This window comes from Thermobia domestica, chromosome 16 (genome assembly GCF_964235325.1).
Source record: "Thermobia domestica chromosome 16, izTheDome1.hap1.1, whole genome shotgun sequence".
Classification (NCBI taxonomy): domain Eukaryota; kingdom Metazoa; phylum Arthropoda; class Insecta; order Zygentoma; family Lepismatidae; genus Thermobia; species Thermobia domestica.
The window spans coordinates 84,000,958-84,572,517 of record NC_137469.1 but is presented as its reverse complement, the minus strand read 5'-3'; the positions used below and the strand labels follow the sequence as shown (position 1 = coordinate 84,572,517).

The window sequence follows — 571,560 nt, the reverse complement described above, 5'->3', positions numbered from 1 at the left end:
CTATATTTGACACCAACTCCTTCGTTCCAATCACCATGCTTTTTGTCCTTCTAACATTTATTTTCATCACATATTCTTCGCAGTCCTTCCTAAAGTTTTCTAACATCTTGTTGATTTTCTCTTCAGATTCTGCAACAAGCGCCATATCATCTGCAAACCGTATACTCCTAATCATTCTACCTCCTACTCTAATGCCGTCTTCATCTTGTAGGCTGTTTTCACTATTTCTTCTAGATAAATATTAAATAATGTAGGCGAGAGACACATCCTTTTTCAATATACTAGGTCCTTTTTCTTCATCATCCACCTCTTCCTCTACTTCGATCGCAATATCTTTTGGGCAGTTCATGGGTCATGTAGATCCTACGTGTATTACTCCCAGATTCTAAGGATTTTTTGATGGTCAGTGACTACATGATCTTGATATTTGATCCCGAACGTGGGTATGCTTTTGTTAGCTTTCCTTCCTAATTCTTGTGCTCTCTGATACATCAGATCATATCTGCCGCTCCATTGAAGTTCCATTATTTCTTCACATATTTGTTCCATGTACTTCTCTTTGGTTTTGACAATCTCTCTTTCCAATTCATTATTCAGCTTTCTGTATTTTTTTTATCTCCATGGTTTTCGCCCTCCTGCGTTCCTCCATCTTCTAAAGGATCGCTTCAGTTACCTATAGTTGGCTTGATGCCTTTTCCATCTTGCCCATGTTGCGGTGTGTATAGTAGAATCTGTTTAACTTTTCTCCGGCTATTGTCTATACTGTCTACCATATCGCCCATTGAACAGAAAGTTTCTTCGATCTCTTCTTTCACATCACTATCCATTCTTCTTAGTCGCACGAAATTCCAATTTCGATTTCTCTTCCCATTTTTCTTTATGTCTTTAATCAGGTTTGCACTTTCACCAAGGAGATTGTGGTCCGAATCAATGTCCGCTCATGGCAGTCTTCACGTCTCTTACACTATTGCTGAAACATTACTTGACAAGGATGTAATCAAATTGGCATTATCTCCTGGATTTTTCCACATGTATAGTCTAGTTTTTTCTTTTCTTAAACTACGTATTCGTCACCATCATATGTTGTCTACAGAAGTCGATAAGCATCTGGCCCCGTGCGTTTCTTCTACCTAGTCCAAATGGTTCCACCACCTTACTCGCAGCTTCTTCTCCCACTACGCATTGAAGTCTTCTGTTACTATGACGGTCTTATTTCTCTCCTGATGCAATATGCCACTAATCTTGTCACATATTACTTCTGTTTCATTGTCACAATAGTCGGTTGTTAGCATATGCACTTGTAATATTACACTTGAATATTACAGTATCCATTAGTTTTGCACTTAGCTTTACAAACATTAAAGGTCACTGTAGCATTCCACTTTGGTGACGCTTTTTGCTCCTTCGTTGCTATTGCGACACCATTCACGGCGTACACTGGTGTGTATGAAATTCCACAGCGAACGGCTCACTCCTTACGACTCGTCACCGCCGACTTCGTCGTACTTGGGCGCAGGAACATGCTAACTGGACCGTGGATGATTAGAAAAGGGCGTGTTGGTCCGATAAATCACGGTTTGTGCTACTCTTCTCGGACGGGCGTGTGCATGTGTGGCGCCAACAGCACGAAGCAATGGATCCTTTGTGCAAGGTGTGTTCTGTACAGTAATGTTGCAACGGCGCCTGTACGGTTTGGAAATGCTTCTGTTGGCATAGATTGGGATCGTTGGTGTTCATGGACCATAGTGTGACATCCGTTGTGTATCTCCAGGTGTTAGATTACGTACACCCTACAAATCAAAACTTCCACACCAAGACGGCTTTTTCCAGGACGACAATGTACGGTGCTACCAAGCCAAGACTGTACTTGATTGGCTTAAGGAACATTCGACGGAGCTGCAGCATGTGAATTGGCTACCTAACTCACCGGATCTTAATCCTATAGAACATTCATGGGATATTATGGAACGAGCTCTTTGCACCATGACTCCTGCATCGATATCTGTGGGCTCATTGTGAGATAAGGAATATATGGTGTCAGATCCCCGTGGAAACATATCGGCAACTACAAGAAACCATGCCACGCTCTACCCAGGCCGTCATCTGAGCAAAAGATGGGCCAACGAAGTATTAGGTAGATGATCGCAATTCAGTGAACACAGTGTAATTTCGTTAAGATATTGTGTTTAGTACAAAGTGCAATCAATTTGACTGTTGTTTCTATTATTATTGTAAGTCAAAAGGTATTCCTTCCTCTTCTGAAAGAATGTATTGTAAAGCTGCAAAACGAGTTCCGTTGTAATAGCTATAACTCTTTCTTCTTCCTCATTACTATCCGATCACTACTAATCACAAATAATTTTTGCATGTGCATACTCCAATAACAAGAAAGTAAGTTTTTAATGACATAATACCTCCAGTCAATCGGGGAAGGTGGCATGGTCCTGTAATCCAGCTCTCTTGAAGACGAGATGGTGTGGTAGGGAAGGACTATACTGTCTGACAACTGCACCGATTTGAAGCACCGGACGTAGTTCGTAGCCCACGTTGATAGTAGGCCCCATTCTTCATAACCTCGGATCTGAATAAGGACGCGAAAGTACGAAACTTAAAAACTAAGGAACTGAGTAGGGGTGTCAGAAAAACTTACTTTGGTGGCGGTGATGTTGAAGTTGAACTGTAGTCAATTCAAGTCAAAGTGACGGTTATATTCTGAGGATAGATGGTCAGATAGGTAATAGAAATTGTAGGAGCTCACTTGAGCTTGAAAGCAAAATGTTAAAAATCTCATATTTTATTAATAGTTCTAAATTTACAAGTTTTGTCCTACAATACAAATAATAATACTATTTACTCCGATAATAATAAAAAAAAAATGACAAGCAGTGTATACGTAAAGAAATACGTGTGTCACCGATAAGAAAAGACATTTAACGTTAATTAACGGTGTAGTTTGTTACATACACAGTACATAAATAAACAACATTCCTTGCAGTAAAATAAAAGCTATCAAATATTAATAGCAATGAATGATATCCTTTTTAGCGCCACATTCTTTTATATTTTTACCTTCTCAAAAATTACGCATGTGAATTTAGCCATAAGCATCCTGCTTTGTTCAGTTCTATACAGTCTATCGACTGATACGGATGTGCTTTATCTTTGGACAATATTTTAATTAAGAGAAGTCAAATATTCAGGAGTCAATTATACTTTTAAGCAGGAGCGCTTCTGTAGTGTTGTCACAAAGTCACGTATCTTCCCAATTAATTTAGAAGAAAAAAAAAAGCAATTATGAAAATTTAATCCAATATATGAATGAGGAATGATCCAACACAAATTTGAGGTATTTTAATATGGACCCTGCAGTTCTGATTTACGTTCATGGGAGATATCGCAACGTAGCATGTCACAATGTTTGATGTTATCCGCTGTTCAAGTAACCTATTTGGTTCTTTCAGAACAAATCCTTCACAGCCCCTTTAAGATTTTTTTCATAGCCCTTTAAACGCTTGAGATTACGTACAAAGTACTAATCACATTTTTAGTTACTGCTGTCTTTCCTTTTCTATATCCTTACGGCGAGCGGGAGGAAAGGAAATAAGCAGAACCGCCTCGTCATTATAAGCGAATTAGCCAGCTTCCTAGGACGGAAAAGTTTAAGGGCGGGGTACGCGGCGGATTAGTTATTATTATAATTTTGCTTAGCGGAGTTGTAACATTAATAGGGTGAACAATCACTACAACAGTTATGTAAAAGCATTATTTTCAAGTTACCTACATTATTGCATGCTTTACCACGCACTTGATTAAAATCGAAAGAACATTAACTTATGTTCAGATCAGGAGGGTATTTTTTTGTTCAGGTAAAAGAGCTTTTACCTAAACAAAAAAGGTAATATCACTAAATCAGGGAGCGCCGAAATATTTCTCGCATAGGTTGTCGAAATATCTAGAGCTGGCCTGGAAATAGGAAGCTAGCCTGTAAATTCTGTGTTGATCCCGCGCTGAATGAAAGGAAGAGACGATCTTGTAGGTTTTTTTTTTCTTTTTGCGGGAAAAAGACTGTTTCAAGACCGAGAGAATTCTGCAGCAGATTTTTCAAAGAAGGATTGCTTTGTTTTGGGACGATTATATAGCTAATTATTATGAAGAAAATAATAAAATAGTTTCTTAATGTACTTTACGATTGCAGCATTCAATAGCGACTTATGCGTTTATTTACTGATTTTATTTTATTTTTACAAGCATTTAAGGAAAGAATTCAATTCTTGAACTACATTTTTAATTGGATGATCTCTGGGATATTACAGTCAAACTATACATGCGAAGCCACCAGACAAACCTATAAGTTTTACTCTTATCAAATAAACTGCTAGGAAATACAAATAAATAGAGAATACCAAAGTGCCAAAAAATATAATTTCAAATTTTATCAGGAAATAGGGGATAGACTATAAACACGAATTTCTTTTGTTTTTATATTACCTTGAAGGTCAGAATTATTGTGGTTTTGTGTCAATTGTCAATTCATGTAAGGTAGGTTTAAGGCGATGAACACTCACAAGGGAAGAGAGGGAGATTATATATATCGAAGTGGAAGATGGTTTATACACCAATGGAAAGCACTAATGACGCCTATTACGAAACTGTAATGATTTTTTTCCCAAATGCATATACTGTGCGAGTTATAGGAATATACAGGGTGTTTAGAAAATCCGTTGCCACCTCAAGAGATCGGAAACGGTGAGACAGATGCCAAAACAGGAAAACACGTGTTTGATCATTTTAAAATTACAACGTATCAAAGCAAAAAATGTTGTCCCAGGGCCACTCGTAGGGTCCCAGGTAGGGTCCGACTCAAAAATTGGAAATGGTAAGGGGGTGAAGTAGCATATCGTTGGAAAGCTGTTGGGAAATGAAAGAAGACGGAACATTTGTTACCAAGTCATGCTTTGAAGATCAAGAATGGCTGCAGAACGAAGCCAAACAATGGTCAAAGAAAATCTAGTCCTTGACACTTCACCTAGTGGTATCATGACACAAGCTGGTTGTGACAAATTTGTCAAAGCCGCTTCACCGACAGAAGATAATCTTGTTTTGCTCGACCATTGGGGACCATTCACTAATCATGTAAGAATTCCAGACAACAAACTTCAAGATATTTCACAGCTTGCAGAAAACATTCCGAAGAAATGCATAAGGTTTTGTCAATCACTTGATGTCTACGGTTTCGGAACTTGGTAAAACTACCTAAAAATGCTAGAATACTTTGTGAAACTCGAGCCGTAGTGATTACAAACTTTTTCGAAGAGATCACCATCTAGTGCACATGTCCATTTTGCATAATAAAATGAACTCAAGATACATTGGCATGTACCAATAGACTAATAAAAGCCGCATTGGAAATTGGTGTACATCCTCATTTCTATTCTCCGAGCACATTTGCTCTCCATTTTGCAATCGGCACTTGTCATTGTGAGACACTTTCACGTATTCGCTTTTCCAGATGCAAGAAAATTTTGTCTTTGAATCATTTTACACTTGATAATACAGACAACGAGCGCAAGTACCACAATTGTATACATTACATGTTAACTAGTCAGTTCTATATTCAAATATGTCAAATGTTATTTATTTTCTTTAGTTTATTTCTTAATTGGCTTTTATTTTATTATGTTTATTTATATAATTTATTTAGACGTTACTGATCTCAAAGAGCATGATCTCATAAAGCGTCCAAACTTGTTCCATCTGCTTTTATTTAACAACAGAGTTCAAACGATATGCTACTTGAGCCCCCTTGCCATTTGAAAATTTTGAATGGGACACCGTCTGGGACCATGCGGAGGACCCTGGGACAAATATTTTTACTTTCAATCATTGTAATTTCGAAATGATGATACAACGTGTTTTTCTGTTTTGGCATCTGTCGCACCGTTTCTGATTTATTTTGGAAGCCATAGGCTTTACAATGACGTTTTTGCTGACATTTTGACCGGCCGCCATTTTGCATAGAGTAATTTTAGAGAGTCGAGACGCGTTCCCTCTTCTTTCATTTCTTAACAGTTTTCCAACGATATGCTACTTGAGCCCCTTACCATTTGCAATTTTTGAATTGGACGCCGCCTGGGCTCCTGCGAGTGGGCCTGGGACCACATTTTTTGCTTTGATACGTTGTATTTATAAAATGATCAAACAATAGTTTTTTTTGTTTTTTTTTTTGTTTTGTTTTGGCATCTGTCTCACCGTTTGCGATTTCTTGGGGTGGCACCGGACTTTCTGAACACCCTATATATTCATATAACTCTCACAGTATATGCATTCGGAAAAAAATATTACAGTTTCGTAATAGACGTCATTAGTGCTTTCAATTGGTATATAAACCATCTTCCACTTCGATATATAATCTCACTCTCTTCCCTTGTCAGAGACAGTGGCGTATTTATGGGGAGGGCTATCAGTCTCAAGACCCCCGAAATAAATTTTTAGTTTTTTTTTTTTTCATTTCACGTACAACAATAGGGACTAATCCTTTCTACCATTTCTAACAATTTCATTGACTTTCCATTTTCTTATGCTCTTTGTTCAGAAATAATACTGTATTTGTCAAATTTCATTCCATGTAAGAACTGTGTTCTTTTTCTTTCTTTCTTTCGTCCATTCTACTCTTCTTCTGTTTCTTTCTCTTAGTTATTACTTTCTTTCGTTTCTCCTATCATACTTACGATAGTTGTTAGTTGTGATTCAATTCGGCCGTCGTCAGTTAACATCAAAACTAAGAGGAGCTGATAACGAAGCTAGTGTTCCACACCAACTTGCACGGATATTAACATAACGGGAGTTTAGTTATTATAGCAAAGGAATATTTACATCGTTTAGATATAAAGAAAAGTAAATGTTTGAATTAAAGAAAATCAATAAGAAACCCGGAAGATTAGGTAGGCCAAGAGGATTCTGCTATGAATAGAATAAAACTTTAAATGCAGTGTTAAATTTTTGCGTGTATCATATCACGTAAGTTTTACCAGTCTGCAATTCTTACCATTAAAACTGCAATCAGTATATTTCAGCTTCAACGTGTCTCAACATTTTCTTTCAGGTAAAAGCGTACACAGATATAACTGAATATTTCCATTTTCTTTTTTCTAAGATGAAATCAGTTAATTGTCTGGAGGGTAATATCCTCCACCGACATACGAGCTTCACGTTGTTTCCTGGTGTGTCGCCCCACTTGCGACAGTCCTATTAGCGACAGGAACTATTAACTGTCCTATGAGCGACCGATTCGATCTGTTAACTGCCCTATGAATTACTGATTCGTTCACACTAAGATAATGGAAGAAATAAGGTTCTCTCTTCTTTAACTTGCTTCATACTAATGTGACTTAGAACCTTACAAAATGTACTATGAAAAATTTCGCTCTACCTGAATTTAATACGTGAGAATGCTCTCATTACATTAACAATATTTCAAGGGGAAAAACTAAATATTTAGAGTTGATCTGCCTTTATTTATGATTCTAATATAATTTAAAAATCATGTTAAAATGATAGAGAGCATAAGTTTAGATTGAATATGTTTATGGCATAAGAAAGAAATCAGAAAGAGGTAGGGGCGACCGAAGAAAATTTTCTAGGGAGGGGCATCTTCATGCTTGCTGAATCACGTCTGGTATATCTGGTATTTAATATACGTGGTTTGCTATATTATGTATACATTTTCGTGAGCTAGGGGAGCGATCCCTGCCTTCCCATCGGGCGACCATGGAAAGAGGATGTTCACCACTTGAGAATATCAAAGAAATCTGAAAGCACGGTGTATTCGAAGAAATTATTACAGAAATTATAAATCTCTCGCAGGACTTAACAGTTCGTCTAGTTATAAGGGATTATTTCAGATTGCTATACGACAAGCTTTTATGTATTTTCTATGTCAAAACAAGGGAGGAAGGCAAAATAAGCAATTAGTTTACGTTTTAATATCTTACAATAGGGGGGGAAGGTAGTTTAAAGAGTTTGTTTACCTTTTGGATTGTTTAGATTGAACTGCATTGTAATTTGTGGGATTGGTTGAGAATAGCCAATCAAATGTAAGGGATCTCAAAAGCTGTCTTTTATCATTGACTTTTTCCATTTTATTCACAGTGCCTTAGGAAGTCTGAAAAGTAGGTAGTTGGTTAAACAGTTACACGTTTAAGTTTAAGTACGTCCTGAGCAACTGTAGTTTTCGTAAACGCTTGCAAATGCAAAAAATGGCACTATATCGACGTCAAAAATGGCCGCCATTCAGGAACACTTATACATACGACAACTTAAATCATGTTATTGATCTCATACACAAGGTTCATCACACTTTAATTTCTATAATTTTCGGAAATAGTCGAGCAACCATTTTCACAATCTTCGGACGACTTCAAATGGATTGACTCAAATGTTTTTGCCCCTATCCAGGCCCGTATTTAGGTAAGTGCTATTCTGTGCTCGAGCACAGGACGGCAAAATTGTGGAGTTCTTTGTAAGATTCACAATAAAGTAATATTTAAAACTAGCAACACACAGAGTCCAGCACAAGGGCGAGAAAATATGTTAATGTGTTTAATTCCCTCTAGTTATAGTAGTTATTAATTGGCTACCTAATCTGATTATTTTTAAAGAGTCATCCTCTCCCACCCTTACCCCAAGGAGTGAGGATGAACTTGAATATCATGAAAACTGATACCATTAAACTCAGAGACTTCGAAAACTATGAATTCAACACTAATATCTGTCGTTTTTGATTACTTTTAAACTCTCGCTCCCTCCCTGGGAAGTAGAGTATGACCTTGAAGTTGAATTTGATTATTAAAACTCTCACTATTCGTCTCAGCGACCCCAAAAACTATGAATTCAACTCTAATATTGGTCGTTTTCGGGAGGGGGCGCAACTTATTTAGAGCACAGGGGCACAAAATATATAAATACGGGTATGCCCCTATCTGTTTGTCCCCCTAGAAATTAAGGCTGGTGTCGTCACTGGGATACATTCCTGTATAACAAACACATAATTATGCTTTCAGTAGTAAAGCAGAATAATTTTAATTTGAAATTAAGACATTTTCATTTAAAAATTCAAAACAAATACGAAAAAATAATATTATACTAGCTGAACCTGTGCTTTCTACACAGCGCATCATTCACATATGAGCATGAATCTCCTTGTCACTTCTCACAACATCTGTACATGTCCCTTTAGAGACACAAGTGAAAGACGTCTTAATAAAAACCGGCAAGAGGTGCCAAGGAGAGATTTTTTTCGATTATTTTTTGAATATAGCATCGTTTGCAAGATTGAGCCTACTTTCGGTTGAAGTATGATAAGTGTTTCCTTTCTTCTTGCATACAGTATGTAATAAGCAAATATATTACATACACAATTAACTATAAAGTCGTTGATATATGGTGTTCATTGGGCAAAACACTCTAAACAATAAAGATTCAGCTTAGTCTGAGGAAGTGGTTATATCTTCATTTTTCATTATCATTTGGCCATAAAACAAAACGCATGGGAGATATGCAACCCATATTTATACAACCATATTGTGTTGGAATGTATAACTCGTAGGATATACTTTATTTTTTATAATTTCAACATTTCCAGTGTAGCCCTACAAAATGTAATAAAAAATAGCGGAAAAGTTTTTTAAATATTCAATTAGAACTAGACAATCTACACAAAATTTGGAATTGACCAGTGAAACGGCACGTTTCTAGCATTTGTGGTTTTCGAAATCTCATTATCGCAAAGATTGGAGACAAACTTATAAACTTTTGTTTGGAGACAAACATAAATCTAGCATTTTAAAATACAGACTAGCTGAACCTGCGCTCTCTACACAGCGCATCATTCACATATGAGCATAAATCTCATTATCATTTCTCACAACATACGTACATGTCCCTTTACAGACACAAGTGAAAGACGTCTTGATTTTAAAAAAATCGGCAAGGGGTATCATAAAGGTGAGATTTTTTTCGACTATTTTTTCTCAATTTCTCGCACTGTTTGCAAGATTTGAGCCTACTTCCGGTTGGAGTTTCTAATTCATGTATGACCAGTGTTTTCTTTCTTCTTGCATGCAGTATGTAACAAGCAAATATATTACATATACAATTAATTATAATGTCAGTTATATATGATGTTCATTGGGCAAAACACTCAAAAAATAAAGATTTATCTTAGACTCAAGAAATGGTTATCCTTCCTTTTTCACTATTATTTGCCCATGGAACAAACGCCTGGGACATATACAACCCCAATATACAACATTGTGCTGTTGGAATGTATAACGTAGAGGATATGATGCTTTTTTTTTTTTAATTTCAACGCTTCCAGTGTACCCTAAAAAATGTAATAAAGAAATAATGGCCGTGTTTTTTTTTTAAATATTCAATTAGAACTGGACAATCTACGCAAAATTTCCAATCGATCAGTGAAAACGTCATCTATCTAGAGCCTGTAGTTTCCGAGATCTCATTGTCGAAAGGATTGACCACAAACATATAAACATCGGACGGGAAGCACAATTCACATGCATTGATTTTAGAGAAGGCTTATTAAAATACAAAGGCTTTGAACAATAATTTTATCTTATAAACTTTATGAGAAAGATATAGTTAACTAATTTAGACTATTTAAAGTACAAATACTCAAAATGTTTGTCTCTGTTAAACGTGAAATCACACATAACCGTAAATGAAAGATTTGAAAGCCAAAGTTATAGGTTGGAGCTCAGGCGCTTTTAATTGCTATTGTAGCATTTTAATAGATAGATAAATTTTTACTACATTTTAGCACATCACATAGTTGGATTGCGTTGTTGACAGTGTGTAAGAGATAAATTCCCATTTTTAAAGTATCCAGGACTATCATTTCTTTGATTTATTAAACAAAAAGGAAGAAATCGTTTTATGAGGGCAGAAAAACGTAAGACCTGGCAAACTATATTTAATGCGAATGCTAGGACAGTACCTTGATACAATAACCTATTATTGGATATTTCTATATGTTTATCCATGGATATTTATTTCCTAGTTAGAAAGTTACAACTGATGAGTCCCTGGTTCGATATCCGGACAAGTAAATTTGAGTGGACAACAAAGCATCCGTGTGTTTTCTCGGGGCACTCCTGTATCCTTCCACTTTCTCATACCACCAATTCTTCCATTACCATTAACTTGCCTTAATCATCGTCTCCCTTAGCATAAAGGGCATAATTATGGGACGTTAAACTAAAGCAATTTATTCCATTTTCATTTTCCAAGTTAGAAAGCATAGATTGCCACATGGACAAAACAAACAAACAAAATAATATGAAATCTTCTAGGAAGTACGGGGGCGCGGTGGCTCAGTGGTAGAGCGTTCACCTCCGGTGCTTGTGGTCCCTGGTTCGATCCCAGCTCGCGCCGTGTGGACTTCGTGGTGGACAAACACCGTGCTCGCGGGTTTTCTCGGGGTTCTCCCGTTTCCTCCCACTTTCTTCATTCCACCATTTGATTCATTACTCATCATCACCGTCTCCTTTAGCCTAGCCGGCATAAGCATGGGACGTAAAACTTATAAAGATTTCATTTCATTTAATTTATTTTTCTAGGAAGTACGTTTCGTCTATACGATATTAAAATATCAATAATAAACACGGAGTCAATGTTATGGATGATTTTTGTATAAATTCTATACATTTGGTTGTTATTAGCCAGCCACTCCCGTAAAGTCACGCGTTCTTTCAGACTTACCTGTCCTTGAAAAAATGCTTTTGCTGGAGGAGTGCGTCATCGCGTTCGTAGGACTGAGTTCACTGTACTTTTGTTTCCGCCATTGCAGTATATAATTTTTGATTTCGAAGGAAGTGTTACCACGAATTTTGTGCATAGAATTTAGACTGCGATCCTAGTAGAACATTTTTCTACAATCCCTCCCTTGCAGGAATGTTTTTTTTCTCATAATCGGCCTACATAATCATGTGAAAAGACGCCGCCGATATGCGCATTCGTGTAAGAAGAAATAACTATTGCAGAGATTTTTTTGTTGTTGTTATTGAGGAGATCTTCGTCCCCACGCCGCTTCGAGTCTACCCTAAGGAAATTCCAACGCCCCTCCGAACACCTGTTTGAGAGCTGCGCTTCTTGCATTGCCAGTTGCCACTGTGATTAGTTCGCTGTACCTGAGTTGCTTGAGGGGAGGGAATCGGGGGAAGGATTCTAATCCGCAACGCAACAAAATGTTGGCAGCACTGCAGACGAGCAAGGCCGAAACCACGGTCAAACAACGAAGCTATTCGACGTTCGCATCGCTCCGCTGCTGTGTCAGTCAATGACTCAGTTGCAGGACAAGTGTGTTGGTGTTGTGGTGTGATGGTTGTGTGTCCAAAAAGTGGTTTATTGTAAGTTTAATTATTCGAGTGCAAAAGTTAACATTATGGAGAGTGGTGGTGGAAGTTCCTCCAGTGATAGTGTAAAATCCAGTTCTCACGTCGGGTGTGGCTGTGGTGGTTCATATGCAATTATTACTGTACAAGTAACCCCTACAACAGGGGGTCAGTTTGATCTCCAAGTTTCGAAAACCGAAAGTGTCGAAAATCTTAAAAAACTAATTTCGAAGAAACTTAAAGTGCCAAAGGAAAGGATATGTCTTCTTCACCGGGACAGGTAAGAGTACATTTGATCACGATTTCTCTCCCCTTTCCCCAGGGCAATTGTGGACGTGGAAGTGTATCTTTACAGTAAAGTCCTTAAAATAGATTTTTAATACTTGTGTGATGTAGCTAATGAAGAAAACATTCGCAGGATAGCTTAGTTTACGTAATAACAAAGTTGTAGTCACTTTGATGTAAAGAACTTAATTTCATTGCTGTTCTGATTGAGCAAGTGATCGGAAAGTCTAAAGGATATAATTAATTAGTAAAGTTAAAAGCCCAGTTACTTTGCTATACTTACTATCGTGAAAGCTTAAAACTTCCAATATAATATCTATGTACAAGTAATGTTATATTTTATTCACAGGCAACTGAGGGAGGGTACCTTACAGGAAAATCAACTCGTCGATGGAAGCAGACTTACTTTATTACCTAGCGTTGAGACTGGTTTATTGGTAAGTTCCGATTTTATTTTTCTTCCTAATTAAATTATCTTGGTGCATAACCTATTTGAGTAGACCTAGTTGAATTGTCGACCGCTAGTTTGTGGGTCATGGTTTCAACAAAGTCACACTGAAGTGCAATCAGGGCTGCCAACGGTTGTTTGGTGTTGCTTATGCTTTATGCTTGTCGGAGAAAAGCAGGTTGGAGAATAAAGCGAAGACTGGAGACGCCGTTTCCAGTCAATACTAAGAGCAGAAGTTCATTTAATGAGCTCTTTGTCATCCTTTTAGAATTATATGGAATCAAAATTGCGTGTGTGTGTGTGTTAAAAATGTCGATAATTTTGTCTTAGTTTCTTTTCCATGCGAATCTTCATCTTTGTAGCTTAATTTTTCACGTTCATAAACGTTACGTACATAATACCGTTGAACAGTTTACAAAGAATTACTAGTAATAAGTTTTATTTGGATTGTACTTCAGTATTAAAGTATTTAAACTGCTTGTAACTTCGCTCAAATTAGTAGGGGTTAACTTTACAATGCCCGCTCCAGCTGGTATACTCACTTAGAAACGATATATTACCCTCTATTAATTTTATGAAAATGGGTCAAAACTACCTAATCTTAAGGTAACCCGTTCCTACCCCTACCCTACTTGACCTTTAAAGCGGCCCTACTTATCGATGCGCAGCTGGAGCGTGTATTGTAAAATTTACACGTTAGTTGAATATATATATAAACGTCACATTAGCAAGTATAATGCTAATGCCTCCCTCTTACAAAGAGAGAAAATAATGTGATTTGTATTCTAACCACTCTGTTCTTGCTTATATGTATCATTTGTTTTTATTGAATTCAGAGACAGATTAACCCTGAACTCATAAAGTCAGCAGTGATTTAGAAAGAAAAAAATGTTGCCAAGGATCGATTAAATATGCAGTAACTACCTGAATGGTAACAAACTAATAAGAAGTAAGTCCTGTAACGTATGAGGCGCTTTACCAGCTGCGAAACGTAATAATCTCACTGTTTCTGTAAAGGGTAAGAGTGCATTTTGTGCAGAACATTCATATGAACCGATACAATAAATAGCAATACGAGCAAATACACTGTATTAGTTTTAACAAAATTTGTCAAAACTTCCCTAACCCTAAGCTAACCCGACCCTATCCTATTTATTCCAACCTTGCGTCATGTCAAGAACGTGATAAAATCACTTCTGTTTAAAGTGCACCCTTGCCCTGTAAAGGATACGAAGCTGTGACCACTTCTTGATTTTCGGATCCCTTGTTTCATTTAGGGTAAATTTTGCAATACATACTCCAGCTGCGCATCGATAAGTAGGGCCGCTTTAAAAGGGTAGCGTAGATTAAGATAGGGGGTGAGTAGGATAGGAGTAGGAACGGGTTAACTTAAGGTTGGGAAGTTTTGATCCATTTTTATAAAATCAATAGTGTAATTTCTAGTTTCTGAGCAAGTATACAGGCTGGAGCGGGCTTTGTAAAGTTAACCCCTTCGTTTATTTTATATTGCTTGTAAATGAAGCGATTATTTTGAAAGATTTTAGTTACGGTACGTATGTCAATAAACGGATGCCTTATGTATAGCCTCATAAACTGTCATTTCGACGTATTGGTTTTTGTTTAATATCGATTCATGAGGTTTTTTAGTAGGCAGTTTTTTTTTTTAACTAGAAGAGATCTACAAACTCAGCTTGTCACTACGAACTGATTTACAACTATGTATAGTTTAATTCCAGGCAAAAGTAGAATCCGTTGTCACAGGATGAGAAAGGGATGTACGTTAATGCTGTTGAAATTATTCAAATAATTTGTGTTATTCGAATAATTGTACAAGCAGTTGTTCAAATGTTAATTATTATTCGAAGAGTGCAATATTCGAGCATTATTTAGAGGGTGAACCATTTATGTTGATACGCCCTTGTAACTTATCAAAAGGCGTTGACATTTTGTACCGTATCATGGAATCATTAGCAGGCGGGGATAGTTTGTGATACTACAAACTTAATAGTGTTGCTACCAACGCATATTTGTTTTTTCAATTGATAGTAGTCAGGTTATTATATATTTAAAATCTAAACTTACAGTAGCACACTTCATATCTGTTGATGACCATCTGTGCAGTAGGATACTATACTTATCTAAGCAGTTTTTGGAAATAAGGGCTTTTGAAAAAAGTCAGCTTTTCAATTCCTTGTAACTTTGTTCCTATTCATTCAAAATCGATTATATCATGATTATAGTAGTAGTAGTAACTTAAGTACTTTTGGTTATGCATTGCCCCGTCTCTCACGTTATTACTAATGTAGAGGGTTTCAGAATTCGAATGTTTGTGATACTATAGCATCCCGAATTTATAGCACTAAATAATAAATGTAGCATTCTAAGTTTTCATTTAAATTGTTGATCGGAAATTTGTAATAACCTGACTAGTGCAGTTTGAAGAAAGAAAAGAATAAATAAAAAAAAAAAAAAAAAAAAAAGTTTTTGGGTTGAAAATGATAACACTGTTAACCTTGTGGTATTTCACAGAGTATGTCAAATAATGTCCCTTTGGTGATATTTGCATCGTACAAAATTTGTTTTCTGTCCGTTGGTTTTAAAAGTTACAAGGGTGTATCAAGATAGTCTATCTTGGATGTGTATATAGCCTATATTTTGCAGGTCTCCGTACTTATTTCCAGTTGTAACCGATCTCGAGACAGTTTTGTTATATTATGAAAGACATCGAAATAGCTGCTTCATTTAGTAAAGTGCATATTCAATATTGAACATATTCCAAAGGCGCCCAAAATTTAGTGGTAGGGTGAAAGTTTCAGTGAGAAGTTGCTGTCTTCCTCAGCACATAGCCTTTCATAATACTAACTTTCTGTAGAACTACATTCCGTTTTAACTTAGTCACAGTCAAGAACGTAGTGGGTAACACATATCAAGGTATTAAATGGGAAATAGTTCCGCAGTCAGTGATAGTTTTCTAAAACGATATTTGCTGAGGAAGGCAATAACTTTTTGCTGAAATATTCAGTTAGTTAATTTTTGGGTGGACACTTTTTTAATGAATAAGAAGTATTATTTTTATATTCTTTTTTCCACGTAATACTGGGTGCAAGTTTAGTTTCTAATAATCAATTAGAGTGCAGCCAATGTACACCCATGTCCAAAATGATTGTCGCATATCTATAACTATCTTCTTGTAAGAATATAATTTGATAAGGATTTTGCATTATACTTTTAATACTGATACTATGTGTGAAATCGAGAAACGCATATTTGTGGAAAATTTCATAGGAAAAGAATTACAAGTACGAAAATTAGAATGAGTAAAACAAAATGTTGTTAAATGAATAAGAAAGTTTTATTTTAGTTTTATTCTTATTTACTGCACTTTTGACATGAAATTTGCCACATACACATACACATGTTTTTGCTGATTATACACATACTAACATTATGAGAAATATCGGGCGAATTCGTTATCTAATTTTAATTTATACAACATATTTAGACATGCGACAATAATTTTGGACATGAGAGTAACTAAATTAGTCCAAACAGAATCGCGTTGGTGACACTGATCCATTCACACAGTTAATTTCGTGATATGTATCGCACTTTTTTCTACACAGCTAATATATACACTCATCGCTAGCTTGATGGAATGCCTTTGTCCTACAGATGCACTGATGAAATTCATGCTTAGCGAAGCGAGTCGCTATATGACTGACAGTATTCTTTATTTTGCATTGCCGCGGTGGTATGACATGCATCTTTAATTGCGTTCCTCACATAAAGTTGCTTTTGCGAGTCCTTTATATACCCTTTGTGGTGGACAAACACCGTGTGCGTGGGTTTTCTCGGGGTTCTCCAGTTCCCCCCACTTTCTTCATTCCACCATTTCATTCATTACTCATCATCACAGTCTCCTTTAGCCTAACCGGCATAATCGTGGGACGTAAAACTCAGATTTCTTTTAATTTCCTTTATATACCGTTGTAGATGGTAATAGAATTTGCATCCTAAGATCTTCAATCGGGAATGTCTCTAAAACCATCACATAAGTTAGCGAGCCGAAGTGTTACTTTGATAGTCCAAACACACTTTTCAGTTATCTTACTTTCATCCTTTCCAGATTCTTCAAATGGCTCTTCGTTAGGAAGATCTATATTATCTCTGCCCCATATGTGCGTACTGACAGTAGTTTTGCCCGGGAGGGCTTAATCCTAGTTTCAACTGACATCCTTATTAGATGTATGATGTCCATCCCTCTCATCATTCTATCATTTGTATTGAGAAAGTCGTTCCTGTGATCAGCATCGTGAGGCTTTTGAGAGATACTTGAAGCCTTTGGGAGTTGATGCTTGCCTCTTACAATGGTATTACTTCAGCTTTCCTCAGTCTGATTCAGTTTCCGAAAACCGCAGGCAGTGCCTTTTTATCAATGCATAGACAGTTTTTTTCTGTTCATCCTATTGTAAAAATCCATAGCTATCTGCGACAGCGCTAGATACAGATGATTGCCATGTCTATGTATATATACATATTTGTCTGGCAATTGCGGCAATCAGGTGACAGGTAAGGACATTGAATAGGGTTGGGCTCAACGGGTCGCTTTGCAGAACCACCCATGTTTGATGTATCCATTTTAACTGTTTCAAACCATCACATACCGAAGAGATTTGTCGGTTAGTAGCCTCCTGTTGATCGATCGAAGGCCCTCGAGTAATCTACAAATACGACGTACAACTTTTTGTGTCTAGTGAGTGAGTGTTTCTTGAATCTATTAGGTTTATACTGAAATAATGGCATTAGTGCTGTTTTCTGAAACCATATACGGAAATATGTTCCGTAACTTTTTTTTTTTTTTAACTGCACTGTTCCTATTATTGCGAATTGGCAATAATTCTATCAGTCTCTTTCAAAATAATAATCGAATGAAAGCCGTAAATTTCTCGCATGCATGTATAGGCGGAAACACTGCGTAAGTCTAGTTGAGTATTGGCTTGTGATACGACCATATTAACTGTAATGGAAGAATGGGGTCACGGTGGTTCAGTGATAGAGCGCTTATCTTTGGTGCGAGAGATTTCTGGTTCGATCCAAGTAAGTTTGTGGTGGACTGTATCTTGTCCGTCGGTTTTCTCGAAGTACTCCAGTTACCTTCCACATTCTCATTCCACCCATTCTTTTTCATTTTTGTTAGTAATCCGTCTGCCTTAGCCTAAAGGGAGTAATTGTGTGACGTTAAGCTGACATTTCATTTCATTGCGGTCCCAGGTCATGTCAGTTTATGATGGATAATAATTTGGTGTATCCGTGGGCTTTCTCGAGAGTCTTCCATTCCTATTGAATCAGTTCTTCTCATAATCATTCACTTTAATAATTCCTGCATCTCCTGTTTTATGTTTAACTATTCCTGCAACTTTTTTATGTTTAAAAATCAATGCTGTTTTGAATTGCGTGGACGTTTTGCAATCATTTCAATGCGTTATGGGAAATTGTCCTGTATTAATGTCATACTCTATAGGCGACATTATTTTCTTATTGGTTTTCATGTATTTTTTGTATAGGCATGAGCTGAAAGATGATCTGACACAATATTAGTCTCATGACTTGTTCTATTAGTGACTTGATATCTTTTTCTAGGTATATTTTCAAGGAAGAACTCTCAACGAATACATTTCCTAATAGTTGATACCCCCATAATACGATTTTTTTTTTTTTTTTTTTTTTTTTTTTTTTTTTTGTCCTGGCAAGAGTATATGTATTATCAAATAGGGTTGGCTGGTTTAAAAACAAAGTTTTTTTTAAAGCAACTGGTTTTAAAAAACCGTAAAAGTGTAACTATTAGTAAAATCTTAATGAACACACATTTGTGGGTTATCACGTTTCACTCCCATATATTATTCGTACTGTATTCAGACCTAAATTCCACATTCATGACTCTCCGATTATATTACAAGAGCAACTTTTTTATGCAACTTTATGAATCTTTCTTTTGTGATTTTTTTATAGTTTATTATTATTGTTATGCAAGCAAAGGAAAATTCTAAATATTGTTTCGTTTTTAATAATGTTTACTATTGATAAAATACATTGAAATGTCGTACTTTTTTGGGTGGTGGTCATACAAATACCACGATAGGCAATTATTGAAATCAGGAGTATCTTTGGTATCTATTTATGTATAAATGGGTCAGAGCCAAAGTGGACTCAAATAATTCGTATCTTTATTGACTTTTCTTACTAATATGCAAATTAAATCGTTGTATTTCTTTAACTTGGACTAATAAAAGTCGTAGTTAACTAAATTAGTTCTTCTGTAATCTGTAGTACTTCGAAATTGTCCATATGTACTTCTGTATAATGGTTTCACTTGTGCAATTGTTTCTTTTTGTCCTTCTGAAATGGCTCTTGACGATTATATTAACAAGTATGTAAAGATTATTACAACGTATTTTTATCAGGAGTCCTTCGTGAGTGAGTCGGCAGACGTATCGCATTTGTGGCCAATTAGTCCCGGTTTCGAGTTCAAATAGAGGACAATTTCTCTTGGATATAAGTCGAAAACCTTTTTGGATTCCGCTTTAAGCTTATGTGACCCCTTCCAGCATAACCCGGTTGTTGCATAATAACACCAAGGCCAAACAAGCTTTTCTGTCCATATGTGATATAAATACATAGAGCAGATTATTTAAACCAAAGAAACTGGGTTTTAAACAAACAAACAAAAAACTTAAAAAAAAAAAATAAATAAATAAAATAAAAACCCTGGTTATTGCCAATCCTGGTTAGCACCTTTCGTTCGATTTCTCAACGCTAGCATCGGTTACATTACAGAGCAGAAACTCTTGAGACAGACACCATGCTCTTTTAGTTGTGATATGTGGTCAGCACATGGACCCGAACTCGATTGTTACTGTGTTTTGTAAGTATAAGAGACTGGTTGGCTGATGTATGGTCCCACATCGACCCCAATTCGATTGTTACCGGTACTAATTTCTAGACTTACGAGAATAGTTTAAGTGATGGGTGGACAGCACATTGATCCCAGCGCCTCTATTACTGGGTTTTCTAAGCCTACTAGATTACTTTATAGTTGAGTGATGTGTGGTCAGCACATCTGCCGGCCTAAGCGAAAAGATCTTAACTCCACATTTTTCGAAAAATCGAGATATTAGTATGGGAAAGTTCGTAGTACAATTCTGCATCTTTCTAAAGTAAAATTGACGTGGTTTGACTAATAGGTAGGGGGTAATTACGTCATGAGTGTTTACCTTATGTTCAGAACTGTAACTGAAAGTAAGCAAAGAGACCTTAAATGGCAATTCATAAGCAAAAATGTTTAACTGTATTACCACACGAATTTTAGATCGTGAAAATATATTTAATAAAGTTTTACTGAAATACAACAAATTTGAACGTACAGCGTAAGCCAAAACGCGTTTTGCTTATTTTCTCGAAAGTATGTGAAATGGAGATAAGGCCTTTTCGCTTAGCAGGGCAGACATAGACTCAAACTAAATTTAAATGGGTTTCTAGGTCTACCACACAAGCTTGAAAATTAAAGAAGTCACCCATTTTACGCTATTGTCTGCTCACTGTACACTGACGTGCTACTCTTCCTTACATAGTACAAACTTTGCCTTAACATACTACCACAACTAGTCCTGACCGTTGCCAGCCTAGACTTCTGTCTGAAAATACTTCTTTGTTTACATTGCAGACGTCATCTTTCTAGAGCCTATAGTTTCCGAGATGTCATTGTCGAAAGGGTTAGCCACAAACATATAAATTTTCAGAAACATATAGTTTAAAAGAACTCCAAAGATGGCAGCATAGTTCATTTGCATTCATTTTGGAGAAGGCTTATTAAAATACAAAGGTTTTGAACACTAATTTCGTATCATAAACTTTATGAAAAAGATATAGTTAACTAATTTGGACTATTTAAAGTACAAATACTTAGTGTTTTTCTCTGTTAAACGTGAAATCGCACATAACCGTAAATGAAAGATTTGAAAGCTAAAGTTATAGGTTGGAACTCGGTCACTTTTAATTGCAATTGTAGCATTTTAATAGATAGATTGTATGTTTAAAAACTTTGAGACCGTGAGATCCTGATGAATAATGTTTATCTGTTCAGTCCATTAAGTGGATGCAATTTAATCGCTATATGATACACAAACCTATAATTTTGCATTATGGTCCGAACATGACCTGTCGCCTTCATTCCAAGTTAAGTTTTGCACTTCTAAAGTGAGAATTGTAGTTACTTATTTACGGCAAATGCAGTGGAAGCTCCAAAGAGTCAATTTTTGTGTTTCCTGAAAGGGGAAACCACATACATTCCGGTTGATTAACGAATAATAGTCCATCAACTAACTTGGGCTGTAATTATTCACCTTATGTGGAAAAGAAAAATGGAAAATTTAGAAAAAATGAGATCAAAGTTTTCAACGAGGATTGCATCCATAACTATGAAAAGATGAAACTCGAAAGCATCCACCTCTTCAATCATACAAGAAAAGAGTAGCTTCATTACTTCAATATTTTCGTGTTAATACTTTATGTAGTCTAGCTGAAAGACAAATACATAAAAGCACAATCAATACGTTATCTATCTTGCAGTATCGTCTGAAGCTCTTTTTCCTTGACGCATTCAGTGTTGCCAAGCGTATTTTGAGACGAAAAATATCTATTCTAGTGTATGTGCTTCCCAAAAGTGTCTACAAGATCACTGGTAAGTAATTCGTCCTAGGAAGTAATCATAGGGCTGATGAAATACCATAAAATCACCGCTTACATTAGCAATCACAGCTATGTTTAACGATAGGAAGTACAGTACATACGTATCATGTGCCTTTTTTGGGCGGCCACCATTTGCAGGCTCTGTCTGTTGTTGGTAACTGAGAAGGGTCTCTAATCAGACCGTGTTTTCTTCTCATCATTGACGGTCCATGTTGTGTGTTGTCACTTCTTAGGATCAGATGTTTTCGATCTATAGCGTGTTGGCGGCGGTAGTCCGACTTTTCGAAATCTTAACGCAACTTCACATATTGAAATTACATAGCTCCCTACTGACTGAGGTTGTAGAAATGTCATTCCAAATGCTGATAGTGCCGCATCAGCTCTATGGTTCTTTGTGACCGTCTTCAGTATTCGGCTATCCTCATCTACGCTTGATTTCTGTCCACTAATTGTATTTATGTATATTTGACTTATGTTCATAAAGGCAGGATGACGGTAGGCCTAGTAGCCGCGAACTACCGGTGTTGCATGATCCCGGATTCGATTCCCGGCGGTAGAGCATTGAACGCATTACGGTGGTTCGGGTTTTACCTTAAACTGTAGATTCACGTCTCACTCTGCTGAAAAGGAATTATAAGCTCAACAACATACTCGTGGTTCTCGGCCCGCATAAACTGCTTTAGTGTATATTAAATGTGAAATTAATAATATTTTTACTCCAGGTAAAGACTTTAAGTAGTCGGCCATAAAGTTCTATCACAGCCTCACAATTCCGAAGTGAGGACGTTAGTCATTTAACTACACGTGCTAGATGAAGACTCATTTTGAGTACAGTGTTTTTAATGTGTCTTAGTTAAGTACATTCAATTGTGCACTCTTTTCACCTTTCTCTTTTTCTCGCTTGTTTCTCACAGTCGATGAAAGGAGAGAGGAAACTCCGACATTTAGAAATTTACCTGAAAGTACGCACTTTTCACTCTTCAAAATGATTTGCTGCATTTTAAAGATTTTGTGTTGTTCCTGTGAACCCAATAATTATAAGAACCAGTGTCTGGTGAATTAAGGTGATGTAAAATTATCATAGGAATTGAAATTAAAATATGCATTTTGTGTTGATTATCTTCTCGAAAGCTGATTATTATAAATGCAAGTGAATAGTTTATCTAGTGGAGACAGGGTAAAGGGGAAAGGATAAAGCTCACATAACAAAAAATTGAATTGCGACCATGTGCATTCTAGTTGAACACAGCCATCATGCACCCCTTTTGCATTAGTTTTTTAAATACCCTTAGTCTTTTGTCTCGTGGTACATTTAACACCTGATAATTATAGCGTCGGGAAGGTACTTTTGTAGTAGTTAGTTGTTTGAAAGTCACAGTAGTAATCAGCCAGGTAGTTTGTATCGCTAAATTTTTCTTCTTCAAGAGCTTTGGCAGGTGACTCAGTGGTAGAATGCTCACATCTGATGTTCAGTCCTTGGTTCGATATCAGTCTATATGAGTTTGTGGAGGATAATAGGCCTATTCTATTCGTGGGTTTTCTCCGGTTTACCTCTCACATTTTCACGTTCATTAATGAACCGTCTTCTTTTCTACATGACATAAGTGAGACGTCAAGCTAGAAATTTCATTTCATTGATACCCCGTTCAGTCTTATATATAATTTTGAAGGTATTTATCAGGTTTCGTGTGATTCATGAACATGCCCGATTACAGTATGTTAGATTCAATGATCATTGTTTAGGATCTGCATCCTACGTGCCTCACACTAGTTTTATTGAACATTTTTCGTGATTAATGTTAATTGTCATGCGTGATTTGACACAAGACGTATATTAAAAAAGATAATGAAGACTAAATATGTATGGTGTGTTTTTTTACCGAATGTAGTGCTAATATAATTAGATACGAGAAGGTAGACGGTGCAAGTAGCTACAGTAGAAAATGTGCTGGGAGTACATAGTTCTAGTTGGAAGGTCTAGGAAAACTGACCTTTTGGAAGGCAAAGAAATATGTGAATATTGGATATTGGGGAAGTATGTTGATATTTCTGGCTGAATTGGTTTGGCACAAGATTAGATCCATTGACGAGGGTTTAGTTTCTGCAGTGATGGACCTTCAGTTCAATCTTTGTAAGCACTTTATGCTTCGAACGCCTGTTGGAACTGTGACTTTATCCTTTTTATAAATTGATAATGCTGTGGTTAAATGATAACGGAGTGAACTTTAGATATGAACATTAAACTTTTGAGCTCTGCATTACATATATTTTCTCAGGGAGACAACGATGAATAGCTCCAAACTTCAAAATATACACCTGTAATACAAGATGTTACAACTCTTAAATTCATTTATACTTAATTCATTACTTAGATTAGAACAGTTTACCTTATTATGTGTATTGCATTGGAGTTGCAGCTAACTTCAGGCTGTATAGTTTATTATTAATGAATGTACAGACTTTTAATGCAATTGATATATAAAAGGGAGAAGACTCAGGAACTCCATTTATTTGTTAACTGCGTATTGTGGATTAATTAATACGTTCAAAGTCGTGTTGCTCGCGTGGGATGCTTTGATTGTAGTTGCTGAGATCTTTATATGGGATTATCAAATCAATTAAATAAGGTATGAAAGTTCCAGTAGATGTATTTGCCTATTTTGGCATATGGCTTATTACATTGACCGTCTCCATGCTACGGAACGAAGTGTGGGGAGATGAATGTTAAAAATCATGCGAAAGGATGACAGAACTGACTGATATTATCATAAAATAGATATTTAAGTAGCCGTGTGTTGGACATATTGCAAGAAGAAATGATGAACGCTGGACGAAAACAGTTCTTGGTTGGATATCAATCTACAACATAGGAAACATCTTCATACAAAGCTGTGTGACGAAATCAAGTTCTTCGGAGACGTGGAAAATAATTGCCCAGAATAGGTGGTTGTGGAAAAGAGGTGGAGAAGCCTTCATCCATCAGTGGTTTGACAGTGGTTGACTAGAATAATGTTTATTTGTACGTGTTGCATATCGTCCATCTCCCCATCAAAACAGAATTAAATATAAGTTCCACATCTAAATGTTCACGTTGGTACTTTCTATTAAGAAACATGGAATTTTACTGATCTATATAACGGGGTTCTGTCTGTTCTAAAATAAGGGTGTAAATTCCTAAGCATAATTATTTTGATTATTCATCAACTTATAAAAGAAATATAGTTCTTGCAGAACAACTGACAGAGAAATTACTATTGCATAGTAGATACACATACGCCATAGGATTAAAATAACTAGAAAGAAGTAAATTTGGAAATTTTAAAAGAAAAATAGTGTAAAAAGCTGGTTGCTCAAAATAGAAAACGTGTATTCGTTTAAGTCTTTCTATCCATAGCTTAACCTGAACACGCTGTATTTAATAAAGCAAAAAGTCTTAATTGCATCGCATTATTAATAATTTTATTAATCATTTTGAAATTCGTTGCAAGGACGACGACTCCAATGTCTCTGTGGTAGATATTCATTCTTTATCACAGACATATCATGGCCTACTTATATGTTTAGTTTACTAGAAGCCTACGTATGAAGACAGCCTACACACTGTTAAATTATGTATGTATGTGGGATGTGCTTTTAGGGACTTTGATATATTTGATTTGTTTGTTGTACTATGAATAAATAAAGGGAATGTGCCATCTTCCATATCCAGCTTCTGAATATCAGTGCGGCGAAAGACCTCAGAACTCGTATACCCACCTTGACCATTGAATTCAGTTACGTAGGCGACTTTGGCATTTTCACTTGCCGGTATATAAAGCGCTTACTCAGTCCGTATTTTTTCTTAGTCTTGCTAATCTTAATTGTGTAATCCTCTGTCGCTGCTCTGTGTGTAATAGCTATACACCGTGTCAGTGGCGGATCCAGGGGGTAGGGCGATTGCCCCCCCCCCTAGAAGTGGAAACTTTCTTATTTTATATATATAAATAAAACCAATCCCAGAGTTTGGACCTCTTAAAAGTAGCAGTATTCCAACCCACCGCCCCGCCCAGAAGTCCGTCCTGGATCCGCCCCTGCACCGTGTTGCGAATAAATTTAGATATTTCGTATACGCATTGAATTATTATATCAAGCTGTTAAAAAGTCGAGAAGTAAAATGTTTTGACTGTCAATATATTAAAAATGCAATGCATAATTTTTGGCTCTCAATACAGGGTTCAGTATGTGTGGCATGCAAAATGAATGTTCCTTTTGCTTTGTAGAACGCATGTTTCCCCTAACTCCTGACCATTTATACGAAATCATGTGTGTAATTCATCATTCGGCTACGTATTATTGTTTCTGTACTAACAGTAGTGCCCGTTCTTCGTACGGGAAGAATGTTTACGCAACATCTCTGAAAGTGAAGAAATGTGTGAAATACAGTATATAAGAAGTACTCAATGCCTTTGGCTTTACTCCAATCGATTCTCGGACCAGCTGTCATATTCGTTCTTTGCATGGGGAAAATAAGACTAGTAAAAGAATTCAAAGCTAAGAGAGTTACAACGCGGACGAGAGATAAAACGCTTGGGCTTTCTGCCTTATTGCACTATGGTTCACTGTATATGTACATACTTTAAATTTTGCCCCTCCAATCTCCCCTTAAATCGAAAAACTGGTTTGTACGCGGTTAGATTGGTCAAGATATATCTGTACAGAATGTAGTGGTTCTAGGTTCCTGTTTTAACACATACATACAGTGTTATTTTATTTATTTGGTGTAGATCAGGATGCGAGTAAATCAGAAATCGAACTATTTTTAGCTAACTCATACACATATGGTTCCCAGACGTCTTTGTTTAGCGCTGACAGCCCCGGATTTGCATTGTTTATCCTTCCAATATTGTTTAAAGTTGGCCCTGTAAGTTAATATCATTCGTGAGTTCTTAAAAAAATACAATTTCATCATTTATCGATACTTAATAGGAGTAATCTGTCACTCTTTATGAATGGTACCTGTTATTTAATTCTTACATTTAAGCAAAAAACATACACAACTGACTATATTGTACATTTTCGTTGGGTGTCCCGGTGTTCACTGTGAAAATCTGGAAGCCTTACGTAGCCTATCATAATCTAAAACCATTTATTGCCAGTTTTATCTTACATTCTTTATTGGTATTTTGATTTTTCTATCACAATTTACGTCTTGAACGCGAATGCACTCGTTATGGAAAGCAGTTCGTTAGTTACAACGTAAAATTTTTAGCTTTAAAAAAAATCACACTGTCACGTTTACTATCAATACCAGAACTAGACAAGTATCGTTGTGGTACTAGAAAAACCAAATAACTGTACTTACTAATAAAATTAATCATCAACTCAGAAACGATCCTGGAAAACCATTTAATCATTCAAGCTACTCAATTTAATTTGTGCCCAGCGAATACTGAAAACACTCCTTGGAATATATACATTGGTAGTTAAAGGACTATCCACACGTTACCCAATTGCTTCTTAATTACATGGTCTTAACCTTGTCAGGACTAACCCGGTTGTTTTGTTTATCAGTTCGTGTCCCATCTACATTCTAGCAACTGTCAGTATTTCTTGCGGATCTAGTTTCTTGGCTCATATTCATCTCTCTATACAAAAGAATTTGTCCTGACTGATCAACGTCCAGGGCAAACCGCTTAAGCGAAAAACTTGAAATTTGGACGGCATAGGTTTGGGACCTAAAGTCCAACTGAGGAAGGATTTTTAGAAATTCAATGGGGAGGGGAGGAAAGAGAGGTGGCAATTATCTTAAAATGTCCAAATCTCAGACTCTCTGAATGTTAGAGACACGAGGTTTGATATTTGGACTTCTCATCTCAAATAATTACAAATCTTTGATATATATTTGATCTAGAACACAAGAAAAGGGGATAGTAAGGAAAAAGCATGGACGTTACAATTATTACAAGATCCCAGAATCTCTTAAGGTTATAGGCATGAAATTCGGTATTTGGACTTCCTATTTAAAGTTTTACCATTCTGTGATACCTGCCCTAGAAGGGAAGAAAAAGGGTGGAATTATAATTGAGTCTCGAAATTCGTTAAGGCTGGAGGTATGACATTTGGTATTTAGATTTTCATTTAAAATTATTAGACATGTTTCAACATTTTTTATTTATTTATTTATTTATTTTGTTTTATTTATTTATTTATTTATTTATTTATTTATTTATTTATTTATTTTTACATTTGCTCTAGAAAGGAAGAAAAAGGAAGTCAGGGTTGCAATTAATATAAGGTGGTCCTATCTTAAAATTTCTTAAGGTTAGAGGAATAAAAATTTGTGTTTCGGCTTTTCAGTGATTAGATATGTTTAGCGTTTTTTTTTTTCCTCCATAGAAACTGAAAGAAAAGGTAGAGGTTGTAATTGTTGAAATAAGATGGTCATATCTTGAAATTCCAGTACAGACAGTTAAGATGTGCTTCATTGTTTTTTGATGTTTCCCTTAGAAGGGAAGAAAAAGGGGTGGGGATTGCAATTGTTATAAGATGTCCATACTGGAAATGCCTTAATGTAAGAGAGATGTTAGGGATATGAGAACTGCGAAGCCGCATGCTGAGCAAAAGCAGGGATCTGGGGGCAAGTCCCTAGCTAGTTTTCCCTTAATTTCGTCTGCTGTTATATGACGAACTATCTAGAGAACTTTAGTTAGCAGCATTTCGCTAGTGTGATGGAGAAAATTTCAAATTAGGTTAAGTATAACAATAGTTTTTTTTTCTTTCTTTCAAATCTGTTTAGTAACAGACATGTTAACTTTTAAGTCACCCCATATAAATGAATATGCACAAGATCTATCGTAAAATATTTGTCCTGGAGTGAGTCAACCCATAATTGGAAACCCTGCATGGGTTACTGTAAAGGAACTACACACCTACTAATGTAACTTTTTTTTAAATGAATATGTAACTGTTATCATGGAAATATTCATGCATGACAGTTCTTCAGTGTTTATATTGTGAGCAAACTGTACATACTTATTGTAATTAAAACCCTATTTAGATTACGTAGAAACAAGAGTTGACTAAATATAAACTACATTTTAACATTCTTGCAATACAAGTTCAAGATAGGCATATTTGTGGGGAAGAAATAAACTACAATTATTAATAATAATTGTATGCATAAGATTCCCAATACTCTTTCTTTGTAGCTATTTATTGTTTAGGACAGTAATTCCAATATTCCGCCAAGGCAGAAACTTCAGGTAATACTACTCTTGTAAACTGTTGTCCTAGATAAAGTTGAGTTATGGCTTCCTGCGGGAGATTTTCTTCAGTGTGCTGCTTATATAACTAAGGTGAAGATTGAAACATTTTTCGTATGCTCTAATTTGTGCCATTGTTTGAACGAGAAAGAATACTTGGCCTGCAAATAAAGTGGCCAGAAGGCTACGATTCTTGCTAGGCTGTTGCGTGAACGGGATGTATGCGTCGGTGTAAATTACGGTGTAGTCGCAGCAGAGTTGGCATAACATCTGCTTGCTTTCATTATGATCGTGTGACAGCACTTCTATATACTGGTGTGATCTAGGTCAAGCGCCACGCTCGGATTAGGCCCAAGTACACTGCAGAGCGAAGTGTGTTACCTGATTTTTTTCTTCCCTCCCTCCCTTTGCTCTCTGTGATCGTATTAGCGAGAAAATTGGAATTTGTATTAAGGTTTTTGATTTTCGACCAATTACCTGGTAATGTGTTAATGAAGTACTGTTTTTAGTAGCAGTGTTGAAACTCGGAGAATTGTCGTTGATGACCTGTTGACACTCGACCGAAGAGCTCGGGATTGCGGTCTCAGCTCAGTTTATGATGACCCACTATTGTATGTTCTGTACAGTGAATGCAGTGTGAAATACGGCACGGTCATCGTTTAGAAAGAATGAACTACAGTTTTTTCGTTCACAATCTCTTGAGCAGGATCTCTCAATCTAAGAAGTCGCGTATTTATCTACACGCCGTAACTGCTTTTGTAAGAAAGTAGCTGTTGTGTGAATAGCGGATTCACAAAATAAACTAGGTGATGTTTGCTTCTTAATGCACATCAACGAGTCTTTCCATATCAGGAGTGACTTTTTCTGCAGAAGCGTATCAAATGAATAAATATTTGACGTTGTTGAGCGTTCACTTTTAGCCATAAGAATCGCAGACATTCGATCCAAATTCCAGATATGGATGGACATACCTATACGAGGGTGAGGAAATATGATTATGTGCATTTTGACAGGAGAGCAACTTAAAATAGTTTGAATTAAAAATACTTTGTTTACTTGTAAAAACTAAATATACTGTTAAGTAGGAAAATTTTTAAGCCATTATCAACGTTTGCCAGCATGACCAACTACCGGAGCAATAGTCAAAAAGTAATATTTCATGTTATGCCATGTTCGGAGGTTTTGTAATATCCCCGTTTCTTCTACACTTCGTAATGTCTCCCAAGGTCGCAAGTTAGCTGATTGGAACATAGCCAGAGGATTTTCGAAAGTTTTTTAAGCAAATATTTCATACAAGTGAGTTTCATTTCATATTTGTGAAATTATGATCGACTTTTATAAACTGTGAGGATTTAATGTAGAAACCGAAAACTGTCCGAGGGAGCGGCGAAGACGGAAACTATTCATTTTTAAAATCTAGTTAAACACAAACTATTTGCTGAGCTAAACAATATATTCACATTAAAAATTACGTGTGTAACAGTTTCGCCAACTAATACTGGCTTCATCAGATACCAGATAAGTGTCTGAAGCCAAAGTGTTAGTTGGTGAAACTGTTACACGTATGTACCTTTTAATGTGAATATATTGTTTTGCTCAGCAAATTGTTTAATTATATACGAAGCAAAGCTCCTACTTATTAAAATCTAGGTATCTTTTGATCATATTATTATTATTATTATTATTATTATTATTATTATTATTATTATTATTATTATTATTATTATTATTATTATTATTATTATTATTAGTAGTAGTAGTAGTAGTAGTAGTAGTAGTAGTAGTAAACATTGTTAAAATAAGCATTTCCCTTGCCATCCACACACGTAGATAAATCTAGTTACGATATGCTTAACTGGGAAAGATTTTGTACAAAGCTAAAGATTTAAGTTACATTTCTCAATTCAAAAAGCTTGCTTCGCATTGAATAGATAAACTTGCTGTGATAACATATGTTAATATTTCAAAATTTACTATGATTTTATCTTCTGCTGATCGAAAAGAGACTGGAAAAATTCTTTACAAGTCTATAAACTCCACTGAACTTCCACATTAACATTGCATACTAACAATGTTTGCAGTATTAGGATGTTTTAACCAATCATGGCTTATGTGTAGTGCGAAGATTTTTATTTAGTTATTTACTTGACCTATGAAGTTATGCGGATGTCTCTTTCGGAGTATTTGGGTGCACCATGTCTGGCAGAATGTTAATCTCTTGTCTAGGTATAATCCCACCAGTCCCAGGTCATGAAAGTTTGTGGTGGACAGCATCGTGTCCATGGTTTTCTTGGTGTTCTCCTGTTTCCTCTTACATTCTCATTCCACCTCTTTTATAATTCATTTTTCAGTAATTATCCTTCTCCTGTAGCCTCTAAAGGGTATAGTGACGAGACGTAAAACTAGAAACTTAATTTCTTTATTGTTTCGGAGAATTTTTCACATCTATATTTAATTATCAATTTACGCGCACGATTCGTCAGCATGGCAGTAGGGCATTTCAGCAGTAAAAGTTTCATTTGCCAGCTCAATGGTTCTCTGACTGCTCAATTTCTCATCGCTTCCCCATGTAATATAAACCTACAGGAGTATCAGGATCAAGATTTTCTTTCTTAAATACTTAATAAGTACGTAAAACCAAAATCGATGCCTTCCAGATGTGGTGTGTCTCTGGGAAATATCTCGAGGCCACGTATGACGTCACAGACGTAGACGGCTGATTTCTCAGAAATATACCGTATCTCGAAAACTTTTGTGTGTTTCATAATAGTTTGCAATTAGTAGATACCTTGAAAGAAGGTAGCCCTCTTTACAAAGAAAAGAAAAAGTCTTTAGCCTCTTGGTTCATATTTCTTGACCCTGTCTGTTGGGGAGACAAGTCGTCGTCCAGAAATTAAATGCTGTTTCAGGTCATGAGTTAGGCTGTAGATTCATGCCCTTGGCAGGAACCGTGTGGTCCTGTTTTGCTTTAAAATAATAATAATAATAATAAAAAACCCTACTACTTTGAGGTAGTTTAAATGTGGATTATAGTGAAATGATAAAGGCTTCCTTTGTTCGCAGACATATTGAATCTACATTTTCAGTGGAGAGTATTAATTTTTGAAAATGGAATGAAATGAAATCCATAAGCTTTACGTCCTACGATTATGCCGGCTAGGCTAAAGGAGACGCTGTTGAGAAATCAAGGAATTGGAGCGAAAAAGTGGAAGGAAACTGGAGAACCTCGTGGAAACCAACACACGGTGTTTGTCCACCACAAAGCTCGCTTGGCGCGAGCTGGGATCGAACAAAGGATTCATGCACCAGAAGCGAGCGCTCTGCCAGTGAGCCAGCTTATTAAGTTTTGAGTTATTGTTGCGAAACACATTGTATTACAGGGATTTGTGAAATATCTTACTTGAGTAATCTGCCCATACTGGCTATTTTACTTTGGATATTCATTTGTACTGTTAATTTGATGTTAACCTTTGTAAGGTTGTGAGAGTCGAGTCTAATCAATTGACATGCATTGGACCCTGTAGTATATTACGCACATGAATAGAAGTATGGGCAAATGATGGGAAACTTATTAAACTATCTGTAGTTTCCTCTTTAATTTGTTCTTCTACATTGATAGAAACGATGAATTTTCTTTTGTGAACATCTTATGGGAGGATTGATAAAATTGAGTTTTTTCTCAAAAAAAAAAAAAAAAAAAAAAAAAAGTTAAAAATGACACTGAGGCAAAACAGGTATGTAATTCTGTCAGAGGCATGCATTTCGTAAGACTACTGTACTTTGCTGCCAGTGGACTTTCACACCGAGTGTTCGTGAATATAAAAAATTCTCCATACTAGTCTGTGATTGAGATAAACGTCTTCAAGAAATTGCCGTGACGACTCGCTGAAAAGAAATTTCGAAGAACTCTTGAGCTTCAAAGAAGTGTATAGGATTTGCTTGAAGCACACGTTCCCCTGACACAATAACGGACGCAGAATTTTGTTAATGTAAGTGCAGGTTGGGGACGGTTAAGATAGATAAAACAAAAATGCTAACATGAACTAATAAATACGTTTATGCACATATGTAAACAAACTACATACATAAATGTAAACTATAGATATATTTAAGGAAATACCAGAAAATACGTGTAAGAATACAATGTAAACTACTTAAATACAACAAATACAAAAGTTTTATAACGACATAATGTTAAATGGAACCATGGGCATAAATTCTTCAAAAATTCATGTTCATACGAGTGGCTGTTCAAAAGCTTGTAGAGCTCCTCCGTGGCTAAGCGGTTAGCATACGCGCCTTTGGCGTGGGAGACCCGGGTTCGATTCCCGGGGGAGCTCATGTGGTTCGGATTCCACGTTAATCAGTAGGTCCACGTCTCATATAGCCTTGCTGCTGAAAGGGACGTTAAACTCAAAATCAACTCAACTCAAAAGCTTGTAGCCCAACCCAGAAAGAGTACACGGGAATGATGAATTTTTTATTATTCTATCTATATACTCCCCCGAAGTTTAAATTACCTCCTTGCACGATGCTTCAATTTTTGCAGTTTTTTAAAATTATTATTATAAATAATTCTGAAGACTGTTCCTCGCACCACTCTTTTGTAGCACTAATCACCTCTTTCTCATATCCAAAATTTTGTCCTTTCAAGTGCTTGATTTTGATGAAGTAATATTCTGGCGGAGCAAGGTGGGGAATAAGGATGACATAAACATTAAAGCACTAATCAATCAGTGCCAGTTGTCTCTAGTGCTCGATAAAAATAGAGGCTTTTTTTATTCCTCAATTTTCCGCGGCGTTTTACTTTCAATTTGTCTTTCAGTTTCGTTAGTAATGTAGAGTAATCCTCTGCATTGAATGTCTTACCTTCGGGGAGGTAGTTCGTGAGTACGACTCCATCTTTATCCCAGGAGAGCGTTGCGAACTCTTCCCTACCAGACTTTCTCGGGGCGAGGGGAATTTGAGTGCCGCCACTCCATTGACTATTTTCTTTCAGAATTGGTTGTACCGCCATGTTTTGCCCATGGTTACTATACATGACAGAAGTTGGTTGGCATTGCAATCAAACTTGGAGGTTATTTCCCTTGATGCCCTCGCTCTTTCACACTTTTGGTCTGTTGACAGATTATTGGAAACCCATTTTGCCGAGAGCTTGCGAATGCCCAGGTCGTTATACTGACGCATTCCTGAGAAATATCCACAATCTTTACCACATGTTTCGCTGATATTCTGCGATTTTTCAACAATATTGTCATGAATTTCGCTCACGATTTCGGAGAAAGTCACTGTTTTGTCTTCCTGAACCTGGAGCAGCATCTGCTGAAAAATCGCTACGTTTAAACTGTGCTACCCACTTCTTCACCACAAATGAAAGAAGAGAATCCCATAGTATTTGTGATTTTCTCATGAATTTGATTTTGTGACTCCGTGGTGAAACAATTTGGTGGCAGCTATGATCTCGATGCCTGTGAAATTTAGGGATGAGACCGAGACGGGTTTTTATATACCGAGACGGATTTTATATAACCGAGACAGACCTCTATAGATCGAGACGAGGCCGAGACGAGACTTAGGTCAGTCTCGAAAGTCTCGGTCTCGTCTCGAATATTGATAAAAATTAAAATTGCCTTCACTCAAAATTTCTTTCGCAGTGTTAGATAATATCGAAACGGTTGACTGATGTACAGTCCTGTATTTAGGGGGTGCCTATCAGGCTCAAGCCTCTCCCGAAATAAATTTGTGATCACTTTTTCGCACTGCATGTACAGCACAAATGTTTCTTACCCGTTCCTCAAACCTCTCCCGAAACAAAATCCGCTGCTGATGTAGCCTTCTCTGTCTGTCTGTCTGTCTGTCTGTCTGTCTGTCTCTCTCTCTCTCTCTCTCTCTCTCTCTCTCTCTCTCTATATATATATATATATATATATATATATATATATATATATATATATATGTAGGGTATTTCGAAACATCGACAACGTTTAGCAGGTGATTCCTGACACCAAGATAAGACAAAGTATAGACCAACCTGGGAGCACAAATGCTTACTTTCGGAGTTATAGGCCACCTAAAACATGAAAAAATGAACTTGAATTGTCCATAGCTCCAATACTGTAGGATCTACGGTAGTTGGGTCAAGACTTCACTTAGGAACTAATATGTGCCCTATCCAAAAATACACGTTTCAGACTCACGCAACAATTTTCATAGAGGGAGTTTGGCTATGAGCATATAATTTGAAGAAATCACCAACTACCTCTGTAAAACTGTTGCAGAAGTACCGCAATATACTGATACATGGATATTTGGATAGGGTACATACTAGTTCTTAGGTGAAGTCTTGACCCGACTACGGTATATCCTATAGCATTGGAGCTATGGACCGTTAAAGTTTTTTTTTTTTTTTCTTTCTTCATGTTTTCGGCAGCCTGTAACTCCGAAAGGAAGCATTTGTCCATCCAGGATGGTTTATACTTTTTGTCTAATCTTGGTGTCAGGAATCACCTCCCACCTCCCAAATGTTGTCGGTGTTGTTTTGAAATATCCCGTATATATATATATATATATATATATATATATATATATATATATATATATATATATATATATAAAATAGAGAGAGAGAGAGAGAGAGGCGTGGATTCAAGGGGGGCTATAGCTCCCCTTGATGCTGAGGTATACACTGGATAAAATGGGCTTCAATCCTGCTTTACACTGGGTAAAGCGGCAAACTATAGTTAAGTTCCTCCCTTGGTCACATCCTGGATCCGCCACTATATATATATATATATATATATATATATATATATATATATATATATATATATATGTAGAGATATATAATATATATATAAAATAGTTTCTGTGTTTCTGTGCGTCTGGCTGTGTGAGTTCTGGGGACCAGACGACTGGACCGAAAGTTGTCAAATTTTGGTCACAGATACCTTGATCCAGGCCCCAGACCAAGACGAAGTGTTTTTTTATTCAAACTAGAGTCTCAGGGGGGGGGTGGCACTTCCAAATTCACGAAATTCGGCTACGGGCGGTGGTTACCGAGACGTGTATAAATGTTAAAAACTGGCAGATATGTTTCATATCCATATTTTCGTGGTCACTGAGGTCAATGATGATACTTCCAGTAGTGATGACTTCAAATTCCGCTACCATTGCATATGGGCCGGGTTCACCGGGGGGGGGGGGAATACCGAGACATGCAAAAAAAAAAAAAATCAAAAATGACAGATATTTGTGTCAAGCCCATAGGTTTCGCGGTCGACTTCCATTAACGATGAATTTCAAATTCAGCTACCATTGTATGCGACCTGGGGGGCGCTAGCGGTGTGGTTACCGATAAGTAGTAGAAAATGACCGATATTATTGTCGAATTCATAGTTTTCTCGGTCGCTGAGATCAATTGTGACACCTCCATTAGCGATGACATTCAAACTCAGCTACCATTGTATGCAACCCGGGGGGGGGGGGGGCTAACAGCACAATTACATAGCAGGTATATGCCTATCATGTTTCCTCAGGAACATGGGAATGTGTCCAGTATGTGCTTTATGTACACTCATGTCCAAAATGATTGTCGCATGTCTATAACTGTCTTCTTGTAAGAATATAATTTGATAATGATGTTGCAGGGTAGTTCTAATACTAATGCTATGTGTATAATCGGGAAATGTATATTTGTGGTAAATTTCATAGGGAAAGAATTATAAATACGAAAATTAGAATGAGTAAAACAAAATTTTGCTAAATGGAGAAGAAAGTTTTATTTTCGTTTTATTGTTCTTATTTACTGCTCTTTTGACACGAAATTTGCAACATACATGTCTTTGCCGATTATACACATACTAACATTATAAGAAATACCGGGCGAATTCGTTATCCAATTATATTCCTACAACAACATATTTATAGACATGCGACAATAATTTTGGACATGAGTGTACCTTTGAGAGAGAAATCACATGGATGGCAAATGATAGTCACAGTCCATGTCCGTCCCTAGGCACACGCCTGACATGTAGGGTCTATCTGGGGAACGTGCCTATGTTCTAGGTATGTTACCCATGCCGTAAGCGTCAATGAACCACAAAAGGAAAGTCGAAAAAAACACTTTAAACAGGTAAAAAGAAAAAAAAAGGTACCCTAGGGTGGGCGCGAACTACCAACCTTTGGACTACTAGCCGCGTGCTCTTCCGAATTAGCCATGGAAGTGATGAAGAGTACGTCGCTTGTAGGGGGATAAATTGTAGAGGTCTTTTGAATTTGGCTAATCAGTGTTCCTTCAACCGCGTATAATCGATGATAACCGTTTGGGATCAGATAAAATCTGCTCGCCATGTAACTTTATAACAAAATGACGAGTGTCTATTTACTCCTATGAAAACAGTAAGCACCACTCTCACTTACTATGTCACCATAGGAAATGAGGGTGTTTCACTCAGTATTACGATTGACACCACTGTCTTGTCATGGTGTTCCAACAAAAAGCATATTATCATAGTTTCCTCCTGAAATCTGGACTTGACTTTTTCAGTGTATATGCAATTATTCAAAGACTTACAGTTAGTAATATGCATTGTGTTGATTTTTGAGTTGGTTTGTTTTAGTTTAACGTACCACGATTATGCTAGGGCTGCTAAAGGAAACGTGGAGCTACTGATTACAGTGGAACCACTTCGGTCGTTCAACTGTACCCACACCGTGAATCGAACTTGGGACTACGCGAATTGCAGTCAAGCATGCTGCTTACGGCTCTGCTGTAGTCAAGCGTGCTGTAATCTACTTACGTCTCTGCGTGACATCATTGAAATTCTATGATTAATCAGAGCAAAAAATAAAATAAATAATAAATAAATAAAATAAAAATAAATAATTTTTAAAACTTTTTTATACTTCACATAAACTACTGCAAAGAGTAGTACGAAGAGTAAAACTATATATTTCCAAAAAGAAACAAATTATTGTTTTGTCCTACTTAGATGAGTAACAATAACTTTGTGGGCCCCCAAAGCTGATTTCGTCGCCACCGAGGGGCGACATTTTTCTTAGCGTACAATGAGATAGATCTGCAGTATCCATGACAATTTATTTAAATTATAGCACTAAATTCTTCAATTTCTTAGGTATTATCCTTTCTTTAGTTCTCAGAGTAGAAATTTTGTAAGCCTAACTGGGTTTTTCGACGCCCTTATGGGTGAGGACCCCGGGACACTTTCCCAGTTGTTCCTGCCTAGTTACGGCTCTGGATATATGTTTATATAGTGCATTACGACCTTATGAACTTGTATGAGAAACAGAATGTACTTAAATTGAGAGGCGAACTATGCGAAATATCGGACTTTGAATCTAACTTGTTTGGTGATCCAAACAAAGACCACACATAACAAAGGTGAGTGCCTTAGCTCCCACCACAAGGTTCAGGAGTTCGTTTTATAAACTTTGATTTAAACACGGAGATGTAAAACGCTAATAAAGCATTTGATCAGTTAGAAACAAAATATATTGTAGTAACAATTTACCATATTTGTTAAGATCATGAATGTTATATTCTGTTTTTAAAATAACAGTAAAAGCAGAATGTATTTGATAATAACTGAGAAATTGTAAAATTTCAATTTCGGTTCGATTTAATACATCCGTGCTGCTATGTGCTGCGTTATCCGTTAGGAGGTATTGATCAATTCTGATTCAAAGGAAGGAAATAAACTACTGTATAGTACTGGAGTTAATTTAATAGAGTTTAATTGTATAGGCAGTACTGAGGCTATATGAGACAACGTCTATTGCTAAAAGGTGAAATATGGGTTACTATTAGGGTTTTATCCCAGATATGATATACCCACTGATGACTGAACCTGGAACACACGCATGGAAAGCATTGGCGCAAGCAAATTAGCTATAAAGAGGTACACCATACCATAATTGTCAAGAATGAAGGCAAAAAATAAGAAGCGGAAACGTCAGATTGTGTAATAATAATACTATCACCATTTTAATTTCCCACTATTTATGTCGAGACTTTCGAGACGAGACCGAGATCGAGACAAGCATCTGTTGACCGAGACGAGACCGAGACGGCGATTTTTGACTCGAGACGAGACCGAGATCGAGACTGCTGTTTATCAACCGAGACGAGACCGAGACTGTACAAAGTCTCGTTTCGTCTCGTCTCGATACCATCCCTAGTGAAATTAGTTTTTGGCACAAATTAGATTTCAGGGATCTGGAAAAAAAACAATAAGAATTTCGTTATTGACATGTTTTTTTTTTTTTTTTGTACGTGCAGTGGTAGTTTTTTTTTTAAAACATTCTATCCGTACAAATTTTCAGCAAAATCAATATGATAGAGCAACATGAGCCAAACACAGAAAAGAATACATATTCAAAACTGAATTAATTGTTATAGGAAAAATACTATAGTGCGCCCACTGTGTTGCCGCCTATGCGTTGACCTACAGTACGTCAGGTATAAGACAAATTGAAAATGGATGTCAGATTGTAACGATAAAGAAATCAGTTAAAACTTTATTTAAGGAATTCGTACAGTGTAAGCAGATATATTAACCAGGCAAATAACCAACTGCATCCATTTTCTTTTTGTATTCCTATTTCTGCGAGATCCAACTTAATATTATCTTTCCAACTGCCCCAAAGTCTTTCTAATCGTTTTCCGATTAAATTTCCAGTTAAAACTTTGGAAACGTTTCTACTTTCTTCCATTTTGGCTACATGATCTGCCCACCTGATCCTCCTAAACTTTGATGAATCTAACAATATTTGGTAAAGGATAGGAATTATACAGTTTTTTTCGTTACGAAGTTTTCGCCATTCCCCATTCCAGGTCCTCTTGGGTCTGAATATTCGTCTCAGGATTTTCTTAAGTACTTTGTCTGCGTTCTTCCCTCAGAGTAAGCGACAATGTTTCGCAACCATACAGCACGACATGAGTGGTAATCATTTTATATATTTTAAGCTTTTTAATCTTCAAATTCCTCGACAGAATTCGCGACGACAAAATATTTTGTACTGAATAACATTAATTCATTGCTTTTAGTCGACATTTAATTTCTTCGTGGATATAGTTGTATGTTAACATTGATCCTAGATAAAAGTATCCACTTCGTCGAAAGGATTATTTAATATTTAATACTTCTCGAGACACCAGTGGCTTTATACCGTAGTTACTAATATATATATATATATATATATATATATATATATATATATATATATATATATATAAAGGTACAATTCAAATAATAACGTTACCAAATCTTGAAATGTACCCTTGCCGCTTTATATGGTTTCGACACAATACTTGAACACTAGTCTTTCTTTATCAGTTATGTTTAAAAAGAGTCAATCGAGATTGCTTCAAATCGTATGTTTTAGTGTTTGATGCCTTACGTTGTGTTGTTAAGCTGAAAGCAATGTATTTTTGCCAGCTCTAAAACGCGCGCGTACACAATAATATAAAATAAAGCTAGATGGTTTGACAGTTCAACGGAATTAAATATATTTTAGGTTCAAGGTAAGTTGGAAACTTAATTGTATAACAAATGTATTAATTATATAATGTATTTGTAATCCATCCAAGAACATATGAATTAGAGGTACTGCCAGATAAAAACTGTAAATAACGTCAAAACGAAAGCTTGGTGCCAGACTTGTATTTCCAGTCGACCTAATATTATTATTTATTAATATTTGAGAGTTCCGCATGACTGTATTAGATTAACATTTATCACCGTTGGGGCTGAGGAATCGGAGTTTGATAAAACATACGTTGTTCAGATCCTGCGTGTAGCTGGTTGTTCACATTTTGCATAGACTGGATGCTGAAGAGGAGTAACATTAAACTGCGAATCAACAGTGAACCAATTTGTATCGAGTTTTGCACGGTTATGTTTGTATTAGAATATTGTATAGGTTAATGATCATCTAAAGAGGTTTAATTCTGCCGCGAAGATTTGTAATCGTAGATATAACTACAGTGATCCGGATTTTAGTTACTAGCAGACTGGAAATCAGCGTGTAATACTTAACTAGGTCACCTAACAGTTCCTTAAGACGGCATGTCTTTGTTGATTCTAAATGACCTCCTTCAATTCTCCGGATAAGAAATGCACCATTCACGTCTGAAATCTGGATCCGGAATCTCAGAAATCAGTTTTTAACCTTGCATTTTGACAGTTTACTAAATTTTACGTAATTTGAGGTGTATACATATATGAAAGAGTTGAGTTGATTTTAGTTTAGCGTCCCTTTCAGCAGCGAGGCTATATGAGACGTGGACCTACTGATTAACGTGGAATCCGAACCACATGAGCTCCCGCCGGGAATCGAACCCGGGTCTCCCACGCCAACATATATGAAAGATAAGCTAATAAAGAAAGAATGAATGAATGAATATTTTCCGCGTGTTTTTAGAGAATATTTAAACAAAAATAAATTCCGATTTTAATTACCAATTTTTAGAAGCTTTATTCAAGAGAATACAATTCTTTCTAAGAAAGCGAAGTTCGTACTAAATCTATGCTTCGTTGTATATGCTGCAGTGTGTGAATGTTTTTTTACTGTTAGTTTCGAATACATATGTCTAAACATGCAGAATACGTACACTGAAAATTTTACACTGAAGTGACCATATTGGCATTTTAGTGCTTAATATGAAGCTTTTCTTTCTAAATGCACTTCAGCCTGGCTTAATACTATAGTCAATTAATATCTTTAACTTTTAAAGGACAGCTGTCTCCGATACAGAGACAGCAGTTTAAACCTCTGTAGCTGAGCTCCTAATTAATCTAGAGAAATGATTTAGGTGTCAATCTCTTCAGGAAGGATGAAATTTTCCAGTGATGTGCATTTCATCCATATGGGGAGTACCGCGGAGGAGGGGCAGTGGGGGAAAGTTGAGTATTTTTAGTTTCTCCTCCCCTACTCTATTTGAGGAGGGTCAGTCCTCCCCAAGGAGCTACAAGCATAAGGATAAACCAACATACTAACTAGTGATACTCTGTATATGGTTCTTGGACTTGTGAGGGGTTGAAGGAGGGGGATATTGAATTTACCCTTTTTTCAGTGTATTTTTTCTAAACAAAGAAAACCCACATATTTGACCTTGTTGGGCCTCTAGCAGCTCTGTTTTTTGTCGTACGCAGAAAGTCTGACATATAGGCTTGACATTGAATGAAATCATATAAGAAAAAAAGGGACGGAGGTCCGTCCAATAGCAAGGCAGATAAAAATTCGGAACCTCGTACCTACTATAGTCACCCTGTATATTCTTTGGTAGGGACTGTGGTTTAGTCTCATGTTGGGAACCATAGCCATGCCCGTAATTGCCCCAGAGACATGAACGATACCTCGTTGGAAAGTTTATGGAACTATTCCGACGAGGTAACTTTTGTGCCTCCCCCCTGTTCCAAATGTGAGGTAGAAAAAGTAAAACTAGATAGAAGATAAATACATGTTTTTTTTTTGTCTGTGGCAACACTGATCATTGTCCTACGTAAGAAAGAAAATCCTCTTATGTAGGGCAGACAATGGTTGCAATCATAAAAAATGAAGGGTATAGGTTCAATGGCAAGGGAGGAAAAAAAAATCGTAATTTCGTAATTACGTGTCACCCTATGTATATTTTTCGATGGATTATTCTCTCCCCAGTTTGGCAACCCTAGCGATGCCCCTGATTGTCCCACGAACATGATCGACACCTCATTGGAAAGCTTATGGAACAACGATTCCAATGAGGTAACTTTTGTGTCCCCTGTTCCCATACGTATGTTACGGGGTAATACCCATAAGTGTTGCCAGGGTTTCAAGAAAGTAAAAAAAAAAGAAAGTTTTTTATTTTCTTCGTCGTTTTCTAAGAGTTTGTCGCGGGGAGAGCATAAACGTTACCTCGTTGAAATTTGTGTTCCATAAGCTCTCCTACAAGGTATGGTTCATGTCCCTGGGATGATAGGAGTGTCGCTAGGGCTGCCAAACTGGGAGGCGACCACAAACTACCGAAAAATTTATACAGGGTGACACGGTGACTTGTAGGTACGGGGTTTCTATTTTTTCTCCCTTAGTATTAAGCTCAGGTTGTTCATTTCTTTGTTTGTACCCAACGTCTGGCCTACATGTCAGAATTTTTTCCTTGGGTAAGACCCATAACAGTGTTGCCAAAGTCTCAAGAAAGTAAAAAAAAAAAACATGCTTTTTTTCATTTGATTTTGTTCTTTGTCTTTTACGGGTTTGCCGCAGGGGAGAGCACAAGTTACCTCGTTGAAATCTGTGTTCCATGTGCTTTCCAACAAGGTATGGTTCATGTCCCAGGGACAATTATGGGCTTCACTGTTTGCCAACATGAGACTAGACCACATTCCAATAGAAAAAAAAAAATAGTATACATGAGAACCCCCTGATCTGCGTTTCTTCTGTGTTCTATTACCACTTCTACATGAAATACCATAAATTTTCTACGTAGTGCAATAGTAAGAAGTATCCATGTGCACACGATATGCGATAAATCCCCATCCCCCCCCCCACACAGTCATAGATAAAGTACACGGGCACTACACATGCAGATATCAAGTACAGGTACGTTCTTTTTTATTTTCGTATCAGTCGATAAGTAAATAAAAGTCGCTTTGTTACCCCCTTTGTAAGTTCGTACATACTCAATGAATAATCCCTAGAAGTATGAGCGTCCTGCTCCTTTGGGAACTGATGCAGCTTCATGTATACTATATATATATATATATATATATATATATATATATATATATAATTAATAAAAGCTGGAATACAGGGTAACTATCGGAGGTACGAGGTTCGGAGTTTTTATTTCCCTTGCTGTTGGACCTAGGCTTGTTTCTTTTTCTTTTCTTTCTTTTTTTTCTTTGATATGATTGCACCCAATGTCTGGACATATATATATATATATATATATTTTTTTTTCGGCGTACGACGGCGAACAGGGTTGCTAGAGGCCCAGAAAGGCAATAATAATTTTCTTCTACGGGTTTGAAACGGGGGGGGGGGAGGGAGGTCACAAAAGTTACCTCGTTGGAATCTGAGCTTTCAAACGAGTTGTTCATATCCCTGTGACAATTACCAGAGCTACTAGGGCCGCCAACGTGAAAGTCTTAAGATTTTTTTTAAAAATCCCTGGCCATCCTCTGAAGCTTAATTCTGCCATCCATGATCATCATGTCTCAGACGTAAGCATTTTCTTCTTCTAATTAGCTGTGTTTTCCATATTCATTTTCAAACCATGTTTTCTTCCACTTCAGATAAAACTTTGTCATATCTTGCAGTTCTGTGTTGTACGAGAAGAAACGTGTCAACAGGAGAACGGAGGTGGATGATTTTTGTTCCCCGTTCATTTAACCCTTGATCTTCTAATGGAAGCGGATTTAAGTTGATAAAAAGCTTGCAAGATATAGTATCACACTATCGTATCCCCTTCTCTTTGTACTGACTATCAGTTGTATATTCTCACTGGCTTATACACAAATTTCTTCGTTGTGGTGGTGGTCATTGTTCACACGATATTACAAGTCTCAGTTGAAACATTCCGTGTACTGCGTATGGTACGAATGTACTTACTGCTATGAGAATTATTTACCCGCAACATGTGTAGCATTTTTTTTTTTTTTTTAATTTCCCATTTGTCATTTTTATGGTAGTTAATGAATGTTTCGGCTTGTTTTCACTCCAGTTTGATATTAAGCAGGATTTAAAATACACAATAGCTATCGCGTAGACGCTTCAAGATTTTCGAACCTCGTGATTATGTGTGGGAAGTGTTACACACGCTGACGGAATAACATAAGGCAATATTCCAGTATGCGGCTTTCTCAGAATACCTCGTAAATGTCAGAATTATATATATAGGACTATTGTAAATGACATCTTGATAATACCACAGGATACTATTTAATGGTTTCAACCGAGAACTTGAAGCGTAAGAAGCACAATGCCACAACAGTGGTTTCGTTTAACCTATTAAAAAGTACTTGTCAACTCAGAATTGGGGGATGAAGCATTTGCAAGTGTAATGAAATAACTTCAAACCATAAGCATGACGTATACGTAGGTTGCAACTGCTTAAATTTAGTTTCGAGTCATTGAAGAAAAGAAAAAAAACCTCCAGTCAAACTATGAAATAGAAAAAGAAATTTGTAATATAAAAATTGTAATACTGTGTTCACAAATCACATTTCCACATTACTTCAAACCAGGGGCAGATCCAGGACGGACTTCTGGAGGGGGGCGATGGGTTGTAATATTACTACTTAAAGCTCCAAACTCTGGAATGGGTTTAATTTATTGAGTCACGATGCGGACTGCCTCACTTCTAAGTCAATTTTTCAAGAACTGGTAGAGAGAAAAAAAATACAGTCTTTCTTACGAGGAATGTAGGTAGTTGTGTCAAATTTCATCAAAATCCCAGATGGTCGACTAGGGATTTTTTTTTCTAATTTCGGTGATTATGTATGAACTGACCCCTCCAGGAATAAGCTTCTCGTACATATTGAAGGACAAATTAATTATTCCATACTGGCCTGATTACTGAAATATTTGTGAAGTATGCATAAACTCGCCTGGGTCGTTTTTGAGAAAATAGTCCTTAAAAAAAAGAAGAAGAAGAAGAAGAAGAAAGTACTCCTGGTAGATTTTCCAGCTCAAATGAGTTATACTATATTTTCAGATAATTAGTTAATATGAGAGAAATCGCATGAATAGATTTCAGTTGAGGAAACCGAAAAAAAAAAAAGAAAAGAAAAGAAAAAGCTAGAATGAACTTCCCCTGTTCGATTTTTCCCAGAGATATTACTTATAACACATGATGGGGTTATTTTTGGAAAATTGATTTAGAAAATGCATTGAAAATCATTAGAGCCATTTTTGAGAAAATGGCAGTTTGTTTTATTTCTAACCGTAAGTAAACTATCCTAATTGTTTTAGGGTAATAAAAAAAATCGACCCCTTCTCCCTGGAGGATCACATAGAAACCTTAAGTTAAAATTTGGATGATTTGTTGAAGGGTATGATTTCTAGGCGAGTGTACATAAGAACGAACAGACGGATAGATGTCGAAAATTCATTTCTGTATGTATCAGTTATGAAACGTGTAAATCAATTGAAATCTGAAATTATTATTATTATTATTATTATTATTATTATTATTATTTTTCCGCGACCCACCGTACTTTCTTCTGTCCTTTCGTCGCTCGAAAGTGAAAAATCCTGCCGTCATACTTTCCCTGGTCTAGTACGGTAAATCTGTATTAAAGCAAGTTGATGTTTTTATTATGATATACGTGATCTAACCACTGTACATAGACTGCTATTCTACTGTTGTTTAATCACGAAAAGATACTTATAATGAGCAACAATGTATTGTTTACTAGTTGGAATGACCTTTTTTGTACAGTTGATATATCTGGATTGTTTTGCCAGTAATACTTGTTTGGTAGGCTACTGTTTTCATTGTAATATCATTTGTTTCTTTTAAGAAGGATTACTTTTAAGACGTTGAACGAGTATGTTATTAGTTACAATTTTGGAATTGCTGTTTTATTTAGAATGCAGATTGTCCACACATTCGTGGAGCTTTGTTCTATTGTAAAATAGATTTGCCGTGAAATTCATGTTCTGAGAGAATATGAACCAGGTACAATTTGTGAAATACCTTCCAAATGTTTGCTTTATTATGTCTGCAATAATCTCTGAAGCATGAGTATTTGTTAAATTCTTTTAGTGCGCAGCGAAACTATCATCGTGCCAAATGGCATATTACTTCTCGAATATTGTATAATATTTAGTAATGAATACATTATAATGAAAACCCTACTCGAGGTCTAGTTTGCATCAAAATAAAACTATCGTTCAAATAACTGTATATAAAAGGTTAGTTTTGGTTTTATACCGTAGTAGGTACAGAAGACAAATTTATTCCTACAGAAAGTATATGGGAGTTGGATCTCATGTTAAGCTGTAGTTAACTAAAATATATTAAAAGTTTGCTTGATTACAAAACCTGAAATGTGCAATAATTCGGTCAGTAGATTCAGTAACTTCATGTGTGTCATGGTTTTACTTTCATATTGTACTGGCAAATTATACTTTGTATGTTCACGTCATTGAAGATTCCTGAAAGAAGTTCGGATGCAAATGGAAGGTTTTTTCCCTCCCCCCCCATGCATTTCTGTGCCTTATTAGGTTGATGCTTTCGGCAGGCTCAGCGTTCTCAGCGTTCTTGTTGCCCAAACGAGACGTTGAGACATCCCGCACCTTCACATGTTCATATCAGGGGAATGCATTCTGTAGTGTATACCCGTTGTTTCTCCTCAAATTAAAGGCATCACTTCAGCATTGATGTTCGCGTATTTTTGTCTTTAACTTTCTAGTAGTCAGCAGAGTGCAGAACTTAAATCTCACACTTTCCAAGTGAAAGTGAAGGAATGTCAAGAGAATACTGTATAGAGAATGTTCAGTATATGCAGCACTGTTTTATGTACCAACCTTTGGAAAATTAACAATGCTGTTATTAGGCTGTAATATCAGTTCATTATTAATATGAAGAAAAATACACAGTAGTTCCTATGTTTGAAAAGGCTATATTGTAGGTTTTGTCTGAATTTTGACAAGAAATCAAAGTGAATTTCTATAGAAGGACTGTAAATCCATGTTTTTAAAGAAATCTGTAATTCATATTGACTTAGTTTTTTGTGTTCGTATATACGTTCTTAATTTCTATTTTTGATGTAGTTTATTTAGGGGCTATTCACACAAACAGTTACCCACCAACATTTTAATGTCAGAAAATTCGCTTCCATGTATGTTAAATAATATGTACACTCATGTCCAAAATGATTGTCGCATATCTATAACTGTCTTCTTGTAAGAAAATAATTTGATAATGATTTTGCAGGGTACTTTTAATACTGATACTGTGTGTATAATCAGAAAATGTATATTTGTGGTAAATTTCATAGGAAAAGAATTATAAATGCGAAAATTAGAATGAGTAAAACAAAATGTTCAGGGTGTCTACTGACCTGGAAAACCTTGAAAACCTGGAATTAGCCTAGAATTTACTTTTGGACCTGGAAAACCTGGAAATAGCCTGGAATTGGACGAGGAACCTGGAAGTTTTAAAATTGTTTTTCAAATATTATTTTTGGGATTGGTATGGAATAAGTATATTTTTGTAAAATAGAAGAAAGTTATATATTACAGCGTAAGTTAAAAGCCAATAATAACTTATTCAGTGGAGATGTAGTTGAGAAAGACAGACAGACGTAAGCAGAGTGCAGGTGGTGAATGTGAATTGTGAATTTTTTGCAGCATCGTTCGACGAAAGCGTAAACACTATCTCACAGAAAAGTCAAATGGACTTAGTAGTTCGTTTCTAGCACAGTGACGGAAATAAAGTTTTAACACGTTATTTAACATTAGTATTCCTCGGACATGGTACTGCCCAGGATTTGTTAAGTACATTTATAAATACTTTCAGGGACAAGGGTCTCGATATTTGTAAGTTACTTTAGGTTTCTCTTTATGGCCCCAACGTTAACTTGAAATTTCTGAGTGATTTGAAGGCCTATCTGAGTGAAGAAAATGGTGAAGGTCCACAACTTTTGGAGACAGGAACGTGCTCTTTACATATTGTTAATGGGGCTTTTAAGACTGCGCATACCAAAGCTGGTTGGAATGTGGCAGAGTTTTTGAGAGCGTTGTACTATTTATTCAAGGACTTCCCTTCAAGAAGAGCAGATTTCATGGCAGCATCTGGAACAGCAGTTTTCCCTCTTAAGTTTTGTTCTATTAGGTGGGTGGAGAATTCTAGTTATCAACCGTGCCATAACTATGATTCGTGCTTTAAATTTTATGTTGATGCAGTGAAAACAAAACCTCCTGAAACATCAAACTTCTCTGAAAGTAAAAGCCCACATCTCTGGTGTACTGTTGCCTGCTAGATTAGGGTTCCTTCAGTCCGTATCTGTAGAACGAGAAGAATTCCTCACTAAGTACCAGACAGACAGTCCATTACTACCGTTTCTATGGAATGACCTAAACACGTTGATTCATAGTTTAAGCCGCTTCGTGAAAGATGATGTCTTAAAAGTAGCTAAAACTTATCAAAAACATCTATTGAGGTCAGTTTTTTTTAATAAGGACATCTTAAAACCACTTAATCTAGTTGATGTTGGATTTTCTGCGGTTACATCGCTTAAAAGAGTGAAGAATGTTGATATATTGAACTTTAAGAAAGAATGCAGAAGATTCTTGCAAGAACCTGTAAAAAACTTATGCTAAAATGTCCTTTAAAATACAGTGTAACAAGAGCCGCAAATTGCTTGTCTCCAGAAACTATGACCAACGAAACCCGTCGTGAATCACGTATCACATTTGTCGAGACATTTGTCGAGAAGGAGCAAATAACACCTGTAAATGCTGATATGGTGAAACGGGAATATTTAAAATTTTGTTCAGACCAAGACACAGCACGAGAACTGTCAAATTTCAGTTACAAAAATGACAGATTAGACGTTTTTCTCCATGATCTATTAAGTAAAGGTGTCTCCAATGCGTTTAAAACATTCATGTATAAGATGTGTACTTTTCCATAGCAACGCAGCAGTGGAAAGGAGTTTCTCCATTAACAAAGAGTGCATTGTTGGAAATCTCCAAGAGGAGTGCTTGATTGCCCAGAGAAGTGTGTTGGATGCTGTACGTGTTGCTGGTGACATACGTAATATGAATATCACAAAGGGTATGATCCAGTATGTGAGGAATGCATCAAGCAGAAGAAATGAATATCTGAAAGACCGCGGTGAAAAAGAAGACAGAGTAGCTCGAGAAAAGAAACATTAAGAAGAAAATAAGAGTTGGAATTAAAGAAGAAAAGAATACTAACTGACGCCGAAGCAGAAGTAGATGCGTTGGAAGAACAGACGAAAAAGTTAAAAGGGATGTTGAACTCTAGAAGTTAAATGTAAAAAAACTGCTCACTGTGAAAGCTGTTTTCTATATTTGTTCATATAATGTGTGTGGTTCCATATTTTTTTCAGTTTTTTAAACTTTCATGTTACAATAAATTTTTAAATGTAACTGATGACCAGTCCCCATCCAAGAAGAATGTGCAGTAACGTTTAACAATATAGACTACTTTGCGTCAAGAATTTGTATTATATATGATCATTTTCTTTTTACTTCTAAACTAATACTAGTTTGACAAAAATGGCGGGAAAATAGCTTACTCACCGCTAAGTCCTACCAGTACTTAGCATAAAATACCACAAGAGTACTTTAAAGGGTGTGCTTGTAGTAAAATACTCTTGTGGTATTTTATCCCATAACTTAGCGGTGAGTAAGCTATTTTCCCGCCATTTTTGTCATTGTTCATCAACACTCATGTGCTACTACTATAATATTAGTTTATTTGAAGTAATGTTTTTGACGGATATTTACTATTATACAGGGTGAACCTTAACTAAACCGATAAACTTCGGGAGGTGATTCCCGAATCCGAAACAAGAAAAAAATTCCTCTAATTTTTCTTTACGGTACATAGTTTTGGAGCTACAAGGTGTCGAAAGTGTGGAAAAATGAACTTCCGATGCCTATATTTCCAAACCTATCCAACGCAGGGAGTGCAGCTTAATATCTCTTTAAGGATGTTTTATCTGTTCTGAACATATGACTTCCTTTGTGAGATTTTAAGCAGCACTCTCTACTTTGGATAATTTTGGAAATGCAGGCGTTGGAAGTTCATTTTTCCACATTTTCGGCACCTTGTAGCTCGGAAACTATGCGCCCTGGAGAAGAGTTAAAAGGACTTTTTTTTTTTTTTTCTTGTTTGGGTGCCGAGAATCATTTCCCGAAGTTTGTCGGTTTAATTAAGGTTCACCCCTGTATAGTATTCCTACATAAGGATATTTAAAGCTACTGCACATTTTTCTCAACCGGCCTTCTGGTAGTGGATATTTTAATTAAACATTTTCTTGTGTAAAATGTTTTGAGAACCTACATTTCAATCATTTTTTTTCTTTTCACCTTGTCACTTAAAGAAACTATCACTTGCCATATGCATTCTCTAATTATAACCAGTTTTTGTTAAGAACTATATAAAATTGCATTAACTTATACGTGTTACAATAAATGTCACTCTACTGAATAGACCTGGAAAAAAGGGAAAAATAAACCTTGAAAACCTTGAAAAAACCTGGAATTTGAAAATGAACATTTAGTAGACACCCTGATGTTGCCAAATGGACAAGAAAGTATTATTTTCGTTTTACTGTTCTTATTTTCTGCTCTTTTGACATGAAATTTTCAACATACATGTCTTTGCCGATTATACACATACTAACATTATACGAAATACCGGGCGAATTCGTTATCAAATTTTATTCCTATAACAATGTATTTATAGAGATGCGACAATAATTTTGGACATGAGTGTACATGTAAGCCACCTGGGAGTATGTTTAATACAAGGGGTCCGGAAGCACGTTAAAAAAAAAAAACAAAAAAAAAAAAAACAGAAATGAGTGATGCAAGTACTTAGACTTAACATAATGTAACCAAATCTAATCTGAACTAACCTAAACTAACGTAATATTAGTAGAAACAAGCGAAATTCCATAATTTTTTGGAAGATTATGCGGGACTCCTACACTAATAGGCATTTATTCCGAAATTGGGCGTCCGCTTTTCGCCACGCTTTTTTCGCTGTTATCTCCTTTCCACACTTTCTGCAATTTATTAGGTTCATTAATCCGTGCTCTTCACAAACTTTTAAAAGATTTTGCTCGTTATCAACGTATTGCTTCACAAATGTTAAAACTGTTAGTTCATTGCCCTTGTACATTCTCCATGTTGATAACATAAATGCTAGTTTCTTTCCCACAATGCAACTGTTCGGTTACCTTGCGCCAAGTAGTTCCCTCCGCTCGCCGTATAGTCCCATATTTACAACCGCTTATATATAACAAATAAACAGATTTTTCGAGACTTATATATTATCAAGCACACAAACGATCAAATTATCCATATCTTTCCTGTAAATTTTAAAAATTTTGCTGGAAACGGACGCCCAACTTTGGAATTTAACCCCACTAATATAACATAAACTAAACTAAACCTAACGTAACCTAAACTAGCCTAACCTAACTTAAACTAACCAACCCTACCCTAAACTAACCGAATGTGAACAGAAAATACCAAAATTGTAACATTTTTTAGAGAAAAAAGCTGGACCCCGTCTGCTAAACATAGGCCGCCACCTGCAATTCTGTCGGCCGCCAACAGTGATCAACAATGATTTACAATTGTGGAGAAGAAAATGTTCGTGAGTGATTGAGTACGTGCTAAGAAGGCAGGAAATCAGTGATGTTGAATATTTTGTAAATATACGACCTACTTGAAAAAAAGTTTAAGTTGATTGACTTTTCTTGAAGTAATAACTGTTCTGTAATTTTGATCAGAAGATCCAAATATGTAAAATGAATATTTCTTTTATACATGTAAATTCCCTGCAAATCAAAATATTATACTTGCCTTCTCCAACATATCTTTATTCTTGATCTGTGCCTAACTGCTAGAACACACATTCAATACTCAATATCTTATGATTCATATCATAAACTCAACATCCAAGGTATATAAAATAACAGGTAGCCCCAGTTCGCGATTAGCGTTCTGATTGGCTCCCGGTCTGTGACGTCATGTGGAGGTATCCGTGAAGATTTTTTTTTCGCTTGCCTGCTTGTTACACTTCGAGCTTTACTCGTAAAAATGGATTCAGAACATAATTATGAACTTCCTTGTCTTTCCAAATACAAGTAATGAGATTTTTTCTACTCACAGATGAGACAATATGATTTAATAAATAAATAAATACCACCAATAATGATTAATTATCTATACAAATAAAAATCAATATAATGTTTGCTCGCTAACTTATCCTAGACCTTTGGGCCGATTTTTATAATTTTTACTACATGAGTTGAAATGCCCTGACTAAAATTTTTATCACACTACTTTGATTAAAGGGCGATTCCTAAGGGGGAAGAAGAGGGTCAAAATTTGTAAAATATAGTATCTCATGAGCCTATAAAGTTAGATGAAACTTTGTATATAAACTCCTCATTAAACTTAAGGGAAAACATGTCCCATTATTCTGAAAATTTCTGTTTGAAGGAAAGGAAAGGGCATTTTCTATTCATATAAATAAAAATCATTACAACAATGTTTGACTGCTAACTCCTCATCGACCAACTTAAAGTATCAAGTATTTTTGGTACTTTAATAAACCCAGGGCTAATTCAAGATCTTATCATTTTTCAGCTCGGGGGTGAGAGGAGATAGGAAAGAGACGACAAATAATCGAAAACAGTCGAAATTGGTGTTCAGTCCATAATTTTCGGTGTCACTGAAATGAATAGTGACCCTACCGATTCCATTTAAATCCAAATTCATCCTCTTTGAGCGTGGGGAAGGTGTGACATTATAGATTTTTGTCATTACACTTTCATTGAACGTGAATTCTAAGGGGGGAAGGAGTTCAAATACTTTCCATAAACCAATCCTCTCCATGGCAGCATTTCAGGTAGTAAAATACATAAACCAACATAATTCAAAATATTCAGAGATTCCGGGTATGTAATAACAAATTAGGTTAGGTTGTGTTAGGATATGTTAGGTTACGTTAGGAATGTAATCTACCCTAACCTAACATAACCGAACTTAACCTAACTTAATTTGGTTAGGTTAAGTTAGATTAGGTCAGAAATCTAACCTAACCTATTGTATTTCGTGTGTATTAAGCAAACTGTCAGATATAACTGCAAAATATTTCCTTTATATTACTAATATTCGTTTATTACTCAATACAACACAATTTACATTATATATTACAGGTTACAAGTTGCACAGATAGGCCTATCTATAGAGTGGTATATATACATAAAAGAACCACCTTCACAGGGGAAAATCTGCAGTTATTTGTCCTCCACTTTACCCTTCGATTTTTTGGAATTTAGTTTCCGTGGCTTAGCTCCCTCTGTAGGTCAGCCCTTCAATTATAAGAATAATGGGAAGAGTGCACTTTGAGCATTCAAGTGAATTTGTCTCACGATTGGCATTGGAGGGAAATAAAATCAATGTAATTTTTGCGTAACAAGTACGGTTCGTTTAGACAATATTAGGTAAGGTTATGTTAAGTTCGGTTCGTAATAGGTTCCTATGAATGTTCTGCTCAACGTGCACTTTGAGTACTTTGCCAGAATAACGATTCAGATACTCAACAAAATTTAAGAATATCATTTAAACTAAAGAATATATGAGAGTATACATTTATATTCTCGTTGGTACCCTCTTCCACTTCGCTTTACGTACATAAACTCCGTAAGTTTCAGCAACAAATGTCAATAAAAGCAAAATAAATTATTGTTGTTACACACCTGTTTTTCAACTTGACTAGCATCTAGCTTATTTTTTCCCCATGCCAGTTTGGTATCAATAATGAAGAAACAGTGTCAGATCTTAAACACTACTTTTGCGGGAAACCTACAAGCTCATTTTTCAAATCCTTTGATAATCCTGCGATGAAAAGTGAACAAAACAAATTCGTGCGTTATCTATATTAAACGTGTTCTTTTGCTTATAGCGGGAAATCTATCTTCTTCGAAGTTCATCATTTTTAGGGAATCGATGGAACATTAATTCATTTGTATTGCATCCTCTGTTATTTCAATAAGCTACTGCGCAATTATGATTTTTGCCCATCTTGAAACAATAGCGTAATTGTTCATGCAGTATTTCACTTGTTATGTTGAAAAAATACCGCAATACCTCCACGTGACGTCACCAGCCTCAAAGTATCCTGGGAAAAACGAGAGCAGAAAAGCTGAATCAAGAGTCCCCTGCTCAACATCAACCACAGTTATCTTATTTGCACATGCTACTTCCCTAACGACGTACAGGACATTCTCATATTTGTAAGCGTTTTCAGCCAAATCCTATTTCCACCAATACAGAATCTTTGATGTATTAAAAAGTCAGTTTTGCAGGTTTGGAAATGAGGAAGTAGTATATAACTGTTTATTTATTTTTTTAATGTAATAAGGGGTTTATTCATTGAGTTTGTGTGTGTCAAAAAAAAAAGCATTATTTGACCATAGCCTGTGTTTTATTCAGTGATATGAGGTTAATTTCCTCCCAAGGTTTGAGAATTCCCCACAAATGTTTGAGGATGCATGTGTAGAACAAGTGATAAAATGTGGTCCCTCGTCCTAAAGCTTTAGATTCCCTCTGAAATCGAGGATACTGAATTTGTCCATGCGCTAGGGCGCCCATGTTGTGGTTTCCAAGGGGAGGACAAGTATCAGCGACATTTCAAATGCAGTCTCAAATTTTGCGGTAACTATTCTAAAATATCTATTGGGTTTTCGATCTTCCGAAGCACAATTTCCTTTAAGGGGGGGGGGGCGAGCATCCCACCTTGCCCTCCCAGATGGGCGCCCTTGTCCATGCGTACCATCGAAGCACGTGGTTCCCAGTTTGAATGTCGGCGGCGATGACATTGCAACACCATAAACTGCGACATGTTTGTGTCAATACCGACAAGATTGTTCGTACTTTCGTGGTTAGTTTCATTTGCAGGCGTCACCAAGGAAGATGTCAGTTCGTAACTTTTTGTTGAGTGACTGAAATGAAGAAAAGCTGATAAACGTAGTACAGACTAAAAAAATGTCTTAAAATATGTTGCACAGATTCCTGTAATATGCCACTAAAAGATAAAATTTGGAAACGGAAAAGACAAGAATTAGAACTCAGGTAATTAAGATTATCATCATATTAATAATATATATAATATTTCTTCTAATGTATACCTTGTAAACTGCACCTGGAAGCGCCTAACCATCACTTGAGGATTATTTTTTTCATAAATTTCTTCACAAAATTTGAAAATAAAGAAAATAAGCAAGCAACCAGTTACATTTCTGAAATATAATTATTACTTGTTTCTGTGTTGGTTGTCCGTCTCTCCATGACAGTCGTTAAAGGTAGAAAAAGGGTGACAGTTTGTTTTAGTTTTTTTTTTTTTTTTTAACTCGAAAGTAGCAAATGTATCATTTTCCTGCTTCTATCTTCGAGCTAGCTACGCACATACTCATAAATTTTAAGGAATAATCAATTTAATAGGGGTTTTTCCATGAGAACTCTTTCAGTATTACGTTCCACGCTTATGCCTTATAGGCTAAAGATGTTGATGAGAATGAATGAAATAGTGGAATGATGAAACTGAAAGGAAACGAGAGAACGTTCCATTGGAGGAAACTGAAGGAATTTTTCAGTTTGTAAATTCCGTTTAGCGAATTTATTTCCACCTCCGTTTCAAAGAGCTTTCGTTAGTTGTGTACTGTGGTTAGCATTCTTGATTCACTGTTGGGCGGGGAATCTCATGGCCGACCATACTGATTGAGAATCCGTACTTCAAACTACAATTTTTAGATGCTTAATAATGATAATTACGCCGGATAATCATCTATTCTAAACATGTTTCCTGTCCACCGGCTAGTATCTGTGTGGTTATAAAGTGTACATTTTAATATCTAAAAATTCCGTTTTCATCTAATAGACTGTATTTGACCTAGGGGCGTCATTTGTGGAGGGCAAGGGGCAATTGTCTCCGTGAATTTCAGAAGCCCGTACTTTTTAATCTATTGTATTCTGATATAGTAATAAGAAAAAACTATTATGTGGTGAAGGATGTCCCCCCCCTCTTCGGCAAAATCTGAAATGACGCTCCAGATTTGGCCTTATCATAATCATGATAACTTTGTTTACAGTGTGAATTTTTATTTCCGATTATTATGCTGTCTTGAAATCAGTAGTGTCATTTCAGATTTTGTCAGGAGGAGGGCAAGAATGCCCACCGACAAAGAGTTTAAAGTTTTGATTGATATATTAATATACAATTTTCTGCATGCATTTCTCGAATTCAGGCGGGACAATAGCCCCTGCTCTCTCCCAAGTACAGCCCTCTGAAAATGTTCAATCCTGAGTTTGATTCCCGTTGGGACACTCGGTCGGAAAAGTGTAAAAAGCTTTTTCAGGCCAATCATCCTGAATGAGGTTTTCCTGCGTTATCCTCATTCACACCACACAAATGTCGGATGGTACCTAACATACAGGTCCCAGGCCGCTTCCTTCTTTCCCCTTCCCCAAATAGTGTTCTTGTCGAGGGACGTCATCGTACGGGCGAACATGGCCCAGCCCAGAAATCTAAATCCTAAAATGACGTTCAAGTAACTAACGATAGGTACTCACTCACGCAAGAGAGAAAACATGTGACAGTTTAAGAAAATGGATTTTTTTTTTTTTTTAATGACATTTTGTCGGTCACCGACCATCCTACTCTTGGTTTGCAGGCGTAATGTCCTCACTAAGCAAGTGGGCTAGGACCTGCTCTCATGCAACAAAGACAGCTGAAGAAAATAGTTACGGTTAATGATTAGATTTGGCCATTCCATAGCTTTGAGATGCCATAGAATCGATCTCGGAGTAGATCAATATGACTGGCTAGGTGCATGTTGTGATAGTTCAGTCGTGAAAAATGAACCATTTGGTAACACGGCGACTATCTAGGTTATGTACAGTAGCAATAGTCACACTTGAAATCCTACAATATGTAATAGAGGAACTCACATAGTTTTCACATGGATAGGGAGGGACTTTGCTGTTGACCTATACTTTTACAGCTTACTACAAGGTTTACCTAATCTAATGCAATACGTGGCTAACATTTAAATGTGCAGTATCATTTTATCAATAAAACCTTACCTAAACATCCTTGACTTGTGATTGGAATGTTTTCCTCTCAAGAATTATTTGTAGTTATAGCCAGGCCCGTATCCGCAAGGGGTCTAGGTGGCCGGGCACCCTTAAAATTTTCACGGTAGGCTTGCAAATGTACTATAATGTGGTTGGGTTGGGCCTACCTAACTTCTACCGCCCCCACTACACTTTTGGGGTGGCTGCGGGCCTGGTTATAGGGTTACTCCTCGCAATAAAATAGAATTCTGTGCCAGGTCTAATTTTTCGTCAATAAAAGCAATTTGAGAGATTTAATGTTCTAGCACGATAACATCGTCGTGAAATATAGCAGCAAACGTTTATTTGTGGGAGCGAGGAAGTAGTTATATTCTTGCCTATGAGCATTGTAGACGTTTCGAGAAAGCAAGTTAACAATTTTTATTTATTTATTTATTTATTTATTTATTTATTTATTAAGTAGACTAATAATTTCAAACAATTCATAAACAACCCAAAGTATTCGCGTTGAGAATTTGTACTTGCAAGACGTTTTATAGTTTACGAAATTCCCATCGCAGATCAGGCCTACTTTCCACATTGCTGCATCAGCAGTTTATTGAGCGGAGAATTCAGAGTTGATTCTTCATTTTTTTTTTCTTTCTTTCTTTCAGCGTTTCATGTATGTAGTGTTTTCCGACAGTACATAACTGTAGGCCCAACCGAATGTGTGAAGCCCACTTGGAAGAGCATGAACACTTGATAAATGATTACGAGTGAGTGGATCTCTAGATGGTAGACAGGTAAACTCGGCCCGGATATGCTGGAGGTCGTGCGTGTCAGCTGAATGACGTTCTGCTTCGGGAATAAGTCGGTTGCTGTACCGTTATGTAGCGACCCACTGATGTTGTTCAGTGCTACCAACAGAACATTCGTCGTATTGTGGTAGTTATAATTCATTGAAGACAATACAGATACAAGTGATATCTTCCATTAACAATATATTAATTATTAAAAAAAAAATATCTGTGTAATAGCTCTAACAAGCACTAAAAGTCTTGGGAGGAGCGGGAGGGAATCAGTCCTCGAAACCTAGAATTTCCATCGGAGAGTAACGTATCTTTCTATCATTCATCCAATTATTTTTTATTTTTTTGTCGTTTCCAGCTCTGATCCTTGTCTCGTGTTTGCTCTGAAATCGCGATGTTACATAACCACATTGGCAAGTGAGTCAGTTCTCAAACTGTAAACCACGAGTCCAAAGTTCACGTTAATTGAAGGTTAATTCAGCACGAACGTAAAATAATCAAAGGAAGACGTAGGAAATTTTAAAATTTATTTCTATTTTTTTAAAAATCTTATATTTAATCTTAACTTGCAGACAATACTAAGATAAAAATTGGGTCATCGTTTGTTAGAAAAAGAAAAAAAGAAGAAAATGGAAAACTCTGCAAGGCACAGTGTCAAGAGACAGAAATAGACTTTATTACTGTGTGGCTTAAATATCTATAATTTGACAATAAAACCAACATTATATTCGGTCAGCAACTGCAATTCTTAATAGAAACGGAAAGGACTACAACAGGAATTTAAGAAGTTGAATAAAGTTTGTACCTATCATAAATAAGTACCTGGTACACACCCACTTTTAGTTACTACAGTATTAAATTCAAAATACAATTGAACGAAAGATATCAATGTAAAGAAATGTAACATAGTTCAACGAAACATTATGAAACTGTGACGGAAAGACAGATCTCACTCAACGTACTGTAGCTATACACTTACTGATGATACCTTGAAAATCTCATTACCTTATTTTAGATTTTTTTATGAAACATTGCTTTGCAGCATCACAGTTGATGTTCGATTTCAGTTTATATAGATTTGATTAATATTCACAGGTTAACAGCTTTTGTTTCATAGTGTAGGGCTGGTATTTCGATCTATCGGATGGGATCATGGATTCATACAATTTGTGTAGCTGGCCATTCAGTAATCTTAGAGATGAACTAGAGAAAAGATGAATGGATTCTCGTAATCACACTAGTGTATTACATAACTGATTCGTTGTAAAGCATGGCATAGGTTCAAAGTACATAATAAATATCTGATCTACAAAGTACAGATAGTATAATCACGATGAAAAATGTAATTGTGTAAGTTGAACGCAGAAAACAGAGGTGGAAAAATGGACATTAGCTATTCGGATAGGCCTATCTTTTGTCTTAATCTGTCAGACTATCGAATAATGAATAATCTTAACACCGTACTGGAGATTTCATTACCTTTTGTTTATGTATCATCAAAATAATTTGTTAAGAAAGATATGCTTAAATATAGTATTGCCAGTCGAAACCGTGAAGATGTTCTGTGAATCGCGTATTTATCTTACATCCAATTATTTTAGTACGCTTTCCAAATGTTGGTATATTACAATAAACTTACTGAGCTTTGAATGAAAACATTAAAAACTTGGAACTACAATACGTCATGTTAACATCTTAGCAATTGAACGATAGAATTTGGAGTCCTACTTACGCCTGGTACACTCTAGTGGTCCTGGCCTAAGTTGCTGTGGCTGACCATGGGTTAGGGGTCACAGTTCATTTGGATGTAGAAATAAACTTGTAAAAAGAATTCCTATAAACATTGTAAGTAGTAACCACGTATCCAAAAGGACAGAGAAAAAAAAAATGATTTCGAGAGCGCATTCTTAGAGCAAAAGAGTAGACAGGCTGTGTTTAGACATTTTCATTTAAATACATACCTTAATTTGTGAAAGAATAGCTTCAAGAGTTAATATTGAAATGGAATTAATGTCATTAGAAATGGAACAATCGGACATGTGTAGTTCAGTGTAAAATTTTCATTCCTTGAGCGTAATTGATTTCTATGATGTCATAATTTAACCAACCTCATGCTTACAACAAAATTTTTTAAAGATAATTTCATTGCCTTATTTGAAAATATAAAATCTATTTGAAGAAACAAAGTTTCAATCAAGCATTGATTGTATTGTAGTATGTGTTGTAATTGTTTTCTGTGTAACCAGTGCAAATCAGCAGAAAATTTCATTACAGTTTAACCGAGTGTGTAGTTTGTCTTTAGATTAGATTTTGCATTTACTGCATCTACCTTTGTTGACATTTGACCTTCCATAGCGCTTCTTGATAAGTTATGCCGTAGCCCACGGAGGAGTAATGTAATTTGATTACTTATTTCACTTGATAATGGCGGCTCTTGAGGGAAGTCACATCGGTGAAACTGCAAGTTAAGAAAAGAAATTATTATTATTAATTATTATTATTATTATTATTATTATTATTATTATTATTATTATTATTATTATTATTATTATTATTAATCGATGTGGCTTCCTCTAGAGACTTCATTTTTACTTATTGACGTACGTACATCTTGTCATCTGCTGTAAAATTTCTTTGAACATTTTTATTTTTTTCATAATTAATTATACATTCCCTAATTTGGCAATTTTCCAAAGAGAAGCGTAATTGTAAAATAAGAATCATTATTCATTGAAATGCAATAGTATGCAATAGTACTATTGTTTAATGAGGCATAGCTGTAAGTTTTCTTTTCCTTCTTTTGTGCTTAACTGGTGTTTTAAAGTTTTTCGTATTATATATATATATATATATATATATATATATATATATATATATATATATATATAATATTTCAGTGAGAAATGTATTGAGTTTTAGCTGACATGAAGTTTGCGACTACTTTCAAAGAATTATGACACACGTAGTTCCTGGAAATTCTACAACTTTTCCTTTGAACACGGGACAATAGAACAAATGTTCTCTTCGCGGAAGGAAATCATTCATTTCTTTGAAACAGGAGTCATTAATCACCGAGTAGTTTAGTAGGAAATAGTCAGACTTCGTAGGGCCCGTTCAGATTTGCGAATTTTGTTTGCCACGTCTAGAGGATAGAAACCGCATTGTTGCTTTATTTTTTCTTTGTTATATGTATGAAATGGAAATCAGCATCGAAAAATCGAGTCATGAGAATATCCCGTGGAAACGCGCCCTTACGGGTCAGAGTGGAACAAAGAGAACTTGAACAGGTCGATCATTTCAAGTATGTGGGAAGTATTTTGACGAGAGATGCTTGCTGCAACAAAGTGGATTAGGTCAAGGATTGTCATAGCCAAAGAAGTATTTAACAAGAAAGGATCACTTTTAACTAGCTGGCTTAAAAAAAAAAAAAAAAAAAAAAAAGGACTTTCAGAAACTTTGAAATTAAGGAAGAAAATAAAATGAAGTTTTTGAATTTTACGTCCCACTGTTATGCCAGCTAGGCTAAAGGAGACGGTGAAGATGAGAAATGAATGAAAGGAGAAATATTTAGAGAACTTCGAAATGTGGTGTTGGAGGAAGATGAAGATAAAATTGACCGACTAACAAACCAAGAGGTTTTAAAACTGATAGTAGAGGACACTTTTAGCCACTATCCTTCGTAGGAAGGCAATTGTATTGGACACATCTTACAAAGAAATGCGTGGAGTGGGACGAAGAACACAACTGATTGATGATTTGAAAAGTAGAAAAAATATTTTTCAATCACGAAATCTGGATATCGTAAGTCCTTATCTTTACATACTCTTCAAATCTGAAATACCACACTCTTCAAAACTTTTTAAAATGTTGCTTGAGAGTGGAGCAGATATTTCTGGTTTCAAATATCTAAAAAGCATAGTCTCCTATACATCAATACACATGAAAGTTGTAAAGAATGAGTTCCTCTATGAAACGTCTTTGGGAATAGATATTATATACAGAGTGGACTATTTTGATACGTCCTTGTAACTTTTAAACTAATATATTTTTTTTTAATGAAATTGTTAGCAAGCAAATATCGGCAGGGGGACATTGTTCAGCATACTTTGCGATAGCAGCTAACAGTATTACCAACAAAACAGGTGGCTTTTCAGATGGCACTACGTCATGTTATTACATGCCAAATTACAAATAAAAAATGCAATACCACAATGCCATATAGTGCTGCAAACTGAGAACGGTAGAATATCGGAAACAATAAAAACTGGGGTTCCACAACAATAATAATCGAAGTGATACAGACAGGCAGTGGCGTATTTACGATTTTGTTTCGGGAGGGGCTTTGCTAACTTTCGGGGGGGGGAGCTTTGCCTGGAAATGTGAAAATTCTGCAGATATTTCATTTACTTTACTATACTAAGTAAGATTTCGGGAGGGGCTTAAGCCCGGAAGCCACCCCCCTAAATACGCCACTGCAGACAGGATAATGCATATCCAAAGTACTTCAATGTCGAATACTACGGTTATGATGTAATGTATTTCGGACAAGTAAAAACAAAGCTACAAAGAATTGAAAATTTGACTTTTCCGAAGGACTTTATTTTATTTTATTTTATTTTATTTTTTTTTTTTTTAAAGTGTTGAGACAAGTATTAAGTCGAATTTTCTACATAGTCTTGAATATCTTTTGGATCCAGCAATTGGATATCTCAAGCCATTCGGAAGGTATTTTTTTTTTTAATGGTAAAATTTGATATATTGCTTAAAATGCAGAAACTTTTAGAAACAATTTTTGATATGCTGTGCTTCTATAACCTTACAGTAATACTTTTCGATAGGTACGAGGGTGGTTCAATAATTATTGTCCCTGACCTACAAGCAGTATTATTTTCTCAAAAAGTCTCCGTTCATAGTAATGAACTTCTTCCACCTCTGCTGTAAAGCCACTATGCCAGCTTTCAAGAAAGTCTCTGGCTGAGCCGTTCCTCCACAGCTTCAATAGCAGCTGCATTTGAGTCAAACTTCTTCCCCTTGAGGTGCTCTTTCAACTTTGGGAACAAATGAGTTACTAGCGGCAAGGTCGGGCGAGTGGGGAGGATGTTTCAACACATCAAAACCAACAGCATGGATTGCGGCACCAGTAAGATGGCTTTTGTGGGCCGGAGCATTATCTTGGTGGAACAGCACTTGGTGGAATAGGCTACAATATCTCCCATCATCCATCCCAGCTCAAGTATTTTATATATGCCGGGGACAATAATTATTGAACTTCCCTCGTATAATTACAATAAGTTCTCGTACATAATTTGAAGCAGTATTGCAAACTTGAACAGTTGTTACCACATTTCCAGAACTGTAAATTACATTATGATATTAACATCTGTTGAAAATCATCTGTGCAACTGAATAAAGTACTTATCGAAGCAGTTTTTCGAATTAGACTTTCGAAAAAATGTAACTTCGTATTCATTCGAAATCAGTCATATCATGATCATAGTATAGGCGCTAAATTAACTTCGATTTGCACTGCACAATCTCTTATTTGCCTTATTACTGCTGTAGAAACCATCAAAGTTTGGATGTTTGTGATATGTAGCGTCTTTGGTTTCTCAACACTGCACGACAAGCGTGGTATGTTTTATATTTTTGCATGTAGAGTGGAATATGTAATAACCTGACGTAGTGCCATTTGAAAGAAAAATGTTGGGTTGACAACACTGTTAACCTTATTGTATCACAGAGTATACCAATGTCCCCCTACCGATATTTGCATGGTACAAAATGCCAGCATTTTTTGATCATTAGTTTAAAAATTATAAGAGCATATAAAGTTTACCAGTGCAAGGCCACACACTGTTGTGGACCCGTAAAAATACTTCTATAAAGTTTTCTTTATTCACTTTAGAGTTTTTCAGGCTTGAAAATTGTTTGGAGCATCGTCGTGCGTTCTGACTTCGGAAACTCGAGATCCCTATACCAAACTCGTGTTTTACTTGATATTGTTCGACTTAAAATGAATGTCACGCACAATTCTTCACAAACCTCCTAACCACATGTCATACGTAATGTGGCACAGCAGCCCAGCTGGTTACCTGTTCAACCAGTCACTTCAAGTTAATCATGACAATGTAATAGTCATTGCGTGAGTACAGAACCGATATGACGGGCAAATGCTTTGAGAGCCTAATTGGCAGTAGTGCCCTTTGATGCACATTATGTTGGTTTTTAGTTTCGAAAATTAAGAAGTTCGTTCTTTGCGTAGTCAGATCTAAAGTTACAATCCCTTATATGAAGTAGCACAATTTAATTCAACACCACGGATGATTGCTTTACCGTTTTAGCATTTTACTTTAGTTTTCCACGAAGAGCCAGTGTTAACATGATGTTCAGTCATGTTCGAGTGACAGTTTGTCCTATCCTTTGAATCCATGGTATACTGTTAAAGCGACGATGTTTTATGAAATTTCCTTCTGTTGGAGACTTCAGCAAGAGGGGCGATTCTAAGCTAATCCGAAATCAAATTTTAGGGTATATATATATTCTATTCAGCTCGTGGTGCAGTACACAGTAAAGGTGAGCAAAAGATTTATTAGTGGTGGATGAAACCACTCCTTTTGTTTTATTTTAAACTACTGATGCAAGTTTGTACTTAAAAATACTGGTTTATTACGCCCTAGCCCTCGGCCTGCAGTACATCATAGATTAAAATCGTACTTAATTAAAAGCTCTGATTATTTATATTTAATGTATTTATAAGAGTTCGTCCACCACCCACCTCAAACTCAATAGCATATTTATTCAATTACTAGGTTTATGGGAAATATTTCAATCATCTTCCCCTTAGAATATTTATTTCAATGAAAGTTTATTGAATATACAGAAGGTACTTTACTGTTGATAGATATTGACACACCTTACTCCCAAAAAATACGCTTTTAATCAAATTGATATAATTAAAAGACTCAGCTTGAAGTGGGTACTATCTATCGTCCAAAGGTAATTTCAAACGGGTCAGAAATTTTCCGACCCCAAACACTATGAATTCGACACAAATTCCAGTCACTTTTGACATGTTTTCACCTCTCCTTCCCCACCTTTTGCCACTGTGGATGAACCTGTACTAAATGCCATTGAGAGCTTCACTATTAATTTTAGACCTCCAAAATTATGGATTGCACACTAATATAAGTTGTTTTCCATTATTTCTACATGTCTTTCTTCCATCCCGCATTTTTGGGGTGTCTTATTCACACAGCATGTATTCCAGATTGAAACTCAAACGCCTACCAAGTTTGATTGTTTGCTCCAGGCGTTCCGGAGTTTGTTGGAATATATTTTCATACACATGCATCCAAATATGCATCCACCATTTATATAGATGTGTGAGCAACGCCTTTTGATGTTACTCCTGGTTATTCCCAATCCACCTGATCCACTCGTTCATGCCTAAATTGGAGATTAAATGTCTTCGCGATTGTAATCGAATAGCTTGATGAACCCAAACTATGGATTCGACACATATCAAACATTTCAGACATTTTATTTTTCACCCCTCATGCCGATGGAGGCTGAACGTAGATTTTAACACTATCGAGAGAGTAATTATAAATCTCAGCTACATCGAGAACTATAGATTCGACATTAATATGGGTCGTTTTCGATTATTTTTACATGGGACCTGAAACCCCCTTTCCACTACCGGAGAGGGTGCTAATGGGGGTGTAACTAAATGCTATAAGGAATGTCACCAATCAACTCGAGGACCCCGAAAATTATCGATTCAATACTAATATCGGTCGCTTTTGATTACTTTCATGTCATCATTTCCCCCCAGGAGTATTAACAGGGGCTGAACTTGGATTTAAACGGGATAAGAAATGTCGCTGTTCTCAGCGACGCCGAAAACTATGGACTATACTAATATTGGTCGTTTTCTATCATATGTTACCCTTTCCACTCTGCTTAAGTGCGCCAGGGGGATCTTACCCAACTACAGGCTAAACTTGAGTTTAAAGGTAATCAGAACTGCTATCAATCAACTTAGAGATCCCCAAAAACTAAGAAGGATTCGGCACTAATGTAGGTTATTCTCATATATATATATATATATATATATATATATATATATATATATATATATATATATATATATATATATATATCAGAGCAATAACGGTAAGAGATATCGAGAAACTGTTTCTTGCAACTGATTCGGCGTCCCAAGAATAGGTTGTCTCCTTCGCTTAATCTCTTCAAGCCGGATTTTTTTTTTTCAATCGGTTCAGTGCTTCAAGGAAACAAATAGTGACCATCCACAAAATCTACTTGGCAGGAGCTGGAATCGAACCAGGGACCCCACACACCAGAGATGAATGCTCTGCCACTGAGCTGATGCGGATCATGGCTTCTCATGTTTCTCTTGACTCGATTATTTTCATTCTATTTCCGATTATTGACATGTTCTCATCTTATTTAATGACAAATGTGATTTTAAAAAAATCCTTAGAAAATAGACAAATTTTTCGGTATTAAAATTGAAAAAAAAAAAAAATGTTTTCTGTCTTGAGTGTACATACTAAGTTCAATAAACATTTGTTTCACGCTTCATAATATCGATTCGAGATTCCATAAGATATCAGTGGCGTCATTGCGTAGTATAGCTTTTGAAAGAGCAAATCAGTAGTTACCAGTCTATGAACAGAACCGCATGTGTACAGTTTGAGTTTAGATAGGCCTATATTATTTTTACATGGAAGTGTGCATAGGAAGTGAAAGGGATCATTGGAATCAATTTGCGCCACTGAAATTTTGGGGGATGAAGAAAGGTGGTTGAAATATTTTAAATAAGTTTTTTAAAATGTGTGAAAAGTTCATAAAGAGGGGGAATTGGGATACCGAGGGAATTTAGTAGAGATAGGAATTGGATTTGGTTTAAGATTCAGCTACGTTGTTTTCACCACCCTGTAATTTTAACTTTAGTAAATTGTTGGAACATCAATAATAAACTCCAGGACTTACCGATTCTGTCAGTTATACGGTAAAATATTTTTACACGATTGTATGAATTTATTCAGTGATATAATAATCAATAAAGTCCTTATACCCAGACTAATCACATGATCAGTTATACCAAAAATAAGTGTATTGCCTGTTACTTGTTATCAATCAGAGCACAGTAGACGAGCTATCATTGTGCACGGTATCTCGTAGAAAATTTAACTTGTCTTGGAAATCAGTGGTAGTGATTACTGTATTTACTGAAAGTTCAATGGTGATTAGTATTTGTAACTGTGTGTTTGTAGAAAGTCCAGACAGAAAGCCCAGAGTAAGCGATAGAAGTTTTTTTTTCTTCTTTCTTTTAACTGGTGTTAAACAGTGTTTCCAACCCACTTTTACGGGAACGACCCGTTAACCTGCTGCGCTCCACTGGCTAAGTGACTTGAAGAACGGTGTCACCCTTCTCGTGGCATATAAAATGTATTACATGATGTGCAGTGATCTGTGGTCTCATGAACCGAACAATAAGTGGGATTTACAAGGGTGTTGGTTGTAACTAATGAGTAAAACGTATTTTGTTTTGCGTAGAGTATTGCTATGTTAGTTTGCAGTGGTTCATCTGATTCATTTGAAATTTTCATTTAAACGTAATTGCCTATTCACTAAAGCCTGCACTTTCTACACGTGATAGAACCTAATAACTTCCATTTAAATAAAGACAGAAGCTTAAGTTGTTTTCTAGGCGAATTTCAAATTGTCTTATCTGTTCTGCCCGGTTCTAGCTGATCTCAAGGTGACTAGATGTGGCCACTAAGCCGGTTAGGCAGAGGTAGGGTGGCTAGTTCATTTCCCTCGTAGTTCAAAAAGTAATATAGCAGACTAGTAATTACAAGTTGTGGTAGAGGAACAGGTTGAGAATTAGTAATACAACGTATGTGAGAATTGTGTAAATTATTGATTCATTATACAGGTATTCGTTTCTACACTCCAATTAATATTCTTCCGACATAAAGCATGTAGACTTACTACAGTGTCAGGTGTGTTTATAGAGAGTATCCCAGTTGTCCATGGATTGTTATACAAGGAGCAAAATAAGAAACTAAATTATATGTAGAGGGAATGTGTTAATGTTACCACATCATGAGTATTTCGCTGGGGCGTTGGTGTCCTTTATAACTATCTTTTTTGTTAAATTGTAGCAGACGCCTCAGTGGAATAAGGTAAGTGAAATATTCACAATCGAATAAGGTAACTCGTTCTCCTTCAAATGCCAATTTATTTATTTTGCTCCAAGTATATAATTCGGGATATGCATGGGAAACGTGTAACTAGGGCCAGTCCAAAGATTGCCCTGAATACCACTATAAAGAGCAGTTTATGCAGGGACTTTAGATAAACTTACATATTGTAACAAAATTTACTAATGTTTCTACTAGTACTACTACCCGTATTATTGTAGTTATTTTAGAAAATACTAAAACAATGGCACATGTACACTCATGTCCAAAATGATTGTCGCATATCTATAACTGTCTTCTTGTAAGAATATAATTCGATAATGATTTTGCAGGGTACTTTTAATACTGATACTATGTGTGTAATCGGGAAATGTATATTTGTGGTAAATTTAATAGGAAAAGAATTAAAAATACGAAAATTAGAATGAGTAAAACAAAATGTTGCTAAATGTACAAGAAAGTTTTATTTTAGTTTTATTGTTCTTATTTACTGCTCTTTTGACATGAAATTTGCCACATACATGTCTGCCGATTATACACATAGTAACATTATAAGAAATACCGGGCGAATTCGTTATCAAATTATATTCCTACAACAATATATTTATAGATATGCGACAATAATTTTGGACATGAGTGTACATGAGTCAACGAAATTGCCTCAAAGCAAATCAAATCAAAAGTTGCTAACCGAACTACCGAGATTGCTGGGTACGTGCATTTAAACATTTTCGAAGTTGATGTAACAAATTCGGGAAAAAGAATTTAATTCACTCTCGTCATCACGTATAATTAAGTGATTGATTTTTATTCACAACAAAATTCAAAATTCTTACGAAGCTTCAAGGATATTTAGTTTACAAATACTGTCAAATAGTGCATACATTTTGGTAAGTCATTTTATATTCCCCAATGTTGTGTATATGTATTTATACACAGGATGTTAGGAAACAATACAAACATTGAGAGATGATTATTCATTCGAAAACATGAGAAAAAGTAAATAAATGGTCTGAACGAAAAGCTAAAGGATCATAATCGAGACGATATGTTAAACTAAGATGGAATAAATAATAATAATAATAAAAAAGTTTGGTTATTTTCAGCCATAGATTCAATTAAGTAACGTAGTGCAATGCTCCGCAACCTTTCTTCTCGTGGCTCATCATTACCCATGACTCAACTTCGCACACCAAAATGTTATATCACTCAAAAACGTTTGTCATTTATCAGTACTGGCACTGGTGTTAGTACCAGTACCAGCAGTTTCCATAATTTTATATTGATAAAAGAAAATACATTTTGTTGATCAAATGTGATAAGAATGCTACTAAGAATATTTTGTGCTAATACATCTCAATAAACTTTATGGTTTGTATACTCTGTACGTGTTGGAGATTCTCAATTACTAATTATATATATATACACAGCGGCGTATTTTGGATTTTGTTTCTGGAGGGGTAATGGACAACACACGAATAAGCACTTATATTTTTCCTTTTAGGTGCCGACAAATTTTAATGAAGTTGTGCATATAACAAATGTATTTCCGAGGACTTGAGCCCGATAGCCGCCCCCTAAATACGCCATTACATATAATATACTGAAGAACGCAAGGGCAGATTATAGTACCACTTGTGATCCGCAGACAACAATTTCAGAAATGTTGCTTTAGAACACGGTAGCCATTAGATACCGTAATTCTTCGGTCATCAGTAACTCCTTTCAACGTTTTAAGTATCACTTTCAGCTTGAATGTATGAAATTCTTTTCTCGGAAGGGGTCACCAATGTGTGTTAATAAATATTCGTGGCGAAAGCGTAAAAGATTACATGTAATAATGGCATTTTTGAATATAGTTCGACCACATTGGTATTTAAACATTTTTAATCTGTTCATTTAAATTGAAACTGTCCGCTAAAATGTTTTGTGCATTTTAAGGAAACGACAAATTATCTTCGATTTCATAATAAATGTTTCTTTTGTAAAACATAAGATGATGATAAAACCAACTTCTAACACTTCCGCTTCTGTGCTTACATGGCAATGCAGATTTCAGTTTTCTGGCAGTTGACACAAATAACCATAATATTGACAATGATAGGCGATATTGATGTCAAGTACTGCAATCTTATTAATTAGCATGAAGATATTCTTTAGGGTTTGGAACATTTAAAAATTATAATTATGCACATGTTGAAGTTTGCTTGTGACTAAAAGCATTGTGAGTTCTCTTATTTTCGCTGCTACAATACAATGCACGTGTGATAGTGTGTCACATGCTTCAACTGTAATTCGGTGGGATAACTATTGTTTCGAGGTTGTTTTGCTTTGTAGTTTTTCTTTTTCTTTCTTTCTTTCTTTTTTTTCTTTACCCATAAAACGTAGATATGAATTTTAAATGTGAAGACATATTTCTACAACTTCGTTTATGCTTTAGTTTGTGTTAGCTTTATAGTGTTGTGAGATGCCTTCAAAAAAACAAGAGTTTTAGGTACTCTTGTACGTACATTTGAGTATGCACTGATTCCATTTAATTTGTTTTTAGCGTTCCCAAACATACTCTAAAACTTAACACTAAAGATGTAGAAAGCAATTTTTACACGTATCAGCAAAAAGTAGGGAATCGGCAAAAACATCGACTAAAGCCTGTCTTGTCACCACTGTCTTCTGTCAACGTTAAGTTTGCTGTCTCGTTGCTCTCACTCTGTGGTTCACTGAAAATACGAGCAGAAAATTTACATCAGAAAACATCCAGTTAGAAATGGCTTGTATAGAATTTTCAAAACTAAAATTAATGTAGGGTATTTTACATAGACTTTGTAGACAATAAATAAAGTGTTAGTACGAAATTTCGGGAATATATGAGAATTCGAAGTAATACGTGGGCGAGGCGTAAGATGTCATTATAAACTAACTCTGCCTTTCCTATATTAGACATAGTATTATACTCAAATCGCGTGAGTCACTGATATTAATAGTAATGTTAATATAATTCCTTAATTTGTAAGATTTTGATCTATTATTAACGTACATCTCCCAGAAATGGTTTTGTAGTAGTACTTGCAGTACCGAACCTGAAATATTCTCAATATTCGGTTAATAGTAATAATTTGTGTACTGAAGGAGAAAAGGGTTGGATGTTTAAAAAGATGGAATAGGTGTCTGTGTATATTAGGAAACGAAGTAACGTTTCTTGTTCTCGTAACGGTCTGCTTTAGTAAACCTCAAGGTTACTGAAGTCGAGGTAACAGTAAAAGATCTGAATAACAGATCTTCAGTCACTTCGTAATAATGGTTTTACGGAACTCGATTTTTTTTTTTTTAATGTGTGTTTTGTAACGTTAGCGTTGCATAAACATATTTTCAATAATTACTAAGAAATAAATAACGTAACTTCGTTGTTTTCGCAAAATTGAAACAGAATTCGTCTGTAAGTACTAACTTACAAACCATTTTTACACAACTTCTGGTACACAAGTGCTTTCCACACATCTTCATCTTTTATACACCCCAGTAAAGGAAAGTCAGGATAGTAGAGCGGTTAAGTAATGATGAAATATGTGGTACGGATACTAAGGAAAAATCTTCTGTATTTCAACATTAGTTTTTTTTTCCCACTCTGAAGATAGTATCATTCTTAATGTATCATCACCGGGTTTACAAACTTGTTGGAATGGCGAAATAATGCAACTAAAATTTATTATTATTATTATTATTATTATTATTATTATTATTATTATTATTATTATTATTATTATTGTGCTTTACGAGAAGGTTTTTGTAATCCGATCATAGATGTAAGTTTCTTCTTTTACCGGTATGTGTACACATTTTGCTCCCTTCGAGTGCGTAATGTATTTTATTTTTTTTTCTTTTCATTACAGGCACAACGCCCAGAACAAAGTGTAATGCAAGCTTTGGAAAGTTTAAATGACTCTCAGGTAAGTACAGACGTGCCATAAACAAGTATTAATTTTACTTTTACTTCTACTTTAATTTTACTTTTAATCTTTCTTTTTTTCTTTAAATTGTCAAAATAACTCAGAAAATAATTTTCAGAAACAAGTTTTATTTCAATTAAACTCTCAAAATAGGCATGAAATGACAATGTTTTTAGTAGGGCTGTAACTTGTAAGGGGAAGGGCAACTGCCCCATTCCCAGGGAAGCTCCTCACCGTTCGAGGGGGGGGGGCATTTTAAGACAAATTTTTCTTACTCCATATATGATAACGAACATGAAATTATAAATGAAGCATCAAACAGGTTCACTACATTACATAAACAAAACAGCACACAAAAGTAAACAAAACAAAAATGAGTCGTGGGCCCATTTCAGTAAAAAAAAAAAAAAAGTGTGCTATTAAGGGGTCCTAGAAATACTTATTCATATGGCTTTGAGATGTATGAAACAGACCTTGCCATGCAGGAGAACCCACAGGCTCCAGGGGGGGGGGCATAAAGAGTAAGAGAAAGATGGAAAGAAGGGGCCCAAGAATTAGAAAAACAACTTTTCTAGTAGCCCAAATACGCGTATTAATGTTTCCTCCCCCCGCCTCCAGAAAGAAATCTAAGTTACGGCACTGGTTTTTAGATGCTGCTGACAAAATTTCTACTCATTTAGTATATGGTTGGGGAAAGATGATTATTAATAGCTTTCGTAAGTACCAGATTTTAAACTAATAATTTTTTAAGCCACGAGTTTCAAAACTATTCTTTATAGCAAACTAAGTTCTATTTATGAAATTCGTAGATCTTTTTTCCTGTTTTTAGTAACCATAAGTGTTCATGAAAGAAAATAAGTTTACTTGCACACATTTCTAGGACTAAAATATGTTTCTGGTATGTAGATATTGTAATGTAACTTTTTTTTTTAATAGTGACTTTAGTATTGTTCTAGGACATTTTAATACCTAATGTATTTTCGTAATTTCGAATTTTTCGGATTCCTTATTTTTGTTCCTCAATTTTAACTTCCTTTTGTGTTAGAAATGTTAGATCTAACTACCGAATTGATATCGAACGTGTATAAATATGCAGTAACTTTGTGCTTCTTTTCCGAGGCTTTCACTTCTCCGAATTTTTAGTTTTATAGATATAGTTTCAGTATATTAAGATACTTTAATTAAGGATTTGCAAGATTCAGAAATACTTTTTTTTTCTTCCTGATTCTTTTCAAGTGCATTTGTGTTTCAAAAATGATCTAGTTTGATGAATTACCGTAGTTTCATACATAATTTTGCCCGCATTCGATCAGACCTGTGATTTGTACAATCATCTTAAAAAGTATTAAAATGGTCAGTTTTGTACTCTATTTTATTTCAACTGTGTAGAGAAGAAATTTCTTTTTTTTGGGGGGGGGGATGAAGAGCCGTAAAGACGATGGTGAACTGGAAATTATTTATTTCTGTTCGTTGATAACAAATTGAGAGGGAAAAAAAAAAACTCCAGCGTTTAGTTTTTGTCCTGTATATACTATCGTAGACACACCGGTAGTCAGCCACTTACGCATTATCGAAACAAAAATAAGAAAATGTTACGTTTTGACCCTTATCAACATGAAGCTTAGCTTTTACACATTCATCGTGTACACAGCCGATCACATGGGACACCGAAATGTCACCTAGTGTCGCATAGGTGGACAAAGAAGACGCTATGTTGTAATGCGTGGATCTGCTACGTAAAAAATAACAGACGAGACTTTTTGTTACAAGTGTATATTTATCTAATGTAAAAATAATAAATATTATTTTTATTTTTTAATTTGTATATATTAAGGAAATGAAAACAGAAAAAAAAAATATTTTTGTAGATGTTGAGCATTTCGTTTGTATGGGGGGGACCGAGTACTGGAATTGGAAAATGAGTGATTTTCTAATAGTCAGTCCCCGGGGCTGAGTACTGGAATTATCGCATATGTGTGAAATTTCGTCCATCACATGCCCAGACCAAGTATTCACTTCCCATCTGTTAATAATATACAGACAGCATGACTCACAAATCTTTGCATTTTTACCGGGGCTGATTACTGGTGCCTCGAAAGCCAAAAGCCAACCCTGTTGGTAATTTTACTGCAGTTTAAAATATCCAAATTTGCTAAAATCAGGTTTCCACTTACTCATTTCATGTAAGTAAATATAAATGAATGAAAAAGGAAGGAAAATGGAAGTTCAGAAATGAAAACTGTGGTCAATTCACCAGTACTTAAAAGAGTCTCTCTACAATGCACTGAGGGCTGTAGAAAATGGAATGACTATCTATACGTGAAGCTAGCAGAACAACAATGTTTCTTGCAACACAATGCAAGATAGGATTCATAATCGAGTACATGCAAAGAAAAGGAAAATGGGATCCAGTGTTAACATTACCAGAAGAAAATAAGCTAGTTTAGTGAATTACTGAAATAGCCAAAGTTGAATTTGGGCAAAATAAAAATAAAAAATAATATTGAATACAGTATACAATATTGTAAAAAGTGACAATAGAAATAAACCTCTCAAAGAGTTACCTAGGAGAGAAATGGTATAAATTGTTCTTACGAGGAAACCCAGAATTAGTTTGCAGATTTCCCGAAGGCAACAGCAACAGTCACCGAAGAATTTATTCGAAGGTAGTTTAAAGAACTAGAGGAGTACCTCCAAAGTATTAACGCATCCGATATTCTTGAAGATCCCACCCGAATCTTTAATGGTGATGAAACTAGTTTTAGCCTTTGTCCCGAAACTTCGTAAAGTTATCGCATCGAAAGGTTTGAAAAATGTTTATGAAGTCCGACTTGCAATTGACAAAGAAACAATCACTGTTCTTCTAGTTTTCTCTGCAAACTGCGACACTGTATTTCCAATGGTTATTTTCCCGTATGTTAGACCACCGCGTGACACCATAGAAAGTATGCCAAAGGTCTGGTTTGGGGGAAGATCAGAAACAGGCCTGGATGAGAAGTGATATTTTTTATGATTATATTGTAAATGGTATACACAAATACCTGGAAGAAATAACGTTAAAAAACCAATAATTTTATTTGCTGAAGGGCATCGCACATATCCAACTATGAAATTTAATGTGTTTTGCATCGAAAACGGAATAATTCTATATGCCTTACCACCTAATACAATACACATTCTTCAGCCAGCAGATGTTAGTGTCTTTAAACCCCTAAAGATAGAACGGAAGAAGACAGTTCATGACTGGCAAAGCCAACCCCAAAACATAAATGTGTAACAAAATCTCACAAAATCTTTTGTGTTTTCTAACTTTTAACTAGTGATCAAAGTATATTGTGATAAACTGGTCATGAAATTTGGCTATGATCAAACAATTTTAGTTCTGTTTGAAATGTTTTGGCTTCATGGTTGCTTATATTTTTACGAAGGGTCCGCTCAATACAATTTTGTTCCTGTTTTTCCGAGAAATAATGTGTTCTTTTTTGTTAGATAATTATAATGTATTCTGTTACATTTGTAGTGTCATGTAGCAAAAAAAAAAAAAAAAAAAAAAAAAAAAAAAAAAAAAAAAAAGCTCCATGATATTACATTTGTTTTTATCATTAGTTTCAAATTTTGTTGGCTGACTTTAGGTTCGTTGGCTGAGTTCTAGAATGTAGTGGCCGAGTACTGGTGTTTTTCGGCATTTTTAGGAAATTTATAAATATTGTTAAAATCCTAAAAATGACATTAAAAACACTCATTTCATTGTAAACTAGACTAAATAATGAATACATATCATGAAGTATCATTCTGTTCAAAATTAAAATAAAAAAATGACATTCAAACTTAACATTTGAGTTAGGAGGTTGAGTAGTGGCACATTTACCCTATATGAAAAACTATTAAAGGGGTACACATGAACTGCGAGCAAACACCACTATTACCATATTCTATGTGCTGTGAGTTGGAGCGCGAAAGAACTAAGAGGCCCCATCACGGCGAAATTAAGATACCGTTATTTTTACAGTAATTATGGGATATATTCAAATAGGTAAAAGTAATTATAATCGAAATGTGGAACAAGAGCTTCCTAGACAATATTACGATACAGTGATCACGACTCAATTATCTGCTTTCGATTTACAGCCATTTAAAAAAAAAAATCTGAGTTTATTTTCGCGTTTCTAAATGGTTGCAAACGGAAGGCTACTAGGTGACTCGTAGCCTTGTCTTGTTCCAAATTTTGATTTTAAAAATCTATTTGAAGATGCCACATAATTATTGTAAAATTAGCGGTATTTTAATTTCGCAGTGATAAGGCGGCTTAAGATTCTTCGCTAGTGTTGGTGACGAGACGAGACTATGACAATTCTCGTCTCGTTTGTGAGACAAGAAGCGAAGCACCACTCTTAGCTAAGCTCATCGTACGGTTGGCAGATTTTCTAGAGAGAAAAAAGAAAAATCTTGATTTTTAGGGGAAAAGCGGAAGACGTTAGGGCACCAGAACTGTCACCATTGAACTTAGGGATGCCGAAAACTGTGGATTGGACACTAAAATTGTTCATTTTCAGTTATTTTTACAAGTCACCCTCCCTCCTCAGGAATACAAATGGAAACAATTTAGGTTTAAATAGCATCGGAAGTGTCACTGTTCATCTTAGCCACTCTGAAAACTATGTATTCGACACTAATATTAGCCATTTTCGACCAGTTGTGTGTATCATTCCTAGCCCCGTAGATGTGCAAGGGTCTTACCCTCACTTGAGGCTGAAATTAGACTTTAAGGGCATAGGAATTGTCACCAATCAGCTCATGGATCCCGAAAACTGTGGATTCGACGGTTGTTTTCGACTAGGTAGTTGGGTAAGGGGTCTTATTCCGACAATACTCTTTCCCGAACGGTAAGTAGTGTGTTTACGAAATTTATAGGTATATAAAAAGTAATTCTTGATAGTCTTCAATTATTAAAACAAACTATTCTATTAATAATATAAAATCACGGAAACTTTAATACGGTTTAAAAATATTAGTATACTGCAATATTACAGTATTATAATGGTATATGTTCAAAACATTATAAGAATTATACATTTGCTGTCCAATAGGACACGTTGAATAGGGTGGTCCATTGAACATTCTAACTGATCCTAACTTCCAAGAAGTTTAAGAAACTCTGCTTACAGAATTGGCACGGGAATAAAGATCCGTAAGGGTCTTCACTACAGCGAAATTAAACTACCGCTATTTTTAGTTTTTTTTTTTTTTCTGTAATATCTTCAAAACAAACAAAAATATTCTAAAAGCAGTAACATTGTGAACTACACAATACGATTTCGCATGTGATATTTATACCATAATTCACCTATCTGCTTTTTCAGTATGCTGCTATTTACAGAACCCGCAAAAAATATTAAATCTATCTACAGTTCAAAATCGAAACAGATAGATGAGTTGTGATAACTGTATCACATACAAAATTGTATTCTCTAGTTCACTACGTTTCTGATTTTTCGAATATTTTTATTTGTTTTGGAAGATATTACAGAAAAACTTTAAAATTAGCGGTAGTTGAATTTCGCTGTGGTGAAAACCCTCAACAGGCTAATGGACTAAGAGTTATCTGTAACTGCTCGAATTGAGTATACTTTCCGATATTTTCAGCCTCATATAAACTACGGTATTTTCTGTACACTTTCTTTAACTGCTGTGGCCGGCTTTCAGATAACGGGAATGTAAACAGTCGATTGTTTAACTTTCCTAGCGAGGTTGTTGAACAGTTAACTAAGATTAACAACTGAAAACTAAGCGAGGTGTATCATTCATTACAATTATCAATAGATCAATTCATATGTGACCGTTTGTTCGTATATTTACTGCTACGGTAGTTTCTCTTTAAAATTGACAAATTTGTTCTGTTTTCGCAGGGAACTGTGGAAGTGAAATGGTGCCTAAGCGTGATTTCCTTTATTAATTACTTATCTATAAATAACAAATTGTGCTTGTGTAGTTTAACATTTTAAAAAAGTACCCATTTCTTCGAATAAGTTCTGCATTCTCAAGTAAAATGTGGAATTGGCTTTTTTTTTATATATATATAGTAAATCAACTTTTTAAAAATAAGAATTCAAAATATTTTTAATTCTATTTAGCGTACTCTTGTAGCACGCTAACACATTAGTCTCTTATTATAACGGATAATCTGTGACATTGCTGATAACCGTGCAGATAGAGATCTGCGCGGATGCGGATAAAATTGCGGATGTTCGTGAAAAGGCTTTATTATTATTATTATTATTATTATTATTATTATTATTATTATTATTATTATTATTATTATTATTATTATTATTATTATTATTATTATTATTATTAATAATAATAATAATAATAATAATAATAATAATAATAATAATAATAATAATAATAATAATAATAATAATAATAATAATAATAATAATATAATAACATTCTTTAATAACATTCTTGGAAGCACTGTTGATTAGTAACTTCGTGTATTAAAGTACGATTACCCTTTTGGGACAAATATTCGCCAGACAAAAGAAATGTTCCGTTAGATTTTTTTCACTCTTTTTCTCAGCTTTAAAAATTCTGTAACAAATATGAAGTGCTAATGTGATTTTATAGAAGTTTGAGGTGGCTTACTCTTTTTCTCAAAAATATTTTATTTTAATTTTACTCTGGCGTTCTGAACAAAGGTGCTCATGCGAGTAATGAGATTTTAAAAGAGAAAAAAAAATATTTATTTAACATGTGGTATTAGCAACTTAACCATTTTCTTATAAGGAATTTAGTTGAGAGGACCTTAAGTAAGTACATTTTTTTTTTCATTAATTTGGTAATTTGTCTGCATGGATTGAATTTTGGATTTTATCTAGTAGTATAGTTCGCTTACAACATGTAGGGACTGTATTAAATGGTAAATTGGTTTGATACAATTTCATAGAATTCAGAAAACTGCAAAGGAGGTACGGTATTTACAATTATTATCTTAGAAATTATTTTTAGAATCATAATCGTTGTAAAACAAGCGGACAGAAATCATGTGAATGGAAATGTGGTATGGATTAAGTATTTTATATTGGACCAGACCTTTTTACCGAAGTGAGCTCTTTCGTGACTAAGCGGTTAGCGTACGCGCCTTTGGCGTGGGAGACCCGGGTTCGACTCCCGACGGGAGCTAGTAACAAGTGAAGTTCAGTTATTTAGCAACAGATGGAGTTAAACCTGTTGTAAACTCCCGAAGGTTTGTTTTGTGTACTAATTAATAAATTAATAGTAACTTAACAGCGTTGAATTCCAGGGCAATCTTTGTTTTTGTATGGGGAAATTATTTTTTTTCTTGAAAATGAACTGGAATTTTAATGTTTTATCGATTTCTTCTTCAGATCTATTTAAATGTGATTAACTTCGTAAAAATTTAGTAACATAAGAAATATAATGCTAAGTTTGGGGTGCGTTGGCTTAATGGTAGAGCGCTCACCTCAGGCGCATGTGGTCCCTGGTTGGAGTCCAAATCTCGCAAAGTGATTTTTGTGTGTAGGTTTTCTGGGGTTCTCCCGTTTCCCTATGACAGTGCCATATAAACATATTGTCAATATCATTCATCTCATTCTCATAGTCTTCCTTAGCCTGGCGTCGGTGCATAATCGTCAGATGTTAAACCAAAAAAGTTATTTTGAGAAAATAATGGATATTTTATTAGACTTGAGGAAGAAATCAGTAAAACCACGTAACTAAAATTTCAATTTATTAAGCTGATTTAGTTTGGATTAGTATTACCTACTTCCAGAAGACATGGCTTTACCTATATACTATCCTCCCAGTTTTATCTTTCTGTCCAGAGGTCTTTTTCCACTGGCTTCGCAACTACAGATATGCTCTCCACTACCTAAAGGTCAGTTTTCACGTTGTCGATTCAGTTGAACTGACTTCATTTTCGGTTCAGTCGACTACGTAAATACAGAAAAATTTGAATTGCATCCCCTGCTAATCGAAGGCCGGAAATCGACTATCAACTGAATTGAAAGAGGTTCTGTTTTGTGGGGGTCGATTCGGTCTGTAGGAGCCAGCAAAGTAGAGTTTCTGGTTTCAAGTGTTTTGATAGTAATGATACTAGTAGTTCTAGAATTGTATGAGAGAAATAACTACTTATGGAGTTCAAATAACATATTTTACAGAACATCGTGGCTAGAAAAGCCACTCTACGAGCTATTTACGTACAGAGCAAGTTAAATTTACATTGCTTGATTTTTTTAAAAAGTTTATAACAATATATTTAATCGAGAATTCACTAAAATAAATACTAGTACTGCAATAAATTCTCTTACAAGCCATGTTTACAAAAATAATAAGGCGAAGGAAGTGGAATTTACCAAGTTTATGTACAACAACGTGAAAAGCACTAAAATTATTCAAAATGATATGTCACTCTTAATACGAACTAGTAAACAGACCACGTGTTTATGAAAACACCATTTAAAGCGAGAATAGCTTCACAGTTTGGGTAGTATTGGGAGACCCGATAGTCCTGCTCATAAAGGTTTAGACTACAGCCGACCAATCCATATGACTTGTGAATTCGGAGAGATTGTTCGCCTGTTTATTTGGCCTGGTGCGCGGGAGGAGAGTCCTGTTGAAAAAGCCACTATTTATTTTTAAAGAGAGTATCGATAAGGGTTTTCACTACACCGTGTAACACACCTTTGCCAGTGTTTTAATTCCTCCTTTAAAAATATGGAGACACGTAACTCTCTCATAACTCTCTTGCAACACCATCACTGAAGTCTTATGTTGGCATCTTCGAATCCTCAGCGATTTCACAAGCTTGTTCAGAGGGCATAAATGCTATCATTTCGGCGCTTGTAAGATTCTTCATATCGACAATATCTTTTAGTCTGTGAACAGGTTCTGACAATGGCGGTTCACATCATACTGGAGGCCAAATATCGTTATAGCGTCATGGTCACTTGTCTACAATATAATACGTAATAATTTTTGTTCTGTTTTTGTTTGGTTCCTACCCCATTTTATTAGCTGATGCTGCTGAATCTTTGCCGGGAGATGAAATTGAACAGTACTCAGAATAATACTAACCAATTGGGGCAGAATTTTTTGCATGTTGGTAAATTGGCTAACCTCTCTTGACATCTTGAAATTGCAAGTGAAATTAAATGAAATCTTTAAGTTTTACGTCCCACGGTTATGCCGGTTAGGCTAAAGGAGACGGTGATAATGAGAGATGAGTGAAATGGTGGAATGAAGAAAGTGGGAGGAAACGGGAGAACCCCGAGAAAACCCACGAGCACGGTGTTTGTCCACCACAAAGTTCACACGGCGCGAGTTGGGATCTAACCGGGGACCCCAAGCACCGGAGGTGATCGCTCTACCACTGAGCCACCGCGCCCCCCTTGAAATTGCAAGTGCAGTTTGAATCGACCAGAGGAAAACAAGTAATCGCATTCAGTTTTGGTTGAAATTCTAATTTACCAAAATTCAGAGATTTGATTGGCCTATCGATTAGCAACAACCACATAAAGTAAACTAAGCTTTCAAGCAAGTCGTATACGAAAACAGGGCTTTAGATGTCTGGATCAATTATCCATCTGATAATTGGTGACTTGGGGCTGAAGTTTCATACAGTTTAGCGTCCTCCATTAGTCTTCATGTTTTCACACCAAATATTTTCAAGTTCCTTCGTGTCTAAGCGGTTCGCGTACGATCCGTGTCTCCCTTGGCGTGGGAAACCCGGGTTCGATTCCCGTCGGGGCTCATGTTCGGATTCTACGTTAATTACTAGGTCTACGTCTCATATAGCCTCGCTGCTGAACGGGACGTTGAACACAAAATAAACTCTCAACGAAATATTTTTCGACAGTTGGCATTTTGTTCTACGAGTTACCGACCACATTTCACACTCATACCGTACAACCGACAAAATCATGATTTTACATTATTATTATTATTATTATTATTATTATTATTATTATTATTATTATTTAGCATAGTTCCCCGATACTACGCGCAATATAGTAGACATTTTGCAGGGCAAGTGAATTTTAATAAGGATCGTGATGTATAAAATATTTTTTCGCTAGTTTTCATAACTGCTTCTCCCCCACATATACACCATCTAAGTGAAATGATAAAATACCATCCCAGTCCCGAACTTCATCTGTGTGGCAAATTTTGTCGAGATCGGTTGGGTGGTTCAAGAGGTATGATGTCACAAACACAGTGATTTTCATTTATAGATATATAGATAGATAAAAGAATCTCACTGATGTACTTTGAGAGTCACGCTGAAGATTGCTACAACTAGTGAGGGTTTTCCTCTAAGGAGGGTTTTCAATACATAGGGACTTTAGTACTTCGAGAATACTGGTAACACGAGGTACGATCGTAGATATAAACGCCTCGTGGAGAATTTGGGAACTGGGGGGAAATTCTCTCCTTAAGTTTCCTTAAGTCTCTTCTCCCCTGAAGTCATCGCTGGTCGTAGGACCTGTTTCATGTTTATGCTTACATTTGTAAGATTGCTTGTGATATCAGTTGATAAGTGGAAACTCGATGGCAACGTGATTTAAAAACTATGATTAAAACTGATTCTCAGTAATATCAATTCATTAATTTCACTTATCACAAGAGTACCATATATTGACTAAGACTTGGGTAGTTACTTTTTTTTGGATAATTCGAATGTAATAATGAAGACCAATTTCGATTACTTCAAAAACTTTCTTAAAAATGTGTTGTTCCTGATCCAATTCCAAGTAATGTCTGTTCTAGAAAACACCATGGCCGGGAATTTATCGGCGTTCTCATAATCCCCTCCCACATTCTCATTCCAACGATTCTTTCATATTCATTCACTTCATTAATCATCCATGTCTGTAGCCGAAAAACCTTGGGACATTGTTAGAAAGTTCATTCCATTGTAATTATCCTACTACTTTTTTTGGGAGGGGGGGAGGAGATAATTTTTGAACTTTTAATGTGTTAAATTTGAAACTTAATCGATGTGACACTTTTTCACATGGTTCAGTTTACTATAAAATACTAAAAATAATTTCTTTTCTGTCACTCAAACTTAATGAAAATATTTAACGTGTTATATTTGTTCCACATATAACAGTACGATTTTCTGAATTCTGATAATTGAAGTATAAGTTATAAAAGTGTATTATAGATGGTTTACAGAAATTAAGGAATGCAATTGTTTAAGAAAGATTGTGATAGAGAATTAGACAGTCTTTAATCAAACAGAGGGTTCATAATGGATGATGTATATATATATATATATATATATATATATATATATATATAAAACATAATCACTACGACTATATCACCAATTTTTATTTCGTAAGCATCAGCACGCCTGCTGTAACGGAGTGCGATATGAGTCACCATTAGGACATGGATAAACAATATCTAAAAGTGGGTAGTTCTTTGTATAACATTATCAAGGTTACTGAAATCCGCCCCATTGTTCTAGTGTTAAGTCAGAACAGAATAACTACAACATTTATGATACGCATTGTACTAGCAAAATATTGTTTTTTTTAAAAAATAATTCTAACATATTGTAATATACACAGTTGTTTAAGCATGTATTTAAATGTGTGCAATGAATATGTGCCAAGTGTACCCGTATTTAGATTAATAATGCTATAAACAAATGCAAGAAAGAAAGTTTTAATTATTAACTATTAAAAGTTCTTTTAACAAAAGAGACACTGACCAAAGCTTAAAACCCACTTTATTTTAAATTATAGTAAATTTTAAATTTGATCAGTGTCTCTCTTGTTAAAATAATCAACCCAAAGCCATGAATAGCCTTACTATAAAAGTTCTTATAAATGTTTGCAATTATCAGAAATTACAAAAAATAAATTTGGAGAAAAATTTATGAATATACTTTTTAATATATACTTGAAGGTTAATATAGTACTATGAAGTTTTAGATCTACTTTATATAAATTAAATTGTAATATTGCTTGTATTTTTTTGAACGACTAATCCTGAGTTAAGATTAGACTATAATCTATAGACTAATGTACCCACGTAACTTATTATAAATTGGAGAAAGAGAGAAAATCCTAATCTTTCAAACCTTGTAAATAATAATCCATTTTTGTAATTATTCATTTACAAAGATATACCGTACAGCTCGAGTCATTTTACAGCCATACAGCTGAATAGAAAGCAGCAAAGGCCAATAAATATTGGAAGCCTTGGATAACAGTGGCTAAATGAAGTTACAATAAAACACGCGAACCTGCGGAACAAACAAACAAAATAAATACAAATATGTAATACAAATTTTATTTTGCTTCTTAAGGCAGTGACTGTTGATATACTTTGCTGAACAATCACAATACACATGTTTAATTTTGTATTAAATATAATGTAAGTTGTAATAATGTAGTTTCTGTAAAGTAGTAACAGTATGTAGTTCTGGGTACTGTTGCTGCCACTGGAGGTGTTGACGGCTACAGCCTGTCTCAGAATTTAGTTTAAGTAATTATAAAGTGCTTCATAATTTTTACATCTAAAATTTCGTGACAGCGGTTCGGAGCCACTGTGTTAAACGAAGTCACGACTGCATTGCTATCTTAAACATACAATAATGCTCTTCCTTCTTTCACCCTCCCTCCCATTCTGTCTCTGTTCAGCCAGCTCGAAGTGGAATACGTAGTCAATAAGCGGTGTTTTCTTTTTCGGTAGCTAAATTACTTTTGTTTTATTCTACCAAATGTCGATTATTAATTACAGCTGATCGGAGTTAGCAATTGATTGGAGTGATTTTTACCAATATCGTACGTAGGTCGTTGAAGGACCATGGCAGATCAGTGTAGTGCGACCTAGCCTATATATACATAGACGATCATTACAATATAAAAAATATATGGTTGTCTCATCACAATTTGAGCTGCTTCAGAATTACTCTTCAAAACTAAACTGAAGTTACAACGTGCACGAAATGTGTGTGTTGCAATAGTTCTTAAATTATTTTCTGAACTTCATTCATGATTGGTCATCTTTGTTCACAACATATCCCTCTTTCCCTGTCTAATACTGTTTTTTTTTTTTTTTTTTTTCACGTTATTAAATGACTTAAAACATTTGACAAACGTTAAACATACGTAGTTCAGTTGAATGCGTAGAAGTGATAAATAATAGCATGAATTTTTTATACAAATAGTATTGCTGGAACTATAATATTAAAACCTAGTGATATGCTGCAAAATATGTGCATTCTTACTACGCAAAGAATTTAAGGACTGTTCTTCGGCAAGAGTATTGGTTTAATCTCCAAGAAAATGGACCATTTTCAAAAGTTGCATTATTTAAATAAATAAATAAATAAAAAAAATTGACTAATTGGTTTAGTTTCGGCAATAAATCATTGTCTTCATCATGTGTATTCAGAATGTGCCTGAAGACAGTAATATATGACAGAAACTGTAAAACTCAAGATTAGTATTAATGACTGCTTATTTCGGTCCGATTTTAAGTTTTCAAGCTAGAATGAACAGTATTCAGATATGTTGCATTTATGTAAATTTGTTGAAGTTTTTTTTTCTTGAAATGTAAAATGCGTATCGTTGTCCTTTTCTCTAACATATTGTATTTTAATTCTAAATTTTATTTTCCAGGTAAACGATTTTTTGTCCGGCAAGGCGCCTCTGAATCTTACCATGCGATTGGGTGACCACATGATGCTCATTCAACTGCAGTTATCTACAGTAACACCAAACACTTCCCGCCGAAGTTACTCTCAGCCTTCAAGCTCGTCTACCACTAGCACAGCATCTTGTAGTAACAGTAGTAATAGTAGCACTAGTAGTAATAGTAGTAGTAGTTCTCAGTTCCCGTTGCCAGTTTCTAGTCCTGTGTCACAATCTTCTACCAGATTAGCGTCTTCCTCCTCTTCCTCATCCTCTTCTTCTTCCTCGTCCTGTCACAATAAAACAGAAGCTACCTCAGTCTCATCGGATGCTTCGCCTCGAACATTGTGTCCAAGTAACTCAACTAGCTGTAGAACTAAGTCACCTTGTTGCTGTGATCCGTTTAAACCAACTTTGGATACTCAGGCGCTTGCAGAAGCCAGTAGGAACCTCACCCAAACTCTTAAACAATTATCTTCTGAAGTTCTCACGTCACGGAATGAAAACGTAGAGGTGAGTTGTGTTGTTATTGTTTAATACAAGAACGGACGCCCTGATGCAGAAATGAACCAACGCACGAAAATTGGAAAACAAGTTAGCTGTCATTGAATGACAGCAGAAATTAATCAAAGGAATAAGAACTTTGCTACTTTGTAGCTTAAATTTTAGATTATTCACAGTATTCTGTGCCATTTTCTTTAGTAACATCTTAAATTGCTGAACTGGACGTATTGTAGGGTTCTTCCTTCCATGTGGATATATCTTTTTTAAGTATAACCTTAATCGTAGGAAATTGTAGGAAAAAAAATATTTTTGTTAACAACGCAACACTGGAGTTTTCATAAAAAACAGTCTCTGCAGTTGCCAAGCATTGAAGTTGTATTGCTTTTTTGTGGATAATTCCACAGAAAAGGAAGAACCCAACAATGTGTCCAGTTTAGCAAATTTAAGATGCTACTTAAAGTGGTGCAAAGTATATTGAGACTGTACAAGTGAATCACTTAATTTGAGATACAAGATAAGAATGTTTCTGTTTAAATTAGGTTTCCTGTTGCATCTATCAGCAAACATTAAACAAGTGAGCTAATCAAAAATTAACTTCAAACTTCCATAATTTTTCAGAAAGCATTCAAATAACATTTTCAGTGTTGGTTCAATTTCAGTATAAGACCGTTCATTCTTCAGCTATCCTAGTGATTATTTTTCAAGTACGTATTTGATATATTCTTGATTTTTTTTTTTTTTTTAATTAAGTAGGCATGATTTAGAGTTCAGGATAGATCAAGGTTATCGATGTACACTCTTCTTTAAAGTACTTGGTCATCTTTCTTTCATTAAAACTATCTTTATTTTTATCCGTAAGTTAATAAAGCACATATGAATAATCTTGTCTATTTCAAGTTACGTATGTAAAATGTCAGTTTCAAGCCAAAACATTATCCTACGTACGTTAAAAAGAAAAAAGGAAAAAAAACTTCTGAACACGACTGCACAGGGTGAGTCAAACGTTCTTTACCACCCCTTATGAAATGAAAAGTCGAAATAGGCAGAATTGGTAATTGTGTGAACATGTGTCAGGTGGACGACCGCAATCTTCTCTGCCATTTTCAACCTCGCTCAAAAAGTTTAAATGGGAAAGAGGTCATGTGAAATAGGGCTAGAATTTTAAGAGAAACTCAATGGTGTAATCAGATTTAACATAACTAATAATTTTGAAGTTACGATCACATGAAACTCAAATTTTTCGTATTACCGGGTGCTGAATCATGCTATTAGCCAAAGCCTACCATATCAAGATCAAGATGTGGGGTAGTAGAAGTGCCAGTGCTGCAGCTTATGATATCAATGAAAGGCATCCTCAACATGCTCTAGTTTCGCACGTTGCAGTGACAGTTATTGACCAAATTCGAAGAGACAGGTACAGTCAAGGAGAGGCCAGAACTGTCACTAATGAAGGCACAGCTAGGCAATACTTGTATCATTTAAGTCTCCACAGCTCAAGACACACAGATTATTTCTGGAATGCATCGTCAGCCAAACTTCTATTTGTAGGGTGTTAACGACGCATAAGTAGCATATTTACAAGTTGCAGCTGTAGCAACATCTTCCTAAAGATAACCCAGACTGGAGAGTGCAATTTTGTGAGTGGGCAGTGAAACAGTTTCAGCAGGATCCCAACTTCGCAGTATAAGTTTTTACATGGAAATGAAGCATTTTTTTTAATTGTTTGTTACAAAGGAGGTAAACAAACAAAATCTACGCTACTGGTCTCAGATAACCCCAAGTGGATAAATCCGTGTAAAATCATTAGTGCAGGAAAATTATGGTGTGGGCATAGATCTGAGAGATACATTCATTGGATTATTTGTTATTCTTGACACCTTAACTGTAGAACGTTACTTGGACATGTTAGAACAACTCATTTTCCCCTCCCTGTTGGCCTTGAATGGCAGGTTTCTCTTCTTTCATGAACATGATGGGGCGCCACCTCATTATGTACCTCATTATGCACTCATTATATCTGGATGAACAATTTCCTCGTCATTGGATTGGTTTATGTGGGTCATTATCATGGCATGCCAGATCACCTGATTTATCACCTTTGGACTCTTACTTGTGGGGTCACCTAAAAACAATAGTATATGGCGAAAAGATTAGGAATCTGGATCATTTGGAACAACGGATACAGAATGCTTTTGCACAAATCACACCTGAGACATTGCTTCGTGTTCATATAGCTTGAGAGACACGTCTGCAAACGGTCAGCACATTGAACACATTTTGTAAGAGGTAATCTTGAGTTTCATGTAATTATAACTTCGTAGTTATTACAGTAAATTTAAATATGATTACACCATTGTAGCCATGTTTCATAACCACCTTCCCATTTTAACTTTTCGAGCGAGATTCAAAAGGACGGACAGCAAAATGGCGGCCGTTCACCTTACATTCACTATAAATATTCTCTCTTGGCCTAATGTGTCCCCATAATTACCTATTTCGTCTATCTTCACTTGCTTTCATTTTATAAGGGATTGTAAGGAACTTTTGATACACCTTGTACATCAATGCAATATTTTTGATTGTTTACAGCCGTCCTTTTCGTCATTGATCAGTATTCATTAGGGCATTACATGTATCGAATATCGTAATTAGAAATAAATATAAAAAAAAGTTATAATTAAATCCTGGTAAACTTTTATGGAATATACCATTATTATTAGTAGTAGTATTAGTATTATTGAATATCTTTTCCCCGCAATGAGTGAGCGAATATTTTATTCCCCTTTCCTTTTGCGCTGTATGGCTTTTCTAATGCCTAAATATGTGTATATGCAAAAAGTGTTTGACATGAAACGGCCGGAATCCTGACTTCATTGCAGCGAAGTCGTTTTCGACTCTCCAAAATTGTTACAAGATTCTTCATTAAGTGTTCACTTCCACTTCATTAGGAAAAACTACAAGCATTCCTAACGTATAATCATAATGGCAGATGATATATTAACATATTTGTCTGTGGCTTCATATTCGTGCTTTCATAGTAACATTTCAAAAATAAATCAATTGAAAATGTAATTCAAGAATATTAATTCGTTCCCTAAATGCTTGCGAAATAAGTAATAAATAAGAAATAACAAGTTATGGAAACATACATCCTCGGTGTTATTTAATTCCGAAAATGTAAAGTGCATTAAGAAAATACTTCATTTTCCGTTCTTAATAATTTGTATGTGTTATATTTAATTTAATTGTACGTCAGGACAAACGTCTAAAGGGCTGTTATGTGAGGCAGGCGAACGCTAGAAAAAAACAAGCCAGCACACGTGAACATGAGGTAACATATTAAGCATTGTGACTTACGCTATGTTATTAGATCTTTCATAGATATCAATTAGGGTTGTAGACCACATATTAAAACAACTTTTTCCGTTATTCCTCATTCGTGTACAATAAGGTGCATAGTTTTTTGTATTCATTGGGAAGGCCTGGACTTAGTGACTGAATTGTAGAGCACCCGATAGCAAGTCAATATGAAATGGAACCCAAGTAATCTAGATGAAGTATAATTATTATATCGAATGGTGTTCATTCAATACTATATTACGGGTTCGATCCCAGCCCCCGCCAAGTGAACTTTGTGGTGGACAAACACCGCGTGCGTGGGTTTTCTCGGGGTTCTCCCGTTTCCTCCCACTTTCTTCATTCCACCATTTCATTCATTACTCATCACCGTCTCCTTTAGCCTAACCGGCATAACCGTGGGACGTAAGACTCAGATTTCATTTCATTTTCAATACTATATTAGGTCTTATCACATTAAATCTAATCAGCAAAAGAGACAAATCTTTGTTGATGCATCTAAGTAGTTTGTACCAGGCTGGAAAAAAATCATGATTTTTTTGAAAAAAATCATTTTTGTTGATTTTTTTGATATAAATCGATTTTTTTGATTTAAATCAAATCTTTTTCTTCGTATGATACAAGTCGCGAACTGAAGAAAAAACATTAGGAATTAGTATTAAATGTTAATTGTGTCATTTAAGTGAAAGTATTGGGTTTTAATTTTGAATTAAATCCCAATCGTTAACCTATTTCAATCCCAAACAATGTTTCTTAAGCTTTACGGAAAAAGTACAGCAATGTATATCAACATGATACTTTTCTTTTCACGAAAGTTACTGATATTTGGCAGGGGCATATTTTTAAACAATTGGAACTAGCTAGCGGCACGAAATACATATAAAGTACATAAATTTCGCCTAAAATTAACTAACTCACTCTATGACCTATGGAACCCGGAGGTTCAATGCCATGTTCACAAAAGCTCTCCTGACTTCTATCCTTAGTCAACTGAATCCAGTTTCTATTTTATATTCTTATTGCTGCGAGATCCATCTTAATATTGCCCTCCCATGTGCGACTAGGTCTTCCTAATGGTCGTTTTCCGATTGGACTTACAGTTAAAACTTTGAAAGCGTTCCTACTTTCTTCCATTCTCGCTACAGTCCTGCCCACCTGAACCTCCAAGATTTGATGACCCTAACAATGTTTGGTGAATGGTATAAATTATGCAGTTTCTCATCATGAAGTTTTCACCATTTCTCATTTCCGTTCCTTTTGGTTCCGAATATTCGTTTCAGGATTTTATTCTCAAATACTTTCAGTCTGCGTTCTTCCCTCAGCGTAAGCGACCATGTTTCACAACCATACAGCACAACAGGCATAATTATCGTTTTATATATTTTAAAGCTTCAAATTCCTCGACACAATTCGCGATGATAAGAGATTTTGAACTGAATATTAACACGAATTCCCTGAAGGAATTCCAAAATAAAAAAAAATCAAGATGATCAGTTCCAGAAGAAGAAACACTTGTGATTGTTAAAAATATGCTTTATGTGACGTGAAAAACAGTTCAAATGCGAGTTGTCCGTGCATTTAAGACATCTATACATAGCAGGCACGTTTTTATACTTTTCTGTTGGCTATTTTATTTCCTCTTACAATTTTTCCTGCACAGGCACGGCAAATTTTCTGCAATCACATCGCAGATCTCGGCATGTTCTGCAATGGGGTCAAGTATCCACTTTATCGAAAGTATTATTCGATATTTTAACGCATCCAAAATTTGTCGTATTACGATCCCGAGGGACTTCTATGTATTTAGTACATAAATTTCGCCCAAAATTTTAAAATCCTTTTTTTTTTTTTTTTTTGTTTCGGAGAGGGGATCGAACCCTCTAAATACGCCCCTATTATCTGGAAACAAACAAATAGACATGAACACAAAAGAACTTTCATCTTAAATGTCCATGGTGATTTCCCCGTTGGAACAGAAATTTTAAAACCCTGTGTTACAAAGAGAAAAAAGCAGGGTTCACCCGTAACCCGTTCAAACGGGATTTTCCCTGATAGTTCCCACATGATACTCGTTTCATGCTGTGCTTACATACATTTGAGTCTCACTGTATTATGATTATTATCTTCCATAATCGGAATAACATAAGAGAAACGGGATTTTACTTACTTTCACTTTAAATTAATTCATTTCGGAATTTGATTTAAATCAACGATTTTTATTTAAAAAATCAAGTGATTTAAATCTTGATTAAAATCGTGATTTAAATCAGACTGATTTAAATCAATCCACCCTGGTTTGTACAATAGCTAATTCTAATGTTCTAATGTAAGCTTTATAATAACAAACTAAACTTATTTCTCCAAGAGATGTATAAGACGCTCTTAATGTTGTATGATGTCGGAAACCTAATTGCATCTAGAAATTAGGACTTATCAAAGTACTGATTCAATTTATAAAAGACAATAATTTAATACATTGACCACATTAATGCCAATGGAATAAACTTAGCAGTCAATTATACAGTTGATAGAATTGATACAGTATTCCAAAGAGGATCCATGGGGAAAAGTTAATAAAGAAAATAATACCAGTAATCTATCCAATGTTGATTATTACGAAAAATAAATATAACTTAGGAAAAAAGAACTGCCAGTTTGTGAAGAAGTATATCATGAATAGCAGAAGAAAGCTACAAATGAATATTGAAAGTAACATGGATCTTACAGCTGGTTTTACTGAAATATCGTTACTAACCTCTAATCTTGATCTTTGTAGTAATTCAGGGTTTCCTCCCCCCTAAAACCTTGTACTCTTCCCTAATCGAACCATAGTTTTTTTAGTATCACGTAATGAGACTTATAATATTGTGTTAGTACATCCGCTCGTCCTTCCGTTACTTCACACGAGAACTCTTGAACGGATGCGATTTTTTTAACTTGATTTATTTTGTGCACTATAAATATAGGTAGAGCGATTATATCAACAGTTTTTTAATTAAATAAATCCATTAAAGGATTAACGTATAACGAGGACTTTAACAGTGGCCATCTATAGCCAATATTCCATATGTAAGGGATTCTTTGAGTTCTGTTTTTTGCATCGGATACCTAGAACGATTAATTAGACTGAGTTCGTTAATGGAGTTAGTCAACATCGTAACGAGTAGGGTCTAACTGTGACTGTGTATCCATATCCTATACATTGAAATATTCCACGTGATTCTTTCTACTGTCGTTACCAGAGTTTGTTTTATTAATGAGAGAAAATCACTGTAGTAATATTCATCTTTTCTTTTAGTCAGTTGATATTTTAAAAATACATTATCCAATGTTGATTAATGCATTTAAAGCCATATTGGTGATCTCTAGTATTAATTTACACAGATTAAACAGACCTGCAGGAATGTTAAAGAAGGTGGAAGTATATGGTTACGTTTCCATATTAAGCTGGTAAGTCTCGTCTTTGGTTGGATCGATGCTGAGAGAGAGGCAAAGCCGATAGGAAGAGGAATTTTCTCCTATAGTTCATGCAATCCATTTTATACCGGTATTCTTTTCCTAAATATTGTTACTTTACTATACATTACGATCTTCCTCTTTCTTCTACATTAATTTCATATTTCATAAAATTAACGGGTAATGTTTTAATTCCAGTCATAATTTAAGATTAAAACCATTTATAGTGTGTGCTTGTGCTGGTAACAATGCATGAATTAAAGAAATATGGTACTAGGAGTGAATATTCCTAACATGATATGCTTAGAAATGAATAGTACGAGACAAGTCTCATTTGCTTCAAAGCTTTTGTTATTAAATCCCTTCTCTTCTTTGCAGAAAAACAAAAGAGAGACATCTAGTCATTCTGTGCCTGTTGTGGTAAGCAGTTTAAACATACATATACTAACAGGGAAAGGATGGGAATAAAGATAGCCGTTGTGATCAAGTAGTATTAAAGGCTTTTACAGAGGTCAAAGTGGATTTCGATAGATCAGAACGAGAGTTCTGTAATTTTGGAGAGTCTGTTTATGTATGGTTGCATGCAAAGTAATCCGGCTGAATATGTTGGAAAAGGAAAGGGGAATGTGTATATTGTCATAATAATGACCTTTCTCCAATGTTCATGCTGCAGATTATTTCATGTATTTATAACTGTGTGGCATCGACACTTAGTATTTTACGTGAATAACCGGAGGAGAAACCGATTTAATAGCAAAAAGTAATGTTGGTAGACTGCATACCTCGGGCATGTCAAACTCATGGAAAATTGTGTACACGATTTTTATTTTATTTTATTTTATTTTTTTTTCTTTCTTTCTTTCACTGGACTTCTGAATCAATCTAATAATTGCATAGTCTAGTGTTGAGTCAAGCTTAACGGAAGTAGAGAATTAGTATATTCAGGTGTAAAAATATACTACGTTTGATTTCTTTTTATTTTTATTTATTATTTTTTTAATGCGATGATTTTCCATAGTTTCAATAAGTATAAATTCGAAATATAATGTGTTAAGGTTGTAAGCAGTGGTGCTTTTCAGCCGGTTCGCCAGAACCGGTTGTTATTCTCCAGACATAACAGTAAATTTTATCCAGTTATAGCCAGGAACAGTAAATTTTAAGTATCTTTGTTTTTAGAATTTCTTACAGCTATGAAGGTTAAACATATGATCTCTCAGAAAGCGTTTATTTCTTGATCTCAAATGCTCAGATATCAAGAATAAGAACTGAATCACATAAGTGTAGATCATCATCAATTGTTGATCCATTGCTGGATTAATATCTTCCCAGTACTTTTTGACAACCATCTATCGTGGATAATTCGTTTCCAAGATATTCGCATTGCTACTTAATTGAGAGTTATATCTATCTACTTAATTGAGAGTTATATAATATTACATACTTGCAGAAACGGTTGTTAAAAGTTAGAATAACACCACTGGTAGTAAGTAATATGTTGGCGGAATCGACGCGCATTATGTTTTGTTGAGATTAAAGTTTTATTTTCTCTGAAGGCAGACCAGTGCTATTTTGATCATACTTCTGGGTATAATTGTGCATAAAGAAATCGGTCAAGCCGTGATTAGTGACGTAGTGTCTTGGATGTATGACTAGGATGACTAGGAACGAACTGTATAGTGACAATTCAATTTGTATGGTAATTTATGCATCCGTCAATTGTACCGGATGTAAGCGTTAGTCGTGATTCAGAGCGCATGTTAATAAGTTCTGACCAGAGATGCCCACTCACTCACGCTCATAACATCGTTTCGACATCACCCTCACTCATCTTCACGCTTACATCATCATAACATCATGTTCACTCGACCTCGCGCTTATGACATTCGTTCAACATCACGCTTAATCGACTTAATTCACATCATTTCGACCTTACGCTTACTCGATCTCACGCTCAATATCCTTTCGATCTCTCACTCACATCATTGTTCCGACATCATGTTCATTCAACCTCTCGCTCACGATTTGGAACTTGAGCTCACTCAACCTCACGTTCACTTCGTGAGGGTGAGGTTGAAAATGAAAATGAAATGAAATGAAATCTTTGTTTTACATCCCTCAGTTATACCGGTTAGGCTAAAGGAGACAGTGATGATGAGAGATGAATAAAATGGTGAAATGAATAAAATGGGAGGAAACGGGAGAACCCCGGGAAAACCCAGGAGCACGGTGTTTGTCCACCACAAGTGCACACGGCGCGAGCTGGAATCGAACCAGGGACCCCAAGCATTGGAGGTGAGGGTGAGGTTGAGTGAGAATGAATTCCGACCTGATGAGTTCGGGCACCTTTGATTCTGTCCTTCATAACCTCGATGTTACATAGTGTAGTAGGAGTAAAGAATAGGCAGAACAGCAAAACAGAAAATAGGACTTTTCCCTGTAGTTTATACTTGAAGTGTTTCTAGTAATGTACTTACAATACACTTCTTTTACACTATCACAGTCGAGTCTAATGATTCTGTTCCCTGTCAGAAATTCTTCATTAACTTTCTACGTAGCATCCTAAAAATACAAAGTTAGTCAAATTTAGTTTCAAAAATTTTATCCAAAATTTAATTGCTTGAAAATAATAATTAATAATAATAATAATAATAATAATAATAATAATAATAAAACGTGGAGATGTTCCAGAAAAGAAGGCGTGAGAACACCACAAATGGATTATTTTCTTCATTGCTCTTCCAATTAATAATATTTCAGTTAGAATGTTCATTTCTCAGTGTACATTGTAATTATTCAGAGAGATGATCTTGGCAAGTTCGCCCTTGTCAAATTTATGGACTATAAATCTTTGAACCTTAAGAGCTGTAAAAATACGTTCGCGGATTCGCCTTTCTCTTCCGAAACTCCTCGTATTAAAGACATTTATTTAGTATACTTCGGGCAGTATTATTAAGGTTTCGAAATTATGTAAAATGAAATTGACTATTTCGCCTTTGCTACCCGTATTTTTATTATTATTATTATTATTATTTATCCTTACTATTACGTATTTTGAGAGTGTGAAAGATGATCCAAAAGCTAGGACATTAATGTACTAACAAGAACAAGAAATACATTATTTTCGAGCAAGGGACGTCGTTTGTAGTATCCGAGCTTAACATGCGAATTAGCGTCTGCAATTTCAAGTTATTACATCAAAAAATAAATATAAGTACCATTTAATAACGATTTATCCAATTTTGTTCCTTCTGTTACTTATGTACGAATATAATCATTGGCAGTAGTTACGATTTTAAGGTAATTTTATTCGGAAAAGTGTAGCTCTCACACGTTTTAGGTCATATTCTCGCATTCATTAACACTATATATTTTATTGTGAGTAAAATGCCCCCCTTTAGTACAGATCAGATATTCTTTCAGAGAAATTGCAGATTTCAAGTGGTTATTGATGTACACTTTTCACTCTCGCTCAGATACCTAATTTCTCTTTCTCTTGGGATGTGTAGCTTTGTCCAAAATTGGACTTTTGAGTGAGCACAGGAATTCAAATAGTTTCAAAGTATGCTAAGTGAACAGTAGATGCTTCGTAACGATGACTTTGTAAATATAGCTCAAAAAGGCTCCTGAAGGGAGATACTAGACAAGTATACTAAGTAGAATTCAGAACTTGGTAGTATTATTTGGTAGTGTAACTTAAGACCAAGTTGAACAATATGGCTCCAATATCCATTTTAGATCTGATGCTTTTAATGATACATAGATTAGCAGAGTAGAAAAATATAGAGTATAGTTTAGGAATTAAATTAGAAAAGCTGATGTTCGTGAATAAATGAAAGTTCGTAACAAAAGTGCAAAGGTTATAGACAAATATGTAAAATCTTCTTCAAAAAATATAGCCACTCATTCTTCCACACACAACTGTAGGTAGAACAACCTCGAATATTTTCTTAAAATAAAGATCTTGAACAATAAATCTGATTTAATTCTGCTCTTCGATAAAACCATGGGGCTTTCTGAAGAGAGGTAAGTGGTCAGGAATATTATATATAACCAAACCGAACGTTAATTTAAGTACTGTGCACATTCTACTTTGATTTCAATTCCTGAACAAAGTAGACTGTAATATAGCACATTGCCTTCAATACCCCTATGGGAGATTTCATGACACTTGGGAAAAAATCGATAAAAATATTGGACAATGAAGATTTTAGGAATATGGCAAGGAATGATTGTATATGAGCAGTTCATACTTGATTACATAAGAACAGAAATCAAGGCATTATAATAGCTTCATGTTGATGTTTACGAAGGGCTTGCATAACATAGTATGTATATAAAGCAGATAAAGGAAATTGGTACCCACCATATCCAGAGAAAGAGGTAGGAAGAGAATGTCTATAACAAGTCAGCAAGAACCTCTTGACAAATTGTAAGAATCACTGAAGTATTGATTTGTCAGGTATTAACGGACTCTGTTTCTAGCTTGCTCGTTTTGACTCTGTTTACATGTCCTTTATGATCCAGAAATCGACATATCTATTTGATGTCCAACTGATATCTATTAAATCAGGACATAGTCATTCTGCGTACAGTTTAACAAAATAGCTTATATTTTTTTTCCCAAGTTAAACAAAGGGAGACCGTGCCCTTAAGAAATGAAATCTTTAAGTTTTACGCCCCATGGTTATGACACCTAGACTAAAGGAGACTATAATGATGAGAAATGAGGAAAATGGTGGAATGAAAAGAATGGTAGGAAACGGGAGAACTCTCACGCACGCGATATTTGTCCACCACAAAGCTCACTTGATGCGAGCTGGGATCGAACCAAGAACCCCATGCACCATAGGTGAACGCTCTACCACTGAGCCATCGCACCGTGCCCTTAAGAGTCTTGAGTACTGGAATAATAGGCACTGACACAAGTTGATAATCTTTACTTGACAAATGAACACAGTCTGATTTTGTAATTTCGCACTGTGCTATACCGTCACTTGACAGTTCATTTTTATTTCCGTCACTTTTTTCTTCGTAAACAAGGCCCTAGATGAGAGCTGAAAGCTATAAAGTGGGAGAACTACATAGAAATTTAAAGATAATGAGCGTGTCCAAACATCGTCGGAATGTAATTCGAATAATTTATTTCCAACTTGAAGAACGAAAAGTTTTAGAAAACTGAATCGTATTGATTTATGAAATCATATGAGGGAGGGAGGAAGAATACAAGTGTCTAATTCTAGAGGAATCGTAATTGTAATAAAATGATTAAATTGAATTTCTGGGATAGTCACCAATTTCTGCTTTCCACAAACTCTCACCAACAAAAATTAAATTTACAAAATCAGATATTTAGTATTTTTGGTTGACAAGCACATCACATTTAGACATCACTTCCGTGATATTCAGAATATTCCGAATAAAATTTATACCATTTACGCTCTCTCTCTCTCTCTCTTTTTTTTTTTTTTTTCTCAAGAGTTTAGCGTCCTGTTAGCAGTGAGATTATATGAGACGTAAACCTACAATTTAACATGGAATCCGAACCCGGGTCTTTTGTGCCGCGTATCCTAACCATATAGCAGACAGGGAGCTTACAATGAAAAACTAAGCATTTTAAATGTTGATTTATTTAATTTGCTTGAGATACAAAATTATTTTGATGTAAGATGAAAATGTAATCTAAGAAAGTGTTACTAATGAATTTCATGGTACTTCCTGTCTTGTAGGCATTAGTGAATCTAGACGAGTTGATTGGAGGGTGCGGGTTGCCTTCAGGACGATTAATCTAGATTCAAATACAGTTTTCTTTCATAAAATCAGAATAAAATAGTGCAATATTTTATTTGTAAGTCTACAACAAGATAGTCTTTGAGGGAGTTCTTCTCCACCGCCATTCCTGTGGATCAACCAGTGATTACAGGGCCATTTTTTTCTGTCTTAATTTCATTTCATTCTGTGTAGTGTTTCCTTAATATTAATCCATGGCTACATAGTGAATGTGAACTAATGTTTTCGTCAAGTTTCAGCTTCTAAGATTACTCTCGTTAAGCAGAATAAAACGGTAATGTAGCAATCACGTTGCAGATATTATTATTAAAATTTAAAAACTTCATTTGTAACCACACTTGATAAATACAAGTGTAGCTACATGTACATTTTTATTGATTTTTTTAAAAAAATAACTTTTAATTCATCAATTAAGATTTGCGTTCAAAAAATGAGAAAGGGTAGAATATCGAATATGCATTAGATATTCTGCGATTGCTGTTACACATAGGCAGCCTTAATTAATGACTATCCGATAGCGAGTACGTTAAACAGCATTTTTTCCCCCTATTTCTGAAAATATACTGTCAGAATATTTGTAGAAAGAGGCTTAGCATCTAGAACATGCAAAGATAAGTGAAAAAACTTCCAGGTAGACCGAAAATCAGTTCTCATAACTGAAAATAACATATCTGGGATAAAATTGTGTAAGAATTTGACTTACTTTCCGTACAAATTTGTGGTTTCTGCCGAATAACTTCTAAAACTGTTCAAGTTTTGTCCACATATACACATATCCTATAGTCTTTTTGTCAAATATGGTTACAAAAGAAGCTTGTTTATTTCCTTTGAAACAATATCAGATATTACCAGCAAAGCCATATGCTCTCTTTCATTTTTCCTTTCTTTAGAAGGATTTCCCGAGGATCCATTTGCGTACTCTGATGTCCGACTACTGTATATCGGAATGCAGTTCCTTGTTCATTCATTTAACTGTTGTGTGGAAAACTTGAATTTACCATCCTAAGTTTCGAAAAGATTAAACGAATGTGAGACTAGCTAAAGAGATGAGGATGGGGTATTTCCTGAAGTATTATATAGTTCAATGGCAGTACGTGAACTTGGAATTCCTGCATATAGAAACATGGGAACTACTACTTAACATTTTAGTTTAATTTTGGTGCATTCTGTTTGATAAATGTTACTTTAGTAAATATAAATAAAGAGAACATAGATTTTCTGTCGGAAACTTCCTTTAGTTCAAAACTGGTTTGTACTTCTTGACTTCAGGTTCTTAACTACATTTTACCACGTGCGTCCGCGGCCTCGTATGTGATTATCTCCAAATCGTTATATTTATTCAGTAGTACCAATCTTAACTAGTAGTCTCGAGTCAAACTTTCACATTTAATCGATTAGTTTACGAAATAGGCATTATTGTGACACTACTTGTGCTGTGTGGAAAAAAAAAATGATTCCAAAGAATTTCGTATTGTGATTAAACATTGCTTTCTAATGGGGGGAAAATACTTCCCAATTCAAGAAATGGCTTGATAAAATATTATACTACATATTTTTCGTCATATACTGGTAAAACAGTAAAGGAAGGGTATACTGAATTTAAACATGATCGTAATGCTTCTGTGATTTTGAAGGTTCGTCCAAATGAGGCAGTTACTGCAAAAAATATCAATAACTTCCATTGTATTGTTTTGGATGCTCGAAAAATTAGTGAATGAAATTTAACATAACGAAATTAACGCGTACATTATTTTACATGAACATTTGTGTATGAAAAAGCTGAGTGATGGGTGCCACGCTCTCTAACAATCGACCAGAAATATCAGCATATTATGGTTCGAAGCGTGCTTTGGCGTCGTCAATGTAATCGAATGTTAACGTCGATTCGTGACAACAGATGGAACACGAATCCATTACATACCGGGGTTCAATAGGCAGTCTGTAGAGTTGTTGGAAGCAGGTGAAAGCCGACCGAAGACCCCTCCCCATAATATAACGTTCGGCAGGCAAGGTTATGGGCACTATTTTTGGGGGATACGTATGGCATAATATTCATCGACTAGGTGGAGAAGGGAAAATGTAACCGGCGGGTACGTCGTTACATTATTGGACAAATTGGATCAGGAGATAAGGAAGAAAAAATCTCATTTGAAGATGTCTTGTATGCTGACAATGCAACTGCTCATCCATAAAAGAGATAGTGAAATTTAATTACGAATTGCTTTCTCCCACCAACTATATTCTCCAGATTTGGCCCTCAGCGATTACTATTTATTTCCTAACTTAAAAAATGTGGCTGCAGGGAAAGAGATTTCACACCCATCAAGTCATATCGGAAACACCTATTTTGCAGGGTTTGACAAGTCGTACTATTCCAAAGGTATCAAAATGCTAGTGGACCGGTGGAAGTAGTGCATTTCGCTTGAAGGAGAATGTTAAAAAATATTTTTTTTTTTTTTTTTTTTTTTTTGAGCCGCGGAAAAAGAAATAAATCTTTCAGTTTAACGATTATGTCCCTTAGGCAAAGGGAGACGATAGTTAAAGCAAGTGAATGATGAAGGAATTGGTTGAATGAGGAAGTGGGATTAAACCGGAGTAACCCGAGAAAACCCGTGGACACGATGTTGTCCACCACAAACTTACTTAGCCGGAGATCGAACCAGGAACCCCACACACCAGAGGTAAGCGCCGTACCACTGTAGTAGGCCGCAGATTTTTCACTCCATGTGCCAACTTTGAGTTAAAAATGTTTATCCTGTAATAATCACAATCATTATACCAGGGTGATGCTACTATATAAAAAAAAAACGTAAGGCTTACCTTATTCTCAAAAATAACGTCCATTGTGTTAGATTATCTACTGCCAACGTTCCCTACAATCTCACTATGGTATAATTTGGATAATGGAGGACAAACTCGCGCACCCTGTTTTCCACATGGTTAATTGTTTCAAGTCATCGTCATTCTGTATTACATATTTCGCTAAAGGCTCTTCTTTCCTTCGTATTTCACACCGTTGCTAATAAATACTACATAAGAGCTGGAAACTTTCAATTGTGGATGGATATACAATATAACAAACTAGATAGTTTTTTGTGAGTATATTAACAAGTCTATCTTGTGTTGTAGCGCTTTTCAAATAAGTTAAATTGTTTTGAGCGGGCTGTGTCTTCTTTCCCCCACAGTTAAGTGGCAGGTGATAGTATATACTGACTTTTCGCACTACTGTGAATCTTGTTGATACTAGACGCGCTCCCTAGAGATATTAATGTCTTTAGCGAGAAGGAAAATAAATTATGAATACACATGTGCAAACACCTTTGGCGTGGGAGACTCGGGTTCGATTCCCGGCGGGAGCTCATGTGGTTCGGATTCCACGTTAATCAGTAGGTCCACGTCTCATATAGCCTCGTTGCTGAACGGGACGTTAAACTCAAAATCAACTCAACATGTGCAAACATGTTCTTATGTCAACTGGTTGTCATGATACTTTTAAATGTTTCCATATAAAATAATTGTAAAAACCTTCAGAATACGTTCTCTCATAACTGCCAGCAGATTTTTATTCAAGCTTTTGTTCAATATTTTCCTCTTATATGAAATCGAACCCGTAACCTATTATAGGATAATAAAGAAAATAACTCGAAGTACTTGGGCTTTCTTTGCTTGGAGATGCGTATGTAATTGCATATCTTTTAAACTATCATTTTCCAATGTACAATAAAATAAAAGTAGTGAAAATAAATAAAGATGATTCTATTTCTTTCGGAAAACAATTTTGAAACTAACATTTCTGTATGCGATATAGGCAGTGTGATTTTTTTTTTTTTTTTTTTCATAATCATTTCACGTTTGACTATTTCATAATCAAATTCTCCTCTGACTTTCCTTCTACACAAGACATGAATTCATAATTGTTGAACAAAGTCGCTGGCATCTAAGTGGTATTATAAATTATTGCACCCGAAACAAACTTGACTCCTTCGAGACACGGAAAGCTGATACAATTGGGCGGGAACAATGCTTCTTACCTTTCCTCGTATCATGTTCCCCAAATTCTTTCTTACTTGTTAGTAAATAAAATTAGCACTGTGTGTTTTCATGAGCTGTAGAAAGTGGGGTTAAAAAATTATTCAGTTTTTTAAGTAGTTTCAAAGTTTTTTTAGTTCATAATTGTTTTCAAGATAAGAAATTCACATCAGAGGAAGAAAAGAGAAAAATTAAATTTCCAACACTACAAAATAGGTGCTTTAGAATTCGTTTCATTTGTGTGATTCATCTGTGCTGAAGCAAGATAATTCTCAGGAGAAAACTAACCACGTAACAAGAATTCTGGGAATGATCCTTTGCACATTTTATATATATAAATTAAAAAAAAAAAATTCATGAAATAATAACAATATTTGTAACCTGTTACAATAAATTGAAGACTCGAGCCAACACTGCAACAAAATACAAATTTTCATCGACTACGGTGATAGCAGGATGAAGTAGACGACGAGCTAACAGTTCTAATGGAATAAATTGAAAGACAATCAATTTGGTTTATATTTCCGGTATGGACTAAATTTTATTGGTAGTGAATATTCCAAATTTTTATTAGAATAACATTTTAGACATAGTGAATAATCCTGTCTGTTTGTTGTATTCTTAGATGAAGAAAGAGCAAAAAGGGAAAGGGGAGGCCGCAATCTGGCAACTGTGCTAAATATCGCATACCATTGGCTACTGCTTACGTTGCTTCTTATCTGAAAAGAGCTGTAGCCATTGAAATTGGAATCTATTAGTTTGGTTGTACTTAATGGATGGCACCTACTACATAGATTTAATAGAGATATTCGCTTGCTACTTCTAGCTTATAAATATTGAGAGAACTTGATTAAATTATCCTTTTTACTCATTTTAGGAAAACAACCCTTCGCAGCGAAGGCAAGGTGCTATTATAGAAAGTATGCATCATCACGGCAAAGGTGTCTACTCAGGAACATTTTCAGGTTTGTATTGTTCTCTTGTTTGAAATTGTATGCTGCAGCCTTACAAGTGAAAATTGAGTTTTACAAATATGTTGTAAATGTGGATATAGGTATTAATTTACTACAGAACCTGAATTCCACACTTGTCATTTGGTATCTTTTTCAGCAATTACTTGCTACAGGCCATCCTTCAAATACGAAGTGCCATGAGGCTTCTTAATGCAGTTGTTTCTGCTCCCGATAGTATGCTTGACTGGGGATTATGTAGACAGGCTGTGTGCAAAGCATAAAATTTGTCTATATTTCGTTTTACCGTTCAGCAACTGCGTTCATGATGCAGTTCGTTACCAATGTTGTTCCTTATCTTTTATAATTGGTCGAGGTAAGTGTTTAAGAATGGTACTTTGAATGCAATAATATGCATTAATATAAAAATAAGAATCAGTAGCATATGGAATTGAGCATTTCTGATTTCTGGGAAAGTCTTTTAAAAAAAACGTACGTCGAATACGAAAAGATGGAAAGTTCAGACGAAGACTGAAGTGTCATTAGATTTTTAGTTCTGATAGAAACTTGGAAACTGAAACTAAAAATGGAACTTTGGAAAATTGTTAATAAATAATTATTTGAACATTGAAAATGTGGAAATTTTTGCCTTAAAGTTCTATATTTGAAAGAAACAGGGGTAAAATCTATTAGAAGCGTTAGACATAGATGTAAATAGAGTATAACTTATAATAATAATAATAATAATAATAATAATAATAATAATAATAATAGTGTCAGTTTAATCACCTGTTACATCATCCTTGATAAATTTCTGAGTGGGTAATGGATACATAACTTTCAGAAAACAATAAATAAGTCCTGAAGTCTTCACACAAATAAAACCTAAAAACATAACTTGCTACTTCATTCGAAGTCCATACTTGTCAAAATAGAAACTGGATAATGCTGGTACGATTAAATTGTAATGTGATACGAACGTGGTATCTAGTGATTAGTTTGTGGCTCTGAATTTTAGCTTAAACAAAGAATAGGAGGAGGGGCTAAGACTGAAGCGTCCGCAGGATTTTTTTCAAGAGGAGCAAGAGACCGATACAGAAGCGTGATCACGAATATACACCTTGATGCACTGGCGCACATAGTATAACTGTATTAATACCCTCTAAATATATTAAATATTGTAGTGGGTGAGTAAACAAATCTAATATGTTTTGGCATGTACGAGGCGCATGTCAAAAAATCATATTAAAAAAAAAAAAAAAAACTATAGGAGAAATGTTGATTATTATATACAAATATACCTTGACTATTTTTCGACGTAGTCCTCATGAACCTTCAGCCATTTCTAGTAGCGTGATACAAGATTCTGTATGCTCTCTGTGTAAAACAAAAAACAAAACAAACAAATAAACAAAAAAAAAAAAAAAAACTGCTGCTTGAGAGTAGAGCCAGTCTAAAACTGATGTCTTGAGCACGTCACTGTTGTTGAAATGCTCCGATACATGTCAGTTTTTCATGTGAGGAAAAAGAAAGAAATCGCTGGGGGCAAGGTCGGGGCAGAAGGAGAATGATTAATTAGTTCCCATTGAAATCTTTAAATTGTCTTAACAGTACGAGCAACTGTGTGGGCCGGCGTTGTTATGGATCAGAACAATTCTGGAACGAAGCATTCCTCTCCACCGATTTTGGGTGGCACGTTTCATATTATTCAGTGTACACATCTGGTATAAGTGTAAATTCTTGTTTCAGAAATTCCACAAGAATTACTCTTGGTGCCAAACACACAGTTACCTTTTTTTGTGAACTGATGGTGTATGAATTTCTTCGCTTTAGGAGAACCAGAGTGCCGCCATCGATTGGCTGCTGTTTTGATTCGCCAGTGGCGTACGATCTCCAGGTTTCATCTCCCGTCACTGTGTGAGGAAAGAGATCATTCCCATTCTTTTCCAAGTGGAAAAAAAAGTGCAACTATTTTTTGCTCAGCTTGAGCGTCTGTTAGCATTTTTGGCACCCGTCTCGTATACAATTTGTAGCCCCGCGTAGCATAGTCGTTAACGTTCTCGCCTTTGGTGCAAACGGTCTCGGGTTCGGTTTCCGGTGGGGGCAAACTGTCGAAAAAATGTAAAAAGCTTTTTCAGGCCAGCTACCTGAATGAGTTTTCTTCATTGACTCCAGGCAAATGCCGGGGTGGTACATAACTTATAAGTCCGAGCCGCTTCCTTCCTTCCTTCCTTCCTTCCCTCCCTCCCCAATCCTTTCTTCGTTCTCTTTCCCCGGATAGTGTGCTCGCCGAGGGACGTCATCCCTCAAACGTGACGGGCTAAATGGTCATAGATGCCGACAGCCCAGAAATTTAAATTCTAAATCCTAAACTTGTATACAGTTTGTGATAACTCAGTTTGTCAGTAAGAATTCGATGCACTGTTTTCACACACTTCTGGAAACTCTTTGGGGAGTTCAGTTATTGTGAACCGGGAATTGCATCGCACTTCCTCGTTGGCGCGTTCCATCAAATCATCCATATAAACGCTAGACCTTCCGTTCCGCTTATTGTCATGAACATTTGAATGCCCTTCCCGAAACACTGTACTATTGCCTGACCTTCCCTTCGCTCATAATTGTCTGTCTGTGAATGCCACACAGATCCCCATGGCTGTCAGCTCCAATCTATTCTGTGGCTTCAGAAATTGAGAAATCTCACTTCAGATTTGGAAGGATTTTATATTACGGCAACCGTTTCACCTTACAGGTACTTACACGTACACAACACCACTCGGACAATTCGATCTCTATTGTAATTACAGAAATCTAGGACATGTTTCTGCGTATGCTCAACTTCATCAAAATTACCAACCCCGTGTAAAAAAATATCAGTCGCTTTTTACATGAGCCTCATATTTCAAAAATCTGAAAACCTTTTGAAAATTAAGGGACGGCTAATTACCCACTTTCCCCCCTCCCCCGTTGGGGGTACGCTTCTTGCACTTTCTCAGTATAAATTTAGGTATGTTATGAAATGCTTTGCAATGAAACCTAGTCGGATACGAAGGAATTTTCCTGAAATTATGCATTAAATGTTACTCCCAGAGATCAGAAACTTTTGTAGTTTGTCTTAATTTTTAGTTCAGGCAGTCAAAATGTTTCAGGATTCTTTCGTATTTGTATAAGACGATTCATTTGACCACCTACTACTATAGTTTGACAAATTATGATAAGTAATGATTAGTAGAAAAATATTTTATTTTAAAGTGTTCTTTTAAATAATGATCTTGTTCTGATTTTCTCCTCTCGATTCTTCAGCTACAGTAACACGTGCAACTTCACACATTGAAAGAAAGAAATTTTAATCACGAAACTGTATATTTCATTTTCGAATTAAGCTTATATATGCTTGAAAATACATAGTTAGGCCTTTCGTTTTTTGGGAATCATGTGCCATGATATAAAATGAAATTAAAATTCATAAGTACCACCAATACAGTTAGTGCAGTCATATGCCTCATCATTACTACAGCATAATGTAAATTAATACATACAGAGTTTAGTCATGACAAAACAACTGCAAAGCAAAATAGCATAATTAGCATATTGAAAAATTGTCAATCAAATGGGAAGTTGATTTGGAAATTACATGTTATTCTTGGTGCATGTAGCGTTAGGTTTGATTTCCGGCACTCAGTATTGTTTCGACTTAAGTTAATGTAATAGAAAATAGCATAAAATAGTCGAGAAAGCCAAAAGTATTGCTGTGAGGATCTTTGTACATTGAACACATCACCAGTTGAACATACGCCATGTAAGTAGAAGCATACTGTTCTGAAGGACCAAACAGCATATCTGCGAATGCAGTTGTTAATCATGTGTGATTGTGATGTATGTACTATCAATGGCAGAAAGCCTAAAAACATGACGTGGCACAGCAAAAGCAGGTTTTTCAGTATATGTCCATTTTATTTGTAAAAGTTACAAATAATATACAAACAGGACAAAATAGTATAAATCGAATGACTGAAAAGAGAGATCAGAGAATGGCCCAATGAATACTTGGCTAACCCAAGATGGTGAGTTTGTAGCGTCAAATTTTGTATTATATATAACCCATTCTTAAGAAATTGAAGCGGATGATCACTTTGAATTTATTTATGTAATGCGTAGTGGGAAAAAGTTTCCGAGATTCTGTTGCCATGAAGTAATACAACTTTTTTGTTATAGGAACTCTCAACCCTGCCTTACAAGATAAATTTGGCCGACCAAAACGCGACATCAGCACAATTATCCACATTCTAAATGATTTGTTGTGTGCTACACCTCACTTCCATCAGCACGCAAGACCAGGACACACGATAACTGTGGAGGCAATGAGTAATGCTACAGTGAAAACTACCACTAATGAAACTACAGAGAACTCGGAACCATTAGGTGAGTTTAATTTTAATAACTTGTTAATTCTGTTCAATTTTTTAGTATTATTATTATAACTGTTAGAAAGTAAGATGATTCCAAGTAACCAGGGAATTATACTACGAACTACAACGAGTATAACTATCAAGGATTCAAGCAAAAATTTAACTTATAAGCATCAATATTTTATAAATAACTGTGCTGTTTCAACGGAAGTCTTCAGTCTTCTTTTAACGGTGAAGAAAAATTTAGCAAACGTGAGAATTAGAATGGTTGTCTTGAGTTTTGAGTTCGACTTTTTTTACATTCATTAAATGTTCTTGTTGCTGCGTGATATCAATATACTTCCATTTATAATTTTTCTAAGACTATGATTATTATTTTTCAATAATTAGTATTAAAGTGCACTGCTTCGTATAAAATACTAAAAGGGATTTAAAGAGTTGTACCATATTAATTTCTTCTGTAATTAAACCTCTGTTAAGACGAGTTTAGTGTGAAAGGAAATAATCGTGATTTCAACTAGTACATACTTTTTGGCTTTTTATTGTGGACTTAATGTCTTTTTCTTAACTCTTACGAGCGTACCTCAAGAAGTCCAAGATTATACTACACAGGATGTGATGTGATTGCAGCACAAGTTTCTTCACAACTGTTAAAAAAGAGAGAGACATTTGGTGAAACAATATAGTTATTTATAAAATATATGCTCAAAAAACTAGTCTTTGATTCTAGTTCAACTTTGCGTCTATTTCTCTAACAAAGTTATTAAGAATTTTGGTAGAAGTGTTTGCACAATCCAGTGTCTCCAGATTTGCATGTTACCTGTTTTGGACATGAGTGTACATGTTCAAGAGTGAGATCGTTGGAGAACAATCGCCATTGTCTGTACACTTTGCAAAAGGTGATCAATATCCTTTGTATGGTTGATTTGAGGTACCCACTTGGACAACCAACATACTGGTATTGGTGCTTTTGATTTGCCTCCACAACTTGTTCCATATTGTAGGTACAGGATCTTCCTGCGCAGTCTCTTTCTGGCAAGTCATAATCACCTTCCGAATAATTTGATCCCACACTTTCTCTGTATCGTAACTCATTGCATGCTCCTCTTTCGCTGCACAGATGTTTCGCGTTGCTTCACGGGCTGTATGTTCAATTGAAACTAATATACCTGAAGCTCACAAATAAGTGTTCTTTACCCCTCCATATTTCAGATCAGATGAATACCTATCACGAGACTGAAAACGGTCATTAATGAATGTATATATATCAGGGGAAGAATTCTTCTGTACATTGGCGAAATGTTGTGTTTCTCTTAACCACTAATGTTTCCAAAGGTGCGCAAATTTCATTTTCGGACATGGCTGGAAACTTATGGAACACCTTGGTAGGAATTTATGGGCACTAAAAAACCTCATTATTTGTCCCATCACTGGATGAAACAAATGTATAATAACTGTACATTCTTGAGTCAAGGAACGAAATAAGCGTCCGGCATATTATTTTCTTATTAATAATCAGGAACGGTCTCAAAATTGTGATAAAAATATTAATGTTCTGAAGGTTACATGACGTACTATTGGTACTCTTCTGTTTACTACGTTTAGAATTTACCGTACTCTATTAAGTAGTGTTCTGGTGTTCCCTGATACCTACTTCAGCATATCTTGGCAACTTACGTGCAACACATCTCATATCTTACCAGTTTTATCTTGCACTATTTCACATTCACGGTAAACTTTGATCAGATCAAAGAAAAAACTTAATATGATAATGTGAATTCCTTGCACCAAAAACCCTCTTCTTTTTAAAATCTTGTAGCTGTGAAACACTTATACAAAAAGAGGATTCTACTATTAAAAAAAAAAAAAAAACCATAGGCGGATCTAGAAGGTAAAAACTGGAGTAGCAGTTAGAACCCAGACTGATAGGTATATCATGAGTTTACTATAAACTTTCAAAAGAATATAAATAATAGTTTAAATTATTTTTGTCATTCAGGAATCGGGGTGGCCTAGTTCTAGTCCCGGGCTAAATCCGCTATTGTGTAAGTTTTCATTATTAAGTTCTTTGACTTCATTAGCGTTTACACTGTACACGAAATAGCGCAATGTAAAATTGTAAAAAGGGATATGTGTTGCACATGAGTTGCCCAGATCTGGTGAGCAAGGTTTCAAGAAATACTGAGACACTAGTGTTACAGTGTTAATAGTAAATTAAATTTTAGATGCAGTAAAAAAAAAAAATAATAAAAAAAAAATAAAATAAAATAAAATAAAATAAAATAAAATAAAATAAAAATAAAAATAAAAAAAGTTCACAAGTTAATATAAATGTATTCATATTCTTTAGTATAATTTTTAGTGAACTTTTTCCAAAAGAAAGTGATAACTTCTAAAATTATTGCAGATGAGTCTGTTCAGCTGACTGAAGAGAACCAAGCTACACGTGGCAAAATGGAACATTTGCGCCTAGTGATGGAAGAGCGGCGAGCTAGACGCCGCGCCCGACGAGAAGCCCGTGTGTCACCATATACCCAGTGGTCAGCAAAGTCTGAGACTGCAGCAGCCGTACAATCAACACCAGTTTCTCGAGACAACGCCGATTCGTCAATGGACACAGACACAACGTCGGATCTCCATGAATTGAACCCTGAGCCAGTTGTGGCCTGACCTTGGACTTGTGTAGGGGAGTTAACGTACGGAAGGTTAATAGAGATATTATGAAAGCAGGAATGATTTCTGGAAGTACGTTGCCAAGCTAGAAATTGAGTACTATAAACGGAAGGTCATATATATATATGTGTGTGTGTTTGTATATGAAAGTTGCAGCTTTTTATATAACTGTGCAACAAGAGATACATATATATACATATAAGCATTGGTGACACAAATTTTGTGGAAGTTATTTTTTCCCTACCATTGTAACATCAGCGATTATTATTGTTATTGCAAGTTTTATTATGGTGTTGACAGTGTTATTTTTTGACACTACATAAGTTGCTTATAGTGCAAGACTTCTAGAGTCACTGTCAGTTTAGATTAGTTTTTCTCCCACCTTCACTTGGTATTCTTATTATTTTATTTTTTCCTTCGTCAGATTGTAATGGAGAAGAAACCACAAACAATTCGATGCCCAGAAGGGGAAAGTTACATCGTGATATTTCACACAAAAGACTGTTTCAAATTTTATTAGTTGCATTACGTTATTTAGTTGTAATGAGTTTTATGTATCTACATATTATCTACAATAAATAATGTATAATAGTGTAATTATTGTCGAAGTTTCTCTGGCAATACTATGAATAATCCAATAATACCTGAAGAAAGAACCACTACTTGGCGCCTCCTTGGAAACTGAAAACCAATTTCCGAGCACACGTAAATAAATATGAGTGCCTTTATTGTATTTATCCTGCAAATGGCGAAGCTGGATGGAAAGATGCTTCTATATTATCTGATCTCAACTTACTGACAATAGTCGTGAAAAGATAGTATGTTCCTGTTGCGTGCACTGAAATTGGTAGTCTCTAACGCGGGAAGTGGTAAGTAGTAAGCGAAAAACTTCAGTTTATGCCTTTATGGTTAGGATGCCTGCCTGTGATTCCCAGTGGAGTCATAGATTTCTCGGTGTTGAGCTTAAGGCACTTGGATAACTTCTTCAGTTAAGAGGTCTCTGCGATGATAACCCAAATCACAATTTGATCAACCATAGTTTTTCGTTAAATAATATTATTAGTATAAAAGCATCTCTCTTTTCCAAATGCAGATGTAATTTTCCAAAATATACAGGGCAGTTTTAAATAAATGATACAGAAAAGTTATTTAGTATTCTTTCCGTAAGAGGCTTGCATTTTTATTATAAAAGTCGCGCTATAATGTGTAAGTCATAGATCAAAAGTTTCTCCAGACGTAGTTTGGAATGTGATTTTAAGGCTCTTTTGTCAATCACGCATTTCTAAAATTTCGTTGTAAATCCAACCGCCACGCAGTCGCCTTTCGTATGACTAACAGCGCACCATCTGTAAGAAAGGCTAATCTTGAACCTGTCATTCATTCTTTCTGTATTCCAACTTGACTCCCTAAAGGCATGTATTATATGTGTATTGTTTCCACATAGTGGTAGTGACTTCAAAATTCTTTTCCATCAGTTTTTTTTTTTTTTTTTTCCCTTTCCTTTCCTTGCGAGTCGTGGCCTCTAACAAACATCATAGTCTGCGATATATTCCACTACATATTAGGTGTTACTCCTGTATAGAATATGTAGCATTGATCATAAGAGGCTTATAATATATAATTTTTGAATATGAACACGAATACCAACATGCTCATCTTGGGCCTAGATCACATTACATTGTGTATCTATCCATACGTTCAGTTCTTAATTAAGATAAGAACAGTGAAGAACAAAGTGCATGGAGCCTCTAAATGTCGACAGAAAGCTTTATTGATAGCAGATGAGGGCTTGAATGAGCATCACTTTCCCAATCGTACAGAACTAAAGTAATAAAAATAGAAAATTGCCAAATTTCTACTAGAATCCTTCCAGAAAGGGATATTTATAAGCATGTTTTTTGCTGCCAGTAATCATAGAAAATATAATTACTTATAGTTCTTTCTTTTATGATCCACTGCGAAGGACATTCTTGGTGGGTTCCTCACAAGTCAGAGGATATACAATTGCGTACCGAAAAGGGGGATTCGAGGTTTAAACCCCCCTTGAGCAAGATTTGGAAAAATAAACATAGGTAGATAGATAATATACAGAAATCACGCTTGTTGTGAAAGCATGAGGTTAAGTGCCTGAATTCCTCCTTGAAATTACGCGTACGCCAGTGTATATACGTATATACATTAAGAGGTATGAAAATACTTGGAACAGAAACGATAGGAGGGGCTTTGGTTTTGATCACAGAATTAGAACAGGAAGCAATAGGAACTTCTTTGGAGTCTGCACGGCGTCACAGATCATTCAGTAAGGCATTATAATACTTGGAAATGCAAGGGCTCGGAAAAAAAGGCTTAAAAAACTTAATCTTTTTCCACTGCTGTTTTGCGTGGGGGAATTTTGGACTTTCTAAACAAAAGATCTTATTGAAGATATAATAGTATGTTCCACCTTTCTTTCGTTTCCCATTCTAAAAGGGAAAAAAATTGTTACTATATACGGAAGAGAAAAAGAAAAACGTAAAAAGTTCAGAATCAAAGAAAATCGGTCATTCGATAGGAAAGAAAAAGCAGATCGGTGGACGCAGTGAATTTTCTGGTTGAAACAAATTTTCTCTAGAGCTATGAATGTTCAGCGACAAATATGTTTAATAATAACAGTAGAGAGTTCAATCAGTTCATTTATGATACTTTTTTTCTTGTCTCCCAGATTTGATTTTGGGTACCTGTGAAACACGCATGTGAATACTAATAACTTTTAGGCATTTCATAAGGTGAGCAGGCAACCAAAACTGCACCTGTTACTTAACTTACACCTGGCAACCATTGTAAGCGATTATTCTTTGTACTAAGTATGCAATATTGGAACATTTTATGGGGTTATCACAGTTCTCGAGGATCCATTCGTATACATCCAAGTGATTGTTCTTACATCTTTCCCTCGATATCTTTCAATGAGCCCTGAGAACGTTCGTCATTTGTTGATTTTCTATTATCTAATCGTGGTAATAAAGTCCCGTACCCTCAGACTTTCAGACACCTGGGAGAAGTCAAATCCATAAGCATGTATCCCGCTAAACTTGTCATTTATCCCCATTCATTTCTTTTCTGTTTGTAGGTACACTCATGTTCAAAATGATTTTCGCATGTCTATAACTGTCTTCTTGTAAGAATATAATTTGATAATGATTTTCCAAAGTACTTTTAATACTGATACTGTATGTATAATCGGGAAATGTAAATTTGTGGTAAATTTCATAGGAAAAGAATTATAAATACGAAAATTAAAATGAGTAAAACAAAATGTTGCTAAATGGACAAGAAAGTTCTATTTTCGTTTTATTATTGTTCTTATTTACTACTCTTTTCACATGAAATTGCCACATACATGTCTTTGCCGATTATACACATACCAACATTGTAAGAAATACCTGGCGAATTCGTTATCAAATTATATTCCTATAATAACGTATTTATATACATGCGACAATAATTTTGGATGTAAGTGTACATTCTTATTCTTGTAAGAATATTACAAGGCGCAAAAAAAAAAAAAAAAAAAGTTCTTGCTGTTCGTGATTGTCAAAAACAGACATACAGCACATGATGCTCTGCATTAGATTTCAAAGTAATCTCCATAATCATCGTTCAGCATCCTTTCCGAACGTTTCTGGAGCTACGCAATGCCCTGGCAATAGAACTCGCGAGTTTTCAACGCAAAGAAATCATGAGTGCATGCCGCAGGTCTGCCTCACCGAAGGATTTTCTACGAAGATGGTTATTCAGGAAAGGGACAAGTGGTTATCGAATGGCGGTAGATCTGGTAAGTATGGTAATTGCTCTCCCAACCAAGTCTCTGAATGATGTGCCTGATCGTATTTGTCACGTGTGGTCTTGCATTGTTGTGGAGCACTCAATTAACCAACACCGGCTTCTGCTGCAATGCATGTTACACTCGTTGCGAGTACAAATTCACAGTGACAGTGTATGGGACTTAGGTGTAGCAGCTCGTACTTCACCCCATTGGCGACTAGTCTGACACACAGAATGATTTTGCGTGGGTGTAGAGGTGATCATTTAATGTGTGAGGGACAGGATTACTTGGTGACAACCAATATTTGATACGCTTGGGAGTGTCATAATTTGATCCACTTTTCGTCACTCGTGAGTACTCCACCAAATATGTTTGTGTTGTGGTGGGAAACTGTAAAGACAAACAGGTCAGGCTGTCGCTTATTGTTCGTTGTTCGCTGCTGACGATGGGTGGGGTACCCAGTCGTTTACTTTTATATCTTTCCTATGCGGTGCAGGTGGTGTTTCCTCGAAAACCCCTGTGGCTGCTACCTTCAGTGTCTCGATATCCAATACATGTGGGCGCCCAGCAATTTAAGAAAAGAATGCTTGGCAACGGTGATGCAACCCATGAGAATCACGACTTAGTTTCTAGAAGTTTGAAAATTTTATATTTTGCTACAGACTATTATTTTGTCAGTGTGTATGCAGAGCCCCTAACTGCCGGCTGCAAACCATCAAATTTCACCAGACCAAGGGCGCCCATCAGGGGGGGCAAGATGGGGCGCTCTCCCCCCTAAGAGGAAATTGTACTTGGGAATATCGAAAATCCAATAGAATTTTTACATTACTTACAGCAAAATTTGAAACTATATTTGAAACGTTGCTTATACTGCCCGCCCCCTCCCTGAAAACCACAACATGAGCGCCGTTACATCAGACCACTATAAACTAACACGCATGGGCAAATAGGTACTACAGTTGGGGCCCGGGAGCACTGTAGTACTGAGAGCCCTCCGATTCCCCACAAGTCATTCATACGAATATTAATACTTTATTATGTATGAACGGCTTTCAAGCTGCAACTTGTATTCAAATTCAAGAAACAAATTTCAGCTTCCAAAGTTTATTAGAGTTTTTCAATTTGAAAGCAAAACTACAACTTCAAAGACAACGTAAATGACTGAGAACAATGTAGAATACAACATAACGTACAACAGAGATTTTCCTGCAAAAGTAACATCTTTAGGAAAAGTTGGCGTTTGTTGCGAAATGATCTATAATGTTATTTTCAAGGTTTACTAAAATGTTCCTTTCAATTGCCATAAACATAAATGTTTCCAAGTGTTCTTTAGGTAAAGTACTATTAAATCTGCTTTCATCAATTTCAACGTGGAGAAGTTTCTTTCGCAAGAAACCTGAGTAACAAAAGTATAATTTGATAAGCAAGGAAGAGCCCAGGAATGGTATTTGTGTGCAAATTATATTTCTTGAGGACTAAAAATCAGCAATTAGAACAGATTTTACAATATAGTTTGGTTTTCTTACGAATGGTACTTTGTTTCCTATCAGTTTCTGATGGCTCTGAATCACGACAGCTATCTTCATCATCAGCACTAACAGAGTTTTCTCTCTGACAGTTCGTGTGATTTTGAGTACTCATGAATAAGACTTTTTAACAAGAGAGTTCCAGTTTCCCCTGAAAAGTTCACTAACTGCTTTCATAGGAACTGTTGACTAACTTCCCCAGCGCTGTTTCTGGAAATTCTTTTACAAGGTGGAAATTTTAAGCACGATATGTCGGCCCATAACTTACTGTGCTCTTTGAAGTTGCTTTTTATGCTAGTTGTTGCAATTGTTATATGGTCATGTTATATGAGGGTTGCAATTGTTATAATAACATGACCATATCTTGAAATCCCGTACTATTAGAGATATATTAGGGATATGAGAAATGCGAGGCCGTAGGCCGAGCAAATACGGGGTTCTGGGGTGAAGTCCTCAGCTAGTCTGTTCAAATAGAAGAAGTGCTGAGTGAGTGAGCCACTAACTGACTGATCAACACCCAGTCTAAACCACCAAAACGGGGGGCGCGGTGGCTCAGTGGTAGAGCGTTCACCTCTGGTGCTTGGAGTCCCTGGTTCGATCCCAACTCGCGCCGTGTGGACTGTGTGGTGGACAAACACCATGCTCGTGGGTTTTCTCGGGGGTTCTCCCGTTTTCTCCCACTTTCTTCATTCCACTCATCTCTCATCATCACCGTCTCCTTTAGCCCAACCGGCATAACCGTGGGACGTAAAACTTAAAGATATCATTTTCATTTTCTAAACCACCAAAGTTGGAAACCCGAAATTTTGACAGCACATTGGATTTGTGACTTAAGGCAATGTTTCTCAAAGTGTGGGTGCCGACCTCTTGGTGGGTCACGAGAGTTTTCTTTTTTAATTATGAAAATTTTATTTTGGTGCAGAAACTTATGTTGTGAAGTAGACCACTACTGAGAAAATGAAAATTCGAAGCGTTGTTAATGAAGTGAACAGTAAGTGATGATAACTCAGAGCCCTGCCCCGTTCTACAGTCCGTAGAGATGCTAGGTTACGATAGAAAGAGAATGAGTGAGGCAAAATCTGTCACGGGGAGGTATTGAGTCCGGAATAGTGTTAGCTCTGTATCACCTTTCTATGAAAATAATTTAACTCTCTCTGCGCATGCGTACAATTTCATATGATACAGTTATCGGGAAAGAACGTTAACGTGTATTTGGATAAAAAGTAGGTGGGCCACTAAATTCTTGTTATTATCTATGTTGGTATTGGAAGTTGGCTTTTTCGAAATACATGTCATGGCAACAGTGTTGTGAGTAGTAGAAGTTTGTATTCTGTGATCGCTATTGCACTTACATCTGACTTGCACAAAATTATAGTTATCACAGTAGCGGTTTCTGACGTAGGGCTACCGGGCTACAGCACGCTTCCTATGTTTGTGTATTTGCGTTAGACCAATTTTAGTTCAAAAAATTTCATCTATTCATTTGTTTAAACTGTTCATCAATTAACAAAATACAGAACTTTCCCATGACGATCTTTTTCGAGCGTGGAGCGCGATTATCAGCGCCTTCAGCAGTGTGGAAGTTGTACTAACGAACCGAGCGGGCTGTACTGAATGGAGCCCGCTTGAACTATACAAGCCTATATCTCTAGCATGGAGCAAAGATCTCAATATGCCTTGTCCACTTTCCTTTTTTTTTTTTTTTTTTTTTTTTTTTTTTTTTTTTTTTTTACACCCAGAATAGCTTCCACCGTGCTGTGTTAGGTTGAGCCCGAAGACATTCTGCGCAAGCGCTAAGTATTCCTCTTTCTCGCTTTCTTTTGCTTACTGGCGGCGCTCGCCGCTCGGTTTTGTCTTTTCTCCTCTTTTTTATTTTCTTTAATCCTAAAGATCCGGGAACCCAGAATTGTCGGGAGTGTATATTAAATGAATTGAACATTTTTGACACAGATTCAGATCGTAGCAGAATTATAGCGCACACATTTAATGGAGCATCGGTAATAAGGGATCAATTAATGACTACAATCAAAAATTAAAGAACACTTTCCTTTGGCACACTACGTCCATTGTTAACCAATTAAATTTGATAATGGGAAGAACTGCATCTCAAAATCAATCGGCAAGGGTTTTCTTCTGTAGTCTTTCAGGATTTTCCACATTTTTCCTCTTGCTCCCCACAGCGTGTATCTGTTAAAAAAAAAAAAAAAAAAGTGGCTGTACGACGTATTCCGAGTGGGTCAGCTACTAAATGGAATTTCAAGTCACGAACCGTCAATTCTATCTATGAAAATTAAAATGTTTCGAAAGAGTGCTTTTCAGAACTAGAGAAATCCAACACAGGGAATTCATGTTTTGGTTAGAATTCGTTCACAAAATAATGCCGCATGTGAATATTTTCTATAATCAAATTCAGTGCAGGCCTACCATTAAAGTACAAACAGTACTTAAATATTTAATTGAAGCCATTGAGAAAATTCGGAATGACACAGACAATATTAGAACAAGTGATATTTTTTTTTCCAACAGTTGGTAAAACAAATATGGGCGGATTATATCTTGCAGAGTACCCAATGCCAAAGAAGTATGTGATCACATTTCTGCGGATGCGCGAAATAGATGTGAGAAAACAAGCCATTTGGATGCCGCCAAACTTCTGGATTCTGCAAATTTTAGTGATTTTTCCGGAACATCTCTGGACACTGCGGTTGAAAGCTACCCAATGTTAGGTAAGCAGTGACTTCACACTGAGCTTTTGGTTCTGTCAGCTTATCTTTAAAAACAATTTACAGAACAATTTTAGCGAAATAACAACCCTTTTGCAAATAACAGTGACCATACCAATGTCCACAGCAGAGCCTGAGAGATGCTTTTCGTCTCTAAAGAGAATTAAGACATTTATGAGGAATTTCCGTAGGTCAGGAAGGTTAACTGCCCTTGCCATGCTCTCGATAGAAAAAAGTTTGATCAACAACATGGGTGACTCCAGGGTGATAGAAAAGTTTGCCAACATTAAGAATCGAAGGATGGATATCAACTTCCGCCTTCAGTAGATAAATACACGTATATATATATATATATATATATATATATATATATATATATATATATATATATATATATATATATATATATATTGTAGCACGCTTTGTTAATGACAGTACGAGCCGGCACTGGGTTATCAGTAAGGTTCTGTGGTTTAATTCTTGCGTGTCATTACACAAATCAGAACAATTTAATGGGAGTCGCAACAACATCAACAAGCTTGAGAACCATTGACTTAAGGCATAACTAAGGAAGAACCTTTGGATATTCGATTGGGAAGGGGACAAATGGAAGTGGAAATTACCATAGTAAAAGGTTCATATTTCCGTATCTTTGATTGGTAGAGACATGAAATTTGGTATATGGACTTCTTATTAAAAATAATTAGAAACATATTTTGGCGTTTTTTGATATTTTCGCTAGGAGAGAAGAATTGTTACAATTATCATAACAGGACGACCACATCTCCAAATCCTTTAAGATAAGAGACATGAAATTTTGGAATTTAGACATTTCTTTTAAAATAAAGATGTGTTTATAAGTTGTTGTTTTTTTATGTTCCACAAACCCCAACAAGAGAAGAAAAATTGTGGAAAGAATAAAAAGAGTCGGGGTTGCAATTGTTAAAATATGATAGCCATATCTTGAAATTCCTTAAGGTTACACATAAAATTTGGCATTTAGACTATTCATTTAAAATAATTAAAGATATGTTTAAGCATTTTCAGATATTTCCCCAACAATGGAAGAGAAAAAGTGTGAAATAAATTAGTGGAATTGCATTAGTTAAAATAAGATGACTAAATCTCGAAATCCCTACATGTTAAGGATATGAAAAATGGTATATAAGCTCAATATTGAAAACAACTGTGAATATATCAATGTTTCCGGATATTCCTTTTTTAACAAGAGAAGGGAGGGGCAATTTCTGGTTCTCAGTCTCATCATCAGGTGAATCATTTGAAACTAATTTTTGAACACAGTTAACACTTGAATCGCAATGGACTTTTATCATTTCATTTTGATTCAAATATGTATTCTAGGGGCAGGCACGTAGCCACGATTTCGTAATAGGGGGGTCCTAGACATGAAATACTGTGGTTACCACACCCGAGTTCGATTATTCTAAACTATTTTACTGGTAACATATATTGGTTCGTTTAGTCGTAATGAGGGGGAGGGGGAGTTTGACATGAAATATTGTTATCACATCAGGGGCTTGATCAATTTAAACTATTTTAATAGCAACATATATTAGTTTGTTACGATTTTTAAAATTAGAACATGTTAGTAAGTATTTTAGTAACAAACTATGAGGAAATCTCGAATAAAATAATATTTAAAAAAAAAAGATTTGACATTAAAATGAAATTAAATTAAGTTTTACGTCCCACGTTTATGCCGGTTAGGCTAAAGGAGACGGTAATGATAAGAGATGAGTGAAAGAATGGAATGAAAAAGTGGGAGGAAACTGGACAACCCCGAGAAAACCCACCAGCACACTGTTTGTCCACCACAAAGGCCACACGGCGCGAGCTGGTACCGAACCAGGGACCCCAAGCACCGGAGGTGAATGCTCTACCACTGAGCCACCGCGCCAAAAAAAAAAAAAGAAAAAAAAGAGATTTAAAATAATATTTTACAATATCTACGTTCCTTCTTCTGTTCATCCAAATATAACAATTTTCTTTCATTATGACCTCAACTATTAAAAGAAAGTACGTATCCAATAATGTCTTGTAAAATATTTTATAATATCTGGGTTCCTTTCTCTGTTCAATCAAATGTTACTAGAACTTTTACTCCACATAACTTTTTGTTTTTATTATTCCGTCAACTGCTATCTGTTCCAAATGACAAGTTAAAGGAGCAGAAAACTGTTTCTCAAATAACATGTTTGATACTGCAGAGAAGCGATGATGAAACATTTTTATTTTCAGTTTTTTAATTTTTAACGCTGATTCTTCCTATTTCTTGTTTCTTTTTGTTTCACCCTTAATTTTTTTATTTCTGGTCTCGAAGGGGGGGGGTCCGGACCCCCGGACCCACCCCTTGGCTACGTGCCTGCTAGGGGGAAGAGTGGTTTAAAATTTTCGCAAAGATCACGCTATGCGAAGAGCTGAAGCAAAGGCCGTACATGGAGTGCGAAGCCGTAGGTCGAACAAAAATCTGGGAGCAAAGTCTCCAGCTAGCCGAAGGGTTTTGTTGTGTTCTTTGGTGTGTCTGTGCCCCCTCAATATTCGCTTGAGCTTCCTCTACATAGTGGCGGATTTAGAACATAAAAGCTGGTGGGTCAGCCAAAACCCAGACTATGATAGGCATATCATGAGTTTACTATGAATTAAAAAAATATATAAATAATTTTTTCAATTGCTTTTGTCATTGAAAATGTTGGGGACGTAGATCCGCGGCCCTAGGCTAGATCAGCAACTGCTTCTACGAAATCGAGATGGCTAAAGGCTTGTTTTAGTGATGTATTATCACGCGATATATTATACATTCTTCACTCTCTCTTCATCTGTTTTGTGCACTGAACTGAAAATACCTATTGGCGTCTCGTATTCACATTATTTAGCGGCACCTACGCATGAAACCAACCACTGAACCAGAGGCGTAAATAAGGGCCTCGCAGACTCCGCATTGCGGGGGAGCCTCAAGCCATCAGGGGGTCCCAAATCGTGAAGTGGGACGTAGAGAAGGGGACGCGCTCCATGCTATCTGCGGGAGGGCCCCCAAGCCTTTAGTTACGCTACTGTACCGAAGTTCGAAAAATCGCCAGAACGGAGGGTGTCGCCAAGTCCGTACGTGGTGTTAAAAGTTTAACTTAAAACACAATGGTTTGCAGGCCCGCAATCAAAGGGGAGGTGTTTTGGAGGCCTCCCTAAATTTTCGTTAGCCCTCAGATTAGAATACGTCATTATGTGGTAAAACGAAAAAAAAAAAAAAAAGAGAGAGAGAGAGAGAGAGAGAGAGTTACGTAGGAAGATGATAGCAGAACTCAAAATTTACGAATTTTATGTCATATCTGAAATCCGCTCAGGCTACATTCCGTAAGGCTTTCGTTAACTCAATCCAAAATTTGCAATAACTTTAAAGTAATCAACATTTTACCTAGGTGTAATTGCTTGTTGCACTTTTGCGTTTCGTTGCATTGCATTATGGCCCGTAAAGTATTCAAAGGCTGATATGAAATTACATCAAAAGTGAATATGCAACTTTATACTGATTCTACAAATTGAACGAAAATTTGTCATTTCGTTGACACAAAGCAATATATAAGAGGTTAGTGAATAATTCTGCACCAGTCTTCACAAAACTATCCGTATAGCAACTCAACGCAAAAATTGTAACTGATATGCCGAGTATTTCATATGAAATAGCAAAGACTGCGTTGCGTTGGCGCAAACTGATACGGAACGTGCAAGTAGGGCTTTCATTACGTACAAGTTTCCCAAGGTTACCAATTCTCTAGTAACCTTGCAGGTTTCCGCAGTGCAAAATAGAGGACTAGCTCAGGAGAGTAATGTTCCAGGAAGTAGGAACGAAAGACAGAGAGTTCTGATTGGTTGACGTTATCCATTTCTTGCCACATTGCATTCAAATAGCAGAAATCAAACGATTGCTGCTGTCGATCTTCGTGGTCGAGTAGGCTACCGCTATATGCTAGTAACGAAATTCTCTTTTAGCGTGAGTTCAAACCCGGCTTGAGGAAAGTTTTTATTTATTTTTTTTTACATTTTTGTAACACTTTTTAAATTAAAATAATATGAAAATAATACTAAAAAATGTGATTTACCTACTTTTGTGCAGATAAGTAGTAGCAGTAGTAGGAACGGGTTAGAAGCCCCGCAGGCAGTGATGTGCCGTAAACTATAATTTTACGTCTACGCGATTGTCTACTGTAATCTATACGTAATCTACATTACATCTTTTCCCGTGTAGACTATGTAGACAACCACTATCAAATGTAAGGAACAATTTCGTTGCTCGTTTGTTCATATTTCCTCATTCAGTTGTTTCGCTTCGGTGCAGCGAGCATTTTTGCCGAACACAAACGTTTCAGCATTCTTGCCAATTTGATGTCGAGAACAGAACCCAAACAACCCCTGTGGGGCTTCTAACCCGTTCCTACTACTACAACTACTACTACATTTGCTGTGGATCTATATAGTACAAGGGCAAACTTATTTTAATGAAAGAAGTTTAATGAAAATTTTTAAAAAATGATTGTTAAATCACTTTTTGAATATTATTTTTAATCTTATTTTAACGAAAGAAGTGTTATAAAAATTTTTAAAAGTAGTAAAAAAAATGTCCGTAGGTAGGATCTGAACCCACGCCAGAAGCATTTTCTTCACTAGCATGTTGTACTAGCCCACTCGACTACCAGAGACGACACCATTTGCCGTTTACTTTGTGCTATATATAGATCATGTCTTGTGATATTGTATCTGTATCGACCAATCAGATCAGAGGATATCTGAAACGTTTGAGATCCGCAAATATGCGTGCAGCGAAAGATTAGGGAAACGAATAACATATAAAAAGTAGAGGGAATTATCTAATCTGTATGTTTACTCTGCTCTGCACATACCACTTCCTTAGATTTTCCATTTCGAGCACTGCTTTTATAATGAAATTTACAAAACTAATTCTCACCTGTGAGTTTTTAGTCTTGAATATGCTGTATTTGCCAATTTTCTCTTGCATATTTTACAAAATGCTTAATATTTTTTATTTTCCTTCATCAAGACGAAACTAAGTATTCGAAAGTTACTATTCGTTCGTCTAGGCATTTTATTTTGTACGCAATTTCGCAAGGTAACGACAAAATAAAGCTCCTTTATTATCCGCGATGCCATATTAAATTGTTGACATATTCTACATAGTCTACGTTGTTTACATTGTCTACGCATAGTTGACACGTAAACGTAAACTATCGTTTTTTACGCGTAGACGCACATCTCTGCCCGCAGGGCTCGTTTTGTTTCCCTTGTACTCCATGATATACATTTTGTGACCAACTCAAAACAACTGGCTAGGATAGCACATAAAACAGCTGGCTAGAGTACCGCGCGAAAACGCGTACTTCCGGGAGCATTACTCTCCCGAGCGAGTCGTCAAAATAGGTGTTTTAGTTTGCGATAATAGGTTTACTTTCAATTGCTTGATTCAACCTTTGGGTTGCGTTCTGGTTCACAATATTTTGTGATGACTGGTGCGTTATGACCAGCAGGCTATTTTGAATGAAGTTAAAAAAAAAAAAAAAAAAGTACTCCGAAGAAGAATTTCAGAATGAAAGTAAATGTAACCAGTGGCGTCATTTCAGACTTCGCTTTAGGATGGCAAGCACCACCGACATAGAGTTTCACGTTTTGTACTAGTATATTAGTAGACAATCTATTAAAGTATATGTAATCCGCAAACTCTTGGGGGGGGGGAGGAATTGCCCTTTCTGCCCTCCGTAAATGACCCCCCTTAATGTAACATTGAATAAATAATAACCCTTGTTGAATAATATGTCGTGATGACAGGCCAGTAGGTAGTTCGATTTCTTTAAAGCAAAATATGTGAAATAGAATTTAATTTGGTAAATAAAACACAAGAATTTTGAATCTGACATTCGCTTTGAAAGTATGGAAAAAATAATTTAGGACGGACATTGACTGCTGTAGCTCCTTCTTGTCTACAACCCTATGTGAAAATGAAAGGATGAGTTTTTAACTAGAACGATACAGCTATTTTTGCTGACACAATATGGCGAATATATTAAGATGTTAGTTAAAGGAATCTTGGTACAGCTGATTTAAAACGTCATTTCGTCACGTGTGTGAAGAACCAACGAAGCTTGTCGTCAACATAAGCATGGACATATTAAAATTTTGGCGGAGATTTAATATACTATTACTATTTGAAATTATAATATGTGTTGTTATTAGGTCGTTTGTATGTGCAACGAAGACTGATGGAAATTGTGGATGTGGTGTGTTGAACAGGTGGTCATCCACAGAAAATTCAAATGTGGATAAATGTAGGAAAGTTGACTTCCTTACGTACTCAAGAAACTTAAACAGTGCAAGGACGTACCAAAGAACAAAAAATATGACTTTTATTAAAGGTGGAGAATTTACTATGGGTACTGATAAGCCTGTATTTGTAGCTGATGGCGAAGGGCCCGCAAGGAAACGTAGCATTTCTGATTTTTATCTCGATGTCTATGAAGTTAGTAATGCTGAATTTGAGTTGTTTGTGAACCAAACTAACTATATTACTGAGGTATGTTTCTATGGGCTATGAAGTAAATGATTTCAACAGTAGAGTGAAAATGAATCTGCATTTAGTAATTCTGTTTGTCTCTAGAGTGAAAGCGGGTTTAATTTTAGTCGTTCTGTTTGTCTGACCTCGAAATTCCAGTCTACCTAATGTGATTGCTCCTACGTGGCTTTTGGCAATAAGTGCCGTAAACTTGTAATCTCTGATTCTGTATAGCCTACGTGGTCGTGATGATATGCGTGTGAGAGTGTCAGTTACTCGTGTAGCACCGGGAAAGCAAGTCTTTCTATGCGGTAAGAATATCGAATAAGTATATAATATGTGTATAAGAGGTGATTATTGTGTAGGAGAGTGGGTTTGGCTGAGAGCTGAAGCTTTATGATTACTGGGATATAGTTCTTTCATATGTTTTCTCTTCTGATACACAATTATAATATATCGGCAATTATTATGTAATCCTTGAAAACAGTACTTCAATTTCTGTGTTATAGCACAGAATATATATATGGGTGATTCCACGAAAAAGGGAAATTTTCTGTCACGGGCATTTCTTCAAACTACTACTAGAAAGAATCACCTCATTTTTATTTTGTTTGGTAGTAACCGTCACAAAGTAGGTATGCCATGTATAACAGTTTGCAAATATAACACGAAACATACGTAAAAAATTAATTATTACCCAATTTCTCAACACCGTGGGCTGTCACAGACTACAGTTGACTGATTTTAATCAATAAATTACAACTGAAGTCGCAAATCAAACATCATTTAATGGTAATTAAATGGAAGACAACACTTCAATGTTTCGGTTTTGTGGAAAGTAAATCTTTATAACGATTATTTTGGAAAGCTTGACTATGCTTCGTTTCTGTCACCTCTATTTCGTCTTAACTCCATGGCAATAGAAAAAATTATCATTGCTCTCAACAGATAGCATGGTCGTCCACATTGGCAATACCCACAAGAAGACAAGGCAGACATGTTTGACTGAAGAACAGAAAAAGTTGTGTGCATGTGTTAAAAGCTATAGGAAAAATATTTTTGTGTGTGGAAAGCAGGTGCGTATATTAATTGATTCTCAACACCATGGTATTTATTACTGAATGTATTTGTATGGTATATACCTTCTTTCCCTTGAGGAACCTACGCCTTAACGTAGAAAATTCGTACACAATTACTCACATGTACTGGTTAAAAAGTGGGCCGGTAAAAATAAATTACATTCGATTTTCTCAACTCCATGTCCATCTGAAAACTAAGGAATCCACGGTGTTGAGACAAGTCACGGAGTTGATAATCCTGTAGTGTTTGTTATGCTCATGCTCTTCCAAATATTTGTTCTTTCAATATATTGATAGAAATAAAGCTCGTTTATGGTCTAGTGACTGGTATGCTCGCCTTTCGTGCGTGGTTCTGGGTTTGTTTCCCAGTGGAAGCTCAAAAATTAATGGTGTTTACTTCGCACAGTAAGGCAATTAAAAAACTCATTTGAGTAGAGATGTACTGAAACCTGATCGCGCAGACCATCGCAACGGTCGTAGGAGCCGACACGCTGACCACGTGTCATTCACACTCAAAGACCGGCTGGAGGGTCCTAGCCCGTTTAAGGAGTGTTTCGCGGAAGTTCAGATTTGGGGCTGTCAGGTAGCCGGAGGTAAAACTTCAGTCAAATCAAGATGGATGGTATCTGTTTTTAACCTATTGACGTCTGAATCTTATGATCAACTAATTGTTTTCTTTTCAGAGATTGTCGAAGAGTCTGAGGGCAATATGCGGACAGTCAATTTTATGACGCGGATCGGGAGGAATTTCTCCTGGCCTACTAAACCTGACGTTTAAAAAGCGTTGGCAGTTGTCATTCTGTGTAGACTAGAACAGCCCTTCCCTGTTTCCTCAAGACATTTCCTTCATTGGAGTGGAAAATGAGGGCTACTTAACAAAGAACATCGAATTATCCAAAGAAAACAGAAATGATGAGTGCCTTACACTGTCATTTAGTGTGCATTATACAGGGCGTTTCAAACAATACCGACAACGTTTGGGAGGTGATTCCTAACACCAAGATAAGATAAAAAGTATAGATCAATCTGGGTGCACAAATGCTTCCTTTCGCAGTTATAGGCTGCCGAAAACATGAAAAAAATTAACTTTGAAGGTGAAGGTCCATAGCATAAAACTATGGGACCTACCGTAGTCGGGTCAGACTTCACTTAGGAATTAGTATGTGCGCTATCCAAATATCCATGTTTCAGAATCTTGCGGTACTTCCACAACAACTTTTATAGAAGTAGTTGGTGAGTACTTCAGATTATACGCCCGTAACCAAACTCCCTCTATAAAAATTGCTTCGTGAGTACCTCAGGATTCTGAAACATATTTTTGGATAGTGCACATATTAGTTTCTAAGTGAAGTCGTGATCCGACTACGGCAGATCTCATAGTTTTGGATCTATGGACCTTTAAAGTTCATTTTTTTCATGTTTTCGGCAGCCTATAACTCCGAAAGGAAGCATTTGTGCACCCAGTTGTCTATACTTTTCGTCTTATCTTGGTGTCAGAAATCAGCTCCCAAACGATGTGTGTATTGTTTTGAAACACCTTGTATATATACCAAATATACGGTACAAATACACTTACCAAATGTTGAAAAAGTATTGCACTTTCGTCGTGTGGACTTGATCACACAGAGAAGACAAACGGTTTACATAAGCTCAGAAAACAAATGAAGTAGACAATAGACAGGTTTAGTGACTACTTCGTCTGTTTCGTAAGCTTATGTAAAAAGTTTATCCTCTCCATATGATAGTCAACATATTGAAAGCGCAATAATTTTTCAATATTCGATAAGTGTATGGGTATTTCTTTTTTTTCTTATTTACGTCACACACACATATATATATATTATATATATATATATATATATATATATATATATATATATATATATATATATATATATATATATATACTCAATTTTGGAACCTTCATTAGATATATTTTCATATGCTTGCAGTATTTTCTGGAGTATTTTTGTATAAAAATTACGTGTCATCTAGTTTGTTAGAATTTTATTCAACATAAGGAAAATAATTCTAACTTACAAAAGCTATTGTAAAATTATTTCAATTTTTATGTAAATTATAAGCTTAATCACTTATAAACCAAAACTTATCACCCAGATGTATCACGTTTCTCAACTCCACAGCAATTTTCAACTCCGTGTTAACTAATCTCAACTCCGTGACCTATGGTCTCAACTCCGTGGGTGCTGAAAAGTTTATTATTTTTTATTTACTACACCAATAACGATTCAGCTCTGCTGAACACCTAATTAACATGTACTTAGTAGTAGTAAGTGCATGTGATATTTTTATTGAAATAGGCGACCATCAACGGAACAAAAATTTTCCAAGTGAAAATTTCCCTTTTTCGTGGAATCACCCATATATATTTGCAGTGATTATTATGTACAGTATTTTATTGAGTAAGGATGAAGATAAATTCACCAATATTTGAAAAATTTATCGGTGAAATGTTTCATTTAAAAATGAAAGAGTATTGCCATAAGAGTTAATTTATTCATCGTGCCGTGAAAGGTGGAAACTTTCAAAGGAAACTATTGTGCAGTGTGAGAGATGAATGTCGTACTTCCTGCTTTCAAAAGTTTAGTTATCTTCAAATTAGCGAAATTCCCAGCGGGAGCTCATGTGGTTCGGATTCCACGTTAATCAGTAGGTCCAAGTCTCACATAGCCTCGCTGCTGAAAGGGGCGCTAAACTGAAATTCAACTCAACTCAAATTAGCGACACGTGAATCGATATTCAAAGATGTCGTAAAATGAGATACTTGTAATCGGTATGACATTAATGTGAAAAAAATGATAGAATTGATCCTTTAGGGTGGGCGACCTTTACGGTTAAAAAAAAAAAAAAAAAGTTTAACGTCCCATGATTTTATGCTCCAAGGAGATGGATGATAATTCTGGAATGAAGACAATATGAGGAAACTGAAAACCCACATATACAGTGTTTGTCAACCACAAAGTGGAATCGAGCTGGCAGAAACTGATGGAAACTGGAATCGAGATCTCCCGCGCCAGAGATGTGTACTGTACCACTGAGTCACCACAATTAGAGACTTTGGCTGATATTTAGTATCTTCTCCAATCTTGCATATGTAAGATCTCCAGTGTTACTTAATTTAAAAATATAGCTGAGCGAGTGAAAGGAGTTAGAAGAATCCCTGAGGGCTCCTTGTGTCACCTTTATCACAATTTAGACAAAAACAAAGTACTCGGTTCTGTAACAATGAAACGAGTCGGAGGAGACACTAAATGCCCTCCCAGACTTGTTTTTAATGAACTTTTCGATAAATCTTATTATTTTTCTTTCAAGGTAATTTGTAGAATCTGCGTATTCCGGCATTTCTAACTATTTGTTTGGGTCTATTGTCTTCATTAAATGGTCGTCTTTGAACTTACACTTAAAGGAATTCCTTGCTGTTATGTGCACTAAACGTTTAAAAACTTCTTTGCTGGTAAACTCAGGAAACTAGGAGTTGGAAACATAGGATCATGGGCTATAGTAATTGTCGAAATTTTCATTGGGAACTCCCAGCTTCCTCAGCGCCTCTTTCTTAAAACATTAACAGGAAATTCATAACCTTCCATGGCATCCGTATGACATACAGAAATACCAAAGAAAAAAGGTTTTTAGTAATAATGAACATATATAAATAATACGATAGAGTAAACTTTACAATACACGCTTCAGCTGCGCATCGTTATGTAGGGCGCTTTAAAAGGGTATAGTATAGTACTGTAGGGTAGAATATATTAACATAGAGATAAGTTGAGTAGGGGTAGGAACAGGTTAGCTTAAGATTAGGGAAGTTTTGATCCATTTTCATAAAATTAATAGCGTGCAATGTCTCGTTTCTGAGTGAGTATACCAGCTGGAGAGAGCATTGTAAAGTTAACCCACTCGATTTTAGATCAAACACAAATGCTGCACTGCTTTTGATGATTTTTCCTTTTGAGAAAGTAAAACACTTTAAAGAACCATTATTATGAAATTTTTTTAGATATTCCAATCTTCCTCTTGTGAATAATGTATTGTAATGTATTCAATACACTTCTAGTGCTTATTGGCTTGTCATAAGTGTCCACAAATTAATTTTTCATTTTTCCATTTTTCTCACCATTCAATTACACAAAGCACTAATTGGAATTCGAACATAATAATTTCTTCGTACTGTTAGGTGCCTATGATTTTGCAAACTAAAACATTCATCGCTAAGTTTTTTTTTTTTATATTTAATTTTTTTATAAAAACATTTACCAGGAAACGATAGCTTTAAATGCAACCCTTTATTGTACAAAATCGTAGACCGCAAGCAGTACGGAGACATTATTGTACAGAAAATCCAGTTAATGCTATTCTCCTTGGTGGTCTAGGCGCAAACGCGTGTGCCTTTCTTGCACGAATCCCGGCTTCCTATTTCCACTTTTTTTTTTTTTTTTTTTTTTTTTTTAATTCTCGTTTAGCCTACAGGACGTAACCGTGGAACTTGAACTTAAACTAATATTTCATTACATTTAATTTCACTTTTTCAGTTAATACTGTGTGTACAACAACTGGTGATGAAAGTACCGGTATGCTAAAAGATGTATAAACTGGAAAATGGAAGAATGAAGTTTTAGTTTGTGGATACTTATGGCAAGCCAATAAACACTAGAATATCTATTGCATATTGAATACATCCCGTTTCTCACAAAGGGAAATTAAGAAAATTTTTATAATAATGATTCCGGATTTTTTTTAAGGGAGGAAGGAAATACATTGAAGAGTACAGCATTTGTTGCTAATAATATCGAGTTTTTGTACATTTCTTTTTTATCACTAAAAAAAAAGTTTTTGTTTTGATACCTGTGCTTCAACGGTGGATGCTATGTGATGTGATAAATTTACTGTTGTCGTGTTTTAAGAAAGAACCGCTGAGGAAGATTGAAGTTTCCATTCAAAATTCCGATAATTACTACTACATATAAGAGACTTATACTTAGATTAGTCCAAGTTAATATTTGTAATCATGTATCAGCTTAGTTGCTTAAGCTGCCATATTGTAACTCTTCCGTCAAAACTTGCGATATATCCAGCTTTACGCATTATTTGTTCGGTTTCGTGTTACTGGTTCTTGACTGATGATAGGTAGTGTTCGTCGGGCTTCAAAATATATCACTAGTTTTCCGGAAATCAGTTTAGTTGATTTTTTTAAATAAGTAAAAAATAAATTGCTGGGCTATGTTTAGTTAAATGGGTCCAGAAGTACATAAAAAATCTAAGATTTACAGTTGAAATGAGTTGAAGTAAGGGAAACTTAATTGATTTGTGTGTCATTTAAGAATGGGATCATACTACGTGTTGTAGAAATGAGAAATGCAAAATGCTGTAGAGACCATATGTACTTCCCGGAAGTGTACATAAGGGAATATGAATACAATGATGCAAGTATTTAGCCCTAACCTAATATTAACAGAAATAAGCGAAATTTTATATTTTTTTCGAAAATAAGGCTGGACCCCTAGAACTAAACATAGGCCAAATTGTTTTACTTTTTTTTTTTTTTTTACTTTCTCAAAAATAAAATATTTTTTAAAAATTTAAATTACTTGTACCCTTATTTTTTTTAATTGAATGAAGTGTAAGTGATATTCCTTTTTAAATGATAAACTACGGAGATGTCAGTTTTATTTAAATGATGTTAAAATAAAAATGAAATCGAGATTTTTCCCGATATTCATATTGTGTCTTCTGCATAGTATTTCTCACACGTGAGTTAACTGAGTAGGAACACTATACTTTCTTCCGGCATCGAACAGCGGGCAAGCACTGTAACCTTGTGAGTTCAATTCATAATAATTAGGCAAAAGAAAAATAATGTATGATAATCCTAGTATTTGTTTTTAGCATCGTATCCAGTAAATAACCAAAGTAAAATATGCATATTTAAAATACATTATCTTCCAAAGAATTTTTGTTGCGCTGGGCAGCGAATATGTAGTTTTTAAAATTTTTGATTAAATGTTTTGTTTATAAATTGAATACAGTTTGTTATACTCTTCTTACCTTAACGTTCTCATAATGAATATCAATATTTTTTTTTTCTTTTAAAATTCTAAAAATGTTCAAGGTTAATTTGCACATGAGCATTAATTGTCTATGAATGTAAGTATAGAGTACTCCTTTTAGTTCATAGTCCAAGAGTTTACGAATACATTCAAATTTCAAATTATCCAAATTTCGAAATATATATATATATATAAACCTAAGATCAAACGGATAAAACTACTGAAGAATATGATAATATAATATGCAGTATAATTTACATTTATGGCCGCATGTTATTTGCGTAATAGAAATACATCAAACAAACCAGACGACAAATGACTTAATCCACACGTACCACGGTGAACCCAATTAAATATAGTATCACGTACACTGAATAAAACATAGAACGTAGCCACAAGTAACAACGTCAACTGTATATTTTTATCTAAGGAAGTTTGTTAATTCGATTGTTCTTACCGGTCAACAAAATCTTAAGTTTCATACATTGAGTGAAATAAGTCATTAATAACATTTGGGTGGCATTCAATAAATCATCTTAAATTTTTTGAATAGTTCCGCAATTCTTCAAATGAGTTCGGCATATGCTCTTTCTTTACTTCTCGCCTCCAACTCCCTTATCATTACCACATAGTTTGTCTTTCGTCGCTGTGGTTGCCTCTTGGTAACTGAAAACCAGTTGAAACGGCATTCTTCTGTTTAGAATTGGCCCAATATTAAAAGTTCCTGTATTATATTACTTTGAACTATTCAAACAGAAGGTTCAAAAGTTCTATTTACCCACGATTTTTACCGTTATTTTCAGTACAGCTTTCAAGGACAACGTACATTTGTTCGAATTATGTAATATTTCGAATTATTCAACTTCGAATTAACGAAGGTTCGTTTTGTTTGATTTTAGGTTATCTGCACTCAGTATGACCAACGTAATAGCACAATATGTATAATCTTTTAATAGTAAGGCTAATCGAGAATAACTTTAAAAAAACGTATTTTACATTTTTCTTTCTATGTATTAACAACTATGTGAAATGTCCGTTCTTAGCACGGGAACAATAGATTTATGGCAAATACGTATTTGAAGGGTATATTTAAATCCCTTTCCCATTCCCATCGGATGTGTATTTCAATCGTAATGAAATGATAAAAACCCCCAAAAAATGTTCTTCTTTCTCTTGGGATATGAATCTCAGTCAAAGTGTTGGCCTAATGGTTAACACCTAGGTCAATCCAAGTGTTAACTATGAAAAAAATTCAGATTGTTCAGCTGTTTGACCATATGAATATAAAATAGGAAATTAAGATATTACTGAAATGGTTCGTCCTTGAGGAGGAATTTTCGAAAAATGCTTGGACACATCCTAACTTCTTTTCAATAAGAAGGTTATATACCGAGTCCATCTACGTAACTTGAGAGGTCCGTGAGGTATTTTATTTTTGGCATTAATTTTGACCTTCTCCCTATTGGATTCGCATTTTGATGAAAGTAATATGATAAAAACCCAGCTCGAGTCAAGTGCTAACTATCTTCAAAAATTAAATTCAAACTATTCAACCGTTTTCCCGTGATGATGAGACAGACAACGTTGATTTTGAATATGTAGGAAAACTATAGAAATTTTACCGTTCCCTCCTTAGAAGTGGAATTCCGAAAATGCTGGTATACGTGTCCAGATAGTTTTGATGAGTAATTTATATACACTCATGTTCCAAACTTGAGAGGCTCCTAAAGCACTCTTATTTGTGATATAAATTTTGAATTCTCTGCCCCTTAGCATATTGAAGAGTCGGGGATAATCGAAGTGACATGATAATAGAGCATATTGAAGAGTCGGGGATAATTGAAGTGACATGATAATAGAACAGTTTGAGGTAGGTAGTGCGTCCAAAAGTTCATTTGAAACAATTCAACACGTTTCATTTACGATATAAAGGTTATGATATGTATTACCACGATACGCACAATTTTGAACTAAAGATGGAAGTATTGAGTAATAAATGGATGAAGGATGAAAATTGAATTGATATACATGATACCAAATTTGTATTAGGGAACACGTCACTACATGGCAAAGCCAAACTAGAAGATTCGATATAACTTTGGAATAGTATAGAATAGATTAAAATTGAGAGTAGTTCTGAGTAGTCTACAAAGAGCTCTATCAGGTGACAACTAGAATGTGTGGTTGACCTAATTCTCCGTACCCTTACTTCCTGATATGGATACGAGTGTTTGTAACTGGTTCTTTTACATTCTTAATGAATAAATTACTTGATCCTGTTGGAAGAATTGAGTTCACCAGTACTACTTCTGTTTGTATTGATGATCCTTACGAGAAATAATTATTAGCAGTAAATTAGAAGTGTTCTTACAACGTATACAAATTAATATTATGAATATTTACAGTGAAAAATACATTTAATATACATGAATAGATTACGTGCAAGTGATCTCAAGAAACTTTGAATCCTCCCTTGCTAGCAAGAGATTTTTTATGAACCACAAACAGGGTTTGCCCAAGTGGGCCCAGCCCGAAAAGACTCACCGGCTTTTTTCCGGTTGGACTCACCTGAAAAATTCCACCCGGGTTTTTGAGTTTTTTGTCAGTATATTATTGGTACAACTAAGGTGATCACATTGAAAGTGATTTTATCAGATTTTGGACTTCCCTTGGCCGAATTAGATACTTTCACGTTAAGGTATACAACAACATTCATCATAAGACTTTTAACGTTCTGAATGCACTGAATAATAATAATAATAATAATAATAATAATAATAATAATAATAACTTAGCTTGACATAATTATAGAACAAATTAAGTATGGATTATGCTTATAACCTATTTGAAGTAAAATGTGCAATTTTATATTTTAGAAAATACTTTCTGTGAATAGTGTGCTCGGCGACTCCGGGGGACGTTATGCATCATACATTTGACAGGTTTAAGGCCATAGGTGCCGGTACTACCAGTAATTATGTAAATGCATTAGCAAAACTGTAAGTGTTATTTCTTACCTTTGATGGTAACAAAAGTATTCTTCAGAAATTTGGTTTTCCAACAACAGTTTAGTTCATTTCTGAATCTAGTAGTTCAAGTCATTTATTGCTACTCTTCATATAAGCATTCTGTAGAATCAACACGAGCAATAGCGTAAAATTTCTTGTCAAATATAAGAAGCTTAATGCCAGGAGTTCCGAAGACTATGTAACGCTTACTATTTCAAGTGTTGAATTCAAGCTTCTGTACTAGTGAAAGTTTCGATGTACAGTAAAGAAAGCTGCACTTTCGGGAAAAACCCCTTCGTGAAAGAAGTGCTCGGGAAATTCTCACAATTGAACGCACCAAGTATCGGAAGTGCATACTTCGAAAAGAAAACTTTATTTTCCGCTGGAAGATATTTAATTTCATTTAAGACATTTTAAAGCATTTACTTTATAAAATATGAATTATATCTTAGTTAATTGTTTTAAAGTAATTTTTGGAAAAGAACTGTCTTGCAACAAGTGCTCGGAAAATTCCCTTAATTGAGCTTCAACAATAAAACCATTTATTTTACACTGGAAAATACTTGTTTCATATAGATATTTTGAAACATTTATTTTATAAAACATGCATTATATGTTTGTTTTGAATTAATATATTTGGTATTCATATTTGGCGAACGTCACTGAGGCTCCTCGGATGACTCGATCTACATTTGTTCATTTGTCTGCCTGTACCACACACACTACAAGGTACAACTTTCGGTCTTTTAAATTTAAATTTTCAGGGTATAGGCACGAGACACTCTGAACTTCCTGTATAGATTTTGGTGGCATATCAACATAAAATTTCAAACTGGTGTTTTTATTATTATTATTATTATTATTATTATTATTATTATTATTATTATTATTATTATTATTATTATTATTATCATCATCAAAATAGCGGGTATTCACGCTACAAAGTGCAATTTTCGGTCTTTTACGTTGAAATTTTTGGAATAGAAGAACGAGGCACTCGTATATATTTTGGTGGCGATCCAACGTAAAAGTTCAAAATTGTGACCATTTTTCAAAATAGCGGGTGCCCACTCTACAGGATGCAATTTTCGGACTTTCAAGTTGAAATTCTGAGGGTAGAAGCACGAGACATTCTGAATTTGTTGTATAGATTTTCTCGGCGATTCGATGTTAAATTTCAAAATGGCGGCCATTTTTTAAAAACAGCAGTCAATAGAAAATTGCAAGTTGTGGAATGGCAATCTTGAAATATAGATCATATTTTAACACTTTTACTCCAAAGACATTGAAATATTTAAAAAAAAAAAAAAAAAATACCTATATGGGCCCAGGTGGGTTGGGTTTTTTCAAACCTTGACTACAAAAGTAAAGTACAGCTTGCGATTACAAAACTGTCACTTTTCAATTTATAAAAATCGTTGTAGTTCTACATCGTGCAGAAAGAGGCGTAGATGAAAGGGCGTCTTAATTTATAATGCATTAATCACTCTTGCAGCTGCATGTTCTGTGCTTGCCCTATCATCCATGTATAACGCTGCTGGAATCCCAGGTGGTTGATGAGAGTCGCGAAAGTGTATGATCAGTTGGCGTCTCGCTCCAGTCGATATCAATGTTGACCTACTGTTGTGAGAACTCAATGTTTCGTTCGTGTTGGTTTTGGAAGAAATTAAAAAGCACATTTTTTAAAAAAAAGTTTTATTTGTTTTGGGTTCTCTTTTTATTACATCAGTTTCTGTTTCATGTTCATTAGTCTTCCTTTTCTGTAACCTTGTTTTTCGTTTATGGGAATACTGTTTTGCTGCACTTCCCATTCTCCCTGACCAAGTGGCCTTGCTGATCCAACAATGAAGGCGCTTCTACGGTAGTACTAGGAGAGTTGTGGTGGTTCTCCTCGTGGGCGCTCCGGAATGGTATTTTGTTTCGAATTAGGGCTTATCCTCGTAAAATCCAAAATATAGGCCTAGTGTGAGTGAGGCCAAAGATCAACCTGCTGTAGAGAATGTAGAAAAGACAAGTATCACGATTCTTGTAGTTCCATATCTTTTAATTAAAGACAGAAACTGAGATAGTGTCAGTGCGAAATCTAACTGTGTGAGAGATACTAAGGGCCTATTCCCTTTTATTATTTATTATTAATAATGTAATTGGATACAAGCCGGAGAAGATGAAGTAATACGGAAAGTGTTGTTATATGTTCCTAACTAAAACAAAATTTACATTACTCCGGCATGTTCTATGAATGGATATTTAATGAATTGCGTGGAGAGAAATTAATTTAAGAGCTCATGGTTTTTGCTAACTTGTACCATTGCAACTGACGACTTCCGTCAAGAGACGATGAAGCAGATTAACATTACAAACAACAACTAACCTTATGTCACATACCCGCCAGAAAGGACGAAAAAATAAAAAATGCCATTAAGTGTTTAAAACATTTTTTAAAAGATAGTTAATGACTAAAGGCTACATTTAAAGAAAACATGGTAATAAACGGTGATAAACTGGTAATAAATGAAAACCAGAATGGAACTGAATTTAACGTGACCCCGCATGCTAACAATCAATCTTTAGACAAATAACTATTAAAGTGACTTTTAACTACTAGATAAAACTAAATGACAAGATAAACTTTGAAATAAAAAAGTTGGGTGTAAGCGGCGGGAATGATCACTTCAACTTACAACAGCCGAGCATACAAGCTAACAAGGATCAGACTATTTCTGAAGGATGGTACTGAAAGCGGTTGTGTAAGTCATTTTTCCTTTCTGGCCTATCTTGAGCTGTGAATAGGGTAGTAAAAATTGGTATTCCGTGAGGGGATAATATATTTGTTACCACTATACTGTATTTTAATTTTGTAAAAAGAACGAAAGCGGCAACCATTAATAAATTATATTTTCTTTAAATTGAATGCGAGAATGACAGTCTACGTATCACATAGGGGCATCAGGAAGCAAGAGCCCCATCTCCAAATACGTCCTTTCCTTCCTCTCTAACCAGAAAATAAATAAAATTAGTTATATTTATAGTTTCCTCCTTGCGTTCCAATTCATCCTATCTTTGGCCAATTCCCGTTTGCATTTTTATCGTATACCGCCGTCTTCAACAATATGCACATCAATCAGACCAATCCCATCAAGAAAATCTCCCCCTCACAGCTCAAACGCCGATTTCTATTTCTTTCCCTTTCTTCTTTGCAGATTCTGTACGACATTCTACCTCATCACACATTGTCTCTGTCCTGTTTACTCCCTTAACGATCTTATTACTCATACTAGCTTTTGTATTCTGTTGCAAACCCTACTTTAATCGCCGTTACTATTTCCTTCTGCTTACCTCCAACAATCGCCCTATGACTCCACGGATACCTCTCTTCGAAATTACCTCCTTATCTGCCCCTCTTTCATTTCCCTTCGCATATCCTCTTTTTCAAAATATTGTATCAACACCCCTTCAGTCAGTCTGATTGTCATATTACATAACCTTCCTAATTAGTTCCAGGGCAGTAATAAATAGCCTCCTTCATTTTTAAAGTAACCATCCCCTTTTTTCCCGCTACTTCCTTTCTTACCCCTCTGCAAAGAGAAAAAAGAGAGAAGAGGAACTGGAAAATATACTAGGCTAAGAGATTAAAAAATATATTTTTTAAACATTTTCTATTATGATATTGTGCTTATACCTTGCTTACCATTTCCTAATCCCTGTCTGCAACTACCCTCCAGTTTCCGAGGCGTACTCCAGTATGGACAACAGCACAGTCTTCTCCGCTGCGGATCCAGATTCCAACCACTACTGATCCCGTATCTGACTTTCTAGAAGGACGTTCTTGCTGACCACTGGATGACAGTTGTGCAGAGCCACAATCTATCACCTCCGACCATGGGGGCGCAAATCTACACCTCCCTCCAAATGATGGTTTTTCGGAATCTCCCCACCACTGGGATATACCACGCCGTCAACGACGCTTCTGGCATTTAATAAAAATCTACGTCCAATATAGCACCACTCCCCATTTGATATCAATTTTTGGTACCGACCACGCTCAAGAGCGCCGATTTCTCTGTAAATTTAAGCGGGAGAAATCCGTCCCTCCAGGATCGGCGCCCTTGCCCACGCTCAAAGAATTGCTTTCAGTGATTTAGTGCTCTCAGTGTTTTTCTTTTCTTTTTCTTTCGTGTGTGAGTATATATAGTTTTTTTCTTACACAACATCAAAAAGAAACACCAGAAGGACGAAGAAAAAACCTTGTTAAACAAAAATGTCACGACGAACACAATGACTTGGTTCGATCCTGGGGGGACTGTCGCTAGGAAGGATGAAAAAAAAAAAAAAAAAAAAAAGGTCATTAAGTGTTTAAAATATTTTTAAGATAGTAGATGACTAAAGACTGTATTTAAAGGAACCATGGCAATAAATTGGTTATAAACGAAAACTGGAATGGAACTGAATTTAACCTGACTCCACATGCTAACACCCAATCTTTAGATAAATAACTATTAAAGTGACTTTTAACTACTAAATACTTTAAAAATGCTTGCATATCACCTAGGCAATGCTCGAAACATTGCCCACAGTATATTTAGCTTTTTCTAAAGAAAGAAAAAAAATGTACTGTACAGTACATAAACAAAGGATCAAGGAGAATAAAACCACCAATTATTATTGACTGCAAACGACATGCTTTTTAACGCCTTATCATTTATCTCAAAAACTACACATGAGAATTCACCCTCAAGCATGTGATTGATTATATGCAGCTCAACGTGATCTATCGGTTGACATACGAGTGTTGAATAATGTTAAACGAAAATTAAGGTTTAAGATTTAATCATAATTTTGGACTATATTTATACGTGTCGGGGGTTACTACCGACCTGGTGTAACCTGGAAAAGTCAAGAATTCAACTTACTCTTTGAAAAGTCATATAGAAAAGTTAGGTAATTCCATGAAAAGCTGAAGAAACTTGGAAAAGTCAGGGAGTTTTATGTACGTATTTTTACCTTTCAGAACACATTTGTCTTTTTTCTTTATCCGGCTATTTGATAGAAGGTATTTTATAAAATAATTAGTTTCGTTTGCAAAATTTCTCTACTTATATATACATATAGTAAATGAGGAGCCTCTTGGTTGGGAAAAAATACAGTTGTATAATTTTACTAGAAACAAAGTGATAAGCTTACATGGGATTTGATTTAATCTCCCTCAAAGTACTTTCCTCGGCAGGCAATGCACTTATCCCAACGTTGAATCCATGACTGGAAGCATGTCTGGAAGGCTTCTTTTCGAAGGGCGTTCAGCTGCTCTGTCGTTGCCGTCTCAATGTCAGGAATGATGTCGAAACGTTTTTTCTTTAAGCACCGTTTTAATTTTTGGGAAAAACCAGAATTTCGCATCATGTTATATCTGGAGACTACGGTGGATGTAAACAGACAAGAATATTTTTTGGGCCAGAAACTCTGTTCATCAGTCAAAAGTCGGAGAACGAATTTCACACTCACTCTTCTTATTTCCAAATCGGTGGTTCAAATGCCTTGTACTGAACCGTACGAGATGCTTAGTTCTTCGGAAAGCTCTCTAATAGTTATTCGCCTGTTTGAACGAACACTTGAATAGATTTTGCCACTTTTTGCATGTTTTCTTCTGTTTTTTGAGGTTAATAGACGTCCCGAAGGTTGCTTGTCTTCTACCGACTCATTTCTATTTTTAAATCGCTCATACCACTTTTAAACAGCTTTCAGGGTTACAGCATTATCGCCATACACCAATTTCAACATTTCATGAGTTTCTTTAGCATTTTTTTGCAACTTGAAACAGAACTTAATATGTACGAGTTTTTTGAATGCGCGACAGACACGATAAACACAATCTCACTCTAGAGGCTCTGGACGCTGACTGCCAAATCAGAACATGTTCCAACTTGATGCTGCCTGCCTTAACGTACAGGCTATCGGACAAATTACATCAAATGGTTGTAGTGTCAGCAGTTGCTGCTAAAATAAATAAATAAATCATTCATCGTATTTTTTGATCACACCTTGTGTATATATACATACCTGAATATTTGTAAATCGTGACCTGGAAAACTTAGAAAAGTGAGGGAACTCTTCCTTGCCAAATAAGTGGAAACCTTGCCTCATTAACCATACTATACAATGTCGTCTTTTAATGTCATACTGAAGAGCTTGATGAGTGTATACTTCGGTATAAGTGTCATCTTAACAAGTAATAATATCTTACATCATTAATTTTTAGATTTAAAAAAAAAAAAATCGTGAAAACTGCACATGAGATTTTATACTCGCCTATATTTTGTTCAATTCAGTATCTTTTGCTTGATGTATGACTCATTTTTTGGATTTTTTTTTTTTTAATACGCTGATAATATTGTAGAATTGTATCGTCCTAATCCAATACTTCCTCTTTTTTTTTTTTTTTTTTTTTAATACGTCATCATTGCGAAGTGAAACTTTTAATTTTTTTCTTATTCAGATTAGTATAACCTTTTAAACTTTGAATAGCGTTTTACTGTGAAATAAAAAAATAAATTAATTCGTCTTAACATCATTTGATATTTTTCTCTTTCTTCCCTCTAATTTATGGAGGTTATGGTGGCTTAGTAATATAACGTTTACTCCTGATGCGAGGGTCCCGTGATTCAATCCCAGGCCATGTGAGAGAAATAAACGACATTATGCCAATGGGTTTTGTCAAGGTTTTCATGTTATTTCCTACTACCTGTTTTCCACCAGTTCTTTCAGAATATTGGTTCCATTTATCATCTGCCTTCTTAGTCTACAGGGCATAATCATGAGACGTTAAACTAAAATTATAATTTAATTTTTATTTTTTGAATTTCGTGGAATACGTGACAGGAATCTGGTATTGAGTAAATTTCTGTAAAGGTTGAAACAATCTATAGATCATAACTGTTCCATAGATCACCAGTTGGAGAGTAACTTATGTTTTACTTGTAATATACAAATTGGGAAGTGCAATAGTAATAAAACGGAAAACAATATTGAAATACCAATATTTTACATCAATTAAAAAAATGTATTTTACTGATCTAAGTAGAATAACAACTCACATTGAATAGGTATTTAAGCATCTTCAAGGTATGCTATAGACATGGTATTATTATTATTATTATTATTATTATTATTATTATTATTATTATTATTATTATTAATAATAATAATAATAATAATAATATTTAAAAAAGCATTAAATTTCCGAAGACAAGATAAATGCAATATATGTATATATTTGTTTTTCGACCAGGCTGAAAAATTTGGTGATTCTTTCGTTTTCGAGAACCTGATAAGTGAGGAAACGAAATCTACAATTACGCAGGCTGTAGCTGCTGCACCATGGTGGTTGCCAGTGAAAGGTGCGAATTGGCGACATCCAGAAGGACCGGACTCGGATATCAAAGGTTAGTTTTCAATACAGTTCACGTACTTCATTTTCTGTTCACATGAAATGGATCTGTAGTAGTATGTTAGCGTTTACAATAAGTATTCAGCATTTTGAAATAATTGTAACAGCTATCTGATTTCATAGTATATATATATTCATTATTCATTAAACAGTACTTATTACACACACACACACACACACACACACAAAAAAAAAAAAAAAAACTTCAAAATTTCGTAATTGTGTATTAACACTCAAGGGAAACATTGAGACTCAGAAGCAATGTTTTTATTTATTTATTTATTTTAAATTATTATTAATCAACTACATAAGATACAGGTTAATGCTTATGAAGAGCAGTATTTACCTACAAGGGAATTTTATGGGGTATTACTGGAATCAGAAATGCTATTTGGAAGAACATAATCAAGCGGATGTACTACCTCACACAATCTTAGTTTTCCAAAAAAAGATGTGTTGATGACTTTATGCCGAAACGTATGGTGCTTTTCGGGTATGTATGTACTTTTTAATGAATTATGATTATAACTATAACTAACTAACTAACTCTATGGCCTATGGAACCCGGAGGTTCAATGCCGCGTTCACAAAAGCTCTCCACTGACTTCTATCCTTAGCCAATTGAATCCAATTTCTACTTTGTATTCCAATCTCTGCGAGATCCATCTTAATATTGTCCTCCCATCTGCGCCTAGGTCTTCCTAATGGTCGTTTTCCGATTGGTCTTCCAGTCAAGACTTTGAAAGCGTTTCTACTTTCTTCCATTCTAGCTACATGACCCGCCCACCTAAGCCTTCTAGACTTGACCTTAACAATGTTGGGTAAACCGTATAAATTATGTAGTTCCTCATTATGAAGTTTCCGCCATTCCCCATTCCCGTTCCTCTTGGGTCCGAATATTCGTCTCAGGATCTTGTTCTCAAATACTTTCAATCTAGGTTCTTCCCTCAGAGTAAGTGACCATGTTTCGCAGCCATACAGAACAACAGGCATAATTATCGTTTTGTATATTTTAAGCTTCAAATTCCTCGACAGAATTCGCGACGACAAGAGATTTTGAACCGAATAGTAACACGAATTCCCTGCTTTTAGACGACATTTAATTTCTTCGTGGATATGATTTTCCTCTGTTAATATTCTGATATAAAATGAATGTGAAATATAGTGAGTTATCTAGAGTGGCAACAAACTATGAAAATACAGGGAATTCCGCTAAGACTAAGGAAATTTCGATTTGTTAAGAATGAGATTTTATTAACATTTAAAATGAAAATTTTAAGATTATTTTAGGTATGGTTGAGTGCTGGTTTTTAAATTGCCAAGGGGCCGCGGTGGCTCAGTGGTAGAGCGTTCACCTCTGGTGCTTGGGGTCCCGGGTTCGATCCCAACCCCCGCCAAGTGAACTTTGTGGTGGACAAACACCGTGTGCGTGGGTTTTCTCGGGGTTCTCCCGTTTCCTCCCACTTTCTTCATTCCACCATTTCATTCATCACTCATCATCACCGTCTCCTTTAGCCTAACCGGCATAACCGTGGGACGTAAAACTTAAAGATTTCATTTCATTTTTTAAATTGCCAACTTCAAACTTAGAAACTTATCTGTGTTTCTACTAATGATGTGTAATAGACCTAGGTTCTATAGTTGTCTTTTGCTTTTGCAATGGGATTTAACATTGAGGAATCGTCGGCAAAATGCAGTTATATCAACGATCAAATGGGAAATCCATTTTCAACGCACGCATAATTTCAATCGTTTTTCGTTTTCGTCGATTTTGTCGGAGTTTCCTGTTTTGCATTTAATGAAGGTGGCTAATCACGCAATTGAAAGGATTTTGAAATACGATTACTCGCTTTGTAGCTTCTGTGTTTTCATTGTAATATACAGAGTGAGTCAAAAGTCCTTGGACACCTGCGTAAGTTTGAATATCGACGGGAAAAGTAAAAAAGTGATGATGGGAACAGAGGTTTGATGAGGGACCGCACTTTTGGAGCGTATGTCATTCATGACCGCCATCTTGAAATTCGCCATTTTGGATTCAAGTCATTTTTTTTTTAAAATGGGAAGGGGGGTGTATGACACATCAGATAACACTAGCTTGAGCTTAATAATTTAGTGGTGTAATTTGTTTTTTTCTATCCTGTACAGTTTAGAAGTTATTAATGTTAAAAAATGGGAAATTGCCTTGATACTGACCCAGTTCTCTCTTTGTTCCAGGTGATCTAAAATGGGTCTGACACGTGAACAGAAGATCGAAATCATCCTTATATCAGTGGAACGCAGCTACCGAACAATAGCAGCTGACTACAACAGACAGCACCCAGACAGAGAACTGGTATCGCACAGCATAGTGGCTCACGTGATCACCAAATTCCGGTAGATGGGCTCTGTTCAAGATAGGGCACGTGGTGGGCGACCAAAGACTGCCACCAATGAGGAAAGTGCAACGGCGGTTGTTACGTCGTTTGTGAAAAGTTCTAAACCAAGTACCCGTCGTGTGTCCCTAGCATGTGCAATAAGCCAATCCTCCGTTGTCCGGATATTGCACGCCAATCAGTGGCATCCTTACAAGCTGCACATGCAACATAAACTGAACGAGGTTGACCCTGATCGCCGGTTGGAGTTCTGCATGTGGGCTACTGAACAACACGAACTGGATCCTGCGTTTGCCAAGGGCATACTGTTCAGTGACGAGGCATATTTCACTTTGAAGGGGAGTTTAATCGACATAATGTCGATACTGGTGTGACGCAAATCCGAACTGGGTTGATCCGAGTCGAGAACATAATTCAGCGAATGTGATGGTGTGGTGTGGCATATGGGACACCCGCATCATTGGGCCATTTTTCATTTACAACACCTTAACTGCACCACAGTATCTGATGCTGCTGCAGGACCTTGTGTTCCCTGCCACACTGAACGCTGACGGCATTTTCCCATCTTATTTTCAGCAATCCACTTCCCTCCACACTATGGACTTGGTGTCCGTGAATAGTTGGATGAACAACTGCCAGGGAAGTGGATTGGTCGCCGTGGTCCCGTGGAGTGACCGCCCAGATCCCCTGACTTAACGCCCCTTGATTTTTATCTATGGGGACATCTTAAGCAGATAGTGTATGCTGAGACAATCCGTGATTTGAGACACCTGGAGGAACGCATCCAACAAGCCTGTGACCAAATTTCAGGAGACATTCTCCTCCGTGTGCAGTCAGAGTGGTTGCGGCGACTACAGTTGTGCATTGCACGGGATGTACAACACGTAGAACATGTGTTGTAGCATTCAGTATCAAGGTAATTTCTCACCTTTGAACATGAATAACTTCTAAACTGTACAGGATAGAAAAAAACAAATTACACCACTAAATTCCTGAGCTCAAGGTAGAGTTATTTGATGTGTCATACACCCCCCTTCCATTTAAAAAAAAATTGACTTGAATCCAAAATGGCGGATTTTAAGATGGCGGCCATGAATGACATAAACTCCAAAAGTTGCGGCCCCTCATCAAACCTCTGTTCCCATCATCACATTTACTTTTCCCGTCGATTTTCAAACTTATGCAGGTGTCCAGGGACTTTTGACTCACCCTGTATTTTAATTCACTTACAGGTTTATTTCGGGAGTGTTTATAAGTTTACGAAAATTACTGATGAAATTGCATATCAATGTATGCATTGGATCAATACTGAAGAGGATAGCCATTTTAATTTCATCGGACTCTTGATTTATAAATATTGGATACGTCTATAGATACCACAGTGTACTTTGTAATGCAATACTAAGTTTGTGTGTATAATGCAATATCTAATTATTGTTATATATTTATAGGTACATATTTAATCATTCTTCATCAATAGGTGTACATTTGTAATGATATACTAATGATGATGCGTCTTATAAGTTTTAAAGAGTAACATGTTATTATTTAGCTCATTTTAAAATTATTCTGATATTAAAAGTGTTGCAACAATTTACGAACAATATTTATGATAATAAGTTCAAATACGTTTTCAATGCTCAAAATATTATAAAACAAGATCCTTTCAGACAAGACGTGTAAAAATATTTTGTAAGAGGAATGCAGCTTTTGAAAGAGAACACAAAAAATATATTTTGGATGTTGTGCTGTCATGGAGACACGCTTGCCAGCACCCCTCTCCAAAAATACGTAACAAAGACTGATTTCTTTACTTACCAGTTCTTAGTGAAATGAAAGAAAAGGGGACGGCTAGAATTTACGGTTCATATTATCGTTATATATATATATATATATATATATATATATATATATATATATAAATGTTTCCAGTACACTGGAAGTAACGGAATTTCATGGTGTGCAATTTCTGTTTTAATGTTGACATTTTCATACATTTATTGTAGGAAAAAAGAATTGTAATTGAGATTTCTATCATGTTCATATATTGCTGTTTGATATCTTGTTTTTCGACAAAATTTTTTGGTTTTGGAACTAAAGAAGCAAACAGGTTTCTTCTTGCTGACTGTTCATTATTATGTGTTTCGTTGAATAAAGAAATCTGATCCAAAGTATCGAGCATATTTCAAATGTTATTCGGATTTCAAATATTTTGCATATTTGAGATCCGAATATTTTGCATATTGATGCTAAAACACACATCCAGTAGTGTAGTCGGTAGGACGTTCACTTCTGGCATAAAAATTCATGCGTTTAGACCATTGTTGCGCATCATGGAATTCATAGTTAATAAACACCGAATTGTTTTTTTTTTTTTTTTTTTGGGAGGGGGAGGGTCGTCCTGTTTCCTCCCATATTCTCATTCCTTTCGTTTTTAAATCATTACCTCAGTAATTATTATTATCTCGTTCGTCAACGTTAAACTAATGATGCAATGTGAAGTATAAATGCTAAATAATGAACTTTTGTCTTTCAATAATTGTAAGGCATCTTTAGGAATTTAGCCCCTTGGGGCAAGATAATGGTAACCCTCAGTTATGCACTTGCGAGAAAACACGAATGAACGTTACAAGATTTGCTGCAATTCGGAAATGTGACTGTCAGCAATCTTTGTCACTTGAAACTGCATTCCTGATGTATTGACAACTTAGTATAACACTATGAAGCATGTGGGTTACTGTAGAGCAAAGCAATAAGCAAATATTCGGAAGCCTCAACAGATATTCCAAATGTTGGTTACCATTATATTGCAGGAAGAGTGAGGTATACCATTTTATTGCAGAAATAAAAAAAGATTAAATATGAAAACGAGCAAGGAATTTATTACTTTCTTACAAAAGTTAAATTGTATAAAATTATCTGTTAAATAATAAATGAAAAGGAACACTAGTGAATATCCACCTAACTAGAAAATCAGGATTCTCGTCATTGATTTTAACGAAAAAGCACTATTGCTTATGCACCTAACTCTACAAACTCAAAATATTATGTATTTTAGTTCTGCTATGTATGAAAAACCATTGGTGAATATGAACTTAATTCTATTCTGATCATTTTTGCGTTAATAGCAACACTGTGACTAAGGATATAGTTTTTTTTTTTTTTACCAACTTTGTTTTCATGAGATATTGCCTTGTACCAGTTATGATGAATTGGTGGAATATATGGAAGCAATGGTAACAAATCTTCATACTTCTGGCTTAAAATGGGGACGGGAATATTGTACTTTAGGGGTAAACTTTCCAAACACATTGTTGGCTTTGCACCACGCTTCCGAAAAGACACTTCATGCCATGATTCCAGTTCTGAAAAGCTGCTTTTGAAACGAGACGAAAAAGATCTGCGTCTGTAACGTGAAATCTATAAGCATTTCTCAAGTTGAGCTTTATACCATCGACTGCTGTTGTTCGTTTTGTTATAAAAGACTCTAGCAAGGACACTGAGCGGAAATTACATTGCTGCTTCAGCTTTACCATGAATGGTTTGTCCTTAGAGGCTTTACTTATTACTTCTACCCAGGATTCAGTTACAAACAGAAACTGATGCCTCGCTTGCGCTTGCTCTTTGTCTATGAGACCCTGATAGGCATCACACGGTAATCGTGTGTAACCAGGTGGAGGCATGAAGGTTTAAAATTTAGGTAGGTTACTGTCCAATAACTTAAATCCGGTATAACGTCGTAATATTCTCGCGCGAATCCCTTCCAACTTCTTCCTTTCCGTTGACTTACTTATTCAGTATCCAATATTCATCTTAATTGATGAATTTAAAGCATGCAAAAAGTTTTATCAGCGTTACCTTTTTGCTGCAGCTACGTGAAAGTCCAATTAAAATGCAGAAATCATAATATCAGCTAGTTCGTAACCCATGTGATCACACTGGGCTCACGACATTTGGGCTATATTCGTACCAGCAAACCATCCAGACCATTCCTTTCACGAGCACAAAACACCATTACGCTTAAACATTTCAGAAGTTCAGAAAGCAAGTCTCCTTAGACCAGATCAACATGGATAACTTCACGTTAGTTGGGACGCACGAATATTCCGACGCTACACGTCCATATTTCTTGTTTGTTCATCTATTCAGATTACTTTCAATACGACTTAGGAATTGAAATCGAATACAATCGATTGTTACTCTTTTTTGTTGTTGCTCTTTCTTGTTGACACAGATTTCTCCAAAACAATCAAAACACATAAATGAAGACTAAATAGCGGGATTTTTATTTTTGTTTCAATATTGTATGAATTTTCCAATTACGGTTTCCCATTCCTTAACCAGCCTCGATCTAAATTTAGTTTTATATTTGTTAAGCAAATAAACAAATTTTCAGAAACGAGTTTACGTTTCGTTTTTAGCAATCGATTTTTAATAATCGATATTATGTTTCTTTCAAATGCTTGGAGGCGCGGAAGCTGAGTGGTAGAGCGTTCACTTTCGGTGCTTAGGGTCCCTGGTTCGATCCCAGCTCGCGTCGTGTGGACTTTGTGGTGGACAAACACCGTGCTCGTGGGTGTTCTCGGGGTTCTCCCGTTTCTTCCCACTTTGTTCATTCCACCATTTCACATTTCATTCATCTCATTATCACAGTATTCTTTAGCCTAACCGGCATAACCATGGGACGTAGAACTTAAAGATTGATTAAGGATTTTCTTTGAAATGCTTTTAAGGCAGTCGGATTACCTATGTACTCCAGATTAACAATTGGATTAAATAACATTTTTACACAATACATTTTACGTACTGCGTTGAAACCCCAAAACTTCGGAAAGGATATTACCCAGTTCAAGAGCTTCTACAGTGATTCTAATGGAAAGTCAGGAGTTTATGAAATAAAATGCAGTTGGGAGGTATGACAGAATGGAACCTTGAAATACGGGATAAAGAATATCTCAGGGACGCTGAAGTGGAATATCCAGTTTCGGACCTATCGAAGCACTTGAAAGAAACACACAATATGGATGATTCAAAAATTTTATTTAATGCTAAAAATGAAACAAAAGACTCGTTTTTGAAAATTTATTTTTTTAAGAAATTCAAAATTAAATTTGGGTAGCGGGTTGTTAAGTAAGGAATGGGAAGCGGTAATTGAGAAATACGTACAATATTGGCATAGAAATGAAAATTACAACATGCGCTGGGAACCTTCCACATCTGGACAAAATACACACAATACATTCGCCATGTTACAGCGTGCTGCTTTTCCATTATATGAGTGACTAGCAGCTTTGACAACATGTTTCTACGCACTGCTCTGTCCTTATGAGACAGTTCCTTTTTTTTTTTTTTTCCATTATTTTTCCTTTCTGTTTTTAACTTCTGTGATCAGGGTTTCAGGGGAGTGTCGGAAGCTAGGTAGTGCAAGGGGCTTCCAGGAATTAAAGTTACATGTAGGTAGTATGGCTCTAAATGAGTTGTCGCAGGTTTCTACGAAACTTGATGGAGATTGTTACCGTAGTTTTAGAAGTCTGAACTAGCTAAATCTCTTTCTCGTATTCAAAAACGAAGTTTCAATAATTTTATAAAAAATACTGTAGCATTTTTCAAGCTGCTTCCGAAATACTTTTTCTTATTTCTTTCCCACGAGATAATCACTATTTTATTGCAAGAAGTGGATATTTTGAACCTTTTGCTCTGCTTGTATTCCTGACATTATTATTATTATTATTATTATTATTATTATTATTATTATTATTATTATTTGACCGCATTTTAAACAATAGGTTTCGTATCTTATACCTTGAGTGATGAAAAGGGATATTAAGTAAAATCAATCGATGAATCAATAAATATCTAGGTAAGTGAAAAAGTGATCGACACAAGAAAGGAAAAAATTCAAAATAAATTGTGCTGCTATTAGCTCAGTTCGTTTGCAACATATTGGCATCGTAGACGATTCAGTAGTGGTTATAACTAGTTGTTCTTGCACTATATCGAATCAGACCTAATATAATTCACAAGTGAACTCCGTCTGTTGTGAATGACCTTCTCTAAAGTCGACACCTAACTAAATGGTTTCTTGTACACTGAAACGGGTTTCCACAAAATTTCATAGAAAGTATTTTCAAGACACTGCGTTTCCATAATATATTTTGTGCAAAACTGTCTCGAACGCATGTGTCACAATAATTTTTACAATAATTTTTAGATCGTTTGAAGTTATATTTGAAGTGCTCTGAGGTGAAGTTTTCCAGATACCCTAAGTGAGTAACCCAAAAATTGAGATTTTAGCAAAATATTTTTCTTTTTCACATTTGTACACTGTTTTTCATCGTGATTTCATGAAAATCATCCGAGCCATTTTCAAGTTGTAATTGAAGCTTACCTGAGAGTTTTCTACGGATGCCCCTAAATAACTTTTTCAAAGCCTACTCATGGTTAAATTACTTTCTTGCACACAAGTACAGGGCTTAACCAAACTCAATCGAAACAATGTAAAAGCACGCTCAGGAATTCTATAATTCCACTTGTAGATTTCTGTAATTCCTTATTATTATTTGTACTTTTGAGTTTTCGACTCTTCTCCGTGACCAAGACTCCAGGGGAGAGTCAAAAACTCCGAAGTACAAATAATATTCAGAAATCACGGAAATCTGTAAGTAGACTCAATCGAAACAATTAAGACTTTTTAAAGATTTAATTGCGAGGGCCCAGAAAAGTATTGTTCTACATACTCGTCTAAAGGTTTTTTCCCCAAAGTTGGGATTTGGTTAATTTTTTTTTCCTACCCGAAAACGGGTTTTCATCACATGAAGCAGTGGCGAAGGGTGGTAAGAGGCCCTGAGGCCCGGCCTACCCATTTACTTTCAGATATTATAATTTATAATTAATTCATTTTCCTTGCACAGAATGTATGATAATTTTCTAAGTTGAAAAAAAAAATATATATATTTTATTGTTCAATAAAGAATTGTGGTTAGCAACACTGCGAGGAGGCTCACCGAGCAGTGTCTCAGGCAGCAGTAGAACCTCCGCGAGAGTAGAACCTCCGTAACAGTAGAACCCCGCGAAGGTACTCAGAAAATCCCGCGAGAGAACATATTGGTAATAACCTGCGAAAGAGACCGGCCTCAGCGCTTATCGATTTTCGTTTCTACATAAAGCGTTTCCCTCGAGACCTTCGATTTCGATTCGATATGTGAAACAAATAAAGAGCATGAGAAAGTGGACCCCATTCCGCACCAACTTTGCTTAATTTTACGAACTCCAACGCAACACAAAAGTTGGAACAAGCAATTTTAAAGGTGCTACACGTATTATTTTAATAATTCCCCTTTATTCCGTTATGTTGACGGAAACCCATACGAAATCAGACTCGTTGTGTTCCTTAGAATTGAGTAGAGAGTGTATTTGTGAGACACTGTAAGTGGCATTTTTTTTATTACATTTGCAAAAGTGAATGAGAGAAAATGCCAGTAAGTGAAAAATATGAATATAATATAATTCCTATTAAAGAATCCTCCATGTCAGTGGTCTTTTGAAAATTAATGTGTAATTAAGGAACAAAGACCAACGCCTGTGTTGAAAATAGAACAAACACAGGGCAAAAGGGTTCTGCATGCATTGGTACAAAAAAATATTCGTAATTCTTGATAAATAAAGAGCAGCGTATGAAAAATATTTAAGTTTGATTCTGTTTTTAAAGGGGAATCAAGTGGCATACAAAATGTCTTGATTGAATGCTTGTCATGTCTTTTGAACAATATACTAATTAAAGTCGAAATTTTACAAGCAGAGTTTGTTTCAGTACAAGTAGAAGAGTTTCTTGTAAAGCGCAAATAATGTGATAGTTAATCTTTCCCACCCGATCACGCCCAATTGAAAGAATTAAATTGCATTACGGCGAATTAATATCAGCTATGAGTCACATACGTGAAATTCGTTATGAAAATTGAGATCCGGATCGAATAAGTGCTGTCGATGGCCTACAATTACTGTGAACAGTTTCAGGATTACAATAGTCATTTTCTTCGGAAGAAACTAGAGAATCTTCTTAATCTGCATCCCACTTTCGACGGTAATAATCAGCTGCGAAATGAACTGACAGTCATCTTTTACAACGAAAATCAGTATCTTAGATCTACTAATGTACTTCAATACATCTCATCAAACGGCCTGCAAAAAATATACTTAGAATGTCTTCGCTTGTTACATTAAGCATTCCAGTTACTACAACATCATGTGAGACAAGCGCATGGGTGCCCTGAAGAAAATTAAAACATTCCGGAATAGTATAATGAGTAACGACAGACTTAGTGCGTTAGCTTCAATCGCTACAGAAATGAACTCTGAAGGATATTAGCCAAGGATACAGCTTTTAAGAAGAAAGTAATAGACCTATTTGATAAGAAGAAAATCTTACATTTGGAATTAATAATTTACAAGATGATATAAGCAATGTAGGTATTATTATTATTATTATTATTATTATTATTATTATTATTATTATTATTATTATTATTATTATTATTATTATTACATTGGGCCTACCCTCTTGAAACTATCACCCTTCGCCACTGACATGAAGATCATTAGAGCTGTTTTCAATATATACATTGTTTTCGTTTTTTAGAGTATAGGATAATGATATAGCTAAGCGATATTAAATTTCTCGTAACATAATTATATGAATTGTCTATTTCAAAACCAATTTTAACATCATGTTTCGCAATTTTGATGGTAGTTACACGACGATGAGGTAGTCAGGGATGGACCCTGTGTTGAGAGCTAACACCAGCTTTGGTTGCTGTAAATAGCTGTTACTTACGAATCTTAATATGTCGTTTAGAGTTAAAACAACATATTTAATGGATATAGGATGTTCTTACACGAAAGACCTTAGTCTCTCGTAATATGTATAGTGGTTATTCTGTATATTCAGGTGACACGATGGCGTGAATAGATATTTCACATATGCTACAACCAGACTTGAGTTTCCATTTTGTTTCCCTGTGGGACTAATAGGGCTGCGGTGGCTCAGTGGTAGAGCGTTCACCTCTGGTGCTTGGGATTCCGGGTTCAATGCCAGCTCCCGCCAAGTGAACTTTGTGGTGGACAAACACCGTGTTCGTGGGTTTCCTCGAGGTTCTCCCGTTTCCTCCCACTTTCTTCATTCCACCATTTCATTGATTTCTCATCATCACCGTCTCCTTTAGCCTAACCGGCATAATCGTGGGATGTAAAACTCAGACTTCATTTCATTTTTTCCTGTGGGACTAATTAAATCTGTTGTTCTCTCTTTTCCTGTGATAGATGTAGAAATAATAATAATAATAATAATAAATCACACCTCAAATTAATACTTCCGACAAGTTAAAAATAGTTTCATTTGGATAAAGAGTAATAAGGCGCATCTGTACGTTATTACAGAGGACTTATATTTGCTTCGTTACATTCATGCTACAAATTTGACAGAGAAAAACGAAAAGCTTCATACTGTATAAATTTTTATGTCTCTCACTGCGGTTATTGTAAACGAACTTAGAAATTATTTTTATAAAAGTATAATTAATTTTATTAATATTTTAATACTAAAATTAAAGTTTTAACAAGAAAAGAATTTAGAAGGAAAAATGTAAAATATTTCATAAGAAGATAATTTTCCTACATGAGCTTTTAAATGAGTTAGATAAGAACAGAGAAAACTATCTGAATGTTTTTTACACGATAAAACGAAAATGACCTTGAAAGCGTAACAACAAAGTAATTAGTTCTTAAGTAAGAGATTGCAGGATGCGTACAGATTATCATAATATTTTTCTTCCTAACGCTGGTGAAAATAGATGAAAGAATAACAGATGATGTTATTGTAAAAACTGAATTAAGTGATCACTTGGGTTTTTGAACTGGACTGAATTGGACTGGACAATACCGAGTCACGTATTGTGACTGTTCAATGGTCGAATATTTAGTCTTTCTCGTGGAACTTTGCTTGCTTAGCTTTTATGTTTGTAAATGGCACGCTGTTCTGGTATTTTTACAATGGAAGCATAGGTTAGTGTAAAATCTTTCGTTAAGACGTAAGTTTAACTCTTTTTTTTTCATAATAAAATAATAGAATAACCTTGCATATATTTTTCTTTGTTTCAAAGGACAGTACATTCGACACTTCTAAGAATGTTGTTTCTCATTTTATGTAATAGATTCTGTAATGATTTTTCTTTGAAACAAAGAAAAATATAGGCAAGGTGTATCACTTACTTTATTATTTGTATTTATGCATAAGTCCGTATTATGTAAGATCAGAAACTTAACATATTACTTTTTTTTTCTGCTTTTAAGGATGTAATTTGATTTTCCAAACCTGTAGATGTGTGATAGATGATGGATATAAGTTACTATTGGAAAAGTTAATGTTTTCATTTTGTACAGTACGCATTTGCGTATAATAAAAGGAGTAAAATCAACGTACGTTGCGTTTTTTGTTTCTTTGTTTATTTATATATCAGGTTGCAATTATTCTATCTTCTGTTACTTGCAAGTACAGTCCTGAACTATTTCGATACAAAAATTTAATAATAATAATAATAATAATAATAATCTGAATCACCTTGGTAACGGGATTTTGAAAATTCAGTTCGTAATAAGAATAACACCTTTTTATTGTATGTGGTTGAGGGATCAGCTTAAGTTCCAGTAATTAATCCAGTGTTAGTTTAGTACTTGGATATTTTTGCAGTGTGCAGTAATTTTTTTCTATTCTATATGTGAAGGAAGAATCCGATAACTGAAATGTAGGTGGTCAACTTCATAGAGACGGTGTGCTTAAATGAAGACACCAGAGGCTTATTAAAGGTGTCGAAATTGCCGCAACCTGACACACACACATATATATATACAAAACGCAGAGTCATTGATTTTATTCATTTTATTATGACGTACTGTCGGTTTTATTTGCTGTCATTAGTTTGCTTTGATTATGGGTACTATTTCTAAAATTTTTGTTTAATTTGTAAAATATCGCAATATTTTCCTTGTAGGATATTAAACGTGACCCATTTGGTAAATAGCGTTCGTAGCTTTCTCCTTTTTTACTTTCTTTGTTTCTTTTTTTTTTTAATACATTAGAAGTGTAGGGTTCGCAGTGGTACAGTGGTAGAGCGTTCGCCTCTGGTGCGTGGTGTACTTAGTTTGACCCCTAAGCCAGGATATTGAAGCAGAAACTCACTCACCAGAAGTGAACGTTCTGTCACTGAGCCACCACGGGCCTCACACTTCTGATGCAAACTTTGTAACCGGCTGGGTTGGGGTCGCTGTTCGGGCGGACATTTATTTGTAACCACTCCGTATTGTGGTCGCTGTCCGTGGCTCGTGGTACTACCAATAAGTATCTTCCTGATACTAGAACTTACCTGGACAGGACTATGAAGGACCTCTCCAAGAAGAGATTACAAACTGTTTCCAAATTGCTCGTCGGTTTCAATAATGAGATGAGCATTAGGCGCCGAGAGGTTCGGGCGTCTCGTCTCGAAAATCTCACGGACGATCAGACGGTCATCCAGACCATAACGCACACAAACATCACTCATACAAACAACGAAAACACACTGGATTAAATGACACTATACTTATTTATTAGAGCACTATTATATAAAAAAAATAACGAAAAGAAATGAACACAACAATGAACACTAATGATTTTTGTCGCTGAAATCACGCTTTGCCCTTTTCGCCTTTTTGCCTTTTTGCCCTTAGCCCTTTATATATATATGATTATAATTCAAATATCACTACAAATGCTTCTCTCACACCATTGCCACACTTGGGGGATTAACCCTGGGGAAAAGTTGTCTGGATCCTCCCACGATGAATCCAGTTGTTACGCTGAACAGTCCTGCAGCGTAAAGGTGAATCTTCAGCAAATCAAACAAGAAATTCTCCAAAGTAGAATGCTGACGTAGGAGGGCGCGTATATAACTTTTTAGCGCACTAGGTTTGTGAACCTGGGACTTCAGTAGTTGGGGCTAGCCGTAAGAAAACGTCCTTCACCGGCTAAATAGCTTGTGCCCCTTAACAAAAAGTCACATTTGAAGCTAGACGCGATATGCGTGGTTACGGCTTCCAGACCTGGAGTCAAATTCCCTGAGCACCAAAGCTCAAGGTACGGGTAGCAATGGTTAACTGAAAAGTGTTGGCAGTTCATTTCAAAAATCACTCAGTTAACTCACCTGTATGCACATACAAGCAGAATACGGAAAATAATTTGTTAATTTTTAGTTAACTGCCCATAATGCACTAGACACGGCGATAACTTTGGCGTGAGAAAGTACAGATAACGAACTACGAAACAACGCAGTTGGCGCCACTTTGGTTGCTGAACATCTGGTCAGCCCGTATTTCTCTAATCTATTATAATGTTTCCATAAGCGATTAAAGAAAACACTTAATTCAGTTCCCAATAACTATAGAATATATACTATGCATATAATGAGTCAGGGAGAAACACTGAAATGGTTCGTCACTAGCTGAAATGTTCTCACTAAAAGCAACGTTTTAAATATATATATGAGAAAACGATGAAAGACTTCTTTGTCCAATTGTGTGGGAAAGAAGCGATTCTCACCAAAGAAAGAACTTATATGCGTTGCAGAATAAAGTATAAATCGAAAATAAAGATCACTGTCTTTACGAAATATACAGGGCGTCCACAAAAATGTTTCTATAACCTGGTAGCGGTTATAACTTAATAATAATTATATATATATATATATATATATAATATAAACTACAAGCGCCATTTACCAAATGTCAAGTGCAATGTCCCATAAGGAAAAATAGTACAATAATATGCAAACTAAACTAAATTTGAGGAACACTGTGTGCCGTGGGCTTTTTCAGTGTACTTCCGTTTTCTTCTACTTTCTTCATTCCACCGTTTCAGTTATTCTTATTATCACCGTCTCCTTTAGTCTACACGGCATGCTTGTGGAATGTAAAACTGAGTGAAAATATTTACATCAGGCTTTTACTTGACCAGACTTGTGAATCACATCATCGAAATTTAGTTTGTTAAATCCTTTTCAGTTTTTGAAATAGAAAATTGTATTAGACAAGAATAACTAGGATAACTTTGGTGTGATAGTTACTCTAGTTATCCTTAACCATTTTCACCCTTCACTGGGTAGAAAGCTCTGTAACAGGAGAAAACAAATTTTCAGTGTAATTGTCACAATGCGGTATAATTCGTGTGGAATTTTTCAGTCCACACAGTAATACTGTATCACACTGAATATTTTCCTATCAAGGATGATTTCAAATGAGTGCATTAAAAAGCTTACATTGATAATGAGCTTATTTTCCATAATAGTATTCTGCACCTCGTGAATTCCTATATTACTTGGCGAGGTTTACTTCATCTGCACTGGCACAAACACTAAACATAAATTCTTGAACAGGCGATTGTAGGTGATTCTCTGCTACTCTTAAGGTAGTAATAAACAAACACTGGGACTTAAGTAGCTTAATAACTCTTTATTACTTTTCACAGGTAACGTTATATACATAGTTGGATGCTTGATAATATCGCCTCGATATTAGAAATCTGGTGCTTTTTTATGATTCACACACTACAAACGCCTTTGATTAACAAATTAACTTGAGGGCGCAACACATAAACATAAAACATCCAAACTCAATAATAATAGCTGAATTAGTTATACATTGCATAACTTAAAAATTAATCAGTCTTTTTGTTAAATACTTGTCTCATTTTCAGTTACTCTTTCTGTTCATATCAATTTTCAGATCTCTGCAATAAGAGAATATATATTTTTAACATTTAAGCATCTGATTTTCTCTTCTCGTGGCTGACCATTATCATCATCTTCCGACAGTGACATAAATTCCAATTCCTGTGTCCAATGATTGGCTTGTGGCCTTCCTCTTCTTCCTGAATAGTGTGTGATTACTGTCTTCTGTCAAACTTTCGATACTACTATATGAACTAGTGCTGTCTATGGACATCCCTTCACTCATTGTGTACAGCCAGTTGCGTCCTAATACACTAGAGTTCCATTTAACCGAATCTCAATTATCCAAATATTCGGGTTAACTGAATCGCTAAAAGAAAGCCTTGACTTGTGCGCGCTTTTATTTAAAAATATCAACAAGGAGTACAGTATTTGTTTTCGTTTATTATCAAAGAGTAAGTCATTTGCATGATGCATTGGCTATACTCATCCGCTTCCTCAACCTTGGTGGTTTTTGGCACATATACTGTACTGCAAAAATCAAGATACACCTGCCACTTGTGATTTATGTACAAGTAGCCAGTACTGTATATCAGAAAACCTTTATTCTGGTTTCACCGAATTTTCGTTCAACCGAAGTACCATCATTCCCATCGATTATGGTTAAGCAGGATTCCAGTGTATGTTATTGTCCAGAAATTCTTGACATACCCGAAAGTGGCCTTGATATTAAATTCTATAAGCTTTTACCGGTGTTTATAAGTTGCGTAACAAGGTACTTTAGTAACTGGAATTGATCGCAATTTGAGCATATCTAATGATTTCACATAATTTAAATATACAGATGGTGATCAGAAAAATGGAAACACCTGAACGAAATTGCAACTTACCAGATTGTGGTTTGGGGCCACCTTTCGCCTTCAGAACAGCCTTGATGCGACGTGGGATGGAGGCATAGAGGTCGTGAATGGTAGCAAGTGGAATTTTACACCATTCCCCTTGCAGGGCATCGGCCAGTTCTGTGAGAGAGGATGGAGGTGGAAATCGTCGCCGGAGTCGTGTTTCCAAGACGGACCACAGATGTTCAATTATGTTGAGATCTGGGGATTGGGCGGGACAGGGTAGGTGTTGAACTTCATCCCGATGTTCCTCAAACCACGCTGCAACAACGCCAGCTGTGTGAATGGGTGCATTATCATCCTGGAAGATGGCGTCATTGTCCGGGAACAACATCCGGACCATAGGATGCAAGTGGTCTCCTAAAATTGCGACATAATCGTTGGCAGTGATTCGTCCGCTAAGTGTGACCACAGGACCCAATGAAAACCATGATGTGGCGGCCCACAGCATCACCGAGCCGCCGCCATGTTTCACAGTTGGGCAGAGACACTGCAGATCATAAGCTTCTTTGGGCGTTCTCCACACATAAACACGGCTCGTGGTTGGGAATAGGGTGAAGGATGACTCATCCGACCATATCACACGTTTCCAGTCCTCAATGGTCCAAGTTGCATGGTCGCGGCACCATTTGCGGCGTGCGAAAGCGTTATGGTCCCTGATGAGCGGTTTGGCCCGTGCAACACGACCCCGTAAGTTCATGTCATGTAATTCACGGCGGATTGTGATTGTGGAAACAGGGTGGGGGAGGTGCTGATTGAGTTCCTCCGTCACTACCTCCGTCTGCTGCAGCCACTGGACACTGCTGTTCCACTGCGCCTGACGCAGTATGGAGACCGACCTAATACACCACCACCAGCGGTCGGGCGCTGCGGGCGCCACGACACCACTGCCAACCCATACATCTGATGTGTTGCCAACTACAGGTGTTTCCATTTTTCTGATCACCATCTGTAGATATCACCGAATACACCACTTCGTATCTGTAATAAAGTTTGAATTCGTTCCGTTACAGTTAAATATCTCGACTTCGTTCTCTGTGGGTGATGATCTTTTGCTGTGTTCTTCTGCTGAATCTACGCTATAATGATGTTTATCCAGCCATGTTTCCTCCCCTCCTCTAACTACATTAAGTTTGAACTCTTCAACTGGGTTCAGTTCATATCCTCCTTGTAAGGAGCAAGTGGCTAACTCATCTTAGACCTTTTCAGAATTTTTGACGTTAACTGGTTTCTGTTTCTGATCTGAAGCTAAATCTTCTTGTAATAAGTCGATAACTTGATTTGATTTGCATGTCTTATTGCTTTTACTATTATAACATTGTGCAAAATGATTAAATAGACCATATTTTCTGCATTTAACACGTTTTGCTGAACACTGATTCCGTCTGTGTGTCTGTGCAAATGTCCACAAACTTTGGACTTGGGAAACTGTTTGTCGTTCTCCTTATGCGTATTATATTTATACGAGAATTTGCTGTTATTTAGCTTGCATCTGATCGAGTCGATTTCCTATTTCTACAAGGTCGTCATAGTGAACTCCGCGGTAGATAACATTTTCTCGTGTGCTAATTCATTGTTAATTCAGCATACTGTTTCATCTCTTAGAGCATCATCTCGAAAAATATCAAAATTCTAATGATTCTCTTGCTTTTTCAGGGGTCCCGGGTTTGATCCGAGCCCCTGCCAAGTGAACTTTGTGGTGGACAAACACCGTGTGCGTGGGTTACCTCGGGGTTCTCCCGTTTCCTCCCACTTTCTTCATTCCACCATTTCATTCATTACTCATCATCACCGTCTCCTTTAGCCTCACCGGCATAACCGTAGGACGGAAAACTCAAAGATTTCATTTCATTTCTCTTGCTTTTTCAGTTTCAGATAATAATTTTGTGCTGATGGACCTATTTGTTTCAATATCTTCTACAGTATAATTATATGATCTTTATATTGTTTTAGTAGCAATTCTTTTATCTCTTGGACTGTGAGTTCTAGTACATTTTTTTAGGTGTTATCGACTTCTTTAGTGTTTGATATACCGAATTACCTATTACTGGAATGACTATGCATACTTTTTTTTTGTCTCTGGAGCGTCATTTGCCAGACAGTATTTCTCGAACCTTTTGATGTATATTTCGACATCTATCTCGTAAGAAATTAAAGATTAAAAGAAAATTGTGTATGTTCCAATTGTACCATCTTTGAACAGAACAATTCGTCGCAACTTGTTATACTGGAAAGCTTACTTTTGATAAAGAACTTATTTTCCGTGGTAATAATAAGTTAATTGAACGATGCATGCATCTTCTGGATTCTTATTACTGTGACGAGATATGGTTCATCTGTACTGACACAAGTACTAAACAGAAGTTCTTGAACAAGCGAATGCAGATTTTCTGCTATTTCTGAGGTAGTAATAGGTCGAACACTGAGACTTAAGTAGCTTAATATCTATTACTTTTTACTGGTAACTTTACATACATAGTTTGGGTGCCTAATAATATCGCCTCGGTTATTACAAATCTTATGCCCTCTTATGGTTCACACACTACAGACACCTTTGATTAGGGAATTAACGTGAAGGTGCGACACATAAACATATGGCATCCGAACTAAATAAAAAAGCATAACTGTTTAATATTGCATAAAAACTTACAAATTAATCATTCTTTGTCTTAAATGGTTGTGCCATTTGCAGTTGCGCGTACACGCCTTTTGGCGCGGGAGGCCTGGTTCGATTCCCGGCGGGAGCTCATGTGATTCGGATTCCACGTGAATCAGTAGGTCCTGGTCTGATATAGCTGCGCTGCTGAAAGGAACATTAAACTCAACATCAAATCAAATCAAACTATTTTCAGTTGTGCTTTTTGCCTCATATCAATTTGGAAATCCCTAACATATCATTGGAACAAACATTCGAAGTCACTTAAGTGCACCATAGATGATGTCTTGAAATTGCACACACTGACTGTAACCCTCACATAGTCATGCTTATCATGTTGTCCAGGACCTTTAAACTACTAGTTTCATGCCCTTTACAGACACATTCTCTCTCTCTCTCTCTCTCTCTCGATATATATATATATATATATATATATATATATATATATATATATATATATATATATAAAGTTGGTATATATATTTGCTTTCTTATTAATTGGACGTAAACACTTGGAGTATGACACTTGTCAGATTTCTAGGTTAGCAACGGTCAGACAATTACTGCAGCGTCGGGTGTTTGGTGTTAGTGTAAACTCCGTACTATGTAAGGAACAGTAAAACGGCGGTGTGCAGTGACATGAGCAGACGGTGATAGTGTAAAACTGACGACCTCTTTGATTTCCAAAGAGGGCGTCGCCGATTGTTGGCACTCGGTTATGTGGTGCAAGCATGACGAAAGTGGTAATTGCATTGGGTCTGTAGCGAAGGAGAGTGTCCGAAGTGATTATGGCTTACAAACCTTTAGATAAAACCACATCGGCGAAAAGGAACAGTGATCGGAAGAAAACCCTCAGTGACAGGTTCCGCCGAGCATTAAAGCAGATTGCTACTCAGAACCATCGTACGACTGCGGTGCAAGTGACGGTGGAACTCAGGCAGCGTCTCCCAACCTGTATCGGTACTCACAGTCTGCTACGATTTACTTGTCGGGACGGGTTGCCGGGCTAAAGCGCTGGTAAGGGACCGTAACACTTTAGCACGATGCCAGTAGTTCCGCGAACATGGTACATGGACCGCTGATGACTAGATATGTATAATATGATCGAGTAACTCATCGTTCACCTTGTTTCAACGTAACGGTCGTGTTTGTGTGTGGCGAACACCCAAAGAACTGTATGATGACCATGAAACATGGCGGCTCTTTGATGCTGTGGGCCCGCAGTTTACTGGTTTTCAGTGAGCCCTTTGCTGACACTTATCGGTCTCTAGGGACCCATGTGCATCTTATAGCCCAGGTGTTGTTTCCGGGCAATGACGCTATGGCGAGTCACCGAGGTGGTGATGCATCAATTCACACAGCTAGAGCTATTGTGGCGTGATTTGAGGAGCATGGGATATAGTTGAACATAATGGAACATCTGGGGCCCGTGTTGGAGACACGAATCCGACGAAGATTCCCGCCTGTATCCTCTCTTACGGAACTGAGTGATGCACTGCACACATAATACTGTAATATTCTACTTGCTATCATTCACGATTTCTGTTACTCTATTCCTCGTCGAATATTAGAATTGTTCTGAAGTCGAATGTTGGTCCAAAGCCATAGTAATCTGGTAAGTTGCAGGTGTTCCCATTAAATTGATAAGCATCTGTGGGTATATTCATTAAAATTGCAACACTGAGAAGGAATGACACGAATAGTCCGAACTTACAGGATTTGTATAGGAGGGTGTGATGTAGGAAAGATTACAGTTTCACTGTGTTGGCACATGGGTGTAGTGTATAAACATCACTATGTCTCATCGATGTCGAAGGACGCAATATAAACAGACAACTGTTATACCGGGAAATTAGTGCGTCTACAGGGCGTGCTGCCGCTACGACAATGATTCGTATGTGGAAGTAATGGAAAGAGGAGAATACTGAGCACTGATGATCGGGCAGTGGTAAACACTGAGAAATTACAGGCATCTTATTATCATATCCATGTATCAGCGTCATTCACGTTGATTTGGTACTGTATAATAGTAATGGTGTTGATTTGTTTGCATTGGAGAATCTGCTGAACGTAGGGTTAGCAGCACGCATTGTAAGTGCTTGCATTGACAGAACCACAAATCTTTGTGTGCAATGGTCGCCTGAACACTGTCGCTGTCGTTATGAGTGGCAGATGGGCGTGATTTCGGACAATTCCTCCTTCAGTTTGTCTTATGGTAATGGCCACATACTCATTGGATTCTACTGTGTTGAGCGTAATCTACTTAGTTTGCATTGTAGAACGGCAAATATGAATGTAGACTGTCATTGAGTACTTGAGCGATCTCAACAGTGACAGTTACATCGGGGAAGTTCGAATCCGAGGTCATACCCTTTCTTTAGACCACTGGTTGCCAACTGGCATGTCGCGCAGACCTATAGTGTGTGTCGCGAAATTTCAGAACTTAAACATTTAATAATTAATTAAAATCAATTTTGATACATGTTATAAAGGTAACCAAGAAAGTTCTGTCGCTTTTTCACCCACCACCTTCGGAAATCGATATGTCACCTAAGACGTACGTGGAAGATCAAATATACTCCCCATCAGCATCGACGACCTTCTGCCAACGTTCTGGAAAACTATGGATTCCATCGCGGTACAACTTGGTGGGCCGTGAAACGAAGAAGATATCAAGTGCATTTTGCACCTCTATTAGGGATTTAAATTGGCATCCTCTAAGGTGATTATGCAAGGAATGAAACAGGTGATAATCGGACGGTGCAGTGTTCGGGGAGTATGGCGGATGCAATAGTGTTTCCCATCCAAGGCGTAGAATGGTATCCCGGGTCATCCTTGCCACGTGGAGCTTAGCGTTGTCCTGTAACAGGAGGACTTCTTTGTGATTCAGAAGTGCTGCCTCCAGAGTTTTTAGTTTTTCTTGAACACATCTCAAGTACTGACAGTACACAGTTGCATTAATGCTCTGACCAACTGGTAGCAGTTCCTGATGCACGATGCAAAATTCCTTTATCAACTCTGCACATTTAAAAGTACATTTATTTAACTTCCCATTGATATATCAATTGTTTCCTTCGAAAATCGTTTTCTTCTTCTTATTTTACGTCTTGTATAATATATGTGATTATCCCGATAGTTCTTTCGTTGGTGTGAGCGCCTGTTAATAGAGCTCAAACTTTTCCCAATATATGGGGGGCGCGGTGGCTCAGTGGTAGAGCGTTCACCTTCGGTGCTTGGGGTCCCTGGTTCGATCCCAGCTCGCGCCGTGTGGACTTTGTGGTGGACAAACACCGTGCTCGTGGGTTTTATCGGGGTTCTCCCGTTTCCTCCCACCTTCTTCATTCCACCATTTCATTCATTTCTCATTATCACCGTCTCCTTTAGCCTAACCGGCATAATCGTGGGACGTAAAACTTAAAGATTTCATTTCATTTCATTTTTTTCCCAATATATATCTATCAATAGGGAGTCATATACTAACACCCGAAGGACATTAAGATATGACACGATTAAGGCTTTAAATTTTGATTAGAATAATCTAAATGTAATTTCGAATTGATTTTTCCTGCTTAAATTTCTGGCAGCGCCTGTGCTGGGCATATTGTTCGAAGATCACGTTGAACTGTAGGTCGTATAGTTTTGGTACTGAAGATGGGCGATAAAACTGAACAGCACAATTCTGTTGATGGATTATATAAATTACAACAAATTTTATGGAGTGGGACGCTTTCTGAAACACGTACTGCACTGTAATTATTGTATTTCAGATAGAATGGATCATCCAGTAATTCACGTATCATGGAATGATGCAATAGAATATTGCAAATGGGCTGGAAAGAGGCTTCCTACAGAGGCAGAATGGGAATATGCGTGCCGTGCGGGACTCGAACAGAGACTTTATCCTTGGGGAAACAAGCTTACACCCCACGGAGAACACTGGTAAGTAGATAGATAATTTAATAGACAGATAATATATATATCAGAGGTGGCTAACTTTTTTTTTTTTTTTTTTTTTAGATTTGGTGGATATTTTTCATTTCAGACATCACTGACAGTCTACTTTCGTGTTCATTAGCCCATTAGAGGGAATTATAAAACAATAACAATAATCAATACACACAGTATCACAGACTACCTCGTACGACTTGCTAGTCGAGGCGTTGGCTACCCCTGATATGTATAAATGTTTGAAACATTCTTTCTGTCTTCCTTTCAGTTGACTGTCTTCATAACGTTCGGAACCTGATCGGAAGAGTTGGTCACTGGTGTGTTTGTTAGGATACGTCTTGTAATATTTTTTTTAGAACTTGAAGAAGAGCATTGTTCAGTTTAATTTTAATTTGATATTTACATAAGTTTACCATTTATAATTGTATATATCAATAAATTAAACCTAATATATTTGACAAATTGTAAGTAATAATGTTTTCATCTCGACCAGGACAGGTAGTTGTCACATGTGGAACCTTTCGTTAATATCTATTGTCTACAGAGTTGTTAATTACGCGATATTGTGTAACATAACGTGTAGCAATTAAATAATAAGACTGAATTTAATACTCCAAGATAAAAAGTTAATATATGAAGCAAATGCCTATCCAGACGACCAACCTTCATCTATAATCTGGCAACACTGGAACATCTGCTAACAATGATGGGAAAATACTCCGCCATTTGTGTAACTAATGGGACACTGTTATTACAGAGCAGTGTGGAGCAACGAGCAAATATTAAATTCTATCTTAAAGGCGAAAAGAACTGCTCCTCTGACTGGATTAGTTAATAGGTTGAATTTGGCTTGAGTGTCCCTTTCAGAACCGAGGCTATGTAAGACGTGAACCTACAGCTTAACGTGGGATCCGAATCACATGATCTCCCGCCGGGAATTGGACTCGAGTCTCTCACGCAAAAGATGCATACACTAATCATATAGCCACGAAGCAGTGCATGAGCTCCTGAGACAGTGCATGAGACAGGTGTACAGCGATAATTGCTTTTGTCATGCACAAATATTAATGTAGCGTATATTGCTCAAAAGGACTGTGGAAAGGATTGAGATGGACCCAAACGGGAGATGTTTGATATTTCTTTGTGGTGACTAGCTTATTGCGAGTCAGAGAACAGATATAACATGATTGTTTGTCTGTGAGGATTATGATAAATGAACTTCTAACCGTTCGTCAAACATTAGTGGAAAATTTGGGCAAGGCAAAAATTGGTTCTCAGTTTGTGCTATATTCTTTGATGGTTAAACACGTTTTTTTTTATTATAAAGTCCTGAGTGGACATCATCATCGTTGCCGAAAGGGAAAAATAGAAGAAACTACTACTACTAATGATGAAGAAAATTTAAAAGAGTAGACATTTTGGTGTGATCCTACGACAGCAAGAAAATTTTTCACAATGAACTTACTGAGGGAAAAACTGTCATTTCAACTTTGTATTTGAGTTTTTTTGAAACACCTGTGAAAGAGAATTCTTCAGGAATTCAGTTACCACTTTTTGGACTTTACACTGGAAATAAAAAATGCAAATTTATTTCCTTTGCGTTTTGCTAGGTATTTCATGTTCTTTACTACATCGTGAATAAGTTCTCTGATAAGAAATATGAAGTGCTAATATACTTACAATACGATTTTAAAGTATCAAAAATTACAATCAATTATTTGTAGTACATCACAAAACAGTAGCCTAACAGTGAGTTCTAGAAGTTGTGGGATCTGAATATGTCAACATTTAAGTCTGTTCGAAGTTTGTGTTAAATAATAATAATAATAATAATAATAATAATAATAATAATAATAATAATAATTCTCTTTTGAGAATAGACGTATGATAGCAATAACTGAACGTAATTGTAGTGAATGAATAGTGTAGTGAATTAATATGAATAGTTGAGAACAAATGTATTTCTTTAGTGCCTAATTTTGATTGTTTTTCCTTTGCTTTGAAGGTTAAGAAAACAGCAAATCATGACTAAATACACACTCGCTTTTCTTAATACACGGGGGACTGTGACACTATTGAATACAAAATGAAGATTTGCTAGTCTGTAGCGTAGATTTTGTACTTGCATGTAGCCTAATATTCAAGGTATGTCCTTTTGGTACGCATGATCGCTGCTCTGATTGCCAATGTGAGGGCAGATTATTATTATTATTATTATGACTTACCGTCTTGAAGCAGTTGAAACCACTTGACTTAAGAGGTAGTGGTTTCCAGTCCAAAAAGCAAGAAATAACAGTTTCGGGAGCACATGCGTTGACCTCGCATTATCTTCGTGACCCTAGTTCTTGATGGTTATATTACCAGCGGCTTAGTAATTTAGATTTGTTTTGTTTTATTTTGACAATTTCACACAAATCTCTCAATCATGGTCTTGTATGAGGTACATCATGAATGACTGTCCTCTCGTGTGACTGCAGCACTTTCATTACAAACTGTTCCTTAACATGGGAGACTCGGGTTCGATTCCGGTGAAAGTATTTTTTGAGTTTTCCATATTTTCAGGTTTTAATTTTTAAGCGTATTGCTCAAGTGTCTTGATTCCTAAGAAAAAATACCGTTGGATGAAGATTCGGATCAACTATACATCAAGGTATAGTTAAATTTGATTATTAGGTACTTTTGGTTTTCCTTGTAGACGAATAAAATTTAGTTTTTAACATTTCATAGTGCATCTATGCAAACGTTATTCCACTCTCTCTGGAAAGTAAGTTTTAATATTTGCTTCGTTACAGGATGAATATATGGCAAGGTAAATTTCCAGAGATCAACACGGCAGAAGATGGATATTCAGGAACAGCTCCAGTGACTGCATTTCCTCCAAATAAATACGGCCTTCTCAACATGGTAGGCAATGTGTGGGAATGGACTGCAGATTGGTGGACCATACGTCATAGTAAAGACTACGCGAAAGATCCTGTAAGTTTATATTAAAAATATTTTAGCAGTGATTAGGTTAAGTTACTGCTTATTGCGTCCTGCTATAATTTCCCTGAACAGTTTCGGCAGATTTGTCTCCTATCTTCAGTAGGTTGGAGTCCTTTACTGGAAGATTATTCACATTTCAAAATGAAATGTCATCTTATATCTTTGCATTCACAGAACTCAAGAAGGATTAGGTCACAAAACGTAGAAACAAGCTTCTTGATCTTCGAAAATAACGCAATAAGGGTTTGCTGTTTGTTTGTTTGCAGTTTAGCATCCCTTTTCAGCACCGAGTCTATACGAGACATGGATCTACAGTCTAAGGTGGAATCCAAACCACCGTAATGCGTTCAAATTTTAATGCTCTCACCGGGAATCGAATCCTGGACCACGCACATAAAAGGCACACAGCTAGTCAGAAGACTAGCAGAGAGAGAGAGAGAGCACGATGCAATAAGTAATAAGTTTAATTAATTATTAGACTTCCAAACTATACTATAAACAGTGGTGCCCACCCCCTTTATGTCCATGACGCACCCCTCAATTGTCTACCCGTAGGTGTTCTTCCATGAAAAAAATCTTCTTTTCGATTAATTTTTACACTCCCTCAAACATATTTATACAGATTTTTACCCCCCCCCCCCAAATATTTCAATGACGCACTTTGCGTCATAGCCCCCCCTTGTGGGCACCCCTGCTATAAATAAATATCGGAAGTCTTATAGAACGACTTTGTTTGTCCGTTTGTCGACAGATATCACAGCAAAAACGGTAAGAGATATCGAGATGCATTTTATGCAATCGATTCAATGTCCCAAGGATAGGTCCCATATCTTCTGTAAACTCTCTATTCAAACCGGAAATTGCACAAATTAGTCATTCCCGGTTTCAACTTTTATCGTCATAAAACAAAAACTGTAATAGAAGAGTGTAGAGTGGTTATTTGCAAACAAGTCAGCGTCTGAAGACAACGTAACATGACTATTTCGAACACTCTACGAAAACCGAAAGTGGTTCAAATTTAATATTCACAGAGCAGAAACTGTGAGAGATAACGAGATGCGGTTTTCTGCGGTTGATTTAGAGTCCCAAGAATAGGTTCTATCATCTTCATTTATCCATTCTGCAATTTAGTTGTATAATGTAGCTATTTCCGGTTTCAACGCTTATCGCTATAGAACGAAAACGGTAACAGGTAGCAAGAATTTTTTTTTTTTTTTTCAAACGATTCAACGTCTCGAGGCAATGTACCACGACTATCCCGAACACTACCAAAGCGATCAGAAGTTACTACTTCTTCTGGTTTCAATAATGATTTCCATAAAGCGAAAACAATAAGGAATATCGAGATGTGTTTTCTTGCAATTGATTCGGCGTCTCAAGAATAGGTTCCTTATCCTTTCGGAACTCTATTCAAATCGGAAGTGGTTAAAATAAACCATTTCCTGTTTCAACATTTATCGCCATAGGACAAAGTGGTAAGCTGTTTTCTGCAATCGGTTTACTGGTGTTAAGAGAACATACCATCATAACCCGCAACACTACCAAAATCGGAAATGTTTGAAATTTTCTGCTACTTCCGGTTTCAATACTGATTTCCGTGGAGCCAAAAGGGTAAGAGATATCAAGGTGCAGTTTATTGCAATCGATTCAAATTCCAAATTCAAATTAATGATATCCGGTTTCAATCTTTATCATCATATTACAAAAACAGTAAGACATGGCGTGTAATGGCTTTCTGATGCGGATTCAGCGTCAGTAGAACAGGTCCTAACTTCGATGTTATTAATCTCTTGCAACGTAGTTATAGATGTACTACTTGAAGTTTGAGTATTGAATTCCCATAGTTTGGACGCGGTGGCTCAGTGGTAGAGCGTTCACCTCCGGTGCTTGGGATCCCTAGTTCGATCCCAGCTCGCGCCGTGTGGACTTTGTGGTGGACAAACACCGTGCTCGTGGGTTTTCTCGGGGTTCTCCCGTTTCCTCCCACTTTCTTCATTCCATCATTTCACTTATCTCTCATCATCACCGTCTCCTGTAGCCTAACCGACATAACCGTGGGACGTAAAACTTAAAGATTTCATTTCATTTCCCATAGTTGGAAATCTACCATAGTTTCACACTGTGAAACGAAACTCAGTTGTTACTAACATGGGTCCATTTCTGTCGTCAAGTAAGTGTTTAGCAGTATTTACTAATAGACGCTATAGGGTACATACTATATAAATGAATAAATATTTTTTACCGCTGTATCCTTTGGAAATTTGAGTTGATATTATTTCTATCTTCACTGGATTCTTCACTGGATAATACATCGCCTAGTTACATTGACTTCCTTAAAAAATCGTCATAGAAGATTTGAACACTATTGAATGTCGGATGTGAAGGAAACTGAATCAGCCGAGAAACAATTGTAGTCGTTGTATGTAAATATGATTTTTTAGACTTCCAAACTATCCTATTCATGAGTGTCGGAAATCTTATACACATTAGATCGGCTTTATCCTTTCGTCTGTCGACAATTATCAGAGCAAAAGCGGTAAGAGATATTCAGATGTGGTTTTTAACAATCGATTTGATACCGTCCCAAGGATAGGTTCGATCTCCTCCGTTAATTCTCTATTCAAACCGAAAATGGTTCAAATGAATCATTTCCGGTTTCAACCTTTATCACCACAGAACAAAACCGGTAACAGATAACAAGAAGCGGTGTTTTGCGAAGGATTCAGCGTCTCAAGGCAACGCACCATGACTATCCCGAACACACTACCAAAACCGCAAGTTGTTCTAATTTAATATTACTTCTGGTTTTAATAATGATTTTCACAGAACAAAAATGGTAAGAGATACCGAGATGCGGTTTTCTGCAATCAATTCAGCGTTCCAAGCATAAGTACCATCTTCACCATTAACTTTCTATTCAAAACGGAAGTGGTTCAAATTACCTATTTCCAGTTTCAACACTTATCCCCATAGTGGTAATAGATTAGGGTTTTTACAGCCTGGAAAGTCAGGGATTTTCTTTTTTTGGTATTCAGGAAAGATCAAAAAAATGGGTTCTTGGTCATGAAAAAGTCAGGAAAATTGCACACCTGTTTTGAAAAAAAAAAGTGAAAAAAACCTGAAAAAATCCTTTTTGCTAGATGTAGAATTTTGAAAAAGATTGAATATCACTGCTCTAAAGCACAAAGCCGTAGGAGTCTTGACATTATCCAGAGATTCCCTGTGACTAAACTCCTCCCTAGTAGCATAGGCGTACTAGCATTCGAGGTAGAAGTAATTGGTATAAAGCTGACTTTAGCTTCATTTGATGCAGACTCCATCCAAGATTGATACATTAAAAGCCCACCGCTATCCAATTTGAGATAATGTGTACATGGTGGTCCAAAGTTGCTGAAATTACCGTGTAAAGTATATAAAATTATATTGTATAGAATGACTTTATGCAGTAAAAAATGTGACTCACATGAGGATTTTAATCCCTTCAAAGTAGAAGACTGCACAGTTTTACATGAGTACATGCTCTTTTCGTTCCTTTAAAGTTGTCATGCGCATATACAGGGTGACACCAAAATATAACAATGTTCTTTGAGTGAAAACAGTCAATAATACTTTGAACGCTCTACGTAGATTTATCATGTCTAATTGAGCTAAGTTAATGATGTGTTTTGAAAGAGCATTTTGCAAAAGATATATATCTTTAAATTTTGAAACCCAACCTTCACAGAAGTTGCAAATGTGTTTTTTTTTTTTTTTTTTTTTAAGACTATGCTGTAAATTAACATCTGTCATATGAAATGGCTACCTGGTGAGAATATTCAGACGTAAGCCCATAGTTGGACATATGTCTCATGTGTTGCAGATTGAATACAAACAAAAGTGGGGTTTTAGAAGGTGGGGTCTGAAGGACTTAACACATTTAACATTTAGCGAACGTCGGAATATGATCTTGGCACTCGGAATAGAATCATTACTACACAGGAACTTAATGGTGTTGCGAAAGTACACAAAGACTGTCACCGCGACTAGTCTACTAAAAAGAAATGCCTCCGGTCTGTGTCAGAGTTCAACTGAAAGACGAATTGCTTATTTTGTTGTAAAATAATTAACTTTCATAACCCAGAGCGTCAAAATTTTTACATAGCTGAAACTCTACAAATTTGTGAAAATATTCTTTCCCATTGCAGCAGTCAAATGACAAGTGGGAGTGGAAGTTGCGAGAAAGTTTCACACTTGTGTTGACCTTGTTGTAGCTAAAGCTGTTTATCATAAGGATTGCCGTTATCGATTTCGCCTAAACAAACAACTTCCTGTGCGTCTTCAGAAAGTAGGAAAATCGAGCAATCTAGTGCAGCATACACCTGGACGAAAAGTGAATAATGAGAAAGGCGAAGTATTTATTGTGTTGGGTGAATGGCTGCAAAATAAATCAAACTAGAACTTTATGAAAGCAACAGAGTTATGATGAAATGAAAAATCTGGCTAGGAAAGAAGAAGTATATTCTGTGAAATGGTTAAGGCAAAGACTTAGAGAACGTCATGGCGATCATTTGTATTTGAGTACTGATCCTGGTAAGCCTGAAGTTGTATGTTTGCGTGACATGGTGAAGTATTTTATCGAAAAGAACTGATACGAAAATGCACACAAAAATTAGAGAAAATTGGAATAGTGTAATTAGCGGCAAAGATTATAAAAACGGAGATTCGTGATCACGTGTACAATGTTCATACTAACCCAGAAATGGAAGAGGTGCGAGATCCCAATTTAGGCAAATCATTGGTTTACATCATTGCAAACATTGCTGCAATACCTAATTCATTCTGCGACGAAATATGCGTCGGTCATGCATAACATATGTTTGCAGATCGAGATCTACGCTTCCCCCAACAATGCTTAGTGTAGGAGTGCAAATGAATAATGCATTTGGAACTCGCTGGCTGATAGAAGAGCCGTACCAACTCGGATTTTCAGTGCCTTACAGCGTAATCATGCGTTACAAGCTGTAGATAGTAGCTTCTGATAGTAGCGACAACATATTGAAAGAGTTTCTTAGAGATTTTCTTCAACAGTCTGCAGACAACGTTGATCAACATTGTTGAATATGAGCTTACCCCTACGCCATCATCATTGTTCAAAGACGGATTCATGCAGAAACCAGACAAAGCAAGCGTTCCACAGTGATTACATTTTGGATGAGTCTCAAGAGAGCATATTTTCACAACCTGCAACGCATTACCAAAATCGGGAGTGTTTGAAATTTACTACTACTTCCAGTTTCAATACTGGTTTCTATAGAGTAAAAACGATAAAGATATCGAGGTGTAGTTTTTGCAATTGATTTAGCTTCCTAAGATTAGATTCCGCTTTCTCCATTAACCTTGTATTCAAACCAAAAGTGGTTCAAATTAACCATTTCCGGTTTCAACTCTTATCGCCATAGAACAAAAATGGTAACATATAGCGACAAGCGGTTTTCTGCAGTAGTTGTATGGTCTGAAGAGTACATACTGTCAAAACCCGCAACACACTACCAAAACCGGAAATGGTTGAAATTTACTACTTCTTCCGGTTTGAATGCTGATTTTCGTATAGCAAAAACGGTAAAAGATATCAAGATGCAGTGTTTTTTTTTTTTTTTTTTTTTTTTTTTCACGTAAAATGTCCCAAGTATTTTCTGCACTAATAAACATAATTAGCGAAGGAAATACTTGGGACATCTACGAAAAGGGTAAAAACCTCTTTTTAAAGTATGATTCAAACAATTAAGTATTTCACTAATTAAACATTATTCTTTATATTTGATCTTAATGATACAGTATGAGAGTACTCATACCCTAGAAAGAACTAGTGAGCAAAATAAAGTATGCACTGTTACACACTTCTTTTATAATTTTTCAAGTTATTTTTGAGATTTGAAAATGACTTTGAGTAAATGTTTTTGTGTTATTCTTTTTTGTGTGTCTGTTTTTGTAGTCTGAATGAAACTGTTGTATTTTATTAGTCTGGCGACATTGGATACTATTGAAAAATGTGAACTGCAACTATTGTTGGTATTTCAATGCATAGTAAACATGTCTTCTTACGTTTGATATTTACCAGTCATTCATTTAGTGCATCCACATAAAAAGGAATAAAATTCTTTTGTAAAATTCTTCATCAGCTTAAGTGCGTTGTATTTTTACTTAGCAGTATTTCGTTCTCCTACTTTTTGAGGACTTCATTATTTCTAATAATTTCTCAGACTTTAACTCGAACTACACCTCTTTAGATACTGTCTGTCTTCTTTATTTGCATCATAGAATAGTTAATGACTGTAAGTATTAAACATATAAAGACATGTTTATTATGTACTGAATTATCAGTCTTCAGTGACTGCCATAGCTTGTTGCTAAATGTAGATTTCTTTTGATATTAAGGTTCCAAACTATATTTTGCAGAAATTTTAATCAAAATTTTGTTTTTGCAAACTTATATAATGCTATTGACTATTTAGACTGTTTTTGACTTGGAATAAATGTTTTTGTGTTATTCTTTTTTATGTGTCTGTTTTTGTAGTCTGAAAGAAACTGTTGTATTTTATTAGTCTGGCAACATTGGATACTATTGAAAAATGTGAACTGCAAATATTGTTGGTATTTCAATGCATAGTAAACATGTCTTCTTACGTTTCATATTTACCAGTCGTTCATTTAATGCATCCACATAATAATAATAATAATAATAATAATAATAATAATAATAATAATAATAATAATAATAATAATAATAATAATAATAATAAAATGTAAAGTGCAAATAAAGAAGGCAGCAAACAATATGTAAAGAGAGTAGTTTAAGTTCTGGAAAATTAGCCAGTTGAAATCCTCAGCTGGTAGGAGGACGAAATCTTCTTAATAAAAACACGTAATCCGATTAGCAATCCAGATCTTAGTACAGACAGAGAAGAGACGAAAAAAAGAATACAATTAGATATTGCTTTTTTAACATACAAGATTATTACAAGATGGTAGTTTTAATACAGATTGAGTCACGTACAATTTTGTGCAGTGTAGGGAAAACCCATTTAATGATTTGATGACACTAATGAAAATCGAATAAAGAAAAATAGGAGATACTTGCTTAAAAATCACAAAGTTTATAATCCAGGAACCCAATGATTTTGAATATTAATTATTTACAGATAAGAGCTTTCCTTTTATTACCATAGACCGTGGAACCTAGAATTTCCTAACGTATCCTAATAAGAATCAGAAGTGCTCAGATGAAGACGAGAGAGTTAAACAGTTTCAAAATTATTATTATCTAAATCTGGCCGTATCGAAACATTTGCAAGAAACCAAACATCAAATGAGAACGTCAGAGTATTACGTCGGGTTCTTTAATTAGCGATCACATGAAGGACGACATAATCTCCAACTCAAAGAGATACTGATTTAATGGATAAAACTTCTATTTATTACTTTCCTTTCACTCCAACGTGGACCAGGCCATATGTTATCCTTCAGCTAGACAACTTACTGAAAAGGGGTTTAGAATCAATTATTAATTATACATTAAACGAAAGTCAGTGGATGCAAGCAAGTTTACCCATACGACTAGGTGGTTTAAGCATACGAAAAGTATCTGATTTGAGCTTTCCTGCGTTTTTGTCTTCATGCCATGGAGCAGTTTCACTCGTCTCCAACATTTTACATAACACAGTTGATGAAGTGAAAATTACACATTTGACAGAGGCAGTAGAGATATGGAAAGACACTTATAACGAAATTCCAAAGACAAAAGGAGTACAAAGGAAATGGGATGACATAATCAGATAAGAGAAAGGAAAATAGTTTCAGAAAATCCTATTGATACTGCCCATCTTAAAGCGCTTCACAAGAAAGAGTCCGGAGCATGGTTGCAAGCTACACCCTCAAAAAACATAGGAACATTTATGGAAAATAATATCTTTCAAGTAAGTGTAGCCTTACGCCTTGGCATGAATATATGTCTTGAATTCATGTGTGTATATCAGAATCAAATGGATGCTAAAGGTCTTCATGCTTTGAGTTGCATCTGAAGCAGTGGGAGATTTTCACGCCACGGAGAACTAAACCAAATATTAAAGCAAACTCTCGCCAGCATAGATATTCCTAGCATTTTGGAACCAACAGGAATGTTACGGGATGATGGCAAAAGACCAGACGGAATTACTTTAATTCCCTGGAAAAGAGGCCAAAGTCCAGTGTGGGATGTTACGTGCGTAGACACTTTCGCACCCTCATACATAACATTAACCAGCGAGGAAGCAGTAAGTGCAGCCGAGGCAGCTAGTAAACGAAAGCATTTGAAATATTCCAGATTAAAAGATCATCATTTTTTCATTGCTTTTGCTACTGAAACCATGGGTGTTTTTAGTAAAGAAACAAGTAAATTTTTGACAAATTTGGGGACAGCTTTAATTAATAAATCAGGTGACCCTAGAAGCAAACATTTCTTGTTCCAACGGCTAAGCCTTGCCATTCAAAGAGGCAACGCAATAAATGTTTTAAATTCATTCCCATTCACACACAAAATGGATGAAATTTTTTATTTAAAATAAATCCAAAAATATTAAAAAAAAAAAAAAAAAAATACCGTATTGTAAGTTTGGTTGAGAATTGTCAAGAATTATACATGAGAAGCTCAGAATAGTACACGTGTACAAGATGTTCAACATGTACTATTACGTTAAAAAATTTAACTTCTGCATTTCTATTGGCATGTTAGATCATTTATTTGAAAAAGCTGTTATACAGAATCATGTACTCCTTATAAAATGCTGTTAATTGTTTGTGAAGTCTGGTTAAATCAAAACAGTCTCAGGTTTTAGACTAAGCTTCTTTTTGAATTTATTCCAAAATGTAAATTTTGATGTATTCTTATTTTTCTTGTACTTTAATATGTTCATTCTTGTTTTATTCGAATTATTTTCTAAACAATTCTTTACTAATTTATTAATCAGTTTAATATTCTTTGTTGTATTTGATATTAAGTGTGAAAATTTTCAGATAATATTTATGTATTTCACATTACTTAATTATTAATTTCTAATGATATTAATAAACCTTATTAATTAAACATAAAAAAATTAAGGTTATTGTAGAAATGTATTTTAAATAAAGAAAATGAGTAAGAATAATATATATATACAGTGAAACCTCTACTAACGGACACCTCTATAAAGCGGACACCTCCTCTAACGGACATATTTTGTAATCCCCAAACACTGTAATAGGAAAAATCATATTGGCAAACCTCTCTAAAACAGACACTCTCTAGTACGGACACGGACAGTATTTTCTGTCTTTTATAGGTATTATTTACCTCTGTATTACGGACACTTTCTCTAGAAACAAGTTGAAAAATACAGTAAAAATACATTTTTAATAATCCATATGTGTCACCAAGGAAGCATTGCGACAACATTTTGCCTCCTCAACTGTCTACTCAGCAATCCAGACGAAGCATTATCTCTTTAACAACACCCTCATGTCCTTTGCTTGCATTCCCGCTCAACCCATTTTAGACACAAAAGTGATTGTTTGAAATGACACGTTATTCTACCGTCCCTCTGGAATCTCTGACCAAGCAGAAGACAAATTTAGTTCTTCTGCCCTCGGGTACGCATACTGTCTAAAAAAAAGACACTACTGGACTGCAATTAACCCACAAATTAAAGGAACATACTGTAAACGTAGTAAGTAGTGATAAGTGTAAAGTGCAAAAAACTGTAACATCTTATAGAGTATTGAATGGCAGAGAATAATGCAGGTTTAGTATCATTTTGGTAATATTCGTAAATACACAGGGTGTCTATCGGTCAAGAAAGTTACGAATGTCACGAAAAAGTTACGAAATCAGAGAACGGTCATGAAAGCCAAGAAAAAATCACGAAATTTAGCTTTTGGGTCACGATTTTTTTAATCTGTACAAATATAAGTAGAGACTTGAAAATTTTGTTCTATAAAACATCAAAGTTCACCACCAAAAATGTGTATGGTCGGCTTTTGATGCTACCAAATCGCAAGCAAAGCACTCTTCTACCGCTTGCATGAAAATTCGGCCTAATGCGCACCCAAATTCGCTCTCGAAAATGATACGAAATTTTATGGTTTGGTAAAGAAAAGGTCACGAAAAAGTCACGAAATTTCATTTTGGAATTTTAGTAGACACCCTGATACATGATTCATGCAATTATTTTTTCTAATTGGATATTACATTGTTTACTAATTTACGTAAGGAAATATTGATACCTCTCTAAGGCGGACACCTCTCTATAGCGGACAATTTTTGATTCCCCACGGCTGTCCGCTTTAGAGAAGTTTCACTGTATATAAAAAAATTCAGTTCCAATTGTGTATTATTAAACAACGTTAATCGTTTATGATTTACGAGGAAATAGGTGTTTAACTTTTTCCGAATACTTCGAAAATTTCAACTCTACATCAGGAAAATGATAACAATTTTCCAAGAGACCACGCTTAACCTAATTTCTTGAAGCAAGAACTCCACGTAAATAAAGGAACCATTTTGCATGTTACCAATTTAGCAGTAAAGTTATGGTTATTGGGAAAGTTGCCAGAGAGCAATGGAACGTCTGGTAAAGCTTTTGTTTTCCCGGGTGCAAAGTAAGGTATATTTATTTCTAACTTAATATCAAGATTAATTTTGTATTTTAAATATATATTTTCGTGCATGTTTTAACCTGTTGTAACATTTTATGTTGAATAATACGCTTATGCGAACATTGCGAATTAGAAATAGTGAGTTTTTTTCTTTCTTTGTATTTTAGACTGGTCCTGCGCATGGCACCGATAAAGTAAAGAAAGGAGGTTCGTATATGTGCCACAAAGATTATTGTTTCCGTTATCGATGTGCGGCACGAAGTCAAAATACTCCTGATAGCTCAGCTGGAAATTTGGGCTTCCGTTGTGCAGCTGATTCTTTGCCAGAAGATTTGAGAAGCTGAAGTGGGCCTACAAATTGGGACATCGAAACTGTGGTATTTTAAATACTAAGTAAGAGAGTCTGTTTATTTTATTTTCTAAGTACTTCTTCCCTTGCCTATGTGATGAAGCGATTAGCAAAAGGACATGTAAATAGAGTGTGTGATTATGTTTGTGTGATTATATTTGCACTATTTTCTGGTAAGCAATTTATTTTATACGTAGTATACATAGTGTATAATGGTATAACAAGGCATTTTTGAATTATGGCTAAATGCAAATGCGCTTAGTAGATATGTTTGTTATGAAGTGCACGTTTCTTAATACCGTGTTTCACGAAAATAAGACAGGGTTTTATATTAATTTTGTGCTCAGAAGTTACATTAGGGTTTATTTTCAGAGCACACTGCGCGTGTCAACCAAGAGCGTAACCGTTACTAACGTGTTCTCTGCTTAATGGTAATCAGTATAGATATATTCTGAAGTTTCTTTTTCTTGCCTGTAATGAAAAATAAGTGGTTAATAGCTTGTGCACCTATTTTCGAGTTTCACTGTACGTTTAAACGACATTTGTATTGTATACAAGGTCAGTTATTTCTTAAAAACAAAATGTACAAAGAATTTTATAGTTTTCAAACTCCAGTTCCAGCATGATTTATATAATAATTTCTTCGTTCAATTTTCCATCTAACAGAAAAACGTGTACAAGAAAAGACCTGCTTTATTTTAGCAGCTCTAATATTTTTGGATATTCATCATCTCTAGCATATTGTTGTGACTACTTATACCTAGAGGAACGGCACCCATATGGGCAGTAAAAAGACAAAATCAGATGTTTGATAGACGTGTCGTGCATGTGATACAAGTGTTATACCAACTGTGTCCTAACGACTAATCACAGTCAGCCACGATTCGATATTCAACTGAAAAAATCTAATTATATTCTAAAAATCTTATTCCACTATAATAAAAAGGGATAATTTGAAATAACTTGTTTATGACATTTTTTAGAGAACTACACAAAATTCTCCATACGGGTATATATAAAATAAATTACATTAAAAAAATACTTACATGCTTCGTAAATTAAAAGACTAAAAGCATAACTTAGCAAAAGTGTGTATAAGTGAACTGATTATGTGAGTTTATTGATAATAATTCATTAACTTAAGTATTCCCATCTATCAGAATGAAAGGTGAGATCATGACGTAGCTGTACTTTAGATTCGTTAGTGACAAGGCATTTATTGCCTTGAACGAAAGAATAGGTTATATGAGTGTACAAAAATCATATGGTGGGCAGTGAAATCTGCAGACTAATAAATTTATTTAAGAAAAACGCAGGAAACCGTTCATTTTAGGTAGATTTTATAACAAGGATCTTACATACGTTAATAGAAAGGTATTGACTTACTTTACATAATGAAGTACTGTTTTAAATAGTGTGGTGGTTTAGGATTTAAAATCCGAAGTTATTCTCGGAAGCCAACTAGTCGATAGAAAAGTATCTCTGCCTGTCATATATTGAATTATATGCAGGATAAAGTTAAATTAAAAGATTAATGTCTTTATTATTTTTTATTATTGCAAAAATGCAAGGCTTTGTTTTCATAAACTCAAAGACAAAGGATATAAAATGAAATAATTTTCTACTATTACGCGGGAAACCAATTCCTTAAGCTTGGAGCCTTAAAATGACAGCATTCGATATACCAAGATGAAAAATACAACTTACGGTATAAACAGCGCTTGTCTACTCATGTCTGAATCAGGCTATTTCGTTCGATTAGAATTTAGAATTTGAATGAATTCTGGGTGATTTCTGGATGATGCCTGGTCTCTCCATTACCTTTCTATATACAATGATTTTCATCATTCTAACCCTGAGGTTCTCTATAATAACTTTGTTTTTCTCAACGCTATTAATATGTTACTAATATGTTACTGAATATAGCAACAATCAATTGTCACGTTAAGTAATTAGAATGCTAATAAAAGGACAGTGTCATTTATTTGAGACATTTATTAGAACCGTCACCTTAGATGCTAATGATATAAAAACAAATAATATTTACAAAATCATGATATAAAACATAAGAAGTACAATGGTTGGGGTCTATCAAGGAAAAATCCCTGATACTCTCGTGTGTTTTTAAATGTTACGTAGTCCTCCTTTCACGACAATATGTCATGCAAAAGTTTATCAGCACAGTGCATATACTCACAAACTTAGGCCTCCCTTCACGACTGTCAGTCCTGGTTGGTTCATCCTGGATGTAAATTGAATATACCAAACTACACTATTAGCAGGTGTAGGTCGAATGAATGAATTGTTTTAAAACGCTAGGTTTTATAGTATCACAAAAATTATTTTGGTTTTAGCAAGGCACTGTTTATGCTGGTTTCTTTTTATTATATGGAAAATATGTTTTTTCAATTTCTTTCAAAATAGACACCTTGAAAGCTTTTATCTTATATATTTTGACACCATCACCTTGAATATACTTTAATACCATCACTTTAAAAGTTTTTATCTAATATATTTTGATGCCACTGGAAAAATTGTTAGCGTACTAGTTTTTCATAGGACGTGTTGTTTTTTTTTCTTTTCCGTGGTTGGATCGTGTTGTTAATCTTGTTCTTTAATAGAACTTTTACAAGGAGACATCACAAAGTTTATGAGTGTATAATAATTTTAAACTTTTTATCGTTTAATGATTTTGGGAATATAATACTATGTAACTGCCTGAGAGCCTCATTAGCGAACGACAAGTTAACACTGTTTATCTAAAAATTCTTTTCACCTAATGGGGCCGCGGTGGCTCAGTGGTAGAGCGTTCACCTCTGGTGCTAGGGGTCTCGGGTTCAAACCCTGCTCCCGCCAAGTGAACTTTGTGGTGGACAAACACCGTGTGCGTGGGTTTTCTCGGGGTTCTCCCGTTTCCTCCCACTTTCTTCATTCCACCATTTCATTCATTACTCATCATCACAGTCTCCTTTAGCCTAACCGGCATAATCGTCGGACGTAAAACTCAGAAATTTCATTTCATTTCATTTCATTTCTTTTCACCTAATTAAGTATTATCATAGATATTTTTTTTACTATCTAGAATTCTATTGCCTAATTAAGTATTATTTTTTTATAATTGCTATTCCTAAAAATACAAAAATAGTAATGATTATTTGAGTAACCTTAACAGGAGTAAATCTTCTTAATATATTTTATACAATATGATGAACTTTTTTTTTTTTTTTTTTCAAACTCAGCTCTTAAAACTTCATTACAGTACTGTTTGCTTTTCTCTCTTTCTACTCCTATCATTTTCTACTTTTGAGATAGGAGTTTCCAAGGAAGTTAAGAAAGAAAAAAGAAAGAGAGAGAGAGAAAAAAAAGAAAGGAAAGAACTATAAGTAGCTAAACGCAGATAATATTCTCTCACTTCTGCAGAAGACTGTGTAGGTGAAGTCTTTCCTTTCAGATCTGTCCTATTTCTTTTCCTTCAGGCTTTTTTTTTTTTTTTTTTTTTTGCTCGTGACGTCTGCTCATAGGGGAAGGAAACGGTTGTTGACCGTAATAGAGTGCTTGAATGATTTCTTATTTTTCTTTTGCGTATTATATTGATTCCCTTTCTTTTCTTTGCTTATTGTATTGCTCCCCTTTCTTTTCTTTGTTCCCATCCTCCGGCGAGTACTGTTGTTCTTACTTATTCGTATTATTCTTCTGAGGAGGATTCCCCATTTGAGTCACTGGTGATTTATCCATCCAATGATAGGCTGAACAACATAAATCCAATGGGTGAACTTCTGGTGACATATCCCATCTTGTGAGTTGCATCGTGAATGACTATTTTTACGGTAAGAGGTGGGAAAAGATAATTGGAATTGGCGGAGGTTTGGTGAGTTACGATAACCCCTATTTGAACTGTCGGCGAAATGAACTTGGACCTTCGAATTAAAATGTGTGTCGAACTGTATAAATGTTACATAATTTAGAAATAAGCTCTGCGTAGCGGTCAGGCTATACGTTAGGTCTGGAGAAGATTAGGATACCTGCCTGTAACCTTTCGTAAGAAAAATAATGTATTTGGGTTGTTTTTGGTGATAGTGAAGAATTAAACTATGATACATAGAATCTTAAATCAATTGGTCTGTCAATTATCAGAGCTAATATAACCAAGGTAGTTTATTTTCTCTTTGTAGAACTTGAGTAAAAGAACTAATGTCCCTTGGTTATCCTATATAATGTTATTATTTGTTCCTAAAATGCAAATTGAATTTACATATCAAGTATAAATTTAAGTATAAGAAAGGAAGAGTTCCGCATCACGGAGGCATGAATCTTTACAGTTCAAAATGGAATAAACGTGCGAGATCACATCGGCTTTCATTGTGGAACGACTAAAGTTTACATAGTATTTTTTTCATAAAATAAAGAAAGAAAAAATCTAAGTTGATTTAGTTAAAATTAGTATTATAGTTGTGAAAGTACTGAACCATTTATTAAAGGATTTAGAATTTATATGCGGTATTTCTGACTGTTAATTTATAAGACCAAGGATGTTTCTAATCACTTCTCTGGGGAATTAAGTAAGTTAAAAAAGAAAAAAAAAATCCCGTGGTCATCATGTAAAATAGTAGCATTTATTACAAAACATGAAGTTGGCTTTTACATTTCAAAGTACACAAACATTATAAAGAAATAACGTGAGAGACCAAAACTTAAGATTCTTGAACACTTAAGTTTTACATACAATAGGTAAATAGGAAGTTACATGATGAATTGCAATGAGATGATTCTCTATAACTTGTAGTAATCGTGTTGTACTTCTTTTGTCTGTATTGTTTTTGGAAGTCACTCCTGTGCATGACTTCGCACCAAAATAATTGGTTTGTCAAAATGTGCGTGGCTATGACCTACGTGACCATAGTCACTTCAAAATTCCCAGGTAATTTATCTTCCATTTGGACACACCCATTCTTATTTGATTACATTTCTTATTCTCATTAAGATAGCTCAGAGACCTGTTATAATGTACGCTAACCAAACTTTACCCTAAAGTCCAATGTGGTGGAACAGTTACGGGTACCTTTATAAAATTATTTTATCTGTATGAAAACTATAGACACTCATCAGAGCACGACTTTTCCACAGTCCAAACAAATTGTCCCTGGCGTATGTCCAATCTCTATTCTCCCCTGCAAGTTGAAGAGATTTGGCCTTCTCCAAAATCTCTTTCCAGGCTTCCTGTTTCATTTGCTTGGTCAATTTGTTGTCTTTAAATGACCCGAAAAGAACACTTCTTTTTTCTCTTAAAAGATGTAACAATGCCAGTTTTTTCTCGAGAAGTTATTTTTCCCCCTATTATTTTTGTTTGAAACTGCTAATTTCACAAATCCAACTAACAAGGCAACAGCTTACTAACAACAACAACTAAAAGCGTGCTCTCGCTTTCCAGTATTCAATTGTTCCCACTTTGCAAAGACTTTGCAATTTTGGACTTCCGGTTCATCAAACTGCAAAGTATTCACAGAAAAATGGTGGAACGCGAAAACTTTGCACTTTGCAATGTTTGATGTTGTGTCCTGGGTTCAAGTCCGTGCGTCACAGTTTGAACATCCATCGCTATACTGCGTGGAAACTGATGGCGATCTATTTCTATTATTCGACCTCGATGCTGACTTACAATTTTTACAAGAAACAGAGGGTGACGTATGATGTGTTGAGCAGAGGCGGCTCGTGGCTAAATAAATAGGTGAGGCACAGAGAACCAGGTCGTAGTGTTAGGTGGCGGTGAAACTGGCTCTTCAACCCCCCTTCCCCCGGTTGCAGGATTTCCTCCCGACTCTCGGGCTGCTAGTAATCTAATAAGCATACTATGAAACCATTCACTTAAGGGGGGCATAACAGTCGACGTTTCCCGCGTTCTAGAGGCGTTATTCACGCCATTGACAACGTTATATCTGTAGAAGACGAACTGGCTTTCGTCAATCCATATCTCCTTATATTTTGTTACAAAAATACATTACTTTTAAAATAACGCTCATCGGGTTAGAATCTTTTTTCTTCCTTCAACGTTGAATCACTGTTGCTCCCTCCCTTACCTTTAAAAAAAATCCTGTGCGGAAAATATATAAAACATGTATACTAAACACACAGAATTAAGTTATGCATTGAATTTCTAACATTAATATTATAACATGAACTTACCTTACTTGTACAGAAGATCGATGCGACGGTCATTTCGTGTTGCATATCGTGTGATTACTTCATCATACCAAGACTTTTGTTTCATTAATTTGGACAGCAATTCTTTCTCAATTGAAATGATTGATAATGCTGACAGTCTATCTTGGGACATTGTTGTTCTTAGAGTAGTTTCTATGCGATTCAGGCAAGAGAAACTCTTTCAGCAGAAGCAGTTGTAGCTGGGGTAGTCGCAATGAGAGAAAACAGTTTATATGCTTCACGAATTATTTCAGACATTCCATCATGAACTATGCGTTTCAGTAATGTTGGTAGATCTGTGTTGCGGAAAATATCCCTACTGAATACAATTTCGAGCTCAGTGCACAAACAGGCAATGTTGAAATAGGGTCCATATGTTGAGATCAAGGAAGTCAAAGCATGAGTGGGAAAATTCACAGAGTATGCATCAAATTTACTAGAGTCAGCTAACTGAAGAAATTCCAATTTATTTAAATCTGAAAATCTGATGTTTACTTGAGTTTTTATAGTGTCAATTATTTGAAAGAAAATTTGTTTGTATTTGGCGCAGGTAGTTCCTGTTTCACGTTCAATGACTTTAGCCCTTTTCAAAGTAGTACCAACTGTAGTTTCTTCTTCAGTACGCCGAATGTACTCACTAAATTTAATATAGTTCCGTAGCGCATCAAGAAACTTTACACATTCTTTAACTTCGCGAATACATACTTGAATATCTGACATTTTTTCTCTGAATAATGTTAAACAAAAACTCAGTTTGTGCAAAAATATCAGTAAACACAAGAAGGAGAAAAATGAATTCAAATTCTTCTAGCTTCTTTTTGTATCCTTCAGCTTGCCGAATAGTTTCTTTCATTCGTTTCTACGGACATAATTTCTGAGAACACTTTCACTAAGTTCGCTCTTCCATTTGAAACGGTAGATATAATTTTTGCGTTTGAATTCCATCTTACTTCAGTATGAGTTGGTATCCGCTTTCCTGCAACGCGTTCTAAAATTGCTGTTCGTTTCGAAGATTTGTGAAAAAAGCTTGGAATTCCTTGCAGTGTAGAGATAAACAGTTTTGCTGCATAAATATTTTTACAGCTCTGTTGAAGAATTAAATTCAAATGATGTTCAAAGCAGTGGGTGAAAATAGCCTGAGGAGCAAATTTACGCATTCGACTTTGAAGACCATTTAATTGTCCTGATAGAACATTGGCTCCATCGTGAGTCTGTGCAACCAATTTTTGTCGGAATCTATATTTATCAAGAACATCCACCAACATACTACATATTGCTGCAGCAGACTTGTCTTCTCCTAGGTCGCGAAATCCTAAAACAATTTCCTGAATTTCACCTTCAGTATCAAATCAAAGGATCACAGAACATTGAGATCTGCAAACTCTATCAGTTGTTTCGTCGACTTGACATGAAAAATTTTTTTTTTCCAATCCTTTCTGCAATAGCCTCAGTCATTGTCTCGGCTATGCAATCAATCAATTCGTTCTGGTGAGATATTACTATTTCAATTTTGTAGTAGTAGTGGTGGTCTGCGAGAGACCGGACTATAAACTTTAACTTTGGCAGGGTAAGATCAATCTCCTTCAAGATAGGCAACAAGCAATGCTGCCCTAATATGTAAATAAATCTTTCTTTCAAAGTGACAGCTCTTGGTCACCGACAATGCACACTTAAAGGAAATCTGTTTTACAAATACTAAGCTCTTTCGCAGTAATTCATTACAACTAGATTCGTGCCTTTCTTCAACCTTTGGGTGATTATCTTAAGAAATACTCGACACACTATTTTGTTTTATGATTATGAGTGTTTATTCACATTACTTGTATACTTAGGCTATGTGAATGCCCTGTACAAAGAACTACATCAAAATTGGAGATTTAACTATCCTCACAAAGAACATTTAGTTACCTACATGCCAGAGTTATGAAATCATTGTCACGTTTGTTTTAAAGTATAATTAATAAAATCGATTAAAATGAAAACACATTAATAGCTAGACACCCGATAGGTAATTTAGCAGTGATTCATGAGAGAAACTTCTTTCAGAGTGTATCCTTTAGAATTCAGAAATTTACATTGCAAGAATTACTTACATTGGCTGCTTGGTTCTGTCCCAGCTTCATAAACACACTAATGGAATTTTATGCACTTCGCACACTAATCACAATATTTGTCTTTCGAGTGATTAGAAGGTTTCTTCACAAGCTCCTCCTCCTCTGTCCTCTGTGATGGAACGCTGTCAACTCCTCATTGTATTGGTGGCCCAAACTGCTACAGGCAGAGTGGCTAAGGTCCATAAACGAACCCAGGACCTCTCGAATGAAAGTAATTGTATAGCACACCAGACTTAGTGCATGGAGCCGTCTTGAAGTATCACAAGTGGAAATTAACGTATGTTGTCTAAAAGCCTCTTGCTGTGGATGGTTGGTCAAATTATGAATTCAGCTTTCAAATAATCTTGAAGATTAGGGCTTCGTCACACAGCAACTCCACGCACAATATGAATATTGGAAGTGAGACCTCTTGACCCACATTCTCTTAGTTTATATAGTTACCGTTTGCGGAACTCTACTTTCTAGCAAACGGATTTCTATTTCAGATTTAGCTACTGAGAGTTAAAAGAGAATGCTGAATCCTGATTTCTCTTTCTATCTGGACTACATACACAAGAATAATCTGTTAACCAAATGATATTTTCCATTTTGCAATTTTTAAATCAAATGAATTTATTATTTTTTCATATTGTCCTGGTAATATACGTGGTGATGTTAAAGATTCATCACATCCCTCTTCCAAGCTTTAACACTCGGACCAACTCTGAGTAATGAGTGGTATTTCAATGTATTTTCATATTTCCTGGTGGGTGACATGCAGGAGGAAAATCCGAATGGATGAGGTTCACTGTATGTGGTAAAATGCACTGAAAACTTTTAGATGCACTAGTGTTTCACCTGTATGTACGAAAGTTAGGTCTCAAGTGCGTAATGATGAAAATTGAAGAAAATGTTGTGGTTTTCACCTGTGAATTTGCGAAGTGTCAAAAGAAAGAGGAAGTGAGCATTTGGTGGTTAGTCACCCTGTATGAGGTAGTTAGTAAACAAAGATGGTTTCTCATAATTGCTAGAAGTACTTGCACTTTCATCTGTGTGTGTGTTTGGTTTCTCTATTGGAAGCATGGGGCCTTACAAAATTCAAATATTAAAACACGTGTAATCTTGCATTCTAGAATCACATGATGACAAGAAAGAAAGAAGAAGAAAAAAAAAAACGTTAATATCAAGTGTTTAAATGTGTTGTAAATGTTATAAAGCTAGAGGATCCATATCTCAATACCATAGTTTTTTTTTTTTTTTTTTGGAACAAGAATGAAATAAACAAAAGAATGAACTTAAATCTAAACACCAAATGAAATTGAAAGTCTTTAACCACATCTATTTTTGAGTTGAAAGTCTTTCATTGATGGGTCATTTCATTGTCACTATGAGCATCACTTTATACAATGCGATCCCGAAGTAATACAGCAAAGTACCTTTCTGTATTCTTTCAGTGACGTCTAGATTCCCCTCTCTTGTCAAAGTGCATGTTGTCCCATCTGAGTACTTTTTCCATCAGAAACAATTCCAGTCGATTATATTGTAACATAAACAATGTGATACGTTAAAATTAAGCTAGAGTGTCTGAAGTACTAAGGGGATTGGGGAGTATGAATGATTTAACATAAAGTGACAAGAGACATAGTCGGGAACACGAATGTAACATATAAGAGTAAATAAAGCACTAAATAATAAACAAACCCTAAAATACGTAGATATATATACCAGCACCAACAATAACATATATTATAATGTTGCTGAAATAGCTTCAAGAGCTTAAAGATGCTTGTGAATTGTCACGCTATGCTACTAGTTTATATTAAAAGGATAATTAGAAGATAAATGTCTTCCATTTTGTAATATTTATTAGAACCATCACCTAAGAAAATATTGATATAAAACATATGATATATGCAGAATAATAACATATAACACAAGTAATATAGTGGAAGGTAAAGCACCAAGGCGAAGGTTCCCTCGTGTGTGTCTTTTAATGTTTTGTGGTCCTTCCTTCACTCAAATTAAGTCACGTAATATTCAACTACACAAAGCATACTCACAAACGTCCTTCAATGGATGCCAGTCCTGGTAGCCACATCTTGGATTTTTCTGCGTTCTCAGTTCCTGTATGACGTGAATTCGATACACTTAACTACACAATTCGCGTGTGTAGGTAGAATGATATTTTTTGCTTAAAACGCTAGTTTTTATATCGTCACAAAATTGTTTTGGAATTTAGAAAGGCCCTTTGTGTGATTTTTTTGATAATGAGAAAATATGTGTTTTTTTACTTTCTTCCAAAATAGTCACCTTGAAAGTGCTGTTTTCATTTTCTGTCGATAGATTAAATTGTTATTTTGTTCTTCACAAAGGAGATGTCACTGATTGTATGCACGTCTAATAATTTTTAAAACTTTTCATTGTTTAATGTTTTTGGGAATATAATAATCCCCCTTTTAATAAGGTACAATGGTCAACTGTTCAAGAGAACCAGTGACATAGAATCCCTTAAAAATTTTCATTGTTTAATGTTTTTGGGAATATAATAATATATACAAATGTAAGGTGTTTCTTATTATATTAAGTAGCGTGCTTAGAACAGATTGTGCAAAATATAGGCTATATTCTGTAAGGAGGCCAATTAATCAATATCATTAAAATAATCGGAGTTCGTAAGAACTTTAGACGTTAATGGAAATGATGATGAATTAGGGTCATTAGTTGTCTCTATTATACAGGGTGCGACACGTAAAACCGGCCCGTAAAGTGAACACATAAAATGAAATGTAATGTATTGAATATGACTACTCACCTTCACAGCAGCCTTCACAGCAGGTGCTAAAAGTGTCCTTCGCCCACTTCAACACACATGTGAGCACGATTGAGGAGATTCATATATACCCTTGTCAGTTCTTGTGTTGTAATGCTATTGGTGACATCCTGGATCCTGGTCTTGTGTTCTTCAATTGTGTGTGGATTTGTTTCGTATACTCTTCCCTTTAACAGTCCCCATAAGTAAAAGTCACACGTGGACAAGTCTTGTGACCGAGGAGGCCACAAGCCTTTGCTGATTGTCCTCTCTGGTGTAAACATCTCATGCACAAGGGACAGTGATGCAGCTGATGTGTGGCATGTTGCACCGTCCTGCTGAAAGTAACATAACTGACGCTCCTCTTCGGTCAAGTGTGTATAAAACTCCTCCAGGATTCTCAAATACACGTCACTGTTCACTGTCGTCTCAAAGAATATGGGCCCAATAACGCGTGTGGCGGAAATGGCACACCAAACACCAATCTTCTCATCATGCAAGGGTACCTGGTGGATTGCGTGTGGATTTTCTGTCGACCAATACCGGTTGTTTTGGGAATTTACGTACCCAGACAGGTGGAACCACGCCTCGTCACTCATGATGAGCATTAGTGGATCCAAGAAACCACTGGCAACATTGCTCAACAGCCATGAACAGAAATGCACCCTCTTCTGCAGGTCAGGCTCCTTCAGTTCTTGCACAACACTTATCCAGTATGGTTTTAACTTCAGTCCCCTTAAAACACGTCTGCAACTTCTCTCACTCGCATGAACCTGTTGACTCAATCTCCTGGTTGACTTTCGAGGACTTCTTGTCATTATCTCCTCAACCTGCATCTTTAATTCAGGTGTGCAGACAGATGGTCGTCTGTTCCTGGGAGCATTTTGAACCGATCCTGTACGCCGCCATTTTTCAATCAATTCCTGAATGGTGCTTTTTGCTGGCACAGAACGTCCTGGAAATTTCTCCCGAAACAAATTCTTTGTTTTCACAAAAGATCCAGTGAGAATGAACCCTTCAACAATGGCAACACGCTCGGGTATCGAATACGGCATTATCACATACTGACACTCACCCAGCTTAACACAACGAGGCCTTTTTCTCAATTGGTTTCGACAAGTTTCACTGGCTGCGGCTGCACGTGACTGCTGCAGGTCACGTAAGTCGACCCGACCTCGACACGCCATCTCTTGGTAGGAAGGTAGATTATTTAAGTGTTGCCAAAAACACAATATACCAGAATATTACGACGGGCCGGTTTTACGTGCCGCACCCTGTAGAAGATGACATTTCCCTTTTAGAAGTGGAAGTACACTGAGGTTGAATTGTTTGCTGTGGACGAGCTACTGGGAGTCGTGTTCCACTGACGGAGGCAGAATACGCCTCTGCATGTGGAACGGTGGAATTGAGTCGTGAGTTGAGTCTGTTATATTTGCGATGACAACAATACTTTTGTACATGAATGCAATACCACAAGAGAACACTTAAACTAGCCAGAATTACTGTAGCCAAAGGAAGAATCACTGATAAGTGATGATGCAACATCTTGAAGTTTTAGTGATGTAATGTGATTTGCCTTGACCAAAGGCTTATTTTCCAAGTCTGAAATGAAAATGAAAGTAAAAGTAATTGTAGAGAATGAATGAACCTCGTGGTGTGGTCAAACAGTCTTGGGAAAATGTAAACAAAAACAATTTAAATCACACGAGTGGAATGCACTTTGTATTGAAGATTTTGAAGAATGCTAAGCCTGAGGCAATTTCTTGAAATAAATGTGAAAGCTACTTTCTGACAAGAAGTGCCTGCGAACCTGACAGGGGTGCTAGTTGTTTTTTGTTTAAGAATAATGAAAGAAGGAAATGCCAAAAAGTCTTGCATAAATGATTCTTGTAAAAACTATTCTGAAAAGTCATTAATATGACTAAAGTAAGTCAACTTTTGAACTACAAGAAATCCTTGATAAAATTTGCTTGTGAAAAACTGCTTAGAACAGCATGTATAATGCACTGGCAACATAGATGTTCTAATTTGCCTAAAAAAGAATGCTTAGTGAGTCGTTGAACGTGGTGTTGTATGAGTGGAAGAATGTCTACTCGGTTTACTGGGATTTTTGCAAAACAGAAACACTTCAATGTTTAAAGTAAGTAAATAAAATTAGCTCGAAGAAATTGTGATGATTATGGTTGAAATGATAGTGACTCCTTTTTTTTTAAAAAAAAAAAAAAAAGAAAAGGGGGGGTGATATTTAGCTTTCAGTGTGAGAAGAAATTCGGAAACTGAAGCATATGATTTTTTAAAGGAATATGCTACAGGCTTACATAAATCGTCTATACTTTGGGACAAAATCAGGATGTATGTTTTCATCCTCATAATAGATTTTCAATCTGTTCTTTGCTATTGGAGTGTTTTTCCCTTTTATTTCTAACAAATACGAGTTCTGATCGAGTTCAGAAATGACTTTGAACGGTCCTTCACTAACAATTCATTCCCTTGCATGATGGTCACAGAATAATTAACCTGTTTTATTTTTGGCTTACATTTTGTACGAATTTCTTCTAAAATACTATTTTCGATCAAGCATAAAATCGATCCTGTATCTACTATACAGGGATATAAAGTATGACATATACTGATAGGCAATTGTAATAAATTTCCATGATCTTCCGTTGCACTATGAGAATACGCACTATGAAATCCAGTCTTATTTTCGTTATTTAAATTTTGATAATGCGGATACTCCGTCTATTAATAGGTGTTGACGTATAATTTGTCCTGGCACTTCTAAGAGGATCTTTTACTCGTTGTAAACTAACCTTTTCACTTTTGACTATATTTTTATAATCTTGATTGTATTTGTCATTTATTTCGAAACTTTCTGCAAAATCTACATATTCATACACCGTTTTTGGAACACTAACTATTAACAACAAATTACGAATCTCTGGGGTAACTAAATTACTTACCAATTTACAAATTTCATCCTCAGGCATGTTTATTTCCAAAACATTTAATGTACTTAATTTATCTTGTAAAAAGTTTAATAAACTTTCATATTCTTGCATTACTCTATGAAGTGAAACCTGCATAAATTCCGTACAGATCAATGGTGTGACAAATTTTAATAATAATGAATGACGTACATAACTCCAATCTGTAGTTATTGTTAGCAAGCGCTGCAGTTCTTCATAAGCCTGCTTCCTACATCTCTGTAAACTCGAAACTAAAATCGCTTCTACAGGAGCAATTTCTTTCACTATCAGCATATCAAGTTTCAGAAGAAAATTACATACTAACATACCATCTGTTCCATCGATTACCGGTATTTCGTTAATTTGTTTTTCTAAGGAATTAAAGGGGGGCGCGGTGGCTCAGTGGTAGAGCGTTCACCTCCGGTGCTTGGGGTCCCTGGTTCGATCCCAGCTCGCGCCGTGTGGACTTTGTGGTGGACAAACACCGTGCTCGTGGGTTTTCTCGGGTTCTCCCGTTTCCTCCCACTTTCTTCATTCCACCATTTCACTCATCTCTCATCATCACCGCCTCCTTTAGCCTAACCGGCATAACCGTGGGACGTAAAACTTAAAGATTTCATTTCATGTTTCTAAGGAATTAAAAATACTTTGTGAAAATTGTTTTTGAAAGTTACAGTTATAGGAGGTCGCAACACTGCATTTCTGTGTTCACAAGCAGGTGTATGTGGGAACAAGAAATTCCCCCCTCTCTGATTTTCCTGCCCTTCGCACCTACGACCTTCATTCTCATTGTCAAACGAAACAAGGGGAGGGTCAGCCAACGTGACTCTTGTATGACGCAACCTACTACCCCCTGCTTCATACGCCGCTTGCCAATAATTCATTTTTTCTTATTTCTTTTCTAATATGCCAATAACCGAAATATCTATTCTCAATTAAATTGATTTCCATCCTTTTATCCAGCTTACAAACAGTAATACAAATTTTATTTTCCTTTTGCTTAATTTTAATCGTAACCAGATTCGATCTCCACTTCCTATTGCCCTTACGCATTAAGGTTTAATTTCACAAAATGAAACGTGAGGTAATTTAATGTATATGTAGCGGCAATCTTGAAAACAAGTTAACCACTGCCTATGAAAGGGTCAGTTATCTCTCCCTTAATGCGGAACAATTTGGGCAAATAATCTTTTCCAGAGAAGTTATAATTCTCCTTCAACATGAACAATTTATTATATAAATAATTCAACATGAATATAAATGTAACAGTAACGAAATAAAGGTGCTTACACAAATAACATTATCCAAACCAAATTTAACCCTTTCCCATTTTTGACTGGCAGTCCGGAAGTAATTCAACATTAACATTCTACTTTCCCAATAATCTAAATGGAATTTACAAATTATTCTTTTGGAAGATTTCTTATAACAAATTACTCTTAAACTGAATTTAATTCCCCAAATATTTAACAACATATGATTACTATAGTGATCAAAGACATACCACTCACCAAAAACTAGCAGTAGTTGGCCAAAAAGAGAGAGAAATAATAGATTAAAATTTTGTACTTACAAATTCTCGCCGAGTAATATATCCCTGTTCACTTTACAAAATCTTGGAGCACTTAAGGCCGAAAATCAAACCGAAATTACTTTCTACTATTTTCCAATTTGACGAACAAAATTTTAAGCTCCTACTCCTGCTTACCTCACGTTTCATTCTAATGGAAACGTAATAGCTACGAGTAGATTACACAAGATAGATGGCGTTGCAATCACTTCGAACAAACGAATATCAGAACCCTGACATTGACCTACAGAGTCAATCTTTCCATACACAAGTTTGTTTAACTAATCAGCTGATCAGAAATGTCCATAGTTCTTCGATTTTTTTTCTCTAAACAAGAACTTGCAGAGAAATGTCTCATGGTGAATGGAGGCAGAAGGGAATTTTGAAGTAACTGTAGGCTTATGATTTCACTAGATTGTGGGGTGTGCGATGGAACATGTCGCGTCAGGCATTTATAAGACCTGTACAACATATATCGTTTGCAAAAATAAAATCCCAAGAGAATAATGAGTAAAAGGGAGAAAGGCGTTACTGTAAGGGTGGTTATATCTAGGTAAGACTAGGCATAGGAGGGAGTAGGAAAAAATAACAGCTGAAATGAAAACGAAAATAAATAACAGCATGTACTATTTTCAAACTATGCTCTAAGTATTGTACGATATGCCAATGAAAACCTTGGTGTATTGCAGAAGATGTATGCAATTCTTCAATTTTTTTTTTTTTTTTTTTTTTTTTTCAATTTACTAGGGATGCATAATAATGCTCGAGGACTCATTGTAAAAATAATGGCGATGTAAAATGTTTGAAGAAGTATTGTTTGTTCCACGTGGTGTACTTGGGATGTTGTTTGTCTTCTACTTGTAAGATATGAATAATTTTCGAAAAGAACTTATCCTGCCTTTGTAACTCAGCAATATCTGTCTTTAGTGAGGGCCAAGAATTGAAGGGGGTGGTATTTTGGTTCAACTAGGTGTAAATCCTGACTATCAAATTCGAGAGGTTGTCGTGACAATAGGTCAGCTATACAATTTTGTGAACTTTTAATTAAGGCTAATCTAAATTGAAAAATAAAATCTGTCCATCGTAAAAGTTTCGGAGATAAGTTGGCAGCCTCTAAGAGCTAACAACGCTGAGTTATCAGTTAACATTGTTTAATAAAATGAAAGAATTTTATAGTATCAGTAGTGATGAGTATTCGCCGCTGTCAATTCAAATACGTTGGTTCTTATCTCTTTTCTATGGAAGTAAGTAAAAGAACCGGAAGGATCACTTAAGTCAGCAGATTTTATTCACACTGAGAGAGATTATTGAGAAATAAATAAATAAATAAAAAGATTACATTGAAATAACGTAAAGTTTGCAATCACAAAATATTTTACACAAGAGACCTTACTTAGCTCAGATTCTTTTTCAACTGAAATTTACAAAGAGGAAAAAGTTTTACATGAGTATAAGGTGTCCTCTCACCCACATGACTCTGAATTCTCCTTTTGTCTTTGGCTGCTTCCGTCCTCCCCTTTTGCCAGCCTGTATCCTCCCTATATCTCTCGTGTTTATCACACTTTAATTATGTTTCTAATAATTAAGAAGTCTCTCTTGTCCCTTAGGCAAGGTTGTTTTCTCAAAAAAACATTTTAATAGTTCTTCTTCTTAGTACATATTAGATTATCTTATCCATTTTTTTTCTTGCAAAATCTGTTTCCCAACACAATATTGCAAACGGGGCTCCTAATAAATACTTTCTAAACTTATTCAAGGAATAGTAAATGGGAAATAACTCTTGCTCATAAATAGGTATGGGTTTAACTCGAGAAGGATGGCGCGCTCACACAGGCGATGGGGCGCCAGACGGTAGAATCGTTGCGTTTTTGCAATAAAATGGAACAGATTCCTTGTGAACTGCTATCAGGCATTAGTAAATGCTCTGTATTTTCAGTTGAAAATATTTCTAATATTGGTTCTTGCGTAATAGCTGTTTTAATTTTCTCATACGCCAACGTCATCTCATGCGTCCAATGCAGTTTCCCTTGATTACCTTTGAGCGCATTATAATAAGACGTAAAAAAATGATTGATTGCCTAGAGTGCTTGAAAGGAGACAAATAGATTCTTAAAACAATAATACAAACGTGGGTTTATTGCATATGCGTACATAATATATGACCGTCTCCAAAATGATAAGAGAGAAATGAATAACATTTAAAGTAAATGAGGATGTGGAGAAGATAATAAATAATATTTTGATGTACACGGGGTTACATATTCTCGTTCTTATGTTAAGACTGCCGGACAGAGTTCATGGTTGCGTACTTACACTTGGCTGAAGTCCATGATCAGGCACAGTCAATTGACAGCTGAGTCTGCACACCACTAACTCTAAGATTGTAGAACCTCACTGTAAACGATGTGCGAATGCGTTGAGGTTGAGTTGTGATCGCGATGTGATGATTTTTGTAAGATTTTTAGAGTATATATATTTATTTTCCATACTTTCGTTTTCTATTTCGGATTTGAGAAAATAGGATTGTTTATTTTCCCTTGTGAAAGTCTTCCGTGTATCACGGATAATTTGGTACCGCATAACCACTACCGTGATGGATAAAAGTGTCACAACAATGTCATAATAGTATCTGTAATATTACCAATGGTTACCCCAATAGTATAGGCTTATAAGCATTATGTATTCAATTTATCACAGATTCTATTTTAAGCTATCACTTTATCCATTTAAGTTGTCACTTAACCTATTTGAATTTTACCTAACCTATTAGCAGGTAGAACCAGGGTAAAGTTATTTATAAATAGGCACAATGATTAAGCAGTAATTCACCTGGGCTATCTCATTTTACTCTGAGAAATATTAGTTACACAAAAGTGGGTGTGACCCTCACAAAGCTATTCTAAACCCGATAAAATTATCGAAATGTATATGGGTCACCCACGGTAATACCATATTAAGTAAATGGTTGTTAAATAAAATATGATGTCTGAGTAAATTACTAAGCGCATTTATAGACCTATTTAATGTCATTTGGACAGTTAGATAACCTCTCTTATAGCCTTCACAGAAGCCAATATAATAATCATTATACACAAGAGAAATTAAAGAATAGTCAAAATTAAATTGAATTAAATTAAATCAAAATGAAATTAAATCAAATCCGGGTTTATCATAACCTGCGGCTATGAGGATATACTAGATTTGCATTGCCTGACTATAAATGTGAATAAAATATGGAAAACCATGAAATATGCAACTTACATGATCTGGTCCATTGATGTCAGTAACGACGACAATATTTTCGCGTTACAACAGTGGACAATTAGCAAATTGTTCCACCTGCCCGATAATCTCCGACTTGAGAGTTCGAGACGGATTGACTTGAACCGTATTTGTGCAATTGAGAGACTCCGAAAACTGAACACATGGTTTAGAAAACCAGTAGTTTTTATGTATGTCTCATTTGTTATTTTTCTTTCTCATGTCCTTCGAAACCAGTGCATTCTAGACTATGAAATAATAGTTTCGTGACGTATGCGGGAAATCACTGCTTTCACCATTCCACAAAACAACAATGTTTTCGTTATATATAATGGTTTTGGGTTTTCTGGTGTCCTTCCTCAAGTATCTGACTGTACCAATAATAACTTATTTGTTTACCTTTGGTTTTTCCAAGGTAACATTATTATCCACTGGAATAATATTGAGGCTTGATTTTTGAAATTATAAAAATTTCGACCAAGTTGAAGTTCTTTACGTTTCCGTAATACGTGTTTATAATATTTGCTTTTAACTTTCACTATTTTTACCAGGATGTTTTTCGATACTTTATTTAAAATATTTCACTTTTACTTGTTTATTGTTTGGTTTCCCCGAGAGATTAAGTAAATACTTCAGTTTTTAAAATCACAAAATAAAAGAATATCTTAATAAAGGGGTGCTGCTATTAATGTCAGGTTTGCGTAAAAGTTTCTGTAGTAATTTACCATTGCTAAAAAGGATATTAATTGTTTAACCGTGGCAGTGCTAGAATGGCTTGAGTTTTTGCAGAGTTGGGTTTTATTTTACCGTTTGAAATAACATGACCCAAAAATTCGACCTCTTGCATTCCAAAGACATATTTCTTTAAAGTGAAAAATAATGAATATTTTTCTGCCACGGTGAGTATTTTGTCTAGTGAGTCTAAAAGGTCTTCAAATGCTCGTCCAACACTGAGGAAAGCATCTACATACAATACTGTATCGTATCTTAAAAATAATACTGTTAATGTTTCCTTATATAATTATTATTATGTTAAATGAAATGGTTGGGATCTGTTAACAGATTTATTAGACAGATAATATCGTCGCTTTCAATACATAAGGGCGTAACTTACATTTTTTGGGATTTTCAGATTTTCAATTCTTCCGATAGATGTCAATCGTGTCTAGCTGCTGGGAAATTTTTGTGGCTGTACGGCGAACCGTTCAGCTCTGGGGGGTCATTTTCATAAGGGCGTTAAGAGATATAAAAGCAAGTTGTTCAAAGCATAAGGGCTTAAATGACACTTACGCCCTTCTGTATTAAACGATCTGAGTACACAGTAATGTGGTCTGGCGCTCATACGCCACAATGAGTACCGCATTTTTGGTCTCTTTGTATGTAAATGCCGCCATGGTTTGTTTACGATAGTTGATTTGGATTTGTTTAGGGGTTTGATTGTTAAAAGAGACTTGGTTAATGACGTACAAAGAAGTTTTTTTCTTTTGTTTTGCGAGAGTTCAAAAGCACTCAATAGAAAGGAAGCAACAGTTATTGTGTCAAAAGCAGGAGAGCAAGGAAGTCATAAAAATGAACAGGCGAAGCAAAATTATTGCTAAAGAAGATATTTGCCGGTTACTGACATACAATGACGATGATAGTGCTTCAGAGTGTACAGAGCTGGAAAATAATAGTGATGGGATCCAGAGTACTTGCCTGAAAAAGGTATAGTATATTTTCCTGAATTTAATATTTTTTTCTACAGATGAATATTTTAAATTACGAATATAATAGTAAGGATTTATCGATTAAGAACACTCCTTAAAATCTTTATAACAAAGGAGTGCCATTAAGTTTAATTTGTACTAATAAAGAATATCTATAATATGCTTTTAAGTTGTTGAGAGTAAAACTGCTGTACAGTAGGACAGAGCCTCAATAATCTCACACAGTTTCAATGAACTATGTGTCAAGTTTAGTAAGTTGTCCGAAGATGGAAGAAGAGCAGAATTGCAAAATTACGAGGAGCACAAACTAAAAAAAATGAAGCAAGGCAAGAAAAGAGACTAGACATGGAGAATGCATTGAAAGATAGAACTCATAAGGTGATTTGTTTTGATCTTTAGAAAATGTTATTACGCGAAGAAACTAAACGTTTACAATCTTACTATTTACGATGTTGCTACTCATGAGGGCTACTGTTATTTTTGGGACGAAACAAAGGCAAAGAGGGGCCCAAATGAAATTGCGTCATGTGTTCTTAAATCCTTACGCGAATTATCAACAGAAGTTGAACACGTGACCACATATTCCGATTGCTGCGGAGGGCAAACTTTAAACAAGAAATTCGCATCAATGTGTATATATACGGTGAGTAGCACTCATATAAAAATTCGCATCAATGTGTATATATGCGGTGAGTAGCACTCATATAAAAACGATTGATCATAAATTTCTTGAGCCAGGACATACAGATATGGAAGTTGATTCCATGAGTAGTACCATTGAGCATGCGAAAAAAATGTAGATGTGTTCGTTCCAACAGAGTGGTTAACTGTTGCTCGAATGTCGCGCAAAAATCCGTTTCCATACGAGGTACACTCGATGACAATAGATGATTTCTTTAACTTCGAGGAAGCACGAAAAACTTTTCTACCATGCAGCAAAGACCAAGAAGACAATGAGATTGGATGGCAAAAATTGCGATGGATAAGATTCAGTCAAGACGACTTGGGGACAGTTTTGCTGAAAACCCGAATGAGGGATGAATTTTCCATATTTTCGGTACGCAAAGATTCCCCGAGAAGCTGTACACTAAACCAGCCTACTCTCTTACCCCGGTATTCTTCTGTTCGACCTAATTCTAAGCAAAAGAAGGAAGACTTGGAAAATTTGTGCGATATAGGAATAATACCGTGAGACTACCCCGCATACTTCCGAAATCTACAGAGTGATGAAAATGTCGAAGATTTTGTTGAAGTCCATTGTTAAAAAGACTTTCTTTGTGTCAATACAGCCATAATGCTTACCTAAAAACATATTTTTATATATTCTATAATGTATAGTCAAAGTTACATTTTTCATACAAAAATATTATGTACAACATAATAAACACTCTTATAATTATAACAAAAGAAAAAACATTAACTGTAGTATCAGTGCTCATTATGTACAAAACTGTAAAATATGTGAAAAATAAAGTTACTAAAACATACGCCACTATTGTTATTTTAGAACTAGAATTTAACATATATCTGTTCACAGCATAAGGGCGTAAGTTAAAAACTTTGCAATTTTATCAAGACATACGAACAGCTGGAAAGTCAAATCTACACGGAAAGGAACATATGTCCCTCGCCAATAAGCGTCCAAACTATTAAAGGTTTCCTGTAAATAGTCAAAAAGTTATGTTGACTTGAACATATCACAAAATCTTATTTCGCTTCTCCTGTAAAATTATGAAAATGTTAGTTACGTCCTTATGTATTGAAAGCGACGATATACAAAGTCACATTCTGCCTTTTCGCTATTATAGGCACAGTTGTAGAGACAATTTAATTATTTATATATATGTGCCATTAGCATTAGCAGATATCTTTTAAACAAACACATTAATAAATGGGAGCCAACTTGAGATTTGCATTCTCAAAACAAATGTACTATTCAATCATAATAATTAAACAAATTATAAATCTGAATACTCAGTAGTATAAGTGAAGCCTGTTGTTGGAAGACCTACCAACAATCTGGCATAGCAAATGTCATCATAACAAATAAGCAGTTAGGAGAGAAAGGACAACTTACTGGCCAGGAGAGTGTGCTGCCATTCTTGAACGACTTCGAAGAACCTTGGTAGTCGAATCAACTCGAATCTTCAAATCTTCCAAATCATAACTTCTTGTTAAAAGTGAGTCCTTTTATATGATTGTGGCAGAACACTTTCCCTTTCACCAGAAGTTGTTTACAATGATTTGTCCGTCTGATGAAATATCTTGTTTCTAAAGAGTGTTGCTATTGCCTTTATATTTAAATGAGTTTTTTAAAAAGTTTTAATTATACTCAAATATAATTATCAAATTTATATTAAACAACACAATACCAATTGCGACTGTGGAATGTGTTAAAAATGTCTTTTAATACACGCCTAAGATTTAAGGTGGAATTGAAGTGTCCTTGTGGCATTTTTGTTAAACAATACTGTTTATGTGGTAAGTCAAGATCTCGAACTGAAAATGCTGTAGCATCTTGATCTTTAGACAAGTTCAATTGAAGAAAGCAGGATACAAGATTCAAAGACGCCATAAATAATGCGTGACTAAGTTCGTCTAGCGTGTCAGTGCACCTAGCCGATTTCTCATTGCATCGGAAATTCTAGCCGAATTCTTAGATAAAACCTTGTGGTCCAAAACCAATCTAAGATCCTCGCTGTTTGGTTTGGGGATTGCAAGCAAGTTACTTTGGTATAGGCTGTCTGACTCACCTATCACCCCATTATTAATAAGCTCTATAACTTTTTGGCGCACCTTGTCTCTCAATTTATGCGGAATGGTGAATTAGGGATTTTTAAATGGTACCCTATCTATCAAGTCTAAAGATACTTCGTAAGCATCCATAGAGGAAAAATCAGTATCAATCCACTGAAAGCAAGTGACATGTCTGCTAAGAAGTTCTAAAAGTCGCTGTTTCTGATGGGGGAGAAGGGCTTCACTGATTTTGGATTTACTATATATAAGATTTTGAAAGTCTATATTTGTTTTTATTTTCTCCAAACGCTCTGTTTTCTTCTTTCTACCTGCTCTGGTGTTGGGTCGTAAAGCTTCATAACTGTGTGCACTTTCACGTTGTTTTGGTCTGGTGAGAAGAAAATGCCTGAAGCTATTACTGTGTTTCGTTTAAATTTAACATAACTGGATGTTAACTACTGGAATGCACAAGTTTGAGGAATGAAGAATAACATGAGCCGTATAGCATTTTTGAAGTTTTTTAAAATTTGGCTGGTTTATGTAAAAAGTAGTATGTGCGTTCCGAGTAGGGGATAACAAGGGAACAAAACACATTTGACCCGGTAGAATAACCGTGCTATATCCAGTTTTAAATGCTAATTTAACTCGGTTAACAAGAGTTGGAGATCAAGTAGCAGTTTGCGTATATTTCAGAGGTGAGAGGGGTAAATGCCAAACCTGTGAAGTGTGAGAATTTGTTTGTCATAATCTATATGAGCCCTATGATCTTGTAAAAACTGACTCGAAAGAAGCAAAAGAATGGATGTTACTGGGGATACTCTAAACAAAAGAGTAAAAGAGTGGTTACCTATCAATGTCCTTAATGATACAGCTTTCGTTAGTTCTAGCTTAATATAAGATATCCCAGTAAGTGTCGTTTTTTAGAAAAAATGGTTTTACAGTTGGAAGTAGTAAAGATTCAGAAATGAGGTTCACTTCTGAGCCACTATCATGAAGTATTGGGTTTGTTTTACCTTCTATCTGACCATTTATCATCGGTAAATGTCCATGAAATTTTAACGGAACCTGTACTGTTGTCTGTTTAGCAGACGAAGTTTGGGAGGATGGGGAATTTTGAGAAGCGGTAGTCGATTGCATCTGAGTCGTTTGAGAAGCAGAGGAACCGGCCTGGGGGCTGAAAAGTGAGGAAGTGCATTATCAGGGAGTTAGATCCCTGTAAAACAGGTACTTTGGGTAGAGGTGGGGGAACTGCTGAGGGAAGTGCTGTTACCGCTAAGCAATTGTAGGAAGGTGAGGGAACATTTCTCGAAAGAGATTTTACAGGAGTAGGAACTATAGGGAGATGGGAAGTGACTGGTAAGGTAGGTACTGGAACTGAGGTGAAAGATTCCGGAACTGAAGGAACTAAAGGTGTAGGAACTAAGGGGAAAGCTTTCAGTTCCGACGGAACTAAAGGTGTAGATGCCGGTACTAGAGGAACTGGAGGTATAGGTGCCGGTACTGAAGCTGTAGGTATACCGCTTTTGGGTCAAGAGTTCAGCCCTTTGTAAAGTTTCTGTTTGTGCCACTAAGGCATGAAATGATGCGATGGAACGCTGAGCGAAATCCACAATATATTTTGGTAACAACCCACTAACAATATCAGAAAGTAGCTCCGTAAAGGTTAACTCGCGAAGAAGCTGCTTACTTAAATATTGCTTTGCATTTATGTAAGACAAGAGAGACTCGTCCGGTAATTGAACCCTTGACCTATATTTCTCTATCACTGTGAGCTGAAGATCTGAATTCGAAAACTGCTCTAAAAAGGCTTTCTTGAGATCTGTCCAATTTAAGGTTGTGTGGATCTTTTGACTTAAACCAGTACAGCGGTATGTTGGGCAAACAAAGGGAAATATCTGCACTTTTTTTTTGATCTGACTAGTTTAATAATACACCCAAACGTTCAAAAGACTATGAATTTTTCAGCAAATTCTCCTGGAAGGCCTGAGTAAATTTCTAATGTTATAGGAACTGGAGAAACAGTTATACGTTGATTTGCCATTGCGGTATTTCTAGCCCGTGGCATTATACAAACAAACAAAGCAAATACTTGAGAGAAAGCTCGTGAACACTATACACACTATGATAATAGGAATGAAATAACTGAAATCTACAGAGTGCTAATATTGTTAACCAAATGTAGCTCTAAATTACGCAAAGAAAACAAAACACAAGAAGTTCATTTTTGTGCAATTCGCCTAATATTTGGGAGCCATGTTTTGTAACTTTAAAATACAGAAATTGTTGCTAATTTAATCAATGATTATAGAATATTGCTTATTGTTTATCCTCGGTAGAAAGACAATATTTCAGATGCATCTTGATTATTATTGAAGAAGTTAAATAGACAAGGTTACAAAATAATAAATATAGAAATTAATTTTAACAATACGCCTGTCATGGAGGAAGACCTCCATGCACGAACTTCTTATGTGTTGCTTCTTAGCATAATTAATGAAGTACTTACAGGAAAGTTGTTGGTATAGGCTGAGGTCCATACTGCCAAGTTTCCGATTCTAGTGGTCGACTATGTTCTGACTGACGGACCGACTGTCAAATGACTGACCAATCACTGACCCCTTGTTTTACCATTTTCTCTTTCATTTTTAAATTTTACTTCCTTGAAAGTGCGTTTACGGAACCTCAGCCTGTTTCTTTTATTTTTAATCTTAAAAGTTTTTAATATATATTGATGAGTTGAATTTACATTACAGTCCACCCATGTCCGAGTCTCGCTCTGTCGCTGAATTTGAATTCGGAATCTGATTTAATTCTGTATGATGCCTTGTCTCTCTTTTTCCTTTTTGTATCTGATGATATACATCATTCTGACCCTGAGGATCTCGATAATAGCTTTGTTTTTCTTTTTCTCTTAAGGGCTTTCAACGCTACGTGATTGCCTGAGAACCTGATTAGCAAATAATAAATTAACACTGTCTAAATTCTTTTTTCTTCTATCTAGATTTCCATTACTTAATTAACGAAGTGTTATATATATTATTATTCCTAATACAATGATACTTAAAAGTGCTGCTAATAAAGAGCTAATGATTTTAATTACAGAGCTAATTATAATAATAATTATAGGAGCTTAAGGGCAGCTCAGTTACACGCCCGATTTCCAGGGGAATTATGTAATAAAAGCTCAGTAATGTAATCTGTCACGCAGGAAGTTAAATTAATTACATTGAATATGTTGAATAATTGCTTGTTATAAACTACACATAAGGATGATGCAAGTCACTTAAATAAAAGATAGGAAATGGAATTTGTATTTTATTACAAAAGGGTGATGATCAAATGAATTTAATGGGAGATCCGGAGTTCTAAATAAAAGGGAATAATTAGAATTTCTAAAGCCGATCAACACTTTGTCTTGAAGGGTCTCGGTTTTTTGACCGGTTATCTCGTTAGCTGAAGGCTTACCAAATGAGACAAATATTTTTAAAAATGCCAATGCAAGGCTATGAGTGTAAATAGAATATCAGCTTCCCTTTTCCTCAAACGAACCTGTTTGAGAACAAATCAAAATATGTTTTTTCTTACGTACGTTTTTCTGCTTGATGCTGTCCAAAGGCACTGGGCTTGCTGCTGTCATTTTTAGCTGGAGATTTACGACGCACTTAAGCACTTGGTTTTGAGTGTGAAAGTCCTAGCTTCGAACCAGCCGGAAGTCTTCCTCTTCTCTTCTTGGCGTTGCCTCACAGACTCGTAGAATCTCCTCGCTGCTCGGCACGGGACGTCGTGGTCCTGGGTTCGAACTGGCTGACGGTTGTCCTCGATGTCTCCTTCTATGGAACTGGACTCGTGAGCTTGAAGTCCTCCCTGGAGGTCGTCTAATGCGGTGACGTCTTTCGAGACCTGGACGTATGCCGGCTCAGCGTTTTGGACTGCTGGTGCTGGCTACTACATCACCAGAGTAAAGGCGTCGAGTCCTCTTGAGCGACGCTCGGCACTGAGTGGCGGCGTATACACTCTTAATAGATAGTCATGAACTGGACGAGTAAACTCAAATTTTTTGCTTGTATACGGATGAGCTTCCTTGTTTACTTAAATGGATATTTAATATTAAGCTGGTGAAAGTGTGTTTTTATTTGACATCCGTGTGCTTGTTTCTGGAATTAGGTTCGTTGTTTCCTTGAATAGAGTCTATTCTAGAATCGCAACGCTTGTCCGAATGTTCACTGTTCCAATCTGGCTGCATGTTCGCTACACTAAAAAGAATACAAAAATAATATTGATTATTTAAATAACTTTAACGTTAGAATAAAATTTCTTAATATGTTTGATACAATATGATGATTTTTTAAAACTCAGTTCTTAAAACTTAATTACAGAATTAATTTCTATATTTTGTGATTAAAATTTCGAGAATTTCTACGCGGGAAATGTATTTTCTTCTGCGGGGGAAGATTCCCACGGGCTACCTCTTGAATTCATTCCTGTATCCACCATACATCATTCCCGTTTTCCCACGAAAACAATCGGAAAACGCGAGTGCGTTAAAAAGTTAACCGTGAGACGAGGTAAAAAATACAAACCGAGAAGTTAACATCTTAAAATTCAACGAATTGAAATATTTCTATTTCAACTTGATAGTAGTAGTCTGCAAGAGACCAGGGCAAGTTATTTAATTTTGGTTGAGTTCCCGCCTGTCACGCGGGAGACCGGGGTTCTATTTCCTCCCGGGGAGCCATGTTTCGTAACTTTAAAATAGAGAAAAAGTAAGGTAAACCGGCCAAATATCGGATAGTTTTTGTAATCACTGCAGAAAAGCTATTAAAAGTGCAGAGAAATCGGGAATAATTGGCAATATGCTAGATTACTCCTTTACCTTGTAACTAAAACATATATAGAGATTCTCGCATTGTTATTTTTTATTATTAAACAGCATATAAAAAAAGTGCAAGTTTAGCCACGAAAAAAATCGTCCAAATATCGGATAGGTGTATGTCTAATATTGGATAGGGATCTCACAAGGGAAAATACAAGTAAGAACAACAACACCCGTTCTGGAAGTGCAATTATATTTATTGATCTTACAAAGGAAAATACAAATAAGGATAACACTCGTTCTGGAAGTTCACATATTTATTGGTTGCTTCTTTAGCATTTATTGTGTGCATCGGTCACAAATGTATGTTTGCCAGTCGTCACAACCCCACATAATTCATGTGCCCAGAACAAGCACATAGTACAACGAATCCACTTTTCACCCCTGCGGTCGTTACTGAAGGCCTAGCCGCAGGAGATGCAGTCACAGTCATCTGCACTACCTTCGTCATCAGTTGAGATAAATGGGATACTGTCATCGGATTCTTCAGAGTCAGACACGTCGTAGGATAATTTGCGTTTTGAGTTTTTCTTCAGCCTTTGCTGCTTGTTCGTTCTCGATCTTTGAATTTTCTTGCCACTTTCACTGCTGTGCCTAGCTTTGATGCCTGATTCCTTCGTCTAGTAGCAGAAGTACGCTCCACTAATTGTGTTAACTCTGCTTTGTAAGGGGATGATGTCAGTACAACAGCCTTTCCGGTTCGTCGTCCAATACTTGGTTTCGAGGCGGAAGGAGGGGATTTTAAAGGTTGAAGATCAAATGACGAGACATGTGTGGACGATGATCCATTGGCGGAAATACCCGAACCAGAAGCTCGAGAAGGTGAAGATGTTTCAGCCGCACAATCAGGGATTGAGGAACACTCCCTGAGTTCATTAAGACTAGTTGGATTGTAATTGGTAGGATTGCCGCTGGTGGACGGAGCAGTGATCGTGTCCTCATCTTGACCCTCTAGGAAGTCTGACGGCCCAAATACGAGTGGATCAAATGGGAAAATACCACATTTTCTGAAGCCATTCACTGCTGTCTCAATTATGGCTGTACGTATGTATGCTCGACCAAACAATGGCCCCACCTGATATACTGTCAGCGGTTGAAAAGGGTGGCTGCCCAACCAATTCTGAATTTCATGGGTGTAGGCTTTTTTTGAAGATCAACTAAACTCAACTCTTTCAGCTGAGGTAAGTTTTCCAATGTCTTTTTTCCTTTCATGCTGATGAGCTTCACTTGTTTCCCTTGTACAACCGTTATCCCCGTTTAGTCAACATTGTAAATTTTATGCGGGTGTCAAAGAATGTGTTCTTTTTTATGCGTGCAACCTTTCACTCGCGCTACCGTAACTGCACGTGGAGTATGAACAGCTAACGACGGATGGCGACGAAGAAACTTCTTGAGCCACTTTACCCGCCATTCCTGTAGATGATGCTAATGTTTAAATAATACGATAGTATAGATTTAGAGCCTTTTTCTTTGTAGTTAATTACTTGTGCCTGTCAGTACGAATTTTTTAAAGGATGAGGTTATTTAATAGATTGACGTCTTTCCCTTATATTAACAACGAGCAAGGCTTTATTTCTCATAATTACAAGATAAAAATAGAAATTAAATTTACTAGGGAGACCATGCGCTCAGCTTGGAGCCTAAATGACAGCCTTTTACATATAAAAATGAAAAATACAACTTACAGAGTTATTGTTAAGTGTCCACCCATGTTGTCCAACTCGACGATGGATTTCGACTGTATTAGTTGATTTCTTCCTCCCTTTCGGATCCCTCTAACCTTTTTTATATGTAATAATTTTTCTCATTTAGACCCTGATGTGATATGCTTTTATAAATAAAACTAAATCGTAAATTGATATATTTAATACCTTTTAGTGAAAGCATATCTTGCGGTAGTAATAGTGTTAGTATCCTTTTACCTTATTAGAGATTGGGAAAGAAAGATGATATTCATTGTTTATTATTTATTACAAGTAATTTAATATAACAAGCTGCAGACTTCTGGTAGTAAAGGAAATATGCTAAACAAGAGAAGATGTAAAGTGCACTTTAAATTAGTCTGCATGATTAATAGTTACTTCAAAGTTTTAAAGCAATTTAAATATATATTTAAGGTAAGCCTTAGGAGACCACCAATTGAGATACAAATCTCAAAAAGACATATTAATAAAGCAAAGGTAAAAGAAAACTTACAATGCAAATAACGGTTTCTTAAGTTCTCTCATGTCTCTGAATATTAAAGTCCAGTGAAACTATTAAGAGATAAGCGTCCATGTATGTGTCCACTTGAGCCGTAGTTTTCCAAGATGAGATTGAATAGTGTTTCGATCCTTTAAATTATCTTTTCAATACTCAAAAGAGACAATTACAGAAACTACTTAAGTGGCAATGTTGTCTACTGAAAGGAATTATTTTAATTTAGACAGTAACTGGTTTATTGGCTATTGTATTACAGGTAGTATAGTGAGTTACAGTAAGTTATCCCCTCACGGGATACCGACTTTGCTACCCAAATCCACAGCTCATAAATCAGAGAGAGGATAGAGAAAATGACTTACACTGCAGGTTTCAGTCCCATACTCCAGGAAGGTCAGCTCTTCAATCACTTTGTCGAGAAGATTCACTGTGGAGAACGGCGATGAGAGTGAGAGTGAGTGTGAGATGCCCCCGCTGCTGCCACCCACCTTTTTATTTGGAATTTTATCTTTGTTTTTTCGTTTTATCTAGTTACTAAAACACTTTAATAGTCATTTATTTGAAGGTTGGGTGTTAGCATGCGGGGTCAGGTTTTATTCGGTTGCATACTGGTTTCCGTCGTTTTCAGTCATTTCCATATCTTGAGCTGATTTTAATGCTTAAAGATAACAAAGAAAGAGATTTTTGTTTTTCCTTCCTGGCGGGTACGTGACAGTCCCCCACCAGGATCGCACCAACAGTCAACGTGGTCATCGTGACATTTTATTTCACAATGTTTTTTTTTTTTTTTTATTTTTGTTTGTCCTTCCTGGGTACATTCCTGGGTCCATTCCTGAGTACAAGGAAAAATGCCACTGTATATACACTGACACACACAAAAAAAGAAAAAAAAAAAACACTGAGATCACTAATACACTGAATCACTGAAAGTACGTTTATGAGCGTGGGCGGTAGCAAAATGGATATCAAGGGAGGGGATGGAGCAGAGCGTTGTTGACGGCGTGGTATGGTCCAGAGTTCCAGAAAAGCCACGCTGGGAAAGATGTGGAGATTGGAGTCCCCCACAGTCGAAGGCGGTGGATTTCGGTTGTGGCGGGGCTGTGGTCCATTGGCCAGCGGGTAAAGCACCTGGATCAGAGATGTCGGAGCAGGAACAGTTGGAATCTGGATCCGGAGCGAAGAAGACGGTGCCGGTGTTGATCGCCAGATGTCGGAACAGGAACATGCGCCGTTGTGGATCGCCAGATGTCGGAACAGGAACATGCGCCGTTGTGGATCGCCAGATGTCGGAACAGGAACATGCGCCGTTGTGGATCGCCAGATGTCGTGGTGCGGGGAACGGGAGGGAGTTGACAGTAGCAGGAAAAAAGGTAAAAACACATTAGCCTGAACGACGCGCCACCTTCGTTTCAGGAATTATGATATCTGATCATATTTCAAACCAAGAGCGTCATTTCAGATTTTGCTTGGGGGGGGCAAAACCCCTCGATATAAGTAAAATTTCGCGTTTTTTACTCATTTACTACTACTCTATTGGAAAAAATCTATATAAATCTCAAACTCAGAGGGGGCAAATGCCCCTCCCTGCCCCTAAATGACGCCACTGTTTCAAACACATCAACTCCTCCACAGAACTTCTTCCCTTCCATAGTCACACATAATCACACACACACAGACATTCACGGATCAGTCATGTATTAGTCGATATGTTACGACATCAACGACAGCCAATGACAAACCTAATACGTCGTTTTTGAAATGCAATAAACAAAAACAGTACAATTTTCAGTACGCTATTCATTACTGCTGAACGCCGAACACAACACCTTTTTCAAGCGTGACGAAAGACCGATTTTTTTTTTTCAATAAAAACAACAACAAAGAATTGTTACGTGACTAGCACAATGATTATAAGTACTGCACTTTATAACATACCGCTCACAAATAAGATTGGCTCTTCCACTCTAATTTTCTCTTTTCCTTAAACAAAATTGCGAACATCACATTTTGATTAATTCGTAGCCTACATCACGATGCGTAACATGCGTGCGGATATTCATTATGCGGGATTTTGAATAACAGCTATACTTTCCATTGCGACCGTATTCATCCCTCTCCTATCTCATACACCGAACACGTCTATTGCATTCATAGCGAGTAGTCTTGTTTGATTACTATAAATTTATTATTTCTCTACAGGAAGTGCAATAATCTCATTTTTTTTCTTGCTTCAGTGGGAACATATAAAAACCATAATAACAGTAATAATAATAATAATAATAATAATAATAATAATAATAATAATAATAATAATAATAATAATAATAATAACCATCTAAAAAAATAGTTCGGACAACAAACAAGAAAAAGCCAAGGACAGAAAGGACACGGCACGTTCTCTACCACTACATAACACTTCACGTGTAGAGAGAGTGAATGAGGGGCGTCGTTCGATTTCTGATGAGGGGCGGCCCGAACCACCAAATACGCCACTGCAACAACCTCGTTACTTTCCGATACCCTCTTACCGACGGGCCGGTTTTCGCAGTCACACGTGACGCTCATTCGATCATAATTCAAATTATTATGATTTGTTTAAAAAAAAATATATTAAAAAAATAAAAATTAAAAGACAGAAAAAATAGAAATAGCTAACAAGAATAAAAACACCACAAACAGAAAAACACAAAGAAACCGTATAAAGTACTGGTCCCTTAACGTTCACACCTATACTTCAATTTAATGTAGAATAAGAGGTTATATGTTCGCTTACGAAGGGGGCTTTGCCCACCCGTCCCTCCCATAGCTCCCTCAATCACTCCATAGTGGTACTCTTTGTCACAAATTCCATATCAGATTTCAGTTTCTCGCTTTGGCGCGTTCGGTTATAACAGTCACGTTTGTGATCAGGAATCATTCAGTCATATATAGGAACATTTGGTATGCTAATCAAATATACAGTACAGATTAATACCTCCTTTCAGGGGAGGTATCTTTCATTTTCTGGCCATACTCGGCAAATAATTATATAACAAAAAGAAAAAAAAGAAAAGAAAGAAAGAAAAGAAAAACACAAAAGCAAAGTACTTACCCTCAGCCATTCTTCATCTGGTTCAAGACACGGAACAATTGTTACACGATTCACCGCATTACGCGAAAAAAAAATACAAGCGGCTAAACGCACCCGTATCGATAATTGATGACAATTATCGATGTCACCTTTGATTTGCCACTCCGAACTTCACTTTAAATATATTCATTTCATAGTTTCAGGCACCAACACAAGGTCGATATTGATTTAGTAAGCAACTAGTACATACTTTCACTCGCAGTCTATGTTCCCTGCAGCTATTTTTCACGTATTTCCACTGCAAACTAGCAAATTCTTTACATTATCTTTTAACGGAAAGCACCTTGGCAATAGTGAATAACAACGTTTTTTTTTCCTTCTCTTTGTTCTATGAAGCAAGCTTTTCTTTATTTAGACAAGACCTTGCAACAATTTCTGTAGTTTCTTTTTCTCAGACACTTACATTTTAGACAGCTGCCAATAATATGAAATAATATACAACACATGGTAAATTGCTGCCGCGAATTACAACATACGTATCACATACGGGTTTCCATGGGGCTAGAGCCCCGTCTACATGTATTTTCTTTCTTTCCTCTCTAATGGAAAAATGAATAAACTTATTTATTAATATATAAATAAACAGTCCCACGCATCTCACAGTTTTTTTTCTTTTTTTTCAGAGCCTTCATAACGACTTGGCTTTTCTGTATTCACGGTTTAGAGTTGACACCCAGCCATGTTGAATTATCGATTGGCGCAGAGTATACTAAGATTGCACATGCCATTCCCCACACTCATATGGTACCTTTGGTTTATTCCTTCACCCTACCTTCGTTTGACCCCACTGACATTACTGTCCCATGTAACCCGGACAATGGATCAAGATTCTGTACTACATTAACAGAATTTTTACATTCTGTCAACAATTTTACCTCTGATATCTTTCAAGCAACCTACGCAACCAAATTCGCTACTGTCGGTCCAAAACCGCGCACTACCCGTGCCCTTCTACCATTTTTAGGTAATTTTTTGAACTGGCTTACAGGAACAGCTACAGAATCTCAGATCTCGAGTTTTATTACAAATGAACATGAACTTAAAACATACTTACAACTTCTAGAGCAGGAACAAATGGGGGTTCATTCACACTTATATAATTTCTCATATTCCCTTTCTCGCCTCGCCAATGAGACACGGCTTGGTTTTTCACAAATTCAAACCGCTTTCCGTCGAATTATTGACGATGAACAAAACCTTACGGCTCAACTATCGAGTAATCGACAACACCTCTTGTCGTTTATACAATTATTCTTTCAGATTGATACCCTTCTACTACATAAGTTAAGCGAAATTTTTCACCTAGATATATTCAACAATATTTACGAAAACTGTAATCGAAATTTGCTTCCTACTACTCTATTACCCATCAATACCTTACAAAATGATCTCGCTAAACTCAACACTCGCTTGTCCACAAAAGATCTCAAAATATCGCCATATTTTTCGCCTCATTTAATACACTCAATGCCGCTCACCCAGTGCCATGTCACTCCAGACAAAGTCTATTTGCAAATACGTATTCCGGTTTTGCCCCTATCTTCTTCTTTTACTTTATTCCGTATTAGGACTTACCCGGTCGCCACACGAAATGAAACCTGTTCGCTTGCTTTACCCACAGATCTTGCCCTCTTTAATGCTACGCATACCATACCCCTTTACAAAACAGATTTGCCTTCCTGTGTTTATTCCCCTCGGCCATTTCTATGTCAACTCCCGGTAATTTCGAACCGAAATTCACAGCTCACCACATGCCTGCATCATTTACGTTTCCCCACAATAACCGGACTCTTTCACGGCGTCTGCAATTTTTCTTGTACCCACAACCACCCTTTCTCTATCCTACAGCTATCTAGCAAAGAGTTTATCTTAACCAACCCCCCTTCTCCACTTTTTCTCGTATCCCCGAATGGTACCCAGCAACCATTACTCACACAGGACACTAGTACCATTAGGGTCTCCATACCTTGTGATCATTCACTGTCGACATCCACTACAGTTTTAATCCAACGTCCTTCTCTTTGTTTCCATAGTATTACCAACCCACGACTCATTTTATTACACCATATGCTATCAGTTAATCATACCTTATTTACCCTTCCCGCTGATCGCTTGTTTCCCTTTTATCCTAATTTTACCAACATTCCCCTTAATTTCAGCAAGCAAATTTCCCCCGTTTCACCCACTCTTCACACTTACAACCCTCCTAGTTGGGCGAGTTGGATTCCAGAAGAATATGCTTTCCCCATACATAGTTCCCTCCTATCTTTCCAATTCATCTTATCTTTAGCCAATTCCGTCTCCATTTTTCTTGTATATCGCCGCCTTCAACGGTTTGCCCATCACTCAGACCAACCCCACCACGAAAACCTTCCTCGGTAGTATAGTGGTTAGTATCCCCGCCTGTCACGCGGGAGACCGGGGTTCGATTCCCCGCCGGGGAGCCATGTTTCGATCCTTTAAATTATCTTTTCAATACTCAAAAGAGACAATTACAGAAACTACTTAAGTGGCAATGTTGTCTACTGAAAGGAATTATTTTAATTTAGACAGTAACTGGTTTATTGGCTATTGTATTACAGGTAGTATAGTGAGTTACAGTAAGTTATCCCCTCACGGGATACCGACTTTGCTACCCAAATCCACAGCTCATAAATCAGAGAGAGGATAGAGAAAATGACTTACACTGCAGGTTTCAGTCCCATACTCCAGGAAGGTCAGCTCTTCAATCACTTTGTCGAGAAGATTCACTGTGGAGAACGGCGATGAGAGTGAGAGTGAGTGTGAGATGCCCCCGCTGCTGCCACCCACCTTTTTATTTGGAATTTTATCTTTGTTTTTTCGTTTTATCTAGTTACTAAAACACTTTAATAGTCATTTATTTGAAGGTTGGGTGTTAGCATGCGGGGTCAGGTTTTATTCGGTTGCATACTGGTTTCCGTCGTTTTCAGTCATTTCCATATCTTGAGCTGATTTTAATGCTTAAAGATAACAAAGAAAGAGATTTTTGTTTGTCCTTCCTGGCGGGTACGTGACAATAGATTGAGATACAAATGTATAATTTCCAGACTATTTATATGATTTTACTTTTGGTAAACATCATGTTTGTTTTGATAAAATCCAAGAGCTTAACTACGTTAGTGTTATTTTGTAGTGTGTTTGTGTCCTTGGATTTTCCGTTCACTTTTTCAAAATAAATTTATTTTTTTACCTGAGTACACACTCAAGAAAAAGTTTGAGTTCATATACATGGTAAAAATTTTAATATTCCAACAAAATGAAATAATTAGTTCTTTTTGATTATACAACACACTGAGGTTCTCCGTAACAGTTTTGTTTGCTCTTCTAATTACTTTTTATGCTACGTGACTGCCGAAGAACTTCATTAGTCCACGATAAGTTTAATCGTTTTTCTAATTACTTATTAACTTTGTGGTGGACAAACACCGTGTGCGTGGGTTTTCTCGGGGTTCTCCCGTTTCCTCCCACTTTCTTCATTCCACCATTTCATTCATCACTCATCATCACCGTCTCCGTTAGCCTAACCGGCATAACCGTGGGACGTAGAACTTAAAGATTTCATTTTTTTTCTAATTACTTATTTTTTTAAAAGGAACCTTTTTCATCTAATTAATACGCATATTTTTCTTACATACATAGTTGCTAGTTCTAAACAATATTGGTTATTTGAATATTTTTTTTTCAACTTAAGTCTTATAATTTCATTACAGTCCCCCACTAGTGAGAAACTATTCTTGAACAACACCGTAGTGTTTGTCGATATTGATTTATAGTTATATTTATATTTTTAAACTTAAGTCGTCCCACTGTTCTATTCACAGACACTGGTACACTTATACGAAAATACAGTTTATAGTAGCTAATGGTCCATGCACCATGATGTCACACCACTGGCGACAGTGGCCAAACTGCTTAAGAAGGGCGAGAGCGACCCTCAGCCACAGCCCCCTCACGGCCTATGCTGTATCGCCTTTGTACATCTTATTCGGACGTGAACCGCGCCCTCCTTTGCAAAATATTCTCCCTACCATTGATCCACCCACGGATGTTGCGGACAGATTAGCCATGCTGAATGAGTTTCGTAATCTATTAGAATATATATATAAAGGAAGAAGCCTTTCAACGTTTGAAAGAAAAAAGTGAAAAAAATTAAAGTCCCACGGAGTTTCCTCCAGGATCTCAAGTCTTAGTTAAAAGATTAGCAACGCGTAAAGAAGAATGTGGTCCCCTTCGGTCACTTTACAACGGGCCATATAGATTATTAAAAAAGCTTGATTCTAACTCTTACCAACTTGACATGGATGGCAAGTTTGTGAGTGTAGCGAAAAATAGATTAAAATTATTCGTTCCTGATACAGTGTTAAAATAATACGGTAGTTAGTGATATCTTGTCTGTCAGATGACAATTAACAGATTACTAATTTCCTTTTCAACAAGCAAGACTTTATTTTTCATGAATTAGAGGTTACAATTACAAATTTAGATTGTTCTCTCGCAGGAGACCATTCGTCCAGCTTGGAGTCTTATATGGCTCATTCCATGTGAAATGAACCAATGCCATTTGCCCTTATGTCATGGATTTTCTTCATATTTTTTCTTTGGGAAGATACCCATGAGAAATGACCACAGGAATATTTGCAGATTTTTATCTCCTAAACGGACCTCAGGAAAAATAAATGAAAATCTGGCATTTTCCGAGACTTCTGCCGCGGAAAATCGACACGTAATGTTAAAAATCCTGTAACTCCCTTATTTTTCGGCCAATTGAAGTGTTTCTGGTGTCAAATTAAAGCTAATAGTCTCTACTATTCAAAACTACTGTTGAATCAGAAAAAGTGGTTCATAGAAAAGAGATACAAACTCTGAAACACAATTTGTATGATTTATATGTGATTTTTGTAAAAAATCATATCTGCTAAATCACTGAAAACACAACCTCTACATTTTTACCTCAGATTCACCTAAATATGTATGTTCAATAGTGCAAAAATGAAAAGGGTGTTTTTTGTGGTTTGTCAGTAAGAAATTATAATGCAGGGACACGACTTATGGCACGTTATTAACATTTAACATTAACATGTTATTAACTATATAAATGTTGCATTTTGTTGGAATGTTTACTACATTGGTTACATTTGGCTTGGTTGAGATGAACGCGTAACGTGCAAAAATTAATATATTGAAACATTATTTTATGAATACGGAAGGATATCATAAATATTGAAGGAAGTCAATTGCAATGACATTCTCGCTCACTCACTCCCCATCACACATACCCACGTTACTATTACTAGTGGGTCTAATGACCAGGTGCCTCACGTGAATTTCAAAAATTGCGCCGTATAGAGTGGATGGCCGCCATTTTGAAAGTTTGCCGCCATTTTGAAACTGTACATTGGATCACTTGATTGTTAGATACACCAAATTTTTGCTTCTTTTGCTTCTATTCTCAAAATTTCAAGTCAAAATACTGAAAATTACGACCTGGAGTGTAGATGGCCGCCATTTTAAAAATCGACCGCCATTTTGAAAGTTGACATTGCTCCACTTTAATGGTACGCACAGTAAATTGTATATGTCTCATGCTTCTATTCATAAAATTTCAAGTCGAAAACCCGAAAACCGCCCTATAGCGTGGATGGCCACCATTTTGAAAATCTGGCCGCCATTTTGAAATTTTACTTCTGTTCTATTCTATAAAGCAAATTTCGAGCGTCTCACGGTTCTTACCTCAAAATTTTGTGATATTTTGTAATATTTTCCTTGCTTTTTTGCTAAATACACAGTGGTATTGAAATAAGACACTGTGTCTTGGATACTCCATGATTCAGGGACAAGGATTAATATTTGGACTTTCTCATCAACACTGCTGGCAGAAAACTTTGCGCAAAGTCTCTCCATCAGACTTTCACAATCCTTACATTTTTGTCTTCATTCAACTCATTCTTACAGGACTGGGGCCCTTCAGTACCAAAAGCGTTTGATGCTAACCCTGTGAAACTGGCAGCAAGACGACTAGCCTTATGTGTTAAGTATGTGCCTCTTCTGTCCACTTTTCTTTTGGTAGCTTTCAGTGGTGAACAGTTAAGTAATTCACACGCTTTATTAAGTTTTTCTGAGACAGATTCATCTGGTTCGTAAGCGTCATCAGAATCAAAGTTGATTTCACTGTCCGATTTGCTGCTGTTTGCTATCACTGCTTTCCTGCAAGATATACACAATTTTGTGCCAGGAATTAGTTCAATATCTGTAAATCTTCTGGAAAATGCCAGCGAAACAGATTTTAAACTTTTCACTACCCTTTTCTTATGATTTTGAAAAGGATCAATGCATGTTCTCTGCCTGTCTTCATAAAGAGACTGCAATACTGCTTTAAATGGAAATCACAAATAAATTTCAAGTCAGAACATTTGGCTCTAAGTCTGATAAGTTCCACATCACTTGCTTTCATATCACACACGGAAGTTACTTTCCTGTCTGGAACTTCCTCACATTCCTCATACTGCCTGCAAACCGAACACTGGTCACCTGGTTCCATTTGTAACATTGTTAGAGTAACTTCAAAATACCAAATTAGTCACTCAGTAACATTATATATATATATATATATATATATATATATATATATATAATGTTACTGAGTGACTGTAATTATATATACACTGAGTGAGTATTATATATATTAATTACTGAGTGACTGTATATATATATAAACTAATTGCCGAACGTTAGTGAGGCTCCTACTTGGACTCGATCTGCGTTTGGATTTTCCTGTCTCTGTCTGTTTGTATGTCTGTCTGTACCACGCTACAGGGCGCAATTTTCGGTATTTTAATACGAAATTTTTAGGATAGGACTACGAGATACCCAAAACTTGCTGTATAGATTTTGGCGGTGATCAAAAGTAAAATTTCAAGATGGCAGCCATCTACTCTTTACGGCGCAATTTCCAGTCTTTTAACACGAAATTTTGAGGTAAGAACCGTGAGACGCTCGAAATTTGCTTTATAGAATAGAACAGAAGTAAAATTTCAAAATGGCGGCCAGATTTTCAAAATGGTGGCCATCCACGCTATAGGGCGGTTTTCGGGTTTTCGACTTGAAATTTTATGAATAGAAGCATGAGACATATACAATTTACTGTGCGTACCATTAAAGTGGAGCAATGTCAACTTTCAAAATGGCGGTCGATTTTTAAAATGGCGGCCATCTACACTCCAGGTCGTAATTTTCAGTATTTTGACTTGAAATTATGAGAATAGAAGCAAAAGACATATAAAATTTGGTGTATCTAACAATCAAGTGATCCAATGTACAGTTTCAAAATGGCGGCAAACTTTCAAAATGGCGGCCATCCACTCTATACGGCGCAATTTTTGAAATTCACGTGAGGCACCTGGTCATTAGACCCACTAGTAATAGTAACGTGGGTATGTGTGATGGGGAGTGAGTGAGCGAGAATGTCATTGCAATTGACTTCCTTCAATATTTATGATATCCTTCCGTATTCATAAAATAATGTTTCAATATATTAATTTTTGCACGTTACGCGTTCATCTCAACCAAGCCAAATGTAACCAATGTAGTAAACATTCCAACAAAATGCAACATTTATATAGTTAATAACATGTTAATGTTAAATGTTAATAACGTGCCATAAGTCGTGTCCCTGCATTATAATTTCTTACTGACAAACCACAAAAAACACCCTTTTCATTTTTGCACTATTGAACATACATATTTAGGTGAATCTGAGGTAAAAATGTGGAGGTTGTGTTTTCAGTGATTTAGCAGATATGATTTTTTACAAAAATCACATATAAATCATACAAATTGTGTTTCAGAGTTTGTATCTCTTTTCTATGAACCACTTTTTCTGATTCAACAGTAGTTTTGAATAGTAGAGACTATTAGCTTTAATTTGACACCAGAAACACTTCAATTGGCCGAAAAATAAGGGAGTTACAGGATTTTTAACATTACGTGTCGATTTTTCCGCGGCAGAAGTCTCGGAAAATGCCAGATTTTCATTTATTTTTCCTGAGGTCCGTTTAAGAGATAAAAATCTGCAAATATTCCTGTGGTCATTTCTCATAGGTATCTACCCACAGACAAAATATGAAGAAAATCCATGATGTAAGGGCAACCATAAAATCTGATATTGGTTCATTTGACATGGAATGAGCCATATGAATGACAGCAAGTTATGAAAATGAAAAATACAACTTACATTAAGTATGCTGGTATACCACCCATGTTATTGCAGATCTTTGTTGGTTGCTGAGAGATCCGTTGGTTGTTCCGAGATGATCCTTGGACCTCTCCCTTACCTTTTTATATTGTATTAGTTTCGTCAGCCAGACCCTGAGGTTCTCCGTAACAGCCTTGTTTGTTCACATAATTACTTCTTACGCTACGTGACTGCCGGAAAACCTCATTAGTCCACGATAAGTGTGACTGTTTATCCCAAAATTTCTTGTTATCTAACTTAAATACACATACATTTTTTATCACTAGAAAATAATGTCAAAAATTCTTTTTTGATATATTTCTTCTTGAAGAATGAGCTAACTTTTTTTCACTCATTTCATAGTTTCATTACAGTCCCCCACTGATGAACTGTTCCTGAACATCACCGTAGTGGTGTCACTTTTTTTCACTTATAGTTCTGTCCACACTATGTTTATAAACACTGACACTATAACACTAGTAGTCTATTGGTATACACACACATATACATAAAACAAAAAAGAGTTCACATCTGTTAGTGTTCTTGGATCCTGAACACATTGAGACGTAGAGTCCTTGTTGGGGACCTTTATGCTTTGATGAGCCGCAGGGCAATTGGGTGTCATCCATGGCCGCTGCTCATGGCTTCTGTTCTTTAAGTCTTTTTGGCAACACAGTCGAAGATACACACAAAATTAGGATTGGAGTTGTGACGGTGAGGGACAAGTAATGTTGCGACGTAGAGTCCACACTGTCACAAACTTGATGACTCAGGCATGGGAGAGTTCCCGTGGCTTCAAACAGACAGGGAGCGCAGGCAGCGTCGACAACTCTGGTTCCTCCAAGGTTGAACACGGGTATGGCTTGCCGCTGGTGGCTCCAGTTGGGCTGACGAATTTAGGCAAGGGAGATTTCCTGGTGGCTCCAGTAGGGTTGACGCATCCAGGCGAGGGAGATTTTCTTGTGGCTCCAATTGGACTGGAACTTCGGCGGTGGAGGTTCCTGGTTCCTTGCTGTGCCTTGCTTGTTGAAGGGTGGCAAAGGGATGTTGGGATACGGTAGAGGTGAGAAAGGATTGTTGTATTTTTCACATTATTGTTTATACCAGATTGTTTCTATTTGAAATAATTATTTTTGAGGTTCAGTATTGTTATAGTGAGTATTTCAGTGCAAAAGAGAGAATATGTAGTTTATCTCTTGATTTGTTTTAAATATTATTTTTTTGTTTTATTATTTATATATATTTTGTTTGAAAAGGTCAAAGGGCAGTCTAAGACGGGTCCTCTTCTGGAAATATTAATTGGAAGGAAAATGGTAAAATGGAATCCTCAAGATGCGCGTTGTAATTTTGTTGGAGATAAGCTTAAGAGCAAATATTAAATTGAGACCTTTTTTTAAAATTGCGTCTGGGGGTATAGGAAGGATGTGCGATTGGAACGCGAGACTCTGTTTGTGGGTATTGGGATACTGTGGAATTTTGGATTGTAGGTGGGAGGTGTCGTAATGCTATGGGGGTATGTGTTTGTATACGAAGGTAGGTTCTGTACGCTAAGTACCGTTTGCAACAGAATATTCCTAGAAGGAGAAGCAATAACAGTGTTAGAGGTGTGACTGTCAGTAGTGTGATATCAAAGAATGAAAGGGCTAAAGTGGGAGTAGGGAATAGAAGTAAGAAGGTAAATTGCATTCTGAAAAAAAATAAGAGAAAAAAATTAATGTAATTGTGTCAAGGGAATGGCTTCTGGATTCGAACTGGGTACCGAAAGTTGGAAGGATTTAAACCGTCTGTAGAGGATAACAAGAAATACCGAGTTAGTAATCGTTATGAGAAATTGTAATGACGTCATTGAAGTACTAATAGGTATTGAGTATTCAAGCAGTATCCAACTGCTCCAAGGTAAGGTTGTATCGTTAATAGTAATGGGTGAAATTTCGGATATTCTGGAACTGTAATTTATTGTGGAGCCAGTTTTTTAAGTTCGGTATGTAATATTTGTTACGAATGAGGTAATATAGCTTCAAGTACCCAGGATGAATCAACGAGTTGTTGTGAAATTCATCAAAAATAGTATCACGCAAAATTTTGGGTACACAAAGTAAAGTGCGCGGCTGGGTCGGGGAATACATTTTGCGATACAATAGGTTGTTCTGAAAGAAGTATTGTTTATTCCAAGTCTCATAATGTTTGTTCGTCCTGTCTTCAGTAATGAGTGCGGTGATAATTTTTGAAAAATATGGGTCATTACGTTGCAGTTGAGTTATGTCTGTTTTTGTGTCTAAGGCTAACAGATGATAGGGATGCACGTCCACGTCTCATAGCTGTAAATCTGTCTCATCGAAAGGTAATGGATTCCTACTTAACATATCACTTACCGGATTGTGGGCAGAGCGCACGTGTAGCAATGTAAAATCATACTGGTTAATCTGTTCCAACCACCGTAAAATTTTTGGCGTCAATTGTGTGGTGGATTTTAGTGCCAGTAATGATTTATTGTCTGTTACTAAAGTGAAGTGGTGGCCTAATAAACATTTCTTTAATTTTGTTAGTGCAAAGAATATGGCAAATAATTCCAAATTATGTATAGGAAGTGGTCTTATGCGTTGTGGGTGTCTTGCCGATATATAACATACCGCGTGATAGTCTTTTTCTCTTATCTTTCTCTGAAACAAACAGGCACCAACGCCATCTGTTGACGAATCGCACATTACCATGTGTTCTGTGTTTTCTACGCTGTAAAGCTGTAGTACAGGTGGGTTAACTAAAAGTTGCCTCATGTTTTCAAATGCCTTATCCATCTCAGGGGTCCATTGTAGCTTTCTTGGGTTCCCCCGCAGGGCCTTGTATAGGGGCTCAAGATTTTGCGAGATGAAAGGGATGTGGTTCCTATAAAAATTAACACTAGCAAGCCATCCGCGTAATCTTTTGATTGTTGTGGGCTTGGGTCCGGGGAGCCATGTTCCGTAAGTCAAAACAATTAAAATATTAAAGAAATAAAAATCAAAATAAATTGTATCAATTCATAAATTGTGTTATATCAATTACAAAAGGTATAGCGAATTTGTACCTTAATTAAAGAGTGAAATTAAACTAGTGGTTGCAATCTCTTATTGTCACAAAATGACAATATTTTATTAATGAAACAACTGACTTACAATGGTAGTATAGTGGATATTTTTGTAACAATATAAATTATTTAACAGTGAACATCCAAGAGTACTAAATTCATAACCAGACATAGTATATCTGATTAATTGTATAACAGATCATTATAATTTTACTCAATGCTTAACCAAACGGAAATAAGCTAAATATTTAAACATTCAAATCTGCCTGTCACTTTCAGAGACCTCCTAATTTCATGTCACATGCAAAATAGACAGTTAAAGTTCTCTGTAGTCATACTTTACCTCATTGCATAATTCGCTTGGTCTTGACCGGACAATGATCTTTCTTGCGGCATTTGTAATTTCGTATAGACCATTCCATTGCGATTCTGGATACAGGACCCAGAATGCAGAATCATTTTTTAGTTGCAAACTTGGTCATTTTATATGGACTATTGTCCTTGTTTGCCTTAATTATTTTTTCTTTTAACTTTGCCAAAAGCCAACATAAAAATTTACAAAATCTTAGGAAAGTCCTAATTACATTTCCTGACAAAATATTGTTGTTATCTAATGATGTAAAAATAAGTATTTTTGAATTTTAATTTACCCTGAGGTTTACTTTCATCTTTTTCATGATTTTATCCGAATTGTTAATTACTACTGACAGGCAATGTTATTTGACTACAGGTGATTCTTGACTATTTTGCTTCTGCTTCCAACGATTTCTTGATTACAAGTACTGTCCTTGTGAGTTTTTAAAAATAATGTGATGCATGTATCCATAAGTTAAAATATTACAGAAAACTTAGTTCCATCTTCACCTACCAAATTGCCATTATAATTTTTATGAAAAAATGATTTTTTAAATTCTCAGTTCATGGTTTCATTACATTACCACACCAACTGGAAGAAAAATTCCTGAACAGTACCTTTAGCGTATGTCATTAGTTTTTAAATTCTTAGTTCGAATAAACATTGAATAAATTGACAAACACTAAACATTGTGAAAAACACTGGGGGGTGAACATAATGTCCACCTGAATGATTGTGGTCTCACTTGGAACACTGGGAGGTGAAAAACGGGGGTCTTCTAATTGTCCTTATCGTGGCCATCGATAAACGAAGAATGTCCCCAGTCACTCCACAGAAATCGAAGTGAAGACTGAATGAAATGGTAGATGATGTGAATTGCAACTGGGCCTGTGTAAATGCAGACGCTGAGAGCTGCGACTGACAGTAGGCAATCGATAGTGGTTCCTATAGATGGTCCTCTTCTTGATATGTACTCGGGACCGTAGTGAAGGATGATGAACAGCTACGCATTTGGTGTGGCATTTGGGCGTCACCTTTTGCTGGGAGCTGCGAATTAACGATGTCCTGGCCAAACCAAGGACCGTTGATGACGGATGAAAAACAGCTTGGCGTCTCGGTGTCCGTCGTGTGGACTGGAGGCGAGCTAAAGCTGCGGTGATTGGTTTTCCGAGTTCTGGAATCGAACCCTGGACCTTTATGATGATGGGACAGCTGTGGCACTGGAACATTTCAACAACAACTGGAGCCAAGGTGCTGCTAAATGATGAAAGTGACAATGTATCCGTGGTGAAACAAGAACGGGAGGAGATGCTGGCTGTTGTGGTGGTGATTCTGGAACAGCTGACGTAGAAGCTCGGCATAACTGCAAGGACTAGTTGACCATTAGGTGTTGTGGCTCTGGAGAAAGATGGCTGGATCTGCAAGTGAGAGGTGCTGGAGAAACAGAAGCGGGCAGGCCAATGCTGGTACAGGAACGTCTGGAAGTTGGCCCTTGTAGAGGCTGGACGTAGCATCTGGAACTGGACCATCTCGAAGAAGGATGTGCCCATGCTGGTGGACTACATTTTGCTGGAGAAGGAACTGGCCTCCTGCAGTGACATCTCTTTGCAGTTGCATAATGACAAAAGAAATTGCATTAGTTTTTTTTATATATTTATTATTTTTTTAAACTTTTCGTGTTTTTGTCGTATTGCAATGTAAGGTAAAGTCGAACAATATCGAAAATTTATGGTAGAGATACGTTTAAAGTATTATTATTGAGAAATATTTTGATTTTTGACAAATATTATATAATAAGAACAAGGAAGTTTTCGCAGCAACTGTGTTTGTTTACTTGTGGTTAATGACCCAGAAACGAAAGAATGACACTCCAACCGTTATTAGATGAAATGTTATGATTAGAATTGTAGTGGAAGAAAGTGTTTTTCTGAAAAGTGTGCTGTGATGTTATGTCCTCGTGAGAGTGCGATTGCCTGTGCGTAAATGTTATTGTTAGTGATTTAACTTGTGCTGATGTAGTGATTTCTCGTGTTGTTTTGTGCCTATAATGATATGATTGTGATGTCTCAGGTAAGTCCTATAATAATGAAATTAACGTAGATACTGGCTATATCATCTAAGCACAGGAATTGAATATTAGCCTTCCTCCCACAAAGAAGACCAATATGGGGCGGTAAAATATTCCTGCACACCCCAATTCCAGGGATATTTTTACCTCGGTCTATTGTAAAAGCATGATTTACTGACAAAAGAGGAAATTCAAATACAAACCCTCGTGACGCGACTCCCCAAAACGCCACGTTTAGTGAGTATGTTTCAACTCAATTTTGTCAGTACTGTTTATGGTTTGAAACTGAACAAATTATTCGAGCAAGATATACTTGTTGTGAAAAATGAATAGGATTCACCTGAGGATGATTAGTGAGTTTTTTTTAGTACGAAAAACAAATGTTGAGAGTACCAAGGTTAATTATGTTAGTACAATATGAACAAAAACGAGAAACACAGGCGATAGTTTGAGATAAATAAGCAAGTCTATAATTATGTATTATACGATCGAAAACGAGAGACGCAGGCGGTAGTTTGAGATAAATAATTAAGTCTACTTTGAGCGATTGTGTATAAGAAAACATGTATACTAGCAAACAAACACTATGCTAAACTGATAACAAAATTATTACAAAAAATTGAAAATAATTCGATATTGTTTCTATGACACAGAGCACAACAACATATCTATTTGGCATGTCACATGATAGCATATGTTTGCCTAAGGAGCTATGTACCGTAAGTCAAAAAATTAAAATATTAAAGAATTCAAAATCAAAATTAAGAGTGCAATTAAACGAATGGCTCGTTCCCTAGTAGATGCTAGAGTAATTAACTCTTCAAAGTTGTGAATTGTTTTTTGTGAGAATTTAACTATATGATGTGGCAGCATTCCTGTAATAGCATCTAATAAAAATTCATTAAAGCTAGGCGGGTTTTCTAGTTGGGTAGACAAATATTTTTTGGCGTATTGCAAGAGAGATTCCGAGGGTTCCTGAATCCTAGACCTATATGTTTCTGTGGCTGATATAGGTAAGTTGTTAGGACCAAATTGTTTTAAAAATTTGTCTTTAAGTTCTGTCCAGGACAAAGCGTCTAACCCGGCAGTGGTTTGGTACCAGTACAAGGGTACATCTGCTAGACACAACGAAAAAATATTTTTCATCCTATCTTCTGACCAACCATATATTTTCGCTGTGCGTTCAAAATTGGTTAAAAACAAGTCTGCTCTCTCAAAAGGTGTGCCCGCAAATATTGTAAGAGAGTTGGGGTTAACCGAAACGGATGCAGAGCCTAACGTGACAGAGGCTGAAGGTTGTGAAACTGTATGGGAAGGAGTATGAACTACAGGTTCTGAGGTTATAGAATGGGGTGTCGTGCTGTTAGCGTGCAGGTTATTGGAGGTAGCAGGAAGAGTCATCAAAGACTGCGGGGCTACTACGTGACCGTTTATGTCCATGGTTTGCGCAAGACTACGTGTAATTGGCATTATAGGGAACTAGAATACACTCAAAAATATATTGGGGAACCAAAAACAAAAAAAGGAAAAAAAATTATAGCAAATGCACTGAAAAAACTATACCACTATTGTAAAAACGTCCAAAAGGAAGAAAATAAAAAAAATATGTCTGGTATAAAGAAAACTGCTGTCATTTAATATAGGGCCTCAGCTGTATTCTTTCGTCTGGGAGCCATGTTAAAATAATACGGTAGTTAGTGATCTCTTGCCTGTCAGATGACAATTAACAGATTACTAATTTCCTTTTCAACAAGCAAGACTTTATTTTTCATGAATTAGAGGTTACAATTACAAATTTAGATTATGTTCTCTCGCAGGAGACCATTCTTCCAGCTTGGAGCCGTATATGAATGACAGCAAGTTATGAAAATGAAAAATACAACTTACATTAAGTATGCTGGTATACCACCCATGTTATTGCAGATCTTGGTTGGTTGCTGAGAGATCCGTTGGTTGTTCCGAGATGATCCTTGGACCTCTCCCTTACCTTTTTATATTGTATTAGTTTCGTCAGCCAGACCCTGAGGTTCTCCGTAACAGCCTTGTTTGTTCACTTAATTACTTCTTACGCTACGTGACTGCCGGAGAACCTCATTAGTCCACGATAAGTGTGACTGTTTATCCCAAAATTTTTTGTTATCTAACTTAAATACACATACATTTTTTATCACTAGAAAATAATGTCAAAAATTCTTTTTTGATGTATTTCTTCTTGAAGAATGAGCTAACTTTTTTTTCACTCATTTCATAGTTTCATTACAACAGAGAGCAATCCTGCATTTGTCACCAAATACAAACAATTCCTCAATACATATCTGTGATCAAATAAACTAACATCACGTAAACTTAAAAATACTGGGACTTCAGTTAAGTTACCGCTTTCGTCTCCCATTTAAATAATAAAAACATCAATATACAACAAATAATTTATTTATGTCAATATACTAGTTCCTACACTGCGCAAATAAGACGGATCCACATCATGCAAAATTACACCACTAATTTCTTTGTTTTACTTACCAACCAGGTAGGTTCTACACTCAAAATTCAGGCTATCCATCGGGAAAAATGTCACTATTAACTATCATTCATTACACCACTCACTAACATCGATCACTGTCACAACCCTTTCCCTATCCCAACTCATACTAATTGTACAAATCTCTTAATAGTATAAACAAATTCCTGGGGCTCTAAAACAGCCAATCACAGCGCGAGAAAAAAATCACTTCTGAAATCAGCACCCTCAAGGTCAATTCGCAACGGCACACGTGTTCAATAACTCACACACACACATTCCTTTTTGAGGGGAAAATTTGCACTTTTCCACAAAAATATCCAAACAAAAAATAAAGGATTTATTTTTGGTTCAACATACTGTTAGCTTTCTACGTCTGCTTTTTACACAAGCGCGAGTAACAATAAATTTTATACATTTCTTTTAGTTAATGCCTTATTTTGTAAATAAATGCGTGCCTGTCAGTACGAAAATTTTTAAGGATGAAGTTATTTAATAGAGTGACATTTCTTCCTTATATGAACAACAAGCAAGGTTTATTTCTCATAATTACAAGATAAAAATACAAATTAAATTTTGTATTACTGGGGAAACCTTGCGCTCAGCTTGGAGCCTAAATGAGAGCCTAAAAATGAAAAATACAACTTACAGAGTTATTGTTGAGTGTTCACCTATGTTGTCCAGCTCAACGATGGATTCCGACTGTATTAGTTGATTTCTTCCTCCCTTTCGGTTCCCTCTTACCTTTTTTATATGCAATAATTTTTCTCATTTAGACCCTGAGGTTCTCCGTAACAGCTTTGTTTGCTTTCCTAATTACTTTCTATGCTACATGACTGGCGGAGAACCTCATTAGTCCACGATAAGTTTAATCGTTTTTTCTAATTACTTATTTTTAAAAAGAAACCTGTTTCATCTAATTAATACGTATATTTTTCTTACGTACATAGTTGCTAATTCTAAACAATATTGGTTATTTGAATAATATTTTTTCAACTTAAGTCTTATAGTTTCATTACGCAAAGTTGTGATTCACTTTGTTTTTTACTGCTAGTTGGTATGCTGAAATACGAATATCTCTTCGCCGCAGTCTGTAAAAAAGTCTATCCATTTCTTTGCAGTACTCTACTAATTCATTTTCCATCTTACCGGGCGTTGGTTTTCGTCCTAAAGAAACTGACACGAGATCCTCTACAGTTTTTGTTGATGCTACACGTAATTTTCAAGTGTACAGCGAGGAACGTTGAATGTTTTAGCTGCTTTTAGGTATCCCATTTCATGGTTTTTCACCGCTTCAACAGTCTGGAACATTGTTAGTTCCATTCTTCCTCTGGAACATCTGAAACAACAGAAAAGAACTTGTACATGCTGCCTAATATCGGATATCTGTTATTCAGCACCCCTTCCTATCCGATATTGGGACGAACGTTGCTTCGTGACAACTTTTATCTCTAACCCGAACAGTACCACGTGGCCGTACCTGTTTGACATATTTACATACTACACAATGTTGTCTTTCCGACCAAAGTAAGTACAGTGCTATTTTTTCTTACATTCTGTTTTCTCTCACGAGATGCAAGTCCTTTCAAGGACTCGAAGCATCGAAAATTCGCTTTTCTCCCACACTTCTGCAACAACTTGTTCTACAGCGTCCTGTGGTGTACTTTTCTTTTGCGGTTAGATATTTAACTTTGTTAGCCATTACGTCATTAGCAAATGTAATTGAAATATCTTGGTAAGAGCATTGGCTAACCAAAATGCCTGTCACTGCTAAATAAGATACACCTTTAATTATAATGGAAACAAATTTAAATGATGTTAAAGGGGTTGCTAGTATATTTAAAATGATTTATTGAAATATAATGACAAATTAAATGTAGTTACAAAATTAATAACTAATTAAAAAGTGAAAGGTAGTTAATTGAATATTTATGAATTAGATGGGAGACATTTCCTACTACATGGTAAGAATTTTGAACATTTCCTATTGAAAATTACAATTCATCATTTATCCAAATTATAGGATAAGTAGAAGGATAGTCACTTACAATATTATTCGGCAGAAGAGACCAGAAGATCCAACCTTTGATGGGCAGGAGAGATCCATCTCTATGTTCCGAACGATGGAGACTTCTTCAAAACAACTGCCTTGCTTCTCCACTGTACAAACTGAACCCCGAAGCAAATTTACGGCAGTCTTTTATATGAATCGTGTAACTGTGGTTAAATTCCTCTTAACCTATTTCTGTTGTGACCCACTCACCTACAGAAGTCCGTAGCAGTAGTAGGCCCCCCGTTATGTCCAGCCGAGTCAGCAAAAATTTTCTCGATTCTGATTGGCTGATAGAGGTCACGTGACGTTAGGCCCCGCCCACGCGGGAAATTCAAATTTCCAGGTCACGTGGTATGACGACCCTGCGGGGAAATCCCTCACCAGGGATTTTTGAAATTCGTTCCCTTTTACGGGTAAGATGAGTGCTTTGATACTTGATTCTGATTGGTTGACAAATGTCACGTGATCTTAGACCCCGGGATATTTGAAATTCGTTCCCTTTTATGGGTAACATGAATGCTTTGGTACCACGCTGATGATTGGCTGACAGAGGTCACGTGATCTTAGGCTCTGGGATTAAAAAAAAAAATTCGTTCCCTTTTACGGGTAAGATGAGTGCTCTGATACCTGATTCTGATTGGTTGACAGATGTTACGTGATCTTAGACCCTGGGATATTTGAAATTCGTTCCCTTTTATGGATAACATAAATGCTTTGGTACCACGATGCTGATGGGTTGATAGAGGTCACGGGATCGTAGGCTCTGGGTTTGGTATTACGATACTGATTGGAAGATAGAAGTCACATGATCACACGGTGAACAGATTACATGGTATAACGTGGGGAAATCCCTCACTCATTTGTTTCATTTTATGGATAAGATGAATGTTTTGGTACCTCAATTTTGATTGGAGGATAGAAGTCACATAATCTTTCCCTCACCCCAATGCTAGAAATTCAATTTTTTTTTAGATTACGTGATATGACAGTGATCACCCTCGACCTGGATTTTAGAATTTTGTTCTCTTTTAATGGTTATCCTTTTTGGTACCTTAAAGTTCCCGTGGAGGGTTCAATCCCATCCTTAAATAACCCTTTTATGGTATCATGATATTGTACTGAAGTTTACATTAAATATTATCGTTCTCTTTGACAGATAAGATGATTACCAGCTTTTTTACCTTGATGGAGATTCTGTCCTTGAATTAGTAGCCTATGTCTCTGGAAGTAACAATGGTGAAAGAGGGGTCCATCCTTGTCGCTTGTAGATTTCTTATAACACATTGTTGTGAGTTTAAGCGATTTTTTAAACGCTCAGTAAGCGCTTCATTAATGGAAACAGTGTTGCCAGATTTTTCTTATCTAAACTGCTCCGATTCTTTTCGAAACGGTTCCGCAGAGTACAAGAAATTTTAAACTAAAATTTTTTCGAACTAAAAAAAATTTCAAAACTAAAAAATTTTAAACAAAAATTTTCGAACTAAAAATTTTGAAACAAAAATTTCAAAAAAATTTCGAATTAAAAAATTTAAACAAATTTTTCGGAAAAAAAATTAAACTAAAAACTTTCGAACCAAATTTTCAAATCAAAAAATTTTCGAACTAAAAAAAATTAAATTTTCGAACCCAAAAAAAATCGAAAAAAGTTAAACATTTTTCGAAAAAAATATTGTAAACTAAAAACTTTCGAACTAAATTTTCAAATCAAAATTTTTCGAACTAAAAATTTTTAAAAAAAATTTCGAACCAATTTTTAAAAACAAGTTTCGAACTAAAGATGTAAACCACATTTGAAAATTTTCAAATCAATTTTTTTCAACTAAATTAAAAACCAAATTTTGGACACTAAAAATTCTTTAATTAATTTTTCGAAGAAAATCATTTAAACCAAATCTTGGATATATTTTCCACCTTAAATTTTCAAGATTACCATTTATTTGAAAACAAGTGTTCAGGGTTTCAAGAAATAATAAAACATATTTTTTTTCAACTTGTTGTATTTTAACGAAAGGTATGTGCTTTTCTCATACAAGTTTATTAACATAATAAATGCAGGATCTAGTTTAATGAATATGTTGGACGTGTCATCATCTTCGAATGTTGTAGACGTATCCTGTAAAGAAAAAGAAGAAACAACGGATTACTTTTTGAATTTCTTTTTTTTCTGAAACAATAAAAACGAGTCAATATTGATAAGAGAGAAATAAAACTTACTCGTAAAAGATGGAGGTGTTTAGTTCCATCTTCCTCCTCGGGTACGAGATGACAGCATTTCTTCCACTGATGATGGTTTATAAACTCTTCTGGGTACTGCATTTTTCTTGGTGTTGCTCCTTTATGGTCAAGATTCCCCCTTAGGTACGAGATGACTACATTTCTTCCACTGATGGTGTTGATGGTTTATGAACTCTTCTGGGTACTGCGTTTTTTTTCTTCTTGGTGTTGCTGCTTTGTGGTTAAGGAGATAAAAAAGGAAAAGGAAAAAAGAAATGGCGGCCTCATTAAGTATTTACAGTTTTTTCTTCATCTTCTTCTTTTTCCAGTTCCAACTTCCGTTTTTTAACGTACCCGTACGGAACCGTATCATAGGAATTGAGTTCTTTAAATCGACGTTTTGTGTACTGGATGCTGTACATTTTTTCTTCTTTGCGTGTGACGATGGTATGGTCTTTGGTCCTGCATATCTTATGGGGGATGGTAATGGTGACTTGTCCACGGCATTGATTTGTAATCATTTCTTTTAGCGTGTTGAAATTTAATTGCTGTCCTGCATTGTAGTTTAATGTAAATCCTCTAATTTTACATATGTAGCTGGTGATGTTGGTGTCTGGATCGTATATTTCTAAGCTGTAATTTTTTGGTCCTCCACTAACAAATGTCTTGATGTATGCTCGTTGGCCGTAAGACTCCATCTCATCCGATAAGCATCCCAAGTACGTTGAAGGTTCAATGGTTGGCTCTCCAGGCTTTTCTGTAAATATCACAGAATCCGTGTCGAAATATAAAACACGTTCCTGCAACATTTCCAGGTACTTGTACAGTTCCAGACGTGCCTGACATGTTGTAAATGCACCTAACACGACATTGGTGTTTCGGTTTTGAACAGGCACATGTTCATTGTACTCCCAGAACGCATATAACATCGTATCATTGATGGGTACAATTTGATGGAGTTTAATGTCGGGGGAAGTGAGTTTTTCATAAAATTCTTCCGGCCGATCAATAATTGTGGTCTGGCTAAAGTTTGTACGCTGAGAAAGTTTTCCCCATAGAGAATTAACACAAAGCTTAGATAAACTTCTTCGTGCAGGATTATTTTCAATTTTGGTCGGATCCAATGCAATACCTTCACGCTCCAGGACGGTTTGTATAAATTCTGATTTGTCTTCTTCGGTCACGCAGGAACTGAGCCAGCCAGACGCTTCCATTTTCGATTTCAAAAACGTATTGATATATTCCGTGAACAAGCCACCTGTTTTCGTGATGGGATCATATTGTTCAATGTCATAATCCCAAATTTCAAAGATCTCCACCGGTTGATATCCTAATTCTATTGCCTTCTGTATTTCATATGATACCCATGTTCCAGTGAGGCATCGCTCCTGATCGTTGTGCGTACACGTTGCTGTAGGGTCTGGGTTCATTTCTTCGGCACACGCAGCACACAGTGGAAAGAGTAGTTTCTTGTTGCATCGGTAAGGCAGGAGACCATGATAAAGATGGCGACTTGGTAATATCGTCATTTTGATCAGACCATTGACTTTATTTATTGGTTGTATATTTTCATCACCCTGTAGATAAATTCTAGGATGTCCTACAGGGTATTTAGCACACTTATTTATGTAAGGATAAAGCGAAACAATATCGAAATATTTTATTACTTCTCCTGCTTTTTCGTCGACTTGGTGGTATAATTTCACGCAATTGGTCCTTCCTCCAAAAAAGCTATATCTTGGATTTAATGGTCTGCGGTTCATGTACGGGTGATTCTTCAGATACGTCGCCATTGCTGGATTTTCTTTCAAGAATTGTTTAAATTCGCACTCCCACATTTCATGTACAATGTACCCCAATTCACGCAGTCTTGCATTTTTTCGTTGCGTTCGTTCATAACGGAATTCCATGGTGTCTTCTGGATTGCCATAGATGGGCTGATTACGGCCTGTAGTAATACATACTTTACATCCGTGATAAAAACAGCCGGCATGCTCATAGACGTGCTCCTCTAACGTCTCAGGATCTTGGTAGTAGCCATCAACATGGAATCCCGCAATAAACACTTCTTTTTGTCGAGCCGCATGTAAGATTTGCTTTCCTTCGGTTTTTTCAATGTAGGCCAGCCATTGCATTGCAGCGATCGATTGGGTACTTCTCCATCGATAGCCATGTGCCGGTAGAATTCCAATGGTGTTGGGTTTGAGGAAATTCCGGCGGAATACTAAATTGGAAGCACTGGCAATCGTGATCGTCTCCAAGAAGGGATTCACTTTGGTTTCTGCTTCAAATGACGTCATAAACGAAACGCATGCTTGTCGCAGTACATTGACATCTTGAATACAATACTTGAGAATTTCTTTCTGGAAATCAAACGTGTCATTACGATGATCGTTGTACCACTGCATGAACTTGTTCCTGTCTTCGACGGCCATTTCATCTGCACCATAATACTTCGTTTCTGGAAGTGGTCCAATATATGATTGATTTTCTTTGGTGTTGAAGAAATGCGGGAAGTAGCCTTTGGTTGCGGGTAAATTGAACGCTTTTGACAATTTGCTTAATGCCATAGGTAGGAAGTTCAACGAGTCAATGAACGTCAGATTATTCAAGGTTAAACTCAATATCTTGGTCCCATTTAATATGACGTCAGGTCTCCATTGACATTGTTCTACCATGGTCTTTAAAATAAAATGTCCATCGTAACCCTTCGAGTTGTGAGCGAGACAGAAAATCCTATTTATATTGGGACGACGTTCCCGCAAGTACTGGAGAAAATCATAAATTGGATCGTCTCCTTGGAAAATATGCTGGCGCTGACCACACGTACTGCAAGACTGCTTGATATTATCGTTTTCAACACATGCATAACATACTTGTTGTGCAACCAATAAATTCGGAACGTGTACATACATATTATCATCAATATTCTTGTCTTGCATAGATTCTATATCATAGAAAATCAATAAGGCTTTCTTTGCGTGCATGAGTGAAGGAACACCAGGTTTTAAGCATTGTCGATCGGGAAGCATAAAACATTGATGGGATCCTGGAACAATCTTCTTACAAACATTGCAAAAGATCTCATTACAGTCATGAATGCGTTGTCCACTTCGTACAAAAGAATATACTCTGTAGCATTTAGTACATTGCTTCACCATTTTGCATACAGGTTCCCCTTGATGATATACAATATTACGATGATTATTAAAACATTCTTTGCCGTAAAATTGACGATTGCAGTCGTTGCACAATATTGGCGTTTGGTTCTTATTGCATAGAGGTTTCTGTAGACATTTGGAGCACGTTACAGGACAATTTTTCACATGTTCATTACGTTTACTATACTTTTTATGGCACGCCTCACAGTAAAACTTGGTTGCAAAACAAGCAGTTAAAGATTGGATGATATCAAAATGGCCAGCCAAACAAATCAAATTTATGGGAGTGCGATTTTCGTCGTTGGGCCCCTCGTACATGATGTCACGGCCTGAGAAACTAGTATACACTGTAATTTTATATTCTTTGAGGTATGACTGGAATTGTCGTATTTCATTTACACTGGCACCATGATCCAAATTCACTCCTGCATTTGAACATAACGCATCGACTTCTTGGTCCACAATACATTTCGATTGATGTTGATATTGCTTATGTCGTTTCATATCTACATTCTTGTATTTTTTCAGGCCAATAGCAATAACAAGGGCGTACGCTAGACACCTTGAATCTTGATTTCTTACACGTACAATCCCACGCTTGCTTCGTAATAACTTCATTTTGAAGTATTCCTTGTGCTAAACGATCTCCATATCCGTATCCTCTTGGAATATCCACACGATGGAAATGAACGGTGAATGGCTCGTGCAGGAGAAATGCATTGTTACTTTGTAAAACTCTTTCGAACGAGGCCCACATCGTTTCCAGTGTTAGGTTTCGCGCTTGGCGAAAACTCACCCAAAATGGCTTATTCGTATTGCGTGGTGATATTACTGATAAACCAACCATCGCCTCATCAACGACATTGGCTAACAAATGGTCCAGCATTGCTTGGAAACTATTATGCACGTAGTGGATAATATCGGTTCCTACGGGTGGTGCGTTGAATTGAATTTCGAGCATTCTGCCCTCAATGTTAAATCGTCTATAATGACGAGTGATTTCGTTACGAACAGTAAAACCCGATTCGGCCATGGTTAAAAATGAAAACAAACAAACAGGTACAATTACGGTAAAACAAATATGTAATGGGAAAAAAGGAATTGAGCAGCGTGAATTTACTACAAAAGAAAAGAAGAAAGAAAAATCTTAATCACCTGATAAACAGGAAATCATAACATTCATGATAAATTCTTAACTAAGCAATTCATGTAAAGGTCCTGAGTTTGATTCCTGGCGGTGACGTTCAGAATCTCATTATTAAAACACGTGTACTAGAAATTAAAGTTTTTAAAAATAATTATGTTACTGAAATGTGTGTTTTATTACTATCATACTGGAAACCAAACTCGAGACCATTGCATCAGCATGTAACTGACCTACCATTCTATAGTGATAAAAAGAATGCATGAATGAATGTTTCAACAGTACTGAGATGTGATAAAGCACGCGTAAGCATTTTTTTTCTACTCACAACGACCTTTAAATGATGTGTCAAAAAAAATCTGTATAGCGTAAATCTTTTAACCAAATATTCATGCACTCTTTTTTATTTAAGCGGTTAGCGCACATGCTTCTAACGTGGAAGGCCCTGCTTCAATCCTCGGTGGGGTTTGCTTTTCACATCGGATCGCTGTCAATCCTTTTCTGAAATTTAATATTCTCACGCGTTATCATACATTCTTTTCAAAACTAAGCTAAGTAGTTGACGTACACACCTCTGGCCCAGGTTCAATCCCGGGTGGTTGTTCGAATATCACGTTAAGCTGAAGGGGGCGCTAAACTAAAACAATGGTTTCAAAGGGTATCGAACAATATTATTCTCAGGCATAGTTTCTGAAATTTTGTAATGCATTCTTTTCAAAACTAAGCGCACACATCTTTGACCATGGTTCAATTCCCGACGGGAGTCCACATTCAACATTAAGCTGAAGGGACGCTAAACAATATCATTTATCGTGCTTAGTTTTAATGTGTGGGGGTTCCTGATTCGTACTCCCACTTTCCCATTCCACTAATTCCTTCATAGTCTAAATATTTCGTACTAAAAGTAAAACAGTGTATTCGTGATCCGCCCCCACAAATATAAAATAAAAATGATTTTCGAATCTTGTGTGATAAATAAAATCTCACTGAACTTACCTCAAATTCAATGAACAAAAAGTCGGTGCAGTAAAACTTAAATGAAGACACTTTTAAAAGTAGACCTTCTCACTTGATAGTTGAGAGCGGTGTAGGATTTGAAAAATGAAATTTAGATTTTTATTTAGGTCGCTGTGAAAACGACGTCATCATCAACCAATCAGAAACGAGGAAATTTATAAAATGACATCACAACGAACCAATCAAAACGCTCGCTGCTCTTGTCATGAATCACGAACGAAAACGATGTGTAACAATCGATCGTGACGTCATTCACGTTTCTCAATAGTTACAACATCTAGTATCGCAATTCCGATCATAACATCATCCCAAAATGCTTTCTGTCAGGATCATGTCACTACTTGTCGTAACTCTGACGACATTTCATTTTCCTCATATTCCATACGAGAATGTCAATGTTTGCTTTTTTCATGAATCATGCTGACACGTTCGTAGTAAAACTAAAGTAATACGATCCGCTGACGTTTGCATTTTCAATCATATGTGCTTCTATGTCAACACACAAAGAAGTCTATCAGCATTTTATTTTAATCCACGAACGGAAGCATTACACTGTCAGATTTATTTTCTTAAAGTATAAGAGTATCCTTTTCAAGAACCATGGTTCGAAACCCTCCAAGCACTATTAAAACCGAATTCATTCATAGCTAAGCGGTTAGCATACACATCTTTGGTTTGAAAGACCTGAGTTCGATTCCTGGAGAAACATTTCTTAGGATTTTTCTTAAACGGTTTAAATTTCTAGTTCGAAAATTTTAAAAGTTTAGTTCGATAAAAAGTTTGATTTGAAAATTTTTAGATGTGATTTACATCTTTAGTTCGAAACATTTGTTTTTTAAAAATGTTTTAGTTCGACAAAATTTTGTTTCAATTTTTTTAGTTCGAAATTTTTTTGAAATTTTTTAGTTCGAAAATTTTTTGGGTTCGAAAATTTAGTTCGAAAGTTTTTAGTTTAAAATATTTTCGAAAAAAATTTAATTTTTTTAGTTCGAATTTTTTTTGGGGTTCGAAAATTTACATTTTTTTTGTTCGAAAATTTTTTGATTTGAAAATTTAGTTCAAAAGTTTTTAGTTTAAATTTTTTAGTTCGAAATTTTTTTGAAATTTTTGTTTCAAAATTTTTAGTTCGAAAATTTTTTGTTTGAAAATTTTTGTTTAAAATTTTTTAGTTTTGAAATTTTTTTTAGTTCGAAAAATTTTTAGTTTAAAATTTCTTGTACTCTGCGGAACCGTTTCGAAAAGAATCGGAGCAGTTTAGGTAAGAAAAATCTGGCAACAGTGTTTCCATTAATGAAGCTCTTACTGAGCGTTTAAAAAATCGCTTAAACTCACAACAATGTGTTATAAGAAATCTACAAGCGACAAGGATGGACCCCTCTTTCACCATTGTTACTTCCAGAGACATAGGCTACTAATTCAAGGACAGAATCTCCATCAAGGTAAAAAAGCTGGTAATCATCTTATCTGTCAAAGAGAACGATAATATTTAATGTAAACTTCAGTACAATATCATGATACCATAAAAGGGTTATTTAAGGATGGGATTGAACCCTCCACGGGAACTTTAAGGTACCAAAAAGGATAACCATTAAAAGAGAACAAAATTCTAAAATCCAGGTCGAGGGTGATCACTGTCATATCACGTAATCTAAAAAAAAAAAAATTGAATTTCTAGCATTGGGGTGAGGGAAAGATTATGTGACTTCTATCCTCCAATCAAAATTGAGGTACCAAAACATTCATCTTATCCATAAAATGAAACAAATGAGTGAGGGATTTCCCCACGTTATACCATGTAATCTGTTCACCGTGTGATCATGTGACTTCTATCTTCCAATCAGTATCGTAATACCAAACCCAGAGCCTACGATCCCGTGACCTCTATCAACCCATCAGCATCGTGGTACCAAAGCATTTATGTTATCCATAAAAGGGAACGAATTTCAAATATCCCAGGGTCTAAGATCACGTAACATCTGTCAACCAATCAGAATCAGGTATCAGAGCACTCATCTTACCCGTAAAAGGGAACGAATTTTTTTTTAAATCCCAGAGCCTAAGATCACGTGACCTCTGTCAGCCAATCATCAGCGTGGTACCAAAGCATTCATGTTACCCATAAAAGGGAACGAATTTCAAATATCCCGGGGTCTAAGATCACGTGACATTTGTCAACCAATCAGAATCAAGTATCAAAGCACTCATCTTACCCGTAAAAGGGAACGAATTTCAAAAATCCCTGGTGAGGGATTTCCCCGCAGGGTCGTCATACCACGTGACCTGGAAATTTGAATTTCCCGCGTGGGCGGGGCCTAACGTCACGTGACCTCTATCAGCCAATCAGAATCGAGAAAATTTTTGCTGACTCGGCTGGACATAACGGGGGGCCTACTACTGTAGCATAGAACAATATTTAGAATTTTACTGTTAGGTGGAGACTTCTGGTCTCTTCTAACTCAATAAGCATTGAGAAATTAATCAATCTCTGGTTTTTCCACTTGTATGAAAAATATTTAAAATATATCACTTTTTTTTTCGACGGTGATTTTTTACCACATTACCCCTCCTAGAGTAAATTCATCACACATTACTTTTCAATGTATGTAGTGATCACTATTTTTTTTTCGATTGTGTGCTGTTTTTTTTTTTTTTTTTTTTTTTGTTTAAAGCAAAAATAGCGTTACTTTTACTGATTCCTAAAGGAGTCACTTATTATACTCACAGAAAAGAAAATTAAACACAAATTGATGCACTGTTCGTTTAATGCACATTTTTCTGTGAGAAAAAAAAAACACTGTTTACTAACCAGTCTCTTTGACTTCACTTTGGATAGGGTGTAAAGTTCGACGTATTTGATTATGAATGAGCCTTCTTAAAAAAACACACACAGCAAATTCAATTCGTGATTGAGTATCCCAGCGAGTGTTCACGTGGTAGATAAGGTTAAAACACAAAAGGGGTGACAGTTCTAGTGGTCAGTTATCGAAGTCCATTCCATGTTATTCCGTCGTTTACTTTTGTTACTTACTTATACTTATTAGTCACACTGATATATTGATCGTATTGTAAGAACATAGTCTCAACGAGTGTTTATAAGATGGGTCAGTGTTTTTAATCTTAAGATTGAAGTGTTATTCATATAACACATTTGCATGGCCGTCGTAACCGAGCTACGAAGATCTTTGTCCTACATTTTCACTAGAGGAAAACTATGGACTTAGAAGCTGTGAGATGCACTGCAAAGCATTGTAGAACCCATAGTCTGTTAGCTGGCACTGCATCACATCGTGAAGTACTTTGGGGAGCACAGTTATAAGCCTAAGATATTTCCAGTTCAAAAGGCTTTAATGCAGTTTCCTGGAGATATTGAGGACAGTTGGAGGACCAAATTGGGTTTCAATATAGTATTGATATGCAGCTTTGGGTAGTAACTCCGATGATTGCAGGCAGGTCTCCATGGAACAGCTCTGGATCAGCAGGATTCTCATAAGGTCGTCCTAGGATCAGCTTCTGGAGGTCACTGGTAGTAGGGCTGTTCCGATAATCGAGTAATCGATAACAATTCGATAAAATTTCAAAACCGTTTCATCGATAAAGAATTTTAATTTTATCGAATTATCGAACTTTCGAGACTCTCGAAATGTTCGAGACTCTCGAAATGTTCGAGACTCCCGAAATGTTTGAGACTCCCGAAATGTTTGAGACTCCCGAAATGTTTGAGACTCCCGAAATGTTTGAGACTCTCGAGATGTTCGAGACTCCCGACATGTTCGGGACTCTCGAAGTGTTCGAGGCACTCGAAATGTAAGAAACATTAGACAACTTCGAGACACTCGAACTGTTCGAGAGTCTCGAATTGTTTTAAAGCAGCAAATACAGAAATATATCAATATGATCGCATTTGTCGGGTCGCTTGAATATTTTGAAAAGTTCGGGATTATCGGAGTGTTCGGAAGAAACAATGTATTCGAATTTATCATAGTTGTATATAATATGTATTACATATATACAGGGTGTTCATTTTAAAACTTCTCTCCTTAGCAATGAAGTGAAAGAAAAGTTTTTTCCCCACAGATCTGTACAAGGTTTAAGCAGTCTGTCAGAAAAGAGAAAAAGGAAAAGAAAACTTGCATCACCTAAATGAAATTGGAATCCAAGACACCATTAGTCTACTAATACGAGTATTCACTTTGCCAATTGCGCCAATAACGGGACAGGCAAAAAAATAATTTTACATATGATTTCGAGGGTTTAATTTAAAGTTCTGTATAGAGACAGCTACTGATATAGGTAGAGGTAAGGAAATTACATAAGGCTGAAGACTTAAAAAACTCCCGTATCGAAAATTTACTATCCGGCGCTCGGATGCCTTCGAGTATTTGAGATTCTCGTGAAACAAACCTTGAGAATTTTGAGTACAAAGCTCTCTATTACAGGCCGTCCTGTCTGTCTGTTTGTATGTGGCATCCGACGATAACTTTGGGTTGCCATATTTTGAAATTAGAAGAGCGAGAGATTCTAAACCGTAAGTACTGATGTGAACTAGTGTATTAAAAATACTGACGATTCTCTTGACAATTTTTTTAGTGATTTCTTTGTTAAGTGACACTTCCAATGTACTTTTCTAACAAAACTAAAGTAAAGCAAATTTAGTTTTTGCCTTTAATGTTTTATTAAGTTCAACAAATGTGAGTCTCGAATTGTAAAGTAAGTATTACACAGTAAGATATCTCTAATAAGGATATCAAGTTGTTAAAAAAAAAGTGATATATGGCAGATGCTCATACGGTTTTCTCTCTAAAAAATACAAAACAATTTCTAAACTTTTATCATAAGAAAGCTATTTAGGAATCTTGGTCCATCTCTTATAAAATTTCTAATCATTTTCAAAGATTACTACTTGAAATCATACTAACATACGAAATTACCACAGTTTCACAATATATGAAATACAGTATAAACATTTTAAAAGAAAAAATTGCTAATAATGAATCTAATCTGAACAAAATGCTAAGGATACCGTAGTTCAATTTGCAATCATTTCTGAATATATAAAGACTAGTTGAACATATAGATTACGTAACAACATAGACTTGTTCAGTTGAACTGCACAGAATGTTATCAAAGAAATACGTACCCATGAGATCATGCCAAATGTTTTTACATTTTTCATTCCCTTTAACTGTTTTTAAAAAAAATCTCGATTGCATAATATATCATAAAATTCTACGCATGATACGTCTTTCATATTGTACAAAACCAGTGGTAATAATTTGGCAGTTTCTACATTCATCTTGTTTCTGTCATCTGTCCATTCGCGATTGAGATTGACAAAGAAATCTAGCGATTTACGTTGAATATAACAACACTTTATCAACAAAGTAGTCTTAGATTTTTCTCCAATCCAAAAAAAGCGGGTGGTTTTACGTGATTAAGAGATGATTAAGCGGGAGACGAATATAAGACCTGAAAATCAAGTAGTATCCGCTAAAATCAGGTAATATGGCAACCCTATTTCAGGAATCGCCTCCCAAACGTTGGCGGTGTTGTTTTGAAACACACTGTATAAAATAATGCACCATTTTGTTCTGAATTGAACTCTTACGTTTTTAAAACATGCATTATTTGTCCAGGAAGCAATCTGCCTCCACCAAACGATGCTTCTGGATCCGTTAGTGTGTAGATTCATCATAATGTATATACAAACCGACTGTATAGAACATATGCTACACTGTATATTCACTGTCGAAGAAATAGATTTATTTCCGTTTTTCATCTTCATTAAACTTAGTGATGATTTCAAGGTTTCTCCCGGGTAGACTTACCATACGTCCTAGATTCAAGCTTGGTCCGGAAAATTGTCTGGGACTAACTAATGCCCGAAAATTTAGGGAAAATGGAAGACCGGGAAATTTCGCTGTGTTTGGTCAAGTGCTTGGCTTGCAATTCTGTCTTGTGCTGATATTTATGAAAAAATCAATAGCGATGACGTGTTCTTCGCAAGAATACTTTAGGCCTACTCAGGAAAATAATTTCGACAATAATATAAAAATATTTTTTAAGTATAGAAAATGAGCATAAGCATTATTGGAACTTAAGATTAAACTTTTCTTAACTTCTTAATAAACACACATCATTCTTAAAAATATCCAGAAATTATGATAATCCTGCCCCGGGGGATTTTGAATACATGGAGGGTGAAAGTAGCAAAAATACTGGTAAGCCACGGTGAACATGATCAGAGATGTTTGCGGGGGAATATTCCTCCTGAACAACCCCCTAAAATCACCACTGATTTGACTAACATTTATTTTACTGAAAGGCTAAAGGGGGAGTCTGCGCCCAAAGCATCAACATATCTGATTGCGGCAATGTGTGAACTAGTGGCCATTAACCGTCTCAAGTTTTTAGGTAGTTTTCGACCGCTATTTAGTTCCGGTTGTTTTTTTACTTTCCAAGAGAGGAGGCATTCAAGAAAGACTTGGAAGGGTCTATACGCTTCCGAGCGTCAGAACGTAGGCGGCTATGACGTCATCAATTTAAAAATTCCCTTTTTTCTCCTGAGGTCTAACTTCAACATTTTTTGTTGAGCTTTTCTTTAAACCTAGAATCATAACATTTTCCATAAACAATCAGTGGACCCATTAGCTTTTATGAGATTTCTTTTCGGATCTCTTCGTCAACATAGAAGGGGGGTTCAGAGGGACAAAAGGGTAAAAAAGGAATCAGGAAGTCTCACTTTTGCGATTTTTGCTCAGCTCGGCTACATGATAGGGACATTTGAGTGGTACTTTCTGAAAACCAACTCGATCCTGAAGAGAACAACTTATGAATCATCATCCTACGATAATTAGGGACACGTCAGGAAATTTTTGGAATTTGTATAGTATCCTTGGAAAATTTCGGAAATATTCGCAGAAGAGGAAAATATCCCCCCCCCCCTTAGTATTGAAGATAGGAGATTGGCATTTGGTACAAGTAATTACTACCGTAAGTAATATTTTTTAAAGTTATTTCCAGATCTCTATGCTAATCCAGGGCCGCGCCAGAGGGCCCTAAAACGGGGAAAAAGGGGGTTTTCTGCAAAAATCACTATTTTCCTTACTTGTAACCTCCTTAGGAACATCCTAGGGAGATGAGGGTAATACAATCTGGACGCCTGCTCTATTCTAAAGAAAATGGCGTATGAATCGTGATCCCACGATAATTAGGGACGTGTCAAGAAATTTTTGAAATTTATATAGTATATTTGGGAAATTCTGGAAATATTCTCAGAAGAGGAAAATATTTTTCCCGTCCTTAGTATTGAAGATAGGAGATTGGTATTCGGCACAAGTAATTAGTACACTACGTAATATTTTAGAAAGTGATTTCGAGATCTCTATGTTTACCTAGGGCCGCACCAGGGGGAACCAAAACTGAAAAAAGGGATCTTTCAGCAAAAAATCCCTATTTTACTCAATTTTTCCCTCCTTAGGGACGTCCGAGGGACATGAAGGCAATACAATCTGGACGCACGCTCTATTCTGAAGAGAATGGTGTATGAATCGAGATCCTACGATTATTAAGGATGTGTCAAGAAATTTTTGAAATTCATATAGGGTATTCTGGGAATATTCGCGGAAGAGGAAAATAATTTTTCTCGTCCTTAGTGTTAAAGATAGGAGATTGGTATTTGGCAAAGGCAATTAGTACACTACGTAGTATTTTCGAAAGTGATTTCTGGATCTCTATGTTTACCCAGGGCCGCGCCAGAGGGCTCCAAACCGGGGAAAAAAGGAATTTTTCAGCAAAAATCAGCATTTTCCTCAATGTTTCCCTCCTTAGGGATGTCCGAGGGACACTCGGGTGATACCATCTGCAAGGCTATTCCATTCTGAACAAAACGACGTATGAACCATAATTTTACGATCATTAGAGGCGTGTCAGAATTTTTTTTTAAATTTGTAGGGTGCATTTTAGGGAATTTTTGGGCGTTTTTTTGATGCTCTCTCAACATGGGTAAAAAGAATTCCCGCCCTTATTATTCAAGACAGGAAATTCGAATTTGTCACAAGTAATTAGTACACTACGTAGTATTTTTCCAAATTTTTGGAGATTTGTGCGCAGACCCGGTAGAGCCTTAGGGGGCCCCAAACTTTGAAGAACTTTTTTTTGGGCAAAAATCCCGATTTTCCCTCAAATAATCTCCTTCTGGTACATCATAGGGACATACAAGTGGTACCGTTTGAAAGGCTGTTCCATTCTGAGACAAACGAGGTATGAACCATGATCCTAGGGTAAATAGGGATGACTGTCGCTGCTTATCTGAGACTCAAGAAAAACGCCGAAAAAGGCAAGAATTTAAAAGGGTTAACAAACCAAACACGACAGAAGATAACAAACACATTTGGCTTAGCTACAACATTTTAGCACCGTACGCGATTAATATGGTTGAGGTGTTAGGCGTATACTATATCGTATGAAGAGCAAATTACCCTATTTGTACGTTTAAGACCGTATGACTGACAGCAAATAACAAACAAGAGATAAAATTCAGGAAGAAATTGAACTTCCTGTGTGTGTGTGTGTGTGTGTGTGTGTGTGTGTGTGTGTGTGTGTGTGTGTGTGTGTGTGTGTGTGTGTGTGTGTGTGTGTGTGTGTGTGTGTGTCGGACGAAAAAGCAATCCCTTTTTGTACGCTTTCCTTTCTCCTCACAAATACAACTTTGCAATAACTTATCAGATGAAAAAAAAAGTTGTTTGACTAGTTTGGCTGCAAGAAGGAATCATTGGAGAGGTGAAGAATACTACTTTTGATAATACCCGAAACTTCGATAATACTCGAAATTTCGATAATACCCGAAACTTCGATAATACTCGAAACTTCGATAATACTCGAAATGTCGATAATACCCGAAACTTCGATAATACTCGAAATGTCGATAATACCCGAACTTCCGATAATACCCGAAGCTTCGATAATACTCGAAATTTCGATAATACCCGAAACTTCGATAATTTCAAATACTCGAACGGTTTCGAGTAACCGATGACAATTCGATAAATTTTCACTCTCGAAGTTCGATAGGTCCTCAGCCTTATCGAACACCCCTAACTGGTAGAAGTCCTTCTGCATGTGGTTTGTGACGTATTTTGGGTGCCTTGGTAGGTAAGATAGGATGAAGGAGGTGTGTCATAAACGGTAAAGAGAGGGAGAAAAGTTTTTTTTTTCATGCCAGTTAATTCATAGGATGATGATCCGTATTACCAATAGAAAAAGCTCCCACATAATCATATTACTGAGACCATAGTCAATTAAATACGGGTAAAATAATGATAATGATGTCTCAAGAGAGATTCCCTTTATTGAGAGAATGAGGAGAGAATGAAACTATGTCGATAGTAATAAAATAAGTTTTTCCTTAATAATTTCCCATAAATGAATATATTAATAGAGACATTCTATTCGAAACTATAAATATATACATATTAAACTTAAAACTAAGGCATATTTTATTATGCTAAAGGAGCATCTGTCCATCAAAATATATACAAAGTATAAAATATTGTAACTTTAGTAAGGACACAGTTGACATAAAAGATCACAGTTATCAATATGCGGAGGTAGAAGATTGCTTGAAGAGTGGGTGGGCTACAGGTAAATACTTCGGTGAACAAGGGGGTGTGGGTTGGCGCGGAAGGTTTGTCATCTGTGAAATTGTTAAGATTTCGGAATTTTGTATAGGTGTTAAGGGAACAGGGGGTTCGCGTATAACACGTCTGTAAGTACGATAAATTTTCACTGAAAGGTATACGAAAATATTTACATTCTACGGTTGTTAAGAATAACGTTAGTTGCCATACTTGATGGAAACAATGATATTTGAACTGCATCAATATATTCAAGTGGCAAAGATTTAGTATTGAAATCTATCTTGAACGAAATAACTTTCACTTTTTCCGTTTTTTCAGTGTATTCAACAAACAACTAAGGAATCCAGGTGCTTGGGCTTGGGGGAGGAAGGAATTCCCAGACCAGATGTTTTGACAACTCGCTCATTAAAAATGAAAAGAAAAATACTCGCTCGTGATTGGTTGGCAAAAAATGAAAGTTTTTTCGGGGTCTAAGCGCAGAGATACTTATTATCAGTAATGCAGAAGCGTTTACTGTAAACATTTAAGAGATGGATTGGTTAAAAATAAAAGATGTTTCCCCCTTATTAGTGTGCGTGTGAGATATGTATCCTGTGCAATGAAAGTCGTGAACCTGTTAAATGCAGTGGATGATTGATTGTGATATGTCGGAAGTCTTTTTTTTTTAAATCATGGAACGTGAGACAAGGTCGTTAGTTCTATGAGTTAAAGTTTTTGGTGTATTAACGAGTGTTGTGCTTGCAGAAATTCCTATATTTCGTTTAAAATTGTACGTTAGGAGCTACGTCAGGAAAATAGTGCTTTAATCTAGTCTTAGAGATTGGTTGTATCTTTCCATCCTTTTCTACATTGTAGGAGTTGTTGTCAATCTTCGAAATTAGACGGAATGGACCTAAATAATCCTGTCTAAAAGCAGCTGGTTCATTTGGTTTGCAATATATATTTTTTACTAATACCATTTGGTTAGGTTGATACGTGGTTGGAACTTTCTTTGATTCGATTTTAGACTTTAGATCGGTGAAAGCTTTATGTCTCTGGTAGTTGACTAATGATCGTAGCTCGTCTAGATGTGACAGGCAATCATGATTATCTGTATGTTGAATGGGAACTTTTAATAAATTATCAATAATCAGTCGAGGTTGGACGCCATACACGAGCTCAAACGGACTAGAACAGAATTTAGTATTGGGAGTTTGATTCGCGGAGGCAGTGGCTTGGGGTAAAAATAGATGCCAATCTTCCTTGTTGTTTCTTGAAAGGAATTTTAGCGCATTCTGAACTTGTTGTATTTTCTGTTCCACTGCACCTTGCGAAAAGTGGCCTAAAGGTAAGGAATATTTCACTGAGATGTTCATGGACTGCAGAAATTCTTTCGTCTTCGCACTTGTGTGATTACTTGATTTGTCAAGTAAAATTACCGAAGGTACCCCATATGGTATTATTATTTGTTCCATTAGGAAAGATATGAACGTGTCTGACGTCATATCTTTCACCGGGTGGGTTATGCAAAAGGATGATGCCATATCAACAGCAACATGTATGTATTGATAGTCTTCGGAAGTTGTTTTTGGAAATTTTCCACACGAATCAAGTACAAAGGTGTGAAAAAGACTTGGTGCGTTTGGACGTGAAGATTATTCTGTTGGTAGTTTCTTTTGTTTTTGGCGCAATCTGGGCAGCTTCGTATCGTTTCATACAACCAATTTTTCATGTTACGTATGAAGTATTTAGATCTTAATATATAGTATATCTTTAGGTACCCTGGATGTGTTAATTGATTAGCATGTACCTCTTGAGAAACAGTGTTTCTTAACACTTGTGGTACACATACTAGCAATCTAGGGGACGTGGTTGAATGCATTTTCTGTATAAAATGCCATCCATAAAAGTGAATTGCTTGCGCCGTAGATTGAACTGTGGGTGGCTTTGATCTTGTGCATGCAAAGTGTTTATGACCTTTGAAAAATAAGAATCTTGTCTTTGCAAACTAGCAATGTCTGTTTTGCTGTCCAATGCTAACAGACTTAAGGGGTGAACGTCAGGTTCAATGATTTCAAGATCTTCATCTTTAAAGGGTAGGGGGTTACGAGATAGCAGGTCACTGATACTATTTTGGGAACTTTTTACATGTGCTATAGAGAAGTTGAAAGAACTAATATACTCGAGCCAACGTATGTGCTTTGCTGAGAGGTTCTTTGTGTTCTGGAGTGCCGATAACGATTTATTATCGGTTACTATAGTCAATTTAGCACCTAACAAGTATTTTCTTAATTTCACTAGCGAATAATATATGGCAAATAACTCTTGACTGTAAATAGGAAGAGGTTTGACGCGGGTAGGGTGACGCGCGCTAATGTAATGAACGGCATGCCAATCACTTTCATTTTCTCGTTTTTGCAGCAGAACGCTTCCGATTCCAATACTTGAACTGTCACACATGAGTAAATGTGTGTTTTCTGTAGAAAATATTGTTAAAACTGGTTCTATTGTTAATAGTTCGCGTGCAGTTTCGAATGCATCTTGCATATGCATGTCCCACTTAAGAGTTCGGGGGGAACCTTTAAGAGCATCATATAATGGTGCTAAGATGTTTGAAATGTTTACCAAGTAAGAGCGATAAAAATTAATTGTAGCAAGCCATGATTTTAATTGTTTAACAGTAGTAGGCCTAGGGATTTCCAATATGGCCTCTAGTTTAGCAGGATCCGGTCTGATCTGACCATTCGAGACCACATGTCCCAAAAATTTGGTAGAGATAACACCGAATTCTGATTTTTCCAAATTAAAAAGAACAGAGTGAGCTTCAGCTTTTTCCAATACTTGCTTTAGGGTATCAAGAAGCTCTTCAAAGGAATCAGAGTGAAGAAGAAAATCATCTACGTAGATTAAAAGACGATTTCGCGGGATGTCTGAAAATTTCTTTTAAAATTCGTTGCAAACTTATGGACGCATTTACATGGCCCTGGGGATAGCGTTTTAAGCGAAACTGAGCATGTGGCAAATCAATATCACGAAGCGAAAATGCTGTTGCATCTCTGTCTTTTTCGTCTAACTCGATTTGGAAAAAAGATGAAGACATCAATTGAACACATGAACCTTGAGTTCGAAAGATGGTCTAAAACATCATTCATAGGAGTGATCGGTTCTGCTATAGATACACAGTGTTGTGACAATTTTCTCAAATCCAGGACTAGCCGTATATCATCCTTAGAATTCGGTTTTAACACAGCAATCGCGTTATTTCTGTAAGGGCTATTGGCAGGTTCTAATATTCCTTGGTCGACAAGCTCCAAGACCTTCTGTTTGACTTTCGGTCTAAGGCGGTGAGGCACCGTAAAAGGTACAACCTGAATTGGGGTACGGTTTACTAAATCCAGTGAAGCAGAATAATTCGTGATTTTTGTAGTCTTCTTTACTCCATTTGAAAGCACATACATGACTGAGTAAGATATCTAGTATTTGTTTTTGTTGATCGTCACTAAGTTTAGTATTTATTTTAAATTTGGTGGGGTCTACAAGGTGTTTGATTTTTTCGTGCCTTTCTTTTTTCTGTGACTCTTTGATCTGGAGTAAGATCATACAATTTAGTGACAATATTAACCTGTTGAGTTTGATATTCGCTATTGAAAGGAATGCCAGAGATAATAACAGTACCCTTCTTAAAATGCTGAGCGTGGTCAGTGGGGTTGACAAGGGGGATAGCGGGGAAAGCAGCGTTGACTACTGTGTGAACAGTGTAACACGATTTCATATTTTTGTGAATGGGAGAATTGAGGTAAAACTCTCTGACGTCACCTTTCATAGGTAGACTTAGTTCAAGAATAGAAACGCTATGAGGAGGAACCGTTACTGGCCTGGCAACTTCGAAAAGGTAGTTGCGGGTGGCTGGAATGTTAGCGGAAACGTATTTAGAAACCGTAACCTGAATATTGTCATAGTGTTGCGAAGGTGGTTTTTTCCCAAAACGTTTCAAGATTAGCTCATTTTTAGTATAATCTAACTTTGCAGAATGTTGGTTTAAGAACGGGTTCCCTATTATTATAGGCATTTGTGCTGATGGAGAAACACGAAAAAGTACGCTGAATTGTTTATGTCCTATAAAGATAGGAAGTGTAATAGCTTTGAGTAACCGAACTGGCGTATTAGAAATTCCATGTAGAGTTGTGGATAAATTAAAACAATGGGAGTTTGGTGGCAAAGCTGATAAAGATATTATATTACATTCTGCTCCAGTATCCAAGAGAAAATGATGTTTCTCACCTATTATGCCTTTAATAAACGTTAACTGACGCTTCTTAATCAAGGGGGTACGCACCTGACTGCAATTTGGCTGGGATGGTCGTGGGATCGAGTCCCGGTGAATATCGTTCGTTTTTACGTTATCTAAATCATTAACCCCGTTGCTACTCTTGGTTTGGGGAGTCACAGTTGACGAAGTCACTGCGTTAAAGGACGAATTTCTGTTAGTGGTTATATACTTATTGTATTGGGGTTTAAGGTTCGAACTAGGTGCGCTGCCAGCATTATCTATACAAACGTTATGTGAGGCGGGCACCGCGTCACGTTGTTGTAGACGCTGGTTTGAATCAGGCACAGTGTTAACAGTGTTACTAGGCAGCCTGCTACTGCTAGAGATTGGCCATTCTACCCCGTGCGGAGGTTCTGGCTGGGAAACCTCCGTTTGATTTATTAGTTTTTTTGATTGTCTGGGGGGAAGCTAGCAAAGGGTGATGGGGTGGATTGATTAGCTACAAACGGACTAGCATACGGATTGAGTGCTGAGGGAGAGAAATTTGGAAATTGGTAGAGAAAAAATGCTGGATACATCATCGGAGGTACGTTAGAAAACATTGAAGAATATTGACTTCGGTTATTCTGCTTCCTAGAAACTTTTGAACGAGAATTCCTGAATTGTTGTTTCCCGTTATGGGAATTTTGTTTCTGGGTACCATTCTTAGAATTGAAGTGTCTGTGTTATTAGACTGATGGCACGAACAATCCTTCGATTTAGAGCGGGACCGTGAATGGTCATAACAACCATTTTGTGTACTGCTATGGGAATGAGTACATTCCCGACATTCGGAGAAAGAATTTTTTCTTTCCCTGCGTTCTTTACTAAACTGTCTATCCCGACTAGGAGACCGTGAAAAATTTCCTTTAGAACATTTATGATCATAAAAATGTTCTGATTTGCTATTATAAGACAGATCTCTGCCTTTTTGTAGAGGAACCGAAGAAAAGTGAGGGTGGGCGTCTGCAAACGCCACTGTGTGCGGGGTGCTTTGACTGTTACAATATGTGTTCATCTGAACCTGTAGATTTTCTAATTTAGAGATTGTTATTCAACGCATCGTCTTGTGACGTATTAGGCGTGGTGATGGAAGACTGTGGAGGGTTAGTTAATGAAGAGAGACGTCTTTGAGCTAAGCAATCTGCCCTTTGGCGAATTTCAGCTGCGGTAACCAATTGATCGAAATTATTAATGGTTTGTTGGGAAAAGTCAAGGATATAAGTAGGTAACATATTGGTAATTGTGTCCTGTAAAAAATCTGAAAATGCAGGTTGGGGATCCAGCTGCTGACTGAGATATTTTTTCTTGTATATGTAATGTAAAAGAGATTCGCCGTTCTGTTGATAACAGCTCCTGTAATTCTCAATGTCAGATAATGGTGCGGTATTTGGTCCAAATTGTTTCAAAAAAGCGGATTTTAAATCATTCCAAGTTAATGTTGCATGAGACGGCTTTGAATGATACCAGAACTTTGGCACGTCACTTAAACATAACGGAAAAATAGTGCGACGTTTAGTATCGTCCCAATTAAAGATTGCTGCAATTCTTTCAAAATTCGCCAGAAAGCGTTCGGGGCGTTCAGTTTGTTGACCCGAGAATATAGCAAGGGAAGAGGGAGGGGGAAGTGACCCACTTGATGAAGCGGAATTTCTTGAGACATGTTCCTCGTATTCGCTCTAGTGCGGCGAGGTCTAGACATAACAAAACTCGCACAATAATGTGAAAACTAAGTCTATTGGTACACAAACCATCAATAACATAACACAATTAAACTGGCATGAGAATAATGTACAAAAATGGAAAAATGCATTTTCAATTGATCAAAGGAAATGTAAGAGATTCTTAGCATGTCATATATCGCCTAGAGAGCCATGTGGTGTACTTTTCTTTTGCGGTTAGATATTTAACTTTGTTAGCCATTACGTCATTAGCAAATGTAATTGAAATATCTTGGTAAGAGCATTGGCTAACCAAAATGCCTGTCACTGCTAAATAAGATACACCTTTAATTATAATGGAAACAAATTTAAATGATGTTAAAAGGGTTGCTAGTACATTTAAAATGATTTATTGAAATATAATGACAAATTAAATGTAGTTACAAAATTAATAACTAATTAAAAAGTGAAAGGTAGTTAATTGAATATTTATGAATTAGATGGGAGACATTGCCTATTACATGGTAAGAATTTTGAACATTTCCTATTGAAAATTACAATTCATCATTTATCCAAATTATAGGATAAGTAGAAGGATAGTCACTTACAATATTATTCGGCAGAAGAGACCAGAAGATCCAACCTTTGATGGGCAGGAGAGATCCATCTCTATGTTCCGAACGATGGAGACTTCTTCAAAACAACTGCCTTGCTTCTCCACTGTACAAACTGAACCCCGAAGCAAATTTACGGCAGTCTTTTATATGAATCGTGTAACTGTGGTTAAATTCCTCTTAACCTATTTCTGTTGTGACCCACTCACCTACAGAAGTCACGTAGCATAGAACAGTATTTAGAATTTTACTGTTAGGTGGAGACTTCTGGTCTCTTCTAACTCAATGAGCATTGAGAAATTAATCAATCTCTGGTTTTTCCACCTGTATGAAAAATATTTAAAATATATCACTTTTTTTCGACTGTGATTTTTTTTACCACAGTCCGAATGCACAAAGACAACACGGCGCCACTACCTCATGCAGTTACTGTGCATGTCTACCGATGGCCGCACCTACTTGACGAGAAGCATGGGTATCCGATGTTAGGCATGTATCTGATATTTGGCCGGTTTATCTTATGTATGCTGTATATATATCATATATTGTTGGAAAGGAATTTCCTTATTGGTTTATAGCGCACCAACCATTGCTCAATAGAAGTGAGATGCCCAAGGCGTCTGCTATTCTCTCAAATGCAAAGTCGCCATCACAATGAAATAGTTAGGAAGTGATTAGCTATCATTTTAATGAGGGTAAGCGTTATAAGAATTAACGGTGGTCACAAGAGACCAATAAATGAAAACATGTATAATCAAATGATAGACTAGGTCTTTTATAGTTGACTATATATATATATAATAAAAGAATCTAAGAAACGAATGAATCCCAACACCAAACATATGTACAAAAGTAATCATAGTCTTGTGAGACGATGATAATAAGGGCTAGCTAAGGGTGCAGTCATAGAATCGAGGGACGCAGGGATGGGCGGGTTCGTTTCTGATGGACGCATCAAAGATGACATTAACAGAGTAGTGTCTGTGACTGCGGGATTTGTTCTGCTACGGGAAACATTCATGTACTGAGCCGTTATATTGGAATTGTAGAAGCGAGATCTAGGCCGTGAGCGTGCGTATTTGTAGATGCAAATAGAGGCAATTAATGCGGCGATGAGAGCCAAAGTACCAAGGCTTGCACATGTAATTATGAATGTATTCATGTCATTTCGATCTTGTAAAATTATCGGTTTTGATTCTCTAGAGAGACAACTAGAAAAACTACTTAATTGTTAATTTCGTCTATTGAAAGATTTTTTTTTTTTAAATTTGAACACTAACTGGTTTATTGGCCGTTGTAGTTACAGATAGTATTGTGGATTACAGTAAGATATTTTATCCCCTCACGGGATACCGACTTTACTACCCAAATCCACAGCTCATAAATCAGAGAGAGGAGAGAAAATGACTTACGCTGCAGGTTTCAGTCCCATACTCCAGGAAGGCCAGATCTTCAAACACTTTGTATTGGGGAGATTAGCTGCGAAGAGTGACGATGAGAGTGAGACGCCCCCGGTGCTCCCACCCACCTTTTTATTTGGAATTTTATCTTTGTTTTTCCCTTTTATCCAGTTACTAAAAAAACACTTTAATAGTTATTTATTTGAAGGTTGGGTGTTAGAATGCGGGGTTAGGTTTTATTCGGTTGCATAGTGGTTTTCATGGTTTTTAGTTATTTTCATATCTTAAACTGTTTTTAACACTTAAAGATAACAAAAAAATTGTTTGTCCTTTCTGGCGGGTACGTAACATATGTATGTGAATTCTTTTTCTTCTTTTTTTGGGTCTCGGCTTCGTAGAGCGTACTGGGTTCGATTCCGCTCCTTTCGCTTAACCTTTCTCATCCTTAGGTCCATTTTGTTGCCATCCATGAGAGCACGGTGGACATTGTTGACATGTCGGTTGTCCCTTAGGAGGGCGGTTATGCCGCTGGTTATCACCAATGGCAGGTGAATGTGCCCGTGGTGTCGGGACACTATAAGAATCTTCCGCAAAGTGAACATGTGAATCTGTTACGTTCGAATTAAATTGGAACTGTTGAGAGTCAAGTTTCTCCATGATTTCTGCAAAAGGATCTACTTGCGTCATCGGGTTCGATTGCGTTTTATGAACAGGGAGAGATGTCGCTGTCGACACCACTGCCTGCTAGCTGGGATCGCTCGCCACAGCCTCCTGCTGATCACAAAGACGTTTCTGAAGCAGGTCTGCTTTTTGGCGTGCAAAAGCGTCCTGCACAAATGCTTCGAAATTAGGGTATGTCCTCTGCGAAAAGTAATGCATATGTGATGGAAGCATACAACAATAATATATACAAGTATACAAACATAATAATACATAGTATAGAAAAATAATATGTATATACACAGAAAGAAGGAAACAAAACATGGAAATCATAACGCTATATACAAAATCACTTACACATTACAACTCTGACTTTTGTTTTTCTCAAGCATTAAATTACTAAATCTTCAATATATTCAGATTTTCTCAATAGCTGTTCATTTTGTTCATCAAACATCTCTATCACTATTAAAATGTGTTTTCAAATATAATTGTATACTTCGTTTCTCACATTGGTATTTGTCATAATACACCAGGCTTCTGCTCGAGTGTTCACAAAAAGGCACCTGTGCCGAAGTTGATTGAAATAATTCAAACGACATCCATGGCAAAATAAAACATTCTTTCTTTTCATCCACAAAGTCAGTTAAACTTGCACTTTTTCCTATAGACCGCACAGAGAAATCCAATGGTAAGTCCGCTGGAGAATTTTGTGGTGAAACACTCGCTTCTGTAGAGATTAGTTTAATCTCATCCAATTCGTGAAATAATTTGAAAATTTCTTCTCCTTCACTAAATCAAGGGAAGGTGATCTTTCCACTAGGGTCCATTTTATCGAAGGCATTTCTCTTGTTGCTGTTACTGCACCTGGTCCCATAGGAGCTGATGATGTTGCTGCTGGTATTGGTGAAGGTGAAGGTGTTGGTGGTATTAGTGAAGGTGATGCTGTTCCCGATCCTGATCCTACGGAAGAAGTAGGAATCAATATTGGTTCCTCCCTTAAGTCTATGATTTCTGTCTCTATAAAAAGGTCTGGAGAAGCTGGCGATAAATAACATGTATTCTCTTCTATAAAAAGCTCGGGAGAATCTTGTGAATGTTAAAACATCTTCTTTGGGAATTCGAGAAATTCAAACGATGAATCCCAGTCAACTTCGTTGCAGAGCTCAATTTCACGTCGTGCCTAATTCTCAAAGGACTCCATGACGATTCTATGCAAGTCTTCTCTTCATACCCCATATATAAAGAAAAGTTTACCAACGACGTCATAACACGTGATACTTTAAAAACAAATTATATGGGAGTAAGCCAGATCTAGAAAACTCGTGGTTTTCAAGCTCAGGATTTATATATAACTAGGATTTATATATCACTTTAATTTTAATTTTCAATTCGTCACTTGTTGTTTACAGTCGTTCTTTCAGAAAAAAATGTTCCGTGGGGGGCACTGCTGGTACTATTCTATTTATTATTATATTATAGACGTATTATTTTGGTCTCCTCCGAGGGGGCACACTCAGAACTCCGGGGGGCAGTGCTCCCCAATAAACATGTCTGGAAGATACACTGGTTGTTTACCTTTCTGTATTCCTGTGTGATTTAATTTTAAATATCCAAGTTTTCTGGTTGTAAATTTTATATTATAAAAATTTAATTTTTTGATATTACAAATAATTGGTCTGAAATTCTTATCAAACGTAGCACAGCTGTATTAAACATGGCACTATAGGCCACGGATGGGCCTTCGCGGGTTATGAACCACAAAAGACTATGCAGAGATGAGATCCGGCACACGCATAGGACTGAATCGTACTTATCACCAACTCGACTGAGACAAGTCGTTATGTACAGTCCGCCAGGCCCGTATCCACGGGGGGCAAAGGGGGCTGGGCCCTCCTAAATTTTGGCTGGCCCCCATAAAATTTCACGGTAGGCTTAGAACTATAATATGGTGATGAAATATAATATGATTGGGTCGCCCCCCCTAACTTCTACCGGTCCCCCTAAATTTTTGGGCTGGCTACGGGCCTGCAGTCCGCGACATAATACCTGCAACATGAGCATGTAAGTTTAAGTCTTTTGCTCCAAAATAAATGTGCAGTTGAGGACGCCGAAGTTTCTCCTGGAGTAATTCGTGCCATTTAGCGTTATTGTTTAATTTAGTAGTGAATAATTTATCCTTCGATATGAATATGTATAGTGGTAGTATCTTTAGTCTTGATAACAGTTCATTACTATTTATGTAGTGTATGTGAAAGATAAGAATTTCAATATATAGATTTATTACAAGAGATTACTTATAACATTATTATACACATGCAGACTTGTTACAATCTACAGTAATTCTTTAATTCAATGAGCTCAAATATAGTCTGCAAATAAGCAATAATTAAATATAACAATCGACAATAATTAAGCTTTAAGAGCTGTTATCAAAGAGGCCTAGCAGGAGACTGTCATTGAAGAAATTACTTCTTCTCAGACTAAATATTCAAAAGGTTAAAACTTACATTTTACATTCGGATGTCTCTCTCTCAATTCGGTGTAGCTTATACTGAGGACAGTCATCGATGGAGCTTTGTAAGACGCTCGACGTTGAATCGAAAACGCAAAGAGACGAATAGAATACAATAATACAACAATAATAATGTTCCGATTTTTCAATCTTATATACTCGTTTGAGAGACTAAAGAATGTGACAAACAACTTATACGTAATAAGTCCTTGTGGCTTATTTTCGTATTGGGTTTTTCTGAAAGTTAGTTGTCTCCTGACGTTTTTAGTTATTTTTCTTTTCGTACAATACTAAGAAAATGTTTGTGATTGTACATTCGTATACAAAGTTTCTTTTTAATATTTCAACGATTTAATTAATTAACCATAACATAGCTTCTCCTGCTAAGATTGTTCTCTTATTTGAATGCTAAGTCATCAAATTTGAAAAAGAGAGCAATAAACAAATTTTTAATATTTCAACTAATAGCACGGAATAGTAAGTGTTCACTGTTCTGTCTCTTAAAAATATTGATTATTATTACAGTTATTAGAGGTATCTGAGACATCTATGTATGTTAATGAAAAGTTTAATGAACAGTTAGCTAACATGATTTTATTCATGATAAATAAATCAACAATCAAATGTCATATTCTGCTTGAAGCTAATTTTAAGACACTGAGAGAAGAAATATTTAATCCTAGCGGTAAATCAAGTATCATTAGCTTATGCAGAAATATTTAAACACTGGACACAACAAACTAATTAAATCATTAAAGAAACGATTACAGGAACAAGGATAAATTTAAATGATTAGCAATTCAACAATTTAGTAGTATAGTGGAGATTTTAACCTGTCGTTGGAAAACCTTCCAACAATCTAGAATAGCCAATGTTATCGTAACAATTTAGTAAGGTAAATGAAGAAGGACAACTTACTTGGCCAGGAATGTGTGCTGCCATTCTTGTAATAATTCGTTGAGCCTATCTAAGTTCAGGTATCCAAATCTACCTTTGTTGTTGAAATAGAGGCTTTTTATACGGGGGCAACTGGATTGCGCATACTCTAGATCCCAAATTGCGCACAAATCTCTGTTGGCCTTTTTGAACACAGATTTTTGTCCAACATTGCCACATTAATAGCTTTAAAGTCTGCGCGCAAACAGGGTTTTCCTTCAGACTAGGATAAAAAAAATAGAAATAAAATGCAAATTATATTGAGGCTTAATTAAATATAATTTGATCAGTAAGTACAAGTCAAGATATCTCCAAAACCAAGTTTGCATATTTATTGCAATTTTCCTGGTTGCAATTTTAAGCCTACACTTTTTAGAAATTTAATTCTCCTTGTTTGATACTCTGAATATGTATCACCTTTAAGTATCTGATACAGTTTCAATATTAAGTTATGTCTTCTCAAATCTTCCTTTCTTTGTGTATTGGTATATCCTTTCGTAAATGATCTTAATTTCAATTTTGTTTCTGATTGTATCTTCACCAAAGATGAAATCACTTAATAAGTATTTGGACCCGGTGAAAAGACTTGTTCATTGTAATGCTTATGAAATGCTTCGGCCCTATTCGTCGATCGAAGAGCTACTGAGAGTTCTGAAGCCAATATTCTAGGTGGAAACCTAAATAAAACGAAGCAAACCATTAGGATGACATTCTCAAAGTTATTATTAATAATAATGTAGACGGCATACTTCCCACTACTAGCCAAGGACGATAATCTTAGCATCTTCATTTGCAAATAGAAACTTTTTATCCATCATGACTTAACTCATCTTCTCTTTCAGGCGTTTGCTTGACAGCCTGTGTAATATTTCTCGGACGAACTTTTTTTTTTTTTTTTTTTTTCTGAATACAGTACGTCACTTCTCTGCACTTCTTCATATGCTTTATGTATTAATTCCAAGGTGGGAAAAAATCATGATTTCTTTTTAAAAAATCATTTTTGATTATTTTTTTAGTTTAAATCGATTTTTTGATTTAAATCAAATCTTTCTCCTCGTATAATAAAAGTCGCGAACTGAAGAAAAAGCATTACGAATTAGTATTAAATGCCAATTATGCCATTTAAGTGAAAGTATTGGGGTTGAATTTTGAATTAATCCCCAATCGTTAACCTATATCAACCCGAATGTTTCTTAACAATTTTAAATTATGGCTTTTTTTGGAGGTAAATTATAGACTTTCAGTCAAGCATCATCCCTATTTATCCTAGGATCATGGTTCATACCTCATTCTCTTCAGAATAGAACAGCCTTTAAAACGGTAACATTCACATTTTCTCTATCATGTCCCTGAAGCGGAAAATTTTGAGAGAAGTCGGGATTTTTTCTGACTTTTTTTTTTTCAAATTTTGATCCCCTCTGGATTCCCCTATGTTAACGCACAGATCTCAAAATCAACTGGGAAATGCTAAGGGTGTACTAAGTGTGTGTACAAAATCTCAAGCTTCTATCTTGAATAGTAAGGGCGGGAACCCCAGATAACCCGGATCTAATATAAAAATTTCCCCAGACATCCCTATATATTCTAGAATCATGGTTCGTACATCATTCTCTTCAGAATAGAACAGCCTATCAGATGGTACCATTCATATGTCTCCATCTTAGGCGGGAAAATAGCGAAGAAAGCTATTTTTTATAAAAGTATTCATTTTATATATATATATATATATATATATATATATATATATATATAATATATATAATATGCCCCTCTCGACTCCCTGTTTTCACGCAGAGATCTGAAATCATCTGAAAAATACTAAGGGTGCACTGAACGAGTGCGCAGAATTTCAGTCTTCTGAATGCAAAATGTAGGTCCGCCAGAAATTAATAAAAATAGGTACAACAAAAAATATCTTTTTTAAATTTATGATGTCATCACATCGTATTTCTCGACGGAGAGAGGCGTGAAAGCATATGTAACGTGCTCTACAATGCCTTCAGTCCTGAGAAAACGAAGTAAAAAGCTTTATTGGTACTTTTTAATCGAATAACGAAGATTTTATCCTATCCTGTTTTAAAAACAGGTGATATAATTTAAAAGGTTAAGCGTTAAGGAAAAAGTACAGCAACGTTTATCAAAGTGACACTTATTTTCCACAAAAGTTACTGATATTTGGCAGAAGCGTATTTTTAAAGAAATTGTAACTAGCTTGCGACATGAAATACATAAATTTTGCCTAAAGTTATAAAATCTTTTAAAAATTCGGCGAGGGATAGGACACTTCTAAATACGCCGTATTGTTTAATTTAATATTAAATATTAAGTTTACAGAAAAGATATAGACAGTTGTGTTTAATTTAAAGGTGATCTTACATACAAATCTACGTACTGTTTGTCTACTGATTAAATGCTAATTAGTCTTAGACAGAAATGCGTATAGTGGTTGTGAAAGAAAAGAAATTCAAAATATATGTTTATTACAAAGATTTCTATATCATTATTACATATATGCAGACATGATACTGTTAAATATCAAATATTAAATGAGCTCAAGAAGTCTGCAACGTATTACAATATTAATTCATTAATAAATGATAAATCTTGCTTTAAGAGCTGTTATTATTGAGGCCTAGCAGGAGACTGCCAGAAGAAATTACTTCTTCAAAGAGACTTGATTATTCAAAAGGTTTAGAACTTACATTTAACGTTAGGGGGTCTCTCTTTCAGCTCGATGTAGACCATCATCGTCGAAGCTTCAAAGTCTAATCGCAAGTCGCAAGATGACGGAAGAGAATGAATGAATGATTGATTCCAATAGTTCCAAATTTTCAAGCTTTTTTACTAGTTTGAGTGAAAACGTGACAAAACTTGTACGTAATCAGTTCTTGTAACTTATTTTCGTTGTGGGTTTTTCTTTGTAAGTTGTTTGTCTTGTGACGTCTAACGTTATTTTCTTCAGTACAACACTAATAAAATGTTCTTAATTGTACATTCATATACAAAGTTTTTTGTTTTTAATATTTCAATAATTAATTAAACAACAGTATTATCTGGGAACAAGTATATAGACGCGCACACAAAAGAATCTTCGTCTTAAATGTCGATGGTGATTTCCCCGTTGGAATAGTTAACGATTTACAATATACGAGGGGGGACCCAAAAAAACGGGAAATTCGTCGTAACTTCTTTATTTCTCAATATTTTTACACCAAATTTTCATCACCTTCAAAGTATTGTCCATGGACCGCAACGCATTTCTGCAAACGATTCTTCCATTGTTCAAAACAGTTTTGAAAATCACTTATCGGGATCTTCTTTATGACCTCCAGCGATTTTTGTTTTACCTCCTCCACAGTGGCAAAACCTCCTCCACTGGCTTGATTGCTGCTTTGATTCGGGGTCATAGCCATAGCACCACGATTCATCATCAGTAATCACCTTGGCAAAACAGTCAGGGTCCTCTTTGAGCTGATTTTCAAGTTCAACACATGCCTCAAGTCGACGCTCCGTTTGCTCGTCTGTGAGAAGGCGAGGGACAAATTTGGCTGCAACCCTTCTCATGTGCAAATCTTCTGATAAAATCCTCTGAATTGAACTCCACGATATTTCAGACATCTCACAGAGTTGATTAATGGTTCGGCGACGGTCTTCACCAACGAGGGCATTGACTTTTTCGACGTTTTCGTCAGTTCTTGCCGTTGAGGGGCGTTCTGAACGGGGTTGGTCTTCAATTGACAGTTCTCCATTTTTAAAACGTGCAAACCACTCGTATACTCTGATTTTACTTAGGGCAGCATCCCCATAAGCAGTCTTCAGCATTACAGTAGTTTCCGCGGCCGATTTCCCCAACAGGAAACCAAATTTCACAGCCGCTTCGATAATCTGCCATCACGTTTTCGCCGAACTGGAAAAAGTTGGTTTATTAAACAAACTCTCAAGAGCGAACCGATGCACTCACAGCGACACAACTTCGCACACTGACGCAGGTGACGTGATCGTAACGGACAATTGGTACAACAATGGGTTCCCCCACTCTCTCTCCCCACTGCAGCACAATTCCCGTTTTTTTGGGGTCCCCCCTCGTAAACCCTATGTTACGAAGAGAAGAAAACAGGATTGCCCTGTTACCGTTCAAAATGTGATTTTCCCTAATCCTCTGCATGACACTTGTTTTTATACTATGCTGTACCTACTGTACATTTAAGTCTCATCGTATTATGATTATCATCTTCCATAGTCGAAATAACAGAACAGACACGGGACTTTACTTATTTTCACTTTAAATTATTTCGGAATTTGATTTAAATCAACGATTTTTATTTTAAAAAATCAAGTGATTTAAATCTTGATTTAAATCAGACTGATTTAAATCAATCCACCTTAGTTAATTCGTCTGTATTTTCAAAATTACACTTGTGAATAAAGTCACACACATATACAAACATGACAAAAGAGAAAATATTGTCCATCTGACAACGTTGCTTAATATTTTTGTGCGCAATTTTGTACATTATGACAGCTTGTCAACGGCTTATCAGATAAAAACTGTAAAACCGGAAAAGTGTGCGCAATTTCATTGCAGCCTTTTATACTGTTTTGGCAGGACACTTTCCCTTTCACCAGAAGTTGTTTACAATATTTTACTATGCTGATGAAATATCTGGCTTTGAAAAAAATATTGCTATTGCCTTTATAGTTTATCTTTTAAAGTGAATCTAAAATTTTAAATTACTCTAATACATTTATGTCTATTCTTATTAAACAACACACTATGTTGATTCCTTGCGCTATTACGTGTAGTTTGACAATAAACTTACATGCTTATGTTGAAGGTTTCTTGCTGCGGAATGGGGAGAGTGGAGGAATTGCGCCCACCTAAGGATAATTGCACATATCTCAGAAACTATACATGATAGAAACGAAATGAAAACTGTGTTAAAGAGAGTAGTTTTTCATGCATAATTGTACAAAATATTTTATTCTCTACTTTGTTTGCTGTCCCTACATACTCCAAAATACAAAGAAGTGCACTTGAACGGGATTGGCCTATTGGTAGGGTAATTACGCTCACTAATCTTGGTAATGCTCAGTAAGTAAATTTTTTTGTAACTTAAAAAGTAGGATATCTTAAAACTTATGGTTTGGTCCATGACCCAAGCGTACTTATGCCTAACTGTATCAATAAAGACCATACCCTAGTCGCTGCAGAAGTCACAAACGTATTCATTGGAATTGTAAGCCCCACTGCATTCGGCGTGTGCCCACGTTAAACAATTTCCACACCTGAACCATTGTTCATTATCTTTTCCAAAATCACCAAATATTAAATAAACGATGTCAGAATCACTGTCATCATCACACAAATCTTTTAAACTAATAACATGATCACTGTCTGATGAACTTTCAAACTCAATACACCTCTTCCTTCTGATCTTTTGTTGATTCATTCTCGAATTTCGTTTCTTTTGTTCCTTCTTCTCTAATCTGTTTCTAACTGGGGTTTCTGTCAAGATAGTAGACTCTTGTCCGAGTCCAAGTTTCTTCTTTCCTGAAGTCCCTATGAATGGTAAAGGTGAAATATCACACAAACGTTTTGAAGAAGCCTTGGGCAGTTAGCTGTCACACTCTGACTCGTTTGGCCTATACTCTGGATTAGCAGACTCATCTCCTACTTCTTGGCCACTACATATGAAATCACCTTCACTGAAAATATTCGGATCAAAAGGATAGATACCTGTCGCCTGAAATCCCATCATGGCTGTTTCAATTTTTGCAACACGACCATAGGCTCTGGTGAAAACGTCTGCAATTTCGAACACTGTTACGGCTATATTTGGATGTCTTTTCATGAAAATGTCACACTCATTGTAAAATGCTCTCTTAAGCGGACCGTAGAATGTTACATCCAATGACTGAATGCGATGCGAAGTATGTGGGGGTATCGTTAACAATACAATCCCTCTTTCACGGCAAATGCTGCAAGCTTTAAGTGACACATGGGATGAATGATTATCAATTATTAAAAGACCTGGACTTTCACTGGAGGAATTTGTGTTTTCTGCAAAATGTTCCAGCCATGTACAAAACAAGTCTTCATTGATCCATCTTGATTTTGAACAAGTATATAGCACCAGGAGGTCCATTCTTTTCCAGCTAATGTGACATGCGTTGACGGGCAAAGATGAACATAGGTGGAACAAATGAACCCGCAGCACTGATTGCACAACAGACGGTAGTTCTTCCCCTTTTACCACTAGTAATTGATCCTACTTGCTTCTTGCCCTTCAAAGATATCACCTTATTTGGCCTGTGTACAGGATTTATTCCTGTCTCGTCCATGTTGTAAATACGAGTTGGAGGAAATTTATGCTCTGTCATTAATTGTCCTACTGCTAGTTGAAAGCTTGAACACGTTGAAGACTTGTAGCTTCTGGTTTACGCAAACTCAGCTGTAGGTGTCTTCTTTACCTGCAAGACCGGTTAACGAATTGAAGTTCGTGGAAATACTACTTTCGGCAAATTCGAATGCAAGTCTACGTAAATCTTTTAAGGTAAGCACATAGAACATATCAGACAACTTGAGAAGATGATCAACCATTTCGTTCTCCTGAGCTGAAGAGAAAACAGAACGCCTGCTGAGTCTTGGTAGAAGTTGTGTGCCTGCTTTCATTCTATCTCGAACTGAACTGTACAGCACATTGAATTGTCTTGTTTCGCGAACTCCTCCACTCTTGTTAACAGCTTCTATCGCCGCCTTCGTAACTTCAGGATCCCATGAAGCTTTAGCTGTTGTTCTTGCTCTCTTTCGTGGCATGGCAGCTGGAACAAAGAGAATATAGTATGTTTATGGATCATTAAGAATTTGTAAGCAAAATAGTCCTAGAAACAACCAAAAATATTTTGCCCGATTCGTATAAATACGCTAAAATTCAAATAATGTTTTATAATATCCAAGTGTTTAAGTGTCATCTCGGCAACCAACCAGCATCTCATCGAGTAATCGACCAGCATCTGCACAACATGGGTGGAAAATTAAAATTTATACCGTAAGTTGTATTTTTCATTAGTACCAAAAACGCTGTCATTTATATAAGGCTCCAAGCTTGTGGAATTGGTCTCCTGCGAAAAAGCACAAATTGGGATTTGTATTTTGGTCTTTAAATCATGTAAAATGAAGTCTTGCTTGTAGTAGAACATTATTAATCTGTTAATTGACATCTGACAGGTGCTCAACCTGCATATACCGTTACATTCAGACATTAAGCATTTTTATATTCATTCGCCAATTCATGAAAATTTTAAGGGATGTATACATTACACTCAGCAATATCTACTGATCACCTTGCAATCCCTATTGTAAATTTATCTAATTATGACCAGATCTTCATACACGGAACGCCCATTGCATTGGGCACAGTACTTCCAAAGGACATACAGGAATTGAATGTGTTTTCAGTAACTCAGCTGTATGAACCAACCGAGAAACGTGCGGAAGAGAACCGAAAAGAACGCATGAAGAAAATAAGACTATATTGACCTAACAAAATTCAATATTAATCCGGATCTTTCTCCTATTCAAAAACAACAAATGTTGGACGTTTTAGAAAAGCGAGTAACAACATTTAAATGGTTTCCCACGGATTTTACAAAAATTAAGACTTTTAGTGTCTCGTTATACTTAATTGATCGACAACCATTTGTCAACCGTCAATATACAATTCCCCATAGACTGCGCCCCAAACTGAAAGAAAAAATTTGCAATTTCTAGAACAAGGCATCATATAGCCCTCTTCATCCCAATACAGGAATAACATCCTAGCTATAGTTAAACCGAACTCAAAGGAGACCTTCGTGCTATACTAGATTTACGCACGTTGAGTATTAGGTGCCACACTATAGCCGATGCAATTCAACCCATCCAGGAAGTACTGCTTTAATGGCAGATGCAAAGTGGATCATACATCTCGACTTATCTCAATCGTTTTTCCAATGTCACCTTGCAGAAGAGGACCGCCCTAGTACTGCTTTTTCAGTTCGTGACTTAAATTTACCACACTCGCAGTACAAACTATGCGTACAGAGACAAGGCCACAAAAACTCTACTATCAATTTACAACGTATTTTACGTACTATTTACCGTGACATACCCGCTAAAAACTTCTCTTTACATGTGGATGATTTTTACCTTTATTTTGATTCATACCATCATTTGTTAGAAATATTCGATCAGGTTTTGGAGCTAGCAGAAAAACACTCATTGCTATTCAATATAAACAAATCAGAATTCGGAGTAACATCGGTAAAATGTCTTGGACACATTGTTTCTCACGGTTATTTGAAACCCGATCCGGCCAAAATAGACGGTATTAGTAAACTACCCAAGCCCGCAACAATCAAAAATTACGCGGATGACTTGCTAGTGTCAATTTTTACATGAACCACATCCCTTTCATCTCACAAAAAATTGAGCCCCTATACAAGGCCCTCCGCGGAAATCCAAGAAAGTTACAATGAACTCCCGAGATGGACAAGGCGTTTGAAAGCATGCTGCAAGCATTAGTTAACCCGCCTGTATTACAGCTTTACAGCAGAGAAAACAACACATGGTAATGTGCGATTCCTCAACAGATGGCGTTGGCGCTTGTTTGTTTCAGAGAAAGATAGGCGAAAAAGATTATTACGCTGTATGTTATATTTCGGCACGACATCCACAGCGAATCAGATCACTCCCTATTCATAATTTGAAATTGTTTGCCATATTCTTTGCAGTAACAAAATTAAAGAAATATTTATTAGGCCACCACTTCACTTTAGTAACAGACAATAAATCGTTACTTGCACTAAAATCCACCACACAATTGACGCCAAAAATTTTACGGTGGTTGGAACAGATTAACCAGTATGATTTTAAATTGCTCCACGTGCGCTCTACCCAGAATCCGGTCAGTGACATGTTAAGTAGGAAACCATTACCTTTCGATGAAACATTTACAGGTATTAGATGCGGATGTGCATCCTTATCATCAGTTAGCCTTAGACACAAAGACAGACATAGCTCAAGTTCAACGTAATGACCCATATTTTTCAAAAATTATTACCGCACTCATTACTGAAGACCGTACGAACAAACATTACGAGACCTGGAACAAGCCATATTTTTTTCAGAACAACCTATTGTACCGCAAAATGTATTCCCGGCTCAGCCACGCATTTTACTTTGTGCATCTAAAATTTTGCGTGATACTATTTTCGATGAATTTCACAACTCGTTGATTCATCCTGGGTATCTCAAGCTATATTATCTCATTCGCAACAAATATTACATACCTAACTTAAACAACTGGCTTCACAGTAAGTTAAAATCATGTCTAGATTGCGGATACTTCAAACGCAACTACCAGAAAGTGGTTGATCATGTGCAAAGATTGCCCCCCACTAACCTCTTCTCCACGTGGCAAATAGATATTTGTGGTAAATTATTGCCATCAGAAGATGAATTTACCCATTTCTATGTGGCTACTGACCTACATTCATCTTATACAGTAACCAAACCAATAAAGACACCTACCTCAGATGCTTTTATTGAATTCATCACGCATGGGATAATTCCCTTTTGTATCGTGTCTTAAAAATTTTGTATTGTCTCTTAAACATATTTTATTCTTAAAAATATTATGTTATTATTTGTTGATTATGTGAAATGAAAGGGATGAGATCTGTTAACAGATTTATTAGCCAAATAATATACAATGTCACATTCTGCTTCTTTGCTATTTACAGGCACGGTTATGGAGAATACTTAATTAGCTATATATGTGCCATTAGCATTAGCAGATATCTTTAAACAAACTCAATAATGAATGGGAGCCAAATGAGATTTACATTCTCAAAAACAAATGTACTAATCAACATAACAATTACATAAATGATAAATTTGAGTGCTTAGTAGTATGAATGGTTAGAGAAGCCTGTTGCTGGAAAACCTACCAACAATCTGGCATAGCTAATGTCATCATAACAATAAGCAGTTAGGAGAGAAAGGACAACTTACTGACCAGGAGAGTGTGCTGCCATTCTTGAAAACCTCGAAGAAACTATTCAAGATCTTGGTAGTCGAATCTTAAGTTGTTGTTAAGAGTGAGGCTTTTTATGATTGTGGCAGAACACTTTCCCTTTCACCAGAAGTTGTTTACAATGATTTGTACGACTGATGAAATACCTTGTTTTCTAAAGAGTGTTGATATTGCCTTTATATTTTAAATGAGTTTTAAAAAGTTTTAATTATACCCAATATCATTATCAAATTTATATTAAACAACACACTTTGGTGTCATGGAGATTATTTATACAGATCAACAGTCTACCCACAGCAGTACAAAAACCAAAGCTTTTTTAGATTCTATGGGCATCAAAATTAAGTACGCACTACCAGGCGCCCATAAAACAATTGGCCAAATCGAGTCTCGCATCGCGAACTTACAGGTTCTCAAATTCTTAAAAAGAGACAATCAGCTGCAGTGGCCAAACTTCCTAAGAAGGGCCACAGCGACCCTTAACCACTGCCCCCTCACGGCCTATGGAGTATCACTTTTTTACATCTTATTCGGACGTGAACCGTGCCTTCCTTTGCAAAATATTCTCCCTACCATTGATCCACCAACGGACGTTGCGGACAGATTAGCCATGCTGAATGAGTTTCGTAATCTATTAGAATATAGAAAGGAACAATCCTTTCAACGTTTGAAAGAAAGAAATGAAAAAATCAGGCTCCCACGGAGTTTCTTCTAGGATCTCAAGTATTAGCTAAAAGATTAGCAACGCGCAAAGAAGAATGTGGCCCCCTTCGGTCACTTTATAGCGGGCCATATCGACTGTTAAACAGGTTCGATGATAACACATATCAACTTGACATGGATGGTAAGATTGTAATTATGGTGAAAAGTTAATTAAAAATATTCATTCCTGATACAGAAAGCAATCCTGCATTTGTCAGCAAATATAAACAATTCCTAAATACGTATCCGTGATAAACTACCAAGATGGAAATTGAGTAATAGTGACACTTTATTTTAGTTACCGCCTTCGTCTCCCACTTAAATAACAAAAAGAACATATACAAAAACTTAATTACTTCGGTGAGTACAAAAATTCCTATACTTCCATATAACGACGGGTAAATATCGCAAATTATTAAACTACGTACATTAGTTCGGGTACTTACCAACCCTTATTTCACCAGCCCGGTACGTTAAATAGTCTTCCTTCTTTTGAAGCGGGCAGCTCACAGTTTCTTCATTTCGCCTCCCCAAACACATATTAATTTCATTAACTTATACACTTCATATTTTATCACTCATAGCACCAGCATGCCAGGTCGAATAGCCCTCCTGAATATCTGGGCGCAATATATTCAATTCCAGTTTTTTTAGCCCCGATATCGCAAAATTTTCAACGCTTGGCTCACAACTAACGTATTTTTCACTTCAACTACTATCATAAATACACAGTACGGTATTATGTTTTTTTAAAAAAACTTTTATCATCCCACTTCCCCCGATACCCATATACACAACTCAGATCACATCACATCCCGGAACAAAATTTCTGCCAGTAATACACAATAGCTAACAAACTCATTCATATCGCATAACATCGATCACTGTCACAACCCATCCCTACCCCAACTCATACAAATTGTACAAATCTGTTACCAGTATAAACACATTCCTGGGGCTCTAAAACAACCAAGCACAGCGCGAGAAAAGTTTCACTTCTGAAATCAGCACCCTCAAGGTCGATTTGCAACGGCACACGTGTTTAGTAACACACACACACACACAATCCTTTAATGAGGAGAAAGCTTCCATTTTTCCACACAAATACCCAAACAGGAAATAAAGGATTTATTTTTGGTTCAATATACTATTAACTTTCTACGTCTGATCTTTTCACAAGCACGAGTACCAATAATTTTTATACATTTCTTTTAGTTAATAATGCATTATTTTGTAAATAAATGCTCACTACGGACTAAAATATGATTATGGGACGGCCGGTGACAATCAACAACTACATATTCTTAGTATTTGCCAGTAAGCCTACTTACCAAATAATAATAATAATAATAATAATAATAATAATAATAATAATAGCGTCTTTTGAGGCTTCCTTTTTTCAATGTTCCTTCCCATACACATTCGTGAGGAAGTCCCGTCTCAGACTTACTGTCAGATGTCAATGAACAAATTAATAATTTTCTTCTACAACAAGCGAGACTTTATTTTACATTAATTAAAGACCAAAATACAAATTCAATTTATACTCTTTCGCAGGAGACTAATTCGACAAATGACAGCGTTTTGGGTACTAATGAAAAATACAACTTACGGTATAAATGTTAATTTTCCACCCATGTTTTGCAGATGCTGGTCGATTACTCGATGAGATGCTGGTTGGTTGCCGAGATGACACTTGGACCTTTCCCTTACCTTTTGATATGGTATAAATTTCGTCATTCAGACCCTGAGGTTCTCCATAACAGCCTTATTTGTTCACTTAATTACTTTTTACGCTACGTGACTGCCGGAGAACCTCATTAGTCCGCGATAAGTGTGACTGTTCGTCCAAAATTCTTTTGTAACCTAATTTAAGTACACATTTGTTACATATAATTACTAGAAAACAATGTTAGTCATTTGACAAAAAACTTTTTTGATATATTCCTCTTTGCAATATGTTGAGCTAACTTTTTTCTCAACTCATTTCATAGTTTCATTACAGTATGGATCTTTCTATTTCGATGCTGGATGCAGGATCCGGAATGCAGAATGATTTTTTTAACTTGGAAACCTGGTCATTTTATATGGACTGTTGTCCTTGTTTGCCTTAATTATTTTTCCTTTTTACTTTGCCAAAAGCCAATATAAAAAAATTACAAAATCTTAGAAAAAGTCCTAATTACATTTTCTGAAAAATATTGTTATCTAATGATGTAACAATAAGTATTTTTGAACTTTAATTTACCTTGAGGTTTGATTTCGTCGTTTTCGTGATTTTATCCAAATATTAATTACTATTGAAAAACATTATTTGACTACAGATGATTCTTGACTATTTTGCTTCTGCTTCCAATGATTTCTTGATTACAAGTACTGTCCTTGTGATTTTCAAAAATAATGTTATGCACGTATCCAACAGTTAAGATATTATAAAAAACTTCCTTCGCCTATCATACATAGATCACTAACAACTTCTATAGTTAATCCAATGTTCTCAGGATTGCTGCCAGAGTGAGTGTTGTTGTGCTGAGCTTTCGTTACCGTACAGCGGCGACATCTTCAGAGCTGTGTGTTGGAGTGTGATGGTGTACAATTTATATTGTGGTCTTTAGGAATTGCTGTGTTTCTATTTTTTGTTTTTGTTGGCCAATGGCGTGCTCTGATTTTGCTGGTGGAAACTGGTCTCTGATTGGCTGATGGTTCTTTTCGTACTGAGAAGCTGGATCCAGATGTCAGGTAGATGATAACCTTCGTCTCTGTTGATGGATGGCTTGTATGTACGGATGAATAGAGATTCATGTATTTTCCTGTCCCAGAACTGTTTGCTTTTCTTTAGTACTTCAATCTGGTTCCACATGGCCGAATGATTGTATTGTATGCAGTGTTCGGCTATTGCAGATATTTCAGGTTGTTTAAGTTTGTTGTGTCGCTGGTGTTCTTTCATTCTGTCTTCAATGTTCCTTCCCGTTTCACCTATGTAAGTGGCGTTACATTCACAGGTGATCCTATAGATGGCTGGTGTCTTTCTCCTGGTGTTTTGGTGCCTTCGCTGCATCTTTCTCCTTCATAAACTTCCTCCACGCAGCTGAGGAAATGGCTTGAGGAGGTTTATCTCGTACAGTCTTTGCTTTTTCTTATGAAGGTGTGGTCCTATCCAAAACAGATGATCTACAAAAGCAGGAGAAATTGACCCAGAATTTCTTTTCCTGCGACTTTAGAACTGACATCAACTGACTTCAAAAGCTCACATGATGCTTCTGGAGAACTATTGTATGAGTAGGAGTTGATGCACTTTGGTTTTCTTGCAATGTTTCTGGAACATCATCTACAAGTTGAGTGGGAATACTAGTTTGTTCTTTCAAAGTTCCATCGTTTGAAATGGTGTATATCCCAGTATTTAAGTCTTTCAGAAAGCTTGTGTCTGGAAGAAGCGCAATGGTAGTATTTAGTTCACTTACATCCAAATCAGTTGTTTCTGTCCTTGTTTGGATTGGATTAACAACAGTAGGTTGATTTGGATTACTGATGACGTTTTGCCTTTTCAATTTTTTGCAGAACTGTATCCACATCTACATTTCTTTCGTGGAGTGTGTCTCGGACAGTGTTAATTACAAGTGAAGCACTATCAAAACCTTCCAAAGAAGTAGTTTCTTTAGATGCTGTTGGAGTTTGTAAGCCTTCAACGACATTTCTAATGAATTTGGAATAGTCAACATTGTCCTCATTGCAAGGAAAAAGTCCACAACGTCTAAATCCATTTTTGATTGCCTCTGGCATGGATGTATTTGTTAATACTGTTTTGAGAAGCGGACAGAATTTCGATTTTGTTAGAACTGGATTGACATTCTCTGGTTCATTTTGCAGCTTCCTAACTGTATCTTTCCATTCAGATTTCAGTGCTTTAAAAACACTGACATCTGCTGGCTGCAGCAAATGAGTTGAATTTGGATACAGAGCATAGAGGATTATTCCATTCTCTGAGCAGAACTCACTCATCTGCATTGTGATGTGACAACTATGTCCATCCACTAAAAGAAGAACAGGCCTTTTAACATTTTTATTACACAACCATTGATTAAAACTATTTGCTATGTATTCAAAGAAAATGTCACTTTTCATCCAGCCACTTTCTGATCGTCCTAAGATCCATTTTTCAGGCATACCCTCCACCACATCTCGCGGAGGTCTCACATAGGGAAACACAACGATAGGCGGGAGAACCTGACCGTCAGCGCTAAACACAAGAAGAACAGTGATTGTTTCCTTTCATTTCCACGCTGCACCATGTAGACATTTTTGTAACCCTTAGGCACCAAGACTTTTCCTCTTTTAGGACACATACTAAATGACGTCTCATCACCATTAAATATCCTTGTGGCGTCCTCCAAGATGTCTTCTGCATCATTCTGTCGGAGATATTCCATTAGGTTGCGGAACCAAATCCTGATGTTTTCTTCCGACACCACAGCACGATTCACGGTTAGTCCCTCAGGCACTCGCAAGGACAGTCCTGGGTGTCTTCTTAAAAAACTATAATACCACTTATTACCTGGAATGCCGTCTTTAAATGGTGATTTTCGACCATCTGTTGTAACAATTTTCCCAACCGTTTGAAGCACTTCCCCTTTCTTCAGAGGGAAACCTGCTTTTGCCAAATTACATATCCACTCGATTAACTTTGCTTCTTCTGATTTAGTCAATACCGTATCTGGTCCAATTTGTCTCACTTTATCCTGCACTCGACCATGCAATCTGTCCTGTAATGTTGCTCTGGGAACACCAAACAAACAACTTGCTTATCTGATTCATGCCACTTTTCCTTATTTCATGTAGAGCTAACTTGAGACTTTCCTCAGGATATTGGTGAATAGGTCTTACTGTTTGTCTTGGCATGACAGCAAACTGAAAATAGAATAGGAAAGATACGAATTAGTGAAAATTAAAATATATAATTATTAATTGCTGAAAAAGATAAACAAATAAAAAAAACAAGATGTATTAGACAGACGGAGGAAAAAATACGAACTTACCAGTAAAGGCGATGTGACATGTGAAAACAATTGAAGCATGAAAGTATAAAAAGCATAAAAAAGCGTACAAAGGGTCCTATCACTAAATCCTGAATTTTAAGTTTCTGTTATTAACGTTTATGTAGTTAGAACACTATAGGAAATACGAAAGACAAGAAGAATTAGAGCAAACTAAAATATAGGGCAATGCTCAAAAAGACAGCGAACTAATAAAGGAGCAGAAATGCAGCAGACAGAAGTACAAGAAAAGGCAGTGTGAATGAAATATGAAAGCAAGTGGGCATGGGATTAAAAAAAAAAAAAAAAAAAAAAAAAAAACATATGAAGAACCTTATTATTAAATCCTTTATTTAAGTGTTTTGCAATAACGTTTTTATGCTTTAACCTCTCCCCCTTCATCCCAACTATCCACACACCATCACCAAAATAGGCTATTGACAAGTTGCATTTATAGCTCTATACATGCAGAAGGCCGATTACTGGACGAAACATGTTCCATTAGTCGGCCGTTTTCGTTTGACTAGACCGACTACTGCGTAAATACGTTTTGTAAAGGGATATTTTCACATCATTGTTTAAGGGCAATAAGGTTCATTCTCTGTACGGCAAAACACTAAGTTTCAGTTTGCGTATTTTCCAGTAGTCGACCATCATGGCCGACCTTAGGAAAATACGGGATAGAATATAATCCAGTAGTCACCCCCCCTCCCCCCAAGGTCACACATCAGAGCATGCTTTTCGATGCAAAGTGAGTACATACACGTTTTAAAACAAATATCAGCCTGCACCACACATTAATACACCCATTTGCACTGAGAAATCTGATTTTACTTATCTCTCATGTACAGTCTTCACTTTAACAAAACTCTAATGAATATTCTCGTTTTTCAATGCTGCAGCAACAGTCGCGTGTCTTGCCTCTTCTGCATGTAGACGACAGCGTGATAGGAGGAGGTGGGCCGACTACAGGAGAATATCACGTGGTTCTCCTGCATAGCTGATTGTTGCCGATACTTAGTTAGTTTTCTTATTTCATGCAAAAATGCTTTCGCGTGGCTGACTTCTGGAGAAGGCCGACTTTAGGAACCATTACCCTACAAGGATCAATTATACAGAAAAGTGAAAGAGCAGTTACTAGGATATATGGTAGCAGTGTTGCCAACGAGTTCGCACAAAATTCCGCTAGATTCAAAACCAAAACCGCCAGAATACCAAAAATATCGCGATTTACAAATATAGCTAAAAAGAATTCTGCTACACCTGAGAAAGTTGCATATTTTAATTATTCTAATCTATGCACTAAAAATAAATAAATAAAAATACGGAAGTACTTATCACTAATGCATTAATGGAGCTAATTCATCTTTCGATTCGTCGTCTTCAACTTGTACATTGGAGTACGTTGCTCTTGTCATAGTATGAATGCTTAATAATATGGAAATAGGTAAATGAAAATCACGACAGCACTTCCCGAGTCGTCTTAACCCTTCACGAGTAGTAAGAGTAGCGTCAACCATCGCTCTTCCTATTCGCCTTCGATGTTTTGTCTTCACAAGATTGAGCTAGCTAAAAGCTCTCTCTCTTTCTGCATTTGACCATGCTAAAAAAAAAAAAAAAGGAGAGAGACAGAGAGATTAGAAAGTTCATGGAAAGGGTTTTCTCCGGCTGCATCGTTATATTTCTGAACTTCACTCTAAAACACTGTAGAATTTTCCGTTCCTTTCCACTCAACTAACGTGAGTTTTTGCCATTGAAAGTCAATTTTTGTTATGGTTACCTTAGGGAAGGTCATGAGTTCCGTCAAAGAAATAATCGGGTCCTTTAACATCTTCAAACAGTTTTCTGGTGCCAATGTTGAAATATTTTTCAATATTTCAACATTTGCAGGCACTTTCCCTAATTGTGCTTTCAATTTCAATCGTAAGGTCACCAGCCGTTTTTAGTTGTTATATTCTATTTTCAATATTATAACCCAGATAAGGTTTAGAACTCACGTAGTGTCCAGCTAATTTGTATCCTCAGTTAATAAATTAGCTGAACAATTAGGTACAACTATTCTGTTTGCCAGTCCTTCAATAAGCAAGACAAGATTTTGCAGTAGCTTACTTGGATAAACAGTTAGATTGAAAAGATTGATCTACGTGTTGGGCTTCTCCTAAGATAGGATTCAAAAATAAAAAGAAAAAAAAACTTTTAATTATTCGGATCACTGTACATTCGGAAAAGCAATTCAGACGTGTAAAACTTTTCATTGCTCTCTCTATTTAAAAATGCGTTTTTAACTCCAGTCGTTACGCAAGAATCCTATCATGAGTAATGTGATAATAGGCCTATATCACGGCATTGTGATGATAAATTTGTTAACTTATAATAGCTAATAGCATATTTACTACATCCGATTATTACCTCGGTAGTACAGTAGTAAATGGTTATGATTTTACCAATTATTACTTAACCTATTGCAGGAGAACAGGGGTAAAAGAGTAACCTTTGATTAAACACAATAACTAAACAGTAATTAACCTAGGCTATCTCATTTTATTGTAATAATGATAATACAAAGTGGATGAGCACCTTACAGGGCAATTCTAATTCAGATATAATTATCAATAGGCATATGGGTCATCCACAGCGAGAATAAGATGCTCGTGTTAAAGAACTCAAATATGCTGCGTGAGATGCATGAATAATAATTGCTACATTGAGATACAATGCCTTGGCAAATTACATAGTGAACTTATAAGCAATATGCTTGTAAACAAACATCAAAAATGCTTTACGAGAATAGCTTCTCTTCCAAGCAACTTAAAGAATTAAATGTAATAATTGTTATAATTGCAACAATTGTAATAATTATAATAATAGTTCCGGGTTTATAATAACCTTCGGTTATGAGGATTTGATTAGCATGTACTGTTCTGCCATAATTGTGCATAAAAGTATTAAAACACACAATATACAACTTACATTTTCTGGTCCATTGATGTTAGTCAGGAGCGACGACAGTATATTCGCGTTACTACGGTGGTCAATTACAATTGAACCACCTGCCCGATACTGTCCGACTTGACAATACGAGACGAGACTTCAACCGACTGAACGCGATTGAAAAACCGAATCAATACGACTGAATACCCTGGTTTAGAAACCAGAAGTTTTTATATGCGCCTCATTTCTTATTTTTCTTGCTCATGTCATTCAGAACCAGTGCATTGTAGACTATGAAATAATAGTTTTAGTGACGTATACGGGAAAACACTTGCCTTCACATTCTTCACAAAAATGTTTTTGTTATATAATTGTTCTTTTGGTTTCTGGTGTCCTTATCCAAGTATCACAGATAACGTGATAATTAATGTTGTTTAATTATCGTTATTATAATAGCTAATGATATTTTAGCCATATCCGTTAATTACCTCAGTAATACAGTGGTAAATGGGTATGATTATTCGAAATTATCTCTTAACCTAATGCAGGAGATCAGGGTTAAAGTTACATATGAGTAGACGCAGTGATATAACAGTAATTCACCTCCGCTATCTCATTTTTATTGTGTAAGATATCAAACATACAAAAGTGGGTGTGACCCTTACAGAGCTATTCTAATCCCGATAAAAATATCGATATGTATGAGTTACCCACAACAATGACATACTACCTAGTGTTTAAATATTGAGGTAGTTAGGGATCTCTTGCCTGTCAGATTTCAATTAATAGATTAATAATTTCCTTTTCAACAAGCAAGAGTTTATTTTACATGAATTAAAGATTAAAAATACAACTTCAGATTATGCTGTCTCGCAGGAGACCATTCGTCCAGCTTGAAGCCTTATATAAATGACAGCGAGTTATTACAAATGAAAAATATAACTCACGTTATGAATGCTGATATTCCACCCATGTTACGCAGATTATGGTTGTTGCTGAGAGATGTCCCTTGGACCTCTCCCTTACCTTTTTATATTGTATAAATTTCGTCAGCCAGACCCTGAGGTTCTCCATAACAGCCTTGTTTGTTCTCTTAATTACTTCTTGCGCTACGTGACTGCCGGAGAACCTCATTAGTCCACGATGACTGTTTATTCAAAATTCTTTTGTAATTTAACTTAAGAACACATACATTTTTTAATCACTAGAAAACAATGTTAAAAAAATCTTTTTTGATATATTTCTTTTTGAAAACTGTTGAGCTAACTTCTCCTTTTTTTTTTCACTCATGTCATAGTTTCATTACAGTCCCCCACTGATGACAAACTGTTCCTGAACATCACCGTAGTGTGTGACTTTTTTTTCTCACTCATGTCATGACTCATAGTTCTGTCCAAACTATGTTTATAGACACTGACGCTTGAGAACTAGTAGTCTATGGGTATGCACACACACATATATATATAAAAAAATTATTATCCCACTGGCACCGATAACCATATACACAATTCACATCACATCACATACACCAATCACTCATATAACATCGATCACTGTTACAACCCTTCCCTACCCCAACTAATACTAATTGTACAAATCTGTTAATAGCATAAACAAATTCCTTCGGCTCTAAAACAGCCAATCACAGCGCGAGAAAAGTTTCACTTTTGAAATCAGCACCCTCAAGGTCGATTAGCAACGGCACACGTGTTCAATTACTCACACAGACACATTCCTTTAATGAGGAGAAAGTTTGCATTTTTACACAAAAATACCCAAACAGGAAATAAAGGATTTATTTTTCGTTCAACATACTGTTAGCTTTCTAGGTCTGATCTTTTCACAAGCACGAGTACCAATTAATTTTATACATTTCTTTTAGTTACTAATTTTTTGTTTTGTAAATAAATGCTCACTACGGATTTTTTCTTTTTACAGATTTATAATAATTTCTGGCCTTATATCCCCATCCCACACACAACCCCTCACACCAGAAGGGTTAGAAATTACAATTGGGGGGGGAGCTGGTTGGGAGGTGGTTCATCATATGCTAACTAAAACACATTGCACATGTAGAGAACCAATATGGGTGCCACGCGTATGCTTGTAGAACGCTAAACGTAGGCCAAACAGTTATGAGTGCAGTTATGTGCATGCGATGAAAGGAGGGAATCATCTGCCCCGACTCCGTTTACGAATAACCTACGTGGGAGGAGAGTGGGCGGGGTGTCTACCAATGTAGGAATTGAATATTACTGAGTACAAGCAAGTGCATACAATATTTAGGAGAGTTCGCAGAGCGCGATATTTCCTGCCAATTGAAATACAAGGTAGTACTGGCGCTACACAATGGACATTGCCGTGTTGTTTGGCTAATGCATGTGGGTGTAACATGAGACACACAGAGGCGTGAGCTAGAAGAGGAGAAGCTTGGGCCCGTGGACATAGAGCATACAACAGGTACTAGTTGCCTCAAGGAGCATATGTATGTGTACAACTCTCGTGATCCATTGGAGAACACTCATTTACACTTGTTGCAATCATAGATTCCTTTGAAAATAATTGTCATACGGTACTAGATAGTGGCGTAGGTTGAGGGGTAGACATGGGTAGGTGGGGTATGCGGAATCTCGGGATGCCGAGGCAGAATAGGATATATGTGAAAACAAGAGACAAAGTCGGGCGTTCGAGCATATATAAGTTATGTGTGTGAATATGGTGCATTTATACATGTGAGGCTACACGCGTACTCTGTTACCTATAAATGTAATTACAGATATTGTCTGTACTTCGTCTGAAATTCAGGACTCGGATTTTCATCCGGTACGTACAGTTTCAGACGCGATTTTGCTATAGGGAACTGTTGACCATTCATGTTTACCATATATGAATTACCGTCTAGGCGGCTGTGAATTTCAAAGGGGCCATCAAATAGTTGCTGAATGCTCCTGCAATCGCCGGGTTTGGTATACAGACGTTGCACAACTACTTTAGATCCTGGAAGAAACTCTGTAGGCTGCTTCTTGGAATGCAATTTTTCGGGTTGGTGTGCAAATATTTGGTTCCTCCGGTACAACACGTAGTCTCGCATTTCACGTGCAAAAGTTAGTGATTGCTAAGTTCTTGGTCGGGTGCATTAAGCACACGATCAATGATGAACGAAGGTTCGATGCCATACAGGATGAAGAACGGGCTAACGCGAAGTTCCGTGAGGGTTTTTTTATTTACACACGAAGTGGCGGCCTGTAGAAAGTCCGGCCAACGTGCGTGTTGTTCCTTGGTAAGGAAAGGCAATGCATTCTGAATGGCTCCAATTCGATTGATGATGGTGGGGTAGCGCGTAACGAACTTCTACACCCATGCTAGCTAAAAATTGACGCGTCTTGGACGTGTGAGATGTTTGTTTGTCCATGAAAAGAAGAGATGGACAGAAGTACGGTGTTACTATATGGTCCTTAAAGAAACTAATAAAAGCTGATTGGTGGTTTCACAGGGGCTGTGATGACAAAGCCACTTGCATGCTCTGTTGCTAAATAAAAGTATTCATATTTGTCTGGTTCGGAAGCGATTAACTTCCCCGCCAAGTCTATGGAAAAGCACTTGAAGACGGTTTCGTGGGGTAATTGTTGCACCGCTCTACACACGGCTTGTACGACCGTTTAAATAAGGAGCATTTATGACACCTAGCTAATTTCCGGTATAACCATTGTTTCATCTGCGGGAAGTAATACTTCGATTTCATTAGCAGATGTAATTTGGTGAATCCAAGGTGAGTTAAAGAATGCGTGTGTAGCTGTACAAATATCTTATCCCGTAATCTGTTAGGGGAACAAAGTACTAATCTGTCATTCGGTATGGCGTTAATCTTTCGATACATGATACCATTTGAGATAGTGAATTGCTTTTTCCATTGTTTGAATTGGCGATGAAAAGTATCTTCTGATTGCAATGTTCGTATGATCTGACCTAGGAAGGAGTCCTGACGCTATAGTTCACCCACATCCACTCTTTTGTCTAAGGCCAACATCTGGTACTCACGAGGTCTCTTCATCTTCCGCTATTGTTTCCTCTGTGACCGGAAGTGTGTTCCTACTCAATATGTCCGCCAATCCATTCTTGCTTCCGCTCAAATGTTTGATGGTAAAAGAAAATGTGCTGAAAAAATCTCGCCACCTCAGCAATTTGGGACTAAGGTGATTCGAGGTTTTCATAGCAGTGACCGCTAGTGAGTTTGTGTAAATCGTGAATTCTTAGCCAATTAAATATTTGTAGAATTTCTTAAGCCCGAAATAGACCGCGTACAGTTCCAATTCGTATATCAGTGGGGGCGTCTTCCGTGGCGGATGACGAGATGATGCAAACTGCACAGGATGCCAGTCGGCATCAGTGGAGCGCTTTTGTAGTAAACAGGCTCCGACGCCTATTAAGCTCGAGTCCACCATTAAGGCATGGGACGTATCTTGGGTGGAATGTATCTGAAGAAGGGGTGAATTAGTGAGAGCATCGCGCATTTGTTGGAATGCGCTCTCGCATTCAATTCTCCAAACTAATTTCTTTGGAGATCCCTTCAAGGCTTGATAGAGCGGTGCTAGGTTAAGGGAAATATTAGCAAAGAATGTGCGAAAGATATTCACCGACGCCAGCCAAGACCGTAATTGCTTGACGGTTTGGGGCTTCGGGATATTCAAAATGGCCTCAATTGTAGCTGGGTCCGGTTGAATATGACCTGCTCGGAGTATGAAACCAAGACACTTTAGCGTTGTAACACCAAACGTTGATTTTTAAGGTTAAACAAATCCGAATAACGTTTGTGCAATACCTGCCTTTCTAAACTAACCAGAAATTCCTCAAACGTTCTCGCACCCAGATATAGATCATCCACATGCATTGAGGGCACGACACGTTTCGTGTATCCCATATACATATGTTTCTTCCAGTTGTTGCAACAACGATCTTCACTTCACAAACAGTTAAACTGCACACTTGGTCTGGGTGTTCATATGTTCTGATACATTGGGAACTTCGTGGGTCCCACAGCTTTACAGTGGAATCCCAGCTACCTGTCAAGATTCCGTAAAAGTGTGGTACACTTGTCACACAACTAATGGCATTGTCGTGGACACCAACAACTGTACTGCTGTTCTTGTTTATATTGTACAGTTTGACAGTATTATTTATACCACCAGAAGCTACATGACTGTTATCCTGAAAGCAACAGTCTAAAACAGCATTGGAGTGGTTGTACTTGAACATCAAGCTGTTTGTTTGGACATTATACATGCGTACCGTTTTGTCCCAGGACGAGACTAACAAAAACTCGGAAGATCCAGCCTCTGGCGGCGATCTAATTTTATATTCATTTCTTGTTACTCATACTTGATATGAAATAAACAACTCAAATTATAATTTTTCGCAGTAGTCAACGCTGAACAGTAGCTTAGTCAATAATCCCGGCTGCTTTACAACTGAACAATTCTAAAACAGCTAACAAAACATTTCCGTGTTCGTACTACCTTCTTTAAGCACTAATGCTTTAAATAAGAATATATTTGGATGTTCTTCAAGCACACGTTGTCGGATGTAGAAAAGCTCACTAGTCTTCACCTTATTCTTATAAGGATAACTATTAAAACGAAATGTCTGTCCATTGGCACATAGCCCCTACCAAGTCACAATGAGCAAACGGAGAAATATAGAATGCACGAAACGATTTTACTTGTTCAACTACAACTCAGAGCGTCAACCACTTCAGAGCTTCAACCGCTCCTTCTTCCTTTGTTTTTCTCTAGAAAACACCTAAATTCACAGGCAAAACACACCATATTCCATTGCAAAGAATGTTCCAGCTGAGCCGAAGCTGAGTTCGATTCCTTGTTCTTTTGGTCATTTTTATTAGATTTGAGCGCAGGGGGCTTGTCGTGCCAGTGATTGCACTTAGAACAATTCTCACATGATTCCTTGGCTTTGCGGTAATCCGGTTGATAGGATGGAGCTGCTGAATGTGCGCGGGGGGTGGGGGTCGAGACGAGGTCTCTGCAAAGTGGACATGAGCTTTCTTTGAATTAAACTGGAGCTGTAATTTGTCCAGCTTGTGAATTATTTCGGCATATGGGTCTACTGGAATCATATGGGAATCAAGATGCACGGTGGGGGTGGCAGCGGCTTGCGACGCCACTACGGGAAGCTGAGGGTCGCATGCCACCACCCGCTGTTGTTCCGCGATGCGCTGATGTAATAGGAGATCAACTTTCTGCCTCGTAAATGCTTCCTTTATTAACGCCTCAAAATTCGCAAACGTCTTTTGAGAGAAATGGCGCATGTGTTGTAGAAGCATGGCAATGACAGCATCTGCCATAAAATCTTTAAGGGGAAGGGTGGGATTGTCTTTATCTACCAAGAACTTCTTCTCATACAAGTAGTGTGTTAATCGTTCACCCGAGGCCTGAACATGCGATCTATAGGCATTATGTGCTGTTAACAGTATCTGACAAGACCCAAACCGCTCCTCGAAAGCTACTTTGAAACCCGCCCAGTCTTTGTTACGTAAAGACTCTTCCTGCGTCTTATACCAATACAAAGGCGGTCCACTTAGTATGTGGGAAAGATAGCTTTAATCCGATCGGGTGTCCACTCGTTGATCTCGGCTAAACGTCAAAATTCGCCAAAAATCTGTCAACACTTTCGGACGGTCCATCGGAAAATACATCTAAGGAGACGGGGGAAGGATCCTAGAAACCGGTGTTGCACTATTAGGCCTACTGTTCGATCGAGTATTAGCCATGGTTAACTAGTCAAATTAACAAAATAAAAGATCAAATTGCACTGACAATGAACCACAAATTCAAACATCTAACACCACATAAAAAATAAGAACAAGGTTTCTGCATTGCACATAACTATGTTCAGGCAACACAATCATAAGTCCTCTTATTCTTTTCGGGGAGCGATATCACGGATAACGTGATAATTAATGTTGTTTAATTATCGTTATTATAATAGCTAATGATATTTTAGCCATATGCGTTAATTAGCTCAGTGATACAGTGGTAAATGGGTATGATTATTCGAAATTATCTCTTAACCTAATGCAGGAGATCAGGGTTAAAGTTACATATGAGTAGACGCAGTGATATAACAGTAATTCACCTCCGCTATCTCATTTTTATTGTGTAAGATATCAACCATACAAAAGTGGGTGTGACCCTTACAGAGCTATTCTAATCCCGACAGAAATATCGATATGTGTGAGTCACCCACAACAATTGACATATTACGTAGACAAAATATTTGTTACATTAAGTTATGATCACAAAGCGCATTCATAGACCCTTTTTTTGTGAATTCGACATTTACATAACCTCTCTTATAAGCATTTCTCAAATCTAATATTAACAACTGTGATTATTATATGCAAGAGAGCATAAAGGAAAAGGAAGACAAATCCGGGTTTATGATAACCTGCGGCTATGAGGATCTGAAAGATTTGCATTGCCTGACCCTAATTGTGCATAGAAATATGAAAAACCATGAAATATGCAACTTACATGTTCTGGTCCATCGATGTTAGTAACAACGACAATATCTCCGCGTTACTACAGTGGACAATTGCAAATTGTACCACCTGCCCGATAATTTCCGACTTGGGAATTCGAGATGGATAGAGACTTCAACCGTATGTGCGCGATTGAAAGACTCCGAAAATGAACTGACCCCCTGGTTTAGAAACCAGGAGTTTTTATCTTTGCCTCATTCGTTATTTTTCTTTCTTATGTCCTTCAAAACCAGTGCATTCTAGACTATGAAATAATTGTTTTTGTGACGTATGCGGGAAAACACTGCTTTCACATTTCCACAAAACAATGTTTTTGTTACATAATTGTTTGGGTTTTCTGGTGTCCTTCTTCAAGTATGTAACCATACCAATAATAACGTATTTCTGTTCCTTGGTTTTTCCAAGGTGACATTATCATCCATTAGAATAATGTTGAATTTTGATCTTCGAAATTATAAAAATTTCGATCAACTCGAAGCTCTTTACGTTTCCGTAATACAAGTATGTTACTAGACCAATAATAATTTATTTGGCTCGGCTTTTCTAAGGTTACTACATTTTCATGCACTAAAGTAATATTGGAGTCTAATTTTCGAAATTATAGAAATTTCGATCAAGGCCTTTTGGTTTCCGTAATAATCCGTTTCACTGCTGTTTCTATCGATAACCATGTAGTATGAGACACATGTACAATTTTAAGTGGATTAGACCCTTTATTTATAACTCCGTACACTTTTGTGTACATCTGTTGCCGAAGAGATGATCGAGCAAACCAATTATGTTTTGCTCTTCAAATAATTGCTTTTCAATTTTTCTGATATACAATATTTTTGACTGTTAACTTTGCTTTAATAAGGTCAGCCATTGAGTTATAAATTCAATTTAAACAATATATGATTTATTAATGGTTGCAGCTTTCATTCTTTTTAAAAAATTAACAAGTAGTATAGTGTTAAAAATAGAATAGATTGTCCCCTCACGAGATACCAATTTTTACTACCCTATCCACAGCTCAAGTGATTAATAAAAATGGCTAAATTAAAAAACTAGAGTTAGGTATGGCAGATGATTTACACCAACCCATATTCCACGCTGTCTTATAAGAGCATGAGAGGTAGGTTCTAATCTCTTTTTTATAGAAGTAAGTAAGAAAACCCTAATTTCCCTCAAGATGCTTGACTACAATTTTATTTCTACTATGTACATAATGCTATTACTTGCACAATGTTTAAGTTACAATTTACAATAAGATTTTCGTAAAGATTCCAAATACAATGGCTCAGATTATTTTTTTAAGCAGAGTTTTACTAGATGATGTAGTCGAACTTACAGGTTAAGGTACAGAACTCTCATCCAAAGTCCGTGGTTTCTTCCTTTCCACATGGCTAACTCCAATTACTCTCGACGTCTAGGCTGCCTTCGTGATTTTTTTCTCTCCCGTTCTGTCAGCCTGAATCCCCTTATATTCCCAATTTATCAGTCTTTTAACTTCACATTAAAGATTTTTTTTTTTTTTTTTTACAAATGAGTCTCATTACCTTCTATCTCATAACAAGTCGTTATGACCAAAGAAAAACATATTAATGTTCCTCTTTTCAAGGCTTTTTCTTATCATTTACTAAGGCACTATCACTTTTTAAACAACTTATCACTCCATTTATTCCTCCTCTTTTTTTCTCAAAAAATCTGGTTAGAACACACAAGATAGGACAAAAGGGAAAAATGACTTACACCACAACTTCCAGTTCCATCCTTCAGAAATAGTCTGATCCTTATATGTCCGACTGTTGTAAGTTGATGATCCCCGCTGCTTCCACCCATTTTTTATTTCAAAGTTTATCTTGTCGTTTAGATTTTATCTTGTTAAACTATCTAAAGATTAGATGTTAATATGCGGGGTCAGGTTTGGTTCAGTTCAAACATGGTTTTTGTTTATTCTATTTAATGTTTATTTAAACGTAGTCTTTAGTCATCTACTATCTTAAAAATGTTTTAAACACTTAATGACAAAATTTTTCCTTCGTCCTTCCTGGCGGGTAGGTGACAGTCCCCCACCAGGATCGAACCAACAGCCATCGTGACATTTTTTACAAGGTTTTCCTTCATCCTTCTGGTGGTTCTTTTTGGTGTTGTGTTAGGAAAAAAACACTATATATTAAAATATATTTTAAAAATGCAAAAGAAATACATTGTAAATAAATAGATAGGTAGATGAGTAGATAAATTTGAAAGGCAAACTGAATTTTTGAAAGTCAGGCTATGCTATGCACTTTAAACCTTCTTAAATTTTGAATGTGGTTAGTATTAGTGGCTTGAAATGGGAACTAGAGATCCCATTTAAATATATAATTTATTATGACTGAATTATCTATTCATCCATGCCAGATGGCAGAGTTTAACTGACGCACCTCTCCAAAGTGGAGAAGGGATATCATGGAAAAAAGAAAAGGTACTAACAAGCAAGCGTCCCAAACTTCATGGCAGTCACTGAAGATTTTACAAATGATCGACTTAGAACGTATAATTCGATGGAGAAGTGAATAGTGAATTGATACTTTATGCCTTTTTCCCGTAAATTTCTGCTGGTTTTTTTTTTTTTTTTTTTTTAAGTCCGTGCGTTCGTTTTCTATATCACGTCACCAGATGTGTTTATGTTTGGTAAAAGCAACGGGCCGAGAAGCATACGTAGAGGTCAACTCGTTGTTACGTTGTTGCTTTTGATGGAAAAGTTTGTTTTCCCATTCACAAAACTAACGTTAACCATATGTTGTCGCTTTTTATTACCTATTTTTTTTACCTTCCGTGTACGAAAATACGTACACTGAAAATATGATTTTACTTAATTATCCATTTTAATTTTATAAAAAGAAACCTTATGCATTATTATATGTCAATTTATTACATGACAATATACACTCACACACGAAAAAAACAAACACTGAGAGCACTAAATCACTGAAATCAATTCGTTGAGCGTGGGCGGTAGCAAAAATTAATATCAAATGAAAGGTGGTGCTATATTAGACTTAGATTTTTATTAAATGCCAGAAACGTCGTTGACGGCGTGGTATATCGCAGTGGTGGAGAGATTCCGGAAGACCATCACTTGGAAGGAGGTATGGATTGGCGGCCCCATGATCATAGGCGGTAGATTGCGACTCCGCACTGCTGTAGTCCAGTGGTCAGCACTGGGAAGCCAGATGCTGGATCAGTAGCTACCGGAAACTGGATCCGCAGCGGAGAAAAACTGTGCTGTTGTCCACACTGGAGTACGCCTTGGAAACTGGAGTGCAGTTGCGGTTAGGTGTTAGGAAAAGGTAAACTGGGTGTAAGCGCAATATCATAATAAAGAAAAAGTTTTTAAAAAATAATTATTGTTGTAAAAAACAGTCTTAAGCTAGCATATTTTCATGTTCCTCTTCTCTTTTTCTCTTTTGTTTTGACAGAGGGGTAAGAAGGGAAGTTGATGGTAGCGGGGAAAAAGGGAAAAAAATATAAAGGGAATGGTTACTTAAAAATAATGGAGGCTAATTATTACTGCCCTGGAACTAATGAGGAAAGTTATGTAATATGCCAATATGTAGAATGAAGGGTACAATATTTTGAAAAAGATCTGCCAAGGGAAATGAAATAAGATCAGATAAGGAGGCAGGTTGTTAAAACCGACACCATAAATGCTAACGATATAGATACAAACAATATTTACAAAATCATGATATGAAATATAAGTAGTACAATGGTTGGGGTCTATCAAGGAGAAATCCCTGATACTCTCGTGTGTTTTTAAATGTTACGTAGTCCTCCTTTCACGACAATATGTCATGCAAAAGTTCATCAGCACAGTGCATATACTCACAAACTCAGGCCTTCCATCACCGCTGTCAGTCCTGGGTGGTTCCTCTGGATGCAGATTGAATATACCAAACCACACTCTTAGCAGGTGTAGGTCGAATGATGATAATTTTTTAAAATGCCTGGTTTTATAGTATCACAAAAATTATTTTGGTTTTAGCAAGGCACTGTTTATGCTGGAAAATATGTTTTTTTCAATTTCTTTCAAAATAGACACCTGGAAAGTTTTTGTCTTATATGTTTTGACACCATCACCTTGAATATACTTGATATTATCACTTTGAAAGTTTTTATATTTTGATGCCACTGGAAAATCCGTTTGCGTAGGACGTGTTGTTTTTTTTCTTTTTCGTGGTTGTATCGTATTGTTAATCTTGTTTTTTAATAGAATTTTTACAAGGAGACATCACAAAGTATTTGAGTGTATAATAATTTTAAACTTTTCATCGTTTAATGATTTTGGGAATATAATAATTGTGAGGCTGCGGGATGCGAAAGATCAGGGGGAGTAGGAAACCCTGAGTGACAGTTTTTCCACGCAATGCAAAGCTAAAGGGGTAGGTTATTAATGTAGATCCTGTTTGCTCGTGGGAGTGTACAGAAAATGGCTGTTTGGTAAATACTAATTACTATTACTTTGTCAAAGTTTGGTTAGGTGCGGCGCGAAAGATGTGTATATTTTTGTGTCTGTGAATGAAACTGGTTTCGTGAGAAAAATAGGAACAAATGCATTCAGTAGGGTGAAAAGCAAGGAAGTAAGTTCATTGCCAGGCAGTGCCTGTTGAGTGATTTTCTCGTCTCGTCTCGTTTTTTGAGAAAAATAGAAGTGGTTGATGATGGGAATAAGGGCTACATACAACCTATGTTGTATCTTTCCTTGGGATTCTTTTGTTTAAACCCAGAAACTCAGCCTATGTTGAGTTCTATCTAAATCTTTGTTCTTACAGAGAGGAATGCATTGATACCTAAATAGAGTTATGAATTACGCAGAAATTGTGTATGTAATTAGGCAAATTAAGAGTATATGTTTTCATGCCGATCGTCTAAACATAGATATGCCAAACATTATAGTATGTTTTGCTGGGGGGGTTATGCCGACCTCTTGTGAGTCAACCGAACGAATTTGCCGTGTAACCGTATGTTAGTTTATGCGATTACGCATTGTTCGCCGCAAAATTTCGAATGAACGAGCCAAAATCACATTATGGTAGACTAGGCCTATATAGAAAATTTATTCACATGTAGTAACTGTGCATAGGGATTGCTGAGACGCTGATTGCAGCGAGGTTGAAGGTATGGAGTAGCATACATGAGCAACTAGTATGAATGAAGACTCTTTAAAAGTCGTAATTGACCATTTAGGAAGGACAATGTGATCGGTTGAGATATGTGTTGTTGAACACAGTTAACTCGCCATCATTAAGCAAACCCGTTTTATGTTGGAAAACCCAGAATTAGTGGTCGAAGTGAGACGGTATGCGGTGGTGTGCCATACCGCCTCTGTTTTATTTATTTATTTATTTATTTTTTTAATTCGTACACCTCCCAGAATTGAATTACAGTAAATGTGATATGATTTGGTATTACCGTAATAAACGTGTTAGAGCCAGTGGGCATGTTTCTGCGTATGAGCACAGTTAATGGGAATGCCATGAATCATGCTAGAATTAAACGATATCACGTATGAAAGGTAGAAATAATGCAGGCATTAACATGAATAAATGCACCATGTATATGTACGTATACCCAGAGGTCTCTTAAAGGGGAAAGTGGGGGGTAGTATACAGTAGTCTGCTAACGGTGTAGGATTACTCGTAGAACTGATAACTGCACAAGCTACATCTACACTGATACATGTCTGCGTTTGGTATAGGAACCTAAATATGTAGATAACACTCAATAGGGAGCTGGTTCATCATATGCTGACTAAAACACATTGCACATGTAGATAACCAATATGGGTGCCACGCGTATGTTTGTAGAACGCTAAACGTAGGCCAAACAGTTATGAGTGCAGTTATGTGCATGCGATGAAAGGAGGGAGTCATCTGCCCCGACTCCGTTTACGAATAACCTACGTGGGAGAAGAGTGGGCGGGGTGTCTACCAATGTAGGAATTGAATATTACTGAGTACAAGCAAGTGTATACAATATTTAGGAGAGTTCGCAGAGCGCGATATTTCCCGCCAATTGAAATACAAGGTAGTACTGGCGCTACACAATGGACATTGCCGTGTTGTTTGGCTAATGCATGTGGGTGTAACATGAGACACACAGAGACGTGAGCCAGAAGAGGAGGAGCTTGGGCCCGTGGTCATAGAGCATACAACAGGTACTAGTTGCCTCAAGGAGCATATGTATGTGTACAACTCTCGTGATCCAGTGGAGAACACTCATTTACACTTGTTGCAATCATAGATTCCTTTGAAAATAATTGTCATACGGTACTAGATAGTGGCGTAGGTTGAGGGGTAGACATGGGTAGGTGGGGTATGCGGAATCTCGGGATGCCGAGGCAGAATAGGATATATGTGAAAACAAGAGACAAAGTCGGGCGTTCGAGCATATATAAGTTATATGTGTGAATATGGTGCATTTATACATGTGAGGCTACACGCATACTCTGTTACCTATAAATGTAATTACAGATATTGTCTGTACTTCGTCTGAAATTCAGGACTCGGATTTTCATCCGGTACGTACAATTTCAGACGCGATTTTGCTATAGAGACCAGTTGACCATTCATGTTTACCATATATGAATTACCGTCTAGGCGGCTGTGAATTTCAAAAGGGGCCATCAAATAGTTGCTGAATGCTCCTGCAATTGCCGGGTTTGGTATACAGACGTTGCACAACTACTTTGGATCCTGGAAGAAACTCTGTAGGCTGCTTCTTGGAATGCAATTTTTCGGGTTGGTGTTCAAATATTTGGTTCCTCCGGTACAACACGTAGTCCCGCATTTCACGTTGTGAGGTGCAGGTAGCCAGAGCCGAAACTAAGGTTACCAAAGAACACCAACACAAATAAAATAAACTAAAATAGGTGGAGTGGCTGGGAATATTCAAATTAATCTGTAGAATTTTAAATAACATGCAAATTACCAGGAATCTGCATATCTAATTCCCTGCTTGGAGATGAGGGAGATCTCCTGTAGAGGCCGCCACTGCCACAAACAAATTCGGTAGAGCATCAAAAGTTTTAGTTAATGAGAACAACAGATCTCAGGGTTATCTGTGCAACAGTCATGGACTTGAAGCTACTATAGTGAGTTTATGAAAAAGAACAAAAGGTTAAAAAAAATCTATACTTTAAATTAACAGGTAGCAGCCTGTTTTAAAACTCACTATACTCATGACTGTGAGCAATGGTTCTCTGGGCATTTATGCTCTCTGTGCCCCATTCAGAGAGCTGGTCAGACATACATACAACAAGGGAAAATGCTTCTTTGTCTCACCCTCCTGAAACAGAACATATTAATTAGTAGTAGGTACTCACCCTGCAGCAAATTGAGATCAAGACAAATTCTGGTTAGAGATAACGGTTTATTTTCCTGATAATAGGACATCAAGATGAGTTCCGTTGATGTTTACACTCCAATACACTGAGACTTAAACTTCCTTCTGTAGTGCACTACTAAACACATACACTATTTTTATATTTATATATATATATATACAACACTTCTTTCTTTCCACTATATAAGAAAAAATTAACAGAAGGGAGGACGAAACTTGATATTTGAGGTCTGGTTGACCTCAGAAAAATGAAAAAGGAAATATTATTTACAAATTTCTTTAGCTTCTCATTTTGGTGAGTTCACAGTCTCTGACAGTCTCAGAGAGGAGAAATTACTATCACACACATTTTCATATTGAAAACAACACGTTACTAAAGATAAATTTTAAAAGAAACAAAATTAAGCTGATCAAAGATCTTAATATATCCACTGCACTGTTCTGGTAGCTAACAGATCACTCACGCACTCAGTTCTAGCTCGAAGTTACCATGTCCTTTCACATTCCCATTCCACTGCAGAAGGATCAAAGTTCTATACAATGTTCAATACGCTGGACGGCGCGTTATATTGATACGGACATGCTGATTGTCCATGAAACAAGCAATCCCAATTGCTTGGCACCTTGTTCAAAAAGTCCAAGGAAGGCACTGTGTTAGTGACGTTACAGGCCTTTTTAAAATACCTGAACTAGAGATATTGAAGGTTTACTGTTTCACTGCTATACTGGAAGTATAAATGCTTCCCCATACTAAAGGTGGGGTTTTAGACAAGATATCTACTTAGTTCTTCTCATACGAGTACGGGTAGATCTTTGTAAAAAAAATATATATAAATGATTTTAAACGTAACTTTCCATTGTTAATATTAACGACTTAGTTATCACTACTTCAGATATGTGCACTGTTCAACACTTTCGGTAAACCACAAACGAAGTTGATAAGTACAAGAAAAGTTCACTACACACACGAGTTCCGATACATGTCGGTTCATGTATTTCTCAACAGGAATCTCCACGGGGACCGATGTCCTCACATATCCTGGGTTACAACTACCCGATAAGTAAGGAAGTATAGATGACTTCCTTCCGTCGATTGAACGTGTTTTCACTTCCAGAGCAAAAGTCGAACTCCTCTTGTTCACCACCGAACAGGTATATTTACTGCACAAAACTTCAGGAAAAGAAGGACTCGCTCCTTCTTGGGTCTTGCAACAAAAGGTTTGTTGCCCCAGGCAAATCTTCTGGGTGGTCTTTCGCAAATTCCAACTCGAAAAGCTGCCTCGAATTGCAGATTCTCCCAGCACCCTTTGACAAGTGCTGCCAATACTTCAAGTGGTGGTGACATTTGACACTTCCGCTTAACACAGAAGTCTATGATATTTTCAAACAACAAAAATTATTTCCACTTGTAAACAGTATTATGAATAATAGAAGAACAGGTTATCATACACAAAAATAAAGTAAAATATACATAGAATACATAGTTATAACTGACATAAACTGTCATCTCTCTCAGTACTGGAAATAAGCCCATTTTTCTGCGGCTGCCTTTCAAAACGTCTGCTACTAATTGGCATCCATGTTTGTAAGGAGAGAGAGAGAGAGAGAGGAAACATCTTTATTTATTATTAATTTTGACAATTACAAGAACCAAATGTCTTGTACGTAAGGGATACACGTTGACTAAAATAGTCATGAATTTTGAACGGTATTTCCAAGAACGAATGAGCGTAATACGTTAATATTAATATTTTACATAGAAAAATGAGTCAAAAAAAGTAAACATTTTAAACTGGATGTGCATTCTGGGTAAAAGCTCTAGGTTCGCTTGCTGACGATACCGGTCATGGTTGAAAGGGGGGGTGGAAGAGACGCTTGAGCTCGCTGCACACAAAATCACACCTATAGAAATCCGAAAACTCACATGTAGACGCTAGAAATTTTATAACTTTTTAAACAATAGAAATTGAGCGTCTGTAGGCACTGTTTCCAATTCAGGGTAGCTTCACTAAAAGAAGTGAGTAGGATCCTTCCTGTGTTTAATGAGTCTTATTCTGTTGCTCATTTGGTGCTTTCTTGATACTGTTAGTAGTGAAGGACCTCCCAATCAGTATACTAGGCGACGTCAAGTCGCGAGAGAAAAAAAAATTCTCTGTCAGCGCTCGCTCCATCTTCCACGTTCTAACTCAATGCATGATTCCTATAGGATATGCTTATTTCTTCTTTAATTAATCTTACGTAGAGTAATCTTATTACTATCTTCCTTCATCCCCATGTAATACATATATAATGAAATGACCCAGTAATGATATGCACACAATTAAACTCAAATATAATTAGCTTATAAGGAAATAATGTACATGACTAAATACAATGTAATATAATATTTTATTAATATTTCCGTACTACGCTCGGTGTTTTAAACATCTTTAATCATAATAATAGAATAATATTCATTATGCCTACTAATTATTGAGCAATTAATTTGATCACAAATTAAGCTATTTACATATTGATATGTAAATGTGCCCCTCATCTGCATTTTGATATGCAGATGAAGGAGAAGGACTTTGGCCTTCTACAACGTGCAAGAGTTAGTGATTGCTAAGTTCTTGGTCGGGTGCATTAAGCACACGATCAACGATGAACGAAGGTTCGATGCCATACAGGATGGAGAATGGGCTAACGCGAAGTTCCATGAGGGTTTTTTTTATTTACACACGAAGTGGCGGCCTGTAGAAAGTCCGGCCAACGTGCGTGTTGTTCCTTGGTAAGGAAAGGCAATGCATTCTGAATGGCTCCAATTCGATTCTCAGCATGCCCAAGGGTTTGATGATGTTGGGGTAGCGCGTAACGAACTTCTACACCCATGCTAGCTAAAAATTGACGCGTCTTGGACGTGTGAGATGTTTGTTTGTCCATGAAAAGAAGAGATGGACAAGAGTACGGTGTTACTATGTGGTCCTTAAAGAAACTAATAAAAGCTGATGTTGGTGGTTTCACAGGGGCTGTGATGACAAAGCCACTTGCATGGTCTGTTGCCAAATAAAAGTATTGATATTTGTCTGGTTCGGAAGAGATTAACTTCCCCGCCAAGTCTATGGAAAAGCACTTGAAGACGGTTTCATGGGGTAATTGTTGCACCGGTCTACACACGGCTTGTACGACCTTTTAAATAAGGAGCATTCATGACACCTGGCTAATTTCCGGTATAACCATTGTTTCATCTGCGGGAAGTAATACTTCGATTTCATTAGCAGATGTAATTTGGTGAATCCAAGGTGAGTTAAAGAATGCGTGTGTAGCTGTACAAATATCTTATCCCGTAATCTGTTAGGGGGACAAAGTACTAATCTGTCATTCGGTATGGCGTTAATCTTTCGATACAAGATACCATCTGAGATAGTGAATTGCTTTTTCCATTGTTTGAATTGGCGATGAAAAGTATCTTCTGATTGCAATGTCCGTATGATCTGACCTAGGAAGGAGTCCTGACGCTGTAGTTCACCCACATCCACTCTTTTGTCTAAGGCCAACATCTGGTACTCACGAGGTCTCTTCCGCTTCCGCTATTGTTTCCTGCGTGACCGGAAGTGTGTTCCTACTCAATATGTCCGCCAATCCATTCTTGCTTCCGCTCAAATGTTTGATGGTAAAAGAAAATGTGCTGAAAAAATCTCGCCACCTCAGCAATTTGGGACTAAGGTGATTCGAGGTTTTCATAGCTGTGACCGCTAGTGAGTCCGTGTAAATCGTGAATTCTTAGCCAATTAAATATTTGTAGAATTTCTTAAGCTCGAAATAGATCGCGTACAGTTCCAATTCGTATATCAGTGGAGGTGTCTTCCGTGGCGGATGACGAGATGATGCAAACTGCACAGGATGCCAGTCGGCATCAGTAGAGCGCTTTTGTAGTAAACAGGCTCCGACGCCTATTAAGCTCGAGTCCACCATTAAGGCATGGGACGTATCTTGGGTGGAATATATCTTAAGAAGGGTTGGATTAGTGAGAGCATCGCGCATTTGTTGGAATGCGCTCTCGCATTCAATTCTCCAAACTAATTTCTTTGGAGATCCCTTCAAGGCTTGATAGAGCGGTGCTAGGTTAAGGGAAATATTAGCAAAGAATGTGCGAAAGATATTCACCGACGCCAGCCAAGACACGTTTCGTGTATCCCATATACATATGTTTCTTCCAGTTGTTGCAACAACGATCTTCACTTCACAAACAGTTAAAACAGCACACTTGATCTGGGTGTTCATATGTTCTGATACATTGGGAACTTCGTGGGTCCCACAGCTTTACAGTGGAATCCCAACTACCGGTCAAGATTCCGTAAAAGTGTGGTACACTTGTCACACAACTAATGGCATTGTCGTGGACACTAACAACTTTACTGCTGTTCTTGTTTATATCGCACAGTTTGACAGTATTATCCATACCACCAGAAGCTACATGACTGTTATCCTGAAAGCAACAGTCTAAAACAGCATTGGGGTGGTTGTACTTGAACATCAAGCTGTTTGTTTGGACATTATACATGCGTACCGTTTTGTCCCAGGACGAGATTAACAAAAACTCCGAAGAGTGTGGCCCAAATGTAATATTGGAAGATCCAGCCTCTGGCGGCGATCTAATTTTATATTCATTTCTTATGTTACTCATACTTGTTGATATGAAATAAACAACTTAAATTATAATTTTTCGCAGTAGTCAACGCTGAACAGTAGCTTAGTCAATAATCCCGGCTGCTTTACAACTGAACAATTCTAAAACAGCTAACAAAACATTTCCGTGTTCGTACTACCTTCTTTAAGCACTAATGCTTTAAATAAGATATATTTGGATGTTCTTCAAGCACACGTTGTCGGATGTAGAAAAGCTCACTAGTCTTCACCTTATTCTTATAAGGATAACTATTAAAACGAAATTTCTGTCCATTGGCACATAGCCCCTACCAAGTCACAATGAGCAAACGGAGAAATATAGAATGCACGAAACGATTTTACTTGTTCAACTACAACTCAGAGCGTCAAACACTTCAAAGCTTCAACCGTTCCTTCTTCCTTTGTTTTTCTCTAGAAAACACCTAAATTCACAGGCAAAACACACCATATTCCATTGCAAAGAATGTTCCAGCTGAGCCGAAGCTGAGTTCGATTCCTTGTTCTTTTGGTCATTTTTATTAGATTTGAGCGCAGGGGGCTTGTCGTGCCGGTGATTGCACTTAGAACAATTCTCACATGATTCCTTGGCTTTGCGGTAATCCGGTTGATAGGATGGAGCTGGTGAATGTGCGCGGGGGTGGGGGTCGAGACGAGGTCTCTGCAAAGTGGACATGAGCTTTCTTTGAATTAAACTGGAGCTGTAATTTGTCCAGCATGTGAATTATTTCGGCATATGGGTCTACTGGAATCATATGGGAATCAAGATGCACGGTGGGGGTGGCAGCGGCTTGCGACGCCACTACGGGAAGCTGAGGGTCGCATGCCACCACCCGCTGTTCCGCGATGCGCTGATGTAATAGATCAGCTTTCTGCCTCGTAAATGCTTCCTTTATTAACGCCTCAAAATTCGCAAACGTCTTTTGAGAGAAATGGCGCATGTGTTGTGGAAGCATGGCAATGACAGCATCTGCCATAAAATCTTTAAAGGGAAGGGTGGGATTGTATTTATCTACCAAGAACTTCTTCTCAAACAAGTAGTGTGTTAATGGTTCACCCGAGGCCTGAACACGCGATCTACAGGCATTATGTGCTGTTAACAGTATCTGACAAGACCCAAACCGCTCCTCGAAAGCTGCTTTGAAACCCGCCCAGTCTATGTTACGTAAAGACTCTTCCTGCGTCTTATACCAATACAAAGGCGGTTCACTTAAGTATATGGGAAAGATAGCTTTAATCCGATCGGGTGTCCACTCGTTGATCTCGGCTAAATGTTCAAAATTCGCCGAATATCTGTCAACACTTTCGGACGGTCCGGAGCGATATCACGGATAACGTGATAATTAATGTTGTGTAATTATCGTTATTATAATAGCTAATGATATTTTAGCCATATCCGTTAATTACCTCAGTGATACAGTGGTAAATGGGTATGATTCTTCGAAATTATCTCTTAACCTAATGCAGGAGATCAGGGTTGAAGTTACCTATGAGTAGACACAGTGATATAACAGTAATTCACCTCCGCTATGTCATTTTTATTGTGTAAGATATCAAAGATACAAAAGTGCGTGTGACCCTTACAGAGCTATTCTAATCCCGATAGAAATATCGATATGTATGAGTCACCCACAACAATGACATACTACGTAGGATTTGTACAAAATATTTGTTACATTAAGTTATGATCACAAAGCGCATTCATAGACCCTTTTCTTGTGAATTCGACATTTACATAACCTCTCTTATAAGCATTTCTCAAATCTAATATTAACAACTGTGATTATTATATGCAAGAGAGCATAAAGAAAAAGGAAGACAAATCCGGGTTTATGATAACCTGCGGCTATGAGGATCTGAAAGATTTGCATTGCCTGACCCTAATTGTGCATAGAAGTATGAAATACCATGAAATATGCAACTTACATGTTCTGGTCCATCGATGTTGGTAACAACGACAATATCTCCGCGTTACTACAGTGGACAATTGCAAATTGTACCACCTGCCCGATAATTTCCGACTTGTGTGAGGTGCAGGTAGCCTGAGCCGAAAATAAGGTTACAACAACACCAACACAAATAAAATAAAATAAATAAGGTGGAGTGACTGGGAATATTCAAATTAAAACATGAAATTTACATGAAATGCAAAATACCAACATCTGCATAATCTATTCCCTATTGTAGATGATAGTGTTCTCCTGCAAGAGCCGCCACTTCCACTGGTAAATCGGTAGAGCATAAACTTAAATTTCAGTTATTACGAACCCCAGATCTCAGGGTTATCTGTTCTACAGTCATGGTCGAAAGCTACTATAGTGGGTTGTTTGTTAAGTATCAAAAAGGTTAAAAAAAATCTACTTTAAAATAACAGGTAGCAGCCTGTTACCAACCCACTATACTCATGACTGTTTATTGGTTCTATGGGCAATCACACTCTCTGGGCCCCATACAGAGAGCCAGTCAGACATACTAATGACAAGGGAAAATGCCTCCTTGTATCACACTCCTGAAAACAAACATTTGATTAGTATCAGGTACTCACCCTGCAGCAAATTGAGTAGACCAAGAATTCTGGATAGAGATAGTAGTTTTATTCTCATTGAGCTGAATATAAAGATTAGAGCCGTGATGAATAGCTTACACTCCAATACACTTGTTACTTTAACTTCTTCCGTAGTGCACTACCACACACATATACATGTTGCACATATATTTATATATATATATATTTATATTCGTATCACTATTTCATCATATAAAATAACAAAAGTAGAGGGGACTATACTTGATATAAAGGTCTGTCTGACCTTTGAAAAAGAAAAAAAAAAACAACAATATTTATACAAACTTTCTTATCTCCTCATTTTGGTGAGTTTATGGTCTCTAAACAGTTTAGAGAGAGGAGAGAATAATTTCACGCTAGATATTTAAATGAACACGTTGATAAGTAAACAAACAAACTTAAAACTGATATTATATGGTTAATCTGTAGACGCTCAGTTTCTGTTGTAGATGAGGCTGTCTCACACACACAGTTCTAGATGAACATCACAAAGTCCTTCTGCATTACCATTCCACCGTAAAGGGAAATGTTCCTGATGAGTGAAGTAACACTGGATGGTGAAGTTCACGAGGTGGACATTTAGTATGTCCTTCAAACAAGCAACTTAAAATGCTTGAACTCCTTGTCAAATGTCCAAGGAAAGGCACTGTGTACAAACGTTACAGGCCTATGGCAATATTTCTACTTGAGATATTGCACATTTTTTTCACTTCCATACTGGAAAGTATTTGTTTCCCCAATATTAACAGTGGGGTTTTGATAAATGTCAAAGTTAGTGATCTCTTTTGAGTGACGGTTTAGCACTCAGAGTACGAAAAAGAAATAATTGAATCTGATTGTTAATTTCCATTATCACTTGTTATTGCTTAGTATTACTTATTAGCAAACACTGTGGAGATGTGTACTACTTAACACACTATGTACTTTTACTTGAAGGTGATTTGCAAAAGTAGAGTTCACTACACACTCGCGTATTACTGTTGTTCACGGGAATATCCACGGGGACCGGTACTATGTCCTCACGTTTTCCCGGGTTATCAGCAACTATATAAGTGAAGTCAGATGACTTCCTTACGATGAAAAGCTATGTGTTCTCACCACCAGATACTAAATTGAACTCCCCTTGTTTCTCTGCAGAAACAAGTATATCAATAGCACAAAACCAGGAAAGGAAGAAACTCGCTCCCTTCCGAGTCCTTTGACAAAAGGTTGTGTGCCTTCTGGCTATATTCCGGGTGGTCCTATCTGCAAATACACTTGTTCAGCTACCTTCCGTTGCCAATTTTCACCTTCACCCTTTTGACAGGTGCTGCCCTTACTCCAAGGACGGTCAACACGAAAGCTTTTGCTCCCAGCAGAAGCCTATGAGAGTTTTTAACACAATTATGTTTATCTTCACTTGTTACACACGTATTAATAAGAGAAACATATGTTATTATACATAAAAATAAAGGAAAATATACAAAGAATACATAGTTATGAAATACATGAACTGTCATCTCTATCAGAAGCAGCAGTAAGCCCAATTTCCTGTGGCTGTCCTTCAAAGCTGTCTGCTACCAATGCATCCATGTTTGTTTGGAGAGGGATAGAGGAAACATCTTAGTTAATATTTACTTTTTACAATTACAAGATCCAAGTGTCTTGTTCGATAAGGGATACACGATGATAAATAAATCAGGAATTTTATACGGTATTTCCAAGAACGTTTTGAGCGTAATACGATAATATTAATATTTAACATAGAAAAATAAGTCAAAATAGAGTAAAACTTTCAAACTGCTGTTGCATCTTGGGAAAGGAGTCTAGGTCCGCTTGCTGACCCGTACTGGTCATGGGGGAAGTGGGGGCGGAAGAGAAGCTTGAGCCTAGCGTCGCACAAACTCACACCTATAGAAATCTAAAAACTCACATGTAGAAGCTAAAAATTTTATGACTTTTTACACAATAGAAGCTGTGTGTCTCTACCCACTGTTTCCAATCCAGAGTGGTACCACTAAGGAAGTTTGTAGAATCCTTCCTGTGTATTGTGAGCTTTATTTATTCCCAAAACTAGTGATTTCTTTCCATGGTGAGTTGTAAGGACCCCATATCTCGAAGTCTAAGGCGACGAGAAGTCGGGAAGAAAAAAAAAAATAATTCTCTGTGAGCGCTTGCTCTGTCTTCCAGCCAAAAATCCAATGTATGATTCTCATCGAATATGCATATTTCTTCAATTATTTTTCCATTCTATGCATATTTATATCATTCTTCTTTCATCCCCATGTATGCTATGCATTGTCCAATACCCAGTAATTAGATGCAAACATTTTATTACAATATAACAAGCCTATAAACGAAAATAACACAAATAAATATAATACAATATGATACAATATTGTATTAATATTCCCGTACTACGCTCCAGTGTTTTACACAATTTAATCATAATACCTTGATATATGTAAAAAGTATGCTAATATTCAAGTAATTAATTTTATCACAATATACTCTATTTACATATTGATAGGTAAATGTGCCCCTCATCTGCATTTTGATATGCAGATGATGGAGAAGGACATAGGCCTTCTACACTTGGGAATTCGAGATGGATAGAGACTTCAACCTATGTGCGCGATTGAAAGACTCCGAAAATGAACTGACCCCCTGGTTTAGAAACCAGGAGTTTTTATCTTTGCCTCATTCATTATTTTTCTTTCTTATGTCCTTCAAAACCAGTGCATTCTAGACTATGAAATAATAGTTTTCGTGACGTATGCGGGAAAACACTATTTTCACATTTCTACAAAACACAATGTTTTCGTTATATAATTTTTTGGGTTTTCTGGTGTCCTTCTTCAAGTATGTAACGATACCAATAATAACTTACTTCTGTTCCTTGGTTTTTCCAAGGTGACATTATCATCCATTAGAATAATGTTGAAGTTTGATCTTCGAAATTATAAAAATTTCGATCAACTCGAAATTCTTTACGTTTCCGTAATACAAGTATGTTACTAGACCAATAATAACTTATTTGTGTTACTCGGCTTTTCCAAGGTTACTACATTTTCATGCACTAAAGTAATATTGGAGTCTAATTTTCGAAATTATAAAAATTTCGATCAAGGCCTTTTGGTTTCCGTAATAATCCGTTTCACTGCTGTTTCTATCGATAACCATGTAGTATGAGACACATGTACAATTTTAAGTGGATTAGACCCTTTATTTATAACTCCGTACACTTTTGTGTACATCTGTTGCCGAAGAGATGATCGAGCAAACCAATTATGTTTTGCTCTTCAAATAATTGCTTTTCAATTTTTCTGATATACAATATTTTTGACTGTTAACTTTGCTTTAATAAGGTCAGCCATTGAGTTATAAATTCAATTTAAACAATATATGATTTATCCTCCTGACGCCCAGAGGAACATGAAGCACGAGGAATCTTAAGTGCTGTCTAATTGCACAACATAAGGCGCTTCTGCTATTGTTTGTCTGAGGGAAGCATAATTTGAAGTGTAGAAATTACCCTACAAAAGGATTAAACTCAGCAAAGCTCGAGATATCCGCAGGGACGACCGGACAAATGTCATTTATTGTAGAGCCGGCTCTACACGAGGTGTCAGGAGGTTATTGATGGTTGCAGCTTTCATTCTTTTTAAAAAATTAACAAGTAGTATAGTGTTAAAAATAGAATAGATTGTTCCCTCACCAGATACCAATTTTTACTACCCTATCCACAGCTCAAGTGATTAATAAAAATGGCTAAATTAAAAAAAAAAAAAAAAAAAAAAAACTAGAGTTAGGTATGGCAGATGATTTACACCAACCCATATTCCACGCTGTCTTATAAGAGCATGAGAGGTAGGTTCTAATTTCTTTTTTATAGAAGTAAGAAAACCCTAATTTCTCTCAAGCTGCTTGACTACAATTTTATTTCTACTATGTACATAATGCTATTACTTGCACAATGTTTAAGTTACAATTTACAATAAGATTTTCGTAAAGATTCCAACTACGATGGCTCAGATTATTTTTTTAAGCAGAGTTTTACTAGATGATGTAGTCGAACTTACAGGTTAAGGTACAGAACTCTCATCCAAAGTCCGTGGTTTCTTCCTTTCCACATGGCTAACTCCAATCACCCTCGACGTCTAGGCTGCCTTCGTGATTTTTTTCTCTCCCGTTCTATCAGCCTGAATCCCCTTATATTCCCAATTTATCAGTCTTTTAACTTCACATTAAAGATTTGATTTTTTATTTTTTATTTATTTATTTATTTATTTATTTATTTATTTATTTATTTATTTATTTATTTATTTTTTTTTTTTTACAAATGAGTCTCATTACCTTCTATCTCATGACAAGTCGTTATGACCAAAGAAAAACATATTAATGTTCCTCTTTTCAAGGCTTTTTCTTATCATTTACTAAGGCACTATAACTTTTTAAACAACTTGGGGGGCGCGGTGGCTCAGTGGTAGAGCGTTCACCTCTGGTGCTTGGGGTCCCGGGTTCGATCCCAGCCCCCGCCAAGTGAACTTTGTGGTGGACAAGCACCGTGCTCGTGGGTTTTCTCGGGGTTCTCCCGTTTCCTCCCACTTTCTTCATTCCACCATTTCACTCATCTCTCACCATCACCGTCACCTTTAGCCTAACCGGCATAACCGTGGGACGTAAAACTTAAAGATTTCATTTCATTTCATTTTTTAAACAACTTATCATCTCCATTTATTCCTCCTCTTTTTTTCTCATAAAATCTGGTTAGAACACACATGATAGGACAAAAGGGAAAAATGACTTACACCACAACTTCCAGTTCCATCCTTCAGAAATAGTCTGATCCTTGTATGTCCGGCTGTTGTAAGTTGATGATCCCCGCTGCTTCCACCCATTTTTTATTTCAAAGTTTATCTTGTCGTTTAGGTTTTATCTTGTTAAACTATCTAAAGATTAGATGTTAGTTTGCGGGGTCAGGTTTGGTTCAGTTCAAACATTTTTTATTTGTTTATTCTTTTTAATGTTTCTTTAAACGTAGTCTTTAGTCATCTACTATCTTAAAAATGTTTTAAACACTTAATGACAAAATTTTTCCTTCGTCCTTCCTGGCGGGTAAGTGACGGTCCCCCACCAGGATCGAACCAACAGTCATCGTGACATTTTTTACAAGGTTTTCCTTCATCCTTTTGGTGGTTCTTTTTGGTGTTGTGTTAGGAAAAAAACACTATATATTAAAATATTTTTAAAAAATGCAAAAGAAATACATTGTAAATAAATAGATAGGTAGATGAGTAGATAAATTTGAAAGGCAAACTGAATTTTTGAAAGTCAGGCTATGCTATGCACTTTAAACCTTCTTAAATTTTGAATGTGGTTAGTATTAGTGGCTTGAAATGGGAACTAGAGATCCCATTTAAATATATAATTTATTATGACTGAATCATCTCTTCATCCATGCCAGATGGCAGACTTTAACTGACGCACCTCTCCAAAGTGGAGAAGGGATATCATGGAAAAAAGAAAAGGTACTAACAAGCAAGCGTCCCAAACTTCATGGCAGTCACTGAAGATTTTACAAATGATTGACTTAGAACGTATAATTCGATGGAGAAGTGAATAGTGAATTGATACTTTATGCCTTTTTCCCGTGAATTTCTGCTGCTGCTATTTTTCTATTCTTTTTTTTTTTTCTTTTTTTGGAAAGTCCGTGCGTTCGTTTTCTATATCACGTCACCAGATATGTTTATGTTTGGTAAAAGCAACGGGCCGAGAAGCATACGTAGAGGTCAACTGCCTGTTACGTTGTTGCTTTTGATGGAAAAGTTTGTTTTCCCATTCACAGAACTAATGTTAACCATATGTTGTTGTCGCTTTTTATTACCTATATTTTTACCTTCCGTGTACGAAAATACGTGCACTGAAAATATGATTTTACTTAATCATCCATTTTAATTTTATAAAAAGAAACCTTATGCATTATTATATGTCAGTTTATTACATGACAATATACACTCACACACGAAAAAAAACAAACACTGAGAGCACTAAATCACTGAAATCAATTCGTTGAGCGTGGGCGGTAGCAAAAATTAATATCAAATGAAAGGTGGTGCTATATTAGACTTAGATTTTTATTAAATGCCAGAAACGTCGTTGACGGCGTGGTATATCGCAGTGGTGGAGAGATCCCGGAAGACCATCACTTGGAAGGAGGTATGGATTGGCGGCCCCATGATCATAGGCGGTAGATTGCGACTCCGCACTGCTGTAGTCCAGTGGTCAGCACTGGGAAGCCAGATGCTGGATCAGTAGCTGCCGGAAACTGGATCCGCAGCGGAGAAAAACTGTGCTGTTGTCCACACTGGAGTACGCCTCGGAAACTGGAGTGTAGTTGCGGTTAGGTGTTAGGAAAAGGTAAACTGGGTGTAAGCGCAATATCATAATAAAGAAAAAGTTTTTAAAAAATAATTGTTGTTGTAAAAAACAGTCTTAAGCTAGTATATTTTCATGTTCTTCTCTTTTTCTCTTTTGTTTTGACAGAGGGGTAAGAAGGGAAGTTAATGGTAGCGGGGAAAAAGGGAAAAAATATAAAGGTGATGGTTACTTAAAAAATGAAGGAGGCTAATTATTACTGCCCTGGAACTAATGAGGAAGGTTATGTAATATGCCAATCAGACTGAATGAAGGGGTGTTTATACAATATTTAAAAAAAGAAGATCTGCCAAGGGAAATGAAATAAGGGCAGATAAGGAGGTAATTTCTATGGGAGGTACCCGTGGAGTCATAGGGCGATTGTTGGAGGTAAGCAGAAGGGAATAGAAACGGCGAGTAAAATAGAGTTTGCAAGATAATCCAAAAGCTAGTATGAGTAGTAAGAGCGTTAAGGCCGCTAAGGGACAGGGGCAATGAATGGTTGATGAAGTAGAACGTCCTATAGAATCTAAAAGAAAAAGAGCAAGAATTAAAAATCGGGTGTGTGAGTAGTGAGAGGGAGATGTTCTTGATGTGGTTGTTCTAAGTGATGTGCATACTGTGGAAGGGGGCGATATGCGATAAAAATGCAAACGGGATTGGCTAAAGATAGGATGAATTGGAAAGAAAGGAGGGAACTATGGATTGGGAATGCGTATTCTTCGCTAATCCAACTCAACCAACTAGAAGGGTTATAAGTGTTAATAATGGGTGAATTTTTAATAGCCTATCACAGCTCAAGATAGGACAAAAAGCAAAAATGACTTACACCACAATCTCCAGTTCCATCCTTCAGAAATAGTCTGATCATTGTTAGCTTGTATTTTCGTCTGTTGTAAGTTGAAGTGATGATTCCCGCTGCTTCCACCCACCTTTTTATTTCTTGTCGTTTAGATTTTATCTTGTTAAAATTCACTTTAATGTTCAGGGAGTTATATAATAGTCCTATGAAAGTACTGTAATAAACCTCTCTAACAGTACTGTATTATAAATTGAACTAGTGGTTCAATGTATACTGTATCTACCTGTCACATAAGATATTAACACTCTAAGTGAAACATGAGTTTGAGAAACTCAAGGTCTCAGAGACCCATAATTCAATTTTGTAATATATTTACTTTGAAATGTATTTAAGTTTCTTTATATACATGCTATATGAAACCATAAAATAAAAGAGCCAAATAAACTTTCACGAGCAACCAGGGGTAACACCATTGTGTTTTTTAAATTTACCACTGGGTCTCAGAGACTCATGCTTCGGTTAAAGTGTTAACTTATTTAATTTTATTTTACTCAACTCATAAACTACGCATCAGGATGATGCAGATATCATGAATAAAAAATAAGTTGGATTTTGTCTTTTATTACAAAAAGGGATGATGATGAGTTAATGGAGTGAAATAATGAAAGAACCAGAGTTTCTAAATTAGTAAAAGGGATAAATTGAATTTTGATTACCGATCAACGCTTTGACCTGAAGGGTCTCGGTATAGATCGGTTGTCTCGTTAGCTGAAGGCTAACCAATGGAGACATCTAAATTATAAACATGCCAATGCAAGGCTATGTGTGGTTAAATAGAATATTAGCATCCTTTTCCCTCAAATGAACCTCTTTGAGAATATTTAAAATATTAGTGTTGCTTACTCACGTGTACTGCTTGCTGATGTCCACAGGCACTAGAGGCTTGGTGTCACTTTAACTAAACGTTAACGATTCACTACTTTTTTTTGTAGAACTTGGAGTCGACTGTTAAAGTCCTCCGAACCCACCGGAGGTTTTTCCTCTTCTACTTTGGCGCTGCCTCGTAGTCGACGATCCTACTCGCTGCTCGGGTCGGGACGTTGTGGTCCTGAGTTCGTTCTCGCTAACGGCTGCCCCTGTTGTCTCCCTCTTCAGTTCTGGACTTTGGGCTGGAAGTCCCCCATGGAGGTCGTCTAGTACTTGGCGTGTTCTGAGATTTGGACGTAGGCCGACTCAGCTTCTTGGACCTCGGATGTCGATCGCTACATCACGAAGGGCTAGGCGTCGGGTCCACTTGAGAATGTGCTGCATAGAGTAGGCCACATACACTCATTAAAAGAATGGACATGTAAGGGACGAGTAAACTTTCTAAACCTTAGTTTTTATATGGATGAGTATCCGTTTTTACTCGGTTGGATGTTCAATTTTATACTGGTGAAAATACGCTTTTGTGGGACATCTGTGTGTTTGTTTCTGAATTTAGGTTGGTTGTTTTCCTTGAATAGCACGTCTATTCTAAAATCACAACATTGTCCGGATGTTTACTGTTATCGATAAGAAACGCTAGTTTCTTAATAACAAAATTGTTTTTAAATAAACGTATAATTCAGCCCATTCCGGCTGCATGTTCGCTACAATATGATATGATATCAATTTCACCTTCTTAGAGTCTTGTCTTTAAATACCTACTCATACGCTTCCATTTAAGCTTCTTCTTCGCAACATTTCCAACTTCAAGTAGACGCATTTCCAATTCATTTTCACGTGGTTCTTGTTTCAGAAGATTTACGAAAGAAAATATGTCTAGATAGTCCCTTGGCGCAGCCCTCTGCAGCTTATAGTGCCTTCCTTCTCCATAGTTTATTTTCCGTTCCTCGTCATTATCGAAGTGGTTCCATACTATGCTGCAAAAACAAAAGCGGACGCAAACAGGAAAATACAATAAAATGAATGAATGAATGAAAATAATAAAGTTCTGCTTTATTCTGATTAATAAAAATGATTAAAATTAAATAAGTAGAATTGGGTATGGCAGATTATCCACACCAACCCGTATCCCACGCTGTCTCATAAGAGCATGAGAGGTAGGTTCTAATCTCTTCTTTACAGAAGTAAGTAAAGGAACCCTAATTTCCCTCAAGATGCTTGGCTATTTTTATTTCCACTGTATACACAATGAGATTAATTGCACAATGTCTAAGATACAATTTACAATAAGACTTACGTCAGGAGACCAACTACTATGGCTTAGAATGTCTTTTTTAGCTGAGTTTTACTAGAGGAGGTAATCGAACCTACATTTAAAGGTAGAGACCTCTCATCCAAAGTCCGTGGTTGCTTCCTTTCCACATGGCTCACTCCAATTGCCCTCGACGTCTAGGCTGTATCCGTGTTTTTTTTTTTCTTCCTCTTCTGAGAGCCTGAGTCCCCTTATATTCCCAAGTTTATCAGTCTTTTTTTCTTCACATTAAAGATTTGATTTTTTTTCTTTTTCAAAAATAGTCTCATTACCTTCTATATAAATTGTCCCTTGGGACAAGGTCGTTATAACCAAAAACATCTTAATGGTTCCTCTTTTTTTTTTCATTAAATGTTTTCAACCCCCCCCCCCCCCACACACATACACTGAAAGTGTATATCATGTGAACATCACCTTTAAGTGTGTGTCTATAACGATTTTTTTTTGCTCACTTCTGGTTTTTCCCACCTTTTCTAAAGGGAGGACGACTTTTTCTATTGAAATTCTTCTGAGGAGAGTTCTGATTGGTATTCTTAGAAGTTTGTTGTTGCTTTGATGTTTGGCAGGAACAACATTTATGGTTGTGATCTGAGGAAGGTGTGGGAGTAGTGGGTGGGGATTGAGGTGGATTCTTATAATTCCGTTCCCTGCTGTGTGATCGTTGCGTTGAACGATATGTTTGGTCATTCCGCCCACGGGAGGAATTGCGGGAGTAGGAAGAAGAAGATGAACGATCTGAGTATTTGCTCCCTGACCTGCGGTTTACTATTTTCCATGAATGCAGCCGTATGTTGTACAGGTTGACCATTAAGATGTGTGTTAAGTTGGACTTCAAGGGAATCTAAACGAGAAATTATACTGTTTAAAGGGTCTTGCTGATTGGTCTGTGGTGGGGGAGTAGGGGCGGTGCTGGCTAAGCGCCACTGGGCTAACCTGTCTGCCCTTTCGCTTGTAGCTGCTAGTTCTATAAGTTCGTCAAATGACTTAATAGTCTTTTACGAAAATTCTACAATAAAGTGAAGTAATAGTCCCGTAATCGAATCCTACAAAAGTCATCAAAGGAGGGTGGGTGATCTAGTTGGGTAGACAAGGATTTTTTTTTTTTTTTTTTTTTTTTTTTGCATATAAATAATGGAGGAGTGATTCTGTAGGTTTTTGAACTCTTGATCTATATTTTTCAGGTGCGGAGAGAGGTAAATTGTTTGGCCCAAATTGCTTTAGAAATTTATCTTTAAGAGTATTCCACGGCAGGGTGGAAAAAGAATCGGTACTTTTGTACCAATATAGAGGACATAACGGGCAGACTGCAAGACATAACGGGAAGATAGAACACATTTTATCTTCATTCCAACCTGCAATTTTGGCCGTTCTCTCAAAGTTAGTAATGGATAGGTCTGCACGTTCTAAAGGGGTAGCCGAAAATATGCTGAGTGAGTTTGGATGAATCGAAATGGTGGTTTCAACTGAATTTCCCTGTATGGGTGGGGAAGTAGCCGACAATGTCAGCCCTGTGCCCTGTGAGTGGGGATTAACAGCAGACGGGTTAGTTAAGGGTGACCTACTAACTTGATTATTTGAGGTAACATTGTTAGTCTGGTTAAGAAAAGGCTGCAAGGTGGCAGCCGGTGCGGCTGGGAGGGTGGAATGTAACCAGGAATTAGCAAGATCATTAGTAACAGACTGCTTCTTGGTGATGTTTACACCTAATTTCTGTGATTGAACTGCACTACGCGTTAACGACATACGGAATCATTCAACCAAACAACAAAAATTTATAAGGATATTAAATTTATGAAAATAATTGCACTGAGAAAAACCATCATCCTTCACCAAGAAATAGAGAAAAATTTTAAACAAAAATAGAACCTGATATAAAACGATGTAAAAACCAGCTAAAAAAGAAATCTGAGCTATAGTATGTCGTCAGGGGAGCCATGATTAATAAAAATGATTATAATTAAACAACTAGAATTGGGTATGGCAGATTATCCACACCAACCCGTATCCCACGCTGTCTCATAAGAGCATGAGAGGTAGGTTCTAATCTCTTCTTTACAGAAGTAAGTAAAGGAACCCTAATTTCCCTCAAGATGCTTGGCTATTTTTATTTCCACTGTATACACAATGAGATTAATTGCACAATGTCTAAGATACAATTTACAATAAGACTTACGTCAGGAGACCAACTACTATGGCTTAGAATGTCTTTTTTAGCTGAGTTTTACTAGAGGAGGTAATCGAACCTACATTTAAAGGTAGAGACCTCTCATCCAAAGTCCGTGGTTGCTTCCTTTCCACATGGCTTACTCCAATCACCCTCGACGTGTAGGCTGTATCCGTGATTTTTTTTCTTCCCCTTCTGACAGCCTGACTCCCCTTATATTCCCAATTTTAACAGTCTTTTTTCTTCACATTAAAGATTTGATGATTTTTCTTTTTTTACAAAAAAGTCTCATTACCTTCTATATCAATTGTCTTTTAGGACAAGGTCCAAACCAAAAACGTCTTAATGGTTCTTTTTTTTTTTTTTCATTAAATGTTTTCAACACAACTCTACACTGCGCCAAAAAGCAATTAGATCAAGAAATTTCTTAAGTGTTATTCAAGCATGTTGTTTTTCGTAAGAAAATCTAAAGATTCAGCAAATAATAATTAAGTATAAGCATAAAGATAATCATACCATATTACTAACACTAGTGGTAGCGCTGCTGCTTTTCGAATTCATTTCCTCAGCTCAGAATTCTCCCTATACATAGTCGATAAACCCAAATTTTGTACTTTCCTCCACAAAGCGTGAGCAAAATGGAAGAAACCGCCTCTGATGATTGCATTGGGAAACACTCGAGTTGCTGCATTAATTACAGCTCTTTCGAAATCTATCGCTATTTCATCTGGCTTTAGCTGTAAAGCATTCTTCTGAGCTTGCTCCTTCAGATTTGCAATAGTCTAACATAAACAGCCTCTTCTTTACTGAGAAGCAAACAGAACATAAGCGGGAACTATTGTCCAAGATGCTTTCCATGTAGAGTATACAGTTGAGAAAATAGCCTAGTGATTAACAAAAATGTAAGTATAGTGGTGTAATTATGCTGGTAGTTTTGTATCAAAATGGAATTATTTTAATGGAAAACAGTATTCCAACCTGTCAGAACTGAACATCTGAGCATAAGAGGTAGGTTCTATTCTTTTTTGTGTGGAAGTTAAGTAAAAGAACCGTTTCCCCTCTGAATGCTTGAACTACAATTTTATTAACAAAAGAAAATTACAATTTTTACAAAAGGAGAGTAAAATAACACTATGGATAGTATTTTGGAGCTATTACTGAGTTTTATGCCACAAATCTATGTTTGCAAAGAAACCAAAACTAAAAGCTCAGACTCTGCATTTTAACTAAATTTTACATATGTCAATAAAGGAAACTTACATGAATATATGAGAACCTCTCAAACCAAGTTCAAAGTTCGTTCTTACGTGCATGGATAATGCGATTTCCGTGGATCTCTCTGTTCCCTCCGTTTGCCGCTCTTAGCAGTTGCCAAGACCAATGATGATTCCCTAATTCCCGGTTCCTCCTTTTTATTACAAATTTTTAAGTCATTAATTTGAAATCACATGTTAAAACTATGATTCTTCAGCAATTAAAAGTTCCATAATCTCTTAGGACAACTGATTTTCAAAAAGAAACATATTAATAGTCCATTTAGATTACAGTCTCAAGGTTTTTCTTCTTACCATCACACCTGAGCACTAAAAGCTTGTAACATATTTCCATCTCCACTTTTTTTTTTCTTTCTTCATAAAATCTCTGTCCTTAAAACACTCCCGCACTGAAGGTGTACATAACCTGAATAACACCTTTTAGTGTGTATCTGTTTTTTTCTTTTTTCATAAAATCGTTGTCCTCAGATCAATAGTTCATTTAGATTACAATCTCAAGGGTTTTCTTACCATCACACTTGAGCACCGAAACCGAGTGTTTAATAAAATGAAAGAATTTTATAGTATCGGTAGTGATGAGTATCCGCCACTGTCAATTCAAATACGTTGGTTCTTATCTCTTCTCTATGGAAGTAAGTAAAAAAACCGAAAGGATCACTTAAGTCAGCAGATTTTATTCACACTGAGAGAGATTATTGAGAAATGAAAAAAAAAAAAAAAAAAAGATTACATTAAAATAACGTAAATTTTGTAATCACAAAATATTTTACACAAGAGACCTTACTTAACTCAGATTCTTTTCCAACTAAGATTTACAAACAGGAAATGGTCTTACATGAGTATAAGGTGTCCTCTCACCCACATGACTGAATTCTCCTCTCGTCTTTGGCTGCTTCCGTCCTCCTTTCTGCCAGCCTGTATCTTCCTTATATCCCCCGTCTTTATCACACTTTAATTATATTTCTAATAATTAAGAAGTCTCTCTTGTCCCTTAGGCAAGGTTGTTTTCTCAAAAAAAAAAAAAAAAAAAAATTAATAGTTGTTCTTCTTAGTACATATTAGATTATCTTATCCATTCTTTTTCTTGCAAAATCTTTCCCAACACATTCCCCCACTGTATCAGTACATAGCTCGAACAACACCTTTTTATGTGTGTCGGTCTTATCCTTTTTTTCTTGCAAAATCTGTTCTGGCAGTTAGCCACGTAACACTGTCACAGAATGTATTAGATTCAAAATGATGTGAATCATGTTTTTAAAAAAAAAAAAATAGTAAAGAAAAGGAATTCGTAAATGAATAAACAAGAATAGGAATCACAAATCACACTCACAACATCTCACTGTATCACAGTATAACGATGTTCTACACTACAACACAAATTCCATGAACACAAGAATATGGCATGACCCAGTCCTTCAGTCCGCTGAAGGGGGGTGGTTAGTATCCCCGCCTGTCACGCGGGAGACCGGGGTTCGATCTTCGCCGGGGAGCCATGTTTAATAAAATGAAAGAATTTTATAGTATCGGTAGTGATGAGTATCCGCCACTGTCAATTCAAATACGTTGGTTCTTATGTCTTCTCTATGGAAGTAAGTAAAAGAACCGAAAGGATCACTTAAGTCAGCAGATTTTATTCACACTGAGCGAGATTATTGAGAAAAAAAAAAAAAAAAAAAAAAAAACACAATAAGATTACATTAAAATAACGTAACTTTTGTAATCACAAAATATTTTACACAAGAGACCTTACTTAACTCAGATTCTTTTCCAACTAAGATTTACAAACAGAAAATGGTCTTACATGAGTATAAGGTGTCCTCTCACCCACATGACTCTGAATTCTCCTCTCGTCCTTGGCTGCTTCCGTCCTCCCCTCTGCCAGCCTGTATCTTCCTTAGGGGAGAATGGGGTATTGGCGGTCACTTAAGCGCAATTCGATATACTGGAGAATTGGAAGAAGTTATTCGAACTTTTTAAAATGGAATAATTAAGCTGAAATGTACTCTTTGCAAAACAACAACTCTGAATATTCTGTGAAGCATCATCTATCACATACACCCGAAAAAGTGAAATAAGAGCTTTGACCAGGATTTCCCTCACATGCGGATAATGGCGGTCAGTTCTTACACAATACAATTTTCATATAAAAATAATTTATTTCATAATAATTATGCTACTGAGAGAAAGAACTAATTATGTCCACTGGAACAATATTTATTTTTATACACTTTTCTTACATAGAATTCATAGAGTAGAAAATATTTATATGGTTAAATATTAATAATATACACGTTATAACGTAGTTTCCATAATGTAATTTCAAAGTTTAGGTAAAAATGAAAGTCATAAAAGGTCTTTACAATAAGAATCATAGAAACTTAGCTGCTTTTACAGAGGAGTTGCTTCAGTAGGCCTACTTTCAGCGTACTAAACAATTTTAATTATTTAAATGTCTGCCTATCTTTCTTGACCAATCGAATTGTTATATTATTAGTAATAACAGTAGAAACCTAACTATAGTATTTATAAACTGCATGGCGGTAGTAATATACAGCATATTAGTACTAATATAGCCTTATAAGGTTTTTCAAAACGAAAAGTACAATTTTAATGAGTTGGAAGTTTCAGATAAAATATAATAAGTCATTTAGATATGTACAAAAACATGAAGTTACTACCTTAAAACAGTTTTCTTTTATCAGACAACCTTTTCAATTGCATCTATCACAAGTATATCCTTCTGCAGTGTCCCAACCACTACACGGTTGATGTACCCACAATCCGCACCCTGTACAGCGAAACCACATCTCACCGTCTTTACCAAACTCTTCACAAATGAGGCAAAGATCTTTGCCTATGTTTGTTTCACAGTCATCATCAGAATCATCGTCACAGATTTGGCTTTCATTAAGCGAACAGCTTTCTGAAGAGCTATCAAAATTCTTCTGTAGGCCTCTATTTAGTAATTTCTTCTGCTTACGTTCATTTTTCTTCTTGCTCTGTACTTCGCAGTTCTTGAATATTTCTTCTTCCTTTCTCTCCTTTATCTTACTAGAGCTCTTAAGGCCTTTCTGAAGTCTCTTTGCTTTCTTCTTTTTAAGTCGGTCTTTCATTGGTGTGGATGTTAATATTTGAGAATGCGTTCTTTCCCGCTCTTTTCCCCGATAGCCCGTGCTCGTCGATGGGAGATTATAGATGTCTTATATTGGAACTAACATTTCAGGTTCTTTAGAAGATGTAGAACTAGGCTTACTTGGTGAACATCCTTGTTGCACTCGATCTTCCACAGGTTTGTTGTCTGTTTGTAGACGAGAAGATAACAGCGAACCTGGTTCTGAGTGATCGCCTGCTGGAGATGCATCATCAGTACAAACAGGTGTACTAGAAGAATTCTGTAGTATTGTTTCGCAAAGGAAATCTTCTTCGGTAATGATATTTGGATTAAGTGGTTTGATACCTGTGGCTTGAAACCCAGAAATTGCTTTAGCAATAGTCGCTACGATTGCATATGCCTTATGAAAAAGTTCAGCTACATCATAAGGGGTTATCTTCTGAAAATTCCTGCTTTTCGTGAACAAATCACATTCTCTGTGATATGCAGCCTTTAAAGGAGAAAAAAAGTCACATCTAATGGCTGGAGACGATGGGAAGAGTGAGGTGGTAAGGAAACCATAACGATTCCATGATCTTTACAAAACTTATAAGCTTCTAATGTGCAGTGAGAAGTATGGTTGTCAAGGACTAATAAGACAGGATTGTCTTTCGATACATTGGTGAAGTCCGCGAAATGCTTAAGCCACAACACGAATAGTTCTTCTGTTATCCATCCTGATTTACTGCAGTGATAAATAGAACCGAGTGGGCCGTTCTTTTCCAGCAACGGTGTCATGCGCTGCCGAGGAAATATGAACATTGGTGGCACGAACTGATCTCCGGAACTCATAGCGCAAACAACTGTTGTAGTCTTTCCTCTCTCCCAGCTGGTGATTGAGCCAACTCTTTTCTGTCCTTTTACAGCAATCACGACTCCTGGATCTTGGACTGTGGTTATGCCAGTCTCATCCATATTCCATATATTAGTATCTTTAAAATGGTACTTCTCCATCACTTCCTCCAAATTGGTGAAAAACCGGTTAACATCCATCTTATTAAGGCCCATAACTCTACCTACACTCACAGCTTCAGGTTTCCGGACGCTAATATCATGCCGTTTAAGGAAACCGCTAAGCCAAATCTTTCCAGCCATCCTGTTTGCTTTATTAAAACGATTTTTTATGTTATTACGTTCGGCATATTCAAAAGCTATGCGTCTCAACTGAATAGGTGACAAACCATGGAATATTTTGGACAGTAATTTGACGTGATTCGCAAGAGCATGTTCATAATTTGGAGGAAAATCAGTTTTTCTTCCAAACCTTGGAGAGCTAAAAACACCTTTCTTCACTCGCTCTTGTAAGGTACTAAAGGGAATTCCATGCATTTTGGCTGCCTTCCGAATCGATATCCCTCCTCTTATGGTAGCAATAGCATTTTCCAGCGACTGTGTTGACCATTCCCCTTTGTCTGTTTTCCTTGTCCACTTAGAGGGCATCTGAAATGAGACATAAGAATACTATTCAAGACTCAAGAGGGTAATACCGGTCATAATTATCGAGTGACCGCCATTATCCGAAACGTACATTTATTATTCCCTTCAGTGTATAGCACACATATAGCTCAATTAAGAAAAAATGAATACGTACCTTTAAGAAGACTCTTCCAAGTATTCTATGTACAAGTTGCAGCACTATCGAACAACAACAAATGGTACAACAAGTCTGTAAATATCACTTATTTTTAGATCAGAAAATGACAAAACACACTTTTCACTACTGTACTCAAACAAAGACTGCGATCTGGGCGGGAATGCTTATCAAGCTTTATTGGGGACTCGGCAGACAGCAGCACCTGTCAAAATTTGTCTGTGACTCACCGTTACATCGCCTGACCGCTTACCCTCTTCTCCCCTATATCCCCCGTCTTTATCACACTTTAATTATATTTCTAATAATTAAGAAGTCTCTCTTGGCCCTTAGGCAAGGTTGTTTTCTAAAAAAAAAAAAAAAAAGCATTTTAATAGTTCTTCTTCTTAGTACATATTAGATTATCTTATCCATTTTTTTCTTGCAAAATCTGTTTCCCAACACACGAGTTACGTATTTGCATCTCAATTTATATATATATATATATATATATATATATATATATATATATATATATATATATATATATATATATATATATATATATTTCATAAAACCTTAGTTCTCAAAACACTCCCCCACTGAAGGTGTGCATAATCAGAATAACACCTTTTAGTGTGTATATGTTTTGTTATTGTTTTTCCATAAAATCTTTGTCCTCAAAACACTAGAAATGATCTTGAATATCCCGTCCTTGTTATTTTATCACAGCGGAACATCATCTCAAGTGTGTCGGTTTCTAAAAGGATGGTTAACTTTAAATATAATTACTAAAAGGTTACTAAAGGAGCTAGCATTATTTTTATAGTGATATTTTAAAGAGAGTTATTGACTCGATATTGGTAGAAATTTGATATTGGTAGTATAGTGGTTTATTGTTTTAATTTTAAGTTTGTAAATGCCTTATAAACGAAATTTAAATAGATGCAGATTTATTGAATGGCAAATTAAATATTACAGAAGTTGCAGACATGGTAATTGAATATTGTTAGAACTTAGTACACTAAATGCCTGCTATTAATAATTACAAAATTAATTAAAGCTTTACCAAGATCTGAAGGATCTGGTAGCATGAATTGGCCTATCAGGAGACCTCTATGAGAACTCATAAAGTACATTCTCATATCAAGAACAAATTTAACATAAAGAAAAGGTAAACTTACATGAAATAAATTGAGAACGGATAATTCTCAAATCTCGTCAGCCAGAAGTCCTTCATGTTTCATCCGTAGCTATCGTCAGTGTTTTCTCTATAGCTTCTTTGTCGCTTCTCCGTCGCTTCTTCGTCACTTCTTCCCGACAGTAAAATTTGGGAAGTATTTATATGAAAGATGAAGTACTTTTACTGGCTTTTACTACAAAACAACTCGGACGTCATACATCCTTGAATTCTATTTTAAAGTTGTTTTCGTATTTGAAAGTTTTCTTCACATTCTATCTATACACTATATATGAAATTGTTGTACATACATGATCAAAAGTTTTTGATGCCTTTAATTTTAATAATAAAAATTTTAATATTTCATAGATCTTTTTAAACGTTGTTAACAATAGTTAACACATAGCCGTCTCTTCGTTTTAAAGTTCTCTTATTTGTATAATTTATGTATCAAATAACGAAGAGAACGACTTTTTTAATATTTGATAGACTGCACGCACTATGGTTGGTGTGTATGTAATGAGGTTATACTGTATGAGATTTTTGTATGAGTACCGAAAGCACTAGAAAACACGCAAACAAAACAATAGTTAACACACAAGGTTCTCTCGATTTTTATACTGTGCCTGCAAACGTTTATTCCATGGTGTTTAAATAGTGAGATGGTTAGGGTTTTCGAGTACTTATCCTCGCCAGTCAAATATCTCTGCCTGTCAGATATCAAATTAATTTAAGGATAATGTTTATCAATAGATTAATATTTCTTTTATCACAGATATAACGTTACTTAGTCCGCGATAAATACGTTATATAATTTAGGTTGTTATGATAATTACCATTATATCACTTATTTGCTTTTATTTACCTCAGTAATATCGTGGTTATTGAATACCTGAGTACCATATCCACAAAACCTGACGTGGGAAACAGAGGTTAAAGTTATCTTACGAGAACACATAGATGACACAGATGTTATCCTTAGCTATCTCGTTTATTATAAGATTTTTATTTACACAGATGTGGGTTTGACTCTTACAAAGCTATTCTAATCCCGATAAACTTAACGGAATCAATCATTGAGTCACCCACTTGAAAATGTGTTGTTTGCATTGTCTCAATCTATTGAAATTATTCGACAATAATGCAGTTATCAGATAAACTCTATTAGTACATTGCGAGTAGATCGACAGTAAATAGCATTACATGATAAAATTTGTTTTGAATATTCTCTTAACATCTATCGCTTTGTCATTTGTCTTAATCCTAGTATATCTTAACTTAAGGTTCCGAGGACAAGGAAGATCGCATTTGCCTGACCATACTCATGTGTCAAATTAAGAAAAACCATAAAATATACAACTTACATGTTCTGGATTCCCAATACAGTAGTCCGCCAAGTATTGTCCAAAACGAGACAAAGTTAACGAGACGAGACTTCTCGCGATATCGGATACGAGCCAAGACCGACCGAGACTCGATCCTCACTACGACCGAGAGAAGACAAGATCCCCTGGTCTAAAAACCAAGAGTTTTTATATTCGCCTCATCTGTTATTTTCACTCTCAAGTCCTTCCGGATCAGTCTATTCTAGACTATGAAATAATAGTTTCTATGACGTATGCGTGACTTTCACACTTTCACTGAAGAAAATTGTTTTTGCTTATATAAGTGTTTTCATTTCCTGGTGTCCTTCGTACATGTTTTTAGAAATACCATTTATATCTTATTTACACATTTTTGGTATCTCTACGGCGACACTGTTTTAATGATGAAATGTCTGATCTCTTAAATTAAAAAATTCGATCAAAGTTGATATTTTCGTGATATTCCCCCACTTAAAAAAATATACTGAGCAATCCTGTAATGGATGCCCAAATCGTGGAATTCGATCACAGTTCGATGGTCACCCTGTATAAGGTTTTTGGCGAGGCACTGGAAAAAACTCTCGTACGTCGTGAAACTCGTGAATCACACTTCCTAGACACTAGATGCAAACGTCACTTTCATACCTAGAATATGTAGATCGGTGACATAGGGAGGAAAAATAACATTAACTAGCCAATGGTACCAAGAATGGCTAATGAGGCATGAGGTTGTAATATCGGTGTAAAAAGTAACGTAACTACGTTGAGTACATTCGCGAATACACCTAAAGAACATGTCCAATAGGGACAAACATCCTACAATTAAGTGTTTTGAGGGAATCCAGAAAAGTAAAGTGTTAAGAGTTGTATATTAATGACATTTTAAGTAATGTTGAAAGGATTGTCTTACTCGTATGGCAGGCAATGGATCGTTGAAACCTGGTTACATTACAATCGTAATACACATATGAACAATAGAAAATATACATATATATATATATATATATATATACAGATATAACAAATGTAAAGCAATTAACCTAAGTACGCATATACATAAATATCCGGGGAATGTTGTATATTCCTCTGGTTTTTCCTTTATTGCACAAACCTTAGCCTTTCATAAAATAATGTGCATCCAAGATGCACCTGTAATTCCCTTTCAGTGCAATCTGCCGAGGAAATGAAATGTTAGTGTAGGCAGAAAAGGAAAAGGGGAATGAAGAGTTAGGAGGCATAAGTGAATGTGGTTAGGAAATGGGAGATAGCATAAGGTTTTTTGTAGTTTTTAATTTTTTTTTTATTTATTTTTTTTTTTTTTGGCATATAAGAATGATAGAAAATATCACCACCAAATAATCATATGGAGTATAAAGTATTTACAATGGTGTGGATGCGAAAAATCTTGGACTGAGCAAGGAGTCCACTGGAGGAGATAAAGGTCGGGATGGAGTAGTACGGGATTGAAGTACAGGATCGTGTAGCGAAGGTATTGATGGTGATTGACCTTCCAAACGTGTTAACAGATGTTGGTTGTCCATGTTATTGTGAGCAGAAGGAGAACGAGAGTGCGTGAATTGGGATGTGATATTCGATTTGTAAAATCGGGAGCGCTTCTTGGATCTACTATAACGACACCAACATAAAAGAAACAGAATCGATAATACACATCCAACAGTACCCACAGCACTAATAATTGTAACCACATCTTTCGTTTCTATTGGGTTTTGGGCCTTGACGGTTTGAAGTGCAAAAATGCCAAAAACATAGACACGCCACATGATCTGAAAGAGAGAAGAGGAACTCATCTTACAGGCAGTCGAAATTAACGAAATGCAAATTGAATTTCAGTATTTTTTTTTTTTTTTTTTTTTGTATTGCATTCATAGATTCTCTCCCTAAGATTTTCCTGTAATCGTTTCGAGGAAAAGAGCGTGGTTAATTATAGCAGGGAAGAATGCATTGACCTGATTGAGGTCAAGCTGTGGAATGTCCGTGCAGGGTTGCTACCTCGCTGAGCCAGCATGCACTGATGCATGCCATTGCGTATGCATGGTAGGCTGCGTGAGCACAACCGTACAAGGGTAGGAAACCCTTGGAGGAAATTTGTCTAAGCCACCAAACGCGTGGATGGGGTATTCCATTTGATATAGTTGTAGAGTGATGGAGGCTGCATCCGTCAGGCTTGGGGTTTTTTTTGGCTGCATGGTAAGTACCAAGGTGTTTAATTTTTTTTTTTATTATTTTTGTTTTTTTTATAATGTACGCGGCGGGATTTGGAGTCATTACACATATATTCATTCGGGTTATTATTTTTCTAGATGTTTATATATAAGAGAGTGTGTTTCATGAGAAACGTGGGAACAAATGCATCCATTGGGGTAAAAGGCACGTAAGTTCATTGCCAAAGGAATGAGCTTACATGGTGCTGTATGAGACTTTCTCATGTTGTTTTTGTGTTTGTGTGGATGTACTGTTTGGCAAGAAAGAAGAAATGGGTGGGTGTTCAGGCAGTACAATCATAAGTCCTCATAATTCATTTCGGGGAGCCATATCACAGATATAACGTTACTTAGTCCGCGATAAATACGTTATATAATTTAGGTTGTTATGATAATTACCATTATATCACTTATTTGCTTTTATTTACCTCAGTAATATCGTGGTTATTGAATACCTGAGTACCATATCCACAAAACCTGACGTGGGAAACAGAGGTTAAAGTTATCTTACGAGAACACATAGATGACACAGATGTTATCCTTAGCTATCTCGTTTATTATAAGATTTTTATTTACACAGATGTGGGTTTGACTCTTACAAAGCTATTCTAATCCCGATAAACTTAACGGAATCAATCATTGAGTCACCCACTTGAAAATGTGTTGTTTGCATTGTCTCAATCTATTGAAATTATTCGACAATAATGCAGTTATCAGATAAACTCTATTAGTACATTGCGAGTAGATCGACAGTAAATAGCATTACATGATAAAATTTGTTTTGAATATTCTCTTAACATCTATCGCTTTGTCATTTGTCTTAATCCTAGTATATCTTAACTTAAGGTTCCGAGGACAAGGAAGATCGCATTTGCCTGACCATACTCATGTGTCAAATTAAGAAAAACCATAAAATATACAACTTACATGTTCTGGATTCCCAATACAGTAGTCCGCCAAGTATTGTCCAAAACGAGACAAAGTTAACGAGACGAGACTTCTCGCGATATCGGATACGAGCCAAGACCGACCGAGACTCGATCCTCACTACGACCGAGAGAAGACAAGATCCCCTGGTCTAAAAACCAAGAGTTTTTATATTCGCCTCATCTGTTATTTTCACTCTCAAGTCCTTCCGGATCAGTCTATTCTAGACTATGAAATAATAGTTTCTATGACGTATGCGTGACTTTCACACTTTCACTGAAGAAAATTGTTTTTGCTTATATAAGTGTTTTCATTTCCTGGTGTCCTTCGTACATGTTTTTAGAAATACCATTTATATCTTATTTACACATTTTTGGTATCTCTACGGCGACACTGTTTTAATGATGAAATGTCTGATCTCTTAAATTAAAAAATTCGATCAAAGTTGATATTTTCGTGATACTTTTTATAACAAGCACGGCTTTTAGTTTCATGAACTAAAAGATTACCTTACCTTACCAACTGGCGCTACAGCTCTTTGTGAGCCTTGGCCTCCCTAACAATGTGCCTCCATGCTTTTCTATCCTTGGCGATCTCCCACCATCTCTTCACTTTTAATCGTTTTAGGTCTTCCGTTACGTCGTCTATCCACCTTGTCATTGGTCTTCCTTTCCTTCTTACAGAATATATTTGCTCCTTCATTATTTTCCTTTGTATTCTCGATTCTGGCATTCTCTGTACGTGGCCTAGCCATCTTATTCGCTGAGATTTAATAAACTTTACAATATTTTCATTTTTTAATATACTGTTTACTTCTTCATTGCTCCTTATTCTCCATATATCGTCTTCTTTGACTGGGCCGTATATCTTGCGTATTATTCTTCTTTCGAATCTTCGTAGAGCTTCTTCTTCTGCTTTGTTCATGACAAATATTTCTGCTCCGTACGTTATGATTGGCTTGATTAATGTTTTGTAGATAGTAACCTTGGTTTTCCTGTTTATGAGTTTGCTTCTGATTAGTTGCATATTTGCGTAGTAAGCCTTGTTTCCCATGTGTATCCTTTCTCTTATCGTTCCTTCCTTTTTGTTTTGTTCGTTGATTGAAATGCCTAAATATTTAAACGAGCTCACTCTTCCGAATTCTTTCCCATGTATAACTGCTTTTCTTTTTAAATTTCTCTGGTTTCCTAGTGACAATCATGTATTTTGTTTTGTTGACGTTTGTTTCTAATCCAAGTTTATTTGCTTCTTCTTCTAATCTTTGATATGTTTCCGTCAGATCTTTTTCTGTTTTAGCCACTATTACAATATCATCTGCGTATGCGCATATCTGGGTGCTTTTGGTGAAAATTGAGCCTCTTTTGTCTACTTCCTGTACAGCTGCGTGCAGTGCTATAATAAAGAGCGTGGTGGATAGCCCGTCTCCTTGCTTCACTCCTTTGTAATACTGAAATTCTCGACTTACAGCATTTCCTATTCTTACTTAGCGCTTGTTTGGCGCATTATCATTTGTGTTAAATTAATCAGCTTATTGGGAATACCCATTTGCTGCATCACCTTAATGATTTGGTTTCTATTTACACTGTCAAAGGCTCTGCGATAGTCAACAAATAGAATTATAAGGTCAAGTCCGTATTCGTAATGTTTTCCTACAATTTGCTGTAGAACGAATAGCTGATCAGTTATGCCTCTTCCAGGTCTAAATCCACACTGATATTCCCCGATTATTGTTTCTGTGTACTTTTTCATTCTTTTGTTAATAACCTTCGTTAATATTTTGTACACCGTGCTCAGTAACATTATTGGCCTGTAGTTGCTGCATTCTGTGCGGTCTCCTTTCTTGTATATTGGGCAGATAATTCCTCCTTGCCAATCCTTGGGCGTTCGTTCTTCTTCCCAGATGCGCTTAAGGAGTTCATGAATTTCCCTCTTCATTGTAACGCCTGCCGCCTTTATTAATTCTATTGTTATCTTATCTTCGCCTGGGGCCTTATTGTTCTTCATTTGGTTTAAGATTGTTTCCACTTCTTCATATGTTTGCAGCGGTTGTGAGTTCCAGCTCTTGCGTCTCTTCCTTTCCTAATTGTTCCTGGTAATATTCAGCCCACCTTTCTAGTATGCTGTGTATATCTCCTAATATTTCCCCATTTTTGTCTTTGTAGCCAATTTCTTTGGGTTCATAGCCTTTATTTATCTTTTTGATGGCTGCGTACATTTTACTTGTCTCATTCTTTTGTTTGCTCAGATTATTTATCTCCATTATCTGCTCCATAATCATCTCCTTCTTTTTCCTGCATGTGTTGTTGGCTATTCTTCTCTTCTCTTTATAATTATCAATGTTTCCTCTTGTTTCCTTTTGTAGCATTTTCATCCTTGCCTCATTTTTCTCTTTTATCGCTCCCTCACACTCTTCATCGAACCATCTGTTTCTCTTTATAGTCTGTATCTGTTTCCCTATTATTTCTTTAGCTGATTTTTTTTAGAGTTTCTTTAATTTTTCCCAAATGTGTATGTATTGTTTCTCTTTCCGTTTCCGTCCATCCTTCTATTTCTTGCTTTATACTTTCTTGATATCGTTGTCTATTTTCTGTTTTTTCCAATTCTTTTGTGTTCCACTTTGTTCTACCAAGTCTGTTTCCCGTGTGTGTTTTCCTTATCTTTTCTCGTAGCTTTACTTTCAATAGAAAGTGATCGGAATCACAGTTTGGTCCTCTGGAGCGTTTGGCGTCTATTATTGCTGATGCGTGCCTTTGACAGATCATTGCATGGTCAATTTGGCTGACTGAGTTCCCACTTGGATTCTTCCAGGTTCCTAGATGTATACGTTTATGTGGAAAGCATGTACTTTTTATTATAAATTTCCGTCTGATTGCCAGCTAGCATAACAAATCACCATTACTGTTACTTTCTTCGTGTATTGTATGTTTTCCACTTACTCCTTTTATGCTATCGTTCTCACCTATCTGGGCATTGAAATCTCCCATGATTATCTGTATGTCGTATTGGGTGTTCTGTCCAGAGTTCTTCTAACTTGTAGAATTTGTCCTTTTCACAGTCTTCCTTCTCTTCTGTCGGGGCATGAACTGTTAAAATGGTTATGTTTCTCCATTTACCTTTTAATCTGAGTGAACTGATTCTTTCGTTAATTGTTTATATTGTAGGACGCTTCCTCTCACTTCTTTTGAAACGATGAATCCTGTTCTGTATTGGCCAGTTCTTTGCTCCGTTCCACAGTAGAACATTGTGAAGTCTTTATCCTCCATTTTTCCTGTGCTTTGCCATCTTATTTCTTGTAAGGCCGCCACTTGTATTCCATACTTCAGTATTTCCTGCGCTACTTCATGTATCTTGCCTGGTCCTAACATACTTTTCACATTCCAGGTTGCCAGAATCATGTCCTTATTCCGTTTCGCCGATCCATTTCCTATTGTCCCATCCTTCCGAGGCACACTTTCGGGTTTCTGAACGGTTGTTGTTTTCCGGTGTGAGGTTGTTAGCCTTACGCCCAACCCCCAACCTGGAGGACCGGGTGATTTTTTGTCAGAGTTGTCTTCCCTTAGCCTTTATGGATCCCTCCACGAACTGCAAGGCAGCAGTGCTGGTTTTGGTCCACCCCGGTTGACTCCGGTGCCTACTATATCTAGTAGACATTCCCCTATCCGCCACCTGGGGAGGCGCCTGGTAGGGGTCCAGCAACCCCTTGCCCGTTGGGCCCAGGAACTAAAAGATTAAAGATACAAAATAACTTTCTGTTTTTACTCGGGAAACCAATTCGCTAAGCTTGGAGCCTATACAAATGACTGCCTTTTATATACAAAATGAAAAATACAGCTTACTGTAAGAATAGTGATTGTCCACCCATGTTGTCCAGCAATCGTTGGATTAAGACTTGAATAAGTACAAGGTGAGTTACTGGTTGAATCCTGGGTGATGACTGGATCTCTCCCTTACTTTTTTATATGTTATAATTTTCGTCATTCAAACCCTGAAGTTCTCCATAACAGCTTTGTTTGTCCTCCTAATTACTCTTCACGCTACGTGACTGCCGGAGAATCTCATTAGTCCACGATAAGTGTTTCTGTTTATCAAAATTCCTTTTTCACTTAATTATTATCTTATAATATATTTTTTTTACATATAATTGCTAGTTCTAACAGTGGAAAACAATGTTAATTATTTGACTAAGAATAAAACTTTTTGATATATATTTTTTACAATATGATGAAAAAACTTTTTTTTTTTAAAAAAAAAAAAACTCAAGCCTTATAATTTCATTACAATGGATACACCATCGCGAATTTTGTTGGAGTTTCATCGCAGCAATCAGGAGCCTACTTCATGGGACTACTTTCAATGTTACCCCACAGTGTTAACCCCAATGTAAACTCATCAAACTCGGGAGATTATTGTATACTAGGAACAGTGTGAAAGACTTTTGCAACTTTCTTGTTAGACAAACTAAATGAAAATTTATGTATTATTGGTTATTTTGACAACTAAAGACAATTAAAACATAACTTTTCATAAGCTTATCTGTACTCTTACTGTGACAATCTTACATGTTTTATTGGATTTTCAGTTCTTTAAAAGTAAGAAGAATTACAGATAAAACTTTAGAATTCATCACAATTGAAGAAAGAAACAAACACACAATTTAATTAGGATGTTCACAGGCACATTCACAGCTACGCACATGATACTGTTGTATCACGGTAAAACGTGATAATGAGGGGAGCTAGCAGTAAAATAATATACCTGTTTATTACCTCGGTAGTATATTAATAAATATTTATAATTTTATTAGTTGTCACTTAATCTAATGCAGGAGAACAGGAGTTAAAAGAGACCTTGATTAAACGCAATGACTACTCGGTAATTAACCCAGGCTATCTCATTTTTATTGTATTAGATATTAATGGTACAATGTGGATGAGCACTTTACAGGGCTATTCTAAATCCAATACAATTATCTATGAATAAATGGGTCATCCACAGCGAGAATATGACACTCGTGTATCAGAGAGCTCAAATACAGTACGTAAAATTGATAAATAATAATCGTTACATTGAGACGTAATACCTTGGCAAATTACAGTTGTACATTGTGATTCATAAGCTACGTGCTTATAAACAAACATTAAAGATGACTTATGAGAATAGTTTCTCTTCCAAGCAACTCTTAATGTTAATTGTTCCGGGTTTATCAAAACCTACGGTTACGAGGATATGATTAACATGACCTGCCCTGCCATAATTATGCATAAAAGTAGAAGAAACTATGCAATATACAACTTATATTTTCTAGTCCATCGATTACAGTCAGCATCGGCGACAACTATAATCGCGATACTACGGTGGTCAATAGCAATTGCACCACCTGCCCGAGAGTTCCCGACTTAACAATATGTGCAAGACGAGTCGAGTCGAAAATTGAACCGACTGAATACGACTGAAAGACTGCATACCCTGGTTTGAAACCAGTATTTTTTATACACGCCTCATTTGTTATTTTCCTTTCTCTTGTCCTTCAGAACCAGCGCATTCTAGATGAAATAATAGTTTTAGTGGCGTTTGCTGGAAAATACTTGCTTTCACATTTCCCCACAAAACATATTTGTCAAAATGTTTTTGTTATGTAATTGTTTTTAGTTCCTGATATCCTTCTCCAAGTGTGACAATAGTAGAATAACAACTTACTTATCTTAGCTTGGTATTTCTCAAAGTAACTGCACTTTCATGCTCTAAAAATAAGATTGAAGTCCATTATCGAATTTATAAAAAAAATTCGATCAAGTCTTTTACGTTTCCGTAATAGTTGTTTGGATTTTATCCGCTTGGATTTTGTCCGCCTTGCCAGAACTTAGCTTGGATTTGTCCGCGTCCCCGGGAATTTCCCCCTAAGTTTGAGAAACATATTTTAATCGACTACTAATATACTAATAATAAAAAAAAAAAACGGGCAACTCTTATGTAGATGGGCGTCTTGCTCCCTGCAAACAAACTCAAATGACGCTCCTGGTCCGGTCCCTTCTACATCCAGACTTTTCTGTAAATTTTGCACCTTACTATAACAGTCTTACATGTTTTATTGGGTTTTCCGTATTTAGCATATAAGACAATAAATTGGAGAATTACAAATAGCACTTTAGATGCATAACAATTGAAGATTAGTATCATGGGTAAATGATGGGTAAATTGATAATTAAGCCTTAACACTAGGGTTATTATGATAGCCAGTACCAATTTGACCATATCTATCACATACCGTGTTTATCTCAGTCATATAGTGGTTATTTATTACATGAATATTAATACTCACTCAACCTGACGTAGGAGAATGGGGTTGTAGCTATTTATGAGAAACACAGTGACTACACAGTAATCTACCTTTGCTATCTCATTTTATTATGTAATCTTATCTACACAAGGTGTGGGTGTGACTCTTACAGGGCTATTCTAGAACCGATAAAGATAACGGATTAATATATGAGTCACCCACGTGTAAATCGATTATTTGCATTATCTCAATCATTAGTGCTGTTCTAAGTTTGATAATGATTAATAAAAATGGTAATTCAACATTCTTGAGTATCGGTAGTCAGTATTCTACTAAAGTCAATTTAAAAATAATGGTTCTTATCTCTTCTCTGTGGAAGTAAGTAAAAGAACCTGGAGGAATACTAAGTAAGGAAACTTTATTAACACTGAGAGAGAGTATATGAAAATGCAAAAACACAATAAAATTACATTGAAATAAAGAAAATTTCATAAACACAAAATATTATACACGAGAGACCTAACTTGGCTCAGATTCTTCTCTAACTAAGATTGTACAAAGAGAGAAAAGGTCTTACATGAATGTTAGGTGGAATCCTCTCACCCACATGGCTGAATAACTTTTCCTTCGTCTTTGGCTGCTTCCGTCCCCTTTTGCCAGCCTGGATTCTCCTTATATCCCCCACTTTATCATGGTTTTCACAATTAAGAGGCCTTGTTCTTTTGTTTATCTTGTCCCTTAGGCCAAGTTATTTGAACAAAACATTTTAATAGTTCATCTTCTTAAAATTCATTTAACCACAGCTTATCTTATCCATTTGTTTTTTTCTTTAAATCTGTTTCCCAACACATTCCCCCACTGAAATAGTACAGGATTCAAATAACACCGTTTAGTGTGTGTCTGTCTTATCCATATTTTTTTTTCTTTAAATCTGTTTTGCACTGAGAAACCAATTAGCCTTAACCAAGAAATAGAGAAAAAATTAAAAAAAAGAATCTGGTATAAAATATGTAAAATCTAGCCAAAAAAGAATCTGAGCATTAGCATATCGCCAGGGGAGCCATGATTAATAAAAATGGTAATTCAACATTCTTGAGTATCGGTAGTCAGTATTCTACTAAAGTCAATTTAAAAATAATGGTTCTTATCTCTTCTCTGTGGAAGTAAGTAAAAGAACCTGGAGGAATACTAAGTAAGCAAACTTTATTAACACTGAGAGAGAGTATATGAAAATGCAAAAACACAATAAAATTACATTGATATAAAGAAAATTTCGTAAACACAAAATATTATATACGAGAAACCTAACTTGGCTCAAATTCTTCTCTAACTAAGATTTTACAAAGAGAGAAAAGGTCTTACATGAATGTTAGGTGAAATCCTCACCCACATGGCTGAATAACTTTTCCTTCGTCTTTGGCTGCTTCCGTCCCCTTTTGCCAGCCTGGATTCTCCTTATATCCCCCACTTTATCATGGTTTTCACAATTAAGAGGCCTTGTTCTTTTGTTTATCTTGTCCCTTAGGCCAAGTTATTTGAACAAAACATTTTAATAGTTCATCTTCTTAAAATTCATTTAACCACAGCTTATCTTATCCATTTGTTTTTTTTTTTTTTCTTTAAATCTGTTTCCCAACACAATAATAACAATGGTGATTATTCCTCAACAATACAGGAATTGATAAACAGTACTAAAACATTATACAAGCTAATTGAGAATTGCAATGAACAAATTAAGAACGTATAGCATTACTTAAGAATACTACTATTATTATTACTATCCGGTTTTATCATAACCTACGGTTACGAGGACTGAGCGAATTGCATTGCTTGACCATACTGATGTGCAAAATTAAAGAAAACCATAACATCCACAACTTACATGTTCTGGTCCATCAATTCAGTTTGACTTAACCAAGAGGCGTTAAGACAAGACGAGACTATCGCGTATACTCGAGACGAGACTATCGCGTATACTCGAGACGAGACTAAACGCGATTGCAGATGCGAGCCAAGACTGACCGAGACTCGATCCAAGACTGAACCCCCTGGTTTAGAAACCAGGAGTTTTTATATTTGCCTCATTTGTTATTTTTCTTTCTCATGTCCTTCCGGGCCAGTACATTCTAGACTATGAAATAATAGTTTTATGACGTATGCATGGAAAACACAGCTTTCACACTTTCACTGAAAAAATTGTTTTGTTATATAAGTGTTTTTAAGTTTCCTGGTATCCTTCTACCTGTTTTTAACCAAGCCAATAATAACTTATTTTTCACACTTTGGTATTTTTCAAGGTGACACTCACTTTTAATAATAAAATGTATAATCTTCGAAATTATAAAAAATTCGATCAATCTCGATGTTCTCGTGATATTAGAGTGCACCTGTGATTCTTTCCCTTGGATTTTGTCGATCTTGTCAGAATTTTGCTTGGATTTTGTACTGCACTCGGTGAAGTCTTGCTCTGTTTGATTGTTTATGTTCTTAGTAACATTCTTCCTTGACATTAATCTTGCTGAATAAATAACTTCAACTTCCCATGCTGTGTAGACCAATCACAACCCGGCTTTTGTATCTAAGAACATTTTCGTTTTAATAATAATTTTGTTAAATGAATTATCCACTTAAAAAATTCCCTTATCATATTAAATTTCCCTCAAAATTGTAAGGCGAAACAGGAAAAGGTTAAACAGGAATTCCTGTTACGCCTTAAATCAAAGTTTAATCTTGTCATGTTGATAAAGATGCCAGGGGGCAGAAAAAGCCGGAAAAATTGTGTAAGGCGAAACAAGAAGATACCACCGAAACACATTGTATCAAAACGTAACATGTTTTGAAGTACGTTGCAAATATATATATATATATATATATATATATATATATATATAAAATATGTATTAATTAATTAAATTTTCATTTCCCGTGGCCCTGCTGCCAGCCAATTTTCACCGCTAGACACAATCTTAAAACCGCCAAATTTAGCGCGATACCGCTGCCGTTGGCAGCTCTGCATGGTAGACACCTGAAAGATGTAAATAAATGCTTGTTTGTGATTAGCCAAAACTGGAAAAGATAAACAAATCCTTATCCCTGATTGATCGAACGCCTGTCCATAATATTTAAAAGGAACTTCCAGAAATACTTATATGTTTTTTATCTTTTGTTTTCTCTTTTTCCAATAACTATTTGCAAAATATTAACACTACTCCTTCTTTTGTGGTGTCATCTGCAAGCAGGAAGTTTGTCTCGTCATCTATCTTCAGAATGTCATCTGGTAGAATTACTTCCTCCATTGGGTGGATTTGGTAGCATTTGGATTTTTTCTCTCCTTTTCCTCTGCAACGCCTTTCTTATGGCTTGAAAATTGGGCAGCTCCGCTGTGAACCCTTCTCTGTATATTTTACTGATTTTAGTATCTTCAGTCCTAGCATGCTTTTTCATGTTAAATCACTTCTTTTAAAATATTAAAAAATGCAACTGCATGACATTAAATAAAACTGAATTCTTTAGAGTGCAATTGAAGGCAACCTAAATTTCTTGGTGTTGTTAAATCTCTGGGCTCGAAATGAAAACGTGAAGCCCCATTTAAACTACAATTTATTATAACTGAATTTACAAGAATATGAAAATAAATCTTTAAAACTGAAATGTACAGTGGGTCGCTTGTCACAGGAGACTTATACCCACAATGATGACTGACTTTTTTCCATGCATGCCAGATGGCCGATTTTTACTGAAGCTCCTCCCAAAAGTGGAGGAGGGATACCATAGGAAAAGAGAGGGTACTTACAAGGTAAGCGTTCCAAACTCCATTGCAGTTACTAGGCGACTGAAAATACGGTTTAACCCTCAAAAAATTCCTACAAAAGATTTCTCAACGATTTTCTGTAGTATCAAATGTGTTGAATAACATATTAAAAGTTTACCAAAATTTGACCACCGGAAAGACCCAATTTTCAATATGGCGTCCAAAATGGTTGTTAACTCTTTTACAATCTTAGACTTTCATTCAAGTAGCTACTGGGTCATCACTATTTATCCTAGGATTATGGTTCGTGCATCATTCTCTTCGGAATAAAACAAGCTTTCGAGTGGTGCCATTCAAATGTGTGCATGACCTACGTGGAAAGGGAAATTGAGAATAATTTGAGAAATTTCCCTCTTAAAAATCCCTTTTCTAAAGTTTTGCGCCCTCTGAAGCGGCCCCGGGTAAGAATACACAACCCAAACCTTCCTAGAGAAGTACTATGAGATATAGGCTATGTACGTGCCAAATTACATTGTGAAATCTTTAGTAGTTACGACAGAATAAAAAAAAATTACCAATATCCTACTCTTTGAATGTATCTAACCAAATATATAAGTAGACAATAAATAGGACAGAACATAAAAGTTTTTAACACAGTACTATTAATCCGGGTAATATCATTCGTAACTCATTATTTTTAGAATGAAGCAAGCTTTCCTATGGTATCATCTCCATGCGTCCATGATACACGTGAAAAGGGAAGTTGTGGATAATTCGAAAAAAAATCCCCTAAAAATTCCCTTTTCAGAAGTTCTGCGTCTTCTGTAGCGGCCCCAGATAAAAGTACACTACCTTAATGTTTCTAGAAAATTACTATGATGAATAGACTATATGTGTGAGAAATTAAATTCTGAAGTCTTCAATAGTTACGAGAAAACAAAGCATTTGCCAATATCCTACTCTATGAATATACCTAACCGAACCTATAAGTAGGCAATAAATAGCACATCCTACAGTTTTCATCATACAAAAGTTATTCTAGTGTCTACTCATAATTTTATGGACTTAACACACATCTGCTACACCGAAATTCTAAACAGTACTTTCTTTATTCTTATTTTAGCAAAAATTAACAGAATTTTTCTTTAACATATTTACAAACAATCATTGTAAGATTTTTTCTTCCCATACTATTTTATTCAAAATATTTTGTTTCCTCAGTTTTCATTCTAATATTTTTGAAGTGTATTTTTTATAGTCTTAAAATACATTTGTTACATCTAAATGATAAAGAATAGTTTCTTTGTCCTTAGTTTGCACAAAATTAATATACGTTTTATTAAACATTAACGTATTTACGAATAGTCCTTGTTACATTCTTCATCCCAAACAGATTCATTGAAAATATTTTCACAGTTTTCTGTTTGGCAAGGTCTGCAAACAGATGTGCATGGTAGTCCATATCTCTTGCAACTGCACCGTTTTATTAGACAGGCAGTTAACAATTACAGTGAAGCATATGAAGAAGACTTTCTGGTGCAACAGATGTATCTGTCATAACAGGTATATACTGATTGTGCCATAGTTTCCACCTCCAACCAGCTGCATTCATATCACTGTCATTTCTGATCCAAACCTTGATTTGGTAATAAACTTTAAAGCTGTGGTATTTTGTAGAGGACTCAGTAGAAGGAAGGCACTCTGGAGTGATGAGTGACATGAAAGAAACAGTTTTTCTTTTACTGAAGAGTTGGTAGCGCAAAGACGTCAGTACTTCTGTGTATAAACAAGATAGCCATTACCTTTACCCCTAACGATGCTACAACAGATTTTGTTTGATGTGGCAGCAGGAACACATTTTCACAGTTCTGATTTTTTTTTTTACTGCTTATGAATCTTTGGAATACTGACTTCTTGCCTACACCAAATATGTGCGAAGTTGAATCACATCCTTTTTAAGCATAATGAACAACAGTTGCGAATATACATTACCACCCAGAACACGTTTCATTTCATTGGTGTCATATATCTTATGAAGTGTAGACTTGTCCGAACGAAAATATAGGCCTTTATTATCAAACTGAGCACAATAAAGAAGGAGGATGAGTAAATCTGTATCCTCCGCAATCAATGTTGTTGAATGTTGCTCTGATGACTTGACAGATGCTTTGACGATGTCTACGTCTGCATCTCCTGATGCATTGATAACACTGCAGCCACTTTTCTGCAGTTCTTCTGCCACCATGTGAGAAATTCCTGTTTGTTGCTAGTTGTGGCAGGAAAATCATCTTTCCCCCCCTAGAAACTCTGTTGCTTCATTGAAGCTGATAGTGAAATGGATGATTTGGCCTCCTCGATGATGTGTATTATCCTTGATGGAAGGACCAGCTTCGTAAAAGTCAAAAATAACATTTGCTTTACCATTATGTTTTATGGTAAATTCTACGTATGAACGTGCAATGCCACCATAACTCTTGCTCTTTATCCAAGGAAGCAGATGAAAAAGTGAACTACCATCTAACACATAATGTTCAGTTGCTGAAACCGAATCCATAATAGCTTGTTTAGATTGCTTACTAATATACACCTCAATCGTATGAGCCAGTTGAGCTTTGTCACTTTTACGAAATTTATTTGGCGTCAAACATGGCTACTGCAAATGGACTGAGCTCATAGCTCAATACACGTTCTAAAGAAAGTTCTCAAGTTTTTGACAACAAAAAATCGTTGATAGAGAAGAGCAGGATCAATGGTTCTCTCTTTGTCAATTTTAATGCTGGACTCGTTGGCAAGGGTTTTTGCTTGCTCTTTTCTTTTAAATGATACATTAAAATTGGTTCTCCAATTATGTTTTGTACAATATTTTTCCTGATCATCTGTGAATTATGCACATTGACATCCTCTTTGGCAATTACACCCGTAACAATATTTCTCAAAGAAGAGTCTGGTGAGAATGGCATAAAGGTTACAAGTTTTTCTTTAATCTTCTCCAAGTCTCAGTGATCTCTTTTCATCCTTGACAATGTTGTTTCTTGATGCTGATGACTGGTTGTGTATGTAAAACCATTGAATTCCTGCATGGCATCGTGATATTGAGATGATATAGGTGTGGACATTGTCCACAAAGTACGCATTTCTTCAGTCATGCCACTTCCGTAGATCAACCTGCCACTGCTCTTTAAGGATCTCATTAATGTCTGCTCGATTACTAGATCTGGACTAAGGCCTGCCCAGAACTGGTTACTGCGGCGAATCACATGGAATCCCTTGGCAAATGAGGTATATATATCAGGATGCGGCTCTGCAGTTGACTCATTTCTTGCACATAGATATATGCAGGTTTTAGGTAGTTATAGTGTCCAGCAGCAGCAAATATTGGCAGACAGTCTAACACCGCTTGCAGGTGCATCGTCCAGGACCCTGTGCGATCTGCTTTGACGAGTGATCGGGCAAACTGCAACATTTTCTGATAGTTTGCCCAAAGTAAACTTGTTTCTGACCTGTGGCCAAATTCTTTCTTTCTTGTGTCAATAATTTTCTTTATTTCGATCAGCGTATACGACTTTATGTCACTTTCGATTGTAATCTGTTTCAATATCAATGATGAATATAGCGTTTCTGCTTCATTCACTAGTGATAAATTGTGCGCTGTTTTTTTTTTTTCTAGATCTGAGACAATTAGAAAGTTGAGACATCTGTCTAACAAGAGATGTCCACGTAAAGCCCTCTGTACTGGTTTCCCGGTCATCATACTTTATATTTTACCTACAAAATACCATTTAACAATCTTTACAGGAAATCAGGTATGAAAGAAAGGGTTCATCGTCATTATTTTCTAGATAAGATCGAACTTTGAAAAATGCTTGCTCTTAATCTTTGTTTTTGGGTCGGCCAGATCTGCTGCGTTTCGCCTCTTAGTATTTATGGAACTGTAGCAGTATGCAAAGCTCAGAACGAAAATTACTGCTACAAGAGTGATGGTAAACACAGCCAGCGGTGTGCAGGTAATGTCCATAATATTCTATTCTTCCTTTCAGATACTCACCCGTTCATCTAAACGACTATTACAACACTCAATAATACTGTTCACAATTACTTCTGTTTTCACATAACTAATACCAGCACTTCCTGGTGTGACTGTAATACCGCAGAAGAGACAATTTATTTGGCTGTTAGAAGGACCTTAAGATATCCTAGCACTTTTCTTTGGTGGTTTAAGTCTTTTTTGTTGTTTACTTTTAATGTCTTTTGTGTTGCTGTAGCGTTGCTTGCATTTTGAGTGTATTTTTTCTCCTGTTGAAATTAACAACTTATCTCTTCTTTCTGAACCTGCTTTGCTGACTCCTTCAGCTCCCTTCTGACGAAGTCATACAATGTGTGAGCCACAACTTAAGTTTTCATGGCCAATAGGACAGATTTCTCGGGTTGCAAGGTTAACATTCATACTGAAGATTGAAAGGAACAAAATAAAACATTATTGCATTGTCATACTATGTCAATTAACCCAGTAAAGTAATAACAAATAACATAGTAAAATAATGAGATATCGGAATGAAATTTAGCACACACATAGCATATATCGCATAGTAATTTTCTAGAAACATTAAGGTAGTGTAATCTTATCCAGGGGCGCTTCAAAGGGCGTAAAACTTTAGAAAAGGGAATTTTAGGGGGAATTTTTCCGAATTATCCACAATTTCCCTTTCCATGTGCATCATGGACGCATGAGAATGATACCATAGAAAAGCTTGCTTCATTCTAAAAATAATAAGTCGCGAATGATAATACCCAGATTAATAGTACTGTGTTACAAACTTTTATGTTCTGTCCTATTTATTGTCTATTTATATATTTGGTTAGATATATTCACAGAGTAGGATATTGGTAAATATTTTATTCTGTCGTAACTACTAAAGATTTCACAATGTAATTTGGCACGCACATAGTCTATATCTCATAGTACTTCTCTAGGAAGGTTTGGGCCATGTATTCTTACCTGGAGCCGCTTCAGAGGGCGCAAAACTTTAGAAAAGGGATTTTTAAGAGGGAAATTTCTCAAATTATTCTCAATTTCCCTTTCCACTTAGGCCATGCACACATTTGGATGGCACCACTTGAAAGCTTGTTTCATTTTGAAGAGAATGATGTACAAACCATAATCCTAAGATAAATAGTGATGATTCAGTAGCTACTTGAATGAAAGCCTAAAATTGTAAAAGAGTTAACAACTATTTTGGACGCCATCTTGAAAATTGGGCCTTTCCCGCGATCAAATTTTGGTAAACTTTTAATATGTTATTCAGCACATTTGATACTACAAAAAACCGTTGAGAAACCTTTTGTAGGAATTTTTTGAGGGTTAGGTAGGTTTTTTTCATATCTGCAGCCGCCTATACTGGTGATTCGATCCAAAGCGTATGTTTCGTTGATGTGAATTGTCCTCTCTCATGTCTCTTGCCCGTGCTTTTTTTTTTATATCCTTCAATTTCGTGACGTATCACGCAGAAAAATCAAAAAAATTGTTTTTTTAATAAGTGTGCTGCTATTTTTCTTTTTTTTTCCTTTTTTTTTGGGGGGGGGGGAGTCCATACGTCCGTCACCAGATATGTTGTTTTTTTAACTTTTCTTGCAAACAGTAGATCAGATCACAGATGCACATATCGAGGTCAGTTAGGTGTTATAGCTTGTTGTGGGAAAGTTTTATTTTTCAGTTCACACAACCTTGGCCTCATGTTCTTATTTTTGGATGCTTTGACTATTCTCTCACCTTCCGCGTACGAAATATTCACAATGAAAAGTATTATTTTAATTGGCCATTCTGTTCTATGTTAATAAACAGTGGGCCGCTTGCACTACTTTATGCACTACTAAATGATAATTCACTTACTATATGATACTTTTACTTCAAAGCTGCATCATCGGGTTTACATGTGTTTAAATAGTGTGATTGTTAGGATTTAAAATTTTGAATTATTCACGGGAGCTAAGTACTCGAAAGAAAAGTATCTCTGCTTGTCATATATTGAATTATATGTAAGGTAAAGTTAAATCAAAAGACTAACATCCCTTTTTTTTTCCTACAAAATGCAAGGCTTTATTTACATAAAATTAAAGACAAAAATATAAAATGAAACAACTTTCTACCATTACGCGGGAAACCAATACGTGAAACTTGGAACTCTTAAGGTGACGGTATTTAATATACAAAGATGAAAAATACAACTTAGAGTAAAATGAATACCGGTTGTCCAGTTTTAGGTTGTCCACCCATGTCCAAATTTGAATTAGGAATCTGAATTTTGGATTATGCCTGGTCTCTCCCGTACGTTTTTATATCTGATGATTTACATCGTTCTGACCCTGAGGTTCTCTATAATAGCTTTGTTTTTCTTTTCTTTTTCTCCTAACGGCTTTCAACGATACGTGATTGCCTGATAACCTCATTAGCTAACGACAAATTAACACTGTTTGTCTAAAATTCTTTTTTGTTCTATCTAGATTTTCATTACCTATTTAACGAAGTGTTTTTATATATTTTTTATACAATTGCTATTCCTAAAAAAACACAGAAATAATATTGATTATTTAAATAACTTTAACATTGGAATAAAACTTTCTAATATGATTTTTTTAAAACTCAGTTCTTTAAATTTCATTACACAAGCATGTTCACGTATGTTAATCTTTCCTTGTTGTTCGTGGTCAGCTGTTTCGTCCCTCCTTAATCTTGTTTCTTGTTTTTCTTCATTTTTATTTGGTAACTATTTCTTAAGTTGGAAAGAATAAAGTTATAGTAAAGAGGAGACGAGTTCCAAGGTAGCATAGTGTCCCAATGTAGTTTTTAACAATAAACTTACTTTTATATATAAAAAAAAAGGAAGAAACAGAGTTCTGAATAAATAGTCCATGTTAGTTGAACCTGTCCAGTGTCCATTAGTACTCTTCTCTATTTTGTAGCCGAAGGTACTTTGAAGACTGATTTGCTGGTGAATTTAGGCATAGATGATCTGGACAGCAGAGTGGTTCTTATAAATGCATCTCGTGATTCAGCTCCACAAACTTTTCCTGAGGCTTCCGTGACGAGCTTTACACAGCGTTCGACAGCCTGCGTGTGAACTGGGAATTGCTTGAAAGTAATATTCCAGTCAGGGATTGAATTACTGCCGATGTGCAATTTGATCTCGTCGTCACTGATTTCTGCCAACAATGAAGGAGAAAATAATTCACAGTCCATCCAGTTGATAATTTCTGAGTATTTTTGCGCATTAAAGTTGATTTTTGGTGGCATGAATATTCTCCTTCTTGCATCTCTCTGCCTTCTCTTCAGAATTCTTCGCAGTCCGAGCTCTCTTACGTGTTTCTTGTCATCTTGAGTCATGGCTAACAGTAAGTGTTCTGGGTGGGCGAAAAAAACATTCCGTTCGATTACAGGGTTGACAATATCAAGCAAAGGCTTTGGCAAATACCTGGTAGAATGTACTGCTTGGTAAACAAGTTTTGGGCCGTCTGTAAAGTGTTTACTTGTTTTGATAGTAAACCACATTGGCATGTATGATTTTAATATAAACAAAACTAGTTCTTGAAGTTCAGATGAGGGGCTTTCTTCACTAATGTACAATCTGAGAGTTCTGTTTGCTTTTGTCAACACCTCGAATGTGATAAGTGCCCAGGATCTCGTAGAGCCAAATCTTCATTACAGGTTGCTGATTTTATTGCCTTTGATATATGAAGTAGGTATTGCTGATCTTTGCTAAGCACGTTTCTATCTCTGGGATCTGACAATCAATACTCTGGAAGTTTTTGGCAGCCTACGAACTTTTCACCGATTGGCCCTTTAGAACAACTAGGCCCATCCAGGTGCTCAAACATGTGGCGGAATGGTAACTCATTAATATGAAGTAGGCAAATTGCCCATTGTACAGGTTTCCTCAAATGAAGTTCAACTCGGCGAACCAGATCAGTTTTCCAACCTGTATTCACAGCAGTACCATCACATCCGATGACAATTAGATTTTCAAGAGAAATACCACGCTCAGACAGGTAAGAAAGTACAGACTTGACAATATCTTCAGAGCTTTCAGAATTTGGAGTAACGTGGCCAACGTACAGTGAGCCGGGTTCTTGAATCAGCGAGTAATGCTCTTCCTTAATAATTCTACGAAACCTTTTTGAATGAGCTTAATAAATATTTAAGCTTTTTAAATATAGAGCAAGTCAAAAAGTACCATGCACGTTGTTACTGTTATCACCCATCATGTCACAGGACTATCTTTTTTAGGTACGGTTTTTCTATAGCATTGGGATTATTGCGCAATGGGAAGTTGTTAATTTATTCGCATCGTAATAAATCACAATGTTCTTATGTTCAAAAATAAAAATACTGTAAGTATTATGTTTGAAAACAGTATATTAAAGATATTTTTAAAAAACTCGTAAAAATGTAACATTTTCAATATTTTGACAAATTTTAGGCCTTATGCGCGGCCGGAAGATATCAGCTGATCTAAACCAAATTAAAATACAATGTTTTTAGGCTCTATTTGAAGACGTTAAAAACTATTACATTACGAAAACATTTAATTCAAAAATTTAAAAAATAATCGCAAAAATGATTTTTTAAAAACATTTTGTCAAACTTTAGGGTCTATTCGCGATCGGAAGATGTCAACCGATTTTGATATTTTTTTTTTCTTTTTCTTTGTCTATATTAACAAATAAAAGGGGTGTTTTATCACCTTGATGTAAATGCATGCATAGCAAAATAAGATATACCTATAATGAAATAAGTACCCTGTTCATTCATTCCCTCAATATGAGTGAGCTAATCATACTTACGATAGTATAGTGGCTTTGGTAGTTATAATATGTAAATAATACCTCAATATTGCCATGTCACTACCATGTCACGGGAAAGAACGGGGATTTTCATTATTACTACTGGTAAATAGATCAATAATGACACTAGGAATCTAGTCTATCATTTTATTTACAGTAATCTGAATGAATCATAAAGATGAGCTTAGTTGGCCCTCACAACTAAATTAATCATTACATAAAAGCACGACTCGAATGTCGGCACAATATCTTGAACCAACAAGCTCATGAAACATGTACAATTATTTGCAATGAAATGCTATAAATTACTCCTGTCCATTATCTTGATCAATAACATGAATTCAAACCATTAAATCAAATAGTTTTGGACATAAGCGTATTTAAAACCTGAATCAATTTCATATGCAAATTCAGATAATAGTACAATGTCAAATTACAAGTCCTGGCACATAGACCTAAAGTGCTTGAGGAATATGATTCGGATATATGCTACCTCTCGTGGTAATCTTATGCATCTTAAGAAACAAATAAAGAATAATTCCAACTTACATGTTTCCAAGTATAACATCCAACAATGGTATGGAGAGACGGACAAAGTCTACGCGAGTACTGAGTACGGATAACGCGTCTAGTATAGTTTCATCCGAGAATGATCAACTGACCCCTAGTAAATTTTTACTAGTGTTTTTATACACAATTTGTTATTCTCTTCTATCTTCCTGTTCTCTATTTCTGGTCTTTCTTAACCACAAAAATTGTTATTTCTCTGTGACGTCAATCAGAAAGTCCTTGACTATCTCGTCACAGGTCTACTTTTCTATGGTCAGAAATAGTTGTTGTTTTCCCTTTCACTGCACTTTGTTTGTTCGAATAAGAGGATTATTTCCGTGAATCAACTTTCTAGGTATATTTTAAATCAATTGTTTTAATAAACAATAAAAAAAATCATCCTAGTCTCTATTCACGTCACACTCCTCCACTTAAAAACATACTGCTGAGTGATCCTGAAATGGACACCAATAATTAAATGCAGGCTAGTCTTTTCGGAACACCCTGTATATTCAAACACTGGTAAACACTTGTAATAAACACAGGTCAAGGGAAGCACAAAAGTCAATCAGGAAGTCCTTGACTATCTCGTCACAGGTGTACTTTTCTATGGTCAGAAATAGTTGTTGTTTTCCCTTAAAAAATGCTAAAGCAAGATATATCAGGGCTTTAAAATAAAAATGAGTGGCCCCATTTAAAAATGCAATTTATTATTATTGATTTGTACAGAAGAAAATAAAATGTTTAAATTGTATGTATAGAAGAAAATAAAATCTTTAAATTTGCAAGTATAGCATAGTGGGTTGCGTGCCACTCAGGAGACTTACACCCACAATGATAAATGACTCGTTGCATGCCAGATGGCAGAGTTTTTGCTGAATCTCCTCTTCAAAGTGGAAAGGGATATTGTAGTAAAGAAAGGATACTTACAAGGTACAAGTCCCAAGCTCCGTGGCTGCTTCTTGAAGTTCTGACCCAAACTGTATGGAACGAAGGATGGATCAATTTTTCTTCCCTTCTGCCTCTTGCCCGTGCTTTTTTATATTATTGAATCTCGTGACGTATGATGGTGAAAAATCCAAAATTGTTTTCAGTAAGTATTTTTGTTCTTATTTTTCTCTAGGAAAGTCCATCACGTCACGAGATGTTTGTTTTGGAAAAAGCAACGGGCCAAGAAGCTTATGTAAAGGTCACCTGGCTGTTGTTGTCTTCGATGAGAAAGTTTGTTTTCCTATTTACACAACCTTGACCAAGTTGTCACTCTCTAATTACTGTGTACGAAAATGTACACTAAAATATAATTTCAATTAAAAAAAAAAAAAAAAAAAAAACTTATGCATTTCCAGGTGCCGAGTATTATATGACAGTTCGAATAAGAGGATTATTTCCGTGAATCAACTTTCTAGGTATATTTTAAATCAATTGTTTTAATAAACAATAAAAAAAAAATTCATCCTAGTCTCTATTCACGTTACAATATAATTCGCAACTTTTCCGTGCTATTACAACTTCGAAATAAAAAAAAATGAGTTTTTTCGGCCCACCCTAATAACTATACCTTGCCTAACATAAAAATTAAATTTGCAATTTTTACAAACTTGCAGAAAGAGGCGTTTCCGTGTTGAATTCTTTCGGTAATCGGTGATTATTACCAAAATGCACTAATTGTAAGATACTATTATGTTGCAACAAAAATTATTTGACAATAGAATCATGATATTTGCAATAGGAGAAATTCTAAAAAGTACATGGAAAAATCTTGCCTGCTATTTCTATGGGAAGAATTGTGGCTTTCGTAAGGTTAATCGGGGTTTATGATATCTCGTATATGTTTAAATAATGTGGTAGTTAGGGATCACTTGCCTGTTAGATATCAATTAACAGATTAATAATTTCCTTTTTCAACAAGCAAGACTTTCTTTTACATGAATTAAAGACTAAAAATACAAATTCAGATTATGCTCTCTTGCAGGAGACCAATTCGTTCAGCTTGGAGCCTTATATAAATGACAGCGAGTTGGTACAAATGAAAAATACAACTTACGTTATGAATGCTGATATTCCACCCATGTTACGCAGATTATGGTTGTTGCTGAGAGATGTCCCTTGGACCTCTCCCTTACCTTTTTATATTGTATAAATTTCGTCAGCCAGACCCTGAGGTTCTCCATAACAGCCTTGTTTGTTCTCCTAATTACTTCTTGCGCTACGTGACTGCCGGAGAACCTCATTAGTCCACGATAAGTGTGAGTGTTTTTTCAAAATTCTTTTGTAATTTAACTTAAATACACATACATTTTTTATCACTAGAAAACAATGTTAAAAAATCTTTTTTGATATATTTCTCTTTGAAAACTGTTGAGCTAACTTTTTTTTTTTTTTTTTTTTCACTCATGTCAGAGTTTCATTACAGTCCCCCACTGATGAGGAACTGTTCCTGAACATCACCGTAGTGTGTGTCACTCCTTTCCTTTTCTTTTTTTTTTACTCATGTCATCACTTATAGTTCTGTCCACACTAGGTTTATAGACACTGACACTTGAGAACTAGTAGTCTATTGGTATGCACACACATAGACATAAAAAAAAAAAAAAAAAAAGTTCACATCTGCCAATGTTCATGGATCCTGAACACATTGAATCTGTGGTGTGGGTTGAGGTGAGTCCTTGTTGGCGACCGTTATGCTTTGATGAGCCGCAGGGCAATTGGGTTTCATTCATGGCCGCTGCTCATGGCTTCTGTTCTTTAAGTCTTTTTGGCAACACTGCCGAAGATACACACAAAATTGGTGTTGTAGTTGTGGCAGTGAATGACAAGTAATGTTGCGACGTAGAGTCCATACTGTGTGTGTGTGGGGGGGGGGAGGTTATGTCGCAAACTTGATTGAGACTGAAACTCAGGCATGGGAGAGTTCCCGTGGATTCAAACGGACTAGAAGCGCATGCAGCGTAGACCACTCTGGTTCCTCCAAGGTTGAACACGGGCATGGTTTGCTGCTTGTGGCTCCAATAGGGCTGACGTACCCAGGCAAGGGAGATTTCCTTGTGGCTCCAATTGGGCTGGTGAACACAGGCATGGTTTCATGGTGTACTGCTGGTGGCTCCAGTAGGGCTGACGAACCCAGGCATGGGAGATGTTCTTGTGGCTCCAATTGGATGACTGGAACTTCGGCGTTGGAGGTTCCTGGTTCCGTGCTGTGCCTTGCTTGTTGAAGGGTGGCAAAGGGATGTCGGGATACGGTAGAGGTGAAAAGGGATTGTTGTACTTTTCATATTATTCTTTATACCAGATTGTATATATTGTAAATAATTATCACTTTTGAGGTTCAGTAGTGTTATAGTGAGTATTTCAGTGCAAAAGATGGAATATGTAGTTTGTCTTGATTTTTTTAATATTATTTTATTGTTTCATTATTTATGTTTTTTTTTTCAATAGAAAAAAGGGCATTCTAAGACGGGTCCTCCTCTGAAAATGTTAATTGGAAGGAAAATAGTAAAAAGGGAATACTCAAGATGCGCGTTGTAATTTTGTTAGAGATGAGCTTACGAGCAAATATTAAGTTTAGACCGTTTCTTTTCTTTCTTTCTTTTTTGCTAAGTGCGATATGAAGGATGTGCGATTGGAACGCGAGACTCTGTTTGTGGGTAGTGGGATACTGTGAAATTTTGGATTGTAGGTGGGAGGTGTCGTAATGCAATGGGGGTATGTGTTTGTATGCGAAGGTAGGTTTTGTACGCTAGGTAACGTTTGCAACAGAATATTCCTAGAGTGATAAGCAATAACAGTGTTAGAGGTGTGACTGTCAGGAGTGTGATATCAAAGAATGAAAGGGCTAAAGTGGGGGTAGGGAACAGAAGTAAGAAGACAAATCGCATTCTAAAAATAATCAAAGGGAAAAAAACTTAATGTAATTGTGTCAAGGGAATGGCTTCAGGATTCGAACTGGGTACCGAAAGTTGGAAGGATTTAGAACGTCTGTAGAGGATAACAAGAAATACCGAGTTGGTAATCGTTATGAGAAATTGTAATGACGTCATTGAAGTACTTACAGGTATTGAGTATTCAAGCGGTATCCAACTGCTCCAAGGTAAGGTTGTATCGTTGATGGTAATTAGTGAAATTTCGGATATGCTAGAACTGTAACTCAAGGGGATATTGGAGAAATCGGATTTAAAAGCGAATAATCGATCATGAGGCAATTGAAAGAGAGAATCATTTATGTGTAAAGCATGTGTTAATACTAAATGACGTGGTAAAATTTGATCATTGTGGCATAAGTGCGGCTGAAAAATAAGAGTTTGTTCTTCCGTGACTAACTTGTGTTCACAGGGTAAAGTCACTTAAATGGTGCGCGTGTGTGGAACATGGAGTTCCGTCTTATGTCCCTATGGTGATAAGGTAAATAAAGGAAGGGGAGCATTAGTGAGAACAAATTCGGTATTGCTTAGTGGCGTGATGGTGAACGAGTGATTTGTGGTGCATAAAAAGGGCATACTGTTTTATACAGGCCTGTGACTTTTGGGAAACGTAAATGCTGTAAACAGAGGGGAAAAGGGGGAGGCATTGTGATCAATTACGGGTATTTTACACAGAAATGGCTTAACAGAGATCGTGCAGTGTTGGATCGCATCATTGGGGAGTAGAATAATCTGTGTATTATTAAAAAGTACGTATTGAATGTCGATCTGTAAATTGCATGTTTCATCGTTGAGACGAATAGGATATTTGAGTAATTTATGTACCGAGTATTTGGTATTGACAGGAATAATCGGTATTGCAACCTTCATGTATACGGTAGAAGGAGTAACCTTACAGTTAACTATAGGCATCTTATAAGCCGTATGCGCTGAAAGTAATGGGTTAATTTGCATGCCTGTTTTGAGTAACTGTAAGTTTAAGCGTGTTAGGTCCTTCTCTAACATAGTATGTGTAACCAGGGTGTTAGGTATTCTATTTTCATTACATGCTAAGTATATACCGTTAAAAATGGACATTTCTAAAAGTTGATGTAATTTGTTCAACAAGAGAGAATGAAGATTGAAGTTAAGTTGTATAAAGGACGTTAATTGCCGTTTATCTGAAAGCAATGTTTCTTGTATCTGCCGCTCATCTTGAATAATCCGTTTGAAGGCAGTTTGAACATCCGCAAAACTGTCTTTAGTTTATTTGGCTAGTCTGGAAACGAGTACAGACATATTGTGTAATTCCAAATGAACAGTTAATTCTTTTTGTTCTAGTATTTGAATGTGTTGTTTTAATTCATTTTCATGTGATTGGTAATGTGTTACCTCATCTTCCGTTGCAACTCCGGTTGCCCAGTTGAGAAAGAATCCCAGGAAGGATAGTGCACGCTTATTTTTCGTATTCTTAGGCAAAAACCCGAATTTAGAGTTATACGTTGCCTGCATGAGGTCCTGAGAAAAGTTATTTGCTGATTGGGTAAGTGTTAGGAATGGCAAACAGTATCGGGACTCATTTTCTGGTGTACACTCTAACGTTATAGAGTTACTCTCCAGGATAGGAATTTGGAAGGAATATATTAAAAGTACCATTGTACTATACATAATGGCCTGTGGAATGGCACGAAATTCCCCCCTCCCCAATTGTAATTTCTACCCCTTCTGGCTTGAGGGATTGTGTTTGAGATGGGGGATATAAGGCCAGAAATTACTATAGTTCTGTAAAAAGAAAAAAAATCCGTAGAGAGCATTTATTTACAAAATAAGGCATTATTAACTAAAAGAAATGTATAAAATTTATTGGTACTCGTGCTAACAATATGTTGAACCGAAAATAAATCCTTTATTTCCTGTTTGGATATTTTTGTGAAAAATGCAAACTTTCTCCTCATTAAAGGAATGTGTGTGTGTGAGTATTTTGAACACGTGTGCCATTGCTAGTCGACCTTGAGGGTGCTGATTTCAGAAGTGAAACTTTTCTCGCGCTGTGATTGGTTGTTTTAGAGCCGAGTGGTAGTTAGGGATCTCTTGCCTGTCAGATTTCAATTAACAGATTAATAATTTCCTTTTTCAACAAGCAAGACTTTATTTGACATGAATTAAAGATTAAAAATACAAATTTAGATTATGCTCTCTCGCAGGAGACCATTCGTCCAGCTTGGAGCCTTATATAAATGACAGCGAGTTGGTACAAATGAAAAATACAACTTACGTTATGAATGCTGATATTCTACCCATGTTACGCAGATTATGTTTGGTTGCTGAGAAATGTCCCTTGGACCTCTCCCTTACCTTTTTATATTGTATAAATTTCGTCAGCCAGACCCTGAGGTACTCCATAACAGTCTTGTTTGTTCTCCTAATTACTTCTTGCGCTACGTGACTGCCGGAGAACCTCATTAGTCCACGATAAGTGTGAGTGTTTATTCAAAATTCTTTTGTAATTTAACTTAAATACACATACATTTTTTTATCACTAGAAAACAATGTTAAAAAATCTTTTTTGATATATTTCTCTTTGAAAACTGTTGAGCTAACTTCATTTTTTTTCACTCATGTCATAGTTTCATTACATATACCTTGGTGTGTAATGAAAATTGCTTACAATTCTGAGGGACAAGTGAATGGTGAAGTAACGACGCTTGAGCTCCTGTATCGAGAAGCAAGTTACATTCTGTGTTGTTTATTTTGCCTCTAATATATGGTAATTGATTTTAAACGAAAGATTATCTGTAATAGCATTATATTCTTTAGTCACTTCATTGTGAGACTTGTCCGTAAAAGTGGACATCACCACGCTTTCAGTAGACGGCTGAGTTATAGGGAAAGCATTTTTAAACTGATTTACTTGGTTATGAATTTTAGGTGTCTCGGAGGAGATAGTGTGGTGGGGAACGACCTTTTCTGATTGCTGAATATCAGAATGTAAATCCAAAGGTGGAGAGTTTGTGTCTCAAAATTAATGTCTTTGTTGTTAGTTTGATCAAATTGTTTCAAAGTTTGGGTAGTGGTTTTTGCGGATTGTGGAAAATGACATTAACAAGAGGATGATCAACTGCTGACTCTTGCGCTTTAGTATGTGAACCAGAGTTTGATTCCTTACGAGTTTGATTCCTGTTTGCGAGTGCTGATTGGTGACCATGTCAGTAGCCACAGTGGTGGGAATCGGCACGGGAGTAGGAAAAGCTACTGAAGAAGACTCTTGTGTCTGAGTCTTGGTATTAGCGAACTCAGCTGCATTTGGGTTAAGTCTGCTATAAGAGGAAGAAGCATTCACCATGGAAGGAACCGAAAAAGAATTCTACCAAAACGAGTTAGAGACCGAATAAATGGGTAGTGAATTTTGAAAACCCAGGGGGTGGCATCCGAGAAAGAGGAGAATCAACCCCTAATGTTGCTCGTTTTTTGGTGTTTCTTCTATTGCTAAGAAATTGTTCCTAGGGGATACGGGTTGTTGCATCTCAGGATATGATCTGGGATTATATAGTATGGGATGCATATACTGAAAAGGAGGCGAAGGAACACAATACTGTGTATAAAAATTACGTGGATTTTGTTTTTCATTGAAAAACTGATTGTTAGCTTTCGACTACTTCGCGTGGGAGGCCCGGGTTCGATTCCCGGCGAGAGCTCATGTGGGTCGGATTCCACGTTAATGAATAGGTCCCGTCCCATATAGCCTCGCTGCTGCAAGGGACGTTAAACTCACAATCAACTCAACTTTCAATTTCTTCTTATTAAATTTAGACTGATTGCCGTTATGCTGACAACACGTATTATGCTGATCAGAAGGCTTTTTTTTTTTTTTTTTTTTTTTTTGCAGAAGCTGAACGTAATGTAGTTTTTTTCTGTTGATTATTTCTCTTTCTACCTCTCTGCTTATGCCCTGAGGGTTGATAAAACCGCTACAGGAATTGTATTTTCATCCGGCTGTTGCTTATTGATAGCTATTTGAAACGCCTTTATCTGACGAGATTTTTTTTTTTTTTCTAGCGGATCGGATTTGGTTTCCGAACTGGAGGAAGTAGGCTACGATGTAACTACATTCTTTTCTGTAAACGATAATTTACTAAAGTATCACGGATATAGACGGAGAAAGTGTTAATTAATGTTATTAAAAGATATTTTATTCATATCCGTTGATTACCTCAGTATCACAGTGGAAACCTATACGCAAAGAGATCAGGGATAAAGAGTTCCTTATGAGTAGACACAATAACTAGACAGTAATTGCCCTAGGCTCTATCATTTTATTACGATAACTACAATACCTTGTGGATGAATCCCTCGCAGAGCTATTCTAATCCAAATACATCTGATAATAAGTATTGATTTGTTACTAAATATGTTACTGAATAAAACAACAATAAATTGTTGCGTTAAGTAATTAAAATGATGCTAATTAGAATGCTAATTTGTTTTAAAATAAAAGGACGGGCATCATTTATTTGGAGTATTTATTAAAACCGTTACCTTAGATGATACTAATATAGAAGCAAATAATCTTACAAGATTATAAGACATAAGAAGCATAGTGGTTGGAGTTGTACCAAGGAGATATCCTTGGTTCTTTCGTGTGTATTTAAATGTTATGTAGTCCTTTTTTTTCAACAATATGTCATGCAAAGTTTATCAGCATAATGCATACTCATAAACTCAGGCGTCCCTTTACGACCGCCAGTCTTGTTTGGTTCAACCTGGATGTTGCGGAGCTCACAGTCGCCGGTTGATGCAGATTGAATACACAAACTATTAGCTGGTGGAAGTTGAAAGATAATTATTGTTTTAAAACTCCAGCTTTTATATTATCACAAAAACTATTTTGGATTTAGAAAGGCAATGTTTATGCTGTTTTTTTATTATATGGAAAATATGTTTTTACTTTCTTTCAAAATAATTACCTTGAAAGTTTTTGTTTAATATATTTTGATACCATCACCTTGAATATACTTTGATACCATCACCTTAAAAGTTTTTATTTAATATTTTGATACCACTGGAAAATCCGTTTGCGTACTAGTTCTTTTGTAACAATGTCCTAGGACGTGTTGTTTTTTCTTTTCCGTGGTTGGATCACATTGTTATTCTTGTTCTTTGTATCATGGGTAAATTGATAATTAAGCCTTAACACTAAGGTTATTATGATAGCCAGTACCAATTTTACCATATCTATCACTTACCGTGTTTACCTCAGTCATATAGTGGTTATTTACTACATGAATATTAATACTCACTCAACCTGACGTAGGAGAACGGGGGTTGTAGTTATTTGAGAAACACGATGACTATACAGTAATCTACCTTTGCTATCTCATTTTATTATGTAATCTTATCTACACAAGATGTGGGTGTGACTCTTACAGGGCTATTCTAGAACCGATAAAGATAACGGATTAATACATGAGTCACCCACTTGTAAATCGATTATTTGCATTATCTCAATCATTAGTGCTGTTCTAAGTTTGACAATAACAATCGTGATTATTCCTCAACAAACATTATACAAGCTAATTGAGAATTGCAATGAACAATTAAGAATGTATAGCATTACTTAAGAATACTACTGTTATTATTACTATCCGGGTTTATCATAACCTACTGTTACGAGGACTGAGCGAATTGCATTGCCTGACCATACTGATGTGCAAAATTAAGGAAAACCATAAAATACACAACTTACATGTTCTCGTCCATCAATACAGTTTGACTTAACCAAGAGGCGTTAAGACAAGACGAGAGTCGCGTATACTCGAGACGAGACTAAACGCGATTGCAGATGCGAGCCAAGACTGACCGAGACTCGATCCAAGACTGAACGAGACTCGATCCAAGACTGAACACCCTGGTTTAGAAACCAGGAGTTTTTATATTTGCCTCATTTGTTATTTTTCTTTCTCATGTCCTTCCGGGCCAGTACATTCTAGACTATGAAATAATAGTTTTATGACGTATGCATGGAAAACACAGCTTTCACACTTTCACTGAAAAAATTGTTTTGTTGTATAAGTGTTTTTAAGTTTCCTGATGTCCTTCTATCTGTTTTTAACCAAACCAATAATAACTTATTTTTCACACTTTTGTATTTTTCAAGGTGACACTCACATTTAATAATAAAATGTATAATCTTCGAAATTATAAAAATTTCGATCAATCTCAATGTTCTCGTGATATTTAATAGAACTTTCACAAAGGAGACATCACAAAGTGTATGCGTGTATAATAATTTTAAACTTTTCATTGTTTAATTTTTATTGGAACATAATAGTATATGGGTCATCCACAGTGAGTAAAATACTCGTGAGTTAGAGAACTCAAATGTACTATGAGATGTGCATGAACAATAATTGACACATTGAAATGCAATGCCTTGGTCAATCACATAGAAAACTCATAATCAGTATGCTTGCGACAAAGCAATATAACAGTTGTCATTGTAACCTTTGCAATAATTAAAATTAATTGCAATAATTGAAATAATGGTAATGAATTAAGCTGACTAAACCATTGAAATACATATAAGAATAATTGAAAGAACAATTGAAGAGGTAATCGATCCGGGTTTATCATAACCTACGGTTATGAGGATTCAATTGATATGTGCTGTCCTGCCATAATCATATATAAGAGTGTGATAGAAAACGATGTAATATGCAACTTACATTTTCAGATCCATCGATGTCACTCAGGAACGACGACAATATGTTTCGCGTTTCTACAGTGGTCAATATAATTGTACCGCCTGCCCGATACTGTCCGACTTAGTAAAGCGACTCGAGACAAGACGAAACTACGACTGAGTCTCAATTACTGAATAGAATTGAATACCCTGGTCTAGGAACCGTAAGTTTTTATATGCACCTCATTTGTTATTTTTCTTTCTCAAGTCCTTCAGAACCAGTGCATTCTAGACTATGAAATAATAGTTTTCGTGACGTATGCGGAAAACACTGCTTCCACATTTTTCACAATGTTTTTGTTATATAATTGTTTGGGTTTTCTGGTGTTCTTCGAGTATGTAACTATACCAATAATAACTTACTTGTGTTACTTGGTTTTTCCAAGGTGACATTGTTACATACTAAAATAATATTGCTGTCTGATTTTCGAAATAATAAAAAAATCGATCAAGTCCGTAATAAAAGTTCCAGACCGTTCAATGGTTTGTGTTTTGGCTATAACTTGTGAAAAGTCTTCAAAGGTATGTTGGCTGAACAACGGAATGCATTTCGGGACAAAGAATAATTTGTAACATAAATGACTTAAACGGCATTGGAGGAGAAATTTTCTGTAACAGATCGAATTTCTCATAGAGAAATTTGATCAAATGGTCATCCTCTGTTTGTTGCCTCTGTTGAAACTGCAAAATAGCCTGAAGCGCTGAACGGGAGGGTGAAAACTGATCTAAAAACTTTTCGCGCAAATCATTCCACGAAAGTTGTAAATATTGCGGGTTATTAGATAACCACGTATATGAGAATTTGCACAAAGAAAGTTTAAATACCTGCTTTTTAGTGTTATTATTCCAATTGTGAATGAGAGCAAATCTATCGAATCCTTGTAAAAATTCAGTAGCATCCTGACCTTCATTAGAAAAGGTTTCCAGAAAAGAGCTATAGGAAACAGGAGTATGCTCAGAAGTACTTGAATTCGTACTGTTTGAAGGTTGTTGCCCTTACGTGACAGCGATTCTATATGAAAAACACTTTCTCTAGCAAAAAAAGACAAAGGAATTCTACATATGCAATACAATATGCAAACTAAAACTACACATATAAAAATGTGTACTGAGTTTGCCTGAGTAAGAATATATATAATATAGGGTAAGGTGCCCATATTTCAGATACTTAAGCAATTGAGCTGTGTCACGTGCATACCAATAGCCAAACTCAAGATATCAGGGATGAAAAACAAAGTTTGAAGATTAATGAAAGTAAGGATAGCATGATAGAGTCCATAGCTAAATATTCAATCCTTGTACATGGTATATTATGAAACCGTACAAAAATAAGCATTCATCATTTTGGTTTCCCAATTTCGGATACGACAGTGCCTAATTTCGGATAGGATTTCAAATAACATTGGTAGACGATAAACATGGTTTATTAGCACTGATTATGTTACACAAATGATAGCAAATACAAAGCAAGGAAATGAGAGAACAGTTGTATCTGACACTGACTATTCACAGTAGTCGCACTTGTATGTCTGCCAACAGTTTTTCTCTGTTCCGGCACAAAGCTCATGCACCCATCTCAAACATCCAATACACCTAATCCATTGCTCTCCTGATGTGTCTTCACGATAAGCAACAGAGCAATAAACACATTCTTCGTCTGCACTGTCGTTCTCGTCAGTGGAAATTAGAGGAACAGCATGGTCTGAGTCACTATCTTCATCAGATGATTGAGACTTCTTTGAAGGCTTGGTCGCTTTCTTCTGCTTTGAAGGCTTTAGTGTGTCTCGCAAAATATTTCTTTTGGTTTTCCCTTTCTTAGCGGTAGAAAGTGCAGATTTTTGTGTAGCCAATGTATGTCTATATGGGGATGAGGTTATCACTGCAGTTTGTCCACTTTTCCTACTACCTGTGGTGGGCCTGGTAGTGTTGGAGGGGGTCGTATGTCAAATGGTGAAAGCGGTGAGGATTTTTCAGGAATAGTCGTACGAATGGTAGGGCTACTGTCACTGTTGTGTTCCGACGGTAAAGGGTCACAGTTTGCAGGAACAGAACTAGTAGGTCTGACACTGCTTTGAACGGGTAGGAAATCACTGTCGTCGAAAACATTCGGATTGAAGGGAATAATCTCACACTTTCTAAAGCCGCTGATTGCAGCTTGCATACTTGCAGCTCGTACGTAGGCTTTACCGAAAATCGCACCAACACCAGACATAGAAATCGGCTGAAACGGGTGATTATCGAGCGAGAGTTCGATTTCTTGTGAATAGAACTTCTTAAATGGACCCATAAAACTCACATCCAGATGTTGGAGCTTGTGCGTCGAGTGGGGTGGCAAGCACACAATAATGACACCATGGGTCCGTCCTAGGTGGATAATGTCCAGGCTACGGGTGTGCGAATAGTGCCCATCCAGTACGAGCACAACAGGGTCGCTAGATTATGGTTTTACAACTTGAACAAAATGTTCAATCCATTGTGTGAAAATATGCATTTGGATCCATCCCGATGGGTGGCATGGTGCTACGGTTCCTGGTGGTGTTCCATGTAGCAATTCAGGTTTCATACGCACGCTCGGAAAAAGAATTAGAGGAGGAACGTATGTACCACAAGCATTCATGCATGTCACAATAGTTATTAAGGAGCCCCGTTCAGCGGAGGACAGTCTCGCAAACTGACGTTTCCCTTTAACACTCAGGACTTGCGAGCGTGTACCTTGGACAATGGATATACCAGTTTCATCGACATTGTACACTTTTGATGGCTCAAAATTCACTTTTTGTAATTCCGGACGCAACAGACCAAAAAAGCAAGACACTTTATCTTTTGTAAAATTTTTGACTTGCAAGTGAAACATGCTCTGGTTTTCGAAAGGAGTGGTTAGGGTGCCGGGTCAAAACTTTCTTAACCATTTTTTGCCAGCAATGTTAGTTCTTGTTGAGAATGGGTGTTTAATGTTGTTCTTCACCGCAAGCTGATAGGCTAGAATACGAACATCTTGACGCCTAAGTCCATAAAAACGTTCATCCATTATTGTACAATACCTAACGAGTCCGTCTTCAAGCTCAGTTCCTAAGGCACATTTACGTCCAATTCGTGATTGGAAACGTCGCTGACTGTTTGCACATTTGACATAATCTAAAAGAGTTGACCTGGGAACTTCAAACACTTAGGAAGCCTTCAGATACCCCATTTTCTTCTTCTTCACTGCGTCGATGGCCTTTTCCATGTTGTCTATGACCATGACCTTCTTTTTCGTCCAGACATCTGCAAGAGGGATGGAATACTTAAGTTTTTTTTTTTAAGTACGGTCAATTTCGGATAGTCGAAATTAGACCCTGACTCTGTATCCAAAATTGGGAAACCACGTCAACTTCCAAAGATGGCTGCTGTGTGCTGTTACCGAACACTCGACTTGACAAACAACATACTCATATTTAACTACAATAACAATTCTAACTACAAGCGTGCACACAATTCATTCCATACTTACCTTCAAGTTTCATGTGCTAAGTTACACCAGCAAAATATTGTAACGAAAATGTGGAAAACAAAGAAAACGTCCCTACAAACTTGACACGCAACTTGCACGTCCAGCAGCTTCTTGACAACACAACATCGCCAGGGCGCGCTAGTTCACAACGTTGCCACATTTATGCTGTTGTATTGTGGCGAGATATTAATGTATCCGAAAATAGGAACCTATCCGAAATATGGACACCTTACCCTATAAGCATGCAACAGCTATAGTAGCAGTATATTATCACGGTAACGTGATAACTAATGTTGTTTAATTATCGTTGTTATAATAGCTATTGATATTTTAGCCATATCCGTTAATTACCTCGGTAATACAGTGGTGAATAGGTATGATTCTCCCAAATTATCTCTTAACCTAATGCAGGAGATCAGGGTTAAAGTTATCTATGAGTAGACGCAGTGATATAACAGTAATTCACCTCAGCTATCTCATTTTTATTATGTAAGATATCAACCATACAAAGGTAGGTGTGACCCTTACAGAGCTATTCTAATCCAGATAAAAATATGGATATGTACCCACAGCAATGACATACTACGTATGATTTGTACAAAATAATTGTTACATTAAGTTATGATGTCTGAGCAAATCACAAAGCGCATTCATAGACCCTTTTCTTGTAAATTAGACATTTACATAACCTCTCTTATAAGCATTTTGCAAATCTAATATTAACAACTGTGATTATTATATGCAAGAGAGCATAAAGGAAAAGGAAGACAAATCCGGGTTTATGATAACCTGCAGTTATGAGGATCTGAAAGATTTGCATTGCCTGATCCTAATTATGCATAGAAATATGAAAAACCATGAAATATGCAACTTACATGTTCTGGTCCATCGATGTTGGTAACAACGACAATATCTCCGCGTTACTACAGTGGACAATTGCAAATTGTACCACCTGTCCGATAATTTCCGACTTGAGAAATCGAGATGGATCGAGACTTCAACCGTGTGTGCGCGATTGAAAGACTCCGAAAACTGAACTGAGGAATGACTGACCCCTGGTTTAGAAACCAGGAGTTTTTATATTTGCCTCATTCGTTATTTTTCTTTCTTATGTCCTTCAAAAACCAGTGCATTCTAGACTATGAAATAATAGTTTTTGTGACGTATGCGGGAAAACACTGTTTTCACATTTCCACAAAACAGAATGTTTTTGTTATATAATTGTTTGGGTTTTCTGGTGTCCTTCTTTAAGTATGTAACCATACTAATAATAACTTATTTCTGTTCCTTGGTTTTTCCAAGGTGACATTATCATCCACTAAAATAATATTGAAGTTTGATCTTCGAAATTATAAAAAATTCGATCATCTCGAAGTTCTTTACGTTTCCGTAATAATATAATACCACAATAGCTGAATGCTGATGTCAGTGGTGTAGGCAAGCAAAAAGAAATTTTCACTGATAAAAGAAAATTGAACTTGTCTTTACAATTTGCCTTGGAGCCATGTTTCAATTCGTTAAAAGTGCCTCAATTCTTAGTTTCAATTTCTTGAGTTATTAAGAGTTATGAGTTAATTCCTTTCATAAAATCTGATTGGTGGTATCTAATTACACTTGATTGGTGGTATAGTGGTTATATCTTACATATTTAATGCTAATTGAGGTTAATATGTCTAAGAATGAAATTCCAATTAATATAAATTTATAGATCATAAATCATTATTTGACAAAACAATTAAATACAATTGTGGCAAACATATTCAACATGAATATTAATTAAGTAAGTGCACTTATTTTGTCTGTTGTCTCAAAAGACAGTAATCTGAAATCAATATTTGAACAAGAATATTAATCTGACTATTAAGTCAACTTTATGAGATTACAGATTACTGAATGTTCTGATCATTGATAGGCCTGCTAGGAGACCTCCATGAGAATATGTAAAAATACATTCTCGAAACAAGACAAATTCAATTATAGTAACACGTATTTATCCGTGTCAAAATGATAGTATAGTGGTAATGCGAGGTAATAATTTTAATAACTCGATAGTACTTACATCTAACGTGCTAATTACCTTGTCACGTGAAAAAGATCAGGGATTTTGTTAATACTAGTGAAGTTCAATTCCTAGTCTATCAATTTAGTATACAACAAACTGAAATTAGACAAGTGGAGCTAGATTGGACCTTACAAGTAAATTAGGATATCTACATGAAAGCAAGACATGAGTGTCTGCTCTATAATTGAATCAATCAGCTGACGTAATTACATGCATGTTTACAAATCAATTGGTAATCAAAATACTGTTATCTAACTCTAGTCATTCTCAATAAAATGCTATAGAATAGAATGATCAAATATTTAAAGCACGAGTTAATATGATACAACAAATACAAATCTTAATACACATAATTTTAAGTCCTGGCACAGAGGCCTAAGGTGCGTGAGGAATGCTAATTAGGACTAATGCTACCTCTGGTAATAATCTTATGCTTATCAGAAAACAATAAGAGCATTTCCAACTTACATGTTTGTCTCCTTACAGCAATCCAATAATCATATACCAAAACAACTTAATAGACTCGCGACGATTCGATAAGCGCGACTCGTAAAGTCTCGTCGTTAAGAGGCAACTGCCCCCCTGGTGGAATTTACCAGAGTTTATATACACAATTTGTTTTTTACTTTTCATCTTTCTGTTCTCCATTTTTGGACTATCCTAACCACAAAAGGTTATTCTCTGTGACGTCAGTATGGAAGTCCTTGTCTACCTTCACCAATATTTTGACACAAGTATACGTTTCTGTTTCCACAAATAACTTGTTTTCCCTTTCACTACAACTTGTTTTGCTTCTAAAAGTGGATTATGTCCGTGTTGTATTTGTGAATTCGCTTTCTAGACACCTTTAAAATTAATCATTTAATAAAACACTAAAAAATTTTGGTCTAGTCTCTATATTTACATAACAATACAAAAAAGGTTAACTTACATAGTAATATGATACTATGTTACTGAATATAGCAACAATCACTTGTTACGTTAAGTAATTAGAATGCTAATAAAAGGACAAGTGTCATTCATTTGAGGCATTTATTAGAACCGTTACCTTAGATGCTAACGATATAGAAACAAACAATATTTACAAAATCATGATATAAAACATAAGAAGTACAATGGTTGGGGTCTATCAAGGAGAAATCCCTGATACTCTCGTGTGTTTTTAAATGTTACGTAGTCCTCCTTTCACGACAATATGTTATGCAAAAGTTTATCAGCACAGTGCATATACTCACAAACTGAGGCCTCCCTTCACGACTGTCAGTCCTGGTTGGTTCATCCTGGATGCAGATTGAATATACCAAACTACACTATTAGCAGGTGTAGGTCGAATGATGAATTGTTTTAAAACGCTAGGTTTTATAGTATCACAAAAACTATTTTGGTTTTAGCAAGACACTGTTTATGCTGGTTTCTTTTTACTATATAGAAATTTTTTTTTTTAAATTTCTTTCAAAATAGACACCTTGAAAGTTTTTATCTTATATATATTTTGACACCATCACCTCGAATATACTTTGATACCATCACTTTGAATGTTTTTATCTAATATATTTTGATGCCACTGGAAAATCCGTTTGCGTACTAGTTTTTCATAGGACGTGTTGTTTTTTTCTTTTCCGTGGTTAATCTTGTTCTTTAATAGAACTTTTACAAGGAGACATCACAAAGTATATGAGTGTGTAATAATTTTAAACTTTTTATCGTTTAATGATTTTGGGAATATAATAATAGAAAGTTCCGAGTTGAGTGAATTCTCATTTTTCGTAGATATTGAAAACTGATTTTAGCAAGTAGTATTTCCCGTCTTCCGTTTCTTGTTTTAACTGATGGTTTTGGAAGTATTTATATATATTTGTACAATACTTTCACTGGCTTGAACGTACAATACTTTCACTTGCTTGAAATATACAAACAACTTGGACGTCACACATCCTTATAGACTATTTTGAAGTTGTTTATGTATTTGAAAGGTTTTATATTTTTAAAAAATAAATCACGTTTGTAGGGCTTTCAGTTCCTGTACACTCATGTACAAAAGTTTTTTAATACTTAAAAGATGCAATAAAATTTTTAATATTTCATAGATACAGAAAACGTTTTTAACGTTAGTTAACACAATAAGTGTGGAAGAAAATGTTCGACATCTGAATCGGGCAGTACTTGGAATTTGATGCTTTTCTATTAAATTCTACGTACCCTGTTGGTGAAATAGGGTTGGTAAGTACAAGAATAATTTATTGGTCTAATATTTTGTAACATAGACCCGGCCTATCTTCAAAGCGTAGGAATTAGCGTGCGCACTAAAATAATGATTTTTAGCGGATTTTTTTTTTTTTTTTTTTTTTTTTTTTTAAGCGGGAGACGAAGGCGGTAACTGAAAGTTTCACTATTATGCAATTTCCCTTGTTGTTGTTAATTTATTTGGTCACTGATGCGTATTGAGGAATTGTTTATATTTGGTGATAAATGCGGGATTGCTCTCTGTATCAGGAATGAATAATTTTAATCTATTTTTCGCCACACTTACAATTTTACCAGTAATAGTACTTTAAAAGGTAAAAGTCAACTTTAGTAAATAAAAAAAAGCTAGAGCATCTCATCCACGGTCTATACTGCGGTGTTGGGCTCTTTTCGGATTTTTCATCCACAGTCCTTGGTAGCTGTTTGGATTTTCAATATAAATTAATGTGAATAAAATATTTAAAACGTATACTCACCTCTGTAGAAAATGTTTGCTTGTAGTTGAAAAGAAATTCAAAAACGATAGCGCAATTTCAATGAGAATTGAACCTGCGATACTTTCCACTGTTTTTCACAAATACTGTAATTTCAAAGTGTGATCTCATATATATCCATAACCTACCAAAATGAGCCAGTCAGAACGAATCACATAATATTAGGCTGTTCTATTTCTATAGCCACCCCCCACCCCCCCTTCATTATGGCGCTCACTGTGTGTACCGCGAATGTCTCACTGTCGAGGTGAAAGTTTTGAACAATACCACAAATGTCCCAATAAAACTGTCTCGTTGTACCGCAAATGTTCTGATACCGTATTTATTACTTGAATATTGATTAATAAAAATGACAGTACAAAATTCTTGAGTATTGGTAGACAGTATCCTACGCTGTCATATAATTATTGGGGATTTGTTCTAATCTCTTCTCTATGGAAGTCAGTAAAAGAACCTAATTTAGCAAAAAATATTTAGTCTAATTTTATTCACACAGAATGAATTATTAAGATATACAAAAAATGAGAGAACATTAACAAAATATAAATTGTGTTCATCAAACTGATTTCGCAAGGAGACCTAACTTTCTTTACTCAGTCTTTTTCAGCTAAGTTTTACAAATAGGAAGTGATCTTACATGAATGTGTGGAGTCCTCTCACCCACATGGCTGATCAACTTCTCCACTTGTTATGGCTGCCTCCGTTCCACCCCTTTCGCCAGCCTGGATCCTCCTTATATTTCCAACTTTATCACGCTTTAAACAATTAAGAGGTCTTGTTCATTTGTTAATCTTGTCCCTTAGGCCAAGTTATTCTAACAAAAACATTTTAATAGTTCGTCTTCTTAAAATTCACTTAAGCACAGATTATTTTATCCATTTTTTTTTTCAAAAAATCTGTTTCCCAACACAATATACATTTTTGTGTCATCTGTATACCACTTTTTATCATACACATTTAATGTGAAATGATTATGAAAAAATTAACTTTGAGGAAGAATTATAAGATAGATTTTTAATTTTCACTGTAAAACACTGAGGGGGAGGGGTGGGAAGGATAAAATTTTTGGGCCACTTCATAATGGATTCGAAACAACAGTTCTTGCTAGTCCGTTCATCATCTCATATATCATGAGCCTGTGAATGCTTATGACTGATAGGGTGTTTGACTATTTTCCGAGCATTCCTGTAGCATCCTGTGGTCATAGAGGTAGCCTGCAGTCAGTGTTGAACCTATGGACCTCAATTCCGGAATAAGCATCCTTACTGATTCTACAGGAGCGAGGATAATGACTCAAAGAAGGCGTGGTAAGATAACCATGAATGTTGTCTGACTTATCCAATTAGCGATGCATATCCCGAAATTCGCCGATGTAGCCGACCTTTACTATTCGTGTAGTTTCCATGTGATGGTGAAACTTCTTTAACGAGAAACACTAAACACACACACACACACACACACACACAAAATAAAGAAAAGAAAAAAAGGTCTTTGTAGCCTTTGCGAATTTATTTCCTATTTCATATTAATACTTGTGAAGGTTTTTGATAGCACAACTGAAACAATAATCTAATCTAATATATTATGCATTATGTTCTCTTGTCCTCTCTTTCCGAACCTACTTGGAAGAAATGCGTGCACCTATATAGTGTGGCTTCTTATGGCGGGAAGGCTATCTTGAGTGAATAACATTTATTGTACATGTGCGAACATATATATATATATATATATATATATATATATATATATATATATATATATATATATATATTTTTAATAGCTAAAGCTTTAATCTTTCCGTCAGGTGTCCGATGCTTCTACTCCATCATTCTGTAGAAAACGTCTGGGATTCTCCACTCACTTCGTTATATTGAAAACTGTCGTGCAGATTTACTTTCGATTGTTGATATATTACTCCGGATCACTTGTAGTAAATAGTACATTATATACACACAATTTCCTTCGAACAAATTATGTCATCGATCCCCTAATTTTGTTTAGAAGACCACAAAAGAAATATTCCGGACGTCAGTTTTCGATGTTCATGTTCTTTCGTAAAGAAGTAACTAATCATGCATAAATGTTTTCCATGTTTGGCAAATATATTATTCTCAATAGAGGTTTTAGCTTTATATTTTAGTATTTATTAAAACCCCAAGGAACTGATTAACATCCTGCTGATTAAGTAAATCCGCACTACGGAGTAAAAGCATTATTGTTGCGTTACTAAGATGGAAATATTGTCCAACTCACACAATGTAGAAATATAAAAAGTACAAGAAGAACTTTTAGTATTATAATTTCTTCTTGTTATCACGTAATGTTTACCGAGTATTTCATAATACCTGTGCTGAAACAAGTGTTTTAAGATTACATTTCATATAGAGGGTTCACGAGACAAGTAATTCGTCAGATTTGTGAAGCGTCGTTATTGAATAGTAGAAAAAAATATATCCATTTTTTTTTATTTTAAATAACGGAAAGAAGTAGCTATAATCCCCATACTCTGAAGTTGGAAAATTGAACGAAGTCATAGTCTTCTTTTTAGGCATATCTTCTTGGAGGTAGTAGAAAAAAATATATATTTTCGCTATAATACTGTCACTATAAGTTCTATGCTGTTGATTTTATTTTACACATCACTGTACAAGAGTTTGGCTCTTTATCAATTCACCTGTGTGAAAACAACCTTTACGCTAAATCAATGGAATCTTTCTTAATACAGCTGCCAGTTTGTGCTTTATAATTACAATAAGTTATACATACATTTTCAAACTAAAATAATATAAAAAACATTATACTATATGTCTTAATTCAAAATGCTGACAAAAATGCTTAAGTTAGATATGTGTCAAAATAATCAATAAAATATACATATGTAGACTGAATATAAAATTCCTGCGCAGATGCGAAAAATGGAAATGTTCGGTTTAATGTAAAAATGTGGTGTAAGTGCCTAACACTGCTCAATGAAAAACTGGCTATCTGGTATTCACTGTGGAAGTAGTTCAAATAATCCCCAGAAGAACGCACGTGCCTATATGTCCCATCAGTTCTGAAGTAACATCTCGGCTGTTTAGTCTATATTTTCGTTTTGGCACTTAGCACGGATTTTATAGTCAGTCTATATATCTAGTAATACATTGTAATGCAATGCATTTATATCAGTTAGATTGAATCTGAATGAGTTGTCTGTTGTGCTACGGTATGATTTGAGGTGTGTGATCATAAAGTTGATAACCTACAACAACAAGAGTGTTGGGAAGAAGGTATTTGAAGTTAAAAATTAATGTGCAAAATCACATCATCTAAGGACCTGTTCGAATTTCCTTTCTTAGTTGCCCTTTATTCAAGGTTTTCTTATGCTTAAATTGCCAATGATTATTGGCATGATTAATTTAATTTTAGAAAAGTGCATCAGGTATATATATAATATAATGTATACAAGGAGAACTAAAATTTTTCGACTACGGTACACCCCTCATATTGCAGTTATACGAGGGAAAATCGAAAAGTCTTTCCATCTACTGTTTTATTGCCAAATTAGAGGCCATAAACGAAAAACAAGATGTACACAATATTTTACGGATCTTTGTCCATTTTTCCACAATAACTCTAGAAAAAGGAGGATGTACTATTCATCTGGTTCCTGCCTCACCTTATCACAAACTTCTCGATTCCCACTGCATAGAACGCAGCCGGCTAACCACAGAACCAACGTCGAACAACGTTCTGCGCTTCGGTGTTATTCGTGAACCTGTCCTGTCAGGAACTTCTTCAATGGACCAAAAAGTTGCTAACCACTAGGGACAAGGTCTGGACTGTAAGAGGGATGCTCCGTAATCTCCCATACCTAAGAGTGAAGTTTGGCAATTGTTTTGCTCGGCACGTGCGGTTCTGCGTTGCATGGAGGAAAATGTCATAAACATCCCGAATATCCTGACGTCCATTTTGAAACTTCTTGTACTACCATTGCACACTTCGCACTTCTAAATACTTGTTTCCGTACCCAACCTTCGTTTCTCTGTGAATGTCAGTAAGTATGTGTCCCTTGGACCACAGAAAATATGAATTATAGACGCACTTTACTGTTCATATGACACAGATCTATAAACTCTGGTCATCTTTGCCAATTGATGACATCGCCTGCGATGGAAGAAATCGATACTTACAATTGGGTCGTTTCAAGAAAAGCCCAGCACATTGCTCGTGTGTCTCGATTTTGCATTAAAAGATCGTATACGCTTGAGAAAAATATGAGCAAAAGCTTTTTGATTTTCCGTCGTATTATAGATACCTGTACTGTGTACTTTTTAAAAAACTTTTTAAGGTGAATAAATTCAGTGATATAAAGGAATTTATTTCTTAGCATGGGAGTGCGTTATCACTACCAATCTAATTTTTGAATAGCGGAGGGTACAAATAGTTTTATTGCCGTTTAGAGGTAAGAGAAAATAGAAAGTAGGTAGTAGTTAATATAAATATTGCTGTGAGGCCTACTTAAGATCTAACGTACTACTTTCGAAGCAGTGTATTGATTCTATAGAGAAATTTCAGTATTTTGATCATATTGATCATATGTTCATCTTCGTTACGAAAATTAAAATTTCTCTATTAATATTTATAATTCCTATAAAGTATATAATTTCTTTTTATTGTAATAGTAGTAATATAGTAATGGACTAGACAAATTCTCTTGTGGAACTCTGATGAATACATAGACTGTTTGAACAAAATATTGTCCTCATTGTTTAGAAAATATGTAATTACATATATAATAATTTCGTTAAAAGGAGAATTTAAAATGATGGCAAAAGAGAAAAAAGGAAAATGATAGGGAAAAAAGTAAAAGATGATATTTATGAGAGTTCGATAGTTTTCTAGAAACAAGTCTTGCAAAGTGTCGCATAATGAAAATTTAATACTTGTACATACTAAAATAAGTACTTTGAAATGTAAACTTTCCTCAAATTCTGTTCTCAATATTTTAGTTAAATAAAATTCAGACATCTCAAACACCAGGAAAGGAAGCGAAAATGAAGAAGACAGCGCTTGCATATGCATGTTGTACCGAGAATTTCTCAGAAAAGTAATTATGATATGCGAGCGCTGTCTTCTTCATTTTTGCTTCCTTTCCTGGTGTTTGAGATGGCTGAATCTTATTTAAATAAAATATTGTGTAAACTTTAGAATGTAAGTGATATGTATTAAATTTTCTACAATAATAGATAGTTTTGAAGTTAGTTTTTAATTAAAATAATATAAATGGGAAGAATGTATTAGAATTTGTTTAAATACTGTATTATCACAACCCATGCACAATATTTATAGTAAAGTTGTAATTTCCTATAAGTATTAAATAAAGATATACAAGAACATCTGAATACAAATGTAAGGTCTTCAATTAAGTGCCTCGTGTTTGTACTAGTTTCGATGGCGTTGATAGGCATTAAATTAACAAGCTGTGGTTATTGTCAGATTGAAAAATTGTGCTGGTAGTTGTGTAATTTCAAAAGCAGATTGTAATTATTGAACATAATTTTCTAAAATTTTCCTGATATTCATGTTTCGGATGCAACAAATCCTTTGTTTTCCATCTTGTTACACAGAAAATGTTCAACTTCAGGAAATGGCTGAAATGATGGCACATATTAATTTTTTACAGGCCATATTTTTATCTTCAAAGTAAGTGAGTCACTACTAAATTGGTTTATACAAATTATGTGATAATATTGTTCCACCTGACTTGTTTTAATAAACTCAGAGCCATTGTTTGTGTTTATCGATTCAACGTTTTGCTGTTCCATGTTATATCACATTTGTTACGTTTAATTCACTAGAGAAACAGAAATGGTTAAGTGTGTACAACTAGTAACGGGATTTTGTAACCATATGGATAGAATAGAATTTAGAGAATATTGTAAGTGTTAACCCAATGTATAATAAAACAAATCAGTATTATTTCGTGATAGAATATATGTTTAAATGAATCAGACTTTTATGTTAAAATGTATTTTTGTTAAAATGAATTATAGATTTTTATGTTAAAATGTATTGACATTTCTGCTCTTTGTTCCTAAAAGTGCTCTCTCATTTTAATGTTTATTATTTTAGTGGACACAGTTAAATAATGTAAACCATAGAGTCAACAAATAACTAAATCAATCAATTAACTGGAGAGTCAACATATACGTTTTGGTTACAATGTTAGAAAACCTATCTTTATACAATGTTATTATGATCAGACATATTCTTGAGTTGTACAATATGAAATGCTTCTAAATATGCATACAGTGTTCCAAGTGAAGTAGTGTACAGCTATAACATAATTCTTTACCTTAGTCCCGCCTAACATACAAGTGTAGGCTACTAAAGGGTGTCTTTGTTCCTGTTTGAACTGAAGTATACCCTCCCACATCCTAAAATGACTAAGGGCTGATTACATAAATGTATTAAGAATTTTATGGTACAAACAAACATTTTAGAAAGTTACTTGGGAAAAAATAAGTTTATTTATGTAAGATATGTAAAAATATTTCTGCTTCAGTATTGTTAAGCATATATGTTAATACAGGGATGCAAATAAGCAACAAAATTTTACTAGCCCAAGAAAAAAGCTACTAGCCCACTATAGAAATCATTTACTTACCTTCGGTATGACATTAAATACTCGCCCATACCGATAAACCATTTGCCCTGAGAGAGCGGGCGAGTGGTTATTTGCATCCATGTGTTGAAAACATAGATAATTTTCTGCACCAGTTTTTCAGTGGATAATTGTACATTTATAAGATTTCTATTAAAAAATTAGAAATTAAAATACTGTATATTTTATTTATAATGTACTTTTATTCCAAACTATCATCAGTGGTAGCCCACAGCAAACCTCTTTGCATGGCTTATGGAGCTGGATAGAACTGGCTTGAACTCAGGACCTCTCTTTTCCGAAATCGAGGCAGCCTGTTAATCAAGAATTCGTCGACGAACGTGCAGCACCTTTGCCTACCATTTGAGAACGATTCCTGTGACCTCAAAACCCGAAGTTTAAATACTGCTTGCTGTTCTTGGTTTTCAGGTCACGAGCTACTTTCTGTAACTAAATTTTATTTAGGAAATTAATTTTTAGCTTGTGTTCTGTTTTTTAATGCAGCTACGGAAACTTTTCCAGCGGTTTCTTGTTGACTTGTAGGAAAACACAAGTTTATTTTGCGTAATATTGGAATTAAAGTTTTTAAATATTTTTTTTTTCATTCTCCCAGTATATATTGTCCTGATCCTAGGTAATTATTATAATTGGATGATTGCATGACAGTGATGCTTATATTATAGTAGAGGCAAAACTCTCAATTCTGTGGCGTCCCTCATATTTTTCCTCCGTGTTCTGCTTTTTGGATGTCCCTTGGCCAGCCCAATCTCTAGCTTTCAACATTGTTGGTCAACTCGGGAGTTCAGAATGTATATATAATTATACATCACCTTCAAGTCATAAGTCTATGCGCACATACAGGGTGGACAAAATGTTATTGTTCCTTCACGAAATGGAAGCAAAGATATAGCAAAACTATTCTATTAAAGATATAAAACGATTCTAGACATTATAATTTTGGAAAACTGAAGTATCATGTTTGACATATTTAGCAGTATGAAAGAAATGCACGCTTCTCAATGCGTGAGAGCTTCTACCATACGAATTAAATCAGGTAAAATGAAAATAAGTAACAATAAAGTAATATCTGGCACTTTATAAATAAGTAGGCCGTCTGAATTGCAACTGAAATTGGGCATAACGTACATTTCACATAAATCTTATCACATATTGAACGTAATGTACATATTTACATTTCGTTCTCAAGATCGTCACCGTCACACTAATCGAGAATATCAACATTGCAACCTGATCCACTGTGACAGTGAGCTCATGATGATATGCACTTCAGTCCATTCTCCCGATATGAGCAAATATTTGTGCTACACTGGTTCTTTGATGAAGATTTGCTTTGCAGCAGAACACCTTCAGAAAATCATCTTTCTCTGGAGCCAGATCGGTTTGAATTGGGATGTGTTATTGTCAAGTATCCAGCTCTACTTAGTAGGATTGAGGGCGTTGCAAGTGTTTGCATATATGTTCATAAACTACGGAAATACACAGCAACCTCTGTTGGAGCCAGTCTTTCTGGAATAATTACGTTCTTTGATTCAGCGATAGCTCGCATGTAACTCAAATCCTGAAGTTTGTTTAAAGGTGTATCGGGGTTTCCACCATAAAGAATCAATAGTAATGGCATGCCGATTCCATCGACATCTGCAGAATTTTTTGGACAAGTCAGGAGTGAGCTACTTCACTCTTACCTTTTGTGAACTTTGGAATTTATTATATGTACTAGGTTTCCAATACCAAAAGGCACAGATACGGTATCACATCCACTTACGGCATGAATCGTCAGTAGATGTGATGACGTAACTAGTGTTATATTACTACATATTTTGCAGACAATTCAAATGTGTACTCACTGCTCTTGGTTCCACGTATTGTTTGAACGAAGATATCACATTTCAGGTCTGAAGCGGTACACTGGCAGAATCAAGATATCGGTGTCGTCAGCAACCACAATGACAATATCAAAATTATCCGAGGCAGCATTTTCCAGACTCGTTTGGACCCTTAGGCAATCAGCATCTCCAGTGGACTGTGCAATATCATGACCGTCTAGTGTAAGTGCCTGAGAAAGAAGAGCGATAGATTTGTGTTTGTGGACAAAAATGTTTCCTGGCCCATGAAGATGTCTGTGGAGGAATTAAAAAACACATCTAGTGCATAACTATAGCATTTACATCTTTCGTATTCGTGACTCTTCGTACATGAAGAATCATACCATCTAATGCAATGGAAATTCCATGTCTAGTCGTCGACAGTACGAATGAGTGGCATTAATTGACAATATTACCTACTCGCATCTCTGAAGTTTCCTTTGTCCAACAAATTCGATGAAGTATTGCTGTACCGTCCAGAACAAAACTTAATCCTACCCTTTGGATGAGGACACTCTGTGATATCCTTTGTAATCACCGTGACAAGACTTCCTTTGTCTGGTTTTCAGATGAATCCGTCTTTGAACGATGATATTGGCGTAGGGGTAAGCACATACGCAAAGCAGGACTCTACACTGGTCTCTTTTGCTTAAAATTAACAATTTGTTGAACAATTCAATTGAAGGGCCCTCTGCAATAACAAGGTAAGTCGAGTTACCTCGATTTCTGGTAAAAGATAGATAAAGAAGGGGCGTGTACTTACATTCCTTTTCCGCCACTTCTAGTGCACATTTGAAGCGTCTGTTGTGAGAAAAGCACAATTCATCTGCACCGAGTCGCCGTTTCCTGATGCGGATAACAGAGGGCTCCGCTGTCTGCGACTAGTGAAGCAAGCACTGGTAGATGCGAGGAGGCAACGCGGTGTGTCTGTAACTTTGTTTTCAAGAGTCGGTTCAAGTGAAAGCACTGGTACGGAGACATTTTGTTTCGAAATGGACAAAATCGAAGCAGTCGAATCAATGGCAGAAGCGGAAGGGATGAAAGAAAAATCGCAAACTCTGACAAAGAGATATAACAATATGAGAGCGAAATGCAGTGTTTTGTTTTTTCTTCGATGTTAATATGGAAATTCAAACAGTGCTGTAAAAAAATCCGGATATTGGAATATTTAGGTTTTGAAAAATTCGAATTCCGGATATCCGGATTCAGATTTAAATCTAGATTTCAGACAAGTCATAATTTGTAATTCGGATATCTAATCCGAACCCGGATTTCTGAGTTACTAGTAAATCTGGCAAGGGGGGAAGGGAATAAAAATCACCCACACAGATCTGTCAGTTTCGGAAACGTATAGTGGTGTAGGGGAAAAAGCTTATTCAGTGCAGGCACCACCACTGGACACCATTCTGTTCTTCCTCAAGAAACCAGCTAAACAGAGGATCAATGATTCAAAGAGGGATGTGGAAGATCTGCTATGATTTGTTACTCTTGCCAAGCAGCAGTTTTACAAGAACGTGCGGAACACATCTGATTTTTTCTGGTCAAGGCTCACCCAGCTGTGCATTAGTGCCAGAAAGGTTTGTAGAAGAAGGATCCTTACAAATATACCACTATGTACTTCCCATCATTTATTGTAAATTATTTCAGCATTTGAGATACTTGCTGAGTCACTAACAGGAAAGCGGGGTGTTAAGTTGCTAAGTAATACTTGTAGATCAGCTAAGGGTACGTTCTGAGAAGGAGAACATGTTCCTTCAAACCAGTATCACTTACCACAAGGATGACTGTTGAAAGAGCTGGTGCAGTACTAGGTGGTGTTGATGCTTGAACGAGCTTGGTGTCCTGATTTTGTTCCACCTTCATCGTTTTAGAAGTTACAGATCCTGCTGAAGTAAGCACGGATTGAATGCTGGGATCTGTCGGCTGGACGTCTGCTTTTTTTCGGTGGATGTAAAGAAGTTGATTCTCTAACATTCTTATGAAATATTGGAAAACACTAACTACCAGTGTCAGGAGGTGGTGGGTCTACTGGCAAATTATGGGGTACTTGTGCAATGAAAGAGATAGAGTTATTTGCAGTATATGGGACAGTGAGACAAGAATTCCTTTTGTTTGGACAGCTCTGACAAAATGTTCGGGTGAGTTGAAAATTACACAGGTTTAAACTTGACAAGCGAAGCTGGACAAGAAACGTAAACCACAAACCATGATAAAAGAAGGTATGTTACATTTAGTACTCATTTTTTCGAGTTATGACGCTTTCGAGTAGCATACACGTGTTTGATCTTCTGAATACTGTCCGTCTACAATACTAGTGACACCTCCGTATTAGGAGAGCACACGTATCAATTGCGTGTCACTAAATTCCATAAGGAATAAGAACACTTTCACTATCACCATAAGAATTATCCGTCAAATTAACTGGCGACACAGGCTCCTCATGATTATCTGAATAGGTCACTACACCATTTGTACTTGCCAGAATTGGTTCACCTAAGACGATTTCTCTCTACAAGCGATTTTTCTTCATTGCCTCCGTGGCCAAGTCGGAAGAACGCGGGCCTAGTAATCCTGAGGTTGATGGTTCGCACCCACCCCGGGTACTTTGTCTTACTTTTTTAGTGTTTTAGACGCAGCTTAACGCAAAGAAATTACACATATAGACGATTTAACCTATTTTGGGGGAGTAATTTTATGATTCATTGGAGTTAAGTCGCGTCTCAACCACTGGTGGGCCTCTGGTGGTATAATTTTCAAAATGGAAGTGGGGCCACCGCGAATCGTCGCTGAGGGGCCGCCAATTTTTGGCGAGAAGTTGCTAGTTGCCCATCGGTGGTCCACCAACGCTTACAGCATGGGGAAGTCTTTTCGTATGAAATCCATTCCTATGCTAAGAACCTGGTCAGCCCGTAACTTATATACCTTACGTATCTATTTGTGAAATGCAATAGACTTGGGTCTTGATTAATCACGACAAAGATTATTCGCAAGGTATTAGCTTGAATGCAGCTCCTGATAGTAATTCGACGGTCACTTATCTACACTATTCATTATTTGTATTTACAACATCTGCCCTCTTACGTAACGTATCCAGACTCATTGCTTCTCTCCACAAAATTATAAGTTTGTCTAAGTTAATTGTCATTTTTCCATACTAGTCGTTGTAGGAATGCCGGACTCACTTAGCAGGAGTACATTTACTTGTTTGACAGATAGTACAGTTTCGAAAGCTTTCTTCTATAGCCAGGTTGCACCTTCTTCCGAAATTCATGATTTCAGAGTTCTAGACGCGCGTTTTAGATAGCTCGTCAGAAGAAAGCTTCAATTTTTCGGAAATTTCAAATACCTCCTGGACACCATACAGCATTTTCTTAGTTGATTCCCTGGGCTAGTTCCATTCTATCAACACTATGACTCCATTGAAACTTTTCTGGGGAAAGCAAGACTTCATATTATTCAATAAACTTTGAGAAAACTAGTCTTCTCCATCCATATCTATGGAGAGACTCTTCTGATGGTTTCGTTACTGTTTACAGGAAAAATATATTTCTTTTCCGACTGGCAATGGAAGTTCCTGAAGGATCTACGATATTCAGTTTTCAGCCCTTGCAGACGTCCAGTTGTTTCAGAGCCAGGCCCGTGCTGGGTCACTAACAAGGGCGGTGAACAAGTCTACCAAAAGGGCGCCCATATAAACGTGAATATATATATATATATATATATATATATATATAGTGTAACTTAATTAATAAACTAAACGTCGCTAGGTGATTCCTGACACCGGAGATAAAACGAAAAGTATAGACCAACCTGGGTGTAGAAATGCCTCTGAGCTATGACCACCCGGAAATGTTTGGGAAAATGCAACAACAGCCATACTAGAGAACAAAATGTCGGATCGAAATCGTGCAAAAGGGAATGTCCATTATTTTTAGTGGTAGATTCCATTAATGTATCCTCGTCGCCAAAAGTGTCTTTACATCGCCGTGACGGGTATGTGACCGCGCAGTACTCTAAGGAAGGGATGGTTGCATAAGAAATTGTGATTAATTTTGAAGAGTTTTTATTTTGACTAGGGAAATAACGTAGGTATAGGGACTAAAGACATAAATTAGAAGCATCACCGCACTGTCCTCTCTGAAAATATTCGTATTCTCAGTTTTTCAATTTACTGTCTTATATGTTAAGTTAATAACTGCTAACAACTGCTACTAAAGCTTTTCACTCTTCAGGACTTTACTACGACATGTTCGCAGGGCACTTTTCTAACTCCTAAATGTGTGCGTGAATTATATCATTCCTCTCACTGTAATTTTTTGAGAATGGAAACTGATTACGCTGAACGTTAATATGTTTCGCTGTCGTAAAACAAGGACCGTAATAAACGTAGATACGGTTCTTATTATTATACAAAACACAGAAGTATTTATTCCGTATATAGAACAATATAATACAGTAACTAAGAAACATCATAATCACTTACGCCCGCAGGACTTTTTCCAACGGGGGGAAGGGCAAAATGCCAATATCGTGTTTTTCATTTTATTGCCCTATATATGTTAATTTAAAATCCATAGCATTAATATTGATAGCGTATATCGTCTTTCGCCGCTGTAGCCCATTAGTCAGAACATTCATCTCCAGACATGATGTTGAGAGAATAGAAAGAAAGATATATGAACAGTGGTGTAATTAATTTTACTGCGTCCTGGATCGATCGATCATTGATTTATTCATACTCCACCAGGCCACTTGTCCCAGGTATTTCAGCTGCTGCCTTATATATAGGGTTCTATGTCAGAAGGTCAGACAAAAGGGCAAACTCAGAAAGGTCCGAGTCAAAACGGCCCGCGACAAAAGTGACCCGTTACAAAAGGGCCAGACCGAAAAGGCCCCGCGTCAAAAGTGCCCGGGTGAAGAGGTCTCCGCAACAAAATGGCCTGAGACATAAGGACCCGAATCAAAACGTCCCTCATAAAAAGGGTCCTGGCCAAAAGGATCACACAAAAAAGAACCCGAGTCAAAAAGCTCTGCGTCAAAAGGACCCGTGTCAAAAATGGGCCCCGCTACAAAAGGGTCCGAGTGAGCCATGCATCAAAAGGGACCAAGTTAAAAAGTCTCTGCATCAAAAGGGCCCGAGTCAAAAGGGGTCGAATCAAAACGACCTATATGTAAAGGACGGGGTCAAAAGGGTCCCAAGACAAAAGAGTCCTAGTAAAAAGGGAACTGCCTCAAACAAGCCCGGGTAAAGAGGGCCACGCTACAAAAGGGCACGGGTGAAAAAGTCTCCGCAACAAAAAGACCTGAGTCAAATGGGCCCGAATCGAAACGCCCCTTATAAAAAGGGCTCTGGCCAAAAGGGTCCTACAACAAAAGGACCCGAGTCAAAATGTCCTGTGTCAAACGGGCCCGGGTCAAAAATGGGCGTCGCTACAAAAGGGCTCAGTCAAACGGGCCCAAATCAAAACGCCCCTTGTAAAAAGGTCTTTGGCCAAAAGGTTCCCACAACAAAAGGACCCGAGTGAAAAGGTCCTGTGTCAAACATGCCCGGGTCAAAAATGGGCATCGCTACAAAAGGGCTCAGTCAAACGGCCCCGCATCAAAAGGGCCAGGTTCAAAAGGTCTCCGCAAAAAAGGGTCCGAATCATATCACCTTTCATCAAAAGGACCTGGGTCAAAAGGGTCCGCGACAAATGGGCCTTGTGTCAAACGGGCCCTGGTTAAAATTGCCCCGCTACAAAAGACCCGAGTCAAAACTGCCCCAGATCAAAAGGGTCCGGGTTAAAAGGTCTCCGCAACAAAAGGGCACATGTCAAAAGTGGCCCCGCTAAAAAGGCCACGAGTGAAAAGTGACCCGCGACCAAAGGGCTCGGGTCCAAGGTCTCAGCAACAAAAGGGTAGGAGTCAAAAGGGCTCGGGTGAAGCATCTCAGCAACAGAAGGGCAGGAGTCAAAAGGGCTCGAATCAAAACAGCCGGGTCAAAAGGGTCTTACACCAAAAGAGCCCGAGTCAAAAGGGATCTGCCTCAAACGAGTTCGGGTCAAAAGGGGTTCCGCTACAAAAGAACCCGAGTCAAAACAGTCCCGCGTCAAAAGGTCCTGGGTCAAAAGATCTCGGCAACGAAAGGGCCTCAGTCAAATGGGCCCGAGTCAGAACGCCCTTCATAAAAAGGGGTCGAGTTAAAATGGTTCCACGACAAAAGGACCTGAGTCAAAAAGGCCTGCGTCAAACAGGCCCGAGTCAAAAAGGGGCCCCGCTAAAAAGGGCAAGAGTCAAACGGACCCGCGTCAAATGGGCCGATTAACTGTCCTCGCAACAAAAGGGCCTTAGTCAAAAGGCCCGAATCAAAACACCCCTCATCAAAAGAGCCCGGGTCAGGAGTCCCACGACAGAAGATCTCGAATCGCAAGGGCTCAGCGTAAAACGGGCCCGTGTGAAATGGGGCTCCACTACCAAAAGCCTAAGTCAAACGGCCCGGTGTCAGAAGGGCCTGGGCCAAAGTCTACGCAACAAAAAGGCCCGAGTCAAAAGGGGGAGAATCAAAACGCCCGTCATCAAAAGGGCCTGGGTCAAAATAGTCCCACGACAAAAGGTTCCCAGTCAAAAGGGCCCTGCGTCAAACGGACCCGGGTCAAAAGTGGTCCCGCTACAAAATGTGTGAGTCAAAACAACCCCCCGTCGAAAGGGCCCAGGTAAAAGGTCTCCGCGAAAAAAGGGCTCGAGTCATAAGGGCTCTGCGTCAAAAAAGCTTGGGTCAAAAGGGTTCTGCGACAAAATGGCCCGAGTCAAAAGGGAACTACGTCAAACGGGCCCTGGTCAAAGGGGCACCGCTACAAAAGGGCACGGGTTAAAACGGCCAGGCATCAGCCGGGCCTGAGTCAAAAGTTCCTCGCGTCAAAGTGACACAAGTCAGGAAGGTCCCGCGTCAAAAGGGCCCGATAAATACTGTTTCACGGGTAAAAAGCTTTAGATCAAAGCAAGATTGGAGATCAAGCATGCACAAGGGGTTTGTCTCCTCTTAGTAAAGTGAAGTGTGCAAAAGAAGGAAATATATCTGTGGTTATTAGTAACAAAAAGGAAATTTGAATGGTGATATTAGTTTTGTTTGCTTATTGATTGGTTTGCAACAATCGCTTTCACTTAAGTCGTTCTCCATGAAAGTTTGCTTGCACTCCCGTCATAGGCGGACTGGGTGTGTTAGGGCCTAGGCCGCGGTTACCATGGAGGGCTCTCAGACTATAATATCAATTTTTAAGATATCGTACAATTAGTGGCGCAACCAGCTATGAGCTCGGGGACTCATGCCTCCCCGAAACAAACCTGGTCTATCTTATACAGCCGCGCTGCAGACAAATTTCGTGAAATTTGAAAATAGATCAATGCATAATTGAATATTGAATTAAATCAAAGCACTGTCGAAAGAGAAATATACAGAGAAAACGGGTTGTCTAAAAAGTCCTCTTGACTTAGGATAACTTTGTTATTATCAGAGTTACAACAAAATGTAAGAGGAGATATCGTCTTCAAATAAAGTTTTTAATAGACAATAACTTCATTCATTTATGTTCTGGGTCCAGGTAAATGGTAACGTTGCATTTTCATGTAACATTATGCGCATATTGAGCGTACAGCCCAAACTGCTTGTTCGATTTGAAAAACTCTTGCACTTTAGATTGAAAACATTATATTTGAAGACGGTTTCCCCTCTTACATTTTGTTGTAACTCTGATAATAAGAGAGTTACCGTATTTCATGGGACAAATAGTAGCCAATAGCTTTTTACTATGGAAAGAACAGAACAGCTTTTGAAAATTGTAACAAACAACTAATAATAACTTTTTACTCTGGAATGAACACGACGTTTTACTGAAAATGCAAAACACTGCTGAACAACTAAAAAACTAATATTTAAAACGTTAAAATTCTTTTCAGTTCAGATAATGAATGGCAGAGTTCCTGAATAACTTCGTTCACAGACACTAAATTTAACATACGGTGTATCTCTTTCCATTTTCATTAGTAAAAATGTGTCCAAAATGTCTTCACACAAATTAGCTCTGAGATTTGTTTACTCTCTAACTTTAACTTTGAGAAGCACCTTTCACATATCACTTGTATGCATGGTAGAGACAACGCATGTTTGTATGCAATGTATAAATTATTAAAACAACTAGACTGACAGAAATTGGTACAAAAGTTTCTCTGCACATGACAAAATTTTTTTACGCAAGTTGTTTGCAGCATCATTATCACTCTTGCCGTGAATCCCGTCCAAAATGTTCAATCTCCTATAGCATGCTCAGATGCATAATCATCATAATCTTCTATGGATTCAGGGACATCATTCTCTTCAGGATCATCAAAAACCAGAACGTTTTGTGACAATATACGACAAAGAACTGCTGGAGATCTTTGTATATTTCCTCCTATTTTATATTTAGTTTTTTCGCAAGAACTCTGAAAGCTCCTGCAGACACACCATTCTTCCCGATTTCCGAAAAGTGCTTGGGATCTAGCGTTTGGAGTTCATTTGGCTGCTGAAATCTATCACTGACACATGTAACAGCTGTATTCAGAATTTTCGTTGAAGTTTTTTTATTCTGAATAAATCATTTTCACTTATATTTAAGTTCTTTCCCAGTTCAACTGCCGCAAGCTCTCCTGACATTTTCTTGTTTAAGATTCTTCTGGGCGGAAAATCTTTTTCCATTGCTATATCTACACCAGATTGCACAAGCTGTTGTTTTTTCACATAAAATATTTTTGTATTTTCGTAAAGCTTAAATAGACATCTTTTGCCTCTATTTTCTTCTGAAGCTACTGCAGCAAGTTGTCTACAAGTCTCCAGGTTGTACAATAGTCCAATCCGTGAGACTGCAGGTATTTTGAAACATGCTTCGTTTCTGTAAACAAGTCCTGAAACACAGAGCACATCATTACAGTGTTCGTCTTGGCTTCATGTTTCGTAGCGAAACTCGTTAGTGTCGACTACCGCATTCAGTGTCTTGTTTTTGCTCCACAATCGTGTTGCACCAACTTGTTGAACTTTTCGTAGTTGGCCATGTTCCTCGTGGCTTGCATCAATCATTTTCTTCCAAACATTCTTTCTTTTGTAGTATTCAGACAGAACACGGTACTGGTTTCAACCACACCAAATAAGTTTGCAGCTTCAGGGATCTACTCAGTCAAATTTGTCATAGCCAAATTAAGAGCATGAGCCATGCATTGGGTGTAAATGATTTCAGGATTATCCTTCTCCAGTAATGCTTTAACTCCTTTATAGCATCCACTCAAGTTAGCAGCTCCATCAAAAGAGCAACTTACAATATCAGAGATCAAAACATTGTTGGCACAAAGTACTCTTTTGTTTTCATTTTAAGTTACTTGTCTTATAGTGTCACTCTTTATAACAACTGCTAACAGCCGCCCAAATACTTGACCGCTTATAACGCAGAGAATTACTATAGTAAGCTGATTCAGCACTGAAACATCTTAAATAGAATCAACCATTGTGCTGAAAATGCCCGCTTTCTTGCCGTCTTCCACTGTTTTCTCCTGCAATTTTGTAAACGTTTTTGATAGAAAATAATTTTTTAAAAATACGCCGTTTTTCCATTTTTGAGTTATCAAATATAGACCTACAAGATGTATTAACATCCATAAAGGACCAATCAGCCTATGGTTAAATATGGACCCAGCTACAAACCAGACCCCAGTCTTCAACGATGAAAGGGCCCCATCTGCCCAACATAATGAAAAAAGTTCCAGGTCCCAACCGCTCAACATGAAGAAAGTGCCTAGGAGCCCAACTGCTCAATGAAATGAAAGAAGGACCCCAACTGCCCAATAAAATGAATAAAGGACTCAGGGTCACAACTGCTTAATGTAATGTAAGAAGGTCCCAACTGTCCAATATATTGAAAGAAGGGTCCAAGGCCCCAGGTACAAACTAAATCACAGTTTCTGATAATAAAAGACCATAGTGAAAGATGGACCTAGCCACAAATCCAGTAACAAAAGGACCTTATTGAAAAAGATAACTTACTGATTGATGAAAGGATAGAAGAGGAGTGTGTGTTGGCAGCATAGTAACAGTGATCTACCGAATTATTTAGTTTTTTTCTGTTTTAGCTTTTCTCTCTTTCTCTTTCTTTCTTTATTGTTTCATTTTTTTTTGAGAGGGCCTAGGCCGCGATTGCGGCCTAACGGCTCTGGCCAGTCTGCCCCTGACTCCTGTCTTTCTGAGTTTGTATTCTCGTGACATACCCAAATCAAACTTTATCTATTGCTGATTTTCCCCTTACTTGTAAAATTTCATTTCTAGCCCTGGATCAAAGTATAGTATGAAAATATTCTGTGGGAAAGATTAGTTTAATTTTACTGTGAGAATACATATGTGGATCTGCATACAGGGTTAGTGAAAAGTATTGGGACAGAACAATAATAACGACATAGGAAAAATAAATGTTACAAATGGTATTATTGCAAAACCTGCATTGATTTGGAGTGTGGTCACCATGGAAGGCATCTTGAATTCCGCCATATTGCATATCACACAATATTGTTTTAAATGTAAAAGGTTATGATTTTACACTTCAACTTAGGCTTGAATATTCCCACAAATGAGAATGTGAACTCATTTATTACACATCATTTGTTTGAGACAGAGTGTGCTATGTTTGACATATGTATCTAATAGAAAAAATGTATCATGATAGAGCAGTAACAAAGAGATGCATAGACAGAGGAAAAGCAAATGTTACAATTTGGCATTGGTGTAGAAACTGCGTTAAATGATTTAGTATACATCATAGTAGCCATCTTGAATTCCGCATATTGTATACCACACAATATTTTTAAAAAAAAGGAGGTATGTGTTGAGTTTTGATTTTGAGTTTAACGCAGTGGCAAGGTCTGAGGGGAGACAGGGTAGACAGCCTCTACCCTTTAGAATGTTATATGTATTGAGCCATTAAGCCTAAATTACTAACTTAAAATTTTGCAATTTAGATTCTGAACTTAAAATTTCCTATAATTTATTCTGAGCTTTTTTTAATGCTTGCGTATGAAAGACAGAAAGCAATGGATCTCGCGAAACCTTGAACATTATTCCTATAGAAGCGTAGGAGAAACAAACAACCACGTGCGAAGTCCAAAGACTCGTGCTATGTAGTACAATGAAACCTCTCTAAAGCGGACAGCCATGGGGAATCAAAAATTATCCGCTATAGAGAGGTGTCCGCCTTAGAGAGGTTTCAATATTTTATGACGTAAATTAGTAAACAAGATAATACACAATTAGAAAACAAATATTTTTGCATGAATTATGTATTTACGAATATTACAAAAATGCTGAATTATCCTCCGCCACCCAATACTCTATGTTCGAGGCACAACATGGAAATAAGATGATATAGTTCTCTGCTCTTTACACTTGCTACTACTTACTACATTTTCGGTATGTTGTTTTAATTTGTGAGTTAATTGCAGTCCAGTAGTGTCTTTTTTCAGACAATATGTGTACCCGCGAGCCAAAAATACCAAACTTGTCTTCTGCTTGCTTACAGATTCTAGCGGAACAGTACCATAACGTGTCATCCCAAATTGTGGGTAACTGTCAAACACTTTTCTGTTTAAAACAGTTTAGGTGGGAGTGGATGTAAGCAAAGGACATGAGACTGTTGTTAAACAGAGACTTCGTCTGGGTTGCTGAGCAGCCAGTTGAGAGGCAAAATGTCACAATGCTTCCTTGATGACACATGTATGAATTACTGAAAATGTATTTTTACTGCACTTTCCAACTTGTTTCTAGAGAAAGTGTCCGTAATACGGAGGTAAATAATACCTATAAAAGACAGGAAAGACTGTCCGTGTCCGTACTAGAGAGTGTCCGCTTTAGAGAGGTTTATCAATATGTTTTTTCCCATTACAGTGTTTGGGGATTAAAAAATATGTCCGTTACGGGAAGTGTTCGTTGGTAGAGGTTTCACTGTAGTACTTGCGAAAAGACAGTTGCTGTTCTGACTACGTTTACAGGGGTACCTATCTTCATTTTAAGCTGGATTTGTAAGTGACAGAAACAGACCGCTATTTCTTCTTATTTGTTTTTATTTTAAACTATCTTTCGAGCTCCCTCTATAAAATGTTAAATTGTTGTATCCTTGAAGAACATTAGTATATATATGTATATTGTCCCTACATGTCTAGAACATCAGAATAAAAAAAAGAAGACTCCCTAACGAAAAATTTAGATGTATTGGCAATTCTATCACTTTTATATTTTTCGCGAGATTGACCAGTATTTTTACATGTCCCGGTAAATGCCCCCCCCCCCGGTTCAAATTTTGAAAACGAGAAACCTTTTTGTCTTGGTCTGGGGCCTGGATCAAGGTACCCGTGACCAAATTTTGGTAACTCGGTCCACTCATCTGGTCCGCTGGCGCACACAGACACAAAGATATTTAGATAGACACACAAAGAAACACTACTTTATTTATATTAGATTCTTCGCTCAATAATTGTGCAGATGAAAGATTTGAAAAATACAAAAATCTATACGGCAAACTGAATGACTTGATATCCACCTTTCCTAATACTTTTTGCTCAGATCAGCTTAAGAATGAACTTATCAACATATGTCCCGATAGAACAAACACATTTATCTTCCTGAATACTTGAAATATATTCTCAGTAATGAATTTCAAAGCGTATATCAGGAAACAACAAAGCTGCTAAATATGGTATTGAGCATTCCATCAACTCCAGTATTTTGTAAACATTCAATGAATGCCCTGAAAAGAGTGTAACTTACTTAACAAACAGCATGACAAACTTTCTGAATTACGGACACTTACAATAAAGAACTTGGTATAGAAGCTTTGTAGGAACCTAAATTCCAAAAAAAAAAAAAAAAAAAAAAAAAGAGTTATTAATGTTTTCGCCGAAATGAAGAATAAAGTATAAAGCTCATTCACAAAACTGTAAGGTATTAGTTAAGGTATTTGGTATTAGGTATTAAGTTAGGTGTTGTAAGGTGTTTGGTTTTTTACTTCTATCGTTTTTTTGTGTTCACTTTACAGTTCATTTCTAAGGTATTTAGAAATGACTATCCCTAAGGAGGGTATGCGGAAGTAATGACCCCATTTCTTGCAAATGAGGTACCGTTCAGAGATCTATGCTTCGAAAAAAAACTATTCACCAAATTTCACTAATTATAAAATTTTATACTTAAAGGAAGAGAGTAAACATATGCCTTACAAATACTATATATATATATATATATATATATATATATATATATATATATATATATATGTACAGCGAAACCTTTCTATGCTGGCCAACATTGGTTCCATTGAAAAGTGGCCAACTTACAAAAAATAAGTGTGATTCGTGTATTTTTAGAATAGGATTTCTAGTATTACTTGGTTGTTAATAAGCAATGGCACGGCAGCTACTTTAAAATAATGTATATAGATTAATGAATTAACTACTTTTTGTTAATGAGCTACAAGTGTTTTCCTCGGAGCAAAAGATGTTTTGAGAAATGTTAAGGGAATTCATATTTCAAAACCTCCACTACCTTTTGACAAGAAGTCATGTGCCAATAGTTGAGAATTGAGATGGTTAGCTTTAGCCTTGAGAATTTCCCAAAACTACTAAATCACCCCACTGATGAACGGAGCTGATAGGCTATAGCTAATGATTTTACCAAAACAGATAGGGTAAACAAATACGTGCAATCATTTCCGGAATTCCTGTACGTGCTTTTTCTTATTCATATCTTCCTTCCCCAACCCTTTATCAGGGTAGTGTTCTAGCCTTTGACTTCCAAGAACAAATCGTGGGAATCTATGCTTCTTTGTCTCCACTTACAAATACAGAACATCTGCTTCGCGTATGGGAATACGAAAGAGTTAAGAAAAACGACAAAATGGTACTTTGCGTGGGCAAGATATGCAGGTAAATTTATCATTATCATCATAGGGTAAACATTGTTTCAATGTGGCCAACTTCCAAGATAGACAGGTGGCCAAGTTGACAAATTTCACTATATATATATATACATTGTGGCCCATTTTAATCTTTCCACGGAAATATCTCAAGAACGGTTGAACATAAATAAACTGAACAAAAACTCAAATAAGAAATACCATAGGGCAAATCGAATGATGATATCAGGGTGCCCCCAGGGCCACTCTTCAAGTGGACCCGAGGCCAACATAAAAATTTAAATGGAAACATGGGGCGAGTGACACTTCCTTCGATAGATCTTTAAAAACTAAAAAACGATGTGGCAAACGGTTTTTCATATAGGTCACCGTATTCAAAATGACCACCAAAATATGTTATCTATATCAGATAAACGTCCAGTATCACTAATATGAAAACGGTTGAAAATAATAGTGGATGAACAGAATAGAACTCCTATAGGAAATCACAGAGGGTATTATTCATTGCACGCCTCGAGAATGATCCTATGGAGAAAAAGATTATTAAAGTATAAGTGATAATGCTAAACAGGAACTCTAATTCTTAGAAAATTATCTTTCCGATCTCCTTCCGTAAGGAGTGAAGCGGAAATGAATGGTAAAATTTCAAATGAGAACCCCCACATTCCCTTGCAATAGGTATGGTTTGACTGAAACAGTTGATTGAGTTGATTTTGGGTTTAATGTCTCGTTCAGCAGCGAGGCTATGTGAGACGTGGACCTACTGATTAACGTGCAATCCGAACTACACGTGCTCCCGCCGGAATCGAACCCGGGTCTCCCACGCCAAAGGCGCGTACGCTAACCGCTTAGCCACGGAGGAGCTCCTGAAACACTTGGGGTGTACAAGTGACTGGTACTGTAATGAACCAATATTCTGCAGACGACTTTTGAGAAAACCAACGTTTCTACACATGGTTCTAAAATTACATTGTTCGACAAGTTGGTTTCGCATTTCAGTTCATTCATTTTGCACAAATTGTTTCCTGCAATCAAAATGGAAGGTACCGTTTAACAAGAATTTTACCTACTATTTTCCATTACAGACATATATCTCATAAAAAACATGTAACAGATAATTTTCTTGTGTAGATACAATTTGCAAAAACTAAGGTGCTCGTTTGGAATTTTACCGTTCCTTCCCGTCCCCTTCACCCACTTATCGTTGGACCGTTTTCTAGGAATTAGATTTCCTTCTTTGCATTATGGCACCTTTACTCTAATCATCTCCTCCGTTGCAACATTTTCGAGCCGTGGAATGATAAATATCCTCTGTGATTTCCTATAGGAGTTTTATTCTGTTCATCCGTCATTATCTTCAACCGTTTTCATATTAGTGGTACTGGCCGTTTTATCTGATACAGGCAAGATGTCTTGGCGGCCATTTTGAAAACGGTGGCTCATATGAACAATCTTTTGTCACAACGCTGTTTAGTGTATGAAGACCTATCGAACGAGTTATCACATGACCCATATTTTCATATAAAATTTTTAAGTTGGGCCTGGGCTAAGATGAAAGGCGGCCCTGGAGGCACCGCGAAAACATTATTCGATTTGCCCCACGACTTTCCTATTTGAGTTTTTGTTTGGTTGATTTATGTTCAACCGTTTCCATATTAGTGCTACTGGACGTTTATGTGATACAGGTAACATATTTTGGCGGCCATTTTGAACACGGTGACCGATATGAAAAATCTTTTGCCACATCGCTTCTTAGTTTTTAAAGATCTATCGAATGAAGTCTCACTCGCCCCATGTTTCCATTTAATATTTTTAATTTAGCCCCAGACCCGCTTGAAAAGCGGCTCAGGGGGCATCGCGTCATCGCTGTTCGATTTGCCCCATGGTATTTCCTATTTGAGTTTTTGTTCAGTTTATTTATGCTCAAACGATTTCGAAATATTTCCGTGGAAAGATTAAGATGGGACACCCTGTATATATAATGTGTGTGTCTACTCCGCCACTGATTTATCGTCCCGTTTAGCAGCGAGGCTATATGAAAAAAGGCATGTGTGTCACAACTTGATGCTAGAATCTTCCTACAAACTACGTTCATCGTCCGTTTCAAAAGCACCGTAGTTTACAGTATTTATTATTTCCGTAATTTCTCGGGGCGAAAATACGCCACTATCATAAGAACCACGTCTTGTCGCGGTGGTATTCATAGCCAAAAGCTCAACTAAAAAGAAGAAGGAATAGTAAGCAAACTACAAGAGGGATGTGAAACAACCATACACACTTCCACTGGCTATTAGAAAAGGGGAAAACAAAAATAGCTACATGTTTTTGCCTTTTGAGTACTCATATCTTTTTGAGAATATATACTTGACACATGTCATTTAATCTACGCAATACGTGACCTGTACGCATGAAGGTGAAAAATATTCGTGAAAAGTAAACAGAAGGGCCTAGTTGTTGCTGCTGGAACTGACCTTCATAGGTACTGACTCAAGTCTTGTAACAAGAGGGCAACTAATTACCCATAGGTCTCTTGCAGCTATACAGCGAGCTGTGTGCGTTGTGTGTCACTCCCTCTCTAAGCCTGGCTGTGTTTGCTTTTCTTGCCTTGGGGCAAGGATTAAGAAGGCACCCTTGCACAACTTGGGGAATGGGACGTAGTAACATAAAATGATCGAAAGACGACCGATGTTAATATAGAGTTAATAGTTTCGAGCAGTGGCATATACTGGTTTGAAAGCATGGGCTACCACTGACCTTGTATATTATTATTATTATTAATGATGATAATAGAAATAATAATAATAATAATAATAATAATAAAATTTGCATAACAATGAACAAAAAGTGGTTGTGTTTTTGTTTTGAGACCATTAATGTTTTCCACCGTAAATGAAATTCTACCATACATTTGCGCAGTTCTCGTGAATTACATTCGTAAAACGTTTGTAACTTCCATCAAAAGTCGCCTCTGTTACTGACGTTGGTTGTCATTCCTTAACAGTCTTCGCAAAAATTCTCAGAACGGTCACGCAGTAGCTCCGCTGAGATCCGAACGAGACAATTGTGTTTCCATTTGATATGTTATAACTAGATGAATTCCCAAGTTATACGTGCCACCGAGCGGAATATCGTGCGTTACAACATATTTTGTAATATAAAAGCTACAAAGCTGGTAGAATAGTTTGAACCGAGACATTTGTTCGGAAACAGTTTGGTAAATGGAAAACTCGGACAATACGTGTCCCATCATTTTCAACGACAAACATTTGTGGGGTAAAAACTTTGTCCCACGGTCCCCCGCAGGGTCACAGACGGGGTCCAACTCAGAATTTTCAAATGGCAAGGGAGGTTAAGTGGCACATCATTTGAAAGCAGTTGTAAAATGAAAGAAAATGCAGCAAGTCTCGACTCTCTACAACAACCCTGTGCAAAATAGCGATGTGTCAAAGTGTAAACGAAAACTTAATTGAAAAGTCCATGGTCACCCCTATAAATCTGAAACCGTAAGACAAATGTGAAAACAGGAAAGGATGTGTGGCATTATTTTCAAAGTACAACGATTAAAGTGAAAACGTCTTGTCCCAGGGTCCCCACATGGTCCCAGGTGGGGTCCAACTAAAAAGTTTCAAATGGCAAGAGAGGTAGGACATCGTTTGAAAGCTGTTGTTAAGTGAAAGAAGACGGAGCGCATCTCGACTTTCTACGACAACCCTGTCCAAAATTGCGGTGGGTCAAAATGTAAACAAAAGCTTAATTGAAAATCTATTGCCACCTTGAATCCAAGAGGACCGCTTCAAACCTATATCGAAAGGATAAGCTTATCAAACTGCTGAAGCTACGAAAACAAATTTGGCATTAATGTTGATTAGTAAGTGACTAAAATATGCAAAATGTTCAAAAACGCAACATCCTGAGTTCAAAATGCCGCACTATGTATCGAACGCATATCCAGCTCACACCAGCTCCAGAGAATCGAGACTTGCTGCATTTTCTTTCATTTTACAACAGCTTTCAAATGATGTGCCACTTAACCCCCTTGCTATTTGAAAATTTTGAGTTGGACCCCGTCTGGGACCCTGCGGGGGACCCTGGTACAAAGTTTTTACCCCAAAAATGTTTGTCGTTGAAAATGATGGGACACGTATTGTACGAGTTTTCCATTTACCAAACTGTTTCCGAACAAATGTCTCGGTTCAAACTATTCTGCCAGCTTTGTAGCTTTTATATTACAAAATATGTTGTAACTCACGATATTCCGCCCGGTGGCACGTATAACTTTGGGATTCGTCTAATTATAACATATCAAATGCCAACACAATTGTCTCGTTCGGATCTCAGCGGAGCCACTGCGTGACCCTTCCTTGTGAGTATAGTAACGTAATGCAAAAATGCAGACAGTCATTATAATTGTTATGTTTATTATCGCTACCTAAATCACAAATTTTTGCGTTAACAAACTATTCTTGGGCCCTTTTGTTGCGGAGATCTTTTGACCGGGGCCCTTTTAATGAGGGGCTTTGAATTCGGGCCTTTTGACTCGGGCCCTTTTGTTGTGGAGACATTTTGACCCGTGCCCTCTTGACGCGGGACCGTTTGACTTAGGCCATTTTTTAGCGAGCCCATTTTTGACAAAGGCCCGTTTGACGCAGGTCCTTTTGACTGCAGTCATTTTGTCGAGGGACCCGTTTGACCGGGCTCTATTTATGAGGTGCGTTTTGATTGGGCCCCTTTCGATTTGGGCCCTTTTAACCCGGGGCCGTTTGACTAGGGCCCTTTAAAAGCGAGCCCGTTTTTCACCTGGGCCCGTTTGACGCACGGCCTTTTGACTTGGTCATTTTGTCGAGGGACAATTTAACCCGGGCTATTTTTATGAGGGGTATTTTGATTCGGCCACTTTTGACCAGGGCCCGTTTGATGAGGGGCGTTTTGATTCGGGACTTCGCCCTTTTGGACTCGCGCCCTTTTGTTGCGGAGACCATTTGACCCAGGCTCTTTGACGCGGGGCCGTTTGACTCAGGGGCCGCGGTGGCTCAGTGATAGAGCGTTCACCTCTGCTGCTTGGGATTCCGGGTTCGATCCCAGCCCACACCAATTGAACTTTCTGGTGGACAAACACCGTTTCGTGGGTTTTCATCCGAGGTCGTTTGACGCAGGGCCTTTTGACTTGGGTCATTTTGTCGTGGAACCCGTTTGACCGGGCTCTATTTATGAGGGGCGTTTTGATTCGGTTCCTTTCTATTCGGGCCCTTTTAATCCGGGATCGGTTGAATCGGGCCCTTTTGCAGCGGGCCTCTTTTTCTCCTGGGCCCGTTTGACGCAGGGCCTTTTGACTTGGGTCATTTTATCGAGGGACCCTTTAACCCGGGCTCTTTTTATGAGGGGCATTTTGATTCGGCTCCTTTTGACCAGGGCCCGTTTGATGAGGGTGTTTTGATTCGGGACTTCACTCGCGCCCTTTTGTTGCGGAGACCATTTGCCCCTGGCTTTTTGACACGGTGCCGTTTCAGTCAGGGGCCGCGATGGCTCAGTGGTAGAGCGTTCACCTCTGCTGCTTGGGATCCCGGGTTCGATCCCAGCCCACGCCAATTGAATTTTATGGTGGACAAACACCGTTTCGTGGGTTTTCACCCGGGCTCATTTGACGCAGGGTCTTTTGACTTGGGTCATTTTGTCGTGGAACCCTTTTGACCAGGGCTCTTTTTATGAGGGGCCATTTGACTCGGGCCCGTTTGACTCGGGACTTTTTGTAGCGGGACCCTTTTTATCCTGGGCCCGTTTGACTTGAGTCATTTTGTCGTGGGACCCGTTTGACCGGACTCTATTTATGAGGGGCATTTTGATTCGGCTCCTTTTGACCAGGGCCCGTTTGATGAGGGGCGTTTTGATTCGGAACTTCACTCGCGCCCTTTTGTGCAGAGACGATTTGACCGTGACCCTCTTGACGCGGGGCCGTTTGACTTAGGCCATTTTATAGCGGGCCCATTTTTGACAAAGGCCCGTTTGACGCAGGTCCTTTTGATTGGGTTTATTTTGTCGAGGGACCCGTTTGACATGGCTCTATTTGTAAGGTGCGTTTTGATTCGGCTCCTTTCGATTCGGGCCCTTTTAATCAGGGGCGGATTGACTCAGGCCCTTTTGCAGCGGGCCCGTTTTCTCCTGGGCCCATTTAACGCGTGGCCTTTTGACTGGGTCATTTTATCGAGGGCCCTTCAACCCAGGCTGTTTTTATGAGGGGCATTTTCATTCGGCCCCTTTTGACTAGGGCCCGTTTGATGAGAGGCGTTTTGAATCGGAACTTCACTCGCGCCCTTTTGTTGGGGAGACCATTTGACCCGGGCACTTTAACGCAGTGCCGTTTGACTCACGGGCCGCGGTGGCTCAGTGGTAGAACGTTGCTTCTTGGGATTCCGGGTTCGATCCCAGCTCACGCCAATTGAACTTTGTGGTGGACAAACACCATTTCGTGGGTTTTCATCCGGGCTCGTTTAACGCAGGGCCTTTTGACTCGGGTCATTTTGTCGTGGGACCCGCTTGACCGGGCTCTATTTATGAGGGGCGTTTTGATTCGGCTCCTCTCAATTCGGAACCTTTTTATCCGGGGCCGTTTGACTCGGGCCCTTTTGCAGGGGGCCCCTTTTTCTCCTGGACCCGTTTGACGCAGGGCCTTTTGACTTGGGTTATTTTATCGAGGGACCCTTTAACCCGGACTCTTTTTATGAGGGGCATTTTGATTCGGTTCCTCTTGACCAGGGACCGTTTGATGAGGGGCATTTTGATTCGGGACTTCACACGCGCCCTTTTGTTGCGGAGACCATTTGACCCGGGCTCTTTGACGCGGTGCCGTTTGAATCAGCTGCTGCGGTGTTTCAGTGGTAGAGCGTTCACCTCTGCTGCTTGGAATCCCGGGTTCGATCCCAGCCCACGCCAATTGAACTTTGTGGTGGACAAACATCGTTGCGTGGGTTTTCATCCGGGCTCGTTTAACGCAGGGCCTTTTGACTTGGGTCATTTTGTCGTGGAACCCTTTTGACCCGGGCTCTTTTTATGAAGGGCCTTTTGACTCGGGCCTGTTTGACTTGGGAACTTTTGTAGCGGGACCCTTTTCATCCTGGGCCCGTTTGACTTGGGCCATTTTGTCGTGGGACCCGTTTGACCGGGCTCTATTTATGAGGGGCGTTTTGATTCGGGTCCTTTCGATTCGGGCCCTTTTAATCCGGGGCCGTTTGACTCCGGCCCTTTTGCAGCGGGCCCTATTTTCTCCTGGGCCCGTTTGACGCATTGCCTTTTGACTTGGGTCATTTTATCGAGGGGCTCCTTAACCCAGGCTCTTTTTATGAGGGGTATTTTGATTCGGTTCCTTTTGACCAGGACCCGTTTGATGAGGGGCATTTAGATTCGGGACTTCACTCGCGCCCTTTTGTTGCGGAGACCATTTGCCCCGGGCTCTTTGACGCGGGGCCGTTTGACTCAGGGGCCGCGGTGGCTTAGTGGTAGAGCGTTCACCTCTGCTGCTTGGGATTCCGGGTTCGATCCCAGCCTACGCCAATTGAACTTTGTGGTGGACAAACACTGTTGCGTGCGTTTTCACCCGGGGTCGTTTGACGCAGGGCCTTTTGCCTTGGGTAATTTTGTCGTGGAACCCTTTTGACCCGGGCTGTCTTTATGAGGGGCCTTTTGACTAGGATCCGTTTGACTAGGGACCTTTTGCAGCGGGTCCTTTTTTCTCCTGGGCCCGTTTGACGCATTGCCTTTTGACTTGGGTCATTTTATCGAGGGGCCCCTTAACCCAGGCTCTTTTTATGAGGGGTATTTTGATTCGGTTCCTTTTGACCAGGACCCGTTTGATGAGGGGCATTTAGATTCGGGACTTCACTCGCGCCCTTTTGTTGCGGAGACCATTTGCCCCGGGCTCTTTGACACAGGGCCGTTTGACTCGGGTCCTTTTGTAACGGACTCCTTTTCCCCGGGCCCGTTTGACGCATGGCCTTTTGACTTGGGTCATTTTGTCGTGGAACCCTTTTGACCCGGGCTATATTTATGAGGGGCGTTTTGATTCGGCTCCTTTTGACCCGGGCCCTTTTGGTGAGTTGCGTTTCGATTCGGGGCTTTTGACTCGCATCCTTTTGTTGGGGAAACCTTTTGACTCGGACACTTTTGACGTTTGGCAGTTTGACTGAGGGGAGGCGGTGGCTCAGTGGTACAGCGTTCACCTCTGGTGCTTGGGGTCCCGGGTTCGACCCCAGCCCACGCCAATTGAACTTTGTTTTAGACAAACACCGTGTGCGTGGATTTTCTCGGGGTTCTCCCGTTTCATCCCACTTTCTTCATTCCAGCATTTCACTCATTACTCATCATCACCGTCTCCCTTAGCCTAACCGGCAAAAACGTGGGATGTAAAACTCAAAGATTTTTCTATATGGGTCTTCCCCCCCGTTGGAAAAAATTCTGCGGGCGTTAGTGATTATGATGTTGCTTAGTTACTGTTTTATACACGGAATAAATACTTCTGTGTTTTATATAATAATGAGAACCTTATTTAATTTATTACGGTCCTTGCTTTACGACAGCGAAACATATTCACGTTCTGCGTAATCAGTTTCCATTCCCAAATAATTACAGTGAGGCGAATGATATAATTCATGCACAGATTTAGGACTTAGGAAACATACCGTAGTAAATTCCTGAAGAGTGAAAAGCGCTAGTAGCAGTAATTAGCTCAGTCAGTCCCTATAGTTCCTTAGTGAATTACATAAATCTTACAGATGTTGTATCTTTTTCTTTCTCTTCTCTCTACATCATGTCTGGAGATTAGTGTTAGGACAAATAAGCTAAAGTGGCAATTTTAAAAAGTAAGATAATCTACGCCAAAAGTGACAGATGTTGTGATTTTTAACTTAACATATAAGGCAATAAATTGAAAAACAGAGATGACAGTGCACTGATGCTTGAAATCTGTGCCTTTACTCTCTATACCTACGTTATTTCCCTAGTCAAAATAAAAACTCTTAGAAATTAATCACAAATTCTTATGCAACCATCCCTTCCTTAGAGTACTGCGCAGTCACATACCCGTCACGGCGATGTAAAGGCACTTTTGGCGACGAGGATACAATCGGATGTAGTGCAGTGGCGGTGCAAGGGTGACTCCCAAAGAAACTGGGATATTCCTTGGAGTATTTTATCAAACTTATGTATACACAAAACAGCTGTGAAGAATAATAGTTCACAGTCTGATATTGTCAACCGTTGACCGCATTGTAAAGATGACATTGTCGAAGCAAATTTTTCCGCGTGTGGTCAGACACACTTGAAATTTCGGAGGTGAATGCCGCAGCTATGCTAACTGCAACAAGTTCTTCGGCTGTCGTGGCTAGTGTTGAATACAAAAGGCGTTTCATAACTTCCCAAATAAATCAAGGGGCGTGAGGTAGGGTGAAAGAGGTGGTCATAACACAGGTCAATCTCTCCCAATCCAACTATCTGGGAATGTTTTATTTAACTAGGTCTGCATATACATGTCAAAATGTGCAGGTGCACTGTCATGCTGGAATCACATTTACTGTCTTATGTTCAAGTGCACATGTTCTAACAATTTTGGGAGAACATTACGTAAAAATAAATTATACGTACTCCCACACAGGCAGGCTGGTAATAAATAAGGTCCTACCACAAAATTATCCACCATACTGCACTGCACGCTCACTCTAATTCTCTCTGTTGATCGTTCACTAGAGTTGCATGTGGATTTTTACGCCCTACACATGGGTACTGCTAGTTTCAGGACGATCTTTGATCGTTCCCAGTACGCTGTATTCAAATTCAACTGTCCACATGGTGCAATGTCCTCCGATTTCATGTAGGGGAAATTGAAGAGACGCTATCTCCCGAAGGTGAATATGAAGGCGTGGAAAAAAAATACAGGGAAAGTTACTCTCCTATGAGGGCGACGGTTACGATATAAACGTCTTGCCTCTGGGATATTTCTCCTTAACTTTCCATAAATGAGGTGCATATATCTGCCAGCTCGTGAACAGGGTAATCTGCCATTGTGCAGGCACATACAGATTAACAAAATTAATTTTACATAAACACCAACGTCTACAGTTTTACATGACGTGAATACCTGGACACTACACTCTACCGTCATATGCAACACTTCCTATCCTGTTATACAGCAATTCCACACGTAACATCAGAGCATCCGACACTGTATATCACTCACAAGTTGCGTCAGATGCCTACTATAACACATCCACGCTAATTTATGCCATCCACATCAAAACTGCAATACAACCTTCCGCGAGCCATTTGCAAGTGTCATACAAGGAACGATAATTCCGTAAGTGCTGCTACGTCTAAGCAAAAGTGCAACATTCTCTTTCCTCCGTGTTGGTATTTCATCCACCTCCAAAGAACATAGAGAACGTCGAAAGAATATTTTCCACCATTTGTTGCATGTGTTTTCTTCTAGAAACGATTTTCTCCTAAAAAAATTGTTCCACCAGTGATAAAATCAAAACATAAGTGGGATACACTACCACACTATTTTGGTATATTCACAATAGAAATGTAGTTTTTCGTAGGTCAGGATTAAGGGGCGTTTTCAAAAGCCCCTCGAACGTATCCTTGGAAGAAGATTTACCTAATGGATAAATTAAGTATACTGTTCCAGCGCATTTCTTTGTATATTATGTAACGTGTACAACATTTCGTGTTTCATCAATTTTTGTTGCTTCTTTGCACAGAAGTATCATATTCCACGGAATTACATATTACGAGGAGGCAATCCTTTAATGCAGCGTACTTTCGCCCAATATGTATCTGGAAAATCTGGAAAATCACATATGATCTTTGCATTTTTGAATACTACATGCTATGTTTCGTTACATACCGCCTGACTGTCCTATGCAAGATCTTTTAAAACCTAATCTGAATCAAAGTTCTTTTTTCCATTTTCACACACTGGTAACTTGGACAGAAAGCCGCTCATTTATCATCTGTTATCAATAGCCTAGAAGATATAACTGTGGTATGTTAAAGAATTCTTTTCGTTTATATTATTCTCCCGAGAATTTATTCTGTGCTGAGACGAAATAGATCAATCACACATGGGTATATCTCTTTCTTTCGAATTCTAAGTGTTCTAATTTGAAAGATGTACTATTAGATCTACTTTCGATTGTTGAAATCTTGTACTTGATTGTTGTTCATTGCCCTCATTCAACGTTTGATAAAATAGTCGACGGAATACTCCAGTTTCTTTGGAAGGCACCCTTGCCTGACTAAAAATAATGGACATTATCTTTTATCCGACTTCGATTCGATGTTTTATTCTTGAGTTATGGCTGTTCTTACATTTTTCCGACAAATTTTCGTGTGATCAAGGCGCCAAAAGGAGGCATTTTTACACTCAGGTGGTGCATACTTTTCGTTTTATATCCGTGTCAGGAGTCACCTCCTGAAGTGTATGTTAATTAAGTTACACCCTGTATTAAAACCCGAAGTTTGTTTAATAACATAAATAGCTAAACTGAAAACTTCTTTACTAGAGAAACATATTTTAGTTCTTGTAAGATTTTTTTGTCAAACAAAATGAAGCTAAATATATACTAATAAATCAATATAGCTATATTTTAGAAATACAATAGGCACTGATTCTTCCAATACTGCTCTAAAAAACACAGGAATGATCACATGACAAGGGCGCCTTACGTAAAGGGCGCACTGTGCCCTTCACAGGTTTTTCACCAACAGTATGTATTCATTGTACAGAACTGTGCCATGCAGAAAAATAAAACCGTTTATCTTTGATGTGGTTTCGCTAGGGCGCCTTTGCAAAGGGCGCACTGTACCCTTCATGATCAACAGTAACAGTATGTATTCATGGTACAGAACTGTACCATACAGAACAACAAATGAAACCGTTTATCTTTGATGTGTTTTCGCAAGAGCGTCTTATGTAAAGATCGCACTGTACTTATCATGGGGTCTTTACCAATAATAACCGTAAGAATTTATTATTAAAAAAAGTACCTTTATATATAATGTGATGTTTCGGAGGGCGCACCGGGACATGTCCCGGTGGGCCAGCACGGGCCTGGGCAGAGCTTATGATGGACGCTAATTTTTTTAGAAATATAAGGTAAGCGTTTAAAGAGGTTCCAAAGCATCCCAAATCGTTGCCATTTCATAAATAAATATACATTTTGATAGTTTCTCATACAACCCTCAAAATTTTGCACTATACCAAATACTTCTACAGAAATCTGTGAAAGCATTTTAAAACATGCCATTGAAACAAGCTAGCACTTCGATAAAGATTGCACTAAACAGTATGAAGATGATATCCATCTCATATCTAATATTTTTCTTATAAAATCTAATTCGAAGGTCCCCTGATACACGTTTATTTTTTGGTGGCATTGGGTATACATGCCTGTTGGAATGGTGACTGCTTTATGTATGTCCAACTCAACTGTGTGACTCATGAAATGGAAAACAAGCACATAAATGCCTAATTCTTTTTACAGTAACAACACAGCACCTTGCATGTTACTAGTACTTGTCCCGTCCGTACAAACAACAATAAATCGTTTTTGCAATGTTAAGTCCCGTGGATGCGTAATTATTTATAATAGTCTCTCAAATATGGTATACTTCTGTTTCTTGTAGTTTATTTAACCCTAAAAATATGTTGCGGCACTTCTGAATAAACACTACCAGGCAGTGTTGCCACACTTGGTACAATTGTACCAAATTCAGCCCTTTTTATCATTCATCGGCCCGTTGGTACCACGCTGGCATTTTCAGCCCCTTTTGTGAAAAAGTTGGTACAATTCTAACCAATTCAGCACCATTTAACAAATACGTGTCACATTTTCTAAAGTATCAGTACGATTTTGCTACATCTCACGTTATTATACTGTGTGTTGGACTCTTGAAAAATGCTGTTGAACTTGCATTCTGTGGCATTGCACCGCTTAACACTAGGAACTTTGTGTGGGAAATTCGTAATTCGAACTATACTGGGATACAAATGACGCTAGATGCGCGCATCCGCACCGCACATGAAAGAGACGAAAAGGAAAGAGTGTGGTGAAAATATTATCTTCAAATCCTTAAAGAAACAAACAAAACAAAACAAAAACAAAAACACGTTGAATCAAGTGTTGAATATTCTGAAGAAAACCAGCGTGTGCTCAAGTAAGTCTATAATTTATGTCATTGCAAAGATTCCACACCAAAAGATAATAGCACGAAGAATACACTCACATAATTGCTGGCTTAGAGGGCTAAGTTGTTTATTAGTAATGCCATATTGACGAATATAAAGATATACGAACATTTCTGCGTTTTATAGATTTATATCGACACGTTGATTTGTGCTCTTGGAAGAGGGGGTTGTTTTAGAACATTACCTCTTTCAGTTTCGTGTTATAAAGCCGTGTATTACACTGGTATAAAATTCAGCCCTTTTTGTTTCACTTTGGTACTATTTTCAGCCCACTTCAGAGCAAGGACTGTGGCAACACTGCTACCAGGGTACATAATTAAAACAAATCTATGGAATAGTGTTGATGGTCCATCAGAGTGCAGATGATTCACCAGAAGTAGTAAGAAAGAAAGCCAGTTTTTCTTCATTTCTGCAGCTATAAAATCAATTATATTTACACACGATATTAATGAGAAAAGAACTGTACCTAATCTCCTCCATTTAATCGCCGTGTTTGGATGAAACGGGGGTGCACAGAAAATGAAACCCGATTCTGAGCAGTCGCATACTATGGGCTGTTTTAAATATGCAGACACTCTGTTTCATATGTATCTCTACATATTTCCACTTTTTTCAGCATTTAATAGATAAATTATTTATTCCTTCCCTCGCTCTTCAAAGACTGAGATGTATTTTTCTGCTGTGCAACAGACTTTTCATGATCACATAGCTTGTCAAACAGTTTATTTAAAGTGTTTTCAGTAACCTCAGTAATCCATTCATTTTGAACATTTCGTTTTTCTGTATGAAGCTTTAGTTGTCGAATCAGCAAAGCCGAAAACCTGTTGTCAATTCATGGAAACCACTTGTCCACAGATGAAAGTAATAAGCGTGAGTTCGTATCTGATAACGTCCGCAATACTGCGACCATTAACAAATGTGTTGCTAAAAATATTTGAGAATTGTTAGACAAAAATATAGAAGAATGGAAAATATTCTTCCCAGTCTAGGAAAGCAATAATTAAGTCAGTAGTAGGGAAGGGAAATATAGCGGAGGAACTTGATTAACTTTCCCCCTACAAATAAATCACTCGATTACTAAAGACCGCAGAAGCCCCAAAACTTGCCTAATACTGTCGGTATTTCTAAACGTCTCTGAGATCTGAATATTCTAGACATTCTACAAGAATGTACCAAATATTCAGTGGAACTATACAATCTTCACAATATAGTCAATTAGCGCCACGTCCTACACTGGAATATGTGAGATACGTCCAACACAAAAGCACGTTAGTCTCATTTTATATCGGCGTTTATTACGCGACGACGTTTGCCAATTGCCCAAAAGAAATTTAACTGAGCGGCTAATATTAACGTTGGCCTGGTTCCATTCCGCTTGCCAGTGAGAGCACATTTGTTGGAGGAAATATCTAAGGTCAGAGCAAGGAAGAAGGTGCTCCGATTCAAAGGCAGCCATTGCTGGGTCTTGGCTTCTGCGTCGGCACGCTTGTTTCCCCGGATGCCAACACGTCCCGGCACTCAGGGTACAATAATCACAAAGCCCTGTCATTGTAGCTGTGACATCTCAGAAGAATGTCTTGCACTCAGGGTACAATAATCACAAAGCCCTGTCATTGTAGCTGTGACATCTCAGAAGAATGTCTTGCACTAGGGCGTGTTTACTGAAAATACTCTCTAGGCTTATAATAACACTTTATGTATTAGTGCAGATAAGCACAATATGTAGCAAAAGGGCAAACGGATGGTAGAGGGCAAGTTTAACTGCTGTTGATTCAGCAGTAACTACTGAACACTGGCGATCCAGACTAAATTCTGTGCTGTCCTCTTCCGTGACTAAGGCAGTGCAACAGAACTGTCTCACTTGGAACCGCCCATAATCATCGCATTCACATCTGCGGACTATTCTGAACTCCTGCTCTAATTCCTGGTTATTTGTGTGCTACTTTTGCGTGTGGCACTAGCAAAAGATCGAGCTTTGGTAGAGTAAACAGCCATGCTGAAAGGGCATGAATATGTTGCAAGCAAAGAGATAATCAACTAAATTCGTCACTAGTGAGACATCTCATAGGCCTGTAGCCAGAGGACGTGCTGCATATCAGTCGTAAATGCGGTCACTACGTAGCGGAAAGTTGCAAAGATGGTCAGAAATAGAATGCATTTTGAATGTATAATTTGTGAAAAGTCTTTTGTATCGATAGGCTAACGTTAGTTAATTTGTTTCTGCATAAAGGCTAGGAACATGATTCGTACGGGAAGTGCCAATATAGCTCATCCAGACTTAAGAGTAGACTGTTGATCTTATGGGAACAGCGATGCCAAGTTGAGCATTAAAAACAAATGCAGAACAGATCGCGCTTCTATTATACTGCCGATTGATGTTGCCAACTCACGTAGTAAAAAAAGAAATCCACACTACAACGAATTTAAACTTTTTGTTTGTTACATGAGAAAAATCACCTGATCTTAAAGGAACTTTTTGCGCTGAATTCGAATATGCACTCGGTTTCTCTCCATCACGTACAGTTTTCCCGTAACAGAGGGATTTTCGGGAAATTCCCTCAAAAATTTCCCTTTTTCAGATATTTTATTCCTCTAGCTCCTGTCCCCTTACATATAGTAACATAGAAATTATACCTAAGTATACCTTGATTTATATTTCATAAACCCTAAAAGTTTCGTAAAAATCGCTTTGTTCTTTCTAGAGAAATAAATATATTTGTATGTATACTGTGTGCACTGTTTATTGCACCTGATAGTAATGCTTTCAGATTTCCTGAGTTGGGGTAAAAACGATTTGTTTTATTACTACAAACACAGACATAAAAATGAATATTTACAATAGTCAGCAACACACTTGGAACTTATTGGATGCAGAAACGAACATATCAGTGTACAGGAAAAGGCATTTTCAATTTTCAAGCTATTTCTCAATGCAAGATAATGTGTGCGTATGTACGGATATAAATGGGTTGATGGCGGAGCTAAGAATTCCTTACGTTCCAGAAGAATGGAGGTTATTTATTGATGCGTCAAAGGTCAGCCTTAAAGCTGTCCTTTTACATAATGGAAATAAAAAAACCTTCTATACCACTTGCGCACTCAGTGAAGATTAAGGAATCCTATGACACCATGTCAACTTTGCTAAATCTTATAAATTACAAGGACCATTGTTGGCAAATATGTTGTGATCTCAAGGTAGTTGATATTTTATTAGGACTGCAGTGCGGTTACACGAAGTACCAATGTTTTTTATGTTTATGGGATAGCCGAGCTGATGACAAACATTATGAAGTGAAGGAATGGGAACCTAGAGTGAATTACGTACCTGGAGAATGCAACGTCAAATACGCTCCTTTGGTAGATCCTAATAAGATATTACTACCGCCACTTCATATCAAGTTAGGACTTATGAAAAACTTTGTCAAAGCCATGGACACATCTGGTGAAGGTTTCAAGTATTTGCGAGATAAGTTCCCTAACCTGAGTGATGCTAAGATTTCAGCGGGAGTGTTTATTGGTCTCCAAATTAGGAAATTAATGCTTGATGATAGCTTTGACAGCACGTTAAACAGTGCTGAGCTAGCTGCCTGGACAGCATTTAAGTGTGTTGTGCGCAACTTTCTGGGCAATAACAAAGCTGAGAGTTACACAGAAATCATACAGGACATGATACAGAAATACAAAGAGTTGGGTTGTAGGATGTCTTTAAAAATCCACTTTTTGCACTCCCACCTCAGCTTCTTTCCTGCTACCCTAGGTGTTCTCAGCGACGAACAGGGGGACAGATTCCACCAAGATATAATGGCAATGGAGAAAAGGTACTAGGGACGATGGGATCCTTCAATGATGGGGGACTATTGTTGGGGTCTTGTTAGAGAATGTAACATTTCTTACAAAAGAAGGAAGTAGTGTACGTTTTTGTAACCCAATGGAAGTTTCATATATTGTGATAGTTTTGATTGTCTTTTCATGACCTTTTGGTACATTTGTATTATTATTTATTGTAAAGTGTCACACTTGTAAATTATATTGTATTATATTTTATATATGTGTTTGTGGTAATAAAGCAAAACGTTTTACCTCAACTTAAGAGATCTGAAAGCATTACTATAAGGTGCAATAAACAGTACTCACAGTATACATACAAACATTTATTTCTCTAGAAAGAATAAAGCGATTATTACGAAACTTGGAGGGTTTGTTAAATATGAATCAAAGTATACTTAGGTATAATTTCTATGTTAGTATATGCAAGGGGACAAGATCTTGGGGTGTAAAATAAACGAAAAGGGAAATTTTTGAGGGATTTTCCCGAAAATCCCTCTGTTACGGGAAAATCGTACGTGATGGAGAAAAACCGAGTGCATATTCGAATTCAGCGCAAAAAGTTCCTTTAAGAACAGGTATTTCCTTTTATGTAAGAAAACCTTTGTTAACTAGTGAATAATAAACAACTTACCACATTGAATCAATCGCACTCCAAACAATCAATTCCTTCCATATCATCATCATCATCCCAACCCAACCCAACTTATACTTTTACCCGGATTTTTCTGCTTTAAATAATTAAACACGTTCCTAACAATAGCCCTTTCTTTGCTCTTCAACACTTGACCACTCTTACGCTTAAAAAAGGTGCTGACTGTAATTTCTTCCATTTTGATATATTAACACACACTCACGCACCTACACACACACAGACGGCGCGATTTTGTTCCTAGAACAGCACAGTAAGTAAATGAACACAATCAAGAAAATGCCGAATGTTCAGAGACCACACTCCGCCACAAACTGCAGGCACAACAGAGAATAATTTCGTCTGGAATCTGACATGAGTAATCTAGCGCGACAATAGACGATACAGTAGGTAAGCTATTGGCCCCACCCACCACACCAAATACACAGTCTCCTTATTTCCTCGTGTAGTTTCTGAAACCAATGCTATTATGAAACCCAACAGAAATCACAGTCAGTTATGAACTCCCAAAGAAATTTCAATGCATGAAAGATAAAAGAAATATGAAATGCGTCCTGCAGTAATTCTCGCTGAAATTTCCTTCCCGACGAGGAATACATAGGCCTATATATAATTAATAATCGAACTCAGATGTTCCGAGAAACATTTCATGAATCAGTGTTTGGCCTAAGAAGTTTTACACTTAGCGTTTATATTTAATACAAATAAGTTAATAGTTATGGAAAGATATGGATTATGTATGTAGCTTGGTTAAATAATAATAATAATAATAATAATAATAATAATAATAATAATAATAGACCTGATAGAACTGAAGTACTTGAAAAAACATCCCGCAGGCCATCCCCTGAAATTATTACTGCCTTTTTATTCAGAGTGCCTCTGTGGATGAGTGGTTAAGCTCGCCGCCTTGTAATGAAAGGGTCCTGGGTTCGATTCCCGATGGGGACACAAGTTGTTCAAATCTCGCGTTAAGCTGCAACAACATTTCCGCTCTCCTTCCTTTTTTGATTAAAATATTTTTCTTTGGTTGAGATAGAAAAAAAAAAAAAAAAAAAGAAAGAAAAGGAGATGAAAGTAAAATTTTACTTTTTCTTAAAATCAGAAAGATTTCATCCAATTCTTTCTGGTCGTACTTTTATTCCTTTTTAGCTACCTTTTTTCGTAGTTGAAATCAGTGGAAGTGACAATACTAATAAGAGCACGAATGTAGGTTGACGCTACGGTGAAATTTCTCGTCAGTTGCCAACGGTATCTTTGAGCAGACACTTTTAGTCACGTGAAAATGCACCGGCAACGTTCTAGCAGCCGTTGCGCTTATCGTATCTTCCCCCTTCTAGTTTTTAAAAAAACAAAACAAAAACTAGCCATTAAAAGCTAATTAAATACTTTATAAGGAAAAGAGAAGTTACGAAAATTATTTTTGTATCGTCGGTAAATATTTAACATTCTTTAAAATAAACTACAGTAGTGAAATCTGTTCTGTTTAAGGGGGTAAGTAAAGACGCAGAAGTAAAAGCCATAAGCAACCACAGTACAGACTTAACTCTGGACGAGCTATAGCTAGTCGAATGTCCAGGTGATGAACAGTATCATTTTTTTTTTTATTAGGAAAAAATGAGCAGATGAATAAGCAATACAACCGTAGTCTAACTTGGGCCGAGTTAAACTATGATAAAATTGCAATAGAACAATACGATCAGCACTCCCGGTGCAGTGGTAAAGTACTCGAAACAATTTAATATCTAGGAGATAAGAACATTTCAAGTTCCAAATGTGTTGTGTCAAATTGACAATCAAAAGTGATACCCAAAAATCAGACTGTTAACAAATGAAAGACGCGTGCCACCGAGATACAAGTCCGGATCAACAAGGCAAATTAATTTACGACAGAAGTACACACTCTGACTTTTTGCCCAGAAAACTCGAAGTTTATTTCATTCGACCAGTGAACAAGAAGGTTTAATGTGAATTGAAGATGTTGAGTAATACCGCGTGGGTATCTGAAGTGGCAATAAATAACTAGATCATCAAGAAACAGAAGCCTGGATCTGAGATAGAATACTATTCACGGCAATAGCAAACAGTAATGCTAACAAGGAACGGATCTGAACATGTCATTCATGTGGTTCGGATTCCACGTTAATCAGTAGCTCCACGTCTCATATAGCCTCGCTGCTGAACGGGACGCTAAACTAAAATCAACTCAATCAACTCAACTGAACGTGTATCCAAACATCCGAATCAAACCTGGTCCATTCGATAACCATAACAAAGATATGTTCATACACAAGAAAAATAGGTGCAATGGACAACGGAGTAAGTCCCTGGGGACGATTAACCCGGTTAGTATAAAGAAATTCGTAGACTCGCAGTGAAATAGCTGTTGCACCACCACTGTTCATTGGAAAGTCATGGTTTATAGTTCATTCTCTTCAGCATAAATCAAGCTTTCCAGAGGTGCTACGTATTGGATCCCATAACGTACTTGAACAGGGAGAATGTCGGGAAAGTTCCCTCCAGAAATCCCTCTCATCAGCTTTGGAGTGGTACCAGGTAAAAGCACACAATCCAAACGTATCTACAAAAATACTACGTTTATCGAATGGACTAAATTTGATTCGGATATCCGGATGACACGTTCATACCCGTTCCTTGTAAGGACATTGTCTTGTGAAGCACCATTTTCTTGTCGAAATCAGTCTGAGAGACAAGAATCCACACCCATAATGAAATAACATTCGTAAAGGAAATTAGTTAAAAATTGAGCCATATGGCCACATAGACCCCAGTCATGTAGACATTTTAAAATTTTATAATGCTAAGTTTGTAGTTGTTCCAACACTCTAAACAACACTTATTTGTCCGGAGTAGTCATGCTGATGAAATGTCTGGCATCCCGTTATGCGGCTCACTGCCCAATCGCCAATTTGTAAGGATCGCATCACTACGAGTATCATGGGGCATTCCCCTAGTTTCATGGTGCGAGAAACTTCCTTTCCGTAGAACGATCATGCAGCCCTTTCGAACGCATTCACCTATTTGAATTTCACTCTTTGTCGTCAACAAAGAATAGACCAGTAGTGGAGTGCTTCCCTTCTGGACATAGGGTCTCTGGTTTGATCCCAGCTAGCATCAAGAGACTTGTGGTGGATAAACACAGTGCGGGTAGGTTTTTTCGAGATTCTCCCACCAGGAATGCCCAATTTCGAAAGGATTGAGCGCAATTTCTCATATTTACTATTATTTTCCCCAAATTGCTATTGCACCCCACAAATATACGTTTGTTCCCCAAATTTCCATTCTGAAGTTTGATTGTTTTTTTTTTTTTTTTTAAATTTAAAATAATGCCCTTCCCAATAGTCCCATGAGTGCAACCTGCACTCTAAGATATGTCAGTGGATACTCCTTTCTCCCACTTTCCTCATTCCACCATTCTCTTGATTATCATTACCATTTCCTTTAGCCTTCGAGTATAATTGTGAGATGTTAAGCTAAAAGAAATGGAGGATTGAGTATAGCCCGCTCCCCCCAGTGATATTTAACGAATCATAGTGATTCTAACGATTCATACTAGTTCATAATGAATCGGAATCGCATGTTATAAAGGGCTTGTGTATAGCCCGCTCCCCCCAGTTCTTTGTCATTGGAACTGGAAGTCACTACTACTACTACTACTACTACTACTACTACTACTACTACTACTACTACTACTACTACTACTACTACTACTACTTATATCGAGAACAGAACCCAACCAATCCCTGCGGGGATTCTAACCCGTTCCTACTACTACTACTACTACTACTATTGCTACTAACTACCACTGCTACTACTACTACTATTGCTACTAACTACTACTACTACTACTACTACTTATACGAAAGCTTCCTTACCGCAAGATTTACATCTTAAATCTTTATAACATGCGATTCCGATTCATTATAAACTAGTATGAATCGTTAGAATCACTATGATTCATTAAAAATCACTGGGGGGAGCAGGCTATACTCAATCCTTATAAAGATTTAAGATGTAAATCTTGTGGTAAGGAAGCTTTAGTAGTAGTAGTAGTAGTAGTTAGTAGCAATAGTAGTAGTAGTAGTAGTAGGAACGGGTTAGAAGCCCCGCAGGTGTTGGTTGGGTTCTGTTCTCGATATAAGTAGTAGTAGTAGTAGTAGTAGTAGTAGCAGTAATAACAGTAATACTAGTAGTAGCAGTAGTAGTAATAGTGACTTTTCCAGTTCCGGTGACAAAGAACTGGGGGGAGCAGGCTATAGACAAGCCGAAATAGAAATAAAAATAGGCTTAAATATATTTTTGGGTGCACCGACATTGCGCAAATTTTCCCACGCTTATCTGTTGACACAGATAAAGCCTTAATGAGCAGGCAACAAAATTGGAAATTGCGAAAAAAATCTTGTGCAACGTTGCCATCATTACCATAAGTATATCGACTAATAAAAACAGTCACCAAAATGCAAGTCGTTTTAACAAAAAAAAAAAAAAAAAATACAAAGTAATGGATAACAATAGCATTTTCAGTCATCTATATTATATGTGTGCAATGGCGTCGTTAGAGAGGGTGACTGGGGAATGTGTCCCAGTCATTCATTTTCCGTATCATATCTAACTGTAAGATTAAAACTGTAAGAATATAGTTATTGAAAGCAAATAGTTTTGAAATACTGTAAGGAAAACAAACATATATAAAATAAACAATATATATAAATATTTCTAGAAGTTCTCTTGAAATATCGTGAACAGACGTTAGACCAATCAGAAATAAAGATTTGTCTATATCTTCCAGTTTTGGCCAATCAGAAACAAGCACTTGTATACATATTTCAGGTGTGTCTACCACATATCTTAATAACTATCCTTTCACTTTCTTAATAACTATCTTAATAACTATCCGAATTTCTAGATATTTAAGCAGTCATATCTCGAGAACTATAAGTCATAAAGAGATGATATTTTGTTAATTTTTGCGAGAAAGAGAAGAGGGTGCGGATAAAAAGATTTACCTTTACATCTAGGAACAATTACAGCTATCCTTCCCGCTAGATCTCTCCATTCTTTTAAAGTTCGTTCTGGCAATGCTCTTAGAGCATTCTCAACTGTTTTATCCTGAAGATATTTACCGGACAGTGTACATTAGAAAGGTTTTGGACCTGAAATTGGTTTGTGGGCCTGAAAAGGGCCTCAGTTCTTTAATTACTGTGTATTTGCTTCACTCCCAGAGAGATAACAAAGCGTTTCCGTTAGCCGACTGTCGGCAAAGCGTGTTCAACGTATATGGCCAGAGCAAATGTTGAAAACATTCTCAAGATGGGTGCTGGTCCCTCCTTTGTTTGGACACGAATGAGGTTCGTGAACTGTACGTTTTGCTGTTTTAATGCATCTCTGATGTTATCTATGTTGGTTGTGGTTGGAACACCTTCTTCAGGAAAGCAATGCATCTCAGCAATTCTTCTCTGCAAAGCTTATTCTTCTCCGTTGTGCACTCTCCCAAATGTCACCAGCAACTGTATGTCAGACCTCCTCAGGTTCTGTTAAAACCCCGAACGAATTGCGGATATAATAAACCAATAATAGAACAAGCCAATGAGGAACGAGAATCACAACGAGCCAATCAGGATCGAGAATTAATCGCAAGTTTTAGTGAGGAGGGTAATATAAACAGGAAGCAATAAACTGGAGAAACATAAGTGAAACTTTCAGAATGGAGTTTACATTGACGAAAACAGAAAAAGGTGTACCTTGTGTATTAATGGGAGGCTTTAAGTATCGTTTCTTTCGCCAAGGAAAAAAAGGCTCAAATTGGAGGTAAGTTAATGTAGTACATAATTTTTGCATGTATATAAGCCTATAGCTTGCTAAGTTATGCAAAGCCTACATTAGTATTTTCAGTAGTCAGCTTGACCTATATTTTAGTAAGTTCTGTAAGCCTATATTAGTATTTATGCTAGTCAATAGGATCCATATATACTTTGTTAAAAGATGTAACACACTATTAGTATTAATGTCGGGAAGTTGGACCTATATTTTGTTAAGTGATGTAACCTATATTAATATTTATGCCATTCAGTTGCTTCTATACTTTGTTAAGTAATGGAAAGTTACATTAATATCCATGTCAGTCAGTTGGGTCTATATTTTGTTAAAATATGTGTCTAGTCCCTATTTTAATATTTATGCCAGGCAATTTGTCCTATACTTTCGTAAGTGAATAAGTAAGCCTGCATTAGTATTTATGTCAGTCAATTGGACCTATACTTTGTTAAAAGGTGATGGAAGATATAACATTTTTGCCAGTGAAATAGTGAATACATTTTTCTTTAAATAGTAAGTTTAGAACACGTGATACGATTTAATTATTATTTCCTTTCTTTCAGATGTACTAAGAAAAGCTGTAATGCTAGTATAACAATGGATGAAAATACAAGTGAAGTTTTAGAAAGGAAAGATATTCATAATCATTGTGAAGATGAAGATGGTGTTCAACGGCATTTTCTTAGAGAGAATTGTAAGCGACGAGCCACTGAACAATTGAACGAGAAGCCAAATAAAATTATAAGGCAGGAAGTTTCAAAATTGGAACATCATGACACACTTGATCATAAAGAAATTAAAAGATGCCGAGACGTTATTTATAAAAATCGAAGAAAGGTGACTCCTCGTCTACCCAGAAACACCGTAGAGGCTATACAGCAAATGGTTCAGAAGCAGGATGATATAGCAATTGACGGAGAAAGATTCATCTTTGTTGATGATGAAGCTAATATAATTCTTTTCACGTGTAAGAAAAATATCGAGTAAGTATAATTTCATTTATAACCATTAACTTTGAAATGAGTTTCATTTACAGCATCAAGAAGTAGAATAGGAAGTAGTTGCTTGAACAGAAAAGTTCCTTTTTCCGTCTTATTTCCAAATTATAGTAAAATAGTTTTTTTTTTTTTTTTTTTTTTTTTTTTTGATTCTCACAAAATATATCGTAACATAGCATTTCACCTAACGATATGACACTACAGTCTTGTTTACTATTTTCTTTTCTGACACTAATCTTATTTTCTTTTCAGTTTTCTGTGTGAGTTCAGCGGGTTAGAAGTATTTGCAGATGGAACTTTCACTTATGCTCCTAAGCATTTCACACAGTTATATACAATACATGCATATAAAAATGGATATTATCTACCTCTATGTTTTGCATTTTTGCCGAAGAAAGACAAGAATACGTATGTGGCCATGTGGAAGATGATAAGAAACTTAGACAGTAGATTCGACTTGAAAATCATTTACGTTGATTTTGAAACAGCTGCTCACGAAGCCATCAAGAATGTGTTTCCAAATTGTGACATTCGTGGCTGCAGATTCCATTTGGGACAAACATGGTGGCGGAGGATTCAAGCCGACAATGATCTGCGACAAGCATATATGGATCCAAAATCTGAACTAGGTATTATTGATATTATTATGGTCTATTATTCTTTATTATTAATTTAATAATACCATGTGGACTTTGTTTTGTTATATATTAATACAGAATACAGTTGAAAATAGAATCTTATTCTGTTTGACTGAAGAATCTTAATTCAGTCACCATTCTTAAAAGCAAATAAACTGCTGTTCTAATAATGTACGAAATGAAGAAATTATAAAGCCAACAGTAAGATCCATCAATTTCACTACTTTCCCAATGCTTGCTTATTCTAACAAATTATTATTATTATTATTATTATTATTATTATTATTATTATTATTATTATTATTATTGCTTTTCTTACAGGTTCATGGATAAAGGCATTTTTTGGGTTGCCATATTTACATCCAACAGAAGTATCAGATGCCTTTACTCAACTAATATCAATGACGCCGGATGATACAGGGCATAAATTTTCCGATTACGTCCTAGAAAACTACATAGAAGACGGTTGCAAGTAAGTAGCTTCCTTTTGAATTTCATCTATAGTAGCACATGCTTCAATAACTCTTAATACTGCAAAAACTGTTGTCCTAGTTTGAACACAACATTAATGGTTGTGCTGATATGGTATTTTCTCTCAATGCAACTTAATTATAGTGAAATTTTCTTCTGTCTTCATGTAAGACGTAGATTAAAATGCAGGTTTTGATAGTTGTAAACAAATTACGGACCAAGACTATAAATATTTCTTGAATCTAGTGTTATAAATGTTTTAGTGTTTTATATAAATTGTCAATAATTGTGTGCATGAACTAAGGATCTTTTTATTTTATTAATTTTAGGTATCCACCTGTCATGTGGGCGTCTATACCATCCACGATGCGTCGGACGACAAATGGACCAGAAGCTTTTCACAGACATTATAATAGTCAATTTTACTTCCCTGCTCCTGATATTCATACGGTGATTTCTGCTTTGTTAGAGATCCAAACGGAAACTGCCATGAAAATAACGTCCATATTAAAAGGAATTTCAAAGGCCCAAAGACCAGCAGAAGTCAAAAGGAGCGAGTTTGTCATGAGGAAGTATGCTGAGTTCAGGAATTCGCAGAGAAACTATGAGAAGGCACGTATGACATTTTTAAAAGCTGTAGGATTTAAATTTCAAGCATTCAAACTGTAAAATGAAATTTTCTGTAAATAAGTATGTTGCTTTGTAAATATTAGAATGCAATAAAATATATCTCATAAAGGAATAGCTTTATACATTTCATTTCGATGCAAAATTTCACACAATTCCTCAAATCCTGTTGTTGGCAACGTCGCGGCGGAAATTTGCGCAATTTCAGCACTTTCTGCTCCTCGTTAATAAGACATAAATTACTTAGATTATCAACGATCTAATCTTTAGAAAAATTTGCGCAATGTCGTTGCACCGATATTTTTTAAGGTCTTTTGAAATTGTGTGGATAAAACCGGTTCCATCTAAATTCGTATATAGCGCAGAAACACTTCCGTATGATAACTACCAGGTACTTACAGATTAATGACCAGCAGATTTTTTAAACACTGATGACATACGTTTCTTCAGTTGAAAGAAATTAATTATAGTGCTACTCAAGATAAGGTGATATGGTAGGCATTTATATGTGATTTGCGGGTAATGTTATTTTGTTACTTGTTCAGAAAATGAAGATGAAAACACTTGCGTTATTTCTTCTTTGTGTTGTAGTGACACAGGTTAGTAATATTTTTCTTTTCCTTTTTTGTGTGTGCAGGAAACTCGGAAAGCAAAATGTATATATGTTTGTGAGTTATTGTCGTGAATTCGAATCAACGTCTTGAATTATGCTAGGGTTTCTCACCTTGGGGGTCGCGAAGATAGGCGGAAGAGAGAAATATAACTAGTATCTCATACCGGAAAATATTTTTAAATATTATTTTGAATTTTGTTCTGATAGGTATAGTTCTATTTTTATACATAGAGGAAAGTAACCAAAGTCGACCCCCCTCCCTTTTTGGACCTATCTCTAATTATTATGATGGTTTTTTTTTATTTGCACTTCAATGGAATAATATATTTGATATGTTGTCAAACATTAGACATTAGTCAATTTAGCGTACAGCTCATAAGATTTTGCCAAAGAATTATTTAATGAAAAGTGACGAAAATGACGTTTAGGAAAAAGGTGTCTAAAATCAGACCAGGTAATAACTGACATGAAAGTCATAAATAAAGTATCAAAATAGAACAAAATTTTATTTTACAAATACCATACACATCCTTGAACAATAGAAAAATATACGATAGACTAAGTTAAATGAAAAACAAAATCAAACCTCATTATTCGCATTCTTTACGACAGAATTCACAAATGCATATCTCACGGCCATTTCCCATGCAAGCATAGTGTGTCCACATACTACATATTGCACACTGTATCCACAGTTAATTTCTACAATCCAGACAGAATTTCTCCCTACAAAACAAGCAATCAGCATCATTGTCGTTTGGCACTCGTGCTTATGAATACCGAAGTCGCTGTCCCCGCTAGAAACGAACGGAACATGGCCACTCTGTGAACTGCCGTCGTCCCGATCACGAATTTTACACGTAAGATCTATAGTTCACTTGCTACATCCTCGTGCTTGTAGTGCATTGTTTGAGAAGTGCTGTTCTGTTTGTTCATGGGCACCTTTCCTGTAGTGTGCGAAGGTTTCTTTCCCTTTCCCTTTGACCTCATGACAAATTGAAATAGATCATATTTGTATGGACAGGGTGTTATGACAAAGGAGACGGTGCCTTCCGACCTCTTCTGGACATTGTTTTGCGCATAAAGGATATTGGGCTGATGTCCAATGGACCAATTTTATCTCTAGCTGCGAAATTAGACAGGCCTGGATGATGTGAGCTTGATAGTGATACAGACATATAGGTTACTACGAGGGACGAGTGTCTGTTGCCAATGCATTAATTTCTACCTCATCATTTGATCAAGAGGCATGCAGGAATGTTTTGTATGTTGGCAGCAGGAAAGAATCGGAATCCTGACGTCAAAACTTCACTCTACACCTAAACAAAGAATTAATCAACTTTGCGGGTGTTAGTTGCAATTTGGTTCTCCAGTCTCCAGGAAGTAACAATTATGTCATTGTATATTCGCTCCTATCCATTCCAACACACAGAGCCACTTGTCTTGCGAAATAAAATAGGAGTCCGACTTATGGGACGGATCTTACTGTGGTGACTTTCCTCTACTGTTAAGAACAACAAAAACTAGGTCTACTAAACATTTTCAACAGATGCAGAGTTGTTTAAAAATCAACTTAAATGAGAGAAGTACATTATGAAACTAATGAGAACTGCATATTGAAATGCCAGAAAAATACAAATGCAACAAAACCTGCATATTGAAATACAATTAAAATTGAAAGCTAATCAGAAACCTGAGCATGGTATGATTCCTCTAGTGCGGCAATGTCCGGTTTAATCTTCGTGACGCACATTATAAAGTCTTTTAAAATACTAAATAAGTTTTTAACACTCGCCTAAGTTCTTTTACACCAAAATTAGAAATAACTATTTTTTTTATCATGACCCAAAATTAAGAGTTATGAAGTTTTAAAATTTTCGAACTGCCTCCATTTTGAAACAGATCGGATAATTTTAGAGAAGTTACTGTATACACTATCTATAAGAAATATATTACTATTATAGAAATAAACGGTTATCGTGAGATCTCAGCAATAGGTATATTAAAAATCCCACAAAGCTTATTACAAACCAGAAATTATAAGGGGATCGCTGGCAAAAGGATGTCACAAAAGGGTCAAGATAGGAATTAGGTTGAGAACCACTGAATTAGACAATAGTGTGTAACTTCCCTAAACTAGAAAGTTTAAAGTGCGTTACCCAAATAAATAAAAGAAAATGTAATTATGCATCTGACTTGTGCATTTGTATGACGTTCACCTTCTCTGGATTGAGGTATGCCCAAATGCATTGCAAGTTTAACCAGTAACAGGTCTGTTTGGGCTCTCACAGAAGTGCGTCTGGTAACCCACAAAACATTCGTGCACTCCACTATCATGTGGGACCGCTGGACTCAAAAGGGCTAATGTGTGTAAATTTTGAATAGTTCTGCGCAACGACCGAAAAGGAAAAAAAAATAATGAAAAGGTTGTTATGTCTACTTTTGGGTTCCCCTCAAATTTTATCTGTACCATTTCACTTTCTGTCAACCTTTTTTCTGCAATCATTATAAACCATTATTACTGAATCTCCCTTGTACTACTTCTGTTCAACTTATCTAGATTTTCCTAAATTACTGGGTTTTCTCTATATTTTTATTGGAAATAAAATAGGTTTTGATTGTTATTCATTTAAATGGTATTCCAAGGAAAAATAAAATAAAAATAAAAATAATGTGTACAGTTAGGCTACATTTCTTAGGTTATGGTACTTCATATTGCATGTTCACCTTCTCTCTTGGCATATTAAATCTATTTTAAAAGTATTATTTTATTATTTTAAGTATTTTACCGTAAAAATCAATGCGTTCATCACAACAAATGTTTACTTAAATTTTTACAAATCAACTTTGCCACTACATTGTCATCGCTAATTATTTTCATGACAAATTATTATGCATCAGCAACAAACTCTCAGTATATAGGCCTATTTGCAATGCAGGGAATTAGACTCTTTGATTTTGTGTGCTACACATATCTTTAAAAATTTTACATCTTTATTCAGTACGAATTAATTAAGCAGGAATACTCAACTGCTACACAAATATTTATTACATATCAGTACACATCAACTTTATATGCTTACCCTAACTTAACCTACGCACAAGCACATAAAAAATTTATATATCAGCACATATTAGCTGGTGAGGACGTTTCGGAAAGTGTATGGGCATCTTTACCCTAGCCTAGCTTCTATTGCTTTCTCTAATTTAGTTTTTAAAATTTTTAAGGTGAACAGCAAAACTTTGATGAAAAAAAGAATGAATATCAGAGACGGGATGCGAGCACCGTACCATCAGTGAACTGATGCGGACTGTACACACGACTACATCTCCCCATTTCCTTTGATAATGTATAAAATAATAATGATAAATGAACTATAAATTCACAAAACACATTACTACCGAATTTTCATTTTTAATTCTTGTATGTATGATTACGGTTATATATATTTACTTTGGTACGTATTTCTTATTTAAAAAATGAATATCTAATACTGTGCAAGCCTAAAGTGTGGTATAGGAATTTTTATATATGGATTTTTTTACCTTTTACATCGCGTACTGAGATAAAAGATACTACTAAATTTGTACATGATACTAAATGTGGAAACCCATTTTTCGATGTGTGCATTTAGCCACATTTGCGTGTTTGGAAAGACATCTCTATAGGGAACGAAGAAATTACTCAAAAATATTGCAAATTGATGCCATCGGTAGGAAATTTACTACTTATTCGTAAAACTGCCGCCTAAATCGTAATGTGGAAGGAAATCACTTTTGATCACTAACCTGACTCATGCATACTCAAAACATTCACCATACTTACAATACTAACTCTACACTGCAGAGGGGGATTATAGGACTAATCACACCAAAAGAAAGATTTGGGTTCAATCTTCACGCTTGACGCCGAACCTGGACAATAGAACAGCAGGGCCTCACTTCCACTAGCAGGCTCTAAGATACTGCATTTTCATTTTCTTATATGACATTGTTCCTATTTCTAATTTTTCGATAGATATACTTCTAAACCTATTAATTTTCTACCATTCACTCAGAAATAGTCTCAAAAAATTCTATATCAGAGGATCACACAACCACTATAAAAATGTTACTCCGACATAATACCTACAGCGTCGAAGCACCACCCTTCCTATTTTGTCCTTGTTTCGTTGTCACTCGGTTTTTAGGCTTTTTTATGAGTAGTACACCATAAATACCATAAAAAATAATACACCATGGCCAAGAAATAACCATAAACACCATATTGCAAATCTTCTTAATGATTTTTTTTGCCAACGTTGCGAAAACATACTCAAATTCTGAGTCTGAAAAGACTAATAACATAAAATTATCTAGCAACTCTATATCTATACGTATACTTAATACCTACCACAGAGTTAGAAATAAGACAGATTATTAAAAAAAAATAAGACGAAAAGATCTTCTGGGCCCGATGATATTCCTTATTATTTGCTTAAAATGTGTCTCGAATATTTTCTTATACCGTTGACTGATATATACAATTCCTCTCTTGAAACGGGAACATTTCCAGAAGATCATAAACTTGCAAAATTAAGACCTATACACAAAAAAGGATCAACTACTGACCCAGGAAATTATCGTTCTATCTGTTTTCTCCAAAAGTTTAGAAAAAGTTATGTATAACAGATTGGTGCCCTTTTTGGAAAAGAATAATATCTTCACGAAGAGCCAATTCGGGTTTAGGAAGTGCAAATCAATTAACAATGGTGTAGTTGCTTTTCTAATTGATATATATAAAGCGAGAGAGAGCAGAAATAAAATATATGGAATTTTTCTGGATCTCACAAAAGCCTTTGACCTTGTTAATCACAAAATTTTATTGAATAAATTGCGTAGTTATGGTATTAGAGGTCATGCTAATTTATGGTTCCAATCCTATTTGACTAACCGCATGCAATATGTGGAAATAGGTCCAACCAAGTCAGAGGTAAGGCACATTAGGCACGGAGTTCCACAAGGATCAATATTAGGTCCTATACTTTTCCTAATATACATTAACGATCTTCCTGATTATATAGTTCCAAACAAAAGCGTACTTTTTGCGGATGATACAAACATTTTAGTTGAAATTCCAAATAACATATGCTCCGAGGAATTCATATTTAAGAACACGACAGATAAAATTACAGAATGGTTAAAAGCAAACCAACTTAACTTAAATACAGAGAAAAAAAACTATAATGAGTTTCAATGAAAGAAAACTGAACTCTCTAAATATACATCAAATACGTATAGACGGGGAACTCATGCAGGTATCTGACACTTGTAAATTTTTAGGGTTAAAATTAGACTCCAAGTTAACATGGGAAAATCACCTGAATGATTTGTTGAGGAAACTAAGCGCGAGAATCTATCTTATACGTAAAGTTAGTAAGATTCTAACTACGGAAACAATGAAAACGATTTATTTCGGATTGATCCAGTCAATTCTATCGTATGGAATCATTTTCTGGAATAATACCTGTCATGCGAACAAAGTATTTACAATGCAGAAGAAAATGTTACGGATAATGTTATCAGTTCGGTTTCATACACCAAGAAGAACCACTGTTTCAGAAACTTAAAATATTACCATTGTCGTGTATATACATTCTCGAAACATCATTCATACATATGAATAAAAGAAACTTTCAACTCAATTCGGACCTATACCAATACAACACAAGAACAACCAATCATATTCATATACAAAATGTCCGTCTAACAAGAACTCAAAATTCGTTACACCACATAAGAATAAAACTTTATAATAAATTCCTAGATCGTGTCAAACGAATGCCAAACTTGCAGTTTAAAAGACACCTCAAGTTACTGTTACTTAAACATTTTTCTATGGTTTAGATGAATATCTTCAGTGTGATCTTTCTTTGTAATGTAAATATTAAGATTTATTTGAATTTTGAAATATATAAAACAAGGTACAATTTATATTTTTTCTAAAAATACACTTTCAGTTTAAGTTTTATTGTTACGTATATATTTTGTATTATTATTATATATATTGTATTATTATATATTATTTTTCTAATATTTTTCCCTTGTATTTAAATTTATTCATGAATCATTATATAATGTTACATAATTATTTCAAATTAACGTTATTATCTCTTTTTATTCAATTTATATATTTTTTAGTTTTTTATTAATTATTTCTAATAATTGTATTATTAATTGTAACATATCTCTTGTAATTATTATTATTAATAATTGTAATTGTAACTGTATCTCTTGACGAAGCCATGAACGCTAAGTTCTTACGGCGGAAAATGAAATAAATAAATAAATAAAAATAAATAAATAGTTCCGACTTTCACCACTTTGGTTCTCTTTCTAAACTAGTTTTTCCACTTAAATAATCCAAAACTTTCATATTTCGCCGAAAATGTTCACAACGATAAAAACTGTCATCCACTATGGATGCTGCTTCGCAAGATATCTTGCTCACAAAGAAGATTACGGAGATCGGCTGGTAAATCTCGACAACAATAAGATGAGCAAATCGTGATTTAAGATGAAAAACGGGAACCAATTAACTTTTCACATCTGATAATTCTTCGTTTACGTCAGATGATTCATGTAGAAGAAAGCAATGCTCGATCTAAAGGAGTTTTTGAAAATTTTTGTTAAAGACGGCCGAAAATATAGAATTTAGAAATTACCAGTACGAAGAAAATTATTAAATTCTTATAGATGATTTCTAAACGAAAAATTTCGATAAAAAATATTGTGAAGACATGAAAAATACTGAAATATAAAGAAAATCATAAAACATAGGAAAATATACAAAAATGACACAAAAATATTATAATATACTACAATTCTAAGACCTAACCTAACCAAAATATACCATTTTTCTTCTTAACACTAAGTATAACGGAACAAACAAAATTGCACCAGAAGATACACTTCTAACTACAGTACCTAATTTTATATTACATAGGGTGATTCGAATTTTACCGCAACGTGATACTTGTCGTATTTCAAGTGATAAGAAATTTCTACAAACGATAGTTTTGTATGTCGCGCAATAAATTTGATGTCTTTCTCATTCTGTCTAATTATAGTTATCACTGCAACCAAATTAGCAGGCACATGGTCGAATTACCTGTTTTTAGTTGATAATGTGAAGCAAGAAAATTGATATAAAATACGTATTGATGTTAGCGCTAAATGAATGTAACTTCAACCATACAAAATAAAAAATCATAGCAAAATAAAATTGGTCAAAATTACAAGGTGATTCCAGGTATAAATTTGATTTAAATATATTCGTAGAACTTACTGTTAGTGGATGATCAAGCCGCCATCTTCCCAGCCTTATGCTTATCATAATTTAAAAGGAAGGATATTTGATTGATAGTTTGTTCTGGACAGGGGGAACTCTAGAATGTAGTGACATTACGTGCCTTAGCAATTAATAATGAGAATATATATTAAACAGTTACGGACATATCTTCCCGTATGGGAATGAGGTACTACCGAATATTTCAATATGTTGTAACTCGGGTTGCTGTTCATGGTGTTACCACCTTGATTCTTTATAGCGTTCTTCAGCCGTTATAGTACAGTCCTTTAAACACTTGGTCTTAAGTAAATATAATCACACTTTCACCGTGACTGGAAAATTTCCGTTTTTTACGTCTTTGCAGCGTATGGAATAGGGTGAAACCTCCAAACTCTGCGTTGAAGACGCGCGATGGACATGAGAGGAAGGAGGAACAAGTTCGTCCTGGTTTTTGGAAAAAGAAAAAAAAAACTTACTCATGTTTCAAAAGAGATAGAACTTCACAGTAGATTTTGGAACATATGTTCGCTTTGTGACGCTCAAATATAAATTACTATGAACTACGAATAAGATTTCGGAATTGAATAACAATTAATTTGTACTTACGTAACATTTTTTGTGTCAACATTTAGGGAACAAATAAATATTCTGAGCCTTATGCAGAGTCGTTCAGATGTGTGATGAGTGCTATACTAAAAGTTCGACTAACGTATGTTTCCTGCAGTAATCAAACATTTAGTTTGACGCTAATCATACTTCAAAACGACTCTGCATAGGCGGTCTTAATCTATATTTTAAATTTATCTCTAAGGTGACCTTCTAGTCCCGTTTTAGGCGGAACAATCCCTTTTCTCAATATTTTTGCTGATTCTCAAACAGTATGTCTAAATGTCACGTTTGAATGCAAAAATAAACAAAGTGTTCCGTAATTGTTGTTCAAAATATAAATGATCAAAGCATTGATTGATTGAGGCTTATAGGCCTATTGGGGGGACATCAATTTCATCTCACTTTCCTTTGTGGCAATTGAACAAATCATCACATTTCTCTCAAAAAATCTCTATATCTCAAATTGGATTATTGAGGGAGGGGGGGAAGTCTCCAAGCTCCAAGATTGGAGGGGACATGTCCTCCTCATCCCCCGGGATTTGTACCAGTGCAAAAGACAAACATGTCAGTGCATCGCGCTAGTTTCTAATATCAAACAATCATGCTAATAGATATTGCTACCTAGGTTGTCTGACGCCAATAGATGTTGCTAGCGAGTAGCCGATTTGAAACAATTGTGACGATTTAATTGCAATTGTTGTTTCAATTTAATTCAACAATTTGACGAAGGATCGTATCTCAAAATCTCACTTTTTCAGACATAAAGAAAGCAATAATTACGTAGACAGGAAAGCAGTTGAATATATAATAACTTGTCACCTATTCCAGATAATAATTATGTGGAATTATTGTTCAATTATTGCATATTTATTTTTTCCTTCTGCGTGGAATTATATCTTTTCTTTATGTCTGAAAAAGTGAGATTTTGAGATTCGACCTTTCGTCAAATTGTGACGAATTGTTTCAAAATAGTTTGAAGGATCCGACTGGCCACCAGTTCCGTCGTATTTTGGAAGCTTAATTTTCATATTGGGATAAAAGATTTAGCCATAAACACAACTGTAGGTGCTTAAGTTTTGAAACACTTAGTCGTCGTTGTGATCCGAGACATAGAAGAATTTACAAAATTTGTAAATTCATTCTGTACAACTGTTGTAACTAAAGAAATGAAACAACAGACACATATCTTCTTGGTACTGTGTTCTACAAGACACGACTACGTTTCTCTTTCCTGAAGCACAAGCCCCTAAGGTGGTTGATTGATGTGACGTAATTTTCCTTGATCGAACAAAAGGAACGGACACCTATTCCTGAGGAGGATATAGCTTTAAATTAGGAGTATTTGCGTTTGGTGAGGTCCTACCACTAATATAACAAGAGATTGTCTCTGACGTGCCAAAGGGGCCATAGACCGGTTGCTAATTGGCAGTAAATTGGCAACCTGAGGCACAGGAGATACGGAAAGAGAGACTTATTTCCTTTTCCGCACATTGAAAGCAGTTGAGGAAGATGATCGCTTGTGAAGGCGTGCAATGAACGGAACCGCGGAAAGAATAGTAGTTTGTAGAAACCAACAGTCCATTGTAGGATCGTGCAAATATAGTGAGGCCTATAATAAATCATCTGTATAAAAATTTTCAAAATGCTATATGAATCCAACTAAAACCCAGTCCATAGATGAACACATAGTTAAATTTAAGGATCATAACATGAAGATATATATAGAAAACAAACCTATACAATGGAGCTTCAAAATGTGGTGTAGGTGTGATTCAAAAACTGGTTATCTCTTTGAATATGATTTGTACACAGGAAACATGATAGTAATTCAGATGTAGATCTTGGTGAATCAGTTTTTCTGCAGCTAACAAAATCAACCTGGAGCTTGGGTTGCGAAGTGTATTGATAACTTCGTTAATTCATCTGCTCTACAATATATCTTAACAGAAAACAAGGTAAAAGGATATGGGACACTACGTAAGAGCAGAAAAAAATATGCTCATGACCTTTCCAGCTGACAAAGACATGAATGTCCGGATGACCGGATGACACGTTCATGTCTGTTCCTTGTCAGAAAATGAGCAATTGAGCAACACGTCAACATTAAATTATGTTTCAAATGGCTAAAAGTGCAACAGAGTCACTTCAAATGATTGGAATTATTTACGATAGTAAGGCATTGAACCATAAGAACGCGTTTCAGTGGTACGCAAAATTTCCTGATGGTCGGGAGAGCGTTTAAGACAATCCACGACCAGGACCCAGAATGACGGTGCGAACTGACGTAAATGTCCAAACAGTGGTGGAGACTGTACACAAATATCGTTGTGCAATTGAAAAACTCATCAAGGACCTCTCGAATTCCCAGTAATTCACTCCAGAGGATCTGACTGTGAACGCTGAGTACTACGTGGATGTTTTCCAACGTCTATGGGACAGAGTTCGAATTTGGAGACATTCCAAAATAGGAGTTCCAAGAGTGTTTCACAACGTTTTGTCTATCATTGTCATCCGTTGGACAAAGTGTGTATCAATGGCATTAGAAAAGTACAAATTTTCAGTTTTCACATTTTCCTGATTTATGAAAAACTTTATGTGATTTTGAAGGTCATTTTCGGAGTTACGGAAAAAAATCAATTCCAATACACCCTTTCATTTCAATACAATAAAACCTTGCACATTAGTGTCATAGGCTATGCAGTCATGTTTGTATTTCAATATTCAGTAGCTTTATATCTGAGCGTACATGAGATTTATGCAGAGACGTCCTTTAAAACTTTTCTTGCAAATTTATCCAATAACACTATCCCTGGGAGAGAAAGGATGATAAAAGTTCAGGTTCATTTTGACAGCGACTAATCGTATCTATGTTTAAACAGTAGTGAGATTATTATAATTTTTAAGGTTAATTTACAGCGATTATTTAAAGAATGAAAGGCAATATTGTCGTTTTCTCTGGATATTCGTCTGTCTGCAGATGAAAGGAATAAAGTTCAAATTTAATGTTTAATATATACTTATAAACTTCCGTTGACAAATTGGAACAATCTGTATGCGATTTTATTGAATTGTATTATTTTGTTATTAGTTGTCTTCCCTTCAAACAAACAAAACTAGTCTATACTACGGGAAGCAAATTTTACTATATTTCTCCAGAAGGACATATTTTATTAACTTGAAGATTTTCAGCTTTCTCTTCCTTTGACAATATACAGTAATTCCTGTAATTAAAATAATTTCAAAGAAGTTTAGATGCTTACGATGTTATATAGTCTTTGGTATTACCTAGGATTGCCTACGAGATAGAGTTGAGGCTGTCTCGTCTTGGACAGGTGTCGTCAATTTACTAATAGTGCTTCATCTCTGAATGTCCATCTGTATTGAAGGAACTCAGTTTCGTCTTATGCCTCGACATGAAAATCCTGTTTCACCTTTTCTCGCGGGCAACCTCAGTTATTTTACGATTTATCATGATGTTCCACTGTAGAATTTATTATTTCTTCTTTATATTCTCAGGCTGCTCCTCGTGTGCCTAAAAGGAGGCAGCATAGTAACAATACAGTTAAAGGTAAGTATAATTCAGTTTTAATCCTATTTAAAGAAAAAGGTGGAAAGTTATCGATTTGATTTGTGTATACCAGGGAAGCAAGAAAGTTCGTGCGCTTTTATACTATGGAAGAAAACTGTCAATTACCGGGTTTTAACGGTTTGTTTATTCGGCAAAATATCCTCCATTTGCTTCTATAACCTTCTCCCAGCGCTCAACAAGCTTGTAAATGCCAGTTTTGTAGAATATTTGTTCCCGAGACTCGGAAAACTCAGCAACTGCATTTTTGACGTCTTGTTCAGTCTTGAACTGCCTGCCACGCATAAAGTTGTCTATGGCCAAGAATAAATGGCAATCCCAAGGGGTGACATCTGGGGAGTAGGGAGGATGAGATACAAGCTCCCAACCAAGTTCTGAGATTACTTCCAGCGCCTGTTTTGCAGTGTGAGGGCGCGCGTTGTCCTGGTTATAGAGCACATCTCTTTTGTTCACTAGTGCTGGCTGTTTCTGGGTCAGTTTGGTGGCTACCGTTCTCAGTTGTGATGAGTACACATCTTTGGTAATTGTCTTACCACGTTCCAAGGATTCGTAGTGCACGATACCGTTTGTAGTCCACCAAACACAAAGCAAAACCTTGTGTTGATGGATGTTCGGGTTTGCAGTCAAAGGCTTCGGATCATTCGGTGATAGCCAATGGTATGACCGTTTTTTATTGTCATACATGACCCACTTCTCGTCACAAGTTATTATACGGTCCAAATTTGGACAGATTTTGTGTCTCGTCAACAAAAATGAACAGATATTCAGTCTTAGAACTTGGCTCATAGCGGTCAGCTCGTGAGAGACCCACTGACCCAGTTTTCAGGTCTTCCCCAACTGATGCAGACTTACCCGAATAATTTTCCTGCTTACCTCGAATCGGTGAGCAAGTTCCTCACATGTTTGACTAGAATAATCTTCAATAGAGGCCTTCAGGTGGTCCATATCCACTGATTTAGGCCTCCCAGAGCGAGGCTTATCTTGAAAGGTCTCGTCGCCAGTTGAAAAGGTCTGGAACAATTTTTGTGCTGTACATTTACTTATTACACCCTCTCTGAGCGCAACACATATTTTTCTAGCTGCTTCTGCACCATTTGTCCCCAATTTAAACTCGTAAAGCAAACAAGCTCTAAAAACTTCATTTGACACTGAGATGATCACGAGCGATTTTTACACACTACACTGACAAATGCGTTGTTATATTCACCGTGGCTGATGCGTCAATGAATAAGCTTTCCCAAACAATCAAAACTTTCATACTACGGGGACAGATGTCGCCGCAGCAGCCAAATGGAAGCGGGAGTGGTTCAAAAGCGCACGAACTTTCTTGCTTCCCTGGTATTTTTAGCGCATATTTCTTACTTTCTGCTTTGTTGTGCTTGTTAAAGTCGGTTAATATTTTTTTGAAAAAAATCTAACATATGTATCTCTAATTCAACTTACAACATTATACTCTTTGTAGTTAAAATCAACAACTTTTTAAATGTTTAAACTTTTAACGTCGAGGAAAATTCAGGAGGCCTTATGCAGAGTCGTTTTGAAGAATGATTAGCACATACTAAGGGTCTGACTACTGCAGGAAACATATGTTAGTCGTTCTCTTTAGTATGACTCTAATCACGAGTCAGAACGACTCTGCATAAAGCTCAGGCTGACTAAAGTACTACCAACTTTTGTTGTTTCATAGTAGTATGAACTCTGGCTTATGCGTTGAGAATTTTTTTTTGTTTCGTGAGAAATATTTACCTCTCAGATTTCCTTTTTTAAAATTTATTTTAGGAGGTTGGAATAGAATAGCAGGCGGGCAGTTGGCGAACCGTGGTCAATTTCCTTTTGTAGTCCAAGTATATCATCAACTTGGTGACGGAGCAGTGACCGCTTGCGCTGGCAGCCTTCTCAACGAAGAATGGGTTTTAACTGCTGCACAATGTGTGGATGAGTAAGTCGATTTTGCAGAATTTTACATATCGAAGATTACAGTATGTTACACAGTAACAACGCGTTTCATGAGAAGAAAAATGGGTAGTACAAGGAACGAATGTAATAAAAAAAGAGTCTAAAAATGAGATTTGCTCGACAAATGATAAATCCATATCCGCATAAGAATCAACGCAGGTTTTCTTTTAATTAAAGAATATCACGATAGACTGGCTTTCGATATACTAATCTACACATTTAACATGGTGTTAGGTGTTTGAATTAATTCTCGCTTTTGACTCATAGAAGTTACTAGCTATCAAACTAATTAACTCTATAACCTATGGGACCCGGAAGTTCAATCCCGCGTTCACAAGAGCTCTCCGTTGACTTTCGTTTTAAGCCAACTGGATTTATCTTTACTTTGTATTCTTATTTCTGCAAGAATATTGTCCTCCCATCTTCGCCTAGGTTTTCCTAATGGTTGTTTTCCGATTGGATTTCTAGTTAAAATTTTGAAAGTGTTCCTACTTTCTTTTATTCTTGCGACATGCCCTACCTGCCTGAGCCTCCTAGACTTGATACGTCTTATGCAGAGTCGTTTTGATGTATGATTAGCGTCGTTTTGATGTATGACTACTGCAGGAAACGTATGTTAGTTGAACTCTTTAGTATGGCACTAATCACGTGTCTGAACGTTCTGTATAAGGCCTGATGACTAACAATGTTTAGTAAACGGTATAAAGTATGGAGTTCTTTATTATGAAGTTTTCACCTTTGCCCATTCCCGTTCCTGTGGGGTCCGAATACTCCCTTCAATATTTTGTTCTCAAATATTTTTAGTCTTTGTTCTTCCCTCACATGTTTTGCAACCATAAAACCATACTGATTCTGGATGTACACCCATCTGTCGAGAGGCAGGAGCACGCAATGAATCCAAGAACATTGTGGAATATGGTTGTTGTTGTAATCCAGTTGTTTTTGTATGGGAGGATAATGTTGCATGGGCATATCGAGCTTCAAATACTTGAAGGCGATACATTCATCTTTGACTGTTGTTATGATATTGTCGTCTTTCCCCACGCGAGTCATTTTAGAGGTGCAGTCGACTCCGACTTCATCTTTATGGATGATAATGCGCGTTCGCATCGATTAACGCAGGTAGTAGAACTCTTGAAACGAAAGGATATTCGGCGAATGGACTGACCTCCCTGTTCTCCTGATTTGGATCAAATCGAGCACATGTGGGATACTAAGGTTGCACCAAGAATCATGCAGTAATTGTCAACAGCACTGGTAGAGTATAACACACTCATTACAACTTCTGATATGTATGAAAGTGTGCATTGCTGCCAGTGGTGATCACTAGGGCTCCAATTTTTGATACTTCACCAAATCAGAATTTGATTGGAGGGGGGTGGCTGAAACAATGTTTTCAAGTTAGCACATTACTTTTGAGGTTCCAAACTTGAAATTTAACTAAATTCCAGCAAAAGAACCTTCTCCACTCAATCAATAAATTTTCAGCCAAAAGCATCAAATTTTGAGTTTTCATTCATTATTCTTACGTATTATACCGATGTAGGTCTCAGTTCTTTCTCGTTCCCCGCTAGTAAGTATTAATGTTGATTTATATACAACAATACTCTTAACCCTCGGATGACCAAGCTCTGAAAGTTACGCGAACGGTAAAGTGGGTGACCTAAGTGACCCCAATCTAAATATTAAATTCTAATCACATTTATTGTAATATCTCTTTAGGATACGTATAGGCATCTTTTAAAATTATTTTAACGTTCTAAGTCTACAGAACCTTTTTATTATCTCATAACATAATGCTTAGGTTAGGTTAGCTTATCCAATAGTTTCTTTTTTCACTCTGCCTTGTCACACCCAAGACACTTGATGATTTTAACACAATTTCTGTGTTCTTCACACACCCACTTATGGTACAAGTCACATTTCACTTTTAACTTCTTGTCTTCTTTCCTTGTGCAAAGGAAAAACCATCCTCGTTTTCCTAGCCTAACTTTGACTCGAAGTCATCCGTTCTTCAGTTCTCTCCTTTGACAGCTCTTCGGAGAAAGATGTCTTAATATCTTTCTTGACATCCTTGCACTTATTGGTGTCATTCTATGCGAGAGACCACTGAGGGAAGTCCTAATTTCTTACATAACTCTTGAATGAACACCTTTCTTACCAAATTTTCCCTTTCTCCAGTTCGTGTTGTGTAAATGTGACAGTTGCAACGTCGAGAAGTTCCATACAAATCTGAAGGGACCATCTCTGTTGATCTTTCACATGTATACTCTCGTGTCATTTTGTCTCCAAAGTCAACACCACCTTTTGTAAAATTGTAGTGCAACGTTGTAAGGCATTTGGCACTATAGTCTTTTTGTCACTCGTGTCTGAAATTTCACCTGATATATGTTGGTTTGAAAGGAGAATAACAGATTTGTTTACATCGGGAACGTATAAAACTATCATTGTATCTTCATTCAATCCAAAAAGACTTGACTGAGGAGAGTGACAACAAACTGGTAGAAATCCCTTAGGAATATCACGTTAATTTTTCCTCATAGTTCCCACGTACCTTTGATTTTTTGCTGCAGTTCGTCAGCTAGGTCCAATGTTGAATTCAGACATGTTCAAGGGGGTTCTGAGCCCCCCTAGAATATATATGGGCCCCCTCTAAAATATCTATACACATGCATTGAAATATGTGCTCTTTCCTGTTTAGTTTTTTCGGAACTAAAAATCTTAAAAGCAAAGATTTTTTAAAAAGAAAATTAGTTTCTTCTTGTACCCAGTCTAATTGTTCTATTTAACAAACTGCGTTCTTGTATAAAGTCGAAGTTATATAAAAACTTGGAAATTAAATACACATGCACACAAATGCTTTACAACGTTAGTTAGGGGAAAACGGCAATATGTTGGTTATTGCAACCAACCAGACCTCCTTCAATTTTTATTGCCCCCCCTTGTACACAAGTCTGAATTCAGCACTTCCTAGGTCACAGGACGTAAGCACTTGTCTCAAAAATCTTACATTACTATTGTACAACATAAACTGAGACATTTTTAAAAGCAACGAATTTCTGCTAGAAGTTTAGAAATTAAGTTGAAATATTTGGGGGACCTCAGGTCCCCAGCTCTTACTTACTATGAACGAAAAATTTTGGTATGGTATATGTGAATAGCGGGGGACCTAAGGTCCCGCAATACGATTAAATATTATTTCTCGTTAAATGGCACAGCAAAAACTAAGCACAAGGCTTCCAAATGGCAATAGTTATGAAAGCGACACATAGCTAGAAGATCAATATTTTTCGACATATATCTTAAAGTGAATAAAAAAAGCAGCCGGTGGGGGACCTAAGGTCCCCTGCTTGGCCTTCCGAGGATTAATTTTGTTGAAATATGTAATAATGTAGTAGAAAAAATATCGAAACGTAAAATCAAGAAGACAAGAGATGGAGAAATGAAAATGTTCCCCGGCGTCTTAAATTGCAGAGAATGTAAATACTGACGCGTCCATTTAAAAACATTCTGATACTATTTAATTTTGCTACTCCTGACTAAAGCGAACAAAATAACAAATTATCTTTAGTAAAATAAAAGAGCTTGAGTCAATGTTAGAACAAAATCTCACAGTCCTTCTCGCAATGTAAAAAAAAATCAGGCAAATCGAGAACGTCTGAAATTTTCCAGCATTGAAGTAATGAATGTTGTCAAAGTCAATACATTTCTATTTTGCCTTGAAATGTCGACAAGTCGAATGTCAAATTATGATATTCATGTACATTTTCCTATGTTCAATTGAACACATTTTTTCAAATGACCAAATATCTAGACGTATATAGAATTAGAACAAAAATATTAAAATTGTGTTTGCAATGTAATATGATTATTAAAATATTTTACATTCCACCAGATTTCCACCAAAAGCAATGTTTTTCCACCATTTCCGCCACCAACTTCAGTATTTTTTCTTCACCAAAAATCCTAGCCCTAGTGATTACACATATTTCTAAGGACCATTTCACTCCTGTAATGTCAGGAGGACCATCATGAACCGCAGTGCCTTCAGCATTAAGTTATTGTCTTTGTATAAAAGTGCCATTTTTTTGTTATTCTAATCAACTGTTTCTGTGCTGTTTCCTGTATCATACTGTAGCACTTCTTTTATGTATAGTTCAAGTTTAACCGATCTACGGGATTCGGGAGTGACACAGCATGCTAAAGTTACTTTGATCCTTGAATTTTGCACATGGGTATACTTTGTGGTACCCCAGAGTATTCCATAGTTCATATTCTGTTTTGTGGTTATCAATCGAATATTCACACATCTATTGTTGCAAACTAATCATCCACCGCAATACGATTTCGATCTGTGGCAACAACATGTGCTCGACCGGGACGGGAAAGATTGTTTCTTGTTGTTCGATCCGTGCGAAACATTTGTTCCCAATCTATGACGGCCGTTCTGTATACTATGTGTTCTATATACACTCCTTAGACTTCTTTCATTCGACAGAATACCTCAGCCGGTTGACATCTTTCTGTACTGAGATACTGGATATGTTTTCACTGATCCGACTTTGGTGGATTTGGGATAGTAATTGGCATGGTTCAAACCTTATTCCTGCAAAGACAGGAAAGGTTTCACAATGATCATTACACTAATGCAGCAAGCATACATACCACTACAATAAACATCATACCACAAAAAGTATACCACTACAATTCTAAGTCGTCAACTGTTTCTACCAGAGGTGCCGAACTGATTTCACTTGATTAGTCCTTATATACATTACAACGCTGAGGATCTATTAACATCGGTAAATATCACCATCTAATATTCACTAGCGAATCCTGAAGGGTCGTTTCGAGGGTTCAGGAATAAAAGTAAAAAAAAAAAGTTTAGTATTAACTTTTTTTGTAATTTGACTTTATCTTTTTCTAACATTTTCATTTCCACCACCATCGTGAGATTTTACACTGTATATTGTGTATTTTTTAACTTATGTTTTTCTAATCACCGTTCGCAGTAAACTGTGATATATACTAGTAAATCTCTACAGATTTGAGTTCGTGTGTTGTGGTTAGATCTAGCTAAATTTCTGTGTTTGCTTGCTTGTTATTAAAATCATTAGAATTTCTTACTTTTCTTCTATTTTCAGAGGTTTGGATGAATTTACTCTTATTCTTGGAGCCCTAAGTACAGTGAATGAAAATGAAGAAGGTAGAGTTGAGTTATCATCAAGCTCCAGCTTTGTACATCCTTACTACGATAACCTTCTACTGGAAAGTGACATAGCGCTGATAAAACTCAGTGAAAAAGTACGTTATTCAGGTAAGGGAAATATAATTAGGGAAATAAAAGTAAAGAACACCCTATATAAACTGTAATCAAAATGGAAAGCAAAACTACGTGAGAGTAAAAATGAGTTAACATAAGGATTTATAGTATATACTCAATATGTACAGCTTCAACATTAATGCATGTGCCTAAGCGATGTTTCAAGTTTCCCAGACATTTCGATAGAATGCCTGACATCTTTATGCATTGCACTACGCGTTCTTTCAGACGCCGGACAATTTGAATCAGCTACCAACGAAGAAGTCCATTGCTGTCAAGTCTGGATACCGCGCTGACTGCTCAATACGACCACGGCGAACGATCTACGCATGAGGAAACTGAGTATTCAACTACTCATGGACAATTAAGGAGAAGGCACTCTCCAGTTGAAGCGTTGCGGGGAAATCGACAATTTTATTTTAAAAGATCGGAACATGTTTCCTTCAACAAGGTGCTTGCATTCGTTCAATGTAAGAATACCTTCAGTGAAAAATGAGCTGATTACTCTCCAAATTCCGCACCATACCATCTTATCTCTTCTCTACAGTTTGTTGTGTTTTAAAACTAGTTAAACATATATACAGAAACATGCAATCAATATATCCCTTGTAAGAACAACTCCATTTATAATACTTAACAATATAACGTTTGCTATCGACTCGCTAGCAGAAAGAAAATTTTGCGACTTCAACATTCTTTATTTTATTTAACAGTAACTTTTCTCTGTGGTTAGCAACTATGCTTCTCATTCTTCGAATACTTGGATTTGTGGTTGTAGTGGTAAACTACGCCGCACGATAGCCGAACTCTAATGATCCATAGAAATGACATTCTCAATAAAGACAGACAGGACTGATCATTCCCACTACAGACCACCATGCAAACAGGAACACAGTCTGCGGGTGGAGGGGTGGTCTTGTAAACCGTCCAGAACGTTTATCACGATCCAACCGCTTTCCTGATTATTCACGATTGTGTTAGCAGATTCTTTTTTATCCAAACTTATAGCCCGGTATATGAAACCTTTCCGGTTATTCCATATATTCAGAGAATTTCTCAACTGAAGGTGGCGATCTTGTTGAAAGGCGTCTCGTGTTGCATCCGTAAACCCACCTTATTCACCTTACCGATTGCACGGAGTCACCGCACGATAGTGGTGTACTCTATGCTTAATTCACCTACAATTGTATTTTTCCGAGGATCTACTTCTACGATGTTTCTGAGTCATCAGGACATACTGTAGATCAAATGACTCGTTTTTATTGTGTCACAAGCACCAAATTTCTTCAACCAATGGCGCATAGTGCGTTCATTGACCACTCTTAGGCTAAATGTACTGTTGATGTTTTTCATAGCTAGATGTGTAGAATGTCCCGGTTTGAATTTGTAAAAGCAATTACTCGAAATTGTGTGTTCTATATGGTACATTCTCACATTGCCTTGTTCAAAGGTATACTATTTATTTTCTGACTTGCTGGGCACCCAGCCTATTTCCTGAATATGTACAGAATATGTGACGTCATGCGCGTAACTTCGGTCCCTCCATTGATTACGTTGCAGTGAATAGTTTCCTAGCAAAGATTTCAATTGGACCAATCCGATAAATAGAACGCATATCAGTATTAACTTCATGGTCCGATTAGAATAGTTCTCTACAAATTCTCGAGATATGTAGTTTTAAAATTTATTTTCCGTCGTTTTTTCAATGACTTAACTAGGGAGGGGGCAAATGGGACTTGTGTCACAGGCGCCAGATTGGGAAGGCGCAAAACTAGGCAAATATTTGAGGAAGCGTTTTGCTTTGGTTGGTCAGGGATCGCTAAGGCGAGTTCTTGCCCCGGGCGAACAACTAGCGTAGTTGCGTCTGCGTTTTGGCAGCTTTGAGATGACATTTTTCCCAGATCGTATATATATATATATATATATATATATATATATATATATATATATATATATATATATATATATATATATATATATATATATATTGTTGAAACACGGTCTGCAGGAGTATTATTAAACCTTCTTGAATCAATGACTATACCGTTCTCCGTCAAAGATTTTGAATGCTTGCATGAAGATTTATTCTGATACACAAAATACTAATCTTATATGCTAGTCTTCCATCCTGGCTGTATGTAGAGTAGTGATGGGAGACGAATGTCTTATGATGCTATGTCAATTACCCAGTATTATCGTGTAACATCCCGTATCAATGTTACATACCAGTTCATTTGCATTCATATGCTGTATATTGGGCGTTATATCCTTGTTGCACTTAAGAGATAAACCATTTCATTATTAAGTAACACAATTATGATTCTTTATTGAGCTTCTCCCAGCAATCTCCTCGTCTGTGGTTTCTTGTTACTATTTCTTAGTTCTAATTCTTATCTTATTCTTATTTGGATAATGTGTTCTTATATGTTATCTGTTCACAGATGTTATTCAGCCAATTAGCTTACCTTCTAGTTCTCAAACCAACGAGACGTTTGTTGGGCAGACAGTCCGAACTGCTGGATGGGGATTAGATAATGATGGTGAGTATACTTCATAAAGTACAGAGTACTCTTAGTTAGCCAAATTTTGTTTTTCTGAGCATAACTTTTCTTTTTCACGTGCAAGTATAACCGGTGGTTATCTTTTGCACAGTAGTATTACCTTCGTAGACTGGGCTTGCCAGATGGAACTGAAATGCCTGGAGATCAGTGAGTGTCTGTGTGTTTTTCTTTTATATGCTTGCATACTTAACACCACTATTACTAACTTATAAGGTAGCCATTATTGGTAAGAAAACGTAGATTGTATCAAACTAAATGTAAAGAACGAAATAATAATAATAATTCTGTGATTATAAACTCCTATCTTATTATTCATATTTTTAGAGCTCCTCACTTTTACGGAACCAATCGCATTCTCCAGAACCATTTCGGGGAAAATTTACAAATCATTTTATCCAAGTTCATCTGAACACATATTTTGGCCATTATAACTTTCTTTCTCATTCTGTATCTATTATTTGACCATAAAGTTTTCATTACACTAAACACTCATTCGATGTTCACTCGTTCGATTGATTAATATAGCGAGAATATAGTCCATTATTTTCAACAGGTTCGGTGTATCTGCTTTACCGAAAAACGCAATCCATGATTTACAAAAAAAAGAAAAAAAAAGTTATTCCTATCAATGTTGATAATATAGGTTTCAAAACAGAAAAGTCATTGTTTAGTTATTTCCATATAAACTGATTTTAAACTTCATCCTTAGGGATGCGCACGAGTCGAGACATGTCTCGAATCTCGACTCGACTCGAGTCGAGACACACTTTGTAAAATTCGAGACGAGTCGAGACAAACGTATTTCTCGACTCGAATTTTCGAGTCGAGACTCGAGTCGAGTCGAGACAGCTGGTAAAAATCTCGACTCGACTCGAATGTCTCGAAAATTTTTCTATAATTTTTAATATTATTTTGAAGAAAGTGCTCGATCAGAAACACTCGGCACGAGAATTTCGGAAACTGCAGGACTTGTCAGGTGTTCGAGGAGTGCTATGGTGATTGTCTTCAGCAAGTGGCGAAACCAAGGGGAAAAGACCTCCAAATGTCGAGGGGTTTTGTGCCCCCACCTCATTACAGATGTCGAACGTCGTAGGCTGGGCAGACTGGTAAAACAGAACAGGCGGCGAGCTGCGTCGGAACTAAGATCAGAGTTTAATGCTGGGCAAAGTACAAGTGTGTCTGAACTAGTGTTGTCAAATTTCCAGAAATTTTGAACTTTTTTTTAAAGTTTTTTTCGATTTTCCCGAAAAATTGAAAAAATAAATATGTTTGTATTAGGTTAATTTTACTAGTAATGATATCTCTTTTTTTTTCAAACACGCGAAAAATTTAAGTTCAAAAATTTCAATATTGCGAATATTAAAAAATAGCACTCGAAAATAAAATTATTCCAATTATTATCTATATATTGAAATACTAGATTTACGCGTATATGTTTCTCCTCACAGAAAAGTTTATAGGTTTGTCTCCAATCCTTTCAACATTGAGATCTCGAACCCACAAGTGTTAGAAATGTGCCGTTTTCATTTGTCGATTCCAAATTTTATGTAAATTGTCCAGTTCTAATTGAATATTTTTATATAAAAAACATGGCCAATAGTTCTTTATTACATTTATAGGGGTACACAAGAAGTACTGTGGGAGCGCGGTGCCTCAGTGGTAGGGCGTTCACTTCCGGTGCATGGGGTCCCTGGTTCGATCCCAGATCGCCCCGTGTGGACTTTGGGGTGGACAAACACCATGCTCGTGGGTTTTCTCGGGGTTCTCCCGTTTCCTTCCACTTTCTTCATTCCACCATTTCATTCATTTGTCATCATCACCGTCTCCTTTAGCCTAACCGCCATAACCGTGGGACGTAAAACTAAAGATTTCATTTCACTAGAAGTACTGAAATTTCTGAAAAAGTAAAGCATCATACCCTACGAGTTATATATTCCAAAATCAGATAGTTGTATATCTGTCAGGCGTTTGTTTCATGGCCAAATGATAATGAAAACGAAGGATAACCATTTCTCCAGTCTAAAATTAATCGTCATTGTTTGGAGAAGTTTTTTTTTCAATAAACACCGTTTATCACTGACATAATTAATTGTGTGTGTACTTTATTTACTTATTGAATAATGCATGCAAATGCATGCATACACGATATGGGCATTCAGTAAATGGATACTTGAATATTTGAATTCAATTATCTATACAAGCCGGCTACGAGTCTTTTGTCCAAACTACTCTTTGGGATGAGCTTCTTACCAGATGTGTAGCCTACCGAAGGACCACACATATGTTATCGAAACTATTGTGCTATTGTTTTTTTTTATTTTTTTATATGCTTTGGCAGAAAGTTCTGTAGATATCGAAGCCCGCCAGTGAAGCCATATCTAGCATCTTGGTGCTAGATCTAGCATAATTCACTCCCATTTAGCATATAACATCTTGACTTTAGCATCTTGGCAAAATCATTCTTTCCTCTGTAGAAGAGAAAAGGAACGAAAATTTAGATTGCTCACTGACCGTTGGGAATTATCCCTTAGTTGAAGCGATGGTTGGAGTAATAAAACCAGTTAGTATTTCCGCTGTTGTATTGTTGAATTCACAGAAATGTTCAAAAATAAGCAAAACGTGACTCTGTACAAGATGTTTACTTACCCATAGTTTTATTATTGTCAACTGAACCCTGAATGTCTGGGATGTTTCAGTCCCTTCTCACTTTACAACTTGAGAGGGGAGGGGGTATGACCGCTAAAAGAAATGCTTCAGTGCTGCGTCGGAAGCGGCATGTTTTGTATATATTTCTTTAAATGATATCCATTCTTAAAGTATAAATTCCCCCTTCCTCCCCTGATTCTCTTTCCAATACAGAGAACCGACTCTTTAAATGAAGAACCCTGAACCCTCCCGAAAATGCAAAAATGAATGATGCGTACAAATAACAAATCTGTGGATGAATCAAATAATGCAGATACATGAGAAGATGATGACGAAGATAGTGCTTGATGCAGCGCGGTCCACCACATGTAAATAGATTTGAAGGGTTCATATTTGTGTATGTGTACGTGTGTATGTACTTGTTTTTGAGTATTTATATGCGCGTGTGTCTTGTAATTGTTATATTAATATCCACTGGATTAAGTGAAAGTATAAAATGGATTTGATGACTGCCAAATTGACGTCACCTTGGTAAGTCATTATTTTTTAATATTTAGTAATATTAAATTAGATTATAGTTTAGCGTCGTTTTCAGGAGCAAAGCTCTACAAGACGTGAACGTACAGTTTAACGTCGGATTTGAAACACATGAGCTCCTACCATGAATCAAACCTCGTTCGAGAAAGGCGCATACGCTAACCACATAGCAACGGGGAGCTCAACATTTAGTGATATGTATATTAAGTTGTAAAATTATATTCGTTTAATTTTCACTAATATAATCTTCACAATGTATAGCATTCGCTAGGCACGTTATCTTGTTTAAAAACAAAAAGCCTATCTCTTTTGTTTCCGTCTCGGGGTTGCACTGCGGGATGATAGAAATCCGAAAGAGATGTTTTTATTATATTTTGTACAGTAGATCTGCTCCTTCATAATCTCCGTGTTTGATAAGAATGAACCTCCCTGGCTCACGTATACGTAATATAACAAACCATGCACATTAAATGCAAGACTAATATAGCAAACGTTGAAGATGCCCCCTAGAAAATTTTCTTCGACCGCCCATATCTGGAGGTACACAATTTCGCAACTCAGTGGATACGATGTGGATGTATTCAAACTCTACTGATTTACCCATAAAATTTAAATTTTATAACAATATTCTCAGTGAATACTAACCTGAGGAGAACTATTTTTTTTTAATTTGATCGCTAAAGGAGTTTTTTTTCTTTTTTTTCCAACCAGGTCTCGGTAATCGTCTGGCACGAAAACAAGTTTCTACAAGTGTTTCCCCAGCAATTTTTTTGAGAAAGGGGTCCTCCAGGAGCGTTATTTAGGGTGTAATTCCTGCGTTTGTTATATACATATATAGATATAGATAGATATAAATATAGATATACTGTGTACATATATAAAGATAAGTAGGAGCGGGTCTTTAAAATTAGTTCGGAAAGATAATATGAAAATCTGGCATAATTTGCAAGAATCTATCTAGTCTAATATAAATAAAATAAATAGTTTGTTTGTGTTTGTCTGTCTGTATGCAGCCTGGGGACTAGACGAGTGGACCGAGAGTTACCAAATTTTAGTCAGGGGTACTCTGGCCCAGGCCCCAGATCAAGACGAATCTTTTTTTTCTAATTCGAACCAGGGGGGTCTCAGGGTGCGCTTACAGGGACATGTAAAAGTGGTAGAAAATGGCCGATATTACTGTCGAATTCATAGTTTTCGCGGTCGCTGAAATCAATGGTGAAACTCTGATCACATTAACTTACAAATTTACCCTATTCGGGCCGGTGGTCACCGGGGGGGGGATCGGATACCGAGACATGTAAAAGTAATCCAAAATGACCGATATTAGTGTCAAATCCATAGTTTTCGCGGTCACTAATATCGATGGTGACACTTCCATTTGCGATGATTTGCAAATTAAGCTATAATTGTATGCGGGCCGGGAAAACATCTTTAAGTTTTGCGTCCCACGGTTATGCCGGTTAGGCTAAAGGAGACGGTGATGATGACAAATGAATGAAATGGTGGAATGAAGAAAGTGGAAGGAAACGGGAGAACCCCGAGAAAACCCACGAGCATGGTGTTTGTCCACCCCAAAGTCCACACGGGGCGATCTGGGATCGAACCAGGGACCCCATGCACCGGAAGTGAACGCCCTACCACTGAGCCACCGCGGCCCTCAATGAGATTGGAAGCTGGTCAGTCATGGCGGGAGGTGGCACATGCCATAGGAGTGGCACAGAGTGTGATTTCCCGATTGTGGAATCGATTTCAAACAACTGGAAGTGTTCGAAGAAGACAAGGACAGGGCCGTCCACTAGCAACCAAAGCCAGAGACGATCGTTATCTGTTGTTAACAGCCCGTCGAAACCGGCGTCAGAATACAAATCTGCTGCCGCGAGCCTTCCGAACAACAACAGGACGCACAATATCTACTCAAACGGTCCGCAATCGCCTTCGAGAAGGTGGTCTCTACGCACGTAGGCCTATGGTGTGTGTCCCATTAACTGCATGACACCGTGTTGATCGAAGAGCGTAGGCGGAGGAACATCGTGGGTGGGGACGCAATGAATGGGGCAATGTTTTGTTCTCTGACGAGTCTCGATTCAGTGTAGAGCCTGATAATCGACATGTTTTCTGGAGAGAGTGTGGAACACGACACAATCCCATGTTTGTGCGAGAAACATCCCAGTATCATGGTGGTGTACTGATGGTGTAGGCAGGAATCAGCATTGGTGGGCGTACTGAGCTCCACATCATTCGAAATGGCTCTTTGACGGCTCTCAGATATAGGGATGAGATCACGAAAAATCTTGTTCTTCCTTATGCTGGTGCCATTGGTGATTCGTTCCTTTTTATGGATGATAATACTCGTCCTCACATAGCTCGGTTAGTGGATGAGATGCTAGATGCTGAGGGTATCGCTCGGATGAAGTGGCCAGCATGCTCTCCGGATCTCGTTCCAATTGAGCATGTCTGGATAATGCTTGGCAGACGAATTGCCGCTAGGCCAGTAAATCCAACAACCATTCCAGAGCTGGAAGTCGCTCTTCTGGATGAGTGGCACAACATCCCCCAAGAACTCATCGATAATCTGATTGAATCCATGCCACGCAGGTGCGAGGCCCTGTTGGCTATTCGAAGTGATCATATGACATATTAAGGAACAATCAGTGTTGTTGCCTTGCCTGTTTGTGAGCAGTTCGAGAGGTGCACACATAACCGTCTTGTGTCATGAGCCATGTGAACAAGGTTTTTCGTGCCCCAACACCAGTATGTGCCCCATTTGTCTAGTGTATCTTAAAGCATTCCTTCTTGTATGATAATATGAGTCAAACACAAGCTTATTCATACACTATCTTAAGGTCTTGTGTGATATTTCAGCTGAACTCCTATTTTTTTTGAGCATTATATACAGTATATATATATATATATATATATATATATATATATATATATATATATATATATATATATATATATATATATATATATATATATATATATATAGTGGCGGATCCAGGATATGATCAAGGGAGGGGCTAAACCATAGTTTGCAGTTTTATCCAATGTAAAGCAGGATTGAAGCCCATTTTATGCAGTGTATACTTGAGTGTGAAGGGGGAGGCTATAGCCCCCTTGGATCCGCCTCTGTATATATATATATATATACATGATCGAAAATGGCCTCGAATCCATACTCGCTGAGATGAACAGAAGATGTCGTTTAAATCCACAAATTCAGCCCCATTAGTACTCTAAGGAGGGTGGTGACATGTAAAGATAATTGAAAATTATCGATATTAATGTCAAATTCATAGTTTTGGGGCTCTACAAGTTCATTGGTGACAGTTTTGGTGCCCTTTGTGTCCAAAAATGAAACGTATTCTCCCCGTGCGAAGAACGGATATTCTTCTAGTCTGTAATAACTAACGGAAATTTCATTTAATATATTTCTCGCTGCTCAAATCTACTCACTTGTGCGGTATATGTGTGTAAAGTAGAATTAAAACCTGTTGCTCTAAGTATTTTTCCGTTAGCGAAATACATTGTATATACACTAGGAAGTCGATAATCCTAACGTCAAAAATCCGAACGCGGTCCCTAGAAGCTTTTTACATTTTGTCTTAACGCTAGCGATAAACAAACAATAGCGTGTCCATCGACGTTTTGTGAAGTCAGTGTTTTTACAAAAGTTCATTTATATGTAATTGTTTGTCATGTATTTTTATTTTTATTTTTTCTTAGGCCTATAAGTTTTAAGTGTGACTTAAAGTACAAGCAAGTTCTTCAGAAACATTAAATGTAAGTAGCTTTACGTACGGTATTGTAATTACTGTATGTACTGAATAACCACTGTATCGATAGAAGAACATACCGTACAGTATATGTAAGCCTAAAAGACATTTTCTTGGTCATTTTCGAAAATCCGAACAATTTGAAAATCCGAATACCTGTTATCCCAATTAGTTCGGATTTTCCACTTCCCACTGTATATGTTGCAGACATGTTACAGCAAGTAAGATCACTAGCATCAGGCCAACAAATAGTTTTTAAACTACATTTTCCTGTTTTTGCCAATATTTCCGAACAAATGCTTTTTTCTAATGGTTTCAAAATTTCCGGAATTTTACATAGAACAATGAAGATATCTCTATGAAATATATGTTTGATTTAACATATTAACTAAAATGATTCTGTGATTACCAAGAATGATGATTCTGATAATACCCAAATTTTCCGTTTTTTCCCCAGCTCGGGAAAACAGTAAAAAACATTTTTTTACCCAAAATTTCCGTTATTATCACAGGCCTTCACAACACTAGTCTGAACACACAGTGCACCGAACACTCCTAACGATGGCGAATGTTAACGCCACGACATCGGCATCTATAACTGAAATGAACACGTGACCATCACCACTAGACCTTGGCACAATGGCAGAGCATTGCATTGTCTGATGAATCCCGATATCTTCTTCATCATGACGATGTGAGGGTGCGAATCTGTCGTGTTCAAAGGGAACAGCTCCTTGATATCTGTACTGCGGGACGGAGACAAACTGGCTGCGGCTTAATTATTATCTAGGAAACATTCAGGTGAGCATCCGTGTGTCCAGTGGAGCTCGAGCAAAGCACCATGACGGCCGAGGTGTCGCACGCTGCTTGCAGACTACGTACACCCCCTTCATGACGGCCATGTTTTCCATCGGTAGTGGAATTTTTCGACAAAATAATGCATCATGTCACAAGGCCAGGAGTGTGATGGAGTGGTTCGAGGAACACAGGAGCGAGTTCCAAGTGATGTGCTGGCCCCCAAACTCTCCGGATCTGAACCCAATCGATCACATCTGGGATGTGATTGAACGTAACGTGAGGGTGCATCACCCCCTCCCCGGAATTTACGGGAATTTGATGACCTATGTGTGCATATGTGGTGCCAACTCTCTCCAGCGACCCACCGAGGAACATTGCGACCATGCCAAGACGCGTTGCCGTTGTTATTCGTGCCGTTGTTGTTATTCATTGGACATACTAACAATTAGGTAGGTAGTCATAACGGTCTGGCTGATGTGTGTGTATATTTTAACTCGTATATTTTGTCTCGACTCGAATTTCGAGACGTCTCGACTCGAATTCGAGTCGAGTCGAGACAGAGACTGTCGAGTCGAGACACGAGTCGAGACAGCACCATATTTTCGAGTCGAGACACGAGTCGAGACAACATTTTCTCGAGATGAGTCGAGATGGGCTTAAATCTCGACTCGACTCGACTCGAGCGCATCCCTATTCATCCTCACCTTTGTCAAATCAATAAATAAAAATAGGGTTGGTGCTACGCGATAATATAGGCGCAACAATGAAAATAATTTAAAGATAGCCGTTTGTAACAATAAAAAATCTACAATATTGTTAGCGATTACCAAAAAGTCCTAAGATCAGACGTACAGCATATCAATCAATAGATTTCACTGACTCTGAGTGCATCAGTGGAAAACCCAAAGATGTTATAAAATAGAGGTTCTGTTTATATAGCATACGCCACAGTTTCACCACACCTAATCTGCCCACTCCGCCCAATAAGATCGCAATGTTTTGAGCCAACATTCATGGCAGAAACGAGAGTAGCCAATCAGACTTGCCGATGTTCGGTTTTTTTTTTTTTGGCTTCATTGATGTAATAGGATGAAGATACATCTGTGTAGATCCTCTATTTTAACATCACTGGCAAAAACCCATGCGTAGTTTTCGGGAAAATTGACAACAAATAATTTTGTAAACCTAAAAATTTATGCTGAACGGAAACCACGCCACCTATTAAGGTGAAACTTACACTGAAGTATATCTTCTTTAAGATCTTCGTTATGATGGTACTTGCAAAATGACGGTATGTAATATGGTCAATGATATATACAGCACAAACTTGTGATTAATCTTAAACTTTTAAATGAACTAGTTTGATAGCTTACATCGAGCTTAACAAAGCGTCATGCGTAAGGGTAAACCCTGACGAGTAGTGTCCGAGTAAATTGACAAAAATGAACTTTTATGGCGTTAAAAGTATGTCGTTTGTATCCAATAATAATTCATCATTGTACTGGATAGTTTATAGATATATTTACATAACAGAAAAAGTACTCTGTTAAATATCAGATCGTGTCTTCTTCTAATAGTGGTACGTACAAACATTTCTAGCAGTGACGCACACACAATAGTTAAGAACATATTACTTTAATATCTTCCAGCATTTGGGTGCATTGATTTGAATTTTAATTATGTTCGTGTAATTTTTCCAAAGCAAGAAACCATGCACAAAAATTACAGAATAATCAGAATTTCGTAATATAGATAGTTAGAATTCAATAACATCAACCATTTTGATTAGTTTAAAAGTTAAAATTTAAAACGCAACATACATACATATATTAAAAATGTAACAACATAAACATTAATACATAAACAGTGTATTTAGAGAAAAGCAATAAACTATTAGAACCATCTTTAAAGTAACAGAAATGAATATATACTATGAAATATAAACTTTAAATAACTAACAAGAAACAGTAACAATCGCCTGGGAGATATCAATATCAGGGAGGAGGCTTCTATAACGGAATAGGCAGTTATACATGGAAAGTTCAAAGTTTTGTTATATCTGATAACTGATCGCAAAAATTACTACCATTTTGTGTATAAGTAAGAAATTAGATGCTTTAAAGTACTTTTTAAAAAAATATTCTAATTTTGAGTTTTACTGTAGAAATACTGTTTTATTTTTAACTTCTGAATCACAAGGTAAGTTAATAATAAAGTGGTCTTCAGAGAAACAAGTGTACGTTTTTTAATGACAAATGGAGTTTAATTTTCTACTGTTTGGTACATTTAAAAGCAAAGGGAAATACCACTATGAAAACATTTCACACTAAGTACTGGGTATTTTACAATATTATTAACGTTTAACGAAAAAATAAAATTTCCAAAAAATCAATCGACGGATTTCAGTGAGCTGAATAATGTATAATTTGAATGAGTGTAAATCCCCATGTGTAGTTTTCGAGAAAATCGATGTTTGTTTCTTTGTAAATCTCAAAATGTGTGTTGTGTGATAATTACGGCACTTATTAAGATGAAACTGATGCTCAAGTATACGTTAATCAAAGTTTTCAACATGACACTAACAAGACGATAATGTGCAATATGATTCATGAGACATAGCCCAAATTTATGATCTGCTCTTCTTGAACTTTAGTTCTATTACGATCTTATTCAAATATAAGACATATCAATCGATAGATCACACCTAGATGAAGGAAATCACGTGCTTAAAGTGAATTATCATGCTTAGTTTTCGAGAAAATCGAGATGATTTTTTTATGTCGTTCGTTGGTAATCGGATGAAGTTGATTTATTTTATTCTGTTGAGATAGATTATTAATTTATGTACTATATAACAAGAATATGATCTTTTATGAAGTAGATTGTATCTATTGTTTGATTTCTGTTAGCAGTGGTCGTACACTATTTGTAGCATAACAAATTATATATACGTAAATATGAACTGTTGTACTTGTGATGATAGTTTTTATATAACTCTATAATAGTGTAATGTGATATTCAAAAGTATGGCTAGTTCAAGTTTGCCAAGCGAAGTACTTGTATTTTTACCTGTTTTTGGCCATAAACGATTTTTTAAATGTAGCTTTTACAAATATTATACCTAGGTAATTATACGTATGCAGCAAATAAAAGAAAGTAACCTGGGGAGGGGGAGGAAGTTGCTCTACTTCCGTGGATCTACCATTGAGCATTAGCTATTTGGTTATACTAATAACTCCCAATCTGAGAGGTGTGAAAGATCTACAAGCGGAACACAAAAAGAAAAGTAAACTGAAAAAGAAAATTAATTAAAAATCTTTCCATCTCAATCCAAGTTACGAGGAACTCGAACCAGATGGTACTAGACGAACATGGAGGATAGTGTATTCAATATTTTCAAAGGAAGTTAGGTTATGGTTAGGTCAAGGAGGTTAGGAATCTATAGGATACAAGTACAAAATGGAAATGGCTTCCATTAATCGTAAATAACTAAACTAATTATAAATGACAACCGATAATTGACTATAGGTCTTTTAATATTTAAGACCAAAGATTGAATTCGTAGACTTGCACTCTTGGAGGCAGCTGGGATCTAGCAACCCTATTTGTAGTGAGAATTTTCTCTTTTATTTTAAGACTTTTTACCCAAGTTTCTAACATTCTGTAACGGCGAATGCATAAAAGGATTCCCAAATTAAATGTCCCAATTTGAAGACTACAACAGAATTGTCAATTAACTTTCTAGTAATTATCTTATTGGATTAAAATTATCATATATTTATTAATATAATGATACAATATTATAAATATCTAACGCAAGCGTAAATTTTAATAAGATTTTCAAATGCGTGAGATGTCCCATTTCCAACAAGAGAGGCAATACATTTTTCGGACATCGCAGCAGATCGTGGTTTTATATAAGTTATCAAAAAATAATTGTTATGATACAGTCGTTGACATTTTTTTTGCATACTAAACATGAAGATGCAATCAAAAATGATGGTATTCAAATGAAAATTGTGATGCGGTTGGATGATCTGATGTTTTTGTTATAGTGTGTGTCTTAAGACCTCAAAGTAACATGGGAAAAATCACGTTCAATTTCGGGTCAGCTCAGGTGGCTTATGTAACATCTAGTGTATATACTAAATCTATAGTTTTACAGCTGAAATGGAAAACTACATTTTTATAACGATAATGTCAAAATTGCCATATCTGGGAATCATAACAAAGGTAACCAGTCCATAGTTGCTGTGTGAATTATTTGATATTTTGGATGAAGTTTTGAGTAATTTATGTCATTCTTCTCTATATGACTGTGTGAAACAAGAAGTTGTTCTTACCTTTAATTTAAAGTGAAATTGACTCGTTTTAACATTAAGATTCTCTAATAAAGCCTATGGGCAATTTATTTCCTAAGTATAAAAATGTTTGATTGTTTTGTGTCTATATTCTAAAGAGTATTTTTCTTTTTTCTGGGTTCCTTAAAGTTCGTGGTGACTACAGAGTGGAAAGGGTTGGGAAATCGTGCTAGATTTTGATTCAATCACAAGCTCAAACTGCCATAACTTGCCTGAAGCTGAACGGAATTAATCGTAATGAAAACATCCAATATCAATACATTTCAGTCTACGAGCATCCCAGCTATATAAAAATTTCCGATCTCGAGCGAATAAATTCTTCGAATGCATCTTGGACACTCTTTTGGTTGTTAAAGACTTGTCCGTTCAAGAACATGTCCAGATGCTGAAATATAGAAGTCCCAGATGTCTGTAGAAGAGCATGCTGGATAAAGAGTGTCTCGTATTACAATGTACGTAACATTTGTGCCATCATTTATTCTCATTGTCGTTGTCGTAACGTGATAAAACCATTTTTGTTCACTACTGGCCGAAACAGACGTTTCAGCTTTTGGTACATTTTGTCAATATTCTGAATTCTTGGGAGTGATGGATTTGCAAGAATTGAGTAAGATATAATGCATCAATGCAGGTACGAAGCATCTTAGGTCACCATGAACCTCTCTGAGCGTAACATCGACTCTGAAAATGTTTTAAGAGTGGAAGCCCGATTTAACCTTTGGTAGAACATATTGGTTGTCGTCCATACAAGATCAATTTCCTTGGATGTGTGAATGGGGTTGAGAAATAAATAATTTTCGTAGCGCAAAAGCAGCACCAGTGTGGAATAGAATTTAAAACACGGATATTTTTTATTCTTAGTCAATTCGTTTTGCATTTATTTATCCATTTTTATTTATCCATAATTTTTCCATATGCAGTGCAACGCTGAGCTCCTCTTCAACCTCTCTTGTCCTTCTGTGAATTTGTTTTGGTGATCATCTACCGTCAATTCATCGCCATCAATACCAGAACAACGTCCATCATCTTCTTATCTTCCAAACATAGTCGCCAAAATAGAATTTGTGAGGCTAATTTGCCATTGAATATTCGCTTACACTGTTCACAGTTCACATTAATGTTCCGAGCTTTTAGGCCCTTCTTTTGCGAGAATCGTGTTTTGGCATCCTATTCTTTCAGCCTGAAAATAGATGAAAGTACAGATTTAGGGATGGCCTATATACATATATCCAGGAAGCGTAGATCATAAGATTTCGAATAATATGTAACAAAGTAATATGTTTTATGGCAACAAGCATGTATTTAAGCGAAAATATCCGAAATCTTACATATATTTTTTTCAACAAGCCAATAAAAGGGAATATTCTATTAGTTAATGCAAACAGTAAGAAAATCATATAGTTGGAAGCCTTCAAGAAAATGTTCTCTTTATTTTAAGTTGCGCGAGTAATGCTCTATTTAGTCTCGAGCCGCCACTGATTTGACGTCAAGCCAGAATTGCCACTTTAATTTAGAACTTTATGTATATAGGAACTCTAACGTGTGATTAATACCCCTTCTGTTGTCTTCAAATTTATTTTGAAAAGTGGTGATTTTAGCTTTACTCAAGCCACAATCGCTGCTTTAATTTGCTAGTAACTTTCCGTATGTAGGAGCATTAACGATTGTTTGTAGGACTGAACAGCATTAGCATGGCACTAACGATTGATGCTTGTTATTATTCAAAAGGTTATTTATAAATGTTTCGATTCTAGCTTAACGTCAAATTAGAATTGACACTTCAATTTGTTAGTAACATTCCGTGTGTAGGAGCGTTAACATTGTGGTTGTACTAATATAGCACGATCGATTGGTATAGCATGTAATTCTCAGATATGCTTATGTTTGCTTGATAGGGCATTTATGCAAATTATCAGTTAATATTATGGTCTTCGCATGAAAAAAAATTGTGCAAAAATTTTAAAGGCGTATTTTATCTCCTCTTTCTTCCAATTTGAACACGTTTTTGAAATGCAAATTTGATAAGCACTTTATGTAACATGAAAAAAAAAACCGGCTCCAGCCAAATAGCCTACTATGTTCAAAATTAATTTTTTAAATATGTTTTATTTCATTTTATACAATGGCTACCCCGGAGTTTGCAATATAATCACGAAGTCACCTTTGCAGCCATCGAGACTCCCATGGAACATCAACTTAGTGATTCAAACCGATTTCGTTTAAATTTGACAGGTAGATACCAGACATAAAATAAGCAGATACGTTGATTCTTTTCTGTGGGAAGAAACGATACTCGGGAACGAAAGCCGGTAAGAAAATACATGTTTCATACTTCTCTTGGCAAAACAATTAAATGGGCCACAGGCTTTTCCAAGCTAAGGTCACGAAATATCACATTTTCTAATGAAGGTAGTTCAGAAGTATCAGAAGTGTATGAAATATTCTAACGAATTTGCGTAAGAGACAGTACATAAAATAATCAAACACGCGATATTTAAAATTTAAGTTTAACTTTGAAAACATGAATTAAAATATATTTAAAATTAAACTCTGAGGATATTAATTGAAAGGTATTTAAAATTAAAATTTAACTCTGAAAACATTAACTGAAAGGTATCGAAGTTTAATTTTTTAATCATTAACTGAAATATGTTTAAAACTAAAGCTTAACTTTGAAAACATTAATTGAAAGGTATTTAAAATTAAAATTTAATCCCGGAAACTTTAATTGCAAGATATTTAAAGTTTAACTCTGAAAACTTTTACATAGAAGATATTTAAAATTAAAGTTCAACTCTGAAAACATTAATTGAAAGATGTTTTAAAAAAAGTTTAACTCTGATAACATTAACTGGAAGATATTGAAAATTAAAGAACTCTGGGAACATTAATTGAAACATAATTAGAGTTTAACTCTGAAAACATGAGTTGAAAGCTATTTGAAATGAAAGTTTAACTCTTGAATACATTATTGAAAGATGTTTAAAATTTAAGTTTAAATCTAACAACATTACCTGGAAGGTATTTAAATTTAACATTTAAGAAAATATTAATTGGAAGGTATTTGATATTAAAGTTTAACTCTGAAAATATTAATTGAAAGATATTTGAAATTAAAATTTAATTCTTAAAATGTTTATTGAAACACATTTAAATTTGAAGTTTTAAGATTTAATAACGATTTTAGTTTTTTTTTAAATATCTTATTAACATGGTGTATGCTGTCAGCGTTTTGGTGTCATATTCAAAGGCTTGATTGGGAGGTATTTTACCAATTTTACCTTAATCAGTGACGTGGTTTCGAGCCTCTTTTTTATTGGTCATGAATTACATATTTTCAGCGCCATAACAATTATTTTTTATCGATTTTCTTGGAAACTACACACGATGATTTACCCTCAAATAAAGTGAAATTAAATCATTTAGTTTAATGTCCCACGATTGTGCTGTTCAGGCTGAAGTAGACGTATGATCAATGAAAGTGAATGATACTGAAATTAAATTTTTGTTTGCTTCCACTGAGAAAGCACAAAAATTAACATTTTTTGTGTTCGATGAGATTGATACATGTCATATTTGGATAAGATTTTGTTCACATTATATAGTAACACTATTGCAAAATATTGGCAGGTATGATCTCGGTTTTTAACAGTGGGGGTCCGGCAAAACTAAGCGAACTCTCGAATCTGCATTAGTATATAATGGGAAGGGCATCATGGAGTGAATTCTTGCGGAAGCCATGACTAATTGAAGCTCTAATATTACTATTACAGGGTTAGTATTTGCACATCTTTCTATGTTTGAATGAATTTTCTACAAATTGTATTTTCTTGTATTTTGATTAGATGACTCTTCAAATAACGTGTATCTGAAGTGGACTGAAACGACTGTATTAGCCAACAAAGAATGTGAGTTTAATGACTATGGATTACCAGGTTCAGAAATATGTGCTTTGGGATCTGGAGAATCAAGTTTCTGTGACGTGAGTAGTTTCCATACTTCTATGCATGTTGTATATAAGCATAAAATAACATGATCTATGAATATGAACCATAAGAACTTCACACACTGATCTACGAATGATCGGTGAATATAATGATTGTTTAGTGTTACTGTAAATTGGAGGAATCTGGGTGTATTAAGAAACAAAAATTGATCTAAGTATCGTCGCTTTTGCATTCTGTTAGTGCAAGGTAACGAAACAAAGATGGATGGATAAAATGATCCTTGTATTATTATATTGTATTAAAAACGGACGAGAAAGCGCTGGAGAAGGTAATAGTTTACGTAACATTTTCCTGAGTGAAACATCGTAAACAGATGCAACTAAGAGTTATGCTTCTTCTCGGGAAAGTTACATTGCACTTGCTACACCAGATATTTTATTAATCCTAGTTAAGTTAGTACTATTGCTCTCTTGTGCTAGTTTCAATTCCCAATTGATGAAAAATTTAAGTAATTTATTAATTTATTATTTTTACTCTCTCGAGTATACATTTTTAATGAGAAGGATTTAATCTGCTTTGCTAATATTATTACGCGGCCAAACTTCCGCCTCGGAACATTCTTCAGTTTTTGAAATATATAACCAAAGAAAGCATTTACATTAAAAGAATATATATTAATACAGGGTGGGGCAAGTAAAAGTGACCCGGAGAGCAGAGTTCCAGGGCACGAAGAAACACAGCAAAGGAAAGGAAATAGTTCGCTAACCTGCTCATAGCTGATGTTGAAAATGGCCACCATTCATCTCTTGAATGATCTCATGAATGAAAATGATCACAATTTCAGGTGTTCGGACAAGTTTCGGAATCTATTTTACCTTGTTCAAAACAGATACTGTATGACGCCAGTTGCTGACTAATCGTTGCAATGCACTCTTTGCTGGCACTTTGGCAACAGTCAGGAAAATTCATGAAATTCAAATGCAAACAACTGACCACATTCTTTCCACGAATCTATTTTCAGGTAACTTTCTACAACGAACACCCTCTGCTGACCTGTGAGTACTATCCTCACCTGTACACTGCTCAATTCCCACTGACACAACCCGGAATAAGATCTGAACAGGTGGAGTGCGTACATGTGGTGTGCGCGTCACGTCACGTGACGTGGTTCGATGCATATATTCACGTCTCCAATCGTATCCACTTCTCCGGGCCACTTTTATTTGCCCCACTCTATACTTCAAAAAGGGAATATAGTGATGAACTTGGTCAAGCATAGTAGAATTCTTACTGTGTGAAGCTTGGTCCTCTAGGCTATGCGACGCACACATTAGAACATTTTAACCCGTTCTAAAACTACAATAATCTCTGATGTAGCAACTCTTCCGGATGATGTAGCATGAGATAAGGTCTGCCAGTTAACATTTAAACATTTCTGATTTGGATTAGTGTGTGGTAAGCACATAACTACACTTCGCCATTAATGCTGATTGAGGGATGCATTTTTGTCTTGTTGACATCTCAGTGTATTCTTAGCGTGAGTAATGTATGAAAATTTCCTTAACGTAACGAGAATAACCTCTAGAAGTGCTGTGCCTCCAAAAGTAGGAAACAGTAAGTTTTTATTTGTTAATGTGTTTCAAACTTTCTTCTTTTCTTCTTTTTTAAGGGTGACAGTGGAGGTCCATTGTTTGTACAAAATGGCGATTCCACACTCCAAATAGGAATTAATTCATATGGAGATGGTCGATGTCCAAGTGTATACCCAACTGTTTTTACTCGTTTGACTTCATATTTGGACTGGATCTCCGAAACAACAGGAATAGAAGTTGTATAGGAAAAACCGTTATTTGTAATATATCTAAAACTATTACAATGAAACCAAAATTCACATAAGAAAATACATTGCACTGATTAAACTGCATAATAAAAGTTAGTGTTAGAAGTAAAATTTACAATAAAAGTAATTGAAATATACATTAGTGTTTATTATTGCTATAGAAATCCATTTGTTGTTTACAAGTGTTTAGCCTGATAATGCGAAAGAAAATAAACTCTTTCACAGATGATATAGGCTACTGGTTAACACTCTTGGTTTGGAATCGAGAGTTCTCAAAATATTAATTTATCATCAGATAACAAGGTGTAAAATTATTAAAGATTATATCAAAGAGCCTTCCTTGAAAACAAGAACGTTACTCGGTTTAAAACGTAGTGAACTCTTTAAAGCCAAAATTAACAGAAAAATTATAATCCGTTGACAAAGTATATAATTGTAAGAACTCCACTAAAAGACTCATTCAGTTAAGATGTTCAAAAACTAGCTTCACTTGCCAACTTTGCGCCAAGTACAGTAATATAACAATTCTCCAAAACTGTCAGATGATACAGGATGTTAAAAGATAACCTATTTTGTTCATAGTGAAATGGTATAGCTCTGGTCACAAAAAGTGAGACTGCCTTTCAGAGACTAAGTCCGAAAAAAATGACCCTGGATCCTTAAAAGTTTCCATTTTCCATGTAGACATTAACTTTTCCCTGAATTTCTGCCACAGTCAGGGATGGAAGTTGAATGATAACATTGCAATATGCATATTATAAGATGAACAAAATATCTACAATACAGAAAATTATGGTAATTTTAAGCTCCAAAAGTGATACATTACTTATATTTTTAATCTGGAACGATTAAACAAGCGGTGAAAGTAGGGAAAATATCGTAAATACAAACATACTACAATGAATAACTTTCTTCTTCACGCGATTTGCTAATTGTTTCACTGTCAATTCGAGTGTTCCATAAACATACCTTTGTCCAGTTTTCTTCCTTGGAGACAAAATTAAGGAGTAATTTATGAAAAATCCATTAAAGCCACCAGAGTAAAAGGAAGAACATTTAAAAACAATTTGCTGATTTCGGGTATAACATATAATTCATCAGACCTGTTTGAGAGGAAACTAATTTCAGGAAATAAACTAAAATCACATTTACTTTCAAAGTTTGTATTACAACCTAACAGAAAATAAACCAAATCTGAATAAATCTTTGCTGCGCATAAGAGAGTTAATTCCTTTTCTTTTTTGAGAAGACCTCTTAAAACGTTGTTTTTGCCAGGGAAACAGAAAAAGACTTTTGTGATTTATTCTCTGTAAAGTTCTTCAGCTAGTAACTCTAACTAGTATTTAAAATAAACATACAAACACGATGAGAAGAATCTTTAAAATTATGGACCTATATATATATATATATATATATATATATATATATATATATATATATATATATATATATATATATATATATATATATAATGATAATAAATATAATGATTTGTTTGTTATTTCTATCTCTTGTGTGTGTGCTCCCTGGAGCTTGTGGTGAATAAACACGATGATCGTGGGTGTTCTTGGAGGTCTCTCATTTCCTCCCACTTTTTTCACTCTACTATTATCTTCCATCTCATTATCACCATTTTCTTTAGTCTCGGTACATAAATACGGAAGACAGAACTAAACGAAAATTGTATAATTTTAAATTAGACCCAAAAACTATTTTAAGCTAAATCTTATAGCAATTCTATCTTTTGCCAGGAGGAAATATTTGAATATTTAAAATGCAAGAATAATGCTGATGTTTCATTATCTTAAAATAATCCTTACGCATTTTAAATTAATAATATCCTATCACTGTAAAAAAGTAGGATTTTTATAACATCGTTCCTTATTAGAAGTTCAGCAGTTAATATTTATGTGATTTCCAACCCTGGGATCATCCGAATTTGACATTTTAACATTCTTTCCTAAATTCTTTAACATTTTCTCTGCCGTGAAATTATCTTAACACAGTAGTGCAATATTGTAATAACATCGTAACATGGAGTTGCATATTTATAGAAAACATTTGAAAATAGTTTTAGAAAAACCCAAAGTACACACCACTCCGGTCCTTCTGCATAAACTAGCAAGGAGAGAAAAACGCTCAGTCGAATGGTAAGCTGCGTGGAAAATACAAAAATGATAAAACTCAAGATCGGTGGCTTGAAACTTCCCAACGAACTGTGAAAGTATTTTTGAGAAAAGGCATGGTAATAGAACAGGATATTAATGGTTGATGGTGTTAGAAAAACATTTGATAGTGACGAAATGTACATTAAGAAACAACTGCTTCATACCAAAAGAATCACCTACATGATGAACCAACAAACTTGCCTTATTTTTAGGTTTCATGCGCTATTACGGGAATGAAGCAACTGGGAGGTGGAAATATAGAACACAATGCATAACGTTGGGGAGGGTTCACCGAGCTCAGTACGAAATGGAAAGTAATTTATGTAAATTGTGAGAATAGAGCTCCTTCGTGGCTAAGAGGTTAGCGTACGTGCCTTTGGCGTGGGAGACCCGGGTCTGATTCCTGGCGGGAGCTCAGGTGGTTCGAATTCCACGTTAATCAGTAGGTCCCGTCTCATATGGCCTCGCTGCTGAAAGGGACGTTAAACTCAAAATCAACTCAACTCAATATTTGTATCCAACAAATACTATATAGATATTTGTATACTTTTAGGGTCATCTATGCGGCGAAATGCACTATGTGGCAACGTCGTAGATAAAGAAACATAGTATAGATATACCAATCTATCAAATAGTTACATAGATTCTTTCCAGATGGCAGTCTCTCTCTCTCTCTCTCTCTCTCTCGATATAGATTGACAGTAGCATCACATATTTGTGTAGCGATCGATGTAAGTGCTTGATAGATTCATAGGCTAATGCTAATGGTTCCAAGTTAATCTGCGAAGTTGCCACATAGTGAGGTTTTGATTCCTCACAGCGCACAGTGGGAGATTTAATCGACCTAATAAAGGAACTTTATTCAATTTTGCGAACACGTAATATATCAAAATACCTACAATGTAGACAGTGGTGCTATTCTAATTTTTAACAACCGTCTCTCTCTCTCTCTCTCTCTCTCTCTCTCTCTCTATATATATATATATATATATATATATATATATATATATATATATATATATATATGTGTGTGTGTGTATGTGTGTGTGTGAGATGGATAGGTAGATAGTAGTTAGATATATATATAATTCTCTTAGGAAACAACCCATACAAGGTAGACTAAAGTAACTTTTCTACTCGATATCAAAGTGACTAGTAGCAACTTAAACAGTATTCTAATACAAGGTGGTGTGATGAAATTATGTAGCACTGCCAATATATTGGAAATGAGTTGTCGAAGAGAGGTTGTTGTCAAAAAGAATTGGAAAAAATCTTCATCAAGCAATGGATCCACAATTGTTGATAATGGTGTTTCAAATATAAATAACCCTCACCATTTCACTCATATGATCCCAGTTCTCATTCTTGATATCTGAGTATCACCCTTGATATCTCATGCCTGCGTGTGCGTGTATGTATGTCTGTTTCTGTCTGAGTATAACAAACGGTTCTGCGAACTCAAAGTATTTTAACAATCGATTCTAGCGAACCCAATGTGACCACAGCAAGTGCTTTCGTACTACTTCTAGTACCTTTTATAATATTTTGGTGTTGTAGTACGCTCACCAACAAATCTAATACTCTTCCTCTCCTTTTCTTTTCTCATAAATACATTTGGGACAGAAAAAGGAACCTCATGAAAAGTTGGCAATGTACTGTTCCTGGTAACTGACTTCTGCTTCTCATATTAAGGGTGTCTGGAGGAAACAGATCCATTTCTATCGATTCTGTGCTGTAACTTATAGATCATTCTATTGGGGAAAATAGAAAGTACAAAAGTGTCAAAGAGCGAAGGGTTAAAACTAAAAAATGACCACAATAAACAATAACATATATTTGGTGATCTGTTTAAACAGTAGGCTATTAAGGAATTAAAACTCGATTTTCTCAATAAGACCATTTTATGATATTTCTTGTTTTCTCCCGACATCCTCTATATTTGTCATGCTTGTGTTACTTTAGTTGTTTTACGGTGAGTTCTAATACGACAATTAAGCAGGGATTTCTACAGGATTCTTAGTTTGGGGGTGTAAAGTCAAAATTGGGAGGGTGGTTCAAAAAGTTTGTATCGAATTTTGACTGTAAAAAATAAAGTTGGGGCTCTTTCAAGAACGTGGGGTCACTCCCCCACTCACAGGGGAGGGGGAGCTACCGGAAATCTTCTAATATGATATTAATATCTTAAAATGTCATAAATAGGATAAAACGGGAGCAGATAAAATGTTAGTACTTTTTCCTCAGATCTAGTACTTTTTTCTGCATAGGTTAGTACGAAATATTTTTGGTGGGTACTCACACTGAGCGAACCGGTGAGAACCGGCTGAATAGTACCACTGGATGTAGGTAGCTAAATATGAAGTTGGCATGAAATTGCCAGGGATTCGGGCGATGATCGCGTGCAACGGTTGCACGTATGGCCTGAAGGGAGGCAACGAAGTGCGAGCGCGCAGAGCCTGCGATAGATAAGCTTTGTGCTAGCAGTTAATTTGTCTTGTGTTCTTCTGTGTTTACACATAGTGATCAGTGCAGTGCTGGAATAGCATTGAGGGTGTCCGAAGGGAAGATCGGCCATTTGAACTTTGCATTTCATTGTAGGGTTCTTGGAGAACAGCGTGGGAAAAGAGTGTATGTGAATATGTGGGGAAAAAATGTGTGTCAATTACAAACAAGATTTTAAGTAGGTGTCTGTGGTGTTCAGCTTGCGGATTAAGTTCACCTTAATCTTATTGAGATTAGAAGTGAAAACCGAGAAACCTTGCGCAAGTTTGTGCAAGAATGTGAAGACGTGGTGTGAAAATGGGCCCTGTGTTTACATGACGTGCTATATTCGACGTGTGGGAACAACAGGCGTCAACAAAGCAGTTGGAAGGTTAAACGAATTACATAACGGAAGAAACCGGGATAGCAGAAACTGACCCCTGGTATTCGCGAGTAAGAATAAGAAAATGTATTTATGATATACAGGTTAAATGGGACAAAGCGAATCGGCACCGGGAGAGGTTTTTCTAGAAGACAACGTAACGTGGTTGGAAAATGGACTTCAACATAATACCTATTCCGCCAACGGATACTTCTGTTGAAAATAAATGCATTAGACTGAAGAAAGTAGTTGCAGAATGTACCTTAAAAGTGCAAAGTAGAAAAGTTAAAGAACTTATGTAATCAACCATTAACGAGGAACTGTCGAAGGCGATTGAATTAAAATTACGGACGGGACGAAAACTCGACTTGGCAGTGAACGTCAAGTAACTTTGTTGCTGTTCTCTCACAGGAATAAGAAAATGAAGAAATCTGGAAACGTTACACTTCCAGTTCAGGCGAAATTTTCAGAAGATGAATTTTTGACATTACTAGTTGAGGCGAATCTTTCGAAAAATCAGTATAATGTCGTCCATGATCAGACAAAAGAAAAGCAGGCTCTAAAATGTATCCATCCTATGATAAGGTTAGAGATGTTAAGCGACGTTGTTATCCAGATGAAACAAAAATGACAGAAACGTATGTTGACATACTGGTGCAATCCCTTTTTGATCATATCGTAAGAAGATCGATAAAATACAAGATGTGTTTCGAACTTTGTCCGATGTTCGGACATTAACAGTGTTGTTAAGCAGGACTGTGATGGTGCGTAACAAAGTATTTATCGCCAACCCTTTTTAGATAGGCATTCAACTGACGAGAGTTGGTTTAATGTATATATTGTCCCTATTCAACTGTACAGTGTCACTAACATCGTAACTGTGTCATTTGGCAAAACCCGCTCCATCCTCTACCAATATTGTTGCCGTACAAAACGAAGTCCAGAAGTAGAAGACCAAAGCGAAAAACTCACTCCGACTACAATAACTACAGGTGACAAGAAATTTATCGTTCGGCCTAAGATGATTTTTTCTATGATTAATGGAAATTGTCTAATTCTGTATCCTCATGCGCATCTGCGCAAACGTGTTATTTATGTTGAGCAAAACCGAGAGAGTTGAATAATCTTGGTATTCTTTCTCATAAAACTATAGATGCGAACTTTGACTTTCGCATTCTCTCCGTTTCATTCTTGGATTGGTTTTATGGAACATATTTTTCACATTGCCTACCGACTAGATATTAAAGCATGGCAGGTACGAGACAAAGAAAATCGGATGAAACTGGAAGAAAAAACGAAACATGTCCAAGCAAAATTTCGTAGTGAGCTCGGAGTATTGGTATATATGCCGAATCAAGAAGCAGGAAACACCAATGATGGCTATATAACCCACAAATGTTTTCGGAATGCTGAAAAATCGTCCGAAATAACGGGTAAATGTCAACTTAATTAAGCGATTTCACATTATTTTAGAATGCTTAAATTGTGGTTTCCCGATTGACAGAAGCACATCTGGTGAGTACGCTTGTTGCACTTCGGAACTGTATTTGTGAGAGTATTCTTGGTATCATGTGCTTAAGCAGACACAGTCTTATTTCACGGGAGAAATATTATTGCCAATAGGCCAGCGAGTATTCTACCAATAGGCCAGCTTTCCGAAGAAGCACAGTAGGTTCGAAATAAGGACATAAGAAATATAAGAAATTCTTTATGAGCAAATCATCCAGGATTAATATCAACACAGATTTAATTCATAGATTGCTGATCACCTTTGACCCATATATTGCTAGCAAACGTGCTCCTGCCAAGACCAAACGTTCAGACATAATGTCCGAGGAATTACGATTGTTAAAATTACCTTGTGTGAATGATTCCTCTGATCATTCCGAACACAGTAATGATTGAGACTAATGAACGTATTTTTCCCGTCAGTTTACGTACTCGCTGACTCATGTTGATTGTCCGGACTACCTAGTGTAATGTACTCATTATCACTAAACGGTTATTTAGGTATAAGCTGATGACATCAATCCTACTATTTTCCTTTCACCAATTGTACGCAATCGTGTTTACCTTTCTCACACCTGTGTTACTTCCTTGGTAAATAATACACAAACAACTTCTTTATCATCGAAATCGCATATTTCAATCGAGTAGAATGTCGAAACCTGCCACAGGCAAATATGCATCACACACTAAATAAACTTTCCTTATCGATGAAATCTCCCACTGTGCAGCGGCTGAAGGAGAAGACCCCGAAGGGAATATCATCCTATAACATTTTCGCATTATTTTGACCTGTGGCAACTGTGTGACCCTGTGATAGAGACCTGCACGGGCCGAATTTTTCGGCCCGAGCCCAATCCAGCCCGAACGTACCTAGGCCCGGTCCAGCCCGGGCCCGAAAAGTTTTGGAGATTTTCGGCCCGAGCCCGGCCCGGCCCGATAAGTTTTTCAAAATTCTTGGCCCAAGCCCGGCCCGGGCCCGATAAATTTTTAAAGTTTTTGGCCCGACCCCGGCCCGATAAATTGTTTAAAAAATTAGCTCGAGCCCCAATCTTTCTCAAAATTTAGTACTAAATTTGACCTAACCCTCAGAAGCATTTTCTAAACTCTGGTTCACAACCTGACGCTTGCCTCCCAAATGCTACCATTGCCTCCTAGAACTTTGCCTATCATCGAGAGAACAAAAACTCCATTCCCTGTAACAAAAATCTAACTTAATTGATTTTTAGCATAAAGTGAAGATGGCAATATTGTTTAGCGACAGGCAAAACATTCCCACCCCTTCTTTTTATATTTTGAGTTCAGTGAAGGTCAAGGTCAGACTCAATTTATCGCATAATACCTGCAATCCTCTATAGTGAAAGTGGAGCCGCTAAGCAACACAAACTGTAAATACCTATTGCATTCTTTGTAACATTTTTCACGGACACACTTCTTCAACGTTTGGCTTTATTGCAATTATCGTTTAACGAAAGTCAATAATTATTAAAGAATTGCAATTGATCGGCCCCAGCCCGGCCCCACCTGAAGAGAAATCAGTGTCGGCCAGCCCAAGCCCGGCCCGGCCCAAAGAAATGTCTCGGCCCGCCCAAGCCCGGCCCGGCCCAAAGAAATAACAGAGTCGGCCCGCCCAAGCCCGGCCCGTGCAGGTCTCTACCCTGTGGTCCGTGGGCGCCATTTTTAGATATGAATTATTTTTGGCAATGAACAACATACTGTTTAGTGCTATAAAGGAAATTAGTTTTCAAGATTTTCTGGAAAACTACAAATTAAAATATACCCTCGACTATTTCAGGGCACCTCATAGAGCCGTATTTATTGACGGTACAAGTTAATCAACATTCTTACTTCCAAATGTTGCGGGATTAGTTTATACTAGAGCTCCAAAGACTGAACATTAATGTTGACAATTGGCTCCAACAGGATAGACCTGTAGCCCACTATGCTCTCGTTGTCCAGGAATTCTTGGATGAGGTTGGGGTATTACCCCAAAGGTGGATAGGGAGAGGATCAGTTAATGTGTTTGCACTGATTGAGGGGTCTGCCAGGTGCCTAGATTTGACGTCGAGTAACAAATCCCTATGGGAACTAGTGAAACAGCATTTCATGAAACAGCGATACCAGACAATTGAAAATTTAAAGCAAACTCTTAGGGAGGGATTCAAGGAAACCATATCATCCATGTTGTGCAAAATTTCACACAAACATTGCGCCGCATTATATTGTGCCGCGACAATGATGGTGTCCATACTGATGTTCTCCATCATTAAACAAGTTGGAACACGAGGAGTGACGAGACTTTCAGATCGTACTGTACTTTTCACTAATAATCTATTTTTTCAACTGTTTGAGATAGATGCTATAGTTTTACTGCTAGGACATTCCCAATGGTATTTTATTTCACATTTTTGACAGCTCATACAGTAAAACTTGTTAACTTCGCCATCTGTCTAAGATTTAAGTATTGTACAACTTGCATTTACCTACAAAATGTGCATTATTTATTTCTCTGTAAATTGGCCACCTGTCTATCTTGGAACTTAGTCGTATTAAAACAAGATTGGTTCTAGGCTGTTAATGTTTAATTTCTCTCTCTAAGTTGTTCCTAACTATCAGACAGTATACTTGATAATTTTCATTTCTTAGAAACCCATTCAGAACAACTTTTACTGTTGTTAATTTTGGAAGATCAATGAAACTCAAGGAAGCATGGGAAAAGGCTTGTCCATTGAAAGCAACTTCTCCAAAAATACACGAGGCGATGACAATATTTATTGCTTGTTATGTTTGGTATCGACAAATGTATGAAGAGATCCCTTTCCATTCATTTTCTTTATACATTGCTTAAAACTTGGTAGGAAAATTTAAAGGGATTTATTAAGCTATTAATGAATTTCTTTTATTTTCTTTATAACAGATAACAATGTCAAGCTCATTCATGTTGAGAAGTTAAATACAGAAAAAAAGGATAACAACGTAAGTCCTTGATGTTCAACACTCATTAGCAAAGTGATTGTAACTATTTGTAAATCCACAATTGAGCGGCTTGGGCGAACATAATGATAAGCGCCAGTTCCAGTGAAATCCGTGGTTCTTCCAGATATGCTTTTGGAGAGCACTGTCCCTGAAACTCTGAAAATGCTCCTCCTCCGGAAGAGACCAAAGTAATACGTCTATAATATAGTAAATAGAATAGTACCGTGTGAAAATAATATGTGCCCCTCCGAATATTAAGTGCCCCCTGGAACATTTTTTCTGAAAGAAACACTGGGTGGAATGGGATGGGATCGAACCATAGGGTAATATGTAGATAGTTTGATTTCGGAAACTTTTTTCGGTATGTTTCATTGCATTGAAATGCATGGGAATGTAGAACCTTTTCTTCCAGTTTACTCGAAAGTTAGGAAATATGACATACCATTCTGTTCCCTCGAGTCACTCAATTACGAACCGCTTTTAATGTTTTTTCTACGTAGAGGGGTGAAACAGCATGGATGTTCCGACTGTTACCTTAAACTGACGATCTTATCTTCATGTATTGTCATATACAGAAGAAATTAAAACAATAAATAAAAAATGCGCCTTAGTGTTTTGAAAGTAATTACTTTTTGAAATTACATTGAAATCATAGTGTGGAACTAGAAAACTTAGACAATTTATGTTTCTATAGTACAAAGTAATGTTTATGACATACTATTTAAGAAAGACAAACGTGGACACGAGTAGCGTAGTCGCTAAATCTATCATTATTGGTGGGAGCGGTACCGGGCTCGATTTCCGGTGGGGCACTCAGTCGAAAAGGTATAACAGCTTTTTAAGGTAAGGTTTTCCTCATTTACACCAGACAAATGCCGGAATGATACCTAACATACAGGTCCCGGGTACTTCCTTTCCTCCCCCCTTCTGTGGATAATGTGCTCGCCGAGGGACGTCATTCCTATATGTGACGGGCTTAGGATCTACATACCGGTAATAAATAAATAATAAATAAATTAAATAGAAACTAACACTATGTAATGATTAGCTATTGCAGTAGAAATGTGTATGTTAAAATCTATAATAGTTTTTACCTCAAAATACATTTATGTTCCGTAAGTTTGGCCAAGTTTGTTATTTTTCAATGGAGCAGAAAATTTAGCTTTGAGGGAATACGTTTTCAGACCCATAGTAAAATAGAAGTTTGTTTTTTACCTTCAACATGATGAGTCATCATTGGTAGTTTGATGTTATTTGTTCGTATCCTATCTCTTATTATTTTGTTCTCAATTACATTTCATCTGGATGTAAAAATAATGTCATTCACTTGCACGTAACCAGAATATCAGTAATTACGTCTGCAAAAATAATCAGTAACTGATAACGATCATTGTCTACAATACTATTATTTTAGGTCCTTATAATTTTTAGGAAAATCCATATTTTTAAATATCCAGATAATATTGGAAATTCTACCATGTTTTATTCTTTGTCTAAGGACTTATTATTATTATCTTTTACTTTCACATCCTGTTGAAATTTCAAATTTAGGATTAACAAGCACTTATTTTAAGAAACTACCAAACGATAAAATATCCTCAAACTGAAAAACACAGATTGAGAAAACACGTTTTGTTAAGATGTTATTTCAGTTTTCCTGAATTCTCAAGAAAATTAAATTTACTCGATTTCGAAGATAAGAGATTGATAGGAGTTGGACCTATAAATAATGCTGTAATTTTCAGATAGCAAATAATATTACGTACGCTAATAACGAAGATGAGAACGCTCTTGCTTTTGTTCATTTGTGCTGTAGCGGCTCAGGTATAGTAACTAAGTTTTCTTGAGGTTTTATTATGTATTACATTTCTTAGGCAACAACTTACGATGTACTCTGGATTACGGAGTGTTGCTTCCCGAAGGGAAACTTTTTATACTTTGTTTTTACAAAAGTGGGTATTTGTGGAACTCTAAAGGAAAAATAGCTAAATATTTTAAGAGTTACAATGGGATTGTACCAATAAGCAGAATACCAGAGTAATTTTTGCTGGGAAGTTCATTTTGTCCCTGGCACATACTTGGTATGTAGCAAGGGACAATGATTACTGTATGTAGAGATAATATCAAATCTAATGATAATAATCAATTGTTCTCAATGGCCTATTTATTTGTTTCTCATTAAAATGGGAATGTTTGCTCTATAAAGTAACTTCAATATCAAGAACACAATATGAGCTTAAAAACAAGCGTACTGCACTTTTATTAGATCATTTGTTGAAAAACATGCTATGAAAATGGAATTAGGCATGGCTTCAAAACTAGATGTATTAACAAGATAATTACAACAAATAGTGCTCATTGTGTCCAAAAGTATTGTCCCTTGGTACATCAAGGCATATCGTCCAAATCATAAACAAATCCAATTCTAAAAAAGAGTGCACAATAAATTAGAATTAATTACATGTTGAAACAGTAGATAAACAAACGTCTTATATACACTACAGTATTTCCTTATCAAATACATTTATGTGTAACAAGAAAAATAATTCCAAATGTCAGTCAAAAGTTATTTTATTGCACACGCACACACACACACAAACCATAAATAGCCCTCTCCCTAGCTTGTTCGGTTGCAGTATGCAATTAAGTTATTTCTTCGTACACAAATCACTCTTATAAAAATGACTACTAGAGAAAGGAAAGAAGTGTATTGGAAATGCAAGAATGCTGTAGGTGCCATGTCTCCTGGTACATCCTGCCTTGAGATGAGCAACTTTTCCTACTTCTGATTTTCTATGAGTATGTGGAACATAATACACTCTGTTCTGCAGAACTGCTTACTTTCCAAGGCAACTGAAAGGAAGCCGAAATTCTGAAGTATCCACAGCATCTTTCATTTCGAGAAGTTATAGATCATTAACATAATCATTATAAATAGGCTTCTGTTCTGCCATTCCTAACAGACCACTTACTGCAGATTGAGATGCTTTCGTAAAGCAACTTCAACTCCTAATTACTTTTTATTCTTATTTTCAATATCTTCAATGCCTCTCATCAACCATGATCCTTTTCTTCTCCCTTATCATCGTCATTTTCCTTCCACCACACTACATCTCTCAGACTACTATACCATTTCAAACAACAACCTGTCGTTTTTGTTTTCTACTTTTGAATAATCCAAAACATTTTTTATCATCTCTCTTAGTTCTTCCTAATTCTCCAATCTCTGCTTGTCTATTGCATTCAGCTAACCTTCTCCACCAGTAAACGATTTTGTCTACAGTAAAGGAGCATTAATTTAGCTCTTTCCTTTCATCTACGGTCGACAAAACGCTTGCATGCTTAAAAATTGGATGTTTGATCGAATCTTTTGGAACAGTGTCTGTAATGATCTAACTTTTATTATTGTATTTATAAAAGTATGAGATACATTGTTTCCTTTGGTCAACAACTGTTTTAATATCGGCATTATCTCCTACCTTGAACTAGATTTTTATCATACCATGTTGACTGAAATGTGTAGAAATGTGTATCCTAAAAGGAGGATTCACAATTTATTCTGAAAGAAAAGCAAAATGTATCAGGAGCTCCTTAAGTTACAGAGATGAAACTCGGTGTCAGTATATAAACTTCTCATTAAAAATAAGGGAATACTTGCAGAGCTTTTGCAAAAATCTCGGTTTTTAGGGAAAATTCTATATTTTTTTCTCCACATCCAGACCAACATTGTCTGCCTCATAGACACTGGAAAATGGAAGAACCATTTGGAATTATTAATTTTTCGCATAGTATATAAGCATTTTACTCGAGCTGAGTTTTTATCGAATCACTTTCATTAAAAAGCGTATATTAAGAGAAAGGAAAACGTGTTTAAAATATTTGCTAAAAATAGGATACTTGGTTGGTTTGTTGAATCGGAATTTTGTCCCGTTTAACACTTAGGCTGTCTGAGACGTGGACCTGCAGTTTAACATTAGATCAAAACAATATCAGCTCCTACCAAAATTCGAACGCAGGTCTCATGTGCCGAAAACGCATAAACGCATACCATATAGACAAAAGGAAGTTCTAATAGAATATTTCACGAAATGCTCACCTCAAGGAGTAAAAAAAGAAATTAGTAGCGTTTACTGAAATTTCTGCTTTTAAGAAGAGGAATTTCTGTAATCTTTTCTTAATGAATGAAAATGAATTCGAGGTTGTCTGTATCATCATCATAGGAAAATGGATGAACCGTTTGAAATGAATTTCTATGCCTCTTTCATTAAAATGCGCATTCTAAGGGGTATTAACAAGTGCGCGAAAAATAGAATATCTTCTGATCTTAGATATCTTAGAGAAATTAAACTTAGTATATAAACTTATCATTAAAAATAAGTGGTCACGTGCTTCAGTGTTTTCAAAAATTTCGTTTCTAGCAAATAAGATGGCAATTTTTAAAATATGTTAATTTCCATTTTGTACTCATGAAATGACCGAAATAAATAAAAGTTTGAATCGTTTAAAATTAATGTCTGACCATAGCGAATACGTGGGTCAACTTGATGTTTTAAAATAATTTTGCGATGGTTGAGATGCGTATCCGCAAATGCGGGTTTTAATTATTTTGCAAAGTATAAGAGCTACACTGTCTGAAACGCATATTTGAACATACCACATGAGCTGAGCTGAGTTTTCTTCATTTCACTTTGATTCAAATATGCACCGTTAAGAAGGAATTCAAATATATATATTTCAAGTGTTTTCCACGATCCTATTTTTGCCGTGCGAGGAACGAGCGTCTCAGATATTTCACTGTGAAGATAAGTTATTATATTATGCAGATCTGTTACGAAATAACACACGCTTACCGAACTAAAAAAAGAAAAAGTTTATTAGCAATCAGAAATGTGATAAATTTGTTTACTCGAATTGTTAGGTTGATGAAATTCTGGTACAATCTTTGTCAAATCACTAAACTTATGTTAGGTTTATTTTACAATCAAAAAACACTTATGTCATTTATTCATTTATTAGTCATAAGAAAATGTAAATAAATGTCATTCCATTGTGGCTAACCAAAACTAGAAACTCTGTATAACCTATTTGTATGTAACAAGTTACAGACAGCTTTAAACTTGTAACTACATCCAAGTTATTAATCATAGACGTGTTTTTGAATAACATTAAAATAAGCTGAAGCAGCTCTGTTTTTCAGTAGGAAGTTGGTGATGGTTTGGGATTTTATCTTCAATCCATTTCAAAGTTAAATTTGTTTTAAAACATTAATTTTTCGAATTCGCAGTATATTTTAAAAGCGATTTTGATAATATATAAGTTAGTTTTGAGAGTGATATATAAAGAAGTTTGAATTTTATGAAGAAACTAAGTTAAACTTTTTGGTATGCAATTAAGAGCCAGTACACATATTTAATTATTAATTTACAACTAAGTACGTAACAGAGGTCAATTCGCTAACCGAATCCAGAAATTACCTTTAACAACAACGATAAACTACTGTGATATTTGTAATTCTAATGCAATACCACTTGATCTGTTATTGCCTAATATAGGAAACTGGGAATATGTATTATATCTCTCTTTTTAAGATATTCTTTTATATAAAGTGGATTACCTATTCATTATCCAATTTCATGTAATCCTCATAATTTGCCCAGTCACAAACTGTATAATGTTTTTTCAGGGAATATTCTTTAAAAGCAGAATTTTTGTTTTCTTTTAACGCATTGCCTATTGAAAAATGAAATGAAATCTTTAAGTTTTACGTCACATAGCTTATTGAGTCATGTGTCTGCTACATTCTTGAATTAAGCAGTGAATACAAGATTATAGCAGAAGATGAATGCTTTCAATTCATTGCTTTAACTCGTCCAAATATTATTTTAGAAAAGGCTTTTTTATTTATAACTTACTCGTACAAGGAACAGTAAAATATATGAAATGCATTTCAAAGATTTCAGAAAAAAAGTACAAATAGTAATCTATAGCTTTGTAACATAAATATGAACAATAATTAATTTCGTAATTTATATTAAGTAAAGTAGAACGATAAACTAAAGTATTAAGTACGCTCAAACACCTACAACTATAATTAATCTTCTATACACACGGGAATTAACAGTTAACTAGTTAAAAGACCAATTATATTCCATGAGTGTTTCATTATTTCATTTGAAAGGCGTTTGATATTTGAAATAGATAGTTTTGAGTTAGATCTAAAAATCTTAAGGCTCTTCAACTATTTAAAATTAAAAATATGAAAATGGCATACAAACTCTACGGGACAGTGATTGGTGGTTAGTTTGACGTTAGGAATGATCCCTTCCTTCCTCACTATTACACGAGACATGGACCTAAAGTTTAAAGTGGGATCCAAACCATATAACCACACACTTGAAATTGAATCCGGGTCTTCCACGACAAAGGCTTCAAAGCAAACTATATACCTAAGAGGGAGCTCAATCCATGGATTATGTGTTGCATTATGTTTTCAGAATGTAATCAGTTCTTTGTTGATTCTCAATTTTAATATTTTCTTTGTGTTTACTTATATTTTCAGGCTGCTCCTCGTATGCCTGTATTTAAAGTGCATCGTAACAGCACGATAAAAGGTAAGTAAAACTTAAAAAAAAAAAAAAAACTTCTTGTATCTAGGTGGACACGGTGGCTCAGTGGTAGACAGTTCATCTCTGCTGCGTGGAGTCCCTGGTTCGATCCCAGCTCTTGCCAAGTGCGCTTTGTGGTGGATAAACACCGTGTTTGCTAGATTTTCGGAGTTCTCCCGTTTTCTCCCACTTTATTCATTCGACCATTGCATTCATTTCTCATCAATACCGTCTCCTTTAGCTTAGCCGGCATAATCGTAGGACGTGAAACTTAAATATTTCATTTGTTTCTTTTTTTCTTTTTTTTTTTTTTTGTATTTAATAAAAGTAGACGTAAAACGCTAATCTAACTATTAGAACTGTAAATGAATGTCAAACAATTAATTCAAATTAATAATAGAAATGAACCTAAAACATTCCCATAATTTTTTTTACAACCAAAATTTTGAAAACTAAAGGTATTTTGGTTACAGTAGTATTTGAGAATAAGGAGAATAAAGTACTTTTACTGAAGAGTTAGAAAACCACTTTGAAGACCATGACATCCAGAAGTCTTAAAGTGCAGAAGTCCTAAAATGCAGAAGTCCTAAAGTGCAGAAGTCCTAAAATGCAGAAGTCCTAAAGTGCAGAAGTCCTAAAATGCAGGAGTCCTAAAAATATGGGCACTAGACCTAAATTTTAGGACTTCTGCACTTTAGGACTTCTGCATTTTAGGACTTCTGCACTTTAGGACTTCTGCATTTTAGGACTTCTGCCGTTTAGGACTTCTGCCATTTAGGACTTGTGCCTTTATCATTCACTTGCTTTAGTTCTGAAATTCGCCACCACCACACGAAATTGGGACGATGCAGCAACTAGTTGGCAATAATGTTACGAACGTATCTAATTCCAACAGTAACAGCTATATTTGTACTACTAAGATCGTTATTATCACTATCTGTTCTGCACTTATACACGAATTACATAATACAACCTATTTCATTCTAAGAATTAATTACATAATTTGTTAAGAAATTCGTTTCTTTCGAATGGAGATATGAGAATCCCAAGACAAATTCCTAAAACAAGAATAAATAAATAAATAAATAATAAAAAATGTTTAAAAAGAATATTTTACCCGACTTCTGAAACCAAGCAAACATTCAGAATTGCAATATATACTGTGCGGAGCGTATTTTATTAAGAGTAGGACAAAAATCCACCAAAGTTTACTTAATTAGGACAAAAGCACACTAGACATTTCACGAGTGAACATTAAATACCAACTGTATACATAAAGAACGCAGTAAATTTAAAATTGAGCAAAGAACATTTATTATGCAAGTGGGTGACATTAATAAGTCTTAAATGGCACAAGTTCTAAAAATATAGGCATTAGACCTAAATTTTAGGTCCTGTGCCATTTTTGCAGAAATTACTACATAGTCATTTAGGGGTGTAGCCTGCAAATTTTTCTAGGGGAGCATGATTTTTATATATTAAAAGCAAATCAAAAGTTTATTTCCAGATTACGAAAGCTTCAATAAGACAATAAATTTATACATATTACACATGTACACAAATACATAATATTATTATATTTCCAGTTAGTTCCTTTTTGAAACGTGGACCTTGACAGAGCGTAAATTTAAAATCACAGCTTGTGGGAGGGAAATGTACGAATCAGGTAGTTATAAGAAATCGGAAACTGTTCATGGAAATCCATTTGTTTGACTGTATTTATCTTCTGTACTCTTATATAAAAGAGTAAAGATGAGTGATTTTTTGGGCATACTACTACAAGTAGAGTCGTTAAATTTTAATTATAAAATATAATTTTCTTATGAAAGCAGGACATAAGAAAGAATTTTTGGAAATAAGTATCGTAAAACGGGTGGGGCAAGATTTTTTTAAAGGGTAGTGTATCTCGCAAGTTTCTGAAGCTAGTAAAATGAAACTTGGCATATAATCTTTCCTGTTAAAAAAAACTGAAAATTGAACACATAAAAAGGAAAGAGCAAAGGGAGCACTTTTTTATTGTTCGAATTCCCCATTACTTACTCGGAAAATATGTAAATAAATTAAGGAAGGATTTGTTTAAGCTAGATGCGTGAAACTCGGTATTTGAACTTTTAACTAAAAGTAATAAAATACTATATGTTTCAGTATCTTGAAAATTACACTTCTAAGGGGAAGGAGGGTCAATTTCTATAATATTAAAATATCCCACTGCTTATAAGATTTGGGCAGAAAACTCTTTTCCTTTAGGCCTCGGTTATTCCAGTTAAGCAAATGAGAGTACAAAGTGGCTAATTAATTAGGTTCTTTTAATTATTTTAACATGTTGACGTAGTTTAATTCTTTTAAAACTGTATTCTTTCACATTCTATTATAAACATCCTTCATTTGCTGTAATTATTAAACACGTTTAAGAACAAAAGAGTAACTCAGAATAGAAACAATTTCTGCAGGAACAACTGGTAGGATTCAGCCTCTTGTTGTGTTCTTTAGGCCGTTAAAAATTTTCTTGAGACATTTTTCTGACACTGTCCTTCTCTACAACTATAACATGAATTTACATCTCCGTAATAATATAATTAAGATCTCATCACTGATTCATAATCAGTTTTCTTTTTCTAGATTTGCTAATCTTATTGGGTATGCATAATATAAAAGCGGTTATTGGAAGAAAAACCATCTGTGTTTGAAAATTTTCTTTCAAAGATTGTGCAGCATTTTGCGATTTGTGCACAGTTATTGCCATAATAAGGTGTGTGTGGTGTACACAATGTTTATGCATCACACACTTTTTTACTATATATCATTACCGTAAAACGTTTTCCCAATCAATTAATAATTATAACATTTGAGGATATAAGAAGTTCTGACATAGAGTGAAGCGAGGGGACTCACTATAAATAAGTAACCCTTGCCAATTACAGAAACATTTAATTTTTATTTTATTTATTAATTTATATATTCTACTTCGTGAATTTATTTCTCCCTAACGAATAATTTTCATTTTGAAGTGTGGACGTTTCGGTATAAACATTAGAACTTTTACACCGAACCAGCCTGACCTTAACCGGCGAACGTCCTTACACCGAGCAATCCGTGCACCGAAACGCCCTGCACCAAAACGTCCTACACCGAAACAGCCGTATCCCAGGAGTAGTTAATTACGAATATGACAATTATTTGCTACAGAAAGACTTCTGTACATATATGTGTAAAAATAATTTATGTGTAAAAATATATGTGTAAAAATAATTTACTTCAAAACAACACAAGGAAAGCAAAATTTATGACGTACATAACTAAAACACAATATTATGTTACTAATATGAAGTCAATGGTGTGGAAATAGAGAAAAACAGACATTATGAAAGATCTGGGAATCACATTTGGTAGAAAGTTAAAATTTTGTCAACATAGAAATATATCATGGAAAGAGTAAGAAAGGACAATAGGCTTCATTTATTTATTTATTTATTTATTATTTCAGAACGATAGAATATGTATTTATACAAATAACTTGTAAGAACTAAGGCTCTGTAATATGAAACAGTATATCTAAAACTTGACTAACAGATTGACAGTATTCTTCTTACGGACGCGATGGTAGCGCCACAGGAGATTTTTAGGACTTCTGCACTTTAGGACTTCTGCACTTTAGGACTTCTGCCTCGGTATGATTTTTAGGACTTCTGCCTTTTAGGACTTCTGCATTTTAGGACTTCTGCACTTTAGGACTTCTGCATTTTAGGACTTCTGCACTTTAGGACTTCTGCACTTTAGGACTTCTGCCATTTAGGACTTGTGCCGCGAAATAATTTTTAGGACTTGTGCATTTTAGGTCTAATGCCGTTTAGGACTTCTGCATTTTAGGACTTCTGCATTTTAGGACTTCTGCCATTTAGGACTTCTGCCGCGTCCCCTGTAGAATGACAACCGCGAAAAAATGAAATCTTTCAGTTTTACGTCTCACGATTATACCATGTAGGCTAAATGAGATACTGATAACGAGAATGAATAAAATGGTGGAGTGAAGAAAGTGGAAGGAAACGGAAGATCTCCGCTGAAACCCAACTACACGGTGTTTGTCCACCACAAAACACAGTTGGTGCAAGCTGGGGACTGCTCCAGACTAGAGGTTACCGCTCTACCAGTTAGCTACAGCAGACCCAAAAAGACAACCCTGAAGGGAATTCTAGTATATTCTTGAGCCCTTTTAACCCATCATTCCAACAATTGATTATAAGAAATTAGCAAATGACTGAACAAGGGTCCTAACTGAAACATATAAAATAATTCAAGAACCTGCACTCTTTCATATCAATTGGAATCCAGTCAATCTAACTTAAGCTCCCTTGCTTTTACATTTTGTGAAACAATGATATTTAGTTCAGTTGATATTGAGTTTAACGTCCCTTTCTAGCAGCGAGGCTGTATGAGACGTGGACCTGCTGATTAACGTGGAATCCGAACCACATGAGCTTCCGTCAGAAATCGTACCTGCGTCTCTCACGCTCACAGAGCAAAGATGTTTATCTACTTAAACACTCCGTGCATTGGTTGTTTTGATACTGCTTCAGGAAAAATAAAGAAAACAACTTACGAAACATCTTCTATAGCTGTTATCATATTATGTAATGCAATATTTTTTACTGCTATGTAGATGCCGAGATATGTAACACAGTAACTTTAATTATCAATAATTACATAATTAGTGCTTGAATATGAGTGTCATTACTCCATTACTTATTGTATCTTCGATTTCATTTTAAATTTACTTATTCATAATTGATTTGTAATAAAATAAAATACTGAAGATGAAGAATAAGCTTGTCTTAGCCTTGTAATTAATGTAGGGTCACCAGATTCTGACAAGCGAAAAGTAGTACACAAGTAAAATAGTATATGATAGTTTACTGCGTCGGCAATACGCATGCCCTTATTTCATTTAACGTTAACCTTAAGTTAATCATTCATTTTTGTTTAAAAAAGAAGTACTCAACAAGAATATTGAAGTAATTCAACACAATTCCAAATACTTTCATGAATGACAAATACAAGATTGATGAAACAATTTAAAACAATTTGATGGACTAACATAAGGTAGTTACTGAAAAAGAAAATTTAAGTATGTTGAAGTATAAAATTTTAATGAAACACAACAATGAGGTCACAACAATTACTTCGCAAACTTTTTCCAAAAATGTTAACAAATTATTTTCATTAATATGTGACGTGTGTGCCAACTAAACACCAGAATAGTGCTTGGCGCTAAACATCAGAATAGTTTTCGTTTGAATATATAGCGTTCAGAAACTTGTTGTTTTGCAAAATCATGTCATGGAATTTACAAGATAGTTACATTTGCAAGGGCGCCGATTTCTCTGTAAATTTTAAGGGGACCCATTCAGATGCAGAAGGTTTATATATGAGAATTTTAAGACAAATTGCATTCAAATTATGCCAAATATTGTATATTCATAAATACAATAGGGGGCCCACATTAGCTTTGGGGGGTTGGGCTCCCGCCCCCAGGATCGGCGCCCTTGTACATTTGGTTATTATTAGGTATTTAAGAGTTTCGATTTTGAACAGATTTCCCATCAGTTCACAAAATATTCGTTATAGAAAATACCTTGGAGCATTTGTGATAGAGAGGCACTTAATGAACTCTGAATATCACGTATTTGAGAATGTGGAATAAAATATGAAGTGGTTTATAATTCAGAAAAGGAGTGCCTGTGCTTCGAAATATTGTGAATAAAAAATGAAACATTAAAGTATTGCAAATAAGTTAAATCAGGACATTTCGCAGGAAATTTTAAAAAAGAAGGACGTTTCTCGATTTTCTAGATGTTTTTGCAAAACGCAGGACATCTGTTTGAAAAACAGTACTGTACTGCGAAAATCAGTACGTCTGGTCACCCTAAGTTAATGTATTGCAAATTATTTCCAGGACCTTAATATAAATATTGATAAGATGGCAACATTGAATTTGTAACAGAATCATTGCAAGAATACACAAACACATAAAGCCAGAACGTGTGACATAGTTCTGCAGTGAAGCTCTTTTCGAGGAGAGATAGCATAGTGAGGAACGGTCTATACTGTAATGGTTGAGCGCGAACTAAACCCAATTCAAGCCCTGATCATGGTTTCCACCCTACGTTCCGTCCTTCATTGCCTCTGTGTTGCATAAGGACCAAATTACAAAAACTCAAATCAATATAAAAATTTCAAAAATATTAATAAACAAAATATTTTAAATTGCCAATTCAAAATAAATAAATAAAAATTAAAACAGAGAATTTGGCTGTTACCTCAATGAGAAAAGATTTCTCGATAGACTTTTCTAATTAGGAGGCACTCAGTTAATTATTTACTTATTTTAGTTCTATGTCCAACTATATAAAAAAAATATGATGAGAATCAGTGTATAATAGTGAAGTTAGTAGCAAGATTCTTATCTTGCGAGAAACGGGTCTTGCAAACTCCAATCTGGCCATTACTTAACCATTCAACTACGTCAGCCGGATGAGTTAAAAGAAGAGAGTGCTAAGCGTCATAGCAATATCGATGTGAAAGACTCCAGTTACGTTGCCAATAATTCTGTTTTATTACTGCTGGTTGGAGTGGAATTTAGCGGCCATTTCAAACAAGTAGCCATATGAGATGTGGACCTACAGCTTAACGTGGAATACGAACCACACGAACTCCTAATGGCAAATTAACCCGAATACATCGCGTGGAAGATGAATACACCAAACAAGGTCCATAGCCACGTGGGAGCTAGCTGTATTATTATTATTACTTGAATATTTCTCCAAAAAACTGCTGAAAAGTTCGTAGCCTAATCCAGGAGTCCATGTAGAATGATGAAATTTTACGATTATTCTACATACTCCCCCGAAATTCAATACACTTCCTTGCACAGTGCTCTAATTTTTGTAGACCATTTTCAAAAAATTCTGAAGACTAGTCGGTAGCACTAATCACCTTATCAGATCTAAAATGGTGTCGTTTAAAGTATTATTTGAAATGAAATGAAATGAAATTTTGAGTTTTACGTCCCACGGTTATGCCGGTTAGGCTAAAGGAGACGGTGATAATGAGTAATGAATGAAATGGTGGAATGAAGAAAGTGGGAGGAAACGGGAGAACCCCGAGAAAACCCACGCACACGGTGTTTGTCCACCACAAAGTTCACTTGGCGGGAGCTCAAGTATTATTTGAGTTTGTGAAATAAGTAATAATTAGGGATGCGCACGAGACAAGATTTGTGGCTGTCTCGTCTCGAAAATGTGCTGTAAAAGTGATGCATCGACTCGAAAAATGTATATTTTTCTATTCGAAGAGTCGTGTCTCGACTCGAATTTTGTCAGGAAATTCCTGTCTCGACTCGTCTCGTGCGCATCCCTAGTAATAATCTGAAGGAGCTAGATCTAGGTATTAACGAGAATGATCTAGACATCGAGATCCTAGACCTTGTAATGCTGTAATGCTTCTGTTTGCAGTGCTCGATGGACAGGAGCATTGTCCTGAAGGAACGTAACTCCTTTTTTTTTCTTTTTTTTTTCAATTTTCAGCGGTATTGCATTTTCAATATATTTGTTTCTCAATTTTGTGAGTAATGTATTAAATGTTTGAGCCTTAGACAGGTAGTCTATGAGCACGACTCAATCCTTATCCCAGAAGAATGTTACAAATACTTTCCCAGCCGACTTCTGTTTCTTGAACTTCTTGGGGGGAGGGAATCATGTATGCCGTCCCTTCATTGACTGTCGTTTCGTTTCAGGATCATAGTGATATAATCATTTTTCCTCCATGGTTACTATTCGTGGCACAAATTGATTGACATTACTTTCAAAATGGGAGATGACTTTCGTTGATGTCCTCACTCTTTCACCCTTTTGATCTGCTGACAGATTTTTGGGAGCAATTTTACTGTAAGTTTGCATATCAAAGTCACTACAAATTATGCTACTGATGCATTCCCGAGAAATGCCCACCATCTCTGACGCACGTTTTGCTTAGATTCTGCGATTTCCAAGAATAATGTCATAAATTTAATTCAGTTTTCGGAGAGAGTCACTCTTTTTGATCTTCCTGCATGTGGAGCATATTCTCTTGACAAATCACCACTTTTAAACTGTACCACCCATTTCTTGACCAATATATATGACGGAGAAGAGTTTCGTAGTGTTTCATTGATTTCCTCATGAATTTGCTTCGGCGATTTTCCTTGCTGGAACAAGAATTTGATTGATCTCGATGTTCGTGAAATTCATTGGTTGGGCACATAAAATCACTTCAGAGGCCTGAAAAACAATAAGAATTTCTTTATTAATACGAAAAACTTGTATTTGCACAAACAGAGGTATGTTCTTTAAAACTAAAACTACATCATTCTGCATCATTCTATTCTGCAGATTCTACATCATCTTTTGGGTTGGGCCACGAAGTTTTCAGCAGCTCCTCGTACCCACTTCTTATGTTGGCCATGCTAGTTTCGAGGACAAATCATTGAGAAGATACCTATATAATGCATACAAATTAGATACGAAATTTTCTGCTATCAGTCATGATTATTCTTATTGATATAACGCTTATACAGTTCAATTGCAAATTAAAGTTTTTATTCTACGTATATGGAAAGAAGTTAAAGCCAATAAATTTGATGATCTATATATAATGCAGTGAGGTTAGGATAAAATAAGAACACCGTAGTTGTAACCAATAAAATTGAAAAGCTCACAAATTTTGGTAAAATATTGAAGTATACTTCCTTGTATCTGCGGTAAGGTACAAGCATATAGTTAATATTACAGATATTTATACTTATTTTCAGGATATGAAAACTTCATACAATGGGGCAGAATAGCTGGAGGTCAGTTGGCGACCCGTGGCCAATTTCCATTCCTTGCTCGCCTGTACCATGACCTAGGAGACGGTTGGGTGGCCTTATGCGGTTCTAGCCTTCTCAATGAAGAATGGGTTTTGACTGCAGCTCACTGTGCTGTTGAGTAAGTTGCTTCTAGAAGATTCTTAATTTTATTTTATTGTTACTCTATAAGTAACACTTTGCATTGTAGTCTAATAGTTACGCCATAGATAGGAACATCTAGATTTCTTTGCCAAATGAGAGAAATGTTGGATGGAGGAAAAATACCACATTATTGAAGGGAAAATCAGATGATACAAAAGTTCTCGAAATATCAAATGAAGACTCAATACTACTTTTAATATCTCATTATTCATGCTTTATAGCCTATCTTATGGAACATAGAATGTTCAAAGACCATCAATAAGGATATCGGAATTTGTTCCGAAAAATACTTCTCATTCTTTCTTGTTTAGAGTTATAGACTTTCTACTCGATATGACAACTGCTCTTTACGTGCAAAATTCTAGTTAAATCTTGAAATCTTTGAGTATAAGTCCCATAATTATGCCCTTTAGCTTAAGAGAGACGGATGATTAAGACACGTGAATGATGATGGAAGAATCGATGGAATGATAATGTGGGAGGAAACAGGAATATTCCGGGAAAATCCATAGACCAGATGTTGTCTACTATAAGCTTACTTGGCCGACAATCGAACTAGGGACCCCACACACCATAGATAAGCGTCTTAACACTGAGTCACGTGCCTCCAACATTCGATTTAACCTCTAATTTTTTTTCAAACGATGAAAAATTATTTTTGCTAATTTTTCGTGTGTTCTGGGATAGAATAAAAACACATCACTTGTGAAAAAATTACTTTCGGATGGATTTTATTGGTTAGTGTTTATTTGAGTACTTTGGGTCTCAATATAAGTATAGTAACAACTAATATAATTTATTGTTGTTTTTAATTTGAATTACTTTGAACAAAGTCTAATTTCTTATTCGAATTATAGCTGATTAGAAATCGCTAGATCACTCATACATGAAATAGTTTGTTTACTTTAGAGCATAATTTTGGTAACAATCCCTGTTTTAAAAGCAAAGAATAATAATAGTGTTATTCCTTTACATTTTGATCTCCTTGAACAAAATTAGAAATAAATTGTATGTATAATTGACTCTAAAAGAATGTGGCATGCATGTAAGAAGGAACTATTGTACTTTACATGGAAATTTTCGAAGTATTTTCTGTTCTGAAGGCAAAGATACACGTTACAATTTTTGCATTTTACTCGTCATCTTTCTGAACAATCTTCAAAGCGTCACCGATGTTGTATCTCTCCCTTTACATCTTCGGGTCAATGCTCTATTCCATCGTATTTGCTACTTGTTACTGGCATGACAGACGGTTGCTTACCTCTCTGTAGTACCCCACATTTGGTGAACTTGATCCTGGTCTGCCTACCCTTGGAGATACGGCATTAGAGGGACAGAATGTGCAACAGTTGATCTAATTCCAGCAAATCCAATATATCTTTTTTCGGGATGCCAGCAGATTTCCAGTCTCTTTTGTATAAAATACGGTTATTTATTTGTCTATTTGTCTCTGGACTGACAACTGGTTGATCATTTTCTTCTACTTCAATATTACCACATTGTTCTTCTTAAATATTGTATGTAAATTATGAGACAAATCCGCCCTGTAATACGGAAACCTCAACAAATAAACTATACTACATTCAATTTCTCTAATCCTTCTGGTATATTCAATAAATAAATGAATTATATTTTGAATTACCATACAAGAAATTGGTACACTATTACCAAACAAAGTTATTGTCAGATGTGCAATACATTATTTCCAAATAATAAATTATTTCCATTGCAATTGAAGCGGCAGAAAAAAGGAAATCTACAAGTAGTCAATCCAGCGAAGTGCTTATACAGACTCAGAATCTTTGTTTGAATACAATAAACATGAAAACAATGCATGTACTTTTTTGAAAACTCGTCACATGCTTCTATAATACAGACCCAAAGTACTCATTTGGGAACCCACATTTCATGGCTCGTACTGACAAAACTAATGACTATTAAGAATAACTTATAAATTGTGTCATTAAATAACATCAATTAGGAGATATACATAATTTTTTTCAAATACTTATAAAGTAAAACTTGCTGAGTACATATCTCTTTTCTTGGCACAATCTTCCGGGATCTTTGAACATTCAGTCATATTGATATGAGACGTCACTCCTCCTTGCGTTGCCAACCACTGAAGAAAATAACTTCAGAAACGATACAACAAATGTTTCGAAGTAGAGTAAGATCGAAAAGTATGCTGTACCTATATTTATGAATGAGAACTAATGAAAAAAGTGGAACTGTAGAGGTTAATAGCGCTTTTCCATTGTGCTTTATTATTCCATGTCCCTGAAGAAAAGGAAGTAACATCATTTGTTTCCATTACTAACAACACGGGTCATCATTGGGGCTGGAAATTCTTCATATTCAGAGGCGTCATTTCAGACTTCTCTTGAGGGGGCAAGAGCACCACCGACAAAAGACTTTCACGTTTTGTACTAGTATATTAGTAGACAACCTATTAAAGTATATATATTCCTCAAACTCCTGCCCCCTAAATGACGTCTCTGTTCATATTGATTATGTTGTTGTGGATTTGGGTTAATATGGACTCATGTTAGGTGATCTGAGGCATATACAGTATCTATGCCCGATATAAGCACATATGCAATTCATTTTTAAGCCTTGTGGATAGAAATTTCATTTGCCTTTGTGTTTGGTGGCTTGTGATACCAATAAAATGTTAAGAATAAATTCGTTTCTGAGAAAATAGCGAGGAAACGTTAGGTTAATATTATGCAATATCAAACGCTGCGAAGATCTTTCGATATTAATCGGCATATACATACCTAGGTATATTCAATTAGTTCTGCCCTGTTCACGTTTCTCTGAAATAATAGCTATTCCATTTTGCAGTAGAAGTTCATTGCATTTTCTGAATATAAGTATAAATTCACATTTATGTACAGCATATCATCAGTTGTATTTACAATAAATAAGACCTGTAATAACTTGTTATTAGCCACTGTGGTGCAGTCGCTAAGGAGTTCCATCTTCCAGTTTGATTGTACCATTTTCAATGAAAAATATGTCTCTCTCCAGATATTCTTATGGACGCAACCTACGTCCTAATATTCACCTGTGGGCACGTCTGGTTTTTAGGGCGTAAGGATATTTGGAAAGACACATTTTTTTTTTTTCATTGAAAATGGTACAATCAAATTGTAGAATAGAACTCCTTACCGACTGCACTACAGTGATGTATCTGAATTTTTATCTTTTTCTGATTCTTTATTTTCTTTTTCTTCTTTTTTTAGCGGTTTAAATGAGTTCACAATTGTTCTTGGAGCTCTTAATCCAGAGGATGAAAATGAGGATGGAAGAGTTGAAGTGTCATCAAATTCTCGATTCGTGCATCCAGACTATAATGATATAACAATAGAGAACGACTTAGCTCTTATAAAACTTTCTCAGAGAGTACAATATTCAGGTAAGAAATTCAGGAGTCAGGAATATGAAGCATCTTCATTTGCAGTACGAATCATCATCTTGGTTCGATTTCAGCCCATAGGAATTTTTGGCGGATGTCGTGTGGTTTTTCCCGAGGTTCTCACATTCTCTTTCCGCCAATTCTATCATAACCACTTAGTTTCATCCATGGGCGGCGATTAGGGGGGGGGGGGCAAAGGGGGAAGTTGCCCCCCCACTTTTCTGAAATGGCCTATTAATGTATATAGTTTCAACGAGGGAAATTTGTATATTAACATTGATATACAAATATTCAGATCATGTCTTGCCCCCTCACTTTTAACTTCCAATCGCCGCCACTGGTTTCATCATTTGTCTCCTTTAGTCTAAGAATACAACAATAGGACATTAAATTAAATATTTCATTTCATTTTTCATCTTTAGGGTTAAGAGAACTTTACAATCAATCGAGAGGTTCGCGGAACGATTACTCTCTCTCCGTGTCTTTGTAGAAAACGTGTAGTGTGGATCATCCAACCACCGTGCCATCCGTACCTGCAAATTAAATGAATGTTTACATTAAGTTTATATGTATACAGAATCGAAAATTGGAATAATATAAAGTATCCTATTCCATATTAGAAGCGAAATTGTCGAAACATGTATTCCCTTATTTTTAATTAAGACTTCAAATACCGAATTCCATTCATTTAACATGAGTAAATCATCACATTTGACAGTTTCACAATAAAGAGACGAAATTTGTAATATAGAAATTGCTCCCTTCTTCCCTATTTAAGAGAGGAATTCGAAAAATGTTCAAATACGTGTTCAGTTATTTTTAATGGGAAACTCATATGCCGAGTCTCATCTCCTTAACTTGAAATACTTTATACTTAAAAAAAGACTCGAATACACTTTAACCTTTTTTAAGATGAGTATTTTTTAAAAAAAATCTTTCTTATCCCTTATTTTCATGGCAAAAGAAGTTTCCTATCCAAATTTTGTTTCTAGCTGTTGTAGTATGGCCTCGGTGTTGATGAGGGAGAGAGTCACTTTTACTCTTTTATAGTATAGATAGGAAAGAAAACGATTGTGAAGCACATCAACACATTACAATAATTACGAACGTTCCAAATGCAACAATTAAAGCAATGACCAGTAGCATACCTAACCATGAGTGCTAATAATTGCCACATACATAAACATACACTCACACATATACATATATACATACATACAAGCATTATATGACGTCACTGGCTGATATGTGATGCCTACTGGCAAAACTGAAATGATGTTACAGATACTGGGCCGGATTTCTAAATAGGCACAATAGGCTGCAGTTTAGATAATATTATAAATTGCAACATAATATTTTAAATTGGCAAATTTTGTAAAACAAAACTTGTGTACTTATTTATCCTCTTAACATTGAGAAATGTTAGTAAACTAATAATATCTTGAGCTACAAAAATAACAAATTGTCGGTGGATTTCATTTATTGAATATCAAATTATTTCTAAACAACAGAAGTGGATATTTATTACCATATGTTTCAATTTAGGTGTTTCACGTTTCGGATAAAATAAGATCCAAATAGAGTGAAGAAATTCATAGGCTATTTGGCATCAAGAATGTAACCGATGTAGCAGCTACAAAAATTTCTCTTCAAATATATCAAAATGTTCTCTCTCAGTTTATGATGGTATAGCAGCTGAGATAAATAGCGAAACACAGGTTTGGGAATATCCTCTTGCTTTGGAACTAACGAAAGACCGTTCTCGATTTGATAAGTTTTGCTCTAGCTGTAAGAATTATGAAGTTGGTTATTCTATTGTATTTATAATGGTTTTCTTCCACAGATGTAATTCAGCCTATCAGCTTACCTTCTCGCTCTCAGGAGGATGAATCTTTTGCAGGACAAACAGCAATAGCTGCGGGATGGGGAGGAGACGACGATGGTAAGTAAACGCAAAATTAAGCATTTAAACGTCGCAATTGCTGTACTTTACAATTTTTTTTAATGCGTAGCAGTTTTACTAAGAGAAATAATTTCACGATTAGCGTGATTACACACGGCGCCGCACGACAGATTCAGTTTGTCTTCACACATAACTGGCTACTGAGCGACGAAGTGCCGCTTGCACGCCGCGTGTCTGCCGCGTCGACAACAAAGTGGCAACTCTCGCTCACTAACTGAATTAAGAACGGCTTAGCATTGAAGCTGTTAATTTATCGAAGGTTGAAAATAAGAATAAAAATTCTAAAGAAAATGTTTTTGGGTACATCCAATTATCTCCGATTATATGATAAACATATAGGTATTTACGAATTTTTATCGCCACAGTTAGAAAGAGTACATGAAAAGTTTTATAATTTTAAAAGGTTATATCGAATATCATTTATTGAGCTTCTAAGCCCCGTACGATTCAAATTAACTAAGAGCACAAGAGGCAGTACTCGTCCAGAACAGGCACGCACGAAGAAATTTTTGTTGGGAGGGGTCCAAGCTTTTTTGGGGGGGGGTCGAATACTACAAACCACTTCGTGTATGTAGTATTGATCGAGTATTATTCTGCACCCGAAAAGACGATAAATAATTGTAAAAAATTCCATTTGTATTTTGAGAAAAAAATGATTAAACTAAATTGTTTTTATAAGAGAAAGAGTACAGATGAAGTGCAAGATCAAATTTTCATCCTATGTCAATGACTTCCCTGTTAAAGAAGTATAATTTTGTTGAGAAAGTGTACACGAGTGTGTTAAATTAAGAAGTTTTTTGAGGGGGTACGAGCCCGTTGCACCCCTGTGGGTGCGGTTCTGGTCCAGAATATATACATAAGCCATATTAGTATTTTTGTGTATCTATGATTTGTATGTTCCGTTGTGTTCCCCATTCGTAACTACAACTTAAATTATTACTGTACATCTGAAAATGCTTCAGGCGAAAATTTGATTGTACAAATTTAGTTTAGATTGGCATGAAGACAATTAATTCCTTTAAATGTATTTATTTTTAAAGAAAATTCCTAATGACTTAATGTACTATACTTTCTTAGCGCATGCAAATAACGACTGTGCGTACAGATTGATAATATGCGGCAAACTGACATTATGAAAACGACTGTTCATGCAAAAAATAAATAAATAAATAAATAAATAAATAAATAAATAAATAATAATAATAATAATAATAATAATAATAATAATAATAATAATAATAATAATAATAATAATAATAATAATAATAACGGGTGTGAAGATACGGTAGGATAGAGTGGAATAGGTTAAGTTAGTGGGGACGAATAATGTATCGAATAATGTAATAATGTAGTGTAAGGAACTTACGTATGTAGGCAACCAACCTCTAACTCAAATATTAACTCAGAAACGCGCAAGAAACACTAATCAACTTGTTGTAGGTTGCCACTGAAAATCACGAATGCTGTCGAACCGAATCAGGACAGGAGTTCAGCATGGGGGCCAGTACGGCAGTGTTCGTAGGGACAGGTTTCTTCCTCGGTCAACTCATACAACACTTGCCGATAATTTGCCACACTCTCGACTCGAAATGAAAAAAAAAAAAAAAAACTGCACTGTATTATAATCATTTTCTTAAGTAGTTAAAAATTAGAGCAAAGGTATTTACTTTTAATTAACCTCCTAAGATACTGTAATTCCCAATGAATGTCGAAGCAACTTCCAGACTACTTCAACCTTTTAACCAGGGGCGTCATTTCATACTTCGCTTGAGGGGAGCAAGAGCACCGCCGCCATAAGGCTTTCACGCTTTGTACTAGTATATTAGTAGACAGTCGATTAAAGTATATGCATTCCTCAAACTCTTGGGGGTGGCAATTGTCCCCTCCTGCCCCCCTAAATGATGCCCCTGCTTTTAATGCACTTGTATATCTCTGGGAGTTAACATATGCTATACAACCACTAAGGTGCAGAGATAACTACAGTTCAACAACTAACTTTGACAATTACACAATAAACTCTGTCACATATGGTTCATATTCAATGTACTACCATGAGCAAAATAAATGACGCGTCTCTTTATTTTGAAGTTTTTTGAAAATATCTCCGTTTTCTTTATATGTTCGAAATTTCGGAAGGTTTCCCCAGCAGGACAGCTTAATAACAAACCCGTTTTTAATATTTGTGTTAGATATTAGCTTAAAATAAAGAAATTAGAAGCAAAAAAAATTAAATCGACAGAAATCTCGAGAATTACCAACTCTGCTAAAGTGGGAAATTTTCAAGAACACGAGGGAATTCTGCATTTCAACACGAAGCAGCGACATCTATGTCATTGAGAGAAATGTGGATTAAATCTACAAACTAAACTTTTAACGAATATTTCTAGTATGTCTTATTATATGCATTATCTGCAAACTCCAAATATATGAATATATGCTAAGTATTAACATAAAGATAGAGCAAATAGTGGAAATTATCTATGGAAAAGGACGAATTGGTAGGACGATCGTAATGAAATATCGTCTTTACCGGAACAGGCTCAGTTCACGTAAAAAAACAAATAGCTCAGTTAGTTAAAGCAACGAGTCTGTATGCTGAAGGTAGCGGGTTCGAACCTGTAGAAGTGCCGTTATCATTTTTATCAGTACACTACGGTTATTTTTTTAATTTTTTTTATTTGGGAAAGAATCGAATTGTAACGTATGTGTAAAACTCATGACGATACCAAAAAAAGAAAAAATTCTGTTGTCGGACTTGCATTAGCGTCCCTAATTTTGTTTGCAAACAGTTTCGTAATTATTTCCCCTGTGCTCACTGCTCACCATATGCTCGCTGGCGCATAACGAATGTTTCCCAGTAAATGTTAATTCTAATTTGGAGAATTTTATAAAGTTTCACAATATTTCTCACTAGATAGTCTTCTATCTACGTGTTTGGATATTTTGATAACAGATTTCCCTATTAAATGTTTAATTTTCCCTAGATGTTTAATTACGGAAAAGTTTTACAATGTATTGTTATTGAATTGAAATTGTTTTGAATTTACTACATAAGGTAAGTAGACCGAAGGAGGAGAACTCAAGTAATTGATATTCTACGTAAAAGCAACCTATTGTAGAATGATGATGCTTCTTACCTTCAGCACATAATCTTAACGTTAGAGAGTCAGACAGAGAAAAATCCTGGTTTTTCCTCCTCTATGACCACCCATCTTAAACCTCTACATGTCATTGTTCGTCTCACAAAATTTCGGTGCTCCAAAAACATTCAAATAATAATAATAATAATAATAATAATAATAATAATAATAATAATAATAATAATAATAATAATAATAATAATAATAATAATAATAATAATAATAATAATAATCCTGAATATGCCATCCTTACATAATGTAGGATATCTTAGTTTCCTAGTTTAAATCTTAAATATCTTAGTTTAAAATGCTTTCTTTAGTACTTATTTGAGCAACCATGTGGGAGGGGGTACGACTTTTTATTTTGCCCCTCTCATTTCAGTAGCCTTCCAACAGAAAGTAATTTTTGATAAGCAGGACAGACAAAATGAATAAGAAATATATTTACAGCATCCTCTCCCCTTTCATGATTGGAATATCACGTAATATTTTTTATTCTACGAAAGATGGCCCTGTGCGGTTAGGGGTAGGTAACTAAAAAAATACCTAATATATAGCGCCCCTTGATTGTAATATTACCGCTTCTTTATTTGTACGAGGGAGCCCCTACACAATCAAGGATGACAAAAAGAATAGGAAGAGTGTCTATTGATTCCAGTGGTGGATCCAGCACGAACTCCTGGGTGAGGGGAGGGGAAGTGAAACATTCTTTTGATGATGTGAAGCTGTCACAAATTACCAGTTAACTAAACTAAACAATAGTGGGGGGAACTGGAACCCAGTCAGTTTAAATTGATGTAAAAGTTTAATTTTTGGATTCATATTAAAGTTTTGGTTTCAAATGAGAATTTCAGTCCAAGTGGTCAATGATCAAATCTCGTGGGGCTCTTCAGTGTAGGCTAATACGGCCCCCTTATGAGAAAAGGCAAAATTATTAACATGTTTATAACTTTCGAATTTTTCGTCTATTTTAAAGAAATATTTTGTTTCGTATTAAAGTGTTGGTTCCAAATGACAAACTCAGTCCGAGTGAACAATGATCAAATCTCCGGGGGGGTCTTCAGTATAGGGGGCTACGGCTCCCTTATGGGAAAAGGCAAAAATATGAAAATGCTTATAACTTCCGAATTTTCCGTCTATTTTAAAGAAATTTTTGGCTTCATATTAAAGTCTTGGCTTCAAATGACAATTTCAGTCCGTGTGGACAATGATCAAATCTCGGAGGGCTCTTCGGTGTAGGGGTTTCGGCTTCTTTATGGGACAAGATTCACGTAGTTGATATTGCAAAATTGTTTTGTATATATAAGTGGAAACTTGCACCATTTGGTTAATTTTACCTCTTATGTTTTGCAGATTCATATTCCAAGCAATAGTTACTTCGCAGAGTTAAAAGAAGGCACTTACTAGTTTCATTAAAATGAAATGTCTTTTATGAGAGGAGCAGACGAACGAACAGGCACCCAAACGTTGGTTGAGTCGTACGGTTGAAACTCGTTAAGCTCGCTTCAATTATTATTATTATTATTATTATTATTATTATTATTATTATTATTATTATTATTATTATTAATAATAATAAAATTAATAATAATAATAATAATAATAATAATAATAATAATAATAATAATAATAAAGCATTGCAGGGACCTTTGGTGCAGGGGGTCCGTGGCTCGATTCCACTTCGTGCCAAGTGAAATTTGAGGTGGACAAATACCGTGTGCATGGGTATGTGTTTTCTTGAGATTTTCCATTTTCCTCCCACTTTCTTCATTTCACCATTTCATTCATCATCATTCTCCCTTAGCGTAGGTGCATAATCGTCCAACGTTAAACTAGATATTGCAATTTCAATAATAATAATAATAATAATAATAATAATAATAATAATAATAATAATAATAATAATAATAATAATTAATTCAACTGAAAGGACTGTAATTTATGTGGACAGCAATTATCATAAATATGCAACCATTATAAAAACAATGCTTTGAGTAGAAAGATAATCCTTCCCAAGTGTTAACGAATGCGCACGAGATAAGACATGTCTCGAGAAAGAGACAAGACGCGCTTTGTGACATCCAAGATAATACGAGGCAAATGTTTTGGACACGAGATAGCTTGTAAAATGTCTCGTCTTGTCTGGAATGTCTCGAAAACAAAAGTCTAAGTTTTAAAATTATTTTTCAAGATCTATTCTCTCAGAAGTAGTTCTCTGCCTTAAAATTAATAACGACATTTGTGATTTAAAAAAAAAGATAAACAATGCCTAAAGTTAATAGATAACTTTTCGAAAAGAAGCTTCATTAAGGGTGAACCTGTAAGATGTCCACAAACTTCGGGAGGTGATTCGTGACATCAAAAGGAGACAAATGGTCCTCTTGCAGTTTTCGAATTCAGCTTCGTTGTCGAGATACAGGGTTGCCAACTGGTCGTGTTTGAGAAACTCACTGGGAATAAATTCAAGTCCAAGAATAAACTACTACTCATATATTTTTCAGGTCAATTGACTTATACCATGTTGTAAGGTCAAATATTTATTTATGAAGTGTGTACAAAATTCGCCAGGGTCTTTTCTGAGAAAATCGTCGAGAAAAAGTCACCTCCAAGAATAAACTACCCCTCGTAAATTTTTCTAAGAGAAATATCTGATACTGCAATATAGGGTTGTTAATTAAATATTGATTAATGAAAAATAAACAAAATTGTTAAAACCATTTTTGAGAAAATAGCGTTTTTCGATTTTCGGCTGTTTGTAAACCACACTTATTTTAGGTGGTAGGAAAAAATGGAAAAGCTCCTGTAAGAATACTAAGTAAACCCTAAGTTTAAAATTTGGTGTAGATAAGTTGAACGGTATGGCCTCTAGGCGAGTGCATATAAAAGTGTGCCGAACGGACGGACCGGAAAGACGGGTGTCGAAAAGTCACATTTTCGGTATGTAGACGCCATGAAACATGTAAATCCGTTGAAATCTGAATTTGATATTATTTTCACAATCACTATATTTTCTTCTCTCTTTTGTCGCTCGAAAAAGAAAAGCCTGAGTTTACCACAAAAAGCTAGGGAGTTTCTCAAAAAATATTCAATTACAGGGCCACCGCACTAAACTTTTTCAATTCAATTTCTTAACTGTGTTAGGCCGCAGTTGTTACTGAAGTGTGTATTTGGATAATACGAATAAAATTATCGTATTATTCAAATACATCGAATGTCAGATTATCGAATAAAAAACTTCGATTGAAGAAAATCCATACTATAAAACTAGCTCACACTTTGAGCACATTTTCATTAGACATATAATAGACCAATTAATGCAATCATTGTTTATGAAATATGAAAAAAATCAAATGAGTCACTTTGGGAAAGTCGTTCAAAAAGAACACGTCAGGAGTAACCTACCTCTTGTGAATTGTTTCGAACAATGAGTTAAGATATACTTTTGGTTATTAATGAAATATTTATTTGCGAAATTTGAACAAAATCGCCTGTCGTTCGAGAAAATTGTCGGGGAAAAAACCTTGACCCCCAAAAATAAACTATCCGTTGTAATTGTTTTTCATAGAAATGACTTATACTAAAATATAGGGTTATTAATGAAATACTTATTTATGAATTATCAATAAAATTGTCCGAGTAATTTTTGAGAAAATCGTGAGGGAAAAATAACTCCCCGAATAAACTATCTCTTGAGGATTCTTTCAGGGTAAGCGAGTTATTCCATATTACTAGGTTTTTTAATGAAATATTTATTTCTGAGTACGAACAAAATTGCTTGACTCATTTTTGAGAAAACCGTGGAGGAAAAACACCCCCAAGAGTAAACTACCCCTCGCATATTTTTTCAGGACAAACGAGTTTTGCCATATTGTTCGGTTATTAACGAAATATTTATTTTTGAAATATGAATAAACTCTTTTGAGTCGTTTTTGAGAAAATCGCCCAGACAACACTCCACCAAGAATAAACTACCCCTCGCATTTTTTTTAGGACAAACGAGTTATGCCATATTGATAGGTTATTAATGAAATCTTTATTTATGAAATATGAACGAAAACATTTGAGTCCATTTTGAGAAAATCACTGAGAAAAAACTCACCCCCTTAGTATAAACTACCCCTTGTAGATTTTTCTCAGATAAATGCCTTATACCACAAAATAGGGTTGCTAATTAAATATTGATTTATAAAAAAAGAAAGAAAACAAGATCGTTAGAGCCAGTTATGAGAAAATATCTTTTTTTTATTTTCATCGTACAGGAAACTACCCTTGTTTTGGGAGTAGGAGGGAAATAAAAAAAAACTATAGGAAATACTATGAAAATCTTAAACTAAAATTTGGTGCAGATAAGTTGAACATACCGTAAATTTTTCAACTAATTTACGGTATGTTCAAGTATGGCTTCTAGGCGAGATATGGCTTCAGGTATGGCTTCTAGGCGAGATATGGCTTCAGGTATGGCTTCTAGGCGAGTGCACAGAAAAGTGTAGCGAACGGACGGACGAACTGATGGACATGTATCGAAAAATAACTTTTTCGGTGTTAGGGGCTATAATACGTGTAAATTCGTTGAAATCTCAAATTTGATTTTTTTTTTCGAACACCATACTTTCTTCTCTCATTTGTCACTTCAAAGTAAAAGGAACTCAGATTTACAGATAAAAGACACCTACTTTTACACATAGATATTTATTGATTTAAAACTGTTTTAGTTTGTGTCATTTCACTTCCAATTGAAAGGTTTTACAATGATTAACAGCATACCAATGACGAGACGGAAGTTTTCAGGAAGTAAATGCATTCAGAAGTCTAGACTGCATTACAGCCTGTTTTTATTTCTGCAATTGTTAACAGCTGTAATTTTGTCCAAACGCTACATGAAATAATTTTTGGTTGACGTCATTGTATTACTATTTTAGTATTGTTCTCTTCAGACTTGGTTGAAGTTTTGTCTTAACGGTTATACATTTTTTCTTTCTTATTTCATCGTTACACATAAGAACAAAATGTTATGGTGAGTGGATAGATTCGAACCTACGAACATTGAGTTTATATTCTTCTAACACTTTACCAATGGACCAAGCTTTGTCTTCACGTTAACGCACGGTTACAGGGTTTACTACGATTTAAATAAAATGGCTGGCTGTTAGAATTCCCTGCTCGCATATTTCGATAAATAATTTTCATTGCTTCGAAGATACGTAGAGCAATGTTTAGATACACATTTTAGGAGAGTGAATTTTGGTGTATATAATAATTTCATGCCAGGTAAAAGCTAGATAAGTTTTGATAAAATGTTTCATATGTAGTTCTCAATAATAAGCTTGCTGTTCGGAGTGAAGTTCCAAGGTTCAGCATTGCCTAGCAGTTTTTGCTATTAATATCCCTTCTAACAATATTGGCAGTGGACAAAAGTTAGCCCGTGTTGAAGCTTTTTGCTCCTAATTTAGTTATTTTACTTATTTAAGGAATACAGTAAACCCTCGTTAACACGAATTCCAAGGGACTGAAAAATCAGGAGTTCGTGTTAAAAAAATTCGTGTTAACCAGGGACCCAAATATTATTATTCGAATACATTTTCTCCATACATATGCACTACAGTATACAGACTATACATACCACTATAGTATATTATGTATGTCATAGAAAACACTAGAGATGGTATCGAGACGAGACTGAGTAGTCTTGGTCTCGTTTCGGTTCCAAATTCGAGACGAGACCAAGACTCTTCTCCGTTTTGATACCATCCACAGAATTGTATCGAGACGAGGTTGAGAGTTTCGGTCTCGTCTCGATTTCGAAAACCACGCCTCGGTCTCAAATTCGACTTAAGATCGATATCGAGACTAGCTTCGGTCTCGGTACCGTCCTCTGAAAAGTGAAAACAATACAATAAGCTTATTATCCTATCTTCGAAGATTTAAAAAAAAAAAGCTTCCACGCAGAAAATCCAGGTCAAGTTATAAAATTGATAACTCCGCTAGCAGGTTGGGTACCGCTAGTAACGGAAAGGTATTTATGACTGGTGTCACTGGTTTGGAGATACAGGGGGTTTGTTTTGTCTCGAGCTGTCGCCAGCAGCTCGTCTGGCAAGCTCCTGCATGTTCAGCGCTTGACGGAGGACAGAATCAACACCTCATAAGAGAGGAAAGATACCTATTTCTGGTTTTTCTCTTATTTACAAGGCAATTTTCGTCTGTATAAATACTGTATGACAAAAACTGATCTGGAGTGAAATCTGAAATAAGAAAAATGATCTGAAAAAAAAGAACAAAAACACAAAGGATTGAAAGTTCGTGTTAAATGAAAACCTTTACTGACTCAAGGGACTAAAAATTAGTTCGTAATTCGTGCTAACCGAAATTCGTGTTAACCGATAAAACTTCCTATAAGATAACGTACAGCGATGCCGGGACCGAAATTTTGTTCGTCCTAACCGAGTGTTCGCCTTAAGCGAGTTCGTGTTAACGAGGTTATACTGTATATTGAAAATTGTCAGCAGGCACGTATGCAGTAATTTATTTCGGGAGAAGTCCGACTTCAATATTAGGATAAATTATAATAAAATTTAAAAGATAATCCTTAAATTTAGGCTAAATTTACAGAGAAGGTGGGATTTCAGAGGGGAGTCCGGACCACCTGGACCCACCCCTAAATGCGTCCTTGTTTGTCAGTAACGTTTCCTCATTTTGAAACCCTCAAAACCTTCGGATATATAAAGGAAAACGAGTTATTTTCGATAAAATATCACTTCAGAAGACGCGACAGTTTTATTGCACATGGTGGTATCCCAAGTTCACAAGGGTAAAAATTCATTAATTTTGATTCTCTGTCATTGTGCTCTATCGAAAGGTTAGGTTTGTAACATATTACTCCTACGAACAAGCATGACTGGCAGATAGGAATACTGAACACAACTCCAGAGAAATGCATGCTGAACTTACGTTTATAGTTACGCTTTGGTGATTTGCCCTCAAGGTCAATCGAGTGGTAATTCAGTTCCGTCCCTGTTCTTAAGCCATTCGTATTACTTCGAACAGTTTTGATAATGAAAAGCATGCCTCTTAATATAACAGACTTCTTTCGCGTAAGAAATCGAAACTCAGTTGGTCAGAGCAACTAGTCTGTAAGAATTAGGTTGTTAGTTAGTTAGGAGCCCAGTACGAGTAAGGGTTTTTATTACTATTGTTTTTATCTTTTTTATGTGAGGAAAAATCAAATTGTGACATCGCGATATCAAATGTATTTGATTAGGTAGCTTTGTCTTAGCTAAACTTTAAACATCAGTAACCGTCGAAATTATTTCACCAACTGATCACTTACTGAACATTTCAAACACGTCAAACCAGTGGCATAACATGAAGGTTAACCTCTCCTCCGCAGTCCTTAGTTATGCGTCCGTACTTTCAAGGGCGGACTAAGGGCCGAGCGACCGCCCGGGGCGCCAGAGAAAGAGGAGCGCCAAAACGAGCCTCAAAAAGTAAATTTTATAATGTGCTTTCTACTGACGTTTTTGGTTTATATTCTTGTAAAGTAGTGGCAATTATATGATCTTTTTCCATTTCACTATGGAAGAAGAGAGTTTCATAGTACTAAGGGGGCTGTATCGAAAAATTGAGAGATGGCATGTAGAATAAAGAGTGCCGGGAATTAAGTATTGTTTGTTTGTTTGCTTGAGTATAGTTTGCGTTCCACGGTTATGCCTTAATGGGCAAGGGAGATGTGGATACTAATTATAGTGGAATCCGAACCACTTTTATCGTTCAACAGTAATCCACCGGGAATTGGACCCGGTACCACAGAAGGCAGGCGTGCTAGCCACTAGACCAGGGGGGTGGAGTTGGTATTCTTTATAGCGGGCCATATTCTTTGTGAACTTTTCCTAGGTAATGGATTTCTTTTTGAAAATGGGTTTAAAACAGGGGCGTCATTTAGGGAGGGCAGGGAGGGGCATTTGCCCCCCGTGAGTTTGAGATGTATATAGATTTTATCATTAGAATAGTAGTAAATCAGTGAAAAACGCAAAATTTTACTTATATCAAGAGGTCTTGCCCCCCCCCCAAAGCAAAATCTGAAATGACGCTCCTGGTTTAAACTATTAAAAAAACTATGATAAAATGTAAAATATAGGCTACTACTAGGGGAAGGGCGCCAAAAAGTCACTTTGCCCGTGTGAAAATTTGGCCTGCTCCGCCCCTGCGTACTTTCTCTATATTTTTTGGCCTTGCAGCTTGTGCGGTCCCCACGCCACATTGTTGCGGGGGCGCTATTTACGCCTACCCTTCGAACGTAATTCAATACTGTTTAAGAAATTCTACCATCAGCGTGAAAACGGGAATATATTTTTCTAATAGTCCCATAGAACTTTCACTCAGAATGCCAGATGCAATTTTTCAGAGTGGGCTCTGGCTAAGTAGAAGGAAGATCTGTTTCCTAAGTAAGTTCCTTTCAGAAAGTTTGCTATTTCTTTAACAGTGATGTAAATAAATATACTTATCGTTATTAGCTCGACACCAAACCATCCTGGACAAATCCCTCTAGAACAATGATCGGCAAAAGTTATTTTGCATAATTTTATAAGCGACTCAAGGGTGAAACACTTGTTAACGAAAGCAATGTTATGTATATACTGCCTTGTTTCTGACAAAATATAAAGTCTTTTGTAATCTTTAGACACTTTTCCTATTCTTTTTGTCACCCTTGGTTGTGTAAGGAAGCCTCGAACAAATAAAGAAGAGGTAATATTACAGATAAGGGGCGCTATAAATATATTAGATATTTCTTTTGTTACCTAACCATAACGGCCTAGGGTCGTCTTCAGTAGAATAAAAAATGCTACGTGATATTACATTCACGAAGGAGGAAAGGATGCTCTAAATATATTTCTTATTCATTTTGTCTGCCCTGCTTCTCAGAAATTATATACTTTCTGTTGGAGGGTGCTGAAAAGAGAGGAGGGGAAATAAAACGTCGTGCCCCCTCATACATTTTAAATTTTGTGACGTGGTTGCTCAAATTATTACTAAAGAAAGCACTATAAACTAAGATGTGTAAAGTTACATCATTATGTAAGGGTGGCATATTCATTAATAATAATAATAATAATAATAATAATAATAATAATAATAATAATAATAATAATAATAATAATAAATATGAATGTCTTTGGAGAGCCGAAATTATGTGAGACGAACAATGATATGTAGAGGTTTAAGATGGGTGGTCATAGAGGAGGAAAAACCAGGATTTTTCTCTCTCTGACTCTCTAACGTTAAGATTATGTGCTGAAGGTAAGAAGCATCATCATTCTACAATAGGTTGCTTTTACGTAGAATATCTATTACTTGAGCTCCCCTCCTTCGGGCAACTTTGCTTATGTAGTAAATTCAAAACAATTTCAATTTAAGACAAATATTTATAGAGAAAATTAAACATTTAATAGGGAAATCTGTTATCAAAATATCCAAACACGTAGATAGAAGACTATGTAGTGAGAAACATTGTGAAACTATAAAATTCTCCAAATTAGAATTAACATTTACTGGAAAACATTCGTTATGCATCAGTGAGCACAGGGGAAATAATTACGAATCTGTTTGCAAACAAAAATTAGAGACAGTAATGCAAATGCGACGATATTTTCTCTCTTTTTTTTTTTTTTTTGGTATCGTCATGAGTTTTACACATATGTTACAATTTGATTCCTTCCCAAATAAAAAAGAAATAAAATAACCTTAGTGATAAAAATGACAACAGTACTTCCACGGGATTCGAACCGTCAACCTTCGGTATACAAACTCGTTGCTTTACCTAACTGAGCTATTTGCTCTCTTACGTAAGCTGAACCTGTTCTACAGTAAAGACGATTTTTCATTACGATTGGGCTAACAATTCGTCTTTTTCCATAGGTAATTTCCACTATTTGCACTATCTATACGTTAATACTTAGCATAGATTCATATATTTGGAGTTCGCTGATAATGCATATAATAAGACATACTAGAAATATTTCGTTAAAATTTTCGTTTGTAGATCTAATCCACGCTTCTCTCAATGACATAGATGTCGCTGCTTCGTGTTGAACTGCAGAATTCCCTCGCGTTCTTGAAAATTTCCCACTTTAGCAGAGTTGGTAATTCTCGAGATTTCTGTCGATTTAATGTTTTTTGCTTCTAATTTCTTTATTTTAAGCTAATATCTAACACAAATATTAAAAACGGGTTTGTTATTAAGCTGTCCTGCTGGGGAAACCTTCCGAAATTTCGAACATATAAAGAAAACGGAGATATTTTCAAAAAACTTCAAAATAAAGAGACGCGTCATTTATTTTGCTCATGGTAGTACAAATAACCTCCATTATGACTCCACTTACGGCTCCATTCCAACCTAAACACAATTACACATTATTTATATTAAACAGTTACACCAGTTACGCCCTTCACTTGTTCTTACTATTTCCTAACACCTTGTCCGATTATTCAATAGCAGATATCTTGCCCCAACTAATTGACATAACCTAACACATTTATTCCATTATAGCACCTTTGCAAATAATAAATGCATGTATACAATAGCTCCGTTAGGTACAAGAAAGGAAAAACAAAAGAAAAGGATGGAATGGGGTAATACAGTAGTTACTAAAGCTTAGCATTTCTTTTGAGCAGATGACTCTTCAAATGATGATCTACTAAAGTGGGTTCAAACAACAATACTGACCAACCAAGAATGCGCGGAGAGTTGGGGCGATGTTCCAGATACACAAGTGTGTGCTTTTGGCAATGGAGATACCAGTATCTGCAGTGTAAGTAATTCACGTTATGTTATGTATCCTATGGTCTCTTATACATTACTCCTAGAATTTATTTTTATAAATAGTATAATTATGTTGCAAGAAAAAGAAGACTCACTCAGGGAAGTAATGCTCTCGGAAGTAAGAACTAAATACACGGTTCTGATTGGTTGGCGTTATCCGTTTCTTGGCACGTAGCATACATATAGCAGAAATCACACGTTTATTGCTGTCGGCCCTCGTGGCCGAGGGCGCTCACGCAACCAGCTAGTAATGGAAATCTCTTTTGGAGTGGGTTCAAACCCTGCCCAAGGAAAATTTCTTTTTTAAAATTTCATAACACTTTTTCCATTAAAATGAGATGAAAATAGTGATCAAAAAAGTGATTTACTTACTTTTGTGTAGATAAAAAGAAGAAGTAGTAGTAATAGTAGTAGTAACGGGTTAGAAGCCCCGCAGGGCTCGTTTCGTTCCACCTTGAGCCCTATGATATAAATTTTGTGACCAACTTAGAACAGCTGGCTAGGGTAGTGCGCGGAAAACGTTACGTCTGGGAGTATTACTCTCCCGAGCGGGTCGTCGAAAAAAATGTAAATTTCATAAACAAAGTTGCAAAATATCGACTTGCACATAATATCGATAATACGTTAGTCTGTTTTATCATTGTTGTTATCGATACTAAAATGGGTGCTATAGTAGGGAAATATCAGAATAATTGAATTGTCTATAAAAATTATATGGCAATATATTTAAGGAAATAACTATGAGAGAGATTTGATTTGCAATGCATTAGGTATGAAATTCTCCCTGTCTCTTCAGTGTGGAATTTGCAAAACTTGTGCATATGAACGTAATATTTATGTTTATGACCTTTAGGAGCACATTTTTTTCTTTTAGAACAAAAACGAGTTATCTGAAAGTGCTCAATGTGTCAAAAGTTCCTTATATTTGGAAACAGAGATAATTGTCTAGTACTTTTCCCTCCTTTTCGGGCCTTTTTATTCCCTTAATAAGCTCCCAATTTCCTTTTCTCTCTTTCTCTTATTTCCACTTCTAAAATTATATTCCAAATTTCATACTAATCGTGGATTGAGTGTGATATTTCTTGTGCGAGAATTTTGAAGAGATCAAACAGTTTGTGGTTTCTTTCGATCTAAACGATCCAAGTGGAAAATCCAGTGCGCACCAACTCTTCGGTTAAAGTTCATGATTCGCAGACAAAACTATTTTCTCTATGGTTACTAGTATGTGACAGGCTGTTGCCATTAAAACTTTGGAACAACAACACTTAAGAAAAGAACAGTGGAAGCAAAAGTTAAATAATTTTGTGAAAGAAAACCTTGGGATTAGTGTTTCGAAGAACACGAAGTTTGTCAAATTTGCAACATTTACAAAGTTGCCGATCCGAAAATACGAAGTTTGCCCAGCTGGTTTCTCTGGATGAATAAAGAAGTCCTAATCATCTACAAATACGTTATATCTCCAAATAGAAACGGATTTACATTTGGCTATTTAAAAATGTACCTAATATATACTACATATGATATATATCATGTTATCTAAAATTATTAAGTCTTTGGAGATTAAAATTGAGAATACAATTATTCTGATTTGAAAATAACATTATGAAATGTATGTGCAGTATTTTGTTCGATGAGCCGTCATTCTTCCGGCAGCACAATAATCCTGTCACTATAGAACTTCTGCGGTTTCTGGTCACACAATTGTAAAACGTGGCTTTCACAAGCCTCTTTTGAAACTGACTTAACACCATTCAGAGAGTACTGTAGAAACCGATACAAATGATAATCGGAATGCGCCGTATCCTGTTACACATTGGATGCATTAAAACATCCGATGCAAGTTCTCGCACTTCCTTACTGGTCGTTAAAGATGCATATGGTCTGGCATCGTCAGTGTGGTCTAGAAGTTCTCTTTCTGTTGGCCAGTTCTGACCGTCTCTTTTGAATTGTTAGATACACACACAGCACGGTGTCAGGTCCGGTGTCAGCAGCTCATGATGCATGATGCCCTTTCAATCACTCCAAACGCACAGGTGTCAGTCTGGGCTTTGCCATAGACTGTGGAGCTTCTCCTCGCTTCGACCACGATCTTCCTCACACATTATTATCGTAATGTATCTTCTCTTTATCACTTGTGGTCAACCACTTCAGAAATTGCTCGAGTCAGTTACGTTTCAGTAGAGATTCGTGAATAGAAATTCGAGCGAGCAGATATGGTCGAGTCAGATCATATGGTACGCCAACATCGAACTTCTTTCTATGGCCAGCTTCTTGCTCCAAATAGCTTAACACTGTTTGGTGATGGATGTTTAGCTCATAGCTGCTTACATGGCAATTTTACTCGACTTTGTCCAGAGTATCATCTACTCTTCCAGTGGTTGGAGAACCGCTGCAAATTCCATCTTGGACATCGAAGTTTCCAGAACGAAAGCGACTAAACAATCGTTTGGCTGTTACTTTTGATAACGCATCTTGCCCATAAATACCAGAAATTTCTTCACAGGCCTGCGTAGCATTTGCGCCTTTATTGAAATAAAGTTGTAAAATGTAGTGCAGTTTTGCGAAAGGCTCACTCATCTACACGGCGAAATACTTTCTGTCTGATTCTAAGAATTCCAACACGTTTTGCACGTCCACTTGCTTCAACTGTCAGCTGTCAAATGACGTTGGGCGTGACCCACTGCGACTCATATGACCTTGGATTGGGAATGCTAACGCCATCTCGTGCGCAAAAGGCTAAGCACATTTTAGACTTACATATCAAACTTCGTGCCTTACACTTAGTAATTCAAGAAAAATGTACGAATTATCTTCTGATAAGTGTGATAGTGGGTTTACTGTATTCATTTTATTTGCACTATTGATAATAGTTATGTTTAAAACATCGAAAACATTTCATAGTGTTAAGTAGTAGTTTTCATTACTGAGGAATCATATTAGCTTTTTAAACCAAAAACATCATGTTTGACTCTTCACACTTACATTTATGTGTATCAATGTGAAAAATCCACCTTTGCTTTCTTCACGAAGATATTATTGCATACTTTACCGATAGTATTTGACATCTTTAAAATTGGGTTTTATCTTACACTGATTTTGAAAATAATGATAAAGAAAAGTTGTGAAAGACAGACTAAATGTATTTTATTTTCTAGGGTGACAGTGGGAGTCCATTGTTTGTACAAGATGGGGATTCAAGCATACAAATAGGAATTGATTCGTATGGTGCTGGATATTGCCCAGATATAGCTCCAAATGGATTTACACGAGTGACTTCATATTTGGACTGGATCTCCGAAACATCAGGAATTGAAATTCCTTAGAATAGAAGCGTGCAAAATGTAAATGCGTGTGTCTACAATGCATGTAAAATAAAGAAACCAACTTGTTATTGTTTTACTGTAAGTTGACGGAGTAAAATAAGTTATTTATAGAATAAACAAAATACAAAAATATAAAATTATATTATTCTCTTTTACATATAGTTCATATTTATGCTATAAAACTGAAATATCCGTTCTTTTCATGGAAGCGACAAGTTTGTGGAAAATATTTGAAAGATAACCCCCCTTTCCTATCTTAGGAATCGCATTGCGTTCAAAGTGTTATGTTAAAGCCCAAACCAACTGAAGTGATAGTTATATTCTAAAATTCATTTTAACTTGTTCACCAGTTTTCTCGTGATAATAACAAACAGATCGATTTGAATGTGGAGAAGTAATATATAATTGAAATTCTCTCCTTCTCGCTTTGGATTGGACATTTTGAAAACACTGTGGCACATGAACAATTATTTTCAATTAGGAGTTCATTAACGAGCTTTATCTTTACTACTTGAGGGACTTTTGAAACACACTATTTTCGAATCCTCTTTCCAACTTAAAATAGGGATTTTAATTTAGGTGACATGTTAAAAACCCGGGTTTATTCAAGTGCTAGCTACTTTATTTTAATCATTTCAAACGACTCAACGGTATGGAAACAGCCCAACACACACACACACACACACACACACACACACACACATATATATATATATATATATATATATATATATATATATATATATATATATATATATATATATATATATATATACACGATAAGAGTGCCTAGAAGTTGATATCTATGGCAGTAAAAGTGATGGCTACCATTACACTTATGTTTATAATTCGAAAACGATTGAAGATTTGAAAAAAAAAATAAAAGTTACTCGAGAGTGAGCATTACTTTCACAAGAATCCGCCCTCTCTCACATACACGAACACACACACACATCCAAAGGATCGATATACAGTAGAGCGTCGGTTATCCGAAGTAATTGGGGGACATGGGTGTTCGGAAAGTTGGTTTGTTCGGATAATCGAACTGTACATGTTTATTTGCCATGCGCGGAGCGGCACGCCTCAACTCTAAGCTGGCGCAGCTGTTGCTGTGAACAGCTTTGATACTGCCGCTACTTCTACAGCCAGTGTCAAACCGACAGAAGTGTGCTGATTGTTGAAACACAGCGACTGGCGGCTTGGCCGGTCAGCAGTGCCTTATGAAGGCCCCATTAGAAGCAATGTTCCGCCGGCTCAGTGCGGCGACTACTGTGGGAAACTTGGTTTGGGAGTGAGGGGGATGATGGACGGTAGGGTGGGAGAGTAACAGGTGCGAGCGAGTACACGGTTCGGTTAAGCGGTCGTTCGGTTGACCGACGTTCGGATAATCGACGCTCTACTGTATGTACCTAATAAGGAGAAAATAGAACATTTCATCTCCAAAGCAGAAATTTTACAAACTAATTTCTGAACGATCATCACTAAAATGGTAGTTTTCCATTTATTTATTTATTTATTTATTTATTTATTTATTTATTTATTTAACACACACCTATTACAGAGCCAATTGCTCCAATTACAACAGGTGAATACAAATTCAAATATACAATTGTGAAATTGCTAAATAATCTATTAGATTAAAATAAATATTAGAAAAAGAACAGGAAAAAAAGAAAAAAGTCTAAAATAGCAACATTCGTGCAGGCTACTTTTTTCTTTTTTGAATGCAATAACATAATCATTGCATTACATAAGCAGGGTTCAAAAACAATTGAATCAATTTTATATACTTTTCCAAAGACATCGTAAAATCCACGATTATTCCAGATTTTATAATATCATTATGTTTCTTACAAAGTCTCACAAGTGGTGAATTTTTATGGGAGGTTGTTTTAGATTTAGGTATAACAAATGGTAATCGTACTCTTAAAGATCTACTAGTGCTAAATTTTAACATTTCCAGAAAATCTTGATTAACTATAATACCATTAATAATTTTAAACAGAAAAACATGATGCATTATTTCCCTCCTTTTTAACAGAGACGTACAATTAAATTCCCTTAGGATAACACTATAGTTAACTTTCATATCATACGCAGAGATTTTGAATCTCTTGTACCATTTGATATATTAATCCTTCGAAAACGGGATAAAAACGATCTATCATTTCAATGCAATATTGATGTATTTGTCTGCGTCAATATGGCCAATTCGTTGTCAATTTGAACGAGAATCTCATGAAAGATTGTTCAGAAAGTGACTGAGATGATTACTTCATTGATTTGGAAGCTTATGAATAGACAATCAACTCCCACTCAATATATTCTACAAAACTGAAAACTATCTTGAAGATTGTGAAAAAGAACATTAAGATATTTATCGGTACTTCGATATTTTCAGTATCGACATTTTTATGATAATACGTTTGTACTGTTTTCTCTCCTGTTTAATATTCTGTCTTCTTGGTTCTAACCATCTCTTCACAAGTGGAAAAGTGCTTACCTTGACAGCTATTTGAAAAATTCGAGTTATTTAGAAAACTATTCATTTCTTTAAATACCTCAACCTATACAGAATCCTAAACTCAACTGTTGGTCCTAAACAGTACAAGTCCTAAAATTTAACTAAGTGCATAAGTCCAAACTGCTTAAGTCCTAAACTGCAGAAGTCTTAAAAATCATTTAGGTGTAGAAGTCTCAAATTGAAGAAGTCTTAATTGGAAAAATTCGTAAGCGTCATTTAGGTGCGCTAGTCCTAAATAGCACACGTTGTAAAAATATCTTGTAAAGTGCTACTGTCATGCCAAGAGTACTGTAGATTCCAGAGATTTCTAACAATTGAGAGAATCTACAAAATTGTACACCAACCAAGTACTTCCTTTGAATGATATTTCAGTAATATTTTCTCTGACACACCTTAGGAGGATGAAATTTTTCCTTTCCTGATTAAAGAGATACATATTTCTAATGGCAGAGTGTATTAGCAAATTTATCCGACTTATGAAAATTCTATCTCCTGCTGTTGAAGCTTTGACTATCTTTTTACGAAGATAAAGACACTGACAGATCTGTATTTTAAAATATCGCGCAGTGGAAAAAAATGTCTTACTTCATTATTACAATAAAGGAAGTTATTTTATATACTTAGGTATTTAATGTCAACAGTAGAATAGATAATTATAGTTTTAGCATTACTAATAAAGCTGTAACACTTGAAATCAACTGCATTTGTGGCAACTACTGTACTGTTGAAGTTCTGCTTTGTGCTGGTGAATTTTAAGATTAAAGGAGCACGCACAAGTCCTAACAATTAACTAAGTGCACAAATTTTAAACTGTACAAATTCTAAAATGTAGAATTATTAAAATCATGTAGAGGCAAAAGTCCTAAACTGCCATAGTCCTAAAATGTTCAAGTCATAACTGGAGAAAACCTAAAATTCAAGACTGTTGCACATATTTTTAGGACTGTGAATGTTATCCAAGTTGAAGTCATAATAACGACGTCTAAAATGTCTTATATCAATGAAATTCTTTAAACTCAATATATTGGTTCTTACATAGAAATTTAAACAAACAAAATAATATTTAAGAGAGGCGAAAATTTAAATAATACATTCGCTTCGGGGAACAGGTCAAGAAAGTTTGATTATAATTTTAGTTCTTCGTTGATCAGGAGCAGTGGTCGAAATGAGACGGTATGCGGTGGTATGCCATACTGCCTCTGGTTTTTCAGTAATGAGGACATACTGTCTCTGGGTTTTCAGTGATCAAGACAATATTTAAATAGCTGGTATGTTGAGTCAAAATGATAAAACATACCCAAGTAACATTTTCGTTGTCAACCGGTGTGCCAACCGTTGTCTATTTGTAGGCATCATTGGCAATGCCACTATCAAAGAGCCGACGGCAAATTCGACAATCCATCAACCATCGATGCCAACAAGCGAAAACAAAACAGTGGTTGAACGTAGGTGCATCGTTGTTTCGGCAAGGCATCGAAAGACGATGTTCTATTTTGTTGTCACAATGTTGGCGTTCCGTAGGATAACGATCGTTGGCCAACTGTTGTTTTCTCCCGTTGAGGTTTTGTTGGCATTCCATTGGCCCAACCACCTACAACCACACCATTGTAGGATAACGATCGTTGGCCAACTGTAATTTTCTTGTTGGCATTATGTTGGAATTTCGTTGGCTCAACTCCTCCATGGTTGGCACACTGTCGTCCATTGGTTGGTTGGCCAACTGTACACAATCTTCTGCTGGCCCAACGTTGCAAATAATTGTTGGCATAACGATTTGCAGTACCGCCAAAATTACCGTTGGCCAACCAACTATGTCGGTTGGCCCAACCATTTGCCAACCCAAAATGCTACTTGGGTACCGCCTTTGCTTTTTTTCCCACTTCGAACACTGATCAGGAGAGAAATAATCACATCATTATTCGTGTGAGATTCTACATGCCTCGTTTGTGTAAAAGTAATACTCTCACTTTTGCTTACAAGAAATGTGTGAAATTATTGACATTGAAGAACGTGTAAACGTTTTAGATTTCCAAACTATGCTATGCATAAATGTCGGAAGTTTTGTAGAACACTTTGTTGTTCCGTCTGTCGACAGATATCTGAGCAAAAACAGTAAGGAATGTCGAGAAGAGGTTTCTTGCAATCGATACATAGGAATAGTTTCCATTTTCTCCGTTAACCCTTTATCAAAACCGGAAGGGGTTTAAATTAGCCATTTCCAGTTTCAACGTTTATCGCGACAGAACGAAAGTGGTAATAAATAGCGAGAAGTGATTTTTTTTTTTTTTGGCAAACGATAAGGCGTCTCAAGGCAGCATACCACGATTATCTCGAACACTTTACTGAAACAAGAAGTGGTTCAAATTTAATATTAGGGTTACTTCCAGTTTCAATACTGATTTCTACAGAACAAAAATGGTAAGAAATATCAAGTTTTTTTTCAATCGATTCATTGTCCCAAGAACACTTTCTATCTTTTTCGTTAACCTTCTATTCAACGGGAAGTGGTTGAAATTAGCAATTTCCGGTTTCAACACTTGTCGCCATAGAAGAAAATGGTAATAGATAGCAGCAAGCGGTTTTCTACATTCGAGTCTGTGTCTCAAGAGAGCATATCGTCACTACCCACAACGCTCTATCAAAATGGAATATGGTTCAAATTTACTACCACTTCCGGTCTCAATACTGATTTTCATAGAGCAAAACGGTAAGAGATATTGAGATACAGTTTTTTTGGAATTGATTCAGCATCTCAAGAATGGGTTCCATCTTTTTTGTTAACCCTTTATTCATAACAGAAGGGATTCAAAGAAGCCATTTCTGATTTTGACATTTCTCACCATAGAATTAAGATGGCAATATATAACGACAAAAAGTTTTTTTGCAAACGACTCATGGTTTCAATAGAATATACCATCCCAACCCGCAACACTCTACCAAAACCGGAAGTGGTTCAAATTTACTACTACTTCCGATTTCAATACCGATTTCCGCAGAGCAAAAATGGTAAGAGATATCGAGATGCAGTTTTCCCAATAGATTCAGCCTCTTAAGACTATATATATTCTATCTCCTCCCTTAACCATGTACTCAATCCAAAAGTGGTTCAAACTAACGATTTCCAATTTTAACCTTAATTGACCTAAGGCATAATGACAATAGTTTTTTTGATATGGATTCACCGTCCGAGGAACAGTTTTTATCTTTGCAGACAATATTAATCTGTTGCAGACAATATTCAGAGATGTACTACTTCAAATATGAGTGTTGAATTCCATAGAATGGAAATCTGCTGTAGTTTCACACTATGAAACAAAACTCATTTGCTTAATTAATGTACTTACACAAAATGACATTTAAACTAGAAATAATGGGTGATCACTATCTTTAGACACACATTTCCCTCCACCTTGCACTATAAACAACTCTATTTTGCGTAAACAAACGCAAGATACATATATTTTAGTATTGTTGCAATCCAACTGCTAGAGATGAAACTTGGTGACTTGGTCGACAAAACGAAATTGGATTATGGAATAAGGGAGCAATATCTTCTTCGTTGTTCCTTTCAATATGAGTGTAGTAAATAAATAAATAAATAAATAACTCTCCAGTAACATTTTCAGCGTTGTCCTTCTCGATATGAGTAAAATGAATGAATACTAAAGAGCAACGCCTTTGGCTTTACCTGTGCCAGTTCCTGGGTCAGTTGCCAATTTTGGCTCAAATATCATCTGGACTAACACCAATCAGCTTAGCAATCCCGAAAACAATGGATTTGACATTAATATCGGTTATTTTGACATATTGTTTTTCACGAACCTCAAACCCAATGCAATGGGGGCTAAAATCCGACTTGAATGGCATCAAGAGTGTTATTATTTATATCAGTGACCCCGAAAACTATGAAGTTGACAGTAATATCGGTTGAACTAATTTTTCTTGTGGGCTACTTAGGGCTCATATGGAACCATTTTAAGGGCTGACAGTGAGACTGAAAAAATCTCAGAAATCAAAAATTAAAGACCATCCTTGTATATATTAGCAGCCCGGGCAAACATAATGGTAAGCGCCACTTTCGATGAAATTGAGTTACTAAGTGGAATGGGTTGAGATTGAACCATAGAACAGTATGGAGATCGTTTAATTCGGAAATGTATCTGCAGACAGCAGAGAAAGTTTGTTTGATATGTGTCATTACATTTGTATCGCTGTTTTGAGAAACGTCATAAGGCAATAATGTCAATAATACTTTAAGTCAATAATTTGTGACGTTTCTCAAACCAGCGATTCATTTGAGTTCTTGTATATATATATATATATATATATATATATATATATATATATATATATATATATATATATATATATATATATATATATATATGTGTGTGTGTGTGTGTGTGTGTGTGTATGTATGTATGTATGTATGTATGTATATTTACATAAGGCCGTTGCACTGACTGTGTGTCACCGGCTGAAATGTTTGCCGCATGGCCAGACATACCTTCACGTGTTCTTACATTACATCGACATCACGTGTTTTATTTCAGTACACAGAAGTGAGCCGAATTGCAGAGAAGACGGCAAATAAACAACTGTTATTCCTCAGTCATACTGCTTTGAAATATTGATGAAATTAGTTAACAGATAAAAAATAGTAGTCATTCACTGTTCCTACAATCCATAAAGGTGTAGCAAGCTAGATGTAGCATGTTGAACTTGATATTGCGTGACCCGTGTATCAGCCTTCAGGTGTCATTATTTCTGAGTTTGCTACTTCTTAATTGACGTAGTTCCCTAGTTGGTTCACTGAAAACGAAATTATGAGGTGAAAAATAAATTAAATCTTTCAGTTTTACAATTGATGAATATGCCCTGGATGCTAAGGGATATGACCATAGTAAAGAACGAAATGGTGGAATGAAGAAAATTTGAGGAAACGAGAGAACACGAGAGAACCCAAGTAATCGCAGTTACTCACCACAAGGCCTATTTGGAGCCAGCTGGGATGAAACTAGAGACTCCACATACTGAAAGGGATCACTCTACCACTGAGCTATCGCAGCCCTTCATGATGATGATTCAACTCCAGAAAATGTTAGTAGTTTAATTGAGAATAGAACCAGAATTCGGCTAAGCAGGTCAATAAAATTTAAATAAAATTTAAAAAATAAACCTTGAGCAACCTATTCCTATGAAAGAGAATGGATATGACAATATAAGGTGATAAACCCTCATCAAAGGGGATAAAATAGGTTAGAAACCTTCAAATCTTGAATTTTTGGCATTTTGTTACCCATGAAAGGGAACGAGATGGACCACCCAAACTTACAGAGATACATATCATGGTCCTATACTACCATTAAAAAAATATTTAAATTTGACAATTTCCAAAATTTAAAAAGTGGTCCTTTGTATCCTCCAGAAATTTGAGGGAGTGGGCCAACATTTCCATTGCCAAAATTCTGAGTTGGTGGTCCTAGCTCATGAAACCTGGGTTAACGCAACCTAAGTTTTTTTGCTGACTCAGTTAGAAATACTTCCTCTACTACTAGTGCAATAAATGCATTTTAGAAGATAAGGCTAACTATCGGAATGATTTCCGACAGTTACGCAACCTATTATTCTAAAAGAGTTACTTGACCAACGTATTGTCGGAAACATCGATATTTGCGAAGTGTGTCCCCAAAGTCATAAAATATATTTTTTACTGCGTCCAGCCAGGTCGCAGCATGTTTGCGCGTTTTGAGTTTGGTAGACTGGATTCTCAGCTTTGCATCCTAGGTCAGTCTGCTCCGAGCGTTGGTGGCGTCAGAATCGCTGATTTAATGCACCCCTGTTTTGAGACCACGTCATGGTGGACACTCTCGAACAACATTGGGCGATCAAGTTCTACACAAAAGTCAACAAAATCGCTGGAGAAACTCATAAACTGCTTAAACAGCTACAGGTAGTTTGCCCTTTCGTATGCGAGCCTATGAGGTGGATGAAGAAGTTTAAGGGGGCCAGAAAGAGGTGGGTGATGACCCCCTTCTGAACAGCCATCAACAAGTCAAAGTGATGAAAATGTGACTCGTATGCGTGAATTGTTGAATGCTGATCGTCGATGAGTGTTCGTCCGTTAGCTAACACTTTGTACATTCCGAAAACCGTTGTCGATCACATCATTCCTGAAAAATTGAGCACGTGCGAAAGGTGTGCGCTAAACTGTCCCCAAATTGTTGTCAGGCGAGCAGAAGGCCAATTGAGTGTTGATCGCGAGTGAACTGAAGGAAAATGTGGAAAATGAACCGGATTATTTGAACAACGTTATTACCAGTGATGAACCGTGGACATATCAATACAACCCAGAGTCGAAGTGCCAGAGTGCCAAATGGCACACAGCGGCATCTCCGAAAGAGAAGGTAAGGATGAGCAAATCCAAATTGAAGACAATGTTGATTGTCTTTTCCATACCAAGTGTATGATTTACAAAGAGTTTGTACCTCAAGGACAGACCGTTATCGATACTTACTATGTGGGTGGTCTGGAAAGATTGTGGAAAAGAGTCATAAGTGGGCGAAAAGACATCGCTAGATTTGCCACTACCTGACTACTGCATCACGACAATGCGCACAGCCACATGTCTCTGAGCGTCGATGAGTTCCTGGTGAAGCATAATGTGGAAACGCTGCCGTAGGCACGTTCAGTTCCGACCAAATTAATTTTGTTCCCAAAGATCAAAAAAGTACTCAAAGAACACCATTTTAACAGCATAGAGGCAGTGTTTTATGCCTCTACGTTTTACGCCCCCTCCCCCGCAAAAGAATACCCAGAACCCCCTGCCTTAATAACATTTTTTTGTGGAATAATAGATAACATAATAAATAACCATATTTCTCTGTATCTGTGAATAATGAATTAAATTCATGCAACTACTAGGTCTAAATATTTATAAATGGAAACCACTTTGTTATACATATAATTTATTCAATAAGCTTCACAATGGAAGATGGACTTTCCTCTTTGCACTCAGTGACGTCAGTCGTCATGAAGAGTAGCAGGAACTAATTGAATGGTTTCCTTCTTGCTTTCCTGTGAGCAAAATCCTTTACTAAGGGCAGCTATACACTACAGGATAGATCCTAGGAAATCTCTTACGATTTGATTTGTCTTAGAGTTAAAATCTCAACGTGTATGGCATCAGATCGCATGTCATTTACTGTGTTCTGAACGATCCCATGAGATTTCTCTTATTTAGGGCACGCTCTATTGCGATTAGAAAATTCGTAAGATTTCGATTTAAGCGACATCAGGTGAGAGAAAATGAAAACAAACAACTGATGCGGTATGTTTTGCTAATTTATCTTCTGATCGCGCAGGTTTAATTTGGTGCACCACTCGAAATAATAGTTGAACTATTATAATTTGTCATTAATTTCCTTATCATTATTTCCTAAATGATTTGCGCTAAGCGACATGAAAATATTCCATATGTCATAAATAAAATTCAAGGGGACCATCAAAAACAATTATTGAAAAACTGCAATTCTTTTACGATTTGCTTATAAATACGGCGTTCAGATGTATAGTATAAAAACCATAGTGCAATAACACAAACCAACCAGTGCTTGGTGGTCACTGAAAACACGAAGGCTATCTAACCGAGTCAGATCAGGGCGAAGCGGAGGCATCCAGCGTTAGCGAGGGGGTGTGTCAGAAGGAAGCAGGCGCGTCATCGAAGGTAATGAAAACGAGTGGGTTTTAGCAATGATACGAGTTTGAATAGTACTTATCATGGTGTCAACAGGCACGTAGCCAAAGGGGGGTCAGGACCCCCCTTCGAGACGAGAAATGAAAAAATTAAGGAAACATGAAACAAAATGAAATGAGAAAAAGAAGGATCAGCGTTAAAAATAAACTACAGGAAACTTTTGGTTACTCTTTCTTATGAGAAAATTTGTATTACTTGCAATACATGGTGGCAAAGTGAGCGAGATATCCTGGAAGAGTCATGGAATTTGCAATTTCTAGAAAAGTTACGGAATTGTCAGAATTTCTGCTACTAGTCAGGGAGATTTCAAGCTTCCGAAAGTATAGTGCCGTTGTGTAACAGCGTGGACATTTTTTTAATCATAATTTTTCATCGCATCCTTGCAGTATCAAATATGTGATTTCAAAAACAATTTTCTACTGCTCTTTTGACCTGTCATTTGGAATAGGTAGTAGTTGACAGAATAATAAAAACACAAATTTATGTGTTAACAAAGTTCTGTTAACATTTGATTCAACAGAGAAAGGAACGCAGATATTGTAAAATATTTTACAAAACATTATTGAATATGTACTTTTTATAATAGTTGAGGTCATAATGAAAGGAAAATTGTTATATTTGAATAAACAGAGGAAAAACGTAATTAGTTTATAATCTTTTTCAATACGTTTTTTTTATTATTTTACTCAATATTTCTTCATAGTTTGTTATTAAAATACTTAGCAACATATCCTCATTTTATTGTCCTAACAAACCAATATATGTTGATAGTAAAGTAGTTTAGATTGATTAGGCTCCTGGGCCTTCAAGATTTCATGTCACGCTCCCCCCCCTCCCCCGTTAAGAAATCCTTGCTAAACGAACCAATATGTATTCCAGTAAAAAGTTTAGAATGATCGAGTCCCTGGTGTGATGACCATAGTATTTCATATCACGGACCTTCCCCCCCCCCTTCACGAAATCCTGGCTACGTGCCTGGTGTCAAGCTAGTAGTGATCCACTTGTAAACATAAATTACAGCTTCTGTAAACTGGGCAGAAATACACAAGTCTTGGAAAATAGTATCACCGGCTATCTTTTATATGCACTCACTTAGGTAAATGTTTCATTGAAGGGGTCCAGGAGAACCTAAAAATACAAAATTTACAGGAGAAATGGAAGATGCAAGTACTTGGACCTAACACATTATCTTTATCTTTATCAATTATCTCTGTAAAAAATTCCTTCATTCGCACTTGAGCAAAATATTAATCATTGCATATAGGATAGAAATACGTCAGTAATTGATAGTAATCATTACGTGTAATACTATTAGATAAGGAATTATTAAAACTTTAAGGAAAAAGGTCTATATTTAAAACTGTGCCAGACTTTCTGCTTAATAACTTTCTATTGTTTGTTTCTTTCATATCCTGTTCAAATTCCAAATTCATGATTAAAAACCGCTTGTATGTAGGAACTACCAAATGAGTAAAAAAAAAAAAAAAAAAAAAAAAAAGTATCAAAATCAAAACACAGATTAATGAGAAACAAATTTTTGTAAATGCTATTAATTTAGTTTTTCCTTCAATTTTCAAGTTGAATTTACTTAATATCTCAGATAAGAGGCTGATAGGAGTCGTGCCTATAAATAATGCATTAATTATCGCGTAGTATTTAGAATTACTTACGCTAATAACGAAGATGAGAACGTTCCTGCTCTTGTTCATTTGCGCTGTACTGGTTCAGGTATAGTGACAAAAGTTTTCTTGAGTTTTTGACATGTGTGAAATTTCTGGCGGTCGTTTTTTGTGCTACTTACGATATATTCTTGATTACTTCTGATCGTTTTCGAATTTGAGGTACACTCTATTTTCTACTCTTCAGAAACCTCTCCATTTTATATCATATCCAAGCTGTTTGTATGTAATAAATTACAAATACTTATCTATTAATTAAAGAAGTTTTCTTGAGGCACGTGAAATGTGCAAAAATCCAAATTCTCAATAGAAAATTGATAATTATCACTTTGGAGTTTCATCTCCAATCCATTTGATAGTTACATTTCCTCAGATGCTTTAGCGAGGTAGAATATACAGCATACTTTAAAATACAATATTGGTAATGCATAGGTCACTTTTGAGAAATAGAATCTCTCTCTCTCTCTCTCTCTATATATATATATATATATATATATATATATATATATATATATATATATATATATATATATATATATGTACGAAGCTTATTTACGTTAAAATGTAGTGCTTCAAAAATTTGGAAAATATTATGTAGGCAGAGAATAAATTCAAAAAACACAGTTTTAAACTTCGTCACAAAATGAATTTAAACTTTTTGCTATGCAACCGTATAATAATTAATCGAGGAATATTCTCTAAGAGCGACAAATTTTCCGTAAAAAATATGTAAAACGTAAAATGTAACTTTATTGATTGAGGTTTAATGGGGACGTTAGAAAATGTAAGTTGCAAAGTACAACTTACAGTTATGTGTAAAGCATTGTAATTTATAATGTATATGCAATCAACAATCTATAATTAACATCGGAGAATTTTGAACACACAACTTTTTATTCCATTACTCAGTCTTACGAGGTAATAATGAGTCGTACGCTACATTCTTAAGTGAAGAAGTGAATAGAAGAATGCACGTTGGATTGCAGTTTAGCGTCTCCTTTAGCTCCGAAGCAATATAAGATATGAACTTACAATTTAACGTTGGATCTGAATCACACGTGCTCTCTCCGCGAAATGAACCGAGTCTGAAGACGCATACACTAACCGTACAACCACAAAGGAGTTCTATAATAATATTGTAGGAAACGAACACTACCGGCCAAAGCTTTAATTTCTCCTTAAGATCATTGCGGATTAATATTTGTTGTTTTAACTTAACAAGAAAAAGAAGTTCGCAAAGACATTTTAAAACACTGAAAAAAGAAGGTAAAAATAGAAAATGTAATCCACATATACAGTGAAAGTCATAAGTATTCGTACACCGACTGCAAGCTATGATTAAATGCCTGTAGCTCCGACTTTGTTGGAGATAGAGCATTGGAACAAACGGTACTGCATTCTCCATTAAGTTCTTTATTATTTACAAAACAAACGTTCTGTGAATGCGAAAACTTAGACAAATAATGGCAAAAGAAACAAAAATGAACATGGTTTTGATGTGTCAAAAGTATTCGTACACTTACGAAACGCCCAGAAAGAAAATGATTGTGCATGATTCAATACTTGATCGGGTTCCCTTTGGCCCTAATTACAGGTAGAAGGCGCTTCGGCATTGATTGCACCAAACGTCGCGTATTTTCAACTGTTATAGAAGCCCACTAATCTTCGAGTGCAGTTTGCAAAGAACGTTTACTCGTAATGCTGCGCTTGCGGAGTTTCTTTTCGAGTAAGTACCATAAATGCTCAATCAGATTGAGGTCAGGCGATTGTGGAGGAGTGGCCAGTTGCCTTGGCACATTGTACAGCAACCAGAGCTTTGTATTATGTGTCGTATGTTTGGGATCATTGTCCTGTTTAAATATAAAGTGATCTTGCAGGCCCATTTGAACAGCACTAGGACGAAGATTTTTCTTCAAGATGTCAATGTACATATGCCTGTCCATAATACCGTCGATAATTGTCAACTTCCCCACTCCCGAAGCACTCATGCACCCCAAAACTAGCACTTCCCCACCTCTATGCTTGATGCTTCGCCGGAGATGTTTCGAGTCCATCTCTATATTTGGCTTCCGCCACACCATTTGTCTACCGTCGGAACCAAACACATTAAATTTACTCTCATCTGAGAATATTACTTTGTCCCAGAAAGCCACATCTTTGTTCACGTAAGCTTTTGCAAACTGGAGCCGCTTCTTCATATTCACTTCAGAAACAAAAAATTTCTTTCGAACAACACGCCCATTATAACCTTGTTTATTGAAAGCACGACGCACAGTGCTTTCCGAAACTAACATACCTGATTTGCGTACTTCTGCCACCATCTGCGGAGCACTGATTCGTGAGTTCTTAATTTCATTCAGCAGTATATGCTCACATCGTCCAAAGATCTTTCCCGGACGTTTACTTCGCGACATGTTTTTGACTGTATTTGTTTCGCAGTATCGGTCTATAATTGACTGCACGGTCGAACGTGGTCTTCAGATAATATCTGATATCTCCCGTAAGGATTGGTAGTTGTTATGAAGCCTTGTAACTATTTTTCTTTCTGCGTCTGTTGTCTCCGTCCCTTTTCGACCCATTATATTTTCCGTCTTGATTCACTCTTTGCACTTAAATGATGTTTCGCTGGCCTGTGGTTGTGTTTAGCTTTGCAAACTACCAGAGGGCGATCTAACCATCAGAAGGCGTGAACAACAGCTCGAACAGATGGACGTTTTTGTCTTTAATTTCAGTGTACGAATACTTTTGACACATCAAAACCGTGTTCATTTTGGTTTCTTTTGCAATATGTGGCTATGTTTTCGCATTCATGGAACGTTTGTTTTGTACATAATAAAGAAATTAATGGAAAATGCAGTGTCGTTTGTTTCAATGCTCTATGTCCAACAAAGTCGGAGCTACAAGCATTTAATCATAACTTGCAGTCGGTGTACGAATACTTATGACTTTCACTGTACCTATATTACGTTTGGGAAAAACTATTAATTTCGTAACACATGCTAATTAAAGTAGAATACCTAAATAAGGTAAGTTGCAATTTGCTCAAACTATGGTGATGATTCTCATTTATTTTCTACAATGTTGCATACTTGAAATAACTAACAACTGAAATCCAATAACATACGGTATGAGTGTTTCATTATTCGAGTTTAAAACAATTTGAAGTTTGAAATAGATAACTTTGAGTTAAATCTGAAAATTTCAAGATGCTCAACCTATTTCAGATTATAAAGAATGAAATACTACATAATCATTCAAATTCTAAAGTACGGTGATGGCTGGTTGGTTTGGGGTTTAAATCTCTGTCCACCACCACGGTTACACGAGACGTAGACCTATAACTTATCGTGGGATCTAAATCACATGAAATTGAATCTGGGACTCCTGCCCCGAAAGCTCGAATGTAAACTATATAGCTACGAGAGAGAGCATTCAGTGGTGATGTCTTGCGTTCTGGTTACAAAATGTAATTATTTCTTTGTTACCCTTGTATTATTAACATTTATTTTGTCTTATTATATTCTCAGGCTGCTCCTCATATGCCTGTATTTAGAGTGCATCGTAACAGCACGATAAAAGGTAGGTAAAACTAAAACGCTTCTTATAACTAATAAAAGTAGATATAAACAGATATAATAGAGCCATCAAGAGAAAATGAATGTTAAAATGTAATCAAATAAGTAAGAAAAATAAGGAATTGTCATTAACTACTTTTAGAGCTCTATTTCTGAATTAAAGAGGTTTTGATTTGAGTGATAGTATTTAAAATAAGGAGAATAATGTATTTCTATTGAAGAATTAGAACAAAATCACATAGTAGCTCATCCTGTATCACTATAGCACAATCGGTAATTGCCAAACGTTAAGAAAATTCTTGCATGTTCTTCGAGTCCCTGAAGCATATTTCCATAACTATCAAAGGAAAGGACAAAGAACTCAACAAGAATCTTAATTGAAACCAATAAACTAACTGAAGGAACTGCAGTGTATTACTCAATAGGATTCCAGTGGATGAAGAATATCTCTTAAGCTTTCTTGGTTCTTTTGTTTCGTGAAGCAATGATAGTTAATGCTTTACTATCCAAACATCCTGTAGATTTAGGGAACACGATATAGGGAACATGTTATGTAACATTTATCATATTATGTGATATAGAATTTTTATTGTAACAATAAGTAGATGTAGAGAGATATGTAACATAGTGATTTCTAATTCTGATGATCAATTATTACATAAGCAGTACTTGAATGTAAGTGCTATTACTCAATTAATTACGGCATCTTCGATTTTATTGGAAATTTGTTTATGTATTATTTATCTGTGATAAACGTGCCAAAGATTAATAATAACATTAGTCTTGTGAAAACCTCATTGGAAATGACTTCCTGGATCTTAGTAAAAACAATTAAGGTGACGACATGAAATTTGTATATCAGAATGCTCAACTTTTGATCAGGGCCGGATCTTGAATCCTGTTAACTACGCGTTCGCAGGAGGCGCCAAGTGAAGAGGGCGCAAAACTGGAAAAGGAAATTTTGTGTTTTAAATCTGAATATTTATTATAGGAAATGTTATGCTGAAAAATTTTCCAAATAGTTTCAAATAAATATTGTACAGATTGAGATACGGATAAAATACGTCAAAAGGACAATCAAATCGAATCCTTGTGTAGTTGGTTGTAAAAGACCCCTTTACAATTGAAATTGACTTGCACATCAATTGGCGCCAATGCCTTACTCACAAGTGATGCTAGTTTGAGAAAATTTCCCGGGGCGCATGGAGCTTTAGGAAAGTTTTTTTAAAGAGGGAAAAGGGAGATTTTTACAAATATGAGATAAAATATAGGGAAATTTAGCTTTTTAGTGCATGTTATATTATATTTAGGGTAGTACGACTAAAGACAGCGGCATTCTTTCGACAATTCCACCATATGCACAAAATACAGATATAACAGACTCTCCATTCCTCTTCCAACAGTCCTTCCGCGATCTTGCTAGAGAACATCTTTGCGAAATAAGTCTTTGAAATGGGAATGGATCAACAAACAGAAGTCAACTGCACTTGTTGCTTATGGATTGGATGGCATTATCACAGTAGAAAGAAATATTTTCAAGAGTGCTCCGCCTTGCCATAAACAATGTACCCATATAGTGCTTCAGTTCAATGACCACAGTTATGTGTTGATATAGGTCAGCATAAATGAAATGCACATTATCGAAGTTCAAGCGACTAGGCTTTTGTTGTCCATTGGTCAAGGAAGGGGGCGAATACTAAGAAAAGATAGGAGCTAGAAATGGATTGTTGATCATTTCTGAGGGTTCCTAATATCAGTGGCTCACAATCGCTGCCCATTGCTTAATTTTCGCTTTGTTAATGTCTATTACTTCATTTCTCATTAGTCAACATTTTCGTTTCTATCCTGAGTCGTTTCGTGTCTTTTTTATTATGTATTTATTTATGATGTGTGTTTTTACTTTTCAATACTTTGTTTTTCATATAATAATAATGACCAACGATAAAAAAAAGCTATTTATATCGGAAAAGAAAGCTACGAAACTTGAAAGAAGTTGAGAGGCAAGCGAAGGATCTAAAAAAAAAAAAAAAAAAAAAGTTTCTATCGACTTTTGGAGAAAATTTCGAAAGTGATAATCATATAAATGTTGAAGTGGGGGAATTATCAATATCAGTTACAGTTAAAGAAGCATTTCTAGTCGACAAAGTTTTAAAACTGTAAGTTTATTTTACTTGATTGCAGTAATTTAATTGTTAAAATGAAATGGATACGGTCTCTTCGGTTACGGGTCTGAGTTAAATTTAATGTATTTCAAAATTTGTTTAAATACAATTAGTTTTCACGTAGTATATGCGCATATAATTCAAAAGGGTAACTGAAGGGTAAGGAAATAAAACAAACAAGGAATGTCCATGTGTGTGCTTTAACGGGTGCTTTGTCTTATCTGTTGGTGACTCTTAGTACTATTTGACTGTATATGCCACGCATACACAGAAATGTCCACGTGAAAAGGAGCAAAATATTTGACTAACCTATTCATTTTGTACGCGGTTTCAATATTAAAAATCCAGTTTTGCGACATTCCTTCTTTTTTCCCCTTACCTTTCAACTGTAATCGAAAGGTCCCTAGGATTATAAGTAACACATTTTTATTTCAGAACTCTCACTGTCAATCGCAGTACCGTATACATATGCTCGTTGTCTTACAAGCGTGTAACAATCATTATCAATCCCTTCTCTCGTATTAAATTTAGATGGAGCGATATTTTAAAAAAAAATTGGTAATAGTCTTAATGCAAGGTAAAATTTCGAATATTAGTTATTTTAAGTTCAGGGGTGCACCGACGGAGGTAGCCCGAGAGTCTGGATCCCTAGAACTTTTAATTTTTAAGGAAATTAACACAATTTCAAGGGACAAATACACAAAATTATTTGCATTTTGTAAGCTACTCCGAAAAATCTTGATAATTAAATATTGATAAGCACACAATTTTGTCATTTGTTGTGTATTAAACAAGTTCCTCTAAAATTAATAAACAATTATTCGAGATCAACTATATCTCAGGATCGATTAAATGGATTAGCTTTGATAGCCATTGAAAATGACATACTTAATGAAATGGATACGGATGGAATAATAAGTTGTAAGCTAGAAAAGTGTCTTTATAACATGAACTTTTCATTAACAAAGAAAACAAGAAATTATGCTAATTACCATAATCGTATTAGTATAAAATACTATGTAACTGTGCTTTTAACGAAGCATTAGAGCATACCTCTTTGTCAAAATCAAACCTGTGTTAATGTTAGACTTGAAGCTCATGAATTTTATTCTGTTTCGATTTTTATGTTTCAATTGAGAGGGTGACCGCAACAGTGGTCTAACCCGCATTTCTAAAAATAGAGAGTGTTTTTTTTGTGATATATATATATATATATATATATATATATATATATATATATATATATATATATATATATATATATATATATATATATATATATATATATAATGTATGACACATTCAAACACTTGTGGTTGCTTTACGTATATTTTACAAAAAGCACATGTGTTTAACTTTAACTTGATTTTTCTCCATTAAAAAAAAAAAAGAATGTGGGTTAGACCACTGCTGTCCTCACCCCCTCAATTGTACTTGTCAAAATACATCTTAGGTATATATCTTAGTTGTGTCTTGTGCTTATTTAGACCTAATATAATAAGCTAATAATTATTAAAATTGGAATTTTGTTCAGTATTCAACCACAGTCAATTAGTTATAATTTCGCCAGTTTCGTTAATATTCATAGAGAGACTACACATATTGAAGAAGTTTGCAATTGTAACAACTATTTGAAGAATTTCTGGCCTTTACAACTTTCTACTCTTTTATTATCATTTAGTTGGGGGCGCCTATATATAGTTTGGTTACACTTAAGGAATATCTAGAACCGGCTCTGCTCTTGATTCAAATCATCTCAAGAAAGTATGAACAAGGACGCACGGAGAGGGTGGGTCCTACGGGTCAGGAGACCCTGAAATTCTGATTTTTCTGTTGATTTAGTTTAATTTTAGGCATGATTTTACAAATTTTAATATGCTCTTTTCTCACATACAATTTGGACTTTCGAAAGCTTTGGGCCCCTCCTTTAATACAATTCTGCGTACGTGCCTATGTATAAATATCGAAATAGTTATATAGCTACAATGTACCAAATTTACACAAATCTAATGCGCTCGTTTAGTATAGAAGAATGAGCCGAATTGTAGAGGAAGAGACAGATAACGAACAAGTCTCATTCTTTTAGTTTCTTTTATAGTCATGTGAAATTAGTTAACAAATAGGTACTCAACTCTTTGACTCTACAATCCATCTATGGCTAGTTAGATGTAACACAGTCAACTGGGTGATGCATGCTCAGTGCATCAGCTCTCAAGTGTCAATATTTCTGATTTTCTAGACCTGAGTTCCCTACTTCTTAATTGACGTAGTTCCTCAATTTCCTCATTATGATGAAAAAAATGAAGTGAAATCTCTCAATTTTACGATCCACAATTATGTCTTGGAGGGTAAGGGAGATATTGATGACAAAGAACGAAAATAGTGGAATGAAGAAAGTAGGAAGTAACAGGGGAACACGAGAAAATCCCCACAATGGTGTTGTCCAATTGGCACGAGCTGGGATCAAACGAGGACCCTAAGTACTAGAATGGAGCGCTCTACACTGACCCACCACGGCCCCTCTTGACAATAAGTCAGAGGATGTTAGTGGTGCAAATAGGAGTAAAACCAGGGACAGCGCATTATAAAACCGCTTGTGCTAACAATTCGGCCAGGTAGGTCAATATATATATATATATATATATATATCATCACAATCATTCCTATTCATATAATATATTTACGCTTAAACTTTAGAATTGGAAGTTAATACTTATATTTCTATTCCATATGCACGCCTCCCAGCTGTACTATTTTCATATTGTTCCTATATTTTGGAAATTTGTGTATATTTGTCCTATATATGTCCTATATTTTGATCTTGTCATTTATTTACTGTATTTTTCAGTCATTGAATTATTAAAAATACAAGCCAAGGGCAGTTCCAATGATGATTTAAATTGTTACATATTAGCAATATGCTAAATGAGCCTTAGCATTTTTTTTCTGACGAACTAGTCACTAATTCTCACTATTTTTTTTAAATGATTTTTCCTATCCTTCCATGTCCAATCTTTTTTCCTTTGTTTCCTATGTGCTTATTCTTCCCCAGCGAAGTTTAACTGAGGAACCTTGTCATGCTGCAGCTTCTTATAATGCAAACTGTATCAGCGTGTTCTTTCAGCAGTGTTTGCAGCAGTATTGGCTGGCCATTGAGGTGTGTTGGTATTCACCAACTTTCCCAGCACCTTCCAATATTGCTCTATCTAATATGCAGGGTTCCCACGCGTCCTGGAAAACATGGAAATAAAAGTGTGTTGTGAAAACGCCTGGGAAAACAGAAAAACTGTGAAAATTCTGGAAATTATTTATGAACTGGAAAAGGCCTGAAATTTATGTTGTATAACAGTTGTTAGAAATGTATATATAATTTGCAGAGCTATGATGAATGAAATTATTTTATTGTTTATTTGAGGTGGAAATATGTTGATCATTTTTCTTTAATCAGTAAATCATATCATTTATTTCAATCAGTTCTTATTTTTTTTCAAAACAATAAAGAAGGTCTATTAAGTTTAGAAAACAAAAGGTTATATATACTCTTATTCTGTATTAATCTAAATCTTGTTTCCAGTTGTCTATTGGGGTGAAGGGTGGCCTTTTCTTGCAATACATTTTTTATTTATTTATTTGTGCTTCAGAGCATAATATTCTATTGTATAAACCAAACTGTCCTACAATGTCCTGCTGGGAGGACTGCATATGCAGAAAAGATTAGTTTAAATAATATACCCCCTCAGAAACATTTTACCGAATACGTGACTTCAATGGATGGATTTGAATACGTATTTGAATTCGATAGTATCAAATACGTATTTGCGACACTTAAACTTTCTCCAAGACCTGAAGACACTGCTGAAGGTACCTGAGCATACATTCACTCACTCTTACAACTAATTACTATACCGTATTAACCTATTTTCATCGACATTTTAAAAGTTTTGTTACCACAAGTTATTCAGACTTTCAACTGGTTAGTACTATGAAACGCAACATTAGTGTCTGCTCTTTAAAAGACCAAATATATATTAAAAGGAAATTTAAATTAAAACATCCAACTTTTACAAGAAAAAAGTATCCTATCTATGTATATTGAAAATAGAAACAATTACAGGGTTGATACAAAAAACCGGACAAGTGCGAAAACTCACATTTAGGAATAAGTGTAATTTTACTTTCTTACACAAAGATAACTGAAATAACATTCTACAACAAATTACAACTCCGAAACTAAAATGGAAATTATAGTTTGAAATGACATTTTTGCATGATTGGCAAACCATCATTGTCAGATTTAACCACTTCCTGAAATACTGAATCTTGGGCTTGTCCTGGTTTTTTTCATCAAGCTTGTAATTATTTTCTTAAAATAAAATTTATCACTACTATTACTTTTCAATTTACAAAGTGATTTACTGTTCTACTTAGCAGTAGATGAAATTTTACGTATCAAATTAAGGAATGGTTCACTCCTGAAGGTGATGCTTATTACTAAAACTTCGTTTAGGGGGGTTACTTTGTTTTTGATGATTTTCCATTGCAATGAAGAAAGTCTAAGAAGTTTAGTAGCAGAACTGACGGGAAATAATTTGTATAAGTGTTCTAGAAATACAGTTCTAAACAAATAAAACAAGGGTTTACAAATTTCAAATAAAATATTGATATAGGAAGCTTCTATGTAACCGTAGTAAAGTACTGCACAAGCATACAGTTAATATTACCATTATTTATGATCAGGGCTATATACTTATTTTCAGGATATGAGAACTTCATACATTGGGGCAGAATAGCTGGAGGTCAGTTGGCCACCCGTGGCCAATTTCCATTCCTTGCTCGCCTGTATCATGAGCTAGGAGACGGATGGGTAGCCTTATGCGGTTCTAGCCTTCTCAATGAAGAATGGATTTTGACTGCAGCTCATTGTGCTGTTGAGTAAGTTCCTTCAATTAAATTTTCAATTTTATTTTATTGTTACTTTACAAGCACTCTTTTATATTGCAATAATTGGACTATAGATAGGGCCTTTAGATTTCATTGTCAAAAGAAACAATATTCTTGGGTGGAGGAATACCAGGTTGTAGAAGGAAAAAATCAGATGATACATTTTCGAAATATCAAATCTTAATAATAAATGGTACAAGTCTCACTTTGTGTATCACGCTTATCCCAATAATAAGCGCTAATAGATGCTACTGCCTGCGCTATTGCTTGCCTTCCTGACGCTAACAGATGTCTCTATCTGCGCTAATGCTAGCCTGTATAATGAAATCCTGGAATAACTGTATAAATAGATATGGAGTTTGGGTTAAATGTAAAAATGAAAACAAAATAAGCACAAGTTTAACGTACAGTGTACAGTCGGCCGAAGGTTCTCGTAGAACAATTAGTCAACTTGATATACAAACACTTCAATTAATCTTATGAAAATTATTTCATTATACTGTTTGTAGACGATCCAAGAAAGCTTGAACAAGACTCTTGTTCAAGACCATTCAAGACTATTTGATGAAAAAGACGTCAGCACTGACGTCATTTTTCTCTTGAATTCAATAGTTTCGTTCAAGAAATTTCGTTTCGGTCCTGTTCTAAACAATCCAATTCAAGAGCATTCAATAGCCAATCAGCGTTCGAGTTTGAGTGCAGGAAAATACAAAACAAGCATGATGGCGTCGTGAGACAGGGCTGCAGTTGAATAAATATCTTTTAGTTACTCTTTTCCATAATTATCTGATATTCCAAGTGTGTATTATAATAAACAAAGCTAATATTTGCGCCAGAAGATATTGATAGTATTTTTTGTTGACAATATTCACGATTTATATAGTTATAATGCTTGCATGCCCACAACTTTTGTTAAATTTTGAGGCAGTGAGAAGTATAAGTATTAATTTGAGAATTTAATATACAAGAATACGGGGTGTAGATTAAGAAAGAAGAGTCCATTAAATAAAAAGATATATAACTGACTTTTCTTGATTTAATAAGACGTTTTGCACTGTTATTAATCTCTGCTATTATCAAATAATTGCGTACAGATTAATAATATGCTCGCAAACTGAAGTATCCTGGAAATAATTACATGCTATCCTACTGTAATCTAATTATTTTATCACGAAATCCACACGTAGTATTTGAGAAGTTATTTCTTAAAGTAGAGGTTGCTTTCTTGTGTGCAGATTAATTTTACTAGTGCTTTCCCGTAAGGTACAAATGTGCATCCTAACATATGCTACATACAAGACTGTGCAATAATAATAATAAATAAATAAATAAAATCGAGATGCTATTTAAGGGTCGGAGCAGGAGCATTGAAGGGGGTCCACGGGAGAGTAGTCCGTACGGAGCAGGCGTGTCATCGACGGAGGTTCTAGAACGAGAATAAGAATCATGTATAAATTAGAATAGTGCAATAAACCCTTGACATCGTATTCACTCATTTGAACTGAACTATAGCTCTTGTAATAATTTGATACTGGTAACATTAAACTTCTAAACATAAAATACTGGTTTCCTACATTATGCAGGCATGTTTCGACAGTGGGAATTATTACGGTATCTCAGATAATTCTCCTTCATACACACTCACTCGATTTAACAGTTAAATTACTATTAGTTTGACGGGTTATTCTTAACCAGTACCAAAACAGGGATAGATTTGTGAAGAAAGTCTGATGCTGATGTGGGCGGTAAGACCTGTAGCTGAAAAATATTGTTTCGTCGATGCCGAAGCATAAATAACATCAAAAGGCAGTCATTGCCTTGTGATACACACAATTTTAGGAAACAGTTCGATTTTATCTTTCTGTGTGTGGTTCTGTCATCAGCACGCCATTCGAAGAATCAGATTTTCTTTCTTTTTTTTTTTAAAAAAAAAGCTTAGTATAGGGAACGTTTATACCTAAGCAGCACTTTACTTTTTTAACGTTACCTAACCTAACTCGCATATAATGTAAAAGGGACAAACTACTTAGTGAAAATTCGATGGGATTGCTGCAAAATCAATTGACCTGTTTTCTAAATTATATAATATAATCTATTAAATTACAAATGCCTGCAGAAAGTTACGAAAAATATGCTATTATAGCTATTCATGCACAGGTCTGAACTAAACCACTACACAGTTTCGCTTTCATTTGTTTTCATAGTTACAGTATCTTGTTTTGTACTGCCATCTATTAACAAGAATATAAAACAGATTCAATACCTCTATGATCGTGTAAAAATTGTTTCAAGTCCGTTCGAGACTATTGTTCAAGTGTCTCGAACAATACTCCTTTGAACGTGTAAATTTGAGGTATTGAATGGTCTTGTTCAAGCTTTCTTAGATCGTCTACAAACAGCATTAGAGCTTCATACTCTTCTAGAGACAATCCATGAGGAGATAGGGATTTGGACCGAAAGAAATCTTTCCGTTTTCCTTCTATAGAGCTACGGACTTTCCACTTGGATATGTCAAATGATCTTTCTATGCAACCTTCTAGTATATCATGAAACTAAGGAGAATGCTCTAGTATCACTTGTTTCCCAGCACCAATAACACAGGTCGTCATTGAGACTGAAACTTCTTCATATTGGTAATAGTGATATAGGATGAATCAATATGATCTCGTGTTAGATGATGTTGGAAAGATATCGATGTCCGATATGTAAGCACTTATGTGATTCATATTGAAGTTTTGTAAACATAGTAAATAAATACTTTTAATTGCAGTTTAATGATTCGTAGTACTGTCAATCAAATATTGGGAACTAAATCGCCTTTGGATGTACCGAGGATATATTGTATCAAGATGATGGAATTTTAGTCGCTGGTCAAGAGATCTTTCGATATTGATCGACGTCTGCTATTAACTTTTCCCTCTTTTTCCGTTTCTCTGAGCCAATAATTATGAGGAATCATGTGTCATTGTCAGGAGGAATCAAACAACAATAAACAGAATGCTAGTTAATCTCTCTCTCTCTCTCTCTCTCTCTCTCTCTCTATATATATATATATATATATATATATATATATATATATATATATATATATATATATATAAATGAAAGTGACTACGTTTCTGACTTAATAACTCTTGAACCACCCGATCGATCTCGATCAAATTTTCAACATAAATGAGATTCGAGCCAGGGATTTTTTTTTATCATTTCACTTTGACGGTGGAACTTAGGAAGGGGGAAGAACAGATATTTAAAAATGATCAAGAATAGCCGATATTAGTGTCAAATTCATAGTTTTCGGGGTCGCTGAGACGAACTGTCATACTTCCGATGCCGTTTAAATCCAAATTCAGATCTTTATGTTCAAAATGAAACTTATTCTTTCTCTGCGAAGAACAGGCATTCTGCTAGAAGTACATATTTTTCATATACAACACATAAATAAAAATATTCTATTCAGCAAAATATAAACTATCAACTATATCAGATTAGCAACGCACGATAGACCTTTTCTCTCGATTTCGCCGAAACCTACGCATAAGAGTTTATACTCAGGCATGTCATTTTCTTTCCTCTTGAGGTGATCTATCGACTGATAGATATCTTATCTTTGAACAGTATTTTATTTCAACAGAAATCAATGTTTAAGAGATAATGACAACTTTGGGTTTTGTCTAATTAACTATCATATTGCTAACGTCATCATCAAGAGGTTAATGAGAGTACATTTCAGCATCATTTTACCCCAATACTTTACCTTGATTCTTGTACCGGATCAATTTTTAGGTGCCCCCCAAAATTCGTTTTCCTTGTTTTTCTGGAAAACTATACACGAACTTTTGTACTGTCATATCACATATAATTTTGTTCAGATGAATGATGTACATCGATTGGTACTTGTCTCGCCTTTGGATATTTTTTCATTAAACACTAATAATATTTTAGAGTTTCATTTCGCAGTAAAGCTCATTACATTTTCTGTGGTTTTGTATACATGCACATTATTAGTTGCATTTACAATAAAATGCAATAAAATTTGTTAGAAGTCACTGTGGCGTAGTCAATAATGCGTCTAACACCAACCAGATGGTCTGGTTTCGATCTCCGTTTGGGGGATGATTTATTGCATGTTCTGTTCTCGTCCCAAAATGGCTCTAGGGTTGATCTCGATTCTGTTGAAATAGTCAACTTAGGAAGCCTGAGGGATAAGAAAGATAGAGTGTGGTGCTGAAGTTAAGAAAATATGGAACTACTTACACATGGGCCATATGTTACCTTGGTCTAAGGACCACATTTACTTAATTTTTTATTAATATTTGACACTCTCCATATATTCTTATATACCTTGCGATTACACAAGTCAAACCACCGTGTGTGATATTAGTGAAGAAAATTGGGGCATTTAGATCATAAGGGAATCATGTAACATTAACAAAATTCTGAGTAAAATAGATAAAATATGTTGGGAACAATTAACTACAGAGTAAACTTTTCATTGCTTCAAAATCTTAAAAAAGCTATTTACAATATCTGGATATGAATCTTTTAGACTCTGACAGGAGCTTCATATACAGTTCTTAAAGATGAAATAATGTCCAAGGTGACCGAAAGTAGACTTGATTCCCTTCTGTACTGAACACCCCATATACTGAACATGAAGAAAAAGGATCTATTTTCATGAGATGATGCATTTTTATGTTCTAAATTATATTTCGTTGATAAAAGAAACAATATAATGATATATTGGATTTACTTACGCGTCAACGGATTATTTCATTCAATGAACTTACAGTCACAACACACTAACTTACACTAGAACGACTGACGATGAAAAACAATGAAAAAAAGAAGTAAAGTAAGATAGCCAGGGAATATATTTAAAGTAGTTATCCAATATTCGCCTCTGAAACTGAGCAAAAACTCACAGAAAAATGTTACAACTCTAACCCTCTACTTTTCAGCTGCGAGGATAGAATGCTGACCACCGTCCCACTCCCGCTGCAAAATATTTGGTCTTTTCTAAGATATAATGATGAATGACAGATAAATGGTTGACAGCTGTTCAGCGTCCGATGCATATGTGCCAAATATTGGTTCACAATGGCTTTACTTGTATTACTTATTCGTCCATGATGTCCTCTAATACTGATTAATGTAGATTTATATTGTGCTCATCTAAGGAAATATCGATAGCGATTAGCATTTCATGCTGTTCCATATCGTTGAACAACATCGGCAGCTACTACTTATATCTGAAAGTAGACTATTCTACGTCAATCTATATCCAAAACGATCGCGAGTTGTGTTCTTTATTGACCAAATCGGCTAACATGCAAATACTATACTATTGCAATTGATGCAAGTTTTAAGGCTATTTTTGTCTTTCTATCGAACCTCAAAATCGTTTCATTTTCATGGTTTAAGAGATGAATTATGTGTTCTCATATACATACTAGTAACAGAGGCTACAATCAAAGAATTCATATAGTCATATGTTACGCACTAATCTCGATGTTGTAAAAATGTATTTACCTGCTTCTCGAAAGTAGTGAACAATTGATGTACTGAAAGAAATTAGTATTAGACCATGATTTGGACATTTTTTAAGAAAATACTTTTAGCTGTTGTTTAACATGTCCAAGAATAACCTAAAATATTATATCAGTGAACAAGAAATATATATGATGTATCTTAACAATCCTTAATAGGAACTGCCCTAAGAGTGTTCAAAATATATTTGAACTTCTGATGTGTTCAATGAGTATAGAGCCCACAAAGGACTTTTAAACAGTGTCTTAGGGCACTCCATACTACAATTTACACATTTACGCCATTTCTTCCCGTATACACATTGAACACATCAAAAACTCAGGTATATCGGGTAGTTACTATCAACCACTGCTAGGGTGCATTCTAGACATCTTTTGGAGATGTTGAACAATAATCAAAAGTTGATTCTTTAAAAATATCCAAACATTTATTTATTTGATGCAGTGCGGGATTTACAATAAGATTTCAATTCATTATGAAAAATTAAAAATTAGATTATTTTCCATGTGAAGAAAGTACTGAAAAAATTCTAATTTTGTCACATATGCCTTTAACTCAATATAATAGAGATATTTTCCTATATTAATACATATGAATATATCTCTAGTAACTGCAAATTAATGATAATGTATTAAATTAACCACTTATTTTGGTAGTTATTAGTTTTTAAAAAAGAAGTATCAGTTGAGAACAAAAACTTAATGACTAAAGGATGTAAACTGATCATACGATACCAGATACTTCTAAAGGAAATTCAGAATGACATTTCATACAAGCATTTGGTCTAAAAAGCTTTAGTTTCAGTATTTATCATGTGACCTATCTGAATTTTTATGTTGTGTCATGCTTTACATTATTAAATTATATTCAATAGACATAGGAGCAGATGGGAGGACAATATTAAGATGGATCTCACAGAAATAGGAATACAAAGTAGAAACTGGATCCAGTTGGCTAAGGATAGACGTCAGTGGGGAGCTTTTGTGAACTCGTCATTGAACCTTCGGGTTCCATAGGCCATATAGTTAGTTAGTTATTCAATATCTAGATATAAAACATCTCATGGTTTTCTTTTTTACTTTCTCTTAGCGGTTTAAATGAGTTTACAATTGTTCTTGGAGTACTGAATCCAGAGGATGAAAATGAGGAAGGAAGAGTTGAAGTAACTTCAAATTCTCGATTTGTACACCCTGAATATAATGATGGATCATTGGAGAACGACTTAGCTCTCATAAGACTTTCTCAGAAAATTCAATACTCAGGTAAGAATTCATCATCATTCAAGAATGAAAAACATAAAATGAACAACCTTTATATGGCATAATAACTGAAATAAGTATAATAATTTAATAATTTTTGTTCAAGTACTTTGATATTATTAAGTGCGTGATTGCAAATGGAATAATTTCTATTCATTACGATCTTCAGCTATCGTTCTCTTGTAACGTAGAAAAGTCTTTTAACACTATCGATCAATCATAGTCTTTATCTGTCCATTTCTCTTATGTCTTCCTCCATACAAACCTACTTCACTTAAAATACAATTTGACCTCAAATCATGTCCCAAATAGCTTTTGTTTCTTTCTAATTACGTGCAATTACATTAATTATACCAACGTATTTTGTTTTCGATATACACAATTCCAATACTAAAACAATACATCAAATAGTTTGTCACCGTCCTACAGCTCATTTTTTGCAATTTAAAAGAAACATTGAGAAAATAGATGTATTCTGAACTTTATTAACCAACCCTCGAATAAACCCAAATGTTCCAGAGACTCTTTGTCACTGCTTTGGAATGTCTTTTCATCTGTGTTAGTAGACTTCCGGTAGATTTCGTAACCATATATGGACATACGACGCAGAAACGACGACTTTCTTTGTGAACGCTCTCAGTCCCTAACCAACGGGAAAGTCGCGAAAACACTTTACTCCTTGTCATCGCTTAACGCTGATTTGACTAGTTAAAATGCCCGCACTTCTTTAGCCAAAGAGCGCGAACTTAGTAGTATACGTCATCATCTGAGCGCTCTAACACCGAGAACATATACGCAGTAGTTGACTGGAAAAAGCGGGCAGTCGCCGTGGACCAGTTCAAGAGGAACGTGTTGACGTTCGCTCGCCCGAATTACATTTACCTAAAAGCAGCATTCAGGCTGCCTAGTTTTCTATATACAAAGTGACAGTTCATATTTTTCATAGTGATTTTTCTATAAGTGCACTTATTTGACAATACAGCGGTAACGAACTCCTGGAGCAAAACCTGCATTTGTAGACCCTATGGGGAACCATCTCTGAAGAAGCAATAAGTTAATTTTGGGACCTTAACGCCAAAACCAGCACACATCATCGAACACAGGACAGCGGAGGAGCGACATCGACAGGCTAGCCGAAGAAACACGTGAGTCAATTAACATTTAATGCCACCTCGTCGTCTATTATTAAAATCAAGCCACTAACGTAAAAACAGTGTTAGATTGTTCATGGTGAATATATTGCAAATGCAAACGTATGTAATATCTGTGCTTTTATAGTAACATTATATTTCTTTTATCGAAAAGTAATTTTATCATTTGTATAGTTAATAGCAAATCCTATTGTACTTGTAGCCTAACAAATTTATTTACGTTGTCTACATTTTTCGTTTATTGCGTTTCCAGCTACCGCATAACGAAACTGTAGGCATGGGCAAGTGATCGTATACGTCGTAAAGTAGCTGGAAAATAAGAGAAGAAAAGGGCGCAGTATGAGACTGAGAAATTAATCCGAACCACGACGCAAAATAACGATTACACCCGAAATGGCTCAACCGTGACAAGACGTACTTTAATCTTCGGATAGAACTACATTTAATTATTTCAGAGTTCATTTATTACAATACGAAAATAGTAAACATTTGAATTACGTAGTTGCAAGCAGGCAACGGGGTATAGAATCAGGCGTAGATCATTCTAACTCGTGAAAAGAAAAGAGCAAGAGGAAAGAAAATAAAAGGTAGTGTTTGAAAACAGAAAGTAAATTCAATTACCACAGAAATATTAGTAGCATAATTTGTTTTGTGCGAGATTAAAACGTTTTGTCCATTCGCGAACTTTTATTCCGCTAACTTTTCACAGTACGGAAGCACAGAACAGCTGATTACACATACACACACAGTTGTAGTCACATATGCACCTTTCATGAGTAAAGAATGAAAAAAACGTATCTTGTGTAAGATATTTGTTTATGTTTGTGTAACTTTCTAGTGAAACATCTCATTTAGTGGAAATTTAAAGCAAGTGTTGTGTAATTGAAATTATACTGGTTTTAGAAAAGTGTTTGTTTATATTGTTATTTACTTTAAGTGTTTGTTGCTGCATGTTTTATATTGTGATTTAGTTACTCGTAAGTTAAGTAAACATGGAGAGTAGTATTACATTAGAACAAATTCAAGCATTATTAGAGAAACAGTCTGAGAAATTAGAGCATAAAATTGATAGTACTAACGAGCGAATAAAGGAATTGGCAAACGAGTGCACAAATAATAAGTTAGAATTAGAAAGCAAGTTTGATTGCAAATTCGATCAGCTAAGTACCGACATTATAACTACCAATAATTCCATTACAGAGGTTCGCGTTACATTAGCTAACCTAACCAAACGCGTCGAGACAGATAACGCGGAACATAAGAAAAGTATTGATGAGTTACGAGAAGTTGTTCGAACGGTACAGGTTGAGTGTAGGCAAGCCACCGAAAAACAACAATGCGAAATTAATGTTATTAAAGAGGAAGTGCAAGGGGTAAAAGATCAGGTGGATGAAATCGAAAAATGTCAAGTACTTATGAATGGGAAATGTGAGGTTATGGGTTTCCGTGTAAACAAGCATGAAAACACAATACATGAATTGAACGGGTATGTTAAAGAACTCGCGGAAAAAACAAGTGAGATAGGTGAAGAAGTACATGCGCACCGGCAAATTTTAAAATTAAATAGTGAGCGATCCGATGGAATCGAGCAGACCTTAGAAAGTTTTAGAGAACATCATAAAGCTAGTGTTGAAACGATAATTGAGCATTTCGAAAAACAATCCGCTGTCATTGTAAAATCTGAACATGATCGCGACTTCATGCATGAAATGCATAGGTTAGAAAAAGTAAACCGTGAATTGTTGGCGCGACAAGAGTACATTGAAAATAAACTACAACAACTACATACTAATGTACGCGGGTCTCCACGTAAGAAAAGTCAATCTGATCATGAGTACCACGACTCAGATTATCAAAGTGAGGGATTCGAATCCGATGGATCTGATAGTAGTGTGAAACGAGTATACTCACGTAGATTCTCTAAGCCTAAACGTGTTATTCAAGTCAGAGATTTACAGTACTTACCAAAATACACCGGACTTCCGGATGGTACTACTGCACGCTCATATATTCAGGATTTGAAAGAAAAGGCCCGAGTTGTAGGGATATACGAAGATGATTTAGTTAACCTCATCCCCTGTCTCGTTGAACAAGTTGCTAAAGAATGGGTCACAAATTACCCTCGAGAATTTGAAACTTTTAGTCAGTTCGAAAGAGCATTAATCGATACGTTTGATTCAGACACCATTGTTGCTAGCCAAATTGCTTCGTGCAGAAGCAAAAGACTTGATCCCAAGACCCACGACAATGTTCGCAGCTTTGCTACCAAACAGTACCAACAATTGAGAGATTTGAACCCGGAAAGTTCACCCGCGAAGATCATTGCAAGTATTATTGATACTTTGCCCCGCAGGTATCGCGAAGAACTGACGTTACATCCGTGTACTTCCTTTCAACAGTTCTTAGCAAGCATTGCCAGAATTGAATCATTACGACTTACTGAAAACGGTAATATGAAGAGAAATTATAATACGTATAACAGTAATAATTATAAAGATAATCGTACATTTCGCGTGCAACAAGCTCGAACGACAAATAACTCATCTAATGCTCAACAAAGGAATAACAGGCGAAATAATCAGGGAGACGGTACTCGACACAATTCGCGTGATACGAACAGTCAGGATGCTGAAAATGCACAAATGAACAACGAGCAGAATCGAACCCAAGAACTCCGCAGTGACAGGGATAATAATTTGCGTGGTAATAATAACCGAAGACCAGGACAACGTCGCGGGAACAATAGAGGACGGGGAAATTATAGACACAATTGGAGGGCCCAAAGTAATAATAGATCCAACCAGAATCGAACCCAAGACCAGTCACGCGAAGAATCGGAAAACTAAATGAAGACGGGTTTCAAGGGGGGACATCCGTCGAAATAACCACTAATCAAATCCCCAATAATGTATTCCGTGTTCGAAATTTCACATTCGAATCTGATTCAGATTTAGATCAGGATGCTAGGAGTGACACTGAAGACGATAAATTCGAAGAAAAGATAGTCAAAGCGTATGGTAGGCAATATTCTGCTTACATTAATACACGTGTGAATGGAATTGAAGTAAAAACACTGTGCGATACGGGAGCAGAGACGTCTCTAGCCTCCTATGACCTGTGGAAAGAAATTACAAAGGAGATCTCATTTCCTAAATTACAACCAGCTGATGATGTTCTCATTGTAGATTATAGTGGAAAGTTTAAGAAAAAGTGCAAGGGTAGGACTGTTATACCAGTCGAAATAGATTCACTTACATTTACATTGGAAGTTTTTGTTGTGGCAGATTTAAATGAGAAATTCATAATGGGCTTGAATGCATTAGAACAATTACAAAGCATCATCAATCTTAGTCAAGGTAACATTTCATTAGAATATGATAACATTAGGGTGGTTGTCTCCCTTTTGCCCATCGAATCACCAGGTCGTGACGATGACAGTGAGTCGTGTGTTGGATCAGCTGACGAAGATGATGTCAGCGTAAGACAACCCTGTATAAATAATGTTAATTGTGGTCAGGAAGAAACTGTTCTTAAACGGGTAGCAACATCACAACAATTGAAAGCTGCTGTTGATCGTGCTAGTACTTTAGGCCCCCATCAAAAGGAGCAACTCTTAGATTTATTGTTTCGATATAGAGAAATTTTCACGAATTATCCAGGTAGATGTAAAGGTTTTCAGTATGAAATGGAGATTGACACTAATGAACCCTTGGTTCGTAAACAGTATCCCATAGCATACAAGCATTTACCGTTTGTACGAGGAGAGATTAAAAAGTTGTTACAACTGGGAATAATCACTAACAGTCAATCCATTCATAGCAACCCCCTTTTAGTCGTCCCGAAAAAGAACAATAAACAAAGATTATGCATTGATTTAAGGGCTGTTAATGAACATTCAGTTTTAAGGCAAGTCAAACCAGAACGAATAGAAGATTTGTTAGCCAAATTGCAAGGAAAACCTTTTACTAGCGTCTTGGATTTAAATTCCTCGTATCATCATTGTCCTTTACATCCAAAATCTCAACCGTATACGGCATTCAATTTTGAGGGACAGTGCTATCAATATCAGCGAGTACCTTTTGGGTATAGGAATGGTGGGCAAGCTTTAAACGCTATGATGTCTCATGTATTAGGCCCAGAGTTACACAGCAAAATCATTCGGTACATAGATGATAATTTGATCACAAATGACAGTTTCCAGGAGCATTTACAATTGTTAGATCAGATTTTTGCCAAGTTTAAACAGTATAATATAACATTGAATATCGACAAGTGCTTGTTCTGCGCACCAGAAGTATCATTTTTGGGTTACATCATCAGCCCTGAAGGAATAAAGAAAGATGCACGGACCATAAAAGCAGTTAGGGAATTGCCAGTACCAACCAACATTAAAAGTTTGCAATCCGCGCTAGGATTATTTAATTGGTGTCAAAATTTCATACCGGACTATGCTACAAAAGCCGTTCCGCTGTATGCATTGGAAAAGAAGGGTAAAAAATGGCAGTGGACTGAAGAATGTGAGAAAGCTTTCAATCAAATTAAAGATGACATTTGCGCAAATATTTTGCTGTCACATCCTGACTTCACAAAACCTTTTTACGTCCAGGTGGATGCTTCGACCGTCGGATTGGGATGTAAATTATGGCAAGAACAAGATGGGAAACCACGAATCATTCAGTGTATTAGCCGTACCTTGACCTCATGTGAACGTCGGTACTCGATTTCGGAACTTGAATGCCTTGCAGTTATATACGCTTTGAGAAAATGGAGACCCATGTTGTTAGGAAGGCGAATTATTATTGTCACTGACCACCATGCTCTTTTATTTCTTAAACGTGTAAAGTCGTGGAACAATAGGTTATCACGCTGGAGTGCAGAAATCAGCGAATTCCAACATGACATCGAATTTGTAAAGGGAGAGACTAATAAATTTTGTGACGCCCTTAGCAGATTATTTCCATCGCATGAACATTGATTGCTTAAGGTACATTCCTTTCAAGTATTACAAGATGAAGTTCTTAATATTTCCCCTCAGCGATTAGCAGACCTTCAAAGAGAATGTCCAGACTACAGAAATGTTATACGTGTTTTAGAAGGAACAGTGGACGAAATTGAATTTCGGAACAGTAGATCATGGAAACAAAATTACAAGTTAGAAAATGATATCTTGCTAATTCGAGACTTTCACCATCCTAATAAGTGGAAAATTTGTATACCACCAGTTTTGGTTCACAACATACTTACCGCGTACCATTCTGATGTAGGTCACCCAGGCACTGACAGAACTATTGCATTCATTTCCAAAGCATTTCATTGGAAAGGACTAAGAACTTCGGTCAAAAATTTCGTGAGAGATTGTATCACATGTGCTCGTATGAAACCAGATCAACACCCACCAGCTAAGTTGTTAAGTACCATCCCGTCACGCCGACCGCGAGATTGCATTTCCATTGATATGTTAGGAGCGTACCCAATTGGAAAATCACAGAAGCGTTTTGCTCTTGTTATTATGGATTTGTACACACGGTATTGTACAGCATTTGCATTAAGGAGTTCTACAGCCAAAGCGATTGTTAGATGTTTTGAAGAATATTATTTCCCCATGCTTGGACTGCCTCGTTTTATTTTATCAGATAATGCGCCAGTTTTCCATTCTAAATGTTTCGTTCAAGCTATGAAAAAATACAATGTGGTCGTGAAGTATTGTACTGTCTATCATGCTCAAAGTTCTTTGGTAGAGAGAGTGAATAAAGAACTGGTTCAAACATTAAGAACTTTATGCTCACAATCACATACGGAATGGGCTGAAAATTTGACACAGGCTGTACTTTTGTATAATTACTCTATTTCACAAAACCTAGGAGTTTCCCCAGCTAGCTTACACCTGAACATAGATTCTTCACGTCCCATATTTTTGCATTTTGGTGTTAATGTCAAGGAAGAGGTATCTGACGAGGATGGGATAAATTGGAGTAATAAATTAGTTTTGGCCAATATGAAACGAACTGAAAAAATCAAAAAGAGGAATAAAAGGTGGAATGAAACCCAAACGCACAGACGTCTAGTGCGCGTGGGAGACTTTGTATTTGTGCGACAGCATAATGTGAGCAGCCTTATAAAGAAACAAATCGCAAAGTTTTTTGAACTTTTCCGTGGGCCATATATATGCACTAGTGTGTCAAGTAATGACAGGGCAGTTGAGTTACGGGACCCTTTGAGTGGTGAAAGTATAGGATATCAATCTATGGACAGGGTCAAGATCTGGACGCCTACACCACAAACGTATCATACTTGGTTACTGTTGGCCAAGAAACACTTACCTGAAGATGAAATTGGTAAATTGCAGAACCTTCCCCATCGACTTGAGACAATCGATGAGCCGTTACCTCTGTTACAACCTGAGTGTGAAATTCATAACCACCAAGAACCAATGAGTGAGGACAGTAACGAAACACAGCTTAAACAATGTTCTGTACGATTAGAAAATATGCATAAGATAAATCATTTTTTGTACAAAACACGTGATTTGTATCTCACTGATTACTGTATGCGTTCCCCAGAGTGGACCAGTGAATGTCTTAAGGTGATTATGCCCAATTATTCCAGTGGACTTCAATTATGGCACTAAAAAAAAAAAAAAAAAAAAAGATTGTGGGTGAAATGGAAAGGTAAGAAGTTGTGCCATTCTTCTTTTAGAGACACCAATAGAAACATAAAGATTGTTATTTCTTTTGTTCCCCACCGAATTTCGAAAGTTAGGAATTTGTTTTTCAGTCTCAAGTGTGTGCACACTGTCACCGACGCGCCCAGCCAGAGGAACCACCAGTATCCATTCATAATCAGGTACGTTCATTTAAATATCATGTTTTATTCTTTCTTTACAGTTTTTGGAGAGGAAAGATGAAAGGAAAACCAGAGGAAAGACAGCATTGGAAATTTTTAAATAGGTAATCATTTTAGATCGCGATTCCGGACTTTGAAAGTTTAAAATGGCCCCACCACTTTTGAAAATTATGGTTATCCCGTTTTGGATACAGAATTTCTGTATTGAATTTTGTTAGGATGTTTATGTTTTGTATGTTTTATTTCTTTTCAGGTATCTCCAGTTTTGGGAACCAAATGTCATTAATAAAATTTTACTATTTTATTTTCTTTGAGTTTTTATTCATTTACCTTACATGATTATAAACATTTAGCTGTCCCCATACCATTAGGCATTTAGAGAAATGTTAGGCAATTAGAGATACTTAAAATTCAATTAGAAAAATACTGATCAATACTACAATTAATTATGAAAACTTGGATTAAAAAAAAAATGTGTCTCCTTCAATTAATGAATCTTTTCATCTGACTGTCATTAAGTATGCCCAAGAGCATAATGAATTTGTAATATAAAACTGGTTAGGCGTCGAAATATTGAAAATCAAATAATACTCAGTATGGTTTTGCAAGTAATTGAAAATAATGTTGAATTTAAGAAATCTGTTTACGAATTTATTCACGTACAATGTTCGTTCTGTAAAGTCAGTGGGTATTTGTTACGATACTAATGAAGTTTTGAACTTAATTGAATTTAATCACGAAAATTGTCCTACAAGTTAAGAAGAGGTAAAAGGTTCAAAATTATAATTCACCCCTAGAGGCGTCACTATTCTCTTTCAAAATTACAGTGACGAAATCGGTGTGGCGTCCGATTGGACCTCAGCTAGTGTGTGAATTTGGCCTTTAGACACACACACTTCAAAATTCACTTTCGGCTTGTGACATTCTAAATCCATTTATTTAATAACAAGATATCTAGTTTGACGCTTAAAATTTTATATTTTATCAGACATTTAATTTTTCATTGACTCAAGTAAAACAATAAATTGTAACTGTTTGGATTTTTAATTAAACCGATTCCTTCTTCTTTTCTTCGGGGTGCATCGTGCTCATAAAATAAAATAATATATTAGTTTTATGTAAATATAAAATGTGACAGGCCATCATGTCGTTTGTGAGGAAATGTTATATTATTTTATGGGTACGATGGACCCAATCATAACCGACACAATTTGGTATCGATATGCAAAGTGTTTGTTTTTAATTAGGTAACGATTGCTTATAATAAAATTGGCTCACAAAATGGGAAGAATGTATAATATAAATTGGTTACAAAATATCATGGAAATCAGATAATCAAAACTATTATCAGCCTTAAATTCATTGATGTTAGCAACTTTGAAAAAAAAAAAGGTTTGATAAATATGGCTTTAAGTTTTAAAAATAAATTTATTTTGGGAAATAGAAAATGTGAATAATAAATCAAATCACGAATATGACATTTCAATTTTAAAAGATGTTTGTTAAATGCAACGATTAATTCAGGATGTGAAAATTTTCCAATTTCAGTTCTTTTAACTTCTCTTGTATGAAAAGAGTCTGTCGGTTCTCAAGTGAACATTGTATAATTTTCAACCCACTGATTATCATGGTCGGACTTGTAGTATTGACCTTGTTGTCTTGTTTCATTAAGGTCATTACAACTCTGTTATTTATTTTTCATTACTCATATGAAAGAAAAGATAAGCATGACATGTTTGTGCTGGTTGCCGATTAGCGTTCCCTTACGCACTCATAATCTTATCAGTCTGCTGGAAAATTGTCATCTTAGATTGTAAATAATCATAGTCTTAAATGTGTAAGCTAGTATTCTCGACTGTGACTTTAATCTCGGCTATGACTTATACCCGGATGTGACGATATTACCGATGTTGATACGTGCACTTTGCCAGTAGGCCGCACACTCAGAATCGGTCAGCGCTCTTTTAGTGAAAGAACACTTTGTAAACCTACTAATTTTGTAGGTATGAGCGGGCCTAGAATAACTAATAATTATTGAATGGTTAATGAAATGGAGATGCAGGGCTGTAGTATCGAACTTCCCCTCCCCAGGGTATTCTTCTTGTCCTTTTCATATTTTTTTTTTCTCAATACCTTCTGTAGGATACTGGCAGCCCAATTGGGGTTGGAAAATTTTACCCGGTTATGACATAGCTACGATGCGTAAAGCATCTAGCTGGGAGGGATTAGGATTTCATGCAGAAGCGATTTTATCCAAATCGTCGGGAAGGTTGGCGATCCCGCATACTTCGAGCTGTAAGAGGAAAATAGTAAGTCAGCGCTCATTGATCTTCGGGATCAACTCATTAACCTATTTTTGTTTAATTCATGACTTACGACCTGCTTTGTCAATCAACGGCACGCAGGATGGCGCTTCGAAAGGCCTAACCGCCGCTTAACTCATTTATATATTAAAATGTTTTAAAGTTTACTAGTTATGTTATGTAATGCAAATATATAGATTAATATTTTAATTGTTTTGCATATTATAATATAATATGTAAAAATGTCAGTATATAGACAGATTTCGTTTAGTGCTGAACTTTACTAGTTTATGAATAGATTTTGCACATTTAGTGAACAAATGTAATCAGAATTTGAATTTCGTTCATATATCATGTTACATTTATATATTATGTTCGCATATTCCAATTATTATTCTGGAAAACAGACATTTAAAAATGAAGTAGTAGTTTTAATGTGGAAAACATATTAAAAAAAAAAAAGTTTGCTCTCATAGTTTTTGCAAGTTTATCTATTGCTCAACGACTCACACAAAGGAGAGAACACCTAATTTGGTTTTGTTTTGTTTTAAATATTTCATACAGGTGAAAAATTTCATTTAATTCACTTTATTAGAGTTTCATTCATTTCAATACAAGAAAAGTATTAGTTGGAACTTTCGCTACATGGTTCATTTGAACAAAACGATTATGATTAACGAAGTATTTTGTTGTTTATCCGATTATTTTTTGTGTTCGAAAGTTTAAAAGGAGAGAATATCGTTTTGAATTAGCACTTGTTACTAAACTCACGCAACTATAACGAAAATTTGGATTGAATTTGAGAATTTCGAGAGTTGAAAGTTTGAATAAATAAATAAATAATAATAATAATAATAATGGAAAGAAATTGGTTTATTGTACAATTTAGTAGTAACTGATAGATTCCATTGCTTATAGTATGTTGAGGCAATCAGATTTAAATCTATTTGGCACGTTGATATTGATAATGGTCATCGAGCGAACATAATCATTGTGTGTAAAGTATTTGAGCTGTATACGTTTGAGTTCAACTGAATGGCAATTGAGCATTACAAATGAATTAGGGCTATATTTAAGATGCCAAAGGCTATATAGAGCGGCATTCTTATTTGAATTTATTGTTACGGCATACGTGTACTTTACCGTGAAACCAAAGGCCATTAGAGGGCGGTTCACGTTCAGAGATGAATACTCCTTGAATACCTAGCTTGGGAATGCTAGAAGAGTAGAGAGAGTTTATTTTAAGTGTTTAATGCGTTTAGAGGTGGATTGTATATCCCTCTTGTTATATGCGTTTGCGTTTAATGCCCGTAAAATGGAGTTGTATTCTGCCTTTGCCAATGAGATGTTTGTTGAAAATGAGATTCGGAAATGATTGTATCAGCTAAAAGTCGTATGTTCGCTAATGTTATACGAGATCCGTGCATTAGTATTGATGTCTACATACTACTTGCAATTAATAAATAAATGAAGAAATAAAATAAAAGTTTACATTTGCTGTGACCAATGCTGATAATTTAAAAAAAAAAAAAGTGAGTTGACATGTGATTCTAAATTTATTGGAAACAATTCGATAAATCTCTTGTTTGTTGTTTGAGCAATACGATTATTGTGACTTGATAGTATAATCGATTTTGCATTCTTTTAGTACTTTTGATGTTAAATAAGCTTAAATATAGTATTTTGGATGATTAGTATGTGACTTACAGTATGACTATTTTATGAATTTTTGTTTTGAAAACTCCTTTGGATTATTAATATTTTGCATTTATGAATATATATTAGTTAATATAGTCATTTTGATGTTATTTTAGAAAATTTAAGTATTAATTTTGTTGTAAGAAGGTGCATATACACACATTACACTACACAAACTACATACTAGGAATTTCGATATTACCGTTCGTTACGTTGTGAGGCTACACTTTCGAAATCGGTATACATATTTTATTATTGTTTAGTAGTTAAGTATTTTCAATATTAATGTTCATTTGTATGTGTGTTTGGTTTAACATGTTTCAGTATATCATGCGTTTTGCAAACGATAATTGAAAAGTGAATTAAAATATTTTCTATTAGGGTGAGAAACCAGTATTTGAAAAATAAATAAATAAATAAATAAATAAAAGAGACTATAAACTGAAAAAAAAATGAACAATCTATTAATGGTGGCATACAGGTGGCTTTATTTAAACAAAAGGTGGCTTAATATAAATAAAAGGTGGCTTTAAAGAACGTAATAGGTGGCTTTAGCAAAGGTGGCTTGTCGTCATACAGGGTGAACAACCTCACAGTTAATAAGTGAAGTGCTATATATACAGTGCAGTCCCAATATGTCGAATTTTCATAGTGAGTCCCCAACGATTTTCAATTTATATACAGTGTGTCCCATAATATAGTGATTTTCTAGTAACACTTCAGTACATTAGTGAAGTACGTTATATACAGTATGGCCTCGATATATCGAGTCATTATGGTGAACTCTCAGTGACAGTTAATTTATATACAGGACGTTCCAAAATATACTAACCTTCAAGTGATATTCCAGTATGAACTATTAACCCCTCAACGGCCAGGGTTCTCTTCACAAATTGGAGCAATTTGCTCGGACACTGCTCGGGCCCCAATAGGATGTCACCGTCCTACAGCTCATTTTTTGCAATTTAAAAGAAACATTGAGAAAATAGATGTATTCTGAACTTTATTAACCAACCCTCGAATAAACCCAAATGTTCCAGAGACTCTTTGTCACTGCTTTGGAATGTCTTTTCATCTGTGTTAGTAGACTTCCGGTAGATTTCGTAACCATATATGGACATACGACGCAGAAACGACGACTTTCTTTGTGAACGCTCTCAGTCCCTAACAAACGGGAAAGTCGCGAAAACACTTTACTCCTTGTCATCGCTTAACGCTGATTTGACTAGTTAAAATGCCCGCACTTCTTTAGCCAAAGAGCGCGAACTTAGTAGTATACGTCATCATCTGAGCGCTCTAACACCGAGAACATATACGCAGTAGTTGACTGGAAAAAGCGGGCAGTCGCCGTGGACCAGTTCAAGAGGAACGTGTTGACGTTCGCTCGCCCGAATTACATTTACCTAAAAGCAGCATTCAGGCTGCCTAGTTTTCTATATACAAAGTGACAGTTCATATTTTTCATAGTGATTTTTCTATAAGTGCACTTATTTGACAATACAGCGGTAACGAACTCCTGGAGCAAAACCTGCATTTGTAGACCCTATGGGGAACCATCTCTGAAGAAGCAATAAATTAATTTTGGGACCTTAACGCCAAAACCAGCACACATCATCGAACACAGGACAGCGGAGGAGCGACATCGACAGGCTAGCCGAAGAAACACGTGAGTCAATTAACATTTAATGCCACCTCGTCGTCTATTATTAAAATCAAGCCACTAACGTAAAAACAGTGTTAGATTGTTCATGGTGAATATATTGCAAATGCAAACGTATGTAATATCTGTGCTTTTATAGTAACATTATATTTCTTTTATCGAAAAGTAATTTTATCATTTGTATAGTTAATAGCAAATCCTATTGTACTTGTAGCCTAACAAATTTATTTACGTTGTCTACATTTTTCGTTTATTGCGTTTCCAGCTACCGCATAACGAAACTGTAGGCATGGGCAAGTGATCGTATACGTCGTAAAGTAACTGGAAAATAAGAGAAGAAAAGGGCGCAGTATGAGACTGAGAAATTAATCCGAACCACGACGCAAAATAACGATTACAAGTTATTACGTGTAAAAGTCATTCATAATAAATTTGCATCAATCTGAAATCGGTGTGTTTACTATTCTATATAAAAAGTAATAATACAAAGATATGCATGTGCGAATACTAGCTATAAATAAATTCTAGTAAACGAACACAATTAGACGAGCAATGTGAAAATTATTAACAAGGGCAAACAAAGTTGACAGTTCAGCTTTACTTGCTTTAGTGGTCTTAAATATTAAATTCTGTTTTACGAATGTATTCGTACTAATTCAGGTGTAATTCTTGATCTCGAACAGTAAAATTAAACTCATTTGCTGGTAAATCATGCTGGCGAACCAGGAGGAAAATTATATATGCAATTTTAATACAAAAGTTGGAAACTCAAGTAACTACATTTCCATAAATATTTTTATAGTTCACAGAACACTACACAATTGAGGAGGTCGTGGAGCAAGGATTGACACATTTAACATTGTAAAATACAAAGGAAATTTCCCTTGCTTTTTTAAAGAAATTTCTTAAGAAAGGAAATTTCCCTTGTTTTAGGGAGATTTATCACCAGCAGATTTCAAGGAAATCAGGGTATTAAATATCATTCTACGAACATTTAGCAATGTGTTTATCCAAATAGTTACTATGTAGTTGTAAAATTGAGGATTTATAATTGCGACTATGTTAAATGTATTATAACAACTTAAATTGGTTCAATATGAGTTTAATGATAATTTCTATCATTTAGTTTATAAACTGTGTTTATAAAACCGATACTATCATTTAGTTTATGAGTGAAAACTGTCAGGTTTATATGCAGATACCGTGTGGATTATAAAGTAATTTTACAGTGGCAATCTTCATTCTCTTCCGTTAGGTAAATTATCCGCTTGCAGATAATACGAGTTTTGTACTGAATTGGCGAAACTGACCCTCCTCTGGCAATTTTACCACTTGTAAAGTTTTTCCTTTCGTATTTAAAAGTCAGTAGTTGTTGGCCTATGGAACAAACATTTTTTTATAGGTACCAGAAATATCAATCTATATAATGCACGTATATATATATTTACCGTGTCAGTGTTTAGAAATTTACATTGAGCGTTCAATGGTCAGCGGGGTGAACTTGCATAACACCTATTTTATTTCAAAATGATTAGCGTGCATGCCAATTCACGTTGTGGGCTTTAATCGAGTACATATCGTGAGTAAGATTTCTGAGTTAAGAGAAATTGAACTCCGAGCTGTAAAGTGAGAAATAGTAGTGCTGAAAATCGGTTTACTAAAACCGATACTATCAAGTAAGCGAACGCGCCCTGTCTGGCTACCCGCTCTCTATGGGTTGTGTAGTGCTGTGAGTTCTCTTTCAGTCTGTGAAGTTATAGTACAAGGACAAATAGAGAAAGACGGATTTGAGAATATCTTCTAACTATTGGGACTAAGAGAGACCGTTCTCAAATTTAAGAAGTTTTACTCTAATTGTAAGATTGATGACGTATTCTCATGTATTGTATTTCTTATATATTTTTCCTTCACAGACGTAATTCAGCCCATCAGCTTACCTTCTCGCTCGCAGCAAGATGATTCTTTTGCAGGACAAACAGCTATAGCTGCGGGATGGGGAGGAGACGACGACAGTAAGTAAATGTAACGCAAAGTTACGAATTTAAACATGAATATATATATATAGATAATATATGATAATATATATATTATATATATAGATAATATATGATAATATATACAATTAAAATACTATATTATCAAGGATTTCAGAGCTGTTTCTTTTTATTTTATGTCGATATTTCTGGTTAGAAGTTTCGTATTTTTTAAATCTGTTCTTCACCTTAGGTATTTTGAATTTTATATCTTATTTGATTCTATTATCCCTTGTTATTTTACTCTCTACATAACACAATTCCTGCACCTCTTCCATCAGACGATCTTATATTTTGATCTTAATTTATCTTGTTCTTTCTTTTCTAATGCACCTAATACCTTCTGTTTTGCTCTTTTTAATTAATATTCATGTTCAATTTGCTGCTAAGCACTTGCTGCATTACGTTTCTGTAGCTATCTTGAGACGTACGAGTTCGAATCCTGAACTGGGTTGTCAATTTGTAACGACCTTTTAGATTCTACGGCTGGAGAGCCAAATTTGTGACAAACTAATTTTGGCTATGATTGCTAACCTTGAGACGTTACTGTGTACACTCTCATTCATAGCTAATGCTGTACGGGGGAAAGAAAGAAAAAAATTAATTGGGTCGAAGAAACTACTTTCTTCCTTATGCTAGAATTATGGACCAGTAAGCACAACGCTATTTAATTTACAGATTCTTGCACACCAATGGTATCATCGCTACCATGAAAAGAAAGGAAAAAAATCCATTGCCAAAATAACACCATATAATTTGCATATTATATTTATTTAAACTCTTTAGCGAACAGCAGATAGTTGCAGGAATTATATTAATCTTAGCGATTATAAAGTTCAGCTAGACTCAATAATCATAGTTCAGAAAAAAAAATCATTTGACATATGTACTTCAGTCTCTCGGATTTTTGAAACTTCTCACATCAACACAATGGAATAACCAGTAACAACAGCGTTTTAGATGTTATCCTTGATAATACGTTAGACAGTTGTTTACATTCCTCGAACTAACATTTGAGATAAAAAACTTTAGTAAGCTACATCGTAATAAGTGAAGAGAGAATACAAAGGTACATTACTGCTTACAAAACATCTCATTACAGAGGGAGTAATTATGCGGCTGAGTCTACCAATCCTCCTTCCCAAGAACATAACGCTTCCACTACTCTTCCGCAACCAACTGTATTAAGAGGGCGCTACTCCTCGACCTGGCTTACAATTAAACAGCGGCGGTAATAATACATATAGCAGAAACATTCATAGGAGGTACTAGACCAGCCAGCAACCTAAACTCCACCCCTGACACCATCACATCTAGGCGTGAATACAATAGCAATGCCCACCGTCTTCGACGCGTCCGACTAGACGATTTAAAGTAGCTTCTTAACTAAAGATAGGATATGGAAATACTTCGAGGATTAACGTGAATCTTTTCCTTGCGTGGCAATTTCAATTACAGATCATAAACTATGGATTATAACAAGCAATACGGAGTGCTCACTAGCGAGTCGAACATGAGCTAGCTGCCGCTAACTAGACCTTTAACTTTACTAAGTTAAGACAACTATAAAATAAGCAATACGGAGTGCCCACTAACGGGTCGAACATAAGCTAGCTGCAAAGCAAATGATACCTTATACATCTACTCAACTTAAGGAACTATTTTCGCTTAATGCAAGAGAGAAATTACATTGACACCGGACTACTCCGTCGGCGTATGAATCGACTTACTGGATGGAGTGCTTACCTTGAGTTTACTCAGTCATATTACATACAGAACGCATGATAATAGACAACATTTTAGACATCGTAGGAGAAATAAGAATTTAGTAAATACACGATATTGATAATACTTGGCTGACTAATTTACGAACAAAAACAGTATCAATATTAGTAATTATATGAAATAATGACGATATTGAACAGTTCCAATATGAAAATCACCTCTTCAACAGACTGCGTCGAAACTAAATAATGTAAAGAGTTACCTGGAGGCGGATGATCAGAGTCAATTCGACCGCTACTCACAATATCCCACTGGTGGAGCAAGATTAGCACAGCAGGCCAATTTCAGGGGCACGGCTTCACCAGCACCATGAATGACGACCAATCTCCGGCAGTCTCTCTCCAGGCCACTCGACCTTGACGCGACAATGGACTTCAAGTCAGGACGTAGAATTCCACCGATGGCAACCATCCAGAAGAAGTGAACGACGAACTGGAAGCATGGATCAGCTTCAAAGTCACTGTAGAAATAAATCTACACCGACGACCACAGACGAATAATCAAAGCAAGAGCAGCGGGTTCAGACTAAAACCATAACAGGAAATGACAGTTCCTCAAGTAATTGCAGAGAATGTCCACCACAGACAGGGTTATGATAACCCTTTATAGTTCCTCAGATTCCCATATTAAAATCTTCATGCACTTAATTAAAACCGGGTTGGTAAACTTTATTGGCCAGCCGATCGAGAAAGGGTAGCTTATTAGTTACACGAGTGTTGGTTGCTCCTGCATTCTCACTACTACACACCACCTTTCCTATATAGGATCACTTAACAATAACTGATTACATAATTGTTCAGTATTCCAGGTTTATTCTTGATTAGTGCAGAGGATACGTTATGCGCTACCCTACGGCTGCCATTTTCTTTGGTACAGGGAGGCAGAACAAAGAAGTGCGCTCAAAAGTCCTTCTCGCTCCCTGATTGGCTGCTCTTTACTGCGCAGCATCACACAAAACTAGATAAGAATTATAACATAAACTTAGATATAATAAGACGAAAGAAAAATTAATATAGGTTGTTATTTAACGAATATATTCACAAACAAATTACTCGATCTAAATAAAAATACAACTTCTCCAGTTTTTAAAGCCACTAACGCCATCTCGCGGAATTGAGAAAATCCAACTCGATGCAGGCCATAGACTATCAAAGTAAGTAGCGTACTTCAGCTACACAAACCAGCTCAATTGTCGACCATATTGAATCCATCAAAGGGGTCGAGAATTGGGAAAATAAAAATGGAAAAGAAATAATACTTAACTAAGAGCTAATTAAACTATTTTATGAAATAGTCCCTTTGAGAAAATGTAACGCTCAAAGAGGATCGCTACAATCTGACAACACCATGATACCGTCCACCAATCTAAGCATATATGTACTGGCAATGGACATTTATTTCTAGACTGTGTTTCTTTTATTGCTTCATCAATGTACAGATTAAACGAAGTCCGTGAAATGAACATCTTTGTCTAACCCTCCCAGAACTGTTGCTTCTCCTCTCACTCTCTCCTTTTTTTAACCACCTCCTGTTCTTTACATAAGCTATACATTACTCTTAGCTTCTTATAGTTTATTCCTGACTCTTTCAAACTCTTGGATATTTTGTTTCATTTTACATTGTCAATCGTTTTTTCCAAGTCCACAAATGCTACATGAGTTGATTTTCCACTCGCACTTTCTCTTCTATCAACCCTGTCAATTTAAATACTGCCTCCCGCGATCCGATATTCTTCCTGAAACCAAACTGGTCATCTACCAGACTTCTATCTGTCCAAACTTCCATATATTATTTTTGTCAAAATCTTTTAGGTCGTTCTGAAATTCTATCATTTCTCAGCGCTTTGTAACATAATGAATTATAGATTCGTGCAAATAAACAAATTCGTTGAGGTCGATTTTGAGAAAATATCCTTTTTAATTTTTCTCCACCCAGCAAACCGCTTAGTTTTTATGGTACGAAAAAACTTCGATAATCCCCCGGCAAATTTTATAAAAGCATTAATATTTTCCGGATAGGTTGAACATTATGGCCTCCAGATGAGTCTACATATACATCGGGACGAACAGCGGTCTGACAAGGAAAAATAACTTCATATTTCAACCTTTAGAGGCCATACTGAAATCTCGAAGTCAATTCTTTTACTCATGATCGCCCTTCAACCCTGTTGTCATTCGAGAGTAATAATAAAATACACAAATGCTATAAATAATTTCTCTATCTAAGTTGAGTTGATTTTGAGTTTAACGTCCCGTTCAGCAGCGAGGTTATATGATACGTGGACCTACTGACTAACGTGGAATCCGAACCACATGAGATCCACTGCACAGTGGGCCAGAATCAGAATCTGACTGGAAAAAAGTGGTTTTGGCAACTACGTCTAATCTACATTCGAACAGCACAATTGTGTTAAGTAATAAATAAGGTTTCTTGCTGTGTATCAGTAAACACGGATAACAGCATATAGTGGCGGCAGCAGTACTTCAAAATTGATAGTTCATTATCTGTTTTATAGCGCGCTGAATTGGGGTAGTATGAACGTAAGGTTTGCTGTTTAATTGCGCATGTGAAAAGGCAACGAACGATCGCAAAATAAGCTATGAGTAAAGGTATGTATATGTACTTGCTGTTTGACTAAAGGTTTGATTGATTGGTTTATGTTGCTGTTCTGTAGAAGCATTTCTAGAGAGTCGAAGTATTCACGTATTGAAGAACTGCTATTGGAAATTGATATTGAGATTTAAAAATGTACGTTCATGTCTGTATTGAGATCTTTCGTCATGGTGTAGTTTGATATATGTATTTCGAAATACAGTTGTGATCTGCTGCCCGTTCTTGCCCGATTTTTATATTTATCGTCTTTTCAAAGTTAGGTGTAGCGAGCCGGATACGCTCTTCGTGACGTGAAGAACCTGTACGAGGTATTGCGTTCTAAACCATCAAACGAAGCACTTTATAATTATGATACGAACAGTTATGGAATGTAAATTCTTTCTGTGGATGTTCTTCGCAGTGTGAGAGTGACTTTAAGTGCCTTCAAAGTGATTTCGAGAAGCGTTGGAAGCTGGGTAATAGAATGACTGATAAATTTTTATCCAAATATAATGATTGGTTGGAAGGACATATTAAGTTCTCTGATAAAGTATTTACTGGTTTCAAAACGATCTCTTGAAGCCAAGAGCATAGGCGTTTGACAAGCAAATCAGGCAGACCTAGTAAACTCTTCGAAGATCCGGAAACAAAGTCGAAGAAGAAACTTGTACAACCACTCGTTACAAAGCATTCTGAGTAAGAGCTGGTGTTGGCTACCCAATGTTCATTGAGAGCTGCTGGAAAAAGAGATGCCGCGGTTGTATTAGGAGAAATCACTCAAACGACACCTAAGGGAGCAACAAAAATGAAAAAGGCTTATCATTCGCCAAAATTCTTTCAAACATTTATTCTCCGGATGAAGTCGTGGCACTTATTATAGATAACAACTTAACAAAAAGACAGTATGCACATTTGAGACTAGGTGAAAAGGGAAAACATTGTGACATATATCCGTCGTATAAAGTGGTGTGGGAAGCAAAATTAAAGCGTTATCCCAGAGAAAAGAATATTATAGTAACTGACACGTCAGCCGAAGATAATTTACAAGCAATAGTAAATCAGACAATTGAGCGCATCGTGATTTTACATGAAGATTATATTCAACAGTGCATCAAAGATGGAGACATAATGAAATTAGTGTGTGAGTAGGGTTGCGATGGAAGCAGTTGTCATAATGTATATAAGCAGAAAGTTCAAACAGAAGATAAATTGAACTAGTGGCTCAGATATTTTTGCTATCTCCTTCGTTCCCTTACAGTTGTGTTCAACATCAGATGGGGAGATTGACAAAGCAATTTTGTAGCAAAATCCCAAACCATCGTTGCCTAGATTTTGTCGACCCACTAAATTATTGTACCAGAAAAGAGAACTGAACTGTCGAGAAAAGAGGTATGTTCAATGGAAACGCAAATACGTAATTTAAAGCCTACTAATGTACCAATTCAGGAGAAGGAAGTAAATGATATCCCTAAACTTGTGTTCACAGTGGTGAATGGGAAGATGTGAAACTTTGTTACAGAAACTTCCTCCTCAAACGCACTCCTTGAAGGCACTTAAAGTCACTCTCACACTGCGAAGAACATCCACAGAAAGAATTTACATTCCCTAACTGTTCGTATCATAATTATAAGTGCTTCGTTTGATGGTTTAGAACGCAATACCTCGTACAGGTTCTTCACGTCACGAAGAGCATATCCGGCTCGCTACACCTAACTTTGAAAAGACGATAAATATAAAAATCGGGCAAGAACGGGCAGTAGATCACAACTGTATTTCGAAATACATATATCAAACTACACCATGACGAAAGATCTCAATACAGACATGAACGTACATTTTTAAATCTCAATTTCAATTTCCAATAGCAGTTCTTCAATACGTGAATACTTCGACTCTCTAGAAATGCTTCTACAGAACAGCAACGTAAACCAATCAATCAAACCTTTAGTCAAACAGCAAGTACATATACATACCTTTACTCATAGCTTATTTTGCGATCGTTCGTTGCCTTTTCACATGCGCAATTAAACAGCAAACCTTACGTTCATACTACCCCAATTCAGCGCGCTATAAAACAGATAATGAACTATCAATTTTGAAGTGCTGCTGCCGCCACTATATGCTGTTATCCGTGTTTACTGATACGCAGCAAGAAACCTTATTTATTACTTAACACAATTGTGCTGTTCGAATGTAGATTAGACGTAGTTGCCAAAACTACTTTTTTCCAGTCAGATTCTGATTCTGGCCCCCTGTGCACTGGGAATCGAACCCGGATCTCCCACGCCAAAGGCGGGTACGCTAACCGCTTAGCCACGAAGGAGCTCATCTACCTAACGAGTTTCTCGTTTCTGCAGGTTTTCTCTTGCTGGTGTTTCTGGGCTATTATTCATCGTTTGCTCCTCCTAGCTGTGTAGTACGATTATTTCCCTCGCAGTTCCTCTTGGAATCTTTACAATAAGCTCATTCCCTTAGTTTACGCTGTTACTCAGCTTCCAAGGATCCAAATATAGTGATGAGTTTTCTCTAACGGTAATCGTCTTACAACTTTAATGCACACATTGGTGAAGGTTTCTGTTAATATATAATTGCCAACTATATAGGTAATGATGTAAGGCTATATATAGGTAATGTTGTAATTATATTCAACCTAATCATTCTCATCAACAAATCTCTCTGGTAATTTACCCAGTTTTACTTATTACATGTAAACAATATTCAATCATTACTTCATACAACTACTTATTATATTAGTATATTATCTACGTATTAACAAGCCTGTATGAATTGTTCAATAAATAAAGTAGCAAATATCCCCACATGTTACTGTGGACAATACTTTGCGTTCCTCCTTCTGTGTCTTTCTTGTAGATTTGAACTAAAGTCTCGTATAAAATTCAAACATCTCGTATGGGCGTCCTATAGTCGTGTCGCTGTATGAACCGTTCTCCAATCATAAGATAGCGCATTAATCATTGGCTGCTGCTGATATTATATCCTTGAAGCAGGGATGCAAATAACCACTCGAACAGGGCGAGTGGTTCATCGGTGCGGGCAAGTTTGTAATATCACTATTAAAATACTGGAAGTAAGTAAATGAAACCTATTGTGGGATGTGGGCTAGTAGCTTTTTCTTGGGCTAGTAAAATGTAGTTACTTATATGCATCCCTGTCTTGAAAGCACTCGGATGTTGCCATTACATGCCAATACTAACCAAAAGATGTGCGGCCGTAACTGATTGGGGGAACTTGAGGACTGTGCGGTATATTGCAACACACTATTAACTTTACTTGCTTCCAAGTTGGCGAGGGTAAACAAGTGGGTTGTGTCAGGCTGGGAGTAACAATGGTGCAAATATAGTGAACCACTCCAATCATTATTCTTCCCTTCTAAGTCAAGTATCAAAAAAATGCTGAAACTTGTACTTAATTATTCTAAATGAAGATCTAAACACTAACTTATTTGTCTATAACGTTAACGAATTTCGAGATATGGTAGGTCATCATAGGATTCTGCTCTTACTAGCACGTCACTTGCAGCAGCTAAAGAAGCTTCCATGCTCCACAGCCCTCTGCTAACCTCTTCGTCTTTACGTATGATCTTTCTGTTTTTATGTCATCCATTAATTGTAGTCTCCTTCGCCCCCTCCCTCTCTTTCCCTCCACCATACCCTCTAGGACGTCCTTCATGATAAATTTATTCTTAGACAATGTCCCAACCAGTTTCTCTTCCTCTTTTTAACAATATCTAAAAGTGTTCTTTTCTCCCTCACCATTTCTAACACCATCTCATTCGTTTTCCGCTCGACCCAACTCTTCTTTCCATTCTTCTCCACACTCACATTTCGAAGACTTCCAGTCATTTTCCATCAATTTTACATAATGTCCACGTTTCCACCCCATACAGTACAACACTCCACACGAAGCATTTTATGAGTCTTTTTCTCAACACTTTATTCAAGGTCCCGCAAAACAGACTTATTTTCCTCCTAAAGGCTTCTTTTGCCATTCCTATTCTTGCTTTTATTTCACGTTCGCACTTTATGTCATTACTAAGAATACTACCCTAATATCGAAAACTGTTCACTTGTTCTATTTTCTCCCCTCTCACTTTTATATTTGACACACACCTCTTCGTTCCAATCACCATGGCTTTTGTCTTTCTAACATTTATTTACATCCTATATTCTTCAAAGCCCATCCTCGGATTTTCTAACATTTTATTGATTTCCTTTTCAGATTCTGCAACAAGCACCATATCGACTGCAAATCTTATGCATCTAATCATTCTACCTCCTACTGAAATGCAGTCATCATCATGTAAACTCTTTTTCACTATCTCCTCTAGATAGACATTAAATAGTGTTGGCGAGAGGCAGCATCTTTGTCGAATTCCCCTTCCAATTGCACTCTCTTCCGTCAGTTCTTCCCCTATCCTAACACTTACTTGTTGGTTCATGTATAAGTTTCTTATGAGTCTTCGATCTTTCTATTCCAACTCTATCTTCTTTAGAACTCCCAACAACAATTCCCAATTCACGCGGTCAAAATCCTTTTGTAGATCAACAAATAAAACATATATCTCTTTCCCTTTTCTTTAAATCTTTCACCGATCGCCGTTAATAATCCAATAGCATCTCTTATGCCATTACCTCTTCTGAACCCGAACTGCTGCTCCTCCACTTCTTTATTTGTTCTTTCATATAACCTTCTGTTCAATATTCGGAGCAAAATTTTAGCTGAATGAGATATGAGACTAATAGTTCTATAATCCTCACATCTCTTTGGGTTCGATTTCTTAGCCATCGGTATCATGATCGTCTTCAGGAAGTCTTTTGGCCACTCTGCTGTTTCATATGTTTCATTGCAGAGTCGGAACAATTCTTTCTTTTCCTTGTTTTCCATATTTTTAATGAATTCGATTGATATATTATCTATCCCGGTTGCCTTTCCATTCCTAATCTCGGATATAGCCTTTTCAAACTCATCCCGAAGAATACTAGATCCTTTATCATCCTCGCCTACTTCATTTTCTACTTCAACATTTAGGCTTCACGGTCTATCCCTACTCTCATATAAGTCTTCAACGTATTCTTTTCATCTTCCTATGACCTCATTTCTCTCACTGACTACCTTCCCATTCTTATTTTCTACTGCCATCTTAATACCCTTTGTTTCCTCCGAAATTCCAGTGTTCCAGTTAGAATGCTTGGGTTCATGTCATCTACACTCATAGTTGGGAATTATATATATATATATATATATATATATATATATATATATATATATATATATATATATATATATATATATATATATGTGTGTGTGTGTGTGTGTGTGTCAAAAATATGACTCCCTGGATGATGTCAAAATAAAATACTTTCAAAATATTACATAAGATTTTTTTAAGGATTGAAGAATGTATTAGTAAAATGTTTTTCTTAGGTGGTTATTTAATGAAACAAGGGCAAAAATAAAAGTGTAAAATCTATTTTTCCGTTGAAAAGTAAACTGGCTCAACCTGCCCCACATAATTATTGTCTCAACTGGCCTGGGTGGTGGGGAATGTTGAGACACTTTACATGGGGATACTTTCGGGTTAATTACTAATTAATACAAACTTATACATATATATAAGTTTTATTTATATTATTCCATTTTTCTTTACGAATATCCAATATCACTCACAACACTTCAAACACTTTTCTTCGACATGTATTTTAAATGTTATAAATAAGTAAAAAAGCGTCTCTACTGTCCCCTATTTCTCCGACAATGTGTGAACTAACTTAAACTACAAGCAGTGACGTAACTAGGAGGCAAACGGGTTTGTGCTCCGGGCGTCGGACTGGGAGTGCACAAAATTGGGCAAATATATGGGGAAGCGTTTCGGTTTGGTCGGTCAGGGAGCGTTAAGGCGAGTTCTTGCCCTGGGCGCCAACTAGTGTATTTGCATCGCTGACTACGAGCGGCGTTCCGAAAGTAAGTTTCATCATTTTCTTCACACTGAAACTTTATTGTCAAACAGAAATATACCATGGGATCATCAACTAAACACCTTGCACTATTTTTCAACATAGTTGCCACCGACATTGAAACATTTATTGTAGCGTGCAATCAGTTTGAAGAAACCATTCTGGTAAAAGTTGGTGTCCTGGGATCCAAAGAATCGTCGCACAGCCTGCTGAGAGTGTCGCTGTAGCATGCCGTATTGATGTCCTCTACATGGAGGAAACCTAGGAAAAACACACCTTTCACGTCTCAGAAAGCTGTGGCTATAACCTTTCGTGAGAAGGGTGACATTTTGAAGTTTTTCCTCATTGATGAATTGAGATGCTTCCACGTCATTGAGGCGGTCTTGGTTTCTGGGGTAAAGTGATGTACTCGTGTCTCATCGCCTGTGATCATTCTGAACAGTAACTCATTTCCTTCTCGCGCGTACATCAAGTGATCAAGGCTGACTCCCAATATTATCCTCTTGTGATTTGGGGTTAGGTCTCTCCGTACCCATCTTGCAGACACTTTTCGGTAACCCAACACATCATGGAGCATGTGATGGGCCTGAGCATGACCAATATGCAGTGTGGACACCACATCTGGCACCGGCGCCTGCCCTCTAACACCAGCAATGTTGTTGTCATTCGTGGATGTGGAGGGACTCCCACATCGACCTTCATCCTCCATATTCTGTCTTCCTTCACTGAACATGCAACACCAATGACCTATCATTTGACAAGACATGACCTCTTCACCATACACGGTCTGTAGGCGTTCATGGATGACGGACACTCTAGTCCCACGTGCCCATTTATACAGGATAACGGCACACTCTTCCATTGGTGACCACCTTGTCAGCACACGTCTGTCTGCCATCGTGATTTGTACACGAATAACCTCGTGCCAGTGTGACCACCCAGCATAAATATTTCGTACTAACCTATGCAGAAAAGAAGTACTAGATCTGGGAAAAAAGTACTAAAAACGTATCTGCTCCCGTGTCACTCTATTTATAGCATTTTACGATATTAATATTTTATTAGAAGGTTTCCAGCAGCTCCCCTCTCCTCTGGGTGGGGAGTGACCCCTCACATTCTTGAAAGAACCCCAACTTTATTTTTTTTACAGTCAAAATTCCATATAAATCGTGGAAACCACTTACACCCTCCCAATTTTGGCTTTACATTCCCAACCTAAAAATCCAGGCGGAATTCCTGCTTAATTGTCATATTAGAACTCAATGTAAAACCACTGAAATAACACAAGTGTGACAAATAGAGGATGTCGGGAGAAACCAAGAAATATCATAAAATGGGCTTATTGAAAAAATCGAGTTTTAATTCCTTAATAGCCCACTGTTTAAACGGATTACCAAATATGTAATATTTTCTACTGTGGTCATTTATTAAGTGGAGAAGGCACCTATTTTCCAGTTCCGCTCTTGTAAATATCACTGTTGAAAACAAACGAAGAAACAAGTTACCAGGTACAGTGATATTTTCGTACATTGCCCAATTTTCATGAGATTCCTTTTTCTCTCCGAAATGTATTTATGAGAAAAGAAGAGGAGGAGAAAGATACTAGATTTGTTGGTGAACGTACTAGAACACGAAAATATTATAAAAGGTACTAGATCTAGTACGAAAGTACTAGCGGTGGTCACACTGCCTCGGGCACTTCGGTGCTACTCTCTTTTCTTCGGCGCTCTGCGCATGCGTCATTCCACCTCCGCTGATGCTCCTTCCGTCGTTGAACCAGCAACAAGTGTTCGATCAAAACAAATGACGAAACTTACTTTCGAACTGCCCTCGTAGAATGGAAAAATTACAGAATCTGATTGTTAATTAATTTTCTTTGCAGTTCTAATGCCATATTTTGCCTAGCTTAACTGGGTTGCTCTCTTCGTTAAATCATATAGCACATATCAATAACGGTCCGCGCTCTGCGCCTCGAGCGAAGAAAGAACACGATATTGTATACAATTTTCTTCATGGTAACACTTTTACAAAATAACTACTATATAATGACTGTATTAGAGACAAGAAAGGGAACAGAAAGAAAATGGTAGAATAAAACAGCTAATGGGCCATTCCATCGTCACGGGCAGGACATTTTCACTACATTTTTGATGCTTTAAATCTGTATATTTCTAAAAGTACAAGGTAAATTCTGCTAATGTATGATATATGAGCAGTACAGACTTAGGAGTATATCTAATTGATGTTTTCAGTATTTTTTTTTTTTCCTGTTTAGAGTAGAAAATATTAATTCCTAAACGTCTGTCACGGGTGGGGACAAAAAAGAGAAGTAACTTTCGACACACCAAGTGAATGTTACAAAACTCTGTGAATTCTTAACTCAAAATGTTTTATTTAAGCGCAAATGTATAAATGATGAAATTTTCCAACAAATTTCACATAAGAGAAATTTGTCAATTATTTGTATTAATAATAATAAAAAAACTAAACTTTATTGTGTCACGGGCAGGACACCGTGTGAATCAACACACAAAATCTCAATAAGAATGATTTCAAAAGTGAAATAAAATCGAAAATAAGTCAATTTCTGCTGTAGCGTTGTACACAAATAATTATATTTACTTTACTTGAGGCTCGCTTTTATGACACAAAAATAATAATATGTAGTACACTTATTTCTCACCACCTACTCTTTAGGAAATGTTTCTGCTTGCCCATTTACATCCATCTTGTAGGGAAATTCGTGCAAAACACTGTGTTTAACACTATATAAAATAGGTGCTAGTATCCAGTGCCGTGCCGTGGAAAATCAGCGCCCGGGGCGCGAGTATACGACGGCGCCCCAGTAAATATGAGTGAGGTCAACAGACCACCTGCAAAAAGCCACCATGGTTGGCGCGAAGCGTGAAAAAAATTTCAAAAATAAACCCTGTTTTTCCTTGATGTTGAGTACTTTTTAATACTTTTTTCCTTCCATTTTATACATATCTTTTCTTTTTCCTCCCGAATTTTGCGCCCCCTTACTTTGACGCCCGGGCCCGTCGCCTCGCTCGTCCCCCTCCCACAGCACGGCACTGCTGGTATCACAGAGATTATTTGATCGAAATGCACGTAAAACATAGCTTCTTCAACAATCCTGAAAATTTTACCGCAATCGCTGACGGCCTTTATACAAATTACCTTGAATTTTTCGTCCTCTTCCATTGGGCTTTGTGCGATAGATGCATGCCTGTCTGTTCTCTTTTTCTATCTACTAGAGAAAAATTCCACCAACAAAAATGTTACTTGTGTTATATCTTCAACAGCTGGCCTAACACAAGTCTTGTTACCATCCAAACCTAAGTCGTCCCTCAGGATAGCTTCGTAGCTTTCGGAATCATCATTTTCAAAATCTAAATAAATGTTGCTCATAAACAAGAATAAAAAATTTCCTCCCAGCTGACATGTCACAAATTCACAATTTAGACTTAAAATTGTACATGAATTCTAAATATAAATAAGTTTTTCTTTGTCACAAAGTAAATTTTGATCTTTCTACTTCATATATATGTAAAATGCATTGGTTTTGACAGTTTTTGAAAATTTGGGTTCAGGCTCACTTTCGCGTGGAATGGCTCTAATACAGCTTTTGCATTCCTTTTGACCAGATGACTCTTCAAATGACGATCTCCTGAAGTGGGTTGAAACTACAGTACTTAGCAATGAAGAATGCCTGGAGAGCTGGTGGAATTTGCCACCGACACAAGTATGTGCTTTCGGCGATGGAGAAACCAGTATCTGTGGCGTGAGTAATTTATGTTATATTATGCATATACTCTGCTCTCTTATAACTTAATATTAGATGAACATTTGTAAACACGTATATTCTAAGGGGATAGGATTATGCATTACACTAGTGGAGGAGCTGCATGATATCTAGTGTACGTTAACAATAACCATGTTTTTTTTTTATTATTATTATTTAATCACTGTTGTCATTGAAACTGAGATCAAGAGCCTCTACTAAATTTATTTGTATACAAGTGGTATGCTGAAAGATTTTAGATACTCTTTGAAAATCAATTTATTTAGATAACACCTTCTGCAATTTCTCAAAATAACCCCCACAAGCATCAATACATTTCTGTATTCTTAAAACCCATAAGTCAAATATTTTTAAAAATTCGTTTTTTTTTTTTTTTTTTTGAATATCAGAAATTACATTATTATACGATGTGATAGCTTCTTCACTTGTTTGAAAGTGGCGTCCTCGAAGCTTTTTCTTGAGTTTTGGGAAAAAGGCAGTCATGCGGAGCTAAATCTGGAGAATACGTCTTGCGCAAAAATACGGACTCCACTTTGCTTTAAAAAAGCCAAAGTTTTCGCTACTGAGCGTGCTTTGTCCTGATGGAGAAGATTGTGACAGTGGAGACTTACGGCGGGCAGATCTCTAAGCTTCAGAGACATTCGGAAGGCAATTAGTAACGTACTACCCTGCTGTCAATCTACAACCTTTATCTAACTGTATAGTTGCTACATAGCCGGTCTTAGAGAAAAAAAGATGTCATTATAACTTTCGAAGATGGAGATTTAATTTGAAAACACCATACTGTCAACTGCTTTTGTTTCGGGGTCATAGTTTAAATCCGTGTTTCATCACCCGTGACGATATTATAAACGTCTTAACCTCTACGAAAATCCTTTAAGCATATAGTGGCACCATTTCACGAGGTCATATTTTTGCTCAGGCGTACGCACATGTGGGACCCAGCCACTATAACGCTTGGGAAGGCCGATATGATCTTTTATTATGGACTGGGGTGTAGTTGTTTCGATCTACACAGTTGACTGAACTTCCTCATATGTGGTATGGCGATACTCTTTCGAAATATTTCTTACTGCTGCGACATTTTCATTCCTAATTGCGGTGCTAGGGCACCCAGAGCGAAGCTCATCTGTTAGTCTTTGTCGATCGCGTTCCCCAAACCAGTTAAAAACGGTTGCACGTGAAGAGGCAGGGTCTCCGAAACCCTTTCCTAAACGATCTCTTGCGTTAAACGATTTTAAATATGACAGATTTCAGTACGATAACGCTATTTAGATTTTAGTATCTAAAGTATTTCGACATAACCCTCGCATATAAGTTTTGTAACATTCTTTACTAGGAAAGGATTTTTGAAAATTCCACTTCTAGCAGTTATTACAATGAAATATCCATATCTCAGAATCATTCAAGGTTACAGATTGAAATTGGGTATTTAAATTTTTCATTTATAATAAATAAACACATGTTTCAGCGTTTTCCTAACCAACTTCCTATTATTTCAACTAGAAAGGAAGAAAAGATGTAGAATGGGAAAAAAGGGTAGGGGTAGTTCTCTAAGATTGCCATATTTCGAAATCACTTAAGTCTAGAGAAATGAAATTTGGTATTTAGACTTTTCATATGAAATAATCAACACTGTTTCAGCGTTTTTTTAATACTTGACCTGGAAGGAAATGAAAAGGTTTGGTGGTGGTTCACTAATACACCCGTAGGAGGTGTTCGAATTTCGTGTGAGGCTTCCAGTTGAAACGAAAGCAAAATATTGCCATCAGTAACACGTAGGAGAATTTGCTAATTGGTATATATAAACCTAAGTAATAATCTAAACTTATCTTTTTGTGTTATACTAATGTGATTTCTCAACAATTAAACTACTACTGAACACTAAAGGCAGATCAACCATATTTTAAACTTGATCATCATCAATAAAGCAAATACAGTTATAACATTATTGTTATATACAGTTTATGCTGTTATACATCTAGGTTAATGCCGGTAATATTTTGTTTTTCTCCTGCGTCTTTCGTATGGGGTTCGTCTGAACTGGAAGCCTCACACGAAATTCGAACACATCTTATGGGTGTATTAGTGAACCACCCCAAAACTTTTATCTTTCCATCCAGGTCAAGTATCAAAAAACGCTGAAACACTGCTTATTATTTTATATGAAAATTGTTAATACCAAATTTCATTTCTCTAAACGTAACTACTTTAGAGATATAGGCATCTTAGAGAACTACCCCTAACCTTTTTTCTTCCCTGCTAGTTTAAATATAGAAAAACGCTGAAACATTTGTTCAATTATTTAAATGAAGAACTTAAATTCCAAATTTCATTCTGTAACCTTGAGTGATTCTGTAATATGGATATTTTATTGTAATAATTGCTACAAGTGGAATTCCCAAAAATTTCCTTCGTGGTATCTTACGTCACAAACCATCGCAGGACAGCAAAATGGTTTGGCGTGGAAGCAGTAAGGTCTCTGTGGGTGGCTGGAACTTAGCGCATCACTCTGCAAACACAAATCACTTAATTCCTGTAAATTCCGTGTAGGAAGCAATGAGCTCGAATTTGACGTTCAATGACATCACTTAGGTGTTCACTTGGGTTAAGATTGAGTGAGTTGGAGGGACTATTGCAGCCATTAAAATTCAGTACTGCGTAGCTCGAACCACTGCAATACAACGTTAGCTTTGTGACAGAACGTTATCAGCTGAAAGATGCTAGTGCCAGCTGGAAATATGACTCACATGAATAGGTGTACACAATCATCAATGATCTGGTGATAGCTAGGAGCCGTCATGGTGCCCTCCACACACACTATCAGCACCATGGATGATCATCTGAAGGTTCCTCAAATTATAAAGGCACCCATACACGCGGACACATGCATGAAGAATCCTTCCAGCATGCATGAAAAATGATAAAGCCATAGGCAAGTTGATCATATATGGCCTCGTTCATGCATGTTGAAAGTTTTTAAATCTTTTGTAAACATGCATGATGTTTTTTCCATTCTTCATGCATGTTTACCGTGTAAGTGCTCGTTCATGAAAGTTTTTTCTTTAGTATTTAGGTCCACCAATCATGATAGCGAAATAAATCACATGACTCTTTCCTTCGAATCATTCTTCTAGTAAGTTGGGAAGCAAGTTGGTATATGTGTGGGCAAAAAATTCTTCCAACATGCATGATGAAACAAATCTTTAATGAAAATTGGTCATGCAGTGTGTACTTCTATCGCTCCCTTAATGTAGCTACGACCTGTCTGTCCTCGACGTGCTGTGCACGTCTCGAGCTGTTGTTCTCCTGAAAGATGAGGAATTCTGACATGGCTATTAGGGCGGAGCAAAATATCACTTTTTTATATATCGAAAACGCAATAGTACGGAAATGTTGTCAACTGATGTTGATAAAATACTGTAAAAATTTCGTCGCTGAAATCGAATATCTTCGGGTGTCGAATCGCCAAAAAAGATTTTGTGTATTTATAGGGCATGCAAACCCGCCGTACATATAACTCTTTTGTGTTTCTACGGCAAATGAACAAAAGTATTACTTATATTTCTTAACTTAAGTAATATATGAAATTTAAGAAATATTTTGTGCATGATTTAGGCAGATTTGGAATCACACAATAGCCAATTTAATCAAAATAACAATCTACTTAATACAAAATACATATTTTTTCTGTATCCCTCTGCTTGTTTCAGTGAAACGACCCAGGACCCACGACGAGAACGTAGATGCAGGTCGGGTCCCTCCCATGCCCACCCCACCATCCGTACACGTGTGTTCAAAAGTAGATCTTGGTTCTTTGGAGAGCATAGTTTGCATTTGCTTCTACTTTTGGGTTTACAGATTGGGATTATAGTTTAAGTCTGATAGAACTACTAGACTGTCACAAACTGATGCAAGATGCCATTAGCACTTCCTTTTATCGCATCTTTTCCCTTTCTCGATGCATTTTTGAGCGGTCTATCACCTGGTCAGCATTCTTTGGATCAATCATTCCAAAACTTTGCATCGCAGCTGTTGCTATCAAAGCAGTTGCACGATCAGATATTCCAAATCGGTCTACTAGCACAAGAAGAGGTCTAAGGACATCTCGTTACTCCTTGCTTCTTTTTCTCTAATATCCTATTATTTCGCAAAGTAATCATCAACATCTGACTCTCACCATCAGAAGATGATGTCTGGAGTTCATTAGAAGTCATCGTTTGTGATATGTGAGAAGACTATTGGAAGGTGGTATCTCTTGATTTCCTTTTAGTGCGTACGATTAGTTTTAAAGACTCCTCGTAGTCAACTCCCTCTATTCTACCTACTAGTGTTGTTCTTTGATCTTGCAGAAATGTCCACTCCTTCCTAGGTACTTACTTTCTCAATTCACATGAGTACATGGAAAGTTCATAACATTTACAGGAACATATATCAAAGAACTTTTTGTCATCTTGTTTAAATATATCCATTTTTTTTAATTAGCAGAAGCTTTAGTTTTCTTCTCAGATTTACCAAACTTCTTGTATACTTTCCGTGCAAGTGAAGTAGAAGCTGAACTATACGTTCTAAAAACACAGTAGGGATGGAAGCCTTGTCCTAAACAGATTTCACACACTGAGCAACGTCTCTCGTCACCATCTTTACAGATCGATCATACCCTTTCTCACACTTTTCAAGCTCTACCAATTGAAAATAATGCTTTATTACATCTGATTTTGTGTGTAACTGTACACCTGAAAGCTCAGCTGAATGTTCAAACACGGAGAAGTCGTTCTTAATCTTGTTCTTATCTTTGGCATGGTTAGAGTTTCAATATTGATGCAAAATACGAATCTCACAATTACATAAAGTTTATTTTACAGTACTCAAACAAACTGTTTATATACTTATCAATTACGTACAACGAAGTAAACACTGAAATGCAATGTTAACACCGCAAAATATCTTGAAAAGATCGTCTTCCACACTCGAACAAAGTTATCGAACACTAACTTTTTTTTTTAATACTGCTACTATGAATTGGACTAGTCCAAATTACATTCTTACGCAGGGAAGCAAAGTAAGCTGTTTAAAACAGTACAATTTTTTTTTTTAAAAGGAAAAGGAGTGTTGAAGGAAAAGTTATAATGAACAATGAACACGTTTATCGGAATATTAATTCAATGTTGGAACCTTATATGATACCACAAGTACAGTGTATGGTATAGAATAATTTGTTTTGCTAAAAGGGGCTATTTTATGGTTCAAAATCTGCCTAAATCATCTAGAAATTATTTCTTCAATTTTACAGACTGCTTAAGTTAAGAAATATAGGTCATACTTTTGTTCCTTTACCATAGAAACACAAAAGAGTGATGTGTACGGCGGGTTTGCATACCCTATAAATACACAAAATCTTTTTTGGCGATTCGCTACCCGAAGATATTCGATTTCAGCGACGAAATTTTTACAGTATTTTATCAATCCGCACTATTGCGTTTTCGATATATAAAAAAGTGATTTTTCGCTCCGCCCTAATGGCTATCGATGTGATAAAGACAGTATCGTGATTCATCGCACCATTCTACGTTGTACTATTGTCGTGCCGTTAACTTTGTTATACTTATTGGAAAATCAGCCACGAAAGCCTATAACTAACTGTGTACGGAGAACACTCGAGCTTTATCCACTGTTAGAATCTGCCGTTAATTGTACTATGCCCTATCCTGATGTACCAAACTCGACATTTAACGACATCCGAATTTTTAATGAGGCATAGCCATCCTAGCACGTCTTATAGCGCTGGTATCAGCGTTCTTTTCCCATCCTTGGAAGATACTAACCGCAGCAGTTAGTGTACAGCCGACAAGTCGCACTGTTTTCAAGAATCTCGTTCCCAGCCGTCTGGACACCCCAATCAAACTCTGATAATAACCGCAAACTATTCCCCATTCTACGCACAAGCATCACCCTGACTGGTCGAGTGAGATCCCTGTCGTCGTCTGCTGCTCTTTGCCTCTTGTTTAACTTCATTGGAAAAGTAGGAGGCGGTGATAATGTTTTGGCTGGCAGTATATTGTATACTGTCAAACTTTCAAATTTATTCTAACTTAAGCAGTTTGGCCTAGGTCTTGATTAGTCGGGCAATCCCAACTTCTTTTATAGTAGATATGCCAAAAATCCATCTTCGCTTTCCTCACAAGGACACTATCTGATTTTATTATACATTACGACAGTGGTGTATGCAGACGTTCAGGAATGGTTCGGACTCGAAGTTAATATAATTTCAGATGTTTGCATACATACAGTACCTCCATATGGAAAATGTTTGCTTTTGCACAATATCATGCTCAGGGATGCTTTAAAACCCCGAAAGTCCTTGTATACGCTATTACTTTACGAAGTTAAGAAGCTTTGTTTCTAGATTAAGACTTACTTCTTAGTATTCAAATTCCTTTTATTGAAAATTAAAATGAAACATTGTTTTTAAAGACAGACAAAATGTTCTTTTCTTCTAGGGTGACAGTGGGAGTCCATTATTTATACAAGATGGGGATTCAAGTATACAAATAGGAATTGATTCCTTCGGGGCTGGATCTTGTCCAGATTCTGTTCCAAATGGTTTCACACGAGTGACTTCATATTTGGACTGGATCTCCGAAACATCAGGAATCGAAATTTCATAGATGTTGAGACCTATAAAATGTAAATGAGCGTGTCTGCAATACATGTAAAATATAGAAATGAATTTGTTATTCTTTCACTGTAAAATTGTTTGATGGTTTGACTGTAAGATAGATTGAGTAGAATTAAAGTTATTTCTAGAATAAACAAAACAAAGATTACATTTAGACTCGTATATTTTTTCTCTCATACGCATATTACATGTTTTGTGATATAGAACATAGGTACAAATGGTTGTGAATGTAGTAGAATGTAGTAAAAAATGGTTGTGTTAATTCAACTCAATTTTAACACAAGGCAGTGGTTCCAGCGTGACTACCACTATGCGGTGTTATTTCAACACAGACCCAGTGATGTTGGCGTTTAACACAGGGGTGTGTTACGTCTTTAACACACAACCGATGTTGAGCGGTGTTAAATTCGGATCTGTGTTAGTATTTTCGGTGTTGATTCGATACCACGTCAGGGTCAGTGGTGCGGAGAAAAGTGTTGAGTGTTACTTGTGGCGGTGTTGCACCAACACGAAGAATAACGCAGTGTGTAGTGTGTTAATTATTTTGTGTTAATGTTACACTATGTCAAGTATCAATATAACACAGTCCCTGTGTTACTTCAACATCATTTTCAATACATGTAAAATACATGTATTGTATACATGTAAAATATAGAAATGTTTATCAGATATTATTTCAACGCACAATTTGTGTCATAATTCAAGGTCAGACCATCAGATTAACACCGTTTTTGGTGTTAGTTCGACTCCACTTCTGTGTTACTACGACGCCTATTTCGGTGTTGAAATAATTCCATGTGTGGTGTTGATGTAACCATTTTTCTGTGTTGGAAAACCATGTGGTGTGCATGCTTACGCTTACCGAAGATTATAATTTTAAAATAAAATAGTAAACTACAGAACACTTCCTATAGAAAATCTTCATAAAAACTTTTGTCGTCCTCCCCAACATTTATTGTGAAGTATTTCTTAATGGTGCGAAACACAACCTTCACCAACATCTTGTTCAAGAATAATAGGAAACTCTTACTTATATCCAGGCCCATGCTGGCCCACCGGGATACCTGGACATGTCCCGGTGCGCCCTCCGAATCATCACATTATGAATAAAGGTACAAGTTTTTTTATAATAAATTTTTTAATTTTTATTGGTAAAGAACCCGTGATAAGTACAGTGCGCTCTTTACATAAGGCGCCCTTTCGAAACCACATCAAAGACAAACTTCTTTATTCTTCTGCATTGCAAAGTTCTGTACAATAAATACATATTGTTACTGTTGATAAAGAACCCGTGAAGGGTACAGTGCGCCCAGCTCATAGAGCGCCCTGCGAAACATAACATTATAGATAAGTGGTTTTAATTGTTCTTCTGTATACCAATTCTGTATAGTAAATTCATATAGTGGCTGTTAGTAAAGAGCGGCCTGCGAAATATCACATTATAGCGCAGTTTAAACAATTCAAGATTTTTAAGCTCTTTACTTACAAATTTGATTGTTCCTGTATGTTTTAGAGCAGTGTGCGAATAATCAGTGCCTATTGTATTTCTAAAATATAACTATATTGATTTATTGGTATATATTCAGCTTCATTTTGTTTGACAAAAAATTTATTACAAGAACTAAAAGTGTATCTCTAGTAAAGACGTTTCCACAGTTTAGCTACTTACGTTACTAAATAAAATTGGTTATTTTAATAAATAAAATGGCACCCGTATATATATATATATATATATATATATATATATATATATATATATATATATATATATATAGGGTGTAACTTAATTAATATAACAAATTTTGGGAGGTGATTCCTGACACCGAGATAAAACGAAAAGTATACACCAACCTGGGTGTAAAAATGACTCCTTTCGGCGCCTTGATCATCCGAAAATTTGTCGGAAAAATGTAAAAACAGCCATAACTCAAGAACAAACATCGGATCGAAGTCGAGTAAAAGAAAATATCCATTTTTTTTTTTTTTGTCGCAGATTATATTAGTGTATATACAATTGGATATAGTGTATTGTCAGTGCAAGGGTAACTCTCAAAGAAACTGGAGTATTCCTTTGAATATTTTATCAAACGTTGAATGAGGGAAATGAACAACAATCAATACAAGATTTTAACTGTCAAAAATAAAAGTACACTGTTCAAGTTAGAAGAACACTTAGAATTTGAAAGAAAGAGAGATACACATGTATGATTGATCTATTTTGTCTCAGCACAGAATAAACTCTCGGAAGAAGAATTTAAATGAAAAGAAGTCTTTAACGTATCACAGTTATATCCTCTAGGCTAATGGTGACGGATGATAAATCAACGACTTCCTGTCCAAGTTAAGATTGTGTGAAAATAGAAAAAAATAACTTTGATCGAGATTAGGTTTATAACGCCTTTGCATAGGACAGTCAGGTGGCATGTAAAGAAACATAATAAGTAATATCCAAAATTGAAAAGACTTATGTGATTAACGAATGTACAAGGGATTCGCCACATGATACAGGGATTCCTAAATATTGCGTGAATACATATTGGGCAAAAGTAAGCTGTACTAAAGGGTTTCTTTCTCGTAATATGTAATTCCGTCGAATATGACACTTCTGTGTCCAGAAACAACAAAAATGGACGAAACATGAGATGTTGTACGCGTTGCATAACGATACAAAGAAATGCAATTGGACAGTATACTTGATCTATCTGTTAGGTGAATTTTCTTCGAGGGATACATTTCGAGGGATTTTCCCTTTCCTTGGAATTGGTAAACTGCCCCTTACCTTTCAGCTACGAAACACTACATTGCTATTGTGAATATACCAAAATAGTGTGCTAGTGTAGCCCAGTTACGTACATTTTGATTTTGTCACTGCTGAAGATATTTTCTAGAAGGATGGTCGTTGGAGTTATATCAAACAAACGAGGGAAATCTTTTTTCGACGTTCTAATGTACCTTGGAGCTGGATGGAATACCTACATGGAGGAAAGAGAATGTGGCACTTTTGAGTACACGTAGCAGCACGCAGGGTCGGATCTACGAAATATTGCGCCCGGGGCAAAGAAGTATTTCTGGCGCCCCCTTCCTCCCAAGTCTAAATATTTATGTTAGAAATTGGAACAAATCTTAGGTTAAGCTATATATTTTAAAAAGTTTAAACTATTTGTCATCTTTCACTCTTTATAACTTTTACTGAAATTTTGTGTACACATACGATCTTGAAACCAATTACGAAGCGCATCCAAAAGTTACAAAGTAAGAAGTATTAAAAGTTATTTTATCATTTAATAGAAACACAAACCGATGCATTAAGTAATGTTTATGTTTTATTCATATTAATTATTTATGATATTTTTAAAACTTAAATTCTGAAGCCGGTTCATTTGTTGAAGCTCATTTATTTCGAAAATAAGATACTGAAAACAAAATTCTCAAGATTTTCCTCGTAAGAAATACATGGTTGTAGAAGTTGCAACTTTGTTATATACATGTGTTGGAACCTATTGTGAAATGTCCTTCAGATTTTAAGGCAAAGTAATGTTAGTGTTATAATAGAAAAGAAAAAAAAACAAAAACAAATACATAGCAATTCAAACAAGCTATAAAGGTAACCAAGAAAGTTATGTTGCTTTTGTGGAGATCTGTGTTCCATTGGCCCTCACACTGTGAGTTGAATGCGAATGGAGATAAGGCGAAGGTCAGTTGTTGGTGTGAGTATATCCAACATACTAGCTGGTTGTGGCACTACAGTTACACCATGAACTTGCATAAGGACAGAGTGAACATAGGACTTTCATAAGGGCGTGTATGCTGTACGAGTTTAAACTGGGGTCAATCGCCGCTGCAGCGGGGCGGAAGATATGCCAGGCCTTTGGTCAGGGTGTCGTGACTACGTGAGCAGTGC

General features: G+C 36.2%; 7 protein-coding genes, 1 long non-coding RNA gene and 1 other non-coding gene across 11 annotated transcripts; 5 read left to right on the top strand and 4 right to left on the bottom strand.

The window, feature by feature from the left end:
• Positions 1–12,183: 12,183 nt before the first annotated feature.
• Positions 12,184–112,382, top strand: LOC145673215 (midnolin-B-like). Of its 2 annotated transcripts, XM_081742698.1 has the most exons (8): positions 12,184–12,687; positions 13,042–13,129; positions 72,894–72,950; positions 86,612–87,136; positions 94,319–94,360; positions 104,634–104,721; positions 108,919–109,125; positions 111,520–112,382. In XM_081742698.1, the coding sequence occupies exons 1-8, from the start codon at positions 12,458–12,460 to the stop codon at positions 111,780–111,782; spliced, it is 1,500 nt and encodes a 499-aa protein (XP_081598824.1). In that variant the 5' UTR covers positions 12,184–12,457; the 3' UTR covers positions 111,783–112,382. The 2 variants fall into 2 exon arrangements, with proteins under 2 accessions (XP_081598824.1, XP_081598825.1); XM_081742699.1 differs by lacking the exon at positions 94,319–94,360.
• Positions 112,383–125,855: 13,473 nt separating this feature from the next.
• On the top strand, positions 125,856–182,536 carry LOC145673213 (formylglycine-generating enzyme). Its single transcript, XM_081742697.1, has 5 exons — positions 125,856–126,434; positions 143,851–144,004; positions 167,455–167,626; positions 170,428–170,611; positions 181,432–182,536. Exons 1-5 carry the CDS (start codon positions 126,024–126,026, stop codon positions 181,606–181,608), a joined length of 1,098 nt encoding a protein of 365 aa, XP_081598823.1. The 5' UTR covers positions 125,856–126,023; the 3' UTR covers positions 181,609–182,536.
• Positions 182,537–217,529: 34,993 nt separating this feature from the next.
• On the top strand, positions 217,530–217,601 carry TRNAD-GUC (transfer RNA aspartic acid (anticodon GUC)). Its single transcript has one exon. It is a non-coding gene; the product is annotated as a tRNA-Asp (tRNA).
• A 13,032-nt stretch (positions 217,602–230,633) lies between these two features.
• On the bottom strand, positions 230,634–233,577 carry LOC145673214 (uncharacterized). Its single transcript, XR_014128731.1, has 2 exons — positions 233,462–233,577; positions 230,634–232,752 (listed from the first exon to the last, which is right to left on the bottom strand). It is a non-coding gene; the product is annotated as an uncharacterized LOC145673214 (long non-coding RNA).
• Positions 233,578–235,212: 1,635 nt separating this feature from the next.
• LOC145673212 (uncharacterized) lies at positions 235,213–237,531 on the bottom strand. The gene is made up of 2 exons (XM_081742695.1): positions 235,681–237,531; positions 235,213–235,579 (listed from the first exon to the last, which is right to left on the bottom strand). Exon 1 carries the CDS (start codon positions 237,516–237,518, stop codon positions 235,968–235,970), a length of 1,551 nt encoding a protein of 516 aa, XP_081598821.1. The 5' UTR covers positions 237,519–237,531; the 3' UTR covers positions 235,213–235,579; positions 235,681–235,967.
• Positions 237,532–266,011: 28,480 nt separating this feature from the next.
• LOC145672525 (protein GVQW3-like) lies at positions 266,012–266,533 on the bottom strand. The gene has a single exon (XM_081741687.1). It carries the CDS (start codon positions 266,531–266,533, stop codon positions 266,012–266,014), a length of 522 nt encoding a protein of 173 aa, XP_081597813.1.
• A 1,793-nt stretch (positions 266,534–268,326) lies between these two features.
• LOC145672524 (uncharacterized) lies at positions 268,327–268,857 on the bottom strand. The gene has a single exon (XM_081741686.1). The coding sequence runs from the start codon at positions 268,855–268,857 to the stop codon at positions 268,327–268,329; it is 531 nt and encodes a 176-aa protein (XP_081597812.1).
• Positions 268,858–325,796: 56,939 nt separating this feature from the next.
• Positions 325,797–501,826, top strand: LOC145673209 (uncharacterized). 2 transcript variants are annotated; one of them, XM_081742693.1, is made up of 12 exons: positions 325,797–325,952; positions 426,060–426,111; positions 427,909–428,068; positions 433,230–433,402; positions 435,850–435,948; positions 451,933–452,069; positions 469,944–469,995; positions 478,832–479,006; positions 482,278–482,450; positions 484,294–484,392; positions 498,219–498,355; positions 501,522–501,826. In XM_081742693.1, exons 1-12 carry the CDS (start codon positions 325,908–325,910, stop codon positions 501,687–501,689), a joined length of 1,470 nt encoding a protein of 489 aa, XP_081598819.1. In that variant the 5' UTR covers positions 325,797–325,907; the 3' UTR covers positions 501,690–501,826. The 2 variants fall into 2 exon arrangements, with proteins under 2 accessions (XP_081598819.1, XP_081598818.1); XM_081742692.1 differs by lacking the exon at positions 325,797–325,952 and adding an exon at positions 414,525–414,590.
• An 11,817-nt stretch (positions 501,827–513,643) lies between these two features.
• On the top strand, positions 513,644–567,792 carry LOC145673211 (epithelial serine protease-like). Its single transcript, XM_081742694.1, has 7 exons — positions 513,644–513,697; positions 517,176–517,227; positions 524,143–524,317; positions 530,966–531,138; positions 546,704–546,802; positions 560,823–560,959; positions 567,481–567,792. The coding sequence occupies exons 1-7, from the start codon at positions 513,653–513,655 to the stop codon at positions 567,646–567,648; spliced, it is 849 nt and encodes a 282-aa protein (XP_081598820.1). The 5' UTR covers positions 513,644–513,652; the 3' UTR covers positions 567,649–567,792.
• Positions 567,793–571,560: the final 3,768 nt, after the last annotated feature.

What these genes read in the sequence shown, in the direction of transcription:
- LOC145673215 (XM_081742698.1), top strand. Translation starts at nt 12,458, where the DNA reads ATGGAGAGTGGTGGTGGAAGTTCCTCCAGTGATAGTGTAAAATCCAGT. An exon ending in GCGTTGAGACTGGTTTATTG is followed by an intron (nt 13,130 to 72,893) that starts GTAAGTTCCGAT and finishes TTTTCATTACAG; the next exon opens with GCACAACGCCCAGAACAAAG. An exon ending in CACGGAATGAAAACGTAGAG is followed by an intron (nt 87,137 to 94,318) that starts GTGAGTTGTGTT and finishes TCTTCTTTGCAG; the next exon opens with AAAAACAAAAGAGAGACATC.
- LOC145673213 (XM_081742697.1), top strand. Translation starts at nt 126,024, where the DNA reads ATGGACATATTAAAATTTTGGCGGAGATTTAATATACTATTACTATTT. An exon ending in AAACTAACTATATTACTGAG is followed by an intron (nt 126,435 to 143,850) that starts GTATGTTTCTAT and finishes TTTTTCGACCAG; the next exon opens with GCTGAAAAATTTGGTGATTC. An exon ending in AAGACTACGCGAAAGATCCT is followed by an intron (nt 170,612 to 181,431) that starts GTAAGTTTATAT and finishes TTTGTATTTTAG; the next exon opens with ACTGGTCCTGCGCATGGCAC.
- LOC145673212 (XM_081742695.1), bottom strand. Translation starts at nt 237,518, where the DNA reads ATGTGGGAGTGCGAATTTAAACAATTCTTGAAAGAAAATCCAGCAATG.
- LOC145672525 (XM_081741687.1), bottom strand. Translation starts at nt 266,533, where the DNA reads ATGCTGAAGACTGCTTATGGGGATGCTGCCCTAAGTAAAATCAGAGTA.
- LOC145672524 (XM_081741686.1), bottom strand. Translation starts at nt 268,857, where the DNA reads ATGGACCTCCTGGTGCTATATACTTGTTCAAAATCAAGATGGATCAAT.
- LOC145673209 (XM_081742692.1), top strand. Translation starts at nt 414,540, where the DNA reads ATGAAGATGAAAACACTTGCGTTATTTCTTCTTTGTGTTGTAGTGACA. An exon ending in TAGTAACAATACAGTTAAAG is followed by an intron (nt 426,112 to 427,908) that starts GTAAGTATAATT and finishes AATTTATTTTAG; the next exon opens with GAGGTTGGAATAGAATAGCA. An exon ending in TCAGAGAGTACAATATTCAG is followed by an intron (nt 482,451 to 484,293) that starts GTAAGAAATTCA and finishes TTTCTTCCACAG; the next exon opens with ATGTAATTCAGCCTATCAGC.
- LOC145673211 (XM_081742694.1), top strand. Translation starts at nt 513,653, where the DNA reads ATGAGAACGTTCCTGCTCTTGTTCATTTGCGCTGTACTGGTTCAG. An exon ending in TTTGCGCTGTACTGGTTCAG is followed by an intron (nt 513,698 to 517,175) that starts GTATAGTGACAA and finishes TTATATTCTCAG; the next exon opens with GCTGCTCCTCATATGCCTGT. An exon ending in GCAGCTCATTGTGCTGTTGA is followed by an intron (nt 524,318 to 530,965) that starts GTAAGTTCCTTC and finishes ACTTTCTCTTAG; the next exon opens with CGGTTTAAATGAGTTTACAA.